General features: G+C 43.9%; 2 protein-coding genes, 1 long non-coding RNA gene and 1 other non-coding gene across 8 annotated transcripts; 1 reads left to right on the top strand and 3 right to left on the bottom strand.

Moving 5' to 3' along the window:
• Positions 1–106,334: 106,334 nt before the first annotated feature.
• LOC143963619 (uncharacterized) lies at positions 106,335–570,159 on the bottom strand. Of its 4 annotated transcripts, XR_013271009.1 has the most exons (12): positions 569,967–570,159; positions 467,401–467,471; positions 276,673–276,780; positions 230,233–230,374; positions 202,278–202,372; positions 186,349–186,467; positions 181,744–181,850; positions 134,429–134,561; positions 130,257–130,364; positions 107,101–107,215; positions 106,636–106,790; positions 106,335–106,522 (listed from the first exon to the last, which is right to left on the bottom strand). It is a non-coding gene; the product is annotated as an uncharacterized LOC143963619 (long non-coding RNA). The 4 variants fall into 4 exon arrangements; XR_013271011.1 differs by lacking the exon at positions 134,429–134,561; XR_013271010.1 differs by lacking the exon at positions 186,349–186,467.
• On the top strand, positions 199,060–211,967 carry IRF1 (interferon regulatory factor 1). Of its 2 annotated transcripts, none has more exons than XM_077473304.1 (10): positions 199,060–199,281; positions 203,053–203,140; positions 203,223–203,322; positions 205,462–205,638; positions 206,198–206,247; positions 206,353–206,476; positions 207,425–207,550; positions 208,105–208,145; positions 208,237–208,357; positions 209,551–211,967. In XM_077473304.1, exons 2-10 carry the CDS (start codon positions 203,054–203,056, stop codon positions 209,631–209,633), a joined length of 909 nt encoding a protein of 302 aa, XP_077329430.1. In that variant the 5' UTR covers positions 199,060–199,281; position 203,053; the 3' UTR covers positions 209,634–211,967. The 2 variants fall into 2 exon arrangements, with proteins under 2 accessions (XP_077329430.1, XP_077329429.1); XM_077473303.1 differs by having other exon boundaries at positions 199,062–199,281; positions 203,050–203,140.
• LOC143962592 (uncharacterized) lies at positions 220,297–221,775 on the bottom strand. Its single transcript, XM_077471878.1, has 2 exons — positions 221,296–221,775; positions 220,297–220,995 (listed from the first exon to the last, which is right to left on the bottom strand). The coding sequence occupies exons 1-2, from the start codon at positions 221,767–221,769 to the stop codon at positions 220,675–220,677; spliced, it is 795 nt and encodes a 264-aa protein (XP_077328004.1). The 5' UTR covers positions 221,770–221,775; the 3' UTR covers positions 220,297–220,674.
• On the bottom strand, positions 239,447–239,643 carry LOC143964675 (U2 spliceosomal RNA). Its single transcript, XR_013271174.1, has one exon. It is a non-coding gene; the product is annotated as a U2 spliceosomal RNA (small nuclear RNA).
• Positions 570,160–576,716: the final 6,557 nt, after the last annotated feature.

Here is a 576,716-nt window from a genome sequence, read left to right as displayed (position 1 = left end):
GACTAAAATAGTCTGCAAGAACACATAGGATAAGTGCCCGTTCACACTACCGCGACATGACTTGCGCGCGACTTATTAACGCGACTTCGGTGCGACTTTGGCGCGACTTAGCGCGACTTCGGCACGACTTACAACGCGACAACAAGTCGCCTCAAGCACAGGCGACTTTGCCTGTGGCCAATCTGCGCTACTCAGCTCTTGTGACATCATTGTTGTTCCTGTTCTCTTCCTGCTTCCCTGTTGTGTGTCTGTGTCCTGTCACCACAATGTTGTCATTGCCTTATTTGATGACAGCTGTAGTAACTGCTGGTGTGGCAGTATTAATGGAAGAGGAGGAAGAGAGGAAGCGAAGGATGAGGATGAGAAGAAGACGCCGCTACTGAATCCATCCAATTATTTCAAATAGAGACAGTGTTTTTGAGGACAAGTTTCACAACTATACCCGGATGTCAATGGCAAGGCAAGTACATATGCTATATGTGGAGCTACACATATCAACTAGACTATTTTGTCCCATTTTTTTTTTTTTTTTTAAGATATATTTTGTAGCATTTAACCTAGAGAATAAAATGGCGAAGATGGATATTTAGAATTGTTTGTCATCTACCTATGCTAAACATCAACTGTTTAGTGTGGGGTGATCGGCAAGCTTGCATGCATCACCCTGACAGAAACCCTTCAATTAGGCCCCTTTCACACTGGGGCGGTTTTCAGGCGTTACAGCGCTAAAAATAGCGCCTGTGTAGCGCCTGAAAAAACCGGCCCCTTTCACTCCAGTGTGAAAGCCGGAGGGCTTTCACACTGAAGCGGTGCGCTGGCAGGACGGTGAAAAAAGTCCTGCTAGCCGCATCTTTGGAGCGGTGAAGGAGCGGTGTATTCACCACTCCTAAACCGCTCCTACCCACTGAAATCAATGGGACAGCGCTGCATCGGCGTTTTGCTGGCGGTTTTAACCCTTTTTCGGGTGCTAGCGGGGGTTAAAACCACCCCACTAGCGCCCGCAGACCACCGCTAAAACGACGGTAAAACGCCGCTAAAAATAGCGGCGCTTTACCGCCGACGGCCGCACCGCCCCAGTGTGAAAGGGGGCCTTTAGGCCGCGTACACACGGGCGGACTGTTCGCCCAACTTAGTTCGTCAGACAATCCGACAGACAGTCCGTTCAAAATTTGCATGAACAGACTTGACCACACACGATGAGCAGACAGTCCGCTGAAAGCGGACTAAGTTGGGCGAACAGTCCGCCCGTGTGTACGCGGACTTAGAGGCATCATATTTGCATATGGTATTACAGCGGTAATAGTGTAGCTACAAATGTCAGATATTTCTTATGTAGAATTTAGCAAATTAAATTTTTTATTCATTTTACAGTTTTGACGAATTGCTTCGTCTAGTTTACAACCATCTGAAGCGACAGAACACCTCATATAGGAGGAGCATCTCACCTACTGAAAGATTGATTATTACACTAAGGTAAACTATCTATATTTTTGATGCACATTACTATTATCACATTATTATTATATTTGCAACAATCTAGCCTGAGCTCATTTGTCTTGGCTTCTCCTACGGGTCATATGAGTGCAATTATTTTGCAATCCTGTGCCCCCTTTTCAGTGCAGAGTGAGCAGAAGTCCACTTTGTGCAGATGTCACGAAGATTAGTTGAGACAGCGCATCATCCTTCATTTGCCAGCAGCTGGCTGGACTGATGACAGTGTCAGCCTCTCAGCAAGCTGCTATCCACCCCTCCATATTGAGCGTGGGGGAGCAGAGCAGCTGAGAGACAGCACCTCTCATCTTGGGGAGAGGAGAGAACAGAGACATAGACGATATATGTTGAAGAAACAGCAGTGGACAGATGTATCATTGCTGTGATGTTGCATCCACCTAGGTACGTAAGATTCTTCCAAATATACATATCGTTGAAGAAATATTGCAAAATTTAGCACACCAACATCCATTTTATTTTTTTTTTAAACTTTAATTATTTTTAACAGTATATACCAATATATCTACAAAACAGAATTATTTAAATTTTTTTATTTTTAAATCTTACAAATTATGGTAAACTGGCTCATATGGTGATGTTATAGAGCTGGTGGAAGGCCTTGGGGACGGTGTTGGTGGAAAATTAGATAAATTAGCACTGTATGGTTGGTTCAGTGTTGTGGTAGTTGCTGATGGCATTGGGGATGGAGATGGATAGGGTATAGGTGGATGGGCAGGATTCAGGGCATTTCCATACTCATCGGAGTAGGGACGGAAGCGAGGGGGATAGTAGGGAAGGGTTCTGGGTGGTGGAGGGGTTGAGTAGTTCTAGTAGGGTCCGGATGGTGGTGGTCCAAACATGGAAGAGGATGGAATTGGATTATTTCTAATGCTAGCTTCCATGAGATCCATCACTGCCTTCTTTACTTCATTTTTGCGCTCCTGCGGAACTCTTTGAAACATTCCGGCGACCATGAGTCCAAAACCATGGTCTTCGGAATGTAGTTCGTCCAATTTTTGATTCATCCGATCGACCAGTTCGGCAAATCTCTCAATGTTTTGGGTGTTACTTCCCCTTGGTGGTCTACTCCGTCTTTGACTTCGGAGTCGGATAGGCTCAGCCGGCTGCTGAATATTGGAAGCCTCTCCCTGGTTGCGGTCTTGCTCTTCATCTTGCTGTTCTTCCAACAGCAAAGGATGATCCAAGGACAGCGACAGCGAGCCTCCCACTTCTTGTGATGCTGCCTCCTGTGATGCATCCTGCCCTTCATCAGCAACTTCCCAACTGGATTGTGTTCTGCAATAAACATATAAAAGAACAGTTATGCCCCGTACACACGAGCGGACTTTTCAACATCCAAACTCCGACGGACTGAGTCCGTCAGACTATTCGATCGTGTGTGGGCTGCAACGGACTTTTGATTCGCCAAAGTCTGACGGACTTTAGAAATGAAGCATGCTTCAAATTTTCCCGACGGAACTCCGCCGGACCCGGTCCCCTTCGAAAAATCCGCTCGTGTGTATGCTACTCCGACGGACTAAAACCGACGCTAGGGCAGCTATTGGCTACTGGCTATGAACTTCCTTATTCGAATCCAGTCGTACGTCATCACGTTCGACTCCGTCGGAGTTTGGTGTGATGGTGTGTGTCCAAGTCCGTTCGGTCGAAAAGTCCGCCAGAACTCCGCCAGAACTCCGTCGGAACTCCGGCGGAACTCCTTTGGAGGTCTGTCGGACATAAGTCCTCTCGTGTGTACGCGGCATTAGGCACCCCCTTCTTAGTAGAATTGTATAGTATCACTTTACAAATATGAAAGATGTTATCTTACTCTCTCAGATCCAGGAAAGGCCGCAGAAACTCAAGTTCAGCTGCATGCACATAGGGTACAATTCGTTTGCCTCCAGACCCACTCCTGGCCTCATTCGTTTTGCGAATGTAGCGAGTAAAACAGTCGCGCAAACCCTTCCACTGGATTTGTAATATGGATACTGCAAAACATAAATAGGAACATAAAATGGTTTATGTCTTTTGTCTTTCAGATACCTGGCAACCGGTCATTCCCTAGTTAGTCTACATTATGAGTTCATGTTGGGCAGATCAACAATCAGCTACATTATCGAAGACACCTGCCAAGTCTTATGGGATGTGCTTAACAGCATGGTTATGAAGCGGCCTACACAAGATAATTGGCGTGATTTAGCACAAATATTTTGGCGCCGGTGCAATTTCCCAATTTGCATTGGAGCTATAGATGGGAAGCATGTGCGTGTCGTTAAGCCTGTTGGTAGTGGAAGTATGTTCTACAATTACAAAAAAATGTGTTCATTTGTACTTCTTGCTGTTGCCGATGCAAACTACTGCTTCACCTATATCGATATATGATCCTACGGAAGTAGCTGCGATTCGCGTATTTTTGCAAATTCCTCCTTTGGTGAAAGGCTACAATCTAATCGGCTAGATATTCCTGAGAACTGTCCTCTTCCTGGCACGACTGAACCCCCAATACCCTATGTGTTTGTCGCAGATGAGGCTTTTGCATTGTCGCAACACCTAATGAGACCTTACTCCAATAGAAATCTGACAACTCCTAAGAAAGTCTTCAATTACCGGCTGACAAGGGCAAGAAGGGTGGTTGAGTGCACGTTTGGAATTCTTGCCAATAAATGGCGTTTGTTACATACGCCTATTGCATTAAACATTGAAAATGCAATTCAGCTGTCAAAGCAGCTTGCGTGCTGCACAATTTTGTCCGGGTACGTGACGGGTACCGTTTTGAGGATTCCCTTATGCATGACTTGGAAAGTGCACACATCACTGCTGCAAGGGGATCCTGCGATGGTGCCACTGTTCGTGAAAAGTTTGCATCATACTTTATTTCACCGGCCGGTGAATTAGAATGGCAATTGGATGCCATTTCCTAACTGCATTGCTCACTGCTTTACATCTAGAAGTTGCTAATGTTTCTTTTTCTTTAAAGTTCTATAAAGCCTGATGTTATTACGGTTATAATGTTTTCATGCTTTGCGATCTTTCCTTCATGTAATAAAAATGATATTTTGGTTAAATTTTTTCTAAACTGTGATAATAAAAGCAATCACTATTATTAAGGATATTGATCATTCATTATTTACATTTATTAACACTAGCAGTTAACATCAGTGAAAGAATACACAAAGGTTCACCATATTCTGGTCCTCCAGTTGTTCTAGAACTAGTGTTAAGTGAACCGGAACTGTAAAGTTAGGGTTCCTAAATAATTTTTTTGTTTTTGGGTCCCGAAACAGAAACTGAACAATTGACTGTTTGTTCGTGTTCGGTTTTGGTGTTCGGTAATGATGGCAAATGATGATGAAAAGCCATTAGATAAATATTTTAAACAATTGCAATTGCAAGTGGACAATCCACAACTAGTGGCAAGTGACGTGGCAGGTGACGTGGCAGGTGACATGGCAGGTGACGTGGCAGGTGACGTGGCAAGTGACGTGGCAGGTGACGTGGCAAGTGACGTGGCAGGTGACGTGGCAAGTGACGTGGTAAGTGACGTGGCAGGTGACGTGGCAGGTGACGTGGCAAGTGACGTGGCAGGTGACGTGGCAGGTGACGTGGCAGGTGACGTGGCAAGTGACGTGGCAGGTGACGTGGCAAGTGACGTGGTAAGTGACGTGGCAGGTGACGTGGCAGGTGACGCGGCAAGTGGCGTGGCAGGTGACGTGGCAACTCGTCAAACCCGAACATCCCGGTGTCCGCTCAACTCTATCTACAACTACAATTATCATTATGCCTATTCAGCTATGTCAGTGCAGAACACATGCATAATAAATAACAGCATAAATTTAATAAAAATGTTAAACTTACATTTGTCACTACGATCGGTCGGCAGCATTGTTTCCCAATCTTCAATGGTTAGTCGGCATATTTCCAGCCAAGCGCTATCCCTCTTGGATTGATCCTTGTAGTTGGGATCTTGCTTATTGTATATGCACATATCACATGTCTGATTAGAGACTCATTATCCACTGGCTCCCTGTGCTGCACTTCTCTGCGGCCTCGGGATGACATGATGCACACACACAACAGGCTCTTTATCTTAATTCTTCACTTCACTTCTTATCTTCACTTCTTCACTTCACCTTCACACTTCACTTCACACTTCCCTAGAGATAAGGTTAGCCAGGAAGTAATCTGTGTGTGGGAAGGGGAGGGCTGCCATAATTGTGTTCTTCTTCCTGTTAAGTCGCTTGCTTATAGACGATGATCCGACTTGTAGGCGACTTGTATTGAAATCTATGGGTACAAGTCGCCTATAAGTCGCCTTGAAGTAGTACAGGAACCTTTTGGGAAGTCGCTCCGACTTGAGTAGTGCTCATTAAGACGGCTCTCATTCACTTTAATGTAATTTCTAATGTCAAGCGGCTTGGGGTGACTTGCGGTCTGACAAGTCGCGTCCCAAGTCGCGGTAGTGTGAACGGGCACTAACACTATTTGCTTATAGAAGCATAAAAAAATAAAAACACTTAAAGGCTGCTGCTAGGAGTGTTTTTTAAGCTGGTTTGCATGGAGCCTAACACACTTTGTTGCTATTATTTATTTTGATTCTCTGTTCTAAAAGCCTTCTTTATATCATGTGACTGGCACAGTAACAATCAATGCTTTGCAGACACATTTCATATTGTCTGGATTCATAGTCCATATAGTCCAGTCACCCCCTGTCCCCCAGTCACAGTGTCACTGATTGCAGTGATCATTTATTTACTGATCACTGCATTTAGTGTCATTTGTGACTGTAAAAAGTGTCAGTGCAGTTAGCTTTAGGCCCCTTTAGGTCCAGGGTAGCCTTCTACTCCCCTCCCCCAATAAAGGTTTAACCCCTTGATTGCCCCCAAGTAACCCTTTCACCCCCTTTTGCCAGTGTCACTAAGCAATCGTTTTTCTAATCGCTGCATTAGTGTCACTGGTGCCAGTTACTAGGTAGCTAGTTATTTATTTAGGTTCACCGCCAGGTTTTTATAGTGTTAGGTACCCCCATATACAACCTAATAAAGGTTTTAACCCCCTGATTGCCCCTTTCACCAGTGATCACCGTATAAGTGTCACTGGTAGGGATGAGCCGAACACACCCCGGTTCGCACCAGAACTTTTGAACGGACCCCAAATTCGTACGAACGTTAGAACCCCATTGAAGTCTATGGGACTCGAACGTTCGAAATTAAAAGTGCTAATTTTAATGGCTAATATGCAAGATACTGTCCTAAAAAGGGTTTGGGGACCTGGCTCCTACCCCAGGGGACATGGGTTAATGCAAAAAAAAGTTTTAAAAACTGCCGTTTTGGCGGGAGCACTGATTTTAAGGACGATTAAAGTGAAAAAAAAGTGAAATATTCCTTAAAATATCGTGCCTGGGGGGTGTCTGTAGTATGCCTGTGAAGTGCCACGTGTTATCCGTGTTTAGAACAGTCTCTGCACAAAAAGAGATTTAAAGCGGGATTCCGCTGCGTTTTTTTTTTTTTTTTTTACCTGTGTCACTGGTGAGCGATTCCTACGGTGTCTTAGCAGTCACGATCGGCGTGTTTTTAACCCCCGGCGTGACGATTTCATTGCAAAGGAAAACTTTTAAAAAAGCAGTCCGGCGGTTTCCATTTTCACTGTGGGCGTTGGAAGCCCACAGGCATTTACTTCCTGGATGCGATGACGCTGAGCTCCCAGCATCCACCGCTCCATCTCGCGCATGCTCATTGATAGCAGTGTCTCCTCGTGTAACCTCGTCACGTGACCGGCGTCCTCCTTCCGAAATCTCACAAGATTTCGGCATGACTGTGTCCCCCACGGATTCTTGGGAAATAGCTAAAAAAGTTCCCAGGGACCATTGCGAAGCCGATAAACACGCCTACTCCCACGGGAGGAGAGCCCGGAAGTCGGCATAAACATTAGAAATACAAGGTAAATACTGCATATTATTTTATTTCAATGTTCATAACTGCATCTATGTTCCAAAGCGATTTAGATAAGAAGAACATGCAATTTTCTGTACAAAACCGCTTTAACGGAAATAACGTCATTTAAAACTGCTTGCGGTTTTAATGTTATATCTGGTTCCTGCAATATGGTTGAAAATCATTGAGAAAAATGGCATGGGTAGCCCTCCCTGCCCATTACCAGCCCCTTTGGGTCTTGTACGCATATTAAGGGGAACCCCGTACCAATATTAAAAAAAGGAAATATGTGTGGCCCCCAGGCCCTATATTCTCAGAACAGCAGTATACAGGCGGTGCAAACAAGACAGGGACTGTGTAGGTTTGTTGTGTTAAGTTGAATCTGTTTGTAATTTTCAACTGGTACATTTTTAAAGTGTAGCTCCAGTCAAAAAAACGATTTTTAAGCTTTTTGGAAAACATAGGGAAGGGTTATAACCCCTGTATAATTTGTTTTGCAGTCTGCCTTTTTTCATTTCACTTGCTGTTGTCTCCTTCCGTTTGCAAGTAGGAGATGTTTGTAAGTTGGATGTTTGAAAGTAGGGGGCCTGCCCTATATGCTCTGCAGAAATGGTGGAACAAGGTGTTGGTTTTGCCACAACATTGTAAGCCCTCAAAGTGACTCTTGGTGGGCGCTGGAGCGCCCTGCTGTGAACGATTATATCAAGAATTGTAATTACATGCCATTGTTGAACAGTGGTAGAAAAATTGACCTTTGGTGGTTGTGGTGCTGGTGCCACAACACTATAAGTCCTCACAGTTACTCTGGGTGGGCACAGGAACGGGCCCTCCTGTGAAATATTATATCAAGAATTGTAATTACATGTCCCTGTTAAACAGGGGCAGAAAAATTGGGCCTTAGGCACTGGTGCTGGTGCCACGACACTGCAACCTCTCCCATATACTCTAGTTTTAGTGCAGGAATTAGCCCTGCTGCAAAGCACTGCATCAAAAATTGTAATTAAACGCCCCTGTTAAACAGGAGCAGAAAAATTGGGCCTTGGGCACTGGTGCTGGTGCCACGACACTCCAACCTCTCCCATATACTCTAGTTTTAGTGCAGGAATTAGCCCTGCTGCAAAGCATTGCATCAAAAATTGTAATTAAACGCCCCTGTTAAACGGGGGCAGAAAAATTGGGCCTTAGGCACTGGTGCTGGTGCCACGACACTGCAACCTCTCCCATATACTCTAGTTGTAGTGCAGGAATTAGCCCTGCTGCAAAGCATTGCACAAAAAATTGTAATTAAACGCCCCTGTTAAACAGGGGCAGAAAAATTGGGCTGATGGCATCACCCAGAACCAGAAATGTTCTTCCAAAATATCAGCGGAGGAGGAAGAGGATAGACAATCAACATAACAGGACAGTCACTCAGCATCAGCATAGGCAGTCTTGAAGGGATGTGATATTTCAAAAAAAAATATTCGGTTACATCAGCTTCAGGTGCTTGGTAGCTGTGGGTGATCCAAGACTGATTCATCTTGATGAAGGTCAGTCGATCAACTGATTCGGTGGACAGGCGCACCCTGTGATCGGTAACAAAGCCACCAGCAGCGCTGAAGGTGCGTTCCGAAAGAACGCTGGATGCAGGACAGGCCAGTAGCTCAATTGCATACTGTGCAAGCTCTGGCCAGTGATCCATCCTCAAGACCCAGTAAGCCAGAGGATTTTCGGTGGGAAAGCTGTCCAAGTCTGACCTTGCCCCTAAGTATTCCTGCACCATGTAAATCAGACAATGGCGATGGTTGCTGGAACTGATAATACCTTGGGGCTGCGGACTAAAAAATTGTCTGAAAGCATCGGTCAGACGGCCACCTTCTCCACCGCTCCTTCTGATGCCTCAGCAACACGTTGTCCAGGACCAGGAGTTTGTAGCCTCCCAGTCTCTGGAAACGCGTTGCACAGACCTTTCTGCAAGGCCTCCCGGAGATGTCTCATCCTCTGCTCCCTCTGCGATGGCAAGATAAGGTCGACAACCTTACCCTTGTACCGTGGATCAAGGAGAGTGGCCAGCCAGTAATGGTCCCTCTCCTTGATCCGAAGAAAACGAGGATCCTTCCGCAGGCTTTGCAGGATCAGGGAGGCCATGCAGCATAGGTTAGCTGAGGCATTCAGTCCGGAGTCCTCTGGGTCACTAAGGACAACATGATCCGCAGCTACCTCCTCCCAGCCACGAACAAGTCCACGGGTTTCTTGGGACTGTGAATCATCCCTACAAGACTGCTGCTGCTGCTGATGCTGAGTGCTAGCCTCCACCTCCATGCTGACACAATCATCCTCCTCCTCCTCATCCTCTTCCTGTGTGATGGGTGGCACAGCGGGAACACTGTCTGGATAAAGGGGGCCTTGAGAGGCAAGGAAGTCCTCCTCTTCCTGCCTCTGTTCTGCCTCAAGTGCCCTGTTCATTATTCCACGCAGCGTATGCTCCAAGAGGTGGACAAGAGGTACAGTGTCACTAATGCATGCACTGTCACTGCTCACCATCCTTGTGGCCTCCTCAAATGGTGACAGGACAGTGCATGCATCCCTGATCATGCCCCACTGGCGTGGTGAGAAAAAACCGAGCTCCCCTGACCCTGTCCTGGTGCCGTAGTCGAACAGGTACTCATTGATGGCCTTCTGCTGCGTGTGCAGCCGCTGCAGCATGGCCAACGTTGAGTTCCACCTGGTGGGCATGTCACATATAAGGCGGTTCGTGGGCAGGTTCAACTCCTTTTGGAGCTCAGCCAGCCGAGCACAGGCATTAAATGATCAGCGGAAATGCACACAGACTTTCCTGGCCTGCTTCAGGACATCCTGTAAGCCCGGGTACCTGCTCAAGAACCGCTGCACCACCAGGTTAAGGACGTGAGCTACACAGGGCACATGGGTCAATTTTCCCTGTCGGAGGTCGGAGAGGAGGTTGGTGCCATTGTCGCAAACCACCATTCCTGGCTTAAGCTGGCGTGGCGTCAACCACCTCTCGGCCTGCCCCTGCAGAGCTGACAAAACATCCGCCCCAGTGTGGCTCCTGTCCCCCAAACAAACCAGCGCAAGCACCACATGGCATCGTTTTGCCTGCGTTCTTGCGTAGCCCCTGGAACGCCTACGGAGCACCGCTGGTTCTGAGGACAGAGCACTGGAAGAGGCCATGGAGGAAGAAGAAGAGGAGGGGGTGGAGGAGAGAGGTGTGTCACAACCAATAGTAGCATTTTGGAGGCGTGGTGGCGAAACAACCTCCAACACTACTGCACCTTGTCCTGCATCCTTCGCCGCTGCCAGAAGAGTGACCCAATGGGCTGTGAAAGACAGGTAACGTCCCTGTCCATGCCTGCTGGACCATGAGTCAGTGGTAATATGCACCTTACCGCTGAACGCCCTGTCCAGCGAGGCAAGGACATTGCCTTCCACATGCGGGTAGAGAGCCGGAATTGCCTTCTGTGAGAAAAGTGGCGTTTGGGGACCTGCCACTGAGGAACCGCCCATTGTACAAACTCACGGAAGGGGGCCAAGTCTACCAATTGAAAAGGCAGCAGTTAAAGTGCTAGCAATTTAGCCAAGCTAGCATTCAACCGCTGGGCATGTGGATGGCTGGGAGTGAACTTCTTTCGCCGGTCCAGCAGCTGGGGCAGGGACATTTGCCTGCTATAATCGGACGTGGGTGTACTGCTAGCAGAGTGCCCGGAAGCACTTGGCTGTGACACACCTAATTCTACACCTTCATTCCTCTCAGAGCAGGTTTCAGAGAGGACTGAAGGTCTAGTGGGGTTGGAGATCCCAGCTGATGAGGAGCAAGGAGAGGTCCGCTTTGTTCTTTGGTGTGGGTCTTTGAGGTACGCTTGCCAACGAGCTGCATGGCAGGTCAACATATGTCTGGTCAAGCATGTGGTGCCCAAGCGGCTGATGTTTTGGCCACGCGAGATACGCTTGAGACATATGTTGCAAATAGCAGCGGTGCGATCTGATGCACTGGTCTCAAAAAAGGCCCACACCAAAGAACTTTTAGAATAACGCGCAGAGGCAGCGTCCTCCACAGGCAGAGCTCTGCGGTGTGATTCAGTCGGTGTGCTGCCCCTAAGCTGGCCTCCGGAGGGGGACATGTGCCTCCTCCTCCTCCTCCTCTCTCCTACCAGGCACCCACGTGGAGTCAGTGCCCTCATCATCCCCTCCCTCTTCATCGCTGGAGCAAACCTGGCAGTATGCTGCAGCTTGTGGAACATGACTGCCAGATTGCTGTCCTTCTTGAGCATCCCCTCTCTCTGCATTCACGCTACTGCCTTCCTCTAGCTGAGTACCATCATCAGAGCCTAAAAAACACTGGGCATCCTCCTGGAGCATGTACCCAACACTGTGCTCAAAGAGTTCAGGAGACTCCTCAGGAGGACGTGGTGGGTCTAGGGAAGGAGTCACTGATGATGACATTGAGAGGAGGGAAGACGATGCATTGGCAGCTGCTTTGCTAGTACCCTGAGCCTGGGTGAGAGAGGATGAGGAGGATGAAGAGGGCTTGGTCATCCACTCTACCAAGTTGTTGGCATGTTGCGGCTCAACATGTCCAGCTCCCGAAAAGAAGGACAAGCGTGTCCCATGGCCACGTGCTGATGATGACGATGCACCGCGTCCACGGCCAGCACCGTTGTCTCTAGACACAGAGCCTGCTTGCCCTCTTTTATCAACTCGCGCCTGTCTGCCTCTCCTTGCTGGCCTTCCAGACATGGTAATGGCCTAAAGGGAGTTGGGAACACCAGCAATTGGGTAGTGTATATTGTGCTGGAGGCACACACAACTTCCACTAACTCTGCAGATGGCAGATGGCTCAAATAGAGAAGAGCTATGTAGGTGGATATAGCGGTGTATACTGGGTTCAGAGCACGCAGACAACACGCACAATCTCCTACCGCTGACTGCAAGCTCTATTTAAAATGAGCAAGATAGTTAGCTATATAGGTGGAATAGCGGTGTATACTGGGTTCAGAGCATGCAGACAGCACACACAATCTCCTACCGCTGACTGCAAGCTCTATTTAAAACGAGTAAGATAGTTAGCTATATAGGTGGATATAGCGGTGTATACTGCGTTCAGAGCACGCAGACAGCACGCACAATCTCCTAACACTGACTGAAAGCTCTATTTAAAACGAGCAAGATAGTTAGCTATATATGTGGATATAGCGGTGTATACTGCGTTCAGAGCACGCAGACAGCACGCACAATCTCCTACCGCTGACTGCAAGTTCTATTTAAAACGAGCAAGATAGTTAGCAATATAGGTGGATATAGCGGTGTATACTGGGTTCAGAGCACGCAGACAGCACGCACAATCTCCTACCGCTGACTGCAAGCTCTATTTAAAACGAGCAAGATAGTTAGCTATATAGGTGGATATAGCGGTGTATACTGCGTTCAGAGCACGCAGACAGCACGCACAATCTCCTAACGCTGACTGAAAGCTCTATTTAAAACGAGCAAGATAGTTAGCTATATAGGTGGATATAGCGGTGTAAACTGGGTTCAGAGCATGCAGACAGCACGCACAATCTCCTACCGCTGGCTGCAAGCTCTATTTAAAACGAGCAAGATAGTTAGCTATATAGGTGGAGATTTTTATTCCAGTAAAACTGCTACCAAACTTTAACAAACTTTACAATAGAAAAACAAACATTAGTTTACAATCACTTTACACTTAACAACTCAAACAAAAGAAAAAGGAAAAATGTACTTTACATACCCTCATCACTATATTCCTCCCCTGAAGAGAGGAGAGCAAGTGCGTCTGGCTGTGGCCTCAGCTCAGCCTCAACAGGTAAGACCTTCTTTTTCTTTTTCCTTCCATGTTTCTTTTTAATTAACACCCAATTTACCTCACCCTCCTCATCAGATACTTCCTTAGGACGTTTCTGAGCACCTTTAGTTGAGACGTCCATGTCCTCCTCCCCCGTTTGATTCTCACCTGCCGAAGAGTCGGACGTGGTAGCCACAACTGGCCGATTTCTCAGCCGCATCCTCCGAGGGAGAGGAGTAGGAGCAGAGGGTTGAGGCTTCGAAGCTTGGGCTACCCCATCATTCCCTGAAGGAGGGGGGGCAACCACCACCCCAACTGCCACCCCACCTGTTGTTCCCCGGGCCGCCCCACCTGGAGCGGGCTGCTCTTCCACATTACTACGTGGAGCACCACCCTCCCGCCTGGGCCGGGCCTCCCTATTTCCAGGGCCCTGTCCCGCAGGAGGAGGGGCACCACCACTACCTGTTTTACTACCCCTCGTTGCTTCTCCCTTGTAGGCCCTAGGGCATCTGCTGAATGGATGCCCCATTTGGCCACAAAGGTTGCAACAAATTAGATTGCATGCCTCCCCCGAATGCCCAAACCCGTTACATTTAACACAACGGACTACCGTGCAATCAGCACTCAGATGGGTTGGGCACCCGCATCTGAAGCAACGGCGGGGCTGGCCCGGGTAAAATACCAAAATCCTATCCCTCCCCAAAAAGGCACTGCCCGGGATATGTGCGACAGAATTACTGGCCCTCTTGAGCTTAATCCTAGCACTCCAGGCACCATTCCATATCCCCTTTTCATCCCGACACTTACCCAGAGGACACTGTAACTGGCCATACCGCCCTAACCAGGTCGCAATGTCCTCTGGGGGCAGACTCTCGTTTCTTACCAGTATGGTAATAACCTTAATATCTTCCTGCCGGCTTAGCGGGATCACCCGAAACCCTTTCCAAGGGTCAGTTCCCCAGATCATCTCGAACGCGGTGATAAAACGCTCCATGGCCACCATGCTCATGAAGCTAATATCAAAATCTGGGGAACTAGACGGGTGAATTACCGCGAAAAGTTCTTCTACTTTAAAGCCTAGAGACAGCACCATGTCCACCACTTGTCCCCTAGTGGGGCACTGACCAATCCCTTCCCAATGTAGCTGGACCACATTTCTTCTTTTACGTTCTGGACCTCCCGTCCCCCTCGACCATGAACCCGCCCCTGAGGGCTGGTCAGCCGGAGGTACCCGAAAGTTCCCCGCACCAAACCGGTGGTAAATATGATCCAAAGCTACATTTGCACCTGCTACATTTGCGTACGATCGTTTTTCTTTTAAAGCATTTAATAACCTGACCTCTGGTGACCCCCTCAGCACAGGCCTCGGGGAAGGAGCTACAGACCCGGAGGGAGAAGGAGGGACAGGGGGCAACACCTCCACACCCTCAACACAGGAGCCGCCATCCCCAACCTCCCTCACTGTAGGATGCACCCCCTGGGGAGCCCCTTCCTCTGAACTAAAAACAAGGGATTTCCAAGCCTCGCTCCATTCCACCTCCGCGTGGGCCCCACAGGAGTCTATTAAAACTTTTTGTACCTCCTCCCGTTGGGAACCTTCTAAACCTTTAATGTAATCCAGTACTGGGTCACCCTCATCAAGATCGCCCATTGGACAGTCTCCCCACTCAATCTTTTGACCAGGTTCTAACCCACCAGACAATACTACATCATCAGTACTATCACCAATGTTTGCATGAACTGTTTGACCGGAAGCTTCATTGACCACCGGCCGGACATGCGTACTACGGCCGACTTCCGCTCCCGATGACGTCATTTCCGGCCCTGAGCCGACCCTGCTAGAGGCCGACCCACCCACCGGAAGCGCGCCATTTTCCCCCAATGACTTTACACTAAGCTCCCGCCCAGCAACTCCGCCCTTTTGCCCGCGAAGAGACGGCGTTCTGTCAGCAACAGCCGCCATTACCACATTACCAGAAGCCTTGCCGCCGGACGCCACTGAAACACCCCCCACAGCGGCGGCCTGGCTGGCTTGGCTTTTAACATTCCCATTACACTCCCCAACCCCTTTCCCCTCTCCCTGAAGCCGGCTTGCAGCAGTGGCAGCCGACAACTCTGCTGACGGCCTGCCCTGCTTACAACCGGACGGGATCACAGGGGATACACAAGGTAAGTCCGTTTGTTTGTCCTTTAGTCTTATTAACTGTACCACTGGCGTCTTCTCTTTTTTAGAGTCCTTCTTGTTTCTTTGCTGCTGCTTTCCCTCTGCCTCACCGAGACCAACAACACCACCTGGGGACACAACCTCACTCACAGGTTGGTCACCCTTGGGTTTACCTGGTCTCTCGGCAGCACTACCAGAAGCAGCAACCTTAGAAACTACTTTCACAACACCTCCTTTTCCCACACCAGTCTCTTTAGGCAAAACCTTCACCGCACTTTCTTCCATCACAGCAGTCTCTCTGGGGTAAGCTTTCACAGTCACAGTCCCACTTACATCAAGGGTCTTTACTGGCACCGGGTCTTCTGATACTTCACCCACAGGCTTACTTTCCTTCACCACTTGGACACTTTCCATGGCGGGATTTTCCTCTTTCTCCTCCATCTTTGCGCTTTGGGACACAAGTTGCTTGCGGCGCCTCACCGCCTGGGAGCCCTCATCGCACGCCACTCTCATAACTTTATCTATTCTCAACAGAAAGTCCTTTTCGCTTGAGGCACTGTCAATTAGATTTGATAAAAGCTCACCAAGCATGTTACACTGCTCTTTCAGTCCATCTATGACAGGCTTGAATTCTGTTCTCTTCTTGATACCTGATCTGTCGCGTCTATTCCTCAGCTCGGCCAAAACTTTCATTTTTTCGCAGTAACAGCGAGAAGCCTTTACCATTAAGCCCTTGGCTTTTCTTTTCCTCTCCGCAGATTTCTCCACGTCTTCTCCTGGCTGTCTCAGAGACCAGTCAACCAAGTCAAGCTGGTTTTCCAAGTACAGCCTCTCCTCCTCAACGAACTCCAGGAGCTTCAGGGCTCCACGCTTTTCCTCAGGCCGAGGAACAGGCTCCTGACCTGGGCTGACCGACGCCATCAGCTCCCTCTCCTCCTCCACCACTCTGGAAGTCCTCAGAGATCAGAGCACGCAGCCAGCACGCACAAGCTCCTACCACTGACTGAAAGCTCTATTTAAAACGAGCAAGATAGTTAGCTATATAGGTGGATATAGCGGTGTATACTGCGTTCAGAGCACGCAGACAGCACGCACAATCTCCTAACACTGACTGAAAGCTCTATTTAAAACGAGCAAGATAGTTAGCTATATAGGTGGATATAGCGGTGTATACTGCGTTCAGAGCACGCAGACAGCACGCACAATCTCCTAACACTGACTGAAAGCTCTATTTAAAACGAGCAAGATAGTTAGCTATATAGGTGGAAATTTTTTTTTATTCCATACTGCTACCATACATTACAAATATTTTACATAACAAAATCAAACCAAACACAACTTTAACTATACATTACATAAACTTAGTCATTTACATTTATTCTCAACTCTTTTCCGGCATTCTACGCTCTTTCTTCTTTTTTTTCTTTTTCCCTACAGTAGTAAACTCATTACCACGTCCAGAAGCTGGAGCTTCACCTCTACCAACATCTTCTTCTCCCACCACATCTTCACAAACTATACCAACTTCCGCATCAACTTCCTCCCCACCTTTATATTCATCCTCTGACATTTCAGAGTCTGTAGATACTACTCCTGGACCTGTCAAACCCCGCTGCGGGGAAGGTGAAATCGACCCTGACCTAAGAGGGCTTCTACTGCGAGAAGTGCTAGTGCGTCTCAACTTCTGCCCACTTCTCCTTGCCGTTCTCTCCCTCCTCTCTCTCACCAGATCTGACCCCTTCCGAGACACCCCTCCCCCAACATCACTGGGTGAGGCGACTGTAGGTCTTACCCCTTTAGGATCAACAACTACACTGACGCTTTCTGGACCCTTCTCCTCCACTGCACAAGGTGTTACTTCAACCGGAAAAGCACTGGCAACACCAACCGCACCTCTTTCAACCACGCCCCCATCATTCCGCCCAACTACCACCTCTTCTTGTCTAGATTCAGAGGGGGCACTATTATCATTTGCCTGCCTCTCAGGTTCATCCTCCCCTCTAAAGGCTTTTGGACACCTATTAAAGGAATGACCCATATGACCACATAAATTGCAGCATATGAGGCCACAGGTTTCGCTTGAGTGTCCAAATTTGTAACATTTGATACATCTTGTTACCGTACAGTCCGCGCTCAAATGGGTTGGACATCCACATTTAAAGCACCTTCTTGGCTGTCCCGGATAGAACACCAAGATCCGGTCACGGCCCAAAAACGCACTGCCTGGGACATGAGCAACCGTATTACCTGTTCTGCGTAACCGGATCTTGGTGCTCCATGCCCCGGTCCAAATTCCTCTCTCATCCAAATTTTTATGCAAAGGACACTGTAACTGGCCATACCGACCAAGCCATGTCGCAATGTCCTCAGGCAACAAACTCTCATTCCTTACAAGAATAGTCAAATTCTTGATATCTTCCTGCCTGCTTAGTGGGATAATCCTAAAGTTCCTCCAAGGTTCTGTCCCTCTGATTAATCCAAAAGATGTAATAAAAATTTCCATAATAACTATATTAATAAAACTTAAATCAAAGTCTCGGGATGCCGGAGGATGGATTACCGCGAATATTTCACCAACTTTGATGCCTAATGCCAGCATCATGTCAATTACCTGTCCTCTACTAGGACTTTGTCCTTCCCCCTCCCATCTTAATTGAACTGCATTGCGTCGCCTGCGCACTGGTCCACCCGTACCTCGGGACCATGAATTGGCACCCGAGGACTGATCAGCCGGGGGGGCCTGAAAATTCCCAGCCCCGAATTGATCGTACAGATGCCCCAGGGGCACAGACGACCCTACCACATTTGCATACGAACGCTTCTCTTTTAACGCATTTAGTAACCTTGCTTCTGGCGAGCCTCTTAAAACAGGCTCCGGATGAGAAGTTTCCATCCTAGCGTCACAAGGAGAAACGCCTCCCACCCCTCTCTGTACATCTTCCTCCACCTCCATACCTACCTGCTGAACTACCTGAGGACTCTCATTTAAGTCAGTTAGTGTCTGGTCTCTTATGGGGTTGCCCGCATCATTTAACCTCCCTCCCACCTCATGGGAATTTATCACCACCCGCTCTGAGACCTCCTGAGAGTTTTCTAAACATTTAATATAATTTATTAATGAAGCATCCTCCCTTTCACTTTCCCTCGGACAACATCCCGACTTTACCACTTGACCAGGTTGTAGACTGTTAGACTTTTCCATGTCTATATCATTACCAACACCGTTAACCACTTCCTGATGATTTACCCCGGAAGCCCTTGAAACCGACGCCCGGAAGTGACCCGCCAAGCTGACTTCCGTTTCCGGCGGCGATGTCACTTCCGGCGCGACTCCAGTCCTCCCACCAGCTTCCCCACCCACAAATTTCGCGCCAGATTTTCCCGCCAAACTAGGACCGCCCCTCCCGCGGGAAGACGGCGTTCCACCTCCCGCTAACGCCATCTTTCCACCATCGTTAGTCCTGCTACTGGACACTACTGCACACCGCACAACAGTAGCTTGGCTATGCCCCATACTGTCCTTAGATGCATTCCCCTCATCCCGAGGCCGGCTTGCGGCAATGGCGGCCGACAGTATCTCTGACGGTACACCTTGCTTGGAAGCATCGGCCGGATTCACCGGGGATTGGGATGGTAAGTCTTTTCTTTCTTCATTTGCTGTCAGTCTTTTCAATAGCACCACTGGGACACACTTTGCTTTCTGGCCTAGGTTTGTTACCACATCACTGGAGTCAGCCATAGCTGTTGGGGCTACAGCCTTGTTCACAGGTTGAGCACCCCCCGGCTTACTAGGACCCTCCGTGGTATCCCCCAAACCAACAGTCTTAAAGTTAGAGTCTGTACCTTCTGCAATCACTTTCCCAGAAATTGAGGTTTCCAAGTCTCTCTCTTCTCTTGCTGACACTTCTTCTGATGGTCCTTCTGCCAACTTACTTCCAGTTACCGTTGATTGTAATAAACATTGCTCTTTACGGCGTATCACCACTTGAGCACCCTCTTCCTGTGCTACTCTCATCACTCTTTCTATTCCGTCTAGGAATTCCTTCTCGAGAGAGCCATTGTTAATGAGCACTGTCATCAGCATACCAATTTGATTACATTGTCTCTTCATAACATCAATGGCCGCCTTGAAATCAGGCCTTCTATTGCTGCTCACCTTGTCTCTCCTTGTCCTTAGTTCAGACAAAATTTTCATTTTCGTGCAGAAAATCTTTGCCGCCTTGGCCATCACATCCTTCACCTTACTCCTTCTTTCCTGGGCCTGAGCCCTATTCTCTTCAGGCTGATTCAAAGCCCAGTCAGGAAGTCCTGCCTGGTCCTCCAAAAACATCCTCTCATCATCAGACAGCTCCGTGGGCCAGAGGGCCCCACGCACTTCACCCGGCCCAGCAGGGAGCTCAGAACCTGGGCTTGAAGAAGTCATCACGCTGCACTCCTCCTGGAAGTCTGGGAGCTCACACAGAGCACGCAGACAGCACGCACAAGCTCCTACCACTGACTGCAAGCTCTATTTAAAACGAGCAAGATAGTTAGCTATATAGGTGGATATAGCGGTGTATACTGCGTTCAGAGCACGCAGACAGCACGCACAATCTCCTAACACTGACTGAAAGCTCTATTTAAAACGAGCAAGATAGTTAGCTATATAGGTGGATATAGCGGTGTATACTGCGTTCAGAGCACGCAGACAGCACGCACAATCTCCTAACACTGACTGACAGCTCTATTTAAAACGAGCAAGATAGTTAGCTATATAAGTGGATATAGCGGTGTATACTGGGTTCAGAGCACGCAGACAGCACGCACAATCTCCTAACACTGACTGCAAGCTCTATTATAAAAGATAGATATATCGCTAGCTATATAGGTGAATATAGCAGTGTATACTGCGGTCAGGGCACGCAGACACCAACCACTACAGAAGAGCAAGAACGAAAAATCGGACGATAACGATCGGTGTATACTGTGTTGAAGGTACACAGAACACCCACTAACTGCTACAGACGCCAACACACTACACAAGGCCGCCGCGCTGGCGGCCTTATATAGTGTGGGGCGTGTACTACACAGCCTGAGCTATGATTGGCCACAGGCATCCTATGTAATAATAAAGGTTTTAACCCCCTGATTGCCCCTAGTTAACCCTTTCACCAGTGATCACCGTATAAGTGTTACGGGTGACGCTGGTTAGTTAGTTTGCTTTTTATAGCATCACCATTTATTACCCAATAAAGGTTTAACCCCCTGATCACCCGGCGGGTGATATCAATTAGGTTTTAGGGTGAGATAGGGTCTGCGTCGCCCCAGGCAGTGTCAGGTTAGTGCCAGTACCGCTAACATCCACTCGCAAAGTATACACCTCCCTTAGTGGTATAGTATCTGAACAGATCAATGTCTGCTCTGATCAGATTTATACTAGCGTCCCCAGCAGTTTAGGGTTCCAAAAAATGCATTGTTAGCGGGATCAGCACAGATATCTGCTAGCACCTGCGTTTTGCCCCTCCGCCCAGCCCACCCAAGTGCAGTATCGATCGATCACTGTCACTTACAAATCACAACACACATAACTGCAGCGTTCAGAGTCAGGCCTGATCCAGAGCCGGACTGGGAATAAAAACAATTCATACCAGCCCCACAGCATTATTATTCCAGCCCAACAGCATAACGTCATTATTTTTTTGTTCATGAAAGGGAAAACCATACATTTTAAAGCACATTTGATGAAGAGCATATTATATATAGATATGAAATCACATAGGGATATATATATATATATATATATATATATATATATACACAGTACAGACCAAAGGTTTGGACACACCTTCTTATTCAAAGAGTTTTCTTTATTTTTATGACTATGAAAATTGTAGATTCACACTGAAGGCATCAAAACTATGAATTAACACATGTGGAATTATATACTGAACAAAAAAGTGTGAAACACCTGAAAATATGTCTTATATTCTCGGTTCTTCAAAGTAGCCACCTTTTGCTTTGATTACTGCTCCGCACACTCTTGGCATTCTGTTGATGAGCTTCAAGAGGTAGTCGCCTGAAATGGTTTTCACTTCATAGGTGTGCCCTGTCAGGTATAATAAGTGGGATTTCAAGCCTTATAAATGGGGTTGGGACCATCAGTTGCGTTGTGCAGGAGGTGGATACAGTACACAGCTGATAGTCCTACTGAATAGACTGTTAGAATTTGTATTATGGCAAGAAAAAAGCAGCTAAGTAAAGAAAAACGAGTGGCCATCATTACTTTAAGAAATGAAGGTCAGTCAGTCCGAACAATTGGGAAAAATTTGAAAGTGTCCCCAAGTGCAGTGGCAAAAACCATCAAGCACTACAAAGAAACTAGCTCACATGAGGACCGCCCCAGGAAAGGAAGACCAAGAGTCACCTCTGCTGCGGACGATAAGTTCATCCGAGTCACCAGCCTCAGAAATCGCAAGTTAACAGCAGCTCAGATTAGTGAACAGGTCAATGCCACACAGAGTTCTAGCAGCAGACACATCCCTAGAACAACTGTTAAGAGGAGACTGTGTGAATCAGGCCTTCATGGTAAAATAGCTGCTAGGAAACCACCGCTGAGGACAGGCAACAAGCAGAAGAGACTTGTTTGGGCTAAAGAACACAAGGAATGGACATTAGACCAGTGGAAATCTGTGCTTTGGTCTGATGAGTCCAAGTTTGAGATCTTTGGTTCCAACCACCGTGTCTTTGTGCGACGCAGAAGAGGTGAACGGATGGACTCTGCATGCCTGATTCCTACCGTGAAGCATGGAGGAGAAGGTGTGATGGTGTGGGGGTGCTTTGCTGGTGACACTGTTGGGGATTTATTCAAAATTGAAGGCATACTGAACCAGCATGGCTACCACAGCATCTTGCAGTGGCATGCTATTCCATCCGGTTTGTGTTTAGTTGGACCATCATTTATTTTTCAACAGAACAATGACCCCAAACACACCTCCAGGCTGTGTAAGGGCTATTTAACCAAGAAGCAGAGTGATGGGGTGCTGCGCCAGATGACCTGGCCTCCACAGTTACCGGACCTGAACCCAATCGAGATGGTTTGGGGTGAGCTGGACCGCAGAGTGAAGGTAAAAGGGCCAACAGGTGCTAGGAATCTCTGGGAACTCCTTCAAGACTGTTGGAAAGCCATTTCAGGCGACTACCTCTTGAAGATCATCAACAGAATGCCAAGAGTATGCAGAGCAGTAATCAAAGCAAAAGGTGGCTACTTTGAAGAACCTAGAATATAAGACATATTTTCAGTTGTTTCACACTTTTTTGTTCAGTATATAATTCCACATGTGTTAATTCATAGTTTTGATGCCTTCAGTGTGAATCTACAATTTTCATAGTCATGAAAATAAAGAAAACTCTTTGAATGAGAAGGTGTGTCCAAACTTTTGGTCTGTACTGTATATATGCAAATTCCAGTTAAAAGTGGTTAGTGGACAATCATCAAGGGGGACCCCTGGAACTCAGAACGTAGGGGACCACCTTCCACAGAAAGAATACACTAAGGTAAGGGGGGTGGGTGCCCACCAAATGCAGCTTTACTCTGCCCATGAATGCAGTCTCACTGTGCCCACCATTGCGGCCTCACTGTGCCCATCAAATGCAGCTTTACTGTGCCGTGAATGCAGCCCACTGTGCCCATGAATGCAGCCCCTCCTGTGCCCCATGTCCCAGTCTGCAGTCCCTGTCTGTGGGAAGGTGTGTTGTTGATGCTCGGTACGGTACCTTGCATGCCAGCAGGATATCCATGACGGGCAGCAACAGGCAGGGTCTGTTCTCGTTTTGGATGGGGGCGGTGCTCCTTCCAGAGGATCTGTTTGCTGTGAGATGGAGTGGTCCCTGGCCACCTGCACCTTCAGCCGTTCCCATTTTCTGGCCCCAGTCAGCCTGTCCTCTGGTCCTGGGGAAGTGGAGAGCACTGGGTGGGAGCTGGAGAGAAGGGGAAGCAGAGAGTACTGGCAGGGTTGGGGAACACATGGGTGGGGGCAAAGAGCAGGGGGTAGTGGAGATCACAGGGGTGGGGAGCAGATCGCTGGGGGGGTCAAAAAGAACAGTGGTGGAGAGCATGGTAGGCTGAGAGCACTGAGGGGGCTGTGAGTGTGGGGTGGCGAAGAACACTGGGGGGGGCAAAAAAACAAGCGTGGAGAGCACGGGGGCTGAAGAGTACTGGGGGGGATACAAAGAGTAGGGTGGAGAGCTCAAGAGCACCAGTGGGGGCCAGAAAGAACAGGGGGAAAAGCACTGGGGACTAGAGAGCGTTATGGGAGGTGGAGAGCATTGGCAGGGTTGGAGAGCACATGGGTGGGGGAAAAATGCAGGGGGGAGTGGAGAGTACAGGGGTGGGGAGTGGAGAGTGCTGGGGGGAGCCAAAAAGAACAGGAGTGGAGAGCAAGGGGGGTGGGGTTAGAGAGCACGGGGGGCTGGAGAGTGATGGGTGGAGCTTGAGAGCACCAGGGGGCCAGAAAGAACAGGGGTGGGGAGAATGGAGGGCTGGAGAGCATTGGGGTGGGGGCTGGAGAGTGATGGGGAGAGCTGGAGAGCACGGGAGGGTGAGAAAGAACAGGGGGGGAGAGCACTCGGGGGAAAAGAACAGGGGGAGAGCACTGTGGGGGAGAACAGGGGGGAGAGCACTGGGGGGGAAGGAACAAGGAGGGGAAGAACAAGGGCGGAGAGCACTGGGGGGAGTGGAGAGCACTGAGGGGGTAGAACAGGGGGGGAGCACTGGGGGGAGTGAAGAGCACTGGAGGGGAAAGAACGGGGGGGAGAGCATTGGGGGGAGTGGAGAGCATTGGGGGGAAGAACAGGGGGGAGCACTGGGGGGGTGTGGAGAGCACTGGGGGGGGAGAACAGGGGGGAGTGGAGAGCACTGGAGGGGGAAGAACGGGGGGAGCACTGGGGGGAGTGGAGTGCACTGGGGGGAGAACAGGGGGGAGAGCACTGGGGGGAGTGGAGAGCACTGGGAGGAAGAACAGGAAGGAGAGCACTGGGGGGAGTGGAGCACACTGGGGGAGTGGGGGAGAACGGGGGAGAACAAGGGGGAGAGCACTGGGGGGAGTGGAGCGCACTGCGGGGGGAGGGGAGCACTGGGGGGAGTGGAGCGCACTGAGCGGGGGGAGAACAGGGGGTAGAGCACTGGGAAGAGTGGAGCGCACTGTGGGGGGAGAGGAGCACTGGGGGGGAGGGGAGTGGAGCGTACTGAGGGGGGGAGAACAGGGGGTAGAGCACGGGGGGAGAACAGGGGGGAGAGCACTTGGGGGAAGTGGAGTGCACTGGGGGGAGAGCACTGGGGGAGCAGAGCGCACGGGGGGGGACAGGGGGAGAGCACTGGGGGGAGTGGAGAGCATGGGGGGGACAGAGGGGAGAAGAGCACTGGGGGGAGAAAAGCACTGGGGGAGGGGGTGAAGAGCACTGGGGGGAGCAGAGCACTGGGGAGGGGGGGGGGGTGAAGAGTACGGGGGGAACACTAGGGGGTGAAGAGCACTGGGGGGAGCAGAGCACTGGGGAGGGGGGGGTGAAGAGCACGGGGGAGAGCACTGGGGGGGGTGAAGAGCACTGGGGGGAGTGGATAGCACTGGGATGGAGGCTAGAGAAGGATGGGGAGAACTGGAGAGCAGGCTGGGGTTGGGGGGGGCAGAAAGAACAGGGGTGGAGAGAACTGTGGGGGGGGGCAGGGAGCACAAGGTGAACTGGGGGGAGCAGTAAAAAGAAGTAGGGTTGGAGGATCAGCAGGGGGGCTGCATATAGAGGAAATAAGCTTTCTATATTCCTCCATGCAGCCACTGAATGCTCGATTCTCCTCCTCTCCCTAGAAAGCTAATTTCCTCTATATGCAGCCCCCCTGCTGATCATCCTATCCAGGCACACAGGGCTGGCTGTATGGGCTGCATGTCACCCTCCTGATCACAGAGCACTGGCTGGCTCTGTGTTTCAGCGGCCGCTCTGCAACACGGCCCCGCCCCCCCAGACCGGCTCATGTAATAGGCGGAGCGTTGATTCACTCTACTATCACATGAGCCGGTCTGGGGGGGCAGGCCGTGTTGCAGAGCGGCCGCTGAAACACAGAGCCAGCCAGCGCTCTGTGATTAGGAGGGTGACATACAGCCAGCGCTGTGTGATCCATAGGCGAGAGCACAAATGCAGCCGCAACTAAAAGCGGCCCGAGGGCAGGCGGCCTACCAGGAAATCTCCCGGTATCCTGGTAGGCCAATCCGGCCCTGGCCTGATCCCTGCGATCGCTAACAGTTTTTTTTTGGTAGCGTATTATACAGTTGCTGACAGCCTAGGTGCTTTTTTACCTGTGAATCTCACTAGTTGTACCAGTAAATTTAGAGCCCAAAATGGCAAATCGAAGGTACACTAGTGAAGAGGCCTACACGTTTCTGAGCATGACAGATAGTGAAGAGGAGGTCACTCATCTGTCAGATTCAGGCTCAGAATAGGATCCTGTATACAACAGCGGCTCCATGACAGATATCTCTGCCGACGAAGGTGAGGTTCCTGGCGTACCCGATCCCGATCTTCTGATGTTGTTAAGGTGCAAGAACCCTCGTATGGAGCAGAGAGCCAGTACTAGCGACGCTCATCCTTTTGGTGAACTGGCAAGCACCAGTGGCCTAGTACACCCTGGACGTACATCCAGCACTGCAGTAACACTTGGTGACGTGGCAAGTCCCATAAGTGCAGTTCAAGCTGGCGAGGTGGCAAGCACAAGTAGTGTCCCGCTGCCACCAAGAAGAAGACAAAGGCAGGCCCGTTGTTCCCATAGTGTCCTTCCTGCAGAATTCGCCAATCCTGATTGGATGCCCACCACTTCTGCAGAACCCGTACTTCCCCCATTCACTGGCCAACCCGGTATTCAGGTGGAAACAGCTGATTTTACGCCACTTAATTTTTATTCGCTGTTTTTCACGGAAGATCTCTATAGATCTATTGTGGACCAAACGAATTTATACTCTTGATCAAGCTGTCTGTGTTGATGAGTCCCTGATTAAATTTTCTGGCCGCTTGTCTTTCAAACAGTACCTTCCCAGCAAGCGTGCCAGATACAGGGTTAAGCTCTATAAGTTCTGTGACAGGGCAACAGGCTATACATGGAGCTTTACGGTTTATGAGGGAAAAGATAGTTACGTAGAGCCAGAGAACTGCCGAGACTACATAGGGAGCGCTGGCAAGATAGTGTGGAACTTGGTGTCACCCTTATTCGGAAAGGGGTATCACTTGTACGTGGACAATTATTACACGAGCGTGCCACTGTTTAGTCATTTGTTTGATCAGCAGATTGGAGCATGTGGCACTGTGCGACCTAATCACCGGGGCTTTTCCCAGCGGCTTGTAGATTCTTGTATAAGCCCCCGTACACACGGTCGGACATTCCGACCACAAAATCTGTCAGATTTTTTCAGACGGATTTTGTCCCAAACTGGTGTTGCATACACATGGTCGGACAAAGTTGTCGGAAAATCCAATCGTTCATAACGTGATGACGTTCGTGCGTTACGCCGGAACTATGTTGAGGCTAGTAGCCAATAGCTTTGGACTCGTAATTTGATTTGAGCATGCATAGTGTCCGTCGTCATCCGATTCCGATGACGGATGGAAAAATAGCTTTTTCCTCCGTCACACTTTTTCGGATTGGATCGGCTCGGATGTCAGCAGACATGTCACCGCTGACATCCGACGCTCCATAGACCTCTATGGAGCATCCATTCAGGCGTCTGAAAAACTGACAGGCGGACCTGAACGGATCGTCCATGTGAAAAGACCCTAAGAGTCAGCAGCTGCAGTATGTGTAGCTGATGACTTTTAATTTTTGGAGGGGTGGGCAAAATTCCACTTTAAGTTTGAACAGATGTTTTCACAGGCCAGTAACAGCTTGTAAACAACAATCCAAAACCGGAAGTGACAAAATGCCTATCGCTTCCAATTTCATAGACCATGGAGATGATTAGGAAACATCTCTATGGTAAGCCAGTGGAACTGCTGGCTTCAGTCCTGGACTTTCCGGTGAAACGGGAGAGCCCAGGAAAGTGTAGCAAATCGTCAGCAGGAGGACCACCTTCCTCTACGAGTAAAAACTATCCAGCAGCTATTTAGCCACTTGGATCACTTTTACATTATTCATCATCATCTGCTGAAATAAAAAAAGATACCAGGGTCATGACTGCAGCTGGATCCATGACCCTGGTAGAACAACTTAAACCAGAGGACATATGGGTACGTCCATGTGGAGCAAGTGGTTTAATCTATGGTCACAGCATACACTTTCATTTTATAACATCAGCATTGTAATAGCAACACAAACAATATTTTTTTTTGACAATCCAATAGAAGCTTACTTGAAAAATACCCTTCCATGTTGTAAATTCTGCCTGTCTGCTGGCCATCATTTTCCATAACCTCTTGGATTACCTGCATGCTTTGCAGCTTCTCCTATGCTGTTTACTTTCAGTTTCTAAGGGCTAAATATCCCATGAATTCTGTACCACACCTCCCAACTTTTTGAGATGGGAATGAGGGACACCTATCAGCAAAAGTATGCAGACATAGGACACACCCCCTTGCCACGCCCCCTTAACCACTTCCCGACCAGCGCACGACGATGTACGTCGACAGAATGGCACGGGCAGGCATATTGGCGTACATGTACGTCCAATATTCGTTGCCGCCGTGCCATCGGGAGCGCGCCGCCGGCGGCGCGCTCCCGCGCTGGTCGGGACCCCCGTGAGTCCGGTCGCGGGACCCGCGGACTTGATCGCCGCGGGCATCCCCGCGATCGTCTCACGGAGCGGCCGAATGGAGGAAATGCTGTATAAACAACATTTTTCCATTCTGCCTAGCAACTAGTGACGCTGATCTCTGCTCCATGTGATTGGAGCAGAGATCAGTGTACACTAAATGAAAGCCCAACCCCCCCACAGTTAGTAACACACCCCTAGGAACACTTAACCCCTACACTGCCACCCACTGGTTAACCCTTTCACTGCCAGTGTCATTTACACAGGAATCACTGCATTTATATAGCAGTGATTACTGTATAAATGACAATGGTCCCAAAAATGTGTCAAAAATGGACGATGGGTCCCCCACAATGTCGCAGTCACAATAAAAATCGCAGATCGCCGCCATTACTAGTAAAAAAAAAAATAATAAAAAATTATTAATAAAAATGCTATAAAACTATCCCTATTTTGTAAACGCTATAACTTTTGCGCAAACCAATCAATAATCGCTTATTGCGATTTTTTTTACCAAAAATATGTAGAAGAATACGTATCGGCCTAAACTGAGGGAAAAAAATGTTTTTTTATATATTTTTGGGGGATATTTATTATTACAAAAAGTAAAAAATAATGTGTTTTTTTCAAAATTATCGCTCTATTTTTGTTTATAGCGCAAAAAATAAAAACCGCAGGGGTGATCAAATACCACCAAAAGAAAGCTCTATTTGTGGGAAAAAAAGGACGTTAATTTTGTTTGGGAGCCACGTCGCACGACCGCGCAATTGTCAGTTAAAGCGACGCAGTGCCGAATCGCAAAAAGTGGTCTGGTCTTTGACCAGCAAATTGGTCCGGTCTGAAAGTGGTTAAAGGAGAATTGTACAAAACAACAAGATTGGTTAAACCCACAAGTGCTTTTTTACTACTACTATTCCTTTATATTGGCGTTTGGAATTTACAAATGCAGCGATTTAGAAATCAGAAGGAAGGTTTAGCGCTGGAAAACACTTTTTAATAGATAAAAAGGGCATTTTATATACATCTGTACAGATCAGACCAACATGAGAGATAAATGAGGAGGAATGAGGGACATTGCTCCAAATCAGGGACAGTCCCTCAAAATCAGGGACAGTTGGGAGCTATGCCTGTACTGACCCCGCCTCCTGAAACTCCTCCCCTCATCGCCTCTATAGTTCAGAAGACAGGCTCTGTGAAATGTGTGACACAGCAATACCTACTCACAGGGTATAGTGAATGCATGCCACAGAATTCAAGGAAGTAATCATGTAGAAATCTTCATAAAATAAGCTTACAAACTTCAAGGTCATTCAGATTATTAGGAATCAACTAAAAATTATTGGAATACAATATGGAAATCAATAAATTATTTTGATTTTGTACCACATTAAAGCAATATACACAAATACATAACCAAAAATATAAAACTTAAATTCTAGTCATACACAGTTGTGGAATTTCCTGCCCGCAAGACATTCACCTATATCAGTGATGGTGAACCTTGGCACTCCAGATGTTTTGGAACTACATTTCTCATGATGCTCATCTATACTGCAAAGTACATAAGCATCATGGGAAATGTAGTTCCAAAACATCTGGGGTGCCAAGGCTGGAAATCACTGACCTATATGTTCATAGCAACAAATTATATTTCTCCATTATTTCGGTATAAAAAATTGCCATAGGTTGAAGGATGTGATTGGCCGCAAGACATTGTTCAAATCAATAAATAATATGCCTACCGTAATTTCTGTCAGAAAATTACCATGGATTAAAGTCTGTTAGTAGCCAGACAACACGTGACTCGTCTTGTCTGATATGTGGTTGTGCCTGTAAACATTTTTTGAAATATCTTTACATGACATGCTGACTCTCCTACTCTTCTTCCTTCTCATGGGTTTCTGCCACCCATGACCTACCCATCTGCCAAACTACAAGTCGCATACTGCTTTTATGGACATATTAAATAACCCTACTTTCTTCTTAATTAGGGTGACATAAAACAAACTGCTGGGTGCCCATTTTATTTATCAGTTATGCTGAGTACTAGAATTTGTATTTCTATTTTCATTTTTATGATGGTTAAGAGTTAAACAATATTCAAAAATGTATGTTCTTACATAAATATGAAATGTTGCATATGAATATTTTCAATTCTCCTTTTCAGCCAGCAGCTAAAATATAGTTTCCTCCTCTATTTCCTGCTGGGGCTCTGTGAAGGCATCCTAAAGTTTTAAGCTTTCACCCCCTCCTCACCCATCCAGAAATTATTTTGATGGTGAACTTTGGAGCCATGTTCTATCACCAAACCAGTACGCAATTCTTCACTGTCCACCCATAAACTTGTGCACATTTCTTGAGTGACTGCAACTGAACCATTGGACACTTCTCCACTGACCAGCACTGAACCCATGTAGACTTCTCTAGTGATTGCCCCTGGAGCCATGTACACTTCTGTAGTGATTGCCCCTGAACCCATGCACAATTCTCTAGTGATTGCCCCTGAATCCATGTGCACTTCTCTAGTGATTGCTCCTGAACCCATGTACACTTCTCCACTGACCAGCACTGAAACCATGTAGACTTCTCTAGTGATTGCCCCTGAACCCATGTAGACTTCTCTAGTGATTGCCCCTGAACCCATGTAGACTTCTCTAGTGATTGCCCCTGAACCCATGTACACTTCTATAGTGATTGCCCCTGAATCCAAGTACACTTCTCTAGTGATTGCTCCGGAACCCATGTACACTTCTCCATTGACCAGCACTGAAACCATGTGGACTTCTCTAGTGATTGCCCCTGAACCCATGTACAATTCTCTAGTGATTGCCCCTGAATCCATGTGCACTCCTCTAGTGATTGCTCCTGAACCCATGTACACTTCTTCACGGACCAGCACTGGAACCATGTAGACTTCTCTAGTGATTGTCCCTGAAGCCATGTAGACTTCTCTAGGGATTGCCCCTGAAGCCATGTACACTTCTCTAATGATTGCCCCTGAACCCATGTATAATTCTCTAGTGATTGCCCCTGAATCCATGTGCACTTCTCTAGTGATTGCTCCTGAACCCATGTACATTTCTTGACTGACCAGCACTGAAACCATGTAGACTTCTCTAGTGATTGCCCCTGAACCCATGTAGACTTCTCTAGTGATTGCCCCTGAACCCATGTACACTTCTCTAGTGATTGCCCCTGAATCCAAGTACACTTCTCTAGTGATTGCTCCTTAACCCATGTACACTTCTCCACTGACCAGCACTGAAACCATGTAGACGTCTCTAGTGATTGCCCCTGAACCCATGTACAATTCTCTAGTGATTGCCCCTGAATCCATGTACAATTCTCTAGTGATTGCCCCTGAATCCATATGCACTTCTCTAGTGATTGCTTCTGAACCCATGTACACTTCTCTAGTGATTGCCCCTGAACCCATGTACGCTTCTCTAGTGATTGCCCCTGAACCCATGTACACTTCTCTAGTGTCTGCCTCTAAACCCATGTACACTTCTTCACTGACCAGCACTGAAACCATGTAGACTTCTCTAGTGATTGCCCCTGAACCCATGTACACTTCTCTGACCAGCACTGAACCTATGCACTATTCATCACTATTCATCACCGAAGCCAGGTGCCTGTCTCAGGTGCCTGCCACCAAACCAGTGCACAATTCTTCACTGACCACCATTGAACTCGTGCACATTTCTTGAGTGACTGCAACTGAACCATTGGACACTTCTCCACTGACCAGCACTGAACCTATGTACACATGGCCGGCATCGGGGGAGGGGACAGCCAATACAACTGTAAGGGGCTAGGGGGGACTTGCACGGCCAGGAGAAGACAGGTGCGGGTGAAGGGGAGCCGTGTTGTGCACTATAGAAATGATCTCAGCATAATTTGCTGCCCTGTGTCATTGAGCTCAGACATCGAGATCTTTACTGCCGCCTCTGGCTACTATCTGCATGTGCACTCCTCCTGTGAGCTGCCTGTACTGTGTTATATAGTGTGATCGGCTGCAGCTTCTCTGTGTCTCAGCTTTGTGGAAACAAGAGCTGGGACTAGGTAGGAAGACCTAATTTACAAGTAGGGGCAGTGAAGGAAAGGGAAGGGGGCTGTTTGTGTACAGGGAGGGGCCAGAGCTTTGTGTGTATGTGGGAGGCTGACATATACACAGTAGGGTTGCCACCTTTTCTTGAAGCCAAACCCGAACATTTTCACGGCGCATGGCAATTGTTTTGTAGTACACGCTATAGGATTATAAAATACCTTTACCCAAAAAGAGTAGTAATGAAGTGTGCTACAGTGAACAGTTGCTATAGCCAAATTGCATTAAAAGTGGGGGGACTTAAAGGGGCATGATTAAATAAAACAAAAGCATTTAGTGTACCCATAAAATATGATTCAATTAATAAAAGAAAGGTCAGTGAAAATAGCCTACCTTGAAAGTGGACACTTGCAGCCAGTAGAGCAGTGGACGGTGTCAGTAGGGCAGTGGACGGTGTCAATAGAGCAGTAAATGGTGTCAGTAGGGCACTGGACAGCGTCAGTAGAACAGTGGACAGTGTCAGTAGAGCAGTAAATGGTGTCAGTAGGGCAGTGGACAGTGTAAGTAGAACAGTGGACAGTGTCAGTAGAGCAGTAAATGGTGTCAGTAGGGCAGTGGACAGTGTCAGTAGAACAGTGGACAGTGTCAGTAGAGCAGTAAATGGTGTCAGTAGAACAGTGGACAGTGTCAGTAGAGCAGTAAATGGTGTCAGTAGGGCAGTGGACAGTGTCAGTAAGGCAGTAAATGGTGTCAGTAAGGCAGTAAATGGTGTCAGTAGGGCAGTAAATGGTGTCAGTAGAGCAGTGGACAGTGTCAGTAGAACAGTGGACAGTGTCAGTAGAGCAGTGGACAGTGTCAGTAGGGCAGTGGACAGTGACAGTAGGGCAGTGGACAGTGTCAGTAGGGCAGTAAATGGTGTCAGTAGGGTAGTAAATGGTGTCAGTAGGGCAGTGTCAGTAGAGCAGTAAATGGTGTCAGTAGGGCAGTGGACAGTGTCAATAGGGCAGGCAGTAGACAGTGTCAGTAGAGCAGCGTAGTGTCAGTAGGGCAGGCAGTAGACAGTGTCAGTAGGGCAGGCAGTAGACAGTGTCAGTAGAGCAATGGATGGTGTCAGTAGAGCAGTGGACGGTGTCAATAGAGCAGTGGACGGTGTCAATAGAGCAGTAAATGGTGTCAGTAGAGCAGTGGACAGTGTCAGTAGGGCAGTGGACAGTGTCAGTAGGGCAGTAAATGGTGTCAGTAGAGCAGTGGACGGTGTCAGTAGGGCAGTAAATGGTTTCAGTAGAGCAGTGGACGGTGTCAGTAGAGCAGTAAATGGTGTCGGTGGAGCAGTAAATGGTGTCAGTAGAGCAGAGGACGGTGTCAGTAGAGCAGAGGACTGTGTCAGTAGAGCAGTGGACAGTGTCAGTAGAGAAGTAAATGGTGTCAGTAGAGCAGTAAATGGTGTCAGTAGAGCAGTGGATGGTGTCAGTAGAGCAGTAAACGATGTCAGTAGAGCAGTAAATGGTGTCAGTAGGGCAGTAAATGGTGTCAGTAGACCAGAGGACGGTGTCAGTAGAGTAGTAAATGGTCTCAGTAGAGCAGTGGACGGTGTCAGTAGAGCAGTAAATGGTGTCAGTAGGGCAGGCAGTAGACAATGTCAGTAAGGCAGTAAATGGTGTCAGTAGAGCAGTGAACGGTGTCAGTAGGGCAGTAAATGGTGTCAGTAGAGCAGTGGACGGTGTCAGTAGAGCAGTGGAGCAGTAAATGGTGTCAGTGGAGCAGTAAATGGTGTCAGTAGAGCAGTGGACGGTGTCAGTAGAGCAGTGGATGGTGTCAGTAGAGAAGTAAATGGTGTCAGTAGAGCAGTAAATGGTGTCAGTAGAGCAGTAAACGGTGTCAGTAGGGCAGTAAATGGTGTCAGTAGGGCAGTAAATGGTGTCAGTAGACCAGAGGACGGTGTCAGTAGAGCAGTAAATGGTGTCAGTAGAGCAGTGGACGGTGTCAGTAGAGCAGTAAACGGTGTCAGTAAGGCAGTAAATGGTGTCAGTAGGGCAGAAAACTGTCAGTAGACCAGAGGACGGTGTCAGTAGAGCAGTAAATGGTGTCAGTAGAGCAGCGGGCAGTGTCAGTAGAGCAGCGGACAGTGTCAGTAGGGCAGGCAGTAGACAGTGCCAGTAGGGCAGTAAATGGTGTCAGTAGAGCAGTGGACGGTGTCAGTAGAGCAGTAAATGGTGTCAGTAGAGCAGTGGACGGTGTCAATAGAGCAGTGGACGGTGTCAATAGAGCAGTAAATGGTGTCAGTAGAGCAGTGGACAGTGTCAGTAGGGCAGTGGACAGTGTCAGTAGGGCAGGCAGTAGACAGTGTCAGTAAGGCAGTAAATGGTGTCAGTAGAGCAGTGGACAGTGTCAGTAGGGCAGTAAATGGTGTCAGTAGAGCAGTGGACGGTGTCAGTAGAGCAGTGGAGCAGTAAATGGTGTCAGTGGAGCAGTAAATGGTGTCAGTAGAGCAGAGGACGGTGTCAGTAGAGCAGAGAACGGTGTCAGTAGAGCAGAGAACGGTGTCAGTAGAGCAGTGGACAGTGTCAGTAGAGCAGTGGACGGTGTCAGTAGAGAAGTAAATGGTGTCAGTAGAGCAGTAAATGGTGTCAGTAGAGCAGTGGACGGTGTCAGTATGGCAGTAAATGGTGTCAGTAGACCAGAGGACGGTGTCAGTAGAGCAGTAAATGGTGTCAGTAGGACAGTGGACGGTGTCAGTAGGGCAGAGGAGGGTATCAGTAGGGAAGAGAACGGTGTCAGTAGGGCAGAGGACAGTGTCAGTAGGGAAGAGGACGGTGTCAGTAGGGCAGAGGACGGTGTCAGTAGAGCAGTGGATGGTGTCAGTAGGGCAGAGGACGGTGTCAGTAGAGCAGTAAATGGTGTCAGTAGGACAGTGGACGGTGTCAGTAGGGCAGAGGACGGTGTCAGTAGGGAAGAGGACGGTGTCAGTAGGGAAGAGGACGGTGTCAGTAGGGCAGAGGACGGTGTCAGTAGAGCAGTGGATTGTGTCAATAGGGCAGAGGACGGTGTCAGTAGTGCAGAGGACGGTGTCACCCGGTGAGAACTGTATATATGGATGCTGTCTGGGGAGTGGAGAACAGTATATATGGGGGGACTGTATATATAGATAGTGTATGGAGGGGGGTGTATGTATAGTGTATGGTGGGGGGGGGGGTGTATGGTAGGGGGAGGGGTGTGTGTAAATGGTGTCAGTAGAGCAGTGGGTGGTGTCAGTAGAGCAGTAAAAGGTGTCAGTAGGGCAGTAAACAGTGTCAGTAGGGCAGTAAATGGTGTCAGTAGAGCAGTAAATGGTGTCAGTAGGGCAGAGGACGGTGTCAGTAGGGAAGAGGACGGTGTCAGTAGGGCAGAGGACGGTGTCAGTAGGGCAGTGGACAGTGTCAGTAGAGCAGAGGATGGTTTCAGTAGGGCAGAGGACGGTGTCAGTAGGGCAGAGGACAGTGTCAGTAGAGCAGAGGACGGTGTCAGTAGGGCAGTGGACGGTGTCAGTAGAGCAGAGGGCAGTGTCAGTAGGGCAGAGGACGGTGTCAGTAGGGCAGAAGACGGTGTCAGTAGGGCAGAGGACAGTGTCAGTAGGGCAGAGGACAGTGTCAGTAGAACAGAGGACGGTGTCAGTAGGGCAGAAGACGGTGTCAGTAGGGCAGAGGACAGTGTCAGTAGGGCAGAGGACAGTGTCAGTAGAACAGAGGACGGTGTCAGTAGGGCAGAGGACGGTGTCAGTAGGGCAGAGAGCGGTGTCAGTAGAGCAGAGGACGGTGTCAGTAGGGTAGAGGACGGTGTCAGTAGAGCAGAGGACGGTGTCAGTAGGGCAGAGGACGGTGTCAGTAGGGCAGAGGACGGTGTCAGTAGAGCAGAGGACGGTGTCAGTAGGGCAGAGGACGGTGTCAGTAGGGCAGAGGATGGTGTCAGTAGAGCAGTGGACGGTGTCAGTAGAGCAGAGGACGGTGTCAGTAGGGCAGAGGACTGTGTCAGTAGGGCAGTGGACGGTGTCAGTAGAGCAGAGGACGGTGTCAGTAGGGCAGAGGACGGTGTCAGTAGGGCAGAGGGGTGTGTGTATAGTGTATGGTGGGGGAGGGGGGTGTATGTATAATGTATAGTGGGGGGAGGGAGTGTATGTATATTGTATGGTGGGGGAGGGGGGTGTATGGTGGGGGAGGGGTGTATGTATAGTGTATGGTGGGGGGAGGGGTGTATGTATAGTGTATGGAGGGGGGTGTATGTATAATGTATGGTGGGGGGAGGGGGGTGTATGGTGGGGGAGGGGGGTGTATGTATAATGTATGGTGGGGGGAGGGGGTGTATGGTGGGGGAGGGGTGTATGTATAGTGTATGATGGGGGGAGGGGTGTATATATAATGTATGGTGGGGGGAGGGGGGTGTATGGTGGGGGAGGAGAGGTGAGAGTACTTTGAAAACCTGAGAATGAAAAAACGTACCTTACAAGCTGGGCTGCAGTCCCAGCGCGATCTCTGCACACATTCCAGAGCAGCAGGGAATGGGGAGGCTCCACCCACCTCCTTGTCCCTTCTACAGCCAGCCAGAGGATTGGAGGAGAGCACCATGGAGGCTCCGCCCACCTCCTTGTCCCTTCTGCAGCCAGCCAGGGGATAGGAGGAGAGCACCATGGAGGTTCCGCCTTTGCCTCTGTGTCCCAACTCCCGTCCTGTACTCAGAGTCTCAGACAGCTAAACAGGAGCAGAAATTAATAAGTCAGAGACCTGGGCACATGTTTCAAAACCCGTACTGTCCGGGTGAATCCCGGACAGGTGGCAACCCTAATACACAGGTGTGCAGAGGCTGACATATACACAGGTGTGAGGGGGGTTGACATATATACAGATGTGAGGGGGGCTGACATATATACAGATGTGAGGGGGGCTGACATATATACAGGTGCAGGGGGCTGACATATATACAGGTGTGAGAGGCTGACATATATACAGATGTGGGGGCTGTCATTTATACAGGAGTGAGGGGCTGACATATATACAGGTGTGGGGGCTGACATATATACAGGTGTGAGAGGCTGACATATATACAGGTGTGGGGGGCTGACATATATACAGGAGTGAGGGGCTGACATATACAAAGATGTGGAGGCTGACATTTATACAGGTGCGGGGGCTGACATTTATACAGGTGTGAGGGGCTGACATATATATATATAAAGGTGTGGGGGGAGGGGCTGACACTTATACGGGTGTGGGGGCTGACATATACACAGGTACGGGGACTGACATATATACAGGTGTGGGGGCTGACATATATACAGGTGTGTGGGGGGCTGACATAAATACGGGTGTGGGGGCTGACATATATACAGGTATGAGGGGCTGACATATATACAGGTGTGCGAGGCTGACATTTATACAGGTATGAGAGGCTGACATATACGCAGCTGTGGGGGCTGACATATATACAGGTGTGAGGGGGGCTGACATATATACGGGTGTGGGGGCTGACATATATACAGATGTGGGGGCTGACATATACACAGGTTTCATAGTTAGTAAGGTTGAATAAAGACATCAGTCCATCCAATTCAACCTGAGTGTCTACAATTGTCCCTATACCTGTACATTGCACACTCACATTGGTCCCTGTCCTCAAGGAGCCCACAATCCAAGGTCCCCATTCATATACTAGGGACAATTTTGGACAGAAGCCAATTAACCTACCTGCATGTCTTTGGAGTGTGGGAGGAAACTGGAGTACCCGGAGGAAACCCACGCATACACAGGGAGAACATGCAAACTCCAGGCAGGTAGTGTCGTGGTTGGTATTCAAACCAGCGACCCTTCTAACTGCTAACCACTACACCACTGTGCTGCCCTCAGGTGTGAGAGGCTGACATTTATACAGGTATGAGAGGCTGACATATACGCAGCTGCGGCGGCTGACATATATACAGGTGTGGGGGGCTGATATATATACAGGTGTGAGGGGGGCTGACATATATACAGGTGTGGGGGGCTGACATATATATAAGTGTGAGGGGGGCTGACATATATACGGGTGTGGGGGGCTGACATATATACAGGTGTGGGGGGCGGGCTGACATATATACAGGTGTGAGGGGGGCTGACATATATACGGGTGTGGGGTCTGACATATATACAGGTGTGAGGGGCTGACATATATACAGGTGTGAGAGGCTGACATTTATACAGGTGTGAGAGGCTGGCATATACACAGGTGCGGGGGCTGACATATACACAGGTGCGGGGGGCTGACATTTATACAGGTGTGAGGGGCTGACATATACACAGGTGCGGGGGGCTGACATTTATACAGGTGTGAGAGGCTGACATGTATACAGGTGTGGAGGGCTGACATATATACAGGTGTGAGGGGCTAACATATATAGAGGTGTGAGCGGCTGACATTTATACAGGTGTGAGAGGCTAACATATACACAGGTGCAGGGGCTGACATTTATACAGGTGTGAGGGGCTGACATATACATAAAGGTGTGGGGGGGGGGCTGACATATATACAGGTGTGAGAGGCTGACATATATACAGGTGTGAGAGGCTGACATATATACAGATGTGGGGGACTGACATATATACAGGTGCATGTGCATGGGCTGACATATATACAGGTGTGAGGGTGCGGGCTGAGTACGTACAGGTGGGGTGGCCGGTGTGTGGATTCAGCAGGATGGCCCATGGGCAGACCCTGGGGAATGTTGGTGGTCAGTAGTGATGGGCTGAGGCGTGTTCGGATTGAGCCCGCCAAAAAGCCGCCACTGCACACCACCAATCATAGGCAGCCTGTGTCTGTGCAGCTGCAGGTCAGGAAATGCCTCACTGCCTATGATTGGCGGTGTGCAGTGACGGGCTCGATCCGAACACGCCTGAGCCCATCACTGGTGGTCAGGCTCCGGGAGGCCCAGGCCTAAAGTTGTGTAAGGAGCCCAAACATTTCTGATGGCTGTCCTGCATGCACACTTCTCTAGTGACTACCTTGAAACCCATGCACACTTCTCCACTGACCAGCACTGAACCTAAGTACTATTCCACGGGTCATCACTGCCCCATGCACACTTCTCCAGACTGCCATCGGACCCGGGTGTGTTGCCACCAAACCAGTGCACACTTCTTCACTGACCACCACTGTACCTGTGCACTATTCCATGGGCCATCACTGCACCCATGCACTTCTCCAATGACTGCCAATAGGGGGACTTTCACATTGAGGCGGTGGGGGTGTTGGCGGTAAAGCGCCACTGTTTTTAGCGGCACTTTACCGTTGTTTTAGTGGCGCTTTTTGGCCGATACTGGGGCGCTTTTAACCCCTGATAGCGGCCGATGAAGGGGTTAATATTGATTTCAATGGGCAGGGGCGCTTTAGGAGCGGTATATACGTCGCTCCTAAAGCGTGCAAGATGCTGCTTGCGGGACTTTTTTTAACATCCTGCAAGCGCACCGCTCATGTGAAAGCACTCGGGCTTTCACACTGGAGTAACAGGAGAGGCGCTTTTAGCGCTAAAACGCCTGTAAAAAGCCTGTCAGTGGGAATGGATGCACACAGCATACGTTCTGTGATTATCACTACACACACTTCTCCTATGACCCCGCAGTATCTTCACACTATTTGTATCATTGGATTCTTCGAAAAATCTCCCCTCAATAAGTCTATTCACTCAATAATCATATGTCATAATGGCCCTCATTCAAACTGGCCAAATAGTAATAGAGAAGGAATGCGGGAATCTCCCTTCTACACACATGCTGTTTATCTGTGGTAACACTGGGGATTTTCTGGGCGAAGCCAGTGCCCAGCCCTCACCACAGTAAACAAAGAGGCCGAGCTGGGGACCGCCCGCAGCTGCCAGGTCACGTGACGGCGCCTGGACTTTTCGGCCTGTCGGATGGGACTTATCAGGGTTTTCCCATACCTGGAATGTAGGAAATTCCGGGAGAGAAACCCCCTCCGCTGGCCCCGCCCCTCGGTGACGTTTCTCCAGTCACGTATCAGCAGTTGTCACTCGCCTTAAAAGGGTAACCCTTCTGCTGCTGGACTGCAGTTCAAGTAGAAGTCACCAAGGAACGGCATGCTGAGTCCAGTACTGCCACCTTGAGAGCTGCACGTTGCTCCTTTGAAATGCATCTTTTGCTTTAACATTAAAATAGTCATTTAGATGAGTGCAAACAGGCGGTGCTTCAAGAATGGATGGGTCTCATGTCATAGCTCCCAACTGTCCCTGATTTGGAGCAATGTCCCTTATTCCTCCTCATTTTACTCTGATCTATATAGTTGCATATACAAAGTACTTTTCTATCTCTCAAAGAGTGCCCAGTGCTAAACCTTTCATCCAAATTTTAAATTGCTGCATTTGTACATTTTAAACGCCAATAAAAAGAAATAGTAGTGGTAAAAAAAAAAGCCCCCTGTGGATTTAAAGAACCTTTTTTTTTTTGGTTAATTTTCCTTTAAGGGGCGTGTCCTATGCCTACATACACTTGCTAGTAGGTGTCCCTCATTCCCATCTCAAAATGTTGGGAGATATAGTGGTCTCCAAAAACGCCCATTGCTTGAAACTAGAAGGGCTTGTTCACACTTGACTACATTTCTAATGTTTAAAGAGGAACTAGACTGCTGTCTTTGTTTTGTTTTTTTCTTACCTGCAGAGTAAAAGTATAATGTGCTAGTATGCATCGCATACTAGCAGATAATGTGAAACCTGCAAACAAAGCCCCTCGTTGTTACCACTGGAGGCCACAACTATCTTCACCCGTCTTCCTTCTGGGTCCGCCAATTCCGGCTGTGTGACTGGCCGGAGCTGCGTGACGTCATTCCCACACCTATCACGGCACAGGGCTCTGAAGAAACGCATGAGCGCATCTGCCAATGACATTATTGGCTACATCTACAGTAAATATCTCCTAAACAGTGAATTTTTAGGAGATATTTACAGTACCAATAGGTAAGCTCTATTTTGGGCTTACCTGTAGGTAAAAACAATTCACAGTAGTTTACTTCCACTTTAACAAACTCTCCAATAGTGTTAGTATGGGCATTAAACTGGCACTAATGAGCTTCCGTATTGGGTTATACTGGCGTTAATGAGCTTTAGTATGGGCGTTAGACTGGCATTAATGAGCTTTAGTATGGGTATTAGACTGGCATTAATCAGCTTTAGTACGGGCGTTAGACTGGCGTTAATGAGCTTTAGTATGGGGGTTAGACTGGCGTTAATGAGCTTTTGTATGGGCGTTAGACTGGCGTTAATGAGCTTTAGTATGGGTGTTAGACTGGCGTTAATGAGCTTTCGTATGGGCGTTAATGAGCTTTAGTATGGGCATTAGACTGGCATTAATGAGCTTTCGTATGGGCGTTAAACTGGCGTTAATGAGCTTTAGTATGGGCGTTAGACTGGCGTTAATGAGCTTTAGTATGGGTGTTAGATTGGCATTAAAGAGCTTTAGTATGGGCATTAGACTGGCGTTAATGAGCTTTAGTATGGGCGTTAGACTGGCGTTAATGAGCTTTTGTATGGGCGTTAGACTGGCGTTAAAGAGCTTTCGTATGGGTCGTTAAACTGGCGTTAATGAGCTTTAGTATGGGCGTTAGACTGGCGTTAATGAGCTTTAGTATGGGCGTTAGACTCGCGTTAATGAGCTTTCGTATGGGCGTTAAACTGGCATTAATAAGCTTTAGTATGGGCATTAGACAGGCATTTTACAAGTGTTAATGATGTGTTAAAAATGCTCCCCAAACGCCCTATGGGCAGTTTTGAAGCGTTTGATAAGTGTTTAGGGTGTGTTAAATGTGCTCCAACAACCCCACCGCAACTGCCTTCCAGAGTGTTTGCAAAGCATTACCATTGGCTTGAATGGGAGGTGTTGAAAGGCTTCAAACACCTTCTGACTCGTCATGAGGCTTTCATTTTGAAGTGACACCTAGCACTTCAGTGTGAACAGCACTATCACACAACACTTTGTATAGGCATTTGAGGGGCGTTTTTAACTCCTGTCAAACGCCTGCTTTTAATGCCAGTGTAAACTTAGCCTAAAACCATTAGGGAACTATTTCTCCCACTGCTACAAGCCATTCTTCTTCCTATTGACACCAATGATGGGGCACCATTTCTGTGAAATTATTGATGGGGCACTATTCCCCCCCCCACCCCCCCACTTACACCTTTGAAGGGGTGCTATTCCTCCCACTAATACCAATTATGGGACATTACTTCCTTTGACACCAGACATTTTCTACTTCCACTGGCCTACGTTCCGGCTCCCTTAAAGTCTAAGGCCCTTTCACACACGCGGACCGTTCAGATCCACCTGACAGTTTTTTAAGGCGGAAGTGAATGGTCGCTCCATACAGCTCTATGGAGCGTCGGATGTCAGCAGTGACATGTCCGCTGACATCCGATCCACCCCGATCCGCTCCACAAAATCCAGAAGGATGGATGTCCTATTTTATATCCGTCTGGCGGATCAGATGAAAATGAATCAGATGTAATCATCCAATCCCCCCATAGGGGAGAGCGGACTCTCTGACAGGTCCTTACACAGAGTGCAGAGACGGACTTGTCATCCGCCGGCTCAGCGGGGATCAATGGCGCGATCCCCGCTGAGTAAGTGGAGTAGTGAAAACGGACAGCCCTGTGTGAAAGGGGCCTAAAGGACAGTAAATAGGCCCTTTGTTTAGAAAGGTTGGAGGCCCCTGTATTAAACCATGAATTGAAGTGTACAGGTTTTACAACCCAACTATAAAGTGGAGGTCCGCCCAGCGCTGCAAAAATTAAAAGCCAGCAACTACACATACTGCAGCTGCTGACTTTTAATAATAGGACACTTACCTGTCCTGGAGTCCAGCGATGTCGGCAGCGCAGCTGATGTTTTCATCAGCTTTCGGGAGCTGCCACCACCATTGCCGGTAAGGGAACCCGGAAGTGAAGCATTACGGCTTCACACCGGATCCCTACTGAGCATGCACGAGGCACCGCTGCACTCTCCTACTGGCCCAGCGGCGGGGGAAGGAGGAGGGAGGAAGAGGGAGCTGAGCTGCTGACATAATGGACCAGTCTTCTGGAAGTGAGGACAGGATACCGAAAGGTGCCAAATGTGGTGCCGGAGGAGCAGAGGATACCAATGAGTAGACGTTCCACTTTTGGGTGGAACTCTGCTTTAACCAACACATACTGGAATTTACTGGGGACTGGAGCAGCTGTGCATGACAATTGGCAAAAAAAGTGATTGTAAAGCTTCCTTTTTTTTTCTTAAAAAATAAAAAGCATGTTATACCTACCAGTTCTGTGCAATAGTTTGGCACAGAGCAGCCCCAATCCCTAGAAGGACCCTCTTCTGGGGTCTCCTGCTGGTGCTCCTGGCACTGACTGTACACTGTACTGCACATGCACTGTAGTCAGTGTACAGATTTAAAAGAATTTGCTCGCAGGTAAGAACATTTTTTTGACAAGGGCTCATTTACACAGGTGGTGTTGTCCCCTGAAGAGTAATTTAAGATGGATCGCTCCTCAGAGGGAAATAGACAGGAGGTGAGGAGGCATTATGTCACATGTCACAATTTGACATGCGGGCAGGTGCTAGTGCACAGGTCACAGAACAGAGCAGAAAGTGGCTCAGTGCGGCATAGCTTTTTTTTTGATCTCACAGCGGAAGTTATATACCCATTGAAGACATCCCTGATCATTTCCTGTTCTGTTTGACACCCATAACCTGCACAGGAAGAAATACCCCCAGCGGTTACAAAGACAGCAGTAAACATCTACTAACCCTTTCCTGCTCTACTAGGAGAAAATATGTTTTATCTGCTGCCTCTCTTCTATCTAAGGACATTTTCAGCTCTAGTTTTTCCCTCTGTACATAATTGAATGTTTGAAGTTAAAGCCCAAATCCTGGCAAAACTTTTTATTTAGCACAGTTGGGATCAGAACCTCTATCCCACTTTCTGGAAATGGTAGAGGTTGCCTGTTGAACCCTCCTATGGAAGTGAAAGGGACTGTGCTGCAACCACAAGCTTGACAATTGGCATGCAGTTTTTGCAATGCAAAAATGCCAACCAGCAATAAGAGGTAAAAAGCTAAAAAAAACACAGAAAAAGAAGCATTAGGAGACTACAGTATCAACTCCTGAATGCCTACAAACCTCCTTTTCACCACCTCTTGAAAAGCGATCCACCACAGATTATTTTTCAGGAGCAAAATCAATCCCCTCTAGGTGATCAATGTACATTGGAGGGATGTTAACAAACTCTACAGAGTCCTATCTTTTGCTGTTCTTAAGAAATACCTGCTTGTTTAACTTTTTTTTTTTTTGTAGGCTGATTCTGAATGAGAGAGACTGGTTTATTATAATCACCTGGTGCACTTTCATTGTTCTGAGAAAAAAAAAACGGCAGTGTCTGCATCCCTGTTAAAGGCTAAATTCATGTTATAAAAAAAATGCAGGTAAAAAAAATGTGCATTTTTTTTTTTCTTTTAGGTCCTGTACAGTAATGTCAGGCTCCAATACAGGCGGGCAGTTACTGAAGTCCAGGAAGCTCAATGTCAGCCAGTGGCAGCTGCAAGGAACAGGGGAGAGTGCTGGTAGAGCCTGCAGAGGTGACATCACCCAAAAGGCCCCTATGTCCACTCCGTTGTTGGCATTCCCTCCTCTGCAGCTGCTGCTGGCTGACATGGGGAAGTAGCATCATGTGACCAGACCAGAGCAGCCTAAAAATAGGTGCGTAGATCTTTCTTACTCAGGTTAGTCCACATAGGTGTGGGGGGGGGGGGGGGGGGATATTTTTTTATATTTTTTAGGACTAGTCAGGTTTATCCTGGAATTTAATCCTTGAGGAGTATGTCAACAAGACCAAAATTCATATTGCAAGGGATACCTAACTTGTATCTTAGTGCCGGCTTCTGAGAAAATGAGTGAGCCAATGAGAGAAGCAGGGCACACTTTTTCTTGGGCATTCTGTACATGATCTGTGTACAGAACGCCTCCAGGTGGCCATATTGCACTGAAGAAAATTGCAGTGGCTGCAGATTGAAAAGATAAAGGTCATCTTTAGTAACATTCAATTACAATATGACTTGTGTAGCAATTATATGTGCTATATGTTTTTTTTTTATTTGCTAGACTTTTTTTCCACAAAAGCGGAGTTACCCTTTAACGTCAAGCATCCAATAATGTGCAGTGGAACTGGAAAACAATAGAGCTTTTCACAGGACTGGGTGTTTTCAGTGAACACAGGTGTATCTTGCAGCATTTCCTTTTACTTCACACATTAGGCACTAAATATGTAGCAATGTGTGCTATCTCAGACAGGCTGCCCTCCACAATGATGGATCTCAGATAACACATGAAGACATGTATTGTACAGCTCCACTTCTATTGCCTTGCATTGCTGAGAATGGAGGTCAGATGGAGGGCGTGTTCAGCAGTGCCTCCAGAGGACAATCACACAAATTGCAACTTCTTGGAAATAGGCGGCTCTCAGGCTCACTCCTATGGAAGGAAACCGAAACTAGACACTTATTAGAAAGAGCTCTGCCTTGTTTTTCTCCAGGCAATCTACATCCTATTGAGCTTACTGTGCCATGTCACTATTCTGCGGGGGCTTTCTCGTAGCTTTAAGCGCTTTTGCAAATGATTACAGATAAACATCACAGTTTCTTGAAACTGAATCATGTTATGAGAAATGTCAGATCTTCTACAAAAGCATTTAACAGAGCATACATTACCAACTGTGGCGGGCGATTTTTAAGCAAGGTGCTTGTCTAGTGTACATCAAGCTGCCTGTCATTTAGTAAATCAATGACAGTAAGTTTGTTTTTGTATTTGTGATTTTTGCACCAGCGATCACAGGGCAAAAGTGACAATGTTGCAGAGATCTGAGACAAATTTTAAGAGAAGCATAGCCAAAGATATTTCGATCATACTTCTCTTGTGGGTCGCAGGAGTGCACTTTCTTAGCACTCCAGTGAACCAGACTCAGTTTAAAATTGACTATTTGCCAATGTCAGCTGATGTCACAGAGGCTCTGCAAGGATCCTGACTAAGGATGAGCTCAGCCGTGTTTGCATACGCCATGTGCAGAGCCTGCCAGGAAGTCAGCGCAGTGCTGCGCCAATCACAGGCAGTGAGACATTGCCCTGATGCGCGGCTTCAGAGATCGGAAATGTCTTACTGCCTGTGATTAGCGCAGCGCTGCGCCGACTTCCTGGCGGGCTCTGCACGTGGCGTATGCGAACACGCCTGAGCTCATCCTTAATCCTGATCATATTATTGAGCTCCACCCAGCTCCATGACTGACAGCTGGCTCTGGCTGGCTCTCAGTGTGCAGCTAAGCCTGCACTTTCACCAGCCCGGCACTCCAGTAAGTGCTGGAGGAGCAGAGCAGAGCGCTCTCTGCTCCAAGAAGACTGAGAACTGAGCAATTAGCCGTCGTGTGATCACTCAGTTCTCGGGCTTGGAGCCAGTGGGAGATGAGGTGAGTATGTGTGTTTATTTATTTTTTACTTTTTGATTAGGGCCAGTTCACACCACATGCAGTCCAATGCATTTTTTTCTGCATCAAAAAGGCATGGAAAGTAGGTTATATGGTTTCCAAAGGCATAGTTCACGACAGTTTTTCAGGGTATTCCAGTTCCAGAAAAAAAAGTAGAACATGCTGTATTTTTACTGCACCAGACTGTAATGGAATGCGGTAAAATGTTTCGAAAACACTAAAAACACGCATGCAGAAATGCTTCTAGAACGGATCTAGAGTGCGTTTTTGTGGTGTGAACAAGCCCTTAAGCCTATGTTCACACAAGTGCTGTGGCATGATCATGCCTTTCTGTAGCATGTTTATGCACATTTTTTGGTGTTTTTGTTTTGGCCAAATACTAGCAATATCTGACATCATTGTTACTAGGAAGAAGAGACTGGATTGTAAGCAGAAGACTGCATCACAAACATGCCAAAACACATGTGTATTGGAAAAAAATGCATTGTGTAGCACCAAAAGAAGTAAATGCACCCTTTTAAAAATTGCACTGCACCATTTTGCATTGATGTGAACTGCCACCGCATAGAATAATGTGACTTCCATTGTCATGCATGGCAACCCAATGGGAGATGGGCAACAAACAAAAAGGCAAAATATGCAAACTGAAGCCCAATTTCATGTTTCTAAACCCCCCCCCCCCCTCCCCAGAAGACCTCATAGCACAAAATGTTACATACATTTACAATATACTTACAGGGCATCTGGAACGTATTCACAGCGCTTCATTTTTTCCACATTTTGTTATGTTACAGCCTTATTCCAAAATGGATTAAATTAATTTGTTTCCTCAAAATTCTACAAACAGTACACCATAATTACAATGTGAAAGAAGTTTGTTTAAAATCTTTGCAAATTTATCTAAAAATAAAAAACAAAAGACATCACATGTACATAAGTATTCACAGCTTTTGCTCAATACTTTGTTGGAGCACCTTTGGCACCAATAACAGCCTCAAGTCTTTTTGAAAATTATGCTACAAGCTAGGCGCACCTATTTAGGGCAGTTTCTCCCATTCTTCTTTGCAGGACATCTCAAGCTCCATCAGGTTGGATGGGGGGCATCGGTGCACAGCCATTTTCAGATCTCTCCAGAGATGTTCAATTGGGTTTAAGTCTGGGCTTTGTTATCTTGGCTGTGTGTTTAGGGTTGTAGTCTTGTTGGAAGATGAACCTTCAACCCAGTCTGAGGTCCAGAGCGCTCTGGAGCAGGTTTTCATCAAGGATGTCTCTGTAGATTGCTGCATTCATCTTTTCCTTTATCCTGACTAGTCTCCCAGTTCCTGCCGCTGAAATACATCCACACAGCATGATGCTGCCACCACCATGCTTCACTGTAGAGATGGTATAGGGCAGGTGATGAGTGGTACCTGGTTTCCTCCAGACATCACACTTGCCATTTAGGCAAAAAAGTTCCATCTCCATTTCATCAGCCCAGAGAATTCTGTTTCTCATGATCTGAGAGTCCTTCAAATGCCTTTTGGCAAACTCCAGTGTGCCTTTTACTGAGAAGTGGCTTCTGTCTGGCCACTCTACCATACAGGCCAGATTGGTGGAGTGCTGCAGAGATGGTTATTCTTCTGGAAGGTTCTCCTCTCTTCACAGAGAAATGCTGGAGCTCTGTCAGAGTGACTATTGGTTATTGGTCATCTCCCTAGCCAATCGCTCAGTTTGGCTGGGCTCTAGGAAGAATCCTGGTGGTTCAAAATGTCTTCCATTTACAGATGATGGAGGCCACTGTGCTCATTGGGACCTTCAATGCTGCAGAAATTGTTCTGTCCCCATCCCCAGATCTGTGCCTCAATACAATCCTATCTCAGAGGTCTACAGACAATTCCTTGGATTTCATGGCTTGTTTTGTGCTCTAAATTTGCACTGTTAGGGTCGGTTCACACTGGGACGATTTGTCAGGTGACTTAGCTGCTCCGACTTAGAAAAAGGTTCCTGTACGACTTTGGGGGCGACTTGCATTAACTTCTATACAGAAGTCGTTTTGCAAGTCGCCACAGCGGTCGTGTCCAGGTCGCTTGAGGCAGTCGCGCTGCAAGTCGTGCTGCCTCAGTGTGAGCCGGACCCTAACTGTGGGACCTTATATAGACAGGTGTGTCCCTTTCAAACTCATGTCCAATCAACTGAATTTATCACAGGTGGTGCTACAGTGCCTTGCGAAAGTATTCGGCCCCCTTGACTTTTTCAACCTTTTGCCACATTTCAGGCTTCAAACATAAAGATATAACATTTTTATTTTTTGTGAAGAATCACCAACAAGTGGGACACAATTGTGAAGTGGAACGAAATCTATTGGATATTTTAAACTTTTTTAGCAAATAAAAAACTGAAAAGTGGTGCGTGCAAAATTACCCGGCCCCTTTACTTTCAGTGCAGCAAACTCACTCCAGAAGTTCAGCGAGGATCTCTGAATGATCCAATATTGTCCTAAATGACTGATGGTGATAAATAGAATCCACCTGTGTGTAATCAAGTCTCTGTATAAATGCACCTGCTCTGTGATAGTCTCAGGGTTCTGTTGAAAGTGCAGAGAGCATCATGAAGACCAAGGAACACACCAGGCAGGTCCGTAATACTTTTGTGGAGAAGTTTAAAGCTGGATTTGGATACAAAAAGATTTTCCAAGCTTTAAACATCCCAAGGAGCACTGTGTAAGCGATCATTTTGAAATGGAAGGAGTATCCGACCACTGCAAATCTACCAAGACCTGGCCGTCCCTCTAAACTTTCAGCTCAGACAAGGAGAAGACTGATCAGAGATGCAGCCAAGAGGCCCATGATCACTCTGGATGAACTGCAGAGAACTACAGCTGAGGTGGGAGAGTCTGTCCATGGGACAACAGTCGTACACTGCACAAATATGGCCTTTATGGAAGAGTGGCAAGAAGAAAGCCATTTCTCAAAGATATCCATAAAAAGTCAAGTCTAAAGTTTGCCACAAGCCACCTGGGAGACACACCAAACATGTGGAAGAAGGTGCTCTGGTCAGATGAAACCAAAAACTTTTTGCCCACAATGCAAAACGATATGTTTGGCGTAAAAGCAACACAGCTCATCACCCTCAACACACCATCCCCACTGTCAAACATGGTGGTGGCAGCATCATGGTTTAGGCCTGCTTTTCTTCAGCAGGGACAGGGACGATGGTTAAAATTGAGGGGACCATTCTGGATGAAAACCTGTTGGAGTCTGCAAAAGACCTGAAACTGGGACGGAGATTTATCTTCCAACAAGACAATGATCCCAAACATACAGCAAAATCTACAAAGGAATGGTTCACAAATAAACGTATCCAGGTGTTAGAATGGCCAAGTCAAAGTCCAGACCTGAATCCAATCGAGAATCTGTGGAAAGATTTCCACACAAACGCTCTCCATCCAACCTCACTGAGCTCGAGCTGTTTTGCAAGAAAGAATGGGCAAGAATTTCAGTCTCTCGATGTGCAAAACTGATAGAGACATACCCCAAGCGACTTGCAGCTGTAATCACAGCAAAAGGTGGCTCTACAAAGTATTAACGCAAGGGGGCCAAATAATTTTGCACGCACCACTTTTCATTTTTTTATTAGTTAAAAAAATTTCAAAAATCCAATAGATTTCGTTCCACTTCACAATTGTGTCCCACTTGTTGGTGATTCTTCACAAAAAACAAAAATTTTATATCTTTATGTTTGAAGCCTGAAATGAGGCAAAAGGTTGAAAAGTTCAAGGGGGCCGAATACTTTCGCAAGGCACTGTATCTCTTCCTGTTTAGTTAGAAAGAAAAGGGAAATCAAGTTGTAGAAACATCTCAAGGATGATCAGTGGAAACAGGATGCACCTGAACTCAATTTTGAGTGTCATGGCAAAGGCTATGAATACTTATGTACATGTTATATTTTTTTATAAATTTGCAAAGATTTCAAACAAACATCTTTCACATTGTCATTATGGGGTATTGTGTATAGAATTTTGAAGAAAATATTAAATTTAATACATTTTGGAATAAGGCTGTAACATAACAAAATATGATGTGCCTGGTTCCTCTTGTCCGATATTGGTGGTGGCCCGTCATCTTTGCTGCACAGAATGGCACTTTTATTGTGACGTTTGAGCGCTCTTGTATGCATCAGTAGATTGTGAGCCCAGCCTTTTACAGCTACCTCTTTATAATAAGGGATTCCCTCTCTCTTCCAGTTTACTCAGAAAGAAAAGGGAAATCATCCCAGTGGGCTATAGACAGAAAAACTGATATTATCCACTGTATAAAGAAAAAATAAAACGTTTTGGCTTTCGAACTATTTTAAAGCAGACATGTTTCTACACCCTTTCAAAATCAGTAGGTGAAAACAAAAAAGGAAGTAGACTTAGCTTAGGCCAGCCATTCGAAACCAGGGTTACATGGATTCCTAGGGTTCCTCCAAAGGTTGACAGAGGAACTTGAGCAAAGACACATTTCTAACTCTCTGATGAATAACCAATGACAGCAACCATTTGTTTTAGCTAAGTCACACATTGTATTGTAAAATGCCTGTCACCACAAGGACACACAGAAAACAATTGTTCTCGTGTGTACCATTCACACTGTAAAGCAGCATGGAGCTGTGCTGCAGTGTACTGCGATAGAATGCAGACATGATTCATTTTATCATAGCACACTGTAGAGCAGTGGAGCATATTGCGCTGCTGTACAGCATCACTTCTAATAAAGTTTGCCCTAAACAAAAAAAAAGGGAACAGTGTGTGATGCGTTAAATCGCGCACCACAGTGCCCCATACTGCAGTCAGGAGCTATAAAAAAGTCTAGCGCTAAACAAAAAACAAGAAAATGTGCAAAAATTACATAGACTTATAAAATAACCCCATGTGCCACCACCCAGGGCTACAACAATGTTCCTTATGATGAGAACATTGATCTGGATAAACACCAAAATTATGTTAAATGAAACAATCTATCACTTAGTATTGTGTATATAAAAACAGTTCACACATAAAATTGTATTGCTTTGTGCTCATAAACCAAAATGCTCAATAGTCCAAAAAAAGAACCGTAAAGTCTCTTTAATTGATAAGACTAATCAAATCCCACGTGTGTAGTCAGATTCACATTCCACCTTCATTTATATAGGAATGACATGCGAACACCACGTGACAATCCCACCACCACTGTGGATGCGGGCTTACCGCATGTATCTGACCCAAACGAATATATATTCGAAGGGTCACACAGGCTTATGTAGTATCAATAGGAATTCACATTCGCAAGGTTTAAATCACCAGGAAAAAATCAAAACGATCACTTAAGCCATATAATGTATAATAATTGGTTTTCTCCAACTGTATGGTCCAGCTCAGAATATTGCACACGAAATAAGAAGATGGGGCCATATAGTGTAATTCCATTAAAAAAACAGTTTTAATAAAAATAATGGTAACAAACTCACATTTATGAAGTAAATCAAGCGCTTTTCAACTAAAAATCGTCGTAAAAACAGAGGACAGTGGGAGAGTACACTGCTGAGAGAGTCCAGGGAGGACAACTGGTCACAGCCAAGAGAGCTGGTGAGTGAGGTACAGTCAGGAAGACTGGGAAGGCACGCCTGAGGGGACTGGGAGCATGCAGTCTGAGATGTGTGCAGAACCAGGAGAGTGGACTGTGGTGAAAGGGGCAGTGGAGAGAGGCAGCTGCAACCAATATTGCCAGCAGGGCCCGAAGATGGGTTATTGGGCTCAGTAGCCACGTGTAAGACAGCTAGCACCAGAGACTTTCTATTTTGCTACACCATAGGGGCCCGCTGTCCCGGCCTGTAAAGGGCAATTGCTAAAGGCCTGGCTGAGCCAGTGTCAGGCCTAATCACTTTGTGCTAGGTGTGCCTGAAGATTAGAGAGGAAGTGATGTTCAGGAGGAGAATCGGAATGTATATACTGGACTGTATATAGTGGTCTCAAGTAAGTTCTGCCAATTCTACTGGGCATCCCATATTTCCCTTTTTCCATGCAAGTTCAATCCCCTCAATAAAAAAAAAAACAAAGCATGTGGACTGTTCTATGTCACTGAGTGTTTGAGAAGTGAATGCCGGGCTGGGCAGGGTGACAGACAAACCAACATTTCAGCAGTCCCTACGGGGGTACTGCTACACTAGGGTTTCTCCACCACAAGGAAAAGCTTGCTACTGAGCAAGCCTCTCCTCCAGAAGATGGTGGAAGAAAATATTTCGGATGGAAAGTACAGTGCACTCTCCCATTTTATGAACAGAGAAGCTTTGCATAGTTACATACAAAGAATCATCTACTGATACAGGTCTCTGGCATCACATTATAAAGGAGAAAATCCTTTTCTATAGTGCTTATAAATTGATTAAAGGACCTTGTGTTACAAAACCTCATTGGTTCCCAATCTGAGGACGACAAGAGATGAGCGACGACAAGATGTGAAGGCTGCAAAGGCAAAAGCTCAGGTAGAGCCAACCAAATAGCGGCTCTGTTAAAACACAGATCTCCCCCTTCATGACCAGGCCATTTTTTTCTATTCAGCAGTGTGCTACTTGGCAACTGCGCAGTCATGCAACATTATATGCAAATTAAATTTATATAATTTTTTCCACACAAATATAATTTTCTTTTGGTGGTATTTGATCACCACTGGGTTTTTTATTTGTTGCTATATAAATGAAAAAATATTTAAATTCTTCCATAAATTTAGGCTAAAATGTATTCTGCTACATGTCTTTGGTTTGTGTGAAAGTTATAGCAGCTACAAACTATGGTATATATTTGAAAATTGATCAACCCCAATGTACTCATTTCTTGAGACCCTTAAAATGCCAGGACCGTACAAATACCCCCAAATGACCATGTTTTTGGAAGTTATACAGGCATACCCCACTTTTAAGTACACAATGGGGTTTATTTACTAAAGCTGAAAAGTGCAATATCAGGCTCACTTCTGCATAGAAACCAATGAGCTTCCATGCTTTATTACAAAAGCTTAATTGAACACGCTGGGGTTAGAAGCTCATTGGATTCTATGCAGAAGTGAGCCTGATTTTGCACTTTTCAGCTTTAGTAAATAAACCCCATTGTGTACTTAAAAGTGGGGTATGCCTGTAATGTTTTGTCACAATTTTTTGGAAAATTAAGAAATTAAATAACATTAGTTTTTTGTTCCCGCCCCCCCCCCTTTTTTTTTTACAGTGAAGCACAGCACCAGCATATGACTAGTGTGGTGGTGTTCAGGGATACTGATTGGTGACAGTATGTAAAAAGAAAAAGAAAAAATGTTATTCAATTTTTTTACCCTTTTATTAAACATTTTTTTTTTTGTATTTTTTGCACACTTCCATCAGAATAGTTCAGTGTTACCATGGTACTACTCTGGGGGGTTGATCAGGGATTTGTTTTTGTTTTTTTACACCGATGTTCACTTTACCAGCAATGTTTTGAACTGTCATGAAAGGGTTACATTCATAACAGCTGTGCTTACTATTGTGTGCTGTGATTGACCCACAGCTATCACATGATACAGTGTGGTAATTGGCCCAGGTACCAATGCGATAGCTGTGGACCAATCACAGCATCACAAATACTAAGCACAGCTGTTATAAATGAAGCTCATTCATAACAGTTGTGATCATTTGATCACATAGCTTCCCAGTACCAGGAGCCACAATCCACTGTGTCCAATGGCATTGTAGATGATGATCCAGCCTACCCATGTCGCCCACTCCCACAGTAAATGTACTGTGGGCTGGTGGGAAATGATTAACCATCAGTGTTGCAAACACACCAAAGTGAAATTTATTGACAGTACACCCAACATTTACAAACAGTACCAAAAATCGTGAAATTTGCTGACAGAGCCACATTTTTGCTGGAACTTTAAAAAAATACATAAAATGTAAGTGCAAAGCAGTGCAAATATCAGTATTTAAGCTATAAACACACAGCTAGGACTATTAGCAATATGTTTCCATTTCTATTAAGGTCAGGTTAATATAGCCCAGCAGTTGTGTCACCTGCATCCAGCTGGAGACATTTTCCTTCAATTTCAGTCCCTTAGACACATGGCCTCCAACACAGAAATTTTTTGTTTACAAACTTTTGTATTTGGTAAAAAAGGTGGTACAAAATATATAGTACACAGTAGTATAAAACAAATCACAAGAGAGTTCAATATACATTTGAGCATATAATAATCATATGTGGTATAAATAACATTCCTTGACAGTAAAAAACAAAAAGGAAAAAAGGGTGAATTCTGTCATATTTTTGGGTATTTATATTTTTAATTCTTTTTGGGGGGTAACACTTACTTTATATATGTAGGCAACTAAAGTTTCAAAGACTGAATATAAATGTGGACATTATTCAGGGTTGAAAAACTCATTACTATGTTCAAACCAGGGATCCCATTTTTTATTGTATATATGCATAGTGTTTTGAACAGAATGAAATATTTTCTCCATTAAGTTAATGTTTACCATCCTTGTCTTAAGATGTCTTAGTGGGACTGTAGATGATTTCCAGTGATATGCAATTAACCAGTGGACTGCTACACATATAGTATGGATTAATCTCATATTATGAGTGGGGAGATCTGTAATTGGGGAGAAGAGGAGGCAGTTGTGTAATGATAAAACTATATTTTTATCTGATATTTTGGAAGCAAACTTTTCTAGTTGCCTCCAAATATAGGTGATCTTATCACAGGCCCAGAAAATATGTGAGAAAGATCCTATAGAATGGCATTCTCTAAAGCATGTAGGGGAGGAGGTAGGGAAGATGGTGTGGAGTTTAATTGGGGTGTAATACCATCTAGTGAATAATTTTAAGGCCGTTTCTTTAATGGCAATAGATTTTGTACATTTATGCAAATTATTTATACAAACATCCCAATTAACCATAGTGTACGAGAAATTTGATTCTTGTTCCCATTTAATCATGTATGGGAGTTTATTTATGCTTGTAGTGTTAGATAGGTTAAAGTATACTTCCGAGATAAAGCCACGTTTTGTAGGTGATTTAAGGCAGAAGTTTTCAGTAGAAGGATGGAGCTTGAGTATGCGTGGTTTGATAATGTTTAATAAAATATCTTAAGATAATTGTTTCTGGGACTTGATGTTTTGCCTTGAGGGAGGAGAAAGAAATGAAATTTGAGCCTTCAATGAAACAACAAAGAAATGTAAGGTTATTATTAATCCACCAAGTAAGATCTGCAGGGTCTTGAAGGTAGTGGTGGAGTTTTGGGTCTCCTATAAAGGAGGCGTGTGGTGGGGTTTTGGAGATAAGATTAAATTTTTGGTTATACAATTTCCACAATTGGTAAGACTGAGAGACAATTTGATTCAGAGAGTCGATTTTTGGGTTGGGAATTTTGTTTCCCCAAAGTAAACTTGAAACCAACACAGAAATTTGCGGTAAATCCCATGTAGCCACCAGGATCAATAGAATAGAGGTCTCCTTAATTTCTGTTCAGAATTTGGTGGAATGGTAAACAGGGCAACTGGAGGGTGAATCTCCCCAGCTGGAGCACAGAGACATCATTAAAAATTGACATTGCAGTTACGAAAGAGACAGTAATGCTAATGCATTGATGCTAAATGACCTTGCAGCAGTTTTCAGTGGAACAGGTGTCCCCATATGCAGGTTTCCCCTCACCACATGTTCCAGTGAAACTGCTGCGACAGACCACCTTTTGAATACAAATAAGGTAAGTGGGGTTACTGATATAAGAGGGAACCTTTATATCAGTTCCCCTTTACCTTACTCTGTTTACTTCCTCCTTACATCAGTGACCCCCTTCCCGTGAGACTGGCCTGGCGGCACTGTCACTGACCTCCTTTCAGGTGCACCATGCAGGGCTCAGTCAGATGGTCTTCTCCAAGCTCCAGCTTAGGGAATATGTATTCATCCTATATTCTCCTCTCCACAGACACACATCTGACTCCTCCCGTGATCCCTGTTCCGGCGACACTCCTGTTCCTTACTCCTCTCCAGGCTCCCCTCAAAAACTGCAGATATGATACAAGGGATAGTCAGAGACTGTAGACATGTTACAAGAGATGATCAGAGACTGCAGATGTAATACAAGAGATGGTTAGAGATTGTGGACATGATACAAGAGATGGTTTAGGGCTGCAGACACAATACAGGAGATAGTTTGAGGCTGCGGACATGAAACAGGAGATGGGCAGAGACTGCAGACATGGTACAGGAGATGGTTAGCGGCTGTGGACACGGTACAGGAGATGGTTAAACGATGCAGACATGGTAGATGGTTAATACACAGATTTGATTTTAGTGGTTTACGGTTAGTTTAATATGGAGTTCCTCCCAGTCTTTTGAGCATTTTGTATTAGTTAGTGTTTGCATATTGAGATCTTGAGATTGTTACCATAAACATTTTTCCTGTCATACATGTTATTTGTTTCTCTCAATTCAAGAATCTAGAAAATTTTTGCTAGCAATGGTATGTTATTTAGCTTGTTTAGTTTTGAATATGTGGTACCTGATACCAGCTTCCCGAGTGTTTATGAAGGAAAGGAATGTGAATTATGTCGTTGATAAAAAAAATATTCCTTTCGCACTAAGGCGCTTGAAAATTCGCCATAAAATGCTGACCACGTCGCTTTTGAGATAATTTTCAATGTTTTTAAAGGTTTTTTTGAAAGTCACATGACTCAAAAACTGCTTCAAGAACCATTTTGAGGTGCTTTTGGTGCACTTTTCAGACGCATTTTAGGGTGCTTGCTATTCATTTCCATGGAGAGGGGCACTTTTCAGGCGATTTTTTTAGCGCTTCAAACATGCTCCAAAGATGTTGCTTGCAAGAGTTTATTCACCTTCCCACCAGTGCACCACCCCGTGTGAAAGCATTCATTGATTTTTGTGGAAATAGGTCTTTGTCAGCTTTTCAGGTGCCTTTTTAGTGCCAAAGCGCCACAGTGTGAAAGGGCTCTAAATGTAATACCTTCTGACCTATGGAGATGCACTTTTTTTTTATTTTTGTTATTTATAGGTTTACATAGATGCACTCCTTCACCTAATCTTATGGGTCTCCTCAGTACCCTTGCCCAAAGTGAATTCAAAATGACAGTTGGAGCAACACAACAATGTTGCTTTCAATCAAATTCCTGTAAAGTTATGTTTTATGAGTAGTCATTTCTTTTCGGCAAGGAAAATTGTAAAACATTGCATGCAAAAATGTATTAGAAGTATGTATTAAATATTTACTATAAAAGTTACATATATTGAGTGGTGATGTTTGTAATGTTATTATCACATGTACTGCTGATCTTTTGTTATCCAAAGCTTTAGTTTTTGAACAATGTAATACTTTTTTCTAATTCCCTAGGGTAGCACATCTGCCTGCAGGTTGTTCTTATTCATCCTTGGTATCTGCTCCGTAATTTGCTTATTCTAAAAACCACCATTATTTTCTCCATAAACAAGTATACTCTATTTGCTAATTTTTCCTTGTGTCAAGTATTTTCCAGTAGTGATTCACAATGGTGAAGCATTTGAAATTGGAATATCTACAGCTGTTAAATGGATAGGCACACTAGCAACTGCATTATTTAGGAGTTTCTGAGACACAAGTTCTTTTATATTATTTTTTTATATTATGTCATTAACTGACAGTTTTTAAGGGGTGCTGACGGTTTTTGGCTCTGTTCCCACCTCCATTGTGTTTAAATGTTCTGCAAAAATCTTGTTCCAATTGACGAAGAACACCCCTCTCCCCTTTTTTTTCCCTACCCATGTAAGGTTCTCCTCCCAGGGGTAGTTCTGTAATTAATTAAGAAAGGTATTCATTCACATTATTTGCTATGTGAATCACAGCAAAATTGTATGTTGAAATCGAATACTGATTTATAGGTTTGCAGCACCTGAAAAAGTAGTGATTTGATTTCCACGAAATGCATTGTGCGAGATATCATGGGACTCCCCATCATTGAAATATTGAATTAACTGCATAAAACTATGCAAGCAGAGTGTTAATAAGTATATACATTTTGTGGGGGGGGGGGGGGGGGGAGAGCAAGGAAAGCAAGGAAAGGACGTAAGGCCTTGCACCTTTGGCTAAGATTATTTCTTATATATTAGGGGTTTATTTCATGTTATTTCAATTATTGCTTTGGCTGATATACAAAAATCAATTAGAATGCAATCCTCATTTATCCATAGTTATCACCATTTATTATTATTATTATACAGGGTTTATATAGCGCCAACAGTTTGTGCAGTGCTTTACAACATGAGGGCAGACAGTACACTTACAATACAAATTAATACAGGAGAGATCAGAGGGCCCTGTTCGTTCGAGCTTACAATCATTTATGTGACATTTATACTGTTATCTCAGATAATAAGAATTTCCCCCTTTCCCATGGATATGTGCCCAGAGATAGAGAATAGTGAGCATAAGGTAGACACTATGTAATAGACAGGATACCAAATACGTAATGAGCAATATAGCATAAAAACTGTGTGTTTAATCCTGTACTTTGTCACTTTGCCTTTTATGCCCTGAGATCCAGTGTACACTGCTATTTACTCAGAAAATCATACATAGATTGAAGATATTTCTGTGTGGATGTCCTTAATTGCGAGGCTATTTGTAACAATGTACATTTTTTCATGCTGTTATGGTTTTAATAAACATTCATATTTGAACTATTTTCTGTTTCAGTTGTTTTTATTGGATATTTTCTGATTTTCAATCTTCGCCAAGTTTTGTGCATTCAACAACATAATACATAAGAATAAAGGGGGGACATAAAAGGGCCACAGCAAATAGGATGAACTGACCATAGTGACCCTTGTAGTCCCATATAAATAGGGAGATCAAACATATGATGAACAGCTTCTTAATGTTACCTTTTTTTTTTTTTTTTCGTTTTTTTTTTGTTTTGTTTTTCAAATCTTCTTTTTATTTATTTTATCACAAAAAAGATGTTACCTTTTAATGCCATTGGAAGTGGAAGAAAGTCAAGACAGCTGATCGAGTCCACCTGTAATATACCTAGACTATGAGATATAAATCATCAAACATATGTGACCTCTATGAAGATATCTGCAGAATGACAGAACTTTTAGCATATGTTATATGATTCAAATGCTCATCCCATTGATAATTCCCTACTACTGATGGATAGAGAGAAAGGAAAAACGAGGAGTAATGCCGCATACACACGATTGGACTATCTGGTGGACTTAGTCCGGCGGACCAAAGTCCGCTGGACAATTCAACCATGTGTGGGCTCCGGCGGACTTTTTCTTCCCAAAAATCTGGCGGACTTAGAAAGAAGTCTTGACTCAAAATTGTCTACCAGACTCAGCTGTCCAGTGGACAATCCGCTCGTCTTTGTGCTAGTACGCCAGACTTTTCAAATGAATGGACCCCCCACCATTTTTTCGGCGTAGGGGTTCCCCTTAAAATCCATACCAGGCGACAGGGCTAGCAAGGTGTCAATCTCGCTCATGGAGGTGGCGACATTGACTTCCTTCGCTAGTCCCATCTACCTAGAGTTGTGTTCAAAATTAACGGACTTTACTTCGTATGTGGGCAAGTCTGTTCATTTGAAAAGTCCGGCGTACTGTCCGCTGTAAAAGTCCAGTCATGTGTGGGCAAGTCTGCTTGTTCGGAAAGTCCGGCGGACCTCCGCTGCAAAGTCCACTGAACTAAGTCCGCCGGATAGTCTGCTCGTGTGTACACGGAAAAAGAAAAGAGAAAAAAGAGGTGAGGTGAGTCAACCGCTGGTATTTTAACAATTTTGTGTAAATTGTGTATGAGTAGGCATCTAAAAAGCCCCATTTCCTGGTAAATGTGTATGTAAACAGGGATGATGATGCCCCCACTAGGCAACCAAAACAAGATTCTGTATATTCTGTAATGTTTGTTAGAAAACACAGGTTGCTGGGTGGAGACTGCAGGACACTCAGAAAAAGATGGCCTATTCAGGGTTTTGAGCAATGGAGAAAGTTTTTGTCCTAGATGGAGACAAAGGCATCTGAAGGGATTTTTGATGCAGAGAAAAAATACATCATAGTGCATACACAAGCCAGCCATGGAGAAAATGTATTGGATCTTCATTTTAAGATATCTTTACTACCACCCTTCCTCAATAGAGAGCAGTAATACATTCCTGGCTTCTAGTAGCATTATACTGTAAAAGATCTTGAGAGCATGAGTAAATTAACCCCATTCATGCCAAAGGGTAAAACAAATCTTAAAGAAGAGTTCCACCCAAAAATGGAACTTCCACTTTTCGGATTCCTCTCCCACTTAGGTGTTACATTTGGCACCTTTCAGGGGGGAGCAGATACCTGTCTCATCCAGTTATTTGCTCCCACTTTCGGCCATAGATCACAGCAGGCTCCGCGGTGATCTATGGCATGTCCGACCCCTCCTCCGTCCCCCACGCTATCTTCTGGGGGGCATACAGGTCCCAGAAGACAGCAGGGACCAGTGAGGTCGTGCATGCGCAGTAGGGAACCAGGCTGTGAAGCCGCAAGGCTTCACTTCCTGATTCCCTTACCGAAGATGGCGACACCTCCACCCGAGAGCCGAGGGACAGATCGGCTTTGGGTGAGGACATAGCAGGCACCCTGGACAGGTAAGTGTCCATATTTTAAAAGTCAACAGCTGCAGTATTTGTAGCTGCTGACTTAAAAAAAAAAATGTTGGCGGAACTCCACTTTAATGCCTAAGCACAATTTTGCAACTTTGACACGTGTTAGTCAACCGTACCTATCGTCATAACTACTTTGCACATTCAGGTGAATTATACCTTGTTTTTTTTTCTCAGGACAAATTGGGCTTTCATTTGGTGATAAATGGTTATGGATATCTACTGATTTGTTTTTAATATCAAAGGAAACTGACCTAAAATAGTAAAAAATATATATTTTTTCTATTTAGCTGTATATTTATTGTTACTAGCATAACCTATCACCAAAGAACAACCTAAAATAAATGATCTTGCTCCTGACTATCACAGTGGTACCACATATGTGTATGTTATTTTCTGGTTGTGCCTGTAGTACAGCCCAGAATCAATAGTTCATATTTTGCTCTCTTTTTTTTTTGTCCTACCTAAAGCACACTGACACCGATACTAATTAAAAAAAAAATCCTTTAGACCTTTGACCCTGATCTTGACCTTTGACCCTGACCTTGACTCAAACACTAACCCTGGCACTGACCTAGATAGATTAAACCCTGATCTAGTTTTTTTTTCTTTATTTTATTTTTAAATATTTATTTATTTTATTATTATTATTATACACACTTTTTGTTTTCTCTCACTGCAAGGAGAAACAAGGATACAATGTTTCTTTGCTCTCCATTCGCAGAGAAAAAGACACATGGGTGGACTTCACAGTGACTGATTACCGTGGTAGCCAATCAAAGGTAGCCCAATCGTTAATACCGGGCCCAGGGTACTTGGTGAGACCCCGATCTAAGTGCTGGGAGCGCATTGTGTGGCTCCACAGGAAAAAGTCCAGTGCAGGGCCACATATTGGTGTTACGTCGGTGTCAAGGTGTTACAATTAATAAATGCTAAAGTATTAAAGTACTAATTCTTCCAGCAGTATTACCAGCATTTCCATAGGTAGAGGGTTTCAAATGTAGTGGCCACCTGTCTTTCTCTGATATCAACCCAAGTGCAGCAACCCAAGTGTCCCCCAAAAATGAAAAATAAATGCATTGTCCCTTTAACAAAACTAGCAACTTGGTGCTAAAGGAACAAAAACCAAAAAAATCTCCTGCAGGCAGTGCTATCACAAACATAATGATATTACCATCATAGCTGTGTCTAGTCCATTGCATTAGGATGTGCACCCCAAAGCTCAAACACACATGCGTTTTCTCTGCAGCCTCAGCTGCACTGGACAGTGAATGAATGGGAAGTGCTCTGTGCTGAGCGCCTACCTGTTCTCTCACAAGTGGAAGCATAGTAAACAGGGGACGGTCTATGTATTAGAATGCAGCTGCTGCCTGCAATATGTAGGCTGTACTAAAAGACCCCTGAGGGTGAGAATTAAGGAACATGTACAAAACATTTTGAAAGGGTACGATAAACATAGTGTGTCAAAGCATTTCACTACACACCACAAAAAAGACCCCACACATTTAAGGTTTTGGGGTATCGTACCCTATACGAAACACTAGAGAGGGGGACATAAAGTTAGGACCCTGAGCCAAATCTAATCAAAATGGATTTTTACGCTTGATACTTTTGTCCCTAGGGGTTTAAATGTCGAGTTCGATTTAAATTGTTTTATTCGTGATTTTTAGGTTTTAGGCATGTCCCTCTCTTTCTCTCTCTCTCTCTCTTCTCTTTCGTTATTTTATGGATGTAATATATATATATATATATATATATATATATATATATATGTTATGTGAACCTCATTTCCGGAGTCCGCAGTATATATTTTAAATAAGGAGTAGTAGTGTTTTTTATATAGGTTTATTTTAGAATCTACTACGTCTACTTGGTTGTTTTAATGATGATAACTATTTTATTTATATTACGGTAATAAAGATTGCTCTGGGGCAAGATTTTTATATAATTTAAATTTTTTTTATATATATATATTTTTTTTCCATGTGAAGATAGCCTTTGGTTGTATGTTTGAGTGTGCGCTACATCCTCTGCTGACACCACATTTAGATAACACTAATTCTGTTGGTCTTCCACAAAATGGCCACGTCTGTGGTATAAATCACATTATATGTAGAGGAGAATTTTGCATCAACGCGCTGATTAAATTTGTGTAGGATTTCCATCCTCTGTGCTAGAATTATATCAGTTCAAAAGTGTCATATTTGATAACTGCACAGAAGGTTTAAGCACGACCGCCATTGGCCTCCAGGGAAATGGCTGCGATCGGGTTTTGCATATGTCTTGCCCCCTATTTTGTTTTTAAACATTGTTTTTTTTTAGATTCCTTTTAATTGCCCTGTTTTTAATAAAGGTTAATATCACCCTTTTGCACCAGACGTGTTGATAATTGTAATAGATAAGTAATCAATAGGCGGTGGGTTGTTAACTCAAGCCTATATAAGCACACTTCAAACGCCCACAGCTGATCCCAGTCGAAGTCACGTGACAGTGACGTAACGCGTAGGATAGCAGACAGACACCGGAAGTGATGTTTTACACACGAGCGGACCGCTCTTACTTATATATTGTGCAGTTGTTTTGGAAAACAATGTGAGTAGCCTTATTTTTAATAAATCGTTTCACGGTATAAACTACTAAACTATGGCAGGCTCTGTTTTTGTTTTCTGAGTATCTTTTAAAGTTACCCTCGATACATCTATTAAGAAGTGGTTGGACAGGAGGAAAAGTGTGATACCGAAGGCCCCCCCTCCCTCTTTCCATCTGTTGAGGAGTTTACGTTTGTGCTGTTCACCTTACAGCAGTAAGGTAATTACCTAGTGCACTCACGGGTTTGGTGACACCTGGATATCACTACCATTGCTGGACACCATTTGCCACATATGTGTGATGTTTCTCTCACTGCTGTTTGGAGGATTTAATTCACCATTTATATAGACTTTCACTTGAGTGACACTGTTTCACTGTATTGGGCTATATGCAATTTATATATTAGCACTTTTTTTGATCATTTATGTTTTTTATGGGTATTTATGTATTTATGTAATTTACGCCATTTATATATCAGCACTTTTTATTGATTTTGTAATTTTTCTTCATGTATATTTATTGATTATATGTTTGTGGATCACTGTGATGAGTCTAGCACATTAGCACAATATATATTGGGGCTCTCATTAGCACAGTAGCTCTTTTTTTTCAGATAGCACAATTTAGCATATATTGGAGATTTTGCTTTTGTTTATTACATGAATTATTGTTTTTTAGTTATTTATTTATCACCTGTGACACTTTCACGCTGGGAGTGCAACACCATTGTTTATTACCATAGTAAACAAAGTACTTGGGTACCTGAGAGAAGAGAGGAGGAAGAGGCAGGATGTCCTCTAGGGGGTAGCTTAAGGGCAGCAACCCTCTTGTATCACACCGCAGAGCTCTTCAGGTGCAGGGCTCTGCTGACTCCGTGCTGACTTTTAAAAGTTCCTTGGTGTGGGCCTTTTTCGACACGTATGCAGCAGATTGCACCATTGCTAATTGCAACCTATGTCTGAAGCAGATCAAGCGTGGTCAGAACAGCAGCCACTTGGGCATCACATGCTTGACCAGACATATGACGACCTGCCATGCAGTCCGTTGGCAACAGTACTTGAAAGACCATCATCAAAGAAAAAGGCTGACTTCTCCCTGCTCCTCCCCTGGGATCTCCAACCCTACTATACCTCCAGTACTCTCAAAAACCTGCACTGAGAGGAGTGAAGGTATAGCAATAGGTGCCCCAGGTTCTTGCAGCCAATCTGCTAGCAGTACACCACCATCTGATTTTAGCAGGCAAATTTCCCTACCCTAGTTGCTGAACTGTAGAAAGAAATTCAGTCCCAGCCATCCACATGCTCAGAGTCAGAGCCTTTTCAGCTAGTAGACTCTGCCCCCTTTTGTGAATTTGTAGAATGTTTTGTACCTAAGTGGCAGGTTCCAAAATGCCTTTTTGTTTTCACGGATGGCTATTCCGGCTCTCTACCGGCATGTAGAAGGTAATGTTTTGGCCATCGCCAGCATCTGCATTATATGATGCAGGAACATCTAGGGGCAAAAGCAGACTTGGAGACCTTTCCAACAGAGCATCCACTGGGTTACTGGGTCTTCAGAATGGACCACTGGCCAGAACTTGCTCAATATACAATTTAGCTACTGGCCTGTCCTGCATTCAGCTTGCTTTCTGAACACACATTCAGTGCTGCTGGAGGGTTTGCAACAGATCAAAGAGTGTGCCTGTCCACAGACTCCGTTGATAGGCTCACATTCATAAAAATGAATCAGTCTTGGATCAGCAGCTATTAACCACCACCACCCACAGCCCAATTTTTCTGCCCCTGTTTAACGGGGCCATGTAATTAAACTTTTTGATCTAATATTTCACAGAAGGGCTGTCAGAAACCATGAATCAGACCGAGACAGAAGTACAATTAAATCACACTTGTTTATTAAATAAAAATAAAAAGGTAAATAGAAAAAGCATGGTCAAAGCATAGCCAGAGTCCAGTAACCGGATAGAGTAGTCAGCCAGGCCAGAGTTCAATAACCAGAACGTGTTATCAGCCAGGCCAGAGTCAGGGATCCAAGTAGAGCAACAGCAAGCAGGATAAGGAGCAAGAGGGGATGTCAGCAAGCCAGTCTTTAAACAGAACTGCAGGAGATGGTTTCTTGTGATGTGACCAAGGCGAAGGCAGAGGTGAAGTGAGCTGGACAGCTTTAAGTAGGCAGGTCAGACGAGCATGATCAGGAACAGATGGTAACTGTGGAGAGAGATGAGAGCTGGAAATTAGCCGACAGCTGAGCAGCCAGCCCAGAGAAGGAAGGGCTAAGCCAGCCATGACAAGGGCCCTTTCCTGCCCCCAACAAGAGTATCTGTGAGGGGTTACAGTGTTGTGGCACCACCACCACCACCCAGGACCCAATTTTTTTGCCCCTGTTTAACAGGGGCATGTAATTACAATTTTTGATATAATATTTCAACACAGGGCACGTTCCTGCATACAACTAGAGTAACTGTGAGGGCTTATAGTGTTCTGGTACCACTAACACCTAAGGCCCAATTTTCTGCAGGGCATATATGGCAGGCCGTATAGTATATATACTGCTGTTCAGAGTATATTGTGCCTGGGGGCCTGGACCCCAATGTCATTTTTTTTTAAATTGGGTTCCTCTTAATATCCATACCAGACCTAAAAGGCCTGGTATGGATTTTGGGGGGTGACATCCATGCCATTTTTTTGGGTATTTTTATCTATATTGCCGGGATCCGACAATACATTACAGCCACAAGCAATTTTAAATGACATTTTTTACATTAGAAATGTAATTTTTCTGTGGCACTGCTATAAACATGAGAAAGATGTGAATGAATGAATGAATGAAATACTTGTATAGCGCACAATGCGAACTGAATCGCCTCTAGGCGCTGTGGCGAGCTTTGATCATCTGCTAAAAGAGGAAGGTCTTGAGTTTTTTCCTAAAAGACAGGTGATTTTCTTCCAGGCGGATGTTGATTGGTAGAGCATTCCATAGCCGAGGCCCTTGTACAGCGAATCTCCGATCACCCTTGGATTTATACCGGGCTTTGAGCAGTTTGACTGCAGTTTGGTGTGTAATGATTTATTTTCTCCATTAGGTATTGCGGAGCTTCTCTATGCACGCATTTGTGGGTGAGGCACAGGGTCTTGAACGTGATCCGATTTTTTACGGTTAGCCAATGTAAGCTCCTCAGTGAAGGAGAGATGGATTCCCAGGGTTTTTTTCCTGTTATCAGCCTTGCCGCCGTGTTTTGGATCAGTTGTAATCGCGCAAGTTGATATTGTGGTAATCCTATGTAAAGCGAGTTTGCGTAGTCCAGTCGTGAATTAATGATTGTTCCAACTACCACTCCTTTGTCATTCTTTGGGATAAAAGGGATAAGTCTGCGAAGCATGCGCAGCAGATGGTGAGATCGACTGACTACAGATCCTATTTGCGCATCCATTGACATTTGTGCGTCTAAAATAACCCAGAGACTCTTCACTTTGGTCTTTGGGGAGATAGTCTGCCCAAAGACGGTTGGTGGAGACCAGGAGGTTTTGGTTGCGGGCTTATGATTTGGGTGTAAGATAAGAAGCTCTGTCTTTGATTGGTTCAGCTGGAGGGAGTTGGTGGTCATCCAGTTCTCTATTGATTTGAGGCAGTTTTCAAGTTGTTGTTGGTGATCTTTTTTTCCATTGATCCGGAAATAAAGTTGCGTGTCGTCAGCGTAAGAGTGGAAGCAAAGATCTGAGCATCTGATGATTTGAAGGAGTGGGCGAATGTAAATGTTGAAGAGAACGGGTGACAACGGAGAGCCTTGAGGGACACGATGTGCCACATTTCAGGCATACTAAGCACACCCCCCAGGCACAATATTTAAAGGAGTATTTCATTTTGATTGTTTCACTTTAAGTTTTATTAAAATCACTGCTCCTGAAAAAAAAATATTATAAAAAAAATGTATTGCATTAATACATGTCCCCTGGGGCAGGACCCAGGTCCCCAGACATTTTTTTATGGCAATAACTTGCATATAAGCCTTTAAAATGAGAACCTTTGATTTTTCACGTTTGTGTCCCATAGACTTTAACAGTGTTCACACGTTTGAACAGATTTTTTTGCCTGTGCGCATGTTCTGCTGTGAACCGAACCAGGGGATGTTCAGCTCATCCCTACTTATAGCTAGTGAAAAAACCTAATTCAGTATCCCAGAAAATTTGAATATAAGACCAATGAAAAAAAGATTTTTAATACAGATATGTTGGCTTACTGAAAAGTATGTCCATGTACAGTGTAGTATGCACTCAATACTTGGTCCGGGCTGCACTGACTTTGGACTTGATAAAACACAGTGGACCAACACCAACAGATGACATGGTCCCCAAATCATCAATGACTGTGGAAACTTCACACTGGACCTCATGCAACTTGAATTCTGTGCCTCTCTACTCTTCCTCCAGACTCTGAACCTTAATTTACAAATAAAATGCAACATTTTCCACATTCCATGATCATTTGGGGAGCCATGTCATCTGCTGGTGTTGGTCTACTGTGTTTTATCAAGTCCAAAATCAGCAAAGCCCTCTACCAGGAAATTCTAGAGCGCATCATGCTTCCCTCTTTGACCACCTTTACAGAGATGCTGATTTCATTTTCCAGCAGGACTTGGCACCTGCCCACACTGCTAAAAGTACCAATACCTTATTTAATGATCATGGTATCACTGTGCTTGATTGGCCAACAAACTCGCCTGACCTAAACCCCATAGAGAATGTTGGGGTATTGTCAAGGGGAAGATGAGAGACATCAGGCTCAGCAATGCAGATGAGCTGAAGGCTCAAAGCAACCTGGGCTTCCATAACATAACACCTCAGTTGTGCCACAGGCTGATCGCCTCTGTGCCACACCCCATTGATGCAGTAATTCATGCAAAAGGAGCCCTATACTGTACATGGACATACTTTTCAGTAAGCTAATATTTCTGTATTAAAAATATTTTTTTTTATTGATCTTATGTAATATTCAAATTATCTGAAATACTACATTTTGTGTTTTCATTAGCTGTAAGGCCGCGTACACACGCGGGGACTGTTCGCTCAACTTTGTCCGTCAAACAGTTTCAGCAAACAGTCCGCTCAAAATTAGCATGGACGGACTTGCCCACACACGACGAACGAACAGTTTGCTGAAACCGTGCGCGATTACGTGAACGGCACGTACGACGGGACGGAAAATACAACGTCCTATACACTGCATTACAACTTTCAGCGTGTAAATCCTTTCTGAGCATGCGCGGAACTTAGTTTGACGAACAAGCCTACACACGAGGGGACTGTTCGCTGAAACCAAGTTTCAGCGGACAGTTTTTCGGAAATTCTGAAAAACCTTGTTCAGCAAACTGTTCGCTGAAACTGTCCGCTGAAAGCCCACACACGGGCGGACTGTCCGCCGAAACACTGTTCAGCGGACAAAGTTGGGCGAACAGTCCCCGCGTGTGTACGCGGCCTAAGCCATAATCATCAACATTAAAAGAAATAAAGAAAGAAAATATATCACTCTGTGTGTAACACATCTATATAAATATGAGTTTCACTTTTTGAATTGAATTACTGAAATAAAATTAACTTTTTGATGATATTCTAATTTTATGAGATGCACCTGTGTATTTTTTTCACCATCAGCTCTGGTTCACACTGACTGAGGGAATGAAATTATGGAGGCAATTTCAAAGACATCTGTGCAGGATTCTGCGCAGATGTCAATGGAAATCGCACCCCGAAATCGTAAAGAAACTACTTTTGGGAATTAGTGCCGCACCACACTGATTCGGATGGTGCCATTGCTTGCAATTGCCACAGATATGGAATTGCGATTTGACATGTCAGATTGCATGCCAAATCGCATTAATGCGAACCAGGGCTAAAGCTAGACTGTTACTTTCACTTATCGCTATGTTTGTGAAAGCGCTTCCTGGAAAAAAAAAACATTTTTTTTTTCTGTTAATTCTAATTGTATGCAGCTTTCTTTTAATTTTAATAATCCTAAAATGGTGGAGGATTCCCCCTAAGCACAGTAGTATTGTGGAATACTATTTGGTGGTTAAGGATTACCTGCTTTTTCACATCTTACAGCTCTGCAAAAAGGTATACTGCCACTCAGATAGTTTCTAGGTTGTTACCCCATCTGTGAGCTTGTTTTAACCATTTCAAACTAGAACGTACTAGACATGTCATACTGCGTGTGGTGTGGATTGGACGCCAAACACATTTGGTTTTACATAAAGGGATGCTTCCGGTTTGTTGGTTACGCCCTCAGACAAAGTCGGAAATGACGAAACGCGCCAGGGACGTAACCAACCGGAAGTGATGTTTGCGCCTCATCTCTGCATTCCAAGGAGCCCGGAAAACAGGAAGCAACTCGCTGATGTACACAGTGAGCGCCTGCTAGGCTTCCGGCCATCTTGGACCAGGATAAAGGCACAGTACATACATATTTAAAAAAAGCTGTCTTTACATACTGTTTTTGGTACACATATTTTGTATCGGGGGGCTATTGGAAAAATAAAGGGCATAAAACGGAATTACGCTATGGTTGCATATTTTATTCCTTTCATATGGTACGGAGCCCCATCACAATAATAGAGACATCTAGTGGCCAAGAAGGAGTTCACTTATGACTGATGTTATACTGAAGGCTCTCTTTTTTCTGGCGTTTTGGAGTGCATCCCCATAAGGGGTACATGTGAATCACGAAGGGTGAATCGTTTGGTGGAAGTTGTTTTTTCATTTAACCATGATAGCATCTGTTTAAACACCATTGAGCACCGCTGTTATAAACTCAGAAAGAAGTTTATTATTTCTCATCTAGAGGAAAATTATAAAGCGCTGCTATGTATAAGAAAGTGGACTCTTTATTGGGACAATATTTTTTGTATATTCTTTTTTACAGGTATTTTTACTCAAAAGCAGCAGCTAATTTTTGATTCAACTATTTTATAGCATTGATTCAATCTACTATTGGACCAGTTTTATTTGTTTATTTATTTATTAATTTCACCCACAAGCTCAGAGAAATGTGCAAATAGGGCGGGTTGTTTGTTTGACATACATATTGAAAATTTTTATCTGCTTCCCGACCGCCGCACGCCGATGTATGTCGGCACAATGGCACAGGTGCGTAAAAGGACGTACCTGTAAGTTCCTTCCTAATCCCAGCCCACCGCAATGCCACAGGAGCGTGCCCGCGCATCCTGCGGAGTCGATGTCTGCTGGTGGCCCACGATCATGATGAGGAGAGGCAGAACAGGGAACTGCTTATAAACAAGGCATTTCCCTGTTCTGTCCAGTGACATGACAGAGATCTACTGTTCCCTGTCATCGGGAGCAGTGATCTCTGTCATGTCCTAGGTAGCCCATCCCCCCTACAGTTAGAACACACTGTTGGAACACATTTGACCCCTTGATCGCCCATAGTTTTCCCTGCCAGTGACATTTACACAGTAATCAGTGGCTATTTTTAGCTCTAATCGCTATATACATGTCATTGGTCCCAAATTTGTGTCAAAAGTGTCCGATCTGTCCTCCGCAATGTCGCAGTCCCAATAAAAAGATCACAGATTACTAATAAAAAAATAATAATAATAAAAATTCCATAAATCTATCCCCTATTTTGAAGACGCTGTAACTTTTGCGCATATCAATCAATATACACTTATTGCGTTTTTTTTAACCAAAATATATAGAATACATATCGGCCTAAACTGAGAAAGAAATTTGTTTTTTTTATGTATTTTTTGGTGATATTTATTATAGCAAAAAGTAAAAAATATGCCTTTTTTTTTCAAAATTGTCAGTATTTTTTTATTTATAGCGCAAAAAAAAAAAAAGGCAGAGGAGATCAAATACCGCCAAAAGAAAGCTCTATTTGAGGGAAAGAAAGTACGCCAATTTTGTTTGGGTACAGCGTCGCACGGCCGCGCAATTGTCAGTTAAATTGATGCAGTGCCAAATCGCAAAAAATGCTCCGGTCATTAAGGGGGTAAAATCTTCTGGGGCTGAAGTGGTTAATATTTGCATTTTTAAAAGAGCTGCTCTAGACTAAATACAATAAAAAAAATATTTGTGTCGGCACATTTCCCCCAGGGCAGTGCCTAGCTTCCTAATGCCCTTTGCTTGACAATCACTTGCCTATTAGCCTTGAAAATGGCCAGATTGTAAAGATGCAGTTCCCATTGACTTTTGAACTTAGGGGCAGTTCGGTGTACGCCCCGTGAACTGAACCCAGGTACATTCGACTCATCACTATTGAACTCTAATACTTTGTGTGGGAAGAGGTGAATGTCTGCATACAATATGCCTCAGATAGGAGTAGAATTCTACTTTTTTTGGGCCCAAAAGCATTGTCCCTGACTTCTCACAGATTTTATCTGCCCTGAAGATCAATCCTGTAATGAAAATTGGGCTAACAAATGTTAGCCATGTAGGGAAGGTGCCTCTGGTCAGCCTCTGCTACTAGGATCTCCTCTTCACTCATGCACACAACTGTATAATAAAAAAAAGGAATTGTTAAAACAAGAGTCTTATCTGAGCTTGTAATTAGCAGGATATTGGTCAATTTCCCATTTTGACCAGGAAAACCTCCTGTGCCTTGGTAAACAACTGGAGGCCATTGTATATACTGTGTATTCTGTAAGTTGAGGAACCTTCTACTGACTCTTCCTAAAATAAAAATTCAATAGTAGGCTCTATTTCTGAGAGTGTAGGGAATAACAAACAGAAGTCCTTGATACGCATTAGAAAAAACAGCAAAATGTCACCAGTGTGATCATAAGATCATGATGCCCACATGCTGGGTTATTTACTACATGGTCAGTCACGACTATACTAAAATATATACATCAGGGTGATATTCAAATATAGTATGTCAAATTATCTATGTTTACACTATGGGTTTGTTCTATTAAAACTGAAGGGTGCAAAATCTGATGTAGCTGTGCGTGGCAGCCAATCAGCTTCCATTTTTTTTTCTTTGTCAAAGCTTAATTTAGATCATGTAGCTCATCACAATTTAGATCATGTTAAAATCTTGCCCTGTTCATACAAAAATGTAAAAACACAATGGCAGACATTCTGAAATCATTTTTAAAAGTTGAAATCCTACTTTTACCGAAGGCACTGACTTCCTGGAATGCCCCCGAGTTTTAGGGCAATGTGGGAAGTACCTGACAGATACTGTCTATTTCCAAGGTTTAATTACGGCATGAGTAATCCATAAGGCAATTTTACTGTTTCAGTAAATATTGCTTAGTGTTTGCACTTGGAAAATGTAAAATTATCTTCTGTGTACATCAAAAAATGTACTCTTACAAAAAATGAAGCTTCTAGTTTGCAGCCAAAGTCAAGGAATAAAGTCAATAAAATATGCCTTTTACTAACTGAGGTGCTGATCATTTGCTGAAGAAAGTAATGTCATGCTATAAATCACTTTTAGTAAATAGTGACTACATAACGTTTTTCAATGATAAAAAAGGAATAGTGTTTGTTTAAATGAGTGTCAAAAAAAATAATGGTGCCCAAAAAGCTAATTTGAAGTCACCGATATATAGATATTTATTAAGACAGACCACTAAGACGAACCTTACTGAACACCGAGACATGACTTTGCAGTCTAAGGGCACCTTCACACTGAGGCACGGCGCAATTTATAGCGGCGCTTTACCATCGTTTTAGACACGCTTTTTCAATCCCCGCTAGTGGCAGAATAAAGAGTTAAAAGCGCCCGCAAAGCACCGCTGCCGCGGCACTTTTCAGACGCTTCAGCAGCGCTGCCCATTGATTTAGATGGGCAAGAGTGCTGTAGGAGCGGTGTATACATTGCTCCTACAGCTCCCCCTTCCCACCGAGCGTACCCAGATGTGCATACTCAGCTTCCAGGGGGTATATCCCAGGATGATGTCCGCACCTGCAGGCATCATCCTGGTACCGTTTTTTCAGCAGGCGATTGGCTATCCAGGCATAACAACCGATGCGGCTAAAAGCCGCTCGGCTGTTATGCCGGAGGAGCGGGAGGGGACGTCCCCCCCTCCCGCCGCTGTTACCGGTGCTCCCGCTCGATCGGGAGCACCAATTAAAATTCCGCTGCCTCCGGCTGCTGGGGAGGAACTGGAACAAAGCCGTAATCGGCTTAGTTCCAGTCTCCTCATAGTAAACACGGAAGCGACGTCATGACGTCACTTCCCGTTTACTCGGCTGCCAATGGCGCCAGTTTTAAAAAGATATACGGTATTCAGAATCGCTGTTTTCGGCGATCTGAATACATTGAAGTGTAAAGGAGGGGTGGGGGGTCTTTTAGACCCCCGATCCCTCCATAAAGAGTACCTGTCACCACCTATTACTGTCACAAGGGATGTTTACATTCCTTGTGACAGCAATAAAAGTGATCAAATTTTTTTTTTTTTTTAAACAATTTAGTCAATTTAAAATAAATAAAAAAATGAAAAAAAAATCTTTAAAGCGCCCGCCGTCCCCGCCAGCTCGCGAAGCAAAGAAAACGCATACGGAAGTCGCGCCCGCGTATGTAAACGGTGTTCAAATCACACATGTGAGGTATTGCCGCGATTGTCAGAGCGAGAGCAATAATTCTAGCACTAGACCTCCTCTGTAACGCTAACCTGGTAACGTCGCCTATTGAGATTTTTTGGTACCGTACTTTGTCGTCAATCCACAAGTGCGCGCAATTATAAAGTGTGACATGTTTGGTATCTATTTACTCGGCGTAACATTATCTTTCACATTACGCAAAAAAATTGGGCTACTTTTACTGTTTTGGTTTTTTTAAATTCATGAAAGTGGCCCTTTTCCCAAAAAGTTGCGTTTAAAACACCGCTGCGCAAATACCGTGTGACATAAAATATTGCAACAATCGCCGTTTTATTCTCTAGAGTCTCTGCTAAAAAAATATATATAATGTTTGGGGGTTCCAAATAATTTTCTTGCAAAAAATATGGATTTTAACTTGTAAACACCAAATTTCAAAAATAGGCTTAGTCATGAAAGGTTTAAAGATGCTGCTGCCAGGACTTTTTTTAACATCCCGCAAGCACACTGCCCCATTGTGAAAGCACTCACACTGGAGTGACAGGAGAGGCAGTTTACAGGCACTTTGCAGCAATATAGCCCCTGTAAAGAGCCTCAGTTTGAAAGGAGCCTAAAAGGCAACAGAACTAGGCCCTTTCATACCAGCGACAACGTTCTACTGAGATTGCAGGTGTGCGCTGTGAAAGGAGTTTTTGCTTTTTTTTTTCATGCGTTCTTATTTGAATTATCACAAAGGGACTTTTATTCATTTGTATTCACAGTGAACACCACTGCAGCGCAGTGTATACAAATTATATGGATACGGGGGGGGGGCGCATGCGTGGATGCCTAGGAGGACGGTAATGCCGGCTTAGAGCTTCGCTCATGTGACGGCTGCGCTGGAGGACTACAGGTCTCAGAAGTTCCTAATCTTTTATAAAACGACAGATAAACCTACCACAAATCCTCAGGCATATATGAGAATGGTTTTGAAGGGCACAAAAGCAAAACTTAAAAGCGGCATAAGCAAAGAGAAGCCGCCTCGGCCATCTTCCAAGATGGCGGCGGCAGTCTTCTCACAGTCTTGTTCCTCACAACAGGCTAAACCTCTTAAATTCAGTACAAATACCACTGAAACTATTGAGGACTCTGACTCTGGTGCTTTAGTATTAGAATCTCAATCTGTCATATTTAAAAAATTTGAGCATATTTTACAGAAGGCTCTAAAACAGACATCAGACCATATCACTGACAAACTGACTAGGAAAATTAGAGAGCTGGGTCTGAGAACAGCTGAATTAGAGATACGTGTAGATGATATTGAAAGCCAAACTCAGCACTACATTTGTGAATTTAATAATCTTAAAGAAGAGAATGTCATATTACAATCACGTTTAGAGGATCAGGAGAATAGGGACCGAAGGGCCAATTTGAGGATCAGGGAAATTCCAGAGACTGTCACGGATGTGCATGCCACTATGATTGCATTATTTCAGGAATTACACCCTGGTATTCCTGTGCAGAGATTAGAGATGGATAGAGTGCACAGAGGGTTAGCGCCACGCAAACCAAATGACCCTCCCAGGGACATAATTGCCAAGCTGCATATTTTCAGATAAAAGAGCAATTGCTAGCAGCAGCGAGAGAAAAAGGCTCCCTTATGTTCCAAGGACAAGTATACCAACTCTTTTCAGATTTATCTCCTATTACAGTGGCTAAAAGGCGAGCTCTAAACCGCAGCTACAAATACTTCAACAGCACCAGATCACTTATCATTGGGGGTTTCCTTTCTCTCTCAAATTTACACATTTGGAGACCAAATATGTATGTTGCTCTTCAGAGGACTTACAGTCAGCCTTGGTCGAATTGGGCCTTGCAGATCAAACTACATTTAAAGACCAATCCCGCAAAAGATCAGCCTCCAGGTCCCCTCAACAAAATACTACAACTAGCTCTAAATCATCTACTTCTTTTTGCCAGAATCAGCATAAACGCTGTTGATTTACCAAATACCAAAGACTCTATGGACTGAGTTTAATATATATTTTTTTTCTTCTTTTTGATTCATTTCCTCTTTTCAGATCCGCAGGATACTACATTGTCTGAAACAACTTAATTTTTAAGTTACCAATTTTGCAACTTTATGGCCTTCTGGCTTATAATTCTTTAATGGTCCCCTTTTATATATATATATATATATATATTTTTTTTTTTTTTCTCATATCGGTTAACCTGCATAGGTTATGGCTTTGATAGTTTTTTCACCCCTTTTTTTTTTCTTTTTTTACATATACATTTGTTATTATAATAGTATAGATGCTTATTGTATAGTTCCTGGGTTCTCCAGCGTGGTTTGTCCCTTTTGGAACTACTTGCTGCCCTTTTGCCATCTTCAGACCCTTGCTTTTATTATGCGAGATTCTGATGATGGCTTTGGAGCCCCTGGGAGTCCTTTGTCCACTTCCATGAGTTGCTCCCATACCCTAGTGATTTTTTTATTGCTTAAATTCAAAGTTTTTTCATATTAGGGTTATTCAACCAAGCGATGTTCTCCTTTATTCTATTCTTTCTTTTCTTCTTTTTTCTCTCAAGGTGTTGTCCTGTACTCTAATTTCAGGCCATATTTCTTATTTTGAGCTAGCTAACTTAGACTTTTTATGGCCCCCATAAATATTTTATCTCTCAATGTACAAGGATTTAATATTCCACACAAACCAACAAAAGCAATGAGATCCTTTTCGGCCAAGAAAGCACACATAATCTGTTTGCAGGAAACCCATTTCATTGACAAAGCTGCTCCTAAATGTCTTTCCTCCTCATACCCACAATTTTATACCGCCTCTACCACGGTTAAACAATGTGGAACTCTTATTGGGTTTCATGCCATTTACCCTCTTAACACAACTTAATGATCCTGAAGGTAGATATGTACTTCTTACTGGATATATAGCAGACATAGCTATTACCATAGTATCATACTATGCTCCGAATAAAAAAACAGAATCTTTCTTATCCCATCTCTTCCAAGTGGTTGAGACACACAAATTTGGAACTGTAGTCCTATGTGATGACTCGAATACGACGATATTTCTTTTCCTAAATAAGTCTCCCTCAGTCCCTATCACCGGCTCTAATAAGCTTAATCTTCAACATTTACTTGCCAAACATAATCTGGTCGATACATGGCGTAAAACCAATCCAACCAGTAGACATTTTACATATTACTCCTACCCACATAAATCTTTCTCCTGCATCAACCATATTCTAGTCCCTTCTAGTATGATTCCTGAAATTTTATCCTCTAACGTTATCCCGTTTACATGGTCTGACCATTGTGCCGTATACACAACTATTGCTTCTATAATACCCAGATCACTTGACACCACTTGGTGTATCAACGACTCTACATTAGGTAACCCTCTCCATTGCCTAGAGATAGAAAAAGAGATTAATGACTATCTTTCATCTAATGATACTGGCGATATTTCTGATCTAATGTTGTGGGCAGCCCATAAAGCCATCGTTCGGGGAAGATTGATACAACTAGCAATGAAGCTTAAAAGAGAACGTAAACTCATGTTCGCAAAGCTGGAAGCTAACTTCACTTCCTGTCACGATATGTTTCAATCTTCCCCGAACGCATTAATAATGCTAAATTAGATAAAGCCTGTCTAGATTTAGATTTAGATTCAGCAGATAAACTCCTACGTAAACGCCAACATACACAATACCTCAAAGCTAATAAACCAGACTCCCTCATGGCTAGAAGTTTAAAATCAATAAATCAAATGAGGTCCTCCATAAGATTGAAAACGTCCCGTGATTCATATACCAGTAATCCAGTTAAGATATTAGAGGTGTTTCGTTCCAAACTAGCAGATAAGCTATTTTCTAATATTAAACTCCCTACTCTTGATATTAAACAATGAGAGAGACTTGAGCGCCCTATTACTGCTAATGAAGTTCAGACTGCTATAGAGGGCCTGAAATCACAAAAAAGGCCTGGCCCTAATGGTTATTCGGCATCGTACTATAAAAACTTTGAGCATATTTTAACCCTAGTCTTAACTAGAGCCTTCAACTCTCTTCTGACGGGTTGTTTATTTCAGTCTGAGTCATTATCTTCTATTATAGTTATGCTACCTAAACCACGCTCTGATTTAACTACCTGGTCTAATTACCGTCCCATTTCTCTCCTTAATTTAGACATTAAAATACTAGCTAAGGTCCTTGCGTCTCGCTTGAACAATTTTATAGGCCACCTAATACACCAGGATCAAACAGGTTTTATACCCAAGAGACAGGCAGGAGATAATATTAGACAAACATTATTACTTATTCAAGCCGCCAAAAACAGACGTATCCCAACTTGCCTTCTATCTTTGGATATCAGAAAGGCTTTTGACTCGTCAACTGGCCTTATATGCAATTTACTCTTCAAAAATGGGGTTTTGGTAACCATTTCTTGACTTGGGTCTCTTCCCTCTATAACAATCCCAGGGCGTATATTAACCTCCCTGGCGGTATGATTCAGTCTGGAATTAGGTGCTGAAAGCGGTACAATTATTTTGCACGGAAATCTGGCTTTTATTTTGTAGTCCTGTAATTCTTAGGAATAACGCTCTTAAATCTGTTCAAACCAGAGTCTAGCAGACATCCCGGGTATGATAAAGTTTATAATATAATAAAGAATAATAAAAATTATTCAATAATGTAATAAAATCCTAAAACACTGAAAAATTTACACTTTTTGGTTGCTATGGACAATCTCCAAATTCCAGGCAGTAAAAAACAGTATTTATAATATAAAAGTGCATGCAGAGCATTGCACAGACCACTAGGGACAAAGGGGGTGTGTATTTTTTAATACAGCACTGTAATCTGTAAGATTACAGTGCTGTGTGTGTTTAGTGTGTTTTAACTTTTTTGAATTTGCCGCCGTTCTCCACTCCCGTGCGCCGTAACGTCGCAGGGAACGGAGCTCGGCGGCATTCGGCACTGTGAATCGAGCGGAGGACAGCTCGATCGCACAGCGCTGGATCCAGGGGACAAGGTGAGTAACGCTCCCTGTGTCCTCCCCTGCATCGAGCGAAGCCATCCCGAGTCTGGCTCGGGGTTACCGCTCCTGTCAGTATATTCCTACCCCGAGCCAGACTCGGGATTACCGCTAGGGGGGTTAAATACGCGGGTTACAAATCAGCAACAATAGATATCAGAAGAGGCATAAGGCAGGGTTTTACCTTATTCCCGCTACTTTTTGCCCTACTTATAGAACCTTTGGCACAATTAATTAGATCCAACCCAACCCAGGTATTGAACTAGTTGGACATCATCATAAACTTTGTCTTAATGCTGGTGACATACTTATTTATCTATCTCATCCCCACATTTCTGCCCCAATTCTTCTTAGTATATTGGATAAATTTTCACATATTTCCGGTCTCTTTGTAAACCCCACCAAATTAAATGCACTGAATATTTCTATAAAACACTCTGACTTTTTACAGGCTCAATCTTCTTTACCTTTCAATTGGGTCAACCGCCAAATACCATATTTAGGAGTGTACCTCACATCCTCACTTTCTGATCTTTATGCAGCCAACTATTTACCTTTGTTGAAACAAGTTACAGGCTTATTAAAGCAATGGTCCGCATTGCCATTATCATGGATGGAACGGATAAACGCAATAAAAATTTCAATACTGCCGAAGTTTTTATATTTATACAGGGTACTTCCCATTTCCATACCCTCATATTTTTTACGGCTCACACAGCGTAGAATTATGTCTTTTATTTGGAAGAATATTAAACCCCATATTCCTAAATCCACTTTATATCTTAGTAAATCTAGAGGAGGCTTGGGGCTAACAAACTTTGCCTCTTATTACTACGCAGATCAAATATCAATATTGACTAAATATCATTCAACAGAAGACATACCCTTATGGGTATCTATTGAAGCCATTGATTGTGACCCCATATCAGTGGCCAATCTACTAAGGATTCCGCCAAAAGACAGATCTCATCTGACTAACCCTATTACGAAACATTCACTGGTTATCTGGGACAGATTTGGTAGCTCATATAAATTCCAATCAGTACATAATCCACTTCTTTCCTTTCTAGGGAATCCAGCCTTTTATCTTGCCTGGACTTTTCCGAAATCTTTTTCAGCATGGTCTTCTACTAATTTGACTAGATTCTATAAGTTATTATCTTCAAATACTATTCAAACATTTCCTATGTTATGTACGTACTACGGGCTCTCAAGCAATGAGATATTTCGATATCTACAAATGAAGAATTTCTATATGCCTCTCATTAGGTCAGGTGCAGCACTCAGTCAAATGTCTAAATTCAAACACATTTGCATGAGTGACCCACATGTTAAAGATTTAATTTCATATGTGTACCAGACCCTCATTACTACCCCTAACAAGGTACTTCCATCGTATTCTGTTAAGTGGGCACAGGATCTGGGTCGAATATTTAATAACAATGACTGGTCTAACATTTGGTTAGCTACTAAATCATCATCTCCCAATTGTTATGCTTTGGAAACTAACTTCAAAGTTCTGGCACGATGGTACTTAGTACCAGCAAGGATAGCAAAATTTTCTTCATCTTACCCTAATAATTATTTTAGAGGTTGCTCCTCTCCTGGTACACATCTTCACATATGGTGGGATTGTCCGGTGGCGCAAGAATTTTGGAATAACATATTTGCAATAGCCTCTAAAGCTTTAGATATCTATATTGCCCCAGACCCAGCTATTGCACTTTTAAATCTTATACCAGATTCACTCACCTGGATACAACCCAAATTACTTGTTCATATTAATACAGCAGCTAAACAAACCATAGCTAAGGCATGGAAAGCCAAAAATTTTATTGTGGCAGAGGCCAAACACAGATTGAACAAAGCTCTAATTTTTGATAAAATGACAGCTATTGAAGATAATAATATTAACAAATTCTGCATGATTTGGCAACCATGGGTTACACACTTATTTACTTCTGATTTGGACCAGTCATTGTTGTTACCACAATAAAATCCTTGTGTATCGTTGTTGTATTATTTGTTTAAGTCATGAGCTGGGTCATCACCTCGAGAGATTTAATTTCATTTCTTTTCTTTTCTCTTTTCCTCTTTTTCTATTCCTCTTCTTCTCTTTTTTATGCTTTACTTACCCCTTTTCTTTTTTTTTTTTTCTTTCATGACATACTTTGTAAGTAAGGTAATATAATATATTCCTTATCGGATATTCTATGCAAATAAGATTTTATCTACTCGTATATCTATTCTTTTTATTTATTTTTTATTTCTATCTCCCCTTTTTGCTTCCTATGCTAAAGACAAACATGGGTTACATAATTATTTCAAAAGTTGATTTATTCCTCATCAGCTTAGAGATTTTCTCTTTTTTTTGAGGATTTGTTCTTCATAACTTTCTTTAAGTACTGGTTGTGCTAAGCTAATGTTAACCAGGGAAAGGGTTTTACCTTTATGTTATGTATCTCATAATATATTTATTAGTAATAATAAAATTTCAGGCTCTGACTATACTTGCCCCCACCTGTTCACAGCTTGAACCCATTCGGGGTGAACAGGTGGTCTGGAGGCATATTTTACTGATTCTCACGTATAGTTTGATCCCAATTTAGGTCAGCACTTATATTATACTATATAATCTCTATGTTACTTAAACTTTAACTTATAACATACCTAATTTGTGTGATCAATACCTGATTATAAGTATATTGTTTATTTACGATACCCATGCTCTGATGCTTATTATGATTTGTAACCTTTCTTTTCGAAATTCAATAAAAGATTTAACAAGAAAAATTATATGGATAATTTAATGATGGATACTTTGGGAGTCATGCTCTCTGCAGATGAGGATTTATATTAAATGGAGGAATAGATAATGACTTGAATAAATAATTTTAAATAAACATATAAGAATTTGGGGAATTATTAAATCTGTCTGATTGTATGGAAAATGTAAGAATTATGGCTAGATACAGTAAGTAGGCCTTGGAAACCAATCATTTTGGTGTCTATATGATTCTATTCTAAAATGTGTTATTAAAAAGGCCCAGTAGCCCAGCTGCTATCAAAACAAATCTCCTTTATTGGAAGTCCTGCCATGTCTGATCCGCTATTATTAGACATAATTCTAAAGGTTTGAGGCTCGGTTCACACTGGTGCGCTGTCCGACATCTGATGTGATTCAAACCACACTGCAGTGCAAATCACATGCAATGTCTGTGCGATGTAAACTCACCCATACATCTAGTATGGCTGAATTTGCATCGCATTCGGACCAAACTCGCACAGGACCCCTTTTTTGGTGCGCACCAGAATCGGTTCACATTGCTCGGCTGGGTTCACACTGATGCAATGTGGAAGCCTTGCGAATCCACTACACGACTCTCAGGAATTTCACACTGCCATACACAAACTGCTGGGAGTGTCCATAGAAAGTTAATGACACCCCCAAATCAATTTGCATATCATAGTGCAAACTCTCAGTTGAGACAGGAATCGGATTGCATGGGTGTTAAAGAGGAAGTAAACCCTGATGAGTTTACTTCCTCTTTGTCTCCCTGCAAAGGTAAAGCATAATGGGCTACTATGCATTGCATAGTAGCCCATTATGTGTCACTTACCTGACACAGGAGCCAGCGATGTCACCACTGTCCCCTGTAGCACGGATCGTCCATCTTCTTCCATGTATCGCTGCTCTTGCGCCTTGAGTGGCTGGAGCAGCGATGACGTCACTCCGGCGCATGTGCACGGGAGCTGTCACTAACTGCATATCGCCGTTAGCAGCGGCATGCTCAGTGCGCCTGCGAGCCGCTGTCTACGGTGCCTGTCTGTCTGCAAATATCTCCTAAACCGTGAAGGTTTAGGAGATATTTCATGGACCTACAGGTAAGCCTTAATCTAGGCTTACCTGTAGGTCAAAGTGGTCTGTAAGGGTTTACAACCACTTTAACACCCATGCGATCCAATTCTGTTGCGGACTGAAAAAAGGGTCCTGTGAGAGTTTGGACTGAATGAGAATGAATCAATATACGCTTATTGTGATTTTTTTAACCAAAACTATATAGCAAAATATATATTGGCCTAAAGTTAGGAAGAAATTCTTTTTTTTTATATATATTTTTTGGAGATATTTATTATAGCAAAAAGGAAAAAATATAGCTTTTTTCCAAAATTGTCAGTGTTTTTTTGTTTATAGCACAAAAAATAAAAAACGCAGAGGTGATCAAATACCACCAAAAGAATGCTCTATTTGTTTGGGTACAATGTCGCATGACCGCGTAATTGTCAGTTAAAGCGATGCAGCGCCGTATCACAAAAAATACTCTGGTCATTAAGGAGGTTCCGGGGCTGAAGTGGTTAACAGAGCTGACCACCACTGCTATAAAGCATAGAATTGACACAAATTAAGTTTTTCAATTGTGCTGATGAAAGCACAGAGATATACATGCTGAGAAAATTGTACTTTATTAAAACATGAACATTAAAAAAAAAAATATGCTCAATAAAAGTTTTCCAAATGTAAAACAGAACATGTACAGTAGCATACAAAAATACTATATTTACAATTCACCAAACAAAATATACAGTTTTTTTGTCTAAAACAACGTCACACCCACAATAAAATTCTAATAAAACTACAAGCATAATACAAGAATACATAGTTCAGTAGTCTCATGCACACGAACAGTTAGCAGCTTCTGTTTGCTGAGGCATAAAAAAAATCCCAGCCACTGATACAAGTGAATGGCTGTATGCAGCTGTGCTTGCGGAAATGCAATGGTTACTGCATTGCAGTTTACCTGCGCAAGAAGAATACTTCTCCCTAAATGGAAAAGCGAGAGAAAGTGTGGGATTGCTGTGAATGCATGCATGAGTAACCACTGATGCAGAAGCTATCGCTTTTGTTTGCGCAACCACTTATTTTGGTTGCTGTACACACACATGCAGCTCCCTGAGTGCTAGAAAGCATTGGTACAGTAAAGAACTCTCTACGTAGTTTAAGGTTAAACCTCTTTTGTTCTAATTTTAATGAATGGCCACGTGTCTTGTTAAACTCCGTTCTGCAAAAAAGTTTTATCCCTATTGTGGGGTCACTAGTACGGTATTTAGAAATTGAAATCATATCCCCTCTCAAGCGTCTCTTCTTCTGAGAGAATAAGTTCAGTGCTCACAACCTTTCCTCATAACTAATATCCCCCACACCCTTTATTAGCTTTGTTGCCCTTCTTTGTACTCTCTCCATTTTCAGTACATCCTTCCTGAGAACTGGTGCCCAGAACTGGACAGCATACTCTAGGTGCGGCCGGACGGAACCAGAGACTTGTAGAGCGGGAGAATTATCGTTTCTTATTATTTAATATCTAATTATCTCTGGATTTAATCCCTTTCTTAATGCATGCCAATATTCTGTTTGCTTTGTTAGCAGCAGCTTGGCATTGCATGCCATTGCTAAGCCTATAATCTACTAGGACCCCCAGGTCCTTTTTCAACCTAGAGTCCCCCAGAGCAGTAGCGTTGGTAGGTGGGGGCAGGGGTGCGGGCCACAGCCAGGTGACACCGCCAGAGGGCTGACACCTATGGATTACAGCAACGCTAACACCGCCCGCTGCCCTGATGATCTGCGCCTCGCTGTGTGTCAGTGGAGCAGACTAAAGCTGCCGGCGCCTCCTCCTCTCTGTTTACATCCAATGAGGATGAGGAGCCCGGAGGGACACACACTGCTGTGTGTATACGTCCGCAGCCACGCTGCTCTGAGGTCTGTACTGTACACTTTATTATAAGTAGATGGACATGTGCCAGGGGCACTATGGGAGAGGAGAGGGGTGCCTATGCAGATGGGGTGGTCTGCACTAAGGGGGGTGTCTATACTGCGGGGGTCTGCACTAAATGGGGGGTGTCCATACTGCAGGGGTTTGCACTAAGGGGGTGTCTATACTGTGGGGGTCTACACTAAGGGGGATTCTATACAGATGGGGGTCTGCACTAAGAGGAGTGTCTATACTGTGGGGGTCTACACTAAGGGGGATTCTATACAGATGGGGGTTCTGCACTAAGGGGGATTCTATACTGATGGGGGGTCTGCACTAAAGGGGGGGTGTCTGCACTAAGAAAGGGGATTCTACACTGATAGGGGTGTCTGTACTGAGGGAGGGGGTCAGTACTTAGTGAGGGGAGGTCTGTACTGAGGGGGGGTCTATACTAACAGTGGGTGGTCTGTACTGAGGGAGGGAGGTCTGTACTTAGTGGGGGGTCTATATTGACGGAGGGTGGTCTGTACTGAGGGAGGGGGGTCTGTACTTTGTGGGGGGGTCTATACTGATGGAGGGTGGTCTGTACTGAGGGAGGGGGGTCTCTACTTAGTGGGGGGGTCTATACTGATGGAGGGTGGTCTGTACTGAGGGAGGGGGGTCTGTACTTACGGAGGGTGGTCTGTACTGAGGGAGGAGTGGTCTGTAATTAGTGGGGGGTCTATACTGAGGGAGGGGTGGTCTGTACTTAGTGGGGGGGGTCTATACTGATGGAGGGTGGTCTGTACTAAATGGGGGGTGTCCATACTGCGGGGGTTTGCACTAAGGGGGGTGTCTATACTGATGGGGGTCTGTATTAAGGGGGTGTCTATACTGATGGGGGTCTGCACTAAGGGGAGTGTCTATACTGTGGTGGTCTGCACTAAGGGGGATTCTATACAGATGGGGGTCTGCACTAAGGGGGATTTTATACTGATGGGGGGTCTGCACTAAAGGAGGGTGTCTGCACTAAGAAAGGGGATTCTACACTGATGGGGGTGTCTGTACTGAGGGAGGGGGTCAGTACTTAGTGAGGGGAGGTCTGTACTGAGGGGGGTCTATACTAATGGTGGGTGGTCTGTACTGAGGAAGGGGGGTCTGTACTTAGTGGGGGGTCTATACTGATGGAGGGTGGTCTGTACTGAGGGAAGGGGGTCTGAACATAGTGGGGGGGTCTATACTGACGGTGGGTGGTCTGTACTGAGGGAGGGGTGGTCTGTAATTAGTGGGGGGTCTATACTGAGGGAGGGGTGGTCTGTACTGAGGGAGGGGTGGTCTGTACTTAGTGGGGGGGTCTATACTGATGGAGGGTGGTCTGTACTGAGGGAGGGGGGTCTGTACTCAGTGGGGAGGTCTATACTGATGGAGGGTGGTCTGTACTGAGTACTGAGGAAGGGGGGTCTGTTCTTAGTGAGGGGGATCTATACTGTGGGAGGGGGGTCTGTACTGAGGGAGGGGGGTCTGTACTTAGTGGGGGGTCTGTACTGAGGGGGGAATATAGTTGGTGGGGGGGGTGACACCAATGTTTTCCACACCAGGTGACACCAACCCTAGGGACCCAGAGGTTCTCCCCCCAGTGTATAGATTGCCTTCATATTTTTGCCACCCAAATGCATTATTTTACATTTTTCTACATTTAACCTCATTGTAGTTGCCCATCCCATTAATTTGTTCAGATCTTTTTGCAAGGTTTCCACATCCTGAGATGTCATTGGCCTGCTTAGCTTAGTATCGTATGCAAATACAGAGATTGAACTGTTTACCCCATCCTCCAGGTCATTTATGAACAAATTAAACAGGATTGGTCACAGTACAGAACCCTGGGAAACCCCACTACCCACCCCTGACCATTCCGAGCACTCCCCATTTATTACCGCCCTCTGAACTCGCCCTTGTAGCCAGTTTTCAATCCATGTACTCACCCTACATAAACGTTTATGGGGAACCGTGTCAAATGTTTTTGCAAAATCCAGATACACCACGTCTACGGGCCTTCCTTTATCTAGATGGCAACTCACCTCCTCATAGAAGGTAATAGATTGGTTTGGCAAGAACGATTCTTCATGAATCCATGCTGATTGCTGCTAAGGATACCGTTCTCATTACTAAAATCTTGTATATAGTCCCTTATCATCCCCTTCAGGAGTTTACATACTATTGATGTTAGGCTAACTGATCTGTAATTCCCAGGAATGTATTTTGGGCCCTTTTTAAATATTGGTGCTACATTGGCTTTTTTTCAATCAGCTGGCACTATTCCAGTCAGTAGACCGTCAGTAAAAATTAGGAACAATGGTCTGGCAATTACTTGACTGAGTTCCCTAAGTACTCTCGGGTGCAAGCCATCTAGTCCCGGTGATTTATTAATGTTACGTTTCCCAAGTCTAATTTTTATTCTGTCGTCTGTTAACCATGGAGGTGCTTCCTGTGATGTGTCATTAGGATAAACACTGCAGTTTTGGTTACTGAAGCCCCCCGATTCCCTTGTGAAGACTGAGAAGAATAAATTCAATACCTTCTCCATCTCCCCATCCTTTGTAACCAGATGTCCTTCCTCATTTTTTATGGGGCCAATATGGTCTGTCATCACTTTTTTCCTGTTTACATACTTTTTTTTGCTCTCCTCCGCTATGTGTCTTCATGTTCTATCTTAGTCATCCTTATTGCATCCTTACATTTCTTGTTGCATTGTTTATAAAGTCTGAATGCTGAGGATGATCTCACAACCTTGTATTTTTTAAGGCTTTCTCCTTTTACGCCTTAGCACACAGGAACTACGAAGCATCAATATGCATAAGGCTTATATTGAAGCCATGCATGACAGCTTGCTTAATATTGTGATGCTGTGATTGTCGCACAGCTATCACATGGTACCTGGACCAATCACAATACCCTGTACCATGTGATTAGCTGTAGCCAATTACAGCATCACAATAGTAAGCAAGCTGTCATGAATGAACTCTCCAGTTTTAGCAAATCAACTCTATAGTGTGTAGACAAATGGAGTTTTGGGGTGTATTCTCCTTGGTAAAGGATAGACTTATTTGTCTTCCGGCCCAAGTAAAGCCAGGGTATATATATTTGAGCGTTCAGGGTAACTTCCAGCTGACCTAAATACACAAGATGCAGCAGCTCCGAAGAGACTGAAGTATTTCTAGGAAAAAAGATAGGAAGAACAGCAATCTGAGTGTAGTATATTATCTGGTTCCTGACCGGCCACCACAGTTATACTGGGCGAGCCGCAGTAGCTGTGACCCTTTAAGATGCTGTATAAAGCGCACGCCCGCAGCATGTCGCACCCGCCAGGCACCCACGATCGCTCATAACAGTTCAATCGAGAACCAGGATCTGTGTGTGTAAACACACAAATCCGGTTCTCTCGGAGGAGAGGAGAGGAGAGAGGTTGTGTTTTCATACTAAGTATGAACACCGATCTCTCTCCTCCCCTGGTCGGTCCCATCCCCCTACAGTTAGAGCACATGCAAGGAACACAGTTAACCCCTTGATCGCCCCCCAGTGTTAACCCCTTCCCTGCCAGTGACATTTATACAGTAATCCGTGCATTTTTATAGCACTGATCGCTGTATAATTGTCAATGGTCTCAAAAATGTGTCAAAAGTATCCAATTTGTCAGCTGCAATATCGCGGTCCCAATAAAAATCGCAGATCACCGCCATTACTAGTAAAAAAAAAATAATAATAAAAATGCCATAAATCTATCCCCTATTTTGTAGATGCTATAACTTTTGCAATAGGAAAAAATTAACAAGTTAGTTAAGCCATGTTTTCTTACAAGTGCATAAACAACAAAATGGTTAACACAACAGAACTAATAAAAAATTCCAAACACCATAAGTGCTTAATAAACTAAAGTCCAAAATATAAATGTTGACGTGTTCTAATAAAATATTGTTCAAGCTTGTTCAAGACAAAATCTGAATGATTTCTGGATAGGGTCTTCCTAATATTCAACAAATATCACAAGGGTTAATCTTCTACAACCAACACCGGTCACACAGTCTACTCACCAGAAAGTAGTGACTCTCATTACAAGAGTCAAGTATGCTTATATGGAAAATTCTGATTGGACTCTCACTGCTGCGGCTTGATCCAAATGTTGTGGAGATAGAAAATGCTGTGGCCTGCCTGGACACTGAGTGGACTTGTTTAAAACCTCAATGCTAGATTGATCATTAGACCATCAATGCCATAGAGTGGGAGGAAAAAGGAATGTTCCCATAGTGAAGTATGTCAAAAATATCAAAAATGTATTAAAAAATCGTAATACAAGAGATCGTAGTAAACCGATCGTAATAAAAACAAAATGAAATAACCGCATGCGTTTGTGCAGACGGTCTTTAACAAGCACGAACGCCACTGAAGTTCAGCCATGAGGCTAAGGCAAAAGTAACGTGTTACGTTTGGTATACCCTACCGGTTTCATCAGTACGCTCTGACGTCATTAGGGATCAGCTTAAACTGAGGAAAAAATATATATATATCTTTTTTTAATGTGGGATATTTATCATAGCAAAAAGTAGAAGATATTGCGTTTTTCTAAAAATTGTCATTCTTCTTTTGTTTATACCGCAAAAAATAAAAACCGCAGAGGTGATCAAATACCACCAAAAGAAAGCTTTATTTGTGGGAAACAAAGGACACAAATTATGTTTGGGTACAGCATTGCATGACCCCGCAATTGTCAGTTAAAGCAACACAGTGCCATATCGCAAAAAAATGGCCTGGTCATTGAGCAGCCAAATCTTCTGGGGCTAAAGTGGTTAACAGATTGTGGTGAAAAGACAAATTGCAATTCACAATCTGACAGTTAAAATCAGGCTCATCACATAGTAAGGGCTTCCGATGGATAGTCTCACAAGAACAGTCCTCACACCAGGATACACCTTCAGGACTAAGCCCCCATTCACACCTATGCGAATTAGATGTGCGTTTCCCCGCATCTAATTTGCATAGTAGGAGAATGTGACTGGCTTCCTATGGAGATGGTTCACATATCTCCGGGGCGGCTACGGAGCGCACTGCAGAAAAAACGTGTGCGTCTTTGGCTCCGTTTCAGGGCTGAATTGGGGCATAGAATCGGCCCTGAATCGTCCCTGAAACGGGGAACAGGGACGCACAGTGCTCCTGTGCGTTCCACAGCGTGTTATAGTGTGAACCCGGGTTAAAAGAACACACTGGGGGGTGGGCGGGGGAACATGACATCACACAGATACTCAGATACTCAAACCTGACTTTGTAGTTCTGTAACTTAGTTGCAGTATGGGAATGAATAAAAGAAAATTACTTATATGATGCAGTCTGTCAGCATTCCTTCCCTCAACAAAGTTTTATCGCCTAGGGATTTGGCTAGTAATTCTATTTTTTCTCAGCTTGCTTTAACAGACCAAACTGTCCAGCAAAAGTGCCAGTTAAAAGGTAGAGACAAGCCATTTTCCACTGATTGGTACAAAGATCGGCTTTTATTCATTTAGATAAAACCTTTATCCCAAAAGGAAAAAAAAATGTTGCTGTAAATGCTTGAAAACAGGAGTTCAGCTTTAATTTGTTAGTCATTTATGTTAAGTCTAAATCTAAATGTACTTTTAGGTATAACACAAGCCTCTCCACAGGCTGACAATGCTGCTGTCTTACGGTGAATATACTGCTTCTCCACAGATACAGTGCAGTCAGTGAGGATAGCCACCCTAAGACAGAAAGTGTTGCTGGCAGGATCACCAGACCAGGTAAAAATAAAGGACAAAAGGCCAAAAAAAAAAAAAAAAAACTTGCCATTACATCCAAGGATTGGAAAGCTGCAATGTATTCAATCTTGGGGGCTTAGATACGCTATAACTAATTGCCGCCAAATGATGACTGGGCAGCGCGGCTCTCGATCTGGGACGTCGTCATATGACAGTGCCCCAGAATGGTCATTTTCGCGCCGGGGCATGCAGAACGATGATTGCGGCAATGCCCGGTTGCTAGGATATGGCGCGATCCCGATCTCTGTAAAAAACTGCGTCCGCGGCTCTTTAACCATGTGATTGGCTGTGTCCAATCACAGCCAGTCATATGTAAACATGGAGATGCCGGTAATCAGCGCTCCTTGCCTCACACTGACAGAGTGTGTGGCGAGGAGAACTGATCAGCGGCATCTCCACGCAGGGGGACATCTACACATGTAATCAGGGCACTGATCATCAGTGCCCTGATTACAATATAGTGCCAACAGTGTCACCAATCAATGCCTACCATTGCCCACCAGTGGCAGCAATCAGTGCCCATCACTGCCCACAAGTGCCACCAATCAGTGCCCATTAGGGATGCCAGTCAGTGCTGGCTATCAGTACCACCTATCAGTGCTGTTCTCTCTTCCCTCCACATGGAAAAAGGTGAATGTACTGTATGAGAGTATTTATGAACAGGACCTGTCATCTTAAAATGCTTCCAGTGACCCACAGAAGTCCTCCTTTAGTCTGCCAACCTTTATATTACCATGTTGGCTGCCCCATACTCCCCATCACCATCTCTGCCTCCTGTTATTTACACAACCAGCATATATCAAATAATATAAACATATTTGAGGTGTCCAGACGCACACTACCAAAACTACTCATGCAAAATGACAGATATGTAAAGCCCTCATTCAGTCCATGTGGAGAGCGTGAGTTGAGACAAAATATCCACCTTGCCTGAGTTTTTAACAGCATTTTATCTAAATATCCTTTTCTCTGTCCAAGTTGAAGTTGTTCAGTGACCCAAAAAAACAATCTGATTTTCCTCCATGCGTTTGCCACATGTGTCTTGCTATAGGTTGAGGTTTCTTTAAAGTGGTTGTAAACCCTTACAACACACTTTCACCTACAGGTAAGCCTAGATTAAGCCTTACCTGTAGGTCAAAGAAATATCTCCAAAACCTATATGCTTTAGGAGATATTTGCCCGAAGACCAGCACCGCTGTCTACAGCGCATGCGCCGTAGACAGGGGCGTGCAGGCGCACTGAGTGCGGCATCGTCAACGACGAAGATGCCGCGCATGTCGGCTCCCGTGCGCATGCGCGGGAGTGACGTCATCGCGGCTTTGCCGAATGACAGTGACGGAGCTGCGAGACCCCACCGAGAAGATATATGCGCCGGACTACAGGGGACAGCGGTGACATCGCTGGCTCCTGTGTCAGGTAAGTGACACATAATGGACTACTATGCGATACATAGTAGTCCATTATGCTTTGCCTTTGCAGGGAATGAAAGAGGAAGTAAACCCATCAGGGTTTACTTCCTCTTTAACAGTGTGTCCTTTAAATACTCCAGGACACGACGCCTGAATAGTTTTTTTGTTTTAGTCCGGGTATGTCAATCTTTTGAATTTTTTTAAATGTACCTGCTGCCATTAAAGCAATCAGGTGGCTGTATGCCAGAGTCCATATAATGACACAGTATAACAATCAGGCTACCTCAAATAAAAAACATTTTTCAGTAAAACTGTCACATCCTAATGCATAACAAATTATTAAAGCGGAGTTCCAGCCTTTTTTCCTGTTTTTTTACTAATATTCAGTGTGGGCATCTGAAGCCCACTTGTTGCTCCTTCCGGGATATGGTGCTGCTGGCTACCCAGTCCTGATCTTGTGCATGGGCATTGCGTGCAAAGGACAGCTATGGAAATAGAAGAGGAGGCTGCCTATTGCCTCCTGGGATTGATAACACTCATATCCCAGGAGCCAATGGATGACCGGATATGACGTACTTGAGGTACAGTAGAAGGGGACTGTTCTGTTTGACAAATAAGGTAACAGCTTGGAAAAAAAATAAACTTCCGATGAGTAATCAAAATGTCATCACCAATGCGGAGGGGGGGGGGGGGGAACTTAAAAAAGTGGGTGTAACTCTTTTAGATGTAGAATTTCTATATACAACTATTTGCCCCCTAACCATTGTTTCACCATTGTAGGTTGTTGCCATGTGGCACTTTTAACTGTGGTTTATGTCCATATTGTCAATAATCAAAAAATAGTAATTTTATCCAATGTATGTAAACACAATGAGACAAACACTTTGTGAACTGTCAGACTAAGCTACATTCACACCGGTGATTTAGACCAGTGCGAATTGTAGTGGCAGGAATCAGAGAATCTTGCTGCGGTTCTGCGCGGCCAGATGTGGACGCTGGCCCTGACCACTATGATGACAGGTCACTGGTGGCCACAGCTATTTGCTGCTGTCTGCACAACCAGCAATTACCTGCAGTGATCAATGCTGGGTGCACACAAAGCGGGCAGGTAAATGCTGGCTGTGTAGAAAGCCACAAATAAATGTGGACACCGGCAACCTGTCATTATAGTGAGTCGCCACACCTAGCAGCTCAGAACCTTTGACTCCTGCCGCTGCAATTCACACCTGCCTAAATTGCCGGTGTGAATGTATTTTTGATAGGAAAATATTGAAGGTCAAAACAAAATGGATTTATCAGTTAACGGCCATTCAAAAGCCTGGGCTAACTCAGCAATTAGGTCTTTTCATCTTTGTGTAAGGAGTTCTATATGCAGCATGTCCCATTCTTTTGTAATGTCATCCTTTGCAATTTTATGTCGTTTTTCTTTGGGCTGCATGATTGTCTGCAATAACTGTTCAGACAAGGATTTTCAGTCTGTCAAGCAAAGTTTGTCAAGCAACGTGGTGCCAACAGGATAGTGTGGTTTTGTTTTGTTTTGCTTTTGCTTGTTTTGTTTTATCTTGTATTGTTTTTGTCTTGCCTTGTTTTGAATTGTTTTTGTTTTTGTTTGATTTTGTTACCCACTTCCCACCTGATGTACCTGTAAGGCCTCTTTCACACGGGGCGGATCAGTAATGATCTGCCCCGTGATGATCCGCTCGCTCAGCGGGGATCGCTTCGTTGTCCCTGCTGAGCCGGCTGCGGACAGGGCGGTCTCCGCACACTGTGCGGGGACCGCCCTGTCAGCTCCCCGCTCTCCTCTATGGGGATCGGATGAGCACAGACCGTGTGTCCGTGTTCATCCGATCCGCTCTGCAGACGGATAGAAAAATAGGATTTTCCTCCGTCTGCAGAATCGGACTGTTGCGGAGGCGGAGGAAACATCCGCAGACACCCGCTATCCCATAGGGATGAATGTATGCCCGTATTTCATCCGCAAACAGATGGATGAAATACGGACATATCATCCGCATGTGTGAAAGGGGCCTTAATCTCCCGAATTTGAGTGGTTGTTTTTTCAGAGACACTTTCTTTTAAAGGCAACCCTACAAGCTAAATAGCCGCTGGATTGCTTTTACAAGTGGCAGGGAAGGGAATTCCGGCCGTCTGCCCTCTTCCCAGGCTCTCACGCCCCACCGGGAAAACCGGGATTGTAGCAGACTGACTATAGAACTGATCAGGGACCAGAACGGCTCAATCATCTCTATGCTCTAAGAAAGTGTAAGCGATTAGTATTTGGTCACTTCCAGTTTTGCCGGTTGTAAACAAACCATTAGTAGTTTGTAAAAAGCATTGGATTATACTGATCTTGGTATGATCAGAAGCTTTTAAAGGCAGAGGAGACATCTACGTTCTAATAGATGTTTACATTCCTTGTGATAACAATAAAAGTGATTTAAAAAAATAAAAATTTAAAAAAATAAGAAGAAAGAAAAATGTAAAGTACCGCTTGTCTCCCCCGTGCTCATGTGCAAAAGATGAACATGCGCATCAGTCATGCGTAGTATGTAAACAGCAATCCCACTGCACATGTGAGGTATCATTGCGAATGTCAAATTGTGTAAATCTAAAGTGGCAACCTGTAAAGGCTTTTAAATCTTTGCCTATGGATAATATCATTTACGTAGTTTGCTGCCGTTTCACGGGCATGCACAATTTTAAAGTGTGACATGTTGGGCATCCATTTACTCAGCGTAGCATTATCTTTTATATATTTCCAAACAATTGGGTATTATATTGTGTTTTTGAGCATTAGAATTCATAAAAGTGAATTTTTTTCCAAGAAAATAGCATTTGAAAAACAACTTCAAAAATTCCATGTGACATAAAAAATTGCAACATCTACCATTTCATTCTCTATGGCCGCTGCTTAAAAAAAATATATTTGGGGTTCTAAGTAATTTTCTAGCAAAAAATACAGATTTTTACATGTATGTAAAAAATGTGTCAGAAAAAGGCCTGATCTTCAAATGGCTAAAAATTATCTGCTTGCTGACCGAGCCACTGGCGGCTCGCTCCCACTGTGATTTTACACAGTGGAAGCTGATCAGTGGGTCCCGCGGACCCAAAGTCCACCAGCACCCGCTGTTCAATACACAGGCAGAACGACAGTCTGCCTATGTAAACAATGCAGATTGCCATTCTGCCATTAGATGGTATAAATCCTGTGTTCCTGTAAAGCACCTCCCATATTGCATTAAATGACCAGCTAGGCACACATTTAACCTTTTCGATCGCCCCTGATGTTAACCCCTGATGTTAACCCCGTCCCAGCCAGTGTCATTAGTACAGTAACAGTGCATATTTTTAGCACTGATCATTGTAATAATGTTACCGATCCCCGAAAAAAGTGTCAGTTAGGTGTCTGATTTGTCAGCCGCAATATTGCAGCCCCGCTATAAGTTGCTGATCGCCAAAATTACTAGTAAAAAATAAAAATTCCATAAATCTATCCCATAGTTTGTAGATGCTAGAACTTTTGCCCAAACCAATAAATATATGTGCTTATTGGAATTTTTTTTCACCAAAAATATGTAGCACAATACATAATAGCCTAAATTGATGAAGAAAATTGATTTTTTACATTTTTTTATTGTTTTACAGCAGAAAGTAACATTTTTTTTTTTTTTCAAAATTGTCAGTCGTTTTTTGTTTATAGCGCAAAAAAAGAAAAAACGCAGAGGTTTCACATACCACCAAAAAAATTGTGGGAAAAAAGGACACATTTTACTTGGGTACAGTGTCGCACAACCGCACAATTGGTGATGCAGTGTCATATCACGAAAAATGGCCTTGTCATGAAGGGGAGTAAATCTTCGGGAGGTGAAGTGGTTATTTATTACTACAGTGCCTTGCGAAAGTATTCGGCCCCCTTGAACTTTTCAACCTTTTGCCACATTTCAGGCTTCAAACATAAAGATATAAAATTTTAATTTTTTGTGAAGAATCACCAACAAGTGGGACACAATTGTGAAGTGGAACGAAATCTATTGGATATTTTAAACTTTTTTAGCAAATAAAAAACTGAAAAGTGGTGCGTGCAAAATTATTCGGCCCCTTTACTTTCAGTGCAGCAAACTCACTCCAGAAGTTCAGTGAGGATCTCTGAATGATCCAATGTTGTCCTAAATGTCTGATGGTGATAAATAGAATCCACCTGTGTGTAATCAAGTCTCTGTATAAATGCACCTGCTCTGTGATAGTCTCAGGGTTCTGTTGAAAGCGCAGAGAGCATCATGAAGACCAAGGAACATACCAGGCAGGTCCATAATACTGTTGTGGAGAAGTTTAAAGCCGGATTTGGATACAAAAAGATTTCCCAAGCTTTAAACATCCCAAGGAACACTGTGCAAGCGATCATTTTGAAATGGAAGGAGTATCAGACCACTGCAAATCTACCAAGACTTGGCCGTCCCTCTAAACTTTCAGCTCAGACAAGGAGAAGACTGATCAGAGATGCAGCCAAGAGGCCCATGATCACTCTGGATGAACTGCAGAGAATTACAGCTGAGGTGGGAGAGTCTGTCCATAGGACAACAATCAGTCGTACACTGCACAAATCTGGCCTTTATGGAAGAGTGGCAAGAAGAAAGCCATTTCTCAAAGATATCCATAAAAAGTCTTGTCTAAAGTTTGCCACAAGCCACCTGGGAGACACACCAAACATGTGGAAGAAGGTGCTCTTGTCAGATGAAACCAAAATCGAACTTTTTGCCCACAATGCAAAACGATATGTTTGGTGTAAAAGCAACACAGCTCATCACCCTCAACACACCATCCCCACTGTCAAACATGGTGGTGGCAGCATCATGGTTTGGGCCTGCTTTTCTTTAGCAGGGACAGGGAAGATGGTTAAAATTGAGGGGAAGATGGATGCAGCCAAATACAAGACCATTCTGGATGAAAACCTATTGGAGTCTGCAAAAGACCTGAAACTGGGACGGAGATTTATCTTCCAACAAGACAATGATCCCAAACATACAGCAAAATCTACAAAGGAATGGTTCACAAATAAACGTATCCAGGTGTTAGAATGGCCAAGTCACAGTCCAGACCTGAATCCAATCGAGAATCTGTGGAAAGAGCTGAAAACTGCTGTTCACAAATGCTCTCCATCCAACCTCACTGAGCTCGAGCTGTTTTGCAAGGAAGAATGGGCAAGAATTTCAGTCTCTCGATGTGCAAAACTGATAGAGACACTTCACAATTGTGTCCCACTTGTTGGTGATTCTTCACAAAAAAAATTAATTTTATATCTTTATGTTTGAAGCCTGAAATGTGGCAAAAGGTTGAAAAGTTCAAGGGGGCCGAATACTTTCGCAAAGCACTGTATACCAGTGAGAACAGCACTAGCAATAGTGACAAAATAAATATGCTCAAAAGTGAAAAAAATTTATATCCAGCATACAGTGGTGTGAAAAAGTGTTTGCCCCCTTCCTCATTTCCTGTTCCTTTGCATGTTTGTCACACTTAAGTGTTTCGGAACATCAAACCAATTTAAACAATAGTCAAGGACAACACAAGTAAACACAAAATGCAATTTGTAAATGAAGGTGTTTATTATTAAAGATGAAAAAAAATCCAAACCATCATGGCCCTGTGTGAAAAAGTGATTGCCCCCTAAACCTAATAACTGGTTGGGCCACCCTTAGCAGCAACAACTGCAACCAAGCGTTTGCGATAACGTGCAATGAGGCTTTTACAGCGTCCTGGAGGAATTTTGGCCCACTCATCTTTGCAGAATTGTCCTAATTCAGTTACATTAGAGGGTTTTCGAGCATGAACGGCCTTTTTAAGGTCATACCACAACATCTCAATAGGATTCAGGTCAGGACTTTGGCTAGGCCACTCCAAAGTCTTCATTTTGTTTTTCTTCAGCCATTCGGTGGTGGACTTGCTGGTGTGTTTAGGATCATTGTCCTGCTGCAGAACCCAAGTTCGTTTCAGCTTGAGTACACGAACAGATGGTCGGACATTCTCCTTCAGGATCTCTTGGTAGACAGCAGAATTCATAGTTCCTTTTATCACGGCAAGTCTTCCAGGTCCTGAAGCAGCAAAACAGCCCCAGACCATCACACTACCACCACCATATTTTACTGTTGGTATAATGTTCTTTTTATGAAATGCAGTGTTCCTTCTACGCCAGATATACTTGGACACACACCTTCCAAAGAGTTCCACTTTTGTCTCATCAGTCCACAGAATGTTGTCCCAAAAGTCTTGGGGATCATCAAGATGTGTTGTGGAGAAATTGAGACGAGCTTTGATGTTCTTTTTGCTCAGCAGTGGTTTTCTCCTTGGAACTCTGCCATGCAGGCCATTTTTGCCCAGTCTTTTCCTGATGGTGGAGGCATGAACGCTGACCTTAACTGAGGCAAGTGAGGCCTGCAGTTTCTTGGACGTTGTTGTGGGGTCTTTTGTGACCTCTTGGATGAGTCGTCGCTGCGCTCTTGGGGTAATTTTGGGCGGCCGGCCACTCCTGGGAAGGTTCACCACTGTTCCATGTCTTCGCCATTTGTGGATAACGGCTCTCACTGTGGTTCGCTGGATTCCCAAAGCTTTGGAAATGGCTTTATAACCCTTTCCAGACTGATAGATCTCAATTACTTTCTTTCTCAATTGTTCCTGAATTTCTTTGGGTCTCGGCATGATGTGTAGCTTTTAAGGATCTTCTGGTGGACCTTACTGTGTCAAGCAGCTCCTATTTAAGTGATGCCTTGATTGTGAACAGGTGTGGCAATAATCAGGCCTGGGTGTGGCTAGAGAAATTGAACTCAGGTGTGGACAACCACAGTTATAGTATGTTTTAACAAGGGGGGCAATCACTTTTTCACACAGGGCCATGATGGTTTGGATTTTTTTTCACCTAATAAACACCTTCATTTACAAATTGCATTTTGTGTTTACTTGTGTTGTCCTCGACTATTGTTTAAATTGGTTTGATGTTCCGAAACACTTAAGTGTGACAAACATGCAAAGGAACAGGAAATGAGGAAGGGGGCAAACACTTTTTCACACCACTGTAATTGTGCCTAAAGTATCATCATAAACGTGCCCAAAAGAAATATAATATATACAAATAATGAAGATATAGTGTCCATCAAAATTGATTAAATGAATAAAGTGTCCAGCATACTAAGCGTGCAACACAGTATGTCCCCTTCTTGGACTGAACTCACCAAACAGGCAACCGGAGCTAATTAGGCAAATGCATAGACTGGTGTAGTGGGATTCCAAAAAGCAACAGGTATACACTGTATACAGGGGGATTCTCATATAAATGTTCCACCGATAAGAAAAGAAACTAAATATGGTGAAATATTGTGAGACTTCATTCATAGAGCTGCGCATTAAGCACTACTTACAGGATGCAATGGAAAAACGAACATTAAGAAAAAACTTCTGCGATCCCCACTCAGCTGGCGTGCGTTCCACGGAGGCAGGAAATGGTGTCAGTGGTTAGGCTGTAGACCGGAAATTACGTCGACACGTTTCGTCCCTCCTCCAGGGCGTCATCACAGACAATTTATTAGTTACAAATATATACTGTTTATATTTTATGTCCAGAATGTATTTCTGTAAATGTCTATATTTATTTATTAAATTAACCCTTCTGCACTGTGTTTGAAATAACAACCTCACCATGAAATTCACTTATAGCAGCTGTTTACTAATAAACTCACTCAAAGTGTCAATATGTCTAAGGGGAGAACTATATATCTCCCACAAATACTGAAATTGGGGCCTGTAATTTTACTTTATAATGTGAGTTTAGTTTATTGGTGTATAATCAAGAGTGTGGTGATTGTAATAGACAATGTGAGTCTCTCCTCATCAGAAGAAGGAAACACAAAAGCCCTGTCAACCCAATCTTTAATAAGATATGCAAATATTTTTGGTGAGTGAGATTCCAAACAATGGGTGAAGGGAGTGAATTTACAAAATCTGGTTCATCCGGAGTGGTTCAACGGGTGTTTCTTGGAATTAGATTCAACTATACCTGCTTTTAGATTTTATTTAAATTCCAGATTTTCTTTTCTTTTTTTTTGAGAGGGGGGGTTCTCACTTTTTTTTTTTGTGTTTTATTCACACTGATGGTGGTGTGGAACTCTTGGTGTTATTTAATCTCTGAACACTAGTGGTGCACAAGCAACAACACTGTTTATTTTCTAGCTTCCCTTTTGGCTAAGACCAAGTGTAGTATCTGTTCTTATCAGTCTCCAGAGGAGGCGCTGATGTCACTCCCGAGTGTGGGGAGGGCTGATGCAAATCCAATGGTGTCATTGCACCTGGAAGGGCGGTTTCGGTAGGGGTCAGCATCTGGGCATCCATGCTGGTGCCAGTGGGACCTGAGTCTGAGCTGTCCGGAAGGGTGCTCCTGGTGCGGATGGGTGCTGCATGCGGTCTGAACCCAGAGGGTCGGGTCTCTGGCCTTCTTGCCTAGATTGGGGTAGCTCTAGCTCCAGACAGTCTTTCAAGAGAGAACCCCGGTCCTCCTTTGTATACACTGGAGGAATGGTTAGTATCTCTGATTGTAATTAGGTGGGAGTGATGGGAGTGGGATTGAGCTTGTGGATGGGCAGGCTCTCCCCGGCTTCCTGAACTCTGTGCCTACCTGACTGGAGTGGGGGCTGCTGTGGTCTGGGCTGTTGGTCAGGGCAGTCTTGAAAGCCTTTGGAGTATATGCCCCTGGAGTGGCAATCCAGGGGTTCCAAAAAATTACTATGAGTGAGGGTCACTTTGATTTTGGGCACCACAGTCATTGCACCAATAGCATGCTTTTTAGCACCTGCCTCTTGGGCCGGGCCTTTTGGCTGGGACCAGAGGAATTTTTTTATTCATTGTTTTACACAATGGCCACCTTTTCACTCTCCTCTTCACTATCCCTTCCCCATTTTATTAAATTTTATTCTTTTGTGTGTTGTCACGTTTTTTGTTTGTCACTGCACGTGTGATGAGTAGGGTTGCAGGTCCTCAAGCCTGTCCTGAAAATCTGGGGAGGGGTTGGACATGGCCTTCTGGCTTAGTTCACCCTCTCTCTTTTGGGGTCTCCCTTCGGGGGAGCCTCACCTAGTACTTGGGTGGGTCTGTTTCGGCAGACCTTCCAAAGAAAGGGGTCCATCTGGTTTTGTTTTAATTGAGCTTTGTGTGCTGTATTTGTGAGAGATTTAGCCCTGGTTCACACTATGAATCACACCGCATTCCTGTGCAATTTGCATGTGATTCACTGTGGTGTGATTTGAGCCCCTTCATTTTGAACTGGCTCAAATCATACTACTTCTCAAGTAGCGCACGCACCAATTTTAGAAATGCACAGGATTGCATGGTCATTTTGTACCATACGATTCCATGCGCTTGCGACCTGCATTTGGGATGCTGTTAACATTACACTCACACCCGCAAGGGTGCGGGAAAAGCGCATGGATCACAGATTTCCTGTACGGTATTCTAGTGTGAACCGGGGCTTATAGTTATCCCTTTTTTACATTTATTCATTATTTTTAGCTTTTTGTTTTTCTAGTTGTCTTGTTTTTTGGGATTCAGTTTGTTTTTGCTTTTGTGTTGCTTCTTATCCTTTCATATTTCTGGCATGAGGGTAGCCCTGGCCCGAATGTACCAGTGAATGTTTATGTGGGGACCTTGGTGACATCATGACACCATAGCACAACACATGTTTTACAGGGAGGACTGTTCCCATCCACCAGAAGTGATGTCATCAGCAGGTGTGATAGTGGAGGATTTAGGAGGTGCATTTGCTTTAGTAAAGGGGCTGGTCACCATTCACCTGGGTGGCAGAGGAAACTTAGCATTGGTAAATGTTATGTAAGGATTGTGTCCCTGGTGCTTATTTAGATGAAGACACCTGTAGGCTGGAGAATACTGTATTTCATAGGTCTGTGAGCAGAGAAGAGCTTACCATCTTTTGTCTGTTTTTACCCTTAGTGGGCAGCTTTATCTTTATTCCTTTTCCCAGATGTAAGGCAGGGGTGTCCAAGCCATGGCCTATGGGCCGCATGTGGGGCTAAGAGCGCTATTTATACGGCTCAACACAAAATTGTTATCTTGTGGCTATGAATGTTCTCGTCTGGAGGAATGCTGATGGCCGGCACAGATAAGCAGGGTCCAGGAACATCCGAAGGCATTCCAGAGATGCCTTGTTTGCAGGAGCACTGGCGGCACATGCTGGGACTTCCTCTAGGTAGCGCCAGGCAAGTAAGTGCCGCATGGCCAGATCTAGGGGGATGTTCCCCCCCAGATTTCAGTTTCGCAATTTGGAATTACGGGCAGGACTGCACTACAAACATGCCAAAACACACCATGGGGCTGATTTACAAACGGTTTTCCCCTATGAGTTGTGGCGCATGCCAATGCGCAATGGCCATTTTCGTATTCACAAAGCACTTGCGCAATTCCTCATTTACTATTATCATGCCGGCGCACAGGAGGCGGCAATCGGTGCACCGCTATAGACATGGCGCACGCATTATTCAACTCAGAATTAAGGTGGAAGTGCCAATATTATGGGGGTGATGTGAGGAAGTATAGTTATAACTGTCCAAGTAACAAATATGCCCAAAATAGAATGGAAAAGTAACTTTCTCTGAACAAGCTTTCTGCGCCTGCAAATACACTTGGAACTGTGTGAGGTCAATTTATGCACTGCGCATTGCAAGCGGCATTTGCGTACGTTCAAGTGCTTTGGTTCACTGTGCCAGCAAAATCTTAGTAAATGTCAAGCCACGTAAATGCATTTGCATAAGTTGAACAGGCGCACCTCCCAACTTGCCTTTTTTTTACGCTGGTTCACTTTTATGTTTTTTAAGGCTATTTAAAGCCAGGTCATGTTAACATTAAGAAAAAAAAATTAAGAAAAAAAAATGTGTGGGGGTCCCCCGAAATTCCATACCAGGCCCTTCAGGTCTGGTATGGATATTAAGGGGAACCCCGCGGCAAAAAAAATCCATACCAGACCCTTATCTGAGCATGCGTCCTGGAAGGCCACACAAAAAGAGGAGGGGACGAGAGATCGCCCCCCCCCCCTCCTGAACCTTACCAGACCACATGCCCTCAACATTGGGAGGGTGCTCTCTTTGGGGTACCCCAAAGCACCTTGTCCCCATGGTGATGAGGACAAGGGCCTCATCCCCACAACATTGGCCGATGGTTGTGGGGGTCTTATCAGAATCTGGAAGCCCCCTTTAACAAGTGGACCCCCAGATCTCAGCCTCCCCCCTGTGTGAAATGATAAGGGGGTACAAAAGTACCCTACCATTTCCCCCAAAAAAGTGACAAAGGTCACTTGAAATAGCAAGAGACAGTTTTTGACAATTCCTTTATTAAAGTCTTCTTCTTTCCATCTTCTTCGGGTCTTCTTTCCTTCATCTTCTTCTTCCTCCAATCCTCTGCTTCTTGCTCCGGTGTTCTCGTCCGGCATCTTCCTCCACGGCGTCTCTTCTTCCTCACTTTCTCGGGCCGCTCTGCGCAATGGGAAGCTTCCATTGTGTGACGCTTCTCTTCTTCTGACACTTCTTATATAACGGACCTCCCATTGTGCGGAGCGGTCCGAGAACAAATCGAGGAAGAAGAGACGCCGCGGAGGAAGATGCCAGACGAGAACAACGGAGCAAGAAGCAGAGGATCGGAGGAAGAAGAAGATGGAGGAAGAAACTGAAGGATGAAAGAAGAAGACGTTAATAAAGGAATTGTCAAAAACTGTCTCTTGTCATTTTTAACACTTTTGTCACTTTTTTGGTGAAATGGTAGGGGTACTTTTGTACTCCTTACCATTTCACACAGGGGGGGGGGGCTGGGATCTGGGGGTCCCCTTTTTAAAGGAGGCTTCCATATTCCGATAAGCCCCCCACCCGCAGACCCCCACAACCAATGGCCACAAGGTGCTTTGGGGGGTACCCCAAAGCACCCTCCCAATGTTGAGGGCATGTGGCCTGGTACTGTTCAGGGGGGGGTCGCTCTCTCCTCCCCTCCTCTTTTCCTGTGGCCTGCCAGGTTGTGTGCTCGGAAAAGGGTCTGGTATGGATTTTGAGATGGACCCCACGTAATCTTTTTTGTGGCGCGGGGTTCCCCTTAATATGAATACCAGACCTGAAGGGCCTGGTGTGGATTTTGAGGGGGGCCCCAATGCCATTTTTTTTGGAGCAGGGTTTCCCTTAATATGCATACCAGACCTGAATTTTTTTTAATAAAGTCGGCTGGCCTGGGGGTGACTTAAAGTCGTGTTGTAAGTCGCCCCAAGTCGCACTGTGATTCATACTCAAGTCATGTCCAATTTGCCTCCCAAAGTCGCGCTGGAAGTCGTGTTGACCATGTGTGAATGGACTGTTAATGATGCGGTGTGCGCTATTATCAATGGCATATTGTTGAGCTTATGCGTGCACCAGTTCACACGCTCAATTAATACATTTATCTAGCGCACAAATTAAGGTCTGAACCGGCGCAGAGCATTCATCTTAGTAAATTACCCCCATGTGTGTGTTTTACTGGCGCCTAAAATGTGGATCAATTTTGCTGAGATTGTCGCATGACAGAATCACATGGAAATTGCGATAAAATGCATTGCGCAAAGCTCGTCGCCCAAAAAGGAGCAGGAGCTTCTTCTGGGCAACAGCTTTGTGTGATGCGCTTGAGGTGCTATTAAGAATGAATGGGACTCAAACATGCGTGGTGTGTTTGGTTTGAAGTCTCCCCTGTGCTGGTGCTGACTATCATAGTTGAATTCCTATCCTCAGGCCCCCTCTCACAACCTGCCATGATCTTCTGTTCCTTCCTCTATTCATAGAAGCTTCCATGAATCAAAAGCACTTTATGAATGGAGGAAGTAGACCTTTCATTCATCCACCAACCCTTCCATTCCTTTTCATTCATAGCTTTTCATTCATTCATTTCATATAGTACAACTTCTATGAAAGGTGAAGGGGGGTGAAAAGGACAGGCATAGTCAGAACACTTGACGAGTGCTTGTGACAGGTCCCTCGGCTCAGTAAACGCAGATTACGGCAGCGAGGTATGGGAGGGGACAGAGTGGTGTTTATGGGTCACTATGAATTATGTGATGGACACAATTTTGCTACTTTTTTAATATTTATTTTCGGTAGATGTGAAGACCACAAAATGAGAGTACCGTTTAACCACTTCAGCCCCGGAAGGATTTACCCCCTTCCTGACCAGAGCGTTTTTTTTTTCGGCACTGCGTCAATTTAACTGACAATTGCGTGGCCATGCTCCCAAACAAAATTGAGGTCCTTTTTTTTACCACAAATAGAGTTTTCTTTTGGTGGTATTTGATCACCTCTACGGTTTTAATTTTTTGTGCTATAAACAAAAAAAAGAGCGACAATTTTGAAAAAAAACTCATTATTTTTTACTTTGTGCTATAATAAATATCCCCCAAAAATATATAAAAAAAAATTTTTTTCTCAGTTTAGGCCGATACGTATTCTTCTACATATTTTTGGTAAAAAACAAACAAACACAATAAGCGTTTATTGATTGGTTTGCGCAAAAGTTATAGTGTCTACAAAATAGGGGATAGTTTTATGGCATTTTTATTAATATTTTTTTTTTACTAGTAATGGTGGTGATCAGCGATTTTTATCGTGACTGCGACATTATGGTGGACACTTGATAGAAAGGATAAAAAAAAAAGCAAAAAAGAATCCCAATAATCGCAGGAAATTCTCAGTCACCACATCCCAAATAGATTTTGTACAAAAAGGAGAAAAACCCCCAATAAAATGGGACTTTATAAGTGACTGAAAACACGAGTTACAGATATTATTACAATATTTTATTAAATTCAAAAAGTATCTTTAAATATGCATATAAAGCATTAGAAGAATGCATCATCACAAACAGCACAATATGATACATAAAATGGCTCAAGCACACGTCCAACCCGACGATCGTTTCAGGCAGATCCTGCCCTTCTTCAGGGATTTCAAAAACCTTATACAGAGCCCACTAATAAAAAACACATATAAATATTAATGTATTAATTCACTTACTACTTACATTTAACAAAATATATCATAGTCAGAAGCATGGAGAGACATATACAAGTTGTTTTACATTACCAATAAAATTTGAATCTGTCTGATATTCCACGTGACATGTGATTATTTGAGACCCCGACAAGCTGGTATTCCTATGACCCTGAACGCCAATGAACCCCAACAAGGGTCACACAAATGGTCCACCTCAACCCGCCAGAAAGGGCCAAATAGATGTTCTGAAAAAAAAAAAAACACCCCACAATTAATCTTATCCAACCATATATATGTACATACCCATGTACTCCCATATCCTTACCTCCATCTCCTCTCACAAACACATCTACCCTTACATGACCAAACAAATCCATATCCACCTATATCAACACATATAAAACGCACCAAAAACAAAACACACACACATAAACATGTCCACAAAAAACCCTAACTATGCTCCCTCCTACATACACTCAAAACAACTCACATACGAATGCATCCATATGGCCAAGAAAAAAAAAAAAAAAAAAATATAAATCATTTTATATATACCTCAATTAGATATATGTCTCAAAATATCCCACCGATCAATCAATGTAATCTGTAAATGTCCGCCATGGACAAAGCAGCTGCAGTGGTAGAAATATATTCAACCGACTTAAAACAGCTGAAAAAGAAAATATACATTCAATGAAAATCCAAGGTGCTGTGTTGAGCTATCAACAAATAGCCAGACACCCATATATTAACCAGTTGCCGACCGCCGCACGCCGATGTACGTCGGTACAATGGCACGGGCAGGCATAAGGACATACATGTACGTCCCTTGCCTCCCGCGGGTCGGGGGCCCGATCGGGCCCCCGCCCGGTGCCTGCGGCGGTCGGTATTCGTACGGGAGCGATCCCGGACGAGGGGACGGCCATTCATTCATGGCCACCCCCTCGCGATCGCTCCCGACGAATAGAAATCCCCGGTGACATCACTTCCTCTCCTGTAATGTAAACACAGGAGAGGAAGTGATGTATTCTCTCCTCCGTGTCGGTATTTTTCGTTCCGACACGGAGGAGAGCGGATCAGTAAGTTGCACCAACACTCACACACACAGTAGAACATGCCAGGCACACTCACACCCCCCCTTTACCCCCCGATCACCCCCCCAATTACCCCTGCCCCCCAGTCACAGTGACACCAATGTCATTTTTTTTTTTTTTTTTTTTTGCATTGGTGTCATTTGTGACTGTAATAACTGTTAGGGCAGTTAGAGTTAGCCCCCTTTAGTTCTAATGTACCCCCCTAACCCCCCCAATAAAGGTTTAACCCCGTGATCACCCCCCGTCGCCAGTGTCACTAAGGCTGGGTTCACATTGCAGCGGTTTATGAGAACGAATGTGATTCGCACCGCACTGCAGTGCAAATCACATCCGATCTCTGTGCGATTCGAGTTCAGCCATTCGCCGCACCCGCCACACCCGCCGCACCCGCCGCAAATTCGCACGGGACCCTTTTTTTGGCCCGCAGCAGAATCGGATCGCATGGGTGTTCACACCATGCGATCCGAGTTTGCAGATCGCACTGCGATATGCGAACTGATCTGGGGGTGTCAGTAACATTTCACTGACACTCCCAGCAGTTCGCATAGGGCAGTGTGAACTGCCGCCGGGAGGCATGCGATGCGGGAACCCGCCGCGGATTCGCGGCGTTTCCGCATCGCTCCAGTGTGAACCCAGCCTAATAAGCGATCATTTTTCTGATCGCCGTATTAGTGTCACAGGTGACGCTAGTTAGGCAGGTAGGTATTTAGGTTCGCCGCAGCTTTTTATAGCGCCAGGGACCCCCATATACTACCGCATAAAGCCCCCTGATTGCCCCCTAGTTAACCCTTTCACCAGTGATCACCATATAACTGTTACAGGTGACGCTGGTTGGTTAGTTATTTTTTTATAGTTTCAGGGCACCCGCCATTTATTACCTAATAAAGGTTTAACCCCCTGATCACCCGGCGGGTGTCATTTGTGACTAATAACTGTTAGGGCAGTTAGGGTTAGCCCCCTTTAGTTCTAAGGTACCCCCCTAACCCCCCCAATAAAGGTTTAACCCCGTGATCACCCCCCGTCGCCAGTGTCACTAAGGCTGGGTTCACATTGCAGCGGTTTATGAGAACGGATGTGATTCGCACCGCACTGCAGTGCAAATCACATCCGATCTCTGTGCGATTCGAGTTCAGCCATTCGCCGCACCCGGCGCAAATTCGCACGGGACCCTTTTTTTGGCCCGCAGCAGAATCGGATCGCATGGGTGTTCACACCATGCGATCCGAGTTTGCAGATCGCACTGCGATATGCGAACTGATCTGGGGGTGTCAGTAACATTTCACTGACACTCCCAGCAGTTCGCATAGGGCAGTGTGAACTGCCGCCGGGAGGCATGCGATGCGGGAACCCGCCGCGCATTCGTGGCGTTCCCGCATCGCTCCAGTGTGAACCCAGCCTAATAAGCGATCGTTTTTCTGATCGCCGTATTAGTGTCACAGGTGACGCTAGTTAGGCAGGTAGGTATTTAGGTTCGCTGCAGCTTTTTATAGCGCCAGGGACCCCCATATACTACCGCATAAAGCCCCCTAATTGCCCCCTAGTTAACCCTTTCACCAGTGATCACCATATAACTGTTACAGGTGACGCTGGTTGGTTAGTTATTTTTTTATAGTTTCAGGGCACCCGCCATTTATTACCTAGTCTCACTAGTGTACCCCTAAATTTAGGGGTGTCTACTTTCCAAAATGGGGTCATTTGGGGGGGGTTTGTGCCATCTTGGCATTTTATGGCCTTCAAAACTGTAACGCCCTTAGAAAGCCTGAAGGCGGTGCTTGCTAGGCTGCGTGCTCGGATAAGGGTCTTTTATGGACCTGGGGGGGACACCCACGCCGTTTTTTTGGTGCAGGGCTTCCCCTTTAAGTTCATACCAGGCAACGGGGCCAGCGACGTGTCAATCTTGCCGCCAAAGGCGGCGTCATTGACTTTCTTTGCTAGTCCCGGCTACCTGGAGCCGCATTCAAAATGAATGGACTTTCCTCCGTGTGTCGGCAAGTCCGTTCATTTCAAAAGTACGGCGGACTCCCCACCGGAAAAGTCCAGTCGTGTGTGGGCAGGTCCACTCATTCGGAAAGTCTGGCTGATCGTGTGTTACTGTACCTTAGAACAAAGCCCTCCCGTTGTGCGCTGACATCTTCCCCCGGTCCTTCTTCTGGGCTTGCACACTCCGGCTGTGTGATTGTCCAGAGCCGCGATGATGTTCAGGCATGAAGCTCATCCCTCGGTTCTGACACAAAGCTCTGAAGTTCCGGCAAGGTATGCTGGACCTTCAAAGCGCATGCACTGATAATGTCACTGGCTGCATGCAGGGTTAATATCTCCTAAACGGTGCATGTTTAGAAGATTTTAATTTTACCTATAGGTAAGTCTTATTATAGACTTACCTGTAGATAAAAATTACAAAGTGAGCTTTACTACCGTTTTAAGGTCCCTTTGACACAACTCATCTCAATAAATTCAGGTAAACTGCTTGCAATTAAAAAAAAATTCAAAAAATTAGCTGCCTTAATGTGGGTCTTTTATAATATCCTGGAATTCAGCAATTATAAAATGTATATAAGAAAATATAGATCCAGAACCGTCATCAATCTTTATATATGGTTTTCATCAATCTTTTTATACTGTACGATTATATATACTGTATATGCCACCAATCAGAAGCCAGTGGCGGAATTATCAGGGTCGCACCAGTCGCATTTGCGACTGGGCCCTTGAGCAACGCCACTGTAAGGGGGCCCGCCGCCACCCGGGAGATAGTCATTTACGCGGAGTCCCGGTAAGCTCCGCCCATCCTTTCCGACTGCCCCGCCCATCCTCCCCGCCCATCCTCTGCTCCCGCACTCATCGGGGACAGTCCCCGCCCGCTTCGCCCATCCTCTCCGCCCATTCCCTCTGCCCGCAGTCTCCGCCCAAATTCTCTGTCCCCGCTTGCTCCGCCCATCGTCTCCGTCCACACCTTCAATCACAGGCCCCGCCCAGCCTCCCTGCTCACCCAAGCAAGACCGAGCAAGCAGGGGGAACCAAGTGATCTACAAGTGAGTGGCACCCATCTCTTGATCCCCCCTCCACACCACTGCTGCCACTGATACCCCCCACACCACCACAACTGCCACTGTTACCCCCCACACCGCTACAACTGCCACTGTTTCCCCCCCACACCACCACAACTGCCACTGATACCCCCCACACCACCACAACTGCCACTGATACCCCCCCACACCAGCACTACTGTCACTAATACCCCCACACCACCACAACTGCCACTGATACCCCTGCACACCACCACAACTGCCGCTGATACCCCGCACACTGCCACTGATACCCCCCACACCAGCACTACTGTCACTAATACCCCCACACCACCACAACTGCCACTGATACCCCGCACACCACCACAACTGCCACTGATACCCCCGCACACCACCACAACTGCCACTGATACCCCCCACACCCCCACAACTGCCACTGATACCACCCACACACCATCACAACTGCCACTGATACCACCCACACACCACCATTACTGCCACTGATACCACCCACACACCACCATTACTGCCACTGATACCCCCACACACCACCATTACTGCCACTGATACCCCCACACACCACCACTACTGCCACTGATACCCACCACACCACCACTACTGCCACTGATTCCCCCTCCCCCACACCACTACCATTTATACCCCCCACACCACCACAACCACTGCTGCCACTGATCCACCCCACCATGACCATCCAGCAACGACCATCCTTGCCACTGATACCATTCCCCTTCCCACCACTCATCCCATCCCACCCCCCCCACCATCACCCTCACCACGGATCCCATCTTCCCACCACCACTGCCACTCATCCCATCCCATCCCCCTCCAACCATCACCCTTGCCACTGATCCCATTCCCACCACCACATCTGCCACTCATCCCATTCAACCCCCCCCCCCATCACTGATCCCACCCCCCAACCACAACCCTTGCCACTGATCCCATCACCCTCACCGCTGCCACTCATGCTGCCACTCATCCCATTCCCCACCACTGCTGCCACTGATCCCATCCTCCCCACCGCTGCCACTCTTCCCATCCTCCCCACCGCTGCCACTCATCCCATCTCTCCCTCACCACTGCCACTCATCCCATCCCCCACCACCGATGCCACTGATCCTATCCCTCCTCAAACACCACTGCTGCCACTAATCCCATCCCCCACCCCCACCACTGGCACTCATCCCAGGGGCGTAACTACAGGGTTCACAATTGTGATAGCGCACATGTTGCCCCTGAACACCTAGATGGGGGAGGGGGCATTTAGAGGAACACATCCCCTCAATTTTTCTCCTGTAGCCACTAAAAGTCTGCTTCTCCTCCTCTCCCTCTGATAGGAATTAAGTAACTGCAGGAGGAAAATGGAGAGGATTTGTTCCCCCTCCTATCCAGGTCCTGCTGCCCCCGGGATCAGTCAGAAGAGCCCTGGCTGGAGGTCAGGGGGGCCCTCCATGGTTTCTTGCATCGGGGCCCTGAAGGTTCTAGTTACGCCACTGTCAGAAGCTACAAATTTAGAAGCAAGCAATCCATATCATTCTTATTATAGTAATCTACCACTAGATTTATTGTATATCTGTGTTTGAGCCAGAGGTAAAACAGTGGGTGTGTGCTCTCTACTAGGCCCAGAGACATTTGTAAAGGAAGTAATATAACACAAATTTTTCATTTGCATTCCCGGCTGACAGAAAGAATTCACTTCTAATATTTTAATTACACTAACAGTCTAACATAACATCCTACCTGTTTGAAATAGTTGCCCATATTAACCACTTGCCTACAGAACACTTAGACCCACTTCCTGCCCAGGCCATTTTCATAGCTGCCAACTGTCCCGAATTTCCCAGGACATTCCCGGGATTAGGACATTTGTCCTGAATTAATTTTGTCCCGGGAAATGTCCCGGGAAATTCGGTTTGTCCCGGGAAATTGAATTTCCGATCTTTTTGCCGCCGGCCGCTAGAGGTCCGCGGACGGCGGAGACAATGTGCCATTTTTAAGAAGACCAGAAGCTGGTCTTCAATAGAGACTAGCATTGCTGTGGCAATGTTGGTTCAAAGTCCCCGCGCGGGATGACGAGGGCCAGTGAGTCTGTGGAGGATCATGTCGGGGGCCAGTGAGTCTGTGGAGGATCATGTCGGGGGCCAGTGAGTCTGTGGAGGATCATGTCGGGGGCCAGTGAGTCTGTGGAGGATGATGTCGGGGGCCAGTGAGTCTGTGGAGGATCATGTCGGGGGCCAGTGAGTCTGTGGAGGATCATGTCGGGGGCCAGTGAGTCTGTGGATCATGTCAGGGGCCAGACTGTTTGCCGGGGGCCAGTCTGTGGATGTCGGGGGCCAGTCTGTGGATGTTGGGGGCCAGGCTGTGGATGTCGGGGGCCAGTCTGTTTGCCGGGGGCCAGTCTGTGGATGTTGGGGGCCAGTCTGTGGATGTCGGGAGCCAGTCTGTGGATGTCGGGGGCCAGTTTGTTTGCCGGGGGCCAATCTGTGGATGTTGGGGGCCAGTCTGTTTGTCGGGGGCCAGGCTGTGGATGTCAGGGGCCAGTCTGTTTGCCGGGGGCCAGTCTGTGGATGTCGGGGGCCAGGCTGTTAGCCGGGGGGCCAGGCTGTGGATGTCGGGGGCCAGTCTGTGGATGTCGGGGGCCAGTCTGTTTGCCAGGGGCCAGTCTGTGGATGTCGGGGGCTAGTCTGTTTGCCGGGGGCCAGTCTGTGGATGTCAGGGGCCAGTCTGTGGATGTTGGGGGCCAGTCTGTGGATGTCGAGGGCCAGTCTGTTTGCTGGGGCCAGTCTGTGGATGTCGGGGGCTAGTCTGTTTGCCGGGGGCCAGTCTGTGGATGTCGGGGGCCAGGCTGTGGATGTCAGGGGCCAGTCTGTGGATGTCGGGGGCCAGTCTGTGGATGTCTGGGGCCAGGCTGTGGATGTCAGGGGCCAGTCTGTTTGCTGGGGGCCAGTCTGTTTGCCAGGGGCCAGTCTGTGGATGTCGGGGGCTAGTCTGTTTGCCGGGGGCCAGTCTGTGGATGTCAGGGGCCAGTCTGTGGATGTCGGGGGCCAGTCTGTGGATGTCGGGGGCCAGGCTGTGGATGTTGGGGGCCAGTCTGTGGATGTCGGGGGGCCAGTCTGTGGATGTCGGGGGGCCAGTCTGTCTGGATGTCAGGGGAGCCAGTCTGTCTGGATGTCAGAGGAGCGCAGTCAGAGTCTGGATGTCAGAGGAGCACCAGATGTTAGGAGGGCTGATGGGGACACCGGATGTGAGGAGGGCTGCTCTGATGGACACCAGATGTGAGGAGGGCTGCTCTGATGGACACCGGATGTGAGGAGGGCTGCTCTGATGGACACCGCATGTGAGGAGGGCTGCTCTGATGGACACCGAATGTGAGAAGGGCTGCTCTGATGGACACCGGATGTGAGGAGGGCTGCTCTGATGGACACCGGATGTGAGGAAGGCTGCTTTGATGGACACCGGATGTGAGGAAGGCTGCTCTGATGGGGCATCGGATGTGAGGAAGGCTGCTCTGATGGGACATCGGATGTGAGGAAGGCTGCTCTGCTGGGGGCACCTGATGGCATCTGGTGGCAGGCAACGTGGCTAGTGATGCGCTCATGGCTCCCACTGATTCTGCATTATGGTGAGTTGAATGATTTCATTTCATATTACAATGTAATAATAGAAATAATGCACTTCAATCATCCTGACACCATAACAATCATGGCGCCGGGATGATTGAAGCGCTAACACCAGGTATTTGGAGTATCGTTATCTGCTGATTGTCAAACTCTGGAAAACACATTGCTATTGTGGTGTAGATTCGGGGGGCTGCTGTCCCTCCATTCCCCCACCCTCCCCCTCCCCCCTTTCCCTCTCTGCATTCATCTCAGACACTAACCACACCCCTTTGAGCCAAGCCCCATGTAAGCCACGCCCACTATTTTACGTAAACCACGCCCATATTTAGCCGCGGCGCTTAGCACGCCGCATTTTATCCTTTCCCTAGGCCACACCTATAACCACACGCCCCACCCCCTAATTATAACACAACTCCGCCTACTGCCAAAAAAGTGTCCCGAATTTTTTTTTTACAATGTTGGCAACTATGCATTTTTCAGCTTTCAGTGCTGTCGCTGAGTGATTAAATACCACCAAGAACTTTCTTTTTGTGGTATTTAATCACTGCTGGGTTTTTATTTTTTACAAAAAAAGACCAAAAATTTTGAAACAAATATTTTTTTTACTTAGTTTCTGTCAGTAAATTTTGTAACTAAGTAATTTTTCTCCTTCACTGATGTGCGCCGATGAGGCGGCACTGATGGGCACTGATAGGCACTGATAGGCTGAACTGGTGGGCATTGATGAGGTGGCACTTATGGGCACTGATGAAGCTGCACTGATTAGGTGGCACTGATGAGGAGGCACTAATATGCTGCACTTATGAGCACTGATAGGTGGCACTGATATGTTCCACTGATAGGCAGCACTGATGGGCACTGTTAGGTGGCACTGGGCACTAATAGGCGGCACTGGTGGGCACTGATATGCGGCACTGGTGGGCACTCATAGGCGGTGCTGATGGGCATTGATGGGTGGCACAGATGGGCAACACTGAAGGGCATTGACCAACAGCAGTGATGGGCACTGATGGCAGCTCTTCTCTCCACAAGATGGCAATAATACAAAAAAAAAATGTGCAGCTAGATTGGTGTCCATCTTGGAAAAATATTAGGCCGGGGGGGGGGGGGCATTTTCACCATGTGGGATTAATTTATTCCCCTTTATTTTTCTTTCACATTTTATTTTAACATCCCTGATGAAGCTCTTAATTGAGATAAACGTATAGGGTTTCTCTTGCTTTTGGGACACATTTGTTTATTTTTGGGGTTTCTTACACATGGTTTTATGGGGAGGGAAGTTTGATTTATGTTTTGGTAGTTGATGGTCAGTAGTTCTAGTAGCTTTTGAGGTAGCAAGACTTACCAATTTATTTACTCCAAAGCAAAATAGGTACCTTGAACTAGCCTATTGGATAGAGATAGTTTATTTGATGGGAAGGTAGGTTTGGAGACTATTACAGGGGAATTGAGGTACTCCAGAGTACTATAGGTACGTATAGCCAGCCTATTGGAAAGAGAGGGTTTACCTGATAGGCAGGCAAATTTACAGACCATTATATAGGAGTATTATTAAGATCTCTATACTGGAATATTGTTCTAGGTATGCCAGTTATTTATTCATAGCCTATCAACAGTCAGTGAGAAGAAATAGTACAGGCAGAGATGAATGTAGCAACTTATCCAGCAACCTCGGAAGTTTTAGTAACCACTTCCACTGTCTATTGATTAGATAGGGTGAAGCAAGTGAAGCAGGGTAGAGCTTAGTAGCTCATTTACTCACTGCAAATCTTTTGGTCCCCACACTACTCAATTGTTATAGAGGACATTAGTTACATAGTTACATAGTAGGTGAGGTTGAAAAAAGTACATCAAGTCCAACCCATGTGTGTGATTATAAGTCAGTATTACATTGTATATCCCTGTATGTTGTGGTCCTTAAGGTGCCTATATAATAGTTTCTTGAAAACCGCCTGTGGAAGGGAATTCCACATCTTTTCCGCTCTTAGCCCTTGTACACACGGTCGGACATTCCGACAACCAAATCCGTCTGATTTTGTCCGACGGATTTTGTCCGAAACTGTTGCATACACACAGTCGGACAAAGTTGTAAAAAAATCTGATCGTACTTAACGTGATGACGTTATTTCATTAGGATGAGACTACGTTTAGGCTAGTAGCCAATAGCTTTGGTCTAGGAATTTGATCTGAGCATGCGTGGCACTTTGTCCAATCGGAATTCTCTACACATGATCGGACAAAGTCCGATCGGATCATGTTGTCGGAAAACTTTATAGCCCAGCTGGAAAACTTGGTCCGTCAGATACTCCGACGGAAACAGTCCGATGGAGCCCACACACTGTCGGATTATCCGACAACACGGTCCTATCGGACATTGTCCATCGGAATGTCCGACCGTGTGTACAAGGGCTTACAGTGAAGAACCCTCTAGACAGTTTAAGGTTAGACCTCTTGTCTTCTAATTTTAATGAGTGGCCATGTGTCTTGTTAATCTCCCTTCTGCGAAAAAGTTTTATCCTTATTGTGGGGTCACCAGTATGGTATTTGCATATTGAAATCATATCCCCTCTCAAGCATCTCTTCTCCAGAGAGAATAAGTTCAGTGCTCACAACTTTTCCTCATAACTAATATCCTCAGGACCCTTTATTAGCTTTGTTGCCCTTCTTTGTACTCGCTCCATTTCCAGTACATCCTTCCAGAGGACTGGTGCCCAGAACTGGACAGCATACTCTAGGTGCGGCCAGACCAGAGTCTTGTAGAGCGGGAGAATTATCATTTTACCTCTGGAGTTGATCCCCTTTTTAATGCATGCCAATATTCTGTTTGCTTTGTTAGCAGCAGCTTGGCATTGCATGCCATTGTTGAGCCTATCATCTACTAGGACCCCCAGGTCCTTTTCCATCCTAGATTCCCCCAGAGGTTCTCCCCCCAGTGTACAGATTGCCTTCATATTTTTGCCACCCAAATGCATTATTTAAAATTTTTCTACATTGAACCTCATTTGCCATGTAGTTGCCCACCCCAATAAAATTTGTTCAGATCCTTTTGCAAGGTTTCCACATACTACGGAGAAGTTATTGCCCTGCTTAGCTTAGTATCATCTGCAAATAGAGAGATTGAACTGTTTACTCCATCCTCCAGGTCGTTTATGAACACATTAAATATGATAGGTCCCAGCACAGAACCCTGGGTCACCCCACTACCCACTCCTGACCATTCCGAGTACTCCCCATTTATCACCACCCTCTGAACTCACCCTTGTAGCCAGGTTTCAATCCATGTACTCACCCTATGGTCCATGCCAACGGACCTTATTTTGTACAGTAATCGTTTATGGGGAACTGTGTCCACAGGCCTTCCTTTATCTAGATGGCAACTCACCTCCTCATAGGAGGTTAATAGATTGGTTTGGCAAGAACGATTCTTCATGAATCCATGCTGATTACTGCTAATGATACTGTTCTCATTACTAAAATCTTGTATACAGCCCCTTATCATCCCCTCCAAGAGTTTACATACTATTGATGTTAGGCTAACTGGTCTGTAATTCCCAGTGATGTATTTTGGGCCCTTTTTAAATATTGGTGCTACATTGGCTTTTCCCCAATCAGCTGGTACCATTCCAGTCAGTAGACTGTCAGTAAAAATTAGGAACAATAGTCTGGCAATTACTTGACTGAGTTCTCTAAGTACCCTCGGGTGCAAGATATCTGGTCCTGGTGATTTATTAATGTTAAGTTTCCCAAGTCTAATTTTAATTCTGTCCTCTGTTAATCATGGAGGTGCTTCCTGTGATGTGTCATGAGGATAAACACTGCAGTTTTGGTTACTGAAGCCCCCCGATTCCCTCGTGAAGACTGAGGAGAAGAATAAATTCAATACCTTCGCCATCTCTCCATCCTTTGTAACCAGATGTCCTTCCTCATTCTTTATGGGGCCAATGTGGTCTGTCCTCCTTTTTTTAATGTTTACATACTTAACCACTTCAGCCCCGGACCAATTGTCAGCCTAAGGACCAGAGGTCTTTTTACAATTTCGCACTGGACTGCTTTAACTGGTAATTGCGTGGTCATGCAATGTTGTACCCAAACGAAATTTGCGTCCTTTTCTTCTCACAAATAGAGCTTTCTTTTGATGGTATTTGATTGCCTCTGCGATTTTTATTTTTTGCGATATAAATGGAAAAAGACCTAAAATTTCGAGAAAAAAAATATATTTTCTACTTTTTGCTATAAGAAAAATCGAATAAACTCAATTTTAGTCATACATTTAGGGCAAAATGTATTCAACCACACGTCTTTAGTAAAAAAAATGTCAATAAGCGTATATTTATTGATTTGCGCAAAAGTTATAGCGTCTACAAACTAGAGTACATTTTCTGGAATTTACACAGCTTTTAATTTATGACTGCCCATCTCATTTCTTGAGGTGCTAAAATGGCAGGGCAGTACAAACCCCCCCAAATGACCCCATTTTGGAAAGTAGACACCCCAAGGAAATTGCTGAGGGGCATGTTGAGCCCATTGAATATTTTTTTTTGTCCCAAGTGATTGAATAATGACACAAAAAAAAAAAAGTTTACAAAAAGTTGTCACTAAATGATATATTGCTCACACATGCCATAGTTATATGTGGAATTGCACCCCAAAATATATTGGGCAAGATATTTTGGAAAGTAGACACCCCAAGCTATTTACTGAGAGGCATGTTGAGTCCATGAAATATTTTATATTTCACCACAAGTTGCAGGAATATTATAATTTTTTATTTTTTTGCACAAAGTTGTCACTAAATGATATATTGCTCACACATGCTATGGGCATAAGTGAAATTACACCCCAAAATAAATTCTGCTGCTTCTCCCGAGTACGGGGATACCACATGTGGGGGACTTTTTGGGAGTCTAGCCACGTACGGGAACCCGAAAACCAAGCACTGCCTTCAGGATTTAAATATAAAACGCTACAAAAAAAAAACTGTTAGCGATGGCAGGGATCAGGCCTGACTCTGCGAACGCTGCAGTTATGTGTTTAGTGTTTTGTAAGTGACAGTGATCGATCGATACTGCACTTGGGTGGGCTGAGCGGAGGGGCAAAACGCAGGTACCAGCAGGTATCTTGGCTGATCCCGCTAACAATGCGTTTTTTTGGAACCCTAAACTGCTGGGGACGCTAGTATAGATCTGATCAGATCAGATATTGATCTGTTCAGATTCTATACCACTACGGGATGTTTATGCTTTGCGCGTGGGTGTTAGCGGTACTGACACTAACCTAGCGCTGCCTGGGGCGACGCAGACCCTGACCCTAAAACCTAATTGATATCACCCGCCGGGTGATCAGGGGGTTAAACCTTTATTGGGTAATAAATGGTGGGTGCCCTGATGCTATAAAAAGCAAACTAACTAACCAGAGTCACCCGTAACACTTATATGGTGATCACTGGTGAAAGGGTTAAATAGGGGCAATCAGGGGGTTAAAACCTTTATTAGGTAGTATATGGGGGTCCCTGGCGCTATATAAAAACCTGACGGTTAACCTAAATAACTAACTGGCTAACCAGCGTCACCAGTGGCACTTATACGGTGATCGCTGGTGAAAGGGTTAACTAGGGGCAATCATGGGGTTAAAACCATTATTGGGTAGTATATGGGGGTACCTAGCGCTATAAAAACCTGGCGGTGAACCTAAAAAAATAACTAGTTACCTAGCGCCATCAGTGACACTAATGCAGCGATCAGAAAAACGATTACTTAGTGACACTGGCAAAAGGGGGTGAAAGGGTTAACTAGGGGCAATCAGGGGGTTAAAACCATTATTGGGTAGTATATCGGGGTACCTAGCGCTATAAATACCTGGCGTGAACCTAAAAAAATAACTAGCTACCTAGTGGCACTAGTGACACTAATGCAGCGATCAGATAAACGATTGCTTAGTGACACTGGCAAAAGGGGGTGAAAGGGTTAACTCTAGGGGCAATCAGGGGGTTAAACCTTTATTGGGGGGGTAGGGGGCTACCCTGGACCTAACACTAACTGCCCTGACAGTTTTTACTGTCACAACTGACACTAAATGCAGTGATCAGTAAATAAATGATCACTGCAATCAGTGACACTGTGACTGGGAGGGGGGGGGGGGGGTTGTGTGCCTATGTGTACGATACCAAATGGTATGATTTTCATTTAGTCAGTACAGTTGTTCAAAAATACAATACAAATACAGGGGCGTGGCCGGCAGCCTGAGGAGATGGCTGCACTGTGATCCAACTCCGGCTCCACGGGATCTAACGGGCAACACACAGCGACAGTAGACGCCTCAAAACATCACCTGTCACCAGATTCAGAGCCAGAGAGGTAGAAGCGGCATGAAGGGGAAGAGAAAGGTTTGTGAAAGGCCCCGCAGACTCACTTATTTCTACAGGCTGACTGAGACATGGACTTCACAAGATGGTGCCGGCACCACCTGATTCTCACAGAGAAGAACAGGGGCAGCTGCATCCTCAAAGAAAATCTCCCTGCAATCTCACTATGCAGCTCAAGACAGCGGAGAACGTTCTCCTCCCTCCACATTCAATAGCCCAGTGAAACAAAGGAGGAAACTAATAGCCGACGGTGACACAGTGAGTGAATCCTCCCTTTATACTGACACTCTCACTGACACAAATGGCTTCAGTGAAAAGCTGGATGCTTTCCCTACAGTGGGTCCGTCAGCCCAAATTAGACTCTGATCTTAAATATATGCAGATCACACTACGTGGAGCACTGCAGCATGACATGTCAAACTTCATGAGACAAACAAATAGAGGGATTGAAGCCACAGGAGACAGAGTGGACTTAGAGAATAAAATGAGCGACAACACGCTAGCACATAATGAGGTAGTAGACACCCTTTATGATCGAACAGAAGAAATCCGCAACATGAGAATCAAAATGGTGAAGGTCGAGGACCATTCCAGAACAATGTAAAATTTAGAGGCATCCCGGAAATGGTCTCCCCGGCAGAACTCCGTCTATATTTGCAGAAAATGATAGCCAAACTGCTTCCAGCAACAAAAACCCAAGAATTGGTGATAGACAGGGCTCACCGCCTCCCAAAACCATCCTATCTACCAGATCACGAGAGATGTGATAGCTAGGATCCATTACTTCCACATTAGGGATGAGCCGAACACCCCCCTGTTCGGTTCGCACCAGAACCTGCGAACAGACCTAAACTTCATGTGAACTTTAGAACCCTATTAAAGTCTATGGGACTTGAACGTTCACAATCTAAAGAGCTGATTTTAAAGGCTAATATGCAAGTTACTGTCCTAAAAAGTGTTTGGGGGCCTGGGTCCTGCCCCAGGGGACATGGATCAATGCAAAAAAAAGTTTTTCTTTTTCTGCAGTTTTTTCAGGAGCAGTGGATTTAATTATGATTAAAGTGAAACAATAAAAGTGTAATATTCCTTTAAATTTTGTAGCTGGGGGGTGTCTATAGTATGCCTATGAGGGGGCGCATGTTTCCCGTGCTTAGAACTGTCCCTGCACAAAGTGTCATTTGTGCAGGAAAAAAAGTATTTTAAAATCACTTGTGGCTATATTGTCAGCTCCCGTAATACAGAGAACACTCAATTCTCTGTATTAGCTGACAATTCATTCATTAATTAAAAAAAAAAAAAGTGTGGGGGTTCCCCTAAATTCAATTACCAGGCCCTTCAGGTCTGGTATTTATATTAAGGGGAACCCCGCATCAAATTAAAAAAAAATTGATGTGGGGTCCCCCTAAATATCCATACCAGACCCTTTATCCGAGCACGCAACCTGGCAGGCTGCAGGAAAAGAGGGGGGGACAAGAGAGTGCCCCCCCTCCTGAACCATACCAGGCCACATGTCCTCAACATTGGGAGGATGCTTTGGGGGTCTGTGACCCCTCAAAGCACCTTGTCCCCATGTTGATGGGGAGAAGGGCCTCATCCCCACAACCCTGAGCGGTGGTTGTGGGGGTCTGTGGGCGGGGGGCTTATCAGAATCTGGAAGCCCCCTTTAACAAGAGGACCCCCAGATCCCGCCCCCCCCCTGTTTGAAATGGTAAGGGGGTACAAAAGTACCCCTACCATTTCACAAAGAAAGTGTAAAAATGGTTAAATAAGACAAACACACTTTTGAAAAATTCCTTTATTAAAAATAAAAAAAAGATTCCAGCAGTGCTAATCCACTCTTGCTATCCAACGACGGATCTCTGGGGTCCAGTGATGGATGATCATATCCAGCGACGGGGCATCTCTCAGTCCAGCGCTGTCTATGCATCCATCTTCTGTCTCCACTGCGGAGACACTGCGGGGATCCCAGCGCTGACGTTTCTTATATTAGGAGGGCGGGGCCACCCGTCACCTGACCCCGCCCCCTCTTTCTTTGTGAAATGGTAGGGGTACTTTTGTACCCCCTTACCATTTCAAACAGGGGGGCCAGGATCCAGACCCCCACAACCACCGCTCAGGGTTGTGGGGATGAGGCCCTTCTCCCCATCAACATGTGGACAAGGTTCTTTGAGGGGTCACAGACCCCCAAAGCATCCTCCCAATGTTGAGGACATGTGGCCTGGTACGGTTCAGGAGGGGGGGCCGCTCTCTCACCCCCCCTCTTTTCCTGCGGTCTGCCAGGTTGCGTGCTCGGATAAAGGGTCTGGTATGGATTTTTAGGGGGGCCCCACGTCAAATTTTTTTTTACATTTGATGCGGGGGTTCCCCTTAATATCCATACCAGACCTGAAGGGTCTTTTATGGATATTTAGGGGGACCCCCACGTCATTTTTTTTTTATTTGACACTGGGTTCCCCTTAATATCCATACCAGACCTGAAGGGCCTGGTAATTGAATTTAGGGGAACCCCCACGCTTTTTTTTTTTTTTTTAAATCAATGAATGAATTAATTGTCGGCTAATACAGAGAACACTCATTGAGTGTTCTCTATATTACGGGAGCCGACAATATAGCCGCAAGTGATTTTAAAATTCTTTTTTTCCTGCACAAATGACACTTTGTGCAGGGACAGTTCTAAGCACGGGAAACATGCGCCCCTTCATAGGCATACTATAGACACCCCCCAGCTACAAAATTTAAAGGAATATTACACTTTTATTGTTTCACTTTAATCATTATTAAAATCACTGCTCCTGAAAAAACTGCAGTTTTTAAAACTTTTTTTGCATTGATCCATGTCCCCTGGGGCAGGACCCAGGTCCCCAAACACGTTTTAGGACAGTAACTTGCATATTAGCCTTTAAAATTAGCAGTTTAGATTTCTCACATAGACTTGTATAGGGTGTTCCGGCTTTTCAAATTTGCAGCGAACAGCCCAAATTGTTCACTGTTCGCTGAACAAGCTCGAAGCTCATCCCTATTCCACATTAAGGACCAACTCATGCATTTCTCCCACAAATGCAACTCTTTACCAGAACCATATTCTGGAATTTCACTATATATAGATCTCTCGCAAGCAACCATACAAGCCTGCAAAAACCTCATCACCATTACAAAGATCCTGAGAAACAACAATATTCTCTATGAATGGAAATTTCCGACTAAGTTGTCCACTGAAAGAAACAACAAAACCTCGATTGTAACCACTCTAGACAAACGTCTGGAGCTAATGAAATCTTGGGGACTCCTCCCACAAAATTAAGAGGATATCACGGACCTGACGAAGAACACCTGAGCTCTCTAGATCAGACCTACGCTCCAGCCCTAAATCCTTATGGCTCTGCTGGTATAAAGAAAACCACCATATTGAATACTAAGATCCTGTCCGGTTGTACTTTATATTCCCCCATTGGATATGTGTATAGGGATCACCTGAACCCTAAACGTTCTCTTTCATCAGCAAGAATGGGAATACAACACTGCATGTATCCTGTTTTTTCTTCCTTTTTTTATTTGTTTTTTATTTCTGTTACCACATTTGCCCTTTCCTCATCAAAACAACATGCTTATTTTGAAGACAAATCACTCAATCGCAATCTAATTCACTTCAATGGTACTTAAGTTCTTATCATTGAATACCAAAGGTCTCAATAGCCCCTACAAGAGAAGGGCACTATGGAAAGAAGCAGAAAACCACTGCTGTGACGTGTTATGTGTGCAGGAGACTCGCTGCACAACTTCCCAGTTGCAATCACAAACACTTCCCACACATCTACCAAGCCAATTATAATAATAATAAAAAAAAAGAGGCGTTATGGTAGCCATAAGAGACTCAATATCCTTTAAATTACATGCTTCACTGGTGGATGAAGAAGGTAGATATGTAATCCTAGTTGTGGAGCTAAACGGAATCCTTTACACCCTAGTAAATATCTACGCCCCCAACAGACATCAAAGAAGGTTCATCAGAAGGACTTTGGCCAAAGCTTGCTTAGTCCAAAAAGGCCAACTATTAGTGTGTGGAGACTTCAACATCCCAAATGGGCCTGGAAATGGACACCACATAAAGGAAGCCCACATGGAACGCAGGACATGTCAGAGAGAGACTACACATTCTTCTCTAATCCCCACAATATCTACTCAAGAACTGATTGCTTTATTACAGATAAAAATATTCTTCTGAGGGTTACTAGGGCAACATTTTTTAATTTTGCATGGTCCGACCATGCCCCATCTCTCACACCCAGAATATATAATGGAGTTGAGGACAAAGCTGGATGAGCTATTTTTATTTAATTTGGGGTCCTCCAGCAGTGTATTCAATCTCTGGTGCACCCACAAGGCTTTCGTTAGGGGTGTGTTGATGGCCTCAAGAGATGGCCTCTAGAGATGGCCTCTAGAGAGAGGAAAAAGAGAAGCTTACACATCTCCACCCTACTTGCTGAAATACCCTTACTGGAAAATCAGCACAAAAAAATCTCAATTTTGATTGGGCCCTGGGCAAACAATTTCTTGGGGCCCCCCTCCATTCTGAGACATACAAAAAAACAGCAGGTAGACTCAAAATCAGTTTACTGCAGCAGAACACGCAGCGATTGCAATTGTTTTCCAGAGGTTACAGCCTATCCTTACCGCTCACTGGCTGGTTGCTAGAGGTTACAACACATCATTTCTGCTTGCCGATTGGTTGCTAGAGGTGACTGCACATTATTACTGCGCACTGATTGGTTGCTAGGGGTTACAGCACATCATTACCACTTACTGATTGGTTGCTAGAGATTAAAGCAGATCACTACTGTTCGCTGATTGATTGCTACAGATTAATGCACATCATTACCACTCACTGAGCAGTGGAGCAATCCCAAATAAAAAAAACTGCACATTAATACACATACTACAGGAGACAACCAGAGACTGCGGACATACTGCAGGAGACAACCAGAGACTGCGGACATACTGCAGGAGACAACCAGAGACTGCGGACATACTGCAGGAGACAATCAGAGTTATTTATTACTCATACAATGACATAATTATCCAATCCTTTCTCCCTTTTAAAAAAAAAATTATATTTTGTATGTAATTTTATGTAATAAATAATTTATTTTATATAAGTTTTATGTTGTTGTGTATCAGTACCGAGATAGTCCACCATACCCAACTGGGCAGGAATTATTTGTAGGGTTAGCCTCAGCAACTACCCTTCTAGTCCCACAATCCCCTGTTTCTCTCCCTTTAGATTGTAAAGTGCTGCACAACCTGTTGGCACTATATAAATCAATAACATTAATGAAAAAACTACAAGTACTGTTTTCCACTGCGATCATGCTCCCAGCACACAGTTCATTCAGTTTTCCTCTAGTTTTATAATAGAAAGCACAAACGCGTATACAGGCAGATCGCAAGAGGAAGACAGGAGCCTGACATTGCACCTTCAATCTGCAGATCGCAGGTGCAATGCTCTGCACAGGTTGCAGTTAAAAAAAAAAAAGCACATTTTTTTTACCTGAAAAAATATGTCCATTTGTTTTTTTCTGGAAGGTGAACTTACCCTTTAACATCTTTGATTCAGTCATGTGACTGTTGTTTTAAAATCTCATTGGAGCTGACAACATAACTTACAAATAAAAATGATGTGAATTTATATATATATATATATATATATATATATATATATATATATATATAAAAATATATGAGTAAATTATCAGCACTATATATGTACCTCAAATAATTAGGATTGTTATCCTGGTGGAATTGTCAGTGCAGCCTTGCTCACACCATGTGCTCCATGTACACAAAACCTCACTGGGAGAATGACAGCCCGGTGGGTGTACCTACCCCACCTCCCAGCCAAGTCACAGGCAGTTTGCGAATACTGTCTGCTTCAGCACTATTTCTGATTGGACGCTGCTGTATTTCGAGGACCATCTTCTGTGTTTAAGGGAGACAACCTGCCATCTATGAGAGTTCGTCTTCATTAAAAGCCAGTATAGAGGGGGCGGGGACGGGAGCTCCACTGACAATTCCACTCCAATCACTGGCTCTCACTACAGCCACTCCGTTCTCTGCACACAGGCTGCATGGGGCTGGGGTCAGAGCGTCAGTGGAGCTCCCGGCCAAGCCCCTCTCTGCTGGAGGGGACGGGGCCAGGAGCTCCACTGACGCTTCCACTCCAATCACTGGCTCTCACTATAGCCGCTCTGTTCTCGGCACACAGGCTGCATGGGGCGGGGTCAGAGCGTCAGTGGAGCTCCCGGCAACGCCCCTCTCTGCTGGCTAGCATAGGAATACAGCCTTCTGTGCACTCTGCAATGCCATCATTTGGGGCCCCAATTCATGGGTAGCGCGGGGCTCCCAACAAAGATTGGGCTCAGGGCAGGTGCCCCGTTTGCCCTGCGCTAAAGACGGTCCTGCATAGAATGCCTGATAGTGCTCCCTGCATTTTGGGCCTCTGTATGTGACCAGGCTGTGTAAAAGCCTCCCACATGTGGTATCGTCCTACTAAGGAGGAGTAGGAGAATCTATCTTTGGGAGTAATTTTTTGTATGTACATGCTATGTGTTATACCGCGTACACGCGATCGGAATTCCGACCAGAAAAAGACAGATGAGAGCTTTTCATCGGAAAATGCGACCGTGTGTATGCTCCATCGGAATTTAGCTGTCCGAATTTCCGCCAGCCAAAAATTGATAGCATGTTCACAATTTTTCAGATGGAAAAACTTTCTATCAGTAATTCCGATCATGTGTATGCAATTCCGACAAGCCGAAAATCACGCATGCTCAGATTCAACTACAAGACAGAAGCTATTGACTACTGGCTATTGAACTTCCCTTTTCTAGTCCCGTCGTACGTGTTGTACGTCACCGCGTTATAAACGATTGGAATTTGATGTGACCGTGTGTAGGCAAGACAGCTTGAGCCGAATTCCATCGGAATTCCGTCGGGAAAACCATCAGAACTTTTTCCGACGAGAATTCCGATCGTGTGTACGTGGCATTAGAAATATTGTATAAATGGACAACTTTGTGAAAAAAAAAAAATGCGTTTTCATTTTCTTTCCACATTTTCCATAAACTTGTAAAAAAAAAAATGACGTATTCAAAAGACTCGATATGCCTCATAAATTATACGTTGGGTTGTTTTCTTTCCAAAATTGGGTCATTTTTTGGGGCATTTCCATTGTCCTGGTGCTCCAAGGTCTTCAAAAGTGCAAGAGGTAGTCATGAAATTATATGTGTAATTATGCTCCTAGAACGCCTGATGGTGCTCCCTGCATGTTGAACCTCTGTATGTGGTCATGCTGTGTAAAAGTCTCACACATGTGGTATCGCCATACTAAGGAGGAGTAGTAGAATGGATTTTGGGGTGTAATTTGTGGTATGGCTATGCTGTGTGTGAGAAATAATCTGATAATGTGACACTTTTATGAAAAAAAAAGAAAAAAGAAGAAAAAATCTTCATTTTGCAAAGAGTTGTGGGAAAAAAATTACAACTTCAAAAAACCCATGCCTCTTTCTAAATATTTTGGAATGTCTACTTTCCAAAAAGGGGTAATTTGGGAGGGTATTTGTACTGTCCTGGCTTGTTAGGGTCTCAGTAAATGAGCTAGGCAGTCAGTACTTAAGGTGTGATCAATTTTCAGTGATTGGCACCATAGTTTGTGGAACGGTATGTGTACTGTATATAACTTTCCCACAGACCATATACTGATTTGGATTATTTTTACCAAAGATATGTAGCAGTATAAAATTTGGCCAAAATTTATGAACAGAAACAAAGAAAAAATTATTATTTTTTACTGAATTTTCAGTATTTTTTCATTTATAGCGCAAAAAAAAAAAAACCCAGCGGTGATTAAATGCCACCAAAAGAAAGCTCGATTTGTGTGATAAAAAGGGCAAAAAATTCATATGGGTAGAGTGTTGCAAGACTGAGTAATTGTCATTCAAAGTGTGAGAGCACCGAAAACTGAAAATTGGTCTGATTAGGAAGGGGGTTTAAGCGACCAGTTGTCAAGTGGTTAAACCATAACATTACCAAATTTATGGCTATATATTTGGCATCCTAAAATATGAACTGTATACTGTGGTATCTGAATGAAACTTTGGTAACTGTAATTTTCTTTACCTTCTCCTTTGTTACAATTTATGTTGCTTTAAGTTTATCCTAATTTTGTTTTATAATAATAAGCATAATTTTGCTTATCACAATACATTACATTACTGGGAAACCCGAGCACTATGGTACCTGTATCCTAAAATCAGTATATCCCAATCACAGTATGATCCTGTTAGGGGTGATGGGGAAACTGCAATCAACCACCACCAGTGGGGATACAGAGCCAGAACTTCTCCATTACAGGTTATACCTTCAAAATGTCATATGTATAAGCAATGGTTCGTAACCTTATTGTTAACAAATTTCTATAGATATGTATATATAAACTATGCATGTGATTTCTGCCTTGTCTCTATTGTATTTAAATGTAAACTCCAATAAACATATTTGAAAAAAAAAAAAATACAATGCAAATACCCTACAATACCTTACATCACTTACGAATTTTTATTCTGTCCTACGAGAATTTTCATCACTTTAGTAAACTTTTCATTTTCAATATGAGACTAGCATGCAAAAAAAAAAAATGGATGATCTGTTAAATGATTTTCGGCTCGTGTGTACAGGCCATAGCTTTCCCTTGAAGTAAAAAACATACACAGTTGTTTATATACAATTTCTTTAAAAAAGGTTAAGTTTTATACCAGTGGCATTTGGTGCGTAGAAATATATACCTTCATTAATTTTGAAAAATATACCAAAAAAAATCATCAATGTACCTACTTAGGCATAGAACAATTTCCCCCTGATTGTCGCAAAATAGTTACTCATATTCTCTTAGCAGCCAAATTACTCATCACTAGAAGATGTAAAACAAGTGGTTAATATGGTGCAATATAACTATACATTTGAGCACATACTGGCTTGCAGACAAGGACATGCTCGGACTTTCAAACAACACTGGAAGTTATGGAATGCCTGGATGACAAAGAGTAATGGGTCATAGTCCCTGGAAGTGTGTATGATGGTCCCGGTTTCTAGTCTCTGCTGAAATAATGTTCACACTTGATCCGTACTGTAACAGTGTAACATTGTATTCACGGCTCTTCTAGGCTCTCTCTTCTCTCTTTTCTCTCTCTTCTATCTTTTCCCTTCTTTCTGTTCCCTCCCTTACCCCCCCCCCCCCCTTATTCCATGTGAGGTACGCACATCTGTCTCCTACTACCCCCTACCTTCTACCAGGTAGTTCCTTGACAACTCCTGCTGTCTATCAGAAGCAAAACTACTGTCTCGGAAATACTGGTCCTCATACTGATGTACCTGATGTATGTAATGTATGCTTTGATACCTACATATTTTGATACTTGTATGTTTTGATAATTGTACACTTGATATGTGTATGTTTTGATACCTGCATATTGAGAACTGTATGACAAATTATATTTCTTTCAATAAAAACGAATTAAACAAAAAAAAATGTACCTACTTAGAAATGTGGCACAGATAAATCATCCAAACAACCAGCGTTCCCTCTTCCCAGGTACAGGTTTGCATATGATGGGGCACATGTAGTTGTCATTGCCATTACTTGTATCTGGAAGTTAAAATGAATGAATCATGGATCATGTTGAACTCAAGAAGTTGCAGAACAAATAGATTATATGCATGTAATTCAATGTCTAATTCCTTCAAAAAAGGGGCTATTACTTCAAGGCCCCCTTTTTATGCAGTATACTTGATCACAATATTTTAACATTAATAAGTCCAAATTAAGTCTGCTTCCTGCAACAAAAAGCTATCTAAGATTGTTATTAGCCTGCCTGTCCTCCATTCATAGGGAGCTTCTCATTGTGGAAAGCAATAGTACATAAACCTACGTTTTAAGATAAAGTGTAAGTTCACCTTTTTCACAAAAACCTATGGGTGAGAAAGTTTGACCATAAGGAAGGGTGAAAGCTGATTGGTTAGCATGCACAGCTACACCAGATTCTTTGCACACTAGTGCTAGTAAATCTCCTCCATTGTCAGCTTTATATTATTCTCTGTCTCTCTATTGCCAATTTTCCCTCACTTCCTGTCTGGTAAAAGGTTGTTCCCAGAATACAAAGTGATGAAAAAGGCTCTAATGCCGCGTACACACAACCGGACTTTCCAGCAGAATAGGTCCAACAGGATCATTCCGTCCGATCATGTGTGGAATAATCCGATCGTTTTTCTTAAAAAAATTCAGACGGACCTAGAAATAGAACATGTTTCAAATCTGTCCGATGGACTCAATTCCTATCGGGAAAACCATTTGTCTGTATGCTGGTCCGACGGACCAAATATGACGCAAGGGCAGCTATTGGCTACTGGCTATTGAACTTCCTTTTTTAGTCCCGTCGTACGTCATCACATTTTAAAGGAATGGACTTTAGTCCGTTCATGTCTGGGCGAGTCCGTTCATTTGGAAGTCCGTTGTAACTCTGCGAAAGTCCGTCGGGAAGACCGTCTGACCTTTTCTGCTGGAAAGTCCGGTCGTGTGTATGCGGCATAACAGAGCTCCAGATAGCAGTACAACTTGACAAGGGTTCTAACCTTCCCCCATTCTATCCAAAACTAAAAAAATATATTTGCTATCCCTATAGATACACTCTGATTTGAAAAACTGTTACGGTGAAACATTTTTTTTTAAACATCATTATATATCCATGTTACTTTTATCACCTCTGACATCTGAAAATAGGGATGTTGCTGTTTTTATAGATTTGTAATGGATGCTACTACAAGTGCTAATCACCTTGTTTTCTTTGGGAATATCCTGCTGTCCCTTCAGTATAACTAATTGAGACCTATATGGTTGAGCTGTTTGTACTATTTAACTATTATTTTAACCAGCATAAAATAAATTCCTATAAACCATCAGTCCTTGCATTTAATAAAGTAGTCAATACCATTACAATTAATTGTACATGAAAAGATACCTATTGTACAGAATAAAACAAGTGACCACTCAGAAACCCTGGGAAATATGAAAAACGTGCTGTTTTGAAGTACGTTTTGCATTGCACACACGTGGCCCCTGCACACAATACAGTCTGAGATACCAGTAGCATTTCTCACTGACTCAGTTTCTCTAACAGGCTGGTTTATAGGAAACAGAAACATTGCAATATTTATTATTCCTGCAGGGGGTGTTGAACTTATTTTTAACTTTTACTTGAGATCAGATAAACAAAGTATGTGCTTATGTTCTTTAATAACTCCTGTTGACTTGAAGAATAGCTCTTGTTAAACTAGCACACCGATTTATAGGAAGTTGTCACCGTCATACACAGCGTGTATTGCTTGCAATATAATGGGCTTATCTTTATAAATTATACTTTTCTATGATGTGAAACAGCAATCATAGACAAGTACAGGAATCCCCATGGTGACTTGACTTATGTCTACCCATTGATATCAGATAGTAACCCAAAGAAACAGATCATTTAAAGTTAAACATTCGTTTAAGGTAGCCTTACACGTCGATATTTTCCTTTAATTGACTATTAAATGCAACTAAAATGAATTGAATAAGATTTGTAAATCACAGAACCTTCATTCAATCAATTAAGTAAGCTTTCAAGTGCTTATGACATTGGCAAGTTGATTGACTGTGGTGGAATTTTATTGATTGCTTCTGATTAGTCCAAGAAATATCTGCAAGTGTGACACCTAATCGTAGTACTGACTAGCTAAGGCTGACTATAGATGCAGCAAATTTCTTTCATGCAACCACACAGACAGTGCTGAGAGGGGAATCCCTCCCGTCAAGCTAATGTGTTCTTGCGGCGGGGGGCACAGTGATTATTGCTAGCAGGTATAACCGTGGCTAGCAATATTCACATGTAAAATACGGCAGACTGGTTGTACCCAAGATGATCGATTTAATCGATCAAACTGGGTACATTTAGCCTGCCTGTACATGGTTCAAATCAAATCGTCTATAGGTCTATGGCCGGCTTAAATGATCCTTTGCAACTGATTGTTTCTGATTGTATTTTCATTCGGTATCATCCGTGTTGTATTATTCCATGGTTCACTCTACAATTAATCACATACAATCACTCATACTTAAATCAATCACAAATTGATGTGTATGACCACCTTTAGATAGACATTCCCAGATAAATTAAGTGTTGAGCTGGAATTCTTGTTATTTTCTGTAGTTTTAAAAAAAATGACAAACTATGTTTCTCCATATCTCATTTTCTATCTTAAAGCTGAACTTTGGGATAAACAACTGATGTGCAAATAGAAGAATGTGTATTCACGCTTGAATATTGGTGTGCTTTGTGCATGTCTTTCAGATTTGTGCAGTCATTCAGTGTAAACTTTGTTCCACTTTGTGGGAGCTTCCTGTAATAAAGACCAGCCACTATTGCTCCCTCTCCTTGTGCAGAGTGACTGGTCTTGTGTCCGCTCCCTTCTGTACTTTTCTGCAGGCTGCTTGTAGTGGGTGGGCCTACTGGGTCCCTCGCACTGCCCTGACCTCTGTACAGAACATGTACAGTGATGATGTCACTACTAATTTGTTAAGATAATAACTGGGTTTGCAAAGGCATTTGGTGCACATAAAGTAGATTTTTCTCTTTTGTGGCTATTGAGGAAAATTTTGAAATTAGAATTACCATTTTTATGCTCAGAGTTCCGCTTTAACATAATCACATGATTTAGAGAAAGCAGATGCATGAAAAAAAAAAATGCCGACCAGCATCAGAATGTTGCATCCCAGGTATGTAAGGTAGTGTGCTGTTTTTTTAAATGTATGGTGTTGCTTGCCTGTTTGTTTTTCTGTAAACTTAACACTGACAGATAAATAGGCGTTTTTGCAAGGGATTCGCATGTCCTCAAGGCTTTCAGAAACTACAAAAGAAGAAGAAAGTGCCCATTAGATGGCTACAGACATGTCAGCAAGCTCATCCCGCCGCCTTTTTTGTTGTGCCTTTTTATTCACATGGTTGTGTCCATTCCAGAAATGGAAGGCAACTATTATTACTTTCATATATTTGGTAAACTTTTGACTTGAGCAATTGTAGCTAAGCCAGAATTGCTGTGCAGTGTTATGATTTTATAGAGGAGTTTGAGTTGGTTGATAAATGCATATACTGTATTTGAGATGTTATTAAACTCATATAATCCTAGAAGACCAGAGGACCGTGGTTCTCTTATGTTCATTTTGAATACCCAATCATGCAAAAGCAGACTTTCTGCTAGTACATAATTGGGTATTTAAAGAAAACAATTGCATGATCTTTTACACTACTAGCCACTATTTCACTGAGTCTGTATGTGACCGTATTCATGTTTTTGTATTGTTTAAATGCCAATAAAAATTATTGAAACTAAAGAAAACAATTGCAGTAGCAGAGGTATGCAAATGCAAAGTATAGTGTAAGGGGGCCCTCAATATTTTTTAGCTCACTAACCCAATGCAAGTTAAATCTTGACTTTGAATTGCATGCCTATTCTTAGTTAGCGACTCAGAAAGTGATATAGCCAGTGGATTAGCATGGCAGCTGGATGACTAGTATTTTCAGAAGGAAAGGACAACAATGGCAGCATACACAGGTTGTTTATAAAATCAAAAAAATGTCCAGATGATGTAGATACCTTAAATATCAATTTTTCTCTTACTTTTTCAAGGGCATCTCAAGTACAAGGCTGTCTCACTTCTTAAACTGATACCACATGATGTTTGACCTGGCAGGTGAAAGTACAGAGGGGCAGGTTCATTTAAAATATCAGCTGATTATTTTCAGAGAAAGAGCTGTAAAGCACAACCATGTGTAACACGGAAAACCATGAAATAGAGCCTGCTTATATAACACAAAATATAACTGCCCATATAAATCTATATCAAACTATGCATAGAAAGTAAAAAAAAAAAAACATGAACACACTTCAGTAACATTTTGCACCTCAGGCTGCACTCCTTAATATGTATGTCTAAAGCTGTATTGAAAAGGCAATGCATTTCCTTTTCCCTTGCTCTAGCCTAGCTGGTACTCTCAAGCTCAGTGACCACTTCCTCTGCAACACCTCTTCATATGAGCTGTCACATGATATTTCATTAGAAATGGCACAATTTTAGAAATCTTTAAATGTAGTCCAATTACAGCCCAGTGAAATGTTGCTGAAGAGTGAAACCAGAAAGAAAAAAAGAAGAACTGCTTATTACAATTTTTAGCACACAATATGAAATAGACAGGTCTATGAAACTCATTGTATCTCTGCCATTCTCCAGTATCCAAGATGCTGCCTTGTAAGGGAACAACACTTGCACTTAAATCAGTCCCGTATGGACCCTTCTATGGGTTCTTCTATAAGTGGAGGCTGTCTCCTGTGACTACCTTGGCATACGGTGCTGCTTATGTACTATGTACTGTGGCGTGTGAACACATTGAGTGGCTGCCTGGAAGGTGTATGGTGTTTATAGTCTTAGGCCATATTAAAGTTTAAATATTAAACTTTACTACATGTTGTTTCTGTGAACCTCATTAACAACTGTGTTCAAAGTATAGCATTACTGGGTCTTGGTCTGTCAGTGTAAGCCTCCATGCACACTGGGCTTAAAAATATGTCTGTTCTCATTGAATTAAAAAACAATCATATAGAGTATTTTTTGTACAAAGTTTAGATGAATTTAGGAGAGTTTCACGTTTCTTCTGCCTCCAAACTCCAATCAGAAACGTGAACCCAAAGGGTTATTTTTCCTGCCTCTAAAGATTAACAGACATCCCAACCTGCAAAAACTAATTTCATGGAGGTGGTAAACTTATTTCAGGGAGGTGGCATGCCATGTGGCAGTGGGCGGTATCAGTATTTTTTTTATTTTAATAATAGATTTTTTTTACAGTTTTATTTTGTTTTCATTTTTTTTCACAATCCTTTTTGAGGGGAGGGGATTGGGGCAGTGGACAGTGTTGGTAGGGCAGGGGAGAGTGGTGTCAGTAGTTTTTATTTTTTATTTTTTTAGAATTTTTTATTTTTTGAGGGCTTTGGTGAGATGTCAAGGGTCTTAACAGACCCCTGACATCTCCCCTTTGAGACAGACAAAGGGACTGAGGACACATTACCCAGTCCCTTTCTTAGCTCTAAAGATGAATGAACAGGAGACAGTGGCTCCTGTTCATTCATAAACTTAGCAGAGTAAATACAATTTACTCTGCTCAGTTATCACAGGACACAAGAGCGATCTCGCTCACTGTGTCCAATTCCTGACAGTTCCCCCCGCAACCGCCAGGAGAGGAGGGGAGCCGGCTGCGGGGGAAGAGGGGGGGCGGAGGAGGAGGACAGGCAGGGCAGAGGAGGATGGGGGGGGCAGAAAAGGACACGGAGGGGGTTGGGGGAGGAGCACACAGAACAGCTGGGAAGGATCGGTGTGACGGGGAACAGCTGTGAACACCGATCTCCCTGTATAGCTTTTAGCTGACAGCTGCGGGAGGGAGAGAAGGAGAACCGGCTGTCGGCTAAAAAACCAAACAGAGATCGGTGTTCTCGCCACACCGATCATTCCCGGGAGATTGCGAGGCACTTGCAAGAAAGTGGAGCCGCTGCAGAAATGGGAGATTCCCGCACCTCCTGGGAGACTTGAGATGTCTGCGTTAAACTCAAAATATGCCTCTTAACGTCCTAATGTGCATGGACACACAGGATACCATTGAGCTGCTTCTTTGGGCAGAACATAAAACTCCTGTAGAAGCAAAAATTTTTAAGCCAGTGTGCATGGAGCCTAAGTCTGTAAATGTACAATAAGTGTGTAAGAGGAGCAATAGCCTTTTGTACCCTGGGCTACACTAGAAGTCTCTGACATATATCTTCCCCCGGCAAATGCGCAGCCCAGACCACATTTACGGCCAGCTCTGATGAAGATGATGTTACGCTGAGTAAATAGATACCCAACATGTCATGCTTTAAAATTGCGCACGCCTGTGGAGTGGTGACAGATTATCCATCCAGACAAGGCTTTAAAAGCCTTTACAGGTTACCAGTTGAGATTTAAACAGGAGGTCTGGCACCAGAATTATTGCTTGCACGCTGATGTTTGTGGTGATACCTCACATGTGTGGTGCAGTCACCGTTTACATATGTGTGTGTGATCTAGAGTACGCGTGCGTTCACATTTTCTACACAAAATGCTTTGCAGACCACCCACTCAGCCTAAATTGCATCACATATAACACTCCCCCAAAATAAAAATTTCAATGGTGTTAGCCTTGCCCAGTTTGTTTTACAAAACTACTCAACCACTCTGACTACCTTCATCTCCTAAATATAGCCACTAATTGACACTTCCAATGGTACACTGGCCCACTCGCCTCCCCGATGTCCCTAAAAAGGCTGCCGGGAGCTGAGAATGACATTATGCTGTGCAGAGGAAGCCCAGGTGCATGCCTAAAGCTGTACCTTGCATTTCTGAAGTTACAGGGTTTGCGGCTGATCTGTGGTCTGAAGTGCATGCATTGGGGCTGATCTAAGGTCTGAAGTGCATCCACAGTGACTGACTGATCTATGGTCTGAAGTGCATGCACTGAGGCTGATCTGTGGTCTGAAGTGCATGCACGGAGGCTGATCTGAGGTCTAAAATTCATCCAGGGGGATGAAGTGCATACACTAGATCTGATCTGTGGTCAGTAGTGCAGGCACTGGGTCTGATCTGAAGTACATGCTGTAACGATATCACTTACTGGACACACGGAAAGTTGTAGCTAGTGGCCATGTTGTTTGATAACCTTAGGGCAACCATGACAGCTTGGCTAATAGTTTAAAATTACAGTAAAAATCTGAACACACTCCCTACTCCCTTATATTCAGGAATTCATAGGTTTTATCCTTTGAAGGAGCTGTTATCTCAACAGAGAAAGCAGAACCAGGCTTTCTGTAAAAACAGCTAATGTTGGCTTGGCAGGGTGTCCAGGCCTATCGTAAAACTGTCACCCTCTCAATTCAGAGAACCAGCAGATACCAGTCGTAAATACCTTAGCATAAAGCATAAACAGTGGAATAAGTATGAAATTTCAGCATGTTTCATAACTTCCAAAATAATAATAGCACAGCCATAATATGGACATATTTCGTTTCCTCAGATGATTTGTTACATTTCAAGTCCAGACACCCCTATGTCAGATCAGATGAGAAACCACTGGTACCCCTAATCCCTCCTAGGTAAACTAGACATTGAAGACATGGCATGTTTATATTTGTTTTGAAGGAAATCTCACACTGAACAATAATATGGATAATTGCAGTCTGTAAACAGTAGAGATGTAGAGATATGAATATGTATCACAAAGTGTACCTGGGACAGGGTCATGAGTGTAGACACCTCCCAGCAACCAGCCCCTAAACAAGATGACCAGATGATTGGTCACTGGTCGCTGTCAACACCCCTTTGATAAGACAGAAAAGAGGAGATGCCAACACAATGGTCAGTTCTCTTTTTACCATCCAAGCATGAACATCTGCCAAGTTTGAGAACCGATTACCCAGCTCATCGATCAAACTCTGATCAACCCTCAGACATTAATTGCAAGTATTCTTCCTCCCCAATTCTACCTTATTTCTTTGTGGCTGTATATTGTCTTTATCTTTTTGAAACATCTTTTTTCTGTAATATTTTATTTGCACAACTTTGACCTTTTCATAATAAACCCTTATGTTGAAAAATGTTAACCTTGTCTCTAAAGCTCTTAATGCAAGCTATAAACGAACCTGCCTCTTGAAGAGCGCTTCTGTTGTAGAGTAAGGCCTCTGAGCAGACATGTCTGTGGTGGCAGTGTGTGTTGCAGACGCTTATTCTAAAATCATAATTGGCATTGCTAAAATTACGAGTCTCCCCCAGCTCGGTAGGTTTAAAACGGGGGTGGTGGCAGTTAAAGGGGAAATTGAATAATTAGCCCAATGACAATCGCTCTCAGGCTGCTGGCACCTAGATTGTGGTCCCGCAAGCTGGAAAATATTTGTGCTGGGTACAGCTGAGAGTGGCATTGTTACGTAAGTGACAGTGTGGTATGAGGTTGGCCAGTCCTTCGTTGCAAGTTAGCGAGGAGGGCGAGGACCTGACACCCATGTTCATCACACATGCACTTGATGAAATGTGGTCAAAGTGCATGATCTAAGCTGGATCTGCGGTCTGAAGTGCATGCACTGGCTGATCTGTGGTCAAAGTGCATTCATTGGAGCTAATTTGAGGTCTGAAGTACATGTATGCATTAGGGTTGAATATATTTTTAGTGTGCACTGATAATGGCAAGTTAAATACATTAATTATTATTGTTGCCATTAACAGTACAACTTTGAGTGCAAACATTGAAAGCAAACTAAGATTATGATGTGCCATTGTTCCTTTGCATGCCTGTTGTAAATTTGAAAATGAGTGTGGTAACTGTTTGCGGGCCACAATGAGCGGGGTGGGCGGATGACAGGTCTATGTCCACTCTGCATATGCAGCATGAACACGGACACAGCCTGCTCTACTCTATGGGCCCTGTGATCCACCTGGATGGAAGGGGAGGGATCCACTTCTGTTTTTTTCAGTGGATAGGATTGGAGATAGGCGGGTGTAAACAAACACAAATCTGTTTACATCTGCCGCTCCATAGAGGTGAATGGAGAGTCTGATTGGGTCCACCTGAAATACAGACAGGCGGACCCGATCAGACTGATCATGTGAAATGTGGGTATGATGGCTGCTGCTGTCCCCCAGATGGGTATGGCTGGTGGCTGCTGTTGTCCCCCAGGGCAGGTATGGCTGGCAACTGCTGCTTTCCCCCAGGGCGGATATGGTTGTCAGCTGAAAAAAAGCCCTGTGAGGGCCACATGAAATGGCCTCTTGAGCTAGATTCAACCCGCAGGTCTTATGTTTAACAAATGTGAACATTCAGCATACCAATTAATATTCACTAAGCTTTGAATGCGAACTTTAAGCTGATATATATATATACCTTACTCATTGTCATAGTATAGTTGTCAACAGTGTTGGTGCATTCATAAGGCCATGTTAGATGCATATTCGCTTTCCTAACACTAAACCATCTCTCCGCCAATCAGGTGCTCGGATCTGTTAGCCATCACCTGATTGGCTGAAATTATAGGCACTGTGATTGGACGCCTGGCTTCCAATCATAGTGGAGGACAAGAAGAGAGGATGGGAGAAGACATTGAGGAGCTGTCCCTTCGCCACCGAGACAGGGAAAGTACAGACTGCGGGCGGGGGGGAACACTGGCAGCATTTGATATGGCACGTGGCTGCGTTTGATGGGGCACAATGGGAGCATCTGATGGGGCACAGTGAGGCTGCATATTTGATGGGCACAGTGGCTGCATATGATGTCACAGTGGCTGCATTCGATGCTGCACAGTGGCTGCTTAAGATGAGCACAGTGGCTGCAAAGGATGGGCACAGTTGCTGTATTTGATGGGGCACAGTGACAGCATTTGATGGCACAGTGGTAGCATTTGATATGGCACAGTGGCTGCGTTTGATGGGCACAAGGGCAGCAATTGATGGGCACAGTGGCAGCAATTGATGGGCACATTGGCTGCGTTTGATGGGCACAGTAGCAGTGTTTGATGGTGAGGTGGCTGCAATTGATGGGCACAGTGGCTGCGTTTGATGGCACAGTGGCTGTGTTTGATGGTACAGTGGGGGCAATTGATGGGCACAGTGGCTGTGATAGATGGTACAGTGGGGGCAATTGATGGGCACAGTGGCTGCGATTGATGGTACAGTGAAGCTGCAATCAATGTTGTTTTTTTTTCATAATTTTTACAGTTTGTTTGTGCCCCCCCAAAACTTTTGAGCACCAGCCACCACTGGTTGTCAATGTATAGTAATCAACAACCGTTCCTTTTTACTTTTTACTATGAGTGTAAATGTGACTTTGAAACTTGATCTTAAATGTTATCAAACATAGTCAAGGATATATGACCTACATATTTGTCTGGATAGTAATTCTAAGCACCTGCTATGAATCACATTTTTTATTGCTATGAGCAGTAAGCTGAGTTTGGCCTTGTTTATCAAATCTTTAAAGGTTCTAAAAATTACCACTTTTAAAGCATGTCTAAGGAGCATGTCTATAAGTACAGGATCTGACCACCCTCAAACACTGCTCTGAGCTGCCTGGCACACAAAATGTGACAATTCAGCTTGGTCAAGCAGGAGGAAAGGTAAACGCCTATTAATGAAAGATAAATTCAAGCGCTAACTTGCTGGAAAGATTGTTTGTTTGTTTGTTTCAGTAATGTGCACAGGTTTTACAGACATAAGACCTTGGCTGCTACCTAAAGTCTCTGGGTAGCTTAACCCCTTCCCACCCAGCCCTTTCGTCCCTTTATTAGAGTCTATATGCCCAGGGGGTGGGAAGGATTGGCTATCATGTGACCACTGTGGTTGACTGTCATAGTGGTTACATGATTGGGAGTGCGGACTGAGAGCTTTCTTTGACAGCTAGGACTCCGTGTTGGGAGAGCAGAAACATCGGCCACGCAAATGTGCTGTGTGTGGGCACCCAATTTTTTTACTATATTTTTGACAGGGCAAGAGGAATTAGTGAAGGACAACTTATTTAAATTCAGAGAAGGACTGTAGGAGATAGGTGAAGAGGAAAAATGGACAAAGACAGTTTTTTTTAAATGAAGGGTATAAAGAGGAATAAAGAGGTAAAGAATATGTCATAAAGATAAAATAAAGACAAAGTGCCACTCCCTCACTCTATGTTTTTATAGTGTGATATGTTGGCATTCAACAAAGCAATCATGTGTATATATCCATTACACACAGTGGGTCAGACGAGGCCCCAAGCATTCCTTATTATGCTCTGTAGTGTGTCAGTGTCCAGTCCGCAGTGCCCATGTCTCTTGGTGGTGAAGGGGGCGCTATCCAATGGCTGCTCCAATTGTCAATCACAGGGTCCTGAAGCCTTCCAAACGTGATGTCACATCAAGGGGACTTTCATAGTGGTTACATGATTGGGAGTGGGGACTGAGAGCTTTCGTTGACAGCTAGGACTCCGTGTTGGGAGTGCAGAAACATCGGCCACCCAGTGACGCATATGTCCGGTGTGTGGGCACCCAATTTTTTTACTACATTTTTGGAGGGGCAAGAGGAATTAGTGGAGGACAACGGATTTAAATTCAGAGAAGGACTGTAGGAGATGAAGAGGACAACTGGACAAAGACAGTTTTTTTTTAATGAAGGGTAGCAGAGGAATACAGAGGAAAAGAATATGTCAGAAAGATAGGGGTCTTCACTGAAGTTCTCACAGGGTCCTGAAGCCTTCCAAACGTGATGTCACATCAAGGGGAGGACCGAAGACCAGTCAACTGAGCAATTCATGGAATACTTCTAATGTTTGGCTCCATAGGGATAAGAGGCTATGTGTGCTACCTCTTGATATATACCATGACATGCCTCCCTTTACGTGTTGACAAAAGGGGATCATTTAAGGTAATTTTTAGAAAGTCTTCTGTTTGAAAGTGACATTTTTGTATGTAATATTTTTTTTTTTTGCTTGCATTTAAGCTGTGATGAGTTTCAGCCTATTCTGGGTCTCTGGCCAAAGTTGGCAACTTATCTAAGTGTGCAGGGGTTGCTGCCCTATGCATTTAGTGATACCACACCCCATGTGAATATAATTTATATATATATATATATATATATATATATATATATATATATATATTGTAAGGGATCTTCCCGGGGTAGGGTGTGTTTGGACACAGTTCACAGCAGACTTGGAATTTATAAAGCAGATCTTGGCATTTATTCGTGGTACAAACAGTCCAGCAAACAAAATATACAGCAACACCGTGCTTTCTAAGTACAACAAAAATAAAAGTCCTAGCCCGGCTGGGCGCTTACTAACAGGTTCTGCTCACCTATCTGACACTTACAAACACAGCGTCTTTCGCCTGGATATCGCAGGGTGAGTTTTAGCTCCAGCAGTGGCTGTGCTTGCAGCTTCCTTCAACACACAGATTGTTCATTCCCTGGCTGAGAGCGAACACCTGCAGACCCTACAGAGCCTTTAGCTTCCCAGGCTAATTAGGATCCAAGCTCACCTGATCCCAAACCCAGAACTGGATCGGGGGATGTGGAATGACAGGTCCCTCTACCAAACCTACCTGCCATTCCATATAAACCCAGGCCCGGCAAAATTAAATAACAACTCAGCAGCATATCGCTGCTGAGAAACTGATCCCTCCTGGATTTACCATCTCACACTGTGTAGCAACCTAGGTGAGATGTACACCCCCTCGATCACTTCTCCAGTGACATGTCTACATATCCCCCCCCTCTTTTTCAGACCGGAGGGCTGAGCCTTTTGTCCCCACAGACAACTTACCCTTGACAATGCGTCAGCATTTGCCTGTAATTTCCCTGGCCTGTGTTCCACAGTGAAATTAAAGTTTTGTAGGGAGAGAAACCATCTAGTCACTCTTGCATTTCTCTCCTTGTTTAACTTCATCCATGTTAGGGGGGCATGGTCTGTCACCAACTTGAATTTCCTGCCTAGCAAGTAATACTTTAAAGATTCTAGGGCCCACTTCACTGCCAAACATTCTCGCTCCACAATGGCATAATTTTTCTCGGCCGGGGTTAGTTTTCTACTCAAGTACGTCACCGGATGCTCCTCACCATTCACTACTTGTGAGAGTACTGCACCTAAGCCTGTGCTAGAGGCATCTGTCTGGACCAGAAATTCTCGCCTGAAATCGGGGGTGACTAACACAGGTGGTTGGCACAAGGCAGACTTAAGGCTTTGGAAAGCCTCCTCGGCCTCTGGGGTCCACGTGACCATTGCTGTCTTTCCGCCCTTTGTCAAGTCAGTTAGCGGAGCAGCAACTGAGGCAAAGTTCGGCACAAATCTACGGTAATAACCCGTAATACCCAGGAAAGCTCTAACCTGTTTCCTTGTCAGGGGTCTAGGCCAATTCTGTATTGCCTCAATTTTATTTAGCTGTGGCCTAACCAATCCTCTTCCAACAATGTAGCCCAGATATTTGGCCTCTTCTAGGGCTAGAGCACACTTCTCGGCATTTATGGTCAACCCTGCATCACTTATGGCATCCAACACGGCCTGTACCTTACAGAGGTGACTTTCCCAATCAGGGCTAAAAATGACCACATCATCGAGGTAGGCGGCTGAGTAATCACGATGTGGTCGCAGAATCAAGTCCATCAACCTCTGGAAAGTTGCAGGCGCTCCATGTAACCCGAACGGCATCACTACATACTGGAATAGCCCATCAGGGGTGGAGAAAGCAGTTTTCTCTTTAGCCTCGTCAGAAAGTGGAATCTGCCAATAGCCCTTTGTGAGATCGAGGGTGGTTATGTACCTGGCGTTACCCAACTTCTCAATCAACTCATCTACCCTGGGCATAGGATACGCATCGAACTTGGAGATCTCATTCAACTTTCTGAAATCGTTACAGAACCTCCAAGTTCCATTGGGCTTTGGGATTAGCACAATTGGGCTGGACCATTCACTCTGTGACACCTCAATTACCCCCAGAGCAAGCATACGTTTTACCTCGGCAGATACGGCTTCCCTACGTGCCTCGGGTATCCTATAGGGCTTAAGGTTTACTCTGCTTCTAGGCTCAGTTTCAATGTGATGATGGATGAGGTGTGTACGCCCTGGGAGGTCAGAGAACTTGTTTTTGTTTTTCTGTAAAAATTCCTGAGCCTCCTGTTTCTGTGATACTGATAGAGTATCACCTACCTTGACTGGAGGGATTGGTTGTGACAAATTATTAACAGTATTTGTCGCCCCCAAGGATTCCCTGTCTTTCCAGGGCTTGATCAAGTTTATGTGATAAACTTGAAAAGGCTTCCTTCTACCTGGTTGGTGCACCTTGTAGTTCACCTCACTGATCTTTTCAACAATTTCATAAGGACCTTGCCACTTCGCCAAGAATTTACTCTCAACAGTGGGGACTAGTATAAGGACCCTATCGCCTGGGTTGAATGTCCTGATTCTTGCGGACCGGTTGTAAATTCTACTTTGGGCCTCTTGAGCTCTCTGGAGGTGTTCCCTTACCAGGGGCATTACAGTGGCTATACGGTCCTGCATTTGTGCTACATGCTCAATAACACTCTTGTATGGGGTGGACTCATTCTCCCATGTCTCTTTTGCAATGTCTAGTAGACCCCTAGGGTGATGACCATAGACCAACTCGAATGGTGAGAACCCTGTGGACGCTTGGGGCACCTCCCTAATAGCAAACATGAGGTAGGGTAATAAATGATCCCAGTCACGACCATCTTTTGCCACCACTTTCTTCAACATATGTTTCAAAGTTTTATTAAATCTCTCCACCAATCCGTCCGTCTGGGGGTGGTACACAGAGGTACGGATGTGTGAGATTTTAAATAGTCTGCATAATTCCTTCATTACTTTCGACATAAATGGCGTACCTTGGTCAGTTAGGATTTCTTTGGGGATCCCAGTCCTAGAGAACATATAAAACAACTCACGTGCAATTGTTTTAGATGCAGTGTTTCTTAAGGGTACAGCCTCAGGATAGCGGGTCGCATAATCCAGGACTACCAAAATATACTGGTGTCCTCTAGCTGACTTTACAATGGGACCCACTAAATCCATGGCAATACGCTCAAAAGGCACCTCTATAATAGGGAGCGAAACCAAAGGACTGCGAAAATGTGACACTGGGGCACTAACCTGACATGTGGGGCACGACTCACAGTATTTTTTAATGTCATCATATATGGCCGGCCAAAAAAACCTCTGGAGAACCCTCTCTCGCGTTTTGTCAGTCCCCAAGTGTCCCCCAAGAACATGGTTATGTGCCATGTCAAGCACCTGACGCCGGTACGGCTTAGGTACCAGAAACTGTTCCACAATCTCATCCTTAATCTTATTGACTCTATAGAAAAGATCATTAGTCACCGAAAAATGTGGAAATCTTTTTTCAGCATCTGGTTCCTGAGGTACCCCATTCATTACAGCAACCTGCTCTCTCGCATTTTTGAGAGTGGGGTCCTGTAATTGTGCAGCCCCAAAATTATCTCTAGACACCTCTAAGTCTAGTATATTTTGCTCAGTGGGAGGAGCCTCCTCCTCCCCAGCCAGGACCTGTAAAGGAAAACAATCATCTTCATCCTGCATACTTTTATCATTCACAGTGGACAAGGCAACCCCCTTAGAGGTATCCTCACTCCTTTTGGGGATTTTTCTTTTTTCCCAGAGAGCCCAGAATAATGGAAAATCGCGCCCCAATATTACATTATGCATGAGGTTTTTAACCACACCCACTTCATATTGTACGGTGCCTTGTTCAGTCCCGACTTTAGCCAGCACTATAGGGTACACTTTTGTATCACCATGTATGCACACAACACTCATATGCTTTTTAGACTCTAAGTCCCCAGTCACCAGGCTAGCATGCACCAAGGTTACGAGGCTTCCTGAGTCCATTAACGCTTTAACAGGAAAGTCATTGATTGTAATATCGCAGATTTGCGGTTCAGTCTCTAGTCCAGGAACTGCAGCACAAGATGGTTCCGCAAATAGCGACTGACGCCGGCTAGCGTCACATTCCATGGGTTCAGAGGTAAGAGGGCAATGGGCCGACACGTGTCCCGCCTCATGGCATCTCCAACACTGGATAGGGCCTGGTCTCTTTGGCAAGGAGTCCTTTTCAGAGCCCCTTAGCCACCCGGGACCATCACCAGTCTTTTGTCCCTGAGACACCACTTGAGCCCTTTTCCCCCCATCAGCACCCCTCCACACTCCCCCAATAGATGGAAGTCTCTTACCAGCTGACGGCACAGATCTGGCGCTCCGGGGAGGTGAAGATGCTGCAGGAACATCACGGAGGTAGTCCTCAGTCGCCTGGAACCTCTCCCCAAGGTTGACAAGTTCGTTTGCGTTCTTAGGATCACCTTGTCCCACCCAGCGTTGCAGGTCAGTAGGAAGCACTCGGAGGTAGCGATCCATCACGACCTTCTCTAGGATTTGTGCAGGAGTAGAAGTGTCTGGCTCCAACCACTTTCTTGCCAAATGGATTAGGTCATACATCTGGGACCTCGCTGATTTGTCCAGACTGTAGCTCCAGTTGCGTACTCTCCGGGCACGGACTGCAGTAGTAACTCCTAGTCGGGCAAGTATCTCCTCTTTTAGCCGAGTATAGTCCTTAACCTCTTGCTCACTGAGGTCATAGTAGGCCTTTTGGGGTTCACCTGTTAAATAGGGCGCAATTACCTCTGCCCACTCAGCGGCTGGTAACTTCTCTCGCTCAGCCACGCGCTCAAATACTGTTAGAAAGGCCTCAACATCGTCCTCAGCAGTCATCTTTTGCAGCGCTTTCTGCACAGTCCTTCTCCCAAAAAAAATCTCTGGAGCGGCTCCCATCACTATGGGTGGATTAGTAACCACAGGCGCCTCACGATTTACTATCAGGTGCTCGATAAGTTGTTGTTGGCTTTGGCGCAAAGCTTGCAACTCTTCCTTATGCATCTGCTGTTGTGCCGCCATGGACTGTTCATGTCGTTGCTGTTGTTGCAAACTCACTTGCATAAACTGCTTCAGCATCTCCTCCATGTTGCTGGACTGTTCCTGGAGTGTCATTGCAGCTTTCACCCAAGACATAAGCAGCTGTAGCCAAGTCTGTCCACACCGTTGCCCCTAGCAACCGACTTTGCCCGCATTCGAACACCAATTGTAAGGGATCTTCCCGGGGTAGGGTGTGTTTGGACACAGTTCACAGCAGACTTGGAATTTATAAAGCAGATCTTGGCGTTTATTCGTGGTACAAACAGTCCAGCAAACAAAATATACAGCAACACCGTGCTTTCTAAGTACAACAAAAATAAAAGTCCTAGCCCGGCTGGGCGCTTACTAACAGGTTCTGCTCACCTATCTGACACTTACAAACACAGCGTCTTTCGCCTGGATATCGCAGGGTGAGTTTTAGCTCCAGCAGTGGCTGTGCTTGCAGCTTCCTTCAACACACAGATTGTTCATTCCCTGGCTGAGAGCGAACACCTGCAGACCCTACAGAGCCTTTAGCTTCCCAGGCTAATTAGGATCCAAGCTCACCTGATCCCAAACCCAGAACTGGATCGGGGGATGTGGAATGACAGGTCCCTCTACCAAACCTACCTGCCATTCCATATAAACCCAGGCCCGGCAAAATTAAATAACAACTCAGCAGCATATCGCTGCTGAGAAACTGATCCCTCCTGGATTTACCATCTCACACTGTGTAGCAACCTAGGTGAGATGTACACCCCCTCGATCACTTCTCCAGTGACATGTCTACAATATATATACAGTATCTCACAAAAGTGAGTACACTCCTCACATTTTTTGTAAATATTTTATTATATCTTTTCATGTGACAACACTAAAGACATTTCACTTTGCTACAATGTAAAGTATACAAACAAGAAAGACGCAGTTCGATTAGCACGAACTGCAAAAAGAGGTTACTTTTGACACCAAACAAAAATTCTTTACCTCCTACGAAAAGGTTAATTAGAAATATATAATTTATTTTAGATTTCAAATACCATATTTAACCATAATTTCATTAGTAAAAAACCCAAAGACCATTCATAAAAAATGTCCATTCCCAAAGTAAACCCAACATAAATCATAAAAAATGGCTATTAGTGTAGCTTCATCTTGGACGAATTGCCTCGTTTTATATTAGTTTTTTTGTGGCTTTTGTGAACAAACAGCTGTTTTTGAAGGAAAAAAACTCGAATCGATTTGACAAATATAAACTGATAACATTCGAAATTGGTAATATTGAACACTGTCATTAACGAATGGACTATATATATTTATAATCATCGAATGGACACTCAGTTACAAAGGAATTTAGCGAAATTAGGCTGATAGCAATAGTTTTCTTTTAAAACTAGTCTCTTTTTCATGCTTGCTGCTGATTGCCAGATAAACATATTAACTGATATTGTAAGTGTTCTTACAGGTTTAATTTGTTTATAATAACTATTGTTTGGCAATCGGTAGCAATTGGTCCAGACCAGCGTCATTTTTTGTGTTTGTGGTGTGTGTTATTTATGTCTTGTTTGTGGTTTGTTTTATATGATTTATGTTGGGTTTACTTTGGGAATGGACATTTTTTACGAATGGTCTTTGGGTTTTTTACTAATGAAATTATGGTTAAATATGGTATTTGAAATCTAAAATAAATTATATATTTCTAATTAACCTTTTCGTAGGAGGTAAAGAATTTTTGTTTGGTGTCAAAAGTAACCTCTTTTGCAGTTCGTGCTAATCTAACTGCGTCTTTCTTGTTTGTATATGCTATTGGGTTATGGCACTAATACCTTAATAAAGACTCAATAAGGGCAGTTTTTGACTTAACCCTTTATTTGTGGACATATCTGCTTTTCCTTACTTTTCTTTTTTTCTTCTCTTTTTTCCTCCTTTTTTCTTTAATTACAATGTAAAGAAGTTAGTGTACAGCTTATATAACAGTGTCCGTTTGCTGTCCCCTCAAAATAACTCAACGCACAGCCATTAATGTCTAAACAGCTGGCAACAAAAGTGAGTACATCCCTAAGTAAAAATATCCAAATTGGGCCCAATTAGCCATTTTCCCTCCTAGGTGGCATGTGACTCGAAGCAGGTGTATTACATTTGGTGTTATCGCTCTCACTCTCTCATACTGGTCACTGGAAGTTCAAAATGGCACCTCATGGCAAAGAACTCTCTGAGGATCTGAAAAAAGAATTGTTTCTCTACATAAAGTTGGCTTAGGCTATAAAAAGATTGCCAAGACCCTGAAACTGAGCTGCAGCATGGTGGCCAATACCTTACAGCAGTTTAACAGGACATGTTCCACTCAGAACAGGCCTTGCCATGGTCAACCAAAGAAGTTGATTGCACATGCTCAGCGTGACATCCAGAGGTTGTCTTTGGGAAATAGACATGAGTGCTGCCAGCATTGCTGCAGATCTTGAAGGAGTGGGGGGGTCAGTCTGTCAGTGCTCAGACCATACGCCGCACACTGCATCAAATTGGTCTGCATGGCTGTCATCCCAGAAGGAAACCTCTTGTAAAGATGATGCACAAGAAAGCCTGCAAACAGTTTGCTGAAGACAAGCAGACCAAGAACATTGATTACTGGAACCATATCCTGTGGTCTGATGAGACCAAGATAAACTTATTTGGTTCAAATGGTGTCAAGCATGTGTGGTGGCAACCAGGTGAGGCGTACAAAGACAAGTGTGTCTTGCCTACAGTCAAACATGATGACGGGAGTGGCATGGTCTGGGGCTGAATGAGTGGTTATGGCACTGGGGAGCTACAGTTCATTGAGGGAACCTAGAATGCCAGCATGTACTGTGACATACTGAAGCAGAGTATGATCCCCTCCATTCGGAGACTGGGCTGTAGGGTAGTATTCCAACATAATAACGACCCCAAACACACCTTCAAGACAGCCGCTGCCTTGCTTAAAAAGCTGAGAGCAAAGGTGATGGACTGGCCAAGCATGTCTCCAGACCTAAACCCTATTGAGCATCTGTGGGACATACTCAAATGGACGGTTGAGGAGCGCAAGGTCTCTAACATCCACAAGCTCCGCAATGTTGTCATGGAGGAGGTAGAAGAGGACTCCAGTGGCAAGCTGTTAAGCTCTGGTGAACTCCATGCCCAAGAGGGTTAAGGCAGTGCTGGAAAATAATGGTGGCCATAAATAAAAATATTGACACTTTTGGCCCAATTTGGACATTTTTTACTCAGTGGTGTACTCACTTTTGTTGCCAGCAATTAATACATTAATGGCTATGTGTTGATTTATTTTGAAGGGACAGCAAGTTTACACTGTTATACAAGCTGTACACTCACTACTTTACATTGTAGCAAAGTGTCATATCTACAGTGTTGTCATATGAAAAGATATAATAGAATATGTACAAAAATGTGAGGGGTGTACTCACTTTTGTGAGATTATGTATATATATATATATATATATATATATATATATATACACACAATCTTTTACTAGTCCAAAACATTATAAATTGAATCATTCTTCTATCACCAAAATAATTATTTCAAACAATGTTCAATTCTACCCATAAAATCTCATAATCTACCCATAAAAAAATGTGATTTCCTTCACAATTAATTGAAACCACTCCCATCCTTTCCTTTGCCTCTCTAATTACAGGCAAATAGTGTTTTTTAGACCATATGTTTGCAGGTTAGATGCACTACCTCCTATTCATTCATTTAAGACCTTGTACACACGGTTGGACATTCCGACAACAAAATCCGAAACTGGTGTTGCATACACACGGTCGGACAAAGTTGACGGAAAATCCGATCGTTCGAAACGTGATGACGTTGTTTAGTTACGACGGGACTACATTCAGGCTAGTAGCCAATAGCTTTGGTCTAGGAATTTGATTTGAGCATGTGTGGCACTTTGTCCGAAAGTCCATAGTCCGATCGGATCATGTTGTTGGAAAATTTTTATATCCAGCTCTCAAACTTTGTTGGTCGGACATTCTGACGGAAAAAGTCAGATGAAGCCCACAGACGGTTGGATTATCCAAAAACACGGATCGATTTTCCATCGGAATGTCCGACCGTGTGTACAAGGGCTTAGATGTTCCATCCAGATATATTCAAAAGCAATATATTTCTTATAATCATTCCTCCATCCAAATACGGTATAACCACCTTTTGTCAAAGCAATTTGCGCTCTTGACAAAGTGGTCGGTGGCAAAGCGCATCAGGGTGGAGCTTGGAAACATATACAGGAGGTGAAATTTTTGTCAGTTAGCTGCCTCCCAAAAAAAATAAAAAATAGAAAGAGGGAATGCTTAGAGAGGGAAAGCTTCCTCCTGTGTCAAGTGTTCTTTGGCTCCATCCCAAGGAGTCATAATCCATACAGGCTCTAGCAAAGTTTTCTATAAAACATGTATTACTTATATCACTGGCTGCAGGGGTGGACTGACAACTCATGGGGCCCCCGGGCAATAGGAGATTATGGGGCCACACAGTATACACACACACAGTATACAATCACACAGTATGCACATACATGTGCACACAGTATACACAGACATGTTTCTATTGGCTGAGAAGGTACTGGATAGGTGGGGCAGCTATAATCTCACGATTTTTAGACCAAAGGGATGTCGGTAAGGGACATTTCAGAGACAGATGTAAAAAAAAAACCACAGATTTTTACATACTGTCCCTGGTTTTACTGAGGCTGGCAACCCTGATGGGGCCCCCTAGTGGCCCGGGGCCCCCGGGCAGTGCCAAATGGTCAGTCTGCCCCTGACTGGCTGTACAACTCCCTCAGGTAGGTAAACAGGGGGAAGTGGAGAAAACTGGAACGATGAGCTACACCTGTTATTGTTTACTACTCTCACTACATCTAACCTGGAAAACCATCACATTGTAAAATGAATGTATATATTGCAGTCGAGTCCTGAGCAGTAATACCAAAGATATTTGCCTAATGGGTCTTTGTGTCTTTCTATCTTCAGCAAGACATTGCTCAGTACTACTTATGCTTTCCAGACTTTCGGGTGGGCAAAGGAGGAAAACTAAATCTAGAAGGTGGAAAAGAGTGTTTCCAGTGACCACAACAATAAACCAATGGGGTACCAACTTGATTGGTGTAGCCTGTTCAACTGTGCTTGTGGGGAGCCAAACCAACCAGAACCGGATGATCCCAGATAAACTTAACTGACTGTTGGGTGTGCACTATTATGCACCCCACTGTACATCATAAGCCTATAATAGCCATAGCAGTGACTGAGTTGGGCAACCCATAGATGATTCGATTTTCCACCATGGGTGCAAGGAAAGAAAATCGCTTGATTCCCCCATCAGTGTTGATTGGGGAATGCCTCCCGCAGTGCTATTGTGTTCTACCTGAGAGCCACCGGCAGTTACTGCATGTATAAAAATCTGACAGGCTGGTTGTATCCAAATGGATAGACTTGGGTACAATCAGCATGCTTCTACATGGATCAAATCTTGGCCAGTCCCTGCTGCACCGGCCAAATTTCGATCCATGTATGGCTGACTTTAATGATACTGTAAACAGTACTTTAGCAAGAAAGCTACGAATTAAGATTTTCTGCTAATCCAGTGAATTGCAGGGAAGGGAACAGGAATCACGGTGAATCATAGCAAAAAAGATTCAAAATGTATAGTGGGAGTAGGTATAGCAAACTATTACTATTAGCCCTTGTACACACGGTCGGACATTCCGACAACAAAATCCGTTGGATTTTTTTCCGATGGATTTTGTCTAAAACTGGTGTTGCATACACACGGTTGGACAAAGTTGTCGGAAAATCTGATCGTTCGGAACGTTATGACGTTCGTTCATTGCGATGGGACTACGTTGCGGCTAGTAGCCAATAGCTTTGGTCTCGTAATTTATTCTGAGCATGCGTGGCACCCTGTCCGTTGGACTAGGCTACACACGATCGGAACTGACACGCATCGGATCATGTTGTCAGAAAATTTTATAGCCAGCTCTCAAACTTAGTCGGTCGGATATTCCGATGGAAACAGTCCGATGGAGCCCACACACAGTCGGATTATCCGACAACATGGTCCGATCGGACATTTTCCGTTGGACTATCCGACCGTGTGTACAAGGGCTAAGACTCAATTTACATTTGTACTACTATGCAACTTTGGAAGGGTGCAACTCGGATGTGACTTTGGCTTTGACTGTTGCAATACTGTGGTATTGATAACACCAGGATGCGATTTTCATGCAAATTTTGAGAGTTTACATTGCAGTCTATGGCACTCGACCCACATGACAGTTGAATCAAAGTACTGTAGGATCCTTTTTAACATCTTATTGGTTTATTGGTTGACATGTGTCTTTTACCAGATTGACATGTGTCTTTTTTGAACCAGACCAACTGTGTAGAGTCACTGTGACTTTAGGTTACAAAGATTTAAATGGTTTGCATTAAAATACATGGACTGCAAATAGTCATGCGACTTTATGTATCCAAAGTCACATGACAAGTTGCACAAGTGTGAATGGAGCATTACAAGATTCAAAGGTTGTTCTTAATATTCATTTTAATATCGATACTCCCAAACATGTGCCAAAGTTTAAAGGGTTGCCAAGCAAATCAATTATTTAGTATTTATCTTTACTAGAACAATAAATACTATACTGAAATAACCGAAACAAGAATTTTACAAGCTTTACATTATTTTGTGTGTGGCCTAAAGGGGGGCTACTTTTTGCAGCTAATGGCACATGTGGTCAATTATCATATATAATTAATATGCACTGACATCTCAGAATTCTGGAGTACACGCCCTGGGAAGGCAGAATATACAATACCTAGGTGCTACTAAAGGTGTTACTAAAGAGTTTTGTAGTAGCTAAATCTGTTACCATGGTTTAAAAGCATTGGAGAAGTTTTTAAGAAATTTCCCATAGGGATGATTAATATTATTGGAATGATAGGTGTACATGTATGCCTGTTAATTAGTATGACGCTAAGTATATGTTGCCTTAAAGCAATCTATGAGAAGATGAGCAACTCTGATAAAACGTTCTCAGATACTCTTACTCTTTTTGTTGTTTCTAAGAAAGAAGCTAACAAATGCTGCAAAAGGGAGAAGTCGAAATGGGCAGATGTTGTCTGGGGTCATGTTTGTTAAGATTTATTCACTGTTGCTTAGGCTTCTTAACAACGGGATATCCTGGAGGTATGCAATCCTGAACACGCTCAGATTTTACTACAAGAAGACTTAAGCCTCGCACACATGATCCGATTGTTGGCCAATAGGGATGGCCGAACTGTTCGCCCGGCGGTCGGTTTTCAGTGAATTTTGCGTGTTTGCGATTCGCCAAACCGGCGGACTATTGCCGCTGTTCGCCCAGCGGACATATGTGTTTACAGTGTGAAAGAACTTTTACCCATGATGACACATCCATCATGGGGTACAGGACAGCCAATTGAGACATTTCAGCACATGGACAATTGGACATACCCCCTACCTTATAAATAGACCTGATCTGGTGGCCATTTTACATTCTGTCTTATGTCAGTGTAGGGAGAGGTTGCTGTGTGGAGCAGGGACAGATTGTAGTGACACAAAACGCTAGCTATTAGGGCCACAAAAGTCCTTTTAAGGACTGGTATAGGTGTAGTACAGTATATAGTGTTCAGTGCTGTGCTGGTGATTGCAGCTGTCTTTTGTCAGTGTAGGGACAGGACGCTGTGTGGAGCAGGGACAGTCAGTTTAATCACTAGCTAGCTATTACTATTAGGTTCACAAAGGTCCTTTTAAGGACTGGTATAGGTGTACAATATATAGGGTGCTGGTGAGGGGCTGTGCTGCAGATTACTGCTGGTTTCTACAGCAGTCTTTTATCAGTGTAGGGACTGAAGGACAGTCTCCAAATCACTAGCTACTATGTCCACAAAGGTCCTTTTAAGGACTGGTATAGGTGTACTATTTGGTGTGCAGTATATAGGTGTGTAATACACTAATACACATATAAAATACTTGCACATATAGAAAGCATAGTATAGTGCATTTCCACTGTGCAGCATTGTGACTGCTGAGCGGTTCTACAAAGAGTGACAAACGCAATTAAAAAAAAAAGGATTATAACTGGTGTGATAGACCAGTGGCCCCCAAAAACGACAGATTGAAGCGGGGTGTTATATACCTTCTTCCACATACATACTGCACTTCTCTAGAGACTTTTGTCACAGGGTCATTTAAAAAAATGACAGGCAGAGGAAGAGGCAGGCCCTTCCGCAGGGGTGGTAGGGGTAGGGCAGGAGCAACAGGCTTGAGCCAAAGTGGCAAATTGCAGAAGGTGCGTGCGATTATGTCAAAGGACGCACCAGACTTGGTTGAGTGGCTCAATCAGCCTTACTCTTCTGCACCCTCCTCATCCTCTCCATCTGCACCCTCTTCTTCACTCTCTGCTGTGTGCATCCCCAAAGACACTACCACCAACACCACCACCACCATATACCTTCCGCTTGAGTCACAGGAATTATTTTCCGATCCATATCAAGACATTTCCGATGCGCAGCCACTCTTGGCATTGGATCAAGAAGAGTAGGTAGCAACAACCACCACTCAGCAGTCTGACAACAGTACCCAGATCAGCCCAAGGAGGAGGTTGGTCCCCGTTGTTGCTGCCTACTCCGAGATCTCTAATTATAGTGGTGGGGAAGGTGATGTCGATGATGACGTGTCTAGTGATGTCACGTGGGTGCCCACAAGAAAGGAAGAGGAGGGGAGTTCAGAGGGAGATATGGACCAGCAGATAGGGAGGAGAAGCAGGAAGAACTTACATTGCACAGGAGGGACAAAGCAGACTGCTAATGTATCAGGAGTGAGGCATCAACCATGTACGGTCACATCTGGCGCTCCCAGGACGCTGGCACATGGCTCCGCAGTGTGGGCTTTTTTTAACGTGTCTGCTGCTGACAATAGTGTTGCCATCTGTAATCTCTGCAGTCAACGCATAAGTCGCGGTAAGTCCAACACTCACCTAGGGACGACAGCCTTAAGAAGGCACATGAGCTGCCATCACCGAGCACAGTGGGAGCGACGGAACACACAAAGCCACACTCCAGGCTCTCACCGTCCAGCCTCGTCTTCTACTTCTCCTTCTCCTCTCTCCTCACAATTGTCCTCCACTCCACCTTCAATCACACCATCCTCATGTTTTTCTGGAAAAAGGCATGCTTCCATGGGCCAAATGTTTGAGTGTAAAAAAATGATGACGCCGGATAACCCTCTTGCCCAACGGTTGACGGCTGGCTTGTCAGAACTGATAGCCCACCAACTACTGCCATATAAACTGGTGGACTCGGAGGCTTTTCGAAAATTTGTAGCCATTGGAACATCACAATGGAAGGTCCCAGGAAGGAAGTATTTCTCACAGAAGGGAATCCCAGAGCTATATGGCCATGTTCAGCGGCAAGTGAATGTATCTCTGGCACACAGTGTCGGTGCCAAGATACATCTGACCACAGACACGTGGTCTAGCAAACACGGGCAGGGAAGGTATATCACTTTTACTGCCCACTGGTTGAACCTTCTGACAGCCGTCAAGCATGTAACCCGTGGCACCCGTGTAGATTTGGTTTTACCGCCACGGACTGCATGCAGGCCTGGCTCTTCTTCTCCTCCTACTCCATCCTCCTCCCTCTCCTCCTTGGCTGACTCCTTTTCCGCTGCTAGCGTCTCTTCCGCTGCGCCGCCCAAGCTCCCCAGAACCTATTCGACATGCCAGGTGAGACGTTGCCATGCTGTGCTGCGTCTGTTGTGCCTGGAAGCCAAAAGCCACACTGGCCCTGCACTCCTTTCAGCTTTGCGTTCACAGGCAGATCAGTGGCTAACACCGCTCAATTTGACAGTTGGTAAAGTGGTGTATGACAACGATGCCAATCTGCTTAGCGCATTGAAACAGGGCAAAATTACGCACGTGCCATGCATGGCACACGTCTTAAACTTGGTCGTGCAGCGATTCGTTGTCAAATACCCTGGGATCCAGGACATCTTGAGGCAGGCAAGGAAAATCTCGGCCCATTTCAGAAGATCTCACACGGCCATGGCTTGCCTTGCTGACATTCAGCGGTGGCACAATCTGCCGGTCAGACGTCTTATTTGCGATTGCCCGACACGATGGAACTTAACCTTCTATATGCTTGATAGGCTGCTCTAGCAGAAACATGCAGTTAACGTCTACCTGTACGAACTCTGCGGCAGAACAAGTTCTGGGGAGCTTGTTTTTTTTTCACCGTGCCAGTGGCTGCTCATGCGCGACGCATGCAGACTTCTGCGGCCATTTGATGAGATCACCAAACTGGTCAGTCGCAGTCATGGCGCCATCAGTGACATGGTACCTTATGCCTTCTTTATGGAGCGTGCATTGCATCGTGTCATTGATCAAGCCGTAGAGGAGCAGGAGCAGGAAGACGCGGAAGTTGCAATGCTGGATGAATTCCCAGGGTGGCTACTCTATCTGAGACAAGTCAACAACAGGAGTCTGAAGAGGAGTCAGAGGAGGATGGTGCCAGGGCGGATGAGGAGGACCAAGAAGAGCATGCTTTAAAACTTTCTGGGATTCCTGTCGTTGTGCGTGGATGGGGAGAGGAGAACGAGGAGGACGACATTATCTTGAATGATGAGCAGGAGCCAGGCCACCACACAGCTTCCAGTTTAGTGCAAATGGGGGCCTTCATGCTCCAGTGTTTTAACAGGGACCACCGTATAAAAAGCATAAGGGTCAAGGACCAGTACTGGGTGCCAACGTACTTAGACCACAGGTACAAACACAAAATGGTGGAAATGTTACCACCGTCACAGCGGGCTGTCAGAATGGAGCACTTCCAGGCCTTGTTTCGAGAAATCCTGCATTCTGCTTTTGCGTGCGCTGGCAGAGGAGGAATTTCCGCTCCCAGAGAAAGAGTTGCGGATACCAATCCAACAGCGCCTGCAAGAAGAGGCCGGTTTGAAGATGTGTTGTTGACTTCTGATATGAGGTCATTCTTTCAGCCGACCCATCGACAGGTCTCAACCGGATCCAGCATCAGGGAACGCCTAGACCGACAGGTGTCCGACTACATCGGGTTAACAGCCGTTGTGGACGCTCTGAGGAGTGATGAACCCCTGGACTACTGGGTGGGCAGGCTTGACCTCTGGCCAGAGCTTGCCCAATTTGCAATGGAACTGTTGGCTTGCCCCTCGTCCAGTGTCCTGTCAAAAAGGACGTTCAGCGCAGCAGGGAGGATCGTGACCAATAAGCGCACTCGCCTAGCTCACGACAGTGTTGACTACCTCACATTTATAAAAATGAATGAGGCATGGATCTCGGAGGAATTCAACACATGTGACCAGTAGACCATGTATATCTCTATAAACGATTTATTTAATTGAGCACACAGACCTTTTTTCTACATTTGGCTCACTTCCTTGTACAAAAATAGCACACCGTACTATATGCCCGTACCCTCCTGGTTGAAGAGGTTGAGCGGTGTCATATTTTTGGGGCCCAGCAGCGAGTTGCTGGTACCAGTGCTGTTGTCAGTGCTCTCTCTCTCGGTGCTGGTGTCAGTGCTCTCTCTCTATCTCGGTGCTGGTGTGGTGTCAGTGCAGTCTATCATGGTGCTGGTGTCAGTGCACTCTATCATGGTGCTGGTGTCAGTGCTCTATATCATGGTGCTGGTGTTAGTGCTCTATATCACGGTGCTGGTGTCAGTGCTCTATATCTCGGTGCTGGTGTCAGTGCTCTATATCTCGGTACTGGTGGTGATCATCTCCTGCACCCTCGTCATAGCCTACCCTGACCTTTCCTCTCCTCCATTGCCTTCATGCGCTCCTGAGTCCTGAGTTGTCGATCCCAGATTCACTTCATGCATGTGTTATGTCAGTGGCCATGTGGTGGGACTATGTGTGCACAGCTAGTAAGTATTTTGTGGCTGAAAATATGACCTGTAGGTTTTTAAGGTTCGCCTGCCATTGAAGTCAATGGGGCCCGCCGCAAACTTTGCGGTTCGCAAACTTTTGGCCGCGTTCGCGAAACATCCCGTCGGAAGTTCGTCCATCTCTATTGGCCAACAGAGCGTCACACTTTTGTCCGAAGGACGAGTGCCAGGAACTTGTCTTGCATACAACTGGTACACAACTGTCGGCCAACAAACACGAACGTAGTGACATACTACTTGGAATTTCAGCTCTTGAGCGCCACCCTTTGGCCACCTTCTGCTAATGTCGTGTTTGGTGAGCATTGATTCCGAGCATGCGTGTTTGTACTTTGGACTTTTGTGTGATGGACTTGTGTACACACGATATGAAAATCTGACAACAGACCGTTGCTATCCAACATTTGTTGGCCGAAAGTTGGACAACAGTTGTCTGATGGAGCGTACTGAAAAGGTATTGATAACTACAAGCACAAATACACAGTTACATACGATACAGGGTATGTAAATGGCTCAGCACATTAATCCATAATAGGCAGGCTGGCAGTTCAAGATTTAAGCATGTAACTGGCAGTTCAAGGGTTTGGATAATAAAAATGGCGGCTGCTGTCCTCAGAGAGCTGGCTCTGTAGTAGGCAAGAAAAGGGTAGAGAAGGAAGCGCCACCTGAGTGTAGTATTAACAAATGCTTTTAATGACACCAGGTAAAGTTGCACTTACAAAATAAAAAGATAAAAAGGCTCATCTGTATTAATGTGTAGTCCTCGGTGTGCCACTCTAGTCCTGATCCGGTGATGCTGCAGGGATGCCGGGTTGCAGGGGGTGATTACCGGCCAGGCTAGAGCCAGGTGGAATGCACGTGGAGCGCACGTGACGTCACAGGTCATCCGATCACTTTGGGGATCAGTTTCCGGGGAGCGCTTATCCAAAGAGGAAGGCTGTGCATAGGCTGTAGGAAGGCTACACACCTCGGAGCCACTGTTCCTTCAAGCGGTACACAATTGTCGGCCAACAAACACAGACGTAGTGATGTACTACGTGGAATTTCAGCTCTTGAGTGCCACCCTTTGGGCACCTTCTGCTAATGTCTTGTTTGGTGAGCATTGATTCCGAGCATGCATGTTTGTACTTTGGAGTTTTGTGTGACGGACTTGTGTACACACGATACGAAAATCTGACAACAGACCACTGTCCGCCGAAAATTTACTAGCCTGCTATCCAACATTTGTTGGCCAAAAGTTGGACAACAATTGTTTGATGGAGCGTACTAACGGTCAGATTTTAGGCAAACAGTCTGTCATCACACAATTCCCTGCCGAAAATCCGATCTCGTGTACGAGGCTTTCCAGTTGATTCTGGCTGAGTGGTTTGAACCTGGAAATCCACCAAGAACCAAATATCACCAGCTGGGCCAACCTTAGGGGCACTGGATTCAGCTTACTATTTAGTTAGAGTGTGAACTTTTTTGAAAGTGATAAATAAAGCGATTCCATAGAGCAGTGTTTTTCTACCTTTTTTTAGTCAAGGCATCCTTTAGAATAGCACACAATTCCGAGGACACCAGTCTGAGGGCTCATTCACACCAGGCGGTGCATCTGAACGCACACGTCTTTCTACACACTCACGCATGTCCCATTTTGTTAATGAACTGCTCTATGCGTGATGATGTTTTAAAATTGCAGAACACCAAAATATGGTACTATGGTATCATGTGTGTTATCAGGCTAAAGGTATACATATTTGTTAGATGCATGGGGGTGTCATTAATAATGAATGGCATCTATGCCTGTCTGCAAAAGGCTGCACATTTTTGTGCAGTATGGAAAAAAACAAAAACAAGATTTAGCACATGTTATCGCACTGCACCTAGCGTTAACAAGCGTGTACTCCCCTCCCCCCAAAATCCCCCCTCTTAGTACAAATCCCCCACCCCCCCCTCAAACCTTCCCAAATCCCCCCACCTAGCACAACCCCCACCCAAATCACCCTTTCCACACAAATCTCCCCTCCTAGCACAACCCCCTCTAAATTGCCCCTTCTAGCACAACCCCCTGTTGTGGACATTTTCATTAATGTATGTTGTCAGATGTCTCCCAGTGTCAGTTTTGCTGTAATATGCTCATGCGAGCGTATTTACACATACAGACGTTGGTGGAAGACCATTGGCTGCAGAAACCTTCCTCCCATGGACACGGCAGATCTGTTTGCTCTCTTAGGGATGTTCGTTTATGCCTCGCCAAGAGACTGGCGGCCTCATGGCGACTGAATTAACACTCCTAGCAAACAGATCTGCGTAAATGGGAACCACAGAATAACCATACGCATGGCTCTGCACATGACCATCTGCACGTCACTACTGGAATTCTATTTGAATATATGCATGTGTGTGATTGGTTCTTTTGAAGGAATACAAGTGTCTGGCTGATTCTGAAGCCACCACCTTCCTTTATTATTCGTGTTTACAGTATGAATAAAAGCAGCAGATCATTGTAGTCAGGATTTTGCTAAGCTCGACATGATATCAGCGTCTATCTGTGTTACTTGGAGATATACAAGCGTGCTTTCCCGGCATTATACAAAAGAGCTATGATTGCGCTTATTAGCGCAAGGAATTATTTGCTTATAGGAGAAGCTTTAATTAATCCACAACATATGGTGGGCCAGAGATTTTGGAGCCAAAAGAACTTTCTTATCCAGCGGAAATCGAGGGGGAATGAGGATCTAGAACCAATCAGCAAAGGACGACCTATAGTAGGACAACCATACTTTAAGTCTTTTGAACATTTTCTACTCTTGATTTCCCTGTCCGCTGTATGGGGTAAGTTCTGCTAGGCAAAATAACATTTTGTTTTTTTTGTCTTTCTGTAAAATGGTGGGACTTTAATTGTAAGTTATATTTTTGTCATTGTAAGTAGGTTTATTAATTGGGAGGACACCTATATTTAAATCCTCTATAGGTCACATTTAATACATACCTAAAGTATGTAAAGTAGTAACTGTATGTTGTATATGACTGAGCAGACTGATAATTAACTATATGTTGTTTAATAAGTTTGTGATGTATATGAGAAATATAAATGTATGAATTGTAATGATTACCTATGTATGGGACAAGTAGATTGCATGAGTCGTGTAGATTGTTTAACTGACTCAAGACATAGATGGTTTGTAGTGAAGTTGTTTTGAAAGCTTTGGTTTGAAAATGGCTGCAGCATATTCAAGTGTCCATGTGGCTAAGGGGGGAAGGACGGCCATGCATTGCTGGGACATCACTTACAATAGGAGCTGTTTGTTGAAAGGGTTACGCCCTGTGGATGGTCTCAGGTTTCTGGACAATAACATAGGGGAGCTCTATTGCTTTGAGATGAAAAAGATCAAGCATGCAACTATCCCTGTTTGTATTTCTCAATGTCTTGTTTCTGTGGAAGCTGATGCCAGAGTAAAGTATGTAATTTTGGCATTTTTGAATGTGTTGTTTGGTTGCACAGCCTGTGTTTTAGGCCTCCTATGGGCCCTAGCTGATGTAGCCTAAAGTGTTTGTCTAAGATTAAGTGTTCATTTGGTGTCTCAATTGTGTAGTCAGTTTTTGTGGGGAGAAATTTTGGTTTTCTAGTAAAGAAATATCAGTTTGTGTTTGGCTTTGGCGGGATCAGGGCCTTTTTTTAATTATTTGTTAAGGTAGGCCATTTTGTTGAAGTCCATTTTGTCGTGGTCCAATTGTCGTCAGCCGTTTTGTTGTAGTCCAGATTTCATCTACCATGGGGTCGTGGCCCGGCTTTTGTCGGCCATTTTGCTGTAGTCCGGATTTTTCCACCATTTTCTCGTCGCCTGATCTTTGTTTGTTGCAACTGCCATTTTGTGTCTGCTGTGTTTTGGTTTTGGGTGGAATTGCTCTACTTTCAATTTTTGGCTTTAGTTGTATTGTTGTTTTGTGGTATTTCAGTCTCAAAACTTGTGGTCTGACTGCCCAGGGGATATGGGAGACGAGGGGGATTCCCTCCCATTTGCAATATGAGAGCTTTATCCCACCCTTTCCTGGACAAAAGTTTTTTAAAAATGTTGAAGTTTCCAATATGATGTTATAAAGTCCAGAGGGGGTAGCCATAGATTTTTTAGTGTCTTGATAGATCATTGTGAAGTTCATGGAAGTCAGGCTCACCCCCCCCCCCCCCCCCTTCCTGTCCATTGATATGTAAATAAACCAGTTATAGCTGAGTAAACAACAGAAAGTTCTTTGCAGGATGTGATGTATATAACAGGAAGTTCTTTGCAGGATGTGATGTATCAACAGGAAGTTGGTGGGAGGGGCTTTAGGTTTTATGAAACAAGCATGTGGACAAAGGGACTTGTGTTTGGAAGGACGATAGAAATCACTTTTTTTTTAATTCCAGTTGTTTTGCAAAGTTTTATACTATAATACAGTTTTGGGGTAGAGAGTAAACAGGAGGCATCCATGTTATTGTCGTAACATCTAGATACAGACAGAAGCCATAATATTGTTTTGAATAGTGCTTTGCAGTTGTTTGATGAACACGTTTAGAGGGCTGTATATCGTGGGACTGGTCGGGGCATGTATAATAGTCGGAAATTCCAGTGCGCGATTATATTAGTATAAATGTGAGGAGTAGTACTCTAACAGCCCGGGCCAGGCCATTTTTAATAATCAGAAATCTGGGGGCCGATTATAGTGATAAAGGCGCAAACAATAACTGCTTCAAAAGTAAAGTGCAAGGTTCCCTGGACACAGAGTCTGCCAAAAAAGCAGTTTGAATCGTATGGGCAATGGGCTATCCATGCAGGGGTGGGAACCAGGCACCCCAGTCAGACAGCTGCCTGGGTGGGAACCAGGCACCCCAGTCAGACAGCTGCATAGGACATGAAATCTGGGTATGGGGCTAAGGTCATTAGACCCCTTTAAAGATTGGTATATATGGTCAGAGGGTACAATAAGGTTTATTCCTTTTGGAAGGTGCTTTTGATGTCTGGAGGTACGAGACTCCAGAATAAAAATACCTTGGAAGTATAGTAACTCAGCTGTGGCTTCAGAAATCTGTAATGATGGGTGGGTTGATGGATGTGTAGTACATGTTTGTGTGGTTAACATTCTCACGCCTGTTTTTCAACTTTTGCTGGCCCATGCAAGGTTTTTGAACTGCTCTCGTGGTCTTACCATTGTATTTTTTTCTTTTGTTAAAAGAGTGAAGGCAGCATTCTGTCTAGTTGTTTTTTGTTTTTTTTTGGAAACTATGAAATATCTCCCTCACATTTATATCTAAATGTTTGTCTCATGTCCTAATCTTCTAGTTGTTTGTATGTAGAGTTATGTTAGAACCCACCGCGGTGGCCCACCTACGGCCCTCCTACGTGTCACGGCCGTTGTATTTTTGTAAGAACGTGAAACTAAAGCCGCGTACACACGGGGCGGACTGTCTGGCCAACTTAGTCCGTCAGACAATCCGACGGACAGTCCGTCATACTTTCAAATGAACGGACTTGACCACACACACCACTTTTTGAGCAGACTAATACGGCGTACTAAGTCCGCCATACTATCCGCCCTACTTTTGAAATGAACGGACTCGCCCACACACGCGGAGGAAAGTCGGCTCATTTCGAGCGCGTCTCCAGGTAGGCGGGGCCCGCGAAGGAGACGTCGCTGACCCCGCCGCCTGGAATGGACTTAAAGGGGAACCCCAACGCCGAAAAAAATCGGCGTGGGGGTCACCCCCAAGTCCACAACAGACCCTTGTCCGAGCACGCTACCCGGCCAGCCAGGAAAGGGGGGCGAGCGAGCGGCCCCCCTCCTGAGCCGTACCAGGCCTTATCGGAATCCGGGAGCCCCCTTTAATAAGGGGGCCCCCGGATACCGGCCCCCCACCCTATGTGAATGAGTATGGGGTACAATGTACCCCTACCCATTCACCTGTAAAATAAAAGTACAAAAAAAACACAACACACGAGATAAAATACTTTATTGTACAGCTCCGGGGGTCTTCCGTCTTCGGGGGTCTTCTTATATAGGGACAAGGGGCGGTGTCACATGGCTTTATGTCACATGGGTTGGTCACATGGGTTGATGTCACATGGGGACTATGACATCGTAAGGGGGCGGGGTCACCATGTGACCAACCCATGTGACATAAAGCCATGTGACACCGCCCCTTGTCCCTATATAAGTGGCCGCGCAGTGCGTCCCTGGCATTCCGGCCGGAGAGATCGTCGAGGCAACATCTCCTGAAGAAGAAGAAGAAGAAGAAGAACGGAAGGCCGCGGCGACAGAAGACCGGGCCACCGCCTGTAAAAGAGCTATAAGAAGGCGCGGTGGCCCGGCAGAAGAACCGAAGAGGGGGACAAGACCCCCGAAGTCGGGAGAAGAGGTCGGCGGTGAGGAAGAAAGCTGGACTCCTCCGCTAGCAAAAGAGCTACAAGAAGATAGCGGAGGAGTCAGGCGAGAAGACCCCCGAAGACGGAAGACCCCCGGAGCTGTGCAATAAAGTATTTTATCTCGTGTGTTGTGTTTTTTTTGGTACTTTTATTTTACAGGTGAATGGGTAGGGGTACATTGTACCCCATACTCATTCACATAGGGTGGGGGGCCGGTATCCGGGGGCCCCCTTATTAAAGGGGCTCCCGAATTCCGATAAGCCCCCCGCCCGCAGACCCCGACAACCAACGGCCAGGGTTGTCGGGAAGAGGCCCTTGTCCTCATCAACATGGGGACAAGGTGCTTTGGGGTGGGGGGGCCGCGCGGCCCCCCCTTCCCCAAGGCACCCCCCCATGTTGAGGGCACGTGGCCTGGTACGGTACTTGCTCGCCCCCCTTTCCTGGCCGGCCGGGTAGCGTGCTCGGACAAGGGTCTGTTGTGGACTTGGGGGGGACCCCCACGCCGATTTTTTTCGGCGTTGGGGTTCCCCTTTAAGTCCATACCAGGCGGCGGGGCCAGCGACGTCTCCTTTGCGGGCCCCGCCTACCTGGATACCCGCTCGAAATGAGCGGACTTTTCTCCGGGCGGGAAAAGTCCGCTCATTTCAAAAGTACGGCGGACTGGCACACACACGGGCGGAAATGCGAGTCCGACGGACAGTATTACGGAAATTCCGAAATACTTAGTCCGCCAGACTGCACGCTGAAAAAGTCCGCTGAAGCCCACACACAAGCGGACTGTCCGCTGAAATGTGTTTCGGCGGACTAAGTAGGCCAGACAGTCCGCCCGTGTGTACGCGGCTTAAGAGTTACAGAGGATTTCACTGTTGACAGTTTTGGGGAATGTCAGTGATAATTTAACAATGTACAGGAATATTGTATTGTTTGCCTTTCTTTGCAGGTTAAAGCGGAGGTCCACCCTAAAGTGGACCTTCCGCTCATTGGAATCCCACCCCCCCTCCGGCGCCACAATTGGCACCTTTCAGGGGGGAGTACAGGTATCTGCACCCACTTCCGGCGTAGATTCTGCAGAAGGTATGCCCCTTTCCGCAGAATCTACGCCCCTTTCCGAAAGTTCTCCGCTGCCTGCTGGGAAACACACGGATCCCAGAGACAGCGGGGACCATCCGACTCGCGCATGCGCAGTAGGGAACTGGGAAATGAAGCCGAAAGGCTCCACTTCCTGATTCCCATACCCAAGATGGCGGCGGCAGCACCCGAGAGACGATCGAGAGATCGGCTTCGGGTGACGACATCGCAGGCGCGCTGGGCGGGTAAGTGTCACTATTTTAAAAGTCAGCAGCTGCAGTATTTGTAGCTGCTAGCTTTTAAAAAAAAAAACGGCGGACTCCCGCTTTAAAGATGAAGGATAGAGTAACAACTTTTGTTTATAAGTATCTTTTTCAGGTCCAGTGAGTTTCTGAAGGTGTATGTAGCTGTACACCTGGATAAATACACATGCCTAAAAGAGGGTAAAAGTATATTGGGCTGTTTCATTGTTTTTTTTCTGCACCATTGTAAACCCTGCGTCTCTTCCTCAGGTTTGTAGTGAGGAAGAAAATGGGGAGATAAATGTAATGCCCCGTACACACGAGAGGGATTAAGTCTGACAGACCTCCAAAGGAGTTCCGCCGGAGTTCCGCCGGAGTTCCGACGGAGTTCTGGCGGACTTTTCGACCGAACGGACTTGACCACACACCATCACACCAAACTCCGACGGAGTCGAACGTGATGACGTACGACTGGATTCGACGTAGGAAGTTCCTAGACAGTAGCCAATAGCTGCCCTAGCGTCGGTTTTAGTCCGTCGGAGTAGCACACACACGAGCGGATTTTTCAAAGGGGACCGGGTCCGGCGGAGTTCCGTCGGGAAAATTTAAAGCATGCTTCATTTCTAAAGTCCGTCAGACTTTAGCTTCGCTAAAGTCCGTTGCAGCCCACACACGATCGGATAGTCCGCCGGACTCAGTCCGTCGGAGTTTGGATGTCGAAAAGTCCGCTCGTGTGTACGGGGCATAAGAATGACCATTTTCAAACCAACAATACTAACCTTTCTAATTCTAACCAAGTTTGTGACCTAATAGGACGACATGTTCTAAGACTGTCTTTCTTTGATGGAATTTGAATCAGCAACCAGCAGTCCAGTGAACCATTTTGTCAATGGTTCCAGGTATTACACCCCAGATGGTAAGTCATAGACAGGATCAGTGACCAGTCGGTGAAAAAGGGTTCATTGAGTTCCCACGTGTCTGGGTTATCCCCATAAGAGGTTTGTTTGGAGATCAACTAAAAACAGGGTTGTACTTTTCTCAGCAGCTGTCGACATTCTCAACTAATGACAATTACCGGTTTACATTCTTTCCAACCAGGTGATTGGGTTGTTAGCTTGAGGGTCGAGATAACTGGATCCACAGCAGTCACTGCAAGAAGCTGTTCAATCATAGAAAAGAATCAGGAGCATCTTTGTTTATTTATATTTTTTAGTTTAGTATATTTTAGCAAGGGAGATGATGAAAAGCATCCCAACTTATTGTTTAACCACTTAAGGACTGCCTCATGCCAATGTACGTCGGCAGAATGGCACGGCTGGGCACAATCACGTAGATGTAGGTGATTCTTTAAGTGCCCAGCTGTGGGTCGGGAGCGCGCCGCCGGCAGCGCGCTCCCGACCCGGTCCTGTGCTCCGTGACCATGGCCGCGGGACCAGCGAACCCGATCGCCACTGGTGTCCCACGATCGGGTCACAGAGCTGAAGAACGAGGAGAGGTCTGTGTAAACAAACCTCTCCCCGTGCTTCCCTGTGTGGCTGTCACGATCGTCTCTTCCCTTTTATAGGGAAGGACGATCAGTGACGTCACATGCCAGGCCACGCCCCCCTACAATAAAAAAAAACACATAACGTCATACATAACACTACATTGCCCCCTAGTGGTTAACTCCTTCACTGCCAGTGTCATTTACACAGGAATCAATGCATTTAAATAGCATTGATTTCTGTATATCTGACAATGGTCCCAAAAATGTGTCAAAAATGTCCGATGTGTCCGCCATAATGTCGCAGTCACAATAAAAAAATCGCTGATCGCCGCCATTACTAGTAAAAAAAAATATTAACAAAAATGCTATAAAACTATCCCCTATTTTGTAAACGCTATAATTTTTGTGCAAACCAATCAATAATCGCTAATTGCGTTTTTTTTTACCAAAAATATGTAGAAGAATACGTATCGGCCTAAACTGAGGGAAAAAAATGTTTATATATATTTTTTGGGGATATTTATTATAGCAAAAAGTAAAAAATATTAAATATTTTTTTTCTAATTTGGCGCTCTATTTTTGTTTATAGCGCAAAAAATAAAAACCGCAGAGGTGATCAAATACCACCAAAATAAAGCTCTATTTGTGGGAAAAAAAGGACGCCAATTTTGTTTGGGAGCCACATCGCACGACCGCGCCATTGTCAGTTAAAGCGATGCAGTGCCGAATCGCAAAAAGGGACCTGGTCCTTTGGCTGCAAATTGGTCCAGGGCTTAAGTGGTTAAAGTGTATGTAGCGGTGGGCTCCTGAAGAGCACGCGCTATGCGTTTTTCAAAGTTAAACTTTACCTAAACTGCAGTTTGGTTTGGGTTTATTTGTCTAAATTTGACCTCTACATCTGTCTGACTGGACTGTGAGATGTTCAGCCTGGCCACAGGGGGCACTGTCTGTGGTGGCAGGAGTGGAACTATGGTCTGGTCAGGTGCTTAAATTACTCTCTCTCGGAGCCAGGTCAGTGGGAGTGGCCCTCTCGCTGTGCCCTCTGGGAGAGGGTATTTAAGATGTGGACGTCACGTGGTTTGGGATTCCGGTCCAGTATGATGTTCTGACTACTTGGTCCTGGTCCTCCTGACCAGACCCCAGGAAGGCTATGGCCTGGGGTGCGGATTCGCAAGGAAACTAAAGGAAGATTCTGAGGTGGTTGGGTGCCGTCTCCGGTTCAGGAGAGACCCATTGTACTTCAAGCATTCCAGGGGAGGACTCTTTAGAAGAACACCACGTATGGGTTGGTTTTCTTAACAAGAACCTGGAAGGGCTGAAGTAACCAAGAGAATCCGGTCTTGTGGATATTGCCAAGCAGGTTGAAAGATCCAGGTATCCTACAAGTGTTCTAAAGCTTAGTTCCCCTACAAGTTTCTGCAACAACGTCTGTGACAAAGACTTTGTTCCTGAGTAAGCACTTTGTTGGCTGCTAGGCCTTGTGAGAGAGGGACTGTCCAACCTGAGTGTTCATCCAGCTGCGAATGGCTATTCTCTGGATGCAGTCAATGTAAGCAAGTTCTTTAACGTTTTTTGGACTTTGACATTGAGAGTACCTGAACTTCCTTTCCCAACCCGCTGATCCCAAGTTGAAAGACTGTTCAATGGTTTGAGTTTTGCAAATAAAATCCATTCAAGTGGATCTATTGTCAGTCTCAAGTTACTGGGCCATCTACCACGGGACATCCCCTAGACGTGCAACAAAAAGAACGGAAGGTAATGGTAAGCCCAAAAATAACCAGCAGCTCCTTCGGGGGTTAGTGCTACATGTATTTTGCAACTAGCTAAGAAAGCGAACAGGACCCGCTGTTGGGTCTACTCTGAATCTCCACCGAGATTTAGTACCCCAGCGATGACAGTGGTACATGCTATATATGGAGGTATGAGGAATTTTGAAAAAATGTGTAAAAAACCTCCAAACAAGGAAAATATTCACGAAAATTATAGCCACCAGAATTCAAAAGCTTTTTCTGACCTTGATCCATTTGGATAAGGTCGGATTTGTTATTACCCGTGAAGCCAGGGACAACACAATTAAAGTGTTAAATCTCCTACACGTGGTAAATAAGGAACATACACTGTGTATATTTTTAAGAACCGATGCGGAAAAAGCCTTTGATAGGATCGATTGGCAGTTTATGAAGGCGGTCTTGAGGTATGTGGGGATTGGAGACACCATGTTCAATCGCATATGTACATTATACTCTGAACCCACAGCTCGAGTGAGAGTCAATGGGGTGCTAAAAGACAAGGCTGTCCCCTATCGCCACTCCTATTTGCTTTGCCATTAGAGCCTTTTCTCTGCATGGTCCGATTAAACCCGGATATAGGTGGTGTGAAGATAGGGGACACCCAACAGAAGGTATCTGCCTATGCGCATGATATGTTGTTTTCATTGACAAACCCTATGATTTCCTTACCGATCCTTCTTCGTGAATTTCAGAGATATGGTATACTATCAAACCTAAAAATCTATTTTAGTAAGTCGGAGGCGATGGGGGTAGGTATAAGGCATTCTCAGCTTACGAACCTTGAGACTAGGGATGAGCTTCGTGTTCGAGTCGAACGCATGTTCGACTCGAACATCGGTCGTTCGTGCGTTCGCCAAATTCCGAACGTTTGGGCCGTTCGCGGCAAAATTCGTGTGGCCCACAATGCACTGCGATGGCGCAATGCATTGCTGTCTCACGATTGGCCAAGCATGCACTGTGACCCCGCATGCTTGGCCAATCGCAGCGCCAGTAGCGGGAAGAGCAATGGTTGGTCACAGGCATCCTGCCTGTGGCCAATCATAGCTCAGACAGTGTAGTGCACGCCCCACACTATATAAAGCTGCCTTTCAGGCGGCCTCGTGTAGTGTTTGTTAGCATCTGAAGCAGTGGGTGTTCTGTGTACCTTCAACACAGTTACACACCAATCGTTTTTGGCTGATATACTATTTTGCTCTTGTGTAGTGGTTACTGTCTGTGCCCTGACCGCAGTATACACCACTATATTCACCTCACCTATATAGCTAGTGATCTAGCTTTAATAATAGAGCTTGCAGTCAGTAGTGTTAGTGCGTGCTGTCTGCGTGCTCTGTACCCAGTACATACCACTATATACACCTACATAGCTGTTCTCTATTTGAGCCCGATTGTCATTTGCTGGAGTTATTGGAAGTTGTGTGTGCCTCCAGCACAGCACAGTATACAGCTGTATATGCCCCTTTAACTCTGCTGTTTTCTTGTTATTGTCTGCGTGCCCTGACCCCAGTATACACCGTGATATTCACCTCACCTATATAGCTAGTGGTCCATCTTTAACAATAGAGCTTGCAGTCAGCAGTGTCACTCAGGAGATAGTGCGTGCTGTGTGCCTGCTCTGTACCCAGTACATACCGCTATTATCCACCTACATAGCTGTTCTCTATTTGGGCCCGATTGACATCTGCTGGAGTTATTGGAAGTTGTGTGTGCCTCCAGCACAGCACAGTATACAGCTGTATATACCCCTTTAACTCTGCTGTTTTCTTGTTATTGTCTGCGTGCCCTGACCGCAGTATACACCGTGATATTCACCTCACCTATATAGCTAGTGGTCCATCTTTAACAATAGAGCTTGCAGTCAGCAGTGTCACTCAGGAGATAGTGCCTGCTGTGTGCCTGCTCTGTACCCAGTACATACCGCTATTATCCACCTACATAGCTGTTCTGTATTTGGGCCCGATTGGCATCTGCTGGAGTTATTGGAAGTTGTGTGTGCTTCCAGCACAGCACAGTATACATCTGTATATACCCCTTTAACTCTGCTGTTCTATAAAAAAGGCATCTGCAGGAGTTAGTGGGTGTTGTGTGCCTCCAGCACAATATAAACTACCCAACTACTGTTTTACCCAACTCCCTTCAGGCCATTACCATGTCTGGAAGGCCAGCAAGGAGAGGCAGACAGGCGCGAGCCGATAAAAGAGGGCAAGCAGGCTCTGTGTCTAGAGACAACAGTGCTGGTCGGGGACACGGTGCATTGTCATCAGCACGTGGCCATGGGACATGCTTGTCCTTCTTTTCTGCAGCTGGACATGTTGAACCGCAACATGCCAACGACTTGGTAGAGTGGATGACCAAGCCCTCTTCATCCTCCTCATCCTCTCTCACCCAGTCTCAGGGTAGTAGAAAAGCAGCTGCCAACACATCGTCGTCCCTCCTCTCAATGTCATCATCAGTGACTCCTTCCCTAGACCCACCACGTCCTCCTGAGGAGTCTCCTGAACTCTTTGAGCACAGTGTTGGGTACATGCTCCAGGAGGATGCCCAGTGTTTGGTGGGCTCTGATGATGACACTCAGCTAGAGGAAGGCAGTAGCGTGAGCACAGAGAGAGGGGATGCTCAAGAAGGACAGCAATCTGGCAGTAATGTTCCACAAGCTGCAGCATACTGCCAGGTTTGCTACAGCGATGAAGAGGGAGGGGATGATGAGGGCACTGACTCCACATGGGTGCCTGGAAGGAGGGAGGAGGAGGAGGAGGAGGAGGAGGAGGAGGCACATGTCCAACGAGGCAGGATGCCCTCCGGGGGCCAGCTTAGGGGCAGCACACCGACTGAATCACACCGCAGAGCTCCGCCTGCGCAGAGCGCTTCCTCTGCGCAGAGCGCTTCCTCTGCGCGTTATTCTAAAAGTTCTTTGGTGTGGGCCTTTTTTGAGACGAGTGCATCAGATCGCACCGCTGCTATTTGCAACATATGTCTCAAGCGTATCTCACGTGGCCAAAACATCAGCCGCTTGGGCACCACATGCTTGACCAGACATATGTTGACCTGCCATGCAGCTCGTTGGCAAGCATACCTCAAAGACCCACACCAAAGAACAAAGCGGACCTCTCCTTGCTCCTCATCAGCTGGCATCTCCAACCCCACTAGACCTTCAGTCCTCTCTGAAACCTGCTCTGAGAGGAATGAAGGTGTAGAATTAGGTGTGTCACAGCCAAGTGCTTCCGGGAACTCTGCTAGTGGTACATCCACGTCCGATTATAGCAGACAAATGTCCCTGCCCCAGCTGCTGGACCGGCGGAAGAAATTTACTCCCAGCCATCCACATGCCCAGCGGTTGAATGCTAGCTTGGCTAAATTGCTAGCACTTCAACTGCTGCCTTTTCAGTTGGTAGATTCGGCCCCCTTCCGTGAGTTTGTACAATGTGCGGTTCCTCAGTGGCAGGTCCCCAAACGCCACTTTTTCTCACGGAAGGCAATTCCGGCTCTCTACCGGCATGTGGAAGGCAATGTCCTTGCCTCGCTGGACAGGGCGGTCAGCGGTAAGGTGCATATTACCGCTGACTCATGGTCCAGCAGGCATGGACAGGGACGTTACCTGTCTTTCACGGCCCATTGGGTCACTCTTCTGGCTGCTGGGAAGGATGCAGGACAAGGTGCAGTAGTGTTGGAGGTTGTTCCGCCACCACGCCTCCAAAATGCTACTATTGGTTGTGACACACCTCTCTCCTCCACCCCCTCCTCTTCTTCTTCCTCCACGGCCTCTTCCAGTGCTCTGTCCTCAGAACCAGCGGTGCTCCGTAGGCGTTGCAGGGGCTACGCAAGTACGCAGGCAAAACGATGCCATGCCGTGCTTGCGCTGGTTTGTTTGGGGGACAGGAGCCACACTGGGGCGGATGTTTTGTCAGCTCTGCAGGGGCAGGCCGAGAGGTGGTTGACGCCACGCCAGCTTAAGCCAGGAATGGTGGTTTGCGACAATGGCACCAACCTCCTCTCCGCCCTCCGACAGGGACAACTGACCCATGTGCCCTGTGTAGCTCACGTCCTTAACCTGGTGGTGCAGCGGTTCTTGGGCAGGTACCCCGGCTTACAGGATGTCCTGAAACAGGCCAGGAGAGTCTGTGTGCATTTCCGCCGATCATTTAATGCCTGTGCTCGGCTGGCTGAGCTCCAAAAGGAGTTGAACCTGCCCAAGAACCGCCTTATATGTGACATGCCCACCAGATGGAACTCAACATTGGCCATGCTGCAGCGGCTGCACACGCAGCAGAGGGCCATCAATGAGTACCTGTGCGACTACGGCACCAGGACAGGGTCAGGAGAGCTTGGTTTTTTCTCACCACGCCAGTGGGGCATGATCAGGGATGCATGCACTGTCCTGTCACCGTTTGAGGAGGCCACAAGGATGGTGAGCAGTGACAGTGCATGCATCAGTGACACTATACCTCTTGTCCACCTCTTGGAGCATACGCTGCGTGGAATAATGGACAGGGCACTTGAGGCAGAACAGAGGCAGGAAGAGGAGGACTTCCTTGCCTCTCAAGGCCCCCTTTATCCAGACAGTGTTCCTGCTGTGCCACCCATCACACAGGAAGAGGGTGAGGAGGAGGAAGAGGAGGAGGAGGAGGATGATTGTGTCAGCATGGAGGTGGAGGCTGGCACTCAGCATCAGCAGCAGCAGTCTTATAGGGATGATTTACAGTCCCAAGAAACACGTGGACTTGTACGTGGCTGGGAGGAGGTAGCTGCGGATCATGTTGTCCTTAGTGACCCAGAGGACTCCGGACCGAATGCCTCAGCTAACCTACGCTGCATGGCCTCCCTGATCCTGCAAAGCCTGCGGAAGGATCCTCGTATTCTTCGGATCAAGGAGAGGGACCATTACTGGCTGGCCACTCTCCTTGATCCACGGTACAAGGGTAAGGTTGCCGACCTTATCTTGCCATCGCAGAGGGAGCAGAGGATGAGACATCTCCGGGAGGCCTTGCAGAAAGCTCTGTGCAACGCGTTCCCAGAGACTGGGAGGTCACAAACTCCTGGTCCTGGACAACGTGTTGCTGAGGCATCAGTCAGAAGGAGCGGTGGAGAAGGTGGCCGTCTGACTGATGCGTTCAGACAATTTTTTAGTCCGCAGCCCCAAGGTATGATTGGTTCCAGCACCCATCGCCAGCGTCTAATTTACATGGTGCAGGAATACCTAGGGGCAAGGTCAGACTTGGACACCTTTCCCACTGAAAATCCTCTGGCTTACTGGGTCTTGAGGATGGATCACTGGCCAGAGCTTGCACAGTATGCAATTGAGCTCCTGGCCTGTCCTGCATCCAGCGTTCTTTCGGAACGCACCTTCAGTGCTGCTGGTGGCTTCGTTACCGATCACAGGGTGCGCCTGTCCACCGAATCAGTTGATCGACTGACCTTCATCAAGATGAATCAGTCTTGGATCACCCACAGCTACCAAGCACCTGAAGCTGATGTAACCGAATAATTTTTTTTGAAATACCACATCCCTTCAAGACTGCCTATGCTGATGCTGAGTGACTGTCCTGTTATGTTGATTGTCTATCCTCTTCCTCCTCCGCTGATATGTTGGAAGAACATTTTTGGTTCTGGGTGATGCCAGCAGCCCAATTTTTCTGCCCCTGTTTAACAGGGGTGTTTAAGTACAATTTTTGATGCAATGCTTTGCAGCAGGGCTAATTCCTGCAATAAAACTAGAGTGTATGGCAGAGGTTGCAGTGTGATGGCACCAGTGCCTAAGGCCCAATTTTTCTGCCCCTGTTTAACAGGGGCGTTTAAGTACAATTTTTGATGCAATGCTTTGCAGCAGGGCTAATTCCTGCAATAAAACTAGAGTGTATGGCAGAGGTTGCAGTGTGATGGCACCAGTGCCTAAGGCCCAATTTTTCTGCCCCTGTTTAACAGGGGCGTTTAAGTACAATTTTTGATGCAATGCTTTGCAGCAGGGCTAATTCCTGCAATAAAACTAGAGTGTATGGCAGAGGTTGCAGTGTGATGGCACCAGTGCCTAAGGCCCAATTTTTCTGCCCCTGTTTAACAGGGGCGTTTAAGTACAATTTTTGATGCAATGCTTTGCAGCAGGGCTAATTCCTGCAATAAAACTAGAGTGTATGGCAGAGGTTGCAGTGTGATGGCACCAGTGCCTAAGGCCCAATTTTTCTGCCCCTGTTTAACAGGGACTTGTAATTACAATTCTTGATATAATATTTCACAGGAGGGCCCCTTCCTGTGCCCACCCAGAGTAACTGTGAGGACTTATAGTGTTGTGGCACCAGCACCACAACCACCAAAGGTCAATTTTTCTACCACTGTTCAACAATGGCATGTAATTACAATTCTTGATATAATCGTTCACAGCAGGGCGCTCCAGCGGCCACCAAGAGTCACTTTGAGGGCTTACAATGTTGTTGCAAAACCAACACCTTGTTCCGCCATTTCTGCAGAGCATATAGGGCAGGCCCCTACTTTCAAACATCCAATTTACAAACATCTCCTACTTGCAAACGGAAGGAGACAACAGCAAGTGAGATGAAAAAAGATGGACGACAAAACAAATTATACAGGGGTGATAACCCTTCCCTATGTTTTCCAAAAAGCTTAAAGATATTTTTTTTGACTGGAGCTACACTTTAAAAATGTACCGCTTGAAAATGACAAACAGATTCAACTTAACACAACAAACCTACACAGTCCCTGTCTTGTTTGCACCGCCTGTATACTGCTGTTCTGAGTATATAGGGCCTGGGGGCCACACGCATTTCCTTTTTTTAATATGGGTACGGGGTTCCCCTTAATATGCGTACAAGACCCAAATAGGCTGGTAATGGGCAGGGAGGGCTACCCATGCCATTTTTCTGAATGATTTTCAACCATATTACAGGAACCAGATATAACATTAAAACCGCAAGCAGTTTTAAATGGTGTTATTTCCGTTTAATGTCATTTTGTGCAGGGACTGTTCTAAACACGGGAAACACGTGGCACTTCACAGGCATACTATAGACACCCCCCAGGCACCATATTTAAAGGAATATTTCACTTTTTTTTTTCACTTTAATCGTCATTAAAATCAGTGCTCCCGCCAAAACGGTAGTTTTTAAAACTTTTTTTTGCAGTGACCCATGTCCCCTGAGGCAGGAGGCAGATCGCCAAACCCTTTTTAGCACACTATCTTGCATATTAGCCGTTAAAATTAGCACTTTCCAATTCGAACGTTCGAGTCCCATAGACTTCAATGGGGTTCTAACGTTCGTGCCGAACGCGGGGGTCGTTCGCAAGTTCTGGTGCGAACCGAACCGGGGGGTGTTCGGCTCATCCCTACTTGAGACCAATTTTAAATTTAAATGGAAAACTAAAGACCTGAGGTACTTAGGAACATTTATTCTTCCCAGTATATCTAAAGTATTCGAACGAAATTTCCCCCCATTATTAGAAAAAATAGAGGACTTATTTAAAAAATGGCAAACGGGGATACATTCTTGGTTTGGGAGGTGCAACATCATTAAGATGGGTATTCTTCCTAAATTTTTATATCTTCTCCAGGCATTACCAATATACATTCATTCTAAATACTTTGACCAAGTAGCAGCAATGTTCGCTGCATTTATCTGGGCCCACAAACGCCCGAGATTGAATAGACAACAACTCTCACTCCCTAAAATCCATGGTAGACTGGGAGTACCTGATGGAAATATCAACAGGCGATTCACTTAACTAGGCTGATTGATTGGAACCGTCATCAAATAACTAATTTGTATATCTTCTCTGAAGAGGGAAGGGCTCTATTTGAAAGAGATATGGTAGATTAAATTAAAGTAACAATAAGGGATCGCTCGGAAGAAAGTTGGAGGATATAAAAGATTTTGTTCAGAAGGAACAATAACTAGGGGGGAGCGTGTTCGCTAACGTCATCTCCTTTATAGAGAGTTGGGGGGGGGGGGGGGAGAGGGGAGAGAATACTATTACTTGTTTTTTTTTTTTTGTTTTTTTTTTTTGTTACTGTTTTTTTTACTTAGTTTGAGAAAATTTGTTGGCAACCAGTTATAATATGACGGAACAGATACTGAAGTATATAGAAATAATGCAGTAAGTTATGATGTCCGTTAAGAGGGGTAGAAATGGTAATTATGTAATATATATCATGATAATCCGAAGGTTATGATTAAGTTGAATGATGTTAATTTGAAATATCTGAATTGTTGTTAGAAGAAAGGTGTGTGTTCTTTTTGTTTTTTTACTTCCTTATTCTCCTTTTTTCTTTTTTTCTGTGTTTCTTGAAATAAATAAAAGATTTGAAAAAAAAAACCTCCAAACAGACAGTTGTCAGTAGAACTTAACGATGCATTTCTAGAGGGTAAAATTAGTTATAGTTTTAACAATAGCACTGGTTCTTGCCAGTTTGGGTATTTGGACAACTAGGTAGCCCACAAGTGTGCTTCAACTTTAGTTTGGTGCTTATGCGGGTCTACAGCTTATTTCGGTAATTCCCCCTAATGAAAGAGGTTCATGTGTCTGGGTGAAACTCGTCCCAGCATCTTAAGTAGCAGCCGATCGAGAGGATCTGATGGCACGAGAGAAGGTAAGAATGGCAGGAACAGCTATAAGGGAATTGTTCACCAACCCCGACCAGGTCTGGGCATGGTTTTCTGCTTGTAGAGGGTGGGGGCTTGAGCTTATGAAACGATTGAACAATTTCTCATCCTGTGTGGATGGAATGTTCAATGTAACTGTTGAAGCTGCAAGGAAGATCCCACAGGAACAATGGCAGTTCAAGACTCTTCTATTAAAAGATAGCCCATGATTATCTGTTGGCATCCAAGGTTTTTTTTTGTGAATTCATAGGTAAAGAATGTTGTACATGTATCGGGGATACTAGTGACAAAGTTCAGGCCCATATGGATAAGGAAGGCTACCTGCAAGGAAAAGCCACAGCTATAGCTAGTGAAGGTTGAGAAACACTGGCGTAGAGGGTTGCCTATTAATTCTTCTCCACTTGAGAAACACTGGCGTAGAGGGTTGCCTATTAATTCTTCCTCCTGGTTGGGGGTAATAGATTAGCATATTTTTCCTATGAATTCCTGAAAAGATAAGGAAGGAATACTATTTTTCAATAGGCAAGTTAGTAATGGACAAATATTTGTGCATCCATCTACTTTGGAGGATCAGTAGGTAAGGCATAAGCGAGTAGGATTGGTGGACAAACACCCCTAGTGTCTCCACACGATGAAGGATCAATGAAAACATCTTGGGAAACCTCCTATTTTTTTCACACCTGCATTGTTCCAGGTGATTTGGATGGATTCATAAAGAAAGGTGGACAGCAATGATCAAAGGGGGGGATAAGTTAGGAAATTCTAGATGGATCCTAACTGAATCACCTCATTACTCTTCATTTCATATCGATGTTAGTTATCTTAGGGATGACTCTGTTTTAAGTCAAGGCATACTGTATGATAAAACCTAAGTAGAAAACATTTGATCTTAATCTTGAAAAAATCTTGAAATACAGAGTTGCAAAACCTATACAATCTTGGGGAGGTTTGGCAGTCCTTTGGCTTGTAAGCTGACCCAGAACCCCCTCCCCAATGTGTGTGTACATGGTGCTTCAATAAAAGCTTATCTAACTTGAACTGTGTGTAGTCAGGAGCTAATGCTGCCTGCATTGTCAGTAGACACTGTGCATCATTGCTGCTGTGGAGCTGATTCTCCTAGTGTTCAGCTGGACTCTGTGTTGTCATATCCTGAAAATAGAATGGCTGATTTCTAGGAGCAAAGCAAAGCATCTTGGGACATGTAGCCCATGGAGTCAAGATTTGCACTCAGCTGGACTGTTTTGAACTACAAATACCAGCCTCCTGGAGAAGAAGAACAGGATGCTGGGAGAGGTGACAAAAGGCCTGTGTGTGGGCGCGATCTTCTCCTTGGGATGCTGTTAGCAAGTGACTCTGTTTTGGTGTGTGCTGTGGCTGAGTTGCTGCCTCTACTTCAGTGAGAGAGAGAGGGTCATCGCATGCGGGTGCAGGGGCATCCATTGCAAGCTACCGCTGACTGACCGGCGGCAGCCTGGAGGCCACTCTTTGCACGTCCACACCAGATCCAGCTGGGCGGAAGCACGGTGTGTCACTGGACTATTGTATCCTTTGAGCAGGGCTCCGCCAAGGCCTATTGCTGAGGCCCACAGCACTTCCATTACCAAGAGCCATTGGAACTGGTGTGTGGGCACTTGCCCATTCTTTTACTACAGAGACACTGCATGCAGACATCACTGTTTGTTACTTTGCCCAAGCCTGTAGGACCTGGTACTACACTGACTCTTTGTGGAGCAGAAGCAGCGCTCCTCTTCCACAGGACACCATAAATACCTTTTGCTACACATTGCCAGTTAAGGTGTCACCAGGCAAATTCACCTTCTCCCAATAAGCAGGATATCTCAAGTACTCCATTAAAGAGCTAGCTGAAGACCAAAGGCTTCTTTCTTCTCCAAGAGACTACAACATATCCTCCTCCTCACTAACGGACTAATCAGTTAGTACCATAATTACAAGTGCTTGCACCCAGAACTCTATTTGTTGACTGAGCGGGTTAAGTATTCAGGAGTTAACAGTTTCATTAATTTAAGGACAATGTTGTAACTTGCTGATCTATCTGATCTGACCTGTGGTGTTAAAGCACAGAAGTGGTTTGACATAATAGTGGTCATCCTCTGCTCTCCTCCTGCCTGTTCACATACGTTTCCAACTGAATAGAGTGTTGTTTGAAAGTTCTTTATATCCTGCAAACAGTTATTGCTTTTGTTTCACTGTTGTGTATCATTGCTATCTTTTACTCCTGGTGAACTTCCTCAAGGGTTGAGTTTGTATCAGTGTGAATTAGTGCTTATGGTCTTTCAGTAAACACAATTCAACTTTCTTCTTCTCAAACTGTGTATGTGTCTTTAACTCTTTGATTATCACTGAAAATGTCTGAATCCAGAGTGTCAGAGTTGTTGGAGAACTTGCATGGCTGGGCAACCAGTGGGGTGCAGATTCAACAAGCGGCCCTACACGTGTGTACCCCGGTGCTTGACTAAGATTTGAAAGTGACAGAAACACTGACTAAGCTGCTCTCTGTAGCCGTTGTCCTGCGGTGCTGAACAGTTATATCAGCAAGAGAAGGGAGCTGCTGAGCAGTAAGAACCACCATTTATTCCATCCCAAACCAATACGTCTTGTTCATTTACCACTAATTGGCTTTTGTATCTATTTCCTAGTGCTAATTCACAGCCAAGTTAAAGGTATCTATACTTGTGTTTTTATATGTTCTTGTAGTTACTTTCATTCAACCAGGTGTGTCAGAGGGGCTGAGGATGTTCTTGGAGTTGAGACTCTGAACAGAGAAGCCAAATTACCAAGCAGCTCCTGTGGGGGTAGTGCTACACTACTCACAGACATCACTGCTATAGTTTTGTGCCCGATCCTTTTATACCTCCATTTACTACACAGCATATTGTATGTGCCTACCTTGCCAGGAGTGTCCGTATTCTAACGATCCCTCAACAGATGCAGTCTTGTTACACAGCAAAATAATTCTGTTTCTCTTATCTTCGAAGACATTCTTCCCCCTAAGTCTGATAGATGCATCAAAACAAGATAAGTGAATTTACCTGCACCATAAACTGCCTGCTTCAAAATTTATTTTAACATCCAACTTGTATATTATTTTCCCACTGAGTACAGGAATTCCATTTAACAGCACTGAGTACCCAAGTGCCACATTACAAGGCCCCACGATTGTCACATGGAGGTGGGGAGAGAGTCCTTAGCCTTGCGCATGGTTCAACCAGATTGGTTAGCACCTACAATGGACGTTTTCACTTCTCTCCATTAGACAAACGGGTCATCAGGGGGAAATCAGAAAGTTTTTACAGCTGTGGGGGGTGGGGGGACAAGTTTACTTTAAAGGGTAAGTGCACTTTCAGCCCTCTTCTCCTGCCCAGATTCATACTTTATCGGTACTTACAGTATATTCTGCATTGAGCTACAATGTTTTCTTCCTTTAGGGAAAATCTCTGCACTAGTTACACCTACACAGTATTACCAGACTCCCATGGGAATGTCTTCTGACCATCTCCAGCCTCAGGGGACAGCTTCACTGAAGTCTATGAGAATTTTCTACACAGGTGCAGCCAGTGCAGACAAGGTTTACCTCAAAGGATGTAAATATTGCAGCAGGCTACATAATGGTGGTAGTTATGTATCTGGGAAGGGTGGGTTACTTTAAATAAAAGATCAGTGCACCTTGCGTTCTGAAGCCAGAGAAATACATTTTTAAAAGTGTGGACTCCTGGCCCGTGATTACTCTGGATTGCTGCTTTGGTTACAATCAGTTTTGAGCCATGTAGGTGTATATATGGCTGATAACGGATTCTCTAGAGCAGAGGAGGTGGGAGTCAGCACTTTAAAAAAGTATTGCTTGGGATATACTGTATACCATAGAAAGAAGTCTAAAGTCCTTAATTTCACCCTTCGATCTAAAGATCGTTCCTGCATTTGTAAAATGTCCAGTTTTGTTGCTAAAAAAAAACTATTTATAGGTGAACTATATATTATACAAGGATTTTAGCTACATTTTCAGCACACTCACACTCATGTCTCTCCCAAAGACAGCGATGTAGGCCTTTCCAGCACTTTCCAAAACTACTGTAAATGGGAATGTGTACATTCACTAATACCAGCAGATCCATTTCAATGCTGCAGTCAGAAAAATTACAGCTCTTTTATGTGATCTTTCAAATTATCTTGTCAAATATGTAACTTCTACCACAGGGGGTGACTATAGTTAGACTGCAAGCTCTGTGTATTTTATGAGATTAGCCCCACATCCAGTCACTGTCCAAATCCTGCTGCCTTAACCCCAAATCAAAAATGTATGGTAATATATTTGTAACCCTATCCATGAGGGGGCCTCTGGTGTTAACTGGTTCTTTCCTAATAGTACAGAAACTGCAGAAAAAGCACCAGTCCATTCTTACTGACTCTAATAACACAGTCGAGGGCACGGGTCTCCAAACTTTCTAAACAAAGGGCCAGTTTACTAATGTTCAGACTTTAGGGGTCCTGGAAAGGCCAGTGGAAGTAGAAAATGTCCCAGTGTCTGTGGGAGTAAAATAATTACAAAGTTCCTGTACTCAGTAGAAGTAAGAATAGTGCCCCTTCATTAGTATTAGAGGAAGGAATTATGCCCCATTGCTGGTGTCAGTGGATGGAATAGTGTCCTATCATTGGTGTCAGTGGAAGGAATAGTGTCCTATCATTGGTGTCAGTGGAAGGAAAAATGCCCCATTGTTGGTGTCAGTAAGTGGAATGGTTCCCCACTGTTGGTACCAGTGGAAGGAATAGTGCCCCCCTTGTTGGTGTCAATGGGAGGAATAATGTCCAGGGCTGGACAAAAAAGGAATAGGGCTGGACAAAAAAGCTTTGGCCATACTTCTCCTGTAAATACCTTTTGTATCACTTGCCCTGCACTTTAGTTTGTAAGCTCTCAGGAGCTTGACTATAAGTCTTTCCACCTAAGCTTCTTATTGACACTTTTCTGTTAGCTAATCTCCTGCTGATCAGAGCAGAGCAGGCAGATGACACATCCGTGTCCACTCTGTTTCTGCAGAGCAGACATGGGCAGAGTCTGTTCTCTATGAGCAGCCAGGAGTAAATGGACTCCGCTATCTATTTACACCTGATTGCCCTCCAAACCAATCAGCCTAGACAGGGGAGGCGGGTCCCCTTCTATTTCTTTTTTTAGCAGACCGGATAAGTCCAGAGGTAGGTGGGTTTAAACGGACACCAGTCTGTTTGCATCCACCGATCCATAGAGGTGAATGGACCATCCAATCAGGTCTGCCTGAAAAACTGAACTGTGGACCCGATCGGACCATTCCTGTGAAAGGGGCCTTAGTTTCAGACTGTAGAAAGAATACAGTGGTTACTTCTCTCCACCCTGAACTTGATTGGACAGCGAAGGAGCAGTACATTGCCTTACGAAAGTATTCGGCCCCCTTGAACTTTTCAACCTTTTGCCACATTTCAGGCTTCAAACATAAAGATATAAAATTTAAATTTTTTGTGAAGAATCACCAACAAGTGGGACACAATTGTGAAGTGGAACGAAATCTATTGGATATTTTAAACTTTTTTAGCAAATAAAAAACTGAAAAGTGGTGCGTGCAAAATTATTCGGCCCCTTTACTTTCAGTGCAGCAAACTCACTCCAGAAGTTCAGCGAGGATCTCTGAATGATCCAATGTTGTCCTAAATGACTGATGGTGATAAATAGAATCCACCTGTGTGTAATCAAGTCTCTGTATAAATGCACCTGCTCTGTGATAGTCTCAGGGTTCTGTTGAAAGCGCAGAGAGCATCATGAAGACCAAGGAACACACCAGGCAGGTCCGTAATACTGTTGTGGAGAAGTTTAAAGCCGGATTTGGATACAAAAAGCTTTAAACATCCCAAGGAGCACTGTGCAAGCGATCATTTTGAAATGGAAGGAGTATCAGACCACTGCAAATCTACCAAGACCTGGCCGTCCCTCTAAACTTTCAGCTCAGACAAGGAGAAGACTGATCAGACATGCAGCCAAGAGGCCCATGATCTCTCTGGATGAACTGCAGAGAACTACAGCTGAGGTGGGAGAGTCTGTCCATAGGACAACAATCAGCCGTACACTGCACAAATCTGGCCTTTATGGAAGAGTGGCAAGAAGAAAGCCATTTCTCAAAGATATCCATAAAAAGTCTCGTCTAAAGTTTGCCACAAGCCACCTGGGAGACACACCAAACATGTGGAAGAAGGTGCTCTGGTCAGATGAAACCAAAATCGAACTTTTTGCCCACAATGCAAAATGATATGTTTGGCGTAAAAGCAACACAGCTCATCACCCTCAACACGCCATCCCCACTGTCAAACATGGTGGTGGCAGCATCATGGTTTGGGCCTGCTTTTCTTCAGCAGGGACAGGGAAGATGGTTAAAATTGAGGGGAAGATGGATGCAGCCAAATACAGGACCATTCTGGATGAAAACCTGTTGGAGTCTGCAAAAGACCTGAAACTGGGACAGAGATTTATCTTCCAACAAGACAATGATCCCAAACATACAGCAAAATCTACAAAGGAATGGTTCACAAATAAACGTATCCAGGTGTTAGAATGGCCAAGTCAAAGTCCAGACCTGAATCCAATCGACAATCTGTGGAAAGAGCTGAAAACTGCTGTTCACAAATGCTCTCCATCCAACCTCACTGAGCTCGAGCTGTTTTGCAAGGAAGAATGGGCAAGAATTTCAGTCTCTCGATGTGCAAAACTGATAGAGACATACCCCAAGCGACTTGCAGCTGTAATCGCAGCAAAAGGTGGCTCTACAAAGTATTAACGCAAGGGGGCCGAATAATTTTGCACGCCCCACTTTTCATTTTTTTATTAGTTAAACAAGTTTCAAAAATCCAATAGATTTCGTTCCACTTCACAATTGTGTCCCACTTGTTGGTGATTCTTCACAAAAAATTAAAATTTTATATCTTTATGTTTGAAGCCTGAAATGTGGCCAAAGGTTGAAAAGTTCAAGGGGGCCGAATACTTTCGCAAGGCACTGTAGGTAACTGATGAGGTCATGTCTGTCCTTGCTCTGCTCTCTTCTCATATCAGAATGTTTTTTGTCACTGCATTTGCATGCAGAACACCTGACTGATTCCTAGTCCTGCCCCTACTTCTCCCAGCCCTAATACTGCTGTGTGGGAAAATGCAAGGGGCTAGAATCAAGTCGTATTCCGGAACTTACACTAGATGCATTTATTTTTATCTTTTATATCTAATTGCAGCATAGTATTAACATGTTTTTAGCAATTCTGGGTAACACAGCAGAAATACATTTCTTCTGGGACCCTGGCTGTATTAAAGTACTATACCTCTACACATTGGCCTCTGCTATACAATGAGAAGAGAAACATTTTAAGGTTGCATAACATGAAATACATGAATTAAACAACTACTTTGTGCAGAGTTCTCAGTACAGAAAACAGAAGCAGCCCCTGTACAGAGATATACCATGTGAAAGGGCTTGTTGTATTCCAGACCTTTTTTTATCCACAGATACCAGCAATCCCTGTCTTCCAGCAACATTGTCGTCCTTGATGAGTTTCTTGACTTGACCCTCTCACTGTGGAGCTTTGTTCATTGATGCATTGCCCATAGTCTAAAAAAAAAAAAAAATAGGTATATGAAGCTAGATGCCTCCATACAAAACATGAAATTGATCCATTACCATGCTAAAAAAGTTTCAACCAATCAGAACTGTGTTCTTGGCACGACAGCAGACATTTTGGGGTGCTTAAAATATGGTAATAATAGGGGCGCTAAAATGTAAACATTAATTACAAACAAGTGTAAAACTTATTAATCATAAACAACTAGAGTGATAGACAACCTATCACCATACAATAATAATCATAAGACAATTGCAAAAAATTAATAAATAATAAAGTCCCAATTAGATGCTAGAGAACAACATATATCCACAGTCCATACAGTGAGTCATTTAGTGATAAACTCCGTCTATATCCATTTGCCAAAAAAAGACTGAAATCTTCTAAAGAATTGTGAAACGTCCCTTCACCAAGATTTGGACACAGTGTCAGAGAGTTGCCCGTAGCGGACTTGTCACTGGGCGCGCTGCGGGGCGTCGGTGTGTGCTGGTGCGCGCTGGCGCGCGCCTGCGCGTGGTTGCGCGTTCGCGTGTGCGCGCTGGTGCGCGTGCGCGTCGGTGCGCGTTGGCGCCAATCGGCCTACTTAAGTGTTCCCCCGTGGTGTGCTCGGTGCTGTCCGATCTGCAGCTTCCTGTGCCCTGTGACCTGTGACTTCGCTTGTGTTCCTGAACTCCTGTTTACCCGGCTCGTCCCTTGGATTTCCCTGTCTGCTGCCTGCCTTTGACCTCGGCCTGTCTCTGACCTTGCATCTGCCTGCTCCTTGTACCACGCTGCCCGCCTGTTGCCAACCCTGCTTGTGACCCAGACTCGAACATGCTTATCCCTTTTCTGCACTACCTGCCTGCTGTCATCTGTGCCTGTGGCTGGACCTGCTCCCACCTTCTGCTTGCATCTGCTCCTGCATCTAGCCGTGAGGGACTGTCTACCTGTCTGAACCCTGCCGTCGGATCCCTCCTTCAGCAACTAACCCGCCAGGCTCTCATACCCGTCTGCGCTCCCGTGCCTCCTGTCCATCCTATCAGGGGCCGTGAACCAGACCCATAAGGGAGACCTTCCCCTGCTATTTCGGGCTCACCTGTCAGGTACGTGGGTCTGACAGTATCGGACAGCCATGTCTGAGCCTGAGCAGGGAGCCTCCCCCATGGAGGAATTGTGCAGACACCTGGCGGGTCTCACTCAAGCCGTGAAGAGTCTGCAAGAAGGCTACACCAGACTGGAAGGCCAAATCTAGGTACTGTCATCTCCTGCACACCAACCAGGAGCTTCCGCTGCCGGACCAGCACCCTCCGTAGTAATGCTGCCTCCCGAACCCAGGGTACCTACTCCAGAGAGATTCTCTGGTGACCGCGGTAGGTTCCGATCCTTCCGCAATGCTTGCGAGCTTTACTTCGCTTTACAACCTCGCACCTTCTCCCTGGAAGCCACTAAAGTGGGCTTCGTGATTTCTCTTCTGTCTGGTGAACCACAGTCCTGGGCCCATCGCCTGCTTGAGCAGAAGTCGCCCTCTCTTGACAGTCTGGATACCTTTTTCGCCACAATGTCCCAGCTCTATGAGGATCCCCAGCTGAGAGCAACTGCGGAGGCTGCCTTGCATGTCCTACAGCAGGGGCGTAGGGCGGTTGAGGACTATGTGGTGGACTTTAGACGTTGGAGTTCTGATACTGAATGGAATGACACCGCCCTGCGCTACCAGTTCCGCATGGGTTTGTCTGACTCACTCAAGGACGAACTGGCACGGGTCGGTGTCCCTCAGTCTCTGGAAGAGCTCATCAACCTCTCCATCCAAATCGATCAACGCCTTAGGGAACGTCGTTCTGAGAGGTCCTCCAGCCAGTTTCGGCCTACGTGGGTCCTCCCCAAGGTTCCTAGTGCTTCCAGCTTTTCTCGGCCGTCCACCCTAGCTCCTCCGGCTCCGGGACCTGAACCTCCTGAACCCATGCAGCTGGGTCTCATCCGTCCTTCCCTCACTCTGGAGGAACGGCAACGTCGAAGAGCCAGTAACCTGTGTATGTACTGTGGGGAACCAGGTCACTACGTGAGATCTTGTCCTAACAAGACACGTAAGTCTCTTCCGATTCCTTTCAAGCATGCTCCTAATCTGCCTAAGTCTACTTCTCACCTTGCTCTCTCTGTTGTTCTACAGCTTCCCGACAAGGATATCCCAGTTCCAGTCATAATTGATTCCGGAGCCTGTAGTTGTTTTATTGACCAGACATTTGCTGCCAATCACCGCATTCCCCTCCGACCGAAGTCCCAGAGCCTGGCGGTGCACCTTGCCGATGGCTCCATCCTAAGTTCTGGTCCTGTCACCCAGGAAACCATCCCCTTGCTGGCCACCATGGGTCCTAACCATCGTGAACTCCTTTGCTTGGACGCCATTTCTTCCCCTCTTTTTCCCATTATCTTGGGAATGCCCTGGCTACAAGCCCACAACCCCAACATCGACTGGGCCTCAGGGAGGGTCGAGTTTCTTTCCGGCTACTGCCAACAGCACTGCCTTCTTGAAGTCCCTTCCACGTCCCCTCAGCTTCTCAGTCTGGACTCTGATCCTGAGTCCCCTCAAGCAATTCCTGAGCCCTATCGGGATTTTGCAGATGTGTTTAGCAAGAAAGGAGCAGAAACCTTACCCCCGCACAGATCTTACGACTGCCCCATAGAGCTTTTACCCGGAACTGAGGTCCCATTTGGAAGGATTTTTCCGCTAACTGAGCAAGAGCTGGAAACTCTGAAGGGCTATTTGGATGAAAACCTCAAGAAAGGCTTCATTCGCCCATCTACTTCCCCAGCTGGGGCCGGCATCTTTTTCGTTGAAAAAAAAGACCACTCTCTTCGACTTTGTATTGATTATCGGGAGCTAAATAAAATTACCATCAAAAATCGCTACCTGCTACCCTTAGTGCCTGAACTCTTCCAGAGACTGGGATCCGCTGTTGTGTTCACCAAGTTAGACCTCCGTGGTGCCTACAATTTGATTCGCATTCGTGAGGGGGACGAGTGGAAGACTGCCTTCCGTACGCGGTTCGGGCACTTCGAATACCTCGTTATGCCCTTTGGTCTGTGTAATGCACCTGCCACTTTCCAACACTTTATAAACGACGTCTTCCATGACCTGTTAGATTTATATGTTATCGTTTACTTGGATGACATCCTAATCTTCTCTTCCTCAGTCTCTGACCATCGCAGACACGTCCGAAATGTGTTGTACTGCCTTAGGCATCATAGACTTTACGCCAAGTTGGAAAAGTGCGAATTTGAGCTCCAAAGCATACAGTTCCTTGGCCTGGTTATCTCTGTTGATGGCATCAGGATGGACCCTCGGAAAGTGTCCGCTATTCTGGATTGGCCCGCTCCTACCGATAAAAAGGGTGTCCAGCGTTTTATTGGCTTTGCCAACTTTTATCGGAAGTTCGTTAGGGGCTTCTCAGCTATAATAGCCCCCATCACTGAATTAACCAAGCAAGGAAACCATTTCTGTTGGTCCCCTAAGGCCCAAGTTGCTTTTCAGAAACTGAAGGAACTTTTTACTTCTGCTTCCATCCTAAAGCACCCGGATCCTGCCCTGCCTTTTGTCCTTGAGGTGGATGCTTCGGAAATCGCGGTAGGGGCTGTACTCTCCCAGCGACAAGGTTCCAAGGCCCTTCTCTTCCCTGTGGCCTTTTACTCTCACAAGCTTTCCGCAGCGGAGAGGAATTACGATGTGGGGGACCTGGAACTACTGGCTATAAAGGCAGCTTTGGAGGAGTGGCCTTACTTACTGGAGGGTGCTGCACATCCAATCCTGGTCTATACCGACCATAAAAATCTGGAGTATCTGAGAACGGCTAAAAGATTGAAACCACGGCAGACGAGGTGGGCATTGTTCTTCTCCAGATTCCACTTCCACATCACGTACAGACCCGGCTCCAAGAACATCAAGCCAGATGCCCTCTCCCGCATGTTTCATAACTCCCAGGATACCTTGCTTCCAGATACCATCCTCCCTGCTGGAAGTTTTCTGCTTCTTCAGGGGGATCTCCTGTCCCAGATTAGACAAGCTTCTGTGGGGTGGTCCCCACCAGTTGAGAATGTTGTGAGGTCACAAGATGGCATGTTCCGGTACAGGGACAAAATCCTAGTCCCGGATGATGTGAGGATGGCTGTTCTGGAGCTCTGCCATGACCACAAATTTGCCGGCCACTTTGGCACGTTGAAGACGGCGGACTTGGTACAGCGTGCATTCTGGTGGCCGCAGCTAACTAGTGATTGCAGGAAGTACGTAGAGTCCTGCACCACCTGTGCCCGGAACAAGACTAGCCAGACAAGATCCTGGGGTCTACTAAGACCCTTGCCAGTTCCAGAAAGACCTTGGAAGATGATTTCAATGGATTTCATCGTGGAGTTGCCCCTGGCGGAAGGTTTCTCTACCATCTTTGTGGTGGTCGACAGACTGTCTAAGATGGCCCATTTTCTGCCCATGAAAGGAACACCTTCGGCCTTGGAAACTGCAAAGGTGTTCATTAAAGAAGTGGTGAGGTTGCATGGAGTTCCCTCAAGCATTGTATCCGACCGGGGTGTCCAATTTACCTCCAAGTTTTGGAAGGCTCTGTGCAGTTCCCTTGAGATTGAGTTAGCGTTTTCTTCTGCCTATCATCCCCAGACGAATGGGCAGACGGAGAGGACTAATCAGACCTTGGAACAATACCTCCGCTGTTTTTCTGCCTTCTCACAAGACGACTGGGTCTCTCTTCTGCCTCTAGCCGAATTTGCCTATAATAACTCATTGCATTCTGCTATCAAACAGACGCCTTTCTTTGCAAATTATGGTTACCATCCATCCTTCTTGCCCGGTTCGGTTCCTGAGTGTGCCATTCCTGCAGTTTCAGAGACAATTGACTTTTTTATGACCAACAACAAACTGCTACAGGAGGCTATGGCCAAGACCCAGGATTATAACAAGAGGATGTTTGACAGAAAGAAGCGAGGAGAACTCATCCTTGTACCGGGCAATCAGGTCTGGCTTTCTACGGCTAATCTGAAGATGGCTTGTCCCTCAAGGAAGCTGGGTCCTAAGTTTTTGGGTCTCTTTGCAGTCAGAAGGAAAATTAACGATGTTACATATGAGTTGGACTTGCCCAGTTCCCTAAAGATTCATCCAGTCTTCCATGTATCTTTGTTAAAACCTGTTACTCCTAATCCTTTCACTGGCCGGAACTCGGGCCCACCTAAACCCGTAATCGTTAATAATGAAGAGGAATTCGAAGTGGAAGCGATTTTGGACTGTAGAAGGAGGGGTAACCAAATCCAGTATTTAATCAAATGGAAGGGGTACGGTCCGGAAGATAACTCCTGGGAACCTGAAAGCAATTTACATGCGGAGGAACTGCTCAGTGCTTTTAAAAGTGCCCACTTGGATAGATTGGCCCGGATGGGCATCCGGAGGCTGCCCTTGAGGGGGGGGGGGGCACTGTCAGAGAGTTGCCCGTAGCGGACTTGTCACTGGGCGCGCTGCGGGGCGTCGGTGTGTGCTGGTGCGCGCTGGCGCTGCTGGGCGCGCGCCTGCGCGTGCGAGCGCGGGTGCGCGTTCGCGTGCACGTTCGCATGTGCGCGCTGGTGCGCGTGCGTCGGTGCGCGTTGGCGCCAATCGGCCTACTTAAGTGTTCCCCCGTGGTGTGCTCAGTGCTGTCCGATCTGCAGCTTCCTGTGCCCTGTGACCTCGCTTGTGTTCCTGAACTCCTGTTTACCCGGCTCGTCCCTTGGATTTCCCTGTCTGCTGCCTGCCTTTGACCTTGCATCTGCCTGCTCCTTGTACCACGCTGCCCGCCTGTTGCCAACCCTGCTTGTGACCCGGACTCGAACTTGCTTATCCCTTTTCTGCACTACCTGCCTGCTGTCATCTGTGCCTGTGGCTGGACCTGCTCCCACCTTCTGCTTGCATCTGCTCCTGCATCTAGCCGTGAGGGACTGTCTACCTGTCTGAACCCTGCCGTCGGATCCCTCCTTCAGCAACTAACCCGCCAGGCTCTCATACCCGTCTGCGCTCCCGTGCCTCCTGTCCATCCTATCAGGGGCTGTGAACCAGACCCGTAAGGGAGACCTTCCCCTGCTATTTCGGGCTCACCTGTCAGGTACGTGGGTCTGACACACAGACAACAGACAACACCCAAACCGTGAAGATATAGTTGTCTTCTTACCAGATGGTGTTGACTACTTTAATTAAAAAGATAGTCAGCTGAGCTTATGCAGGTGATTCCCTGCTCACATGGAATAAGATGGATCTCTTATGGAAAAAACCTTCCTCCTCATAGACTCAGACAGGTCATAAAAAAAGAGAGCAAACAATATCCATAGTGTAACACCGTTTTAATTAAAAAAATGTAAAACATAAAGCCAAATGGTTGCTTACATTTCCCGGTGCCCGACCTGGCACTGGGGCTGCTTGCTTAAACCAATCGTTTCGTGGTAGGTTCGTAGTTCCTCGTTGTGTACGGCGTGCGTTCCACCGAAAACAGCCGACAACCAAAACGTCCGGAACTGTGCGTATATGAACGTGACCAGGTACCGCCTCGACGTACGTTTTGTTTTCACGTCCTCAGGACTATGGATATTGTTTGCTCTCTTTTTTTATGACCTGTCTGAGTCTATGAGGAGGAAGGTTTTTTCCATAAGAGATCCATCTTATTCCATGTGAGCAGGGAATCACCTGCATAAGCTCAGCTGACTATCTTTTTAATTAAAGTAGTCAACACCATCTGGTAAGAAGACAACTATATCTTCACGGTTTGGGTGTTGTCTGTGTCCAAATCTTGGTGAAGGGACGTTTCACAATTCTTTAGAAGATTTCAGTCTTTTTTTGGCAAATGGATATAGACGGAGTTTATCACTAAATGAATCACTGTATGGACTGTGGATATATGTTGTTCTCTAGCATCTAATTGGGACTTTATTATTTATTAATTTTTTGCAATTGTCTTATGATTATTATTGTATGGTGATAGGTTGTCTATCACTCTAGTTGTTTATGATTAATAAGTTTTACACTTGTTTGTAATTAATGTTTAAATTTTAGCGCCCCTATTATTACCATATTTTCAGCACGACAAGTTTTTTTCTCTTGTTTTTAGGGAGCAGCTATTAGTGTTTCACTTAGCTAGTATTGAATCACTGATTATTTAATATTTTTTTCACATAGTATTTTATTAAGTGGCGTGGAGTTTATTTGCTGCTGTTTTTCAGTCGTATGTACACATTTTGGGGTGCTTAGCTTTTTTTGCCAGACAAAAATGCTCTTTTGTGCTCGAGAACTCCAGAAAGCTAGCATGCCCTCCTGTTCATTGTCTTTTAGGTTTTAGGGTATAATAAGATGCATGTTAAAATATAGCATGTTTATGGTAACAAACTTCTAATTACGTTTTAAGCTGCATAGGAAAATGTATGTATTTAAAACTCAATAATAATGTGAATAGGGCCTAAATGGAAATCACAACTGATGCTGGGATGTGAGAGCTGTTGTACTTCCTACCATCTTATAATTCAATTCAGATGGGTTGGTTTTATGAGGGGGTATGACAGAGCTCTTTATTTTGAATTACACAAACCTTCTATTGAACCACACCAATGCTTCAGCTTGTAGTCCTGCCCCAACATGTTTTGTGCCAATGCACGTCTTCAGGGGATGCTAGTCTCCTGAAGACGTGCGTCGGCACAAAACACGTTGGGCTGGGCTACGAGCTGACTTCACGCCATCATTTTGCAGTGTCCATGTGGTGAGCAATCTTCTTCCCATGCAGTGTTGCTGTGATTCAGACTCTTCCTAGTGGTGCAGAGTGAAAACTGTGATGAGAAGACCATAGATGGATGGATGGAACTGTGATATCCACAGAAGGATGCTTAGTTGTGTAACATGAGCAGTTTGCTGCTCTGTCAGCTTTGTGAGCTGGTGAGTGTGGTTATTATCTTCAATCACAAGTGGTGGCGTTTTCTTATCTCCGGATGGTGGAAGCACATTTGGATGGTGGAAACTTCTAAAGGACTTGTATTACCTACTTGTTTTTAGTGGACTAGTTTACTACTATTATCTTTTTAATAGCTCTTTGATAACCCTTTTTAGTAAGTATTGATACATGCAGGCGCTGTAATTTCGATTTTTACTGTGTTTCTGGGGTTTTGCATACTTATCATTTGCTAGCTGCCTTATATTATCATTCCTAGTGCTATTTCACATACAGATACATAAGGTTTACAACCACTGTACCTACAGAGATAGTGGCTCGGGGTGTACACATGTCAAGGCTGCAATGCTCTGTGTTCATAATAGGAATTATACTACCTGTCTCTTTCAGAAGGTGAAGTGCCTGGTGTACGTGACCCATTCAAGTGAAAGTGGCCACTCTGCAAGCGCCCAGCAACTGCGTGTAATGTACACAGGTGTGGTGCGTTACTGTAGAGATCAAAGGGTTAAAGCAGACAGTGTGATTTGCAAAAAGAGCACTTGCACTACTTTTTGTGTAGTTCTGTGCGTTTGCAAGCCGCTGTCAAAACCAGAATGTTGGACACCACATGTTCACATGCGTGTGTTCCAGTGTAAACTGGCCCTTACATCAGATGCAGTTGAACACATTTATTAAATGCAGCAGGAATGCATATACAAGAACAATGAATGTATTTCAATGAGCCTAGTTTACCCCACTGTGGTGGTTTCCTTTGTGCTTTAGCCTAGGTCCACACAGATGTGGCGTGTGTGTTTCTCACACTGTATTGAAATCACACTGTTTGCAAACTGCTACAGGTGTCAATACAAAATTATCCACTTGCTTACTGGGCACTTAAACACCCTTCCTGCCCAGACCAATTTTCAGCTTTTGGTGCTCTCACACTTTGAATGACAATTACTGAGTCATGTACCACTGTACCCAAATTAATTTTTTGTCCTTTTTTTTCCCACAAATAGAGCTTTCTTTTGGTGGTATTTGATCACCTCTGGGGTTTTTATTTTTTGCGCTATAAATGAAAAAAGTTTTGAAAAAAAAACGCATATTTCTTTGTTTCTGTGACAGAATTATGCAAATTATTAATTTTTCTTCATAAATTTTGGCCACAATTTATACTGCTACATATCTTTGGTAAAATAACCCAAATTAGTGGATATTATTTGGTCTTTGTGAAAGTTAGAGAGTCTACAAGCTATGGTGCGAATCGCACAAAATTGATCACATCTGATTTACTGGTGGACTATCTCGCTTCTTGTGACCCGAACAAGTCAGGAAAGTACAAATACCCCCCAAATCACCCCTTTTTGGAAAGTAGACATTCCAAGGTATTTAGTAAGAGGCATAGTGAGCTTTTTGATGTTGTCATTTTTTTCCCACAATTCATTTTTTTTTTCTCCACAAAATTGTCATTGTAATAGGTTATTTCTCTCACATGGCATGTGTATACCACAAATGACACCCCCCAAAAAATTCTGCTACTCCTCCTGAGTATTACAATACCACATGTGTGAGACTTTTTCACAGCCCAGCCACATAGAGAGGCCCAACATGCAGGTAGCGCCATCACGTGTTCTAGGAACATAAATTACACATCTAACTTGTTGACTATTTATTACACTTTTGAAGCACCAGGACAATGACACGTGACACTGATGACAGATGGCACTGATACGTGGCAATGATGACACTTATACGTGGCACTGATGACACGTGACACTGATGACAGATGGCACTAATATGTGGCACTGATGACAGATGGCACTTATACGTGGCACTGATGACACGTGGCACTTATACGTGGCACTGATGACACATGGCACTAAAGACACCTGGCACTAATACGTGGCACTGATGACAGATGGCACTAATACGTGGCACTAATAGGTGCCACCGATGACAGATGGCACTAATACATGGCACCGATGACGCGTGACACTGATGACAGATGGCACTAATAAGTGGCATTGATGACACATGACACTGACAACAGATGGCACGTGACACTGACAGGTGGCACTGATGACAAATGGCACTGATATGTGGCACTGATGACAGATGGCACTAATACGTGGCACTGATGACAGATGGCACTATGTGGCACTGATGACACGTGGCACTGATGACAGATGGCACTTATACGTGGCACTGATGACAGATGGCACTGGGGACAAATGGCACTGACAACAGGTGGCACTGGGGGCAGGTGGCACTAGGGGCAGGTGGCACTGGGGGCAGGTAGCACTGGGGTGGATGGCACTGGGGGCAGGTAGCACTGGGGTGGATGGCACTGGGGCGGATGGCACTGGGGCAGGATGGCACTGCTGGGGGAGGATGGATGGCACTGCTGGGGGAGGATGGATGGCACTGCTGGGGGAGGATGGATGGCACTGCTGGGGGAGGATGGCACTTTTTTTTTACTTTTTTTTTTAAACAAAGCAAAGCAGAACGGCTGCCGCTGCACCTGTTCATCTCTCCCCTCTCACACTCTGTCTGTGTGAGGAGGGAGAGCGGCACTGAGAGATGATCTCATATGTTTACATATGAGATCATCTCCCATTGGACACGCCGATCCCGCTGTAAACGGCCGCTGTGATTGGCCGTTTACAGCGATCTGTGTTTGCCTGTCCCCGGGGGACACGGCGAACACAGAACTTCCGCGATGCGCGCCCGCGGCGGCGTGCATTGCGGAAGTAAACATTAGGACGTCCAGGGACGGCCTCCCGGACGAACGCGCCTGCTCTACGGCCGTCATTCGGCTATAGGGCGGGCGCGAGGTGGTTAATGACACCGCAAACGCATCGCAAATGCAGAACAGTATGCCTGCATTGGATTGCATGGTAAAAATAAAAAATGACCATGCGATTCAGTTGCGGTCCGTCTCCAAAAAAGGTGCCCGCACTTTTTTCAAAATGAATGAGTTCAAATCGTACCACACTGAACTGAATGTGAATTGCACAGGAATGTGGTCCCATTCCTGTGCTATGCACATGAGGGTTACAGTGTGAACTGGGGCTAAAATAAAAGTATAGCACGCTGCATTATTTAAAAATGGACTGGAACGCACGTAAACGCATATGCATGCACTGCCTAAGGGCCCTTTCACATTGAATGCGACTGGATGCATTTTGAAATGCACTGCAGAGACAGCCCAAAATCAAGGTAATCTTATGGGCATAGTTCACATCATTGCAGTGCAGTTAAAAAAAGTACAGCATGCTGCATTTTTCTGCACCACAAATGCAGGGAACGTGCTACAAATGTGCTTTAAATCCACTGCACTGTGCCCCCTTTAAGCCAAGCCCAAAAAAGTATAAAAAAAATGCACTGCAAATGCAGGGAATGCACTACAAACTAGGGATTGACCGATTATCGGTGCGGCCGATATTCCCTTTTTTAGAAGTATCGGTATTGGTCAAAAAACTGACCAATATTACTGATATTGCTTCAAGGGGTTTTACCGGGGTGATGTAGAGTGGACGGTCAGCTTTACTGTAATAACCGATGCAGCTCAGCAGCCGATTGCCTGTTACTAGAAGCAATGGGAGGAGACGTTCCCTCCCCACCCCCCGCCCGCCGCTCTCTCGGGCTCTCCTGTCCCACCAGGAGGCCCGAGCAACCAACTGGCACGTCTACCAGCTGGCCGAAGACCCAAACAAAGCTGATGCTTTGTTCAGGACTCAGATCTGGTAATCCGGAATCAATTTCATGACATTGCCATTTTAAAGACGCCAGTTTTAAAAAAAAATGAAGTATTAAAACGCAAATCTGGACGTTTTGAATACGTTGCAGTGCAAAGGATGGGTTTGGGGTCTTATAGACCCCCGATCTCTTCATAAAGAGTACCTGTCACTGCCTATTACTGCCACAAGGGATGTGTAGGTTCCTTGCGACAGCAATAACAGTGATAAAAAAACAAAAAACTTAAAATGACAGTGTAACATTTTTGTTTTTTAAAAAGTACAAAAATATCGTCAGGAGAGGTGGCCGAAATATTGGTATCATATTGGCACTGAAAAAACAACTACTACAGACGCGCTTCTAATCCACTGCACTGTGCCACTCTGCAAATGCAGCGCAAAACGCATGCATAATGCACTTAAGCCCACGTCAAGAGTGCTTCAAATGAATGTAAACATGTGGTCAAAACTGCGCAGTTTGTGGTGTGAATAGGCTCTAAAAGCAGACATAAACATAAAAATAAATATAAACGCATTGCCAATGCAGCACAAATGTAGGTAAGTGCACATAAGTGAACGCAGGAATTGTCAGGTAAGTGGACCCCTTAGACTGCCGACTAGAACCTTCCAAATAGAATGAAATAAAAGTCAGCGTGTACCTCACTGAAGATTGTCACATACAACACTGAGAAGCCTTGGGAAGAATAGAGCAGAGGGCACATGCTGCAAATGACAGCAGATGTGATGTTCCTGGAAGGCACGTGTCTTCCTACAACCCAATGCTGTACGGTGATTGGACGCTCCTGTATATCCTGTGTTCTGTCATTAGAAAGGGAGGGAGGACAGCTAGACAAGGGACTTCCCCCAGATCCTCGCTACAATACAACAGTCTGATTTCCCAGAAATGATGCCGCTCGCTGACATCCCGTACCGACCAATAGGGGTGCTGTGCACGATGCAGGGCGGGCTCCATCTCTTTTATACATGGGGGACCCGCCAGCCTCACACATTACTGTTCACAACTCTTCTCTCTCTAAGGACTAAGCATTGCACTCAGCTCTCCAATTCAACACCACGTTCAGTCATCAGCTCTCCAATTCTACATTACTTTCACTCAGCAGCTCTGCAACGGCGCTCACCAGCAACGACAGCAGCAGCAGGTACTGGAGGGATGACAAAGTTTACCTGAACTCTCTTCTAGGCTGGAGGAGCTGGGCTGTGCATTAGGATGGACTATGTACAGTATGAAGCTGGGCTCTACATGTGGGGTCAGTGTGATACTAGGGGTGCAGTGTCAGGACAGGCTCATTCTGGGGTGCAGTGTCAGGACAGGCTCATTCTGGGGTGCAGAGTGTCACGACAGGCTCATTCTGGGGTGCAGAGTGTCAGGACAGGCTCATTCTGGGGTGCAGAGTGTCACGACAGGCTCATTCTGGAGTGCAGAGTGTCGGGACAGGCTCATTCTGGGGTGCAGAGTGTCAGAACAGGCTCATTCTGGGGTGCAGAGTGTCAGAACAGGCTCATTCTGGGGTGCAGAGTGTCACCACAGTCTCATTCTGGGGTGCAGAGTGTCGGGATAGGCTCATTCTGGGGTGCAGAGTGTCAGAACAGGGTCATTCTGAGGTGCAGAGTGTCAGGACAGGCTCATTCTGGGGTGCAGAGTGTCGGGATAGGCTCATTCTGGGGTGCAGAGTGTCAGAACAGGGTCATTCTGAGGTGCAGAGTGTCAGGACAGGCTCATTCTGGGGTGCAGAGTGTCGGGATAGGCTCATTCTGGGGTGCAGAGTGTCAGAACAGGGTCATTCTGAGGTGCAGAGTGTCAGGACAGGCTCATTCTGGGGTGCAGTGTCGGAACAGGCTCATTCTGGGGTGCAGAGTGTCGGGACAGGCTCATTCTGGGGTGCAGAGTGTCGGGACAGGCTCATTCTGGGGTGCAGAGTGTCGGGACAGGCTCATTCTGGGGTGCAGAGTGTCGGGACAGGCTCATTCTGGGGTGCAGAATGTCGGGAAAGGCTCATTCTGGGGTGCAGAGGGTCAGGACAGGCTCATTCTGGGGTGCAGAGTGTCGGGATAGGCTCATTCTGGGGTGCAGAGTGTCGGGATAGGCTCATTCTGGGGTGCAGAGTACAGAATACAGAGTACACCCAGCACGTACAAGGAAGTTCACAGAGGAAAAAAACAAGACAATTGGAGGGAGGGCAGGCAAGGCTCAAGGCTGCTGGGCATTATCTCTACATACACTTGGGACTGTATAGAGGGGGTGCTATCAGTAGGGGCTCAGCTCTCTGCACAAGGACTGTATAGAGGGGGTGCTATCAGTAGGGGCTCTGCACATGGAACTGTTAGTGGGGACTAGAAAGGAGTGGGAGTGTTATCAGGTGGATTTCTCCATCTAGCTTCCTGCACATAGGACTATGGCATGGTGGAGACTACAGATAGGGGGGTGTTTATCTAGGGGGGGGGGGGGGGGGCTCTGTATATAGCGCTCTGCACATCGGGTTAATAGTAGGGAGTACAGAGAGGTGGGTGTGTCTATCAATGGGGCTCTGTATATAACTCTGCACATGTGTAGTGGAGTAATGGTGGGGACTCCAGTAAAAGTGGGTGTGTGTATATCAGTGTTGGCTCTGCACATAGCTCTCTGCACAGGCATTGTGGACATTTTAGTGTGGACTACAGAGAGGTGGCTGTGTTATTAACAAGGTCTCTGCACATAGGACTAATAGTGGGGGTATAGGGAGGAGGGTGGGGTTTATTAATGGGGGCTCTGCACATGGGACTAATATAGGGGACTACAGAATGGTGGGTGTGTTTATTAATGAGGTCTCTGCACATGGGACTAGTAGTGGGGACTACAGAGGAGTGGGAGTGTGTCTCTGCACATGCACATAGGACTCTAGCAATAGATATTAGTCATTTTATGGTCTGCACATGGGACTATGGAGAGGTGGGTGTGTTGATCCCAGTGCACCCAGATAACAACTGGTGTTCTAGCTCGAGGCTTGTGTGACATGAAGTCTTGTTGTTGGCTATAGAGATGATGACATGGCTCCCTGGATACCCAGTTCGTTCTAATTATGTTGCTGCCCTCCAGCAGTTTCTGTTAAGGAAATTGCTGTGTAAATGTGGATGGCAGGGCTGGCTCTATTGTAAGAAGCAGGCTATTGGAAGCAGATTCTCTATACACAAGGTTCAGTACTTGTCCACGTGGTGGCGCTGCTCTAGCAGACTTTTTGCCTTCAGATAGAAGTGCTGGTGTCATTCAAAGTTCATTCAACTGTGTTGAGATTACATTAGAAATGTTTTAACAAATTAGGAAAGTCCCTAAATCATACAGACTATAAATAAAGGGCAAGAATGTAAACATTACACGTAGGTTGTGCAACTCATCTGCATTAAAGGATTAGAGGCTGTTTAGTTAACAAAGTGTATGTTAGTAAATAAGGGGAGCCATATTTAGTTGGAATACCCAACACTAATGTGTGGAATAAAAGTTACAGGATGCATGCAGCATGTACAGAAACATGTTCATTGTTTTCAATACAATTTAGGGTTACTTTGGGGCTTGTACAGGTGACAAGGGCTAGCTGCTCCTGGCTGTGCACGTCATTCAAGCTAATTACAGCCATCTAAAAAATAAACTTGTACTGAAAGGATAATGTAGCCTGTCATTGAGCACCTATCCTGAAAATGCTACTTGCCTGGCTGTCTGGTTTTGCATTTACTAGATATGTCAGTGTGTTTGGCTAATACACTTATACACACAGGCATATTGTCCCATATCTGGCTGCATTTTGGTGCTCGGGAGCTATAGGTGTTGCATACAGCTGCCTGTACAAATGAATTACAAGATACAACTGTACACAGGTATACACAGCTCTGAGCATGACCATGTGTATATGTGCAAACAATCGCCCTAGCTGTATTTTTATTATATTCACCATATGCTTGTGTGTATGAGCCCTTACTTACATATAGTGCTGGCGAGCACTTAGAGGGCACCCTGAATGTTGCTCCATTAGTCTGGAGAACATGTGGGCAGTTTTAAAGGAACAAAGCTTAGTAGTGCTGTTTTGGTGACTTTTTTTATTTTATTTGGGCAAATGCTTTTATATGTACCAATTGCAGTGCTGCAGATATTAACTGGATCACTTACTGGACTTTGCTTCCTTGAGATAAATTAGACCAGGCGAATGACAGGTGGCTCTCTGAGTTCTCTTCTCTTGGCGGCAAATGTCCACCACGCCTGCTCTGTAAAGTAAATAAATAATAGGGGTAGTGTTAGCAGGAAGTGTGTTCAGTGAGATCATATTGCAATCCTTTTACATGCAATTGGCGTTCTAATAATAGAAGGATGCTTCGGCCTTCTACATTGAAACACGTGCTTTTAGTTCACAAAACAAAGATTAGCAAGTTTATAGATGGGGAATTATATATGATATCTATGATATGATATATATATATATATATATATATATATGTGTGTATATATATATATATATATATATGTGTGTGTGTATATGTATGTATATATGTGTGTGTGTGTGTGTGTATATATATATGAGAAACATAAATTATGCAAATTAACTTCCCCTTTTATTGACCTACATTGGTACTCCTATGGACTTAATAAATACTTTTGTGCAAGAGGCAATCATAATTCAACTCTCGGCAGCTTAGCATGACATAATGGGTTTTCTGATGAAATTTCTAGTATCTATTTACATCCACCTTCTGTGTCCTTTGCTGCATCTAAAGTATTGTTATTATATTTTGTTGAAATCTTTAGGCATGTACATGGTGTAATCAGAACATTTTAATGCTATTTAGTTACAGACCATTTGCTAAGCATGCTAATAGTTACTCTGCAAAGTAAGATCATTACATATCAGTCATTGATTAATAATAATATTTTTGATACTCCACAGCAGAATGCCTACCACACGTTTAAGGATGAGACCTTGGCTTGAGAAGCAGATTGAATCTAGAACAATTCCAGGTCTTTCATGGCTTAACAAGGTACTAAATATTTTATTGTGCGGTAAATTGCAAGTCTTTCATGTAAACATGCATATTAATTGTGATCTACTAATCCCTGCAGGAGGAAATGATCTTCCAGATCCCATGGAAGCATGCTGCACGACATGGTTGGGACATGGACAAAGATGCCTCTCTTTTCCGTAGCTGGGCTATTCACACAGGTACGTTTCAAAGTTCATGTTTGGTTTTTGGAACTAATATTTATCTTAGTTTATGTTCTGGCTGGGGCGAGAAGGTTTGTATGGTAGAGTAAAAATTACAAGTAATTGACTAATGCTTTGAACGATTGTCTAGTCTAGTCAATGATTCATAAGTGATAATAAAACTAAAAGTCCCTATATTCCCTGTCAACTACTAGCTATAAGAATATGTCCAACATCCATACCTTTTTTTTTTTTTCTTCCCCATTCCAAAACACACGGGTGTTAATGCGGCCCATAGTAGTTATATATTAGTATTTTAGGCTAAACTCCAGGCAAATGGCTAAATACATAGTTGAAATATATATATCAAACAACTGATTTCAATTATATTACATCAGTTTAATGATGCAGGCACATCTGTCAAACAGCATTGGCCCTGTTCTATTTTCTACTACAGTTCACCTTGGTTACCAACCTGTTCTTAGCTTGTGATTGGACAGTAAAGGAGAAGCAGCACACTGAAAGTCATCACTTTGCTATCTTTACTTACCATATTCAAGCCATTGACTAACTCACGATAAGCAAAGCTTAAGAGCTTGTATTAATGTGTTTTTATAGCTTAAGTATTTTTGTTTAGTTTCCAATAGGGTATGAGAGGGTGATTTATTTATTTTTTGCTGTCTTGTTCCATTGGGGTGATTTCTCTTTACTTCTTGTCCCATAGATACAAGAGAAAGTGATAGAAAATCACTCCAAAATAAATAGAAATTCCCTTGTAGATAGTTGTCACTGGAATGGGTGTCCCCGGTGGAAGATTTTCCCTCACCTCTGGTTCTGGTTATCAGGGCAAACAGGGTGAATCTACTCAGTGAGGACACAGACAGAAATAAAAAGCTGAGACAGATACTGTATGGAAGATAAGAACGATAACGTTTTGGCTATACATATACTGTATGTCAGTGCTGCCTCTTAATCCTCCATTGTAAATACTGCTGTGCACAGGATTTTAGAAAGCTGATACCAGGATACCGTATGGTATTTTCCTACATACATTGTGACATTTGAATGTACCTATGTACAGAAATTATGTTTTTATATCTGCTTGAAGATCGGCTTTAAATGACATGCTGGGTGGGCCTTTATGGCCGTCCTCTGTGCAGATGTTGGCTCTAGGTTTGTGATAACACAGACTTTTTAGTGCCTTATCTGCATTAGCAGCTATGTCTTGTATTGGGTGTCTTATGTAATGCCTCGTACACACAACCAGAGTTTCCGGCAGACTAGGTCAGACGGAATCAGTCCATCGGACAATCCGATCGTGTGTGGGCTAATCCAATAATTTTTCACATAAAAAATCAGACCGACCTAGAAATAGAACATGTTTCAAATCTGTGCGACGGACACAATTCCTATCGGGAAAACCGTTCGTCTGTATGCTGGTCCGACGGACCAAATACGACGCAAGGGAAGCTAGTGGCTACTGGCTATTGAACATCCTTTTTTAGTCCCGATTTACGTCCTCACGTTCAAAACAAACAGACTTTCGAATGGACCTAGTTCGTTCGTGTGTTGCCAAGTCCATTCGCTCGGAAGGGCCGTCGGAAGTCCTTCGGGAAGACAGCCGAACCTAGTCTGCCGGAAAGTCCGGTGTGTGTACGCGGCATAAGAAGCCATAACTATGTAAGAGTAACCATAAATAATCCTCAGCACATAATCTTTGCCTGTTGTGAAAAGGAAAAGCTTAGTTTGCACAAATCTTTTTAGCCATAGACCTCAGGTGCCTTTCTTGTGAAAGATATTTCCATAAAATTGCACACTAGATCCACAGGAGTTAGTCATCCCAGCTGACTTGTACTCTAAACTGAATTAGGCACCAGGTTCTGGAGGAGTCAGGAATACTCATGGATGTACGATTGTTTACTGATCTGACTGTAAGGGGGCAGATTGAGCGATTGTTATCCTATGTAGCTAGTTAGCTGTTTTTGCAACTGATGCAATAGATTTAAAACTCATTTAAATGACTTGTGGTCTTTAGGTAGTTTTGGAATGAATATTTCATCAATACCGATTGACTGCCCCTGTGAGAACAACTTGTCACAAATTCTGCTTTCGCAAATCTTTCATACTGTTAATAATGCTTATGTTTTATTTATACAGGGAGGTATAAACAGGGTGCGAAAGAACCTGATCCAAAGACCTGGAAAGCTAACTTCCGCTGTGCTATGAATTCTCTTCCTGATATTAAAGAAGTGAAGGACAGAAGCATCTACAAAGGATCTAGTGCTGTACGAGTCTACAAAATGTTGCCAGCTCCAATTAAGACAGAGAAAAAAGGTACTACATTTTCCATATTTGACATTTTAGCATTGTCAGAACAGTGATAAACAATTGCTGATTGGCTACTGAGGGTTAAGGTGGCCATACATACCTTGGGGGAACAAAAAAAAAAAATCCCTCCATCTATAATATACATAGTGGATGAAGGATTCCTAAGCTTTAACTCAAAGGATGTCAGGCAACAGCGCTGCCTACTAAACAAATTTAGTCGGGCTCTTCAGGAACTGGCTGAAATCTGCACAGTGTATAGGCCAGCTTTACTGTGCATTGTGCAAGTTTCTACCACATTACAAGAAGTTCAGCCATTATAAGCTATAAGCTTTATACATGTATTTATAATATATTAATTTGTTATTCTTGGCATACTGTCCAGATGTCGGTAAATACACTAATGAAAAATATCAAAATGCATACGTTTATTCAATCAAGGATCTAGAAAAAAAAATGATTCCAAAAACGTAAAGAAGCAATAGATTTTAAACTCTACTACTGGTAGATACGTAAAAAAAATTCTATATGCTAATCAGTGCCTTGGTTTTCTTTTTTTTCTTTTTAGAACGCAAGTCTAAGTCCCAGAACGATTCTAAGAGCAGACCCCGAAAGAAGGTACAGCCTTAGAACTTTGTGCAGTTATGTTTTTCATCTGTCAGCACCTGCTCAATATCTGTGCTTTGTGGTTAACATGTCTGCTATTGTGCTTTCCTGTTGTAGGTTGACAGCACATCAGCAGATGAGGTGGAAGAAGCAGTGAAACACTGTCAGCTACCGGAGGATCACAGTGATTACACAGTCGCAGATTACTCAATACAGGAAGCTACTGGCAGTTCAGATATAGGTGAGTCTAAATCCACCAATTCCATGGCTACTGTGATACCCAGCTGTCCCCGAAATAGAAAGGAAGGTAAAGTAAATTAGTATATCAGTCTTAGACCCCATACACACTATTAGATTTTATGCAGATTTTTGTCTTCAGATTTGCCAGAACCATATATTATGAGGTCAAACCTTAATGCCCTGTACACACGATTGGATTTTCCGACAACAAATGTTCGATGTGAGCTTGTTGGCTGAAAGTCCAACCATGTGTATGCTCCATCAAACATTTGTTGTCAGACTTTCCGCCAACAAATGTTGGCTAGCAGGTTCTCAGATTTTCCCCCAACAAATGTTTGTCGGAATTTCCGATCATGTGTACACAAGTCCATTGGACAAAAGTCCATGCATGCTCGGAATCAAGTACGAGCCGGAGATATCACTAGTGTTCATAATAGGGATATCACCTACATTTTGTACGTCACTACATTCGTAATTGTTGGCCAACATTTGTGTGACCGTGTGTATGCAAGACAAGTTGGAGCCAACATCTTTCAAACAAAAAAACATGGTTTTGTTATCGGAAGGTCCGATCGTGTGTACGGGGCATTAGCAGGCCTTTACAGTACATGGTTTTGGTAAATCTGAAGACAAAAATCTGCAGAAAATCGAATAGTGTGTATGGGGCCTAAGTGACTAGTCTAGTTGGTGAAAATAAAATAAACTCTGTCATTACCTTTCTTACTGGTATACTATCACATGGTAGGAAGTCAAATAGAGGTGCCGTTTTATTATTCCATTTGACTATTTTGGGCTTCACCTTTTTTTAGACTAAGACCTACTTAGAGTATTACCTCTCTGTCCCTGGTCATTGCTGGAATGATCAGATGATGCTTGATGTCTGATGTAAAAAGATTATCATGAACCTGGTTAGTGTCTGCATAATGTATAATGTAAATGTTTGTTTCAGGTGTGAATCAGTCTGAAGTCACCAGCAGCATGTCGCCATGGGATGATCAAATGGAAATGCAATTACCTGACAGCACAAATGACAATTACCACTTCCAGGTGTCACCCATGCCATCAAGTTCAGAAGGTAATGGCCATAGTTTTTATTAATAAAATTACTAATAAAGCACAAAATATAAGATGTGATAAAGAACGCTACTAAGTGTACAACAGTCACTTTAGAAAACTGCCTATGGCAAGTATTTATTGTTCAGTCTCCTGAACAGTTCTTTGTAACTTTATATAGTTGATACATTTCAAAAATTAACAGCCCCATATTTCGCTTTCATAGATAAAGTTACACTTAATTAAAAGACTGCTTTTGAGTAGTTTGATAATGCTAGTCCTTCAGTTATTTATTGCACTGCCAAAACATAGCTTATCAAATGCAAAGGGCTAAATAAAAAGTCCTTTTCCCATGGCAAGTGTATATGGATTAGTTGCTGTAGGTACATTATCGGTCCTACAGTGCCACACAGCCACCAATCAGCTTGAGAGCTGCATTTGTAAATAATGAAGAACAAATGTTTAGATCTAATAGCTTAACCTTGAATGCTGATTGTTTTAAGCCAAGTAAAATTATGTGGACAGGGATTTAATTATATTGTAAGGTTGTAATTATTTATTTATTTTTATTTCTAGGTGATGATGAAGACATATTATCTGACCATGAGCTTTTAGCTGTAAGTAAGCATCACATATCATGTAATTCTCGAATAATCTTGAGTTTATAATGTATTCTGTGCATTAAACTAATTTCATTATTTATTACAGCTTCTGGACACAGACTGGCAGCAAGTAAATGAGGGTGGCAGAGGATACTTCATCAATGAACCAGGAACAGGAAGCACTTTCGTAAACAATACAGGCTCTATGTTTGATAGCTTAAATATAGGTATTTACTTTTTAATGTAGTGATTTATTTTAGAGGAATTATTTCATTATTTTTTGTTCTTGTTAAATGTGTAAAGTTTGTTTGGTTCACCAATCAAACAGTTTGCCCACTAAGAAAAAGAATAATGTGGTCCCAAGTTATGCTAAGATTAAAAAAAAAAGAAAAAAAAGTGAGGCTGGGTTCACACTATTGCGAATTGGATGCAGGTTCTCTATGGAGCTGGTTCACATATCTCTGCTGTGGCTCCGGAGCGAATTTGCACAGGAGCCCTGTGCGCCTTTTGGTCAATTTCAGGTGCAAATTCATCCAAAAATGCGTGCTGAAATGGTGAACGGGCACCCCTGCTGTGAGCTGCATGCAAAGAGAGTTTGAACCCAGCCTTAGCAAATATAAATGGTATGAATTAATGAAATGAATATAGTCTAGGCCAGTGTTTTTCAACCAGGCTGCTACCAGGAGTCCTCAGGGATGCCGCGGCAACTGTTCGATGTTAGCGATCCGCTTGTTAACTTCTTGTATAGAGTGAAGGCAGAGAGATCTGCCCGCACCTCCTCCCAGCTCTCTCTTCCTCTCTGTAACTATTGCCAGCAAACCAGAAATCTGTGCTACCCGACATGTCCTTAGCAACTGATGACATCATCGGTAAGTAGGACATGGTCGAGTGGAATTTGTGCCAGGAGGGGGGTTGTGCTTGGGGGATCAGAATAGGGTTGTGCTATGAGGGGGATTTGGGGGGGGGGGGGGGCTGTGCTAGGTGGAAGGGATTTGTGCTAGTCGTAACACGTGCAAAAGCACACATTTTCCCATACAACACAAAATGTGCTGCCTTTTGCAGATGCTTGTGGGTGACATTCATTCTTAATGACACCCCCATGCATCTATCATCTATGCTGTTTCAGATGTATAGGGCAGCTCATTAAAAAATGTGACGTGCGGGAGCATGCAAAAAAGCGCGCATGCTCAGATGCACCTTCCGGTGTGAATGAGCCCTCAGACTGGTGTGCCCCTAGATGGTGCGCTGTTATAAAGAGTGCCTTGTCTAAAAAAAAAGGTTGAAAAACACTGGTCTAGATTTCCTCTGCTTGGCCTTATTTTGGGATCTGAATATCTGCAAATGTTTTGGGTTGCGTTGAATTTTATTTTACTAACAGCTTTTAGAAGCTAATGACATTTTTATCTTGCTTTTGTTTTAGGAGAGATACAAGTCCGAGTCACTACAGACATGAAACCACTTGACTTCTCATGGCAAGAATTAACAGCCATCACCTGTTTATGAACTTTACCTGGTTCCATTAAAAAAACTCATATGATGTGAGCCTCATATTTGTGTATATGAGTCAAAAGCCACCGATGGACTGAGGCGTTTTTATATGTTCAGTTCAAATCACAAAGTATAGGTAAAAGACTGAGGAATGCCCAGTCTTTAGCTGATTGCATGTAAGCACTGGTTATTCAGATCCTGGAAATGCATCGGAAGCAGGAAGGACTAGTCAATGTTTGGGCACTGCCTTTTGCTGATACTTGGCACAAGGAACACAGCTGAGCTTGGATCCCTGGAGTTGTGAAACACTTAACTGAAGATCAATCACTACATTTTGAATGGCAGTCTGTCTTCATAAAAGAACTTGTATCTCAAACTGTGAAGTGAAGTTTGTCTGTTGCCTAATTATCACAGCATCAGGAGCCAGTTACTGCAGTGTTAGCTATAATGGCATACAAGGAGAGTTGTGTGTGTCAGTCATGTGCTTGGCCACGTCATGTCTAGGTTCAACTGAAACTTAGTATTTAGACTTTTTTTTACAATTTTCGAATGCATTAGTTATATTTCATTAACTTTTTCTTGCTTGGTATTTCCAAATAATGTTAATTCTTGGGTGAGATTTTTGCACTTTTCTTTAGTAAATTGTTATATAAAATATCCAAGAAACTATCAAATGCTCTGCCTATTTCGCTTAATGGAATGTATTCTAATGCAGTGTCCTATATGTTAAATGGAGAGAGAGGAAGTTTGTAGCAGTTGTAGACTTTATTATCCCTCTAGAAAGGGATATATTCCAAGAGGGTATTACTCTACAAATGGTATATTTGATGGGGTTTGACACACATGTGCCATTTTTGAGCTAATTTGCAGTTATGCATAGTGTTCAAATAGTGCTTTGAGTTTACTGGTATGTTCATAATTTGCCATTTCAGTCAAATATGTGATTGTAAGGATTACTAAAACATTGCTCATGCAGTCCCACTATGTGAAACCTCTGTGAAATACTGCAAACATTCCCTGAGAGTTTTCTTAAGGGTTAGACATAACGTGTGTAAGCACATATTTTTTTCAGTGCAGTAGTTTAGAACTACAGCATGTCTGAATTACTGTGACATCAGAAAACATTTTTAAGGGTCAGTTGACACAAAACTGATATTTTATAGTTTTGCAGATGTTAGTTCAAACAACTAACAATATCCTATACTACTTGGAGACTTGTGGTAAGATCTCTGTTCTTTGCTTGCGCTACTGCTGGAGCAATTATACAGCTCAATAGAAGGTGGAAACTATGGCAGAGCTGTTGACACCAAGATACAGAAAGCGTTTGGATTGTTCACCCAGTGGCTTCATCTATAACTGAATATGACTCTTCTCTTCCCTTTATTGGAACTACTTTTTGACAGTCAAGTCAAGTCCTAGGAGATCCAACTGCCTTGCATTACAAGTTAGTGGAGGTTTTAGTTTACAGTCATCTATCATATGGCCAGTTTATTTAAATAAAAATAAAATAAAAGAGAGGTTGTTGTTCTGTAACTAAATATATACATTATAATTAAATAGGAGGAATCTGGAAATTCTTCTGCCTCCATTTCAGAGTGCCTTGTAGCTCAGCTGGGGGAGAAATATACAATAGCACATAGTACAAAATGTACAATAGAAATAATGGATAGTCATTTTCTGAAGACAGAATTCACAGACACAACTAGTTAAAGGGTTATCCTAAACAAGAAGTATGCCAGATATGATAATTACAATCCAAATCACAGAGGAGAGGTGTGTATGTCTACACCTAGTTCTTTCCCGTTTGATGTCCAAGTGGATATTGATCAACCATAAGATAAAAATGTAGTACATTTTCATTGCTGAAAATGCTAGATGTTAAGACTGTTATTCTGATCCAACAGCTCTAATCTAGCTAGCTTCTGATCTGCCTAGTTGTTCTGTGCTAGTAAGTGAAAAGTTATAGGAGCAATTGCATCAGAATAACAGTCTCAACATCTAGCATTTTCAGTAATGGATGCCACCTTATTTCTCTTCTTGTGCAGAAAATACTTGTTTTGTATATGCTATAGATATTTTTTTTTCTTCAATTTGCAGTTGTTATTTTGTTACTGGACATACTCCTATGTAACATCGATTGATGTACAACTCCACAATAAAAAAAAATATATATTTTGTTATGCTGTCATCTAACCACATGGCCAAGTTCCATCTTCATCCAATATTCTCATTTGCCTTTCTGTATGTGGCTAGCTGTTCATCACATGTACTGCGCATGTCTACCTTTGTAAATACTATGTATTATTTAATAGTTCTTCTACAGTCAGAATTAAAGTTTTAATACTGTTAGTACTGTTACGCATTTGGGATTTTTTTTTAAAAGAAACTGGAGATATGTGTAAATTGAGGAAATTGTATCTGTGTTCTACAGATTATAGAAGGCTGAGTGTTTTGCATTCTCACAAGTAATGTAGTTAATAGAAAGCAGGAAAGTAAAACTGGGTGGAGGCTTTTCACTAACTGACACTGTCACACATAGGAGGGCTCCGAGGTTTGTTCATATACACATTTCCCTTTTTACTGGCCTGAGGCTGATACGCATCACATGTAAATTTCTGATTGCCATTTGGCTTACAGCTGCTTTGAAATTATTGTTAAAGTGTATGTTTTTTTTTTTTTTTGGATAGAGTGCGGAAGGATTAAAACCCCTGGCATATTTTTACTGCTATTCAGGGCACCATTAGAGTAATTTCCCCCCACTCTTTGTTATGCTGACAACGGTCTCACTAGAGAGGAAGCAAGAAAACATCTGCAACAGTATTACTGATATAATTTTTTTTTTGTACAGTAATGGAAGGTTAGAACCTTAGTCAGCTTTTTATTTCTATGTAGTAAAAATTGAAATTGAAGCACCACACCACTGCAAAGGTCTTGATACAACTTTATTCCAATAAAAGTCAAGGGATAATCCAAATGCTAAATACGTTTCGGGGGTCCAAAGAGACCCCATTCTTCAGAGCTTGAAAGCAATGTGAATAGACTAAAAGTAAACTGGACCTTTAGGCTAGGTTCACACTGCTGTGATCTGATTTTTATCCCATTTTCAGTGCAATTATGTAGCACAACTTGGATGCTACTAAGATAGTACATTAAAGTGGTCTGCATATTCCGTGGGGCCAAAATCATGCTAGAATCACACCAAAGTAGTACAGGAACATTTTCCAAAATAGCACTGTGTTAAGTTGCAATTTTGTGAGTTACATCACATCTGAAATCACACTAGTGTGAAGGGAGCTTTAGTATTATTTCTGCTAGCCCTTGTACACATGGTCGGACATTCTGACAACAAAATCCGTAGGATTTTGTCCAAAACTGGTGTTGCATACACACGGTCGGACAAAGTTGTCGGAAAATCCGATCGTTCGGAACTTGATGACATAATTTTGTTACGACAGGACTACGTTCAGGCTAGTAGCTTTGGTCTTGTAATTTGATCTGAGCATGCGTGGCACTTTGTCCGATCGGAAGTCTCTACAAACGATCGGACAAAGTCCGATTGGATCATGTTGTCGGAAAATTTTATAGCCCAGCTCAAAAACTGTTGGTCGGATATTCCGATGGAAACAGTCCAATGGAGCCCACACACGGTCAGATTAACCGACAACACGGTCCAATCGGACATTTTCCGTCGGAATGTCCGACCATGTGTACAAGGGCCTAGAGTGATTACAAGTACAGGCCTTGTTAGCAGCTGGTTTGATGTGCCAATGTGGTGCCTATTATGTTGGAAAATGAAAAGAGAATTTTGGTGGCACATCTATGACCACATTAATGCAACTGAAATTGGTATCATGAGATCACAAGTTAGTTGTCTTATGGCATAACTACAGCCCTGAGGGGGTTAAGTTCACAATTTTAGATTTTAGATAGAGTCGACATGGATCCTAGAGGAGGAGAGTGGAGAAAAGGTTTGCTATACATTTAAAGATTCCATTCGCTTAGTCTTGATTAAAGGGGTGTCTTTGGACTCGTTGGCTACTTTTTGGAATGTTTCCCTGACTTTTTTTTTGAAAAATAGATGTACCTGGATCCAGAGATGTAGCTTGAAACTTGTGGGCCCCCGATGCAAAAGTTGACCTGCCCCTTCCACTGCACACCAAGATACACCCACCGCATACTCCCAAGTGTTCGTAATTTTTTTTTCAGATATTCATATAGGGAAGGTAATTCAAAAGACTTTGGAAAAAGATTTTCCACATTTTGAAATACAGTACCTCTCCAATTCTTTTTTATACTCTGAAGCAAGAGTAGGCAACCTTTTGAGAGGTGGAGATCTACCTGAACAAAATGAAAGAAATCAAAGATCACTGGGGTTTTGGCACTCTTCTTTTTTTTATTATAGAAAATGAACTAACAATGTTGGTGTCAGTGGGGCAGTGAACAGTGTCAGTGTGGCCGTGAACTTTGCCAATAGGGCATAGAATGGGGTCAGTAGTTTTTTATTTTTATTATTTTTTTCCATTGTATTATATTGTACTTTTTTGTTCTTTCACAATTTTGTTTAGCAGCCCTGTTGGGGGACCTTGATGAAATATGGGGGGGGGGGGGGTCCAAACAGACCCCTGATGTTTAACATTTGGGGAAGAGAAAGGAAATTGAGGACACAGTCCTCTGAATGCCAGCAGGAGGCAGAGGAGGAGAAGCAGGCTTTCACTGGCTGCAGAAGGAAAATGGAAGGCAACAGTTTCTCTATATACTGCTGTAAAATGAGTGTGACAGGGAGGCCGCATGGGCCCCCTGAAGTATACACAGGGTTGCCATTGCGACCCCTGATGTTACGCCAATGTCTGGTGGTGGCCAGTGGTGTTTATTTTTGTTACATAACAAACAGAGCCCAAGAAGACCGTCAAGATCCTCTGGGTTGTAGAAGCTGTCTTCATGGAAACCGCATTTTTTACACCAGCATCAATACTTTGAGATAACAATACTAATAAGATAATCTTATAGATATTGGTGTCAGAGGCCTTGTAGATTTCCCTTCACTAAAATAAAATTTTCCATATATTCACTTTCAAATTTCACATTCAAATTGTTTGGACGGTTGAAAGAAAGATATTTTTATTATGTTAGTATGCTACATTCATTAAACCAAAGCCAATGACAATGGCAAAAGTGGCCCTAGGGCAGTGGTTCTCCACCTTACTAATGCCGTGACCCCTTGATAAAATTTCCCAAGTTGTGGGGACCCATAACAGTAAAATTATTTTTGTAGCGTGGGTTGCCAACACCCAAGGCAAGACAAGACAAGTAATTTGCACCCCTAACCCACAGACATTTAGCGCTTCCAGAGTCCCTTCCACTCGTACAGTAGTAAAACCTCTTATGGTACATTTTAGGATGTACCACTCTCTCTTTGTTCTCCTTTGTTTCCCTTTCATCTCCCTATCCCAGTTTCTTTTTTTCTCCATCCCTCTCTCTAGCCATCTTTATTGCTCTTTCCCTTATTCTTTCTCTCCCTTTTTCTTTGTTCCTCCCCCTCTTTTCCTCTCCCTTCCATGTATTCTGTATTTTTATTACTTGGTGGGGAGTGGGGTGAATGGGATGAGTGGCAGTGCTGGCAGGTAGTGGGGATGATCTGAGAACTGTAGTGGGGACTTTTAATGGCAACTCTAATCACTTTGTCTCCGGCTTTACTCTGTCTCCAGCTCTATGGTGTCTCGCAGAAGTGACACCTATACCGAAATCAGGAGATAGGGTCTCCTCCAGCCCCTCCCACTTCACATTCCTCACCAGTCAGCTAACCTCTATTCTCTGCCCCCCACCCATGCCGTGAACTGAATGGGTGGCTGCAAAGAGGCTGAGTGGGCATCCGTGGGCTCCAGGAACAGACCAGCTTGGCAGCCCCAGGCTCCAGAGGCAGCCCTGCTGGGAGGCTGTGAAAAGGCTTGGAGAGCCCAGGACTTAGTGACCCCTGGCAAATCGTCATCCGATCCCCAGGTTGAGAACCACTGCCCTACAGTGACATTAGACCTTCATTTTTTATAAAAATGAAAATAACAAACATGCTATATTTACAGTACCTACTCTGTGCAGTGGTTTTGCACAGAGCAGCCCAGATCCTCCTTTTCTTGGGTCCCCGCTGGCGCTCCAGGCCCCTACTTTTTGGTGAGTGCTCCCATGGAAAGCAACTTTCCAGGGGGGGCACCTGTGCAGGCTTGCTTTTTTCCCTTTTTTATAAATGATCACATTCTCTCTCTTCTTAGGAGTATAAGAGCTGGGGGGAGGAGACGTAATCTTTGAGTAAATGGCTGTGCAGCAGGGTGTTGTCAGGACAAGTCTGATCATTGGTAGAGAACTGACCAATATGTGCTCTCCTGCTTAATGTGGTCAGTTTTTAATAGGAAAGCAGAGGGAATGGCAATGGGGATGATTTATAGTTTTTTCTGAAAATTCTATTTATAGCAGTGCACGAATATTGAAGCACTATTGTTACATTATTTACATTTTATGTTTACTTTTCATTTTGATAGCGCAGCGTACTATAGTCGATTTGAACAAATTTTGCATGATTTATGAGACATGTATAACGCTAGCTGCTGATTCAAAATAGGAACGTTGTCTGTTAACCCTATAGAGGTACATAGTGGTGGCTCACAGGACATTGTATTATTTATCGGCATACAGTCAATGCAAAAGCTGACTGTACTCTCACTAAATACATTGTTTTCTTCCATTTCAGAGGGTAATGCCCTGTACACATAATGCGAAAATCAGGGCGACGGGTTGTCCGACTTTTTTCGCTTACTAGGCGCGAGTAGAAATTGAATAGGTTACTAAAATCATGAAAATTCTCATACGACAGGAAAAAAAAATCGGAATCGATGTAATGTGTTGTAGTGTATTTGTATTGTATTTTCAGAACGATAAATGTACTGACTAAATGAAAATTGTACGATCTGGTATCGTACAAGGAAAATTTTCATGCTTCGATCAAATAATGTCGTGATCAGCTCTCCAAAGCTATGTACTAACGATCCCATTATCATACGATCACATCGAAAACTGTATTTTTAGTCCGATTTTCAGATCGTGTGTATGGGCCATTAGCCTCAATTCACACGAATGCGTTTTTTTATGCATTTTGCAGAAATGCAGGGGATTTTTTTACATGAGTTCCTATGGAATACGTTCACATCAATGCATTTTTTGTGCCTCTGCATTTTTGGAAAGTGTTGGGGACTATTTTTCCTGCAAAAAGCAGCGTTTTGCATGTAATAGACTTCAATGGACCCGCATCCAAAATGCAAGTACCACGTTTTTGCTGAGATTTTACCACAAGATTGTTTTTTAGCTGTACATTCACTGTATATAACTAGTTGCTAACCACTTCAGTCCAGGAAGGATTTACCCCCTTCCTGACCAGAGCACTTTTTGCAATTAGGCACTGCGTTGCTATAACTGGCAATTGCACGGTCGTACACCCAAGCAAAATTTATGTCCTTTTTTTCCCCACAAATATAGTTTTCTTTTGGTAGTATTGGACCACCTCTGCAGTTTTTATTTTTTGCGCTATAAACAAAAACAGAGCGACAATTTAGAAAAATCGCAATATTTTTTACTTTTCGCTATAATAAATATCCCCCAAAAATATATTTAAAAAAACTATTTTTTTCCTCATTTTAGGCTGATATATATTCTTCTACATATTTTTGGTAAAAAAAAAACGCAATAAGTATATATTTATTGGTTTGCGCAAAAATTATAGCATCTACAAAATAGGGGATAGTTTTATGGCATTTTTTTTATAATTTTTTTTTATTAGTAATGTCGGCAATCTGCGGACACATCGGAGACCCTTTTAACACTATTTTGGGACCATTGTCATTTATACAGCGATCGGTGCAAAAAAAAATGCTCTGATTACTGTGTAAATGACACTGGCAGGGAAGGGGTTAACCACTAGGGGGTGATCAAGGGGTTAAGTGTGCCCTAGGGAGTGATTCTAACTGTGGGGGGTATGGGCGATCTCTGTCATATCACTAGGCAGAATGGGGAAATGCCTTGTTTACACAATCGCGGGCATCAGAGAGCAAGTCCGGCGGACATCAAGTCCGTGGAACCTGCGTTCACGGAGCACATGGCGGCACCTGTAATGCCGCATCTTAAACCTGTACGCCCTTTTGCCCACCTGTGCCATTCTGCTGATGTATATCATCGTGCGGCGGTTGGGAAGGGGTTAAAAACTGATGAGTCATCAACTGTCAGCTGGCATCCCCGGTAAATGTAAATAAAAGAATTGCTGGCAAAAAAAATCATAAAAAAAAACAGCATGGGCACTCTCCCCCCCCCCCCCATGCCAAAATGTAAAAAAAATATGGCGTGTGGGCCAATCAAAATCCATACCAGACCTTATCTGAGCATGCAGCCTTGCAGGTCAGGAAAGGGAGGGGACGAGCAAGTGCCCCCCCCCCTCTTGAACCATACCAGGCCGCATGCCCTCAAAATGGGGGGTGGGTGGTTTGGGCAGGGGGGGCTCTGTGCCTCCCACCCCAAAGCACCTTGCCCCCATATTGATGGGGACAAGGGCCTCTTCCCGACACCCCTTGCCCAGTGGTTGTCATGCTCTGTGGGCAGAAGGCTTATTGGAATCTGGAAGCCCCCTTTATCCGGCCTGCCCCCTCCGGTCTTCCTCTATCTTCTTCCGCATCTTCCCCCTCCGGGTTTCTCCTTCTCCTGCTTCTTCTTCTGCTCTTCTTCTTTATCCTGTCTTCTTTGTCTGGTGTTCTTCTTTCTCTGCCGCTGCTGCCGTCAATGACCCTTCTCCGATGCTGCGTCCCGCTGATCCGTCCGCGCCGATGTCAAACAAGTCTTAAATAATGATGGGGCGTGGCCATCACATAATGGCATCCGGAGTCCCCACCCCTTGTGACTTCACAAACCCACCATGCCCCGGTCAGTGATGTCACAAGGGGGTGGGGCCTCCGGAAGACGTCACCTGCCCCAAAGCACTCACCCCCACATGTTGAGGGCATGCGCCCTGGTGTGGTTGGGGATGCATTCGCTCATCCCCCTCCCTTTCCTGACCTGCCGGGCTGCACGCTTGGATAAGGGTCTAGTATGGATGTTGGGGGGAACCCCAAGGCATTTAAAAAATGCGTGGGGGGTCCCCTCCAAATAGATGTGTTCAAGCCTCAGTGTGAACTGGTCTACTGCATTGCCCAAGAGAAGTTTTAAACTGCCACACCCTCTACTTTAGCTCAGACTAGTACAGGCTGTTTCTGTGCAACAAGCCCCAGATCTTCACATCATATACATAGTTAATGCCCATTTTTGCTGGTAGCTGCTAAGCTAGTTGTAGGTGCTGGCACAGGAAGATAACATGGAGCCCAAGGTTTGCAACCTTTCAGCAGCAGCATTTTGTGTGACTGTTTTATCTGGTAACTATGGGTGAAGAAGCTGTTAGTTGCAGGGGAGAATGCTCATCAGGAACATGAAGGGGCTGCGGGAAGCCTTAATTTCACGCCACAACACTTATTTTGGTAATTTGGGGACCTCTGGTTGTCATGCAAGAGAGGTGTTCCCAAATAATCACTGCATGCTCCTGGTGGTTTCTCACAGCCACTAATCAGATTGAAAACTGCCTTGGATGTCTAATGCCGCGTACACACGGGCGGACTGTATGGCGTACTTAGTCTGTGTGTGGGCTTCAGCTGACTTTTTCAGCGTGCAGTCCGGCGTACTAAGAATTTCGGATTTTTCGAAATTCTGTCCGTCGTACTTTGGTTTCAGCGGACAGTACGGTCGTCAGTATGCTAGTCGGACGGACTAAGAATGACGCATGCCCAGAAAGGATTTACAGGGCGGAAGCGCTCGGTCTTGTAAAACTAGTGTTCGTATTGAAGCTAGCATATTCGTCATGCTGCTAATTTTGTGTTTTTTTAATATAGCACATTCTTTTCTTCTTCATAATGCAAGAAAAGTGAAGTAGCTTTGCTGCTTATATTCACACAGAGTTATCCCAAATGTTTTTATTCATCCTCATCCTATGATTAATATTCCAATTTGAGAATATATATATATATATATATATATATATATATATATATATATATATATAAAAACTTCAAAAAAAAAATATATAGATATCTAATTTTATAATTTATCTATTACTATATATTTTTGGAACTACTATTGTTAGTTTAAAATTATTTATTTATTTTGCTTTTTTTTGTGGGGGGGGGGGGGGGGTTTAAACTAGATGGACTTGCGTTTTTTTTGTCCAAGCAGACTATGTAAGTAGAGATAGATAGATAGATAGATAGATAGATAGATAGATAGATAGATAGATAGATAGATAGATAGATAGATAGATAGATACCCAAACCAGCATTTTAGCTTATACATGATTGAATGTTCAAAATCAGCAGAGCTTCCCCTCATTTCAAATGTTAAGCCTCAAATTTACAGCGACTGCACTTCCAAGTGCACTTGCAGTGCTTTAAAAATTGCACTTGAAGTTAGCATATTTATATTAACATGAACGTGTGTTTTGTAAATAACCCCCAGAGTCTTTTGACATGTACCTGCCTACTCACAAATAAACTCTGTTTTTTTAATCCAGAATAAAAAAAAATTACAATATTTTTGGAAATAATAAATCTTTATTTTTAGTCTGTACAAAACAAAATCAAGAGGGAGGCAACACTGGAGACACTTTTGAAGTTTGTGAAGCCTTTTGTCCCCCAGGCACACATCAAGTCAGTGGCCACCAAAATTCAGATCCTGTGTAACATGAAAATAGGGAGCACAACATGGTCCTAGAATCCCACAGACCAGGAACAGCAGCAGATGAGATCTATGTCCCCAGACTGTGGTACTACAACAGCCTGCGTCTTCTGTCAGAGCAGACTGAAGCCAGGCAGTCACTTCCGACTCTTCCGTCTAGCCTTCCCTCCACGCTTCGCTGGAGGCTGTGCCTCTGGTGGTGGACTTGTGGTAGGAGGAGGAGCAGTAGGGTCTGTGTTGTACAGTCTGGTGGTTGGTGTTAGCTCACCCTTCAGACCCCGCTGAATACTGTCGAAGAAAATCGCTTCGCACAAGTTGCGCTGTCCATTTCAAGCAACTTGCTTGCCAAATATGTAGCGTAGGCCTCTTCAGGATTGGGGGGTTTACTTAGCAATTGGCTGGCTTGACGTATAAGCGCCAATGACTCCTCCTCTGTCTGCGTCATCCTCCTGGGCCTTTTGCTGGCTAGGCGGAGGGGAGGGACCTGACTTTCGGTCCGACTCCTGCTGGGCCCAGCTAGCTCCTGCGTGTGGCTGGTCCCGGCCTCCTCCTCCATACCACTGGTCCCGGCCTCCTCCTGGGTGAGCTCATCCTGTGTAAAAAATAAAGAAATAAAGAAATAAAATATGTCTATATTTTGAAATCATCAATCACTGACAATTTTACAGTTCTCACTTGCAAATACATTTGTCTTGAAATACAAAAGGCTATCATTTTGACACCATCATTTTTCCATCAGTTCACCAAGCTTTTAGCCACATTTGTGGAAACTACTGTATCCTTATATCTAATTTAATTTGTGATGAAATCCTAGATTTGGAAGCAATTCAAACATTGAACTTTACATCATTAATATTTGAGCAATCCTAACTTTAGAAACTATAAAATATACCTGGCTCCAGCTGGGCGCATCAACTTCGTCCAGCAAGGAAGGGTCTGGATCTTCCTGGGGTGGCTCACCTGAGGTGGAGGGAAGGGTGGAGGGAAGGGTAGATGGAAGAGTGGAAAGTGACTGCCTGGCTTCTGACGGGTCATCCAGAAAACGCAGCCTGTTGTAATACCACAGCCTAGGTACATATATCTCATTTGCTGCTGCTCCTGATGTTTGGGACTCTAGGATCTTGTTGCGCTCCCGCCTATACTTGTTACGCAGGCCCTGAATTTTGGAGCTCACAAACTTAATGTCTGCCTGGGGGAGTCGGGTTTTAACAAACTTCAAAATTGTCCCCAGTGTTTTCCTCCGGCCAGGACGGCTTGAATATAGTGGGTGCTTGGAATCCCACAGGTTCCTGTGCACCTCAAATATATCAATGAATGTTGACAGGAATGCCTCCTCCTTAAAGGGGTCCGGAGTGTACTTTTGCATTTTGAGTTCTGAAAAAAAAAAAAAAAACATAAATACTAATGTCAGACCAAATGCACACTATTTATATTGTGACAATGTAGGCGAGACACACACTACACCAACACTACACCCACCCACACTACCCCCACACACACACTACCACACACACTACCCCCCCACACACACACTACCCCCCATACACCCACCCCCACCCCCACACACACTACCACACACACTACCCCCCCACACACACCCACACAAAACACCAACCCCACTCAACCACCAACCCACATTAAATTCAACTAACCATCCACAAGGTAAAATCCCACTATATACATTCCTAACGCAGGCCTAAAACCCTAAAAATAAAAAGATAACCATTTTACCGTCGCGTGTATCACTCGCTGCTTCCGTTCGGACAAACGTACGGCCTTGCGGTAACGCTTTATATACAGCGCATGCGTTCAAGCTCCGCCTGCGTCGCCCACGTTGCCCGCCCCTGACATTCCGTGTGACCGTATTTCCCCGCCCCTTTTACCCTCGTTCCGCTGTGGGAGATTGAATAGATGAAGATGGCGGACGGATTTTCAGTTAGCAGCGCGGAGGAAAGCCCTGAACCCCATGCTTCCGGAACAAGGAAGAGGTTTAAGGCCACAAACATGGCCTTTGAAGAGATGGTGGAGATGGTGAATATACTGAGAAGGGAGGATTACGATGGGGAAAATGGCCCGTATCCCAAACCCAATATCCGAAAAGATGGCATCATGACGATAGTTGTGAGCACTTTGGAGAGCAAATTTGGGGTCCGAAGAGCCAAAGATCAGCTCCGGAAACGATGGTCCGACATCAAATCCAGGGAGCCGGACCAATACAGGAGAATCAAAAAGGCATTGAAAAAAAGTGAGTACTCTGCGCTTATCGTGACGGTCGTACATAATCGTTCGTATAGGTGTATACGATATATTTGTAAATCTGGCGAATTTGCTCGTTTGTGTGGTTAATCGTTCATGTAATGAGCGAATATGCTCGTTCGTATATGTGGACGTAAATAGCGTGAATTTGTATATGGTGTAAATTTATCTGGTGTTGGATTAGATTTTAATTAGTTATTAATTTTTTTGTATTGTTCATGATAAACTGAATTGTCACACTCAGTTTAGGATATCCTTGTGTACATGTCTTTATAGCTGCAGCTGTTTCATAAATTTATTCAGTGTAATGTAGTCTAACTAAAAAAAAGAGATAGATAGATAGATAGATAGATAGATAGATAGATAGATAGATAGATAGATAGATAGATAGATAGATAGATAGATAGATAGATAAAATGCTGGTTCAACATCTGGACTGGGAATCATTTAGTGTAGTTTGGGACATCATAGAACATTTTTTGACATAATCACACACAGGTACTCCAGGGGATGATTCGAGTGTGTCCGTCTATGAAACTTGGACAAAAGATATAAAGTATCGCAGTTTGGTTAAAGGCTAGGTTCACATTGCTGCAATGTACGAGATTGAATGTGATTTGCACCGCACTGCAGTGCAAATCACATGTGATCTCTGTGTGATGCGATTTCAGCCATACATATAGTATGGCTGAATTCGCATCGCATCCGGCCCAAACTTGTACATGGCCCTTTTTTTAGTCCACAGCAGAATCGGATCACATGGGTGTTCACACTATGTGGTCCGATTCCTGTCCGAGTTTAAAGATTGCACTGTGATATGAGAAATAATTTGGAGGTGTCAATAAAACTTTACACTGACACTCCCAGCAGGTCACATAGGGCAGTGTGAACTGCCTCCGGGAGGCATGCGATGCGTGAAACCACAGTAGATTTGCAGCGTTCGCACATCGCAGCAGTCTGAACACAGCCTAACTAAAAAAATATCATTTAAATGATGTATTAAACTAGGATCTTGTAACAACCAGCTAATAATTGTACACCACTTCAAACCAATGTTTCATATTCCAATTTCTGAACTCAAATATCACTATGCTTAAAAGTATACCTTTTTTTTTGTTTTTTCATTCTCATAGGGGAACAAAGACTAAGGCCGCGTACACACGGGCGGATTGTCTGTCCAACTTAGTCCGCTGAACCGTGTTTCAGCGGACAATCCGCTCGTGTGTGGGCTTCAGCTGACTTTTTCAGCGGACTATCTGACGAACAAAGTCTTACGGAATTTCCGTAATTTTGTCCGTTCAAACTTGGTTTTGTCCGTCCAAACTTGGTTTCAGCGGACAGTCCGCTCGTGTGTAGGCAAGTTGGACGGACTAAGTATGGCGCATGCTCAGAAAGGATTTACACGGCCGAAGGTTGCATTGCAGTGTATAGGACGTCGTTTTTCTAGTCCCGTCGTACATGCTGTACACATCATCATGCACGCTTTCAGCGGACTGTCTGCTCATCGTGTGTGGTCAAGTCCGTTCATTCAAATTTTGAACGGACTGTCTGTCGGATTGTCTGACGAACTTAGTTGGGCAGACAATCCGCCCGTGTGTACGCGGCCTCAGACAAGAGGTGGAGCAGCCCAGGACCCCCCGACCTCACCAGCCTGATTAGGCAGTTAGCCCAAGCCCAGTGTCCGAGCTGGAGCAGCCCAGCCCAGTGTCAGAGCTGGAGCAGCCCAGCCCAGTGTCAGAGCTGGAGCAGCCCAGCCCAGGGCTAGATGTGGAGGAGGAAGAGCTGGTGGAGATACGCACCCCACAAAGTGAGTGTCTGACAACCCAGCTTAAGGTAAACAATTAATGGCTGTATATTTTAACAAAATTTTTTATCTACACATGTTTTTAGGTGATGATCTGGTTGTGGAAGGACAAGCCGTGGAGCCATTTTCCTCCGACAGTGCCCAGAGACTGATTGGTCAGATCATGGCCTGGAATGGCAAGATTGATCAAATGCAGAACAAGATGCGAAACATGCAACAACAACTGGACACTATGAAACAGGAAATGAAGAACATGATCAATGTTTTAGGGAGAATCTAAGCCCCTTTTCCCTAAAACGAAAGATCATGTTCTTCATTTCCTTGTAAAAAAGTTTTTAATGTTTTTATAACATTGTTTTTAGAGGCCAAATTTTGAAGATGCACACGGTGTGTCAACATGTGCTATGTGCCATCAGAGGATCGCAATGTACGCATTTTGTGTTTGCAAACCCTTCCTCATTCTAGTATGTGAGAGGAAGGGATTGCACCCACCAAACACGTCCATTGATCACTCATGATGGTAGATAGCACATGTTGACATTACCAATTTTTGGTGTGCATCTTCAAAATTTGGCTTTACCCCTTGTTTTCTGTAAATAGTTAAAAATTTGATTTTATTTATTTTTTTATTTTATTATATATATATAGATATATATATATTTTTATGTTTACAAAAAAAATAGTTTACCAAAACAAAACAAAACAAAAAGGAAAATACCAAAAAAAGAGGCACTTGTTGGAATGTGCACTATTAAAAAAAAAAAAAAAAAAGATGTGTGTGTGTGTGTCTCCTTCTTTCAATACTCAATACCAGTTTGGGAAGTCATTTTGTGTTTTCTGTCACAAAGGGCCTTATTAACTATTGGCAAAAACCACTTTGCAATACAAATGCACTAGGACAGCAATATGCAATTAGTGGAAATCCAGCTGTTGCAGAACTACAAGTCCCATGAAGCATAGCAAGACTGACAGCCACAAGCATGAGACCCAGAGGCATGATTGACTTGTAGTTTTGCACCAGCTGTAGGTCGGCCAATTGCATATCCCTGAATTAGGAGAATGTAGGAGACAACCACCTTGAAAAGCAAACAAGAACCAAACATAAAAATTGGATCAGACAATATATATTTAAAGAAAAGGAAATCTTTATTGCTCAGCTGGCATTGGAATAGCCCCCCTACCATTAAAATAGGTGACATACTGGTCACGCACCTCACGTGCTGTTTGGGGGGCTAAGCCAGGATGGGCATGATCCAGCCCTGTGAGTTCTGGCATTAGTCCGGCCTCAGGCCCAATTGGCTGCAGGTAATGGGTTCCAGAATGTTGTCTTAAAAAGTTGTGTAAAATGCAGCAGCAGAGAATGACATAGTTCAGTTTGTACTCTGCCAAGTTTATTGCTGTCAAAAACAGACGGAACCGGCTGGCCATAATACCAAAGGCATTCTCCACAACCCTTCTTGCTCTGGCCAGCCGGTAATTAAAAACCCTCCTCTCCGGGGTGAGGGTCCTTTGGGGGAAGGGCTTCATCAAATGGTCACTCAGACCGAACGCTTCATCAGCGATAAAAACAAAAGGTAGACCCTCCACATTATCAGCATCTGGTGGCAAGTCCAGGCCACCAGTGATGAGACGGTGGTAGAACTCGGTTTGCCTAAACACTCCTCCGTCAGACATCCGGCCATTCTTCCCCACATACAGAAAGTCATATTGTGCTGACACCACCGCCATTAACACCACACTATGGAACCCCTTATAATTCCAGTAGTAGGACCCCGAATGGGGTGGGGGCACAATCCGCACATGTTTCCCGTCGATCGCCCCTCCACAGTTGGGAAAGTCCCAACGGGCAGCGAACTGGGAAGCCACAGTCTGCCATTCCTGTGGCGTGGAAGGAAACTGGGGAGTCAAACACAGGGAAAAAAAAATTAGTCATTAAATCAAAACAATTCATAACAAATAAAACTCAAAAACATTTTGGAACAGCAGTTAAACATAAATATTGAAAATGTTTTTCTGCAAAAAAAACAAATAGACGGCCCAATTCCCAGATTACTCAGCCCTCTGATGGACCAGGGGACATAAGTTATGTGGGTGAGTGGGGTGGGGGCCTAATTAATGAGTATACAATCCCTGCAACCAATTTGAGTGGGGTGGGGGCCTAATTAATGAGTATACAATCCCTGCAACCAATTTGAGTGGGGTGGGGGCCTAATTAATGAGTATACAATCCCTGCAACCAATTTGAGTGGGGTGGGGGCCTAATTAATGAGTATACAATCCCTGCAACCAATTTGAGTGGGGTGGGGGCCTAATTAATGAGTATACAATCCCTATATATATATATATATATATATATATATATATATATATATATATACAAAGGGTGTATACAAAGAGTATACAAAGGGTGGGGGGCAGTAAAACAGTACAATGGAGCTGACAATATGAATTAGAGAAAAACAGTCTCGGCTGTGGGTGTATAGGGGCCCAGGATTGCATGCTGGGGACGTTAGTGAAAGCAAATATGCACGTGGGACACAAAAAGGTAAAAGCTATAAAAAAAAATGACACAAAAAAAAAAAATACATAAAAAAAAACAATTGCATGCATTCATATAAAGGGGACATTCACAGCATATTCCTGTCATGGATATTAAAAGTCATGATGAAATTAATACAAACATACAATGCATATAATGCAATATTAAAAGAACAAACTTACCTTCATATATTCCTTCTGCAGGACCCGAATAATGGCAGAACAGGTCTCTGGAATAATGATCCCCAGAGCCTGGGGAGAGATGCCTGTAGAGAACTTGAGGTCCTGAAGGCTTCTCCCTGTCGCCAAGTAGCGCAACGTGGCGACGAGCCTCTGCTCCGGAGTGATGACTTGCCACATGCAGGTATCCTGCCTGCTGATATAAGGGGTCAGCAAAGCCAGCAGACGGTGAAAAACAGGGTCCGTCATCCTGAGATAATTCCTGAAATCATCAGGATTATTCTCACGGATCTCACGGAGTAAAGGCATATGCGAGAATTGGTCACGCTGGCGCAACCAATTCTTTGTCCATGAACTCCTCCTCACCCTGTTCACAGACTGGGCTCGGGTCAAAGTATTAACCCCAACACCAAGCCCCCATATAGCACGAACTCGTTCCCGAGTACGTCCACTCTCCATGGCTTTGAAACGGTCGGCTGGACAAACAAGCTTAACTGAACGCACTGAAGAACAGCCAGACCTATGAAGAACGACCTGAAACCCAGAAACGAGCGGACCAGAAGCGCCTAACAACAGGTACCAACTGATCCACGCGTACCGAAAGACAGATACAAACCTCACAGGCAGACTGCGCCGCAGAAAACGCACAAATTAAGCTGAAGTCTGAAAAGCGCGAATCGTCTCTAACCAAACTTCTACTAACGCAAAGTCAGCAGAAGGAGCCCAAAGGGTGCTTTGCTGTGTCTTGGACTTCCTATTTCTAGTCCCTTCGTACGTGCTGTACGTCATCGCGCAAGCTTTCGTCGGACTGTTTGGGTATCCGTGTGTGGTCAAGTCCGTTCAGTGGAAAGTATGACGGACTGTCCGTCGGATTGTATGACGGACTAAGTACGTCATACAGTCCGCTCGTGTGTACGTGGCATAAATGTAACTGGTCACGCAGGAATCAGAGGGAAAGAGTTTTTTTGGCACAACGTTTAGGAATTGCTCCCCAGTAACCCTGTGAAATGCTCTCTAAGGCTGGCCATAGATGGATCAATTTTTTCGATCAGTCAGCAGGCTAATAAAAAAAAAAAAAGAAGGATTTCACCATTCACAGTAGCTCCTCCACTATCAGAATGCACCGATCAGAGCTGTAGCCAATTGGTTGATTGATTGAATGAAAATGTTCTAACATTCTTGTTTAAGAGAAGCCAATCATTAGATCAACTTCTTTTGAACAGGAATGACCACAGATGGATCAAAATTTGGGCAGTTCAGCAAGGACTGCCCGAAGTTTGATCCATCCATGGGCAGCTTAATTGTGGTGCTTTACATCAGATTCATTAAGATTATATAATACACTTAGTTAACTTTATGGTCATAGTATACAGTGGTGTGAAAAAGTGTTTGCCCCCTTCCTCATTTCCTGTTCCTTTGCATGTTTGTCACACTTAAGTGTTTCGGAACATCAAACCAATTTAAACAATAGTCAAGGACAACATAAGTAAACACAAAATGCAATTTGTAAATGAAGGTGTTTATTATTAAAGGTGAAAAAAAATCCAAACCATCATGGCCCTGTGTGAAAAAGTGATTGCCCCCCCCTTAGCAGCAACAACTGCAACCAAGCGTTTGCGATAACGTGCAATGAGGCTTTTACAGCGTCCTGGAGGAATTTTGGCCCACTCATCTTTGCAGAATTGTCCTAATTCAGTTACATTAGAGGGTTTTCGAGCATGAACGGCCTTTTTAAGGTCATACCACAACATCTCAATAGGATTCAGGTCAGGACTTTGGCTAGGCCACTCCAAAGTCTTCATTTTGTTTTTCTTCAGCCATTCGGTGGTGGACTTGCTGGTGTGTTTAGGATCATTGTCCTGCTGCAGAACCCAAGTTCGTTTCAGCTTGAGTACACGAACAGATGGTCGGACATTCTCCTTCAGGATCTCTTGGTAGACAGCAGAATTCATAGTTCCTTTTATCACGGCAAGTCTTCCAGGTCCTGAAGCAGCAAAACAGCCCCAGACCATCACACTACCACCACCATATTTTACTGTTGGTATAATGTTCTTTTTCTGAAATGCAGTGTTCCTTCTACGCCAGATATACTTGGACACACACCTTCCAAAGAGTTCCACTTTTGTCTCATCGGTCCACAGAATGTTGTCCCAAAAGTCTTGGGGATCATCAAGATGTGTTGTGGAGAAATTGAGACGAGCTTTGATGTTCTTTTTGCTCAGCAGTGGTTTTCTCCTTGGAACTCTGCCATGCAGGCTATTTTTGCCCAGTCTTTTCCTGATGGTGGAGGCATGAACGCTGACCTTAACTGAGGCAAGTGAGGCCTGCAGTTCCTTGGACGTTGTTGTGGGGTCTTTTGTGACCTCTTGGATGAGTCGTCGCTGCGCTCTTGGGGTAATTTTGGGCGGCCGGCCACTCCTGGGAAGGTTCACCACTGTTCCATGTCTTCGCCATTTGTGGATAATGGCTCTCACTGTGGTTCGCTGGATTCCCAAAGCTTTGGAAATGGCTTTATAACCCTTTCCAGACTGATAGATCTCAATTACTTTCTTTCTCAATTGTTCCTGAATTTCTTTGGGTCTCGGCATGATGTGTAGCTTTTAAGGATCTTCTGGTGGTCCTTACTGTGTCAAGCAGCTCCTATTTAAGTGATGCCTTGATTGTGAACAGGTGTGGCAATAATCAGGCCTGGGTGTGGCTAGAGAAATTGAACTCAGGTGTGGACAACCACAGTTATAGTATGTTTTAACAAGGGGGGCAATCACTTTTTCACACATGGCCATGATGGTTTGGATTTTTTTTCACCTTTAATAATAAACACCTTCATTTACAAATTGCATTTTGTGTTTACTTGTGTTGTCCTTGACTATTGTTTAAATTGGTTTGATGTTCCGAAACACTTAAGTGTGACAAACATGCAAAGGAACAGGAAATGAGGAATGTGGGCAAACACTTTTTCACACCACTGTATTTGCAGATTTGCTGGACAACATTAATATCTCACTGTTTGATTTAACTTTCCCCAGTTCATTGATCATAGCATGTGCTTACTTGCAACTTTATGGTCCAGTGATCTTCATCGTGCAACCAGGATTGTGCTGGACAGCTTCAGACTCAAATTTCAAAAATCCTCAATGCAGTACTGGCTTACACAAGGTCCGTATTCACTTCAGAGGAAAACCCATCTTTCAGCCTGTCAATCAATAGAACATCTGTCATTCTTCTGGTTCATCATTTTCATAGTTTCATAGTTTCATAGTTAGTTAGGTTGAATAAAGACACCAGTCCATCCAGTTCAACCTGAGTGAGTGTCTACAATTGTCCCTTTCCCTGTGCATTGCTACACCCACAACAGTCCCTACCGTCAAGGAGCCCACAATCCAAGGTCCCCATTCACATACTAGGGCCAATCTTGGACAGAAGCCAGAAACCAATTAACCTACCTGCATGTCTTTGGATTTTAGAAAGTTAGGATTTTAGAAAGTTGCTCATGGCAACCAGACAGTAGTGTAGAGTCACACATTTCCCCCTGCTGTACCTGGTATTTTCACTACACACTCTTGCTGAACAATAACACTTTAAGCAACAGACAGCATGGATTCATGAAAGACAGAAGTTGTCAGACAAATCTGATTTCTTTTTATGAGGAGGTAAGTAAAACCTTGGACAGAGGGGTGGCGGTGGACGTGGTATACTTGGATTTTGCAAAAGCATTCGATACAGTTCCGCACACATGGCTCATGTGTAAGGTAAAGTCTACAGGTTTGGAAATATCAGTTTGTAAATGGATAGAAAATTGGCTAGAAGACAGAATTCAAAGAGTCGTGGTTAATGACTCTTACTCTGAATGGTCTAAGGTTATCAGTGGTGTACCCCAAGGTTCAGTGTTGGGACCCTTACTTTTTAACATCTTTATAAATGATATTGGGTCTGGCATCAAAAGTAATATTTCTGTCTTTGCAGATGACACCAAGATATGCAGTGGAATAACGTCTTTACAGGATGTCTCCAATTTACAAGCCGACCTCAATACACTGTCTAATTGGGCGACTATGTGGCAGATGAGGTTTAATGTTGATAAATGTAAAGTTATGCACTTGGGGCCTAAGAATATGCATGCATCATACATGCTAGGGGGAGTACAACTGGGGGAATCCATAGTGGAGAAGGATCTGGGGGTTTTGGTAGACCATAAGCTCAATAACAACATGCAATGCCAAGCTGCTGTTTGCAAAGCGAGCAAAGTCCTTTCTTGTATTAAGAGAGGTATGGACTCCAGAGAAAGAGATATAATTTTGCCCCTGTTCAAATCATTAGTAAGACCTCACCTGGAATATGCCGTTCAGTTTTGGGCACCAGTTCTCAAAAAGGATATCGGGGAACTGGAGAAAGTGCAGAGAAGGGCAACCAAACTGATAAGAGGCATGGAGGAACTCAGCTATGAGGAGAGATTAGAGGAACTAAATTTATTCACTCTTGAGAAAAGGAGATTAAGGGGGGATATGATTAACATGTTCAAATATATTAGGGGTCCATATAGTGAACTTGGTGTTGAGTTGTTCTCTGTACGGTCAACCCAGAGGACACGGGGGCACTCTTTACGTCTAGAGGAAAAGAGATTTCAGCTTCAAGTACGGAAAGGTTTCTTCACAGTTAGAGCAGTGAAAATGTGGAATAGACTCCCACCAGAGGTGGTTCTGGCCAGTTCAGTAGATTGCTTTAAGAAAGGCTTGGATACTTTCCTGATGGTACATAATATAACTAGGTACTAACATAGGTAAAGTTGATCCAGGGAAAATCCGATCGCCTATTGGGGGATCAGGAAGGAATTTTTTTCCCCTGCTGTAGTAAATTGGAGCATGCTCTGCTGGGGTTTTTTTTCGCCTTCCTCTGGATCAATTGTGGGCATAAAATTGGGTATCTGGATTGTACGATTATTTTTTATTTTATTTATTTGTTTTTAAGGTTGAACTGGATGGACTTGTGTCTTTTTTCAACCTGGCTAACTATGTAACTATGTAACTATGTAACTATGACCATTCTTCACAAGGCACTTACTCTATGCTGTCTAATCACCCCATGGCCTTCCAGTAGCAGATGTTTTCTCTAAATTATAGTCATTCTCTACTACTACTACTACTACTACTACTACTACTACTACTACAACAACTCCGTATAGCAAGCATTGTTCATCTTGCTCCTTCATCATCCAGTGATCAAGAGAATCACACCTCTGTGATAATTTACCAAGTCTTAAAGGTGATGTACTGTATAGCCAAAGCTATTTGGCTATACTTCTTCTGTGAAGCCCGCTGCCAGCTGATGTGAAGCCCATTGTCAGCTGATGTCACAGAGCTGATCCAGTCTCTGAAAAGATCCTGACCATATGGTTATGATCCACCCAGAATCCACCCAGAACTCTGGACTGGCACCTGGCTCAGCCTCTCAGCAATACACCAAAACCTGAGCCCCCTCCACAGCTCAGCACTCCAGTGAGTGTTGGAGGGGCCGAGCACATAAGCTGGATACTCGGGACAGTCTCTCAGAGCTCTCTGCTCAAAGCAGAGGTGGGGGTGGGGGGGGGGGAACTGAGCAACCGGTGATGTTTGATCACTCAGTTCTCACTGCAGAGCCGACAGGGAACAGATGCATACTTCACAGGAATGACTTTATTACAGCACAGAGTGGTGCTGTAAAGGTTCTGTGAGCTGCACATGCTCGGCTCAGTGTACGTTACAGCTGAAGAAGCATTTATGACGGAAGAAACCACTAGGGTCTCTTCTTTTATAAAAACTTTCAAAATGTTACGTTTTACTGCTTCCCATCCAACCTATTTTAATATGATGGCCGAGTGGGAGACCTGTTATTCTGTGAGGTCTTCATACACAGAAGATACATACACGACAGATCACTGTACCGGGTCACTGTCTATACCATTGTGACCATTCACAGCAGATCACATGACAATTGTACACAATGAATGGCTTTGCTTCATGCCATTCACTGTGTACTATTGTGATGAGGTCTGTGATTGGTCACAGTGATCCCATGGTACAGACAGGGCCAATCACAGCCCATCTGCACCATATGATATCATCTCCCCAGTGTAGTACAGTGGGTAAGGAATAACTCATTGTTATTTATTTTTTTACATACTGCCACCTGTCTGTGTCACTGGTCCCCGCCACACCTTGATGATGCTGTACTGAAAGACAGTATGTAAACAATATGTAAAAACTGGTAAAAAAAAAAAAATCATAATTTTCCATGCCTCTTACTACATACCTTGGACTGTCTACTTTCCAAAAAGGGGTCAGCTGGGAGATATTTGTATTGTCCTGGTATTTCGGGTCTCAAGAAATGTGACCAATTTTCAAGTTCCTCCACCCCAAACTTGCTTATCTATGTCTTTATGGACCTTGCTTTGTGCACTGGTCCAAATCATTTGGTGTAGAGGGGATTATGGTGTGGGGTTGTTTTTCAGGGGTTGGGCTTGGCCCCTTAGTTCCAGTGAAAGGAATTCTTAAGGCATCAGCGTACCAAGACATTTTGGACAATTTAATGCTCCCAACTTTGTGGGAACAGTTCGAGAATGGCCCCTTCCTGTTCCAACGTGACTGCACACCAGTGCACAAAGCAAGTTCCATAAAGACATCGATGAGAGAGTTTGGGGTGGAGGAAATTGACTGACCTGCACAGAGGCCTGACTTCAACTCGTTAGAACACCTTTGGGATGAATTAGAGTGGAGACTGCGAGCCAGGACTTCTCCTCCACATTAGCGCCTGACCTCACAAATGAATGGTCCAACATTCCTATAGACACACTCCTAAACCTTGTGGAGAGCCGTTATAGCTGCAATGGGTGGGTGGGCCTACTCAATACTGAACCCTACGGACTAAGACTGGGATGCTTTTAAAGTTAAAGAGGAAGTAAACCCTTCCAAACAACTTGGACCTATAGGTAAGCCTAGATTAAGGCTTACCTGTAGGTCCAAGCAATATCTCCTAAACCTATATGGTTTAGGAGATATTTGCCCGAAAATGGGCACCGCTGTCTACGGCGCATGCGCCGTAGACAGCGGCGCGCAGGCGCACTAAATGCGGCAAATCCAAGAATGGATTTGCCAAATTTGTCGACTCCCGTGCGCATGCGTGGGAGTGACGTCATCGCGGCTTCGCCGTATGACAGCAACGGAGCTGCGAGGCGCGACTCCCGTGCGCATGCGCGGGAGTGACGTCATCGCGGTTGCGCCGCTGTCATTGGTCGGAGCTGCGAGACGCCACCAGCAAGATGGACGCGGCGGACTACAGGGATCAGCGGCGACTTCGCTGGCTCCTGTGTCAGGTAAGTGACACATAATGAGCTACTATGCGATGCATAGTAGTCCATTATGCTTTACCTTTGCAGGGAAAAAAAGAGGAAGTAAACCCATCAGGGTTTACTTCCTCTTTAATGGCTTGCACATGATTGGATGATAAAATCAGCAGAGCTTCCCCTCATTTCAGATCTACCCCTTAGATTTACAGCGACTGCACTTCCAAGTGCACTTGCAGTACAATTTCAAATGCACTTTGCACTTTGCCTTTCGTAAATAACCCCCATAATGTATATATATATATATATATATATATATATATATATATATATATATATATATACACACACAGTATAAACCATAGTTTACAGACTTTCCTACATAATATACACTGATTTGGGTTATTTTCACCACCAAAATGTTATAACAGAAACTATTTTTTTCCCCCAAATTTTTGGTCTTTTTTCGTTTATTTAGCAAAAAATAAAAAAAGGCAGCAGTGAATAAATACCACAGAAACAAAGCTCTATTTTTGCAAAAAAAATGAAGAAATGTCATATGGGTACGCTGTTACCACGCAATTGTCGTTCAAAGCGCGACAGTGCTGAAAGCTGAAAATTGGCCTGGGCGGGAAGGGGGTAAAAGTGTGCAGAATTTAGGTTAATTCCACTTTTTATGATTAAAATGTAAAATTATAAGTTAATTTCCACATTGTATTTCAATTATTTCTAGCCTTTTCCTATTAATCTGAATGATCTTAGCCACTTCCAGACCTCTGCATGCCAATGTACGTCCCTACTTTGAGGATGGATATTGTTGTTATGGCAGCAGCTAGCTGTTTGGTGTTTGGCCGGCGGTCCGGTACTAGATAAAAGTGGTCTCTGTGGCAGATTCGCCGCAAGATCACTTTTATCAGCAGTGGGAGAGGGCCTCCCCGCTGCGATCCGGTGCCCTCTACTGCGTACCGGAGCCGTCGGCAGTGGTGGAGGCGATTGGATCCTTCCCATGGCTGTGCATGGAGATGAGAGAGGGGAAGATGGCCCACCGATCTCCATGACACTGCAGGGCGGAAGCGATGTCAAAACGTCACTTCCGCCCACAGCTTTTTTAAAGCCATTTTTTTTTCCATTTTTTTAAATGACAACATTTTTTTTTTTATTGCATTTTTGTGTAAATATGAGATCTGGGGTCTTTTTGACCCCAGACCTCATATTTAAGAGGTCCTGTCATGTTTTTTTTTCTATTACATTACTGTTACTATGTTTACATTACTTGTAATAGGAATAAAAGTGACACTTTTTTTTTTAAACAGTGTAAAAATTAAAAATAAAAAGGTAAAATAAATAAGTTTTTTTTTTTTTTTTAACGTGACCCCTCCCTCTGAGCTTGTGTGCAGAAGCGAACGCATATGTTAGTAACGCCCCCATATTCAAACCACACATGTTAGGTATCGCCGCGATCGATAGAGCAAGAGCAATAATTCTAGCCCTAGACCTCCTCTGTAATGCAAAACATGCAACCTGTAGAATTTTTTAAATGTTGCCTATGAAGATTTTTCAGGGTAAAAGTTTGTCGCCATTCCACGAGCGGACGCAATTTTGAAGCGTGACATGTTGGGTATCAATTTACTCTTTCGCAATATAAAAAAAAACACTTGGACTAACTTTACTGCTGTCTTATTTTTTGATTAAAAAATGTGTATTTTTTTTAAAAAAAGTGCACTTTTAAGACCGCTGCGCAAATACGGTGTGACAGAAAGTATTACAACGACCGCCATTTTATTCTCTAGGGCTTTAGACAAAAAAAAGTATAATGTTTGGGGGGTTCTAAGTAATTTTCTAGCAAAAAAAAAACTGTTTTTAACTTGTAAACAACACAAAAAAAGAGGTCCGGTCTTAGGTTGTAAACCTCGGGGGAAAAAAAACAAAGAAAAACCAAACCATGCAAGACAAAGGCATAATGAGCTAGTATGCATCGAATACTAGCTCATTATGAAATACTTACCTCAGAACAATGCCCTGAATCAGAGTCGGTGGTCCACATCTTCCACCAGAGTTACTTCCGGGTTTACGGCTCCGGCTCTCTGATTGGCCAGAGCCACGAGGACGTCACTCCCGTGCATGTGCACCAGAGCTGCCAGTCACGGCACGGCTACTGAAGAAACGGCCCAGTCTGGCCTTTGCTCCCTCTGTCTTTCCTTTTCATTCTCTGGCTGACTAGGGACTATGTGGTGGGGAAAAGCCTCTGATATGTCTGAGCTGGGGGACAACCCAGGTGCCCAGTCTAACCCCTGGGGCCACACAACACTGCTTACGATCCACAATGGCTTGCCAACCTGGTGCTCTACTCTACCGTTAGTGCCCGTTCACACCTCAAAAAAGTCCTCCATATCCGTTCCGGATGCTTTTTTGCATGCATGTTTTAATGCATTTTTGATGCATTTCCAGGTGCCTTTTTTCCCGTTTTCTTTTTTCACTGCACTGGGGTCCAGTTCTTTTTAGATGCTTTTTTGATGCAGCTGTTGTACTTTTTTTTCTGGAACGAACTGCACTGATGTGAACTATACCATATACTATATACTATACCATAACCCATATAACCTACTTTCCATGCTTTTTTGATGCCGACAAAAAGCACTGCACTGCATGTGAGGTGAACGGATCCAATCAGATACTAACTTCTGCTAATCTATCCCTTGTCACTACAACTCTGCCAGTGTCACTGCTGGCTTTATCTATATCTCTTCTCATCCTCACCTTCTACTAGGACAGAGAGAGAGGGGGAGATAGAGATAGAGATAGAGAGAGAGAAAGAGGAATGGGGATAGAGATATGGAGGGAGAGAGAACAGCGGAGGGGGGGGGGGGGGGGGTGATACAGAAAGAGGCGAGAAAGAGATAGAGAAAGAGAGATTGTAACAGGTAGAAAGTGGGAGATAAAGGGAGAAAGAGGGAGATAGATACAGAAAGAGGGAGAGAAAGATACAGAGAGGGAGAGGGAGATATGTGGCCGTGACTTGAGTGTGGCAGGGACAGGGTGCCCCATGATCTCCTATTGCCCCATGAGTTGTCAGTCCACCAGTGTTTCTACTCCAACTTTGTGAAACTTTCAGTGGTTCCTAGAGGTTATTATTTAACAGCCTCCTACTTATATGGTTTGCTAATTACCCAGGACAAATTATTTTAATGTTAAAGAATACTGTGATGTTCACCAAGCTGCAGGTTGGGTATAGGAGAAATAAATAATCTGTCTTTATAAATCTAGGCCAACATGTAGGCTGCTACATTTCTTTGGGTAAAAATAACTAAAACCAGTGTATATTTTTCAGTCTGTTTGAAAGTTCTAAAATTTACAAACTATGGTATATGCTGTATATATTTGAAAATGGATCAATCCTGGTGCACTGACTGCCTATCTAATTTTTTGAGGCACTAAAACAGTACAAATACCCCTTTTTAGAAAGTGGACAGTCTAAGAGGGATGGCAAATTTTTTTGTAAGTTGTAATTTTTTGTCACGATTTTTGGGGAAAATTAGGAAATTAAATAAAAAATTTATTTTTTGACACTTTTTTTTTTACATACTGTCACCAGAGCAGTAAGCATCATCATATAACTAGTGTGGAGGTGGTCAGGGATAACAATGTTAATACATTTTTTGCAATATTTTCTTGATATATATATATATTTATTTTTTATTTTTTTCACATACCTTCATCAGAGTAGTTTAGTGACACTGTGATTACTTGTTACAGTGATGATCACTGTAACAGCAACTGTCATGAATGGCTTTCATTAATGCCTCACTGTTTACTATTGTAATGCTGTAATTGGCCACAGCTCTCAGATGGAACAGGGTACTTCTCCAGATACCATGTGATCACTTGTGACCAATCATAGATCACACACAGTAGTAAACTATGATGTCATGAATGGATTCCATTCATGAATGCTGTTTACTAGGTGTCGTGTGATTGCACAGTGATCATGTACTATTTTTGAAAACACACCCAAAAACTCCCCCCGGTGCCAAAAAAAGTGCACACACATAAAGAGGTGACACAAAACGTGCAACGAGTGTTACACTAGTCCTCCATAGGAAGGACCTTACCCTGATCCCCCAGGGCTTTAGGCTCCAGACAGGGACTGAGGTATTTTTACTTGGGTCCATCTGGCCAAAACCAGACGGACCCCCTTTCTCTGGAGGGCTGCCAAAGCAGACCCATCCAAGTACTCGGTGGGGCTCCCCCAAAGGGAGACCCCATGAGAGAGGGTGAACTAAGCCAAAAAGCCAAGTCCACCCCTATACCAAGACTTTCAAGGTAGACCCGAGGTCCCACATCCTAGTCATCACACAGTGACAAAACGTGTAACATCAAACATAAAGATACAAAAAAGTTACAAACACTAAATTAAATAGGAAAGTGGGGAGAGGGAAGTGGGAGAAGTGAAACAGTGACCATTGTGTAATACAATGGCCAGGTCCTTCGGCCAGGAATAAAAATTTCCGCTGGTCCTAACCAAAAGGCAGGTGTGAAAAAAGTGTGTATGGTGAAGTGACTATGGTGCCATAAATCAAAGTGACCCTCACTCACAGTGATTGTACAGCACCCCTGAACTGCCACTTCAGGGGCACTTCACTACAGGCTTTTTGTCACAACCCTGACCAACAGTCCAGGCCAGAGCAGCCCCCGCCCCAGGCAGGAAGGCCTGGAGCTCTGAGCGCTTAGGGAGAGCCTGTGTAACTCGACTCAACCACTACTCCCATTACTCCTACATAATTCAATTCTGGGAATACTAGCCACTCCCCCCAGTGGGAAAGGGGAGCCAGTGTTCTCTCCCGAAAAACTGACCGGAGCTAGAACTACCCCAATCTAGGCCAGAAGGCCATGGACCTGACCCTCTGGCCAGACCTGATGCAGCACCCATCCTCACCAGGAGCACCCTTCCGGATGGCTCAGACTCAACTCCGCAGATGTCTCAAAGTGCATCCAGACACCAGTCACTACTGAAACCGTCCTTCCAGGTGCAATGACACCATTGGATTTGCATCTGCCCTCCCCACACTTGGGAGTAGCATAGCGCCTCCTCTGGCAACTGATAAAAACAGATACTACACTTGATCTTAGCCAGAAGGCCGAAAAACGATTACGTACTATTTTGGACACTCACAAGCGCCCACAGGAGCACCACAATCCGCTGCGTCCATTGCAGATTGTGCTGCTGCCTATGATTGCTGTCTATGCCTACGTTAGGGAGATCCACTTTTTTTGTTTTGTGTTTTTGGCATAGTGGAGGAATAGGGAAGGCCTCATGCACACTGGACTTTCGCCCAACTGTCCTAGACGCTTTTCCTTCTGGCAGCAGTGTTTTGGCAGAGAAAAAACGCTTGATGCTTGCAAATGCTTGTAACGCATGAATTCATTAATTGAATTAATGCTCAAGTGCTAAATGCACCTAGCATTAGAGCTCATTTAGAAGACTTTTCTGCCAAAATGCTGCTACTCCTGGATGTGCTAGTAGTGGGATTTTTTTTCCTCTAAACACCCCTGCCTTTAAATGCCTATGTGTGCATAGGCACATAGGCTAACATGCAGGGGCATTTAGAGGCAGAAGAATAAAATGCCAGTCGCTCCTAACAACAGCGTTAAAAATCTCCAGTGTGCATATAGAGTGAATTTACCTCTGCAGGACAGAAATTTATGGGAACTCTTCCCAAAGAAACACAAATGACAAAAAAAAAAAAGACCTAACAAGGTTTCTAATCATTCCCTACTCTAACAAAAATAATAAAAATAAAAATAAAAATAAAGAAATTGCAGAGCTTACTGTACATTTTAAATTCACCTGTCAATTTATGAAATTTGTGTTTTTTTAAACGTATCCTTCTACTTTGCTACATGTGTTTCTTTTTCCGTTGTTAATTATACCATATGTTTTGGCAGCAAAAGCTGGGAAACCTGTATAGTGACTTTATTTCTTTGATGTGCATTACAGTATTTATTCATGAACAGCAATACAGGTTGGAATATACACCTCATTTGTGACTTTGCCTTTGCTTCTTCCCACCAGGAAATATGTGTGCATAGAAACCTGCAAAGCCAGACTAGGCCTGTCAGGTCTGCCAACTTAGATCCCTTATAATACAGCTGATATATATTTGCCACCTCCACCAATTAGACATCTAATAGCCTTGGCACATTTAACCTCCCTGGCGGTATGATTCAGTCTGGATTTAGGTGCTGAAATTATGTACAATTATTTTACATGGAAATCTGGCGTTTTATTTTGTAGTCCTGTAATTCTTAGGAATAACTCTCTTAAATCTGTTCAAACCAGAGTCTAGCAGACATCCCGGGTATGATAAAGTTTATAATATAATAAAGAATAATAAAAATTATTCAATAATGTAATCAAATCCTAAAACACTGAAAAAGGGACACGTTTTGGTTGCTACGCAATCTCCAAATTTCAGGCAGGAAAAACAGTATTTATAATATAAAAGTGCATGCAGGGCACTGCACAGACCACTAGGGACAAAGGGGTGTGTACTTTTTTATACAGCACTGTAATCTGTAAGATTACAGTACTGTGTGTGTTTTGTGTCTTTTTACTTTTTTTGAATTTGCCGCCGTTCTCCGCTCCCGTGCGTCGTAACGCCGCAGGGAACGGAGCTCGGCAGCATTCGGCACTGTGAATCGAGCGGAGGACAGCTCGATCACACAGCGCGGAGGACATCGCTGGATCCAGGGGACAAGGTAAGTAACTCTCCCTGTGTCCTCCCCTGCATCCAGCGATGAGATCCCGAGTCTGGCTCGGGGTTACCGCTCCTGCTAGTAAATTCCCAACCCGAGCCAGACTCGGGATTACCGCTAGGGGGGTTAAACTGGTATCAATAAAATATGCCTAAAGTTAATTTTGTTTATTGGATAGAGTAGGGAATGGTCAAAATGTTCTCAGTTTTTTTTACCATCTGTATTTCATTGGGGAGATTTCCATTATATTCCTGTCCTGCAGATCTAACTGGGAGATTTAATCAATCCAAATTGAAGAAAATCTCCTCTTAAGGTCACCACAAATGTTACCACCCCATTGTACAAACTCTTAAGGCCAGTACACACGATCGGACTTTCCGATGGGAAATGTTGGATGTCAGGCTGTTGGTGGACAATCCGACCATGTGTATGCTCCATCGGACAATTGTCGCCGGTCTTTCCGCCAACAAATGTTGGCTAGCATGTTTTCAAATTTTCCACCAACAAGTGTGTGTTGTCAGACTTTCCGATCGTGTGTACACAATTCCGTCGGACAAAAGTCCAAAATACAAACATGCATGCTCGGAAGCAGAAGCGGTCGTCTTGTAAACTAGTGTTTGTAATGGAGAGTTAACATTCGTGACGTGGCAAATTATGAAATCTCCAAATGCAGCACACAATTCTCTTCTTCTTTAATGGCATAATAATGAAGCTGCTTTGCTGGCGATACTGATGGAGTTATTGCAAACAAGTTTCCAAAGGCTTTTTTTTCTAGTGATATCAAGAATAATATTATTATTATTAATTTTTTTTGTGCAAATTACCACAGCATCATTATCCTGTAGTTTTTAAGAACAAAAATACAACTATGGACAAAAAATAGTGTAGCGCTAATAAATCAATTAGTGATCTAAAACTGTGTTTTAGAAAAATGGTAATAGAACCAATCCTGTAGAGCACACATATACAATGATGTGCATATGTGAAATAAATGACAATAAAAAACAAACTGCGAAACAGTAAATTAAGTGAGATCAATAATTCACTAAATACATGGATGCAATATATAAATGCACATGAATCCCAATGAATATCAACAACTGAAACGTGTGTCCCAATGATAGTCCACATGCATTAAAAGGTGGAGAATATCAATGTTGATCTTCCCAGCAGCAGAATGGAACACCACACAAATCAACCAGGGACAACGGCTTGTCTGGAGTTATATCAATTATAGAAAATTGAATACTCTTACCAGAAGGATTGGACACACCTGTCATATGACAGTGGGTTGTAAGCGCTTGAGATTGTGGCTGGTGTCAGTCAGGTGTTGTGCGTTTTCAATAGGTCCTGGAGGTGAGTCGTCACTCTATCATCTCTGGATTTCACGATTGGCTGGAACTCCTGATATAGATGGCTGTATCATATGTCTTCAGGCTCCACAGAGTCACAAACACTCACGTTTGAATGGCATCCAAAGCGTAATGAATCATGAAAAAAAGGTTCAAAAAGAAAGAGGGGCTCCAGATGGTGCAGGTCAGAAGGTAACCATTAGGTTTATTGAAAAAGTAATCAAGAAAATGACATAAAAGCAACGAGTGGTCACAAATAAAATAAAACAACATTAGAGCAATGTGGCGTACAAAAAATTCAAGCCCGATGCGTTTCAACAGCAAAAGGTCTTCAACAGGGGCATATTGCAACCTCTCACATTGCTACTCAATTTATAAACTGACAAATATCCAGACCGCCTATGAAGGGGCGGAGCCAAGGCTAAGGTCAAAGTATGTGCTAGATAATCGTCCAATAACCTAACAGATGTCCAGACCGCCTATGAAGAGGGCAGAGCCAAGGCTAAGATCAAAATATGTGCTAGGTGATCATCCAATGAATACACACCAAGGTGCCTATGAATAATCCTCATAGCACATCAATTCCAAATATATTATAACATAAGCCATTTAATCCCTCCATCTGAGCAAAAATATGCCCCAAATGTTATATAGGATGAAAGCATCAAACACAAGAAATCAAGTTAAAATGAGAAATATATAACTACAACAGGAGATCCTGTGTCCAGCTCTCACTCTATACCTGCAAAGCCCCCTGGGCTGTGCATCATCCATCAGAGCATGGATTGTCGGGGAAGAGTGATTAGGTGGATCATCCGTCCCTCAGTTAGTCCGAAACAGTGATATTGAATGCCAGAAATAAATGACGGCAGTCCAAGCCCCTCTTGTTCGGGGGCTGTACGCTCATCATAGTCCCTGGGAGCAGCCATCACTTAATCAGCAGTATTGTTACAATGATAGACAAATGCTGCTGTGTAGATCATACGGCGTCCTTGACGTGTGTTTACCCAGTAACCATAGTTATGCACAGGACGCTGAGCGGACGCTTCCTCGCTCCAGATCACATGACACTTCCTTGCTCTAGATCACATGACTTCTGACGTCAGCAGTCTATGTGATAGGCACCAGCGCTCAGCACACATAATCACTGATGGTGAAGTGGGCGTCACCGCAGCCGGTGTCCCCATACATAGCTTTTGGACTAGCAGAACTGGATCTCATGGCATAAGGAGGTAAAACAAAATAATATAGTGAAAAGATAATATAAGATAATATAATAAGATAATAAAAAGATAATAATAAATTACAATCAGACATATTGTACAATCAGACATGTGCATAATATTACATGTAGAAAAAACATGGAACAAAGAAAAAAGCTTAACATAGTGCCAACATTATATATTAGACTACTGACCAATCTGTATCTCAAAGAAAAATGAGAGTGGGTATAGTAGCACCAATGTAAAAGAGAATAGAATGTGCAAATGAAATGTGCTGAAACAAATGTAGGTAGAATATTGCAAAACGCATAAGACATTGTGGCAATGACCGAATATAGTGTATGTTGGTTATATATAGTATTGCATCAAAAATACAATACTATTGATTTAATGCACATGTGTGTGTCTCCACGGACACATGCAAGGGACTAATGGGCCAAGATAGTATAAAAACGAAAACAGGGAAGTGATTAACAATGTGAATAAATGTGAAAGATATAAAAAATGTGTAAAACATTTTTTATATATCATATTTAAACTTTTTTGAAAGAAAGAATACAAATTTAGGCTTGATTGATAAAACAATTAATATCCCAGTCGATGTTCATACCATGGGGTGAGTAGCACCTCAACTCATGTATCCAAAAAGTTTAGAGACGTGATACACCCCGTAGGCATGAATCACCTCTCTAGTTCGGGATAAATCTATTGATAATTTGAAACTGGGTACCTGTTGGGTCCCTACCATGGTGCTCCAAAAAGTGGCGGGGGACAGTATGTTTATCATACCCCTTTTTTATTTTTGCAAGGTGTTCGTTGACCCTAATAGAAACATTTCTAATAGTACGGCCCACGTACTGTTTTTTGCACGGGCACGTGATGAGGTACACTATGAATCTAGTTACACACGTGGTAAAATGCTTCATAGAATATACCCGCTGCGTGACAGTGGATGTAAAGGTTTCATTCTTTCTTCTCCCCAAAGCATTGTGTGCACACACATTGCATTTTCTGCATGGGAAGAAGCCCTTACATTGTGGAAAAAATTGGATCGGTTTAGGAATATCGATAGCATTGGGGGCAATGTTACCTCGAGAAGGAAGAGAAAGACCAGCGCAGTAAAAAACAGAAAAAGTATAATCGTGACATCAATGATTATAAAACTAATTTGTTTTTAACTGGCAAAAAAAGATTGCTACAGAATTAGGAAGTGTTCTGCCGATGGAAACCGCAGAACTAGGGGTTCCAAACACAAATAGGAGGTTAATTTACGAACCTCCTCCACCCCCACCCCCTCTAGGCCCCCCAAGTGGTAGAGAATATGTTCATACTCCACGGAATAAGGCCCAGCACCCCATTTATCAGGGAAATGGAAAAAAAGGTAGGCATCAGTCTCGCAATAGAGGCAGAGGGAATTACAATCGTGGTAGGGGTAATCATTATGGCGAAACCAATAATGGATATTACCATGAGGTTCCTCGAGGCCCTACAAGACCTTGGCGTGATGATAGATTTAATAATGGGAGGGACAATTACTCATATAGTACCCCCACTCATACCTATAATCGCCATATGGCCTCTAAAGAAAGAGGCCCTTATGATACTTACCATGACCCTTACTCCTACATGACTCGAGAAGATGAACACATATCTAGGACTCCATATAATTACAATCACAGTTATCCTGGACCATCACAATACCAGGATTTTCACAGGCCCACTTCCAACCACGTAGGAAATATAAAACCAAACGAGGCTCTAGAGGGGGGTGGCGCATCCAACGGAAAAAGAAAGCGAACCCAATAGGAGATGGTATTTTCAACCTCTGCACAGTGACTCTGTCTGAGGACGAAAAACGCATTCTTGATAAAGGCCTTAAATTTGTTCCACCCAGAAAGTTGAACAAATTCACTACGTTCATAGATGTGCAAAAATACATTTGAAAACTCAATATTCAAAGACATTTTCTATCTATGCCCCCCACTAATACTGCAGTCCCCAATCTGAACATTGATACACATTCAGGATTATCCAATCCCTCTTTATTCAACCCTCCAGGCAACATAGCTCTATCGATTAATGTTTTTCGTAATCTTGTGTTGAATGACCTAGACAAATTGTCCAATAAAATAATTCATCAGGATCCAGCCATACAAGCGGGGCTCAAATCTCTCTGTGAAAAGAAGGATCTCATTATCCGTCCCGCTGACAAAGGGGGTGGGATAGTAGTGTTGAACAAAGAACGTTATATCCAAGAAATGAACAGGTTGCTGAAAGATCGTACAACTTATAGCCCCCTTCCTGGGGACCCCACTTTAAAATACAAGAAGGCACTAATTGAAATTGTAAATTAAGGTTTTGCTCTTAATATACTTAATCAAAAAGAAAAAGACTTCATGATTCCATTGGCACCACGCATTCCCATTATATATCAATTACCCAAAATACACAAAGACCCTGTAAACCCGCCTGGACGTCCAATTGTCAGTGGTATCGATTCGGTCACTTCTAGAATTGGTAAATATATCAACCTGCAAGATACCAGAGACACGATCAGACTTTAGAGAGGGCCCAATATCATGATGATTTGATTTTGGTCACGGCAGATGTATCTGCCCTTTAAACCTGCATCCCGCACAATTTGGGCTTGAATGCAGTAGAATTTTTTCTTTCCAGAGATTCCACACTTCCTTTCATTCATAGGAATTTTATTATGGAACTCTTGACATTTGCGACAGAACACAATTACTTTTTAATAAATGGCAGAACCAAGAGAAGGTGGGATTTTTTCGGTGCAAAATTTAACAAAAGAAAGACCATATATAAAAACAATTTTTATTTTCCATGATAAAATTAACACATAGCATGTTTTACAGAGGTATCCTGATATACAGAAATTACAAAACAGTGGCTGGTCCATGTAATGAAAAGATTTTTTGAAATACTTGATTATCCCTTTTAATGGGCACATATCACAGTGTCCACAGGAATAAGTTCCAAATTGTTTAGGGTTAATAATAGTCTCAGTAGAAAAATGGCTATGAACTAGGCGATCTTTTAATGATGGTGCTCGTTTATAAGTTATTTCTGGATGATTTTTGATATGTTTATTAATTAGAGGATCTGCCATTAAGAGAGGCCAAAATCTTTGAAAAATATCCCTAAAACTTTTATGTTGATTAGAGTATCTTGTAATTAATTTGACAGTGTTTCTATCTTCATGTAGTTGAGATGGGAAGATTAAAGTATTCCTATTTTTAGCCTTCACTTTATTATATGCTCTCTTTAAACAGGTATGACTATATCCACAGGCTTTGAGTCTATTATAAAGATCTTTCGCTGCTAATCGATAGTCGATTTCGTTACTACAATTACGTTTAATTCTTAAATATTGGCTATACGGAATACTTCACACTAATGATTCAGGATGGAAACTCTTAGCATGGAGTATTGTATTCCCGGCTGTTGGCTTTCTAAAGAGTGAAGAGGCAAGGGTATCATTTGGGATAATCAAGTATTTAAAAAAATCTTTTCATTACATGGACCAGCCACTGTTTTGTAATTTCTGTATATCAGGATACCTCTGTAACACGTGCTATGTGTTAATTTTATCATGGAAAATAAAAATTGTTTTTATATATGGTCTTTCTTTTGTTAAATTTTGCACCGAAAAAATCCCACCTTCTCTTGGTTCTCCCATTTATTAACTACTCTAATTGGGATTAGGTGCCTTTATTTTTGGTACTGATGGAAGCTTGAATCAAATCTTATAAAAAAACAATTACTTTTTGTTTCAGGGCATTTTTTATTCACAGATCAAAGGGGTGGCCATGGGGGCTAAATACGCTCCAAGTTTGGCCAATCTGTTTATGGCCCAATGGGAAAGGGATGCATGGCCTCCCTAGATTCTTTCATGGCAACTCTCAATGAGAATGACCGTGGTATCATTCTAAATTTTGAAGCTAGTACTACTAACATACATTTCTTGGATTTAGAAATTACAGCTACCCAGAAACGCCTTGAGTTTCCCCGTGGACAGCTGTCATCACCACCAATGGCTAAAATCGGTCCCATGTGGCCAATTCCTTCGGTTACGCCGTAACTGTACTAAGGACGGTGACTTCAAACACCAGTCCAGCATTCTCAGGCAAAGATTTATAGATAAGGGTTATAAGCCACTTGACTTGGATGCAGAAATAACAGCAGCCTCACAGATTGACAGAACTTCCCTTCTTGAAATAAAATCTAAAACCAATAAAAATGATAAATTTAGATGGTCATTTTTCACGACTTTTTCAACTCAACACAAGGAAATAAAGAAAATTTTTAACAAACATTGGAAAGTACTCCGTAATGATAAAATCATTGGGAGTTTGGTTCCAGAGAAAGCAGGAGTCATTTTTAGGGGAGCTCGCTCCATTCAGGGTGACATTGCCCCCAGTGCTATTGATATTTCTAAACCGATCCAATTTTTTCCACAATGTAAGGGCTTCTTCCCATGCAGGAAATGCAATGTGTGTGCACACAATGCTTTAGGGAGAAGAAAGAGTGAAACCTTTACATCCACTGTCACGCAGCGGGTATATTCTATGAAGCATTTTACCACGTGTGTAACTAGATTCATAATGTACCTCATCACGTGCCCGTGCAAAAAACAGTACGTGGGCTGTACTATTAGAAATTCTTCTATTAGGGTCAACGAACACCTTGCAAAAATAAAAAAGGGGTGTGATAAGCATACTGTCCCCCGCCACTTTTTGGAGCACCACGGTAGGGACCCAACAGGTACCCAGTTTCAAATTATCAATAGATTTATCCTGAACTGGAAAGGTGATTCATGCCTACGGGGTGTATCATGCCTCAAAACTTTTTGGATACATGAGTTGAGGTGCTACTCGCCCAATGGTATAAACACAGACTGGGATATTAATTGTTTTATCAATCAAGCCTAAATTTGTATTTGTTCTTTCAAAAACGTTTAAATAAGATATATAACATTTTTTTACCCATTTTTTATATCTTTCATATTTCTTCACATCGTTGTTCACTTCCCTGTTTTCGTTTTTGTACTATCTTGGCCCATTAGTCCCTTGCATGTGTCCGTGGAGACACACACACGTGCATTAAATCAATAGTATTGTATTTTTGATGCAATACTATATATAACCAACATACACTATATTCGGTCATTGCCAAAATGTCTTATCCGTTTTGCAATATTCTACCTACATTTGTTTCAGCACATTTCATTTGCACATTCTATTCTCTTTTACATTGGTGCTACTATACCCACTCTCATTTTTCTTTATGAGATACAGATTGGTCAGTAGTCTAATATACAGTGCCTTGCGAAAGTATTCGGCCCCCTTGAACTTTTCAACCTTTTGCCACATTTCAGGCTTCAAACATAAAGGTATACAATTTTTATTTTTTGTGAAGAATCACCAACAAGTGGGACACAATTGTGAAGTGGAACGAAATCTATTGGATTTTTTAAACTTTTTTAACTAATAAAAAAATGAAAAATGGGGCGTGCAAAATTATTCGTCCCCCTTTGCGTTAATACTTTGTAGAGCCACCTTTTGCTGCGATTACAGCTGCAAGTCACTTGGGGTATGTCTCTATCAGTTTTGCACACCGAGAGACTGAATTTCTTGCCCATTCTTCCTTGCAAAACAGCTTGAGCTCAGTGAGGTTGGATGGAGAGCGTTTGTGAACAGCAGTTTTCACCTCTTTCCACAGATTCGAGATTGGATTCAGGTCTGGACTTTGACTTGGCCATTCTAAAACCTGGATATGTTTATTTGTGAACCATTCCTTTGTAAATTTTGCTGTATGTTTGGGATCATTGTCTTGTTGGAAGATAAATCTCCGTCCCAGTTTCAGGTCTTTTGCAGACTCCAACAGGTTTTTATCCAGAATGGTCCTGTATTTGGCTGCATCCATCTTCCCCTCAATTTTAACCATCTTCCCTATCCCTGCTGAAGAAAAGCAGGCCCAAACCATGATGCTGCCACCACCATGTTTGACAGTGGGGATGGTGTGTTGAGGGTGATGAGCTGTGTTGCTTTTACGCCAAACATATCGTTTTGCATTGTGGGCAAAAAGTTTGATTTTGGTTTCATCTGACCAGAGCACCTTATTCCACATGTTTGGCGTGTCTCAAAGGTGGCTTGTGGCAAACTTTAGACAAGACTTTTTATGGATATCTTTGAGAAATGGCTTTCTTCTTGCCACTCTTCCATAAAGGCCAGATTTGTGCAGTGTACGACTGATTGTTGTCCTATGGACAGACTCTCTCACCTCAGCTGTAGTTCTCTGCAGTTCATCCAGAGTGATCATGGGCCTCTTGGCTGCATCTCTGATCAGTCTTCTCCTTGTCTGAGCTGAAAGTTTAGAGGGACGGCCAGGTCTTGGTAGATTTGCAGTGGTCTGATACTCCTTCCATTTCAAAATGATCGCTTGCACAGTGCTCCTTGAGATGTTTAAAGTTTGGGAAATCTTTTTGTATCCAAATCCGGCTTTAAACTTCTCCACAACAGTATTACGGACCTGCCTGGTGTGTTCCTTGGTCTTCATGATGCTCTCTGCGCTTTCAACCGAACCCTGAGACTATCACAGAGCAGGTGCATTTATACAGAGACTTGATTACACACAGGTGGATTCTATTTATCACCATCAGTCATTTAGGACAACATTGGATCATTCAGAGATCCTCGCTGAACTTCTGGAGTAAGTTTGCTGCACTGAAAGTAAAGGGGCCGAATAATTTTGCACGCAACACTTTTCAGTTTTTTATTAGTTAAAAAAATTTAAAAAATCTAATAGATTTCGTCCCACTTGTTGGTGATTCTTCACAAAAAATAAAAATGTTATATCTTTATGTTTGAAGTCTGAAATGTGGCAAAAGGTTGAAAAGTTCAAGGGGAGCTTGGAGATGGTGGAGGAGTGAGACACACGCTCTGGGAGCCCTGACCCTCCACCTGGTCATTAAACGGTGATTGATTACCTGGAGTGCTAAGCCATGAGGCTGTAGCCTACATGCAGTAATCTGCACAGGGATGAATAGAAGAGAGAGGCAGAGGAGACAGACAGCACAGCCTGAGATTGAATTGTTTTTCCCCCGTACACGAGCCTCACGGAGACAAGCAGAGCCTGATACAGAGAACGCTGAGGGACGAGCGGTGCACGTGACACACCAGGAAGTGAGAGAGCCAGTGTGGTCTTCCTCCACTGTATCAGCAGAGTGTGACATGGAGGAACAACATGCTGAACACGAGGGACAGAAAGGAGGGAGAGTGGGAGAGCTGGACCTGAGAACATTACTACAAGCTCTCCCTACACGTGCAGACCTGCTGGCATTACCAACTCGAACGGACATGGAGTCGATGGTGGCCCGTTTGGAGGAGATGTACCGCAGAGAGCTCAAGGCAGTACAGGCAGAAGTTCAGCAGCTGACAGAGAGACTGGTGAGTGGGGAGACCGCATGGTCCTCCCTGGAAAACCGAGTTTACCATCTAGAACAGGTACAGAATGTACAATCCTCCCAGGTCTCTGCTATGCAATTACGGCTGGAAGAGTTAGAAGACCGTAGTAGACGTCAGAACTTACGGTTTAGGGGGGTCCCGGAGGCTATAGGACGGGATATGCTGCAGGCTACAATTTCTTCAATATGTGAAAAATTAGCTGGTCCCCTCTCCCAACCTTTGGAATTTGAAAGAGTGCATAGAGCCCCGGGGCCCCCGGTGACAAACACAAATAGACCAAGGGATGTGATATGTCGTTTTTTCAGTTTTGCACAGAAGGAGTTAATAAGCCGTAAGGCTTGGGAAAGTGGAGATTTAGAACAGGACGGGGCTTTGGTGAAAATACTGCCTGATCTCTCACGGGCCACCCTGCAGCGCAGGGCAATGTTGCGCCCACTTTTGGATAAAATCAAGACGATGGGGGGGTCCTATAGGTGGGGTTACCCCATCGCGTTAATTATAAAAAAATAAATTCAAAGACATTTACCTTGCGATACCCGTCGGAACTCCCGGAATTATTTGCCTTCCTTGAAGTGGAGATGTTTGGGATACAGAACTGGCTGCAGCCAATAGTAAACACTTTAAGAAATAAGGTCGCTAGTAGAGAAGGGAGACCATGTATTTCAGAAAAAGATGGACTGACAAGAGAAAGGACAATCTCACTTTAAATAGAAGGGAAGATATGGGATTCGGACGGGATGCCTCTCTATTATGGCCTCCTTTTTTTTAGCTAAAAGGGGTTGCTCCCTCCGGACCCCACTTTTTTATTTATTTTTTGACTTCCCCTTTCCCCATTTTTTCCCCCCTCCCTTGGGGAGGGCTGGGTGGAGCGGGTGTCTCGGGGGGGGGGGGTGGAAGGGGGGTTAAGGGGGGGATTTTTTCTCTCCTTTGTCCCCCCCCCCCGGGGGGGCACTCGGGGTGTTCACCCGGGCTCTCCCTGAGTGGGGAGATGGATAGTTGACCCGTTAATGCTTTAGATCTTAGAACTCAGATATCACTCCTTTATATACCCAAGATGAAGGAAGAAACCCACTTTTTTTTTTTTTTTTTTTTTTTTATTATTATTGATGTCAGTGGGTACGCACACACAGATGTGTGTTTATAGGAATGGATAGGTTGGTTTATATACACGGGGAAAGAAAAAATTCCAGAGTGTAATGGAAAATATAAGATGAGTGGTATTATTGTTTCTATTGTAAATATATTATTAGATTGTAATTATGTTATGAAATAAGGAAACTAGCATTGTATTCTTTTTTTTTTGGGGGGGGGGGGGGGGGTTGGTTTTTTGGTGTGTTGTTTTTTTTTTGTTTTTTTTTGGTATGGGGGGTTTGGTTCATTTGGGGCAGGAAAATGGAGGTAGTAGGCGCACAGAGAGTTTTATAAGAGGGAGAGGTGGGAGGTGGTTACACTGGAAGGGGGAGTATATAGGGTATTTGGGGAAGATATAACAGGGACACATTTGAGGAATGGGGGTTTTTATTTTTTATTTTTTTGCGTTTGTTTGCTGTGAAAATTAATATTATATTACTGTGGTATCACTGTACAATTCGATGGTGTCTAATAGAAATGGCACCCCTATTTAAAAACACGTTTTTTTTTTTTTTTTCAGGAGGTGGGGGGGGGGGGGGGGAGAAGGCAATGGGTAAAGAGGGGTGGTGGGTTTTTTTTTTTTTTTGATTATTGATGTCAATGAGTGCGCACACACAGATGTGTGTTTATAGGAACGGATAGGTTGGTTTATATACACGGGGGAAAGAAAAAATTCCAGAGTGCAATGGAAAATATAAGAGGAGTGATATTATTGTTTCTATTGTAATTATATTATTAGATTGTAATTATGTTATGAAATAAGGAAACTAGCACTGTATTTTTTTTTTTTGCATAATTTAGGTGGCACTATACAACTTGGTATGTGTATATGGAATATGAGGGGGGAATATTCTGATAAAGTTTTGAAATATATGTAATAAACGGGAAAAACAGGGAAATCTGGAGGGAAGATATAAATAATAAATAAGAGGGGAGAACGTACCAGATCTGTTCATACCGACAGCTTAAACAAGATGGGAACTCTAGGGAATCTAAGATGGAACACACGGTAATGGTATTTAGAAAGGGGAAAGGGTAAGAATGAGGAATGGGGGAGAAGATTATCACTACCCCTTGGGGGATGGTGGGATGGAAGATGCAATGGGAGGAGGGGAAGGAAGGAAGGCATGTAGGTATAGGTAAAAAGGCGAGGTAACATGGAAGGTAGCCCTAGATGGGGGCTATAGGACTGGGTGGAGGGGACTGGGAACAGAGCTCTCGGTTCTGTGCCAAATCCAGGCCGAACCCCAAATTAGGTTTACACCCACCTGAGCCAGACGGTCGGAGGCTCAGAGGGGGGTGTCTCTCTTAGGGGTCTTTGGGTTTCCCTTTTTTTTTTTTTTTTTTACCCGTGGGGTTTTTTTTTTTTTTTTTTTTCTCCCTCTCTCTCCTCCCCTCCCCCAGGATGGAGGGGATAAGGGTGACCTCTATGAATGTTAAGGGACTTAATGTCCCTGAAAAAAGAAGGATGTTATTAAATGATTTGAAACGTCATCGTACAGATGTAGCATTTGTACAGGAAATGCATTTTAGGATGGGTGGACTCCCCTTACTTCAGAACAGATTTTTTCCCTGTGTTTATCACGCACACAATCAAGAAGCAAAATCTAAGGGGGTGTCCATTCTTATATCTAATCGGATATCTTGGTCCCTTTTGGACAAACAAGTGGATGGGAATGGACGCTTCCTATTTCTTAAAGGCCATATTGATGGAGTAAAAGTAACTTTGGCTACGATATATGCACCAAACATACAACAAGATGCTTTCTTAAATAAAATTTTGAGGAAACTAGCAGAATTTGTAGAAGAAAAGTTGATTCTGGGAGGAGACTTTAATGTCTCCTTGGACCCCGGAATGGATACCTCTATGGGCTCATCCTCAACCCCAGACGGTGTTAGGAAGAGGGTCAAACGGGAGATGGAGGAGATGCAGTTGGTAGATGTATGGCGGATTTTTCACGCAGGAGAAAAGGATTATACTTTTTTTTCCAACCCGCATCAACAATACTCCCGTATTGATCTATTTCTTGTGCCACACTATCTACTCACGTCGGTAATAGAGGTGACGATAGGAAATATAACCTGGTCAGACCATGCACCGGTTACATTGCAGATCTCCCTGTCTAGCCCGGCTCGCTCCTCGGGACGTAGTTGGCGTTTGAATGAAAGTCTGCTACAGAAAGCAGATATACAGGAGGATATTATAAAGGAAATGATGGCATACTTTCAGACCAACGACACCCTGGGGAGCGACCCGGGCATGATATGGGAGGCACATAAGGTGGTCATGCGGGGAATTTTGATTAAACATGGCTCCCAAATGAAAAAAGCACGAGAAGCGCAGATAATAAAAATATCGGAAGAAATTCAAAAACTTGAAACGCAACATAAGAAAGTACAGACACCACTCCTAGGGAAAGATTTGGCACATTTGAGGAGGCAGATGACAGACCTTCTCCGCTATAAGGCGAAAGCGGTGATACAGGCAGGGAAGAGAACAGGGTATGAACTAGGAGATAAGTGTGGTAGAGTGTTGGCGGGGAAGCTTAAGGAGAAGGGGAGGACAATCTATGTACCCAATATAAAGGGAAGAAATGGACAGCTAATTACAATGCCCAAAGATATAGCGCAGAGGTTCAAAGAATACTATGCGGCCCTCTATAATCTGACATCCCCTTCCTTCCCCATGGCCAAAGTGGAGGACTATTTAGCCTCAGCAGGTCTTCATAGATTGCCCTCTCCGGTCCGTAACAGCTTAGAAATCCCAATAACTGTTGAAGAACTAAGTGTAGCAATAAAATCAGTCAAAAAAGGGAAGACACCAGGTCCGGACGGATATACAATACAATATTATAGGAACTTCTTTTCAATATTAGGCCCACATATGGTAAAGGTTTTCAATGCGCTTGGCCGGACTGCCGCACCCCCTCCGGATATGCTTAGGGCACATATTTCGGTTATTCCAAAGGAAGGGAAGGACCCGGCGGAGTGCGGCAGTTACCGGCCGATCTCATTGCTAAACGTGGATTTAAAACTTTTCACTAAAATATTGGCCTCCCGTCTACAATCGCACTTACATCAGCTGGTACATTTGGACCAAGTAGGGTTTATCCCCTCGCGTGAAGCGAGAGATAACGTAATCAAAGTATTAAACTTGGTACACTTTTCCAACCAAACAAAAACCCCGAGTGTCTTTTTAAGTACGGATGCAGAAAAGGCATTTGACCGAGTCAATTGGAGATTTATGTTCGCGGTATTAAGACACATGGGGGTGGGAGAGGGTATGCTACGGTGGATTGCTGGGATATATGCCTCCCCACAGGCTTTAGTGAAGGTAAATGGAGTTTTTTCAGAACCATTTAAGATCTTAAATGGAACCCGCCAGGGCTGCCCTCTCTCACCCCTATTGTTTGTCCTTTCATTAGAACCACTATTGAATAAAATCCGACAAAACCCGGATATCCAGGGACTCCAAATAGGGGGGCATAACTACAAAATATCAGCATATGCGGATGACCTTTTGTTTTCCCTATCCAGACCACACATCTCCTTACCAAACTTTATGGAGGAAATTGTAAGATATGGGGAGATATCAAATCTAAAAATAAATTATACAAAATCGGAGGCAATGGGGGTAGCTCTGCCTATAGGGGTACAACAGACTATACGGCCTAATTATAGCTTTAAATGGGTGAATGTAGCACTTAAGTATTTAGGTACATATATACCAGATAAGATGGAAAAGACTTTTACAGTAAATTTCCCCCCGTTACTACAGGAAATTCGGGTACTATTAGACAAATGGAAACAGGGATTACACTCGTGGTTTGCCAGATGTAATATTATAAAAATGAACATACTGCCAAAACTGTTATATCTATTTCAGACCTTACCTATAGATATTCCAACACCTTTTTTCCGCCAGATAGATACTCTTTTCACAAAATTTATATGGGCAAACAAACGACCAAGGATCAATAGAAACATCATGAGAGCTCCTAAATGCTACGGCGGCCTGGCAGTACCAGATATGTTTAAATATTACCAGGCAGTACACATTGGCAGAGCGATAGACTGGTGTAGACATACAGAATCTAAATTATGGACAGAAATAGAACAAAAATGCAGTTCAATACCCCTACGCAGAGCAATCTGGTGTTATACAACATTACCAGAATTGCTTAAAAAACACCCACTTATAGGTCCAACGTTGCGGATAGGGGCTAAGATCTGTCGAAATCCTCAATTCTCTACAACAAATTCACCACTATTTCCCATTCTGGGTAACCCTAGTTTTTTACCGGGAATGGAACCAGGAGCATTTCAGGGGCTTATAGAAAGGGGCTATACACAAGCATCGCACTTTCTACAATTGGAAACATGGCCTTCGATCGCCACATTGACGCAACAAGGAGGTCGATATGAATTACATTTTTGGGAGGCATTACAGTTGCGACATTTTCTTCAAACATTAGGACCGGCGACGAACTATCAAAGACAACTGACAAAGTTTGAGATATATTTTGAGGAGAAAGAGCCCCTTTCACGGGTAATCTCTAAGATATATGAATTGCTGAATGCCCCTCCAGAAGGTTTTAAAATGCCTGGAATTGAGAAATGGGAGAAAGACCTGGGAAAGACTTTTTCACCCACACAACGGCAGAAGATTATATATCTGGCATTGAACTCATCGATCTGTTCGCGGACTCAGGAATCTAATTATAAGATATTGACGCAGTGGTACTATACCCCGTCAAAACTCTGTAAGTTCTTTCCAGAGGCTTCTGACCGTTGTTGGCGGTGTAAAAAGGAACGGGGGACTTTGATGCATATATTTTGGCAATGCCCTAAGATAAGACAATATTGGCTAGAAGTACAAAAGATCTCTCAAAAATTTACATCATACGAGATCCCAGAAGATCCGGCCTTTTTTTTGCTTCACTGTACAGAAATACCTTTACAAACATATAGGAAATCGGTGATATGCCATCTACTTAATGCAGCTAAGGTAGGAATTGCACTCAGATGGAAAGACCCCAGACCACCTTCAATTGCAATGTGGCTAAATAGAGTAAGAAACGTAGGTGCCATAGAGGACTTAATTCTCTCTGCCCAAGATAGAAAGGATCAATATGATGAAACTTGGAGATCTTGGAACTCTTTTATGAATTCTGAGGAAGGGAAGAATCTTATGGGGAACATAGCAGAGGAGTGAGTCCGCACGTACTTGAATGCGTTTGAACCCCCCTATGGGGGCTGGGAAGTACTTGTCTCTTGTGGGGGGGTGAGGGGATAGAGGAGAGGGAGAGGAGGAGGGAGGAGGGAGGGGGGGGGATGGGGGTAAACAATAATAATAATTTTTTATTTTTATTTATTTATTTTTTTGTTTTTTTGTTTTTTTTTTGTTTTTTATATAAATATATATATTTTTTCCTTTTCGTTAGTTGAGCAACGGGAAAATAGATAAAAGATGAGGGAAGTCTGGGGAGTTATAACTGGGGGAAATAAGAATTATAATGGATAAGAATGGAATAGATAGATAATATATATAAATCGGAATATGCAATGTGTAAATGAAATAATTTGGTTTTATTTATATAAAAGAAGAGGAAAATGGATTATGCTCTATAGGATATAAGATATATTTATGTGAGAAATGAATGTCTTTGCTCCCCGTAATTGTTGTTCCACCCCTCTGGACTCATGTGATATAAATAAAGAAAGTTTAAAAAAAAAGAAAAGTTCAAGGGGGCCGAATACTTTCGCAAGGCACTGTGGTGGGACTACGTTAAGCTTTTTTCTTTGTTCCATGTTTTTTCTACATGTAATATTATGCACATGTCTGATTGTACAATATGTCTGATTGTCATTTTTTATTTTATCTTTTCACTATATTATTTTGTTTTACCTCCTTATGCCATGAGATCCAGTTCCGCTAGTCCAAAAGCTATGTATGGGGACACCGGCTGCGGTGACGCCCACTTCACCATCAGTGATTATGTGTGCTGAGCGCTGGTGCCTATCACATAGACTGCTGACGTCAGAAGTCATGTGATCTAGAACGAGGAAGTGTCATGTGATCTGGAGCGAGGAAGCGTTCCACTCAGCGTCCTGTGCATTACTATGGTTACTGGATAAACACATGTCAAGGATGCCGTATGATCTACACAGCAGAATTTATCTATCATTGTAACAATGCTGCTGATTAAGGGATGGCTGCTCCCAGTGACTATGACGAGCATCCAGCCCCCGAACGAGAGGGGCTTGGACTGCTGTCATTTATTTCTGGCATTCAATACCACTGTTTCGGACTAACTGAGGGACGGATGATCCACCTAATCACTCTTCCCCAATGATCCATGATCTGATGGATGATGCACAGCCCCGGTGGCTTTGCAGGTATAGAGTGAGAGCTGGACACAGGATCTCCTGTTGTAGTTATATATTTCTAATTTTAACTTGATTTCTTGTGTTTGATGCTTTCATCCTATATAACATTTGGGGCATATTTTTGCTCAGATGGAGGGATTAAATGGCTTATGTTACAATACATTTGGGATTGATGTGCTATGAGGATTATTCATAGGCACCTTAGTGTGTATTCATTGGATGATAACCTAGCACATATTTTGATCTTTGTTTTGGCTCCGCCCCCTTCATAGGCGGTCTGGACATCTGTTAGTTTATTGGACGATTATCTAGCACATACTTTGACCTTAGCCTTTGCCCCGCCCCCTTCATAGGCGGTCTGGATATTTGTCAGTTTATAAATTGAGTAGCAATGTGAGGGGTTACAATATGCCCCTGTTGAAGACCTTTTGCTGTCGAAACACGTCGGGCTTGCATTTTTTGTACCCCACATTGCTCTAACGTTATTTTATGTTCGATTTTATTTGTGACCACTCGTTGCTTTTATGTCATTTTCTTGATGACTTTTTCAATAAACCTAATGGTTACCTTCTGACCTGCACCATCTGGAGCCCCTCTTTCTTTTTGAACCTTTTTTTCATGATTCATCACACTTTGGATGCCATTCAAACGTGAGTGTTTGTGACTCTGTGGAGCCTGAAGACATATGATACAGCCATCTATATCAGGAGTTCCAGCCAATCGTGAAATCCAGAGATGATAGGGTGACGACTCACCCCCAGGACCCGTTGAAAACGCACACCACCTGATTGAGACCAGTCACAATCTCAATCGCTTACGACCCACTGTTCATATGACAGGTGTGTCCAATCCTTCTGGTAAGAGTATTACATTTTCTATAATTGATATAACTCCAGACAAGCCGTTGTCACTGGTTGATTTGTGTGGTGGTCCATTCTGCTGCTGGGAAGATCAACATTGATATTCCCCACCTTTGACTATACATTGGGACACACGTTTCAGTTGTTGATATTCATTGGGATTCATGTGCATTTATATATTGCATCCATATATTTAGTGAATTATTGATCTCACTTAATTTGCTGTTTCTCAGTTTGTTTTTTATTGTCATTTATTTCACATATGCACATCATTGTATATGTGTGCTCTACAGGATTGATTCTATTACCATTTTTCTAAAACACAGTTTTAGATCACTAATTGATTTATTAGCGCTACACTATTTTTTGTCCATTTCCACTAAACTTTGTTTGTTTGAGTGTTAGCAGCTGACCTTTAATTTTTTGGCTTTAGCGCAGTGTTTTCTTCCTCTTTCCTTTTAAAGATACAACTATGTTGGTGTTCCTTGCCAGTTTTACATTTTATTTTTTAAAATGTAATTGCCTACTCCCAAACTGTCACTTGAAGTAAAACACAAAGCCAAGTATTATTCTACACAATTTTTTTATTGTGCATTAAAAATATAAAAAATAAATAAATTAGACATGCTATCTGCCAATAGAACTTAACCAAAAAGTGCATTCTATGCATCCAAAAATATAGAAAATATACCAAATCAAATTATGTCAAAGCAATAACTTCAAGGCTAATAATAAATAACACGTTATCTTCTCCGATTCCACAACATGTCTGGTTGACGAACGGCCGTTCAGAAACTAAATGAAAAGCACGAAAGGAAAAGTGTGAAATGAAAAGCGATAAATGAAAAACGTGAAAAGAAAAGCGCGAATCAGCACTCACCAAACTTTTAGTAATATGAAATTAGTAGCAGAAGGAGCCCAAAGGGTGGCGCTAAAGAGCTGAAAAACCACATAGTACGTTTAGTATGTCACTACGTTCTTATTGTTGGCCAACATTTGTGTGACCGTGTATATGCAAGATAAGTTTGAGCCAACGCCCTTCGGACAAAAAATCCATGGTTTTGTTGGCGGAAAGTCCAATCGTGCATACGAGGCATTTGATTTCCCAACAAGTGTGTAGTGCAGTAGCATAACAAAATTGATTGGGTAGTTTAGGTAGGCCCTCATATTACATATCTTTGGTAGATCTAAAGTTGACTGTACTGAATATCTATGGTCAGTTTGTAATATGTATAGTGAACATTAGACCTGTTCTGATGACAACTCAAACTCTTGAATTTTTACACACTTTCAGTCCAGGTGATAATGTTCACCAGGACAGAGAAAATAAATCACACCAGCAGTTAAAATACAGGGGGGGTTATTTACTAAAGGCAAATTCACTTTGCACTGCAAGTGCACTTGAAAGTGCACTTGGAATTAAAGTCACTGTAGATCCGAGGGGGACATGCAAGGAAAATAAAAAACAGCATTTTAGCTTGCACACGATTGGATGATAAAATCAGCAGAGCTTCCACTCATTCCAGATCTACCCCTTAGATTTAGAGCGACTGTACTTCCAAGTGCACTTGCGGTACAATTTCAAATGCACTTTTCACTTGTGGATTTGCCTTTCGTAAATAACCCCCAGAGTGTAACAAAAACTTTTAACAACGATCTTAACCCTTCTCTACACTATTTAAAATGAAAATATATACTGTATTTGGCTTTATACACACACACACAGCGCCTTGAAAATGTATACATACCTTGTGAACAGCTGGGCAGCTTTGTGGTTCCTCTTCTCCTCTCCCGGTCCTCTCTCCTTCCCCCTCCCACTCGGCATGCTGGGGGCTCCAGTCCACTCCCAGGGAATCGTCCTGGGCCCGCTGGTATAGTCCTATAATCCTCTGGCTATTAGTTTCCCATTGGCCCTGAATTGCTTGCTGGGCTGGGTTAATGAGAGCTGCTGGGCTTAGGGTTGCCACCTTTTCTTCAAGCCAAACTGGAACACTTTAGCGGGGTTCACGCTTTTTTTGTAGTATAAACGATAGGATTGTAAAAGATGTTTGGTTCCCCAAGGAGAGCTGTAATGTGGCATGCTATGCACGCCACAGTGAACAGTTGGTAAGGCCAGATTGTGCTAACAATTGGAGTGGCTTAAAGGGGCATGGTTAAATAAACCAAAAGCTTTCTTGTATCCATAAAATAAGCTTAGATTGCTATGCCACAAGAAAGAATCTAACAGACATGTATATAAGTGCTGAAGTGCATTGGAGGCCCACTTGCAATGCGTGGAGTGCCTGAATGCAGAAAAACACCCGCACTGCCATACACAGCTGTGCACATGACTTGTGAACTCTTTAGGCCCCTTTCACGGGGGCGCCTCCGTGAAAGGGGAATCTGCTTGCTCAGTGGGGGATCTGTCTGCTAATCCCCTCTTAATGGGTGGATGACAGATCCATGTCCTCTCCGCTATTTAAAGTGGACACGTACACAGTCCTGCTCTAATCTATAGGGCAATTGGATGAAAATGGACGGCATCTTTGTTTTCATCTGATGCCATCCAATCCACCAGACAGATGGAAAATAGGACCTCTATCTGTCTGTTTTTGGTGGACAGGATCAGATTGGATGGCGGTGGGTGTCAGTGGGCATTGCTCTATAAGAGAGACTGCTGTGTCCAATAAGGTCTGACTAAGAAACTGATGCGACCTGAGCCTGATTGGATATCTTGTGTGAAAGGGGTCATAGAGAACTTGTGATAAGAAGAAGAAGAAAAGGAAACTTCATAGAATAACCATATAATAACTCATAGGCCACTTTCACACTGGGGTGGTGAGAGTGTTGGTGGTAATGCACCACTAGTTTTACCGTAGTTTTAGCAGTGCTTTTCGGCTGCTAGCGGGGTGCTTTTAACCCCCACTAGTGGCCAAAGAAGGGGTTAATACTGCCTGTGTAGCACTGCTGCCGAAGCGAATTTGCAGGCACTTTGGCAGCGCTGCCCATTGACCACAATGGGCAGGGGTGGGTTAGGAGTGGTGTATTCACCACTCCTAAACCTCCCCAAAGATGCTCCTTGCAGGACTTTTTCTAGCATTCTGTAAGTGCAGCGCCCCTGTGTGAAAACCCTCTGGCTCTCACACTGGAGTGAACGGAAAGGTGCTTTACAGGCACTATTTATAAAACGCCTTTAAATCGAATCAGTGTGAAAGTGGCAATATAGTGTCCTGTGCACAGCACCCCATATGACAGGTCACAGCTCAGACCATCCCAAGCACATGTCAGGGGAAGTCTGGGCAGAGGAAACCTGAGAATTGACAACAGAAGCCAGCCCCCTCTCCCCTGCATATGTTCACACTATTCCTAATACATGAAGAGCCTGAAGTAATATGGAGTCCATCCTCCACACCAGAAACACTACACACCATCCCAGTCAGAAACAAAGCCAGACACTATGCACGTGAACATTTAGATTAGATCATATCATCAGTGAAACTTGTTGACCTTTTTGCTGCCATTCTAGTCATGCTCCAGACTGTCTGTGTGACAGGAATCAAAGCAAAGTGTAATCTGAGCCAGCCGGCACTGTCCTCACTACAGAGCACAGGAATCCATCATGTCAAAGACACAGGCAGCCCTGCCTCTGCTGGAGGGTACCGTGTTCTCTCCTCCACATTAGACAGCAATGCTGGGTGCACATCAGGTAATTGAGGAGCCACAATTCGGACTCAAGGAGAAGGAGGGGTGAAAATCGCCCTCAGTTGCAGCTCTGCTTGTGTCACTCCCTTCACAGAGCCTGTCAGTTTCAGCCTCACTACAGTGTGTCCTGCTGATGGAATGTGTGTGTGGGGGGGTCGGCATCAGCCCCCGCTACACATATAGAAAAATGCATTTTAATTGGGTGGGCACATGAAGGGGAACAGTATAATGTTGTTGGGGCCATAGCCCCCCTGGCCCCACCTTAGTGACGCCACTGCTTCAGATATTCTGTACTTAAATGCAGATTGCAACAACCAGTTAACAAACCAATCTTGTGATGTCCCTATAGCATTCAATTACTTGTCCATAGAATGGATGGATGGAAGAATTGTTTTCAGAGTGGACCATACTGATTTTTTAGCTTTAAATAACATTGATAGCACAACAATTGTTTGGTTTCTGTACATTTTCTTTAGCTGAAGTGTGATAGAATATAGTTCTAAAACTTATCATGACTGACAAATAATTTCAAAGAGTTTTTGTTTGAGGCATCACTCACTTTGGGGGGCTCAATGCAATTATCCTAATGGATGTTGGATTAATCAACAGTAGAAGCTTCACAACATCCACTTGTCGCTGGGGAGAAGAGCCGACTGCCTCGCTCCCTGGAACTCTGTAGTTGTTGCCGGTGCTGGGCAGAGGTTGGTAGTAATCTGCCCTGTTGCCAGCACTTCTGCTGGGGACTCCACATCATCCGCTCTGGCTAACCATTGGGTGTGACCATCACCTTCTCACCATGGGACCCTGGAACTGCCACAGGTGTGGGGCAGAGGTCTTGGACCTTCTGTCCGGTGGCCAGCACTTTAGATGGAGGAGTCACTTGTAGCTTCACAGATGCTGCTGTTTGCGCTCGGCAGAGCTCAGTGAATTTTGGCCCTGATACCAGTTCTTCTGCTGGAGGCTCACCAGGTTGAACTTCCTCAGCAGAAATGTCTATCAAATCCCCGGTTTCTGCAACTGGTGTCTGGGGATAGAGGTTCACCATCTCCTGTCTGTGGAACCCAGAAGATGCTATTGGTGCTGGGCAGAGGTTAGCAGAGCTCTGCCCCATTGTCAGCACTTCAGCTTTGGGGATGGCAATCTCCAGATTTTGCACTGCAGATTCTCTGGAATGCTGCTGGACAGGCACATTCCTTCATCCAACCTTGTCTTGTGCAGAAACAGGTTCGTCAAGGTCAGTCAGCACTTGCTGCATCCGCCATAAGACCTCCACGTCCATAGCTGTGGGGGCAGGTTGGCAAAGCACACTGTTACTATGGCGCATTGCCCACCCCCCAGCCATGATTTCAGAGCTGTCAACTGGTATTTCCTGATAGTCCCAGGCAAAGGGAGCCCAGCCTTGACACTGAGCAGAGTATAGCAGCCGTCTGTAGGCGATCTCCGGTTCCCATTCCTGAAGGGCCAGAAACTCTAAATATTCCAGTGCCCAGTGCACTTCCGAGACATTCAGTAGCTCTTCTCTAAAATCCATGATTTCGTCCAACCGCCACTCAAAATCACTCCCAAAGTTAGGGCCCCCTGTCAGCTTCACATACAACAGTCCCAGGTTGCTGTAGCCAAAGCCTTCTGTTGGTCTGTCATTCGCTGTTCAAGGGTGTGCGTGGGATACATGCCACCAGAGGGCTCTGTCTGTAGCTCTCATACATCCATCTGGACCAGCCTGGTTAACTCTGCAACTCTAAGTTCTGCGACTAGTACCTTACCCGGAAGGAGGGGAGAGTTTTTCCCTTGTGTCGCTGCTCATGGGCTAGCGCTTCGTTCCAGTGTTCCCAGCAGATAGAATCATACCATCCCAGCAGGACCTGCTCTGATACTGGGTCATTGTGCTGTATTTGCTTCTCTCACAACCTCCTTTCGAATTCCTCTTCCATGGCGGCTGATATCTGTACCTCTCCTCCTCTCCTGCTATCCGGACCTTGGATCCAGGTGGAGGTTTGGATGTCCCAGACTGAAGGAAGCATCCCACTGCTGCCACCAATGTAACAAAACGTCCCACACTCTGCTTGAGTGCTTTCGTCTAAAACGTTACAATGTTGGTGGTAAGTGGGGAAAAATGACATCTTAACCACTTCCCGACCAGCGCACGACGATGTACGTCGACAGAATGGCACGGGCTGGCATATTGGCGTACATGTACGTCCAATATTCGATGCCACCCTGCCATCGGGAGCGCGCCGGCGGCGGCGCGCTCCCGCGCTGGTCGGGACCCCCGTGAGTCCGGTCACGGGACCCGCGGACTCGATCGCCGCGGGCATCCCCGCGATCGTCTCACGGAGCGGCCGAATGGAGGAAATGCTGTATAAACAACATTTTTCCATTCTGCCTAGCAACTAGTGACGCTGATCTCTGCTCCATGTGATTGGAGCAGAGATCAGTGTACACTAAATGAAAGCCCAACCCCCCCACAGTTAGTAACACACCCCTAGGAACACTTAACCCCTACACTGCCACCCACTGGTTAACCCTTTCACTGCCAGTGTCATTTACACAGGAATCACTGCATTGATATAGCAGTGATTACTGTATAAATGACAATGGTCCCAAAAATGTGTCAAAAATGTCCGATGGGTCCCCGACAATGTCGCAGTCACAATAAAAATCGCAGATCGCCGCCATTACTAGTAAAAAAAAAAATAATAAAAAATTATTAATAAAAATGCTATAAAAATATCCCTATTTTGTAAACGCTATAACTTTTGCGCAAACCAATCAATAATCGCTTATTGCGATTTTTTTTACCAAAAATATGTAGAAGAATACGTATCGGCCTAAATTGAGGGAAAAAATGTTTTTTTATATATTTTTGGGGGATATTTATTATAACAAAAAGTAAAAAATTATGCGTTTTTTTCAAAATTGTCGCTCTATTTTTGTTTATAGCGCAAAAAATAAAAACCGCAGGGGTGATCAAATACCACCAAAAGAAAGCTCTATTTGTGGGAAAAAAAGGACGTCAATTTTGTTTGGGAGCCACGTCGCACGACTGCGCAATTGTCAGTTAAAGCGACGCAGTGCCGAATCGCAAAAAGTGGTCTGGTCTTTGACCAGCAAATTGGTCCGGTCTGAAAGTGGTTAAATTGTTGTTAGTTAGTTACTCAAGCTCCTGCCTCTCCACTTGGTATACTATGTTGTACATTACAGACTCCTGATTGCTCTACCCACAAAATCTGTTCTGTATGTTATATAATCCTGACCAAAGTGTTCTTTGCCTCAGAATTGCTGGTTCCACAATGGTTCCCAATTGTAATTATGTTCTCTTTTAAATGTTTTTGTGGAACAATTGCTGGCAGGTAGGCTATTTAAAGCAGATAATATTTATAAATAATATTTTTTTCTTCCTCTCACCTCGGAGTATAATCTCAACTTGCCCTGGTTCCAGGATGAATTGACTCTGATGTGGAGCATGGGGGGCAAAGTATCCTGGGCCAACGAATCAAGATAGCTAAAGACTCCAAATTGGAGTGTTGAGAAAAGACTGTGGCTGTCACAGGGAGGTCATTAGGTGACCCTGCCCCCTTGTGATATCATCGACTGGGCACACTGGGTACACAACGCGGGATGGGGCCACTCAGGGACATCACAAGGTGACCCCGTCCCTAAGTGTATTTAGCGGCAGGTGGGAATCAGAGCTATCAGTTGGCCAGAGCCAAACCTGGGGTGTGAACATTTTATTTATTTTGTGTGGGTTGGTGGGCAGCATTAATCATAATTGATACTGGATTTACTTTAGGGGACAGGTATTTTTTGTGCATTTTTTATTAACCACTAGAGATCCTCGCTATAGCCGAATGACGGCTACAGCGCGGACCTGCTTTGCCGGGACTACGTCTATTGACGTCGTCCCATGCACGAGCGGCCTGCGTGCCCCCTAATGGGCGCGCGCGGCGCGCTCTGTGATCAGCGAGTCTATGAGACTCTATGAGATCATGTGACACAACAGAACTGACAGCGCAAGGAGAAAAAAAAAATCACGGCCAGCTCATCAGTGCCCACCTGCCCCCTTCCAGTGCCACCTAAGTATTAAAAAAGTGCCCCACATCAGTGCCACCCATCAGTGCCCACAGTGCCACCCATCAGTGCCCACAGTGCAACCTATCAGTGCCAACAATCTGCCTCAACAACAGTGCTGCACCCCAGTGCCACATATCCGTGCCCATGAGTGTCATCTACCAGTGCCCATCAGTGCCCAACAGTGCTGCCCATCAGTGCCCAGCAGTGCCACCTATCAGAGCCACCTATCAGTGCCCATCAGTCCCATCTATCAGTGGTACCTATCAGTGCCCCTTAGTGCCACCCATCCGTGCCATCCATCTGTGCCACCCATCAGTGCCACCAATCAGTGCCATCTTATCTGTGCCCATCTTTTCCCATCAGTGCCGCCTTATCTGTGCCCATCAGTACTGCCTTATCTGTGCCTACCGGTGCCACCTTATCTGTGCCTATTAGTGCCGCCTTAACTGTGCCTATCAGTGCCCACCAGTGCAGCCTATCAGTGCCCACCAGTGCCGCCTCATCAGCGCATTTCAATGAAGGAGAAAAATAACCTGTTTGCTAAATTTTATAACAAACTATGAAACATGATATATTTTATTTATTTTTTTGCTTTTTTTTTGTTTGTTTAGCAAAAAATAAAACTCCCAGCTGTAATTAAATACCACCAAAAGAAAGCTCTATTTGCGGGAAAAAAATTATAAAAATGTCATTTGGGTACGGTGTTATATGGCCGCGCAATTGTCATTCAAAATGCGTCAGTGCTGATAGCTGAAAATTGGTCTGGGCAGGAGGGGGGTTTAAGTGCCCAGTAAGCAAGTGGTTAAAGGACTTGTCAAAAACTGGCTCTGGGTTTTTTATTTACTTTGGCCATTTATTGGTGAATGCGTAGGGGTGCCTGTTATAGAAGGCTTCCAGATTCCGACAAGTCTCCCCTCTCCCTGGACCTCCCCACAGTCAACGAGCAAGGGTTGTGGGGATGAGGCCCTTTTCCTCATCAACATGGGGACAAGGATGCATTGGGGAGTGCACCCTACCATGAAAGCATGTGGCTTGGCATGGTTCAGGAGGGGAGAGGAAACATGACAAAATGTGGAAAAATGTCTAGGGGTATGAATACTTTATCAAGGCACTGTATATACTGATCTATTTTCAGCTCACTTCGATCCGGTCATGTGATCTCTGTGTCAGCCAGGGGCAGGTGCAGGGGAATGGAGAGTGCACCCAGCTAGAACTGGGAGTGATGATGTCACCCATAGGCCCATTGTCAGCAGTCCCTCTTCTTCTCTGCATCCACCACTGACACAGGGGAGCCAGTTCACGTGACCAGATTGGAGTGAGATGCAAATAGGTAGTATATGCATCTTTTTCACAGTTAGTATAGGTATTGGGAGGGGTTGGGAGCATTTTTAGGACTCGTTAGGCTTTAGCTAGGACTCTACTTTAAGGAGTACTTGGAAAAGTACAATAATTGGTTTAGAAGAAAGAAAAAATGCCTGGGAGACAAAGTAGCTTTCTGTGGGGTGCTGGCCTATAAGTGAAATGCTCAAAACCTGCACGGCATTAATATACCTAGAATGAGTCATCAATTACCGTGCTGCTAAACCCAGGACCTGTATTCACTATGTCCGGTCTCCCACAGTACAGAAAACATGGAAATGCAATCATTTTAATAAATATAAACTGCTAAATGCCTCGTCTCATCAGCAGTTAGAGCATATTGTGACTTCTATCAGTGTCTGGTAAAGAGTTTTCATTCACCTCTGACTTTCCTATCAGGCTGCAGGACCCCTGACTCTGTGTCTGTACAGTGCTGATTGGCCCTGTGCTGATCACATGCACTCTCCCAAGAAAGAAAACTCTCTAGAAATACACACCAAACTGAGCATGTGTAGCTTGTCCTCTAGCCTCTATTCTATCAGGAGATGGTTTGGGGTCTGTGGAAGAAGGGGAGGAACAGACAGGATCAAACAGGCTTTTTATACAATGCAGAGGGTTAACCACTTAGGTTCCACAGTGAGTATGGAAAGCAAGATTTACTGCATACACAGACTGATTTTACTGTTGTGGATTTAGTAACATTTTAACCACTTCAATACTGGGCACTTTTAACCCCTTCCTGTTCAGGCCATTTTTCAGCTTTCAGTGCTGGCGCATTTTGAATGAGAATTGCGCGGTCATTTAATGCTATACCCAAATAACATTTTATCAATTTTCCCCCCATAATTAGAGCTTTCTTTTCGTGGTATTTGATCACCACTGGGTTTTTTATTTTTCAACAAACAAATTTAAAAAAAACTAAAATTTTTTGAAAAAAGTTTTTCTTCATTGCTGTTATAAAATGTAAATAAGTATGTTTTCTCATTCAATGATGGGCATTGATGAGGCTGTAATGACAGGCACTGATGAGGTGGCACTGATTGGCACTGATGAGGAGGCACTAATATGCAGCACTGATGGGCACTGATAGGCATCACTGATGAGGAGACACTGGCAGGCATTACTGATGGGCACTGACAGGCAATTCTGAAAGACACTGATTGGCATCACAGGATGACACTGATTGGCGTCACAAGTGGGCAGTCATGAGCATCACTGGTGGGCTCACATGTGGGCACTGGTGGGCATCGCTGATGGGGCTGCACTGATAATCACTGAACTGATTATCAGTGCAGATCCCCTCGTCAGGACAGCCGCTTATCGGCTTTCCTCTACTCCCGCCCTGTCAGCAGTAAATAGAGGAATGATAACTGGCACTCCTGGTAAAGCTGTGATTAGCTGTGATTGGACACAGCTAATCACATGGTAAAGAGCCTACATCATGGTCTCTTTACCCTTGATTGGAGATTCGGTGTGTCGGAGTGACACACCGTACTACCAAACGCCACACTGCATGTCCCCAGGGGCGCGCGCAAGCAGCTTGTTCTGCTGGAAGTCACATGACATCCCGGCAGAATGGGAGAGTCACTGCCCGGCCATCATTTTAGTATAGGCTGGGCAGGGTGGGGTTAAAGTGTTACTAAAGTGTTACTAATCCCACAACAATAAAACCAGTCTGTATAGGCAGGAAAGCATGCTTGTTATACTCACTGTGGTAGATGTTAATCATCTGCATTGTGCAAAAAGGCTGTTTGACCCTGTCTTTTTCCACAGTCCCCAATCTATCTGCTAATAGAACAGAGCCTTGGGGGCAAGCTGCACATGCTCAGTTTGTGTGTGCATTTTTTTTTCTTGGAACAGTGCATGTGATCAGAACAGGGCCAACCAGCACTGTCCAGACAGAGGGGCAGGAGTCCTGCAGCCTGATAGGCAACCGGGGGAGAATGAAAACTCCTCCTACAAGCTTTAGCCTTACACTGATAGAAGTTACAGAACTGCTCTAACTGTTGATGCGAAAAGGTATTTATCACTTTATTTTTACTAAAATAATTGCATTTCCATGTTCTCTGTACTGTGGGAAATATACTGAATGTAGGGTCCTGGTTTTAGTAACACTTTAAGTATAGAGTATGGTCATGTATCTGATATCTCTTCTCACTCATCTTACATTATACACATGGTTAACAGTAATATAAGAAAATGGAGGGACTTTAATAATGATGACAAGTAATATACTGTACATGATTTAATTCATATGAAGAGACTGTCAGTGGTGGATAAGCAATTGGGTAGTCGTGCGAAACAGGACGCAGGTGGTTCTCAGCAGGAAATCTCACACTCACACACTGGTGTACAAAATCATATACAATGCACTCTGGTTGCAGTATGTTAGATACAATACTTCAGTTCCCCTTTTAGGCACTACAAATATAGAAAGAGGTGAGGAAATTGAGTAGTATGTCACAAGAAGAGTTCAGGACAAAAATAAATGAGCATATCACGTTTCTCAAGAGGAATTATCTTTGGGTTTAAATGTTTTTTTAAAGAGCAACAACATCTTTAAAATAATAATTTAATAAACAGGAATGCAGTTCTGTCTTCACCTGGGCTGATTCTTCACCACCTTGGCTATTGGACAGCCATTAACCCAACGTGCATGTGCTAGATTGTGCTGCACTGACAGGTTGGTCCCGCAGCCTCCTGAGATATTTGATTTATCCCAAGAGGTTGTGAGTGGGGAGGAGGGGAACATTTTTACAATTCTCATCTGTCTGAAAAAGGGCCTCCCCGGCGCAAAAATCAAATAAACCTTCCAAAAAATGTTAGAGGAGGGGGAAGACAGACACATTAGCAGCTTCACTTTTTAGTGAAGGTCTGCTTTAAGTTTGAGGTTATACATTTTCCAGAAATTTGACCCTAAAAGTATTGTATCATAAAGAGACTAAAAAATGTTTTCCTTTTAGAAGAAATTGTATTGCTTTGTGTGAAATACCTGGAGATCCTGCTAGTCCCCCCTTAGCTTTAGCTTTACAATTTCAGGATGATCATGTTAGGCATGAGAGCACATCCATCTCTGCGCTGGTCAGGTTTCTGGTTGTACTGTGCTATGTAATGGCCATGCATACTGGGTACACAAATAGTTCTATCTAATAGTTCTAGAATGTAGCAGTCATTTTGTTCATGGTTAGACATTACATTTTATTTGTCATTTTCTTCTCTGTGTTAAAACCAGAGATTCAGCAGCTCTGACCCCCCCCCCCCCCCTTCCATAACATAGCCACAATGACTTCCCCCCCCCCCCCCCCCTCCTTTCTTCACTTTATACCAAGGGTAGTAAATTAAAATTCACGTGGTTCCGGTCAGAAAATTGTTCTTCTAGCGGAGGTCCAAGTGTCATATTGGTACTATGACTCCACATGATATCCTCCACATCCCAGCCTCCTGTGCACACCACAGGCCCCTCATCTGAGACCCCCCTTCACAGACTAACCACCCATCACAGACTGGCCCCCCTCACAGACTAACTCCCCATCACAGAGTGACCCTCCATCACAGACTGCCCCCCCATTGCAAACTGACCCCCATCACAGACTGGCCCCATCACAGATTGCCCCCCCATCACAGGCTGGCCCCCCATCACAGACTGCCCTCATCACAGACTGACCCATCACAGACTGCTCCCCCATCACACACTGACACCCCATCACAGACTGATGCCCCAATTACAGACTGACCTCCCATCACAGACTGGCCCCCCATCACAGACTGATGCTCCATCACAGATTGGCCCCCCATTACAGACTGTCCCCCATCACAGACTGGCCCACCATCACGGACTGGCCTCCCATCACAGACTGACCCATCACAGACTGGCCCCCCATCACAGACTGATGCTCCATCACAGACTGATGCTCCATCACAGACTGGCCCCCCTCACAGACTAACTCCCCATCACAGAGTGACCCTCCATCACAGACTGTCCCCCCCATTGCAAACTGAACCCCATCACAGACTGGCCCCATCACAGATTGCCCCCCCATCACAGGCTGGCCCCCCATCACAGACTGCCCTCATCACAGACTGACCCATCACAGACTGCTCCTCCATCACAGACTGAACCCCCATAGCAGACTGATGCCCCAATTACAGACTGACCCCCCATCACAGACTGATGCTCCATCACAGATTGGCCCCCCATTACAGACTGTCCCCCATCACAGACTGGCCCACCATCACGGACTGGCCTCCCATCACAGACTGACCCATCACAGACTGGCCCCCCATCACAGACTGATGCTCCATCACAGATTGGCCCCCCATTACAGACTGTCCCCATCACAGACTGGCCCACCATCACGGACTGGCCTCCCATCACAGACTGACCCATCACAGACTAACGCCCCATCATCACAGACTGTCCCCCCATCAAAGACTGGCACCCATCACAGACTGACCCATCACAGACTGGCCCCCCCATCATAGACTGTCCCCGATCACAGACTGACCCCCCCATCGCAGACTGACCCCATCACAGACTTTCCCCCAATCACAAACTGACCCCCCATTACAAGGTCCTTTAACAAGTATCGGGTACATAGTACCCCTACCCAATTAACCAAAAAATTGTCAAAAAGTAATAAAAACACAGAGGCCATTTTTGACAATTCATCGCCAATCATGTCACCTGCCACACTCGAAAAATAAAAAAAATAGAAACGCTCCTGCCAACATGAAGACTGGTCGCCTACTGCAGGCTAAGCTATTTGACATTTCTTATATTGGTAAGGGGAGCAGGACCACCTGGATACCTCACCTGTTGGCACCACCCCTTATGATGTCACTGACCCAGTATACACTGGTCTGTGACGTCAGAAGGGGGCAGGCCGAACTGCTCGGCCCGAACTGTTTCCTCAACTCTATTCAGCATGTTTCATAACTCATGAAATAATAATAGCACAGCCAGAATATAGACATATTTACCACCCTCAGTTAATTTGTAGCATTTTGAGCCCAAACATCATAAACCTAGTACTGGGAGCAGAACCAGCCCAATTCTCCTAGGCGAATTAGGCATCCGAACCCTGTCAAGTTTATATTCCTTTTAAAGCTAAATTCAGGCTGCACAATATGCATGTTAGCAGGCTGTACCTGGTGGGTGCTTAGAGATATGAGTACCTATAGAAAACTGCATTTGGGACATAAACATAATGGCATCCCATAAACCACTCCTCAGATGGTCAGTCATGTGCAAGCTAAGATGATGTTTTTTTGTTTTCCCTGCATGTCCCCCATAGTGTGTTACAGATGTTTATATTCTTTTATTCTAAAATCATAGTTGTTATTGCTAATCTTGTGGAAGTTCTGACTATTCCGTAAAAGTTGGTGGTGGCAGTGAAAGGGTTAAATGATTTATTAACTTAACCCAGTGACTAGATTGTGGGGGAGCGAGCTGGAAAATCTTTGCGCAGGATGCAGCTGAGAGTGGCATTGTTACGCAATTGACAGTGCAGTGTGAGATTGGCCGGTCCTTTGTCACAAAGGGGTGAGAAGGGCAGGGGTCTGATACCCGTTTGTCACAGTCAAGGCTTGTGCTGAAAGATCCCCCTGCACAGTCATTTACTGGGAAGATCAGTGTACTGGTGTTTCTGCACCACTGGCTCTCTAAATCCCTTATGCAGTTTAAACAGAGATTATGTGATCACTTATAATATATATATATATATATATATATATATATATATATATATATATATATATATATATTGTGGTAGTACGGAATCTCCAATCCTGGGACCGGGTTTTGGGAACAGCCAGAAGTCTGGCTGGATGATTGCACAGGTGGGTCCTGGGTTTAAAACAGAGCCAAGACCATGGTTCTGGGCTCCACCCTCCCGAGGAGTCCAGGCGAGTAAGGGAGAAGAAGTGTGCATGGCTGCACAGGTCGGTCTGTCAGAGCAGACAGAGGGTCCAAGCTTGTGGGCTGAAAAAAAGAAACTCGTAAAGAGTGCTGAGGTACTGGGTGTACAGGAACCCTGTTACAGAGCCGAGAGGGCTGCAGCATTAGTCTGAGCAGCAGTGCTGCTAAAGAGAGCCAGGTGGCTTGGTATTTTTGGTTCTACGTACATTATTGCTGTGGAAAGCTGAAACCCCTGTGTGGGCAACTATTTTGTTATCGGACTTTTCTTTCTTTAATAAAAGTGGGCCTACAAGCCCTTAAAACGCCATATCTGGCGTGGACTCAGCTCTCTGGTAAGCTCTACCTTTAAGCTAAAATAACCCCCAAATATTACTATATATATATATATATATATATATATATATATATATATTTATATATATGTGTGTATGTGTATGTGTATGTGTATATATATATAAATAAAAGTTATTTACAATAATATTTTTTATATATGCACAAATATTTCATATTCATTTCTGTTTTAATCTGAATGGGTTGTTTTACAACGTATACTTTAAAGGTATTCACATATACTTTACATTTTGGCAGGGAAGTAGTGATGATGAACCTAGGGAGCAAGTTGTGGAGATAATGGAGGACTTATTTAGTGAGAGTGACACTGAAATACCTATATGTAAAAAGTAAAAAATAAAAGTGTAATACACAAGCTAATCTAAAAAATGTGTTTTTTTAAATGACAGACAATATTTTGAGTTTGTATAAATTGAGTAAAAAGCAGTCCCATGCCCTTATTCAAATACAGAATAATGAAATAATATTAAAATCCCCTGACAAATGAGAAAAATATGGATAATCATCACTATGAAACTGTGTGCAAAATATATTGAAAAATAAAGAATGGTACACAAAAACCTACTGCTGTTGAAAGTTGCAACTATTTTTTTTCTTTTGAGTATTATAAATAATGCATACCAGAGAAATATTATATCTAAAAATCTTGGGAAGTTTTGAAAGTGGGTTTACCATGCACATTTTTATGCATTACCCAAAACACAGAAAAGTCTACACCACCTGTGTTGAAAAACAATTTATTAAAAAAAAATAGGTTGATGTACACCTAATATTGCATGTTGTCCTTTCTATACTAAAGACACATCTTTCTTCTTCAGATGATTAAAGCCCCATACACACTATCAGATTATCTGCTGAGTTTTTCCTTCAGATTTACCAAAACCATATAATATGAGGACAAACCTTAGGAGTTTCAATGTGTATGCAATGAGGCAGGCCCTTCTACTACATGGTTTTGGTAAATCTGAAGGAAAAACTCAGCAGATAATCTGATAGAGTGTATTGGGCTTTAGGCTCGGTTCACACAGGGGCGACTCCGATCCGACTTCAGGTCGCCCCTAGTCGCCTCAGGTCGGACCACATTTAAAAATCAATGTAAGTGAATGAGAGCCGTCTTAATGCACGCTACTGAAGTCGCTCCGACTTCAAAAGAAGTTCCTGTACTACTTCAATCCGACTTGTAGGCGACTTGTACCCATTGATTTCAATGGAGGTTGCCTCCAAGTCAGATCTCTGTATATACGGAGGCGACTTTGACAGAATTATTAGCTCTGAAGGGGGAACTCCACGCCAAATTTATGAAAATTCTCTGATTGGCCACGGCAAAAGTCGCCTGGCCTGGGGTAACTTGTAATTCGCCCCAGATCGTGTCTAAGTCATGTTCAAGTCGTCTCCAAGTTGCCTCACAAAGTCGTCCTGAAGTCGTGTCGCCCCTGTGTGAACCGAGCCTAAGGGTATGCATATAGAGTACCTGCAAGTATGTGGGTTGATAGTAATTGATATATGGGAGATACATGAGGTGACCATTGTAAACAAAAAGGAACCTTTAGATGTGGTTCCTGTAGTTATTGTAAATATGTTGATAATTATAAACAACTTACTTTACCGAATAAGATTCTCTTTTTTCTTTACAGTGTAAATGTAAGAGCCTGTTTGCACCCACAGGCACCTGTTATGGTCCATGCGACACACATATCTTGGTGGAAGTTCTGTAGGGGTAATGCAACATGTTGTTAGAACTCATCACAGTGTTTACTTTTTTTAACTTTATTGAAATGTCACAAAACGACACTTCATTCAACTATATGCACAATGGCATACTGATGCGCCATTTTGTGCTTTGCACTACAAAACATAATGCATAATAACCACTTGCTTACTGGGCATCTAAACCCCCCTCCTGCCCAGACCAATTTTCAGCTTTTAGAGCTGTCACTCTTTGAACTACAATTGCGCGGTCCTACAACACTGTACCCAAATCAATGATTTTTTCCCCAAAAATAGAGCTTTCTTTTGGTGATATTTGATCACCTCTGTTTTTTTTTTATGAAAAAAGACCGAATAAAAAAAAAAAAATACAAAACTGTTTCATATTTTGTTCATAAATTTTGCAAACAGGTAATTTTTCTCCTTCATTGATGTACGCTGATGAGTCTACACTGATGGGCACCGATAGGCTGCATTAAAGGGCACTGATAAGGCAACACTGACAGGCACTGAGAAGGCGGCACTGGTGGGCACTAATAGGCGGCACTGGTAGGCACTGATGGGTGGCACTGATGGGTAGCACTGAAGGGCATTGATAGGTGGCACTGAAGGGCACTAATAGGTGGCACTCATAGCTGCCACTGATGGGCACTGATGGGTGGCAGTGATGGGCACTGATCGGGACTGGTAAACGACACTGATAGGCAGCACTTCTAGGTGGCACTGATGAGGCACCACTGGTGGGCATTGATAGGTGGCACTCATGGGCATTGATAGGTGGCACACATGGGCATTGATAGGTGGCACTAATTTGTGGGCACTGTGGCACTTCGCCTCTCCCTGCTTGGGACCGATGTCCCTTCAACAGGGGCCGGTGATCGGCTTTTTTTTCTCCTCACGCTACCGATTTTCTGTTTACGTCACATGATCAGCTTTCATTAACTGACAGCTGATCACGTGGTAAGGGGTCAGGATCCACGCTGTAGCTGTCATTCAGCTATAGCGTGGATCTGAAGGAGATAAATAAAAATAGACTTGGTCCTCATCCAAACAATATGAATAAAACTTTTAGAAATAACCAGGGAGACCCCCAGTATCCTACAATGACGGACTATATAGAGAGGAGACATGTTAGATAAAATACATTTTTTATTATAAAAATAGTAAAAAGGTTTGACACATACAAATAAAATAAATTAGAAAAATATAGTCCATACAGTGGTATGATATGCTGTTGTCTGTACTGACCATTCTGTTGGGAAGACAGAACACCATTTCTGGTGCAGAATCTATAATAATATTCATTAAATGGAAAATATTGATACAAGAGGTGGCAATTTTGATGAAAAAAATGCAAGTTGATTTAAAGTGCAAACTTGCAAAAATGCAAGTCTAGGTAAAGTCTACCACCCCCCTGGGTTAAATGAAACAAATCTTTTTAAACCCTTTCTGTTAGAAAGCCTACTTATAGTGTTATCCTAGTTATTTGTATATTATGCATTCATACAAGTTTGCTGTTTCATATTTTATAGTTTTTATATTTTTCATATTCATGTTTAATACCAATGTATTAAATTTTATATTTACGTTTTATAGTTTGTAATGTATTGTGCATTATTTGAACCATTGTTCCTGTGGCTTGTTTTGTATGGTAGGGGCTGTATAAACATGTTTTATGACCAGATCGCCATTGTCAAGATGTGGTTGTTGCCAGAATGCATATAGGTGAGGCGGTTTCAGTGATTATTATGTAGTTGGATCATCATTATTCATAAAAATGGATACTGACCCATCTGTACTATATCTAACCTTTCAGATACCAAAAAGATGCTTCATTGTTATAATTGATGGCTAAAAGCGATCTTTAAATTACTGCCTGCTATACATTTATAGAACCAGGCTTTATACTGTATATGAAGCCTATTTGGCTGCAGCTTGGTAATTAAGATTAGATACTACTGTACATTTGTTTGGAAAGCCACATCCCTACATGTTTAAAGTGACCTCCTGCAGCCCCCCCCCCCCCCCCCACCTCTAATTTTTGATGGTAATGGCTAATCCTACACAATTATAGGTTGGACTTGATGGACTTGTGTCTTTTTTCAACCTCGCCTACTATGTAACTATGTGTAAAATATATCCTTAATGCAGTAGATAATTTGATCAGTGTATATATTTGGAAGATTTATTCTTTAAATTTACACTTTGTATAAGCTTCAGCTACAGTGAGCTCCAGTTCACACCAGTGCGATTTGTCATGGCATTTGACAAGTTGCACCCCATTGCCAGCAATAGTACCGTTCAAATTGCCGTGGCTCATGACTTTGAAAAAAGGTTCCCGCACTACTTTTTTTTTAGATTTCATTGTGACTTGCATAGATTCTGTTAAATAAAGTCGCAAGCCGCTATGAAATCAGAGGTGCAAATCGTACTGATCTTTGTCCTTGAAATGGTGCTGAAGTAGCGTGATTTCAAAGCCATACTGGTGTGAACCAGGGCTTACAGCTGTTTTGTAATGATTTGTTTGCATCAATGTTGTTTGTTTATCCACAAAGTAAAACTTTCAAGCCAACTCTCGAAGAAGTGAACCTTTGGTCTAAAAAAACCCAACATGTAAGCTGCTTACCTAGGCATAACAACATTCCCTTTATTTGGTGTACAATTGGTGGTTTGGAATGATGGCACAGAGTGTAAAACTCAAATACATCATATACGTATATGCTAATATTTTATTGCACAGCCATAAAAACCTGACAGAAGTTCTAACCTTTTTACACTATTCTAAACAGAAAATAAGGTTTTATTTATTATTTGTAATCAGGTGCGGACTGACCACTTGGGCACTGCCCGAGGGCCCCATGCCACTAAGGGGCCCCATCAGGGTTGCCAGCCTCAATAAAACCAGGGACAGTATGTAAAAATCTGTGTTTTTAATAAAATCCCAAAATTATAGCTGTCCCACTTCTCCAGTACCTTTTCAATGTGTGTATGTGTATTCTGCGTGTGTATACTGTATGTGTATATTGTGTGTCTGTATACTGTATGAGTGTGTGTGTATACTGTGTGGCCCCATAATCTATTGCCTGGGGGCCCTATAATCTCCTATTGCCCGGGGGCCCCATAATCTCCTATTGCCCGGGGGCCCCATAATCTCCTATTGCCCGGGGGCCCCATAATCTCCTATTGCCCGGGGCCCCATAATCTCCTATTGCCTGGGGCCCCATAATCTCCTATTGCCCAGGTGCCCCATGAGTTGTCAGTCCGCCCCTGTTTGTAATATATTTTTTAGAGCTATTATCATTCATCATCAGTTTTTTTTTAACTATTATTACTTTTGATACACTGTGCTCTTAATTTTTAGGGGGTTTTATGTGTTACTTATATTCTGTGTCCCTTCATACAGTGGTTGGAATAGCATTTTCTGCTTGATGTTTTTACCCACTTTTAAAGCTGCGCCATCTTTGCCCATTATTTGTTCCTGAATCTGCTCAGAAGTTATCTGCAGAAATGATCCCAAGCAGGTTCTGGATGAAAAACAACCCCTAAAGTGTGATCTGAGTACTTTAATGTAGGCCTATTAATACTTCCTTATTTCCTTCATTTACTATTAATACATGTTATCCTGGAAATTGAGCCAGGAAGGTTAGCAACGCAATCTTTGAAGCAACTCCTGTCAATTTCTTAGAAGTAGTTCCCCAATAGCGTTGTTGTCATCTGTTATAAAAGAGGAAGTTTTTTGTGCAGCATTTAAGGAACTTCTAAATGTCACCTTGATTTTCACTCTGACACAGTAGCCAGTATATATACTACCTAAAAATGATGTGCACCTATGAACGTCTAACAGTGTTTACGTCCCTTTATCATTCTTTGTTGCTTACCCTATGGTATTTAAAGCCCAACTTCAGAAATTATACAAATTATACTCTTGTAGTGGGGCTCCCATGCGTGTTTTAACCCTTTCTCTGCCAGAGCTGTTTTTCAAGCTCAAAATTTCAGTAAACAAGTTAATTCTAGGTCGCTTAAACACAGTATGTATCCCATTTTTTGTTAAAATATAAAAGATGAGTAAATATATCCCACAAGATGTCCAGCTTTAAAGAGTAACTCCACTTTTGTTGAGAAAAAAAAGTCCCCTTTGTACATTACAAGGATGGATACAAACGTTGTTGCAGAGTCCTACCTTTTGTTATTCTGAAGAAATCCCTGTGTGTTTGTCTGTGTCCATGTGCATTATGAATGTAATGGGAGTGGTTTCCTAATTATCAGTGGGTGCTGCACTTGCAGGGCTCTAATGAGGAAAATTGCAGAGTCTGCATCCCTTTAGCTGTGTTGCAGGGGATGCCTGATATCTGACTTGTAACATTCTGTGTACAGAACACCTCCAGGTAGCCATGTTGCATTGCATTTTACAGAAAATGACAGAGCTGCAGATTGAAAAAGAAAGGTAATTTTTAATTTCATTAAATTATAATATGACTTGAGTCGCAATTGTATATGCTATATTATTTTAATTTTTTTATTTGTTATTATTTTCAAGTGGAATTACCCTTTAAATTTGCATCTCCCTGCAAAATGACAATGAACTTTAGTATACTATATTTTCCATAGGCAACACTTTAAAAGTCCCATACAGGCCATGAATCTAGAGGAACCCATGAATATTATCCCTAGAGTTATTGCTCTCACTCTGGTGTGCATGGTAATATGTAACATGTTAATCATTTTCGTAAGCCTACAAATCTTTGTGTATTCCCTTCGATCTCTCTACTCCTCCAAGCACCTTTTCATTGGACTTCCTAGCTATTATTGCTGGTCTCAGATACAGTGACGGCTGGTGCACAGTTTTCTTGGGGGCGAGGCCCATGCCCCCCCAGCCAGCCAGCCCCTCCCCCCCAGCCAGCCAACCAGCCAGGCCTCCCCGCCAGCCCTGCACTTACCCAATCCCGGGGTCGGCTACCCCCCGTGTCTCCTCCCAAGTCCTGGTCAATTCTCCTCCCGGCCAATCAGGACTTAGGACTCATGGCCAATCTGGTCTTAGGACTCCCAGCCAATCGGGTCTCAGAACCCGCTTCCTGATTGGCCGAGAGAGGAAACAGAAAGACATTAGTGAATATTAATTCACTAATGCCACACAACTGGGTGGACAGCCCACCCCTTTTGAACCTCCGGCTCTAAACATGTGTTTTAAAAAAAACATTGGAATCTATGCATCTGGTGCCCTGCATGTAGATTAGGGGCCGGGTGCATGGATTACGTGGGCGGCACCCCTGGACAGGTTGTCACTGCTCAGATAACAGGGCATAAGACTCTTCCACTATCTAGACAATGCCCTTGTGGTAGGCTAGAGCAAACAGTAATTTTTACATCACCAAGACCAGGTGTTGTCCACCCTAGAGATCTTCAGCTGGCTACTAAGACGCAAAAAGATCTGCTTCAGTCCTAGAGCCAAATCTACTTGGAAGCCCACGTTAATACCCAGATTTTCTGAGAAGCTGTAGCTCAAGCTCTTACTGCAACCCACTTGTTTTTTTTTTTTTTTTTTGCACATGAACATTAGATTTGTATTTGGGTATACACCGTTATACACAGTTTCAATTACAAGATTTAGCGCTGCCTCTACATTATTTGAAGCAAGGAATGTTACGCTTTGTAAAGGAATTATTCCCAGGGCTTAGTGAATGAGGTGAAGCTCTGCTGACTACCATCATCCAATCATGTGCAAGGAAAAAAAATGTTTTCTTCCTTGCGTGTGATCAGGTGTTCTTTGCAAAGTGAAATTTCACCGCATTCACTGAGTCCTGGTGCAAATTCCATTGCAAAATGCAACTTCTCTTGTAAAGTGAACAGCCTATTTGCCTTTAATAAATTAACCCCAATGTTCCAGGTTAGTAGGAATGCTAGTGACGATCATACCAGTGGTAAAATGTGTGCAATTAGTCCTTTCCAACACGGTTTCATGTGTCATTGGAACTGAGACAACCTGGATCAAAGAATAAGAAATAAATTGAGGGACAATCTGTGGTGGTGGAGAAAATTTACTGAATTACCATTTACTTCTCCTGAGAGCCTTGTGCCTTAGATGGACTTATTTTTTACACAACAAATGCATAACTTCCATGGTTCATGGTGATATTTCCCCCTGTCCCACTAATTGCACTCTTTCTTTGAAGAGTCACTCGAGTGGTATTTGTTTTAATTGCAACAATTCCCCACTGTCCACAAAGTCCTGGTTTCATATAATCTGGCAATTAAAAATTCAGGATCCACAGTTTCTTTATCTGCTATCCAGCCCCTGCTCCCAGAATGTGCTTTAACATTCCTGCCCCATCAGACTGAATGTGATAGTCTGGCTGTGGAGAGGCAAACATTAATAGAGCAGGGATGCTTGCAAAAGGTAGTAGAGTTGTTACTGAATGCCAGAAAGCAGCCGATCAACACATTTGCGCTAAAAACAGACTTTGACCTAAAGCAACCTAGGGTTCATGACATTGTAGCCTTCTTATAATGTTGGCTAGGCTTAAGCCCCGTACACACGAGAGGACTTATGTCCGACAGACTTCCGAAGGAGTTCTGCCGGAGTTCTGCCGGAGTTCTGTCGGAGTTCCGACAGAGTTCCGACTGACTTTTCGGCTGAGCGGACTTGGCCACACACAATCACACTAAACTCCGACGGATTCGAACGTGATGACGTACGACTGGATTCGAATAAGGAAGTTCATAGCCAGTAGCCAATAGCTGCCCTAGCGTCGGTTTTAGTCCGCCAGAATAGCATACACACGAGCGAATTTTTCGAAGGCACCGGGTCCGGCGGAGTTCCTTCGGAAAAATTTGAATCATGTTCCATATTCTAAAGTCCTTCAGACTTTGGCGAGTCAAAAGTCCGTTGCAGCCCACACACGATCGAATAGTCTGACGGAATCAGTCCGTCGGACTTTGGATGTTGAAAAGTCCGCTCGTGTGTACGGGGCTTTAGGGTTGAACTTGAGCTAACTGAAGGTCCAGGTTGCTGATATTTCTGGATTTACCAAGATGCTTCTGGGAAATTAGTCATAGAATGTATACCTTCAAGAGCAGCCCTATTTCTGAAGTGGAATTTGCCACTAGCTCTGAACTACTTGTCAGGGCCATCTTTTAAGCAATCTTCAAAATGGTGAGATACGATCTTAAAAATGGTGAGATACGATCTTCAAAATGGTGAGATTTGTCATTGAAAGCAGTCTTTCTGATTTTTTATCAGTGGAGAGAGTATCAAAAATGAGAGCATTGGCTCACAAAAAAACAGCAACATTTCTTTCTATTTAAAATTGTATTGCATCCAAAGCTGAACTTTTTGCCTAAGGTTCCACCAGAGTTCCATAATAATGCCAAAATTATTCTATCCATTCTATTGGTGCCAGGGGGAAAGAAGACCATTTGTTTGTGATTGCTTTCAAAAATTAGGAAATGGAGCATCCACGTGTACCTTGGCATCATGGATTGTCAAAATAATAGGTCAAACTTACAAAGCAAATTATCTGCCTGTTCCAGAGAGGGTGACAATCCATTCCAAAATATCTACAGGGTAGCTACTTGGTTGCTGCCCCACACTTTTTTCTGTCTCACTATTAAGTAGACCTCACTGTAGGCTGGTGTTGGACTGCAGTACACCTGCTGACATAATGGTAGTCCTGTGTTATTTTATGCTGCTGGCTGCCTCCTGCTATTGGCTCCAGGCGGACATTTTGAGAAGTATGGCATCTCTTATTGGATGGTAATATTCCGTGAGATTTGGTTGACCATCTTGACACAGAGGTGCTTAAATAGCAGATTCTGCATTGTTTGGCGCGACCACAGTATATAAATAGGTTGGGGACAGAGCCCAACTGATTAAGGAGTAGGAGCAGTGATGAGGCTGGTAAGAACACCCCCTACAGGGTGTCTCTTCTGACAACTTCCTGTAAATTTCTCCCACAAGCAGCCACATAACTGCCAGGACTTTGAGTATTACAGGGTGACCCAGTAATCTTATACCTCCTTCAAAGAAACTGTTCCTCAGGCATTTGTTCAGGCCCATGGTATATAAGTATTAAAACATGCCTTGCTAACATTACTTTTTCTGCCTGAAGAATTGTATGACCTGCAACACACGCATTTAAAGTGGTGTTGCCACCAAAAAATAAAAAATATTTTAAAATTCTTAAATAAATAAATAAATAATTGGAAAAAATTATTCTTACTCACCTCTAAATGCCTGTTGCTGGGGGTCCTGCTGACATCAGTTCCCCTTGCGCCGCACAGTCATCTGGGACCTGTCACATGTCCCAGATGACTGTGCGGCTTATCACGGCACCCTGCACCGCTCGCACATGCACAGTGGGTGCCCTGCTGCAAAGCCACAGCCGGGTGCCAACAGTAAGAATGACGGTGCCATGAGCAGGAAACAAGGGGGGGCTTCGATCCCCCGCATCGCTGGACCCTGGGACAGGTAAGTGTCCCATTATTAAAAGTCAGCAGCTGCAGTATTTGTAGCTGCTGACTTTTAATTCTTTATTTTTTAGGGGGCACCCCACTTTAAGTATCCATCAGTGTTGTCTCCTGATCCTTAGGTACACTGTTAGGCCCTTCCCACTTATCTCCCACTAGACTTTACAGTTTGGGCAGACTGTATTAACTTCAACTTTATCTATTTAAAAAAAAGAATGTTATTAAAATATCCCTTACTTATTTATAACTTGAAACGGGCATATGCCTTTTCTTGAGCTAACACTTCTTTGAAATATCTTGAGTAGGGATGAGCTTCGTGTTCGAGTCGAACATACGTTTGACTCGAACATCGGCTGTTCGTCCGTTCGGCGAAGCCCGAACATTTTGGTCCGTTCGCGCCAAATTCGTGTGGCGCTCACGGCCCACAATGCACTGCGATGGCGCAGTGCATTGCTGGCTCATGATTGGCCAAGCATACACTCTGACCCCGCATGCTTGGCCAATCGCAGCGCCAGCAGCGAGGAGAGCCATGATTGGCCACAGGCAGGATGCCTGTGGCCAATCATAGCTCAGGCTGTGTAGTGCACGCCCCACACTATATAAGGCCGCCAGCGTGACGGCCTTGTGTAGTGTGTTGGCGTCTGAAGCAGTGGGTGTTCTGTGTACCTTCAACACAGTACACACAGATCGTTTTCGGCCAATTTTCGATCTTGCTGTTGTGTAGTGGTTATTGTCTGCGTGCCCTGACCGCAGTATACACCGCTATATTCACCTCACCTATATAGCTAGTGATCTATCTTTTATAATAGAGCTTGCAGTCAGTAGTGTTAGGAGCTAGTGCGTGCTGTCTGCGTGCTCTGTACCCAGTACATACCGCTATATCCACCTACATAGCTCTTCTCTATTTGAGACCACTTGCCATCTGCAGGAGTTATTGGAAGTTGTGTGTGCCTCCAGCACAGCACAGTATACATCTGTATATACCCCTTTATCTCTGGTGTTCTATAATAAAGGCATCTGCAGGAGTTAGTGGGTGTTGTGTGCCTCCAGCACAATATACACTACCCAACTGCTTTTTTACCCAACTCCCTTCAGGCCATTACCATGTCTGGAAGGCCAGCAAGGAGAGGCAGACAGGCGCGAGCCGATAAAAGAGGGCAAGCAGGCTCTGTGTCTAGAGACAACAGTGCTGGTCGTGGATGCGGTGCATTGTCATCAGCACGTGGCCATGGGACACGCTTGTCCTTCTTTTCGGCAGCTGGACATGTTGAGCCGCAACATGCCAACGACTTGGTAGAGTGGATGACCAAGCCCTCTTCATCCTCCTCATCCTCTCTCACCCAGGCTCAGGGTACTAGCAAAGCAGCTGCACACGCATCGTCTTCCCTCCTCTCAATGTCATCATCAGTGACTCCTTCCCTAGACCCACCACGTCCTCCTGAGGAGTCTCCTGAACTCTTTGAGCACAGTGTTGGGTACATGCTCCAGGAGGATGCCCAGTGTTTTGTGGGCTCTGATGATGACACTCAGCTAGAGGAAGGCAGTAGCGTGAGCGCAGAGAGAGGGGATGCTCAAGAAGGACAGCAATCTGGCAGTCATGTTCCACAAGCTGCAGCATACTGCCAGGTTTGCTACAGCGATGAAGAGGGAGGGGATGATGAGGGCACTGACTCCACGTGGGTGCCTGGAAGGAGAGAGGAGGAGAAGGAGGAGGCACATGTCCAACGAGGCAGGATGCCCTCCGGGAGCCAGCTTAGGGGCAGCACACCGACTGAATCACACCGCAGAGCTCCACCTGTGCAGGGCGCTGCCTCTGCGCGTTATTCTAAAAGTTCTTTGGTGTGGGCCTTTTTTGAGAGGAGTGCATCAGATCGCACTGCTGCTATTTGCAACATATGTCTCAAGCGTATCTCGCGTGGCCAAAACATCAGCCGCTTGGGCACCACATGCTTGACCAGACATATGTTGACCTGCCATGCAGCTCGTTGGCAAGCGTACCTCAAAGACCCACATCAAAGAACAAAGCGGACCTCTCCTTGCTCCTCATCAGCTGGCATCTCCAACCCCACTAGACCTTCAGTCCTCTCTGAAACCTGCTCTGAGAGGAATGAAGGTGTAGAATTAGGTGTGTCACAGCCAAGTGCTTCCGGGAACTCTGCTAGCGGTACACCCACGTCCGATTATAGCAGGCAAATAGCAGGCAAATGTCCCTGCCCCAGAAGTTCACTCCCAGCCATCCACATGCCCAGCGGTTGAATGCTAGCTTGGCTAAATTGCTAGCACTTCAACTGCTGCCTTTTCAGTTGGTAGACTCGGCCCCCTTCCGTGAGTTTTTACAATGTGCGGTTCCTCAGTGGCAGGTCCCCAAACGCCACTTTTTTCTCACGGAAGGCGATTCCGGCTCTCTACCGGCATGTGGAAGGCAATGTCCTTGCCTCGCTGGACAGGGCGGTCAGCGGTAAGGTGCATATTACCGCTGACTCATGGTCCAGCAGGCATGGACAGGGACGTTACCTGTTTTTCACGGCCCATTGGGTCACTCTTCTGGCAGCTGGGAAGGATGCAGGACAAGGTGCAGTAGTGTTGGAGGTTGTTCCGCCACCACGCCTCCAAAATGCTACTATTGGTTGTGACACACCTCTCTCCTCCACCCCCTCCTCTTCTTCTTCCTCCATGGCCTCTTCCAGTGCTCTGTCCTCAGAACCAGCGGTGATTCGTAGGCGTTCCAGGGGCTACGCAAGTACGCAGGCAAAACGATCCCATGCCGTGTTTGCGCTGGTTTGTTTGGGGGACAGGAGCCACACTGGGGCGGATCTTTTGTCAGCTCTGCAGGGGCAGGCCGAGAGGTGGTTGACGCCACGCCAGCTTAAGCCAGGAATGGTGGTTTGTGACAATGGCACCAACCTCCTCTCCGCCCTCCGACAGGGACAACTGACCCATGTGCCCTGTGTAGCTCACGTCCTTAACCTGGTGGTGCAGCTGTTCTTGGGCAGGTACCCCGGCTTACAGGATGTCCTGAAGCAGGCCAGGAAAGTCTGTGTGCATTTCCGCCGATCATTTAATGCCTGTGCTCGGCTGGCTGAGCTCCAAAAGGAGTTGAACCTGCCCAAGAACCGCCTTATATGTGACATGCCCACCAGATGGAACTCAACGTTGGCCATGCTGCAGCGGCTGCACACGCAGCAGAGGGCCATCAATGAGTACCTGTGCGACTACGGCACCAGGACAGGGTCAGGGGAGCTCGGTTTTTTTCTCACCATGCGAGTGGGGCATGATCAGCGATGCATGCATCAGTGACACTGTACCTCTTGTCCACCTCTTGGAGCATACGCTGCGTGGAATAATGGACAGGGCACTTAAAGCAGAACAGAGGCAGGAAGAGGAGGACTTCCCTGCCTCTCAAGGCCCCCTTTATCCAGACAGTGTTCCTGCTGTGCCACCCATCACACAGGAAGAAGATGAGGAGGAGGAAGAGGAGGAGGAGGAGGATGATTGTGTCAGCATGGAGGTGGAGGCTGGCACTCAGCATCAGCAGCAGCAGCAGTCTTGTAGGGATGATTTACAGTCCCAAGAAACACGTTGACTTGTACGTGGCTGGGAGGAGGTAGCTGCGGATCATGTTGTCCTTAGTGACCCAGAGGACTCCGGACCGAATGCCTCAGCTAACCTACGCTGCATGGCCTCCCTGATCCTGCAAAGCCTGCAGAAGGATCCTCATATTCTTCGGATCAAGGAGAGGGACCATTACTGGCTGGCCACTCTCCTTGATCCACGGTACAAGGGTAAGGTTGCCGACCTTATCTTGCCATCGCAGAGGGAGCAGAGGATGAGACATCTCCGGGAGGCCTTGCAGAAAGGTCTGTGCAACGCGTTCCCAGAGACTGGGAGGTTACAAACTCCTGGTCCTGGACAACGTGTTGCTGAGGCATCGGTCAGAAGGAGCGGTGGAGAAGGTGGCCGTCTGACTGATGCTTTCAGACAATTTTTTAGTCCGCAGCCCCAAGGTATGATCGGTTCCAGCACCCATCGCCAGCGTCTGATTTATATGGTGCAGGAATACCTAGGGGCAAGGTCAGACTTGGACACCTTTCCCACCGAAAATCCTCTGGCTTACTGGGTCTTGAGGATGGATCACTGGCCAGAGCTTGCACAGTATGCAATTGAGCTACTGGCCTGTCCTGCATCCAGCATTCTTTCGGAACGCACCTTCAGTGCTCAGAGGCGTAACTAGAAACCTCAGGGCCCCGGTGCAAGAAATCAGGAAGGGCCCCCCCCCGAAAAGCATGATTTTGATACTATATTTTTTTTTCCACTGTACAACAAAGTAAAACATTTCTGTGCAGCCTGTGTCCCGAGTGGAACTTGTGTCACCAGTGCAGTGGTGGCCGTGGAGAGGGGTGGTGGTACTGGAGGTGGGTGGCGGTGGTGGTACTGGAGGGGGATGGTGGTCCTGGAGAGGGGTGGTGGTGGTACTGGAGGTGGGTGGTAGTGGTACTGGAGGGAATAGTGGTCCCGGAGAGGGGTGGTGGTGGTACTGGAGGGGGATGGTGGTCCTGGAGAGGGGTGGCGGTGGTACTGGAGGTGGGTGGCGGTGGGACTGGAGGTGGGTGGCAGTGGTGGTACTGAAGGGGGGGTGGTGGTACTGGAGAGGGGTGGCGGTCCTGGAGAGGGGTGGCGGTACTGGAGAGGGGTGGCGGTGGTACTGGAGGTGGGTGGCGATGGTACTGGAGCGGCATGGTGGTTCTGGAGGTGGGTGGTGGTACTGGAGAGGCATGGTGGTCCTGGAGAGGGGTGGCGGTACTGGAGAGGGGTGGCGGTGGTACTGGAGGTGGGTGGCAATGGTACTGGAGTGGCATGGTGGTTCTGGAGGTGGGTGGTGGTACTAGAGAGGCATGGTGGTCCTGGAGAGGGGTGGCGGTGGTACTGGAGGTGGGTGGCGATGGTACTGGAGCGGCATGGTGGTTCTGGAGGTGGGTGGTGGTACTGGAGAGGCATGGTGGTCCTGGAGAGGGGTGGCGGTACTGGAGAGGGGTGGCGGTGGTACTGGAGGTGGGTGGCAATGGTTCTGGAGCGGCATGGTGGTTCTGGAGGTGGGTGGTGGTACTAGAGAGGCATGGTGGTCCTGGAGAGGGGTGGCGGTGGTACTGGAGGTGGGTGGCATGGTGGTGGTACTGGAGAGGGGGTGGCGGTGGTACTGGAGGTGGGTGGCACGGGGGTGGTGGTACTGGAGGAGGGGTGGCGGTGGTACTGGACATCAGGATCCCCAGATACCCCCCCTTACTTTAGGGTCCCTAGACAGTCACCCCCCTTAAAGAGGTTTCTCTGTACCTTGCTGGACTCTGCTGTGCACCTTGGCCCCCAGCAGATCTCTGTACCCCCCCCCCCCCCACCTGGGGGGAGGCAGCGATCAGCAGCTCTATGATGTTGATGGACGGCGGGATCTTCCTGAGTCTACACACACACACTGGAGAGGGGTCAGCATGGCTGTGAGTGGAGAGCGTGTCTCATGTAAACAGCAGCACAGAGACACCGGGACTTGGGAGTGAAGTTTCGTCCGCTCTCGCAAAGCACACAGCTGATCCTGCTCCCCCTTCGGCCCCCCCCTCCCCTCCTCTCCTCTCCTCTCTCCTGTGTTCTCTGCGGGAAATGTGAGCTTGTTCGCTTCACACCTGAATGCCCGCAGAGAGCAGAGAACACACGAGAGAGGAGGGGAGGGGAGGGGGGGCGAAGGGGGAGCAGGATCAGCTGTGTGCTTTGCGAGAGCGGACGAAACTTCACTCCCAAGTCCCGGTGTCTCTGTGCTGCTGTTTACATGAGACACGCTCTCCACTCACAGCCCTGTGGATAGCAACCACGCCGGGGCCCCCCCACAGTGATGGAATTCCAGGGCCCAGTCGCAACTGCGACTGTTGCGACCCTGATAATTCCGCCACTGTCAGTGCTGCTGGTGGCTTTATTACCGATCACAGGGTGCGCCTGTCCACCGAATCAGTTGATCAACTGACCTCTATCAAGATGAATCAGTCTTGGAACACCCACAGCTACCAAGCACCTGAAGCTGATGTAACAGAATAATTTTTTTTGAAATATCACATACCTTCAAGACTGCCGATGCTGACTGACTGTCCTGTTATGTTGATTGATTGTCTAATCTCTTCCTCCTCCGCTGATATGTTGGAAGAACATTTCTGGTTCTGTTTGATGCCATCAGCCCAATTTTTCTGCCCTGTTTAACAGGGGCGTTTAAGTACAATTTTTGATGCAATGCTTTGCAGCAGGGCTAATTCCTGCAATCAAACAAGAGTATATGGGAGAGGTTGCAGTGTGGTGGCACCAGCACCAGTGCCTAAGGCCAAATTTTTCTGCCCCTGTTTAACAGGGACATGTAATTACAATTCTTGATATAATATTTCACAGGAGGGCCCCTTCCTGTGCCCACCCAGAGTAACGGTGAGGACTTATAGTGTTGTGGCACCAGCACCACAACCACCAAAGGTCAATTTTTCTACCACTGTTCAACAATGGCATGTAATTACAATTCTTGATATAATCGTTCACAGCAGGGCGCTCCAGCGGCCACCAAGAGTCACTTTGAGGGCTTACAATGTTGTGGCAAAACCAACACCTTGTTCCGCCATTTCTGCAGAGCATATAGGGCAGGCCCCTACTTTCAAACATCCAATTTACAAACATCTCCTACTTGCAAACGGAAGGAGACAACAGCAAGTGAGATGAAAAAAGATGGACGACAAAACAAATTATACAGGGGTGATAACCCTTCCCTATGTTTTCCAAAAAGCTTAAAAATAGTTTTTTTGACTGGAGCTACACTTTAAAAATGTCCCAGTTGAAAATGACAAACAGATTCAACTTAACACAACAAACCTACACAGTCCCTGTCTTGTTTGCACCGCCTGTATACTGCTGTTCTGAGTATATAGGGCCTGGGGGCCACACGCATTTCCTTTTTTTAATATGGGCACAGGGTTCCCCTTAATATGCGTACAAGACCCAAATAGGCTGGTAATGGGCAGGAAGGGCTACCCATGCCATTTTTCTCAATGATTTTCAACCATATTGCAGGAACCAGATATAACATTAAAACCGCAAGCAGTTTTAAATGGTGTTATTTCCGTTTAATGTCATTTTGTGCAGGGACTGTTCTAAACACGGGAAACACGTGGCACTTCACAGGCATCCTACAGACACCCCCCAGGCACCATATTTAAAAGAATATTTCACTTTTTTTTTTCACTTTAATCGTCATTAAAATCAGTGCTCCCGCCAAAACGGCCATTTTTAAAAACATTTTAGGCATTGACCCATGTCCCCTGGGGCAGGAGCCAGGTCCCCAAACCCTTTTTAGGACAGTATCTTGCATATTAGCCGTTAAAATGAGCACTTTTCATTTCGAACGTTCGAGTCCCATAGACTTCAATGGGGTTCTAAAGTTCGTTCGAATTTGGGGTCCGTTCGAAAGTTCTGGTGCGAACCGAAACGGGGGGTGTTCGGCTCATCCCTAATCTTGAGATCCTACTCACCGCCAGCTTTGATCAATTATGCACTTAGGACTATGAACCTATGCTCTGTACTATATGTACAATTCTCAAAAATTGGACAAATATCTCCTTCACGTGTATAGGACACACAAACATAAAGGTGAACCTCCTGCCTAGGATTCTCTACTTTCTGCAGATGATACCAATAATATTACCTAAACGCTTTCTTGCCCAACTTAGGAGCCTTTTGTGTGGACTAATAAGAGACCATAAATTGCCACGGCAGTCCTTAGGAAATGTAAGAGGTCTGATAGCCTGGGTATGCCTGATGTTTTAACCTAGTATAGAGCCATTGCCCTTCCAAGAATTCTCAGTTGGTATTTGCCTCCACTAAGTTGTGGGACCCTATGGAAAAATGTATGGCTGGTAGTCACTCCGTGGACTCACGGTGGACATTTCTGCCTTAGCAGTCCTTACTTTCAATTTGTGGGACAAAATAAATAGCAGTCACTCTCTTGCTCCCCCCATGTCGAGACATTAGTATGATGCCACGCAGACAGTTGGGAAAGGAAAATTAGGGTAAGCATCTGATATCAATTTTAATTTCATAATATTTCTGCCTCGCTTTGCACCTAAAATGACCAACAAATGTGCATACATGGGCCCATAGGTGTGGATGCAAATTGTCTCATGGAGACAAGTCAAAGGGTGTAAACAACAGTTTAGAAAGAAGCAAGAGACGGACTCAGCAATAACCCAAAGGTTTGGTATATACAGAAGGTGTGTCTGCTATCTATGATTGGTATGACAACCTCCCAACAGCAGTCTATTTGATCACCTGCTGAATTATGAAGAATATAAAAATAATAAATTATGACATGCTGCTAAGGTTGTAATGAAGTAACCCTTGGACATCCACAAAGGTACTACATGTAATATTTCACAGGAACGGAGAGCATAATTAAAATATGAGTGGGATGTAATACTTCATTATTGTTGGCCCTGATTTACTAAATGTAGATTTTGTAGCAACAATGATAAATAGCCGGAGAAGAGCTTGTTTATTTCAGCCAGCCAAGAGCCACTTGTAAAACCTATTTCTTCTAGTTTCATTTCATAACTTCCTACTTCCTGTTCCCACCCCCAAGTCCTAACACAGCTATGTAAATACAACACATACATAGTCTACATCTTTCCCCTTTTAAAGAAAGGATATGCATATATAAATGAAGTGTAATATAGAACCAACAAGGAGTGCAGCATAGCGAGGAACAATAACAAACTACAATATAAAATGAAAGATGCTGAATAAAAGTCAGTGCGATAAAGTCTTGCAACTTTGGATTGGATTTACACACTTTTCCAGATCGAGTGACAAATTGTGGGGCTTGCAGGTCTGAAACCTCTTGCCACAAGCTATCAAGTTTTCTTTATTTGACTGATTAATTTCAGCTTTGGGGTCAATGTTTTGCAATATTGGATAAGGACCTGACATTGCATTTGGCACTAGTGTCAATTTTCAGCTTGATATGTTTGCTGCATGCTGTTGAGAGGGTGGAATGTATGTCTCCCTTTTTGGCAATTAGGTCCACACTTTCACAATGAAAACGTTTTGGTGCTCTCCACTTCATTAATTCTGTGCACATTTTGTTGTTTGGTATAACTAGATGGTGTCATCCACGCACCCCTATTTTGAGGCTTGAACCTACAACATTTTGCAAAATTTATTCCATTTGTTGCACGAGGTACACTTTTTGTTAAAAGCTGGACACTTGTTGTGCTCAGTAGCGTGTTCACTACCACAGTTGCTACATTGCCTTTTGTTCTTTTGCACCACAAACACTTCTTCCTCTCTTTTTTTTTATTGGTACTTTCATACAGTAAGAACATCATCACAGTAAATGTCAGTGAGGGTAACAATAATTACACCATAAGGCATAGAAGAAGAAGACGTCCCATGTAGAGAGGAGATTGCATTTAGAAATAATAAGGGGTTTACAGTATAGGTTAATATGACAGAAAATATAGAAACATGACTTGCACGGTACAGCAAATATTCATCCTTCTCATGGTTCCCACTCCACTGAGAGTGATATTAGGAACTCAACAATTTGTATATAAATTATATGAAGTATATGGAAGGGGCTTCATTGTATAATCTCCGGGGCTTGTAACCACTTATCCCAAATTTTACCATATTTGGAAGCACAACCTCTATGTAGATAAATGTGTTTTTTGTATTTTAGACCATTATTTACTTCCACTAGCCACATTTTAAACTCAGGTGGGGTAGGCCTCATCCACTGTTTTGCTATTGTTTTTCTAGCAGAGAACAGCGTTTCATTTAGGAATATCTTGATGAATTTGTTCATGTCTGGTTCTGGGTATATGCCCAGCAGGCACAATTTGGGGTTTAATGTGATAGGGGAGCCCATGGTGTCATGCAGGAATTGGACTACTTGTGCCCAAAAGCCCTGCATTTTAGGACAATCCTAGATCAGATGGTAGAATGTGCCCAAAGCGTGAGTGCATATGGGACAGTTGGCAGTTTGGCCAGTCTGTACCTCGACACTCTAGTTGGGGTAAGTTATGCCCGACGGGTGATATATATCTGTGTGAGGTGATCTGACAATATGGGGGATACCAGTTTGCAATGGTCTAGGGCTTCACTCCATTCCTCATCTTCGAGTGCTCCAACATTTTCCTCCCACCTACCCTTCAGTGCATAAGCTGACCTGCTCACTGAGGGTGTGATTAACATATTATAAAATGTAGAAATCAGTTTTTGGGATCCGAGCTACATATTACGGCTACAAAGGGGTTCACTTCAAGTGGGGTAAAACCTGCTGAGAATTGCGTTCTAAAAGCGTGACGAAGCTGAAGATAACGGAAAAATAGTGAGACTGGGAGTCCAAATTAGTTTCTTAGCATATCGAATTGTTTTAGATCACCATTAGAGATCATGTGACATAGGTAGTATACGCCCCTAGATATCCATAGTTCCGAATCTGGAAGGGAGAAAAACTCTGGCAGATCAAGGTTAAACCGAAGGGGAGTGTGTTCATGCAGTGATGGTGGTTGCATTTTGGTCATCATTATGTCCCAGATACATCTGCAGTGGTGTAATTTTGCGTTCGACCGATAATGGTTACAAGGAGGTCCCTGGTTGAGTGGAACCACTTGGGGCAAAGGAAGGTTAAGAATCTTGCTCTATCAGTTTTCGCAGTATGTAACAGTTGTGATAGTTGACTGCCAAATAATACATATTGAGGTCAGGTAGAGCTGTGCCTCCCAAATCAGTGGAGTTCTTGAATTTGTGCCATGGAAGTTTATGCCTACTTTTCCCCCACATGAATGTTTTGAGGATAATTTCCATCACCTTGAAGTGCCGAAGCACCATATATACCGGGGAGTGCCAGAATATATATACGATTTTGGGTAACAACACCATTTTAACAAGGTTGATGCGCCCTATAACCCAAATTTGAGTCTTGTGCTTGAGCATATCAAAGAGATGTTGTACATTTAGTCTAACATAGTCCGCCGGTGTTCTGGTACCATGTATACCCAGATATTTAATATGATCAACTCTTTGTAGAGGGAGTTGAGCTTGTACCTGGGTCTCTGGGAAACTATCTAATGGGAGTATTTGTGATTTTGTCCCAGTTGATTTTTAGTCCTGATAAGGTGCTAAAACATCATGGCTAAGGCCTTTTGTCGATCCATCAATATATAGCAATGTGTCGTAGGCATAGGTACTGACTGTCTCCGTTATGGGCTCTATTCGGAGTCCTGCTATGTCTGGGTTGGATCGCAAGGACACTGATAAGTGTTCTGCTGCCGATGCGTATAACAAAGGGAAGAGGAGACACCCCTAGTGTGTGCCTCTGGTAAGGGGAAACTGGTCGGATGCCCAGCCTTTAGCTATAACCCCGGCCACCGGGCTCTGGTATAATAGATGAACCCACTTGATGAACTTAGGTCCTATAACAAACCATTCCAAGCATGCCTATATGTAGGTCCATTAGACCAAATCGAATGCCTTTGCTGTGTCCAGCATAACTATCATTCTAGCACACGTATTGTCATGTTGCGTCTGCAGGTTAATGAATATTCTCCTCAAATTAAAGGAGGTATTCCTTCCCGGCATGAAACCCGCTTGGTCATCATGTATAAGGGAGAGAATAACCGTGTTGAGGCGGGTACCCATGATCTTAGCAAGGACCTTGACATCAACTTGCAATAGGGATATTGGGCGACGTGATTCTAGACGATGTGGGTCCTTACTAGGTTTGGGGATTAAAACTATTGTGGCTTCACCCATTGAGGAGGGCATAGTGGAGGTCTTGAATATGTAATTGTATAATTTGTGGAGTCTAGGGACTAGAAACTCAGAGTATTTCGAATAAAGTTCCACCGGGAGTCCATTGGAACCTGGTGACTTGGAACCGGGGAAGGCCGCTAAGGCTTCAGCTATTTCTTCCGTGGACAGGGGTCTATTAAGATCCGCCATCTGTTGCTCCGTAAGATGTGGTAGTTGTATCTCGCCTTGAAAAGATTCAATGGCTGGGTGAGCATCTCCTACTGTTGAGGTGTATAGGTTGGTGTAGAAGTCCTTAAATATCTCAGTGACTCTTCTGGGTTCTAGCATTATCGCGCCATCATCAGAGCTAAGTGAAATAACCACCAGAGGGCGGTCCTCGCAATGTACCAGGTAGGCCAGTAACTTACCGGCCTTTTCACCATGTTCAAAAAGGTTTTGTTTGCAAAAGAATAATTTGCGTTTTGATTTCTCATATTGCATCTGCATATTGTAGTAGCTCTCTCCGTTGAGGGGTCATGTAGAAATTCCTGCTCTGCTCTAGTTAGATCCGCTACCGCTTTCTCCAGATCAGCCGCAGAGGCTCGTTTTGAACTATTTATGCGTGCAACCAGGGTAGATTTGACATATAATTTAAAGGCATTCCAGACTATGTGAGGGGGGCAGAATCGTCGTTGTCCGCAAGAAATTGTCCCCATGCTACCAAGATATCATCGTCATCTGGCAGCAATGTAAGCCAGAAGGGATTCAGTCTTCAAGCAGCAGGTGGTCGGTTATAGGGTAATGTTAGAGTGGTCCAACAAGGGTTATGGTCCGAGAGGGATCTCGGTGAGATGCCCGGATCCTGCAGTCTGGGAAGCGGTGAATGAGAAATTAGAATTAAATCTATTCTAGAGGCCACACGGTTGGAGGAGGAGGAGGAGTAGGCCTGAGCATCTGGGTGCATGGATCTCCATGTGTCTATGAGGCCAAAGTTTCCAATGAGCTTCGCAAATCTGGTGGATAGGGGCAAAGCAACTGGGTGTGGAGGGACCTGTAGTTTGTCAAGGCTGGGGTTAATGGTCATGTTAAAGTCCCCTAACCAGATTGCTGGGACAGCTGAATATAAAGCCATATAGTCCAGACCCTCAGATACAAGTGTAGAGTTAAATGGTGGGGGTATATACATTGCTATTAGCAGCAGGGGATCCTCGTAAACAACCGCATGTAGGAATACAAACCTACCAGATGGCTCAATCCTAGAACCCTGGAGCCTGGAATGGACAGATTTGGCAACATGTACAGTAACTCCATTGAAGTCCAGGGACGTATAAGAGCCATCTGAAGGCGACCTTCTATATGGGTTTCTGTCAGAACAATTATGTCAGCGTGCTGTTTCTTCAACAAGGAGAGCACGGCAGTTCTTTTAATTTTATTGTTTAAGCCCCTTACGTTCCTGGTGAGTATTTTTAGGGAGGCCATAGATTTTGTGAATACATTAGTAATGCTCCAGGGTTCTTGGTAATAACAGTGTGTCCCCTCCACTCACTCAAACAGCACAGGGAAAAAATACAGTGATATCCTACATTGTTTGCTGTATCATTTGACATTTACCTGTAGACATTGTGACAATGTTCTTCTAACCAATAAAAGTAATCTTTTCCCCCCACCCCGCCCAACACTGTCCCCAACTTGTGTGGGTTCTACTCTTCTCTCTTTTTAGTTCCTTAGTGGCCCTTTCAAAATGTTCAAACAACATACATATTCTGATGGCTGTTTCCAGTGTCAAATCTTTCTCCCTGAACAACTAAACACAAACTGCATCATTGTATATCCCACATACAATCCTGTCACATATCAGTTCATCTGTTAGTGTACCAAAATAATTTTTTTTTGCCAGCAGTCTCAGTATGGCTGCATAGGATTGTATCCCTTTATCAGGTTTCTGAGCCATCATGTTAAATACATGTCTGTCTATTATCCCATTATGTTGTGGTAAGCATATCTCATAAAATGTTTGGATTAAGAAATCAGGGTCCTCTCTGTCCTCATTATCTTGAAAATGAAATGGCTCATATTTAGCTAGTGCATCTAAACCAGCAAAATTGAGAAGATTGTAAGCTTGTACGTTTTTTGACTCGTCTGAGAGTCCTGCTTTGCTGTACACATCCCATTCTCTTTTGAATTTCAGTCAGTTGTTAGCAATGTCGTTATCAAAGATTACAGGTTGTATGCCACGTACATTCTGAGCCATGATGTTTCAGTGATTCCACTTCTGTCACCATGTAGATTTTGTAGAAGCAATGATGAATAGTCAGATGAATCTTGTGAAGAGCTTGTTTATTCCAGCTAGCCAAGAGCCACATGTAATACCTATTTCTTCTAGTTTCACTTCATAACTTCCTGATAAAAAGTACTAATGCGTACAACCCAAAAAATTCCTACCTAAAAAATGTCCCTATAAGAAAGATTTATCGGGAAGCTGCCAACATAAAAAAAGTGATCTCTGCACAATTTAAGGACATATATAATAAATAGTATGTGGCACTACCTTACTTCCTAGTCAATATCAAATATATAAATGAATTAATTCAAATCAATAAAGTGCAATCGATCATTAATGTGCAAACCTACTATTGTGATAATGTGCAAAATTAGCTAGAATTAATCCATATCCACAGAAAAAAGTGCAACACATATATCACAATAATGTGCAAAACAGCTAAATATATAGTGCAAATCATTTTTAAAAGTGCGTCCGTGCATGCGTATGTTACGCTGATATTGTATTTGAGTGGTCAAAATAAATGTCTCAATAAGTCCCACAATGATGAATAATCTTCCATAAAAATTCAAATTCAAATTAATCATGCAACAAATAAGTGCAGTTCACTTCAAACAGTGTCAGTCCACGATGTAGTGCTCAGAGTGCTCCGGAGTGCGCCCTTGTTTCCCCCAGCCTCTCACCTAAAGCAATGGCCACTACAGGCCGTATGTCACTATATGTATAATGGCTGTAGATTTCTCCTTGACTCCTTGCAAGTCCAGCCCGTCAGCCTGTCATAACTATAAAAAAGCCATCAATCTTATATTCATATAAAATGATGGGGAGATAGAGAAAGGGGCTCCAATGTGTATCGTAAAATATACTTTATTAAAAAATATCCACACTTAGCCCTTGTAGACATGGTCAGAGATTCCGACGGAATGTGTCCTATCGGACCATTTTGTCGGATATTCTGACTGTGTGTGGTCTCCATCGGACCGTTTCCGTCGGAATATCCGACGGACCAACTTTTCCAACTTGCCGGTAAAATTTTCCGACAAAATGCTCCGATCGGACATACTCTGATCATGTGTAGCCTACTCCGACGGACAAAGTGCCACGCATGCTCAGATCAAATTCCTAGACCAAAGCTATTGGCTACTAGCCTGAACGTAGTCCCGTTGTAACGAAATAACATCATCACGTTATGTACAATCGGATTTTCCGACAACTTTGTCCGACCGTGTGTATGCAACAGTTTCAGGCAAAATCCGTCTGACAAAATCCAACGGATTTGGTTGTCAAAATGTCCGACCGTGTGTACAAGGGCTTACAGTTCAACAGAGTATTTAGCGCTTGTAAAACACAGGTTACTTCCGGTCTCGGCCACGACCGGAAGTGACGACAATGACACCTGGCTCCTCCCTGATGCGTTGCGTCACTGTTCACGTGACTTTTTCAAAAAGTGAACGGTGACACAACGTGCCAGGGAAGAGCCAGGTGTCATTGTCATTCCTGCCAGCAGCAGATGCTGCCCTGGGAAAAGGGGGAGGTTAATAGAGTGGTGGGTTAGTTGTGTGAGTTGACAGGCCAATGATTACAGTGACTGTGTAGAATGCAGCAGAAAACAGAAGCTTCATCTACGTGAATGAGGTTCCAATGTGCAGGCAACTGGCAGTTCAATCATAAAAGCAGTCTCCGCTAATGAATAACTCGGCTGCTTGCAAAGAACTGATGTATACTGTATTAATTCACAACAGATAATAGAAAGATGCAGGGCCAAGGTAAAGAAATAAAAAATGTGCTAATGATAAATAGATCTTGCTTGTTGTAAATACAATCATTATAAGTACTTGAATCAACAAGTAAAAAAATCCATAAATTAATAAATGATAGATAATAAATGAATAAAACCATTGTGCAACAAATATAGTGTTCATGCCAAATCATATGAAAGCGAAATGTTAACCGAATACTCAATAATAAACTGCCAAATGTTTATGAATTAATAAAGTGCAATGTGTCTTCCACAAAGTCCAAAAATGTATGCATCCATAAGCAATAGAACTGCAAGTCCCAGAAGTGAAGCACCTGGCAGCCGGAGGTAAGCAATTTGCTCACCAGATCCTCTGCCTCCCAAACAGACGTAAACCATGTTTGTGGTACTGTCACAATAATGGATGGATACCACTCTGCTGTACTTCAAATATCACTCTACTATGGACCTCAACGGCACCAGCTATGCAGCTTTCTCGATGAATCCTTTCCTTGCTCACTGCATACCTCTCCAAATTAAAGAATCTATGAGGGACAAGAAATTTCTCTCCTAGTGCAGTATGTTAAAAGCTTTATTGTCTGAGCATAATACATAAACAGATAAAAACGCTGGCTTGGTAACTTACAAAAGCCTTGCTTCCTTCCTAGATAGCAGTTTATGGCATCAGTGTGTTTGACTCCGCCCTACATGTTTTGTCCATCATTGGAGGCTGGGCATACTGGCAGAACTTACACCATTATAAAGGAATTGCTCCTATATTCCTTCCCTCTCAGGAAGCCTTTTCTAATATCTTTTCTGCCCAAACCATCCCATTGTGCTGATCTCTCACTTGGAAACAAATATAGTGGGAAACGCTATAAATATTGATTATAGATTAAATCTAGTAACAAAAAAGTGTATAATCATTTGTGAAACCATATATGACAAAATATATAGTAAATTAATATATATGACAATATATATGACAGTGACACTAGGCAGTGTCACTGGTAGAGAAAACCGGTGCACTAAATCAATACAACTGCACAATATACACAATAAAATATCTTGATTATATATAGATGTGCCACCATATATTCATGACATGTGCGGAACAAAAAAAGACTAAAGACGTATAAAGTCCAATGTGACAAAAAAGTCCAATGTGAAAAGTGTTTTTCTTCCACTATATTAAAGGACCACCTTCTCCGGCTACTTGATACACCCAATGTGCTCTGTAGATAGATGTCTGCTTACCAGATGGTGCTGACCTTATTGATTAAAAAAAGGTCAAATAAAGCCTTAACAAGATACGCCTTCTGAAGACGTGATACGAAAACGTACGTCGAGGTGTGCCTGGTTATGCAGTCTCTTCTTGCACTTCCGGTCCCTCTGGTTGTCCGTGGTGGGCGGTGGAACGCACGCCAGCTATCGACCTGAGCACGGAGCTTCTCTTACACTGCAGACACACTCATCAGCCTCAGTGCCAGGAAAAGGCACTTTTAAATGTAAGCAGCCATTCGGCTTTTTTTTTTTTAATTCTAATTTTAAATAAAACGGGATTACACTATTCCAGTATTTTTGTATCCTTCTTATACACATATCTTCTGGGAGAGAGTCAAGGTTCTCATGCGGTGGTTTCCTATTGCAGCAAGCATTATCTTACTAAGACTTTATTTGACCTTTTTTTAATCAATAAGGTCAACACCATCTGGTTAGCAGACATCTATCTACAGAGCACATTGGGTGTATCAAGTAGCCGGTGAAGGTGGTCCTTTTATATAGTGGAAGAAAAACACTTTTTACATTTGACTTTTTTTGTCACATTGAACTTTATACATCTTTGGTCTTCTTTCAACTGGGAGAAGATCAGGGGCTGGCCTTGAGCCTGGTCAAGGGTCAAATATCGACCTTGACAGTCCTTTTCCAGGGGCTGATTGGCTCAAACTATTTGGTGCAGGCCTTTTTATAAGGCATTACACCCTATGTTCCAGTTAAGACTCTGATTGGGACCCCAGTCTGCTGCTTTCTGTATTGCTGACATCCCCAATTGAACACATCCAGGATATTCTTTTGGTCTTTCTGACTCAGGAGATTATTTTTTACTTCAGCTTGCAGTTTTGGAATTGGATGCTCTCTCCTCTAAAGAGACATTTCTGGTGCTCCATCTCTCTAAGGTGGTTTTATGGCTCCAAATGTACTTTTTTCCTTAGATGTTTTTCTTCACATCATCACAGCCAGGACATTGTGTTCCTGTCCTTTTGTCTTGTCCTAACACTCTGACAACGGAGAGCAAGGCATTCACATCTAATATGTAGTTTGTGCTATCAGATGTTACCTAAAGTTGACTGCTGCTATTTGACAGTCAGTTTCCCTTTTTGTGCTTCCTGAAGGCCCAAGGTCCAAAGTTGCACAGCTTCTAAATTTAGCATTTCTTAATGGGTTTGGCAATGTGTTTCTCAAACTGATGTCTTAAAAGGTGAGGGTCCACCTTTTCCAGTGACAGCCTATTCTACTAGGAGTGTTGGTTCATCAACAGGCTTCGGTAACTCAAGTTTGTAAAGCTGCCACCTGAACATTCGTGCTGCTGAGGATGCTTCCTTTAGTCAGGGCATTTTGCAGGTTTTATCTATTATGGTTTGGTGGCTGGTTGCCCTGTTACCCTCTCCTCATTTCAATGCTTTGGGACATCCCTACCGTTATGAATATGAAGATGCTCTGTGTCCCAGGATGTATGAAAAAGAAAATCAAAGAGTACTTTTCTTGGAGTGCATCGCAGTTCACAGAGATCATGTCCCTCTTCCTTTGTGGTTTGGCTTGCTATAAAAACTGGAGCTTTGCCTAAAGGGAAGGGATTATATCTGGAAGGAGACTTCTTGACTTTTCTTGCCAGTGTCCAATCACATGAATGTGACAGCATAACTCTATTGTTATGGATATGATGTACTCCAAGAAAAGGATTTTGCAGAAACCAAAAAATCTAATTTTTTAAAACATATATTTCTTTATGGAGTAAATTGATAAACTACATGATACAGCTTCATCACTTATCAGTGCAATGGTGCTGACACGTAAAGAATGTTATCATAGCATGTAAGTAATTATTATATACAATCAAAACATTACAATTTGTTGTTGACATTTTCTGGTATTGAAGCTGTATCATTTCCACTATGATGCATATATATATATATATATATAATATATATATATATATATATATATATTTATGGTCGAAGCCCTATGGCCAATACGGATATGAAGAAATAGACTTCCCATGAGACTTACAACATGAAATAGACCTGAAGTGTGCCCTGGTCTGATGGTCAGTATACCAAAATAAGGGGGCATACCCTAGATTAGAAATTAATATTTGTGAAGAGAAATGAATTTGAGAAATGCCATGAAAAGGGGGTGGGAGGGTGGGTACCGTGCACAGGAAACCGACAAAGATCACAGGCGAGCGGGCTGGTTAAATACCCCCCGGGCTCCTCCCATACATTCAGGCCACCATACTGGCCTTCCTACTTATGATCGAAGCCCTATGGCCGATACAGATATGAACAAATAGACCTACCATGAGACTTACAACATGAAATAGACCTGAAGTGTGCCCTGGTCTGATGGTCGGTATACCAAAATAAGGGGGCAAAAACATTCAGGTAGGGGTGTAGTTTTATTAGTTTTAGCTTAATTTATTGAGCAAGTTTGGTGAATGCGTGTGCCATTTCCATCTGAGGATTGGGGATGTACTGGGCGAGGTAGGCAGAGTTCCACCTGCTTAGTCTCTTAATGATGTGACCTGGGACCCATGTCGAGATGCTGCTAAGGCTGCTCCAATACTAAAGAGTGACCATTGTACAGACTGGGGTCAAGGTGTAGGCTGCGTAGAAGAACCCCCATGTGTTTAAAAAACTGGCAGGCACTCAAGGGTTTGCACGGAAAAGGTAACAGGGGACTAGACTTTGAGTGTTCCAGTAGGAGTGACAGTAGGTGGTCGAGTATGGTTACTGGACACCAGACGTTTGTTTTATAGAGATGGACATCTATCCTGGAGCCTGATTGCTGGGTTTTAGACACTGCAAGGTGAAGGATGAAACGGTGTTGGTAGCGAGCCAAGTTACGACTACGCAGAACTTGCCCTGCGGAATTGCCGTAGGTGAACTTGCTAGGCCATCAGAACCCGTAGTAGGCTAAGTAAATGGCTGTTTGTATGAGCAGGCTAGGGAGAAGGCCAAATGGCAAACTAGTAAAGATAGTAGACATGTCCCGGAAGATGGCAGCCTGGAATGAACATACAGTGGACATTAAACTGGTGCTGCCAAGATAACTGCAGCAGCCTGTGCAGGAAGGACACAACTGAGAGCAATCCATACCTGGCTTCATCAACAAGATCTGCCTCTACCCCGTTGTCGGTGGTGAAAGCCACGTCCTGTCCTGATATGACCCCAGAGTTGAGCAGCTGTCAAGACCGGGTATAGCTTGAAGAGGAAGGAAGTCCGGGTAAACCCAGGGTTTAGGAATATCCCTGAGGCCATGGTCCTGTAAACCAATGGTGGCCAAAAATTGCAGCAAAGCCTATGGAGGCTGTGGCATCTGTCACTACCAGGGGTGATAGAGACGCCGTGGATGGTATAACCACTTTGGACCCAGGCCAATTCTGACATTTCTCTCCTACATGTAAAATTTCAAATTTTTTTTGCTAGAAAATTACATAGAACCCCCAAACATTATATATGTTTTTTTAGCAAAGACCCTAGAGAATACAATGGCAGTCATTGCAACTTTTTATCTCGCACGGTATTTGCGCAGCAAATTTTCGAATGCGTTTTTTTCAGAAAAAAAACAGTTTCATGCTTAAAAAAAAAAAAAAAGTAAAGTTAGCCCAATCTTTTTGCATAATGTGAAAGAGGAGTATACGCCGAGTAAATAGATACCCAACATGTCATGCTTCAAAATTGCACGCGCTCGTGGAATGGCGCCAAACTTTGGTATTTAAAAATCCCCATAGGCGATGCTTTAAATTTTTTTACTGGTTACATATTTTGGGTTACAGAGGAGGTCTAGAGCTAGAATTATTGCTCTCGCTCTAACGTTCGCAGCGATACCTCACATGTGTGGTTTGAACACCGTTTTCATATGTGGGCGGGACTTACGTATGCGTTCGCTTCTGTGTGCGAGCTCACGGGGACAGGGTCGCTTTAAATTATTATTATTTTTTTTATTGTTAATTCTATTTTTATTTTTTTAGTTTTACACTTAAAAAAAAATTAAAAAAAATTTATGACTTTTATTCCTATTACAAGGAATGTAAACATCCCTTGTAATAGGAATATGACACGATCGGACCTATTTACAGTGAAATATGGGGTCAATAAGACCCCATATCTCACCTCTAGGCTGGGAAGAATAAAAAAAAAAAAAAAAATGATCATGGCTTCCTAGCCAGATCGGCTCCGTTAATTTGAATACCGAGGCCGGGCGTGACGTCATAACATCGCGCCCGGCCTCCGAACGATCATAGAGACTCCGGGGACAATCTAGTCTGCCGGAAATCTCTATGATCACTTGCTGGGGCCGGCGGATCCTGTGACCGACTCACCGATGGAAACGGTGAGTCGGTAGAAGCACCGGAAGGCGGCGGGAGAGGGGGGGCGTCCCCTCCCGCCGCCTCTAAGAACGATCAAGCGGCGGAACAGCCGCTATGATCGTTCTTATGGTGTAGGGAATCGCCGGCTGAAAACGGCAATATCTGAATGATGTCTGTGGCCTCAGGCATCATTTAGATATAACCAGCGAAACCCCATGACGTCAATAGACGTAGTGTGGGTCTCAAGTGGATAAACATCGCTATACCGATCCACGCAGTAAGGAACCTTCCGGCATTGATAGGTCTGCTATTGCAGAGGTGCCTAAATGAAGGATCTGAAAGGGGTCCTGTGTCTGTGAGAGGAAGATCAGGAAGCATGACAAAGATCGACCCTGGGGAATGGCCCGTATCGCCGAATTGAGCATTCTCAAGAGAGACTGGAGCTGCTTCTTGGTACACCCCCGTGTATGGACGAAGTCTTGGAGTTGGAGACTGTAAGCTGAAGGATGTAAGGGTCTTTAAAAGTCAGGTGGTGTCTGTATAGTACCTGGCTGCCAGTGCCACTAATGATAAATTGGCTAGGCCACAGAAAACCGTAAAGGGCCAGGAAGATGGCCGCTTGGATGACTAGACTGTGGAATGTGCAAGGATTTTTACATGTCCCTAAAGATGGCAGTTGTGATGGGCGAGTGTTTGCCGTTGGCTATGGGCTTATGATTCTGGATGCCTGTATGGGCCATAAAGACAGATGGCTTTCCGGGTCCTGTAAGGGTAGGAAATGCTGGACGCTGGCTAGGTATAGCCTGGTAGTGTTACAAGAAGAAGCCAGTTGCGTGTGACAACACGATACCTGGTGCAGGACGGAAACTGAACTCAACTGTCCTATGGGAGAGATGACAGACAGGAAATGGTGAGTGGCTCGTATGAAAAAAGCCACTGGAGACAAGTGGCCAATTAAGTGCCGCTGAAAATGATGTGTAGCCAGTTTGTGTGCCACTGAGAATGTGCTTGCAAGAAGAACGATTGCAAGAAGTTAAGCTAAGTTACGTGCCTTGCCACAATTGGAAAAGTTGTGCTTAAACGTGTGCTTTCAATGATTGCACAGGAGTTTGTCACTGGAGATGTGTTCGTAGTAACTGTGAGAAGTTTGTATGACTGCATGTGCTTGCGAAGACTGCAGGAGTTGTGCTTGGATGTGTGTTCGCAACGATTGCAAGAAGCCATGTTTGGATGCGTGCTTGCAACGATTGCAAGATGTTATGCCAAGATGCGTGCTTACAACGATTGCAAGACGTTATGCCAGGATGCGTGCTTGCAACGATTGCAAGGAGTTAAGCCAGGATGCGTGCTTGCAACGATTGCAAGAAGCTATGGTAGGATGCATGGTTAGCTAGGTCCAAAAAGACAGTAGTCCATCCAGTCCAACCAAAAAATTAAACAAATAAATAAAATATCGTACAACCCAACATACCCAATTCTACACCCACAGCTGATCCAGAGGAAGGCAAAAAAAAACAACCAGCAGAGCATAATCCAATTTGCTACAGCAGGGGAAAAAAATCCTTCCTGATCCCTCGAGAGGCAATCGGATTTCTCCCTGGATCAACTTTACCTATAAATATTAGTACCCCGTTGTATTATGTACATTTAGGAAAGTATCCAGGACTTTTTCCCTAAAGCAATCTACTGAGCTAGCTAGAACTGCGTGTTTAGCAATGATTGCAATAAGTTTGTGCTTACGACGATTGCAAGAAGTTTATGCTTGAATGCGTGCTTGCAGTTATTGCAAGAAGCTTATGCTTGGATGTGTGCTTGTAACTATTGCAAGACGTCTATGCTTGCATGCGTGCTTACAATGATTGCAGGAAGTCTATGTTTGAATGCGTGCTTGCAACTATTGCAAGAAGTCTATGCTTGAATGCGTACTTGCAGCGATTGCAAGAGGTTTGTGCTTGGATATGTATTTGCAACGATTGCAGGGAGTGTATGCTTGGGTGCGTGCTTAAAGCGATTGCAAGAAGTTTGTGATTGGATGCGTGAAGAAGAATCAATTGCGTGAAATGAATCTGCTAAGAACCGGTTGTAGAGTGTATGAAATTAATCCAATATAAATCAGACCGTGGAGAGTACGAAATTAACTGGGTATGAATCGCTGTGCCGCTGAGGCGACTGGATTTGAATCGGGCTGTAGCGTGTATAAAATGAAACTGACACAAATCTTTGTAAACTATATGTAACGAATCCTGATACGAACCGGTTGTAAAGTGTATGAGACGAAACCAACATGCATCGGATTGTGCAACTATAAGGGGAAGTAGCAGTGAGGCAAAGGTTTTTAATGAACTAATTGAGACCTTGGCTGAACTTCGAAGCACAAAGGATTTGATCTGTAGTGACTGCCGGACTTGGGGGAAATGACAGGCAACATGCGAACGATACCTGTAATGCTGAAATCACGGGTGCGAATCAATGCATTGTTGGTATGAGTGGATTCGACTCAAGCGACAAGTGTGTGAAATGAAAAGAGTGAAATGTTTGCCATGATGTAGGCAGGAATTGGCATGTTGTGACTGCGATAAACGATGAGTCAAACTGTGGAGCATGGAATGAAATGAGACCAAGCCAACTGGGAACAAAACAACTGGGGCACACCGGAACGAATCAGATACGACTGATTTGAATCGGGGCGCGGTACATGACAGTGAAATTAATGAAATGTATGTCATGACAGAGGCACAAGTGGGTCGTGCCGTGACTGCGACTGACAACGAACCAGACTCTGGAGCATGCACTGAAATGAGGCCAAAACCACTGGGGTACACCGGAACGAATCGGTGCATCACGGATGCAACTGGATTAGAATCGGAGCACGGTACGGGACAGTGAAATGATTTTGATTGCCATGACAGAGGCATGAATCAATCATGCCGCTATTGCGACTGACCATGATTCGGACTCTGGAGCATGTACCGAAATGTGGCCGAAATACCTGGGGCACGCCGAGACGAATTAGTGCATGATGCGACTGGATTCGTATCGGAGCGTGATACGTGACAGTGAAATGATTTCCCATGACAGAGACATGAATCAGATAACCGAAACCTGCGACCGACAATGAATCCTGACTCTGGAGCATGTACTGAAATTAGGCCATAAACAACTGGGGAACATCGGAACGAATGAATTCTGGATTTGAATCGGAGTGCGGTAAGTAACAGTGAAATGAGTGAAAAAAAACGTTTGCCATGACAGAGGCATGAATCGGTCGCGCCGCGACTGCGACTGACAATGAACGGGACTCTAGAACATGTACTGAAATGAGGCCAAAAAAAATACCTGGGGCACGCCGGAACTAATTGGTGCATCGTAGATGCGACTGGATTCGTTTTGGAACGTGATACATGACAGTGAAATGATTTCCCATGACAGAGGCACTAATCGGTGAGCTGCAACCTGCGACTGACAACGAACGGGACTCTGGAGCATGAACTGAAATGAGGCCGAAAAGACAACTGGGGCGCACCAGGACGAATTGGTGCATAGTGGAACCGACTGGATTTGAATCGTAGCGCTATAGGTGAGAGTAAAATATTTGAAATGATTGAAATGGTTCAAATGGTTTTGAAATGGTTCAGCCTTGATATGGCACTAATCGGTGTCCAGTAAATTCATGAGTGACATTGATTTGTCTGTGGAGCATAAAACAGTGAGACACGCCTTCGCGTTGGTGTGAGGTACATAAAACCAAAGGAATATTTGGTATGATAACGTTACGAGTAATAGGCAGACATTGCGGCTGTGTGTAGGGTTTTACAAATGATTCGTAAGTTTGATATCGAGGTTTAGTGACAAGATATTTAACAATGCGTAAAATGAAAAGTCAACCGAAAACCCTACCTTCAGCAGCCGAGCCAGACGCATTGTCCGTGAATTGCGAACGAAAACGAGAGCCTCGAGAAACTACGAACGTGGGAACTCACGAACGCTAATGAGTCGGCCTAGTGACGTTGTACCGCGCACAGGAAACCGACAAAGACCACAGGCGGGTGGGCTGGTTAAATACCCCTCGGGCTCCTCCCATAAATTCAGGCCACCATACTGGCCTTCCTATATATATATATATATATATATATATATATATATATATATATATATATATATATATATATATATATATATATATATATATATATATATATATATATATATATATATATATATATATATATATATATATGTAAGAAGGCCAGTGTGGTGGCCTGAATTTATGGGAGGAGCCCGGAGGGTATTTAACCAGCCCGCTCGCCTGTGGTCTTTGTCGGTTTCCGGTGCGCGGCACTACGTCACTAGGCCGACGGCTCGTGTTTCGTTTCCATTCGGACAAAACGTCTCTCTCGTGGTTTTCTTTCCCGTTCGTTTTGTACAACGTCGCCGACTCTGTACAACGTCGCCAGCTCGACTGCCGCAGGTAAGGGTCTCGATTGACCTTCCTGTACTATTTTTAGTGTCGTTAAAACCTGAAATACCGAATCGTTCGTTATGATACCGGTTGTTATCACTCAATACGCTCCAATTTCGCAGCGCCCTTCATTTCACGGGCGTCATTTCGGTAGACATTGCTGGTAGGAAAAAATTGCACTGTTTTAGTACTTGTTATAGTCTCGTTACCGTGTTCCACAGTCAAAATCGTTGCCAGTCGTGTCTCACGGCACAACGACTCCTACCTCTGCCATGGCTGGCTCACGTAGGTCATTTCATCATTTCACTCATTTTGTTACGCACGGCACTCCGATTCGAATCCAGTCGCATCCGCTAAATGCGCCGATTCATTCCGGTGTGCCCCTAACTGCTTGGCCACATTTCAGTACATGCTCCAGAGCTCGTTCGTGGCTAATCGATCGGGTCTCTGTCATGGGAATTCATTTCACTGTCACCTAGTACGTTCGAATCGAAACCAGTCGCAGTTCTCGAACGCACAGGTTCGATCGACGTGTCCCAGTTACGTTGGCCTCATTTCGGTACATGCTCCAGAGCTCGTTCGTGGCTAATCGATCGGGTCTCTGTCATGGGAATCATTTCATTGTCACCTAGTACGTTCGAGTCGAAACCAGTCACATTTCTCAGAAAATGCACAGGTTCGATCGACGTGTCCCAGTTACATTGGCCTCATTTCGGTACATGCTCCAGAGCTCGCTCGTGGCTAATCGATCGGGTCTCTGGCATGGGAATCATTTCACTGTCACCTAGTACGTTCGAGTCGAAACCAGTCGCATTTCTCAGGTAAACGCACAGGTTCGATCGACGTGTCCCAGTTGTGTTGGCCTCATTTCGGTACATGCTCCAGAGCCCGCTCGTTGCTAAGCGATCGGGTCTCTGTCATGGGATCATTTCACTGTCACATATCACGTTCCGATACGAATCCAGTCGCGTCTACGATGCACCAATTCGTCCCGGCGTGCCCCAGGTATTTTCGGCCTCATTTCTGTACATGCTCCGGAGTCCCGTTCGTTGTCAGTCGCAATTGCGGCACGACCGATTCGGGCCTCCGTCATGGCATACTTTTGTCACTCATTTCACTGTCACTTACCGCGCTCCGATTCGAATCTAGTCGCATCCGTGATGCACCGATTCGTTTCGGTGTGCCCCAGTTGGTTACGGCCTCATTTCAGTACATGCTCCAGAGTCAGGATTCATTGTTGGTTGCAGGTTTCGGTTCTCTGATTCATGACTCTGTCATGGGAAATCAATTTCACTGTCACGTAGGACGTCCGATACGAATCCAGTCGCATCTACGAGGCACCGATTCGTCCCGGCGCCCCAGGTATTTCAGCCACATTCCAGTACTTGCTTTACAGCATGCACGATTAACGGATAGTCGCAACAGCGGCACAACCGACTCATGCCTCTGTCATGGCAATCAAATAAATTTCACCGCCACGTACCGCGCTCCGTTTCGAATCCAGTTGCGTACATGCACCGATTCGTTACGGTGTGCCCCAGTGCTTTAGCCTCATTTCAGTGCATGCTCCAGAGTCCGGTTCATCGTCAGTCACAGTCACGGCATGACCGGCTTATGCCTCTGTCATAACAGGTTTTCATTATATGGACCGTAGTATACAGTGCCCCGTTTCGAGTCGGTCGCATCTGACATGCAAACACATCCCCAGGCACAGACTTCTGGCAATCGTTGCAAGCACGCATTCAAGCATAGACTTCTTGCAATCTTTGCATACACGCATCCAAGCATGGACGCACACAAGCGTAGACTTCTTGCGATCGTTGCAAACACGCATCCAAGCGTAGACTTCTAGCAATCGTTGCAAGCACACATCCTAGCATAGACCTCTTGCAATCGTTGCTAGTACGCAGTCAAGCTTGGACGTCTTGCAGTTGGTGCGAGTACGCATACAAGCCTGGACTTCTCGCAAGCGTTGCAAGCTCGCATTCAAGTGTAGACTTCTGGCAACCGTTGCGAGCACGCATTCAAGCATGGACGTCGTACAGTCGTTGCAAGTTCGCATACAAGCGTAGACTTTTGCAATCGTTGCAAGCACGAATCCAAGCATAGACTTCTTGCAAATCATTGCAAGCACGCATCAAGCATAATCTTCGTGCAATCGTTGCGAGCACGCATTCAAGCATGGAAGTCTGGCAGTCGTCGCAAAGCACGCATACAAGAATAGACTTCTTGCAATCATTGCAAACACGCATCCATGCGTAGACTTCTTGCAGTCATTGCAAGCATGCATCCAAGCGTAGATTTCTTGCAATCGTTGCAGGCACGCATCTAAACATAGACTTCTTGCAATCATTGCAAGCATACATTCAGGCATAGACCTCTGGCAAATCATTGCTAGCACGCATTCGAGCATAAGACCTCTTGCAATCATTGCGAGCAGATGTCCAGGCACAAACTTGTTGCAATCATTGCCAGCAGGCAGTTCCGGCTGGCTCAATAGATTGCTTTGGGAAAAACCTGGATACTTTCCTAAATGTACATTGTAACGGGGTACTTATTTTTAAAGTTGATCCAGGGAAAATCCGATTGCCTCTCGGGGGATCAGGAAGGAATTTTTTCCCTGCTGTAGCAAATTGGGCCATGCTCTGCTGGGGTTTTTTGCCTTCCTCTGGATCAGCTGTGGGTGTAGGGTTGGGTGTGTCGGGTTGTGCGATGTTTATTTGTTTGATTTGTGGTTGGGACTGGATGGACTTCTGTCTTTTCCGACCTGGCTACCCATGTATCTTACCATAACTTCTTGCAATCGTTGCAGGCACGCATCCTGGCATAACTCCTTGAAATCATTGCAGGCACGCGTCCTGGCATTACTTCTTGCAATCATTGCACACACGCATCCTAGCATAACATCTTGCAATCGTGGCAAGCACGCATCCTGGTGTAACTCCTTGCAATCGTTGCAGGCACGCATCCTAGCATAACATCTTGCAATCGTTGCAAGCACGCATCTTGGCATAACATCTTGCAATCGTTGCAAGCACGCACCCAAACACATGTTCAAGCACAACTCCTGCAGTCTTCGCAAAGCACATGCGATAACACGAATTTCTCACAGTCACTATGAACACATTTCCAGTGACAAACTCCCACGCAATTGTCGCAAGCACACGTTTAAACACTACTTTTGCAATCGTGCCAAGGCTCGCGACTTAGCATAACGTCTTGCAATCATTCTTTTGCAAGCACACATTCTCAGTGGCACACAAACTGGCTACACATCGTTTTCAGCAGCACTTAGTTGGCCACTTATCTCCTGTGGCTTTTCTTGCAAGCCACTCACCGTTTCCTGTCTGTCGGTCTCTCCCTTAGGATAGTTGAGTTCAACTTCCATCCAGCACCTGGATCGTGTTGACACACGCAACTGGCTTCTTCCTGTAACACGCTCAGGCTATACCTAGCCAGCGTTCAGCATTTCTCATCCTTACAGGGCCCGGAGAGCCACCTGTCTTTATGGCTCATACAGCAAGATCCCCACTTCGAGGCATCCAGAGGCATCACCCATAGCCAACGGAAAACGCTCGCCCATCACAACTGCCATCTTTAGGGACATGAATTCCCTGGCCTAGCCAATTTATCGTTGGTAGCACTGGCAGCCAGGTTCTACACAGACACTACCTGACGAATGTTCAAATCTGCAATACGGGCCATTCCCCAGGATCGATCTTTATGTCACGCCTCCTAGTCCTCCTCTCACGGACACAGGACCCTTCTTAGATCCTTAATTTAGATGCCGTGGCAATAGCAGACCTGTCAATGTCGGAAGGTTCCTTACTGCATGGATTGATGTATCGGTGTTTAAACCGTCTACGATGCCCCTGTCGCCCCTGGTAGCGACAGATGCCACAGCCTACACAGGCTTCGCGGAAATTTTTGGCCACCACTGGTTTACAGGACCATGGCATCAGGGATACTCCTAAACCCCGGTTACCTGGACTTCCTCCCTCTTCAGACTATACCCGGTCATGACAGCCTCTCGTATCTGGGGTCATGTCAGGACAGGACAGGCTGTGGCTTTCACCACCGACAACTGGGCCGAGGCTCATCTTGTTATTGAAGCCAGGTCTGGACCGATCTCGGTTGTGTCCTTCCTGCGCAGACCGCTGCAGTTAGCCCGGTGGCACCAGGTTAATGTCCATTGTATGTTCATTCCAGGCCTTCAGCAATCCCGCAGGCCAAGTTCTGCATAGTCGTTACTTGGCTCGCTACCAACTTCATTTCATCCTCCTCCTTGCAGTGTCTAAAACCCAGCAATCTGACTCCAGGATGGACGTCCATTTCTATAGAGAAGCAGGGCTTGGTATCAAGTAACCGCACTTGACTACCTACTGTCACTCCTACCGGAACGCGTAGACTCTAGTTCCCTATTGCTTTCGTGCCAACACTTGTGTACCTGCCAGTTTCCCAAACACATGGGGTTCTTCTACACAGCCTACACCTCGTCCCCGGTCCATACCGTGGACACTCTTTAGTATTTGAGCACCCTTGGCAGCATGTTGGCGTGGGTCCCAAGGCACGTCATTGAAAGACTAAGCACTTGGGACCCTGCCTACCTCGCCCGGTACATTCCCAATCCTCGGGTGGAAATGGCACAAGCGTTCACCAAACTTGCTCAACTAATTATGCTAAAACTAATAAAACTGCACCCCTACCTGAATGTTTTGCCCCCTTATTTTGGTATACCGACCATCAGACCAGGGCACACTTCAGGTCCATTTCATGTGGTTAATCTTATGGTAGAGGCTACTTGTTCATATCCGTATCGGCCATAGGGCTTTGACCATAAGTAAGAAGGCCAGTGTGGTGGCCTGAATTTATGGGAGGAGCCCGGAGGGTATTTAACCAGCCCGCTCGCCTGTGGTCTTTGTCGGTTTCCGGTGCGCGGCACCCACCCTCCCTTCCCCCTTTCCATGGCATTTCTCAAATTCATTTCTCTTCACATATATTAATTTCTAATCTAGGGTATGCCCCCTTATTTTGGTATACCGACCATCAGACCAGGGCACACTTCAGGTCCATTTCATGTGGTTAATCTTATGGTAGAGGCTACTTGTTCATATCCGTATCGGCCATAGGGCTTTGACCATAAATATATATATATATATATATATATATATATATATATATATATATATATATATATATATATATATATATATATATATATATATATATATATATATATATATATATATATATACAGTGGTGTGAAAAAGTGTTTGCCCCCTTCCTCATTTCCTGTTCCTTTGCATGTTTGTCACACTTAAGTGTTTCGGAACATCAAACCAATTTAAACAATAGTCAAGGACAACACAAGTAAACACAAAATGCAATTTGTAAATGAAGGTGTTTATTATTAAAGGTGAAAAAAAATCCAAACCATCATGGCCCTGTGTGAAAAAGTGATTGCCCCCTAAACCTAATAACTGGTTGGGCCACCCTTAGCAGCAACAACTGCAACCAAGCGTTTGCGATAACGTGCAATGAGGCTTTTACAGCGTCCTGGAGGAATTTTGGCCCACTTATCTTTGCAGAATTGTCCTAATTCAGTTACATTAGAGGGTTTTCGAGCATGAACGGCCTTTTTAAGGTCATACCACAACATCTCAATAGGATTCAGGTCAGGACTTTGGCTAGGCCACTCCAAAGTCTTCATTTTGTTTTTCTTCAGCCAATTCGGTGGTGGACTTGCTGGTGTGTTTAGGATCATTGTCCTGCTGCAGAACCCAAGTTCGTTTCAGCTTGAGTACACGAACAGATGGTCGGACATTCTCCTTCAGGATCTCTTGGTAGACAGCAGAATTCATAGTTCCTTTTATCACGGCAAGTCTTCCAGGTCCTGAAGCAGCAAAACAGCCCCAGACCATCACACTACCACCACCATATTTTACTGTTGGTATAATGTTCTTTTTATGAAATGCAGTGTTCCTTCTACGCCAGATATACTTGGACACACACCTTCCAAAGAGTTCCACTTTTGTCTCATCGGTCCACAGAATGTTGTCCCAAAAGTCTTGGGGATCATCAAGATGTGTTGTGGAGAAATTGAGACGAGCTTTGATGTTCTTTTTGCTCAGCAGTGGTTTTCTCCTTGGAACTCTGCCATGCAGGCCATTTTTGCCCAGTCTTTTCCTGATGGTGGAGGCATGAACGCTGACCTTAACTGAGGCAAGTGAGGCCTGCAGTTCCTTGGACATTGTTGTGGGGTCTTTTGTGACCTCTTGGATGAGTCGTCGCTGCGCTCTTGGGGTAATTTTGGGCGGCCGGCCACTCCTGGGAAGGTTCACCACTGTTCCATGTCTTCGCCATTTGTGGATAATGGCTCTCACTGTGGTTCGCTGGATTCCCAAAGCTTTGGAAATGGCTTTATAACCCTTTCCAGACTGATAGATCTCAATTACTTTCTTTCTCAATTGTTCCTGAATTTCTTTGGGTCTCGGCATGATGTGTAGCTTTTAAGGATCTTCTGGTGGACCTTACTGTGTCAAGAAGCTCCTATTTAAGTGATGCCTTGATTGTGAACAGGTGTGGCAATAATCAGGCCTGGGTGTGGCTAGAGAAATTGAACTCAGGTGTGGACAACCACAGTTATAGTATGTTTTAACAAGGGGGGCAATCACTTTTTCACACAGGGCCATGATGGTTTGGATTTTTTTTCACCTTTAGTAATAAACACCTTCATTTACAAATTGCATTTTGTGTTTACTTGAGTTGTCCTTGACTATTGTTTAAATTGGTTTGATGTTCCGAAACACTTAAGTGTGACAAACATGCAAAGGAACAGGAAATGAGGAAGGGGGCAAACACTTTTTCACACCACTGTATATGGTATTATATGTATATAACTACACAAGGTAAATAAGTAAATTTGTATTTGGACCTCGACAGTTTGTGCATCAGCAGTGGGGAATATTTTTTTAGTGGTTGTCACATATAACTGCAACTGATAACATAGTGATTGTAAAGGTAATTTAAAAAAATAACAAACATGTCTATACTTGCCTGCTTTGTGCAATCGAATTGTAGAGATCAGCTGTGAACCCCCTCTTTTTGGGTCCCCCACCGGTGCTCCTGGCCCCTTCCCTCTGCCCAGTGCCCCCCCCATGGGAAGTGGCTCACACCTAAGACTCGCTTCTGTGTCCATTGACATGGACTTGGCCCCACCCCCACTCCCTCCTCACTGGCTTTGATTGACAGCACTGGGAGCCAATGGCTTCCGGTGCCCCAGGAAAGCCAGAGAGACCTGGAAGTGAGGGGAGAGAAGAGCTGCAGACATGCACTGCTCTGGATCGAATGAGGGCTCAGGTAAGGGGGGTTGAGGAGGATGCTGACACCTAAACATTTTTTGCCTTAACCACTTACGGACCAGGCCTGTTTTTCAGACTCAGGTGTTTACACGTTTAAAACAGTTTTTTTTTTTGCTCGAAAATTACTTGGAACCCCCAAACATTATATATTTATTTTTTTCTAACACCCTAGAGAATAAAATGGCGGTCATTGCAATAATTTTTTTCACACCGTATTTGCGCAGCGGTCTTACAAGTGCACTTGGGAAAAAATTCACTTTTTTGAATAAAAAAATAAGACAACAGTAAAATTAGCCCAGTTTTTTTTTTTAATTGTAAAAGATAAAGTTATGCTGAGTAAATTTATACCCAACATGTCATGCTTCAAAATTTTGCCCGCTCGTGGAATGGTGTCAAACTTTTACCCTCAAAAATCTCCATAAGCTTGTTTAAAAAATTCTACAAGTTGCATGTTTTACGTTACAGAGGAAGTCTATGGCTATAATTATTGTTCTCACTCTTCCCATCGCGTGGTTTGACTACCGTTTTCATATGCGGGCGCTACTCACGTATGCGTTCGCTTCTGCACGCACGCTCGTCGGGATGGGGCGTTTAAAAAAAAAAAAATCTTATTTATTTTACTTGATTTTATTTATTTTTACAGTGTTTAAAAAAAAAATGGATCACTTTTATTCCTATTACAAGGAATGTAAACATCCCTTGTAATAGAAAAAAGGATGACAGGTCCTCTTAAATATGAGATCTGGGGTCAAAAAGTCCTCATAGCTCATATTTGGACTTAAATGCAATAAAAAAAAAAATGTATTTGAAAAAATGACATTGAAAAAAATGTACCCTTAAGAGGTATGGGCGAAATTGACATTTTAACGTCGCTTCCGCCCTCCTATGGTATAGAGATGAGTGAGGGCCATCTTAGCCTCACTCATCTCCATATCCAGCAGCAAGAAGGACCTGATCGCCTCCGCCGCTATCGACAGCTCCAGTAAGTGGCGGAGGATGCGGGAGAGTGGGGGGTGGCACCTCTCCAGCCGCCGCTAATGGTGATCTTGCGGCGAACCCACCACAGAGACTACCGTTAACACACACAGGACCACCTCCTGTAAAGAGGGATATCTCGGTTGTGGCAGCAGCTGCTGCCGTTACCAAGATATCCCTCTTCAAAATACCAACATATATTTACAGGAGGCTTAAGTGGTTAATGCGAGGAATGCAAGATACAAAATGTTTAGGTTTTACAACCACTTTAAAGCAATGCCCTCTAGCCAACACCCTTAAACTCAGCTCCAAGCAAAAGTGTAGACGTTATCTCCATTGTCCTACTTCCAACTTGGCTGCAACCATCTTCTATCATGCTATATTTTATGAAACATCAGACTTGCCCAAAATGCCCTAAGGCTGGTTTCACACTATTGCGAATTAAATGCAGAGTTTCCCGCACCCAATTTGCATGAAAGGAGAGTGGGACCGGATCTCAATAGATCCAGTTCACACAGCATCAGGGTAGCCTCGGAGGGCACTGCAGAAGGGACATGTGTGTATTTGCCTCTGTTTCAGGCCCGTATTCAGGCAAACATTTGTACCTGAAACGATGAACGGGGACCCACTGGACCCCCTGCTGTGCCCAACAGCCCCACATAGTGTGAAACCAGCCTAACGCTTCTCTGTGCTGTACCTCATTATGTACTGAAAGTCGGGCATAATTTCTATTAATTGGGCTCCAGTTAGTTCAGAAATGAGATATGCTGACCAAGAATAGTCAGTAAGCATCAATTCCTCAAGGCATTGGTTTTATCTGGTGACATGGCCCCCACTCATCTCTATACCATAGGAGGGCAGAAGCGACGTCAAAATGTCAATTTCGCCCACACCTCTTAAAGGTAAATTTTTTTCAAATTTTATCTGGTTTGAAGTTCTGCTAGGTTAGAAGTGCTGGGTGAGATGTATCGGGTTGATTTACTAAAACTAGAGAGTGCAAAATCTGGTGCAGCTGTGCATATTGGCCAATCAGCTTCTAACTTAAGCTTGTTCAATTAAGCTTTGACAATAAAAAAACAAAAAACTGAAAGCTAAATGGCTTCTATGTAGAACTGCACCAGATTTTGCACTCTCCACTTTTAGAAACTCAACCCCATTGTGTCAGTAGTGTTTCATAGTATCAGTAAAATGAGGGATGTTGTTCGCCCAGTCTAGGGCATGGTGAGATAAGCTAGCCAGATTACACAGGTGAACATTAGGTAACATTCTTCTTATTTTGAGTTTCGACATTTTTAGTTTACAGTGTCTTGAAAAATTATTCATACCCCTGGAAATTTTCAACCAAAAACATAAATGTACTTTATTGGGATTTGATGTGATAGATCAACACAAAGTGGCACATAACTGAAGTGGAAGGAAAATGATAAAAAGTTTTCAAAGTTTTTTACAAATAAATATCTGAAAAGTGTGGCATGCACAAAGCTAGCAGAGTGACGTCAACTAGCGCTGACCACACTGCAGGTGGTCGTGCAAGATTTTATCCCATATCGCTCAAATTCATTGTCCTTGATGAGTCAACATATTAGCTTATAACATATAAAGAGGTGGGATCTTGTATTGAAGAGCTGCGGAGGTGACTCTGGGAGGAATGTTTAGCTGATCCCTATTGGATTTGAATTCAAGGCTTATGTTGTATGCCTCAGAGGTGAGAAATCTGTGAGCACTGAGGTGTTGGTGGCAGTATCTAGATCAGGGTTTCCCAACCAGGGTTCCCTGGAACCCTAGGGTTCCTCCAGAGGTTGCTAGGGGTTCCTTGAGCAATGAGCAATTTCGGCCTCTCAGATAAGTTCCCACTGACACCATTGATCTTTTTCACTACCTGTAAGGGAGTAATTCTTACCAATAACCACAAGTGTAAGGACCATTCTTCCCACTGACCATCACACTAATGTATCTAGTTGTAGATGCAGATATTTTTAGCAAGGGTTCCCTGGGGTGAAAAGTTATTTCAAGGGTTCCTTTCTGTTGAAAGGTTGAGAAAGGCTGAACATATTACTGCGCATTATTTGCATTGGAACGTCAGTATTGGAACACTGGATTTGCTACATCTATTGGACTGTATTCACTGATATATTAATTGATTTATCAATTATTGTTTATATCACTATATATTTGATTATTTTACTTAGTTGAAGGATTTGAGCAAGATCACTGTACATTATATATTTATGCATGTGTAGTTGTGACCACTTTTAGGTTTTGCAGCAATTACCACACATTTTAGTTATTAATTATTCATCATTTAATTGAAATTTTCACAGATTACTACTACATTGTAGCACAGAGGACTATTCACATTTATTTAATTGTACATTGAGTTATAAGTGCTCTTTCACACGGATGTTCCGTAGGTCCGTTTTTCATCCTTCTGTTTTCGGATGAAAAACGGACATACATGTATCCCTATGCAATAGCGGCTGTCCGCGGATAAACATCCTCTGACATCCGCTGATATCCGTCTCCGCTATGCTCCGTTTATCATGACGGAGGAAAACCCTACTTTTTCTTCTGTATAAAAAACAGAACAGACGTAAAACGGATGTCAACGGATGATCCAATTTACATCCGATCCGCTGACATCCGTTTTTTATCCAAATATGTTTTTTTTCTTAAATATTTCAATAAAAAAGTAACCTATGACCCAGGTAGTGGTCTAAAAGGAAGTCACATGCAGCCCATGAGCCCAGTGTGTGTGGAGAGAGAGAGAGAGAGAGAGAGAGAGAGAGAGAAAATATGTGTCCCTTGAGCGCCTCATTAACCTGGTGCATGCCAGGCCAGCTATTTGGGACAAGAAATGCTGTGAATACAGTGACTATATTACAAAATCCAGGATTTGGGAAAAAATGTTCCAAGAAGTCACACTAAACTGGACCACAATGAGTCAAAAGCAGTGCAAGGTACGTGGTAAGCAGTTTGGGGAGATGGGGGTAGGGAGGCTTGGTGAGACTTGTAGTACACCCATATGTCACTTAAGGCTGCATGTACAGTACCTGTCAGAGCCACCTGCCCCCAGTGCCATCTGTCCCCAGTGCCACCTATCAGTGCCAACTGTCTCCAGTGCCACCTATCAGTGCCAACTGTCTCCAGTGCCACATATAAGTGCCATCTGTCATCAGTGCCATGTATTAGGGCCATCTGTCATCAGTGCCATAAATTAGTGCCATCTGTCATCAGTGTTACGTATTAGTGCCACCTGTCATCAGTGCCACGTATTGGTGCCATCTGTCATAAGTGCCACATCAGTGTCACGTGCCATCAGTGTCATGTATTAGTGCCATCTGTCATCAGTGGCACATATTAGTGCCACCTGTCATCAGTGCCACGTATTAGTGCCATCTGTCATCATTGCCACATCAGTGTCAGGTGCCATCGGTGCCATCTGCCATCAGTGCCACATATCAGTGCCATCTGTCATCAGTGCCATATGTCATCAGTGCCACGTATTAGTGCCATCTGTCATCAGTGCCCCATCAGTGTCACATGCCATCAGTGCCACGTATTAGTGCCATCTGTCTTCAGTGCCACGTATTAGTGCCATCTGTCATCAGCGCCACATCAGTGTCACCTGCCATCAGTGCCACATCAGTGTCACGTGTCATTGTCCTGGTGCTCCAGGGCCTTCAAAAGTGTAATAGGTAGTCAACAAGTTTGCTTTTGATAATTTTTACAGCTGAATACATATGGGTTACAAATAGTATACCTAATAATTTATTTTCTGTTAATTTTGTCTACTTTTCATATGCAGGGAAAAAAATTGTGACATGTTGGACATCCATTAGGGACCGTTTTAGACGCAAATTGAATGAGCAAACAGAACGAAGTAGAAATGGTGCAGAAACAACACAAAAAAGAAGAAGCCCCTTCTATGAAATGTTGGGGTCTTTAAGAACGGTTATGGACTTAAGATCATAAGTAAATAACTCAATACCTTTTTGCTCCCCAAAATTAACCGCTTGCCGACCGCTGCACGAACATTTACGTTGGCAGAATGCCTCGGACAGGCAAATGGGCGTACAGGTACTTCTCTTTGCCGCTGTGCGGTCCCGCGTGTGACCCTGCCGCGAGCTCCGTGAGTGTGATCACGGAGAGGAAGAATGGGGAAATGCAGATGTAAACAAGCATTTCCCCGTTCTGCCTAGTGAGACTGACACTGATCACAGGTCCCTGTGATCGGAAGCGGTGATCAGTGTCGTGACACACGTAGCCCATCCCCCCTACAGGTAGAACACATCCCTAGGACACACTTAACCCCTGCAGGGCCCCCTCCTGGTTAACCCCTTCACTGGCAGTCACATTTACACAGTAATCAATGCATTTTTAATCGCACTGATTGCTGCATAAATGTGAATGGTCCCAAAATAGCGCCAAAAGTGTCTGATCTGTCCGCCATAATGTCGCAGTCATGATAAAAATCGCTGATCACTACCATTACTAGTAAAAATAAATATTAATAAAAGTGCCATAACTCTATCCCCTATTTTATAGACGCTATAACTTTTGCGCAAACCAATCAATAAACGCTTATTGCAATTTTAAAAAAAAATTTTTTTACCAAAAATATGTAGAAGAATACGTATTGGCCTAAACTAAAAGAAAAAAATGTTTTTTTATATATTTTTTGGGGATATTTATTATAGCGAAAAGTAAAAAATATTGCTTTTTCTTTCAAAATTTTCATTATTTTTTGTTTATAGCGCAAAAAATAAAAACCGCAGAGGTGCTCAAACACCACTAAAAGAAAGCTCTATTTGTGGGGAAAAAAGGACGTCAGCAATGTTGCCTGACTGTGCAATTGTCAGTTAAAGAAACGCAGTCCCGAATCGCAAAAAGTGCTCTGGTCTTTGGCCAGCCAAATAGTCCGGGACTTAAGTGGTTAAATTAGTTGACTAAGTCTACCAAATCATAGACTCATTTAGAACAGTAATGGGACACATGGATTATGTATTGTAATAAATCTACTGTGCTGTCCTGTAATCCATCGATCAACATATCTTTTACAGTACAAGCATCAACATTTCAGAAACAGAAGAGTAGGGGGAATCGGATTCCGGAATAATAATACAAGCGGCAGAAATTGTAGCCAAAGAAATACCAGCAGAGCATGCTGCTGAACAATCGGTGTCATCCGAACTGTCACCAAATTTAGCTTCATCGAGAACAATCGCCCAGGAAAGACAACTTGTGCCTGTAAGTATCCCATACAAAATGACCCATTGTAAAATGTTTACATTGATAAATGTTCTAAAAAATTTCTCCCTCAACAGAATCGTTCTGTTCGTGTCACAACAAGAACTAGACAACGTGGAGGACAATCCAGGCCAGACATTGAAGGAGCAATGATAGAATTCATGGAAGACATGAGGGCAAGGAGGAGGGCAGACACAAGGGATCCTTTTGCTGACCCCTCAAATCAAGATGAAGTTTACCTTAGAAGCCTGTACCACCAACTGGCACAGGACCCCATGCATAGAAAAATGGAGGTGCATACATATGCTCTATTCAATTGCACGGGTGTGTGTGCAAGGGCTGCAATTTCCAGTGACCCCATGTGGCCACTAATAAATGAGCAGCAAGGCCCCTACCAAGGTTATGCTTTGGACCCTGCTCCACTAAACCTATCATCACATCAGATGTATCATCATCATTACCCTCAAAGTATTACCCCCCATCAGCAACATCAACCAACCACCAGTGTCCACAATGTATTGACCCTACCTCAAGTGGCGCCTCTTAGTATTAATCCCCATCAGCAACATCAACTAACCACCAGTGTCCACAATGTATTGACCCTACCTCAAGTGGGGCCTCTTACCCAGCCTATTTCCAGTTCATATGAGGCATCCAGGTCTCAGATGCACTCCTTTCTATTCGACCAATATATATTCCAATTCCCCCAAAGAGCCTTATTACCAGGATCTTTAAAGTAGCACTGTTTATTGCATCGGTGGTAAAAGTATTATACCCATGCTAAAAATATGACATTTAATTTTTTTGCAAACGTTGACAATCACAGAGGTCAGACGTTTCTTTTAGTTGGCCACCAAGTTTGCACACATCTCAGGAAGGATTTTGGCCCACTCCTCTTTGCAGGTCATCTCCAAGTGAATGTTTTGAGGGTGACATTTGGTAATTCAAACCTTCAGCTCGGCTCCCTCCACATATTATCTAAGGTTAAAGTGCCGGTTCCCACTAGTGCGATGATAGATATTGCATGTGATGTGAACAGCAATGGGCTGGGAATCACATGCGATGTCAGTCATTGCACCAGTGTGAACTGGCACGTAAGGTCTGGAGACTGGCTAGGTCACTCCAAGATCTTCTTGAGACACTTTTTTGTTGGCTTGGCTATGAGTTTGGCTATGAGTTTCACCTCTGAGATCACCTGAGCTTCACACATTGCCACTGGTGTCCTTTTCCACTACTCTTTGACCATGCTTGACTGTAGGAGAGACACACTTGTATTTCTACTCCTCATCTGGTTGCCGTCACCCACGCTTGACACCATTTGAACCAAATATCTTGGTCACATCAGACCATAGGACATGGTTGCAATAATTCATGTCCATAGTTATTTTTTTTCTAAAATGTGAGGGATTTACTCACTTTTTTGAGATACTAAATGTAAGAAAAATATGTTTGTATACAAGTTATTTTTTTCTGGTTACACAATATATGTTTGCATATGATATATTTTGAGACATATGCTGTGGTCACTTATTTTATATGACATGAATAAAAAATATTTGACTGCATGGAAAACTGCATTTTCTTTTGTACTCTATACACTATATAAAAAAATTTCAGACAGTAGATGATGGATTACATAGGCAACGAATAGCAATGTTGCCACTGCTTAAACATACTTAAACTACTGCCATGGAACCTCTCCATCAGGGGTTATAAACTGGTCTGCAAACTGGTCATGCAGAGCAAGAACAGAATAGCTTGGGCACGGTCCACAAAGATTGGCACAGGGCAAATGGTTTTCATCTTCATCTTCCATGCTGATGCCTTCCTTCTCACGAATTATGTTGTGCAGCACACAGCATGCTTGAATAACACCTTCAGCATTGGCCAGTTTCAGTCGCAAGGTGCTGTGGAATATGCGCCATTTGCTACTTAGTATGCCAAATGTGCATTTGATGTACCTCCTTGCTCTACTCAGTCCGTAGTTGAAGATTCTCTTTTTGTTATTTAAATTATGTTTTGCATATGGCCTTAAAATGTGCCTTGAGAGCGCAAAAGCCTCATCAGCCACGAGTACATATGGCATATCAGGTCCAGTTGTTCCAGGAAGTGGTTTGTCAGCTGGTAAGTTCATCCTGCCCTCTAGAAGCCTTCTCCCCATTCTGGATGCCCTAAACACTCTTGAGTCAGCAGTGCTGCCATACGCACCAATATCCACAGCGACAAATTTATAGTTGCTATAACAGATTGCCATCAGAACCACAGAAAAATATTTTTTGTAGTTGTAATAGCTGGAGCCAGATCCAGGAGGCATTGTAATCCGAATGTGTTTGCCATCCAAGGCTCCAAAGCAGTTTGGAAATTGCGTGTTCTTCAGGAATCCATCTGCGATTTCCGACCACATTTGTACATCAGGAACTGGCATCACAAGCAGACTTAGCTCCTCCCATATAGCCTTTCAGGTGTCATGTACAATTTCTGATATTGTTGATATACCCAGCAGAAAATAATGGTTCAAACTGGTGAAGGTTTGACCGTGGCAAGAAACCTAAGAAGAATATAAACAAATGTTAGACTAGACTGTACACAATGGTATATGTGCATGAGCTCTATACATCCAATACCAGAGGAGGGGGAGAGGAGCGAGGTGTCAGGCGGACACATCGCTGGACCATGAGACAGGTAAGTGGCTGTTTATTAAATGTCAGCAGCTACACTATTTTTAGCCAATGGCTTTTAATAGGGTGGAAGTCCGCTTTAAGTGGGGTTTGGGTGGCAGTTGAGAGGGGTCTAGGTGAGTGGCGGGGGGGGGGGGGGAGTTATGTACATGCCTTGGCAAATATCCAGGGCTTTGACTATTGGCTCAGGGGAGTAGGGAGGCTCATAATCTATAATAAACAGCAAGGCTGGTGTACCTGAGATTAAGTAGGAGACGATCCTCGGGAGGGCACGCAACGTCTCATGCTTATGTCCACACGATGCAGACGTGGTTGAAGTTTTTCTAGGACGAAATCAAAAGTGGGGATAGTCATCCTGGTAAAATCGTAGAATTTTGTTGGGTATCTTTACAAATCGCTATAATGCAGAGCAACAAAACCCTCATAGGGGCTCTTCAGAAGCATTGGATGTGTCCAATAAGTGCAACGTTTTCACTGGAATCTTCTCCTCCTCCGACTCTCCACTCTCCTCACATACTCCATAAGGACAAGACATGTCACGTTGTCCCAAAATTGGGTAGAAAAAATAGCTAAAAATAGTACAAACGCACAGAGACAGGTAACAGGATAAAAAAAAAGGCCAGCACACTATCACTGGGACCACAATGCAGCATGGGAAACACAATGCATGCTGGGGAAGAGCAAAGTCTCACAGGAGATTAGATGAAAAAAAAAACGGAATTTAAAAAGATGAAAAAACAGACGTCCATGAAAAAAAACGGATGTCTGCGGATGTAAAAACGGAAGTTAGCGGATGTAAAATGGACGTTAGCAGATGTAAAACGGACATTCGCAGATGTAAAGCGGACGTTCGCAGATATGAAAACTGATGTCAAAATTGACAACCGCATCAGTTTTTCAACCAAGAAAAAGAAACTGAACTGAACTGAACGGACAAAAAAAGCAACGTCCGTGTGAAAGAGCCCTTAGAAGCTCTCGGATTGTTTAACCAGGCTTGACATTTTCTTTTGAAAATATTTATAGAATAGTTTTATATGATAATAAAAGTTCACAGTGTGGTTGGGTGTTCAGTCTGGTGATAACATTTGTAAGATTAGGAGTATCTGTAGATTTCCACATGCTAGAGGTAGCCAGTCTTGCTGCTATTATGCCCTGTACAAATGGTCGGACATTCCGACTATAACATCCATCTGATTTTTCCAACGGATTTTGACCCAAACTTCTCTTGCATACACACGGTCGCCCAAAGTTGTCGGAAAATCCGATTGTTCAGAACGCGGTGAGGTAGAACATGTACGACGGGACTATAAAGAGGGAAGTAGCCAATAGCTTTCATCTCATAATTTATTCTGAGCGTGCGTGGCACTTTGTCCATCGGAATAGTCTACACATGATCGGAATTTAAACGATCAGATTTTGTTGTCGGAAAATTTTAGATCCTGCTGTCAAACTTTGTGTGTCGGAAATTCCAATGGAAAAAGTCAGATGGAGCCAACACACATGAAATGTCCTCCTTTCTTCCTTAAAGTCGTTGTAAACCCTTACAGACCACTTTGACCTACAGATAAGCCTAGATTAAGGCTTACCCGTAGGTCCATGAAATATCTCCTAAACCTACATGGTTTAGGAGATATTTGCAAAAAGACAGGTACCGCTGTCTACGGTGCATGCGCACAGGTGCACTGAGCATGCCGCTGCTAACGGCGATATCCCATTAGTGGCGGCTCCCGTGCGCATGCGCGGTGGCGTGATACCCAGAAGAAGATGGATGCTTTGTGCTACAGGGGACAGCGGTGACATCTCTGGCTCCTGTGTCAGGTAAGTGACACATAATGGGCTGCTATGCGATGCATAGTAGCCCATTATGTTTTACCTTTGCAGGGAGACAAAGAGGAAGTAAACCCATCAGGGCTTACTTCCTCTTTAACAGTGGATATAAAAACTTTGGTGAACAATCTCTGCCCATAGTTTGTTCCCATAAGGGGTTGGGGGAAATTGATTACCAAGAACAATGATAATACCATGTACTTGATCACTTCTTCACTTGTTCTTTAATATATGTTTAAACAACGTAATGCCCAATGTTTTTATAAGTTACTAACAATGTTGGAAAATGTCAACTGAGAAATTAATAAAAATGTAAAGTAAAAAAATAAAAAAGAAGACAAGTACATTGAGTGGAGCATTTAGGGAACTGAATACTCTTTTATTTTTGCAGTAAAGATCTCCTACATCAGAGGTATCAAATTAAAATTCACAGAAGTCTGAGTAAAATATATTCTGGCAGAAGTCCAAATCTCATGTATGTGCTATGACTCAGATCCTTTAAATCACAGCCTCTTCTTCACATCACCGTGCCCCTCACCCTTTAGGATCTGTCCACCCTGGCCCTCATGGTAAAATGCAGGTTTTTACTGGGCAGCTGTGTGAGATCCAGGATGTGGCGTTGCAATGCATATTTAAGTGTGTCACACTGCTTTTTTTTTCAACTTTATTGACGTGTAAAAATAATGTTTCATTCATTTCTATTCACTGCAGCTAAACTGCCCTGCATAGAAGTACACAAAGCCTTCAGTGAGCTCTGGTCCATTGCAGAAACGTATGTAAAGTCTGTTGTATTGTGAACAGGGCACATAGAAAGCAAAGTTTTTTGTGTGCCCTTTCTGAGACTAGTGTTTTTCTAGTGCAGAAAGTGTGAAAGAGCCCTTACATCAGTGTTCTCAGGCACCTTTTCACATCACAATCCCTCCCTTTTCATCAATGACCTGAATCCCCTCTTCACATTACAGTCTCCCTTTACAACAGTGTCTTTAGTCCCGCTTTACATCAGCCCCCCTTTTACATCAGTAACCTTAGTCTCCCCTTCACATCACCCCCCCCCCCCTTTACATCACAGATTCCCCTTCACATTACAGACACCTTTCAAATCACAGTCTGCCCATCCTGATGTGCAGTGAATGTGCCTCAATGTGTTAAATGTAGCAGTGACACATTTTCACCTATTAATGTGATGTTAATGTTCTACAATGTAAGCCTATGGACAGTTCTATGGCTTAGTGTTTGGCAGGATGTAGCGATAAAATACAGGATGTGGACTGTGATAACTTTGGTTTTTCTTAAAGCGGTTCTGCACCTTAAAAAATATTAAAAGCCAGCAGCTACAAAATTTTGCAGCTGCTGACTTTTAATAAATTGACACTTACCTGTCCCAGGGTCCAACGATGTCGGCGGCAGATGACGAGCGATCGCTCGTCTCTCTGCTGCCCCCACCACCATCCTCTGTCAGGGAATCGGGAAGTGAAGCATTGCGGCTTCACTGCCCGGTTCCCTACTGCGCATGCACGAGTCGCGCTGCGCGTCTCTGCTGGTCCCCGCTGTGGCAGGGAACTTTGTGTTTTCCAGAACACAACGGGGGGCGGGGCATCTGTGGCGGTCTGTGGCGGTCTGTCCCGGAAGTGGGTGCAGATACGTCCTGTACCACAATCGGCACCTTTCAGGGGGGAGGGATCAGATTAGCGGAACTTCCACTTTAGGGTGGAGAACCGCTTTAAGTGTTTAACACAAGTGTTTAAGTGTTTAACACAATACAGAAAGTGACTGTTGTTTTGTTTAGAAGGTTGACCCTTTTACCCAGGAGGCTTGATTACCTACTGTTGTGGAAATTTGATTGTATAACATTTTATTCTAGGATGTGTGTTTTATAGATTGTCATCTGTCTCCCTGTGTCTGGTTTAATCGAGGAGCGCTCTAGCAGAGCGCACTTGGGTCAAATCGAGACCAGTGGTGTAAAAACGGTCAGTATGAAAACATTCTCATAGGATTCGAGATGTGTTCTCTGTGTCTGTGGATGTTTGTTGGTTTGTAGGCTTCTTGCCTTCAAATGACTATGCGCACTAGAGAAGCGAAGTCCACATAACATGATAAACATATTATTTTATCTCTGTGTGGCTACATTATCCCTTTTGGATACATATCTGCTTTTATAAGAGGACATTGGTATCTGCCTTGTTAATATACTCGTACCGTATATTGACAACACCAGTAGCAATGTCCCTGCAGATTGTCTCAAGCCTGCAAGAATCATTAGAATGAGCTCACTCCATACTGTTTACTTTGAAAACACTATTGTCTGTGCTCCATGCTGACTAAAAGGGGGTGTGTGCACTTCCTCTTGTGAGTGCCCTCCCCTTTAATGTATGTGTCATTTCCTGTGATGTCATTTGCTGTACTGAGGAAGTGCTTGCCTGTTGTGGGCAATCACTTCCTGTTTGTCATTCTTTTGGAGATAATAAAAGGGATGCTGGGCCCCCGGCGGGGGGGGAGGGGGCATAAGCATGGAACTGAGTACGTAAGAAGGATGGTCATGTCTGTTCATTGGGATGAATGGGTTGGCAGGTAAGCTAAAGTATTATATAATTAAGATGGAAATGGGTGCTTATATGAGCACAGTAGATGTGGCTGTGTGCATAGCATACAGCCAGATTGCTACAACACTACCCATGAACACATTCTCTAGCAGTGCATGCTGGGTAGGACATAAAAGGAACCTGAACCGCATTTTAGCTCTCTTGGGATCGTGTGGCCAGCCTGTGAGGATCTGTGGGGAGGTCTCCCATTAGAAGGGGCCTACAGCCATCACAGATCACAACTTCTACAGCTTGTGTGAGTGACCTGACGGTGCAGGAGACACAGTGACCGGATTGGAGACATCCAGAGACACTCGTTTGAGCATCGGAAGATCGGGTTCATCTAGCATAGAGGAATGGAGTGACGGAGCCAGTTGATGAAAGGGCAAGCTACAGTCACCGGACTGAAGCTACTACACGGAGTTCCGATCCAGTTGGTGAGCGGGTCACGACCCACAGTTTGACAACTTTTACACGCAGATAGACTCATACACAGCTCTCACTGGGATTTATAGTTTTACGAAGGCGGAGCCGAGTAACTGAGACTGAGCAGGTTTGAGGCCCATCTACTCTGACATTTCTAAGTTTGTAACAGTTATTGAAGATACACCATGAGCACCTTTACCTCAACTTAACTTATTTTAATCTGTGGATTACAAAGAGTTACTTTAGCTAGGGAAGACTAGAAGATCAAAGACTAAGTACTTTAAGTGAGATCTCACACATAGCTTTAAAAGTAGGGGGAGCTCCCAGGTATAAATATATATCTACTGTTTGTAATTGTTTATGTTGAAATTCATTGTACTGTCATCCTATGTTGGGGTGACAGCACTATTATTGTAATCACCTTTGAAATATATTTACACTAAAATATATCTGGTTAAGTATACAGCTTGTGTGGAGTGTTGTTTTCTCCCAGCAGGTGGAGCCAGAGGATCCTGAGGTTACAATACAGGTATATTGCATTACATTATATTGTACTGTATTGTGTTGCACCACAGCTGTGTCAAGGGGACTGAGTCAATTTGGCAGGGTTCATTAGCAGAGTGCAGGCCCGAATCAAATACAGTCGCTCCTTCAGGAGTAAGTGCTACATAAATATACTTGTTAATTACAATAAATTATTTGGCAGGCATTTGAAGCAAATGGGTATTAAATGATTAGTTAACTACTTCAATACTAGCCACTTTCACCCGCTACCTGCTCAGGCCAATTTTCAACTTTCAGCACTGTTGCGCTTTTAATGACCATTGGGCAGTCCTATGACACTGAACCCAAATTGAAATTTTTATAATTTTTTGAGACAGATTCAGCTTTCATTTTGTGGCATTTAATCACCACTGGGTTTTTTATTTTTTGCTAAACAAACGGAAAAAAAAACAGAAATTTTGAAAAACATTTTTTTAATATAACATTTTCCAAATAAGTAATTTTTCTCCTTCACTGATGTGGCCTGATGAGGCTGCATTAATAGGCCATGATAGGCTGCACTGATGGGCACTGATAAGGAGGCAATGATGAGGCTGTACTGATGAGGAAGCATTGATAGGCAGCACTGACTGGCACTGATAGGTGCCCTGATTACCTCTGTAAATGTCCCCTGTATGTTTACATGTCCCCTGTCACACTTGCTGTTTACCGGCACTCCTCTCCTCAAGCTGTGGCAATGCATGAGGAAAGGAAAGCCGAAACCATAACATTTGTTTACATGTGATCAGCTGTGATTTTGACACAGCTAATCACATGGTAAAGAGCCACTGTGATTGGCCCTTTACAGTGATCATCTGTGTCCAAAGCGATCAGAGTGCACCGGATGTACATCCCAGGGCCCGAGTGGGGGTTGTGGTTCTAGGAGGACGTCCATGGACACCCTCCTGTAATGTAGCCTTCTTTCGGCTACAGCGTGGTTCTGAAGTGGTTAACCAATCATTTACTGCTTTTAAAATGTGTCTTTTAGTCCTCATTGACAGTTAGACCACCTTCACCTTTTTGTAAAAAATGTTTCCTAATTTAGCAGAATAAAGCCATCAAGTTTATGGGTTTTTAACTTTATCTTTAGGTCAGAGCTGTGCATTAGAAAATGCTTAATATGCTGTTCATCTTAGTACTTAGAGATAAACTAACGTGTCTGGGTTTGGTCCACATGGCCACATGGCATTGAACCCATTGTAAAGTCCAAAAATTGGGGGAAATTCTGGACATTTTCAAGGCAATTAGGCAAGTTATTGTAAAACAAAGGGTATTGTGAGCCGGTCACTGCCATGTGGAACATATAGCAATGCATAAAAAAGCAAAAAAATCCTGTACACAAGGGAAACACAATTCTTTTCAACTAGATATCTGGGAGATGCCTTTAAGCTGTATGTGGTGTTTCAGAACTATACAATTCTCATGTCAGGGGCACCGTATTCTGGCATCACTGGCATCACATATTTTTCATGTGTATTTGATTATTAAAAGAAAGAAGTTACCGCTAATAAAAATTAGCATGTAATGTTTCACCGAAAGTAGCCCAGAATTCAGTACTGTCCATGTATGTAAGAAGCTTTATTAAGTGTCAATTTCCAAGGGAGTGACATGGCAATGTTTATCACCAAAATTTATTTTACAAACAACATCGAGAACTATTGTACAGTTGATGCACTGTGTGTAAGCAACTTTATTAGGAAACAGTTTCTGAGAGAGAGACAAGGCAGGCCAGCAGAGATGGCAGGGGCTGGTAATAGTGGTGGCAGCAGCAGGCCAGGAGAAGTAACAGGAGCTGGTAGTACTAGAAGGCCAGCAGAGGTGATAGCAGCTGGCAGTAGTGGCAGATCAGCAGAATTGACAGGACATGAGTTGGTAATAGTAGCAGACCAGCAGTGGAGGCAGGAGACAGTAATGGTGGCAGGCCAGCAGAGGTGGCAGGAGCTGATGATGGTGGCAGGCCAGCAGCAGTGGCAAGAACAGGTAATAGTGGAAGGCAGCACTTGACAGATTTGATTTGAATCAAGAAGGCAGCTAAAAAAGTTAGGAGCCTTTTTTTTTAACTAACAAATTTTACAAATTTAACATGCCCCAAAGGTGACCTTTCACAGCCAGAGCAGTTTTTGCTTTTTTTTCCACACCTAAAAAAATAATTTTGGGTCTGAAGATTATAAACCCCCCAAACATTATACATTTTCTTAAAGCAGACACCCTAGGGAATAAAATAGTAGTAGTTCAAATTTTCACTTGATATTACCGTAAAGGTCTAGGAAACCCAACATTTCAGTAAAAAAACACATTAAAAGTTAATTTTAGAGGGAATAAAATGCAATAAATGACCCATTTTTTTTTTGGTAAAATATAAAAGCGAGGTTGCACAGGGTAAATAGCTATCCAACATGTCAAACCTTAAAATGTCAGTACCCTATATTTTTCATAGGTGACGCTTTAAAAGCCCCTTATTATTATTTTTATTATTATTATACAGGATTTATATAGCGCCGACAGTTTACACAGTGCTTTACAACATTAGGGCAGACAGTACAATTACAATACAATTCAATACAGGAGGGGAATCAGAGAACCCTGCTCGTTAGAGCTTACAATCTAGGAGGGAGGGTTATACAAAAGGGTAATAGCTGTGAGGGATGAGCTAATGGAGAGAATGGTGCAGTTGTTAAATGAAGGCAGGATAGGCTTCTCTGAAGAGGAAGGTTTTCAGGGATCGCCTAAAGTGGATACATTTGGAGACAGTCTGACAGATTGGGGTAGCAAATTCCAGATGATGGACGAGGCTTGGGAGAAGTCCTGGAGGCTGATATTGGAGGAGGTGATGAGGAAGCTAGAGAGCAGGAGGTCTTGGGAGGAACGAAGAGGGCGATTAGGTTGGTATTTTGAGACTTGGCTAGTGATGTAGCTGGGGGAGGAGTTTTGGATGGCTTTGTAACTTATTGTTAGTATTTTGAATTTCACTTGTTGGGCGAGTGGCAGCTAATAAAGGGACTGGCAGAGAAGTGTAGCAGACACTGTGTGGTTTGTAAGGAGGATGAGTCTGGCAGCAGCACTCATGATGGACTGAAGGGGATAGTCTATTTAAAGGTAAGCCAATGAGGAGAAAATTGCAGTAGTCAAGGTGAGAGATAACCAGGGAGTGAATCAGGAGCTTTGTAGTTTCATTGGTTAGAAAGGGACGTCGTTTAGAGATGTTGTGGAGGTTGAAGCGTCAAGCGTTGGAAAGTGATTGGATGTGGGACCGAAATGAGAGTTCAGAGTCCAGGCTAACACCAAGCACGCTGACATGGTAAGTCAGGGGAAGAGGCACGTGGGGGAGGAAATATTATAAGTTCGGTTTTGGGCAAGTTGAATTTGAGGAAGTGGTGTGACATCCATACAGATATGTCTCTTAGTAAGTTAGTGATGCATGAGGAGACTGATGGAGTCAGTTGAGGGATGGAGAGATAGATTTGTGTGTCGTCGGTGTAGAAATTATATTGAAAGCCGTGAGAGGCTGACCCAGGGAAGAGGTTTAGATTGAAAATAAAAGAGGTCTAAGAACAGAACCTTGGGGTACCCCGACGGAGAAGGGAAGAGGAGTGGAGGAAGTAGAATTGTAAGTGACATTGAAGGTGCGTTGGGATAGGTAGGGTGAGAGCCACTGAAGAGCACAGTCACGGAAACCAAGGTAACATTTTTTGAGGAGGAGGGGGTAGTCAACCGTGTCAAAGGCAGCTGAAAGGTCCAGAAGTAGGAGTACAGAATAGTGTCCGTTGGTTTTTGCAGTTAGTAGGTCATTTGTGAGTTTTAAAAGAGCAGTTTTTGTGGAGTCATCAGTTTAGTGTGGGAAAAAAAGGTGGACTGGTGCTAGAATTAATGCTCTTATTCCGGCATGCGCCATGATATGTAACATATGTATCACAATCAACGTTCTTAGGCGTAGGTGCCCTAATGTGTATGTTTATGTTTAAATGTGCATATATGTGGGGTGGGGTGGGCCTCTGTTATTTGTGTGGGGGGAGGGGGGATTTTATGTGCTTCGGTGTAACTTTAATTTTTTTACAATTAAAATCATTTTTTTTTATTTTACTTAAAAAAAATTGATTTTTTTTAACCACTTGCTTACTGGGCACTTAAACACCCTTCCTGACCAGACCAATTTTCAGCTTTTGGTGCTCTCACACTTTGAATGACAATTACTCAGTCATGCAACACTGTACCCAAATGAATTTTGTGTCCTTTTTTTCCCACAAATAGAGCTTTCTTTTGGTGGTATTTGATCACCTCTGGGGTTTTTATTTTTTGCGCTATAAATGAAAAAAGACCGAAAATTTTGAAAAGAAAAGCATATTTCTTTGTTTCTGTGATAAAATTTTGCAAATTATAATTTTTTTTCCATAAATTTTGGCCACAATTTATACTGCTACATATCTTTGGTAAAAATAACCCAAATTAGTGGATATTATTTGGTCTTTGTGAAAGTTGGAGAGTCTACAAGCTGTGGTGCGAATCGCACAAAATTGATCACACCTGATGTACTGGTGGCCTATCTCATTTCTTGCGACCCGAACAAGTCAGGAAAGTACAAATACCCCCAAATGACCCCTTTTTTGAAAGTAGACATTCCAAGGTATTTACTAAGATGCATGGTGAGGTTTTTGATGTTGTCATCTTTTTCCCACAATTCTTTGCAAAATGAAGATTTTTTTTTTTTTTTCTCACAAAATTTTCAATGTAATAGGTTATTTCTCTCACATGGCATGTGTATACCACAAATGACACCCCAAAATACGTTCTGCTACTCCTTCTGAGTATTACAATACCAAATGTGTGAGACTTTTACACAGCCTGTCCACATACAGAGGCCCAATATTGAAATAGCACCATCAGGCGTTCTAGGAGCATAAATTACACATTTCATTTCTCAACCACCTATTACATTTTTGAAGGCCCTGGAGCACCAGGACAATGGAAATGCCCACAAAGTGACCCCATTTTGGAAACACCCCAACGTATAATCTATGAGGCATAATGAGTCGTTTGAATGGTTAATTTTTTTCCAGAAGTTTTGGGAAAATGTGGAAAAAAATGAAAACGCATTTTTTTTACGCAAAGTTGTCCATTTATAAGATATTTCCAACACATAGCATGTACATAGCAAAAATTACACCCCAAAATACGTTCTACTACTCCTCCTGAGTATAATGATACCAATGTGTGAGACTTTTACACAGCCTGACCACATACAGAGGCCCAATATTGAAATAGCACCATCAGGCGTTCTAGGAGCATAAATTACACATCTTATTTCTCAACCACCTATTACAGTTTTGAAGGCCCTGGAGCACCAGGACAATGGAAATGCCCACAAAGTGACCCCACGTGGCACTGACAACACGTGGCACTGACGACACGTGGCACTGACAGATGGCACTGGAGGCAGATGGCACTGGTGGCAGATGGCACTGGAGGCAGATGGGGCTGGCAGATGTCGCTGGCAGATGTCGCTGACAGATGGCACTGGGGCTGGCACTGGCAGATGGCACTGGCACATGGTGCTGGCTATTTGCTCTGGCTAATTGCTCTGGCAAATGGGGCTGGCAGATGGCACTGCGGCTGGCAGATGGCACTGGTGCTGGCAGGTGGCACTGGCGCTGGCAGGTGGCACTGGCGCTGGCAGGTGGCGCTGGCAGGTGGCACTGGCGGCACTGGCGCTGACGGCACTGGGGCTGACGGCATTGGGGCTGACGGATGGCACTGGCGCTGGCAGGTGGCACTGGCAGGTGGCACTGGCACATGGCACTGGCGGCACTGGGGCTGGCGGCACTGGGGCTGACGGTCCTGGGGCTGACGGCACTGGGGCTGATGGATGGCACTGGCGCTGGCAGGTGGCACTGGTGGTGGCACTGGTGCTGGCAGGCGGCACTGGCACTGGCAGGTGGCACTGGGGCTGACGGCACTGGCGGCACTGGGACTGACGGCACTGGGGCTGACGGCACTGGGGCTGACGGATGGCACTGGCGCTGGCAGGTGGCACTGGCACTGGCGGCACTGACGGCACTGGGGCTGACGGCACTGGGGCTGACGGAGGGCACTGGCGCTGGCACTGGTGCTGGCAGGTGGCACTGGCGGCACTGGGGCTGACGGCACTGGTGGCACTGGGGCTGACGGCACTGGGGCTGACGGATGGCACTGGTGCTGGCAGCGGACTTGTGTCTACTCTCCCCCCTCTCCCTGCCCACTCTACCCAGTGGCACCTGCTATGCCGGTCCCGGGCCCGCAGTTGGGCAAGTGGAGCCTGGGATATATAGCGGGGTGTGGGGAGCATTTGGGTGGCAGCCCAGGTGCCAGGTCGAAACTTCTGGTCGCAACAGTGACCTGACACCTGCGGTTTGTTGAACCCTGGTGTAAGGCAGGGGTGGGCAACTGCATCCCTCCAGCTGTTGTGGAAATACATGTCCCATCATGCCGCTGCCTTTGGGAGTAACTGTCAGTTGAGTGTTCCTATCATGCCTCTGGCTCTGGTAGTCATGTGAGTACCTATCAGTCTTACAATGTCTCATGGTATATGAAGTTAAACTGAAGGGCTGTCCACTCCTGGTGTAAAGTATCATTTTTTTGGATCAGACTAAAAGGAAAACATTTAGTGAGTTGCATCAACTGCAGGGGGCTTGTAATAATTTCTCACCCAGGGCTGGTTACTTTTTAGAAAGTGAACCAGTCAAAATGTCAGGAGATAGGCAGATTTGTTTCTTTGTTACAAAACTGTCTGTTGCACTGAATGCCCACTTAGAAAATACACTGGCTGCAATGCAAGCCAAAAGCTCCATGGTGTACTCTGCAAACTTTGGCCAATGGTCCACCCAGGGCACCTTGAAGTTGATGAAGTCTGCATCCACTCTGCAACCCAAGTAGTCTGAGATCATATGGTTTAAGAGTTGCCTGCTACTGCTGCCAGCAGCCAAGCCTGTATGTCTTGGTTGGAAAAAGAATCACGATGGTTGTGCCTCTATATTAGGTATCGCTGTATATAACAGAGTGGAGGCAGTAATGCTGTGGTAATTATTCTTCATTAAAGAACAATACAATTAAAGCAAAACAATAAAAGATTAGAGAAAGGATAACTGGATGTGCTGATATTGCTGATATTATTTATTGTTAGAACTATTGTACAAAACAGAAGAATCAAATAAAAATGCTTCACCTGACAGGACCATAAATCAAAAAAAACATGATGCTAGCTGTGCTCCTAGCAGGCTCCTACAGCGTTGGGACGCTCATGCAGAAAGATAGAAAAATAAAAGCTGCGAGGATTGCTGGTAAAACTGCAACTGATATTATATTTCTTATTAACATTAACACTTTGTTAGTTAAGTGTATTTGCTTAATTTCCAACAATCAATTTCAAACAATCATGAATGTAACTGTTTACAATTTTGCTTTATTATCAAATTAATTATAAATGTTTTAACAGGGTTTTGAAGAAACATAATATTAACCACTTTCAGACCGGACCAATTTGCTGGTCAAAGACCAGACCACTTTTTGCGATTCGGCACTGCGTCGCTTTAACTGACAATTGCGCGGTCGTGCGACGTGGCTCCCAAACAAAATTGACGTCCTTTTTTTTCCCACAAATAGAGCTTTCTTTTGGTGGTATTTGATCACCCCTGCGGTTTTTATTTTTTGCGCTATAAACAAAAATAGAGCGACAATTTTGAAAAAAAACGCATTATTTTTTACCTTTTGTTATAATAAATATCCCCCAAAAATATATAAAAAAACATTTTTTTCCCTCAGTTTAGGCCGATACGTATTCTTCTTCATATTTTTGGTAAAAAAAAATCGCAATAAGCGATTATTGATTGGTTTGTGCAAAAGTTATAGCGTTTACAAAATAGGGATAGTTTTATAGCATTTTTATTAATAATTTTTTATTTTTTTTTACTAGTAATGGCGGCGATCAGCGATTTTTATTGTGACTGCGACATTGTGGGGGACCCATCGGACATTTTTGACACATTTTTGGGACCATTGTCATTTATACAGTAATCACTGCTATATAAATGCAGTGATTCCTGTGTAAATGACACTGGCAGTGAAGGGGTTAACCAGGGGGTGGCAGTGTAGGTTAAGTGTTCCTAGGGGTGTGTTACTAACTGTGGGGGGGTTGGGCTTTCATTTAGTGAACACTGATCTCTTCTCCAATCACATGGAGCAGAGATCAGCGTCACTAGTTGCTAGGCAGAATGGAGAAATGCTGTTTACTCGGCATTTCCTTGATTCGGCCGCTCAGTGAGACGATCGCGGGGATGCCCGCGGCAATCGAGTCCGCGGGTCCCGCGACCGGACTCACGGGGGTCCCGACCAGCGCGGGAGTGCGCCGCCGGCGGCGCGCTCCCGATGGCAGGACAGCATTGAATATTGGACGTACCTGTATGCCAATATGCGTGCCATTGTGTCGACGTACATCGTCGTGCGCTGGTCGGGAAGTGGTTAATTCCAGTTTTAGCCTCCATATGTATAAATTAAATTAACTTGTTAGGCTCCATTCAAACTAGCCCAGCTCCAAAGTCGCACGATTTCCAGTGTGACTTTGGAGCGTGACTTTGATGACACTTTTGGTGTGACTTTGATCCAACTTTACACTCAAGTCGCATGAAAAGTGGAACCAAAGTAGTACTGGCACCTTCTCAAAATCTCTATGTCTTTAAGTCGCACTGATCTGAATGGGTGCCATTGAAAAGAATAAAAATAATACCTGCTCTTAGTTTAACTAGCTGCGCTAAAGAAATCCTGAACACTGGACCAAAAATGAAAATGTACACAAAAGGTACGCATGCCCCTTTAAAGAGGAAGTAAAGCCTCTGGAAAAAAAAAATACACCCTGCAAGACAAAGGCATAATGAGCTAGTATGCATAGCATACTAGCTCATTATGAATTACTTACCTGAGATCGAAGCTCCCTCATCGGCCCTCGTTTGCCTCCTCTGATGCCGCCATCTATCCCGGAGTGACTTCTGAGTATCGCAGCTCCGGCGCTGTGACTGGCCGAGAGGCATGATGACATCATTCCCGTGCATGCGCGCTGGTGCTGCCACTAACGGCATGATCGCCATTAGAAACTGCATGCTCAGTGCGCCTGCGCCCGATGTCTATGGCGCATGCATCAGTGCAGCATCATTAAAAAACGGAAAATTTATGTCAAATACTTACCGTAATTTTCCTTTCCTGATGGACTCCATGGCAGCCTACGTGTGGGTTTAGTCCCGCCTCCATTACCCTATAGGACGATACTCCCATAAATCTTTGCTCCCTGCCAGAGGCGGTGTTTGGTAACTATCCTACTCCAGCCATTTGGGAGGGAACTCCTGCTGCCATGGAGTCCATCAGGAAAGGAAAATTACGGTAAGTATTTGACATAAATTTTCAGTTTTCCTGACAGACTCCATGGCAGCCTACGTGTGGGAAATAACTCGCCAAAACACACCCGGGTGGGCAAAAATGCTGCTTAACAAAGATTTATTTGACACCGTCAACCGACAAAACTTTAACTCCAAAGTCAACTGAGGATAGAGCCGCCGGCTCAACACAATAATGAGACATAAAGGTGTGAATCGAAGACCACAAGGCCGCCCTGCAAATCACGTCAGGAGCCACGTGGCGAGAGGCCAAGCCCCTTACTCTGTATGCCCACTGGATCGCTTGAACTATCCATGCCGCAATTGACCTGACTGATGCTCTAGTGCCCTTGTTCTTCCCACAGAACAGAACGAACAGGAAGTCCGACTGCCGGAATGGAGCTGTAGCTTCCAAATAGAGCTTTAATGAGCGCCCAACATCAAGTGGATGAATTTCCGAGGAATCCGAGGATCTGAATAAGGGTAGAGAGATTTCTTGATTTTCATGAAAAACCGAAGTGACCTTAGGGTTTGACCCCAACATTGGAACTAGGACCACTCTGTCCGGAAAAAAAATTAGAAAAGGCTCCTTGACTCCTAGAGCTTGAATCTCTGATACTCGTTTCGCCGAGGTGACCGCCACCAGGAATGCAATTTTCAAGGTGAGTTCTCTGATGGAAAGAGCCTTACTGAGAAGAGAAAAGAAGTCCAGAACTAGAGGCAGATCCCATTTAGGGAATCTGGGTTTTTTCTGGGGTCTCAATCTTACTGCGCCTTTGAAGAACTGCTGGATAAGGGCATTCTTGGCCCACTGAACCCCTGTAAATGCAGAAATAGCCGAGACTTAAACCCGAAGGGAGCTAACTGACAAGGGCAAGTCCAAGCCTGACTGCAGGAAACCCAAAACGTCTTGGACTGTGGGTGAAAGGTAGGAACTGGTTCTGGAGGACACATAAGATACAAATTTGGCCAAGATCCGTTCATACACCTTATTAGTACTTCTTCTCCTTGCACTTAAGAGGGTGGAAATGGCTTCCTTAGGACACCCTAGTGCTTCCAGCCTTCCCCTCTCAAGAACCAGACCCTCAACTGAAGGTGAGCCGGACATGGATGGAGAATCGACCCCTGGGAGAGCAGGTCCCATCTGGGTGGAAGAGGAACTGGGTCCCGAAAGCTGAGGAGGGATAGGAGAGGAAACCAAGGCCTGTTGGGCCAATGTGGAATTATTGCCAACACCTCCACCTCTTCCCATCTGAGTCTCTTCAGGAACTGAAAGATAATTGGAATTGGAGGGAAGGCATATGCCTTGTGGAACCACCACTGCTCTGTTAGGGCATCTAGCCCGTAGGCCTGCGGATCCTTGAACCTTGAATAGAACCTCGCTAGCTTCCTGTTGAAACGGGAGGCGAAGAGATCTACTTCTGGAGACATCCCCATGGATTGAACCCACTGAAACACATCTTCATGAAGGGTCCACTCGTTGTTGTCCAAGTGGACTCGTGATAAAAAGTCTGCACGGACATTGAGAACTCCAGGCACATAGGCTGCTGTTAGGTTGGCCAGATTCCTCTGGGCCCAACGCATTATTGGATCCACTTCCCTCAGCAGAGACCGACTTCTGGTGCCCCCTTGCTTCCTTACGTATGCGACCGCCGTCGTATTGTCCAGCCTGAGGACTACGGATGCACCCACTATCAGATGCGGAAATGCCAACAGCGCTAGAAAGGCTGCTCGTAGTTCTAACACATTTGACACTATTCCCCGAGAGGGAAAGTCCCAAATGCCCTGAGCCACTTCCGATAGACAATGTTCCCCCCAGCCCTTGCTGCTGGCATCTGACGTCACTGAGATCCATTTGATTGGAAGAAGAGAGTGGCAATTCAATAGGTTCTCCCGACGAAGCCACCAGAGGAGGGAACCTCTCATGGTCTGAGTAATCTCGATGGACTGGACCTTTTCTCCCGACCATTGGCGAAGAAAACCCATTTGAAAGGGGCGCATCCTCCACTGTGCCCACTTCACCATCGGTATAGTAGACACCATGGTGCCTATGATCTTTAGGCAATGAAGAGCACTGAGACGAGACGAAAAAGAGAGCCAGGTGGATCCTGTCCCGTACTACTGCAATCTTCTCCTCGGGCAGAGAGATGGTACCTTTTGCCGTATTGAACAGGGCGCCGAGAAACACAAGAGACTGTGTAGGAACTAACTGGCTTTTCTCTAAATTCAGGAGCCACCCGAATTCCTTGAGGGTTGCGATGACTTGATCCCTGTGTTTCAAGAGACAATCCTTGTCCTGAGCAAGAAGAAGCAAATCGTCCAGATAATGATGAATCCGGATTTTCCTGACTCTCAATAAGGCTATGACTGCTAGAAGTACCTTCGAGAATGTGCGAGGGGAAGTTGACAGACCGAAAGGAAGGCAGGTAAACGGTAAATGAAGCTGGCCAATGGAGAAACGAAGAAACTGTTGGAACTCTGTGGCCACTGGGACGTGAAAATAGGCGTCTTTGAGATCTATTGAGACAAGCCAGTCCCCTGGCTGCACTGATTGTTGAATCGTGGACAGCGTTTCCATTTTGAATTTCTCCTTTCTTATGAAGCGATTTAGACGCGTCAAGTCTATTACGGGTCTCCATGTACCGTTCTTTTCCTGGACCAGAAAAAGAGGGGAATACATTCCCATGCCGCGTTGGTTGTCTGGAACAGGAATAGCGGCACCTTGATCCAACAAAGATTTTATGTAGGATAGAAGAATTTGTCTTTTTTCTTCTGACTCTGGAATGGATGTGGGAACGCACCTGAGTTCGGGGACACTGCTGAACGACCAAGTGTGCCCGGAGGAAACCGTCTTGACGGTCCAAAAGTCCTGGATCAAGGCTGCCCAGACGTGCCGAAAGTGGAACAAACGAGCTCCTACCCGGACCGCCTGGACGGGCTCGATCTCAAAAGGACTTAGTAGGCTCCTTTTCCCCCATCGAACTGCCCTTTGCACATTTTTTGAGAGATGTCTGTCTGGACCTCCAAGATCTGGAAAATTCCCGTCCAGGTCTGTAAGTGCGTGCCTCCCTGGCACGATCTTGACCCTGCTTTCTTGGGAACGATCTCCTTTGATTCTGCAGGCGCCTATCCTGGGGGAGAAACCCCGACTTACCCCCCAGTGGCTCGAGTTATAGCACTATCCAGCTTATTGCCGAAAAGGGAAGAACCATCAAAAGGAATACGGCACCAAACCTGCTTAGAAGCGGGATCGGCTAGCCAAGGACGGAGCCACAGGGCACGCTTGGCAGTTACAGACGAGAGCATAACTCGAGCTACCAGTCGGATAATATCGATCGAGGCCTCTCCTAAGAAGGCTGAAGCCAGTCTTAGTTCTTGAATGGGAGAACTCTTGGCCAGATCTTCAGAAACATTCCTGAGTGTATCATCAACACTATCAGACCAAACTTCCATCGCTCTAGACAGAGCCGCTAAGGCCAGGGCCGGCTTACAGGCCATGCCAGCCGTAAGATAGATCCTCTTCAGGTCAGAATCAATTCTCCTATCCAGAGAATCCTTAAAAGAGACTGTGTCCTCAAGAGGAAGGGTCACATGTCTGACCAATCTCATTACCGCCACATCCATTAGAGGGGAAGACTCCAAATTTTTAACTTCTTCCTCCTTAAAAGGGTAAAGTCTCTAAATCTTAGATAGAAGAGAATTCTTTTTCTCTACCTTACTCCACTCATCCGAGATCACTTCTCCCAACTCTGAGAGGAAAGGGAAGCTAATACGCTCCTTCTTTAATTGCTTAAAATACTTTCTTTGTTTTGCCGGGGCCACTACCGGCTCTTCCCAGTTCAATGTTTCCTTGATGGCTTTGACCAAGGGAGGGAGCAGGGCAAAGTCAAAACCCGAACCAGACTCTTCTTCCTCAGATTCACTATCTGAGGGGACAGCGGTCGGATGGCTAGGCAACGAGGAATCTCATGTGTCCTGGGCCTGAGAATCCCTCCCCGGAGACCTTGGAGACTCTATGGGAGACAACTGGGGGGCTTCAAATTTCTTAAGACTGTCCTTGACCAATCTTTCCACCATAGACTTCAGCTGTTGGTCAGAGTCACTCCTTTCACCCGTCGCTTTAACATAACAGGCATCACAAAGGGACTTGTCAGCAGGAACCCGCATCCTGCACCCCCAGCATAAACCTTCAGCTGTGTGACTTGGGCAGGCTGTTGAAGGGCGGGAAGATTCCCGGCTACGGAGACTGGTTCTCGCAGGAGAATCATGTCGTCTGGATCTGGAAGAGGAATGCCGGCGGTGGGACTTAGACGAATCACTTCCTCAGTGAGAACTCCGTCGCTGAGTAGACCTAGAAGGGCTGAAAAAGGGAAAAAGCCAGCAGTGTTAGTGGAACATTCCCTAGTGTTCCACTGCCCCCCCCCCCCCCGGCAGGTAACCCACAAAAAGTACCTTCTCCGAGAGGGCTGGCCACTAGCAGGCGGTGAGGCATCCACAGGATCCATCAGGGCTGGAGATACAACAGTCTCAATTAGCCACAGAAAACAGCTGAGGAGGCAGAGATAAACTAACCATAACAGAGACACATACCTAATGCTGAAGAACCAGGGCTCAGGAATGGCACTGTCAGGTTTCACAAGCATCCCAGAATCACTACAAGTTGTTTTCTGTTTTAAAACTGCCGCCTTAATGACATCACGAATTTCGTCATGACAATGCTAGTGCACATGCGCGAAGCCCGCAACGCGCATGCGCGAACCAAGCCTCGTCCTCGCGCCGGTCTAGCGAATGCGCAGAACGACCGAGCGGCGAACGAGGAAGTAACTGGGCGGCTGGAACGCAAGGAAACCAGCCGCCCAGCAATCCAGATACAGCGCACAGCGCTGAAGGGGGAAAGAAAAACACTGCAAAAAAAAAAAAGGAAGAAATACACAGAAAAGACACAGAAAGGCTGCCATGGAACAAACAAACAGCTCACCACTCCTGTAGACGGACACCAGCCGAGGTAGGTCCCCACACACATGCCGGACTTCTCCGCTAGTAGCTAGAGCTTATTGGAAATATGCGACTCCAAGTCGCTCGGCCGGTCCGTATCGCAGAAAAAAATGCAAGTCTTCAGGGTAAAAAGACACATGCTAGGTCCTATGGAGGAGGACAAAAAAAGAACACGGCCTCTGGCAGGGAGCAAAGATTTATGGGAGTGTCGTCCTTTAGGGTAATGGAGGCGGGACTAAACCCACACGTAGGCTGCCATGGAGTCTGTCAGGAAACTATTTATTAAAAGGCTATTTCCCTTGCAGTGTATGAGAAGGAACAGGTGGTGTACAGATTCACAAAGCAAGGCCGCAGGACATACCGGCGCACCAGTGCGTATTGACTTCTCCAATCCAGCTCCATCTGATGCATTTCCCTGTAATACTGATAGGAACGGGTATATTCCCGTAGACAGCTGCCATCACCACCAATGGCTCAAATCTGTCCCACGTGGCCAATTTCTTCGACTGCGGCGCAACTGCACTAGCGATAGTGATTTTATTTCTCAATCTTATACCATCAGAAAGAGATTTATAGACAAGGGATACGACCCTTGTGCTTTGGATGCTGACATAAAAACAGCTCTACAGACCAATAGGTCGTCCCTTGTCGAAAAGAAATCCAAGACTAAAAAGAACGACAAATTTAAATGGTCGTTCCCTTACTACTTTTTCAATACAACATAATGAGATAAAGAAAATTATCAATAGACATTGGAAAGTACTATGTAGCGATAAAATCTTGGGAGGAACAATCCCAGAGAGAGCGGGAGTAATCTACAGAGGAGCTCGCTCGATACAAAGCGATATCTCCCCTAATGTGATTGATATCCCTAGACCTATTCAGTTTTTCCCACAGAGCAAAGGGTACTTTCCTTGTAAAAAATGCAATGTTTGCATGCACAATATGTTAGGTAAACGGAAAAGTGACTCTTTCACATCCACAACTACACAACGTATATATTCTATGAAACATTTTACCACTTGTACTACTAGATATATAGTTTATTTGATCACATGCCCTTGCAATAAGCAATATGTTGGCCGTACAATCCGGAACTTTTCAATTAGAGTAAATGAACACCTCACGAAAATAAAAAAAGGCTGTGATAAACACACGGTTCCCAGACATATCCTGGAACAACACAATAGAGACCCTATTGGTACACGTTCCAGATCATAGACAAATTTGTTCCTAGCTGGAGGGGAGATTCCTGCCTACGGGGGGTGTCGCGCCTCGAGACGTTTTGGATATATGAATTGAGGTGCTACTTCCCCCATGGCATGAATACAGATTGGGACATTAACAGTTTTATTAATCAGGCCTAAAAACTGGCCCTTTTGGTTCAATAATTTTTCAGTTTATCTATTGGAACTTTTCAGTACTGTCTCCAATAATTCTCATAAGAACGTTCCCATTACAAATATTGCTAATATTTAATTTCACGGGACATTCGTTCTCTTTTTGGATACTATATACACATTTTTTGTTACACACATTGTATTACCCTGCGATTTCTTGTGATTCTATAGTGACTGTATGAGCCACATGGAATTAACCACATATTTGTTGTTTATGCAGAACTATATACAATCTCACAGTTTTTATATATTTTTTATATACTTTGCTTGCGTTTGAATCTCTGCTCAATCATATATCGCAATTACATACTATCATGTGCAATATCTCCCCTGTTTTCCCTTGATATGTGGAGTTATTTGCCTATTTTAATTTACTCTTTTTATATATATTCTTTATATTTTGGGACACTTTTGATGTTACCGACACAGTTCTAATATGGGTTGTGTGTGGCTTTGATGTATGTGTTCCATCGCAGGCTATATTCTAGCCTGCTTTGGAACACTTTCATTCAAATCACAATATTTTCGTTTCACCATTAATGTCTGTCTCTCCCCAGTCTTTTTCCGATTGGGCAGTGACGATTAGAGCCAAACCTTTGCCCTTTCCGTTTTTCCTTCCGGGAGATACACTTTATTTATTAGGATGGCCTCCACATCCGGAGTGGGTGGTGGAGATAGGGGCGCTCCACGTGACGGTCACCTGACGCGAAAACTGACGTCCTTCCAGCGTCCCCTCTCCATGGCAACACTTTCTGTGGTCCATGAGACAGGTTGTGACGGCTCTGATGTAATTGGGGACGTGACGCGACGTGACGCGATTGCGTCATATGACTCTCTCGTCACATGTCCCATTCATTCCCAGTGGGAGGTGACGATGGAGGCGCGCCACGTGATCCGAGGCGTGCGCGACCTTCTCGTCACATGCCCCATTCATCTGCAGTGGGAGGTGGCGACGGAGTCGTGCCACGTGATTCACGTCCTGTGGCGCGAAAAACGTACGCCCTTCCTATGCCCTCTCTCCATGGTGACGCACTGTGCGAACCAGGAGATTGGTCATACGGCCCTAACGTCCTATGGGTCATGACGTAATTACGTCATATGACCGGGACGTAGCATGCGTTCACCTAACACGCCATTGGTTGCTGTGGCAACCCATATACATTCAGTTTGGGGATAGGGTCTATGTATGTTCTACTGTGATATCAAGGTTGTTAAGACCACACATATGGTTGATTGTCATCATTTGCCACTAACGCTATACATATGGATCAATTTTGATGAATTGCAGCCGTGAGTAATCATTTGATACAAGCGAATAGATCTGATATTCAGTATACAGGCGATAGTGTTGTATATCTGACAGCCATATTTCAAATACCTGATATAAGTTGAACTCCAATTTGTTATATGTTTTGCTGTCATATGATTTTGATTTATGTATAAGGAACACACTGATGAGTGAAAATTGTAATTGGTGTGTTTACTTGTATCCTTTTTTCTGTCGGGTATAGGCTAAATTTGAACATATATATAAGTCTTTGACATTGAAATAACATATATAAGCAGCTGATTGGCTGTATACATTGCTGACTGTGTTTGAGTGGGCCCTCCCATAGTTTGATATTATTGGTTTGTTTCTGATTCTAGTCTCCGCCCCTTTTTAGGCGGACCTACCTCAGAAACTTCATAAATTTGTTAGCAATGTGGTGGGTTCCATCATGCCCCTGTTGAAGACACTCTATGTCGAAACGCGTCGGGCCTGCTTTTGACACCCCACATTGTTTTTATCTTGTTCATTTGTGATCACCAAGTCATAATTTTTATTTAATTATTTGACTTTTTAATAAAACCTGTCGGTTAAGATTTTCTGACCCGCACCATGTGGAGCTTTCTTTTTTCTTTTTTGGTCTAAATTCTACAAAACCCCCCACCCCCTGCTTGGGGTTGTAATTGCCAATCGAGTCACTTCTGAATTGGACAGAGAACTACTTCGGAGATTCCCCTGTGAGACACCCCCTACGGTCTGCAGTCGTTTGGAGTCTTCTTAACATCTGGACGGACCCTCACCAATCTACCATCTGGTCCTAGGTCAGGACCCCAAGCATTTCTGACTCAACTGTCGTAAGACCGTGTGAGTCCATCATATTCGGTAAGAGTATTCCACCTATTTTATTGATATCTGCAGACAAGCTGACATATCGGGTTGCACTTGACTAGTAAAACCCCTATCCTTTTTGAAGAAGTTCTATCCCATTTTTTGTGCACCAGTAACATCACGGAGGATTTTGTTTATTTGTGATTGTATATGGACTCTCTCCATGTGATTACGGACTTTCTTATGTGATCTCTGATTTATTTATTTTTCTGTGATTGCATTCAGACTTCCCTCATGTGATTACACATTCACTTAATAGAAGCGCTACACTATCTTTTGTTTTAAATTGTTTAACTTTGTTTGTTTGAAGTGTTGGCAGCTGTTTTTTGTTAGTTTGCTATAGCGCAGTGTTTTCCCCTTTTTCTGTTTCCCTGTAATAGACTTCTTCTGGAAAAGGAAGCTGCCAGCCTTGTTTTTAAATGTTTCTTAGTCTGAACTGTGTGGTGGTTGGAGTCTGAAAACTGCCGAAGCGATTCCTTTGTGGGGACACATTTGCTGCAACACACTGACTGAGTCACAGGCCCACCTGGAGTCTACACAGTGTAAACATTAAAGAAGGGAGATTACACACAGTGAAAACATTGGTTCCTGTGAAATGAAAAAGTTGATCTCTTTTATTGTGAGATCATGTCCATTTGGCAAGAGACCTGGATGTGGGCAAGCAGTTTTGCACATTGAAGCACTTTATTGTTTTTATTCATCACAGAGCACCTTAAGGCACCTGGAGATTAAAGAGGAACTGCAGTCTGCTCACATAATTTGTAATAAAAGCATCTTTGCCATTCTGAAGCTTCCCTACAAACAAGCTGCCTGTTCACTTCCTGCATTTACACAGACACACAGAGGCATACCTCCAGCTCTGCAATCTTGCAGCTTTCATTGGCCCTCTTTTGACTCACCACCCCCCCCCCGGCAAACTCTTACAAGAGTGAGAGAGAGAGCTGTGCATAATGACATACGCCTAGGCTAATGACCAGACAAGAATCAGGAAGTGGGCTGTATAAGGTATTTACTGGCAGAAAAAAAAATGTTTTACTATCCAAAGTTAAACCAGAGCAGAAGATTTAATAGATGGAAAGTTGAAAAAATGACTGAAGGTCGTCTTTAAGTGGAATCTGGATTATATATGCACTTTATTGTTTCACTTATTAAATTTTTATTTGACATGAATCTTGATCTTATGCTCATATTGGATTTGATTATTGATTTTTTTTACTATACTGCATGTATATCTGCATTCAGAGTTTTTTTTTTTAAGTTTAGCATTTAAAGGGACATGCGCACCTTTTCTGTACATTGAAAAGAATAGCTGCAACTTGCCATGCGACTTGCCATGTCTAAAGTTGCATGACAAATCATGCTAGTGTGACTAGAGCCTTACAGGTCTTAACAGCTCTTAGTTACATTTAGGGCTAGGTTCACACTAGAACGCAGTGCGGAAAAAAAACATGATGCATGCTCATTTCCCACTCCGTGATTAAAACGCAATACAGTTGGGATCTGCAGCAGGTGTCAATGTTAAGTTAACAACACCCTAAACTCAGGTCACAAATGCCTGCACTGGGTTGCATGGTACAAAAAAAAACATTCAATCCAGTTGTGTGTTTCCAAAAGTAATGCATGCTCTATTTTTGGTATGATAAAGTGCAATTTGAACCCATTCAAAATAAATGGGCTCAAAGCACATCACACTGAATCACATGTGAAGTGTACAGGAATGAGCTGTGTGAACTGATGCTTAATGGTTAATTTAAATTATGTTACAAAGTTAAGATAACTTGTAAAATGCTAGTTCATGTCTAAAGTCCAAAACCAACTATGCGCCATAGGCAAATATAAGCTGATTACATTTTCATTGTTTACAGAAAAACATAAATTAAATTAAATACATGGTACATTGCAGATGCGTACGCAATAAGAAATGTAAGAAATGTATCACATACTGTAAATCAGGGTTTCTAAAACTTCTGGAGACCAAGAAAATAATTCCTGTCCTAATGTCAGCAAAGCCATATGGAGGCAAATAACAAACAGCCAAACAGTAAACATATTTGTTCCCATTCAAGTAGAGTTCAATTTTTTTCTCCTTTATTAAGTGAAACTTAAAATATTGTTAATTAAACAAAAATTCAAAATAATGCAAAACAGACAATTGATCCCTGTAGTCTGCCACTTACAGTGGTGTGAAAAAGTGTTTGCCCCCTTCCTCATTTCCTGTTCCTTTGCATGTTTGTCACACTTAAGTGTTTCGGAACATCAAACCAATTTAAATAATAGTCAAGGACAACACAAGTAAACACAAAATGCAATTTGTAAATGAAGGTGTTTATTATTAAAGGTGAAAAAAAATCCAAACCATCATGGCCATGTGTGAAAAAGTGATTGCCCCCCTTGTTAAAACATACTATAACTGTGGTTGTCCACACCTGAGTTCAATTTCTCTAGCCACACCCAGGCCTGATTATTGCCACACCTGTTCACAATCAAGGCATCACTTAAATAGGAGCTGCTTGACACAGTAAGGTCCACCAGAAGATCCTTAAAAGCTACACATCATGCCGAGACCCAAAGAAATTCAGGAACAATTGAGAAAGAAAGTAATTGAGATCTATCAGTCTGGAAAGGGTTATAAAGCCATTTCCAAAGCTTTGGGAATCCAGCGAACCACAGTGAGAGCCATTATCCACAAATGGCGAAGACATGGAACAGTGGTGAACCTTCCCAGGAGTGGCCGGCCGCCCAAAATTACCCCAAGAGCGCAGCAACGACTCATCCAAGAGGTCACAAAAGACCCCACAACAACGTCCAAGGAACTGCAGGCCTCACTTGCCTCAGTTAAGGTCAGCGTTCATGCCTCCACCATCAGGAAAAGACTGGGCAAAAATGGCCTGCATGGCAGAGTTCCAAGGAGAAAACCACTGCTGAGCAAAAAGAACATCAAAGCTCGTCTCAATTTCTCCACAACACATCTTGATGATCCCCAAGACTTTTGGGACAACATTCTGTGGACCGATGAGACAAAAGTGGAACTCTTTGGAAGGTGTGTGTCCAAGTATATCTGGCATAGAAGGAACACTGCATTTCATAAAAAGAACATTATACCAACAGTAAAATATGGTGGTGGTAGTGTGATGGTCTGGGGCTGTTTTGCTGCTTCAGGACCTGGAAGACTTGCCGTGATAAAAGGAACTATGAATTCTGCTGTCTACCAAGAGATCCTGAAGGAGAATGTCCGACCATCTGTTCGTGTACTCAAGCTGAAACCAACTTGGGTTCTGCAGCAGGACAATGATCCTAAACACACCAGCAAGTCCACCACCGAATGGCTGAAGAAAAACAAAATGAAGACTTTGGAGTGGCCTAGCCAAAGTCCTGACCTGAATCCTATTGAGATGTTGTGGTATGACCTTAAAAAGGCCGTTCATGCTCGAAAACCCTCTAATGTAACTGAATTAGGACAATTCTGCAAAGATGAATGGGCCAAAATTCCTCTAGGACGCTGTAAAAGCCTCATTGCACGTTATCGCAAACGCTTGGTTGCAGTTGTTGCTGCTAAGGGTGGCCCAACCAGTTATTAGGTTTAGGGGGCAATCACTTTTTCACACAAGGCCATGATGGTTTGGATTTTTTTTCACCTTTAATAATAAACACCTTCATTTACAAATTGCATTTTGTGTTTACTTGTGTTGTCCTTGACTATTGTTTAAATTGGTTTGATGTTCCGAAACACTTAAGTGTGACAAACATGCAAAGGAACAGGAAATGAGGAAGGGGGCAAACACTTTTTCACACCACTGTACCTCTACACCCGTGTTACACTGCTCACCTTCTGCACCCTCCCATTCCCCTCTTAGAGTGCTCACCTTCTGCACCATTCTGTACCCCTCTTACACTGCTCACCTTCTGCACCATTCTGTACCCCTCTTACACTGCTCACCTTCTGTACGCCTCTTACACTGATCACCTTCTGTACGCCTCTTACACTGCTCACCTTCTGCACCCTCCCTTACTCCTCTTACACTGCTCACCTTCTGCACCATTCTGTACCCCTCTTACACTGCTCACCTTCTGCACCCTTCTGTACCAATCTTACACTGATCACCTTCTGCACCATTCTGTACCCCTCTTACTCTGCTTACCTTCTGCACCCTTCTGTACCCCTCTTACACTGATCACCTTCTGCACCATTCTGTACCCCTCTTACACTGCTCACCTTCTGCACCCTTCTGTACCCCTCTTACACTGCTCACCTTCTGCACCCTTCTGTACCTCTCTTACACTGATCACCTTCTGCACCATTCTGTACCCCTCTTACTCTGCTTACCTTCTGCACCCTTCTGTACCTCTCTTACACTGGTCACCTTCTGCACCATTCTGTACCCCTCTTACACTGCTCACCTTCTGCACCCTTCTGTACCCCTCTTACACTGCTCACCTTCTGCACCATTCTGTATCCCTCTTACACTGCTCACCTTCTGCACCCTTCTGTACCTCTCTTACACTGATCACCTTCTGCACCATTCTGTACCCCTCTTACTCTGCTTACCTTCTGCACCCTTCTGTACCCCTCTTACACTGATCACCTTCTGCACCTTTCTGTACCCCTCTTACACTGCTCACCTTCTGCACCCTTCCGTACCCCTCTTACACTGCTCACCTTCTGCACCCTTCTGTATCCCTCTTACACTGGTCACCTTCTGCACCATTCTGTACCCCTCTTACTCTGCTTACCTTCTGCACCCTTCTGTACCCCTCTTACACTGATCACCTTCTGCACCTTTCTGTACCCCTCTTACACTGCTCACCTTCTGCACCCTTCTGTACCCCTCTTACACTGCTCACCTTCTGCACCCTTCTGTATCCCTCTTACACTGGTCACCTTCTGCACCCTTCTGTATCCCTCTTACACTGATTACCTTGTGCACCATTCTTTACCCCTCTTACACGGATCACCTCTGCATCCCCCATCCTCCTCTTACACTGCTCCCTTATACACCCTCTCTGTCACATTTTCTTCCATCTCCTTGATAAAAGCTGTACACAACTGTCAATGTGTTTTCCATACCACTGTCAATCTGCCTCTTCCTCCAATGTCAGTAGCAGAGAAGAGTCAAAAAGGGAATTGCTGCTGAGCCCATCAGGGCAGGGGGCCAATCAATACACATACAAATAAAATTAGATTGAACAGGTGAGCGGGTCTGAAGGAGGAAAAAAAAGCTAATATTCTCAATTTTTGCCTTATGAAGGCAGTTTCTTTCACTTGACATGACTGGCGAATTGGGTGACAGGTTTGAGAAAGAGTGACAGGCCCAGGATTAAGTGTCAGTTGCACTTTGCATGGCAAGGAAATTAATGTACACCTGTACTTTGTCCATTCAGAGTTAGGCTCAGTTTACATTATGGCAATGCGATTTAGACACACTTTTTCTTGTGATTATGTAGTGCAACTTTGATGCAGCTTTGCATATTCTATAGGGCTAAATCTCATTGTAAATCACACCAAAATAGCTAAAGAATATTTTCCAAAGTGCTGAGTTACACCATTAAATTGAATGTGCTTTCCTTTATCATACTAGTGTGAACCATCACTAACTAAGTAATTAGCAAATATACATGAAAGCTGTGCCCCTCCATTGCTGATATTTACCTTTTCTTCCACCTTTCATCCAATTTGTCCATTAAAGCTCAGAGAAAATGCTCTGCGCATGGTGTAGGTATGTGTTTGTTATACATCGCAGAAGGCGATAAATACATGCTCCCTGGACCCAGAAGTACCGGGTTTATCACAGGGCACTAGTAAGTGAACAAGCCTTGGCTATCAAAAGGGGTGAGCCGAACACCCCCGGTTTGGTTCGCACCAGAACATTCGAACACGCAAACACCATTAAAGTCTATGGGACACGAACATGAAAAATCAAAAGTGCTAATTTTAAAGGCTTATATGCAAGTTATTGCCATAAAAAGTGTATGGACCTGGGTACTGCCCCAGGGGACATGTATCAATGCAAAAAAAGTTTTAAAAATGCCTGTTTTTTCAGGAGCAGTGATTTTAAGAATACTTTAAGTAAAATAACTCAAATTAAATATTCTTTTAAATATCCTGCCTGGGGGTCCCCTAGCCTGCCTGTAAAATAGCACATCTTTCTGATGCGTTTTACAGTCCCGCAGCAAAATGACATTTCTAAAGGAAAACATTTCATTTAAAATTGCTCACGATTGTAATGTATTGCAGGGTCCTGGCAATATAGATAAAAATCAAGACGATCGGGCGCTCCCCCCACCCTCCTGAGCCATACCAGGTTACATGCCCAACTTTGTTATTTTTTTACATTTTGGTGTGGGATTCTCCTTAAAATCCATACCAGACCGAAAGGGCGCAATATGGATGAGGGGAACCCAACCTGTATTTTTTGTTTCATAATTTTTAATTCTTTACATTCAACTATCAGCGGGAACCCGCTGACAGCTGATGAGTCATCTATTAGTAAGGACACGGCAACTGGCTTCCTGGCCTGCTCCTAAGCAACCAACTCAATGCAATAAATCGCCGCATGAAAATATGCGGTAATTAATGCATTATCAAAACTTTACAGTAGTAGTTGTTTACCATCCAATTCTGAGTGAATTGCACTTATAAGACTGATTTAACGCAAGAGCTATTTTACTGCATTTTATTTGCCGTTATTTAATTTATTTTGTGAATTGACCCCATAGTCTTTATAAAAGAATATCAAACTTAGACCACAGTTTTTTTTTAAAGCGGGAGTCCGCCGGGACTCCGCGTTTTTTTTTTTTTTTAAAAGCCAGCAGCTACAAATACTGCAGCTGCTGACTTTTAAAATAGTGACACTTACCTGTCCAGCGCGCCCGCGATGTCGGCACCCGAAGCCGATCTCTAGATCGTCTCTCGGGTGCTGCCGCCGCCATCTTGGGTATGGGAATCAGGAAATGGAGCCTTTCGGCTTCATTTCACGGTTCCCTACTGCGCATGCGCGAGTCGCGCTGCGCAATAAGGACGGTCCCCGCTGCCTCTGGGATCTGTGTGTTTCCCAGCAGGCAGCGGGGCACTTGCGGAAAGGGGCGTAATCTACGCCCCTTTCCGCAGAGAGCTATCCCGGAAGTGGGTGCAGATACCTGTACTGTACAGGTATCTGCACCCCCCTCCCCCCTGAAAGGTGCCAATTGTGGCGCCAGAGGGGGGGAGGGTTCCGATGAGCGGAAGGTCCACTTTAGGGTGGACCTCCGCTTTAACAACAGAAGCAAGGGTCAAAAAAAATATTTTTTCTTTTGCGTATCATAGGAGCACAGGAGGAAGTGTGCTAGAAAACAGTTCAGGAAACCTAATGGCAGGCATCCAAGGCTGGTTAGTAACTGTACACAGGAGATTTTTTATGAGACCTCGCTGTGGCTTTTTGCAGACTGAACTCTTTCAAAGTTATTGCAGTGTCAAGTTTTTTTGACTCTAACAACACTGAGTGCAGAAATGTAACTTTGTTTACACTTCATTTACAAAGGAGGAGGACAGAAGAATCAAGAGAAAACACAATTCCCCCAATCGACACAGACAAAAAATGTCCTTTCTCTTTAAGTTTAAAAGTATGTTATACCTGGAGAAATATTAAATAAGGTAAATAAGGAAATTGTGAAACCTGTAAGCACCCAGAGGTGCCTATAACGTAGTGTTAGCAGCAAGTTTTCTTCACTTCACATTTCCTTTGAAGTATATGTAAACCTTAAAAGATTTACATTTAGTTTGCATGTGAGTTAGGGACCTTAGATTGTAATCTCCTTGAGGGCAAGGACTGATGTTAATGTACAATATATATGTAAAGCGCTGCTCAAATTGACGGCGCTATACAAGTACCTGTTATAAGTAAATAATGCAATCTGGCAACTTCTGCACTTCATTACATGGGGAGGTTTTCCTGATGGTGAGATGTCTGTGCAAAGTATATAGACAAGACTGCTTGTAGTCACCGTTAGTAACTTGTGTGAGAGGGTGACAAAGCAAGAATATGGGTGAAAGAAAGGGATAGAACATTGTCATCCTATACCAGAAAGTGCACAAATGAAGGCCGTCATAGTGGGACCACTGGGTATTCTTTAACCAGTTCCCAACCGGCGCATGACGATGTACGTCGGCAGAATGGCACGGGCAAGCAAACTGGCATACAGGTACGTCCAGTTGAATTTGCTGCCCTGCACGCGTGCCGGTTGGGACCCCCCTGAGTCCGGTCGCGGGCCCCCGGGATCGTCTCACGTGAAGGAGAACGGGGAGATGCCATTGTAAACAGCATCTCCCCGTTCTGCCTAGCAACAAGTGACACTGATCTCTGCTTCCTGTGATTGGAGTAGAGATCAGTGTTCACTAACACAAAGCCCAGCCCCCCACAGTTAGTAGCATGCCCCTAGAACACACTTAACCCCTACACTGCCACCCCATGGTTAACCCCTTCACTGCCAGTGTCATTTACACAGGAATCAGCGCATTTGTATAGAACTGATTGCTGTATAAATGACAATGGTCCCAAAAATGTGTCAAAAATGTCTGATGTGTCCGCCATAATGTTGCAGTCACAATAAAAATCGCTGATCGCCGCCATTACTATTAAAAAAAAAAATGCCATAAAACTATCCCCTATTTGTAAACACTATAATTTTCGGGCAAACCAATCAATAAACGCTTATTGTGATTTTTTTTTAACCAAAAATATGTAGAAGAATACGTACCGGCCTAAACTGAGGGAAAAAAAATGTTTTTTTATATATTTTTGGGGGATATTTATTATAGCAAAAAGTAAAAAATAATGCGTTTTTTCAAAATTGTCGCTCTTTTTTTGTTTATAGCGCAAAAAATAAAAACCACAGGGGTGATCAAATACCACCAAAAGAAAGCTCTATTTGTGAGAAAATTTTGTTTGGGAGCCGCGTCGCACGACCGCGCAATTGTCAGTTAAAGCGACGCAGTGCCGAATCGCAAAAAGTGGTCTGGTCATCGGCCTGCAAAATGGTCCGGTCTGAAAGTGGTTAAAGTTGCAGATTTTAAAATAAATGGCACAAAATTAAATCCTGTTTGAGAAATGGAGGTTCAATCAACACACATATAATACTATACTCAAATAGTAAGAAATGGTGAATTATCAAACATAAAAAGTCGATTTGGGCCTGCAAGTCCATTGATCCATATATAATGACTTTTGACATATTAAAAAATATAGTTATCTAATATATCACTTTATATCTTATTGGTATCCCCACAGTCTTCGCCCCCTTCACCAAACAGGACATGTAGAAAATGGCTGCGGAGAAAAATTTGGGTTTTTCTATGTAGGTCACCCCTACCCTCTTTCCCACCACAAGCACTTAAAATCTCCACAACCATTTACTACATGTCCAGTGGGCCAAGGAGGGTTATTGGATGATGGAATGCTGAATATATATCACAATATTTCTCGATCTGCATTATCCAAGCCTTTTTTCAGTAGAATACCCTGACTGTGGATAAATGACACTAATAAAATAGAAGTACCCATCTACTGAAGAAGCGGGAGAGAAAACTGGGAATCGGATAGACTGTGGGGGTACCCATAAGATATAAAATTATGCATTAGATAATTATATTTCCACCGTGGGATAATCTTTTTAATGTTATAGGTCATGTTGTATGAATTAAAATACTTGCAGGTTCCAATTTTTTTTTTTTATATGTATACTATACAATACATTTTTAACAATTTGAATATATTATAATATGTGAGTTGATTAAACCTCCTTTTCCCAGTTGAGATTGAATTTTATGTGATGTATAGATGGTAAAGTATGGAGGAAGCCAACGCACTATATTAAGCTTGTGGGTATATGTACCTGAAAATTTAATATTTAGGTTGTCCAATAAAAAAATAATGAGAATTCCTTTATTAAACACATTAATCATGTTAAATCCTATGTGAGATTTTGGATTGAGTTTACATATATAGTGCCTTGCAAAAGTATTCACCCCCCCATTGGCATTTTTGGTGTTTTATTGCCTCACAACCTGGAATTAACATGGATTGTTTGAGGATTCGCATCATTTAATTTAGAGAACATGCTCACGACTTTGAAGATTTTTAAAAAATGAGAAATAACAGAAAAAGTCAATGTGCATAACTATTCACCTCCCTAAAGTCAATACTTTGTAGAGCCACTTTTTGCGGCTATCACAGCTCCAAGTCGCTTTGGATAAGTCTCTATGAGCTTGCCACTGGGATTTTTACCCATTCCTCCTTGCCAAACTGCTCCAGCTCCTTCAAGTTGGATGGTTTGCGCTTGTGAACAGCAATATTTAAGTCTGACCACAGATTTTCTATTGGATTGAGGTCTGGGATTTGACTAGGCCATTGCTCAAGAATATCCCTGTATTTAACACCATCCATCCTTCCCTCAAACTCTGACCAGTTTCCCAGTCCTGACTGCTGAAAAACATCCCCACAGCATGATGCCGCCACCACCATGTTTCACTGTGGGGATGGTGTTCTTTGGGTGATGTGATGTGTTGGATTTGTGCCAGACATAGCGTTTTCTTTGATGGCCAAAAAGTAAAATTTTAGTCTCATCAGACCAGAGCACCTTCCTCCATACATTTTGGGAATCTCCCACATACCTTCTTGCAAACTCAAAACGTGTCATTTTGTTTTTTGCTGAAAGTAATGGCTTTCTTCTGGCCACTCTGCCATAAAGCCCAACTCTATGGAGCGTATAGCTTATTGCCGTCCTATGTACAGATACTCCAGTCTCTGCTGTGGAACTGCTGCAGCTCCTCCAGAGTTACCTTGAGTATCTGCCTCTCTGATTAATGCCCTCCTTGCCCAGTCTGAGTTTTGGTGTGTGGCCATCTCTTGGCAGGTTTGCTGTTGTGCCATGTTCTTTCCATTTGGTTATGATAGATTTGATGGTGCACAGTATGCAATTGAGCTACTGGCCTGTCCTGCATCCAGCGTTCTTTCGGAACGCACCTTCAGTGCTGCTGGAGGCTTTGTATCCGATCACAGGGTGCGCCTGTCCACCGACTCGGTTGATCGACTGACCTTCATAAAGAAGAATCAGTCTTGGATCACCACCAGCTACCAAGCTAAAGCTGATGTAACCGAATATTTTTTTTTTTAAATGTCACATCCCTTCAAGACTGCCTATGCTGATGCTGAGTGACTGTCCTGTTATGTTGACTGACTATCCTCTTCCTCCTCAATGATCCTGCTGATAGCTTGGAAGAACATTTTTGGTTCTGGGTGACACCACCAGTGGCTAAGGCCCAATTTTTCAGCCCCTGTTTAACAGGGGCATGTAATTACAATTTTTGATGCAATGCTTTGCAGCAGGGCTCATTCCTGCACTCCAACTAGAGTATCTGGGAGAGGTTGCAGTGTCGTGGCACCAGCACCAGTGCCTAAGGCCCACTTTTTCAGCCCCTGTTTAACAGGGACATGTAATTACAATTTTTGATGCAATGCTTTGCAGCAGGGCTCATTCCTGCACTCCAACTAGAGGATCTGGGAGAGGTTGCAGTGTCATGGCACCAGCACCAGTGCCTAAGGCCCAATTTTTCAGCCCCTGTTTAACAGGGGCATGTAATTACAATTCTTGATATAATATTTCACAGAAGGGCCTGTTCGTGCGCCTACTGAGAGTAACTGAGGACTTATAGTGTTGTTGCACCAGCACCACCACAACCACCAAAGGCTCAATTTTTCTACCACTGTTCAACAATGGCATGTAATTACAATTCTTGATATAATCGTTCACAGCAGGGCACTCCAGCGCCCACCAAGAGTCACTTTGAGGGCTTACAGTGTTGTGGCAACACCAACACCTTAGGCCCACATTTCTGCAGAGCATATAGGGCAGGCCCCTACTTTCAAACATCCAACTTACAAACGTCTCCTACTTGCAAACGGAAGGAGACAACAGGAAGGGAGATGAAAAAACAGGGGTGATAACCCTTCCCTATGTTTTCCAAAAAGCTTAAAAATAGATTTTTTGACTGGAGCTACACTTTAAAAATTAACCAGTTCAAACTTACAAACAGATTCTACTTAACACAGCAAACCTACACAGTCCCTGTCTTGTTTGCACCGCCTGTATACTGCTGTTCTGAGTATATAGGGCCTGGTGGCCCCACGCCTTTACTTTTTTTTATTTGGGTACAGGGTTCCCCTTAATATCCGTACAAAGACCCAAAGGAGCTGGTAATGGGCAGGGGGCTACCCATACCATTTTTCTCAATGATTTTCATCCGTATTGCCGGAACCAGACATGACATTAAAACCGCAAGCAGTTTTAAATGACTTTTGTGCAGGGACTGTTCTAAACACGGGAAACACAGGCATACTATAGACACCCCCAGGCAGATATTTAAAGGAATATTTCACTTTTTTTTTGTTCAGTTTAATCGTCATTAAAATCAGTGCTCCTGAAAAAACGGCCATTTAAAAAAAAAAATTGGCATTGATCCATGTCCCCTGGGGCAAGAGCCGGGTCCCCAAACCCTTTTTAGGACAATATCTTGCACATTAGCGATTAAAATGAGCACTTTTGATTTCATATGTTCGAGTCCCTTAGACTTTAATGGGGTTCTAAAGTTCGTACGAATTTTCGGTCTGTTCGAAAGTTCTGGTGCGAACCAAACCGGGGGGTGTTCGGCTCATCCCTACTTTACATTGTAGCAAAATGTCATTTCTTCAGTGTTGTCACATGAAAAGATAGAATAAAATATTTACAAAAATGTGAGGGGTGTACTCACTTTTGTGAGATACTATATGTTTGCATAGGTCGGTAAGAGGTTACTGAGGATTTTCATGTTCTCCTCCCTGGAGTGAGGGGAAGGAGAGATCACAGAGGAAGTACAAGGGTGGGGACGATTTAACAAAGGTCAAAATACAGCCAAGGAAGAGAATATACACAAAGTAAGAAAAAGAAGATCAACATACCTCCATAGTGACCATAATTACTATTATTATACAGTATGTATATAGCGCCAACAGTTTGTGCAGCACTTTACAACATGAGGGCAGACAGTACTGTTACAATACAATTCAATACGAGAGGAATCAGAGAGCCCAGGCTGCTCATTAAGAGCTTAATATCTATGACGGAGCATTATTTTATAGTCATTTTAAGGCTGTTTTTTTTGAGTCAGTATTTCTTTAAAAAAAGAAAAAAAATGTACATACACATGTATACACAGTTAAGTTGCAAACAGATACAAAAAGCCCTGTTGCACTATACACATTAGGTATTCTCACATTAGAAAAGTGACAATATTCTAGAGTTGTACATTTTGTTTCAGCACTAAACAAGCGATCATTAAGCGATAATTAACAAGATATATATCTAAAACTGATATCTGGTTACGATTGGTATACCTAATTAATATGCTATATACCTATGTTCTTATGTGGCATTAGGATTGTATGGTGATAAAAATCCCTTTATACTATAGTTACCTCTATTTTTTAGTACCTGAAAAGTCATATTGGTCTTTGTAAAATTCTTAATAGTAAACACGTTTTGAATACCCCTCAAATGGGATTTGTTTAGAAAATTTATATAATTATGGTTAAATGAGACAATGGTTGAGCGGATTAGGATTTTTGGGTGGACTAGAAATGGGGATCAAGAGTGTCTTCAGCTAATCACTTGTGAAATAAAGTATTTTAAAGGGCATATTGATCAGCTCTTATCAGGTTATTTGATGACATTTGGTGAATGAGGTCGGATTTGCTGCACACCTTGGTTTCCCTTACTTCATCTATAAATTCTAGGAATCGGTCATTTGAGACAATCAATATTATACAATCATTGAGCCCAACCTTGTTCAGATATTCACACTTAGTTGTCAATAATAGATCCCATGTTCAGTTACAGATGGCATGGAGGTTCTCATACAAGCACCGATGCTGCTGATCACCAGGGCCAGGACAGAAAGAGGCTGGAAGGGACAGCTGCCCTGGGCACTGTGGTGTCATGAGATGTGGGGGGTGCTGTGAGGAGATTGGGGGTAAGGGAATGTTTGCTGGGAGGGGGAATTTATGGGGTGGCAGGGGGTATAAATTGTTCTGGGGGTGGGGTTTGTGCTAGTAGGCATGCTTGGGGGTATTTGTGCTAGCAGAGGAAGATGAAATTTGGGGGGGATTTGTGCTAGGAGGGTGGATGGGGGAAATTTGCGCTAGCAGAGGGGATTTGGTGTGTGTGTTTGTGGGGGGGGGGGGGGGTTAGTTCTGGGAGGGGAAATTTGAGGGGTAGAGGATTTGTGCTTGGAGGAGTGATTTTTTTTTGGTGGGGTTGATTTGGGCAAGGGGGAATTTTTCAGAGAGGGAAGATTTCACCGAAGGGGGGGGGGGGGGGGATTCATCCTGGAAGGAGGGGGAAATTATGCTTAGGAGGGTAAGCATGAAAATTAGTGCTCAAATATTTTTATTTTGGTGGGGGATGGGGGGCAGGATTTTGCTGACATATAATGCTCATATGTCTTGGGGGGGAGCAGTTTGGCATGTTTTCCCTGGGCTCTAGATGACCTTGTCCCGGCAATGCTGATCACATGTTTGTTTCATCAGTAATGTGGGGCAGTAAAATGAGGGCAGGAAGGGGGTCTAATTAAATGGTTAAAAAGTGCAATAAACATGTCTTCATGAGATTGCTACAGGCTACTGCATTTTACTCTTAGTCACGTTACTGAACTATACTAAGTAAGTAAAGTAACCTCAGTAGATACAATTTTAGTAGTTTTCCTTTGAAGGAAGCAGATGTCTAAAGAATGCTGGGAGGGAGCAGAGCCAAGCAGTGAATTTACTGTAATTAATCCTGTATTGAATCTTACTATGCAGTGCCCCTTTCCCCACAAGCATGTGTCTATCTTTAAAATGTACAGTGTGTGAATATCAAAACACTGCAATTTATTATCAACGGTAATTAACAAAAGATTGACTTCAAATATGTATACACAACATGTCATGCTATCTCCTGGTTAATTTTTACCTACAGACCAATAAAAACTAGAAAATGCATTTCCTGGAGAAAATGTGTGGGAACGCTGAATAGCAGAACAACTGCCCCATCATATTGCCCCCATAAAAACTGCCCCATCATATTGCCACGATCAAAACTGCCCCATCATATTGCTCTATTATAAATCAGTACATGGTGTGTCTGGGCTCTGTAATCTGAGATGCTGCAGCCGCCTCCCCCCACTGCCCATCACTGTTACATAGTTACATAGTTACATAGTTAGTAAGGTTGAATAAAGACACCAGTCCATCCAGTTCAACCTGAGTGATTGTCTACAATTGTCCCTATCCCTGTACATTGCACACTCACATCAGTCCCTACCCTCAAGGAGTCCACAATCCAAGGCCCCCATTCATATACTAGGGCCAATTTTTGGACAGAAACCAATTAACCTACCTGCATGTCTTTGGATTGTGGGAGGAAACTGGAGTACCCAGAGGAAACCCACGCAGCCACAGGGAGAACATGCAAACTCCAGGCAGGTAGTGTCGTGGTTGGGATGTGAACCAGCGACCCTTCTTACTGCTAGGTGTGAGTGCTAACCACTACACCACTGTGTATAAGAAGCTAAGGTAACCATGGCAACAAAACAGACAACAAAAGCCTGGATGCCCTAATTTAATGAGATTTCCTGAAATGATCACTAAACTTAAACTGAAAAGATATAGCTGAATATTTTGTGAATATTTTAAAGTTTGTTTGGCGTCTGTAGGTGAAAGTATGAAGGAGCTGAAACTTTTGGGAGCGGAAGAAGATTTTAAGGATTTGAAACATGCTCTCATTCACTTCAATGTTAAAAAAAGTGTTTAAAAGCTTAATATTTTAAAAAGTATAAATAGTAGAAAAAAAAGTCCCATCATTAGCTGATAGAGCTGAACATTTTAAAAGTTGAAGTTGGTTTTAATAGCTGAAAGTATGCAGAAGTTACGCAGAGCCAAAAAACGTATAGAATAATACAATTAGGATTAAAATGAATAAATGAAAAAACAAATAACAATAGTGGGACTGCTGAAGCAGTCCCACTAATTATGGTAAAAATGTTAATTTTCTATTCTACAGAGAGAGTGTTCCGTAATATTTCAGGCAGTTTAGGGGTACTTTACTTAGTTACAGAGTAGGCTACATAGTAGGTGAGGTTGAAAAAGACTCAAGTCCATCAAGTCCAACCTATGTGTGTGATTATATGTCAGTATTACATTGTATATCCCTGTATGTTGTGGTCGTTCAGGTGCTTATCTAATAGCTTTTTTAAACTATCGATGCTCCCCACTGAAACCACCGCCTGTGGAAGGGAATTCCACATCTTTGCCGCTCTTACAGTAAAGAACTCTCTACATTACAGTTTAAGGTTAAACCTCTGTTCTTCTAATTTTAATGAGTGGCCACGTGTCTTGTTAAACTCCCTTCCGCAAAAAAGGTTTTAGCCCTATTGTGGGGTCCACAGTATGGCATTTATAAATTGATATCCCCTCTCAAGCATCTCTTCTCCTGAGAGAATAAGTTCAGTGCTCGCAAACTTTCCTCATAACTAATATCCGCCACAACCTTTATTAGCTTAGTTGCCCTTCTTTGTACTCGCTCCATTTCCAGTACATCTTTCCTGAACTCACCCTTGTAGCCAGGTTTCAATTCATGTACTCACCCTATGGTCCATGCCAACGGACCATAGGGTGTACAGTAAATGTTTATGGGGAGCTGTGTCAAATGCTTTTGCAAAATCCAGATACACCATGTCTACGGGCCTTCCTTTATCTAGAGGACAACTCACCTCCTCATAGATGTTAAAAGATTGCTTTGGCAAGAATGAGTTTTCATGAATCCATGCTGATTACTGCTAATGATACCGTTCTCATTACTAAAATCTTGTATATAGTCCCTTATCATCCTCTCCAAGAGCTTGCATACTATTGATGTTAGGCTAACTGGTCTGTAATTCCAGGGATGTATTTTGGGCCCTTTTTAAATATTGGTGCTACATTGGCTTTTCTCCAATCAGCTGGTACCATTCCAGTTAGTAGACTGTCAGTAAAAATTAGGAACAATGGTCTGGCAATTACTTGACTGAGTTCCCTAAGTACCCTCTGGTGCTAGCCATCTGGTCCCGATGATGTATTAATGTTTAGTTTCCCAAGTCTAATTTTAATTCTGTCCTCTGTTAGCTATGGAGGTGCATCCTGTGATGTGTCATGAGGATAGACACTGCAGTTTTGGTTACTGAAGCCCCCCGATTCCCTCGTGAAGACTGAGGAGAAGAATAAATTCAATACCTTCGCCATCTCCCCATCCTTTGTAACCAGATGTCCTTCCTCATACTTTATGGGGCCAATATGGTTTGTCCTGCCTTTTAGTTTATAAAGCAGCCCCAATTCCACTAAAGCGGGCCCTTCTTGCCAGTAGTCTGTGGAGAAGGACATTCTACCCTCTGTGTGAAAGCAGCAGTCCCTCTACAGCAGTCTGACACTCCCACTTCCAGACACCCCAACAGTCAGACTTTTTGCATTGTTTTACTTTGATTTATTTAGTACATACCTACATTTGCAAAATGAATAAATGCTCCTCATATTGGTTTTGACTGAAAAAAAAATTACCAAGAAATGTCTTCTGTATATATGTAGAAAAATACATTTTGCAAAAGTATGTATATACAAGGTAATGCAAGATATTTTAAATCCAGGGCAGAACAATATAAAAGTGCCTGACTGGTATACAGGACTGCTATCTTCTGTGAGAAAGTCAGTGGTCTCTCTGCAGCAGTCTGACACCCACACTTCCATTCCCCATCAGTCAGGCTCTTTTGTCTTCTCTCTATTGAACCGTTTAAGGACCGCCCCATGTACATTTACTGCGGCAGGGGGGCCCCCTTCGCTTAAAGTCACTTACCTGTACGTGATTCCCTGCTAGTGTCATTTATACGGTGTCAATGCATTTTTTTAGCATTGATCACTGTATTGGTGTCACTGGTCCCCAAAAAATTTCACTTAAGTGTCAGATTTGTCCGCTGCAATGTCGCGGTCCCGCTAAAAATCGCTGATTGCCACAGTTTGTAGACACTATAACTTTTGTGCAAACCAATCAATATAGGCTTATTGGGATATTTTTTTAACCAAAAATATGTAGCAGAATACATATTGGCCTAAATTTATGAAGAAATTCGATTTTTATTTTTTTATTTTATTGGAAATGTTTTATAGCAGAAAATAAAAAATATTGTTTTTTTTTTCAAAATTGTCAGTTTTATTTATTTATAGCGCAAAAAATAAAAACCACAGAGGTGATCAAATACCACCAAAAGAAAGCTCTATTTGTGGGAAAAGAAGGACCACATAGGCAAAGTCTCTAAGAGCTGTCCTGTGAATAGTTTAGCTCTCTGCTAATCTATTTATAGCAACCTCCCCAACACAAATTTCAGGCTGGTTTTATTGCCTGTGACAGAGAACTTGTCAGATGGTATCATGCTGATAACAGAAGAACGGAGTAGGAGAAAGCCACGGGATTTAGTGCTTTGAAGAGAGATAACAAAACACTGCAGTTATACAGTTAGGTCCATATATATTTGGACACAGGCACAATTTTCATACCTTTAACTCTTTATGCCAGCAAAATAAAGTTAAAATGAACAAATCCAAATGAAATTGAAGTGCAGACTTTCAGCTTTAATTCAAGGGGTTGAACATAAATACCAAGTACAAAGTTTAGGAGCTGCAACAATTTTTATACACATCCCCCCCCCCCCATTTCCAGGGGCTCAAATGTAATTGGACAAATGAATATAATCATAAATAAAATGTTAATTTTTTTATATTTTGTTGAGAATCCTTTACTGGCAATGACTGCCTGAAGTCTGGAACCCATGGACATTACCAAAGACTGGATTTCCTCCTTTCTGATGCTTTGCCAGGCTCTAACTGCAGCTGACTTCAGTTGTTCTTTGTGGGTCTTTCTGCTTTTAGTTTTGTCTTCAGCGAGTGAAATGCATGCTCAATTGAGTTGGGATCGGATGATTGACTCGGCCATTGCAAAATATTCCACTCCTTTTCCTTCAAAGCTCCTGGGTTGCCTTTGCAATGTGTTTTTGGATTATTGTCCATCTGAACTGTGCCGTCCAATCAACTTTGCTACATTTTGCTGAATCTGGGCTGACAGTATATCTCTGAAAACACTGCAATATTCATGCGGCTGCTTCTGTCTTCTGTCACATTATCAATAAACACCAATGACCCAGTGCCACTGGAAGTCATGCATGCTCATGCCATCACGCTGCCTCCACCATGTTTTACAGATGACGTTTTGTGCTTTGGATCATGAGCTGATCCAAGCGTTCTCCACTCTTTTTTCTTCCCATCATTCTGGTACAGATTAATCTTAGTTTCATCCGTCCAAAGAATGCTTTTCCAGAACTGGTCTGACTTTTTTAGATGTTTTTTGACAAAGTCTAATCTGGCTTTTTTATTATTCAGGTTATGAATGGTTTGCACCTTGTGGTGAACCCTCTGTCTGTATTTGCTCTTGCAAAGTCTTCTCTTGATTGTAGACTTTGACAATGATAAGCCCACCTACTGAAGAGTGTCCTTCACTTGTCTGGATTTTGTGAATGGGTTTTTCTTTACCATAAAGAGGATACTACGATCATCCACCACTGTTGTCTTTAGTGGACGTCCAGGCCTTTTTATGTTGCTGAACTCATCAGTGTGTGCTTCTTTCCTCAGAATATACCAAACTGTTGATCTGGGCACTCCTAATGTTGTTATCTATCTCTCTGATGGATTTGTTTAATTTCTGAAGCCTTACAATGGCCTGTTTAACTTGCATAGACGCGGCTCCTTTGAACGCATGATGTAGGTTCACAGCAATAGTTTCCAAATGCAAATACCACATTTAGGGCTCATGCACACAGAACGTTTTAAAAATGGCAGCGCTACAAATAACCTTTTTTAGGCATGTTTTCCATTAGCGTTATTGAGCGTTTTCCAGCTTTTTTTGGCGTTAGCGTTTTTGAGCATTTTTTCATTAAACTACTCCCTATAATGTAAAAACGCCTAAAAATGGCAAACGTGGCTAAACGCAGCTTGATGCGATTATCCACGTTTTATGGCATTTTTCATTTTTACTGCTCCTGGAAGCACCGGCTGTTTTTTTTGACTGCCCCTAAACACTTATACCTCCACACGACTGACAGTTTATGTGTGCATGGACATATAGGCTAACATGGAGGGGCTTTTAGATTATCAAACACCCCTAACAGCAGTTGTAAAAATGTCCTATGTGCATGAATCAACTCCAGACCCTTTACCCGCCTAATTGATGAAGAAATAACGAAGGAGTAGCCCACACCTGGCCATGACACAGCTTTTGATTCAATTGTCCATTTACTTTTGGTCCCTTGAAAAAGGGGGGTTGGCTATTCTTAAGAGCTTTAATTCCTAAACCCTTCCTCCGATTTAGATGTATATACCCTCAAATTAAACCTGAGAGTGTGCACTATCAGCCCATATCAATCATATAACTATAGCTTGAATATGCTTTGGTAAATACCTGTAAAAATCTAAAATTGTGCCTGTGTCCTAATATATATGCATCTATTCAGTAGAACAAGCATATGATTTTTGAAGTGTGTTATGTAAATCAGCAATGATAGCTTTGGCTCTTTAACCCACAAAGCATGATGGGGTCTGGGGTGCCGCCTCTTTATGTAGAAAGGGAACAAAGTAATATTTTATCTGTAAAAAATATATAATAATTCCTTTCTGCGCCATTTCCAGTAGCCCTTTATCTAGGTCTTTATGCCGGATGGTAAAAAAGGGGGGGTGACAGGCTTCCTGATCACATAAACGCTATGATCGATTGTCACAATGGTCACATGATTGAGAGTCTATCCCACTGGTTTTTCATTATAACCAGAACCTGGGATCTTTTAATGACAGCTCAGTCACTGTGCTGGCAGCACACTGTGAGCACTTTCAGTACAAAAACCTTTGCCACTATGAATGCACGTGAGCAAGGGGTTAATTTATCTTGTTCCAGGCGGGATCTAATAGAGCTTTGTATAGGCAATCTTTATTATCATGCATTGGGGTTGATTTACTAAAGAGTAGAGATTGCTCACTGACCAAATTAATAGGGTGAAGTTGATTTCATCTCTAGCATCCAATCACATGCAAGGCAAAATCCTGCTTTTTTTTTATATTCCTTTATACATGATTTGGTATTCAAAAGGGAAGATGGCTTCACTTTATTCACTAAGCTAAATACGCATTCACTTTTCTTAGTGAGCCTGCTTTACTCATTTAGTTATTGTGCCCTGCTATATTTATGTATAGATGATTTATGGACAGCATAGTTCACATAGCTGGCTGTGGAGGAGTTGTATGTAACATGAGTCGCAGTTATCTGGTAGTTATCTGATATATATGAGCCAAAATTTTAATGGCCAAGACTAGAAACTTAGACATCTAAAGAAGCTGTTTTAATATTCTTGTATTTATTTTATTACATGTTTTAGGTGTTATATCTTTATAATGGTTTTTAGATTTATTAATATTTTTTTTTAAAGAAATCAGCAGTAATTCTCAAGAATTTCTACGCTGGACAATTGTCAAACATGGTGAAGCTAAGAAATAGTAATAAGATGACGCAAAAATCAAACGCCGTCCAAAAAACCTCTATAATAAAAAACAGGGGGGGGGGGGAAGAAAATTGGATCAAGGGAAATAAAATATATATGTGTGTATATATATACACACACATGCACATATATACATGTACACATGCACAAAAAAGCACAGATAATGTCCACAGAGTTCCTTAGGTATGGTCCATAAAAGTTCAAACTCCTAACACCAGTGGCAGCAACTGTCTTGAGAGGAGAAGCACAACTCTCTAGGAAATATAATGTAGAAAAGACAAGAAGTGCGCCAAACTAAGTGTAGTATATAAGGTAAATGACATTTAATCTAATAAAATCACACAGCCAATTGGCTACTCACAAAATGACATGGAGGGTAATCACAGACACTTCTATCCGGAGGAGCGGAGATGATAAATAGCTGTGTGCAGCCCATTGAAATGAATGGGACTGTCACAGGCGTGTGCGGGAATCGCACAGGAACACGCACATTCTGGTGTGAACCAACCTATTATCAGTCTGCCAGGGGCCATGCTATTTCTGCTGCCTTTATAGCTTCACCATGTTTGTAGAAAAGACAAGAAGTGCGCCAAACTAAGTGTAGTATATAAGGTAAATGACATTTAATCTGATAAAATCACACAGCCAATTGGCTACTCACAAAATGACATTGTAGTCAGGCATAAAATGTAACGAAGGGGAGGGTAATCACAGCCACTTCTATCCGGAGGAGCGGAGATGATAAATAGCTGTAACGGCCATTAAAGATGTTTAGCAGCAGAGGCTTCAGTGTAGCAGTCTTGGTTTTGTAGAAAACGCCGCCTCGTGGATGTCCAGATGAACATGGTGAAGCTATAAAGGCAGCAGAAATAGCATGGCCCCTGGCAGACTGATAATAGGTTGGTTCACACCAGAATGTGCGTGTTCCTGTGTGATTCCCGCACACGCCTGTGACAGTCCCATTCATTTCAATGGGCTGCACACACAGTAGTAGCCTTCTTTTTCAAAATGCACTGCACCAAACTGCATGGCACTGCAGTACCATGTAATTTGGGGCCCACAATGCCCTGTGTTTGCGATATGCGTTTGCAGTGCCATTAGCAATTCATTGGTACTGTCATGCAGATAGCAAGGACAGCGATTTTACCTGCAGAATGGGAAACGCTCATGCAATGCACCTTTGCGCTCTGCATTTTGGTCTGAACTGGCAATTAGGCATTTTACGCCAGGGGTGCCCAAACTTATTTAGTCTACCACACCTTTTCAGAAAAAAAAAATACTCAGCGCCCCACTGGAAATCTACAATTTTAAGTGAAGAAACAATAAAATGATAAATAAAAGGTGTGGGTTGTGTGGCGCTTCCTTCACAAAATAAATAATGTAAATACTCACACTACCAAAAGTGCCAAACTATTCCTACAGTGCACACATATTACCATAGTACTCTCTAACTGGGAGTCAAAGGCTCGATGTTACCCAACCCATAGCCCAGATTATACAGATGCATGGTCAGATTAAGGAGCGAGCCCAAGAGCTAACTAGTCAACAATTACAGATATTTGGATCTAAATGTTGTTTATACATTCATCAAAGGGAACTGGCTACTGCTACTCCAAATGACAGTTCAATATCTGTTCTTGGGTCAGAAGATGCCACTACGTGTCACATTATAGTGCTCAGGCACACAGAATACATCAGGGCAAATCCTGCATATCTCCTGACCAAGTATATGACCGGTGTGGAGTGTCTCTGGCATACCAACAGCTGAAGGAGCCAGACAAGGTGCCACTGCTGTGAGAACGGACCAGCTCTCATATACGCCTATTACCCCTGTAGGGGAATGGGGAGTCGGTGAGTGGGGACCCTGGAGGGGAAGCACAAGAGTCACCTATATTGTGTGAGCACAAAAAATCTATTGTTTGGGACACATCTTGGAATTTCTGATTACTTTGGAGCTTCACTCTCTCTCTCTCTCTATCTATCTATATATATATATATATATACATACACAATTGTTATGAACTTGATCTTTATGAACTTGATTATTTATATATAATTTTTGGATAATTTTTGGACTATCACTTTTTGGACTTTTGGATATGGTTTGGTCTTCTATGGCCCACTAATTATTTATTTATGAATTTATTGATAAATTGAGGGGTTATTTATGTATTTATTTATTTTTTGCCTCATATGGCTCACATAGTATTTTTGATTTGTTTCACATAGTACTATGGTAATATGTGTGGACTGTAGGAATATGTTGGCACTTGTGTAGTGTGAGTATTTAAATTATTTATTTTGTGAAGGAAGCACCACACAACCCACACCTTTATTTATCTATTTATTATTTAGCTCCCTAGAGGGGTTAATAGGGGAGGCTGCAAACCTTCTGTCCTGAGCAGAATAGTTATAACATAAACAATAAGATGAGGTGACCAATTTGCATTCTTTTATGTATCTATATTTCTACCTACATCCTACAATGTAGTAAATAAAGATGTTGTTGTGCATAAGGCACCTTGAAGCATGAAATTATAAAATATTTTTTTTAAATCAACCGTAGGGAAAGATGACAGAAGATATACTTACCCGATCCTCTACCCTTCTCTACACAAGACCTGTCCCTACAGCTCTTGCACTGCTGCTCTCTAGCGGTCTTGAGTCCTCATGTCATCAAGGCCATTTTTTTAAGAAATCAGCAGTAATCCTCAAGAATATCTATCCTGGACAAAATGTGAAACATGGTGAAGTTGCACAAACAGCAGAATGAGCACGGCCCCTAGCAGACTGATAGTATAAGGACCGGTTCCTGCCAATATGTGCACTTTCCTGTGCGATTCCCACGCACACCTGCTCACACCAGAATGTGTGCATTCCCGTGCTTATTTGTCCTACCACCCTCTTTTCAGAAAAAAAACGACTCCCCCCCCATAAATCTACCTTTTTTAACCCAGCCTTGGAAGATTTGGCTGCTCAATGACCAGGCCATTTTTTGTGATACAGTACTGCATCACTTTAACTGACAATTGTGCAGTCGTGCGACACTGCACCCAAACAAAATTGGCGTCCTTTCTTTCCCACAAATAAAGCTTTCTTTTGGTGGTATTTGATCACCTCTGCAGTTTTTATTTTTTGTGCTATAAACAAAAGAAGAGTGACAAGTTTGAAAAAAACCCACAATGGGAGTTATTTACTAAAGGCAACTCCACTTTGCACTACAAGTGCATTTGGAAGTGCAGTCACTGTAAATCCGAGGGGGACATGCAAGGAAAATAAAAAACAGCATGTTAGCTTGCAAATGATTGGATGATAAAATCAGCAGAGCTTCCACTTCATTTCAGATCTACCCCTCAGATTCACAGTGACTGCACTTTCAAGTGCACTTGTAGTGCAAAGTGGTTTTGTCTTTTGTAAATAACTCCCCAATATCTTTTACTTTTTGCTATATTAAATATCCAAAATTTAAAAAAAAATTATTTTTTCCTCAGCTTAGGCTTATGTATTCTTCTACATATTTATGGTAAAAAAAATCGCAATAAGCATATATTGATTGGTTTGTGCAAAAGTTATATGTTTATTATGGAAGTTTCTGATGGTTAATTTTATTGTGCACTTTACTAATTAGATACACATTGTATATGATTTAATTGCTATTTAATTAATTTATTGTTCCCTTTGCCCCCTTTATATATATTTATTCAATGTGTATTAGTTTCTACAAATTTTTGGTGTAGTCAATTAATATTTTTTCTTTTTGGTTTTCATTGTGGCGCCGACACCCTACAACTTTCCCTCTCAAAAGTTATAGCGGCTACAAAATAGGGAAAAGATTTATGGCATTTTTTTTTTTTACTAGTAATGGTGGTGATTTTTATTGGGGCTGCGATATATTAAGGCGGACAAATCGGACACTTTTGACACATTTTTGGGACCATTGACATTTATACAGCAATCAGTGCTATAAAATGCACTGATTACTGTATAAATGACACTGGCAGGAAAGGGGTTAACATTAGGGGGCAATCAAGGGGTTAAATGTGTTCCCTAGTGTGTGTTTCTAACTGAAGGGGGAGGGGACTGACTAGAGGAGGTGACGGATCGTGGTTCCTAGCTAATAGGTGTGGGGAATGGGACTGACTAGGGGGAGAGAGAGAGATCGGTGTTCACACTTAATATGAACACACGATCTGTCTCATCTCCCCTGAAAGAACCGGGATTTGTGTGTTTACACACACACACATCCCAGTTCTCGTTCTCTAATGAGCAATCACAGGTGCCTGGCGATTAATCGCAGGTGCCCAGTATAAATGCGACAGCTGGCCCGGAAGCGGTTAAGCAAATAAACAGAAAGATGAGGTGACAAATGTGCGTTCTTTTAATTATCTATATTTCTACCTACATCCTACAATGTAGTAAAGATAAAGTGTTGTAGATAAAGTACCATATATATATATATATATATATATATATATATATATATATATATATATATATATATATATATATATATATTTACCTGATTTTCCACCCCTCTCTGCACAAGACCAGTCTCTACAGCTCCTGCACTCCCGCTCTCTAGCAGTCTTGAGTCCTGATGTCACCAAGCCTAAGGGCAGCCTCCATAGCTCTGCTCTGGACGTGAGGGGGCCAGAAACAGTACACCACCAGATAGTCTGGGCGCCATTTGCTGGGGGGAGTGGAGGTTGGGGTAAGTATAAGGGTTTCTCCTCACCCCTGGAAAAAAACAGACACATAACCCTTACAGTGTGGGCACAACCCTACTGCAAGAGATAAAAAAAAATCTGTCCAGAGTTGGGCTTTAGGACCTGTCATCAGACTTGACCACTGATCGGTTATAACTGACCAGTGATTGGTTAAAACTTGCATTTTGTTGTGTTTGATTGAAAAATTAAGTAATCACTGTGACTTTAATTCTATGTTGCACAACAGATGAAACGTACAAAAAAGTTCAACATTTTCTTTTCTTTCTTTATGTTTCTACCACACCCCTATTTTTATTCTATTCCCCCTGGATAATTCCAGCACCCCCCCCCCCCCAATTGTAGTTGCTAAATGCATCAAAATAGGGCTTTTTGATTGATTGCTATTTGTGTTTTAATGTTTGTTTTATTACATTTTTGCTTGCTTTCTGTTTTTATATGTCTGTTATATTTCACCATAACAAGTAAACATTATTTAACAGCCTGGCAGAGATTGTGTCCAGGTGTAATCAAAGTGGCGCACAGTGACAGAAGTCCCTGATTGGCTGGCAATTATGTGACATTTGTCTCTATAAGACCCCATACACACTACTAGATTTTCTGCAGATTTTTGTCTTCAGATTTACCAAAACCACATAATATGAGGTCAAACCTTGAGAGTTTTAACTTGTATGTTATCAGGCAGGCACTTGCACTACATGGTTTTGGTAAATCTGAAGACAACAACATGCAGAAAATATACTAGTGTGTATGGGGTCTTAATTTGCCTTCCTTATACTTTGTGCCACAATATTACTTGTTCTATTGTGCAAGGAGCAGTATACAGCAGTGATGACAAACCGTGGCACCCCAGATGTTTTGGGGTGCCAAGGTTTGCCATCACTGGTATACAGTATAAGGGTAATAAAAATGTTTGGTATCTCATGAAATCATGAAAAACTAGAGCATATGTTTAGAGTTGGCTCTAGATAATAAATATCACTGCCACACAAGTTTAGGAGAAATTAAAGAGAGTTGCCTATTTTACAAATTCTTTCTGTTTTCCCAAAATAATAAATGAAACTCAAGATATCTGTTTTAATAGTAATAAGTAGTAGTAATTAATCTAAACAAAGTAAAATGGCAACTTTGCTTTGATGACAAAATATTTGCAACCATGTAGAGGTTAACCGCTTCAGCCCCGGAAGATTTGGCTGCTGAATGACCGGCCATTTTTTGTGATTTGGCACTGCATCGCTTTAACTGACAATTGCACAATTGTGCGACACTGCACCCAAACAAAATTGTCCTTTTTTTCCCACAAACAGAGCTTTCTTTTGGTGGTATTTGATCTCCTCTGTGTTTTTTATTTTTTGCGCTATAAACAAAAAAATAGCGACAATTTAAAAAATAAAAACACAATATTTTGTACTTTTTGCTATAATAAATATGCCCATTTTATTTGAAAACATTTTTCTCAGTTTAGGCCGATATGTATTCTTCTACATATTCGTGGTTAAAAAAAAAACGCAATAAGTATATTAAATAGTTTGAGCAAAAGTTATAGCGTCTACTTTTTATTATTATTATTTTTTTACTAGTAATGGTGGTGATCTGTGATTTTTATCGGGGCTGCTTCATTATGGTGGACAAATCGGACACTTTTGATACATTTTTGGGACCATTGGCATTTATACAGCCATCAGTGCTATAAAAATGCATTGATTACTGTAAAAATGTCACTGGCAGTGATGGGATTAACACTAGGGGGCGATCAAGGGGTTAACTGTATTCCCTAGTACATGTTTCTAACTGAAGGGGAGGGGACTGACTAGAGGAAGTGATGGATTGTGGTTCCTATCTAATAGGAACACCCAATCTGTTTTTCCTCTCGGAACAGAATAGGGAAGTGTGTGTTTACACACACTTGTCCCTGTTCTGTCTCTCCTGCTCACAAACGCTCGTGGCCAGCCTGCTACCCCGAGCCCGTGAGCCGCGTATAGCTATGGCGATTCGCAGGATCATGCTGACCTGCCTCAGTAAAATGACAGCGGTTGGTCGGCAAGGGGTTAAAGTGGACCAAAAGTCCAAACATAAAAATGCCCTGTCCCATGGGTGGCCCTAAAATGCTGGCAAAAGAAATGGATAGTGAAAAATTCACAATGTAAAAATAAATATAAATCCATTGGATCTCCTGCACCCCCAAACGGCACCATAACAATAAAATTCTCCCAAATATGATTGAACATAAATGATAACAAATAAATTAGGTAATAACACAACATTAGAATTTCATTAACTGTATGTGTAGCCATGTGCTTGGCTACTGAAACATGGAGAAGGAGAATTGTCTCTTTACAATCAGTTTACTTCCTACATTATGCCAAATGTTGTGTTGCACTATCCCCTCCAGTCAGCAGAAGGAGAAATATAGCCAGAAAAGCCTATGTTTTCCCATGCAGAACACTGAAGATCATGGGATTTCAAGTCCAGGAAGTAAGCCTTATTTTGGATCTTATGGACCCTTTTCAATATAATTCCCAAGAGACACTAAGGCAAAGAGAGGCAGTGGGACTGTTCAGCTAGCCTTTTTCTCTTTACACCAAGGGAAGCGATGAGAGCATATCTGCTGCATACTGACCAGGCAGCTGAGAGGCCAGATCAGTAGAGAAACCCAAGGCAGTGCATCACAGACTGTAGCGATCACATCTGCACCATTTTTGCAGGGAGAGCAAAGCATCCTTTCAACCTCTACTTCCCGCCACTTAATTTCTGGAGGCATTCTGTGGAGAGACTAAGGGGGGGGGGGGGGCTTTTCTACAGCGAAAGTTCATGGCGGCAACACAGGAACTTGTGAGAGTGCTCACCGCCCATTGTTCACATTGTTAGCAGGGACAAAGTTACTGGAGCAAATTTAAATACAATATTGCGAAAGACCACTAGATGGATGAACGTAAAAATTTACATATAAATGTGCAAATCTATACTTTATAGTGCAGAAGTGCAAACAAATGAATACATGTGACTGCCCCTAGAAGGCAATCTCTTCTTGGGTCCCTCTTTGCTGCTCCTGATCCCTCCCTCATTTGAGTGCCCATCAGCCAGCAGCTTGCTACAGGTGGCACCCAAGCCAAGTCAGAGATCCATTCAGATGCATAACTGGGGCATAGTGGACATCGCTTGAGAGAGAAGGGACTCAGGTAGGTAATTAGGGCGGTTATTTATTTTTATGCATGTAATGCATTAAGATAAAAAAAACTTCTGCCTTTACAACTCCTTTAATCCAGCAAAAAGTGACTATGGGTCTTCCTCCACCAACACCTGAACTATATGACTCCATCTTTACTGCATGCTAGCTTACTAAAACTGTTGTTAAGTGAACCAATGCTTTTTACACACGCCCCAATGATAGCCAGCAGAAGAACAACATATGGACTGCCTGTCATGTATCTGGTCAGAGACCGGAGTGCTGAGAGGTCTTCCCTTGCGGAGCAACCCTGAAGGTGGTAACAGGAGATGCTACACACAAAGAAGCACAGGTGGCCAGCTGCATTAGGCTCAAGTGCTAAGGAGATGATCACTGAATGATGGTCGGACGAGCAATGCACTACTGGGCAGGAGTCCCTCAGAAGTACAAGGCGATACTTTGCAGCTAGGAGAGCCAGAAGCAGGGTCGGGAGCCAGGCCAGTAGTCATGCACAGGAGTTCAGCCAGGTGCAGAAGCAAGTAGCAAAATCAGGAACAAGCCGGGGTCATACACAGCAAATCAGGCAGCAATGGAGTCAGGGAAGCAGGCCAGGGTCATACACCGGCAATCAGGCAAAGCAGAGCCAGTAGAACAAGCCATGGGTCCGATCCAGGGATGGAGACAAGACAGGTCAAAGGCAAACTGGGTCGGTAGCAGGAAATAAAATAGCAGCAAAAGCAGGAAGACAGGAACACACAGGGCTGATGATCATCCAGAAATTTGTGGATCAGACTGCTGACCATAAATAGGCCACTGGGCACCGGGCTCCATGGCGCACATGCGTGCATGATTGCACATCAATGTTCGCAGTTCTTCGTGGCCATGTCTGCAAGCGCATTCTCATGGGCACATGCCTGAGTGCCTGCAAACATCCTCATCGGCCCTGTTGATAGATGTGCCAGTTTTTTTGTAAACCATCCTCTGACAGTGCCCCTCCTGTAAACCCATCCCACAAGACCCATTTGTTCTCTTCTCCCCTTTTGAAGTCTTGTTACTTCTATTAGTGTCTGGTTAAAGCTTGTAGGAGGAGTTTTCATTCTACTCTGACTGTCCTATGAGGTTGCAGAACACCTGACCCTCTGTCTGGATAGTGCTGATTGATCCTGTGCTGATCACATGCACTCTACCAAGAGAAAAAATATAAACTCTCTAGTAATACACACCAAATTGAGCATATGCAGGGCGATGGAAAAGGCTCTGTCTTATCAGGAGATAGATTGGGGACAGTGGAAGAAGGGGAGAATCAGAGAAGACAGGATGAAACAGCCTTTTAACACAAAGGCAGAGGATTAACCCCTTAAGTTCCACTGTGAGTAAAACAAGCATGCTTTACTACATACAGTAATACAGTATACAGCCTGATGTTACTGCTCAGGGTCTAGTAACACTTTAATAAATTGCTGACTTCCATCATCCAATCATGTGCAAGCAAAAATGCGGTTTATTTTATTTTCCTTGCATGTAATTGGATGTTTTTTGTAAAGTAAAGCTTTACTTTATTTACTAAGCCCCGGGGCAACTGCACTTGCAAAAGTGTGCAGTCTATTTGCCTTTAGTAAATCAACCCCATTGAGTCAGGAGGGCTGGATTTCTTGGGGAGGTTGAGGCAGATAACAGAGGACCCATCCTAACCTACGAATCCTAAGGAGATAGAGATAAATATGCTTTACCATGTTATTGTAATTACTTTTTTTTTATTTTTATCTGAAGCTTTCAATAATATAATGCTGGTGATCCTACCATGAAGGTCCTTGTTCAGGCATTTCTTTTTACTAGGTCCACTCCAGCATGCACATGCATGGTCCATCAGTTGTCACTATTAGAAAGCTGGTCCAGAGCAATTAGATGAATGCTAGAACGAGCACATGTAGACAGGATGTGACCCAACGTGGCGAAAGGACATCACAGTTACACCTGTGAAATTGTGGAATAGACTCCCTCAAGAACTAGCTCAGCAGATTATTTAAAAAAAAGAGCTGGATGCATACCTAAATGCACAAATTTACCTGGATACTAATATTTATAGGTAATTGCACCAGAGATTGTTGGTCCAGGGAATATCTGCTTGCCTCATGGGGGATCAGGAAGGATTTTTTCCCCCTCTGGAACAAATCAGACCATGCTTCACAGGTTTTTTTGCCTTCCTCTGTGGGTATGTGATTTTTTATATGGAGGTTTTCTATTTATTTATGTTTTTCTATTGGTTGAACTAGATGGGCTTGTGTCTTTTTTCAACCCAATTAATTAAGTCATTTTTTTTGATGCACAGTGCTTACAGAGTACAAAGCAAATTAAAGAAGAGATATCACTTTTTCACACCACTGGAATAATGAACATGTACCCTATCTGTAATATCAGGCAGGGTACCCCCCCCCCCTCTTTTGGCACACAGCCTCTTGAGACTGCAGCTAGCAGGCTTTGATAATGATCGCCTGTCTCTGACTCCCAACACTTGCCCAAGGCAAAAGGGGTAGACATGTGCACTGCCGAAAAAAATTGTTTGTTTTCATTTCCATTTCATTCATTTTTTTTCCGGGTCATTCGTTATGATCGAAATTCGTTATTTTGAATGAATTAGTATATTCGTAAAAATTCTACAGGCATGCCCCACTTTTAAGTACACAATGGGGTTTGTTTACTAAAGCTGGAAAGTGCAAAATCAGGCTCACTTCTGCATAGAAACCAATGAGCTTCCAGGCTTTATTAAAAAATCTTAATTGAACAAGTTGGGGTTAGAAGCTCATTGGTTTCTATGCAGAAGTGAGCCTGATTTTGCACTTTCCAGCTTTAGTAAATAAACACTATTGCGTACTTAAAAGTGGGGCATGCCTGTAATTCGTTATATTCCATTCTTTTTGATGCAGTATTTGTTATTTTTAGAATTTTGAAAAATTATAAATCCGAAAATCCGGAAATTAGAAAATCAGAAAATTTGAAAATCCAAAATAATAACTAATTAACTATTAATAATGCCTATTACTAACTATTAAATTATAGGTATTGGGAATCTCTTTTAAAATTGGCTGTTATATGAATTTAATACAAATCTATCCGAAGTTATGAATTATCCAAAATAACAAATGCTGCATCTCAAAGAATGGTACGTAATGAATTAATAATAATAAATAATAATAATAATAATAATAATAACGTTTTTATTGTTAATATTTATTATTATTAGTAGCTCTGTGTCTGCAACTCCTCTCTGTCAATCCCTTCACTGGCTTACGCTCACCCAACTAATTAAATTCAAAATACTAACTACTTACAAAGCCATTCACAACTCTGTCCCCAGCTACATCACTAATCTAGTCTCAAAATACCAACCTAATCGTTCTCTTCGTTCCTCTCTCTAGCTCACCTCCTCCATAGCTCGCCTCCAGGACTTTTCCAGAGCCTCTCCAATCCTATGGAATGCCTTACCCCAATCTGTCCGATTATCTTCCACTCTATTAGCTTTTAAACAATCCCTGAAAACCCCTCTCTTCAGAGAAGCCTACCCTACCCAAACCTAACAACTGTATTTTCATTTTCTCCATCTGATCATCCCCCACATTCATTACCTTTTGTTCCACTTGACCCTCCCTTCTAGATTGTAAGCTCTAACGAGCAGGGCCCTCTGATCCCTCCTGTATTGATTTGTATCATAACTGTACTGTCTGCCCTCATGTTGTAAAGCACTGTGCAAACTGTTGGCCTTATATAAATCCTGTATAATAATCTTAATAATAATTCTTAATTTGCTACATTCCATTCGTTTAAATCCGGCATTCGTTATTTTGGATAATTCATAACTTTGGATACATTTGTATTCGTTACGTTCACTAACAGCCAAATTTGAAAGGAAATTCCAATACCTATAATTTAATAGTTAGTATTAGTTATTATTATTATTAGTTAGTTATTTCAAATTTTAGGGTCTTCAAATCTTCGTTCTGATTTTCAGATTTTCGTTTTTTTGAACTTTTGGATTTTCATTCTTATTTTCGGAATTTCAGAATTTTCGTTTTCGGAAAAATTTGTTAAACGGGTTTTCGTTAATTCTAGTATTTCCGAATTAATGAATTTGTCGAATTTAGTCTAAAAAAGAATTCAGAACAAAATGAATTGCGCATGTCTATGCCCTTGTACACACAGTCGGAAATTCAGACGGAAAATGTCCGATCGGACCGTGTTGTCAGATAATCCGACCGTGTGTGGGCTCCATCTGACTTTTTCCATCGGAATGTCCGACCAACAAAGTTTGAGAGCTGGATATAAAATTTTCCGACAACATGATCCGATCGGACAAAGTTTGTAGAGAATTCTGATCGGACAAAGTGCCACGCATGCTCAGATCAAATTACGAGACCACAACTATTGGCTAGTAGCCTGAACGTAGTCCCGTCATAACGAACGTCATCGCGTCCTGATTGATCAGATTTTATGACAACTTTATCCGACCGTGCGTATGTAACACCAGTTTCGGGCAAAATCCGTCTGAAAAAAATCTGACAGATTTTGTTGTCGGAATGTCCGACCGTGTGTACAAGGGCTTAGAGGGAGGTGAAGCTCACATCCCTCTGCATACCTTTTGCTGGAGCTTACCTTGGACTAGTGCTGGGAGATGGAGCACTGCGGCGTAACCATCTCCTTGTACTTTCTCCCATTGGGCACTCAATTTAAAAAAATTGATAATCCTCCTTTCAAGTGTATGTAAAACACACACTTCTTTGTTTTGGGCAGAGAAAGAAAGAATTCAACTCCGGTCTGTTTTCTGTTGGGAAGATTTCCCTTTACCTCCTGTCTTACAGACACAACAAGGAGCAAGAAAAAATCTCTACAAATTGAAAAGAATTCCTATCTTAGACAGTTGTCACCAGAACAGGTCTCCCCATTGGAAGATTTCTCCTTACCTTCTATGCTCATGGCAACTTGGCAATTCCATCACAATGGTCACCCGGACAAATAAAAACATTGAGTGACACAGACTGCAGTAAAAACCCAAAATAGATTTTACCCTTCTATTCTCTATCCAAATCTTATGTAACAAAAATGGAAAATTCCTATCAAAATACTTACCGTAATTTTCCTTTCCTGATGGACTCCATGGCAGCAACGTGTGGGTTAAGTCCCGCCTCCACTACCCATAGAACACTACTCCCATAAATCTTTGCTCCCTGCCCCTGGCCGTGTTCGGTAACTAGCCTACTCCAGCCATTTGGGAGGGAACTCCTGCTGCCATGGAGTCCATCAGGAAAGGAAAATTACGGTAAGTATTTTGATAGGAATTTTCCATTTTCCTGACAGACTCCATGGCAGCAACGTGTGGGAAATAACTCGCCAAACACACCCGGGTGGGCAAAAATGCTGAACAAAAGATTTATTTAACACTGTCGGCCGACAGGACTTTCAAACCAAAATCAACAGAGGATAAGGAAGCTGGCTCAACACAATAGTGAGACATGAAAGTATGAATAGAAGACCAGGAGGCCGCTCTGCAGATTACATCAGGTGCAACGTGGCACGAAGCTGCCCATGAGGTTGAGAGACTTCTGGTAGAGTGAGCTGTAACCGCCTCAGGAGGAGCCAAGCCCTTCTCTCTATAAGCCCATTGAATTGCCTGAACCACCCAAGCAGCGATGGATCTAACGGAGGCCTTGGCGCCTCTACTTTTCCCGTTGAATAGTACGAAGAGGAAGTCAGATTGACGAAAAGAAGCTGTAATATCCAGATATTGTTTTAGAGTAACTCCCAAATCGAGTGGATGTGGATCTTGACTTCCAGCAGAATTGAAGGTAGGAAGAGTGATTTCCTGGTTTTCATGGAAAACAGAGGTCACCTTGGGATTTGTCCCCAACATCGGAATTAGGACCACCCTATCTGGAAAGAAGGTGAGAAAAGGTTCCTTTGTACCTAGAGACTGAATTTCGGAGATTCTCTTCGCCGAAGTTATGGCCACCAGAAAAGAGGTTTTAAGGGTTAATTCTCTGATTGAGAGCGTTCTGTCAAGTTGAGAGAAGAAATCTAGAACCAATGGAAGGTCCCATTTGGGGAATCTAGGCTTCCTTTGTGGCCTAAGCCTGACTGCTCCTTTGAAGAATTGTTGGACCAAGGGATGATTGGCCCATGCGACTCCAGAAAAAGCTGAAATTGCTGAAACCTGGACCCGGAGAGAACTAACCGAAAGGGAGATATCCAATCCTGATTGCAAGAAGCTTAAGACGTCCCGGACTGTCAGGGTATTACAGGAACTGGACCTTGAAGACAAGTGATCTGCAAACTTCGCCCAAATTCTCTCATATACCCGGTTAGTACTGCTTCTTCGAGCACTAAGAAGAGTGGGAATGACTTCTTCAGGACAGCCTAAAGCCTTCAACCGTCCCCTTTCAAAAACCAAGCCTTTAGGCACAGGTGATCCGGGCAAGGATGTAATCTCGACCCTTGAGACAGAAGGTCTGGCCTGGATGGTAAAGGAATTGGATCCCTGACACTGAGGAGCATCAGAAGCGGAAACCAGGGTCTGTTGGGCCAATAGGGAATTATGGCTATCACTTCTGCTGTCTCTGACCTGAGTCTCCTCAGGAACTGATGAATAATAGGAGTTGGGGGAAAGGCATAGGCCTTGTGGAACCACCATTTCTCTGTCAAGGCATCCACCCCGTAGGCTTGAGGATCCCTGTACCTTGAATAATACTTCTCTAGTTTTTTGTTGCAAGGGGAGGCAAACAGGTCGACTTCTGGGGAGAGCCCCATTGTCAGGATCCAGTTGAACACTTCCTCGTGGAGAGACCACTCGTTGTTGTCCAGAAGTATCCGGGAAAGAAAGTCTGCCTGAACGTTCTGAATCCCTGGGACATAAGATGCTGTCAGATCCTTCAGGTTCCTCTGAGCCCAGGTCATGATCGGTTCCACCTCCTGGAGAAGGGATAGACTTCGGGTACCCCCTTGCCTTCTTATGTACGCCACTGCTGTGGTATTGTCTAGCCTGAGTGAGACCGAGGCTCCTGAAATCAGATGCCGAAAGGCTAGCAGAGCTTGAAAGGCTGCCCTTAACTCCAGGATGTTCGACACCGTCCCTCTGGAGGGGAGAATCCAGGTGCCCTGAGCCACTTCCGCCAGACAGTGGGCGCCCCAACCCCTGTTGCTGGCATCTGTTGTTATGGTGACCCATGAGATGGGGAGAATGGAATGGCAGTTGCAGAGATTTTCCCGTTGGAGCCACCTCAGAAGGGAATTCCTCATGGATAAGGTGATCCGAATCAGCTGGGTTTTGCTGCCTGACCATTGATGAAGGAAACCCTTCTGAAAGGGCCTCATCCTCCACTGTGACCACCTCACCATCGGGATTGTCGCTACCATAGTGCCTATAATTTTCAGGCACTGGAGAGCCTGGAGATGAGAGGCAGAGAGGGCTGGACGGATTCTGTCCCTGACCACTGACAACTTCTCTTCTGGTAATGAGATGGTGCCTCTGACAGTGTTGAATAGGGCCCCTAAGAACACCAGCCGCTGAGATGGGACCAGCTGGCTCTTCTCCAAGTTCAAGATCCACCCGAATTCCTGTAGGGTGGAGATGACCTGCTCTCTGTGTACCAGAAGTTGATCCTTGTCTTGAGCCAACAACAGAAGGTCGTCTAGGTAGTGATGTAGACGAATCCCTTTGGTTCTCAGAAGAGCTACCACTGCCAACAATACTTTTGAAAATACACGAGGAGTTGATAGCCCGAAGGGAAGGCAAGTAAATTGAAAATGGCTTTCACCCACGGAGAAGCGGAGATACTGCTGGTAATTTACTGCAACTGGGACATGAAAATAGGCGTCCTTGAGGTCTATGGAGACCATCCAATCCCCTGCTTGGACAGATTGTTGAATTGTGGATAAAGACTCCATCTTGAATTTTTCTTTTTTGATAAAACTGTTCAAGTGGGTTAGATCTATGATCGGCCTCCAGGCCCGCTCTTTTTCCGGACCATAAACAAAGGAGAGTAGATTCCCATGCCTCGCTGAATGACTGGAACATGGATAATGGCGCCTTGAGCCAACAAAGATTCCACGTAGGCTAGAAGAATTAGCCTTTTTTCGTCTGAGGCCGGGAGAGAGGTGGGGACCCATCTGAGTCTGGGAGATTCCTTGAAGGTCCAAACATGACCTGAGGAGACGGTCTTGACGGTCCAGAAGTCTTGGATCGAGGCCGCCCAGACATGGCGAAAGTGGAAAAGACGAGCCCCCACCTGCCCTGTCTGAGCGGGCCCAACCTCAAAAGGATTTAGTTGGTTCCCTCTCTCCCTTCAAATCACTTTTTGTAGATTTTTTGAAAGAGGATTGTCTTGATTTCCAGGACCTGGAAAATTCACGGCCTGGTCTGTAACTGCGAGCTTCCCTGGCTCGTTCCTGGTACTGACTCTTTGGAAAAGACCTTCTCTGGGCTTGCAAACGCCGGTCCTGGGGGAGGAACCCCGACTTCCCACCAGTGGCTCGGGTAATAGCCTCATCCAACTTATTGCCGAAAAGGGAGGACCCTTCAAAGGGGATGCGGCACCATACTTGTTTAGAGGCTGGGTCTGCCAGCCAGGGGCGGAGCCAAAGAGCCCGTTTAGCCGTAACAGAAGAAAGCATCACCCGAGCCACCAGGCGTATAATGTCGATAGAGGCCTCCCCAAGAAAGGCGGAGGCCAGCCTAAGCTCTTGGATAGGGGAGCTCTTAGCTGTATCTTCAGAGATATTTCTAAGTGTCTCATCTACACTATCTGTCCATATCTCCATTGCTTTGGACATAGCGGCCAGAGCTAGCGCTGGCTTACAGGCCATTCCTGCTGTGAGATACACTCTCTTCAAATCAGCATCAATTCGTCTGTCCAGAACGTCCTTAAAAGACACGGTATCCTCTAAGGGAAGAGTGACATGTTTCACCAACCTCATGACTGCTGCGTCTACTAATGGCGCTGACTCCAAATGCTTCACCTCTTCCTCATTGAAAGGATAGAGTTTCGAAACCTTTGATAGCATGGAATTTTTCTTCTCCACCTTGCCCCATTCATCTGTGATAATCTCACCTAGCTCAGAGATAAAAGGAAAATTAATCCGTTCCTTCTTTAATTGCTTAAAGAATTTTCTTTGTTTGGAAGGAGCAGCCACAGAATCTTCCCAGTTCAGTGTCTCTCTAACAGCTCTGACCAGAGGAGGCAGTAGAGCGAAATCAAAGCCCACACAGGGATCACTTTTATCAGAGTCACTGTCAGATATGGCAGCTGAGGGGTGGCTATGCGCAGAGGATTCCCAAGTATCCTGCAACTGAGTCTCCCTTCCTGGAGAAAGTGGCGGCTCTGCCGGGGGAACATAGGACTGGCCCTCAATATTTCTGAGGGACTCCTTAACAACTTTTTCCACCAGGGTTTTAAGTTGTTGATCCGCGTCACCCCTTTCATTGGAAGCCTTGGCGTAGCAAGGGTCGCATAAAGATTTTCCTGCCGGTACAAGAGCTCTACACCCCCAACAGGCACTAGCTGAGTGACTAGATTGAGTCCTCGAGGAGTGCGATCTTTCTTCACTACGGTGTCCTGATCTTGAGGAGGAACCATAATGTTTAGATTTGGAAGAGGAGTGCCGGTGATGCGACTTGGAGGAGTCGCTCCCTCTATGAGAGCTGCGATGCTGTTCTGACCTGGAAGGGCTGAAAAAGGAACAAGACAAGAAACCACAAGAGACAAGACATCAGGACAGAGCTAACAGATAAATACCCCTCCCCCACCAGACCTTCAGGTGATCATTAGAAATACCTTTTATGAGAGGGCTGGCCACAAGCAGGCGGTAAGGAATCCATGTCCTCAGCGATATCCATACGCGCTGAAAAGATGACAAGGGATCAGTGCAAGGGACAGGGAAGGGATAGCCTCCCTATCCCAGAATGCCACTTACCAGTGGATGCAACACAGAGGCAGGGGGAAGTCACCGCAACAGCCCGCAAGCATTCCCAAAGCTTGCAGACAAATTCCACATTTAAATAGCCCGCCCCTGTGATGTCACCGCCGTGCCTGTGCGCATGCGCGAAATAGCGGCAATTTGCCGCTATCGCGCATACGCGAAACCAAGCCTCGATCTCAACCGCGTTCGCGCATGCGCAGTGCGGCCGAAAACGCAAACCCGGAAGTAGAACGGCGGCTGGAACGCGGAAGAACCAGCCGCCATGCCTGCACACACAAACAAACAGAAACAAACGAAGACAGATAATAAGATACAAAAACTGCTGCCATAAAGAACTTTTAGAACCTCTCACCACTCCCACCACGATCGATCACTCGGCCGAAGATAAGGTAAGATGACACCGGACTTTCCAGGGGGCAAAACAGGTCACCTGCTAATAGCTGGCTATCCGACCAATGCGCAGCCTGCCTGCCAGTGGCCAGGACATGGGCTTCTTCACAGCGCCTCTTCCACTGCCCACTCCATACCCTGCTAATAGCTAGGGCTTAGCGGAGTAATGCGACTTTCCAGACCCAGAGTCGCAGACCGGCCGACCTCGATCGTGGGAATGATAAATCTTCAGGTAGGAAGACCACTTCTGGGTCCTTCGGAGGAGGACAAAAAAAGAACACGGCCAGGGGCAGGGAGCAAAGATTTATGGGAGTAGTGTCCTATGGGTAGTGGAGGCCGGACTTAACCCACACGTTGCTGCCATGGAGTCTGTCAGGAAAGTTTGGTTTACCATACAATTTATACACCAGTAAACATAGGCATATGATTTTTTATTTATTTTTGCACAGGAGAAATACACTGTAGGTGCATTTTGAGCTTGTTTACCCTAAAACACCTTTCCAGAAAGGCTAAACAAGGTCACCAAAAACTATGAGCAAATATCTAGTCATGGAAAAAAAACAATAAATTGGGTTTGGTGCCAGTTTCTTTATTTTACTGTTTATTTTACTGTAGTCATGTTTGATCATGTTTTACTTGTAAAAGGAGTTCCCCAAGTATTTGTGATAAATGTTTAATAATAAATTCTTGCAGTATAACTACAATCTGTTTTCTAGAAGATATGTGATTCGTGTGGGATTATTATTAATAATAATAATTTTAATAATTTTAAATAATTAATCATTAAAAATATGAACTATTACAAATGTGCTAAAAGCAAGATGTATTCCCTTACATAAAGCTGCGCTATAACTTATAAAGTGCCAAAATGATATTGTGACATATTAAATTCTAATATCAAATACTAAACAGTGTATATAACCATAAAAATTTGCAAAAAATACTCAAAAATTAAAACACAGAAAAAGTCCAAAGAGGAAGAGAAACGCAAAGAAATAAATTCAGTCCATTGAAGTGACTCTTTACAACACCCTTCAGATGTATAGCAGGTGCGCCCAGAGAGAGGTTCATCCACCACCAAATTCAGTAAGGCTTACCAGCTGGCAAGATCTCTTTTTAGGGAGATCATACAAGCTTGAAAACAAAACGATCGCTCCTGGTCTCTCCAATAGGTTCTGCTGGCGTCTCCAACTCCTATATCTCCTTCCTAGAGCGTCTTTATTGTTCTGGACCTTCCGATCCCAGGAGAGGCTTGAACCTGGGTGGGTAGGTTCGGTAGGGGGGTGTAGTCTAATCCACGAGCATGGTGGCCTGGAGTCCGACCAAAAAAAAGGAAGGTTCCCCCCTACCGAACCTACCCACCCAGGTTCAAGCCTCTCCTGGGATCGGAAGGTCCAGAACGCTGGTGGGCACTGGTAGGTGGCACAGAAGCCTCTGTAGAGGCTTTCCATGATCGGGACTGATGTCCCTCTCACAGCCTCCGGTGATTGGCTTTTTTTTTCTCCTTACGCTACCAGCGTGAGGAGAAAAAATAGCCAATTACTGGCTCTGTTTACATCACCTGATCAGCTGTCATTGGCTGACAGCTAATCACGTAGTAAGGGGTCGGGATTGACCCCTTACTCTGATCTGTCATCAGCCGAGTCTCATAGACTCGTTGGCCACAGAGTGCAGGGGGCGCGCATGCCGCTCGAGCACAAGAGGACGTCCATGGATGCGTTACCTTTCTCTGAAACATCAGGGCTGTAAACATACCCTTGATGTCTCTTTTTTCAGACAGAGAAAGGGACTGAAGACATAGAGCCCCCATTCTCTGTAGGCTCAGCTGCACTGCATATGAATGAATAAATACAAGTCTCTGTACAGAGCAGCTCCTATTCATTCACAAACTTAGGCACATTAAACTTAGTTTACTATGCTTCAGTGATGAATGAACACAGGCACGATCAGTACTGACCGCTCACTGTATTCATTCAGGAAAGGAAGGGGCCTGTAAATATGACATATGACTCTCCATTCAGAAACAGTCAACCCGGCCCATTCAATCACTGTACAGAGCAGCTGAGGCTACAGAGAAAGGTACTCCCTGTCTCGAATGTGAGACATGAGGGGTATGTTTAGATCACTGGTAGTTCACTAAAATCCCCCCAACAGGGCAGTTAAAAAAAAACTCTCCAAAAAATTTAAAATTCTAAGCCCTTGTACACATAGTCGGATATTCCGATGGACAATGTCCGATAGGACCGCGTTGTCTGATAATCCGACAGTATGTGGGCTACATCGGACTGTTTCCGTCGGAATATCCGACAGGCCAAATTTTCCAGCTGGGCTATAAAATTTTCCGACAACATGATCCGATCGGACTTTGCCCGATCGTTAGTAGAGAATTGTCCGATTGCGTGTAGAGAATTCCGATCCGACAAAGTGCCACGCATGCTCAGATCAAATTCCTAGACCAAAGCTATTGGCTACTAGCCTGAACGTAGTCCCATCGTAACGAAATTACGTCATCACGTTCTGAACGATCGGATTTTCCGACAACTTTGTCTGACTGTGTGTATGCAACAGTTTCGGACAAAATCCATCAGACAAAATCCAACGGATTTGGTTGTCAGAACGTTCCGACCTTGTGTACAAGGGCTAAAAAATAATTTTAAAAAACAGTCAGCACTTGGCTTGCTCTTCAGAGAACATTTGACAGGCAGTGAGAAGGCATATTTTTGTTTTTGACAAATGATCATTCATTTACTGCATGTAAATGTCAATACGAGTACTTTTTTTCCAAGTACTTGCCAATACTGATTACTGATAATTTTTTTAATGTCATGTGACAGTGGCATTAATATGCAGCACTGATGAGCACTGATGACACGTGGCCTGTGGCATTCGCATTTTTTTAATTATTATTATTTTTTTATTTTTTACTATTTACTTTTTTTTGTATTATTTTTAATAATTTATATTGTTCTTGTGTTTTTTTATTTATTTTTATTTTTTTACGATGCTTTCTTTTTTGGGGGGGGGAGAGAGTGGATGGTGTCAGTGTTTTTTTTTTTTTTTTTGCAATTTTAACTTTTAAATATTTATTACAATTATTTTATTATTATTACTATCTTTTTTTTAAATCAGCACTGACTTTGCATTGCAGAGGATGTCAAGTACCGCTCAGAACTGAAACCACACTAAAGCCCCATACACAAATCTGAAGGAAAAACTCAGCAGAAAAACTGATAGTGTGTATGGGGCTTTAGAGGGATTTGTCACTACCCCGCCCTCTCCTCTGCTGTCATGTGCAGAGCAGTGAGGGTTTTGTGCCACTGGGATCGTAATGCTATCACTCCTAAATACAGAAGCGTGGCTTCTCTGTTTATAAGTGACAGAAATGAGCAGCAGAGCCAGAGGTCAGTGCAGGAGGTGGCGGAACAGAGTTCTGCCAAGTTTCGGCTGCAAAAAAGCCCTGCTTGTAGCGTTGCAAGGCAAAATTAGGGGACAGAATATGCAAACACAAACCCGCTAATTTAACAATGAATTTAGGTTTGGTGAAAAGTCACACACTGCTGAACCCAAGTTAAAGCACGTGGGCTAGGCACTACTCACATGAAGATTTGATGTGTATTATCATCCTGTATGATGACTAGGGATGAGCCGAACACCCCCCTGTTCGGTTCGCACCAGAACCTGCGAACAGACCTAAACTTCGTGTGAACTTTAGAACCCTATTTAAGTCTATGGGACTCGAACGTTCACAATCTAAAGTGCTAATTTTAAAGGGTAATATGCAAGTTACTGTCCTAAAAAGTGTTTGGGGACCTGGGTCCTGCCCCAGGGGACATGGATCAATGCAAAAAAAAGTTTTAAAAACGGCCGTTTTTTCAGGAGCAGTGATTTTAATAATGATTAAAGTGAAACAAAAAAAGTGTAATATTCCTTTAAATTTCGTAGCTGGGGGGTATCTATAGTATGCCTGTGAAGGGGCGCATGTTTCCCGTGCTTAGAACTGTCCCTGCACAAAGTGTCATTTGTGCAGGAAAAAAAGTCTTTTAAAATCACTTGCGGCTAAATTGTCGGCTCCCGTAATACAGAGAACACTCAATGAGTGTTCTCTCTATTAGCCGACAATTCATTCATTCATTGATAAAAAAAAAAAAAAAAAAAGCGTGGGGGTTCCCCTAAATTCAATTACCAGGCCCTTCAGGTCTGACATGGATATTAAGGGGAACCCCGCATCAAATAAAAAAAAAAAAGTTGACGTGGGGGTCCCCCTAAATATCCATAACCAGACCCTTCAGGTCTGATATGGATATTAAGGGGAACCCCGCATCAAATAAAAAAAAAAAATTGACATGGGGTCCCCCTAAAAATCCATACCAGACCCTTTATCCGAGCACACAACCTGGCAGGCCGCAGGAAAAGGGGGGGACGAGAGAGCGCCCCCCCCTCTCCTGAACCGTACCAGGCCACATACCCTCAACATTGGGAGGATGCTTTGGGGGGTCTGTGACCCCTCAAAGCACCTTGTCCCCATGTTGATGAGGACAAGGGCCTCATCCTCACAACCCTGGCCGGTGGTTGGGAGGGTCTGCGGGCGGGGGGCTTATCAGAATCTGGAAGCCCCTTTAACAAGGGGACCCCCAGATCCCGCCCCCCCCCTGTTTGAAATGGTAAGGGGGTACAAAAGTACCCCTACCATTTCACAAACAAAGTGTCAAAATGGTTAAATAAGACAAACACACTTTTGAAAAATTCCTTTATTAAAAATAAAAAAATAAAAAAAAGATTCCAGCGGGGCTAATCCACTCTTGCTATCCAGCGACGAATCTCCGGGGTCCAGCGATGGATGATCATATCCAGCGACGGGGGATCTCTCAGTCCAGCGCTGTCCATACATCCTTCTTCTGTCTCCATTGCGGAGACACTGCAGAGATTCCAGCGCTGACATTTCTTATATTAGGAGGGCGGGGCCACTCGTCACCTGACCCCGCCCCCTCTGACGCTGGTGAAGGAAGCCAGGGGTTCCCCAGTGACGTATGGGTGACCCCGCCCCCTCTGATGTAACGGAAACCTGCGTTACATCAGAGGGGGCGGGGTCACCCACACGTCACTGGGGAACCCCTGGCTTCCCTCTCCAGCGTCAGAGGGGCGGGGTCAGGTGACGGGTGGCCCCGCCCTCCTAATATAAGAAACGTCAGCGCTGGGATCTCCGCAGTCTCCGCAGTGGAGACAGAAGAAGGATGTATGGACAGCGCTGGACTGAGAGATCCCCCGTGGCTGGATATGATCATCCATCGCTGGACCCCGGAGACCCGTCGCTGTATAGCAAGAGTGGATTAGCACCACTGGAATCTTTTTTTTATTTTTTTTATTTTTAATAAAGGAATTTTTCAAAAGTGTGTTTGTCTTATTTAACCATTTTGACACTTTCTTTGTGAAATGGTAGGGGTACTTTTGTACCCCCTTACCATTTCAAACAGGGGGGGTCGGGATCTGGGGGTCCCCTTGTTAAAGGGAGCTTCCAGATTCTGATAAGCCCCCCGCCCGCAGACCCTCCCAACCACCGGCCAGGGTTGTGAGGATGAGGCCCTTGTCCTCATCAACATGGGGACAAGGTGCTTTGAGGGGTCACAGACCCCCAAAGCATTCTCCCAATGTTGAGGGTATGTGGCCTGGTACGGTTCAGGAGAGAGGGGGGGCCGCTCTCTCGTCCCCCCCTTTTCCTGCGGCCTGCCAGGTTGCGTGCTCGGATAAAGGGTCTGGTATGGATTTTTAGGGGGACCCCATGTCAATTTTTTTTTTTAATTTGATGCGGGGTTCCCCTTAATATCCATATCAGACCTGAAGGGTCTGGTTATGGATATTTAGGGGGACCCCCACGTCAACTTTTTTTTTTATTTGATGCAGGGTTCCCCTTAATATCCATGTCAGACCTGAAGGGCCTGGTAATTGAATTTAGGGGAACCCCCACGCTTTTTTTTTTTTTTTATCAATGAATGAATGAATTGTCGGCTAATAGAGAGAACACTCATTGAATGTTCTCTGTATTACGGGGAGCCGACAATTTAGCCGCAAGTGATTTTAAAAGACTTTTTTTCCTGCACAAATGACACTTTGTGCAGGGACAGTTCTAAGCACCAGAAACATGCGCCCCTTCACAGGCATACTATAGATACCCCCCAGCTACGAAATTTAAAGGAATATTACACTTTTATTATTTCACTTTAATCATTATTAAAATCACTGCTCCTGAAAAAACGGCCGTTTTTAAAACTTTTTTTTGCATTGATCCATGTCCCCTGGGGCAGGACCCGGGTCCCCAAACACTTTTTAGGACAGTAGCCTGCATATTACCCTTTAAAATGAGCACTTTCTCCCATAGACTTGTATAGGGTGTTCCGGCTTTTCGAATTTGCTGCGAACAGCCCAAATTGTTCACTGTTCGCTGAACAGGCGAACAGGCAATGTTCGAGTCGAACATGAGTTCGACTCGAACTCGAAGCTCATCCCTAATGATGACATAATGCAATGGTCTATTTTGAATGTGCTTCTGTTTTCCAAGGTGTGTTTCTGTTGGCATGTAGAGTAGTAACTTTAGCTTGTGGCACTATGATTATTAAGTAAGGCATGTCATGTGGGTACAACAACAGTGACACGTGAGTATATTTGCCAAAACAGGTAGATGTAGATATGGTTAAATGTTGCATGTAGTTTACATTTTCGGGGTTAGGCTCAGGTTAAGATTAGAATAGTTTAGGTTGGTGTGAAGGGTAAGATCTATGGAATATTGATTTCTGTAGGACTTTCTGTACAGTACAATTTTTTGCTTCAAACATCAATGCAGCTGCTGTGCCTACTAAAGTACTACATTCTATTTACCATTCGCTATTCACCACCATTACCAGTAAAATCACCGCCATTACTAGTATAATCACCGCCATTACCAGTATAATCACCGCCATTACCAGTATAATCACCGCCATTACTAGTATAATCAGCAACATTACCAGTATAATCACCGCCATTACTAGTATAATCAGCAACATTACCAGTATAATCACCGCCAGTACCAGTATAATCACCACCATTACTAGTATAATCACCACCATTACCAGTATAATCACCGCCATTACTAGTATAATCAGCAACATTACCAGTATAATCACCGCCATTACTAGTATAATCAGCAACATTACCAGTATAATCACCGCCATTACTAGTATAATCAGCAACATTACCAGTATAATCACCGCCAGTACCAGTATAATCACCACCATTACTAGTATAATCACCACCATTAGCAGTATAGTAAATTTAGCTTGTGGCACTATGATTATTAAGTAAGGCATGTCATGTGGGTACAACAACAGTGACAGTCACGTGAGTATATTTGCCAAAACAGGTAGATGTAGATATGGTTAAATGTTGCATGTAGATTACATTTTCGGGGTTAGGCTCAGGTTAAGATTAGAATAGTTTAGGTTGGTGTGAAGGGTAAGATCTATGGAATATTGATTTCTGTAGGACTCTCTGTACAGTACAATTTTTTGCTTCAAACATCAATGCAGCTGCTGTGCCTACTAAAGTACTACATTCTATTTACCATTCGCTATTCACCGCCATTACCAGTATAATCACCGCCATTACTAGTATAATCACTGCCATTACTAGTATAATCACCGCCATTACCAGTATAATCACCGCCAGTACCAGAATAATCACCACCATTACTAGTATAATCACCACCATTACCAGTATAATCACCGCCATTACCAGTATAATCACCGCCATTACTAGTATAATCACCACCATTACCAGTATAATCACCGCCATTAATAGTATAATCACCGCCATTAATAGTATAATCACCGCCATTACCAGTATAATCACCACCATTACTAGTATAATCACCGCTATTACTAGTATAATCACCGCCATTACCAGTATAATCACTGCCATTACCAGTATAATCACCACCATTAATAGTATAATCACCGCCATTACCAGTATAATCACTGCCATTACCAGTATAATCACGGCCAGCCATTACTAGTATAATCACCGCCATTGCCAGTATAATTACCGCCATTACTAGTATAATCACGCCATTACCAGTATAATCACCTCCATTACCAGTATAATCACCGCCATTACCAGTATAATCACCGCCATTACCAGTATAATCACTGCCATTACCAGTATAATCACCACCATTACCAGTATAATCACCGCCATTACTAGTATAATCACCACCATTACTAGTATAATCACCACCATTACCAGTATAATCACTGCCATTACTAGTATAATCAGCAACATTACCAGTATAATCACCGCCATTACCAGTATAATCACCACCATTACCAGTATAATCAGCAACATTACTAGTATAATCACCGCAATTACCAGTATAATCACCACCATTACTAGTATAATCACCGCCATTACTAGTATAATCACCACCATTACTAGTATAGTCACCGCCATTACCAGTATAATCACCACCATTACAAGTATAATCACCGCCATTACTAGTATAATCACCGCCATTACCAGTATAATCACCACCATTACAAGTATAATCACCGCCATTACTAGTATAATCACCGCCACTACTAGTATAGCGGCATAGCCGCATGAATTCCATTACCAGTATAATCACCGCCATTACTAGTATAATCAGCAACATTACCAGTATAATCACCGCCATTACTAGTATAATCACCACCATTACTAGTATAATCACCGCCATTACCAGTATAATCACCACCATTACTAGTATAATCACCGCAATTACTAGTATAATCACCGCCATTACCAGTATAATCACCGCCATTACTAGTATAATCACCGCCATTACTAGTATAATCACCGCCATTACTAGTATAATCACCGCCATTACTAGTATAATCACCGCCATTACTAGTATAATCACTGCCATTACTAGTATAATCACCGCCATTACCAGTATAATCACCGCCATTACCAGTATAATCACCGCCATTACTAGTATAATCACCGCCATTACCAGTATAATCACCACCATTACCAGTATAATCACCACCATTACTAGTATAATCACCGCCATTACTAGTATAATCACTGCCATTACCAGTATAATCACCGCCATTACCAGTATAATCACCGCCATTACTAGTATAATCACTGCCATTACCAGTATAATCACCGCCATTACCAGTATAATCACCGCCATTACCAGTATAATCACCGACATTACTAGTATAATCACCGCCATTACTAGTATAATCACCGCCATTACCAGTATAGCGGCATAGCCGCATGAATTCCATTACATATACCATTGTTTGTAGATGCTATGGTTTTCACACAAACCAAATTATATACACTTATTGGGATTTTTTTTACCAAAGACCTGTAGCAGAATATATTTTAGCCTACATTTTAAAAGAAATTAGATTTTTTTTTTCAACATTTTCAGTCTTTTTTTGTTTATGTAATAAAAAGTAAAAAACCCAGTGGTGATCAAATACCACCAAAAGAAAACTCTAATGGTGTGAAAAAAATGATATACATTTTATTTGCATACAGTGTTACAAGAACGCGCAATTACAAGTTAGGTTCGGTTCACACTGATGCAACATAGGATCGGACTTTTAAGACCTCAAGTTTATTGGCATGTGAAATTCAATGTTTCAGTGTTGAGAGAAGAGCCTGGTAACAAACTATCAAATGAATTCAACCAGTATTTTCTCTAATCACAGAGTTTTCTTCTTTTTACCCACAGACTCGACATTGCGTTCTTCATTTATGAATGTCTTGTAAAATACAAGTGCAGTGTGGAGAAACAGTGAAGTCCAGCAGAAAGTGCATATCAGTATCCACTCTCAGCCATATGTAAACCCTTTAGAACATTATTTATTCTACCGATATCTTTTCTATGATCAGCAGTAGCACCTCTTTTACTTTTTTAGAGCGGTCAGTGCAAACTGCTCTCTATGCAAGCTGCCAGTCACTTTACCAACCCTGTTGTTATGATGCTAGCACTGGAAGCTCTGATTATTGCCTAGATCAACCTTTCTCAACCTTTTCAACACAGAGGAACCCTTGAAATAGTTCTCCGGGCTCGGGGAACCCCTGCTAAAAATGAGAAATCTACAACTCATGATACATTAGTGTGATGTTCAGTGGGAGTAATGGTCCTTACACTTGTGGTCATTGGGAAGAATTACCTCCTTACAGATAGCTAAAAAGAGCAATGGTGTCAGTGGGAACTTATCTGAGAGGCAGAAATGGCCCAATGCTGAAGGAATCCCTAGCAACCTCTGGAGGAACCCTGGTTGAGAATCACTGGCCTAGATGCTTTGTGGTGCTTCAGGAAATGTAGTGCAGTGCACAGTGTTCACATTATCAGGACTTGGGGAATTCGCTGCTAAATGTCATATGACCCTAGTTTCAGGTATGAAATTGAGACTCTTCATTAAACATATTAAAGAGGAAGTAAACCCTAATGAGTTTACTTCCTCTTTCATTCCCTGCAAAGGTAAAGCATAATGGACTACTATGCATCGCATAGTAGTCCATTATGTGTCACTTACCTGACACAGAAGCCAGCGAAGTCACCGCTGTCCCCTGTAGTCCGGCGCATCCATCTTCTCGGTGGGGTCTCGCAGCTCTGCAGCTGTCATTCGGCGAAGCCGCGATGATGTCACTCCCACGCATGCGCACGGGAGCCGATACGCACGCCATCTTCGTCATTGACGATGCCGCGCTCAGTGCGCCTGCGTGCCGCTGTCTACGGCGCATGCGCCATAGACAGCGGTGCCTGTCTTTGGGCAAATATCTCCTAAACCGTATAGGTTTAGGAGATATTTCTTGGACCTACAGGTAAGCCTTAATCTAGGCTTACCTGTAGGTCAAAGTGTGTTGTAAGGGTTTACAACCACTTTAAGACTAAAAATGACAAAAATTCAGGAACAGGTGGACTGAATAAAAATGGGGAGTTTGTTTTCCACAAGTTCAAGGAATATAATCATATTTGCAAAATGTTCTTTAGGCCCCATTCACACCTTGAAGCTTCAAAACGCTCCAAACGAGGAAAAAAAATAATTTATTTTCTATGGAGTTGGTTCACATCTCCACTCCACCAGTCATCTGAAGCCAAACACCTGAAGCTCAAAAAAGTTGTGGAGGTTTTTCTCTAGCTTGAATTGGGCAGATTGAAGCGTTTTTTAAGTGTTTTTTTGTTCCATAGAAATGCATGGAAACACTTGATTCAAGCGCTTTTTGAGCGTTTTTTTGTTGCTTGTCTTTTAGCAATTTTTGGCTCAAATGCAATAATTAAATGAAAATATTATTATTATTATTATTATTATTATTATTATTATTATTATTATTATTAATAATAATAACAATAATAACAAATAAATAAAATACATAAATCAATAAATTAATAATAAAATAAATGAAAAAATAAATAATACAAATAAAAAACATTAACCCCAACCCTTAACCCTAATATTAACCCTAACCTTCTCCCATAACCTAACAAAATAAATAAATAATACTTAAATACATAAATAAATAATAACGCATAAATAAATTAACCCCTAACCCTACCATTTAATCCCTAATCCTTAACCCCTTACAAAAAAAGTGGATGAAAACACTGAAAAACATAGCAGCCAATGAATTAAAAAATGGCAAAGCTCAAAAAAAAAAAAAAAAAAAGTTGAACTATTTTATTTTATTTACAATGTAATAATAGAAATAATGCGCTTCAATCATCCTGACACCATATCAACTATGGTACTGTGGTGATTGAAGGGCCAAACCAGCCATTGCCCAGATAAATTGCCCACAAAAAAACTTATTTTCTGGCAGTGCCCCTCCCGATACTAGACTCTGGATCTGCCTCTGTGCTCAGGTGTGTATACAGCCTCCTACTGTTATGACTATTAGTAGGATACGTAATATACAGTATAGGGTGTATACACACGCTTAATTAAGAACCATGTCCATGTGCATGTTGGTTCCTCTGTGAACCTTGCTCACTGTCATAAATAAAGGGTTGAAACTACTGAGTCAAATGGGAGCAGATGATGTAAATCTATAAATATTTCATCAACAATTCTATCTGAAATGATGCACCTATGGTAGCTAATTATTATTGTCTTTTTTAACAAGCCGATCTCGCTAAGCTAAGTGGCAAGTCACAGAACGGTAATGCTCTCCAATGCTCAGTCAACCAATAGGCACTAGTATTGGATTCACTTATAATCAGTGTTCAGACATGTGAAAATTGTGAGACTAAAGCAGAACCTCACCTAAAATGGGAAGTTCCACTTTCCTGCTCTTCCTCTCTTCCTCTACCACTTTTGGATAGATATATATATATATATATATTTATTTATTTATTTTTTGTGGGAGCGGGTACCTACTTCTGACAGGTACTCCTGCTCCCACTCCCACCCTTCTGGCCTTCTTTGTTGAGTAGCGAACGTTAACCAGTTTATCTGTACACCACCTATGGACCAGGGCAACTTTTACAGTTTTGTTATGGGCTTGTTTATTCAAAAATAGGTTTCTCATTGCTTAAAATACTTTATCTTTTTTGTAGAACAAACAAGGATTTTTATTGGTAATATTGTCTTACAAAAAATGTTTTTTCTTGCAATTTATAGGCAAAAACTGTAAAATAAAAACTAAAAAAACACCCTTTTTTCTACTTTGATTAGTGTTGGTTTAAAAAAGGTTGTTGTTGTTCCTCTCAGCAGCTCGCCATGTAATTTCCCTATACTGGAAGAAGGACTCCATCCCCCCTATTTCTAGTTGGGTGGACATCCTTAATGACATGATGCTCGTGGAGGAATTGCAGGCGAAGGCGGATGACACATATGATAAGTTTACCCTGTTGTGGTCCCTCTGGCGTCATCATTCCAAGTCGGAATTATTCCTTAATAATCTCAGGATCTAACGGACAGGCCTACCGCCACTTATGACGGGAGGTTGGCGTCGCTGGGGTGACCATAAGAGATACTTGGGGGACGGATCTACTTGAATCTGCCCCCACGCCCGACCTTATATGGCGGATTTTATACCAACAAATGAGGGTATTTAATATATGACTTCTTTGGTAAATGCATTTGCTGTGCTTTTTTTTCTCTATCCCCCTTACCCACGTGCTTTGATGCTCCGGCCACCCTCTTCTATATGACAGAGTAATGGATAGCAATTATACTTGGGCAGTGTCCGAAAGATGATGACACTGCGCAGGGAAACTAGTGTTTTTCTCAATACACAATTTTTTTCTAAGTCACTAAAGCTGTCCGTATTTGCACTTTTATGCACTTGACACTAAGGAGGGAGCACCTCAGCTCCCACAACCCCCTTTCACCCTGCTCCACCCTAACCCTGTTCTCTCTTCTGTACCCCCCCCCCTTTTTTTTTTTTACCACTGTGCCTATTTGATGTTAATTGAGCCATACTGTGGTTACCTGTTTCCATGTTTGTTTTTATATAATCTTGCATATAATAAAAATATATTCAACCCTAAAAAATGTTGTTGTCATAGATAAGAAGTATATACTTTGTATTTTATTCTATAATGTGTTCTGCTTAAGATGACACTTAAGCCTTGTACACACGGTTGGAGATTCCGATGGACTGTGTCCTATCGGACCGTTTTGTCAGATAATCCGACTGTGTGTGGTCTCCATCGGACTGTTTCCATCGGAGTATGCGACGGACCAAGTTTTCCAACTTGTACGTAAAATTTTACGACAAAATGCTCCGATCGGACATACTCCGATCATGTGTAGCCTACTCCGACAGACAAAGTACTACGCATGCTCAGATCAAATTCCTAGACCAAAGTTATTGGCTACTAGCCTGAACGTAGTCTCGTCGTAATGAAATAACGTCATCACGTTATGTATAATCGGATTTTCCGACAACTTTGTCCGACCGTGAGTATGTTTCAAAATGTTTGACAAAATCCGTCGGACAAAATCCGTCGGACAAAATCCAACGGATTTGGTTGTCAGAATGTCCGACCGTGTGTACAAGGGCTAAAACATTGATTCTGCTACAAAGTATTGCAAAGTTGTTTAAAAACTAGGCACTTATTTAAAGAGGAAGTAAACCCAGTTGGGTTTTACTGTCCCCTGTGCAGGCCGCGTCCATCTTCACCCCTCTTCCTTCTGGGGCCGTGGACCCTGGCTCTGTGACTGGCCAGAGTCGCATGACGTCACTCATGGCACACGCTGGGGGAAGATACGGCATAGTGGTCCGTTTCTTCACAGAGCATGTGCCGATGGCAACATTGGCCCACTACAATTAAAATATCTCCTAGATGGCGCATGTTTAGGAGATATTGCCACTGCCTATAGGTAAGCCTTATTCTAGGCTTACCTATAGGTAAAAGTCACTTAAGAGGGTTTACAACCACTTTAATGCAACACTTAAAACTTAACAAACAATACATAAAATAACAAATAAAAAAAATGGTTATAAAAACGGATAATAATAAACAAAAACTGGAAAATTATACATAAGGGGAGAAGGGAAGGAGTTTATTTGGGCTGATTAAAAAAACTGAGGGTTAATGAGGGGTGAAGTAGGAAAGAAAATTTTTATTTATTTTTTTTACTTGTCAGGTTGCTTTAATTTGACTAAATTTGACACCATATGCAAGTCACAATTTATCCATTTCATCTGCAGATTAATTCAACAGAATGGATACAAAAGGTAACCATGCATAACTTTGTGTCTCTGTCCCACATCTGGACAGTGTTTATAAACACTGTGTCAGACAGTCCGTTGTTTAACCACTTCCCGACCAGCGCACGACGATGTACGTCGACAGAATGGCACGGGCAGGCATATTGGCGTACAGGTACGTCCAATATTCAATGCCGCCCTGCCATCGGGAGCGCGCCGCCGGCGGCACGCTCCCGCGCTGGTCTGGACCCCCGTGAGTCTGGTCGTGGGACCCGCGGACTCGATCGCCGCGGGCATCCCCGCGATCGTCTCACGGAGCGGCCGAATGGAGGAAATGCCGTGTAAACAGCATTTTTCCATTCTGCCTAGCAACTAGTGACGCTGATCTCTGCTCCATGTGATTGGAGCAGAGATCAGTGTTCACCAAATGAAAGCCCAACCCCCCCACAGTTAGTAACACACCCCTAGGAACACTTAACCCCTACACTGCCACCCACTGGTTAACCCCTTCACTGCCAGTGTCATTTACACAGGAATCACTGCATTTATATAGCAGTGATTACTGTATAAATGACAATGGTCCCAAAAATGTGTCAAAAATGTCTGATGGGTCCCCCACAATGTCGCAGTCACAATAAAAATCGCTGATCGCCGCCATTACTAGTAAAAAAAAATTATAAAAAATTATTAATAAAAATGCTATAAAACTATCCCTATTTTGTAAACGCTATAACTTTTGCGCAAACCAATCAATAATCGCTTATTGCGATTTTTTTTTACCAAAAATATGTAGAAGAATACGTATCGGCCTAAACTGAGGGAAAAAAATGTTTTTTTATATATTTTTGGGGGATATTTATTATAACAGAAAGTAAAAAATAATTATGTATAGTCATTGAAGAGATCATTTGGCAACACAAGTGTATGGTGGGCAGCCCTACTTGCATGGGGAACTCTCACAGCTCTACAAATACTCTATTCTTTTTAGGTCCTAATGCAGAATTCTAGTATAGTCACAGACAGTGACTATTTTGATTTCTTCCTTGGTACAACAATACAACAATAAAAAAAAAATTAAAAAAAATAATTAAAATATTAGATTTTCTAACCCTTCCCTACTCTACTCAAAAGGAAAAAAAACTATTGGCTGGAATTCTACATTATAGAAGACATAAACTTTGAATGTATATCCTTCTTAAGGACTCATATAAAGCTTTTTACAAAGTATCACCTATAGCTGTGTGGTTAGCTTTGCAATTCTGTGTAGTGGTTCACCTGTGATTGGCCATCCAAAACGTATTAAGCGTCTATACTTATCAAATACCAAGCTCACCAGCGCAAGCTGAAACCCGGATAAACTATTGTCTTACTATCCAATGAATACAGAAGCTGATGTTGGAATTGTTCCAAAATCAGCAATCAGAAAGTCAGTACAAATACTTTTTTTTTAAGTAGAAATTTAAACGTGGCTAAAATACATTCTAGAAGAGTGTGAATTTGTGCATTGAGAGAGAGAGAGAGAGAGAGAGAGAGAGAGAGAGAGAGAGAGAGAGAGAGAGAGAGAGAGAGAGAGAGAGAGAGAGAGAGAGAGAGAGAGAGAGAGAGAGAGAGAGAGAGAGAGAGAGAGAGAGAGAGAGAGAGAGACCAGGTCCTACACCACAATAGCAATATGTGTATTCCAGAAAGTTTACCAATCAGCAGATAAAGATACTCCAAACATCTGTTGTTGGTGCTTCAATCATCCCAGCACCATAGTTGTTATGGTGTCAGGATGATTGAAGCGCATTATTTCTATTATTACATTGTAATATAAAATGAAATAGTTCAACTCTATGCATAATGCAGAATCGGGGGAGCCCTGAGTGTTTCACTTGCCACGTCGCCTGCCACCAGATGCCATCAGGTGTCCCCAGCAGAGTCCCTCCTTACACTAGACATTCCCAGCGGAGTCCCTCCTTACGCCAGGCATTCCCAGCAGAGTCCCTTTTTACATCAAGTGTTCCCAACGGAGTCACTCCTTGCATCAGGTGTCCCCAGCAGAATCCCTCCTTACATCAGGTGTCCCCTGAGGAGTCCCTCCTTACAAAAGGTGTCCCCAGCAGAGCCCCTCCTTACATCAGTGTCCCCAGCGGAGTCCTCCATACATCAGTGTCCCCAGCGGAGTCCCTCCTTACATCAGGTGTCCCCATCGGAGTCCCTCCTTACATCAGGTGTCCCCAGCAGAGTCCCTCCTTACATTAGGTGTCCCCAGAAAAGTCCTCCTTACATCAGTGTCCCCAGCGGAGTCCCTCCTGCCATCAGGTGTCCCCATCGGAGTCCCTCCTTACATCAGGTGCCCCAGCTGAGTTCCTCCTTACATCCGGTACCCCCAGCCAAACTTCCAGTGACCAGTATGAGATAGTGAGAGTGATAACACCAAATTTAACACACCTGCTCCCCATTCACGCCTGAGACTTTGTAACACTAATGAGTCACATGACACCAGGAAGGGAAAATGGCTAATTGGGACAAATTTGGACATTTTCACTTAGGGGTATACTCACTTTTGTTGTCAGTGGTTTAGACATTAACCCCCCTGACGGTATTCCTGAGTCTGGCTCGGGGTGGAATTTTTATACCAAAAGCGGTAACCCAGAGCCAGACTCGGGACCGCATCGCTGGATCCAGGAGGACGTTTACTTACCTTCTCCCTTGGATCCAGCGATGTCCCGGCACTGTACGAGCGAGCCGTGTCTCGCTTGATCTATCACGGAGCCGATCTCCGTGCCCTGCGAGCGTTGCGACGCACGGGGACGGAGATCGGCACCAAATTCAAAAAGTGAAACACTCACTATACATACAGTATAATGTAATCTTACTGATTACACTGCTGTATGTAATAATTTCACATCCCCTTTGTCCCTAGTGGTCTGCCCAGTGTCCTGCATGCAGTTTTATATTATAAAAACTGTTCTTTATGCCTGGAAACTGGAGATTGTCCATAGCAACCAAAACTGTCCCTTTACATAAAAAATGATTTTAGACCAGCTAGAAAACAGCGATAATAAATTGTAATCACTCGCAGAATTGAGCGATAGTGATTTGTGGGGAGATCCGTCATCAAATATTGAAAAGTAATGACAGCGACAATTCTGCAACTGAGCAAATTTCAGTGTTTTTGATTTGATTACATTATTGAATAATTTTTATTATTGTTATATTATTATTTGGTATAAATATTTATAATTATTTATTATATTATAATTTATGATTTCATTTTTCAAACTTTATCATACCCGGGATGTCTACTAGACTCTGGTTTGGACAGATTTAAGTGAGTTATTGCTAAGAATTACAGGACTACAATATAAAACGCCAAATTTTCATGCAAAATAATTGTACCGCTTTTAGCACCTAAAATCCGAAATAATCATACCGTCAGGGAGGTTAACGGCTGTGCGTTGAGTTATTTTGAGTGGACAGCAAATTTACACTGTTATACAAGCTGTACACTCACTACTTTACATTGTAGCAAAGTGTAATTTCTTCAGTGTTGTCACATGAAAAGATATAATAAAATATTTTCAAAAATGTGAGGGGTGTACTTACTTTTGTGAGATACTGTACATAGCCAGATAAATTTACTGAAAACAGTAGGTAAACATAAGTGGCAATCAATCAGCACAGGGAAAAATGTATTTATTTCATGAAGGACACATGTATATGAATATCAAGGTCATATAATATTTTTTATTAAGGAAGGATATTCATAACAACAGATAAAAGCAATCCGATTGTCAATCAGCCTTTATTATCTGTCTACTGTAAATTAGACACTAGTTTTTCACACTTTTTTTTACTTTTGTGTAAGTAAATATCCTTTGTGCCTTTAAACTGAAATGATCATTGTAGCCTCAAGCAATCAAAAGCCTCCACACAAGAGCCATTATATTTACTCACTGGTGTCTGGCAGGTTTTACCAGATATGGTTGGTTGTTTGTCAAGTTGTATAGTTTGCTAACCACTGAGATTATATTGATCTTAATCTAGAAATAAAAAACAACAGAAGTGTGGGGTAATCTGCATTTTGAAATATGGTTCCCATGGCCACCTTCAAACAAAAACATGCACCTTCCTCATCACAATATACTAATTCTATGCTAATATTGTGTTAGGGGTTTTTCCTTATTGATCACTGTAATTCTACGTAGCCATTAGTGCTAGGATACATTAAATACATTTTGATAATGCATATTTAGTCCTCAGGGATAACTATGAATAATGTATTGTATGCTATAGTTAACAAAACCAAGAGAATACAGAGAAGAGAGGGTTTACACGCTCTTTAACCTTCATGACCGGGCCATTTTTTGCGATACGGCACTGCGCTACTTTAACTGACAATTGCGCGGTCGTGCAACGCAGTACACAAATAAAACTGATGTCCTTTGGTTCCTACAAATAGAGCTTTCTTTTGGTGATGTTTGTTCACATCTGCAGTTTTTATTTTTTTAACAAAAAAATACTGAAATTTTGAAAAAAAAAACAATAATATTTTTTACTTTCTGCTATAAAACACATCTAAAAAAATAAAAAATCGAATTTCTTTCTCAATTTAGACCAATATGTATTCCGCTGCATATTTTTGGTAAAAAAAAAATCCCAATAAGCGTATATTGATTGCTTTGTGCAAAAGTTATAGCTACAAACTGTGGGATATTTTTAAGAATTTGTATTTATTTATTTTACTAGTAATGGCGGCGATCAGCGACTTATAGCGGGACTGTGACACTGCAGCAGACAAATCGGACACTTAGGGGGTCATTTACTATAGCGCCAATATGCAATCCCACAGCACATGAAAATAGTGCCCAATTAAGCCAATTAGGACTTCAACTGGGCAGACATGCAAATGGAAAATCATGCTATCGCCGGCGAACATGCCTGTCAAATTGGCATATGCGGGAATAGTTGAAGTCAATGGGGCTTGAACCTGCAAAATCCAAAGTCCTCATTGAAGGCTTGTATGCAAGTTATTTGCCATAAAAAGTGTATGAGGACCTGGGCCCTGCCCTAGGGGACATGTATCAATGCAAAAAAAGTTTTTAAAACAATAATTTTTTTCAGGAGCAGTGATTTCAATAATACTTAAAGTGAAACAATAACAAAAGAAATATTCCTTTAAATATCATGCGGAGAGGGGGTCCCCTTTGTCTGCCTGTAAAGTGGCACATCTGTGCGATGTATAGAACAGTGCCGCACCAAAATTATATTTCTAAGACCCCTTTCACACTGAGGCATTTTACAGGCATATCTGTGCTAAAAATAGCGCCTGAAAAGCTCCTGTGAACTGCCTCTGTGTGAAAGCACTTTACGCTTGCAGGACATGAAAAAAAAGTCCTGCAAGCAGCATCTTTGTGGTGGTGAAGGAGTGATGTTTACACCGCCCCTCCACTGCCCCATGTCCATTGAAATGAATGGGTACCTCTGCCAAATCGCCTGCAAAGCGCTTCGCCAGTGGTGCTTTTCGGGCGCTATTAAACCTTTCTTCAGCCACTAGCTATAACAGCGGTAAAGCACCACTAAAACTGACGACACCCCAGTGTGAAAGGGGTCTTAAGGAAAAAATTTCATACAAACTTGCTTGCGGCTGTAATGTATTGCCGACTCCTGGCAATATAATAATGTTCTGCATTTGAGGCATTAATATTAGGCATTTGCTATTTCAGCATATGCTGCTGATTAACCACTTCGTCCTGTCAGAGGAGAGGAGACCGATGGTGTACCCAGTACAGAGGAACACCGATCCCTGCCAGTCACATTTACACAGTAATAAGTGCATTTTTTTATAGAATTGATCACTGTATAAATGTGAATGGTCCTAAAACAGTGTCAAAAGTGTCCGAAGTATCCGCAGTCATGATAAAAATCGCAGATCGCTGCCATTAATTGTAAAAAAAAAAAAACAATAAAAAGATGCCATAAATGTATCCCCTATTTTGTATACACTATAACTTTTGCGCAAACCAATCAATAGACACTTATTGTGATTTTTTTTACCAAAAATATGTAGAAGAATCATACATATCGGCCTAAACTGAGGAAAAATGTTTTATTTTTTTTTATGGGATATTTATTATAGCAAAAAGTAAAAATATTGTGGTTTTTTTTCAAAATTGTCGCTCTTTTTTTGTTTATAGTGCAAAAATTAAAACCACAGAAGTGATCAAATACCACCAAAATAAAGCTTTATTTGTGGGGGGAAAAATTATCAAAATTTCATATGGGTACAGTGTTGCATGACCGCGCAATTGTCATTCAAACTGTAACAGCGCTGAAAGCTGAAAAATGGCCTAGGCAGGTAGGAAGAGGGGGGGGGGGGGGGGCGCTCCTTCGTCCCCTCCCATATCCTGATCTCCAGGCTGCATGCTCTGATAAGGGCCTGGTGTGGATTTTGGGGGGGGACCCTACGCCAATTTTTTTTATATTTTATTTGGTGTTGAGCTTTCCTTAAAATCCATACCAGACCCAAAGGGGTCTGGTCTAGGGGAAACCCCACACCAATTTTTTTTGTAAACAATAGTTTTTGCACTTTTTACAAAATAATTAGTATAGCTCTGAATTTCTGGGTCAGGAATTATGCACAAAAACCATATATATTTGTAACCCGATATACACTTTTTTTTTTTATAGTCTCAGTAAACAGACAACAGTACACATATAAGGAATTGTAGTTTGATCTGCGCAGTGGAACAGATTGGTACAGGAACAGTGAAAGTCTTGTGCTGTCTTTATTTGTGATGAAGATTTTGCCAGAACTGCTGCCCCTACTAACTTCCACCAAAAGGTGGAGTCGTAATGAAAAAGTGTGATATGGTAGGTCTTGGCGCTGCTCCTTATGGCTGATGGAAGTGTGTTATAACCCCTGTGAATGATAATCTTGTGTGAGGGAGAAGGCCCTTGAGGTTAATTAGATAAAATACCTTGAGTAAGATCACTAACACTGTAATTATATATGTCTTATCCTTTACCCTAAAAGAATTCTTGGATAATTAGTTAACCTGTTATCACCAACTTCTCACGTGCTTACATGCACGGGAGATAAACAGGTGTAAATATTTAAAGTGTCACCTCTACCATTCTATTTTCATATGCATAAAGTGACTAGTGCTTTGATATAATAAACAGGGTAACTGTGTGCCTCCACGGCCAAACATAGCTAGTGTTCTCTTAGAATAGTCTCATAAGCAAAAAACAGCTTCTTAGGGAGGATTCCTTCATATATAAATCGTGCATGATGGCGTGATCCGTGCTCCTATTGCCAATGCACTCACTGGAACCTCTTACCCCTCAAGGGGTATTACGCTATCATAGTATGTGCCACTGTGTAGCAGTTTGGGGGTTTCTAGGCTTCTCAGGTACTGTCAGTACTTAGTGTCTGCCTCCTCTACATCATATGCCCACCAAATAAAATAACAATAATACACAGCACATTTTAATAATCATGCAAATATATCTTTCACATAATGTACAATCATGATCTACAATCAAGGATCAAACAATGAACAGATATCCATCTTCTTAGCATATTCCTCCCCAGAACCTTCTTTACCCGAATTCTCATATGCAACTTGACAGGTATCTTCAGAATGAAAAGAAACATTGTATTGACCTCTGGCCACAAAATCCTGGAGAGTGAATATATCACTGACCTATAAATTCAGCAGCTTCTGTAACATCCACAGGGATCGTCTTCAAACCCACTTAACCACTACAGCCCCGGACCAATAAACACCTTAAGGACCAGAGGTCTTTTTTCAATTTCGCACTGCGCTGCTTTAACTGGTAATTGCGCGGTCATGCAATATTGCACCCAAACGAAATTTGCGTCCTTTTCTTCGCACAAATAGAGCTTTCTTTTGATGGTATTTGATTGCCTCTGCGATTTTTATTTTTTGCGATATAAATGGAAAAAGAGCGAAAATTTGGAAAAAAAAAAGATATTATCTTCTTTTTGTTATAAGAAAAATCGAATAAACTAAATTTTAGTCCATACATTGAGGGCAAAATTTATTCAGCCACATGTCTTTAGTAAAAAAAATGTCAATAAGCGTATATTTTTTGGTTTGCGCAAAAGTTATAGCGTCTACAAACTAGAGTACATTTTCTGGAATTTACACAGCTTTTAATTTATGACTGCCTATCTCATTTCTTGAGGTGCTAAAATAGCAGGGCAGTACAAACCCCCCCCCAAATGACCCAATTTTGGAAAGTAGATACCCCAAGGAAATTGCTGATGGGTATGTTGAGCCCATTGAATATTTATTTTTTTTGTCCTAAGGGATTGAATAATGACAAAAAAAAAAAAAAACTTACAGAAAGTTGTCACTAATTGATATATTGCTCACACATGCCATGGTTATATGTGGAATTGCACCCCAAAATATATTCCGCTACTTCTCCCGAGTATGGGGATACCACATGTGTGGGACTTTTTGGGAGTCTAGTCGCGCACGGCACCCCGAAAACCAATCACCACCTTCAGGATTTCTAAGGGTGCAAATTTTTGATTTCACTCCTCACTACCTATCACAGTTTCAAAGGCCATAAAAGGCCAAAATAGCACAAAACCCCCCAAAATGACCCCATTTTGGAAAGTAGACACCCCAAGCTATTTACTGAGAGGCATGTTGAGTCCATGGAATATTTTATATTTTGCCACAAGTTGCGGGAATATTACAAACTTTTTTTTTTTGCACAAAGTTGTCACTAAATGATATATTGCTCACACATGCTATGGGCATATGTGAAATGACACCCCAAAATACATTCTGCTGCTTCTCCCGAGTACGGGGATACCACATGTGGGGGACTTTTTGGGAGCCTAGCCGTGTACGGGACCCCGAAATCCAAGCACTGCCTTCCGGATTTAAATATAAAATGCTACCAAAAAAACTGTTAGCGATCGCAGGGATCAGGCCTGACTCTGCGATCACTGCAGTTATGTGTTTAGTGTTTTGTAAGTGACAGTGATCGATCGATACTGCACTTGGGTGGGCTGGGCAGAGGGGCAAAACGCAGGTGCTAGCAGGTATCTGGGCTGATCCCGCTAACAATGCGTTTTTTTGGAACCCTGAACTGCTGGGGACGCTAGTATAGATCTGATCAGATCAGATATTGATCTGTTCAGATTCTATACCACTACAGGAGGTTTATGCTTTGCGTGGGGGTGTTAGCGGTACTGGCACTAACTTAGCGCTGCCTGGGGCAACGCAGACCCTGACCCTAAAACCTAATTGATATCACCCGCCGGGTGATCAGGGGGTTAAACCTTTATTGGGTAATAAATGGTGGGTGCCCCGATGCTATAAAAAGCAAACTAACCAGAGTCACCCGTAACACTTATACGGTGATCAGTGGTGAAAGGGTTAACTAGGGGCAATCAAGGAGTTCAAATTTTTATTAGGTAGTATATGGGGGTCCCTGGCGCTATATAAAAACCTGACGGGGAACCTAAATAACTAACTGGCTAACCAGCGTCACCAGTGACACTTATACTGTGATCGCTGGTGAAAGGGTTAACTAGGGGCAATCAGGGGGTTAAAACCATTATTGGGTAGTATATGGGGGTACCTAACGCTATAAAAACCTGGCGGTGAACCTAAAAAAATAACTAGCTACCTAACGACACTAGTGACACTAATGCAGCGATCAGAAAAATGATCGCTTAGTGACACTGGCAAAAGGGGGTGAAAGGGTTAACTAGGGGCAATCAGGGGGTTAAAACCATTATTGGGTAGTATATCGGGGTACCTAGCGCTATAAAAACCTGGCGGTGAACCTAAAAAAAACTAGCTACCTAGCGACACTAGCGACACTAATGCAGCGATCAGAAAAATGATCGCTTAGTGACACTGGCAAAAGGGGGTGAAAGGGTTAACTAGGGGCAATCAGGGGGTTAAAACCATTATTGGGTAGTATATCGGGGTACCTAGCGCTATAAAAACCTGGCGGTGAACCTAAAAAAATAACTAGCTACCTAGCGACAGTAGCGACACTAATGCAGCGATCAGAAAAAGATCGCTTAGTGACACTGGCAAAAGGGGGTAAAAGGGTTAACTAGGGGCAATCAGGGGGTTAAAACCATTATTGGGTAGTATATCGGGGTACCTAGCGATATAAAAACCTGGCGGTGAACCTAAAAAAATAACTAGCTACCTAGCGACAGTAGCGACACTGATGCAGCGATCAGAAAAATGATCGCTTAGTGACACTGGCAAAAGGGGGTGAAAGGGTTAACTCTAGGGGCAATCAGGGGGTTAAATCTTTATTGGGGGGTGATAGGGGGCTACCCTGGACCTAACACTAACTGCCCTGACAGTTTTAACTGTTACAACTGACACTGAATGCAGTGATCAGTAAAGAAATGATCAATGCAATCAGTGACACTGTGACTGGGGGGGGGGGCGGGGGGGATCGGGGGGCGATCGGGGGGGGGGATCGGGGGGGGTTTGTGTACCTATGTGTACCTATGTGTCAGTGTAGTGTTTTGGTGCACTTACTTTTAGTCTTCTCCTCGTAGTCCGGTCAAAAAGACCGCCCCGAGGAGAATGACATCACTTCCTCCTTCCTGTGTAAACAATACACAGTGGGAGGAAGCTTGTCATTGGCCAGGAGCGATCCAGAGGGGGTGGCCAGAAACCAACGGCCATCCCCTCATCACAGATCGCTCCTGGAGCGAACCGGACCGCCGTATCCAGCGGGAGGGGGTCCGATCGGACCCCCCACCCGCTGGAAGGCAGGCACGTGCATCTACGTGCTTGTGCCTGCCTGTGCCATTGTGATGACGTACAATGGCAATACGGCGGTCCTTAAGTGGTTAACGACGGTATTCAGGCTTTACCTGTATTCTCATAGAATTTCACAAATGCATTGAACCCCGCAATATGGCGACATCCTTTATTGGATCCACCTTTATTTGGCCTCTCATTTATCCAGGGGTCCCCCTGGAAGAGGGGCCCCTAGAACACCCTCCAACCCAAAGTCTAGGCATACATGACACCCGCTCTTAGCCAGGAGGCCGAGAAGCCATCTTTGTAAGAAAAATTCAGGCCTGTTCTTAGGCCAAACACCCGCCACAAATGCTGGCCTTTAAATAACCTAGCTAAGATTGCTCACCCACCCAGTAAAGGACACACCCACCAGTGTAATTGATTCAGTCTCTTGAGGTAAGCCTCAAGTGCTCACACCTGTTCATTAACCACTTGATCACTGGGCACTTAAACACCCTTAATAACCAGACCAATTTTCAGCTTTCGGTGCTCTCACATTTTGAATGACAATTACTCAGTCATGCAACACTGGACCTATATGAAATTTTTGTCCTTTTTTTCACACAAATGGAGCTTTCTTTTGGTGGTATTTAATCACCGCTGGGTTTTTTATTTTTTGTGCTATAAAAGAAAAAATACAGAAAATTCTGTAAAAAAATGAATTTTTCTTCATTTCTGTTATAAAATTTAGCAGATTAGTAATTTTTTCTTCATAAATTTTGGCCAAAATTTATACCACTACATATCTTTGGTAAAAATAAGTACAAATTGGTGGATATTATTTGGTATTTGTGAAAGTTATAGAGTCCACAAGCTATGGTGCCAATATCTGAAAATTGATCACACCTGAAGTACTGACGGCCTATTTCAATTCTTGAGACCCTAACATGCCAGAAAAGTACAAATACCCCCCAAATGACCCCTTTTTGGAAAGAAGACATTCCAAGGTATTTAGTAAGAGGCATGATGAGTTTTTTGAAGTTGTCATTTTTTCCCACAATTCTTTGCAAAATCAAGATTTTTTTAACTTTTTTTTTTTTTTTTCACAAAATTGTCATATTATCAGTTTATTTCTCACACAGCATATGCATACCACAAATTACACCCCAAAACACATTCTGCTATTACTCCCGTGTACGGCGATACCACATGTGTGAGACTTTTACACAGTGTGGCCACATACAGAGGCCCAACATGCAGGGAGCGCCATCAGGCGTTCTGGAGCACCCAGGACAATTCTGACATTTCTCTCCTACATGTAAAAATCATCATTTATTTGCTAGAAAATTACATCGAATCCCAAAACATTATATATGTTTTTTTAGCAAACACCCTGGAGAATACAATGGTAGTCGTTGCAACTTTTTATCTCGCACGGTATTTGCGCAGCAATTTTTCGAATGCTTTTTTTTGGGAAAAAAACTGTTTTGTGCTTAAAAAAAAAAAAAAACACAGTAAAGTTAGCCCAATTTTTGCATAATGTGAAAGATGAAGTTACACCGAGTAAATCGATACCTAACATGTCACTCTTCAAAATTGCACAGGCTCGTGGAATGGCGCCAAACGTCGCTACTTAAAAATCCCCATAGGCGACGATTTAATTTTTTTTTTACTGGTTATATGTTTTGAGTTACAGAGGAGGTCTAGGGCTAGAATTATTGCTCTCGCTCCAACGTACGCAGCGATACCTCACATGTGTGGTTTGAACACCGTTTTCATATGTGGGCGGGACTTACGTATGCGTTCGCTTCTGCATGCGAGCACATGGGGACAGGGGTGCTTTAAAAAAAAAATTTAAAATTTTATTGTTCATTTTACTTTATTTATTTTAGTTTGACATTTTTTTCCCCAAAAATAAATTTTTTGATCACTTTTATTCCTATTACAAGGAATGTAAACATCCCTTGTAATAGGAATATGGCATGACAGGTCCTCTTTACAGTGAGATGTGGGGTCAATAAGACCCCGCATCTCACCTCTAAGCTGGGAAGCCTGAAAAAAAAAAAAAAAAAAAGATTCTGGATTTGATAGTATTGGCGAGTCGGTAGAAGCACCGGAGGGCAGCGGGAGGGGGGGGGTGTCTATGGCTGGGTATTGCAGGGTATCACCGACTATGGCTGGGTATGGCTGGGTATATCAGAGTATGGCTGGGTATCTCAGAGTATGGCGTTGCAGAGTATTGCGTTGCAGAGCATTGCAGGATATTGGAGGGTGTTGCAGAGCATTGCAGAGTGTTGCACGGTATTGGCGGGTGTTGCAGAGCATTGTAGAGTGTTGCAGGGTATTGGTGGGTGTTGCAGAGCGTTGCAGGGTATTGCAGAGTATTGCAGGGTAATGCAGAGTATTGCAGGGTATTGCAGGGTATTGCAGAGTATTGCAGGGTATTGCAGGGTATTGCAGAGTATTGCAGGGTATTGCAGAGTATTGCAGGGTATTGCAGGGTATTGCAGAGTATTGCAGGGTATTGCAGAGTATTGCAGGGTATTGCAGGGTATTGCAGGGTATTGCAGGGTATTGCAGAGTATTGCAGGGTATTGCAGGGTATTGCAGAGTAATGCAGGGTAATGCAGAGTAATGCAGAGTAATGGCAGGGTATTGCAGAGTATTGCAGTGTAATGCAGACTATTGCAGAGTATTGCAGGGTATTGCAGAGTAATGCAGAGTAATGCAGAGTAATGCAGAGTAATGCAGAGTAAGGCAGAGTAATGCAGGGTAATGCAGAGTAATGCAGGGTAATGCAGAGTAATGCAGAGTAATGGCAGGGTATTGCAGAGTATTTGCAGGGAATTGAGGGGTTAATTTTCGGTGAGCAGCGATGTGGGCACTGCAGATGCAGCCCACATCGCTGCTGACACCGATCTCCTCCCCCTCCGCTGTTCCGATCGGTACAGAGAGGGGGAGGGAGGAACCGGCATCATAACATGACGCCGGCTTGTTTACAAGTGATCACTCCGTCATTTGACGGAGCGATCACGTGGTAAATGGCCACGACGAGCACAGGACCCGGCGGTCACGGATGCTCTCGAGTGCGCGCCCCAGGGGGCGCGCGAGAGCGGAATTCTGGGAGGACGTCATATGACGGCCTCCCACAGTTAAGAAACCGCCCTAAAGCCGTCATTCGGCTATAGGGCGGTTATTAAGTGGTTAAGAATACACACACTTTACAAATGAAAAAATTCCAGCATTGATATCTATGCAGGGTAAACTTCAAAACAACAAATGTCCAAGGCTCTGCCCATGATTAATGGTCCCAAAAATCTCCAAATCAAACTTGTACATTGTTGGGCATGTGGAGGGTCCAAAACAGGAAATCATAAGCATACAACATTTAAATATATGTGCAGCATCACACCAAACTTAGACATCCATATCTGGGCCAAACTCGCCAGTTCTAGATTTGGTGCAAACCCACACTTGCTTGATTTATAATGTGTTTTCTTGGGGTTCCATTATGTGAAAGCCATCAAAAATGTCACCCCCCGTGAAAAAGAAACTTTAACACCACAGCATACAAACCTCTAGCCAGGTAGCAGGATTGGGATTTGAACTCAGGGCTGCTAGGCAGAAGTGCTAACCTTCCTAAGTCCCAGGGGTGCAAGAAGTCAATCAATTTAGATGTACTGTGGAATGCCAGAGAGCCAGTGAACAACCTGTTTCCGGTATATGTCATCTGTAATGTAAACAAATGCTTACTAAGCACAGAGAGGCTTCTGGGATGTCAACTTATTTAACAGTATGAATAATCAAGTATAAGAAACCACTGCGCTTCTATCCCACTCAAAGTGAACAAAAAAACAAAAATTTGAATACTTGCAGGTTGCAGCCAAACATTCTTATGTTTTCCCACACCTGAACAAAAACTTATATAATAAAGTGCAGCACTACCCTCTATTTTTCTATCAGGCACACAAAAAATAGTAATGCTGTCTCCTCCTGCTTGTTGAAAAAAAAATATCCAATAAATGTTTTGTGTATAGAAAACAATATCTTATGAATGATTGTGTCTGTAGAGGTGCACTGGCCCCTTAAAGAGCTTCAAAAGTTTCACAAGCCAGTATCACATCTTAGAGTAGCATCACTTCCAGTCTGGCATGATGACGTCACAACCCCCACCCAGGCACATATTGTCACCAGTCGTGACTTCCTCAAGGAGCTTCCCTTGTGAAGCTAGTGTTAAGCTAGTGTGTTAAGGGGCTAGTGCACACATACATGTTATATATCAATGTGAACGCATTTTAGTACACATTTAAATGTGAGTGGTTTTCTTGTTTAAGATTGAAGCAGAATGATGGCCTTTTTTGGTTTTATTTGAGCAAGATGACCTGGTTCTAAAAATTTGGAGAAATATCCTGAATGGTGAATTTAGAGAGAGCCATCTGGGGATGATATAAACCCCATGGTGAATAAGGTGCATTGAGACCTATTTTTTATATAGGCCAAACATCTGAGGTGAGCAAATTATTTGACTGGTGGCGATGGGCACGTGGTGATTTGCTATATACAATTCTAAGGATCACATAGACACTAGAATAAACTTTTATATAAGAGATTTTTATTTATAGGTTTAAGTACAAGGTCATGCATTAACTGGTTTAAAGTGTATTAAAATTTTGGATTTACAACCATGGCCAAAAGTTTTGTGAATGACATAAATAAACATTTTCACAAACTATGCTGCTTTAGTGTATTTAGATCTTTTTTGTCAGATGCTACTATGATATACTGAAGTATAATTGCAAGCATTTCATACAAGCTTTTTATAAATGTTAAAGGATTTTATTGACAATCACATTCAATTTATGCAGCATCAATATTTGCAGCATTGACCCTTCTTTTTCAAGACCTCTGCAAATCACCCTGGCATGGTGTCAATCAACTTTTGGGCCATATCCTGACTGATGGAAGCCCATTCCTGCATAATGAATGGTTGGAGTTTGTGGGGTTTTTGTTGTTCACCAGCCTCTTGAGGATTGACCACATGTTCTCAATGGAATTAAGGTCTGGGGAGTTTCCTGGCCATGGACCCAAGATTTTGCCACCATTCATATTGCGTATTGGTATTTGCTAAATTATTGTCATTTATTTAGGGATTATCTTTGTAAGGTTTAATATATTATATCACAGTATATGGGCAGGTAAAAATATGGTGCTTCAGCTTTGGAGGGTTCCACCATCATTTACAAGTTGCAGCTCTGCAGTTCTTTGCATTTTATTTGTATTGTTAATTTAGTAATAAGGTGTATATGCAAGTAGGTGGGATACACCAGTTAGGGGTTTCCACCATCATTCATATGATTAATCCCTTACCCAGAGAAGGGGGTTAAATCATCCCCCAATTATTAGGCCCTAATGGCCTCTTAAGGGCCTGCAATATCATATGTTTTAATAAATTGTCTTCCTTTTTGTAGATTCATGTCTTTTTTAAGGACTTTCCATCCAGAATGCACCTCACTCAAAGCTGGTTTCATCCATTATTCTCAATGTAGTGAAGCTGGAAAAACTATTTATTCAAGATAAAGTCATTGTTTTAGTAATTGTTGCTATTTTATTTCAGTTTTTTGCTACTGTGTCTTCTTACTGCTCTTTAATGTAACACCTTTCAAATCTCAACAAACAGAAAAAAGCAGAGAGCAGCAAAAGTGAAGCGTATTTTTTCTACTATTCAGAAATATTCTCCATTGTGTAGACAAGAACTAACGGGCATATTTATAAAGCAGTGAATCTGACAATCATCAAACATTCACTGCAGGTGAATCTTCCAGGCGCATGCGTTTTGAATGACACAGTGAATGTTTAGTAAAAAATGCATTCACATGTTTTAACAATATGCCCATATTTGTGTTATAGATGAAAGGCAAATGTTATATATCTATAGTATAGTGCATGTACCAGTAAAACTACAACAAAAAGAACACAAAACACAAAAACAACACAAAAGCCTCATACACACAATTAGACTGTGGGCCAACAGAGTGTCAGACTTTTGTCTGAAGGGCGTGTGCCAGAAACTTGTCTTGCATACTAACGGAACACAATTGTCGGCCAACAACATGAACACAGTGACGTACTACGTAGAATTTCAGCTCTTGAGCGCCACCCTTTGGGCACCTTCTGCTAATGTCGTGTTGGGTGAGAATTGATTCCGAGCATACATGTTTGTACTTTAGACTTTTGTGTGACGGACTTGTGTACACACAATACAAAAGACCATTGCCCCCCCGAAAATTTACTAGCCTGCCGTCCAACATTTGTTGGCGGAAAGTTGGACAACAATTGTCTGAAGGAGTGTACTAACAGTCAGATTTTAGGCATCACACAATTCCCTGGCAAAAATCCAATCGCGTGTACAAGGCTTTATACACAAAGGCAAAATATATTACTGTGTAAAGAAACTCAAATAAAGATAACAGCACAGGACAAGGAAATTGTGTAAAATAATAACTGATCTGCAAATAATGCACTTGTAATTCTAAAGGAATTGTAATTTCTGTTACGGAAAGATAAACATCTTAACTATAATGGAAAAGCAAAACAAAATCAGTAGGGCTGTTACTGATTAAAATTTTCCTGTTCGATTAATCGATTTTTTTTTTAATCGATTAATCGACTAATTTCGATTAATTATAATGCACATACAGTTTTTACAATTTTTTTTATTAAACTTTAAGAAAAACGTAGAAAGTTAGTTTAACTTTAACTGTAATGTCCACATCTCCCCCATACTGTACCGTCCACATTTCCCCCACATCTCCCCCCATGCTGTATTGTCCACATCTCCCCCCCCATAAAGTACTGCCCACATCTCCCCCCCATAAAGTACTGCCCACATCTCCCCCCATAAAGTACTGCCCACATCTCCTCATATCTCCCCCATACCTTAATATTCATGATTGTCTGCTCTGTCTGGAATAGACAGCAGGCAGACCCATCAGTCCTCATAGTAGACACAAGCAGGCGGGCGATGATGACGTCAATGCGCGCGTCTAGGCCGCCGTGGGGTGGACCAAGATGGCCGCGGCTCCGGAGCTAGGCCGAAGCCGCGGCCTTTCCTATGGGCGAGACCGCGGAGCTCACTCCGCGGATCGTCCTCGATCAAAATTATTTTGATCGATCAAAGAAATTAACGATTAATCGAACAATTAATCGTTAATTTCCGCAGCCCTAAAAATCAGACAAGTGACTGAAAAAGTCATGCTTCATATACAACGTGTTATACTGTATTTAGGAGGGTAGGAGTTTTTCCCACAGCACTGTACAGTGCTAGTGACTATAGGGACACTATATATCATAATATTAATAATAATGACTTTTCTAGTAAACCAATACAAAGAGCAGTAAATAAAATGGTTAAGTTCAGTAGCCCACTGAAACTAAATCAGTTAAGATTACTCAACATAGTGCAAGATGAATTCTGACTGGGTGCTACAGTTTTCTCTATATAATTAATTGCTTAAAGTGGTTCTAAAGGCATTTTTCCCCTAAAAATACCACCCATGTTATACTTTCCTGCTTTGTGCAACTCCAATGCACAAAGTGTCCCTGAACCTCCTCTTTTAGGGTCCCTTCTGGCTTTTTAGGCTCCTCCTCTCCTCCAAGTGCCCCCCTATCAAACCACTTGGGGCACTTGTGTAGGCTTCCTCCTGAGCCTGAGCCGGGCTGTGTGCTTCTATTAACATACACAGTGTGACTTAGCCCCATTCCCTCCTCACTGAATTTGACTATCAGCAACAGGAGCTGTTGCTCGTCAATCCCTGTGTGAGGAGGCAGAGAGGAGAGAAGACTGCAGTGAGCACAGCGCTGGATCGATCGAGAAGTGAGGTAAGTGTTTAGAGGGGAAGGGGGGCACAGCAAGTCCTAAAATGCTTTTTTACCTTACTGTAGGGAATGCAATAAGGTCAAAACAGCATTTTCATAGGAAAAAAAAATGGCAAATAGAAAAAAAAAAAAACATACAGTTGCTACATAAGTCATATTGTAATTGAATGATATTAAAAATGACCTTTCCTTTTCAATTTGCAGCCGCTCTAATTTTCTGTAAAATTCTATGTAATATGTCTACCTGAAGGCATTCCTATGCTTCCTATGGGCAGGTAACCATCCACGCTTAAATAGGAAACTGCTTTCCAACCCCAGACATCGAGGGGGCTTAGCACTCCCAGAGATCCGGAAGTACTACCACGCCACCCACCTCAGTAGACTTCTGGACTGGTGTCGCCATAGAGACACCAAACTATGGACGCAGTTGCAACAAGACCAATTTGATGTACCCCTATTGGGTAGTCCTTGGTACTATGAAGCCCTATCCATTGGGCTTAAACGACACTCCCTGATAGGCAATACTGCGAAAATCTGCTCGCAGCTCCTGACCAACCCAGAACTGTCAACACATGACTCACCAGTACGACCTGTAATTGGACACCCGAGTTTTGCTCCGGGACTTACGGACAAACGATTCCGGGACCTTCGTATGCTAGGCCTCTTCCAAGCGTCACATTTTAGTGTAATGGGTAGATGGAAGACATACACCGAACTGACGGATCCCAGGGGCCTATACAAACTAGACTTCCCGAGAGCTTCCCAGCTTACCCATTTTCTCAAGGATATGCCGCCACCACCAATCTGTGATACGACACCTTCTGGATGCAGCTAAGGCATGCATACCACTTAACTGGAAATCCCCGAACTCATCGACTACCGCCCAATGGCTTCATAAAGTGGATGATATTAACCGACTGGAAGAGTTGATCCTCACCAGCCAACACCGGCAGGAAACATACTCTAAAACGTGGCAGGCATGGAATGCCTTCAGATACTCCAATGAAGGCTGTACTCTCAGGAAGGTTGACTGACAAACCTCTCATGATACTTACTCAGTACGCCCCTCCTGGACCCTCCTCCCAACCCCCCCTCTTTATCTCCGCCTTCTCATGACCCATCCCATATTACCCTGTCACACCCCTCCCCCCTGGAACCCCCTGGTCCACAAACCTGTAAGAATTCTAACCCTAGAGAAAAAAAGAGACAAGACCACGCCTACAGGGTCAGAAACGCCACCGCTCTCTCCACCTAGACGAGCAATACCCCTCCCCGGAGGGGATAGTGTCGGCCGTGGAAGTAACCCGTGTTTAGGTGACCATACGCTCTAGGCCCACCTCATGGTGAAGTCTTGGAGACGAGAAATCCGCCTGAGTCGGTATAGATTAATAACCGTTTGTTTAACTAACATTGTATTGTTATTTATGCTGTTGTTGTTTTGATCCCTGTGTACTGGTCTCCTTGTGTTAAATAAAAAAATTAAATAAAAAATATATATGTATACAGATGACGGAACCAGAATCTAACTATTGATTTACCTAACAAGATATTATGTCATGGTGGTCGGGGGGAGTTAGCGGAAGTACATTTTATCGATGCTTTGAAATGTATCCAACATGCCCATATGCGGTTGCTTTAGTTGTTCGTGGTTGCTGGTTGTGGGTGGTTGCAGCTCTCTACACTCCTGTATTGGAATAACACAGGTACATAGTTACATACAAAGAATTACCGCTCTAAGGTAATGACTTCTCCCAAAACAGCTGTCTCCACAATCCCACAGGGTGCTGGCTCTGTTTGCAACAGGAACTGAAGTAGAAAAGATGTAGCTGGATAGCCGCACTCCAAATTATTCAACTTTATTTAAAAAATTTAATTAAAATCATAGCATCTAGGCTGGCAAACAGACTAACTGCACAGCCGCTGACATATTTCACACCGAACACGGTGCTTAGTCATAGCTAATGAGCAGAATATACATACAGAGCTATATACACACAAGCAATTAGGCAAATTAATAAAATATGTGTATGACAAGATAGCAATTAAGGAAACACCTGTGAACATCCAAAGTCTAAAGATTAACATTTAAATGAATGAAAGGAAAAATACTTTTTCCCCTAAAACACCAAAATCAAGCTGACACATTGAAAGCATACATAATGGTAATAAATGAATGACATGATAAATCTTATCCTTAGGTGAAGAGGTATAGGTGTAACCTAAAGAAATAAAAAATGACTTAAGTAAAAACATTTTTCATTTTGTATGTAAAAAAATGTTATATATTTTTTCACACGCATTGGCAGACACACAAAAAAAAAGGAGAGAAAGAAACAAACTCTCAATGTGTGTGCATGCCAATACATGGGCTCATTGAATGTCAAACCCACCAGAGAAAAACACACAAAAAATATTCCCTAAAAATGACACATCCCAAAAAAGGTTTCATAATAAAAAGATTGCAAATATCGCATTATTGGATGTGTCTGCTTAGGTCGTCTCCTATGATACAATGCATAGATATCAAAAATAAAAGTAAATATAAATATAGGAATAGACCAAATGAACGATCGATATCGAATGTTCTAAAACCAAGGGCAGGTTCAATGCGAATATCACTATACCGACAGGTATAAGAAGCTGATACAAAAACCCTGTTGATTGATCACACACCCAACATAATATATCAGCTGTGTGATTATCAAACGAATGACAAACATGTCTAATAGGATATTAGTTAACATAAAAAATACTGATATTCATAAACATTGCAGAGAAAAAAATGCCGCAATATATGCATGCAGCCCTATTCAAAAAACTGTTTCAATGAAAAGAGACACAAGTCCATCCAGTTCAATCACAAAAAAAAAAATATAATAATATCATACCAGCCCATATACCCAATTCTATACCCACAGTTGATCCAGAGGAAGGCAAAAAACCCCAGCAGAGCAGGATCCAATTTGCTAAAGCAGGGGAAAAAATTCCTTCCTGATCCCCCGAGAGGCAATCGGATTTTCCCCAGATCAACTTTACCTATAAATGTTAGTACTCAGTTATATTATGTTAGGAAATAATGCAGGCCTTTCTTAAAGCAATCCACTAAGCAGGCCAGAACCACCTCTGCAGGGAGTCTATTCCACATTTTCACAGCTCTTACTGTGAAGAAACCTTTCCGTATTTGGAGATTAAATCTCTTTTCCTCTAGACGTAAAGAGTGCCCCCTTGTCCTCTTTGTTGACTGTAAAGTGAATAACTCGACACCAAGTTCACTATATTGACCCCTTATATATTTGTACATGTTGATCATATCCCCCCTTAATCTCCTCTTCTCAAGAGTGAATAAATTCAGTTCCTCTAATCTTTCCTCATAGCTGAGTTCCTCCATGCCTCTTATCAGTTTGGTTGCCCTTCTCTGCACTTTCTCCAGTTCCCCGATATCCTTTTTGAGAACTGGTGCCCAAAACTGAACTGCATATTCCAGATAAGGTCTTACTAATGATTTGAACAGGGGCAAAATGATATCTCTCTCTCTCTGGATTCCATACCTCACTTAATACAGGAAAGGACTTTGCTCGCTTTGGAAACCGCAGCTTGGCATTGCATGCTATTATTGAGCTTATGATCTAACAAAACCCCCAGATCCTTCTCCACTATGGATTCCCCCAGTTGTACTCCCCCTAGCAGGTATAATGCATGCATATTCTTAGCCCCCAAGTGCATAACTTTACATTTCTCAACATTAAACCTCATCTGCCGCATAGTCACCCAATTAGACAGAGCATTGAGGTCGGCTTGTAAATTGGAGACATCCTGTAAGGAGGTTATTCCACTGCATAGCTTGGTGTCATCTGCAAAGACGGAAATGTTACCTTAATGATTAAGCACAAGATGTAGGTGTGAAACGAGTCTATGGAGTACTGGATGTGCAGCCATTTCTTTCTTCTTTCCAAGTTTCCCATAGAGGCAGGCCGGGGCTGGCACTCTATAAAACTTTCTAACTTTCTCCTATACTCTGGGAGGTTATATGCCTTCTCTCTCCCCCTTCCCTTTTCCAATCCCTCTGCACGTAGCTATGCTGTTCACCCTATGGCTAATACGCACCCACTACTTTCCTTCCACACCTGTTTCCAAGTGGTTGTCTTTTTTCACTTCCTATCAACACCTACATGGTTACCCACCATGTATTTACTTCACCTTCAAGTCTACATTAGACATCACCAGCCAAGACAACATTAGCTTTCCTGTCCTGGTGGGGATTTGTGGTTGTGCTCTGTTCTGGGGGTCCTTCCCATCTCAGCTCCCGATGGAGACATTTGTGATACTCTTTGGCCTCTCAGTATCCTGCTGGGACATGCCAAGTTCTCAAAACTGTCATACGAATCAGCTCCTGATGAGGCGGTACTTATCCTCTGAAACACACCGAGCTTACAAAGATGCATACCCTAATGACTATACCTGTGAGGACATTTATTCCTTGTTAATACATTGTATTTGAATTTGTACATGGAGCAATATCGGCAATGGTACCACATATTTTTCAATGGTTCATGTCTATCTTTTGCTGTATCTGAGTTTATGCAACTACAACTTGTAATGTAATACCTACCTTGGCTACATAATGTCATGTCTATGGCTGGTTAATAAATTATTTTTCTACATCCCGTTAATTGTCGTGCCTCATCTAAAGTCCCATACCCCTTCCTTCTTTTGTATATTCAGAGTACAGTACATGGCTAGAAAAAACCAAGCACAGGCTCACCTTTATCTCATTAGCATACAATGGGGAGGCCCAGCTTCTAAATATTTAGCCCCTTGTTAAGGATCAACAGTATTAAAAACTAGTTTGCAATCAAAAATTAGATCTGCCAGCACAGTACAGGAAGGGTTGATTATGGCAAAACACTTCCCTAACCACCTTATAAACAAAGAAATAAGAACTAAGTAGTAATTTGCATTGCTGGAGTTTTTTTTAAAAAAAAGAGTGTCTATAATGGTAAGCATTGATTTATGGTACCCTTATTAAGTTACAAAAGCAGAAACGTACGTTACACTAATTCTTTTACTTGGGGCGAATCTCACCCATTTAGCATAATGGCTTTCAGGCATAGAAGCATACAGTATGAAGCAGCATTAATAGGGATTCATTCAATGATGTATCTTAGGAGACATACTTCTGCAGTATGTGATGGCAGTGTGCCAAGGTGTATATATATCAGACCAGTAATGGCTCCTAATGGAACATGACCAGAGGATAGGAAGACATGTTAACTGCCTTCCAAAGACCTTTCAGGCAGTCCAAATGATTGACTACCGGTATATATATATGTATATATATATAAAATAATATGTGGAAAAAAAGCGCGCTGTCTTATACAAATAGTGATAGCTGCCAGCACATCAGATAATCTGTAGATAAGTGAACGAATAAAGTAATATAGTACAGTGCTGATGAAAAATGAAATAAACAATAAGATTATTTCCCAAAAATTTATACAATATATAAATGTGCAGATAAATACACAACAAATTAAGATTGCCCAACAATAATGAAAAATGTAAGCAAACCAACAGTGTTAGTGCATATAAAGTGCATATAGTCCATATAATGTGGCAAAAAATAATGTCACTGTGAATATGGGTGAAATGCTTGTCTGTAGATAGTCCACCACCGTAAGGAAATAGGCTTACCAGACAGGTTGAACCCAGCTAGGCATATGCCTGATGGGTCAACCAAGCTTTTGGTGTAACACACCCAAGGAAAGGTACAGCAACCACAACTTCCAACATAGACCAATCTGGTAGGGATCCGTTAAAGTAGTGACATCAATAGGTATCCACCATAGGTATAATGACCTAAATTCATAAGCGGTTCCTCTTAATATGACATAAGGCAAAAGGAGAAAAATGGGGCCACATAGTGTGATTCCGTTTTAAATGTAAAACATTTATTGAAAAAAATTATAAAATGGTCGCTCATATTTGAGAAGACATTAAAAGCATATGGATAAAACCAAGTAACGCAGTGGCATCAGCAGAGCCCATCTCGACATTTCGCCCTAATAAGGCATCCTTGATGTTTGCTATCAATGTAGCCTGGGCTATGGGTATTGCTTTTAAAGTGTTAATAAATCCAGGAACCAGCATACACTATATCCGGTCTCCCACAATACACAACATGAAAATGTTTTATGAAAAAAAAAATGCAATTATTTTAGTAAATATAAATTACTAAGTACATTTTTACCTCAGCAGTATATAGTAGTCTTGCGACTTCTATCAGCGTCTGTTTAAAGCTTGTAGGGGAAGTTTTCATTCTACTCTGACTGTCCTATTTTTTATTATTATACAGGATTTATATAGCACCGACAGTTTGCGCAGCGCTTTACAACATTAGGGCAGACAGTACAATTACAATACAATTCCATACAGGAAGAATCAGAGGACCCTGTTCGTTAGAGCTTACAATCTAGGAAGGCAGGTCAAGTGATACGAAAGGGTTTGCTAGGTGGAGGCAGGATATGCTTCTCTGAAGAGAAAAGTTTTCAGGGATCACCTAAAAGTAGATCGATTTGGAGATAGTCTGACAGATTGGGGTAGGGTATTCCAGAGGATGAGAGGCTCGGGAGAAGTCTTGAGGGAAATATGGGAGGAGGTGATGAGGGGGCTAGAGAGCAAGAGGTCTTGGGACCCCTGATCTTCTGTCTGTACAGTGCTGATTGGCCCTGTGCCTCCCAAGAAAAACGAAAAAACTCTCTAGCAATACACATCGAAGTGAGCATGCGCAGAGTTACTCCAAAGGCTCTGTCTTATCAGGCGTAGGATTGGGAACAGTGGAAGAAGGGGAGGGTCAGAGAAGACAGAATCAAACAGCCTTTTGCACAATGTAGAACACGGATATGCAATTAGTGGACCCCCAGCTGTTGCAAAACTACAAGTCCCATCATGCCTCTGCCTCTCGGTGTCATGCTTGTGGCTGTCAGAGTCTTGCTATGCCTCATGGGAGATGTCGTTCGGCAACAGCTGGAGGTCCGCTTATTGCATGTCCCTGATGTAGAAGATTAACCCCTTAGATTTCACAGTTAGTATAACAAGTATGCTTTACTGCATATACAGACTGATTTTATCTGGGGCTGCTATGTCTGGGGGCAGTGTGGAGAAGAGATATGTTGCAGCAATGCAGGCATGTCTAGCATGGTGAGCCTGGATTAATCTCTGGAAGGATACTAGTTGTAGATGAAGGTGAGTGTATGTCAATGACTGGGTGCATTTACCACTAGGCTTTGTAGCCTTGAACGTGCTGACAAGTGGCTGGCATTTTCAATGGTCTATCCACCACAAAAAAAATCACTCTGGGGTGTGCAGAAGCCTCTGTATGAGAAGTACGGATACCCAGGATCTGGAAGGTGTGCTGCAGGATTGAGTAGGACTGTGGCAACTAGGGATGGCCGAACAGTTCGCCCGGCGGTCGTTTCGCTGTGAATTTTTGCTGTTCGCCGTCCGCCCGATCGGCGGACTATTGCCGCCGTTCGCCCGGCGGACTTCCGTGTTTACTGTGTAAAAGAACTTTGACCTATGATGACACATCCATCATGGGGTACAGGACAGCCAATTGAGACATTACAGCACATGGACACTTGGACATTTCCCCTAACTTATAAATAGACCCGATCCGGCGGCCATTTTACATTCTTTCTTCTGTCACTATAGGGAGAGGTTGCTGTGTGGAGCAGGGAGCGATTTCACTGACCCAAATTGCTATCTATTAGGTCCACAAAAGTTATTTTAAGGACTGGTATCATGGTATAGGTGTTAGGTGTAGTTCAGGATATAGGTTTGAGGCACTGCTATTCAAGTCATTGTTGCAGCAGCCTGAGTGTCTTTTGTCAGTGTAGAGAAAGGGACAAGAAGCTGTGTGCTGCAGGGACAGTCAGTTTAATCATTAGCTGTTACTATTAGGTCCACAAAAGTGCTATTCAAGTTATTGTTCCAGCAGCCTCTGTTTTGTCAGTTTAAATAGGGACAGGCAGGAAGATGTGTGTGAGGCAGTGAGGGACAGTCAGTTTAATCAGTAGCTGTTACTATTAGGTCCACAAAGGTTCTTTTCAGGACTGGTATGGTAATAGGCTTGTACACGTATAATATTCTTTCTTCCAAATATAGAAAGAATATTATACTTGACTGCTGCCCTTCTTCATCTCATCTTATTTATCAGTATAGGGGCTGAGGTACAGTCTGCTAATCATTCACAACCTACTTGTTCCACAAAAGTCCTTATAAGGACTGGTAAGGTCTAGGGTACTACAGTACATAGGGTTGAGTGAGGTACAGTCTGCTATTCCTTAAGGACTGGTATAGGTCCACAATACATAGGGTTGAGGTGCACTACTGCTGACTGCTGCCCTACTGCTGCAGTAGTCCTTTATCAGTATAGGGACTGAGGTACAGTCTGCTAATCATTCACAACCTACTTGTTCCACAAAAGTCCTTATAAGGACTGGTAAGGTCTAGGGTACTACAGTACATAGGGTTGAGTGAGGTACAGTGTGCTATTCCTTAAGGACTGGTATAGGTCCACAATACATAGGGTTGAGGTGCACTACTGCTGACTGCTGCCCTACTGCTGCAGTAGTCCTTTATCAGTATAGGGACTGAGGTACAGTCTGCTAATCATTCACAACCTACTTGTTCCACAAAAGTCCTTATAAGGACTGGTAAGGTATAGGGTACTACAGTACATAGGGTTGAGTGAGGTACAGTCTGCTATTCCTTAACCACCTCAATACAGTGCAGTTACACCCCCTTCCTGACCAGACCAATTTTCAGCTTTCAGCGCTCTCACAGTTTGAATGACAATTACTCAGTCATGCAACACTCTATCCATATGAAACTTGCGTCCTTTTTTCCACACAAATGGAGCTTTCTTTTAGTGGTATTTAATCACTAGTGAGTTTTTTATTTTTTGTGCTATAAATAAAATAAAACGTAAATTTTGTGAAAAAAAAATGCCTTTTTCTTTGTTTGTGTCATAAATTTTTGCTAATTAGTAATTTTTCTTCATACAATTTGGCCAAAATTTATACTGCTACATATCTTTGGTAAAAATAACCCACATTAGTATATATTATTTGGTTTTTGTGAAAGTTATAGAGTCTACAAACTATGGTGCCAATCGCTGAAAATTGATCACATCTGATCAGGCCTTCAGTACATCAGGTGAGTCCCATTTCTTGAGACACTAACAAGTAAGGAAAGTACAAATACCCCCCAAATGACCCCTTTTTACAAAGTAGATATTCCAAGGTATTAAGTAAGTAGCATGATGAGTTTTTTTAAGTTGTAATTTTTTCCCACAATTCTTTGCAAAATGAAGATTTTTTTTTATTATTATTTTTTTTTTTTTTTACAGAATTGTCATATTATCAGGTTATTTCTAACACACAACATATGCATACAACAAATTACACCCCAAAATACATTCTGCTACTCTTCCTGAGTACAGCGATACCACATGTGTGAGACTTTTACACAGCCTGGCCACATACAGAGCACCAACATTGATGTAGTACCTTCAGACGTTCTACGAGCAAAAAATGACGCATCTCATTTCTGAACCACCTATTACACTTTTGAAGGCCCTGGAGTACCAGGACAATGGAATTGCCCATAAAAATTACCCCATTTTGGAAAGCAAACACCCCAACATATAATCTGTGAGGCATAATGAGTCTTTTGAATGGTTAATTTTTTTCCAGAGGTTTTTGGAATGTGTGGAAAAAAATTAAAACGCATTTTTTTTTTTACACAAAATTGTCAATTTATGAGATATTTCTAACACATAGCATGTATATAGCAAAAATTACACCCCAAAACACATTCTGCTACTCCTCCCGAGTATGGCGATACCACATGTGTAGGACTTTTACACAGCCTGGCCACATAGAGAGGCCGAACATTGAAGTAGTACGTTCAGGCGTTCTAGGAGCATAAATGACACATCTCATTTCATTCCTACCTATCACACTTTTGAAGGTCCTGGACCACCAGGACAGTGAAATTACCCACAAAATGACCCCATTTTGGAAAGCAAACATCCCAATGTATATTCTATAAAACATGGGCTGCAAATAGGTACTAGGGTACTCTGATGGGCTGGAGATAGGTACTCGGATACTCTGATGGCCTGGTGACAGGTACTCGGGTACTCTGATGGCCTGGTGACAGGTACTCGGGTACTCTGATGGCCTGGTGACAGGTACTCGGGTACTCTGATGGCCTGGTGACAGGTACTCGGGTACTCTGAAGGGCAGTGACAGGTACTCATATGGACTGTGACAGGTACTCGGGTACTCAGGTGAACTATGACAGGTACTCAGATGAACTGTGACAGGTACTCGGGTACTCAGATGAACTGGGACAGGTACTCGAGTATCAGATGAACTGGGACAGGTACTCGGGTACTCAGATGAACGGTGACAGGTACTCGGGTACTCTGATGGCCTGGTGACAGGTACTCGGGTACTCTGATGGCCTGGTGACAGGTACTCGGGTACTCTGATGGCCTGGTGACAGGTACTCGGGTACTCTGATGGCCTGGTGACAGGTACTCGGGTACTCTGATGGCCTGGTGACAGGTACTCGGGTACTCTGATGGTCTGGTGACAGGTACTCGGGTACTCTAATGGCCTGGTGACAGGTATTCAGGTACTCTGATGGCCTGGTGACAGGTATTCGGGTACTCTGATGGCCTGGTGACAGATACTCGGGTACTCTGATGGCCTGGTGACAGATACTCGGGTACTCTGATGGCTTGGTGACTGGTATTTGGGTACTCTGAAGGGCAGTGACAGGTACTCATATGGACTGTGACAGGTACTCGGGTACTCAGATGAACTGTGACAGGTACTCAGATGAACTGTGACAGGTACTCGGGTACTCAGATGAACTGTGACAGGTACTCGGGTACTCAGATGAACTGTGACAGGTACTCGGGTACTCAGATGAACTGTGACAGGTACTCGGGTACTCAGATGAACTGTGACAGGTACTCGGGTACTTTGATGGGCTGTGACAGGTACTCGGGTACTTTGATGGGCTGTGACAGGTACTCGGGTACCCTGATGTGCCGTGACAGGTACTCGGGTACCCTGATGTGCCGTGACAGGTACTCGGGTACCCTGATGTGCCGTGACAGGTACTCGGGTACCCTGATGTGCCGTGACAGGTATTCGGGTACTCTGATGGGCCGTGGCAGGTATTCGGGTACTCTGATGGGCCGTGGCAGGTACTCGGGTACTCTGATGGGCCGAGACAGGTACTCGGGTACTCTGATGGGCCGAGACAGGTACTCCGGTACTCTGATGTGCCGTGACAGGTACTCGGGTACTCTGATTGGCTGTGACAGGTACTCAAATACTCTGATGGACTGTGACAGGTACTCTGATGGACTGTGATTGACAGGTACTATGAGGGGTGGTGACAGGTCCTCTTTATTGGGGGGGGCTCAATCAGTGTGATTGGTGTACACTAGGCGGTAACGAGATGTTACCGCAATCTCCTCCTCACACACGATGTGTGTACACATCAATTTTTTTAATCGAGCACACAGACCTTCTTTCTTCATTTGGCTCACTTCCTTGTCCAAAAAAAGCACACCGTACTATATGCCCGTACCCTCCTGTTTGAAGAGGTTGAGCGGTGTCATATTTCTACTGGGGCTGCTTATTATGAGGGGCTCCCACCATCCCTGTGCTGTGCTGACTTCCTCTTGGGGCTGCTTATTATGAGGGGCTCCCACCATCCCTGTGCTATTCTGACATCCTCCTGGGGCTGCTTATTATGAGGGGCTCCCACCATCCCTGTGCTGTGCTGATTTCCTCCTGGGGCTGTACCTCTGCTGTGCATATTATGAGGGGCTCCCACCATCCCTTTGCTATGCTCATTATGAGGGGCTCCCACCATCCCTGTGCTGTGCTGACTTCCTCCTGGGGCTGCTTATTAGGAGGGGCTCCCACCATCCCTGTGCTATGCTGATATCCTCCTGGGGCTGCTTATTATGAGGGTCTCCCACCATCCCTGTGCTGTGCTGACTTCCTCCTGGGGCTGTACCTCTACTGTGCATATTATGAGGGGATCCCACCATCCCTGTGCTATGCTCATTATGAGGGGCTCCCACCATCCCTGTGCTATGCTCATTATGAGGGGCTCCCACCATCCCTGTGCTATGCTGACTTCCTCCTGGGGCTGCTTACGGTGCAGGTGTCAGTGCTGTATATCACGGTGCTGGTGTGAGTGCTGTATATCACGGTGCAAACATCCAGCTACATTGTGTACTTGGGCAGTGTGGTGGAAACCCTCAGTTGTATTCTAGCATGACACAATAAACGCATTTTTGTATGCAAGCATGTTGAATAAAAAGGAATGTATAGCGTGTATGTTACAGATAATACACATTGTTCAAGATAAAGCAGTTATTCATAATACAAAGCAATCACAGTATACATAGATTAGTCTTTAAATAGTGATTCTTTATATGAGTAAGCAAAGGAAGCACAACGTAATCCTCTGAATCTTTCCTTTGTTATACCAACATTAGAAGCAAACCTTTATTGCATTTGCCTCAAAAGGCCTTAATAATAGATAAATTACACAAGACATAGACCTCAATTTGAACAAAACCACCTTCAATGTGTGGAAAAAAATACTGATTGCTCATATACATGTACCAATCAGAGAATGAGTAATGCATAAATAAAAATAACAAAATTGACAGAATAACAAACTACAAACTACTGTCATATAACGGACAATCCACATGATGGATGTATACAGAGTTTTTTTTAGTGTAGGTAAATTTCCAGGCGTGGCTGGCAGCCAAACCAGTGTGTTTTTCTTCTGGCTCAGGGTTTTAGGGAGAGCTGGGTGACTCACAGGCAGCATCACTGAGACCTTACACTTCTTTCCAGAAAATTCTGGAATCTTCTGGAAAGGAAGGAGGAGAGGAGAGGTGGAGCTGCCTGGAGTATTCTGAAGGCCCTGACCAATCTCCAACTTGGATTGGCAGGGGGCAGGCCCCTTCAAATACCCATGCATGTGCTTCCACTGTGGAGACACTTATAAATGTGCTGTGACAAGGCCTTGCAGCTTTCACATGCATTTGCAAATGTGTGCTAACTAAACCCCTGCTTTTAACAGACGGTTAGACAGGTTAATTTGGGTGGTCAGCAGACTGGTTGGTGAGTTGAGCTATGGAATTATATTTGTCTTGTCTACATGTATATGCCCTCCTGTCGTGGTCTTTGGGGGAGCTTCCCAGTCTGGGGGGGAGGTGACCTTGGGCCTGGGCTCGGGTGCGGATGGGACCCTCTTACAACCCACAGAGGTGTCCTGACCAGGAGGCACAGGAGGAGCAAGAGAGGACAGCAGAAGAACAAAGTGGCAGCCAAGAGGGCTGGTGAGGGTTCACACAGTCAGGAGGAGTGGACTGTGGTGGCATGGGCAGTGGAGAGAGACAGCTGCAGCCAGGAGGGCTAGCAGGGCCTGAAGATGTAGTGTTGGGATCAGTAGCAACGTGGACAGCTAGCACCAGGACTACCTACATTTTTGCTACACCAAAGGGGCCCACGGCTAAGGCCTGGCAGAGCCAGTGTCAGGCCTAAACTTCAGTGCTAGTTGGTCCTGGGATTGGTAATCTGCAAGCAAGTGATGTGCTGAAGAGTGAGATCAGTAATCAAGTGATGTGCTGGAGGAAGAGAGGAGATTGTATATACAGTGGTGTGAAAAAGTGTTTGCCCCCTTCCTCATTTCCTGTTCCTTTGCATGTTTGTCACACTTAAGTGTTTCGGAACATCAAACCAATTTAAGGACAACACAAGTAAACACAAAATGCAATTTGTAAATTAAGGTGTTTATTATTAAAGGTGAAAAAAAAATCCAAACCATCATGGCCCTGTGTGAAAAAGTGATTGCCCCCTAAACTTAATAACTGGTTGGGCCACCCTTAGCAGCAACAACTGCAACCAAGCGTTTGCGATAACGTGCAATGAGGCTTTTACAGCGTCCTGGAGGAATTTTGGCCCACTCATCTTTGCAGAATTGTCCTAATTCAGTTACATTAGAGGGTTTTCGAGCATGAACGGCCTTTTTAAGGTCATACCACAACATCTCAATAGAATTCAGGTCAGGACTTTGGCTAGGCCACTCCAAAGTCTTCATTTTGTTTTTCTTCAGCCATTCGGTGGTGGACTTGCTGGTGTGTTTAGGATCATTGTCCTGCTGCAGAACCCAAGTTCGTTTCAGCTTGAGTACACGAACAGATGGTCGGACATTCTCCTTCAGGATCTCTTGGTAGACAGCAGAATTCATAGTTCCTTTTATCACGGCAAGTCTTCCAGGTCCTGAAGCAGCAAAACAGCCCCAGACCATCACACTATCACCACCATATTTTACTGTTGGTATAATGTTCTTTTTATGAAATGCAGTGTTCCTTCTACGCCAGATATACTTGGACACACACCTTCCAAAGAGTTCCACTTTTGTCTCATCGGTCCACAGAATGTTGTCCCAAAAGTCTTGGGGATCATCAAGATGTGTTGTGGAGAAATTGAGATGAGCTTTGATGTTCTTTTTGCTCAGCAGTGGTTTTCTCCTTGGAACTCTGCCATGCAGGCCATTTTTGCCCAGTCTTTTCCTGATGGTGGAGGCATGAACGCTGACCTTAACTGAGGCAAGTGAGGCCTGCAGTTCCTTGGACATTGTTGTGGGGTCTTTTGTGACCTCTTGGATGAGTCGTCGCTGCGCTCTTGGGGTAATTTTGGGCGGCCGGCCACTCCTGGGAAGGTTCACCACTGTTCCATGTCTTCACCATTTGTGGATAATGGCTCTCACTGTGGTTCGCTGGATTCCCAAAGCTTCGGAAATGGCTTTATAACCCTTTCCAGACTGATAGATCTCAATTACTTTCTTTCTCAATTGTTCCTGAATTTCTTTGGGTCTCGGCATGATGTGTAGCTTTTAAGGATCTTCTGGTGGACCTTACTGTGTCAAGCAGCTCCTATTTAAGTGATGCCTTGATTGTGAACAGGTGTGGCAATAATCAGGCCTGAGTGTGGCTATAGAAATTGAACTCAGGTGTGGACAACCACAGTTAGACCCCTTTCACACCACACCGGCTGATAGCGGCGGCGGTAAAACGCCGCTATTTTTAGCGGCGTTTTACCGCCGGATTTGCGGCGAATTTCGGACGCTAGTGGGGCGCTTTTACCCCCCGCTAGCGGCCGCGAAAGGGTTAAAACACACCGCTCCTTCACCGCTCCAAAGAAGCTGCTGGCAGGACTTTTTTCTGACGTCCTGCCAGCGCACCGCTGTAGTGTGAAAGCCCTCGGGGCTTTCACACTACACACAATGGTGCAGCTTCTTTAGGGCGTTTTGCAGGCGCTATTTTTAACGCTATAGTGCCTGCAAAACGCCCTGGTGTGAAAGGGGTCTTATAGTATGTTTTAACAAGGGGGGCAATCACTTTTTCACACAGGGCCATGATGGTTTGGATTTTTTTTCACCTTTAATAATAAACACCTTCATTTACAAATTGCATTTTGTGTTTACTTGTGTTGTCCTTGACTATTGTTTAAATTGGTTTGATGTTCCGAAACACTTAAGTGTGACAAACATGCAAAGGAACAGGAAATGAGGAAGGGGGCAAACACTTTTTCACACCACTGTACAGAGAGTGTATATAGTTCTTAGTCCCTACATTGTCTTCTTGAAGTCCACTGGGCATCCCATAATTCCCAAATCCCCATCTAAGTTTAATTCCCCCAATAAAAACAACAAAAACAAAGTGCGAACCACAAGTATCAGCAGCCCCTACGGGGGTACCACTACAGATATCCATAGGTGGCAACTGTAAAAGACTTGATATATGTATACGATAAATACGTTTATGTCCCATCTGCAGTTAAGACCAATTGAAACCCTATTTCTTATCTGAGTAACACCAGGGTAGTTACATGTATAGCACCCCTGCTCTAGACTGGATACATTTAGGTTTTGCCGCTGCTGTTTTCAGCTGAGCACCAATTTATTTTCTAGGTCTGGTCAAGTTTCCCTAAGCCTGGTGGTTGATAACTCCTGCCTGCCACTGGAACAAGTCCTGAACATTTGGATGGTAGTGCAAATAAAAAAAAGTATTTCAGACAGTATTCAGTTGTTAAGTGGAGAGTGTAAACAAAAACAACAACTTTTTTTATGTGGTCTTGGAAGTACTTTATAGCAGCCTTGCTCCACCAGTGTGCCTGGTGTTCAGCCAGAGGTCCTCAGGTGTACCAAGGGATCAAGGGAGAGAAGGGATGTCAGATGAGCCTGATCTCCCAATCTCCTGCCTAACTGTACATCAGCACAGGGCGCGTTCTGTGCTCTCTGCTTCCCCATACAGTGCAGTACCTGGCTTAATGAGGAACAATAATGTACTAGGATATTTTAAAGGGTCTTTATACGTGTGTGTGTGTGTGTGTTTACATAAGAGTGTGTATGTACATGTGTGTGTGTGTTTGGCTGTATGTGTGTGTATGTACATGTGTGTATATGCGTGTACATGTGTGTGGTTGTATGTGTGTACATGTATACATGTGTACGTGTGTATGTATGTGTATGTACATGTGTGTGTATATGTGTGTCCTCAACACGGGGAGGGTAGCCCCCAAAGCACCTTGTCCCAATGTTGATGGGGACAAGGGTAAAAATGACAAGACACGGCTTGGGACAAGTCCTTTACTAAAAAATAAAAATGTTTATTTTTTAATAAAGGACTTGTCCCAAGCCGTGTCTTGTTTCATCAGACCATAACACATTTTAGCCTGGCTTGGATGTCTTTCTTTGTAAGAAAAGGCTTCCCTCTTGCCACTCTATCCCATAGCCCAGACATATGAAGAATATTGGAGATTGTTGTCCCATGTACCACACAGCAAGTACTTGTCAGATATTCCAGAAGCTCCTTTAATGTTGCTGTAGGCCTCTTGGCAGCCTCCCTAACCAGTTTTCTTCTCATCTTTTCATCAATTTGGGAGGGATGTCCAGTTCTTGGTAATGTCACTGTTGTGCCATATTTTCTCCACTTGATGAGGACTGTCTTCAATGTGTTTCATGGTATAGCTAATGCCTTGGAATGATTTGTACCCTTCTCCTGACTGATACCTTTTAACAATGAGATCCCTCTGGTGCTTTGGAAGTTCTCTGCCAAACATGGCTTAGCTGTAGGATGCAACTAAGAAAATGTCAGGAAAGACCTACTAGAACAGCTGAACTTTATTTGGAGATAATCAGAGACACTTTAAATTATGGCAGGTGTGTACTGACTCCTACTTAAGATGAGTTTGAATGTGATTGCTTAATTCTGAACACAGCTGCCTCCCTAGTTATAAGAGGGTGTGCACACCTATGCAACCGCATTATTTTTTTATTTAATTTTTACTTCCCCCCTAAAAGATTTCAGTTTGTTTTTCTATTGAGTTGTACAGTTTATAGGTCACATTAATGGTGGAAAAAGTTCTGAAATTAAATCTCAAATCTTTGTCTCTTTTTTTACATCACAAAAACCTGACATTTTAACAGGGGTGTGTAGACTTTTTATATCCACTGTATGTGTCTGTATGTGTACATGTCTCTGTAGGTGTGTTTGTAAATGTGTATGTGTGTGTGTTTGTACATGTGTCTGTGTACATGTGTCTGTGTGTGTTTGTACATGTGTTTGTGTGTATGTGTGCATGAGTCTGTATATATATATATATATATATATATATATATATATATATATATATATATATGTGTGTATATATATATGTTACTTTTCCTGTACCATCAGAACTGCTTTTTTAGGGCTCGTTTGTGATAGCAGCAAGGACTGCTGCTCCTCTGAAAAGCAATCCATGCTCAGATCACATTTCAGAGGTATTTGACAGACAGTGAATTAGCATATATGTTGCCTCTTCACCTCCTGTTTTAAGCCCGTAAATGCAGCATCACTACACTGCAACCGTGCATTGCACACAGTTGTGGGGTAGTTGCAGTGCAGCCCCATTCACCCTGGGTATACCCCCAGCTGCAGCCACATCATGTGTGCACCCTCAGCTGCTGCCTCTGCAGCTAAAGAGGGAGAAGTTGGGGGTGGTAAAAACAGCTCAACCATGTGGTTTTACTGCCCCTCCAACCTGACATGTGCACAAGCCCTTGGTTCACATCTGTGTGGCTGCGTGTAGGGCAGCCCATTAATTTCAATGGGCTTCCCTACCCACAGAAATGCAGGAAAAAAAGTCCCCAACCTTTTTTTTTTAAATTGAATGTTTGCCAATGTGTGCGGTACCATTGTTCCCCTAAAGAGCAGAGCATTTTTCTGTGTGTAAGGAATGGGCACAATTTTGTGTGTGTTCCGTGACACACAGGAATCTTAAACCAAGCCCTGGACTGGGGTGCCCCAAGACTGAAAATACTTTTCAAGGGTTCCCTGACTGAAAACAGGATGAGAAACACTGCTTTAAAGCCTTTTAAGTTAGTTATTGTATAGCAGAAGTACTTCTTCATTATTCAGTTCTCTGATGACTAAAGGTCCTTTCACATGGGCGGTCCACCCGAAAGGACTCTGCTTTGGTCAGCGGGGGATTGATCACTGATCCCCGCTGAGCAGGCAGATGAAAGGTCCGTCTCTGCTCACTGTGCAGAGACAGACCTGTCAGAGTCCCGCTCTCCTCTATGGGGAGATCGGATGAAAACAGACCATTTTCATCTGATCCCATCCGATCTGGTCAGCCAGACGGATGGAAAATAGGGTCTCCACCCATCTGGATTTCACAGACAGGATCTGATCAGATAGCAGCGGATGTCAGCAGACATACCACTGCTGACATCTGCTGCCCCATGGGGCTAAATGGAGCATCCGATCAGGTCCACCTAAAAACTGACAGGCCAACTTGATGAGAAAGCCTGCGTGAAAGGGCCCTAGTGAAGATATTCTTGAGGATATTATAGGGACTACTCACAGGTAGCATCGTAAAAGAAAGCTAAACGTATAGTATGGTAGAAAGAGAGGCCCGGGAACAAGAGGAGTGAAGCGGAAAGTAGGGAAAGGGCATGCATGACAGTGAGGAAAGGGTACAGCAGGGGTTAAGTTAGTGAGGAGGGAGGTGTAAAGGGGGGTGGTTCGAAAAAGAACTGGAGGGGAGGAGGCTTTAACTTAGTTAAGGAAGAGGAGGCAGTTCATTAATAGGGTTTAATTAGTGTAAACATTTCATTTTCCAATGATTGTACATTTGCAATTTGTTTAATAAACTTTATTGTGAAAAAAAAAAAAAAGGAAGAGGAGGAGTTACAGGCGGCATTCGGTGAGGAGAGAAGGAGAGGAATTTCCTGCCCCACCCTCCCTGAGTCTTGTTGGTGTTCTGTCTCATGCTAATTTTCGTGCCTTTTAGGTGGGCTGGAGGATTCGTCATGGCATCTTTCAGTGAGGCGGTGGTGGTGGTCTTGTATGGGGGTAACGGACCCAGGAGATGGAAGTGTGGGAGACTCATTAGGGACATGGGCTCCCTTGGTTACAGCTAACATGCGTTAGCGGAGGATGGGAAGGTGGACACTGCGGGCAGGGCCATTTTTAAGGCAGGGCAAAAGGGCCCTGTCATTGTTGTGGGGTCCAAAGCAGCGGCCTCTTACTTGCCAATTATCCTGGTTTAAATTCCTTTGCCCCTTGAGGTTTTAGTCCCATGCTGTGTCTCAATATCAGTGTGAAGTGCTGCTACTAATGCTGCCCAGCTCTGCCCTATTGTTGTGTACAGATGACTCACCTGCAGACCCTATGTTTACATGTAAATTACCAGCATTCATATGTAAATAGAGGCAGGTGGCGGCATTGATATGTATATCATGCCCTCCTGAGGTCATATCCACAGTAATCTCTAGCAACCAATCAACAAGCAGAAATCATAACTGTAACCTCTAGCAACTAACCAGTGAGCTGTAATGTGTTCTGTAACCTCTAGCAACCAGTCAATGAGCAGTAATGATACACTGCAACCTCTATCAACCAATCGCAATAGCTGGCTGATCTGATTCAGTAATCTGATTTAGAGTCTAGCTGCTATTTATTGTATGTCTCAGAGTAGGTGGAGAGCGAAACTGCATGGGGAGGGGGCCCCCAAGAAAAGTTTTGCCCAGGGTCCAATCAATATTAAAGATGGCCCTGACTGCGAGTAGTGAGTTGTCTCCGGGCTGAAGTTATCACAGCCGGAGGCCTAGTACATTAGCCAGCCCGCAGTGTAAAAGTGCAGCATTCATTTGGGGAAGTGCCGTACAAGACCACCGGGTAAAAACTGATATTTCTGAAGTTTGTTATTTATGGTTGAAGTTTGATACATGTTTTTATATTTTGTAAATAAAAGGCTGCTGTGGCCGGTTATACCCCAAAATAAAAGTGTGGTCTCATGACTAGTGTAGTCTGAATGTTCCCCTTATACTATTCCTTATCTATTAGAAACGAGACCACACCATAGGTTGGAGTAAACTGGCCACAACAGCCTTTATTAAACATAACTCAAAATTACTCCAATAACTTGTAAATATGAAAATATATAAATATATAAATATATATATAAATATATAAATATAAATAACTTTATTAACATTAAACCACATTTAAATTAACATTAACTGCCCATTCTGGTGATCTCTGACGGTGACCACACTTAAGCCAATACCCAATCACTGCGGTACACCTGACCAACTTCCCAAAGGCCTCCACCTGTGACCGGTCGGAGACAACTTCCGCCAGTGAACATAACCGTATTCCCTCCAACGTTCAGGAATACCCAGAGGGGCCGATCGTTAGATGAGCCCCCCACACCCTCAGATCCCTTCTGAGTACCTGTCTACCGTCAGAAACCACCAGAAAACACACCGCCAACACGAAAAACTTTCAGCTGCCGTGACAACCGATGAAACCTGCAAAAGAAGAAAAAGACCAGCAACAAAACACCACAAAACAAACACATAACAATAGGGCGGGAGGGTGGGAAAAACTGCCTCCTCTGTGTCACACTGGGCTCCGAATGATTCCTTAAAGCCACACCTCTCCCTTTTATGTGACCCCTCCCCTACACTGAACTTGTTTCCTGCAAACCTTTTCCTGAACTCCACCCATAAAGCTTAACCCTCTGTGTCCCTCATCCACACTGTCATGTCCAGCACTCCTTATATCATTGCATTCATAATCCGTGCTTCTCTTGACTAGTGTAGTCTGAATGTTCCCCTTATACTATTCCTTATCTATTAGAAACGAGACCACACCATAGGTTGGAGTAAACTGGCCACAACAGCCTTTATTAAACATAACTCAAAATTACTCCAATAACTTGTAAATATGAAAATATATAAATATATAAATATATATATAAATATATAAATATAAATAACTTTATTAACATTAAACCACATTTAAATTAACATTAACTGCCCATTCTGGTGATCTCTGACGGTGACCACACTTAAGCCAATACCCAATCACTGCGGTACACCTGACCAACTTCCCAAAGGCCTCCACCTGTGACCGGTCGGAGACAACTTCCGCCAGTGAACATAACCGTATTCCCTCCAACGTTCAGGAATACCCAGAGGGGCCGATCGTTAGATGAGCCCCCCACACCCTCAGATCCCTTCTGAGTACCTGTCTACCGTCAGAAACCACCAGAAAACACACCGCCACAGCCCGAAAGGGTGACCCCCTCAACCTTGAGGGCCGCCCCACACCCGAAGAGCTTTCTGTATGCCCTCCTGTAAGCCAAAGGACCAGAGGTCAATCCCCACATCCGATAGATGAACGCCATCCCGCCTAAGATAAAGCCCTACATTCACCTCCAATTCCCTGTGTCTTACCACAATGCCCCCGTTCTGCACTACAAACCGCCCAACAACCTTATTAACCCTAATCCTGGTTTTCTCAAGGCTGGCTAAAGACCTGGCCCCCCGCCACACCGTTCTGGCCACAATGTCTGACCACACCAAAATGGTGCCCGGGAAAAGGACTCGCATGCGCAACACATCAGCCTTGATATCCGCCAAAATGTCCTTCACTTTTCGAACTCCCAGGTCATTGCCCCCCGCATGAACGACCAGCACATCCGGGGGCCTATCCCTCAAAGCGAAACGCTCCACCTCCCTCATGACACGCTCCCACCTCATGCCCGGGAAACCCAACCACATCACCCTAGCTACCTCCCTGGGGATACCTAATTGCCTGCCTGCTGGTAGAGAATCACCTCTCCTGGCCCCCCAGCAGACGTACGAATGCCCCAGGATCCAAACGAGGCGTTGAGAACCTCCATCTGGAATGAAAACAAGAGAAATAACACAACAACCAAAGGAATGTTACAAGCACAGTCCTCCCCCCCATAAATCCCACAGCAAACAACCCCCAGCCGCACCATCCTTACCCCAGTAGCAACTGCGGCCGGACATAGGACCGGAACCTCCGGGACTCCCATCTACCAATCCGGCGAACCACCGCCTCCTCCAGCCCACATCGAGCCGCCTCCGTGGCCGCCCCAATCCGAAAAGAGTGGGACGCGTAGTCCCGCTCATCCAAACCCACCGCCCTCAGGCATTGCCGAAAGACCGACACAAACTGAAAACGGGATAGAAAAGAGCCCTCCTCGTGCACCAAAAAGGGGCCCGCCCTCCCAGGCCGCACCGCCCGGAAAGCCCGTACCGCCGCCACCGGGCACACTACCGAGCCCGGCAGGGCGAGCAGCGTAATCGCCACTCCCTTGCCCCGTTGATCAGTCTTAGACCTACGCAACCGTATACTCACCCGATCCGCAACCACCTGCACGTCCTGATCCAACAGACCCCCAGCCACCCGTTTTGAGCGACACACCAACTCCCCAATCCTAAAAGCCCCATAAAACGCCAGCGAAAACGCTGCCGTAAACAGGACGGTCTCGTAAGCAGACGAGCAAACGTCCACCAGCCGAGAACAAATTGCCACCAGATTGTCAAATGACACCGGCCGGCGCGCATCCCTACCCTTCCAATCCCTCCTGTACCCCTTCAACGTTTGCCTCACCCAAAAATCCTTCGTCCCGTCCGGCTCCCCCCACAGTTTGAACAAAAAGGCCAACCCCGCCAGCTTCCGCTCAATAGATGCGGGAGACAGGCCCGTCTCAATGTTCCGGGCAACCCAGTACAATACCACCCAGCGCCGGTCGGAGCCCCGACCAGCCACTCCAACCTCCCGCAGGAACGCCCACCATTCCGCCCACACTCTAGAGTAAGCGGACCATGTAGCCTCACTCAACGACCTTTTTAACCAACCTGCGGCGATTCCAAGGGAAGTTCCCACATCCACCCGGGGCATGGCGCCCCCGACTCCTCCGCTCCCGGCGCCAGCTGCCGGAACTTGTCCCACTGAAAACGAGAGAGCGAGTCAGCCAAAGAATTCTCCACCCCAGGTATGTGCACAGCATAAACGTAAACATTGAGCCGCAAACATCGAAAGACCAGGTGTCGCAGCAGCCGGATGACCGGGGGGGAAGAAGCAGTCATCCGATTGAGGACCTGGACCACCCCCATGTTATCGCAATTGATGCGCAACTTCAAATTACGAAACTCCGCCCCCCATAACTCCAATGCCACCACTATCGGGAACAATTCTAGCAAAACCAAATTGCCCAACAACCCCGCAACCTCCCATGAGCGTGGCCAAGGTTCCGCACTCCACCGACCCCGGAAAAATGCCCCATAACCCGTTGAGCCAGCCGCGTCAGTAACCAACTCCACATCGAAGTTGCTCACTGGCCCCGACATCCACATAGCCCGCCCATTATACGACTCCAAAAATTCATGCCAAGCCCGCAGGTCCTCCCGGTGTTCCCTTCGCAAACGCACGAAGTGGGTAGGGGCGGTTACCCCGGCAGTGGCCCCCGACAGCCGTCGGCAGAACACACGGCCCATAGGGATGATCCGGCAAGCGAAATTCAGCTTGCCCAACAGGGACTGCAGGGCCCGAAGCTGAACCTTCGGCCGGCCCTGCATGCCTGCCAACTCCGCCTGCAGATCCCGTAATTTATTCTCTGGCAATCGACACTCCATTGCCACAGAATCAATCACGATTCCCAGAAAACTCAATTCCGTCACCGGGCCCTCCGTCTTATCCCCCGCCAACGGCACCCCGAACCTGCCCGCAATGTGCTGCAACGTGGACAGAAGAATCGCACACACACTGGAGGCAGGCGGGCCCACGCACAGAAAATCATCCAAATAGTGGATGACCGACTCCAGGCCCGAAACATCTCTCACCACCCATTCCAAGAATGAACTAAAAGCTTCAAAGTAGGCGCATGAAATGGAACAACCCATGGGCAGGCACAAGTCCACATAAAACTTGCCCCGCCAATGGCATCCCAACAGCCGGAAGCTGTCCGGGTGGACCGGCAGAAGGCGAAACGCCGATTCCACATCCGCCTTGGCCATGAGAGCCCCACGACCATACCGCCTGACCCACCGTACCGCCGCGTCAAAAGAAGTGTAGGAAACCGTACACGCCTCCGGGTCAATGAAATCATTGACCGACCCCCCTTTCGGAAAAGACAGGTGATGAATCAAGCGAAACTTCCCCGGCTCCTTCTTAGGAACTACACCCAACGGGGAGACCACCAGGTCCCCCCACGGCTGCACTTCGAAAGGGCCACCCATCCGGCCCAGCGCCACCTCTTTACCCAATTTTTCATCCACAACCCCCGGGTGATCTAAAGCCGATCGCAAATTCCTGGCCAACGGCGGCACCCCTCCCAAAGAACAGGGAATCCTAAAACCGTCCCGAAAACCCAGAATTAACCCACGCGCCGCCGCACCATCCGGATACCTATTTAGGAAAGGAAGCATCCTTCCCAGGTTCACCGGCGTCATCCCTTTTGTGACCGGCGGCACTGGCACGCTGACCTTTTTTGAAACAGCGAGACAGGGGGTGGGTGCCGCCGCACCCGGAGCACTCATGCTTGAAGCGGCACGCGCCTCCGAATTTACAAGCCCCTTCATTAAAGGGCCAGCACACCCCCCACTTCTTTCCGGCCGGCAGTCCCGAGGAAGACGCACTCCCGGCCCCCCCCTGAAGAAACGGAGTGGGGGCCCGCGGAGCAGACATAAGCCTCATCCAGAGGCTTATGTCCTTGTGATCCCACCGCAGGTCAGCCCGCACTGCCTTACGCTGACGAAACTGCTCATCATAGCGCAGCCAAGCCAGCCCTCCATACACTCGGTGAGCCTCCCCAATCGCGTCCAGGTAACAAAATAACGCCGAGCAATGCTCGGGGTTCTTTTCCCCTATCACGCTAGCCAATATAGCGAACGCCTGAAGCCAATTTGCAAATGTGCGCGGGATCAGCCGATACCTACGTTTTTCCTCGTCGTCCTTCTTGGAACTGTCCGGCTTAACCCTGTCCAAATTAAATTTCTCGAGGGGGAGCAAGGAGAAAATCTCCACATACTCACCCTTGCCGATCTTGTCCCGCACCTCCTGCTTCAAATGCGCCCCCAATGGGCCTTCGAAACAAACATAGACTTCGCACCGGGCAGCATCCGCGATCCTAACCAGGTCAGACCGCGCCCCCGGGTCCGCGGGCACCGGGGGGACCCCCGGGCCCACAGCCCCCGCATCCGTGCTCCCCGACACCGCGGCAGGCGGTGCATCCCGCGCAGGAATGACCTCCGCCCCCCCGGCCCCCCCCACAGTACCCATCCAGGGGGCCACCTGAGGCGACCCGGAGCCCCCAGCAAACTTACCAACCAGGGCCTGCAGCCCCCCCAACAGCTCCTGCAACTGACCTGACGGCCCCCCCGGGGCCACAGGCCCCGCCCCTTGCGCTGAACCTGCCGCAACCCCCCCCACTACATCCCGGGATCCCGTGGGCACCGCACCCCCCTGCGCCACCCCCATCAGATCCCGCAAGGCATCCGCCAGCAATGTAGACTCCCGCAACTTACCCGGGCCCCCAGGGGCCTCGGCGACCGGTACCGGTCCGGGTGTAGAAAAGGACCCCTCCTCCTCCTGGGACAGCTCGCTCTCCGAACCGACCTCTCCAACGCGCACCGGGGACGCGGCAATCCCCCTGTGCTCCGCGCGGTCCATCCGGTCCCTGCGATCCGGGACTGCAGGCAATGTCCTCCTCCCCCCGCCGCCCCCGGCATGCCGGCGTCTAAAACCAGCCCTGCCAGGCACCTTGGCAGCCTTCTGCGACCCACCCTCCCCCCCCTCCGGCACGCGACCCCCCCGGAGCGCCCCCCTCCCCCCCACCGCGCGGATGCTGGCCCCAGACCCAGCCTGCCGCAGATCCCCCGCCACGTGCACCCCCCCCCCTTGGCCTGCCGACCCAGAGCCATCCACACTCCCCCCCACCTCCACCGGGCCCCGTGCGGTCCCGGCGCCATTTGCATGCGGCCGTGAAGCCCCGCCCCCCTCCGTTCGGCGGCGTAACGACCGCCCGGACCGGGGGGAGCCGATAACCTGTCGTTTTGCCGGGGGGACCGATCGGTCCACCCCCGGGCTCCGGGAGTCACGAGGCGGCCGAGGAGTAGGCCCAGGAGAAAAACGCGCCGGAGGCCGAGACCTCCGCGCGCGCAGTGGAACCTCACCTGTCCCGCCGCCGTCCACATCGCCGTCCGTCAGGTCACCCACACGTTCCCGCAGCCAGTCCGCACCGTGCACCTCCGCCGCCCGTCGCAGCCGCGCGAAGAGTCCCTCGAGGTCCGCCATAGCAGAGGAGCAGCGAAAAAACTGCCTCCTCTGTGTCACACTGGGCTCCGAATGATTCCTTAAAGCCACACCTCTCCCTTTTATGTGACCCCTCCCCTACACTGAACTTGTTTCCTGCAAACCTTTTCCTGAACTCCACCCATAAAGCTTAACCCTCTGTGTCCCTCATCCACACTGTCATGTCCAGCACTCCTTATATCATTGCATTCATAATCCGTGCTTCTCTTTCTTATAGGTAAGAGGATGGGGAACAGGTGTGGGGTGTAACGATGGGGCAGCAGGTTGGGTAAAAAGGAGGTGTACCTCTTATCTGCACGGGTCAAGGAGAGCTGTTCACCACTCTTGTAAATTTACCTGAAAGTACCTGCAGCTCAGAGATCCTGGTAAGTGGCAGCTGATCAAAATACCAACTAATCTCTATTGTTGTGTCATAAAATATACAAACTGATTGGGAAACCATCTTTGCAGCAGCTTTTCAAATAAAATAGCATTACCTCAGCATTATAAAATGTCTAACTTGTAACACAAAATCAACATTCTCAGCAGACAACGATATTGACTCAGGATGGTTCATGTCAGGTAATAGTGACATTTCGGAAATGTGCCAATAACTGAACATGTTGTCAAATCTGAAAAAAGAGCAATCTGAACAAGAATAAGAAATGATATTCATTGAAGCAGTATTAAACCTAAACGCGAACATTGATTATACTGCACCTTACCCATTCTTAGATGTGATGGCTGCATTCATATTCATTTTTAGGCTTTCATTTACTCTCACCTGGTGATCTGGCCAGAAAGCCTGTTGTTTTTCAACAGAACAAGCTGCCCTCTGGATGTATCAGTTAGAGGTTTAAGACCTCTTACCACTGACCGGTGTGCTTACAATGATTAAAAGAGAAGTATGGGAATTTTTTTTTTAGAATTTTTTTAAGAATCACACTTTCCGATGCTGCATCTGTCCCCTGCTGGCTCTAAGACTGAAAACCGAGCGATCAAACACAGCTGATCCCTTGATTCTCAGTGCTCCCTGAGCAGAGAGCTGGTGACTCAGTCAGCGCTGTCTGCTCTGTGCTCCCTCCACGCTTACTGGAGCGATGGGCTGTGGAGGGGGCGGGAGTGGCCGGCTGAGAGGCTGAGCCAGGTGCCAGTCCAGGCATGTGGGCGTATCACCGACCATATGGTCACAATCTTTCCCGCTGTCTGCTGAAAACGGGTCACAGGAGAGCAAAACGAGCTGCACTTTTTGATCCACAAGGAAGTACAGCCAAACAGGCTTTGGCTGTACTTCTCCTTTAACTTTTTTTAATCTATGTAAAACAGGTATCCAAAATCGAAAAACCTTTGCTGTAACTGCTTAAAAAGTGTTAGCTAAAGTTTGGTTTAAATTTGTTTACGTTACTTTAATCTGCTAGTACATCTAGCACTCACCCGACTAACAATGCTGCTGTCCAAAGGTGTCTTTGTTGCTCCTTCATCCTGAGTGGTTACTGGACAGATCACCAGGTGACAAATAAGGGCAAAAAGACTAAAAAAAGAAAACAAATGCAGTCAACACATCTACAAAATGGCAAAAATAATTATTTGATCCCCTGCAGATTTTGTAAGTTCACCCACTTACAAAGCATCAAAGGGTTATCATAGCTGTATTTTAACCACTTCAGCAACGGACCATTTTGGTGGTCAAAGACCAGACAACTTTTTGCGATTCGGCACTGCGTCGCTTTAACTGACAATTGCGCGGTCGTGCGACGTGGCTCCCAAACAAAAGTGGCGTCCTTTTTTTCTCAAATAGAGATTTCTTTTGGTGGTATTTGATCACCCCTGCGGTTTTTATTTTTTGCGCTATAAACAAAAATAGAGCGACAATTTTGAAAAAAACACATTATTTTTAACTTTTTGTTATAATAAATATCCCCTAAAAATATATAAAAAAACATTTTTTTCCCTCAGTTTAGGTCGATACGTATTCTTCTACATATTTTTGGTAAAAAAATCGCAATAAGCGAGTATTGATTAGTTTGCGCAAAAGTTAGAGCGTTTACAAAATAGGGGATAGTTTTATGCCATTTTTATTAATAATTTTTTTTTTACTAGTAATGGCGGCGATCAGCGATTTTTATTGTGACTGCGACATTATGGCGGACACATCGGACATTTTTTACCCATTTTTGGGACCATTGTCATTTATACAGCAATCACTGCTATATAAATGCAATGATTCCTGTGTAAATGACACATGCAGTAAAGGGGTTAACCAGTGGGTGGCAGTGTAGGGGTTAAGTGTTCCTAGGGGTGTGTTACTAACTGTGGGGGGCTGGGCTTTCATTTAGTGAACACTGATCTCTGCTCTAATCACATGGAGCAGAGATCAGCATCACTAGTTGCTAGGCAGAATGGGGAAATGCTGTTTACAACGGCATTTCTCCGTTCAACTGCCCCGTGAGACGATCGCCGGTATGCCCGCGGCAATCGAGTCCGCGGGACCCGCGACCGGACTCACGGGGGTCCAGACCGGCACGCTCGTGATGGCAGGGCGGCAATAAAGATTGGACGTACCTCTATGCCAATATGCCTGCCTGTGCCATTCTGCCGACGTACATCGGCGTGCGCCGGTCGGGAACCGGTTAAATGATAGTGACAGAATATCAACCAAAAATACAGAAAAAACACATGATAAAAATGTTAGTTGCAGTTCAGTGAGTAAAAGAAGTAATTGATCTTCTACCAACCAACAATAATTCTGGCTCCCACAGACTGGATAAATCATGTGCCTGTCAGTTTAAGAAGGGTTATTTGCAAATGTAAGAAATACAAAATAACCATCAATCACGATCGAGCTCCATGCAGGATTTCTCCTCATGGGGTAAGGATGATCATGAGAAAAGTGAGGGATCAGCCCACAACTACACAGGAGAGGCTTGTGAATGATCTCAAGGCAGTTGGGACCAAAGTCACCAAACAAACCATTGGTAACACAATACGCTGCCATGGATTGAAATCCTGCAGCACCCACAATGTCCACAGGGTCCCTTTCCTCAAGAGCGCACATGTACAGGCCTGTCTGAAGTTTGCCAATGAACATCTAAATGATTTAGAGAAGGAATGGGAGAAAGTGCTGTGGTCAGATGAAACCGAAATTAAGCTCTTTGGCTTGACTCTGTTTGGAGGAAGAAAAATGCTGCAGGTGCTTTCCCTTGCTGGTATTATGTCATATTTGGGCTGCATTACTGGCGTCTAGCAGCGGATTGATCCCGGCTGTGTGGAGCAGAAAGCACCTCCTGCGATCAGGTGTCATTTGAGGCTATTGCAGGTGTGCATATAAATACAATCACATGCTTGCCCTGGTATCTTCCTTGCCCTGATTTGTACCTGCGACCTGTATCCTGAACCCTGAACCTGTACCTGAGCCTGTACCTGAGCCTGTACCCAATCCCATCCTGATCCAGTCTGCCTTCATGCCAGTTGATCCCGAACCTGACGACCCACTTGATCCTGCCAAATCTCTGCCTGCTATCCAGCTTGAAGTTCCTGTGCCCCAGTCTGATGTTCCTGTATCCATGCTTCAGTCTGATGTCTCGATGCCTGCCTTTCAGCCTGATGTCTCGGTGCCTACATTCCATTCTGATGTCTCGGTGCCTGCCTTCCAGTCTGATGTCTCGGTGCCTGCCTTCCAGTCTGATGTCTCGGTGCCTGCCTTCCAGTCTGATGTCTTGGTGCCTGCCTTCCAGTCTGATGTCTCGGTGCCTGCCTTCCAGTTTGATGTCTCGTGCCTGCCTTCCAGTTTGATGTCCCGGAGCCTGCCGCCCAGCCTGATGACCCAGAGCCTGCCACCCAGCTTGATGACCCGGAGCCTGCCGCCCAGCTTGATGACCCAGAGCCTGCCGCCCAACTTGATGACTCAGAGCCTGCCGCCCAGCTTGATGCCCCAAAGTCGGCCGCCAAGCTTGATAACCCGGAGCCTGCCGCCCAGTTTGATTACCCAGAGCCTGCCACCCAGCTTGATGACCTGGAGCCTGCTGCCCAGCTCGATGACCCGGAGCCCGTGGTCTATCCTGATGTGCCTGCTGTCTGCCCTGATGTGCCCGCTGCCAGTTCACTGTGTCTGATGCCCAGCCTGAAGTGCTTGATGCCGTGGCTGATGCCCAGCCTGAAGTGCCTGTTTCCCAGCCTGACGTACCTCCATCCCTTGTTCTGCTTGATGCCATAGACTATAGACATTTACAACTACCGGTAGTTGGAGCACCAGGAAGTCACTCCTTTGGGGGGGGGGGGGGGTGCTGTCAGGAAAGGTTCCATCATCCGCTGGTAAATTCTATCATTTGGCGTGCAGTGCTGAGGTCCAGCAGCAGGTGTGTCCTGGCAGTTTTGCTGGTGTCATGTCATCTTTGGGCCACAGTACTGGCATCCACTAGCGGATGGATCCTGGCAGTGTGGAGCAGACAGTACCTTCTGCAATCAGGTGTCACCTGAGGCTATTGCAGGTGTGCATATAAATACCTGGCAAGCATTCACCTGCTTGCCCTGGTATCTTCCTTGTGCCCTGATCCATACCGGCAACCTGTATCCTAAACCTAACCTGAACCTGAGCCTGTACCCGATCCCATCCTGATCCTGTCCCTCCCCTGTTCTTGTTCCCTTGTAGCCTGATACCATCTCCCTCTCCGGTCCTGCTCTTGTTTATCTGCTGATCCTCTGTGTATGACTCTGGCCTGCCTAACATTTGTGATTCTAGAACTGCCCTTTGTTATCTGCTGATCTTCTGTGTATGACGCTGGCTGGCTAAAGTGTTTGATTTCGGTACTTCCCTTTGGCTGTATATAATTATCTGTTGTCTGTGGCTTTCTGTTGGTTGGTAGAGCACTATTTGTATTTGGGGTGTTTACTTATTTATATCACTTATCTTAAATAAACATTATTATTATTCACTTTACATATGTTTTGGTGTCCTCTGTCGCAGATCACATGGTTCTGGTCACACCTGTTCATGACAGTACATTTCTCTTCTGTCAATAGGTGGCACTGCGAGTTCAGGTTGTAAATAGACATAATTTCTCAGCCAATCATATTTGTGGCTAAGCATGCTGGGAGAGTCTATTTAAGGGGAATGATTCAGGTGATCAGTGTTCCTCTTTAGCCCCAGGCTGAGGCCTGGGGGCTGTATGTGACGCAGCAGCTGAAGGTTAGGCCTAAGCTTGAGGCCTATCCACGTGTGTAGAGGCTCAGCCCGAGGGGAGCCTGATCATTGCAGAGGATCAACCAGATTTTGAACCGTGTGCTGCCACATGGGATGACCACTCCTATTACCAGAGGCAAGTGAGAACCAGAGGTCAGAGATAAAGAGAACACTGTTGCCAAGGGACAACTACTCCTGTTACCAGAGGCCGGGTTTGTGAAGTCTGAAGTACCAGAGAAGCCTTTTTCACTAACAGGCGATGTTGAACAAGTTGGGAAAGCTTCAGGGTTCAAGTCAGGGACCCAGCGGGTGAGCATGGGTGACACTTAAGGAGGATTCAGCGGGTTAGCTAAGAGCCAAGCCAGGGACCCAGCAGGTAGCATGGATGGTGCTTGGAGTGTACAGAGGGTTAGCTGTGGAAGATCTCAAGGGATTCAGCAGGCGGCTGGTATCTGAAGGTCTGGGGAGAAGACTGGGAGCTTGGTGAGAAAAGCTACAGCGGGAGGCTCTGAGATGGAGGCCAAGTCCTACACAACGGGGATACCAAGTCTGGTATGTGCAGGGCAGGTGCTACCACTAGGCTATCAAGGCAGCGGCCTAGGGCGCACTGCTGCCTAGGGTGCCCGGCCACTGGGGTTCCTACTCTCTTCAACAAGCAATTAAGTCTCAGAATCAGCAGACAGCCACCGCTCCTTTTCGCACATAGTGTCAGAGGTGCAGCGGCGGAGGAGGACTGTGTCTCGACTCCCAAATTAATGGAAGCAAGCAAACATTCATTGATGGGCACTGGTGAGGCTGCATTTGGTGGGCGCTGGTGAGGCTGCATTTGGTGGGCGCTGGTGAGGCTGAATTTGGTGGGCACTGGTGAGGCTGCATTTGATTGGCACTGGAGAGGCTGCATTTGATGGGCACTTCATTAAAAAGGTGGGGTATACATAGACAGGGCAAAGGGGGTTATGTCAGGTTTGGGGCTCAATCATTCTATCTTGCATTACACCCATTATGCCTAGTAACCCACTCTACGAAGAAGGATGTCAGCTCTCCCTGACTCTGGAGGTCACCATTAGGCCTCTAGGGGTTGGGGCCCTTGTTACAAAGGTATTCAGACCTTTTAGTTTTAAAGTAAAGGTTTACATTTTACTTTAGGCTAGCGTTATTCTTTTTTCAGCACTACATTGATTAAAAATAATCGGTTGCATAAACTGTTGGCATAAGATTTAGATATGATCAAGCCATTTTGGTAAGGTCAAAAATAAGCACAACTGCAATTATTTAACTGGCTTGCAACTGCTAGCAATGCAAATGACATTGCAATCTCATACATAAGCATTTGACTCTTATTCAGCAAGCGCACATGTCATCCAGATCATGTGGGTTCATTGTAGGAAAGTCATGATAAATCTGTGACCTTATTTTAAATGTAATAATTATGATATAGATATAATTTATGCTAGAGAGGCATGCAATGGCTTCCTTTTGCATTAGCAGGAAGTGGCACAATGTCATATGTGATGTCATTTCACTTCATGTGTAAACAGAAGTATTGTGTTTACAATGATCTGCTACAAGTGTCTCTATGGAGCTCCGTGTACTCAGGAATCGGCAGAATTTTGTTCCCTCTATGGCAGTTCCCGCTCAACAAAAGTTGATCCAACAATCGACTTCTGTCAAACGGTACTGTTTGAAAATGTTATCAATCAGCCTGCTGCAGCTGCTGATCAGTGTATTTTGACAGCAGAGGATCCCCACTGTCAGAATACAATGGCATAGCGGGGGAAATTCTTCCATCTGCCTCCCATGTGTTGTAGTGATGGGAAGTCCGGATCTTTTAACTGAATCGGTTCATTTCGAACTACTCAGTGAAATGAACCGATTCAATGAACCGATTCTTCGGTTCTTCGGTTCACTTGCTGAGTCTACTGACAAGCAAGTGAACCGAAGCTCTGACTCAGCCTTCTTAAATGATTAGAATCAAAAGAATGATTCTTCTCAGAAGGCTGGCAGGTCCTGGGAGGTTTATTTGCATTTAGTTCCTTGCTAGTAGCACAATCCTATTATTCTGTCAGATCAGCCGCGTCATCAATTTTGGTGACACATAAAGCTGTGAAAATGAAAAGCGGATTTTTGTGCATATGATGGGCTAACTACACAGTTAACATTGCTAGACATATTTTTCCGTTCTCTTTACAGCCCATTCACAGGAAAAATGATTGTATTTTACTTCCGCGTGCAGGCGAAGTGTCCACGGTAGTAAAATCCAATCGTTAGGCTCCTTTCACACTTGTGCTACTTGAAAGTCATGCAATTTTTGCCACGATTTTTACCGTGACTTTGATGCGATTTTGATGTGACTTGAAGGAATACTTATGTAATCTTGAGGTCTCTGCCTCAAGTCGCATCAAAATCGTACCAAAGTAGTGCAGTAACTACTTTGAAGTCGCTGTGACTGGAAGACCCACAGATATGAACGGTACTCATTGGAAATCTTGGGGTACGACTTGTCATGCGACTTTGTAGTCCCAAGTTGCATGATAAGTCACACAAGTGTAAAAGGAGCCTCATTATGCACTGTAAAGACTACGGACAAATCTGATAGCTAGCAATCTTACCTTTGAAGTTGGCCCATCAGAATGCAGAAAACACACACAAAAACACGCTTTTCATTTACACGACTGTTTGGGCATCACCAAAAGTCGCAATATTGGCTGCTCCTATAGATCGCTTGATCTGACAGAACACCTGCTACCCAGGTTACTGAGCACAATCCTATACTCATATAATCATATACCAGACCCCATATGCAATAAAGAGAACCTGTCACTTCAACAAACGATCACATAGGGGCTTGTTAAGTGAAAAAATTTATAAAATAAAAACTAAAACCATCCCCACCAACCCTGATATCTGCATGTGAATAAATGTTTTTTTTTTTATCGTAATTATCCAGTACTTTCAAATAGTTTTATATTGTTCTATTAAAAACTGTTGATTTTTTTCCTATTTTGTCTGTGTTATTTTTTATACCACTATTTAAAAATGGTCATGGTTGGAGGAATTAAAATAAATAATAATCTAAGGATCCAGGGGGCATAGAAATCTCAGGACCAGAACGCAGAAAAATATTACCAAAGCAGGATAAAATGTATTTTTGTGTTATAAAAATTAGACAGCTCTCTCATTCAGTTATATAGCTACTAAATTAGACACATGTCCCAGAAGGCATTCCTGTCCTTCTTAACATGAATATCTTCTTTAGCATAAGCCAACTAAATATTAAAGGGTTAAATAATTAATCTGAATGAGGATATCTTCTTATCCTGACTCTGTCCTCTCTGTCTATAAAGCAGTCTGTAAGTGTACTACTGCTAGCTGATCATTGATTTAGTGTAGTGTTCTCTACTGGTGGTGACTCATGGTTCTTTTAGTGTACTGTGTTCTAAAAACTGATATGATTCTTTCACTCGTTAACTCGGTAACAAGTACGATTCTTTAACTCGGTGTACTGTGTACTCCTGGCTCTTGTTTTAAGTTTGTATCCAGTTCCTGAGTGTCACTGTGCTTTGAGTCAGCTGATTGGTTGCAGGGAGGGGCGGAGCTCTCTCACTCTAGGATCATATTACCACTGCCAGCTCTGCTGCTCTGCTATGTACTGAGTGCAGAGTGAACTGTTTCAAACGAATCAGTTCACTGAAAGGAATCGATTCATCCAGTTCACTAAAAAGAACCGGTTCAAAAGAACGATTCGTTCATGAACTGGACATCACTAATGTGTTGATGGACGAATCTGTTTTTTCTTTTAGATCAACTCGCTGGCTGATCGAAAAAAATGAGGCATCTCTTTCCAGCCTTAGTTGCTAACAGCCAGAGAAGCCATTGTCTGACTTTGTAGTTTGAGATTTCAGGAAGTTACAGTGCTGCTGGAGTGTTAATAGGATCAACAGGTATCTGCCTGTAATTGCAGAAATGTATTTTGGTTTTGGGTTAAGATATACTTAATTCTTTATAGTTTTATATGAAAAACTAAGCACATTCTACTGCAATAATGTCACATTTGTTTTTTCAAGGCTATAGTATGTAATGTTGCAAGTACACATTCGTTGTATCAAGGCAGCCCTTTGAAATGAATAGGCTCTCAAAGCACCCTAACATGCTAAAAATCATACCTGGCCCTTTTAATGCACTACGTATGTTGCCTTAGTGCTTTGGCTTGCTATTCAAATTAAATGGCACCACGGCACTTGTAATATGCGCTGTAATGCACAGATTACCATAACACTGAAGTATGAACGGGATCTTCATTTTTTTTGGTTCTATTTCTTTAGCTTTCATATTGCACCTCCATTAAAGGACTGCACATGGATATAAGATATTTGTATTTTATCGCCTGCAGTCAAAACCCTATGCTAAACAGTCATTTTGAAACACACATGACAGGAAGCATGATGTACCAGAAGTCTACCGTAGCTCCATTAGTGCAATCAATAACCACATATTTGTCTTCAGACAAAAAAATAAAAAATCATCACTCACAAAAAAAAATACTCTTGGACGTTAACTGTTTAATAGATATGTGAAGATGCACAAAAATTACACCAACAGGAACCTGCACTAGCTTTAGCTGTGATATAATAGGTGATAAAACAAAAAAATAACTGGAAAAATACATAAAGAAGCAAATATATAACAGAACAGAAATTAATTCTCAAGAAATGGAAAGGAATCTAGGGCATTTTCAATTGAATTAGTTAAAGTAAATTAAAGTGACACTAACAATATATTATTCTCCACAAATAATCCATAAACATCCACTACCTAATGGCTCTGTAATCTATTTTTCATGAAATTGTACTGTATTTTTCTGCCTCCTTGTAATGTCCTCCATGAGCTCCCAAACCTCTTCTTGGGCAGTGCATACTAGTTGTGGTCATATGTACTTCTCAATGCACATCCCATAGTCCCTAGTTCATATTGGGAGTAAGCAAGAGTGGACGGCTATGTTCCTACATACAGTAGGACAATAGAGAATGAATGTAACAACTTTATAACAGGAAGTCAGATCAAAGTAGCAAAAAATAAATAAAAAATTAAGAATTCGGAGGTGGCTGGGAGCAATACAAGGCCATTTCTTGAGCTTAGAATACACATTTGAATATCTATATATATATATTTTTAAAGGGTTTAAAGGGTTTAGTATCACTTTAAGATGCCCACCCAAAACTACTTCTACTCATACCTACTTATTTTTTTAGCAAGTATATTTAACCATGTAAATGTTCTATAAAGCATTGGTTTAATGAATTAAGAGATTAATTCCTTTTGCAGTTTTTCTTTAAGATGGCTCTGCATTTATATTTCATCTGCCAGCACAGCTGACCCTTTTTGATATTATTTATCCTAAGAAAAAAATGAACATTCTCTTAGGCTGCATTCACACATGATCACGGGTGGAATCGCCTCAATTCCTTCAGTGATTTCAAATGGCTGCAAAATGCGTGACGCGTTTGCAATGTTATTACTTCTAATGGAAACCCAATCATGCCGTAATTTTACCACAATTGTCACTCAGTAAGGCTCCATTCACATCATCTAGGCGTTTGGAATCATGGGCTGAATCGTGGGTGGAATTCCTCTGATTCCTGCAGCAACTCCAAATTGCAGAAAAACGCGGAACGCGTTTGTGATGCCAATACTTCTTAATGGCATCCCAATCACGGAGCATTTTTGCCATATTTGCCATGCAAAAAATTGCAGCAAAATCGAGCAAACAAAATTGTGGGATCTTATTTTGTGTCCCGTGATTTTGTTTGCGCAATTTTTCCACAATTTGTCGTGCGACAATCACAGCAAAATCGAGCCGCATTTGGGATGCCATTAACAACTAATGGCATCCCAAACAGATTCCGCCACAATTTGGAATTGTGGGCGGAATCGTGGCGATTGAAGCCTTAATGGGGCTTCAATCGTGGCAAATCGCAATACGCGATGCTGTCTCCCAAATGAAGCTCATGTTCCTCTTTGATCGGCAAGTGCTGCACTTTGCGATTGCAGCACGATTTACCACGTGACAATCATGGCAAAATCACAGCACAATTGGGATGCCATTAGAAGTGATGGCATCGAAAATGCGTCCTGTGTTTTGCAGCCATTTGAAATCGCAGGGCAGGATCACGGGGTAGGATTGTAATGTGGTGTCACAGTGATTCCACCCGTCATCATGTGTGAATGGAGCCATTTTTTTTTGTGCATTTCTGCAGTCCTTTTTGCATTTTTTTACCAAGATTTTGGCGTGATTTGCGTTTTTTAAGCTTTTTTGGGGGGAACTTTGTTGTTGGACAAAAATAAAAAATGCTAAATACTAATCATGGCAAAATCGCAGTAAGAACACACTCCATGCTTTTCTGCAGCTTCTCCATTGAAGTCTATTGGAACAAAAAAGCACCGTTTTGCATTTAAATAAGTCCCTGACCCTTTCCAAAAATGCAGAGGCACAAAATGCATTTTTATAAAAAAATGTTCATAGGAACCCATGTTAAAAATAATGCCCTGCACTTCTGCAAAAAGCATGGAAAAACACATTGGTGTGAATGAAGCATTAGACTAACACCATTTTTTTAATTGCCCACAAGCAAAATGTTGAAAAATTATTTACTTTTTCACTCTGAAGGAAAATGGCGGTGGCATTCACAGTAAAACTAGACCACACTGTCAGTTTATGTAGTTGCAAACAGATTGCTCCACCAGGCTAATTTCTTTCTGCACTTGTCCGCAAAGCTAACATGAGTAAACTGTTGAGTATGTTTCTTAAAGATAAAAATTCCAGTGGCACTGAGTAAAATACAGTTTTGACTTTGTTACTTTATGTCGGCATGGCCCACTTTGTGAGCTTCTTTGGCAAGGTGTCTATTCTTTATATTAGCTCAATGGTCTCTGATGACACACAATTGATGATTTTGGGGTTTGCAGACTGGATCAGTGGTCTGGTGCCCACCTTTCTATAAAAAGTATTTAGCACAAAGGGATTGCATTGTTGGCCATTTGTAATACAGACTTTTCAGGATGAACTCCAGGCAGATATAAAAGATACATCATTTTGCAGCTCTGTATTCATTATTACATTGTTGGATGTATTGCCTGACTTGGACCTGCAATGCTGGAGTTTTGGACAGGGTACAACAAGGGTACAACAACACAGACCATTGCTAAAACAATGGAAGACATAAAGAACATCTGGTATTTTGGAGCAGCAATGATGGGTCACTGATATATATGGATGGTCATCAATGCCGTGTCTATGTCATCTGCACATAAACTCTCACAATTATTTATCCTATATAGAGCTTATCGTACTGATAAACTATTCGATTGGGGCTGACGAGACTCTCCTTTATGTCCAAAATGCTCTGTGGTCAGAGGGAACTTCATATACATAATATGGCGCTGCCCGAAGCTTACCTGCTATTTGCCAGAGGTTGTGAAAGCTATCTCTGACCTAGCCCAAACACCTATACCTCATGATCGTTTGGTGTGCTTGTTAGGCGCAATTGATGCAGAAATGTATCCAAAAGGTATTTACACTATGGTGACTAGCAGTGGCATCATTAGGGGGTGGCTATTGGCGCTATAGCCCCAAATCTAAGGCCCATAGCTCTGAGTCTCTTGCCGCAGGATCCCTGCCTAACCAGCGGGCTGCGGAGGGCAGCTGCATGAGAGAGGCTGGTGTGAGGAGAGAAGCGAGCGGGCAGATGAGCAGAGATGGCATCCTCTCTCTCCGCCTGCTCCACATCCCCGCTCTCCCACCCTCACAGCGAGGGCCTCTTCAATGTAGGAGTGAGGTGCCGCAGGGAGCAGAGAGATTACATCATCCCTCACTGCCCGCCCTGCATCACCGCTCTCCTGCCCTCACTAAATGGACCAGTGCTTCCAACCTGCCACCAATGCAGCGACAATGAACATTTGGCGGCACTGGCTGGCATGGCAAGTGGCAATCCACATCAGTTGGGAAGAGACAATGCACATCTGGTGCCAGGCGATGTGGCAAATGACAACCCACATCTGGTGATAGGTGATGTGGCAATTGACAATCTGCAAATGGTGACAGGTGACGTGGCAATCTGCAAATGGTGGAAGGTGATGTGGCAAGTGACAATCCACATCTGGTGCCATGTGACAATCCTCATCTGGTGGCAGGCGACATGACAAGTGACAATCCACATCTAGTGACAGGTGATGGTAGCAAGTAATAAGCTGCGTCTGGTGACACGCAATGGTGGCAAGTAACATGTTGCATCTGGTGACAGGCGACGGTGGCAAGTGACATGCTGCATCTGGTGGCAGAAGATGTGGCAAGTGATACACCCAGGGCTCCCACTGATTCAGCATTATGGTGAGTTGAGCCACTTCATTATATATTAGATTATATTAGAATGTAACAATAGAAACAATGCTTTTCAATCACCCTAACACCATATCAGCCATGGTGCCATAATCATTGAAGTGGCAACACCAGCCATTGTCCGCAATAAAATTGATTACCACCAGCATGCCCCCCCAGGCTTGCAAAAAGGTCTGTGGCCGCTGCTATGGGCTCTAGCCTCAGATCTTTTGCAGACCTAGCAATGCCTCTGGTGACTACGTTAATGTACCTGGCTAGAAAGCTGATCACCCGATTTTGGTTAGCTACCACTGTGCCTACTAAATCACAATGGATCGCCTATGTTAACTTCCTTTTCCTCCTGAGATCAATTAGCTTATCGTCATAGAAAAGCAGTAAAAAAAAATAATCTCATTTGGCAGCATTGGCTTGACAACCCAAGTCTTGCCCAACCACAACTGTGATGGATAGGTTATTACAATTTTGAACCCACTAATGCCGTGTACACATGATCGGAATTTTGGATGGAAAAAGCTCTGATGGTTTTCCCGACAGAAATTCTGACGAGATTTCACTCAAGCTGTCTTGCACACACATGGTCACACCAAATTGGGACCGTCAAGAATACGGTGACGTACAACACATACGAAGGGACTAGAAAAAGGAAGTTCAATAGCCAGTAGCCAATAGCATCCGTCTCGTAGCTGAATCTGAGCATGCGTGAGTTTTTGTGTGACGGAATTGCATACATACGAACGCATTTTCGGATAGGAATTTTTTCCAACCAAAAAATTGAGAACGTGCTCTCAATCTTTTGCTGGCCAAAATTCAGCCAGCAAAAGTCAGATGGAGCATACACACAATCAAATTTTCCGACCAAAAGCTCTCATCGGTCTTTTGCTGGCCAAATTTCCAGTTGTGTGTACACAGCAGACTTACAGTGGTGTGAAAAAGTGTTTGCCCCCTTCCTCATTTCCTGTTCCTTTGCATGTTTGTCACACTTAAGTGTTTCGGAACATCAAACCAATTTAAACAATAGTCAAGGACAACACAAGTAAACACAAAATGCAATTTGTAAATGAAGGTGTTTATTATTAAAGGTGAAAAAAAATCCAAACCATCATGGCCCTGTGTGAAAAAGTGATTGCCCCCCTTGTTAAAACATACTATAACTGTGGTTGTTCACACCTGAGTTCAATTTCTCTAGCCACACCCAGGCCTGATTATTGCCACACCTGTTCACAATCAAGGCATCACTTAAATAGGAGCTGCTTGACACAGTAAGGTCCACCAGAAGATCCTTAAAAGCTACACATCATGCCGAGACCCAAAGAAATTCAGGAACAATTGAGAAAGAAAGTAATTGAGATCTATCAGTCTGGAAAGGGTTATAAAGCCATTTCCAAAGCTTTGGGAATCCAGCGAACCACAGTGAGAGCCATTATCCACAAATGGTGAAGACATGGAACAGTGGTGAACCTTCCCAGGAGTGGCCGGCCGCCCAAAATTACCCCAAGAGCACAGCGACGACTCATCCAAGAGGTCACAAAAGACCCCACAACAACGTCCAAGGAACTGCAGGCCTCACTTGCCTCAGTTAAGGTCAGCGTTCATGCCTCCACCATCAGGAAAAGACTGGGCAAAAATGGCCTGCATGGCAGAGTTCCAAGGAGAAAACCACTGCTGAGCAAAAAGAACATCAAAGCTCGTCTCAATTTCTCCACAACACATCTTGATGATCCCCAAGACTTTTGGGACAACATTCTGTGGACCGATGAGACAAAAGTGGAACTCTTTGGAAGGTGTGTGTCCAAGTATATCTGGCGTAGAAGGAACACTGCATTTCATAAAAAGAACATTATACCAACAGTAAAATATGGTGGTGGTAGTGTGATGGTCTGGGGCTGTTTTGCTGCTTCAGGACCTGGAAGACTTGCCGTGATAAAAGGAACTATGTATTCTGCTGTCTACCAAGAGATCCTGAAGGAGAATGTCCGACCATCTGTTCGTGTACTCAAGCTGAAACGAACTTGGGTTCTGCAGCAGGACAATGATCCTAAACACACCAGCAAGTCCACCACCGAATGGCTGAAGAAAAACAAAATGAAGACTTTGGAGTGGCCTAGCCAAAGTCCTGACCTGAATCCTATTGAGATGTTGTGGTATGACCTTAAAAAGGCTGTTCATGCTCGAAAACCCTCTAATGTAACTGAATTAGGACAATTCTGCAAAGATGAGTGGGCCAAAATTCCTCCAGGACGCTGTAAAAGCCTCATTGCACGTTATCGCAAACGCTTGGTTGCAGTTGTTGCTGCTAAAGGTTGGCCCAACCAGTTATTAGGTTTAGGGGGCAATCACTTTTTCACACAGGGCCATGATGGTTTGGATTTTTTTTCACCTTTAATAATAAACACCTTCATTTACAAATTGCATTTTGTGTTTACTTGTGTTGTCCTTGACTATTGTTTAAATTGGTTTGATGTTCCGAAACACTTAAGTGTGACAAACATGCAAAGGAACAGGAAATGAGGAAGGGGGCAAACACTTTTTCACACCACTGTATAATGGTTTAGGCCTGAGTTTGGGAATTTCAAAATGTTTTATTTCGAGAGTAGACAAAATAGGCTGTCCTGAGCAATTGTCCCCATATAATAAACTCGGGCTGTTTTTTTTTTGTTCTACCTTTTTAATGTTTTTATTTCTTTATCATTTTTTTTTTTTGTATTTGCTACGTATATGTTGTGACGGTCTGTATCTCATTATCTACCTTATGTACAATGCTTGTGATATTGGTTGTCATGTATATCCTTTATACTTGCAAACATATGGCCACTTTTTCTATTTCTCCTTGTCAATAAAAAAAAAAGTTTGGATAAAAAATAAAATAAAATAAAAGAGTAACTGACGCCTGCACCTGTCTCTCAAGTACAGAAATCTGTATATTTAAAGGTTGAAAATCCAGTTGAGCCTGAACAGCGTGTTGAATAGTGAGATGACCTTAAACATGACAGTTATTCAACTCAAGGGTGTTTTTCTAAGTATTCAAAGGAGACAGGCATAGCTGGATCATATAAATACTGTACTTAAAGTGACACTAAACGATAGCCTTATTCTTAAAAAAGAATCCATATTCTATTGTTTATTAAATCATTTCTTACTGTGTGTTCTACATCCTTGTAATGTCCTCCATGAGCTCCGGAAACTCTCTTCCTAACAGGAAGTCGGATCACTGCAGCAAAGATAAAAAAGATTTTAGAGATTTTGGAGGAGGCTAAGAAGAATAGTGTCAGGAACCATAAATTAGACAGACAGAAGTGCAGCAAAAATCACACTATTTAATAAAATGGTATTATTATTACTATTCAGGATTTATATAGCGCCAACAGTTTGCGCAGCGCTTTACATTATAAACAGAGTAAACTTAGCCAGAGTTCAGTAAGCAGGACAGGTAGTCAGAACAAGCCAGAGAAACCAGAGTCCAGAGATCAGCGAAGTCGGGTGCAGCAAACATGAACCGGATCCAGAAGGGAAGTCAGCCAAGCAAAAGTCTTTCACAAGAAACCACAGCAGAGAGAGTCCAGATAGGTTGACCAAGGCAAAGGCACTGAAGATCTGATCCAAGATGTTGATATAACCAGCAGCTTTAGCTGACGAGTAGGAAATGAAGACCAGGTGAGTCACTGTGGAAGGTAGGGACTTTGTCAATTAACAGACAGCTGAGCAGCGCTGAGAAGGAAGGACTGCGCCCAGCCCTGACAAATTGGTACTTTAAGAATAAATATTTGAATAGATTTTTTTTTCTTTTTTAACCAGAGTTCATTCACTTCAATCCCCCTCTGGGCCCACCATATTACACCTACAAAATAATTTTTATTTTATTTTTTTGAATAAAATTTTATTGAAAAAAGTGCATTACACAGTGACATAATCAGCAGGTACAAGGGTTTTTTGTATAATGTACAATGTACAAGTCAGATAAAACATCGAGTTGGGTCACGCAATGTTGTATAGGCACAAATATTTTAAATTGAGAGCGGAGAGTAACCCTCTCCCTAGCAAAACTGAGAAAACATGAGGAGGCCATGTCTGGATGGATCTGCTAACAATAAGGCACTGAACTAACCTCATAAGGAGAACAAGGTATGTTACAAATCAAAAGGAAGGCTAAGAAAGGGGGGGAGGAAGAGGGGGGGGGGCAATGCTTTTGTTCTATTGAAGGTAGGCATCCAGTAGTAGAAAGGGTCATGCTCGACAAGAATCATTGTAGACAAAGGAAAGTTTATCAAGGTGTGCTCGTTCATGAGGAGTGAGCTGCGCCACAAAAAAAGGGTCCCATCTGTTGTGGAAGCGTTGTGAGGCTTTCTGGTGGGCCAGATTGGCGTTGAGTTTGTCCTGAAAAAGAAGCTGCAGGAGATCTCTTTTAACCTGGGAGATGGAGGGTATGGATGTAGAGGTCCAGTTGGCTAGTATGGCCCTTCCCGCTAGCAGGAGGCAGATCAAGGCCCAGTCTTTACCCGGTGGACTGGGAACGGTGGACGAAGGAAGCAGTGTGGGGTCCCAGTGCCCGAAGATAAGGAGGAGCGGGTCCTTGGGGAGCTTTAGCAATGTAATCTGGAATATAAATGCCAGGATTTGGTCCCAAAAAGCAGAGATAAAAGTGCAAGTCCAGTAACGGTGTGTGAGAGAAGGCTTGGGTTGATGGCACAGTGGGCATAATGAGAGTGAGGTTGAGGCTGAACATTGTTTGGAAGTTGGGAGAAAGGGAATATGGGCACGGTGAGCGATTTTCAGCTGGGTTTCCCTCCAAGATTCATTGGGAACCAGGTTGTATACAGAGTTGAGGCCTTGCAGGATCTTGTCCACTATGTCTTCTTCTGGAAAGTCTTTTGCCAATTTAACACTGAGGATGAAGCCAGAGAGGGGGTTGTTTTCAATAGTAGAGGTTTATATATGTCGGAGATTTTGCAGGTGTCCTTTTGTATGAGTGTCTCAAGGAACGAGGATGTGAATCTTGTGGATTCGTTCCTGCAGGTTTTTTGAAGAAAGCTAACACATTGACCATAGTGGAAAGCAGAAGCATCTGGGAGAGAAAATTTGGCGGCTAGGTAACTGAATGATGCTACCCGACCGGATTCAGGATCACACAGGGAGAAAAAGGTATCGAGGCCCTTTTGGCGCCACACATCATAGGGCTGGTGTTCCAGACCCGGAGAGAAACTCGGGCTTCCTTGTATCGGGAGGAATTTGGAAATAAATGGAGAGAGTCAGAGACTTTTCCTTACCTCCCTCCAGGCAATAGCGATGTCTCTCAACAAGAGATTGTGCTGGTGCGGTGTTGGTAGAGATTTCCATTTGCAGTGAAGAAGGGCAGTAAGGGAATAGGGATGGACCATTGCAGATTCCAGCTGGTAGTTGGAACATTGAGATTTTTGGGTAATCCAATCCAGGCTCACCCGCAAAAGACAGGCTAGGTTGTACAATCTAAGGTTTGGAAGACTAATACCACTTTCGGTCCTGGGAAGATGACGTTTTGAAAATGCTATGCGTGGTCTTTTGTTTCGCCAAAGAAATTTTGATATTGTAGAATTCAAAGTTTTGATATCCTTGTGTCTGATAAGTAAAGGTATCGTTTGGAGGGGGTACAGCAGATGTGCGAAACTGACCATTTTTACCAAGTGGCATCTTCCCAGGAGCGAGAGGGGCAGATCCATCCAGTTTTCCAGTTCCAGGGTAATCTTGGCAAAGAGGGGGGGGGATAGTTCAGATGGTAAAGAGAGGAAGGGAGTTTCCCTATATTGATACCTAGGTAGGCGATATGCGACTTTGCTATCGTGAAGATGGATTTTTGAGCCCAAGCCGGAGGTGGGAGGGGACCGAGGGGCAATATCTCGCTTTTGGAATAGTTTATGCGTAATCCAGAACATTTTCTGAATTGATCAAAGGTACTTTTTATCGTGGGCATGTCTGCGGAGGGATTGGCGGAAAAAGATGAGGACGTTGTCTGCAAAAAGAGACGTCTTCAATTCCTGCTCCCCTATTTTAATGCCATGGATTGGGGCCACTGTTAGCAAATATCTAGAAAGTGGTTCCAGGGCCAAATTAAAGAGGAGAGGGGATAGAGGGCAGCCTTGTCTCGTGCCCTTATGTAGACGAAATTCATTTGAAAGCAGGCCGGCTACAACCAATCTGGCTGCCGGTGATGTGTACATAGAATTTATGAGATGGAGAAAGGGGCCAGTGAATCCCATTTTGTTCAGAACCATAGACAGCCATTCGATACTCACGTTGTCAAAAGCCTTTTCGGCATCAAGAGTAATAATAGCAAAGTCCCTATTTGGGTTGCATCTAGCTTGTTCTAGTGCCATCATCACTTTTCTGATGTTGATCGTTGCCGTTCTGCCCTTCACAAAGCCTGACTGGGCAGGATGGATCAGAGAAGGGATGATGTTAGCTAGTCTCGTGGCTACTATTTTGGAAAGGATTTTGACATCGAGATTCAGGAGTGAGATGGGCCTATATGAGCCAGGTTCTGTAGGATCCTTCCCCTTTTTTTCTAGTAGTTTTACTATTGCCTGGTTGCCCGTGGGTAGGTAGGGGCCACCTGACCATATGTGCTGGTAAACCTTTTCAAGTGTGGGTGCTAGGAGTGAGTTTAGGGATTTATAGAATTCACCCGTTAGTCCATCTGGGCCGGGTGCTTTCGAGGAGGCTAGAGTACGGATCGTGTTGGTTATTTCCGCAAGAGAGATGGGGGCATTAAGAGTGTCCAGCTGCGAGGGGGATATTTGGGTCAGAGTCACTCTGTCTAGGACGTCGTGCGCCGTGGGCTTGTCGATAGGGTCGGCAGCATACAACGCCGAATAATAGCGCAGCATAGCCGAATTAATGCCTTTTTGCGTAGTCATGATGGAGCCATCCGGCTCCCGGATAGCAGGGATAATAGTTGGGCGGAAGGGACCCTTGCATAGTCTTTCTAGCCGTTTACCGGCTTTATTCCCAAATTTGTGGAGAGTGGCATCAAAGTGTGCTCTCTTAATCTATTTCAGGGTGTCAGCCCAAGTGTCAAACGACTGTTTGGCTATTTGCCAAGCAGTCCGGTTCTCATGTGTATCGTGGGTATAGAGTGCTCGTTGAGCCTGATGAAGTCTGGAACTGGATGTGTTGTAGTTGAGGTGCGCATTTTTTTGGAAGGAGGATGCATAAGAAATGATGTGTCCCCGAAGGAAAGCTTTCCCTGCATCCCATAACAGATTTGGGTTATCAGCATGGTCCGCATTCATTTGTGTGTATAGTCGTCATTCTTTTGTGATGTAGGTGTGGAAATCCACGTTGTGTTGGAGGAAGGAGGGGAAACGCCAAATTTTGGGATTTGGATGGATATCAGGAGTCTCTAGAGATACGGAAATGGGAGCATGGTCGGAGATAGCAATATCGTAAATCTCCGCGTCTGGGATTAAGGGGAGTAGATCGTGTGAACAGAATATGTAATCGATCCTGGTGAAAACATTGTGTGGATGTGAGTAAAAGGAGAACTCCCTATCAGTCGGGTGGTGTAACCACCATACATCAAGGAGACAAAGGGATTCCATTGTTGCTGCTAGCAATGTGGCGTTAGTTGGAGTCGGGGATGGGTTAAGTCGTCGTTGCGGGGATTTGTCATCTAGTGGGTGAACCACGGAGTTAAAATCCCCCCCCAACGACCTGGGGAAGTAGAGGGTAGCGCAGGAGCCAAGTGGTTAGCGTGTTGAAGAACTGTTAGGGGCATAAATGTTGGATATTACTATTTCCCTTGTCCCTATGAGGACACGAATAGAGAGCAATCTGCCCTGGGTATCCATGTCCGTAGACAGGATTGTACATGGGAGATGTTTGTGAATGAGGATAAGGACTCCTGCTTTGCGGCCTATGGCTTCTGAGCCAGCCACCGTTCCCACCCATAGTTTCTTCATCCGAACGTAGTCAGGTGAAGAGAGGTGTGTCTCCTGAAGTAAAGCTATATCTGCCTTGAGCCGTTTGAGATGTCGAAGAATCTTCATTCTCTTAGAGGGGGAACGAAGGCCCTTCACATTCCATGAGATTATTCGCAGCATGGGGAGATTATAACGGGGGTACGGTGTACAAGTAGTAAAGCCATTGGGCTGTGAGCGCTTGGGAACAGTAGGTAGCAGTAATCTACACTGGAGCATGTTTGTAAGGCCCTAAGAGGGGGGATGGTGGATAAATGTGCACTGGTAGTAGGTTCAGTGGGGATAAGGAGAGGAGAAGAGGGGGAGGAAAAGAACTGGAATGGTAACCAAAAGTAGAATATGCAGAGGTAAACATAATTACTAACCAACTTCGCTTTTTTCCGCATGGGGATCACGTGAAGACCAGTTCCCATAACCAGCCCTGTATCAAAATAGGGGCTTCCGCCCCTCGAAGAGGGGATATGAAATAGCATCAGTGCAGGCGGGAGAACAGAGCGTGTGAGCAGGTCTGCACAGAGATACCCAGGGGGAAGAGGGCATGAGCGCATGCATGAAAAGATATAATCATCACAAGTCATTGAACATAAAGTACCGTACTAGGCAACATAACCATATAGCTACGAACCACTGGAGAAAAAAATATAACAGATGTGACAGAGCGAGGCTCTGTCCCTGTGAAATTGGAGGAAAGAGGGATCTCCAACCCTGTGTCCAGGTCTTGGTGATAACGAGCAGGGTGTGTGCCCAGCTGCACACAGGCCATAAAACAAAGGGGCTGTTGGGAGTAGAGTGAGAGGGATGGTGGAGTGGAGTAGCTGGAAGCTGTGTGCGTCCAAGGAGCCTAAGACTGTGTGTATCCAAGCAGCTCGTTTGAGGGGCAAGTACCTATAGCAGCACTACTGCTGAAGAGTAGCCAGGTGGGCTAGCATTTTCGTTTGGATTTTTCTGTATTTAATTTAAGCTTGGACCCCTGTGTGGGATTACTGGATGGACTAATATTTTGTTTTCTTATAATAAACGTGGGCTACCAGGCCCTTAACCATCAACGCCTGCCTGATGTGGACTAAAAAATGCATCTACCAATTGAGCTAAACACCCCAATGTTACACAGAACATAACGAAAGAACAACAAAAATCAAGATCGGTATGTAGGCAAAGGTAACCCCATACCCGTTTAAGTAGTAACGGATATTACCTGAGAGGTGTGGATGGTCCAGGAGGGAGAGTCCAAAGTCAGATCACCTTACCCAGGTAGGGAGGGTGGCCAAACATGGCCGTAAAGAAGAAGCAATTGTGTATTGAGGCAAAGGAGACATCTTTGCCCCTCAACGTGTGGTCATGCCATGTTGAGTTGGACCCGAGGCCCTGAAGCGCTTGGGAGAGTCTTTCCGCGTACTCCTTTGATCCGGGGCTCGGTTGATTGGGAGGGCCTTGGGTGTGGGGCTGAGGTGGGAGCCCGAGCATGATGATTTCAAGTAGGATGACTCCTCATCAGGGTCTTTAAAGGACAGTTGCTCACCGGAGTAGCCGGGAATGCCAGTGTGAACTTGAGTTGTCGCTGGTGGAGTTCTGCGCAGATATGCTGGAAAGCCTTGCGTTTCTTGGAGACGTCCACCGAGTAGTCGGCAAAAATCAAAATTTTGACTCCGTCTATCTGCAGGGATCTGGACTGTCGGTACTGTTGCAGTATGGTGCTTTGTCTGAGTAATTGAGATACTTGGCTATGATCGGGCGTGGTGATTTGCGTTCCGAGTTGAAGGCTCCCACGCGGTGTGCACGCTCCACGGTGCATGGGCCTCCCAGACCCAGTGCTTCAGGAATGCGACGGGCATAGTTCTGTTAAAGCAGATTGGTGAAGCGATTCAGGTAGTCCTACAAATCGCAGGTTGCTCCTCCTGGACCTATTTTCGAGGTCGTCGAGTTTTTCTAGTATATATTTGTTAGTTCTGTCCTGGGCATGTTCCAGAGATTGCGTCTGGTAAAGTTCATCCTCAATAGTTAAGATACGGTGTTCTGCTTCATTCAATCTAGATGCATGTTCCCCCAGCTGGGCTTGAACCTTCTGCATGCCTGAGCTGACAGCCTTTTCCACTGATGCAACAATCATAGGGGAGAGGAGAGCAGCTACAGCCTGAGCCAGGAGTTCTGTGTGGTGATCATGTGGCAGTGGAGGTATGTGAGGCTGCTGCATAAAAGGAGATGTTTCAGGGCTAGATGGAGGAGGGGGGCCTGGGGCTGTTGAGGCAGTGTGTCTCTCAGGGTAGGCTGAGGTGTGGGCTGGTCTCCTACCTCCATCGCTGGCGCCATCTCCGCAGGCTGGGCCGCACAGGCCGAGTCCATGTAGGCCGAAGCCGGGGGCCTCAATTTGCGGCGGGGTCGGCCGCGCGGCGCCGGCCACGTACGATCGCGGCCCGGTTTTCTCGACGAACCGGTCCATCTCGTGGCCGGGGTCGTGGGGAAGGCTGCTGAGGTGTTTGGGGCGGAAAACGCTGAGTTTATAGGCCGGTTTGGAGGGCGGTTTACGGGAGCTGTGAGGGGAGACAGCTACTCCATGCGGCGCCGGAACTGGAAGTCCAAAATAATTTTAAGTTTTGGTGTGCAAGGGAATAGTAAATTAAATTTGCACTTTAGAAACCTTGCACATCATTTTGTCTCTATGCAGTACTATTATATGTATGTGTAGAGGTAGGTTCATGCAGCAGTTATGACAGGTAAACCCAAATATTCGATTTTTAAGACCTTAATATGATTAATTTGATGCCACTGCCAGAACAGTGGGTGTATTTTGAACTGAGGGATTGAGAAAGTCACCAATATACAGTACACTCACCCACAAAGATTTTGGTACTGAGAGGCCTCCCATGTCATTATGAACATATAAGCCAAGGCTGTGTTGATAGAGGGGCATTTTATGAAAGCAGTGGGCCTGTGTGCAAGACCATACCTTGGGGTCTTGTGCCAGAGAAAAAAGTCAGGTCAGGTTGCACCTAACAGTGGTAGTAGCTTAAAGGAAAATGTTACATAGAACCTGAGCCTAGTCCTTGCATACACTCTACACATATGCCACAGTCCTTGTACCCACAAAATACTCCTAATTACTGTACCAAAACTGACAGTCTCATGGACACATATAAACCTCAGGACAAAGGATCATTAAAAAAAAAAAAAAAAAAACTCTTATTTACATATGCCTGACATTAAAGAAGAACTTCAAGAACCTTCAAACCAGCAACTGAGATAATGAACACTTTGGTCAGGACTATGTAACGCACAACATATATAGAGAAAGTCAGGAATTTTTAGGCCTCATTATATTTGCGCAAATGTTTATCAAAGCAATATTTTCACAAAGAATACATTAAAATTATTATTAGCGGACAAAAACACAGCACAACTTACAAAATTCTGCCTAAATTCCTACTAAATATAAAAGCTAAAACTGTATTGAGTTAATAAATAACAAATATTTGTAATTTTTAAATTGCCCTTTTTGTGAAATGGTGAAAATTGAAGGTACGCAAAACGGTAAATAAGCAATTTAGTCTAAAAATCAGAAGGTTATCATTTTTCAATTACAGCTTTCAGAGTTTGTAAAAGGACCCCCAAACCATACATGTTCTGAAAGCACATGTCCTGTGCTACTGATTTTATTGGCCCCACAATAGTTTCCCAAATGTTTATCAATTCTCTAATTACAAAAAAAATACACTAAAATCATTATTAGCGCATTAGACATGGGCGCAGTCAAAAAATTAGTTTCGTTCCGTTTCGCTCCGTACGAAAAAAAAAAACGTATTTCGTAATTTGTGTATGAAATTCAATTTGGATTTGTACGAAATATGAATTTTCGTTAGATTAGTAAACTTTTCGTAAAAATAACGAAAGTTCATTATGATGAATTTATCATTATGAGAGGTTCCCACCATCCCTGTGCTGTGCTGACTTCCTCTGATTGGTGAACAAAATACCAGTCATATTTCTGTTAATTTGGATCCGAAATTCCTTACCGAAATTTCGTATTTTGTATGAAATTCGTAAGCATAGAAATTCCCATAGGGTTCCCACCATCCCTGTGCTGAGTTCCCAGGTCTGTACACCGGCTGTGTCCATTATGAGGGGTTCCCACCATCCCTGTGCTGTGCTGACTTCCTCTGATTAGTGAACAAAACACCAGTCATGTTTCTGTTAATTTGGATCCGAAATTCGTTAACGAAATTTCAGATTTTGTATGAAATTCGTAAGCATAGAAATTCCCATAGGGTTCCCACCATCCCTGTGCTGAGTTCCCAGGTCTGTACACCTGCTGTGTCCGTTATGAGGGGTTCCCACCATCCCTGTGCTGAGTTCCCAGGTCTGTACACCCGCTGTGCCCATTATGAGGGGCTCCCACTATTCCTGTGCTGAGTTCCCAGGTCTGTACACCCGCTGTGCCCATTATGAGGGGTTCCACCTTCCCTGTGCTGAGTTCCCAGGTCTGTACACCCGCTGTGCCCATTATGAGGGGTTCTCACCATCCCTGTGCTGAGTTCCTAGGCCTGTACACCTGCTGTGTGTCCATTATGAGGGGTTCCCACTATGCCTGTGCTGCGTTCCCATTTCTGAGTGTACACCCACTGTGCCCATTATGAGGGGTTCCCACCATCCCTGTGCTGTGCTGACTTCTGCTGATTGGTGAACAAAACACCAGTCATGTTTCTGTTAATTTGGATCCGAAATTCCGAAATTCGTTAACGAAATTTCGTATTTCGTATGTTCCCAGGTCTGTTCACCTGCTGTGCCCATTATGAGAGGTTCCCACCATCCCTGTGCTGAGTTCCCAGATCTGTACACCTGCTGTGCCCATTATGAGGGGTTAATTTTGTTTATTGAAATTCTTAAAAACAACAACTTATATACAATAAAACCATAATAAATAAATAAAACATATTTACAAAATAATTGAATATGATTATATAAACCAGAAAGAACAAGAACAAAATAAACGGTGCAAACTAAATTGCGCACAACATAATCCCAACGGGAGAGCCAGACTAAAGAACATCACCGTCACCATGCATGTAGCCTTTTATCAAAATTATATTGGATTTGAAAATCTAGGGGAGTGAAAGAAGAATACAAAGAAAGCCGCGCACCCTGAGATCAACAGGCAGCAGCTACAGAGCCCCGATATTCCTCCACACCTTTATCCAGGCCTCCTGCTGCCACCTGTCTTTCTCAAGACCCCGAATCTTCCCAACCTCACTCAGAATGTTCTGCATCACCACTTCCACAGGGAGGATTTTACCCCGTAAGGATACCTGACACCGTGCACTTCATGTGAAATAACGGACTACTAAACTAACTAAAAAAAGTGTTTCCAAATCATAATCCTGACGAGTCTGGAACGCCCCATACACCCACTCTGCATAACTCATATGGGGGAGAAAGGGTATACTCAGAGCCCTCCCCACCCTCTTGTACACCTCTATATTAAAAGGGCACTGAAGTAGAAAGTGTTCCATGGAATCCACCACTCGTCCACACTCCACTCTCGGGCAGCCCTGATCACTCATGGAAAGAACCTTCAAGTTGCCCTTCACATATAGTTTTCCATGAAAGGCAAGCCAAGCCTGATCCCTAAACTTCATTGGGATTCTCTCCAAATTAATCAACCGCAAACCCACACCCAAAAACAGGCTTGGGCAATCCCTCAAGGCCAGTGGCTCGCAAAAAGCAGAGCTCATGATCCGCTTCTCAAGAAGTTTCCTTGGAAGAGATTTGACTTCTCCTGCTGTTACTTGCCACTGCCAAAGTATTTTCAAACACGGGGCAACATAAGCTGGGAGCTTATAATGCTTGACCCTTAGGCTTTTCACTGGCCCACCATTTTCCCAGTCTCGCAGAAAGGGCTTAAACCAGGACTGGAAAATACCAACCCATCCAGGAGGACTCTCTGCCAACATGTTACCAAGATTGTACTTTACAAACATCAGAGAGAAAAAGACCATATGGTTGATCATCCCTAGACCACCCTCCCGCCTGGAAAGGTAAGTCACATTCCTTTTGACAAGGTTTACTCTGTTCCCCCATAACAGCTGGTAGAAACAAGTATAGACCCTGGTATAGAGAGAAACTGGCAAAATGCAAATAAAAACTGACATATAGAAAAATCGGAATCAGGTAAGTCTTGATCAGATCAACCTTTTCCCTCAAGGAAAGCTGCCAACCTTTCCAGCTTGCCACCTTGGCATCGACATTCTCCAGCCTGTTCACCCATTTTGCATGACCATAGTCACCTGTGCCAGCATAGGCTACAACCTTCAAAGGAGGCTCACCAGCGATGCCCAAAGGTACCCCAGACAAAGGTCCATTCTCTAGCCTTCTAATGAAGGGGTCGATTGCAAACACATATAACAGAGGACTCAATGGGCACCCCTGACGCACACAGGGTTGCCCGACCCAACCATTAACCAGAGGAAAGCTTTCAGCCCCTTTGTACAAAATCTTGAGCCAATCAATTAAATCCCCCTCCAGGCCATATCTGCCAAGAAGGAGCCATAGGTGCTCATGATTAACCCTATCAAAGGCCTTAGACTGATCCAATGTCAGCAAAAATTTACCCCAACCAGCAGCCCTACAAAGCTCCAAGGCCTCCCGGACAGCTAACACTGCTGAGAAAATGCTTCTACCTTTACCATTATAAGGGGTTCCCACCATCCCTGTGCTGAGTTCCCAGGCCTGTACACCTGCTGTGTGTCCATTATGAGGGGTTCCTACTATCCCTGTGCTGAGTTCCCATTTCTGAGTGTAAACCCCTTGTGCCCATTATATGGGGTTCCCACCATCCCTGTGCTGTGCTGACTTCCGCTGATTGGTGAACAAAACACTAGTCATGTTTCTGTTAATTTGGATCCGAAATTCCAAAATTCGTTTGAAATTCGTAAGCATAGAAATTCCCATAAGGTTCCCACCATCCCTGTGCTGAGTTCCTGGGTTTTAACTTTTAGGTTCATTAACTTTTCGTAACAATTACGAATTTTCGTTATGATGAATTTATCATTATGAGGGGTTCCCACCATCCCTGTGCTGTGCTGACTTCCTGGGTTTTTAAGTTTTAGGTTTGTTAACTTTTCGTTAATTACAAATTTTCATTATGAATTTGCATCCGAAATTCGTAAACAAAATTTCGGAATTCATTCTGAATTCGTATGCATAAAAATTCATATTTCGGATTCGTACGAATGTACAAATTTTCGGATAAACATACGAATTTTCGTTTGGTACGAAACTAATCGCACATGTCTATAAGGGCATACAAACACAACTTAACTCCAAATTCCTGCTAAATTCCTATTATTCCTACCATTTACATGTGGCGTACTAAAGCTAAACAGTTCAATCTCTGTATTTGTGGACATTACTAAGCTAAGCAGGGCAATAACTTCTCCACGGGATGTGGAATCTTTGAAAGAAGATCTGAACAAATTAATGGGGTGGGTAACGTGGCAAATTAGGTTTAATGTAGAAAAATGTAAAATAATGCATTTGGGTGGCAAAAATATGAATATAATCTATACACTGGGGGGAACCTCTGGGGAAATCTAGGATGTAAAAGAATCTGGGGGTCCTAGTAGATGAGAGGCTCAGCAATGGCATGCAATGCCAAGCTTCTGCCAAGAAAGCAAACTGGCATGCATTAAAAAAGGGATTAACTCCAGGGATAAAGCGATAATTCTCCCACTCTACAAGACTCTGGTCCGACCGCACTTGGATTATGCTGTCCAGTTCTGGGCACCAGTCCTCAGGAAGGATGTACTGGAAATAGAGCGAGTACAAAGAAGGGCGACAAAGCTAATTAAGGGTCTGGAGGACATTAGTTATGAAGAAAGGTTGCGAGCACTGAACTCATTCTCTCTGGGGAAGAGACGCTTGAGAGGGGATATGATTTTAAATTTACAAATACCATACTGGTGACCCCACGATAGGGATAAAACTTTTTGTGGAAGGGTTTTAACAAGACACATGTCCAGTCATTAAAATTAGAAGAGGTTTACCCTTAAACTACGTAGAAGGTTCTTTACTGTAAGAGCGGCAAAGATGTGGAATTCCCTTCCACAGTTGGTGGCCTCAGCGGGGGGCATCTAATGTTTCAAAAAACTATTAGCCCTTGTACACACGGTCGGAGAATCCGTCGGCATGTGTCCTATCGGACCGTGTCGTCAGATAATCCGACTGTGTGGTATGCATCGGACTGATTCCGTCGGAATATCCGTTGGACCCAATTTTCCAACATGTTGGAAATATTTCCCGACCAACTGGGCCGATCGGACATACTCCGATCATGTGTAGAGAATTTTGATCGGACCAAGTGCCACGCATGCTCAGATCAAATTCCTACATCAAAGCTATTGGCTACTAGCCTGAATGTAGTCCCATCGTAACGAAATTACGTCATCACGTTCTGAAAGATCAGATTTTTTGCCAACTTTGTCCAACCGTGTGTATGCAACAGTTTCGGACAAGATCCGACGGACAAAATCCGATGGGCAAAATCCGACGGATTTGGTTGTGGAAATCTACGACCGTGTGTACAGGGGCTTAGATAAGCACCTGAACGACTGCAACATACAGGGATATATAATGTAATACTGACATATAATCACACACATAGGTTAGACTTGATGGACTTTTGTCTTTTTTCAACCTCACCAACTATGTAACAATGGTAGCACTACAAATTTGAGGTCTCACGCAGCAAAATGCAGAAAGCATTGATGTCAGGGGAAGATGGGGAAGTGTAGATAGGCATCTTTTATGTCTACTGATGCCAGAAATTCCCCTTGTGTGGGAGAAGCAATGACAGATCTCCTTAAATCCCTCTAGAATTTGAGAAAAATAAATCTGTTTAGAGATTTTAGGTTCAGTTTGGGTTGTATCTCCCCATTGGGTTTTGGGACTGTGAATACATTTGAATAGAAACCTTGAAACCATTGTTCTGAAGGAGCTGGTACTCCTTGAGACTGAAACTGGTGCATGGTGAAATCTTCCTTCTTTTGTTCTGAGAATGGCAGATTGGAAGGCAAAATGCAAAATGGGGCAGAAATAGAAACTCTATTTTGTACCCCTTTGAAGTAACAGATTTTACCCAGAGGTCCAGGATGTCTCGGATCCAGACTGGTGAAAACACCAACATATGTCCCACCACTCCAAGGATTCCAGATTGGGAAGGCTTTGGGGAGGCTTGGTGGACCTGGAAGTCCAGGGCCTGTGAGGAAAGGATGTGTTAAGTCTTGGTTTTGAGGTTGATTCCTAGGGAGAGTAAAAGTTCCCTTTCACTGAGTAGAAGTAGCAGCCATTGGAGCTGGAGACTTGAGTTTTTGGTTGTGCCAGTGACTTCCTTGATTCATTGAAAAAAGGGATTCCCCACATAGGCATTCACTGTCAAAAGGCAAACCATTTTTACAAGCAGGTTCATCAGGCCAATCTTATGGCCACAAAAATTTGTGCATGTGCACAGAGATGGAGCATCAACACAAAACAATGAGGCTTTTCTAAATAGACCATCGATGTAATGATCGGCTAACCACAAAGCAAGTTTGTTGGTTTTACTAGTAATATACTCTACCACTGAACTCAATTATACGTTGTTATATTTTAATATGATACTCCTGTACAAATGTTATATCTAAGATACAATAAAAACGTATAGTTTAAAAAAAAAAAAAAAAAACAACGAGGCTGAGGACATCAATTGTCCCGAGAGAGCAAGGTTCTCAAAAAAAAAGGTTCCTGATCTCTATTCAGTTGTCTTGTTCAGTTAGCAATAGTCTGTCAGAGTTAGCAGCAGTTGCTGGCTGTGGGGCTGGAGCTGCAATGTCAAAGAAGGCCTTTAAGGGGGCTTCATACAACTATCTACTGAATAACTAAAAGATGGAACACTTTCAAATAGAACTGTAAGGTGTTTATTGAGAACTGAAATGGAAGAATCCAATACCGGAACTACCCATTTGTTCTTAAATTCCTTTTCCATAGGATAAATTTCAACAAAAATCTTGGGAGGAGTGGATATCCTTTCAAGATTGAGTCAGTCCTCATATAATCATACAATCAGTGCATGTATGGGGAATGTCTTTCTTGACTTATCCAGCCTCTTAGAGCACCTAATGACTTGTTTAGGCTGTGGAGTCAGATGAGTCAATTAGTGTGCCCACAGTAAAGAGCATGTATTGCAAAGCTATAGCTTGTGGTTCATAAAATGCAGGGGAAGGAAATTCCTCTGGGTATCCACTACAAAATTGGGGTCTTCGGTGCTTTCCTTCATAATATCTTGTAAAGGAGGTTCCACCTATGATCAGGGCCAGATTAACATAGGGGCTATTGGAGCTGCAGCACCAGGCCCCTACCTTAATATAGGCCCAGGCTGGCCAGATTCACTGTCACCGCTCTTTACTGTCACATGTAAACACAGAAGCCCGGCTTCTGTGCTATAAGTGACAGCACACCGTCGGCTCCCTCAGAACCTCCTTGCACAGAACGCAAGGCAGATACAGAGGGACAGTTGCAGATGAATTGATGTGTTATGGGCATCAGAGGGCTTGCTGGCTGGAAAAAAAGCCTGGTGCTCGGCTGCCGACACCCCCTGCTGGACGATCCCACTGCTGCTACCCAGTGGAGGAGAGGCAGAGCCACAAATGGACTGCGTGGGAGGCTGAGAACAGCAGCTTCTCTGGTGAGCAGATGGGGTGCCCAGCGCTCTGTGTATTATATAGTCCTGTGCCCAGCACTCTGTGTATTATGCAGCCCTGAACCCAATGTACAGTGTATTATGCAATTCTGTGCCCAACACTCTGTGTATTCTGTAGCTCTGTATTATGCAGTTCTGTACCCATCACTCTGTGTTTTATTGAGCAGTGCCCCCTTAAGACCCTCCCACTTTTATGACATGGCGTGCTCTTTTGTAGGAAGGGGGGAGGGTAGTTTCTGCACCTATTCTCTGAGAAGAAAAGCCCTGGGCCCAGCTGCCCAAAAAAAACAGGCCATGCACGGAAAGCAATGGGCCAACGGGGAGAGATCTCCCCTGGCCTGACCATTCCTGAATTCCGCACGCACCGCCTGGCTGCAAGATGGCTGGATTAATAGCAGACACTGGGTTGGCAGTCCTAACGGAAGCCTGGTATTCTGCTTCCATAGTGCTAGCCCTGCGTGGCTGCACCCTTCCACCTCATGCCGACGGACAGCCCTTAAGGCCCACCAAAATCCTCAGCACCAAGCCCATGGTGTTCTTAATATGGCCCTGCCTATGATTCATGAATAGGGTCAGGGGGAATAGCAAATGTGTAGCGTTCCTGGCCTCCTGAAACTGAAGATTCTAGAAATGCAGAGACTTTTCCCAAGAATTCAGACTTCAGTGACAGAGAAATCCTCTTTTGTTAAACAAGCCACATAGTGTGTGCCTGAGGCAGATAGCCAGATAAGGGGAGTGGAGTGTTGTCATAATAGGACATTGCTCTGGGACAAGGAAACATCTGTTACCCTGAGAGGTCATTTGATTTTCTTGTAGGCCATCTGCAGAACACAGACTATTTGGCCCTTTTGTCTCAGTTCCCTTATACCTGTCTTTGTAAAGTAATCAGAGAATGGGTGGGAATGCGTAAACCCCTTTTTAGAACTTTTACCTATAGGTAAGCCTAGAATAAGGCTTACCTATAGCGACTGTAAATATCTCATAAATGTGTGCTGTTTAGGAGAAACGGCCCTCTGTGCGGGGAGTGCCGTGACTAGAGGCTCTGGCGTGCATGTGTGGAATTCATGTCACATGGCCAGAGTCCGTGGCCCCGGAAGGAACAGGGGCGAAGATGGAGGTGGCTACCAGCGGGGACAGCGCAGGCTTCATTTGCAGGTAAGTTCCATGCATACTAGCCCATTATGCTTTTACTTGCAGGATTTGCAGGGAACAAAGAGGAAGTAAAACCCATCAGGGTTTACTTCCTCTTTAAGGACCAGGTCCATACAGGGAAACACTGTCTTACTTTATCCACAACACTGGGCATATTAGAGCTATGCTCGTCATGGTGGGCATACCCCCAAAGTGGTTGCCAGGGTGGGTGAACCATATAAAATGGACCACAGATAGGGTTGCCACCTGTCCGGGATTCACCCGGACAGTTCGGGTTTGGAATCATGCGTCCGGGTTTCAGACTGCCTGAAACCCGGACACATTATTCAGACTGGACTATGGCTTCCCAGCAGGTTTTCTGGCTGCAGTTGACTAAGCTGAGAGTGTGTGTTGCACTCTTTTTCACACTGCCCAAAGCCAGCACTAACAATACTAACAATTTCCCCACCCCCTGCCCGCCGCACTGACAGGAGAGGAGAGAGCGCTCAATCTGCACCTCTTTCTCCCCCCCACCCACCCTTCTGTGTCTGCCCACAATCCAATCCCCGGCGCTGTGTCTCAGAAAAAGGATAGTGGGGGTAAGAAATTGGAAGTCTAGCAGCCTTAGATACATCTGAATGAGAGGTGCTGACTCCCAAGGGGTGAGTGAGCTCACCATCCATCCCTGTCTGTGACTGAAGTCTCCCTCCTCTTCTCTCTCCTGCCTCTGAGTGAGTATAATAAAAGGTAAAACGGTTATCAGAGCATCCCTTACATCAGAATTCCCCTTTACACCAGAGGCCACAGTGTTCTCCCCTTACATCAGATTCCACTCCGTACATTAGAATGCATAGTGTTCCCCCTTAAATCAGGGTTCCCAGAGAATCCCTTAGAGGCCCCAGAGTTCTCCCTTACATCAGAGTCTGTAGAATCCCCCGTACAGTGAAAGGGAACTCTGCCAGTTCAGATGTAAAAGGGGGGCTCTGTGGGCTCTGATGTAAAGGGGGACTCTTGTTATTAACGCCATATGATTAGAAATGTAATTTAATAGCAAAATCTATCTATAGTTCATGCTATTAAAAAATATGCTGTGCGCCACTAAAGTGTTCGGGTTTGATTTGAAGAATAGGTGGCAACCTTAACCACAGACCTGTATAGATTCCTGACGAAACCTACACACATTGCACTACGTCACGTGCCTAACATAGGATCCATTGCCCAAAGCAAACATTACAGGCTGGCCCCACGTAAGGGATCTTGGAATGGTCCCCAAGGTACACCCTGATGGTAACAGAGCCAGAAACTGCTAGATAACCCAGGGCATTAAGATGGCAGTGAGATCTTGATTGAAGCTTCAGACACTAGCAAAAAAATGGAAGGAGTCTTATATAACCCAAGCCATTCAGGCAAGTTTTTTGCCAGTGTCCAATCACCTGAAGGTAGCTTGCATATAACCTATTGTTCTGTCCCATTTATATGTATTCTTTCTGTGTTGGATTGAACTGCATTGGGTTATTTTGGTAGTATGCTGACACCTACTGGTGGTTTTGAGCCACTATGATTTGTTTACTTATATGATCTGGTATTTCCCTCTGCCCCTCCGTTGTGTTTAGTGCGAGTTAGTTCAGGCCTAGCCGTACCCACCTTATTTCTTCTATGTTCCCACAGTCAGTGTTAGTACTCTGCAGAGACAAGGCTAAGGAAAGTCATTGTCTAACACTTAAGATTGGAGAAACATCCTCTCTACTGCAATTAGCAGAAGTAAAATTGTGTTGGATTGTTCAGTGTATTATTGAAAAGTTAAGTTGCCTGTGGATGGTGCAAGTGACCATCTTGCCCAGACAGACTGGGCCTAAGGAGGTAGGAAGCTATGAATGCATGAAGCATTTGAAACACAACACCCATGATTACAGAATACATGACTTGTATTCATTACTGTATGTATGATTACTATATTACATTTATGCTCTATGGGTATAGTTGTACGTTTAACAAAATAAAATGAAAAAGTGAACATGTTTTCTGTCTCTTATGCTCACGCATTCTTGCTAATATTACCTTATTTGTTTTGATACCTGGCATTTACCTAGGAAACAAGTCTAACTGGATTTACCACATATGGGGAGAAAACATTAGTGCTGTTTTCTAGGTAATCTCACAATAATTTTCTGATTATGAATACTCATTTTTCATGATTTACATAAAAAAAAATCATTATGAAGTGTGTCATGAATATTTATTACACACATATAGATTTAAAAAAAATCAACATAAGATATAAATACTCTGGAATAATTTTACGTGCCAGAATATGCACAGCAACAACAAACTATGGTTGAATTCAATAAAGCAGTTATGACACTTTTTTTGTACCTTGTCCCCATTTAATTCAGAAAAGCCTTGCAACACTTTTTATAGGGTATCCAACCCATGCACTAGATTCAGGTACTTCTTATTTCTGTTACTTTAATCATCTGTCACAATGGTTGCAACAGTTGCAAAATGAATTGCCACCAGTTTGCAGATAAGAAAACTGGGGGTAATAAAGACCAACTCGGAGTTGGTGAACAGAGAGACTCCAGTGCTCAAAAGGAGAATTTTGGGGCCAAAAACAGAGCAAGGGAGCCATGTGTGGGAAGCGGTCACATTCATGAACACTTCATGCACATGGTTACCTGGTTTTAATGAAGCAGGTGACCACCACACCATAACAACCAATGACTAGTGGACTATGAAATCAATCACACATAACAGTGACTCGTATATCCATCAAATTTAGGTGTAACATCGGAAATATAGTACTCTAACAAATACTTCTGGGTATGAACAAACATGCAATGCGTTCAGTGCAAACTATATACCATATATTACTACAAAGATGGAATATCCTTGTTTGATATGTATTCTACCTCATAGATAAAATGCAATAAATCAATAATTATACCAATACTAATGGTGAATCCTAGTGCAAATTGCTGCTCTACATGCAATTATTTAGCTGCTGTGCAAACTGCTACTGTGCAAACTACGCAAATAAATTATTTTCAAAAAATGTGCAACACATTACTATAAATTCATAAAGTAAATAAAATAGCTGCTGCTGTGCAGATAATTAAAACAAACAATTAATATAGTGCAAAGTCATAAAAATCATCATCAGGTTCTAAATATTAAATAATAATTGAACAAACACTAAATAGTGCAAAATGGTGCAAGATTATCATAAAGTGCCGAGTATCAAATGATCCTTTGTGTACACCTTTAAGTGTGTAAGTGTACCCGCACAGTCCTATTTATATTGAGTAGTGATACCCATTAAAGTTCATCCATAAACAGTAAACGTACAAATGAGTGCAAAAAGTGCTGGTGTGCAGGATTCCCTGATGAAGTCACCCCCTGTGACGTAATGCATAGGGAAGTTACTGGATTAAGGAGCAACCAGAAGAGACGCATAGAGACATTTGTAACACCGGACATTGCTTGATCAGCCTGTCGTTTCAGCATTGTTGGAAGTAGCCATTTTTTAAACATAAATAAACCTACGCTATGGGATCTTCCTGCTTATTCCCCGCTTTCATTTGCCGTGGATGAATGGGCGAACTAACCAACTGGGAGCCATTATTGCAATACAGCACTCTTAAGGACATCATCCCTGGTTTCCACACTCAGGAGGGCTCATCATTACAAATATCTGAGTGGCATTTCTTACCAATTTAGAAGTAAGCGCATAGAGAGCACTGAGTGGAGCATACGAAGAGTACACACTGGATGTCACCTGAAGAGTTTGCCTGTCACATTGCTGCACACCAGCACTTTTTGCACTAATTTGCACGTTTACTGTTTATGGATGAACTTTTAAGGGTATCACTACTCAATATAAATAGGACTGTAATGGTACACCTACACACTTAAAGGTGTACACAAAGGATCATTTGATACTCGGCACTTTATGATAATCTTGCACCATTTTGCACTATTTAGTGTTCGTTCAATTATTATTTAATATTGAGTGAGCACCTGATGATGATTTTCACAATTTTACACTATATCAATAGCTTGTTTTAATTATCTGCACAGCAGCAGCTATTTTATTTACTTCATGAATTTTGTGGTAATGTGTTGCGCATTTTTTGAAAATAATTTATTTGCGTAGTTTGCACAGTAGCAGTTTGCACCGCAGCTAAATAATTGCATGCACAGCAGCAATTTGCACTAGGATTCACCATTAGTATTGGTATAATTATTGATTTATTGCACTTTATCAGGTAGAATACATAACAAACAAGGATATTCCATCTTTGTAGTAATATATGGTATATAGTTTGCGCTGATCACCTTTTTTATTTATTTTTGTTCAAGTGCATGGTATACACTTTAGTTTTAGCAGCAATCTAACCGACATACCACATTCAGATATTTTTCACTTTGATAGCGCGAGGGAACACCATTTTTTTTTATAAACGTGCAATGCGACCAAATGATAGCACTGTAACTTTAAAGCCCACATAACACTAGCATGTCTATTGCTGGCAACAACTTTAAGCTTCCAATTACTTTTTCCAATATCCCTAGGTTATATTACCATTTAGATAATGCTTCTCCTTTTCTAGGTATCAAGATTTTAAAGTCAGGCCCAGAGGAAAAGACCAGAAGACATGGAGGGAGGGACAGAATGACTCAGGTTAAAGGGGGAGTGTGGGCCCGGGATGAGTTTTAAGAAGTTCAAAGGATGCAAGAGGTGGGGGTACTGACCTGATTAGTGAGCTAGGACAGGAATGAGTGGAGTGACAATGCTTCCCGCCCCAACACCCCCCCCCCAGATATGTATGCCCTTATTTTCCTTAGTTCTGTTGTGAGTGACGCATTTTGTGGGTGTAAGGTGTAGGCATGGCGGTTGGCGGGGGTTTAAGGTCCTAGAAGGTAGGCAGTAGTGAACGTGAATAGGTTGTAACCTGTCTTGGGTACGCCCCTCCCCCCTCCAAATTTGGTACATTTCTGGTAGTACCGGAGTTCCTGACACTGTCTCTGAGTTGGTGGGATGTGGCTGGAGGCCTAATATAAAGGCCTTTTTTGTAGGACCTTGAGACTCCAGTGTACCTTAATAATCTAAGATTATTCTGTTGGTTATTTTGTTATGTATATTTGTTATTTATACTGGTTATTTATATTTTGCTAATAAAGTGGTTGTTGTGGCCATAAAAGTCCAATAGGTGCTGTTGTGGTTTATTTCGGGAGTGGTCTGGGTGACCAGGCAGCATGGGGCCATACTTCATCTTTTTCTTTTTTTTTTTAATCCAACAAACTTTTATTGAAAGATAAAAGACATGTACAGAGGTAAAAAAAAAACAATTAAATTGTGTCTAAAACTTATTACAAGCAAAGAACATAGGTTTACGAATATCCATGAGTATCAGACAAGGAGATTGTCTCAAGGGTATTCATGTTCCCCAAAATAAATGCAGTGGACCAAGTAAATGGGTTGTTAGCAGTCAAAATTTAAACATTCAAGGATCTGTGAATACCTGGATAGCACAAAAAAATAAAAATAAAGAGGGGCCTACAATGCATGTAATACAACTACTGTAATCAGTTTGCATCCGATTCTTCTACTGTACAGGTGAATGCTCCGTCCAACCAACAATCCCATATTTTATGGTTTTTAGCAGGGCACTTTCTGTGCTTGTATATACCTTATTTATAGGGTAAGGACTAGCTAACAACTGTCATCCAGTCTCTCAATGTAGGTGAGGAGACCCATACTCTTGCTATCATTAATCTGGCCATAAACAGTGTCTCCTGTAGGAAAAGTGTGATGCTGACGATTACTGGGAATACTTCCTGAACAAGAAAGCAAGCACTGCTTAGGGTCAAAGGTGAGCCCATGCGATCATGCAGGAGCTGCACAATCTGCATCTAGTAACCCTGAATGATCAGTCTCATCCATAATAAGTGGTAAAACAAGCCCCCAGACTCTCCACATTTAGGACAGGAGGAGTCTTGGTTGTGTTTATACTTAGGTATGCAGATTGGAGTAATGTATGACTTTTGAAGTATATATAGCTGCGTGAGTCTGTCAGATAATTTTGGGGAAACAATTTTACACGATGCGAGGGCATCCTCCCATTCTCCAGCTCCCCTGTGTCCCCCTCCCACTTGTTTTAAGTTGAAGGGTCAACTCTGCCTCTGTAGGTTGGGGAAGGCAACTGTAAAATACAGATGTCAACTTTTTGAGATCAGTGCCCTGGGAAATTTTCAAAGGATATAGTGGAGTTATATCAGGTAGAGAGTCTCCGAACTGGGTGCGCAGTGTGTGGTGAAGTTGGAGGAATCAAAAAAATATAAAGTTAGCCAAATGAAATGACGATTTGAGATCCTGAAATGACCCAACTGTCAAGGCTGAGCTCAGCCCTTGCTTCTCTGAGCTGGTCGCTCAGCTGTCAGTTGATTGCCAGCTCCTATCTCTCCACAATTATTCAGCTGTTGATGATATCCTGCTCGTCAGTCCTGCCTACTTAAACCGTCCAGTCCAGAGGATCTCTGCCTTGGCCTTGGTCAACATTACAGAGCCTATCTCCTGCATTCCTGTTTAAAGACTTGCTTTGCTGACATCCCTTCTGGCTCCAGATCCTGCTTGCTGTTCCACTACATTGATCCCTGACTTCTGGCTTGGCTGACTATCCGTTCCGGTTACTGAACTTTGGCTATGTTTTGACTACATTTGTTCTTTTTATGCCGCGTACACACGATCCAATTGTCCGGCAGACTTAGTCCGGCAAAAAATCCGGCAAACAATCCGCCGGACTTTCTAAGGAATGGGCTTGGCCACACACGGACACTCCAAAAGTCCGGCAATTTCTAACGCGATAACATACAGCACGTACGACAGGACTACAAAAAGGAAGTTCAATAGCCAGTAGCCAATAACTTCCTTCTCGTACTTGCTTCTGAGCATGCATCATTCTTAAGCCGCGTACACACGGGCGGACTGTCTGGCCAACTTAGTCCGTCAGACAATCCGACGGACAGTCCGTCATACTTTTGAATGAACGGACTTGACCACACACCACTTTTTGAGCGGACTAATACGACGTACTAAGTCTGCCATACTATCCGCCCTACTTTTGAAATGAACGGACTCGCCCACACACGCAGAGGAAATTCCGCTAATTTAGAGCGGGTATCCAGGTAGGCGGGGCCCGCGAAGGAGACGTCGCTGGCCCCGCCGCCTGGTATGGACTTAAAGGGGAACCCCAACGCCGAAAAAAAACGGCGTGGGGGTCCCCCCCAAGTCCACAACAGACCCTTGTCCGAGCACGCTACCCGACCGGCCAGGAAAGGGGGGCGAGCGAGCGCCCCCCTCCTGAGCCGTACCAGGCCGCGTGCCCTCAACATGGGGGGGTGCCTTGGGGAAGGGGGGGCCGCGCGGCCCCCCCACCCCAAAGCACCTTGTCCCCATGTTGATGAGGACAAGGGCCTCTTCCCGACAACCCTGGCCGTTGGTTGTCGGGGTCTGTGGGCGGGGGGCTTATCGGAATCCGGGAGCCCCCTTTAATAAGGGGGCCCCCGGATACCGGCCCTCCACCCTATGTGAATGAGTATGGGGTACAATGTACCCCTACCCATTCACCTGTAAAATAAAAGTACAAAAAAAAACACAACACACGAGATAAAATACTTTATTGCACAGCTCCGGGGGTCTTCCGTCTTCGGGGGTCTTCTCGCCGGACTCCTCCGCTATCTTCTTGTAGCTCTTTTGCTAGCGGAGGAGTCCGGCTTTCTTCCTCGCCGCCGGCCTCTTCTCCCGACTTCGGGGGTCTTGTCCCCCTCTTCGGTTCTTCTGCCGGGCCACCGCGCCTTCTTATAGCTCTTTTATAGGCGGTGGCCCGGTTTTCTGTCGCCGCGGCCGCCGCCTTCTTCTTCTTCTTCTCCAGGAGATGTTGCCTCGACGATCTCTCCGGCCGGAATGCCAGGGACGCACTGCGCGGCCACTTATATAGGGACAATGGGGCGGTGTCACATGGCTTTATGTCACATGGGTTGGTCACATGGGTTGATGTCACATGGGGACTATGACATCGTAAGGGTGCGGGCTCACCATGTGACACCAACCCATGTGACATAAAGCCATGTGACACAGCCCCTTGTCCCTATATAAGTGGCTGCGCAGTGTGTCCCTGGCATTCCGGCCGGAGAGATCGTCGAGGCAACATCTCCTGGAGAAGAAGAAGAAGAAGAAGAAGAAGAACGGAAGGCGGCGGCGGTGGCGACAGAAGACTGGGCCACCGCCTGTAAAAGAGCTATAAGAAGGCGCGGTGGCCCGGCAGAAGAACCGAAGATCGGGACAAGACCCCCGAAGTCGGGAGAAGAGGCCGGCGGCGAGGAAGAAAGCCGGACTCCTCCGCTAGCAAAAGAGCTACAAGAAGATAGCGGAGGAGTCCGGCGAGAAGACCCCCGACGACGGAAGACCCCCGGAGCTGTGCAATAAAGTATTTTATCTCGTGTGTTGTGTTTTTTTTTGTACTTTTATTTTACAGGTGAATGGGTAGGGGTACATTGTACCCCATACTCATTCACATAGGGTGGGGGGCCGGTATCCGGGGGGCCCCTTATTAAAGGGGGCTCCCGGATTCCGATAAGCCCCCCGCCCGCAGACCCCGACAAACAACGGCCAGGGTTGTCGGGAAGAGGCCCTTGTCCTCATCAACATGGGGGCACGCGGGGGCACGCGGCCTGGTACGGCTCAGGAGGGGGGCGCTCGCTCGCACCCCTTTCCTGGCCGGTCGGGTAGCGTGCTCGGACAAGGGTCTGTTGTGGACTTGGGGGGGACCCCCACGCCGGTTTTTTTCGGCGTTGGGGTTCCCCTTTAAGTCCATACCAGGCGGCGGGGCCAGCGACGTCTCCTTCGCGGGCCCCGCCTACCTGGATACCCGCTCGAAATGAGCGGACTTTTCTCCGGGCGGGAAAAGTCCGCTCATTTCAAAAGTACGGTGGACTGGCATACACACGGGCGGATTGTCCGCCGAAATGCGAGTCCGACGGACAGTATTACGGAAATTCCGAAATACTTAGTCCGCCAGACTGCACGCTGAAAAAGTCCGCTGAAGCCCACACACGAGCGGACTGTCTGCTGAAATGTGTTTCGGCGGACTAAGTTGGCCAGACAGTCCGCCCGTGTGTACGCGGCTTTAGTCCACCGGACTAGCACACTGACGAATGGATTGTCCGCTGAAAGCCAAGTCCAGCGGACACATTTTGAGTCAAAACTACTTTCTAAGTCCACCAGACTTTATGATGAAAAAGTCCACTGGAGCCCACACACGATCGAATTGTCTGGCGTAATGCGGTCCAGCAGACTAAGTCTGCCGAACAATTTGGTCGTGTGTACGCGGCGTTACTTTTCTTATTAAACAATTGCGATTTAACTGTACTTCTGTCTCTATTTGATTTCATGGTTTTTGACAATAACTCCATTGCTACTCGAAATACCTGACCGTACAATCCACAATTCTGCATCAGGAATTGTAAATATTTCCGGGAGGTTAGAGTTGTCCCACAGAGGTGTGTGGGCAGGAGTACTAGGAGCTTTTAGTTTGCATAACGTCAAGTCCCGTATTTTAGAATGGTGGTAGAGTATACCCTGTGGGCCCCCCAGATGTGTTAGGTGTCGGGTACCTCTGAGCAGAATTTGAAAGGGGTCTATAGTTAAGGTGCGTGTACATGTTAAGGCTAAGTAGCGTTCCTTATCAAGGTTAAAAAAAAAATGGAAGAGCTGTGGGCTATATAGTAGGATTGAAGGTCAGGAAAAGCAATGCCTCCCATGGAGTGCTGGGCTGTGGAGGGGCGGGAGCAGCTGGCTCAGTCTCCCAACAGCTCACTGAGAGGCTGAGCCAGTAGCCAGTCTGAACATCTGGGTGGATCCTGACTGTAAAGTTGGGATCAATACAGAGCCTGGACCAGCTCAGTTACATCAGACAACAGAGGGCTTTATCCAACTTTTGACTGAAAACAGGTCACAGGAGTGCAGAACTAAATGCATTCCTGTGATCTATTAAAGAAGTAGGGTCAAAAGAGTTTTTGCCATACTTTGCCGTACTCCTTTAAAAGCTAGGGTTAACTTGTTAAGAGAAATCTTTTCTTTTGTAAGGACAGGAAATGATCTCTAAATAGCCTACCATTTTTAGCAATCTTTGAAACCTTGTTGACTAGCTGATCGAATACTGATTTATTTGTCTGTAATGCTCCAGCGGTCTGGTGTTTTGTTTGTCTGCAGTTGGCTGGAATCAAGTCCGTGCTTGATCTCCCCCACAGTTAACACCAGTAGTGGAATGTCTCATTTCCATATGCAGACAGTGCAAAAGAGCTCCAGTTATACATGCAGCAGTATGTGAGAGCAGAGAGACTATCTTTAATAGTTTCTTGTGTGAGCCCTGCAATCAGGCTTTAGCAAGAAATAGGCCCCAGTGTGGCTACTATATCACTGTACTGTTTTCTCCAGTGCTTGGTGTGTTACCTGCCTGAGTTATACAGTAATTTCAATTGACATTGCAAGGTATTAAGCTTCGTGCACACTGGGGCTTTTGTAAATACTTATCTCCAGGCAGGAGAAAAGCAGCTTCAAAAATGAGCATAAACTGTGTATTTGCAAAGGCGTTTAGGCACATCAAGCGCTTGGGCTTTTTATTTTATTGGTCAAAATATTAATTTATTCTGGCCATTGAAATGAAAAAAATGCTCAAGCATTAAAGGCACCTAGTGCTTAGGCATGGTAAGAGACGTTTACCCACATTTTGGTTGTTTTTATGCCAAAACGTTCCTCTCTTGAACGAGCAAGTGATTGATTTTTTTTTGCCTCTAAAGGCGCTAAACTCCTGTAAACATCTATGGATGAATGGACACCTAGGCTAACATGGAGGGGCATTTAGAGGCAGAAAAAAACAAATCCCGACATTTCTTCCCCCCGACAGCTTCAGAGCGTGCAGGCGCACTCTCAACCAATCCCAGCCTACAGAGACAGCCCCTGCTCCTTGCACACATACAGCTGTGGGGTGGGGAAATCCTCCAAAATAGCTGGGGAGGGTTCGGCTCGTGACTGAACATGCTCAAGCTCTTCCACTCACTGCAGTGCGTGCCTCCGCACCAGCCCCTCCAATCCATCCAACGCACTTTTGGGTGATATGTGAGAGGAGGGCTGGTGGGGATCAGAGCATGCAGCTCTTGACAACTTCTCTGCCACTCTGCATAAATAAAAAACTTTTGTGCCTGTACTCTGCCCTGCTGAGCCCCCAGTACCGTGCCCTCCTAACCCCCTGTACTGTCCTCCTGACCACCCAGTGCTAGGCCATCCTGAACCCCCTGTACTCTACCCTCCTGAGCCTGTGATGTACCATCTAGGGTGTAAGCAGTGACAGTGCAGACCGGAAGTGACGCACAAGGAAGTCCAGTACTCAATGGTTTCATATTTGTATATGGTGTTTTTGTTGATTTTATTGTGAGTACAATTTGATGAGTGCAATTCCTACTAAATAAATTTGCCAAATTTAAACAGTGAAGTGGGTGCACTTACTATCAAGGATGATTACCAACACAAATATATTGGAAGCACTTTTATATAGACTGCATATTTTCACTTGGATGGATGTTTATTGTGCACTTTATTGGAGAATGTTTTGTTTATATCCATTTATCATGGTTCAGTATAATAACACTTTATGTTAACATTGTCAATATAGTTTTTGGCAGCACAACACCACACATTGTTTATTGGTGTAGTGATTGTCAACACAGAGCTCTGGGCTGTGACTGTACACAGCCATTCAGCAGGTCCATGAATCATTGGCCGGGACTTGCTGCCAGGCTCTGGCTGTGTACAATCACAGAAGGTGTCAGCCATTGGGTACGCATGCCTGTACCCTAAATGCTGAAGTAGGCAGCAATGTCTGGGTACATTGCTTTGCCTACACCATCCTCCCGTCCGCAGTACATTGGATTGGAAATTTTGTTGGTAGTATTTTAGGGCTGATGTTTGGTTTTTTTTATTCTCATAATTTTTATTTTTTTGCCCTTCATCTCCATTTTATTTATGTTTCATTTGATCTTTTATTTTTTGATGGAGTCAGCAGCCGCAAAAGCAGTGTGAATTTATTGCTGACACCACAAAAACTGGCCTTTGTTTGCAGCAGAGCACTACATAATATTGTGGCGCAGTTTAGTCCTCAAAAGCATCACAGTTTTTGGTGTCCTCAAGCACCACATCCCCCACATACAGCTCATCATAACTGCTAATTAAAGTAGGAAACACGACCCACTTTAACAAAAACCTGTGAAATTCAGACTGAGAGACAGAAGTGGCCACCATTCAGATATCAGGGGCAAGCAAATATTTAAAGACCAAAGCAGTATCCAGAGGCTGGGGCGCAGCATCCAGAGGCTGGGGCGTGTAATCCTTTGTTTTATGATAGTGACCTGCTATACACCCAGAGCACACTGAGGAGTTGGATGGCACAGCAAACCAAGGCATCCATTTTCATCTGTATTTCAGGCTACTGCTACTGTTGCTCCGCCAGCTGGCAAAGAGGATTCGGCTGCGTTATTTGAGCATGGTATCAGCCACGCGCTGCAAGAGGCAACAAATAATTGCAGCTAAGGTTGAGAAGGAGAGCATTCGGAGCGTAGAGTGAGGTGACAACAGGCAGGGAAAACCAACTGGAACAGATGTTTCTGCAGCTACAGCTTACTGCTTACAGTTTACTGCAAAGTTGGCTCCAGGGATGGGGGGGGGGGGGGGGGGGGTCGATGACACATGCTTATGTGGCAGATAAAGCAGAGTAGGAAAGTGAAGGAGAGGCACAGCATCAGAGGAATGATGTCATCCAGCAACAGGTTGCTGGATGGCAGAGGTCCATGGGGCAGTGCATTGCTCTTAACTGGTCTATTCCTCAGACCTCAGCTGTGAGGGCTTTTTTTTTTTTTGCAAATATAAGTTTTATTAGTGCCCATCATGGGCGAAGGTAATAGATACAACAGGCATATAAACAATACAATACCAAAAAAAAAAAAGAACATAAAGGAGGGGGATCCTCATAGACAACATTCACATACCAAGGGGGGAACAGATACAGGGCACATTTATACTCCTAGGGCCGCTGTGTACCCGTAGCCCAAGCCCCCAGGAATGTCCCTACAGGGCCGAAGGGCCCCTCCATCAGAAAATTCTCAGCCCGAGGCCCAGGCCCGGGGAGACAAACCCTGCATCTGCCCCCTTCCCCCTTCACTCAATGGGTGGGGGGGCGGGGGGGACTAGGATCCCCAAAGTGCAGAGGATACCTGGGTGGGAAGGGGAAGCACGGGTAAGGTAGGTTAGGTATGAGGGAAGGGGGGGTAGTGGGAGGGGGAATGGGGGGGACCCCGGTTGGTTCAGGGCGGTCCTCACTCTCTTCATGCAGTAAGGAGATGGCATCATCATGATATTCTAAGGGCAACACCCTCCGGAGATATAACAAATTGAAGCCACAAATCCCATGTCACTTTATATTTTCTCCCTGTTGTTTCGCTATAAGCACCAGGTCCTCCATTCTCTTAACCTCCTCTACTCTCTGGATCCAGCTAGCCACCGTAGGCGGGGCTTGACTTTTCCAATGAATTGGAATGCAGGATTTTGCCGCATTTACCAGATGGCAAATGACAGATATTTTGTATTTCCTGACTGGCATAGTATTTACATGAAGAAGAAAAAATGCTGAATCATTCGGAATAATGTAATCAGTAAATTTCTGCATGGTTGTTCTGCCTGTCTGTCCGCAAACACAAATATTATACTCACCTAGGTGGATTCAACATCGATCTCATGCTCTATCTGTCCCAAGGCTGCTCTGCTGAGAGAAGTGAGTGATCAAACACTGCTGATAACTCAGTTCTCCCACTCCGTTATGAGCTAAAAACAGGTGCCTGCTTTAAATTGGTTCCAGGAGTACAGAACAAATTGCACTTCTGTGACCTACAGGAGAAGTATAGCCAAAATAACTTTGGCTATACTCCTCCTTCTACCACTGCTGGCTGGCAATGTTAACATCCACTGCCACCGCTGTAAGTCTGCCACTATTGTCATCCCATATAGGGCCCATTGCTGTTGATCAGTGGAACACCACTTTTCATTTGGCAAACCCAATTTTTGAGCAACTGTTTCATCAATTCAAAAAACATTTTTTTTACATTTGATGATCAGATAACATTATGTGCTTTGCACAAATATTTCTGTAGGGTTACAGTACACGGACACCCCAAACTCAATTTTTCCACAGCTACTGCATATCACAGTTGCAAAGAATTTAATTTTTTTGGCAAGTATCATTATGTACTCTGCAAGCATATTTCTGTGGGGTTGCAGTGTTTTTCCTCACTAACACCTCAATCTCAATTTTAAAGCAGCTGCTCTACAGCAGCAAAGAATTCCAATTTTTTTTCCATGTAACATCCTGTGCTCTGCCAGAATATTTTTTCAGAGGCATTTCGAAAAAGATAATCTGGTTTATGTATCTTTTGGCTGGTTATCTACTGCATTGGCCATTCATCTTTGCATCCTCATTAAAAATTGACTATTTATGTTTCTGCATTGTGCTCCTCAGCTTGGAAAATCGTTTGGCATTCATGCTATTTGTGTTGCTATTTTGATCATACTTGAGTACACTGTCATAATCCAGAATTATTTTGCATACAGTGATTTTTTAAATAGAAACCACAGTTTCCTTCCCTAACTGAATTTTTGATCCCCTCCAAAAATGATATGTTTTACATTTTCACAGCTAATATGTATACCTTTTATTTCCTTTTTTAAATAGATGGAGTCTGCCTGCTCTCGCCCTCCTCAATTGCCTCCTACTAAAAATAATTGGAATTAGTGAAGCTGATGTGCAAAATGTATATGCTATATATCTAAAAAAATTTTTTACAATTGTATATTTTGGGCTGAAATATGACTTCCATGAGCAATCAAAATGCTGCTTTTAGGGGAATCTTTTTTTTTTGTCTGCTTTCCAAATGCCCCTCCATGTTAGCCTACGTGTCTGTGCGCACATAGGAATTGAGAGGCAGGGGTGTTTAGGGGCAGAAAAAAAATCCACTGCTAGTGTGTCGAGGAACAACAGTGTTTTGACAGAAAAAATGTTTGAGGCGTTAAAATATTAATTATAATAATTTTTCTGTCCAATTAAATTAATGTCCAAGAGCTTGATGCACCTTAACCCATCTATATGAGTCAAGCCTTTTTTTCTGTCAAAAATGCTGCTGCCAAGAGAAAAAGTGTTTAGGAGAAGGTTTCCCTCAGTAACAGCAAGTGAAGAAGGAAGAGCCCAGCACCGGTTTTATTGTTTAAAAAAAAAAGTGTTTAGTAGAGCTGAGCAAACGGCCTGTGTGCATAAGACCTTAAAAGGATTACATTCTGTGCATGAAATCTTTATACATTTTTTATTTATTTACCGCTTAAGGATCGAGTCTCTTTTTGACACTTTTTTGATTTTAACTTGTAAACATTACTTTGAACAAAAAATACATGTTCACAGAATGTCGTCAAACTTTGACCCTTAAAAATCTCCATAGGCGACGATAAAAAATTTCTACAGGTTAAATCTTTAGAGTTACAGAGAAGGTCTAGTGCTCTAACGATTATGGCGATACCACACACGTGTAGTTTGAACACCATTTTCCAATGCGGGCGTTAATTACGTATGCATTCAATTCTGCACGTGAGCTTGGCTGGACAGGGCACTTTAAATTTCCTTTTTTTTTACACTGTCCTTTTTTAAAAAAAAAAATTGGGTTATTTTTATTCCTATTAAAAAGGAATGTAAACATCCCTTGTAAAAGAAAGAAAAGCAGGACAGGACCTCTTAAATGTGAGATTTGGGGTCAAAAAGACCTCACATCTCATATTTACACTAAAATGCAATTAAAAAAAAGTAATGTCTTTTGCAAAAAAAATTAAAAATTCCCCTTTAAGACCATTGGGCGGAAGTGATGTTCCGCCATTCAATGTTATGGGCCATCTTTCCCTCACTCGGCTCCATGCCTGTGAGGGGGAAGGACGCGATAGTCTCTGCCGCTACCGGCGGCTCTGGTAACCGGCAGAGATGAATGGAATGCGGCGACACTGACACTGCTTTTAGGGGTGTCTGGCCTTTTTTTTCTGCCTCTAAACACTCCTTATGTAAATCTGTCTGTTGTGTCCATACACTGTTTGTGCAGTGTCCCTGGAAAAATACATTACTTCGAATGTTGAATGGGAGAATCGATTCATTTTCTTTCATTCAACCCGCTGGTTGAACTAAAGAAAATAAATCAAGTATGGTCTTCCTTACGGCAGGTTTTTGACAACTAATGAACTATCAAAAACAAAAACAACTATTGTACAATGTAATTTAGTGTTATTTTAATGCATTGGTGAAATAATGTCTGTGGATGCAGGATGTACAGTTCTTGCCACTCAGAGTATAATTATTAGCTGTGTTGACATGGCTTACCACACACAATTCAACAGCATTGTTTGTAAGATCACCATTCTACAAATATGCACCAGATGTTTCCCTTTTGTATTCAGACTCCCTGACTCCTTGATGATTTAATACCCCATTCCTCTATGCATTGGGTCTGATTTATTACACGTAAGCTTATGCAGCTGGAGAGTGTGGGAACTATCCAAACCCATGTGCACACATATGCATTTTTGCACTACTGCACAAGTACATGATCATCATCAAGTCAGTTGAGTCGAAGAATAAACTTAAGGACAAGTGATTTTTTTTTATTCTCAACATAAAAATAATAATAATAATGTCCTGATATCAAAATTTTGCATAAATAAATTGATATGAATACCAAATACTGCAAATAGACAGTGACACACACACACACACAGACTACTTGTAAAAATATTCTATACTTCTTGGCAAGTGAGCATAAATGGTTTGCATTATTTGTACATGGTTACAGTGTTTTCCTGTGTAGCCAAGTCCCGGGCCTCTCCAGGCATAATGATGTATGCCAGAGTTAGGGACAGCTGACATCCTTCTGTGTAGAGTGGATTAGGAGGCATGATGGGTGCAATGTAAGGTAGATTAATGGGCGTCAGACACTTCTAGAATGCAAAGAGATTTTTTGTCTCTTAAACAGAACTGTAGGAGAGGAGTTGAGGCCAGGACACTTTAGCAGTTGCAATGTTAATTTAGCAGACTCCGCAACTTCTATAGGTAGACAGCTACGCAGGGAAAGGCATGAAGTAAGACACCACATCTGTGTGAGTAGGACCTGCTGTCTCCTATGGTAACAATCTTGAAACAGTTTCTAACAAAGGTTGTAATGAACTTATTCACTTCTTCTACAATCTCCTATCTTAGTTCTTCACTCAACTAAGCTCCCAGTCTTTCACTAGACTTGGCGATCCACTGCCACTGGATCCCCTGAGTTCTTCCAATCTTCTCACTCAGTATCTTCCTCAAGAATCACCCCCCACATCCCTGCTGAGTCCCTAGCTTGGCACTCACAGATACTCCTCAAGTGTCACCCCACTAATCTGTTTGGTCCCTGGCTTGACATACGATATTGCTTTGCATGCGTCACCTCCACTGGCCAGGTCCCTGGATTGACATCTGCTGAAGTTTCTCAATTCTTCACCGTCCCCAGTTGGTGAGAATACTGCTCTGGTACTTGCTTCAGCTACTCACACTGGCCCCTGGTAGTAAGTGATCACTTAGTGGCAACAGCTTCCCCTCTACCACCAACCACGGCAGGTTCTCTGGCCGGCAGAACTGTCACTTCTGGTTGGACTGCAAGCCGCAATCTCAACCCCACATTGCTCTCTTGATGTCCCCAGAATAGGCCTCAGGCTCTGGCCTAGCAGTCCGGGGCAGCACAACACATGTCCACCCAGACAGCTGTTCAGGTGGCACAGAACCCCGGTCACCTGACCTCACCCAAATAAATAGGCTCTACCAGCAGGCCAAGAAAATCCCTGCCCATTGGCTGAGACACCCCTTTCATTCCTAATCTGTCCTTGAAATGCCCTTGTCTTATCTAATGCCATCAAATACCCGGCCATCCAGTGACAGAAGAGAGAAGTGTAACAATTCCAGAATTAGGGTGAAATCACTTGACCTATCAACTGGCCAAGGCAACTATCACTTAGCAAATACATTTACTAGCAACAATGCCTAAACATCAGAGCGCTACACCTGAATATTTAAAATACAAACTAAATCGCTATTAACTAAATATAAATATTTTAACTTTTCTCTGCAACTTTATAGTCTTAAGAATACATTCCTGACATGTTTCGGTATACAGAAACACCCTTGTTTTAAAGAAAATCTGTACATTTTATCATTGTAAAGCTCTCCTTCAGCACCAGTAAAACTGATATTCTCTAGGCTTATACGTCATCATTCTGCTGCAGGCAGAGGAAAACGTCTGCTCCAATCCTCCAACTTCATTGAGTGGCCCCATGTCTTTTTTAGAGACATAAGATTAAAATTTTCTCATAGCTACAGTCACCATTTAAAGATTTGTAAACTGTGATCATATACCTTCTTAAGCATCTATTCCTCAGTAGGGATGGGCGAATGGTTCGGGCTGAAAATAAGTTTGGGCAGAACGTTTGATGAACATCCAAACAAACAGGTCGTTCAACTGTTTGTTCGGCCCCCCGAATCGACCACAACGCATTGCAGCGCTGAACAGTGACTTGCAGTGACAGAGCACAGTCAGAGTCATGATTGGACACTATCATCATGACTTTATCCAATCATGGCTCCTTCCTGCCCCAGAGTATAAAAGTATTCTTTCAATGGCAGCCATTTTAAGTGTGATTTTGGCATGGGGAGAGATAGAACAGGGCTCTGTTCAGTGCTATTAGTTAGTGTGCTATACTGTGCTATTTTGCTTCAATTGTCAGTGTGGAATAATAGTTTAATGTCAGTCTAGGGATAGTGTGAGTGTAGTGAGGAAGACCATCATTCAGCTTTGTGTAGTGTGCAGCTAGAGTAGGGACAGCTCAGATAGTTTAACTGTAGTGTAGTGAGACCGTGTTATTCATACATACATTAGCGTAGAGTAGGGACAGCTCATATAGTGTTAGTGTAATGTAGTAAGACCGTGTCAGTAATCTTTACATTAGTGTATAGCTAGAGTAGGGGCAGTTCAGATAGTGTCAATGTAGTGACGGTTGAACACCATCTATTTGATTGAATTATTGTCAGTTTAACACCATATAGCTGTGTGAGTTACTGCAAGTTTAACGCCATTTACTTCTGTGTGCATTACTGCCAGTTTAATGCCATATAGTTCTGTGCGTCACTGTACATTTGGCGCATTATATTGCAGTATATTTGTGGAGTGTGTGTAGTGTGAGTACTCAAATTAAAGTGCACCAAACACTACTTTACATTGATTAAAGTGCATCTACGTACAGATTTCCACTTCTTATTTACATTTGCTTATAAGCACTGCTCAATAATGTCTGGGAGAACAACCAGGAGAGACAGATGTTCCCTTGGCACTGTAGGGGGCTAGCAACAAATCTGTCCACAGGGATGTTAACAATGACGACAAGCCTAGAGAGGTAGATGATGATGTCACTGATGTGACTTTGGGTGCCAGATAGAGCAGAGGACGAAACTGAAGGTGAAGTGGAACAAACCCAAGGAGGCCGACATCAAGAAAGAGTAGAGAGCAGCCATCCTATTCCATTACATTCTGCAGCGATCTCCCAGCCCACTCCCTAAAGCTCAGCTGTCTGGTCCTTTCAGCACATCTGCAGCAGATAGCACTGTTGCTATCCACAAACTGTGTCTAAGGCACATCAAATGTGGCAAAAACACCAGCCATCTGGGTACCACATGCTTAACGTGGCATTTAACTTCCAACCACTCAGGAATAATGGTGTGCGATAATGGCTCAAACCTGTCCGCCCTTAGACAGGGAAAGTTGACACATCTGCCATGCCTGGCACATGTCCTCAATTTGGTGGTGCAGCATTTCCTAAATAAGTACCCAGGGGTGCAAATGTGCTAAAGCTGGCCAAAAGAGTCTGTAGCCATTTCAAGAGATCATACACAGCCAGTGCTCAGCTGATTTTCAGTGGGAATTCCACCTGCACAAAAACTGCCTGGTTTGTGACATGCCCACCAAGTGGAACTCAACTTTGGCAATGCTGCAGCGGCTATACATGTAGCAGAGGGCTTTCAATGAGTACCTGTGCAAGTACACCATGACAGGCTCAGGCCGCCTCTGCTTTTTCCCCCCCACGCCAATGGCTGATCATTAGGGATGCATGCACTGTATTGTCACCATTTGAGAAAGCCACAAGGATGGTGAGCCATGACCGTGACCATGCATCAGTGACACAATCCCTGTTGTGTTCCTGCTGGAGCAGACTCTGCGTGGCATTATGGACAGGGCACTGGAGGCAGAGCAGCAGGAGGAAGAGGACTTCCTTGCCTCTCAAGGCCCACTTTATCCAAACACCATCATGCCTATGCCACAGACCCCCCAGCAGGAGAGAGGGGAAGGAGGATTCTGGCACTTTCATAGGCTTCAAACAGAAGGAAGACATGCGTCAATCTGTAAGTGATGACTTTCCTACCCCAGGACCCTCGGGAGGAGGAAGTTCCAGATGCTGTCATCCTGAGTGACCCTGAGGAGTCTGCTTCTCAAGCCTCTGCAAATTTGAGGTGCATGGGCAACCTCATGCTTCAAAGCCTGCGAAAGGACCCAAGAATACGTGGCATAAAGGAGAAGGATGATTATTGGTTGGCAACCCTCCTTGACCACCGTTATAAGGGGAAGGTCTCAGAACTCATCCCATCCCCACAGAGAGTGCAGAAGATACAATCCCTTGAGGACACATTAAAGAGTATTTTATTGAACGTTTATGCTGACTCCAGTAGGTTACCTTGTTGTGGAAAACATAGTTTTGAGTCTTCTGTTGGTCAACAGAGGAGCGTTGGAGAAGTCGTCCACCTAAGTGATACATTTCAGAATTTATTTAGTCCTCGCTGCCCAGGGCTGTCAGCTTCCACATCCCATCGGTAGCATCTGCACCACATGGTGGACGATTACCTCAGAGCCAAAACAGAGATGGAGAGCTTTCCAGCTGACGATCCACTGACTTACTGGGTCATGAGAATAGACCACTGGCCAGAACTTTCCCAGTATGCTATTGAGTTGTTGGGCTGCCCTGCATCCAACGTGCTTTCAGAACGGGCATTCAGGGCTGCAGGAGGTTTCGTTACTGTTCATAGAGCGCGTCTGTCCAGACTCTGTCCGCTTGACTTTTATAAAAAAGGATCAGTCCTGGATTACCAGCTATGAAGCCTCTGATGCCGATGTCACTGATTAAGTCTTTTTGGGACGTGGAATCTCTGCAGTACTTTGAGGCTAATAAAGTAAAAGGGAAAACACTGCGCTAAAGTTAAACCTGTAACAAGACGGCCGGTGATGGCCAAAAATAGCAGCTAACACTAAAAACAAACAAAGTTCAGCATACAAAAGAAAAAATATGTGTAGCGCTTCAATATTACTGAATATAATCAACATAAAATAATTAATGTGTAATCAACATAAATTGTAGAGTGATACAAAAATTCATATAGTTAATAATTTGAGAAAAAGAGTCCATAGGATGGGCACCAGTTTCACAATGGAGCTGATATAGAGATGACTGGACCGTCATAAAACAAAAACAGGTCACTGGGCAAGTATATTCATGTAGGCCAGCTTGTCTGTAAACGTCAAAAGAAGGTAGATAAATACTTCTTACCAGCTCTGTTGGACTCACAAAGTCATATGACAATTGAGTCTGAAAAGGCTTGAGGTCTCACTCTGGGACCAGAGAGTATATGGAAGGAGGTCCGTTGGACTGGTGGAGGAACTTCAAACAGCAGTGTACTCAATGGCGTGTTTCGCAAACTGGAACATCGAGGTAGTTTGGAATCCAGCTCAGACACGGTCCAATACTCCAATCGCCCCAAATGGGGAAAGAAATGTTTGAGGGTTTAAACCACACAGAAGGGAGAAAAGAAAAAAGAGCTCCACATGGTGCGGGTCAAATGATATAAAATACGGATTTATTGAAGTCAAAAAGTTATAAATGACTTGGTGATCACAGAAATAAAATGAAGTAAAGTTAAAAGCAATGTAGGGTGCCAACAGCTAGCCCGGCGCGTTTCGACATAAAAGTCTTCGAAGACTTTTATGTCGAAACGCGCCGGGCTAGCTGTTGGCACCCTACATTGCTTTTAACTTTACTTCATTTTATTTCTGTGATCACCAAGTCATTTATAACTTTTTGACTTCAATAAATCCGTATTTTATATCATTTGACCTGCACCATGTGGAGCTCTTTTTTCTTTTCTCCCTTCTGTGTGGTTTAAACCCTCAAACATTTCTTTCCCCATTTGGGGCGATTGGAGTATTGGACCGTGTCTGAGCTGGATTCCAAACTACCTCGATGTTCCAGTTTGCGAAACACGCCATTGAGTACACTGCTGTTTGAAGTTCCTCCACCAGTCCAACGGACCTCCTTCCATATACTCTCTGGTCCCAGAGTGAGACCTCAAGCCTTTTCAGACTCAATTGTCATATGACTTTGTGAGTCCAACAGAGCTGGTAAGAAGTATTTATCTACCTTCTTTTGACGTTTACAGACAAGCTGGCCTACATGAATATACTTGCCCAGTGACCTGTTTTTGTTTTATGACGGTCCAGTCATCTCTATATCAGCTCCATTGTGAAACTGGTGCCCATCCTATGGACTCTTTTTCTCAAATTATTAACTATATGAATTTTTGTATCACTCTACAATTTATGTTGATTACACATTAATTATTTTATGTTGATTATATTCAGTAATATTGAAGCGCTACACATATTTTTTCTTTAGTACTTTGAGGCTGCCTAGCTTTGAGAGTATTCAATCATTTCATCTGGAAGAATGTTTCTGGTATAGGTTTCATGGGCACAATTAACACCCAAAGACCAATATTTCAGCACCTGTTTGACAGATGCATATCATTACAATTTTTTACAGGAAGGCAAATTCTTGCTTTCATCAAGAGTACCTCTATAGGGTTACGGTGGGAAGACGCCACTGGACACCCAAAGACCCGTTACTTCTATCCAAAGTCAAAGTGACACCAGAATGTATCCAAAAAATCTCTAATCTTGTTCCCAGTGCACTACATCATCATACACACTGGTTCCCCAGCTGTTGCTGAGCAAAATAAAGGCAGCTTGCAGGGAAAATTTCATTTTTTGGGGCTTTATAAATGCAATTATTGCTGCAGCAGATTCTAGACATGGTACAGATCTTCCACTTTACAGGTAGCCTAAGGGAACCCCCCCCCCCCCCCCCCAGGCACAATATTGGAAGGAATTTTTCATTTTTATGCTTTTACTTTAAAAATTACTGCTCATTTAAAAATTATGTTTTTCACAAACTTTTTTATTGATACATGTCCCCAAGGCCTGATCTAGATCCCTATAACCATTGTATGTCCAATTACTTGCATATAAGCCTTCAAAATGGGCACTTTCGTTTGAGCTCCATTGAAATTAATGGGTTTGCTATTCGGTCCGAACTTTAGCAGTGTTTGAAAGTTCTGTTGCGAACCAAACAGGGGTCCATTTGGCCCCTCCCTATTCCTCAGGGAGAATAAGTGTAATAATAATAAGTGTAGTTGTTCCTCATAACTGAGGTCATCCAGCCCCCTTATTAGCTTTGTTGCCCTTTTCTGGACTCACATACTTCCTGAGGATTGTGACCAGAACTGGACCTCATATTCAAGATGTAGTTGAACCACGGTTTTATAAAGTGATAGAATTATAGGTTTATCTCTTGGATTTTAATGCATGGTAAAATTCTTCTGGCCATGCTTGCTGAAGCTTGGCATTGCATGCCATTGCCAATTCTGTCATCTACTAGGACCCCAGATCCTTTTCTATCCTCGAATCCTCTATTCCCCAAGAGGTTCTTCCCCATAGCTTGTAACTTGCATGCATATTTTTACCTTCCAAGTGTATTACTTTATTTTTTCGTACATCGAACCTCAACTGCCATAAAGCTGCCCACCCTTCTATTGAGGTCTTCATGTAAAGTTTATGAACAAGTTAAAACAGAAATGGTCCCAGGTCAGAGCCCTGGGGTACCCTGCTCACAGATCCTGATTCTTCAGAATATACAGTATGCCATTTATCACCACCTTCTGGACTCGCTCCTGCAACCAGTATAGTAGTTGTTTGTGATTGGACTCCGTTCATGCGATCTGCCACCCGTGTCAATGTTAAATTAATGACACCCTAAAACAGGTTGCAAAATGCAGTGCGATTGAAATAATCCTATTCCAGGGGGTTTTGGGAGAGATGCCAGTGGCTTTTTTTGTGTGGTGCAACTTGAGCTCATACAAAATGAATGAGCTTAAATCGCACTGCAAAGAATCACATGTGATTTGACAAGCCTGGAGACATGGTATTACAGATACAGATATTAAAGCCCCCTATACATTTGTGCTCCAGCATCCCTTAAGTTTGCCACATTTGATATTTTTCACAGCAAAATCTATTTTATAATCAGAAAAGAAAAAACAAATAGGAAAAAGTGATGAGCAAGTAAGGCAAGGTGAAAGAAATGAACCAAACAATTAGAGTTGTAAAGTCTTTAAAGTTGTAAAGGTTTTTCACCTTAATGCATTCTATGCATTAAGGTGAAAACTTTCTTTGCAGCTGCCCCCCAGAGCCACCCTTACCTGAGCTTGGTCGTTCCAGCGAGGAGAATGAACCCAGCAGCTCCAGCCGCTGTCTCAGGTCCTCATTGGACAGATTTATAGCAGTAGGAGCCATTGACTCCCGCTGCTGTCAATAAAATCCAGTGGGGCGGGGTCAAGTCCTGCTGTCTGTGTCAATGGATGCAGCAGCATGACTCGGGAGCACTCCCACATGAGTGCCCCCATGGAATGCGGCTCTCTATGGGGGCACTCGATGAGGAGGAGGAGCCAGGAGCGCCTCTGGGGGACCCCAGAAAAGGAGGATTGGGACCACTCTGTGCAAAAACCTTGCACAGAGCAGGTAAGTAGAACATGTCACTTTAACTGCTGGAAACAGTCTAAAGAACAACAATTCATCTGCTGGCTTAACCCTTTCTCTACCAGAGCCATTTTTAAATTTTTTGCACTTATGTTTAACTGCTTGCAGGTCAGCCATCATTATACTGCAGCAGGTTGGCATGGCTTTCCGAATCCGCAGGCCACCCTCAATCGCTCCACAGAGAGCCAGAATGGGGATCTGTGTATGTACAAACAGATCCCGTTCTGACAGAGGAATAGAGAGATCTGCTGTTTCTAGTGATTAGGAACCACAATCTCTATCCTCCTCCAGTCAGTCCCATCCCCCCACAGTTAGAAACTCCTCCCTAGGGAACATTTATCCCCTTGATCACCCCCTAGTGTTAACTCCTTCCCTGTCAGAATTTATACAGTAATCAGTGCCTATTTTTAATTCTGATGGCTGTATAAATATCAATGGTCCCAAAAAAGTGTCAAAAGTGTCCGATCTGACCACCGTAGTCCCACTAAAAAATAAAATAAAATAAATAAATATCGCCGCTATTACTAGTAAAATAAATAATAAAAATGCCATAAATCTATCCCCTATTTTGTAGAAGCTATAACTTTTGTGCAAACCAATTAATGTACGGTTATTGCAATTTTTTTTTTTAACCCAAACAATATGTAGAATACTTATTGGCCTAAACTGATGAAGAAATTGGTTTTGCATTTTTGGTATATTTATTATAGCAAAAAGTAAAAAAAAATTTTTTTTTCAAAATGGATGTTATTTTTTGTTTATAGCGCAAAAAATTATCGTAGAGGTGATCCAATACCACCAAAAGAAAGCCCTATTTGTGAGGGGAAAAAAAAGGACAGAAAATTTGTTTGGGTACAATGTTGCATGACCGCGCAATTGACAATTAAAGCAACGCAATGCCGTATCGCAAAAAATGTCTTGGTCATTAACCACTTCGCGACCAGCGCATGACGATGTACGTCGACAGAATGGCACGGGCAGGCATATTGGCGTACATGTACGTCCAATCTTCAATGCCGCCCTGCCATCGGGAGCGCGCCGGCGGCGGCGTGCTCCCACGCCGGTCGGGACCCCCGTGAGTCCGGTCGCGGGGCCCGCGGACTCGATCGCCACGGGCATCCCCGCGATCGTCTCACGGGACGGCTGAATGGAGGAAATGCCGTGTAAACAGCATTTCTCCATTCTGCCTAGCAACTAGTGACGCTGATCTCTGCTCCATGTGATTGGAGCAGAGATCAGTGTTCACTAAATGAAAGCCCAACCCCCCCACAGTTAGTAACACACCCCTAGGAACACTTAACCCCTACACTGCCACCCACTGGTTAACCCCTTCACTGCCAGTGTCATTTACACAGGAATCACTGCATTTATATAGCAGTGATTATTGTATAAATGACAATGGTCCCAAAAATGTGTCAAAAATGTCCGATGGGTCCCCCACAATGTCGCAGTCACAAAAAAATCGCTGATCGCCGCCATTACTAGTAAAAAAAAAAATAATAAAAAATTATTAATAAAAATGCTATAAAACTATCCCTATTTTATAAACGCTATAACTTTTGCGCAAACCAATCAATAATCGCTTATTGCGATTTTTTTTTACCAAAAATATGTAGAAGAATACGTATCGGCCTAAACTGAGGAAAAAAAATTTTTTTTTATATATTTTTGGGGGATATTTATTATAACAAAAAGTAAAAAATAATGCGTTTTTTTCAAAATTGTCACTCTATTTTTGTTTATAGCGCAAAAAATAAAAACCGCAGGGGTGATCAAATACCACCAAAAGAAAGCTCTATTTGTGGGAAAAAAAGGATGTCAATTTTGTTTGGGAGCCACGTCGCACGACCGCGCAATTGTCAGTTAAAGCGACACAGTGCCGAATCGCAAAAAGTGGTCTGGTCTTTGACCAGCAAAATGGTCCGGTCTGAAAGTGGTTAAAGGGGCAAATCCTTCTGATCCTTAAGTGGTTAAAAAAAAATTTGCCCTGAAGATTACATAAAACTTGAAAAATTTTATATTTTCAGAAAGCAGACACCTGAGAGAATAAAAATAGTGGTAGTTTTTGGTAAAATATAACAGATGAGGTTGTGTCAAGTAAATAGATACCCAACATGTCAAACCCTAAAATTGTGTGTGTCCATGAAATGGCATAAAATTTCAGTACCCTATATTTTCCATTTTCCATGCAACACTTTAAACATATTTAGGCAGAAGTTCTAGCGCTAAAAAATATTGCTGGTGTGTGCTGTGCTTTGTAACATATGTATTACAATCAACGTTTTCATGTGTAGGTGACCCCGACACATGCATTTATGTTTGTATGTGCATATATGTGGGGGCTTAAAAAAATCATTGGGGGGTGTGGAATCTTTTGTGCTTAGGCGTAACTTTCCGTTTTCTTCATTTTTTCAATTTTTTTTTCCCTTGGTGGCAGATTCTCTTGTCTAGAAGCCCCCTGATGTCTCACATGCCCTCCAATGAATCTAATACAGTGCAAACTTTCCCATGGCACTTGTAAGGGGGCCAGTAGCGTATGTGTCCACAGGTAAAGGTGGGTGTGGTCAGTCTTCAGGCAGGGCATTATTTCCTCTGTTTAGTGATGTTGCCCATGCTATCCAGCCACAGCATGTAGAGGAGGTAAGTTACAGTGTCGTGGAAAAAAGTAGTTTTGAGGCTTCTGTTGGTCAAGAGAGGAGTGTTGGAGAAGGCGGCCGCCTGAGTGATGCATTTCAATCTTTTTAGTCCTCACCGCCCAGGGTTGTCAGCTTCCACATCCCATCGGCAGCGTCTGTATCACATGGTGGACGATTATCTAGGCGTGAAAACAGATGGGTCATGAGACTAGACCACTGGCCAGAAATTGCCCAGTATGCTATTGAGGTGCCGGGCTTCCCTGCATCCAGCTTGCTTTCCGAATGGGCATTCAGTGCTGCTGGTAGTTTTGTTACTGATCATAGAATGTGTCTGGCCACAGACTCGGTGGACTCTTGACTTTTATCAAAATTAATCAGTCCTGGATTACAAGCAGCTATGAAGCCTCTGATGCCGATGTCGCCAATTAAGTGTTTTTGGGATGTGGACTTTTAGGCTTCCTAGTGTTATGGGTGTTGATCTTATCTGGAAGAATGTTTTTGGTGTAGGTTTTGCACAGAGCCTCCCCGATCCTCATTTTCTGAGTTTCCCCCAGTGGCGCTCCTGGCTCCTCCTCTTCTCCAATGCCCCCACAGAGAGCTGCGTTCCATGGGGGCACTCGTGCAGGGACGCTCCCGAGTCCTGTTGCTGCATCCATCAACACAGACAGCAGGCCCTGCACTCCAACTCCCCTGTCACTGGACTATCCAATGAGGACCAGAGACAGCGGCTCAGAATGCTGGAATGATCGGGTTCAGGTAAGTAAAAGGGGGGCTCTGGGGGGCTGCTGCACTACATAATGTTTTTCACCTTAATGCATAGAGTGCATTAAGGTGAAAAACATCAAGGGTTTACAACCCCTTTAAGGCTAGGCTCACACTATCTTTGCATGGGGCTAACAGTCTGGTGCATCCACGTTCACCATTTCAGGTCTAATTTCAGCCTGAATTATTGGCTAAATTCGGGCCTGAAATAGACCAAACGACACACAATGCTCCTGTGCAAATTTGCATCGGACCAACAGCAGAGATATATGAACCGGCTCCCTAGAGATTCGGTCAAAATCTCCTGCTATTCCGAATTGGCTGCAAGGAATTTGCATCCAATTCGCAATAGTGTGAACCCAGCCTCAATGTGAAGACTTTGTTGAGGTTGAATATAATGAAGATCTGGGGATCAGGCAGTGGTACAGGTGAGTATGAAACATGAAACATTTCAGGGTTGTTTTTACTTTTTTTTAAATGGTGACAGAGTTTCTTTAGAGCAAGCCTATTTTTTCAATAGGCAAAATACAGACTAGCTTCTAAATAACATACAGGAGAAGTGACATCTATCGAAGTCTTGCCAAAAATGATTAAATTGGTAATATAGCTTGCATACATTTATTATGTAAGCAGGGCCGATCCTGGGCGGGTGCTCAAGGTGCACCGTGCCCAGGCGCCGCAAGCTGAGGCAGGGAGGGCAAAGCTCAGGTGCTGCGGATCCCCCTTCCGCTTGCTCTCCCCGCCGGCAAATGATAGGAGCGGCAAGCGGGTCTGAGGAGGAGAAACTGTGCTGCCCCCCCCCCCCACCCAAGGTGCCACTGTCAGAAAGGGGCTCTGCTTCCTGCACATTCCCTCTCCCTCCTATCAGTGGACAGCAGAATAGGAGATCGGAGCGGCTGTGTCTCTATGTGGAGAGAGAGCAGCTGCGGGCTCTTCTTTCCCCCCTCCCTCTCCTCCTCATGCTGCTGTTCTCAGAAGAGGACAGCTGGCAGCTATGTTTCCTCCCCCTTGGCCAGGGGAAAAAAAAAAAGGAGAAAAGAGGATCATGGGACATGTAGTCCCGAGGGCTGGCTGGCCCATTGCAATCCTAGGTGGAAACTGCAGCCCCCAACATGCCCAGCTGAAGGGGAGGGAGAGAGAACCAGACTACGAGTAACACACTGCATCTGGTGGCAGGCAATGGTGGCATGTGACAGGCTGCATCTTGTGGCAGGCAATGGTGGCAAGTGACACGCTGCATTTTGTGGCAGGCAATGGTGGCAAGTGACAGGTAATGGTGGCAAGTGGCAGGCAATGGTGGCAAGTAACACACTGCATCTTGTGGCAGGCAATGGTGGCAAGTGACAGGCTGCATTTGGTGACAGGCAATGGTGGCAAGTGACAGGCTGCATCTGGTGATAGGCAATGGTGGCAAATGACACACCTCATCTGAAGACAGGCAATGGTGGCAAGTGGCAGGCAATGGTGGCAAGTGACAGGCTGTATCTGGTGACAGGCAACGGTGGCACTGGCAAGTGGCAGGCATTGGTGGCAAATGACAGGCTGAAGCTGCATCTGATGACAAGCAATGGTGGCAAGTGACAGGCTGCATCTGGTGACAGGTGGCACTGGCAACTGGCAGGCAATGGTGGCAAATGACAGGCTGACGCTGCACCTGATGACAAACAATGGTGGCAAGTGACATTCTGCATCTGATGGCAGGCAATGGTGGCAAGTGGCAGGCAATAGTGGCAAGTAACATGCTGCATCTGGTGACAGGCAATGGTGGCAAGTGACACACTGCATCTTGTGGTAAGCAATGGTGGCAAGTGACAGGCTGCATCTGCTGACAGGCAATGGTGGCAAGTTACAGGCTGTATCCGGTGACAGGCAATGGTGGCAAATGATAGGCTGCATCTGTTGACAGACAATGGTGACAAGTGACATGCTGAATCTTGTGGCAGGCAATAGTGGCAAGTGACACGCTGCATCTGGTGGTAGGCAACGGTGACACGCTACATCTGATGGCAAGTGACGGTGGCACTCTGCATTTGGTGGCAAGTGACAAGCTCAGAGTTCCCACCGATTCTGCATTATGGTGAGTTGAATTATTTCAGTATATATTACAATATAGTAGTAGAAATAATGTAATTCAATCATCCTCGACACCATATAAAGCATGGTGTTGGGATGATTTAAGTGCTAATACTAGGGATGAGCCGAACACCCCCCGGTTCGGTTCGCACCAGAACTTTCGAACGGACCCCACGTTCGTTACGAACGTTAGAACCCCATTGAAGTCTATGGGACTCGAACGTTCGAAATGGAAAGTGCTAATTTTAACGGCTAATATGCAAGATACTGTCCTAAAAAGGGTTTGGGGACCTGGCTCCTGCCCCAGGGGACATGGGTCAATGCCTAAAATGTTTTTAAAAATGTCCGTTTTGGCGGGAGCACTGATTTTACTGACGATTAAAGTGAAAAAAAAAGTGAAATATTCCTTTAAATATGGTGCTTGGGGGGGGGGGGGGGGGTCTGTAGTGTGCCTGTGAAGTGCCACGTGTTTCCTGTGTTTAGAACAGTCCCTGCACAAAATGACATTACACGGAAATAACGTCATTTAACCACTTTCAGACCGGACCATTTTGCTGGTAAATGACCAGAGGTCTTTTTACACTTTGGCACTGCGCTGTTTTAACTGGTAATTGCGCGGTCATGCAATGTTGTACCCAAACAAAATTTGCGTCCTTTTCTTCCCACAAATAGAGCTTTCTTTTGATGGTATTTGATTGCCTCTGCGATTTTTATTTTTTGCAATATAAACGTAAAAAGACCGCAAATTTTGAAAAAAAATGATAGTTTCTACTTTTTGTTATTAGAAAAATCCAATAAACTCAATTTTAGTCATACATTTAGGCCAAAATGTATTCAGCCACATGTCTTTGGTAAAAAAAAAGTCAATAATTGTATATTTATTGGTTTGCGCAAAAGTTGTCACATCTACAAACTAAGGTACGTTTTCTGGAATTTACGCAGCTTTTAGTTTACGACTGCCTATCTCATTTCTTGAGGTGCTAAATTGGCAGGGCAGTACAAAACCCCCCCAAATGACCCCATTTTGGAAAGTAGACCCCCTAAGGAAATTGATAAGAGGCATGTTGAGCCCATTGAATATTTTATTTTTTTGCCTCAAGCGATTGAATAATGACAAAAAAAAAAATATATTTTTTTTTTTACACAAAGTTGTCACTAAATGATATATTGCTCACACATGCTATGGGCATATGTGAAATGACACCCCAAAATAAATTCTGCTGCTTCTCCTGAGTACGGGGATACCACATATGTGGGACTTTTTGGGAGCCTAGCCACGTACGGGGCCCCGAAAACCAAGCACCGCCTTCAGGCTTTCTAAGGGCGTCAATTTTTGAGTTCACTTCTCACTACCTATTACAGTTTTGAAGGCCATAAAATGCCAAGATGGCACAAAACCCCCACAAATGACCCCATTTTAGAAAGTAGACACCCCAAGCTATTTGCTGAGAGGCATGTTGAGTTCATGGAATATTTTATATTTTGCCACAAGTTGCGGGAAAATTACAAACTTTTTTTTTTTTTTCACAAAGTTGTCACTAAATGATATATTGCTCATGCATGCCATTGGCATATGTGAAATGACACCCCAAAATAAATTCTGCTGCTTCTCCTGAGTACGGGGATACCACATATGTGGGACTTTTTGGGAGCCTAGCCGCGTACGGGGCCCCGAAAACCAAGCACCGCCTTCAGGCTTTCTAAGGGCGTAAATTTTTGAGTTCACTTCTCACTACCTATTACAGTTTTGAAGGCCATAAAATGCCAAGATGGCACAAAACCCCCACAAATGACCCCATTTTAGAAAGTAGACACCCCAAGCTATTTGCTGAGAGGCATGTTGAGTCCATGGAATATTTTATATTTTGCCACAAGTTGCGGGAAAATTACAAACTTTTTTTTTTTTTTTTCACAAAGTTGTCACTAAATGATATATTGCTCACGCATGCCATGGGCATATGTGAAATAACACCCCAAAATAAATTCTGCTGCTTCTCCTGAGTACGGAGATACCACATATGTGGGACTTTTTGGGAGCCTAGCCGCGTACGGGGCCCCGAAAACCAAGCACCGCCTTCAGGCTTTCTAAGGGCGTTACAGTTTTGAAGGCCATAAAATGCCAAGATGGCACAAACCCCCCCCCCCAAATGACCCCATTTTGGAAAGTAGACACCCCTAAATTTAGGGGTACACTAGTGAGACTAGGTAATAAATGGCGGGTGCCCTGAAACTATAAAAAAATAACTAACCAACCAGCGTCACCTGTAACAGTTATATGGTGATCACTGGTGAAAGGGTTAACTAGGGGGCAATCAGGGGGCTTTATGCGGTAGTATATGGGGGTCCCTGGCGCTATAAAAAGCTGCGGCGAACCTAAATACCTACCTGCCTAACTAGCGTCACCTGTGACACTAATACAGCGATCAGAAAAACGATCGCTTATTAGGCTGGGTTCACACTGGAGCGATGCGGAAACGCCACGAATGCGCGGCGGGTTCCCGCATCGCATGCCTCCCGGCGGCAGTTCACACTGCCCTATGCGAACTGCTGGGAGTGTCAGTGAAATGTTAATGACACCCCCAGATCAGTTCGCATATCGCAGTGCGATCTGCAAACTTGGATCGCATGGTGTGAACACCCATGCGATCCGATTCTGCTGCGGACCAAAAAAAGGGTCCCGTGCGAGTTTGCGGCGGGTGCGGCGGGTGCGACACGAATTCAGCCATACTATCTGTATAGCTGAACTCGAATCGCACAGAGATCGGATGTGATTTGCACTGCAGTGCGGTGCGAATCACATCCGTTCTCATAAACCGCTGCAATGTGAACCCAGCCTTAGTGACACTGGCGACGGGGGGTGATCATGGGGTTAAACCTTTATTGGGGGGGTTAGGGGGTACCTTAGAACTAAAGGGGGCTAACCCTAACTGCCCTAACAGTTATTAGTCACAAATGACACCCGCCGGGTGATCAGGGGGTTAAACCTTTATTAGGTAATAAATGGCGGGTGCCCTGAAACTATAAAAAAATAACTAACCAACCAGCGTCACCTGTAACAGTTATATGGTGATCACTGGTGAAAGGGTTAACTAGGGGGCAATCAGGGGGCTTTATGCGGTAGTATATGGGGGTCCCTGGCGCTATAAAAAGCTGCGGCGAACCTAAATACCTACCTGCCTAACTAGCGTCACCTGTGACACTAATACGGCGATCAGAAAAATGATCGCTTATTAGGCTGGGTTCACACTGGAGCGATGCGGAAACGCCACGAATCCGCGGCGGGTTCCCGCATCGCATGCCTCCCGGCGGCAGTTCACACTGCCCTATGCGAACTGCTGGGAGTGTCAGTGAAATGTTACTGACACCCCCAGATCAGTTGCATATCGCAGTGCGATCTGCAAACTCGGATCGCATGGTGTGAACACCCATGCGATCCGATTCTGCTGCGGGCCAAAAAAAGGGTCCCGTGCGAATTTGCGGCGGGTGCGGCGGGTGTGGCGGGTGCGGCGAATGGCTGAACTCGAATCGCACAGAGATCGGATGTGATTTGCACTGCAGTGCGGTGCGAATCACATTCGTTCTCATAAACTGCTGCAATGTGAACCCAGCCTTAGTGACACTGGCGACGGGGGGTGATCACGGGGTTAAACCTTTATTGGGGGGGTTAGGGGGGTACATTAGAACTAAAGGGGGCTAACCCTAACTGCCCTAACAGTTATTACAGTCACAAATGACACCAATGCAAAAAAATAAAAAATGACATTGGTGTCACTGTGACTGGGGGGCAGGGGTAATTGGGGGGGTGATCGGGGGGGTGTGAGTGTGCCTGGCATGTTCTACTGTGTGTGTAGAGTGTTGGTGCAACTCACCGATCCGCTCTCCTCCGTGTCGGAACGAAAAATACCGACACGGAGGAGAGAATACATCACTTCCTCTCCTGTGTTTACATTACAGGAGAGGAAGTGATGTCACGGGGGATTTCTATTCGTCGGGAGCGATCGCGAGGGGGTGGCCATGAATGAATGGCCGCCCCCTCGTCCCGGATCGCTCCCGGACGAAAACCGACTGCCGCAGGCACCGGGCGGGGGCCCGATCGGGCCCCCGACCCGCGGGAAGGCAGGGACGTACAGGTACGCCCATATGCCTGCCCGTGCCATGCTGTCGACGTACATCGTCGTGCGGCGGTCGGCAACTGGTTAAAGCTGCTTGCGGTTTTAATGTTATATCTGGTTCCTGCAATATGGTTGAAAATCATTCAGAAAAATGGCATGGGTAGCCCTCCCTGCCCATTACCAGCCTATTTGGGTCTTGTACGCATATTAAGGGGAACCCCGTACCCATATTAAAAAAAGGAAATGCGTGTGGCCCCCAGGCCCTATATACTCAGAACAGCAGTATACAGGCGGTGCAAACAAGACAGGGACTGTGTAGGTTTGTTGTGTTAAGTTGAATCTGTTTGTAATTTTCAACTGGTACATTTTTAAAGTGTAGCTCCAGTCAAAAAAACTATTTTTAAGCTTTTTGGAAAACATAGGGAAGGGTTATCACCCCTGTATAATTTGTTTTGTCGTCCATCTTTTTTCATCTCACTTGCTGCTGTCTCCTTCCGTTTGCAAGTAGGAGATGTTTGTAAGTTGGATGTTTGAAAGTAGGGGCCTGCCCTATATGCTCTACAGAAATGGTGGAACAAAGTGTTTGTTTTGCCACAACATTGTAAGCCCTCAAAGTGACTCTTGGTGGGCGCTGGAGCGCCCTGCTGTGAACGATTATATCAAGAATTGTAATTACATTCCATTGTTGAACAGTGGTAGAAAAATTGACCTTTGGTGGTTGTGGTGCTGGTGCCACAACACTATAAGTCCTCACCGTTACTCTGGGTGGGCACAGGAAGGGGCCCTCCTGTGAAATATTATATCAAGAATTGTAATTACATGTCCCTGTTAAACAGGGGCAGAAAAATTTGGCCTTAGGCACTGCTGCTGGTGCCACCACACTGCAAACTCTTCCATATACTCTAGTTTTTTTGCTGGAATTAGCCCTGCTGCAAAGCATTGCATCAAAAATTGTACTTAAACGCCCCTGTTAAACAGGGGCAGAAAAATTGGGCCTTAGGCACTGGTGCTGGTGCCACCACACTGCAACCTCTGCCATATACTCTAGTTTTATTGCAGGAATTAGCCCTGCTGCAAAGCATTGCATCAAAAATTGTACTTAAACGCCCCTGTTAAACAGGGGCAGAAAAATTGGGCCTTAGGCACTGGTGCTGGTGCCACCACACTGCAACCTCTGCCATATACTCTAGTTTTATTGCAGGAATTAGCCCTGCTGCAAAGCATTGCATCAAAAATTGTAATTAAATGCCCCTGTTAAACAGAGGCAGAAAAATTGGGCTGCTGGCATCACCCAGTGACTCATTGCCATAAAAACATTTGTCAAGGGGAGGAGTTTGTATGATGGCCACGCCCATATGGGGGCGCCAGAAATATTTCTGCACCCAGACGTCTCTGACCCTAGTATCGGCCCTGTATGTAAGCAGGGTCTGCTTTATTTTCATTGATAAATGTTAAAGTATTACTAAAGGCAAAATATATATACATATATTAGTTTTGGATAGAGTGGAGAAGGATTAGAGCCCCAATCAGGTTTTTATTGCTGTCTGTGTGTCTGTTAGGGTGATTTACCCTCTCTGTTTATCCTGCTGAATGTTATTGCTGTTATTGCTGAGAGTGAGCCCTGGTTCACACTGATTTCTATGCATTTTTAAGTGTGATTTCAAGGAGCAGTTGCGGTGCGATTCTGCTGCTATTCTACTACGATTGGACACAGCTGCGATTTCTGTTCTGGCTAAAATCTCCCTTTCTGACCTCACAAATACAGGTCACAGTCCTAGAAAACACACTGAAGTGTAACTGACCTCCATGGAAAGCCATGATATTTTACTTGACATGTGATTCAGTGCTTTCTGAAAGGTATCCAAAATCGCATCAGTGTGAACCAGGGTTGAAAGTAAAAGAAAATCCCAAATTTTGGCTTATCACAGAACAGGAACAGAGTAGAAATCTTCCAATGAGGATATTAGGTTTAGGAACGCTGGTGACAACGTGGGATTCCCTCAATTTGGATGGTTTTCGTTACTGTAACTATTTTGGCTATGGAACAAGAAGTGAGGGGACATTTTTTTCCAGTGGGACACAGACTGGGAAAACTGACAGGAGTTACGAGCTTTTCTTACTCTAAATAAAAAACAAAGTTCTAAAGTTCTACTTTAAACTGTATTATTGTACTCATGCACTTTTCTATTCTTCTATTCATATTTCTTCCAGCACAGGTTAACCATCAGCCCTGACTATGAGCATTTTTTCTGGTTTGAATTAATCAAATGTGTTTTTTTGTTTGTTCCTATAGGACATTTCAAGCATACCTAAAGGAATGATATTTTTCTACTTTCTTAGCAACCAAAGTCAACATTGATCAGATGAGTTTCCGGTGGTAAATAGCCTGCATGCAAAAAGCAGCATCCCCCCCTTGTGGTAGGTTTGAGATCATCATTAATAACATTCAAGCCTGTTAAATAATAAGGACCCAGATCTAGATTTTGAGATTCTACAATGACAGATGTAGAACAAAATGTGGGAAATTATCATGTTCCTCTTAGGAATAGTAATAATAGGAATCTGACAATTGATGAGAAAAATGTTGTATTTCATTTATAGTCTTTATATACCAGGTCCAGGGTTTATTACTAAGAAGGAAACTGAATAGCCCTCATGATTGTTTTGCATATATTAAAATTTTGATATAAGCTTCATGCACATGGCTACACGAGGGCTGTACAGCATACTGAGCCTCCTCTAATCTGCAGCTACTGCACACAATAGCACATTGAGATGAATTAGAAGATACGGCTGTACATGGTTATTCATTAGAGGTTGTGTAAACCACCTGCATGCACACAAACAAATGCTCTGAATGCACATCATCTACATTTGGAGGGTACATCAATGTGCATGCAGGTGCTTCATGCAACCCCTGGTGCTTATCCACATGCTCTGCACTCTGTACGGTCACATATATGAGAGCACTGTGTTATGAATTCCACTAGTCCAGTGGCAGGGTACAAGATCAGTCCAAGAGGCAGGCAAAAAGGATGGTCAAACAGTCAGATCGGGTAGGGGTATGTACAGGATCGGTAGGCAGAAGCATGGTCGAATAACAAGACAGGGTCAGTTCCAGATCAGGCAAAGGTATGAACAGAATCGGTAGGCAGAAGCTTGGTAGAATAACAAGCCAGGGTCAATTACAGAGCAAGTAGAGGCATAAGGGGTGTGAAGGTAAATGGCAGGAAGTGAGGATTATGTTTACCATACTTCACTAATAATGTAGTGAAGTATGGTAATGGCGGAAACAGTCAACTATGCAGAGGCCTAAAGTATGCGAAATATGGCATTGTCCATGTATAGGATCACTTATGTGAACCGAGGCTGTCCTTGGAAATTTGAGAAAGTGTGGGCCCCATGGACATCTTCCTAATACCCTTCATTTTATATCTGTAAGAGCTTTAGGGGTGGAGTGGGAATGTGGAATTTAAGGGACCCATCCTCCTCAATGTACTAGTACAAATGCACTATAGTCTATTTCTTGTCTGCATCAATTTGATTTTGCTCAGTAATTATGTCTAACTCACGTGTAATGTTATGTACTGTGTCAACTGATATACTGTATTATTTCCTTTTATGACAAATTGTCAAAATCTATGCAGAGGCCTGGTTGGGAGGACATTGGGGACCCAAAAAAGTGGTGTCTCTTCTAACTCCTCCTCTGGAGCGCACTGCATTTTTTCTGATGTTTTTGGCCTGTTGGTCTGGGGGGGATTTTTTGGGGAAAGTGGCGTTTGGAGAGTCTGCTAATCACATCGGATCGAATGGTTTCTGGTGGGCCATTCGGGAATACAAGGGCAGTGGTGATTTCCTCCTGGTAGCCAAGGAAGGATTTGGTGCTTTCAGTGGATTTGTGATATACAACGTAGCTGTTGTATATGTCCAAATTGAACAAATAAATTGAAACTTTTTTTATACCACTGGTATGTTCATCTTGTTGCAAGGTAGGGTTCGAGCATTTGGTCGTTGAAGTCGACACCCCCCCATGAACATATTGTATTTGTGGATACATGTTGGTTTTTGGATTGGGCCATTCCTCCTGGTGATCTCCACAAATGTATTGTTGTGGATTTATGAAAGCACGTAGACACCCATTCTGTCCCTCCACTTCACAGCCAGAATTTCCTCATTCCTTAAACTCGCCATTTTCCCTCTTCTTAGCTTCTTGTTGACAAGGCTTTGAGGAAAGCCCTTCCGGTTCTTCCTTACGGTGCCACATGCTGGAGTGTTCTTTCTGTGAAGGTTGCGGAACAGGGGCAAACTAGTAGAAAAGTTTTCCACATACAAATAGTAGCCTTTCTCAAGGAGTGGGTTTATGAGTTCCCAAACGACTTTCCCACTCGATATGATGTATTCTGGGCAATTAGGGGGATGTAGCTGGGTGTCCTTCCCTTCCTATACCATGAAGGCATAGGTATAACCTGTGGCTCGGTCGCACAATTTATAAAGCTTCACGCCATAGTGGGCCCTTTTGGTGGGAATAAATAGTTTTTTTTTTTTTTCCACAAAGAATTTTTTATTTATTAGATTTTGCACATAACAGTTTATACGTTCAGAACAGAAAACAAGAAACATCATCTGCAGAGATTTCAGGGCAGCGGCTTGGAGTGTGCTAATGATGTGGATATTAAGCCCGTTGGAAATCCCTCTTAACATTTCAAAACCAGAAGGGGGTTTACGTTGTCATACTTAGTAGGAGAAAAGGTAGAAGAGTAAGTGAGTAATGAAGAAGCAAAAAAGAGAAAAAAAGAGAAAAAAAGAAAGAAAAAAAAAAAAGGGGGGGGGAAAGAAAGGGGGAAGGGCGTACGAGCAGGAAGGGAGGATAGGTTTTAAAGAGGGGGGGAAGAATATTGAAAGAAGAGGGAAAGGAGGGGTGGGGAGAATAGGGAGCAAGAAAAGAAACAGGGGATGGAGAAGGGGAGGGGGGAGGGGGGGTGTAAGGCATAATTGCTATCAAGGTCTTATGCCCATAGGATACATGATCCAGAGCGGGCCAACCACCTCGGTATATTCCGGCCACAACTAATGTTCAAGTGCCATAAGTCTGAAAGCGTTGCGTAGATTTAAAGTGGAGCCAGCAGGCCCATGTTGTTGTAAATTTTTGAATACGTTCCTGAGAAATATGGACTAGTTCTTCCATTTCCTCTATCCTGGAAATCCTCACAAACCATTCGCCTATTGTTGGAGTGTGTGTAGTTCGCCAGTGCACCGGGATGCATAATCTCGCCGCGTTTACCATGTGCATGGCGAGGGACTTATAGTACTCAGATTTAGTCAGGTGGGTGTGGTGCAAGAGGTACTGTGCTGGAGAATAATCTAAAGTATAAGTGGTTATGTGGGCAATAAGCTCATGCACCTCCTTCCAGAATGGCTGGAGGCATTCACATTCCCACCATATGTGGAGCATGGTTCCTTTCGCCTTCTTACACCTCCAACATGTATCTGGAATGGAGGAGGAAAACTTATGTAGAAGTGAAGGAGTCCTATACCAACGCGTTTCAATCTTATAACAGTTTTCCTGGATGGCAACATTAAGAGATCCCTTATGGACGTATTCATTGATAAGGGCCCAATTATCGTCTGTGAGAGGTACCTGAAGGTCACGTTCCCAAGCTACACGAGCTGGGTCCGGATAACTAGGGACTTCATCCATAAGTATCTCATAGATACCGGAGATCAGGTGTCTTTGTGGGGGGAGGCGCGTGCAGATCGACTCAAATGGAGTCAAGCGTCTTGTCCAAGTCTCTGTCGTCGGCTGAGTGGAAAGAAAATTTCGGATCTGTCTATATATCCAGAATGGAAAGGAATTGGAGGGGGACGTCGCTACTAAATCCTCATAGGAGCGAGGGGCTCCTCGGGCAAAGAACTGATGAGCCAGGATCTCCTCCTGTGGCCACGCCTGTTTAAGAAAAGAGGATGAGATACCCGGTGTAAAGCCGGGGTTCCCCCTTAAGGGTGTCAGGGGACCGGGCACAGAGGAGAGCGCAGCTGATTTTGTTGCCTTTCTGAAGGCTTCTAAAGATGGGTAGATGATTGGGTGTGCCCCGACCTCTACAGGCCAAAGTCGGGAGGGAACCCAGGGTAAGGACCTAAGGGGGAAATGCGTAAAAGATTTCTCCAGTGTCACTCAGAGCTTACCCGCCTCATGAATGCGCCAATCGACAAGTCGAGTAAGGTGGCTCGCCAAGTAATAGTTATAGAGGTCTGGTAGCCCAATACCACCTCTGAGTTTGGGGCGTGTTAAACGTGTATATTTAATGCGTGGCGGGGAATTCTTCCATATAAACAATGATGATGCTGACTTGTATGTTGCAAAGAAGGATACTGGGAGGCTGATGGGGATGCATTGGATAAGATATAGGAGTCGAGGTAACACTATCATTTTCAAAAGGGCTGACCTGCCGAACCATGAGACATTAAGGTTCCCCCAGTCCTTCAGGTCTTGCTGGGCTTTTTTCAGGGCTATCAGGAAATTTTCATTGTATAGGTTAGTCAATTTTGTTGTGATTTGAATGCCTAGATACGGAATGGCTTTCTGATTCCACAGGAAGGGAAAGGATTCCTGACACCGTGCTACTTCTGTTTCGGGTAGGGAGACATTTAAGGCATGGGATTTCGCATAATTAATCTTTAGGTGGGACAGGGTTCCGAAATGTTCTACCTCCTTCAGCAGGTTAGGAATAGAGGTAAGGGGGGAGGTGAGGGACAGCAGAATATCATCCGCAAAGGCAGCTACTTTGTATTCCCTATCTTGTATCCAGAGGCCCTTTATATCGGGATTCTCTCTAAATGTATTGAGGAAGGGTTCTAATATCAGAACAAAGATTAATGGGGACAAGGGGCAGCCCTGGCGTGTTCCGTTACCTATGGAGAAGGCGTTCGATAGGTGGCTATTAACTCTTACACTCGCACTCGGAGAAGAGTATAGCGCTGAGATATGAGCTAGCATGCGAGATTGGAGGCCCACTGCCTTCAGGGTCTCGTGCATGTAATCCCAGGCCACTCTATCGAACGCCTTCTCCGCGTCTAGAGACAGGAAGAAACCCTGAGTGTTGGAAGTTGAAAGCCAGTGGTGGAGGTTTAGGGCTCTGATAGTGTTGTCCCTAGCCTCCCTTCCAGGGACAAAGCCTACTTGATCCAGAGAGATAAGATTGGGTAAAAGTGGGGATAGTCTATTCGCTAGCATTTTGGCATAAATTTTGATATCTACGTTCAAGAGGGAAATGGGTCTGTAGTTCTGTACTCGTGTGTTGTCCTTTCCTTCTTTCGGTATAACCGTAATGTGGGCCTCTAGCATGCGTCCAACTGAGATCTTAGGGTTTGCCATAGCGTTAAAGGTAGTTATTAGCTGTGGTGACAGTACGGCGGAAAAGGATTTGTAATATTGTAGCGTAAACCCGTCAGGGCCCGGGCTTTTTCCCGCTTTCATCTGCTTTAATGCGGTCTGGAGTTCCTCCATGGAAAGAGGTCGCTCCATGTCTGCAGCTTGTTCACCTGAGAGAGCATTTGGGCAGTATTGAGTTAGAAAATTCCTAATGGCCACTGTCCTCTCAGTTATCCGACTCGGGTTCTGGGTGGTGGGTTGTAAATTGTACAGTTTTTTGTAGTAATTCTCAAAACACTTTGCAATGTCTTCATTTTTAAAGCAGGGTGTGCCCTGTGAACTCTGGATCTGGTGTATGGTGTTGGAGGGTCTAGAAGCTTTCACTACTCTAGCTAATAGTCGACCACACTTATTGCCCTGCTCTTAAAAGACTCTCTGATGAAGAACATAGCGACGTCTTGTGCATTTCCCCAACTCCTCCAGCAGCAGGGAGCGTGTGTGAGACAGTTCTTGTAAAGAGCGCTGTGATTGAGAATGTTTATGTGAGGCCTCCAGGTGTTTAATTCTGTCTATTAGTTTTAGTATAGAATCCTGGTGATTTCTCTTGACTTTCGCTGCTTGTGTTAATAGCTCCCCCCATATGACTCACTTGTGTGCCTCCCACAGAGTGATTGGAGATGCAACTGACGGGGCATTGTCTAAAAAATATTCCCGGATTCGGGATTCTAAGCGTGTGGCAAACTCCACGTCTTTGAGTAATGCAGAATTTAATCGCCAGGTTTTAGATCGCGGGGCTGAGTCTGGAAAGGTCAGGGAAACCGTAATAGGGTGGTGGTCCGACAGGTACATTGGTTCTATCGTCGAAAGTGTAAGGTATGTCAGGTCAGGTTGAGAGAGGAAAAAGTAGTCAATGCGGGAATATTTTTGGAATGGGTTGGAATAGAAGGTGTAGTCTTTAACCGTGGGAAACAACGTACGCCATGTATCGTGTAGTTCTAGGTCCTGTAGCCGTAGTTTAATTTGTCGGAGGGCCCGGTAGGGCAGTGAGGAGGTGCCAGATGAGGTATCGATGTCCGGGTTCAGTGGGACATTAAAGTCACCTCCAAGGAGGACTATGCCTTCCTTGAAAGAGTGTAGAAGGTCACAAAGCTTTCTAAAGAAAGAGACTTGACGTTCATTCGGGGCATAAATATTCGCTAATGTTAGTGGTTTTGAAGCGTAACGGCCTTTAATAAACACGAACCTGCCCTCCGGGTCTGGGAATAAATAGTTTTATGCCCAGCCTGCCAGAAAATTTGACAAGGGACTCATCCACTGTGGTCTGGGGTAAAGAACTCTGGGAAGATTTCAGAATAATAATTTGGTAGTGGTAGAATTTTATAAAGCTTGTCAAAATTTGGGTCATTTCGGGGAGGGCACTGGGTATTATCATTGTAGTGTAGGAATCTCATAATCATGAGATATCTGGTTCTGGGCATTACTGAGGAAAAGATGGGCATGTGGTGGATGGGGAGGGTAGACCAATACGAACATACCGTATATACTCGAGTATAGGCCGACCCGAATATAAGCCGAGGCCCCCAATTTACCCCCAAAAAAACTGGCAAACTTATTGACTCATGTATAAGCCGAGGGTGAGACATGCCTGTCCATCCCTGTGTGTGTGTCCGTCCATCCCTGTGTGTCCGTCCATCCCTGTGTGTCCGTCCATCCCTGTGTGTCCGTCCATCCATCCCTGTGTGTGTGTGTGTCCATCCATCCATCCATCCCTGTGTGTGTGTGTGTCCATCCATCCATCCATCCCTGTGTGTGTGTGTGTCCATCCATCCATCCATCCATCCATCCCTGTGTGTGTGTGTGTCCATCCATCCATCCATCCCTGTGTGTGTGTGTCTCCATCCATCCATCCATCCCTGTGTGTGTGTGTCTCCATCCATCCATCCCTGTGTGTGTGTGTCCGTGTGTGTGTGTGTGTGTGTGTGTGTGTGTGTGTGTGTGTGTGTGTGTGTGTGTGTGTCCAGCCTACCTGTGTCCCGAGCCTTTGTCCCGAGCCTCCGTCCCGTGCCTTGCCTCCTTGCCTCCGTCCCGTGCCGTGCCTTGCCTCCGTCCCGTGTCGTGCCTTGCCTCCGTCCCGTCCCGTGCCGTGCCGTGCCGTGCCTTGCCTCCGTCCCGTGCCAGGATCGCCGCTCTTCGTCGGCGCCTCGGCGGCCATTGTAAAATTCAAAGGCCGCGCCTCCGCCTTCGCCTGTGATAGGCGGAACACTGAATTTCCCAGCAGCCTGTGTTCCGCCTATCACGGACATCGTCTCATCCTCGTCCGTAGTACGAGGATGAGACGATGTCCGTGATAGGCGGAACACAGGCTGCTGGGAAATTCAGTGTTCCGCCTATCACAGGCGAAGGCGGAGCCGGAGGCGCGGCTTTTGAATTATAGAATGGCCGCTGTCTGTCTGCTCGACACGCTGATCGAGCAGGCAGACAGCGATGACTCGAGTATAAGCCGAGGGGGGCACTTTCAGCCTCAAAAAAGAGGCTGAAAATCTCGGCTTATACTCGAGTATATACGGTAATACTTTTTTTTGGTTAGTCCCATACAGAATGTGAGGCCCATACATTTTTTAAACTCATCCACTGTTAGGGCTCTCCACTCATAGGGACGGGAATAATAGGACGTTGGGTTACTTGCTATAAATTGTTGGGCATATAGGTTTCACTGGGCCACAATTGATGCAAGCATGTTCTCAGTAAAAATAAGGTTGAAAAAATGTATTGGTGAAAAATATTCTGTGTCCACCTGGACTCCTGGCTGGGCAGTGGAAGGGGGAATGATGGCTTCTCCTAAATTAGGAGGAATCCATAAGTGGTTCTGAAGGGAATAGAGAAGGCTGGCATGGGACCTAACCCTTTGGGACTGAGGTGACACCCCACTGGTACATGGCCTTTGCTGAGGTACTGTGGTGCTGGTGGATGGCACCATGGTGCTGGTGAATGGCATTGCGGTGCTGGTGGATGGCACTGCCTCCTCATCAGTACACCTTTGTCTGGCGGGTGCACTCTCATCCGAGGCTGTCAGCGTTCCACTGCTTGGGACAGACTCATACTCCATGTCAGACTCAGAATCTGAATATGAGGAATTTGAAGCGGAGAGCTCCCCATTGCTCTCGTCAGCCGCAAGAATATTGTATGCCTCCTCGACTGAAAATAATATTTGTGACATTTTTGGTGATGCCAAATGGCACTGATATGTGGCACTGATGACATGTCACACTGGCAGATGCCACTGGTGACAGATGGCACTGATACGTGGCACTGATGACACGTGACACTGGCAGATGGCACTGATAAAATGAGGCACTGACGACAAGTGGCACTGATGTGGCACTGATGGAACGTGGCACTGATGTGGCACTGATGACACGTGGCACTGATGTGGCACTGACGAAACGTGGCACTGATGTGGCAGGTGACACTGACAGGTGGCACTGATGTGGCAGGATACACTGACAGGTGGCACTGACGACAGATGGCACTGACAGATGGCACTGATGACTGATGGCACTGATAGATGGCACTGTGTCACCAATAGCACTGATGTGGCACTGTATGGGCACAATTTGGGCTCTGATGTGTGTGTTTGTACTGTAACTGGTGTTCAAAAAAACGTTGGCACTCACAGATCTGCAGCTAGAAGCTCTCCCTCCTCACATGCGGTCTCTGTGTGAGGAGGGAGAGCCGGCAATGAGAGATGAACGCATATGTTTACATATGCGATCATTTCTCATTGGACACTCTGATCGAGTGCTAAATGGCTGCTGTCCAAGGGACATGGCATACACAGATTTTCCCTGATGTGCATCCACAGCGGCGTGCAGAGGGGAAGTAAACAGGAGGACGTCCAGGGATGCCCTCCCAGCAGTGTAATTTTTTTCTTATTTGCTCCATTTTGGTTTGTGAAATAAAACGTCTAAAACTGAAAGTTACTGACCTTGAGCATCTAACAACAGTGTAAAATGCAGAAGAATTCCTGAAAATGTGAAACCTGAAATTTCTGTGGCGTATGATTTCAGACCTGCTGCCCAGTGTTTCCGCAAAAATTGGTCATTGATAGGTTCCACAGACTGCCCAAGCCCAGGGTTGCCCAGGGTTGTCATAGCTCCCACCTGGGAAAATAAATCCACAATGGCAAACCAATCATGGCTAAATAGGCTCCTTTTCCCCACTCACTGGAAACATTTGTTATATATGGGATAATTTATTAATTGCCTCAAGATGTAGTTGAAGTCTGAAAATTGATGTTTCTTTCAGGATCCAAAATGTTCATTTAACCCTTACCTTTGGGTAGTTGTTGTTTATGGAAGAGTCCTGGGGCCATCATAAAAAAAAAATATATATATATATACAGAATTATGTTTTGAAGAAAAAAAATGTACAGAATTCTGAGTTTCAAAGTCAGATTTTAGGACCAATGAGCAATAATGTAGTAACACCCACAGACCATCATTCTGCAGACATACATGTCTTCTGCTCTGTATATGGATATGTAAATCTATCTTAGTTATAGCACACAGTATAGGGAAGCAGGCAGTGCTGGGTTCTCTAGTTCCTCTACTGTATTAACAGTGCCTCGGTTTGATGTCTTATCCTCTCTGTCATCTGCTCCAACATAAACAGCCATGCTGAAAAGATGTGTATTGTATCTACTCTCTAATTTATAGTAGCCAGCATATACTACAACTTTGTGTGCTCAAAATATCAGTGTGTCCTTGTTAATATACGTTGAACTCAATTTGAATATATTGATAAAATACAATTTAAAGCGGTAGTAAACCCATGCATAAAACAGTTTAATTTCCGGCATGTGCCGGAAATGTAACACTCCCATTGGTTGTGCTCTTAACCAAACTGTCAAACCATCCAATGGCTGATGTCATAACTGATCACATGTGCAACATCATGGCAGTTGTAGATTAAACAGAGGCAAAGATGGCAGATTCCTTGGCTAAAAACGTTAGGGGGGTTTACTTACACTTTAAGCCCTCACTATCTCACATTTTAAAATATATATAAAATAAATTTACACTTACCTGGATTAGAACCCACAACTTCACTGATATAAACCTGCTGCTCTAACCACTCTGCTAACTCTCAATAACTACTTAAGTTTGCTTTGATGTTTAATATGAAGTCAATTATTAGTCCAGACAAGTAATTGCTATGATCAATCCGTTATGACCATAGATACACATTGTCCTGCTGCCTTCTAGCCATTCATAATTCCCTCATGTAGGGGCAATAGTGCAATGTTTCCTACAAGTTGGGGTGCAGAGCTGTGCTGTGCTGGCCATTGTGTTCTGTTATCTATGGAAGCTTTGCCCCCCCACACACACATATACATACACGCCTTTTCAGCATGGCTCTTTATGTTGGAGCAGGGGCGGACTGACCATTGGGCCACTTGGGCACTGCCCGAGGGCCCTGTGCCACTAGGGGGCCCCATCAGGGTTGCCGGCCTCAGTAAAACCAGAGAAAGTATGTAAACTGCGTGGCCCCATAATGTCTGATTGCCTGGGGCCCCATAATCTCCTATTGCCCGGGGGCCCCATGAGTTGTCAGTCCGCCCCTGTGTTGGAGTAGATGACAAAGAAGGATAAAACAGCAAACTGAGGCACTATTAATACAGTAGAGGAACTAGAGAACCCAACACTGCCTGCTTCCCTATACTGTGTGCTATAACTAAGATAGAGTTACATATCTATATACAGTGCAGAAGACATGTATCTCTGCAGAATGATGGTCTGTGGGTGTTACTACATTATTGCTCATTGGTCCTAAAATCTTCCTAATAGAGACTACTATATTTATAAACTCCGAATTCTGACTTTGAAACTCAGAATTCTGACTTGGAATCTCAGAATTCTGACTTTGAATCTCAGAATTCTGTAGAATGTCAGCAAACTCATTCAAGAGATAGATTCACCTTACAGCTCATTTATGTCTCTTCTCGATTCCACATCATCGTGGCATTTATAGTTCTCTTAAAGCATTTATATTCTATTTCCTTTTCTATGTGGAGTTCCCCCCCCCCCCCACAAATATTATGGAAAAAATACTTGTACTCCTGACATATCTTTAACCCTTCCCTCTGTCACCCCTGCCCCCCTCCTCATCCCACCCATATCCCTACCTCAATGCGGCCTTACCATTTCTCTACCTTGGTATGGTTCTATTCTTAATGTTTGTTTGCTAGGACCTTAGTGCTTCTGCATAGCTCCAAGTTTTTTAAAATTCTCTCCAACACTCCCATTTTTCCTTCACCCCCCTCGCTGTTTTCCTCAATATTATACCTCAAACATTCCATATTGTATGTTTCTTCTACCGCGTCTATCCACTCCCAGGTAGATGGACTTTCCACTTCTCTCCATTTTTTGGGAATGAGTCTTTTTGCTGCATTTAGAAGGAGTGACTGTGATTGGTTGCCAGAGGTTACAGTATATCATTACCGCTCACTGACTGGCTGCTAGAGGTTACAGCACATGTTTATTTTCTAGAGGTTACAGCACATGACTTCTGTTTGTTGCTAGAGATAAAGGTACATCAATTCTGCTCACTAATTGGTCTTTAAAGGTTACTGCACATTATTACTGATCACTGATTGGTGCCTAGAGGTTACTGCATATCCTTACCACTCAATGATTGGTTGCAAGAGGTTAGTGAACAGCATTACTGCTCACTGATTGGTTGCTAAAGGTTAAAGCACATCATCTCCTCACTGTCTGCACACCATGGACTAGGGAGGTGAGGGGACCCATCGACAGAGAGAAAATCCTGCTATCAGTGGCAATTGGGGGGTGGGGGGGCGTGATCAGTGGCAATGCTGGGGGGTTGATGGGATCAGTGGCAGTGGTGAGGGGATGGGATTACTTAGGAGGCAGTACACTGTGGAAAATTTTGGATCATGTAGAGCAAAGCTGGAAATCTTTGGCAAGTGGGAGATTTACACTCACCATCAATTTGAGGGGGAATTTGCACTGACCACCATGTAACGGGGGATTTTACACCACCTACCAATAGAAAAGAGGGATTTGTACACTGAAACCAATGTAATAGGAGCATTTACACCAACCACCAGTGTAAAGGGGAATGTACAATGACTTCCCTGTAAGGGGAAATTTACACTGACAACCATTGTCAAGGAGATTTGTACTGACCACCAATGTAAGGTCACATTTCTGCACCAACCCCCAATGTTAGGGGGGATTTACACTGACACCAGTGTAAAGGCAATTCTGCACTTGCCACCAATGTAAAGGAAAATGTACACTGATCACCAATGTTATGAAGAATTTACACTGACAACCAATGTAATTGGGGATTTTACATCAACAGCCAATAAAGGGAGATTTCTACACTGGCCACCAATGTAAGTGGGATTTACACTCACAGCTAATTTAAAGGGGGCTTCTACATGGACCACCAATGTAAGGGAGACTTTGTAACTGACCACAAATGCAAGTTTGGATTTTTTTAATGATTACCAATATGAAGTGGAGTTTCTAGACTGGCCACTAATGTAATGGGGATTTACACTGACCACTAATGTAATAGGAACATTCACAGTAACCACAAATGTAAAGAGGGATTTACACTGACCACCGGTGTAATGGGGACATTTACACTTGCCACTAGTGTGAATGAAAGGATTGTACACAAAGCCCCAATGTAATGAGAAGATTTACACTGACCACCAATGTAACTGGGACATTTAGCCTGCGTTCACATTTGTGTGTGTCGGGAATACATACAAAATCGCTTTACCGACACCACAGAAAGGTGCTGCCCTTTAGCAGATACACAGCAGTGCCATTAATTGTTAATGACATCCTCATGTTTCGGCTGAGATGTGTGCGTTCACATGCACCAAAATTCAGGGTGCTGTGGCACTATAATATGTTGAAGATGGGTTCCACCTCCAATTTGCTAACCTTTTCAGAACAGGCTGATGTTAGGCTTAATGACTATAATTGTAAGCAGGACTTTCAAGCATGACCCTTTACCTCCCCAGTGGGCAGCATTCAGCAGAAGTGATGGTAGATATGACCTCAGGGAGACATGATATTCATATGAATGCCACCTCTATTTACATATCAATGCAGCGGTCCACGGCTATTTACATATTAATTCTGCCCCTATTTACATATCAATTCGGGTCATTTACATGTAAATACAGGGTCTTCAGGTGAGTCATCTGTACATGGCTATAGGGCAAAGTTGGGCAGCATCAACAGAACTTTACACTGAGATATCTGGATACAACACAGGACTAAAACTTCAAGGGATAAGGGAATTTAAACTGGGATAGTTGGCAAGTATGAGGCAGCTGCTTTGAGTCCCACAACAATGATGGGGCCCAGGGCAGCTGCCCCCTTTGTCCTGCCATTTGTCCTGCCATTTAAATGTCCTGCCATTTAAAAATGGTCCCGATGCCTTCCTTTACAAGCACATGAAAATTAATTGCATCTCTGTCTTAGTCCGTAGGGTTCAATATTGAGTTAGCCCACCCTTTGCAGCTATAACAGCTCCAACTCTTCTGAGAAGGCCATCTACAAGGTTTAGTAGAGTTTCTATGGAAATAACTGACCATTTTTCCAGGAGCGCATTTGTGCGGTCAGGCACTGATGTTGGATGAGAAGGCCTGACTCACAGTCTCCACTCTGATTCATCCAAAATATGTTCTATTGGGATATTGGGGAACTGGAGAAAGTACAGAGAAGGGCAACCAAACTGATAAGAGGCATGGAGGAACTCAGCTATGAGGAAAGATTAGAGGAATTTAATTTATTCACTCTTGGTAAGAGGAGATTAAGGGGGGATATGATCAACATGTACAAATATATAAGGGGGCCATATAGTGAACTTGGTGTTGAGTTATTCACTTTACAGTCAACAAAGAGGACAAGAGGGCACTCTTTACATCTTGAGGAAAAGAGATTTCATCTCCAAATAGGGAAAGGTTTTTTCACAGTAAGAGCTGTAAAAATATGGAATAGACTCCCTGCAGAGGTGGTTCTGGCCAGCTCAGTAGGTTGCTTTAAGAAAGGCCTGGATTATTTCCTAAGTGTACATAATATAACTGGGTATTAACATTTAAAGATAAAGTTGATCCGGGGAAAATCCAATTGCCTCTAGGGGGATCAGGAAGGATTTTTTTCCCCTGCTTTAGCAAATTGGATCATGCTCTGCTGGAGTTTTTCGCTTTCCTCTGGATCAACTGTGGGTATAGAATTGGGTATATGGGATTGTATGATATTATTATTTTATTTTTTTGGCAGAACTGGATGGACTTGTGTCTTTTTTCAACCTGACTAATGTAAACATGTATGTAACTTCTGGGTTGAGGTCAGGACGCTGTGCAGACCAGTCAAGTTCCATCACCCCAAACTCTCTTATCCATGTCTTTATGGATCTTGCTTTGTGTACTGGTGCACAGTCATATTGGAACAGGAAGGGGCTATCCCCAAGCTGTTCCCACAAAGTTGGGAGCATGAAATTGTCCAAACTGTATTTGTATGCTGAAGCCTTAAGAGTTCCCTTCACTGGAACTACGAGGCCAAGCCCAATCCCTGAAAAACAACCCCACACCATAATCCCCCTCCATTAAATGATTTGGACCAGTGCACAAAGCAAGGTCCATAAAGACATAGATGAGCAAGTTTGGGCTGGAGGAATTTGACTGGCCTGCACAGAGTCCTGACCTCAATCCGATAGAACACCTTTGGGATGCATTAGAGCAGCCAGGCCTTCTCGTCCACATTGGTGCCTGACCTCAGAAATGCGCTTCTGGAAGGATGGTTATGCAGTGATCTTCCTCTGTTTGCTTACCTCTCCTCATGTGTTCAGACTAAGAGGCCAGCCACTTCCACCTGGGGTTTTTATAACCTCTCCTCTAAGCATGGCTCCGCCCCAGGCCCTATCAGGGAACCCTATATTAACCTGTGCACTGCAAGCTGGCGGTGCTGATCAACCATTGTGTGTTTGGCTTCCTGTTTCCTGCTTGCTGTGTGCTCTATGTTTGTCTCTGTTACCAACCTTGGCGTGTTCTCAACAATTCCTGTCTGCTTGTGACCTTGACCTTTTGGCATGTCCCCGACCATCCCTGTCTGCCTGTGACCCCGAACCTTTGGCGTTTACTCTGTTGTTCCTGTCTGCTAGTTGCCCTGACCTCTGCCGTATCCACTTACTATCCTTGTTGTTCCAGCCTGCTGCTTCCTTCTCTTGTAATCTACCGTGAGCGTGAGCTGTGAGACACTGGAGGCCGCGACCTGGAGCCAGACTGCAGCGAAGTCCATCCTCACCACTGGAGGCTCTGGCGAACACCCGCTGGCTCTTTGACTCTGCACCCTGGGGAATCTATGCTCCAGCTCCCATCGGGATCTGTGTTAGTGATCCTGTAGACCTGTGTCCTGAATCTCCCTGTCAGTCCTAAGGTCCACTACCTAGCGGTGCACTTCCGACTCCTACGAAGTGCATCTGTCACCTGGTCTCAGGTGACCTGACAGATGGTTAAACATCTCCATAGACACACTCCTAAACCTCGTGGACAGCCTTTTCCAGAAGAGTTAAAGCTGTTATAGCTGCAAAGGGTGGGCCAATGTAAAATTGAACCCTACAGACTAAGAATGGGATGCCATTAAAGTTTGTGTGTGTAAAGGCAGGCGTCCAAATACGTTTGATAATTTAGTGAATATTCTTCTCAAACAATCCTAAAAAGAAAAAAGGAGTAATAATAGTGATAAAAGATTTGCTTTATTTTCAACTCCTAGATTTACAGATGGACAAACAAGGAAGATATATCATTTTAATAGCTATTACTGACAATATAACCTATACAATTGCCAACGTTTACACTCCTAACAAGAGGCTCCAGCATTTCTGGAAGAAGATCTTGGCGAAATTACAAAAAATACAAAGAGGTTATATTATCACATGTGGGGACTTTAATGCTCATATGGACCCTGCTATAGACACCACTAGGGAAACGCATACTGCAAAAACTGGTTTAAGTAATAGTTTCTCTCAGAAAGATCTATATGATCCCTGGAGGTGCCTCTATGACTTTTTTCATGTTCATAAAACATACTCACGAATAGACTATTTAATTGCAGACAAACCTTTTTTACAAAAAATAATAGATGCCCAGATACATAGTATATGACCATGCACCAATCACACTTTAAATTATGACAAGGCAACAAAGGCACCAACACTACTCTTTGGAGAAATAACACCTTTATTATGTGCCTGTAATGAAAGAAAATCTACGAAAACATTTTATGTTCAAAAGATAATAATTCTGAAAAAAGTACAAATCTCTGGTACACACATAAAGCTAGGGGTTTGCTTTTGGGGAGAAAAAAAAGGAAGTCAAATACTATAAATAGGCTAATGAAGGAAATATCCAATTTAGAAGAGGAACATAAAAAGTCCCCTAATAATGCAATCCTACTACAACTCAATAGTAACAGAGCTAAGTTGAGGGCCAAATTGATAGCATACCACAATACCACATACCACAATAAATTCCTCAAAAATTTCAAATTAAATTGTTATACACAAGGTAACAGAGCTGGTAAACGATTGGCTTCTCAATTATGCCAGCGCCAAAATAAAAACATAATACACAAATTAGTACATCATAATATAGGGAAAATAATTTATGTTCCTCGAGAAATAGCTGACACCTTCCCTGAGTACTACGAAACACTCTATAACCTAATTCCACAACCCATTTTAAATACAGCAATATAACTGAATTTTTAAGCAAAATTAATCTCCTGAAAGTTTGGAAGAAACATTGATACCCCTTTCGCACCAGGGCGTTTTGCAGGCGCTATAGCGTTAGAGCTGCGCCATTGTGTGTAGTGTTAAAGCCCCGAGGGCTTTCACACTACAGTGGTGCGCTGGCAGGACATCAGGAAATAGTCCTGCCAGCAGCTTCTATGGAGCGGTGAAGGAGCGGTGTGTTTACTGCTCCTCCACCGCTACTCCCCATTGAAATCAATGGGGCAGCGCTGTCATACCACCAGCAAAACGGCGCTATTGCGGCGTATTGCCGGTGGTTTTAACCCTTTCGCGGCCGCTAGCGGGGGGTAAAAGCGTCCCGCTAGCGCCCGAAATGCGCCGCAAATCGCAAAAATAGCGGCGTTTTACTGCCGACGCAATGGGCGGTGTGGTGTGAAAGGGGTCTGAAGGTCATCAACTCTGTACTGAAAAGTAAGGTACCAGGTATCAATGGCCTTTCTGGTGAATATTATAAAGCATTTTCTGACACATTCGTGCCATACTTATGTGTCAGGATCACTCAGAATTGAAGTGTCTATTAGGTAAATTTGACCTAATTTTTTCACCCACGTTTTATGCTGCACTTTCATTCTATTCTACCTATTCTCCTTGGTTTATATGGTTTCTTAATATTCTTAATTTTCTATGTAGTTCACCTCTTCATCATCTTTACCTTCTACTCTCACTAACCTAACTTTACCTACACACTCATTATCATCTCATTATCCTATCCTTTTCCAAGTTTAGGACATATCACCCATTGTACCACATGATATGAGTTTCCAATCTATTTTATAATCTCACTTTTGTTCTCAGCACTCATGATAAATTTTAACCATTAACTTTCGTAATTTCCTTCATTGGAAACCATCTTTGTTGAATCCTGGTCTGTCATTACCACCTCAGCTCCCACCAGTGATACCCCTAGGGTTTTTGGATCCATGTTGGCACTTTGCTACTGCATAGACACACACAATGTAAGTACTTTTGAGAGGGGTTTTGGGGGGTTTATCCTAGGTAAGATTACCTCTAATTACTTTATTTACTTTATCTTAATCTTCTTCTGTGACAGGGTCAGACCTTACAGATATTCTTGTTACTATTATACTACACCATTCGGTTTTCCATGTGCATGCTCCTGAATCCACAAAATGCATAGAGCTATTATATGCCATGTTTTTATGCCAACTATACGTTTTATTGACTTAATGATCACTTGTAATGTGTGATTTGTATTATTAATGGATAATTGTCATTGCTGTATGTTTATCCTTTGAACAAAATATATTGTTTTTCTTGGTGTACTCATGATTACCCTCATGTAACTTATCACTGACTTCCAATAAATTCAAACTTCTTACACCTGCCTGCTTCATTTAAAGTCCCAACCCCATGTCCTGTTTGTTTCAATTAGATAGGGATGGAGGCAATTGACCTTACCCAGTCACCGCCTCATTTAAAGTCCCAATGTTTTCTCTTTTCTTCTAAAAAAGTGCCATACTTAAAGTGTTCCTAACCCCACAACAGTAAAATCAATCTGTATATGCAGCATAGCTGCTTGTTATACTAACTGTGGAACTTAAGGGGTTAATCCTCTGCATTGTGTAAAAATACTGTTTTATCCTGTATGCATAGATCCTTCCCTCCTGCACTGTCTATCTGGGGGAGGCCAGCTAACACAGGCAGGGTAGCCGACCTGCACATGATCATTTATGCTGGAGAGAACATTTACTTGTTCTCAGAGCTAGCCAGGTCACATGATATTGACATCACACATGCATGTTGTATATACAGGCTGTAGTGGAAATCTCCTCCTACCTGAAGTCTCAGCACTAGACAAACTGTGCAGTTTATCATGTGACCGTAGTATACAGATCATCCAAAAAGGTATTTAGTGGCAGTATTTTAATGTAAAAAGAAGATTTCTAAGCTGTGGGCACTGTGGGGGGGGGGGTACAGATTAACTATTTTCCTATTACTGGGTTTAGTAACACTTTAACCAATATGTTTATCTATGTGTCATGAATGTCAAGTCTACCTTAATGCAGGGGGTCAGACACTATAGCTAGCTACTATGTGCTTCACAACCCCCTTTCCCTTAAGGCAAGCAGGCCTACCGGTACTTGGTTTCCCCCAGGACTTATACACAATGCTATAGTGCCTGGCCACCACACCAGGGCAGACACAAACAGAGCAAACAACAGAATACTTGCAGTTTAGCAGACAGATGGTGTGGTTCTATGACAGTTCAGGTAAAGGGCAGGCTGAGTTCAGGGTATAGTCCAATATCCAATCCAATGACAGTCTAGGTAAAAGGCAGGCGGAGTTCACTGAATAGTCCAATATCCGATCTGGGTCATACACAGGGAAATCCAACAGCAAAGCAGGGCAGACAAACGGGGGGCTTGATCAAGAACAATGCAGGTATCTCTGTCTCTATCACAAGCAAAGGATAGAGTGTTCGGTTTGCTTATATCAGGTGACTTACCAGATCAATCACCTTCCAGATGAACTCAGACAGGGGGAATGCAACAGCCAACACCCGGATGCTGGAATGAGTAGCAGGAGCACTAAGTGATCCTGACACTATGCGACCAATGCAAATATATTTCCTAAAGAGATGCTGGAAGCTGTTATGTTTACACTGTATTTAAAGGAATTTTTTTTATTTCACTTTAAGTGGGGTTCCAGATTCCGATAAGTCCAACAAATTGGGGATTAGGAGGAATAGATTTTTGACAGTTTGTAGGGTGGTAAATACCATCTGTTTAAAATCGTCTGTGCGTTTATTCCAGTCTTCAATGCAAGTGGGACCAATCAGTTGTCTCGACATTTCCTGCTGGATTGGAGCAGCCTCAGCTGCCTCCCAGCATGGAGTACCAGACCATGTAATCAAGAAACTGTTCCAATGGGAGCCCGCTTGTTTTGCCACATACATCCCAAATCCTCAGGAAGAAATGGCACAAGCCTTCACCAAGCTGGTTCAATAACCACAACAAGCAATAAAGAGTTATTCTCCTATCTGAGTCTTTTGCCCCCTTTTCTTGGCATAACAACCAGACCACCAAGGCACACTTCAGGTCTATTTATGTTGTAAGTCTTGTCGCATGGTTATGTGATCCACATCTCTCTTGGTCATAGGGCCACGACCATAAATAAGAAGGCCAGTATGGTGACCTGAATTTATGGGAGGAGCCCGGAGGGTATTTAAGCAGCTCACTTGCCCATGCTCTTTGTCGGTTTAGTGGGCAATACCCTCCCACCCTTCCTTTTTTCAGGGCACTTCTCAGCATATCCTTCTTCATAAACTACATGTTACTTACCTTGGGTATGCCCCCTATTCATGGCATACCAACCAGACCACCAAAGCACACTTCAGGTCTATTTATGTTGTAAGTCTTGTCGCGTGTTTATGTGATCTACATCTCTCTCGGTCATAGGGCCACGACTATATATATATATATATATATATATATATATATATATACTGCATATGTATAATATATCTACCATCTTTATTTTTATAGTCCCCAGGCAATACACATCCAGTAGCAACATTTTTTATTCATATACTGTATAAGCCATTGGATATACATCCATGTTTCTATTTATACAGATAGGATGTTTTGGCCTGCAAGTTGCAGCAGGCTGTGGTAATGCTTTCAGAGTGGAAGTCTTTGCCAGCTATGGTTAGTACAGGAGCATAACCACAGGTCATGGTGACCCCTCTATGGTCACATATTTTAACATAAAATTTGTCTAAGATGGGAAGCAGGAGAACTATCAGCTAAGTCGTTACTGAAGACCAGTGCTCTGGAGAGACGTTGTCAGGGAACGAGGGGCATCATTGCTTGGACTTAACATCTGACCTTAAAGGGTTTGTTATATAAGACTATGCTAGCCCCTCTATTAAAGACTGGCATAGCACACTATGTAAGTAGTTTTCAAACACGAGCGTTCTAAATACCGAATTTGAGGTGTCTTCAGGACGGTCGCATGACTCGCGGACGCTTTACAGCTCCGATGGATGTCTTCTGTGGGAGGAGCCATCAGCCAGGAGATCACATGCCGGGAGATCACATGGCTACTCCTCTCCACAGCAGAAGCTCTGTCTCATAGCTGTAAACCAGTCACGAGTTACGTGACTGGCCTAAAGACAGCTCAAATTCGGTATTTAGAATGCTCATTTTTGAAAACTAGTGACAATTATACCTTTTTTGTTCAAGAATGGCAGTGGTGGTGGTGGGGGGGGGGGGGGGGTTGGGGCGGAGACAGATACAGAGAGGGAGATGACAAACAGGAAGGAGGGGGTGAGGGGGAGAGAGGAGAGCAGAGGAGACAACAGCGTATGATGCAGGGACATACTTTGACCACGGTGGTGAGGGCTGGGCAGCCCTGCTTTTCGTGGTCAGGATAGATAGTGGATACAGGAAGTACCAGGTTCATGGAGGTTTTTTTTACAGTTTAGAGGGGGGCAGATTACACAGCACAAGCACTGTGCTGTGTAATCTGCTTTAAGGGCTATTTTTGGGGGGGGGGGGGGGGTTAACAAACAGCTAACTAAGTTGTCATTAGTAGCTTAGTCTTTTTCAGCATCTAAGACCTTAGGGCTGCAGTGTAAATGAGAAACCCTTCTACCTCTACCACCACTTCAGCAAGTAAGCTCTGAAAGAGGTGGACTTGTAGTAAGGTAAATAATAAAAAAAAGAAGTGTTGTAGTAGCAACAACATCATGTCAAACATCAGCTCTTTTTGATTGGAAATATTATAAAGCTACAGGGTCAGTGTCAATGACAGCCTCTGCAATCCTTAATAATACAGTACTGGTCTTGTATTATCTTCACATGCACATGGAATTTGTATGTTTAATTTAGTCTCAATTAGGGTTGCACTGATACAATTATCGGAATTGGTGATGGTACTTAGCATTAGCATGAGTATCGGTACTTGTGCAAATGGTCTGATACTGGAAACCGATACTTTCAGGCTCGGTTCTTTCACCAGCCAGCGGGATTCCCCCACTGACAGCTGAAATGTAAAGAAAAAACTTAAATTATCAGTTGTTAAGGAGCGGGGCCGTCGTGTCCTTAACAACCGATGACTCGTTCAGCCGTCAGTGGGGTTCCCCTGTTAACAACTGAACTGTAAACAAAGTCCTGGCAATTAAAGCTGTCAAAAAAAAAAAAGCAACCAGGCAATGTTTATAAACAACATTGCTCAGCTGCTGAAACAGAAAGATAAAAAGAAACATTGTTTATTTCTGTATCTTTCTGTTTATTCATCTACAGATCAAAGGGATGAACTTCGATTTGCAGATATGGTCAGTTTAAAGCAGGGGTCAACAACTCACGGCCGCCACCGCTAGATTTCTGGCCCGTCGGCGCCTGTGATTAATTCATGGGCACCCGGCCTGCGGACATTTTCGCTGCTGTCCTCTTCATTGGACAGCGGCAAGTGGCATTACCACAGGGCTGGATGGGGACAGGAATTGTTGGAGTTAACTTTTTACATTATACAGCAGGATGATCCTAGCAACCAATCACCAGCCTGTTAATGTGAAATGTTAACCAGCAGTGCCCATCCAGCCCTGGTATATCGATCTCTGCTCTGCTTGCTGTACATCTGTGAAAGGTAGGAGAGTTCTACCTACACAGTGTGTGTGTGGATGTGTGGGGTGGATGGGGGCAGAGGACATTATGGGGGCAGAGAACACCATGGGGGGGGGCAGAGGACACTGGGGGGGCAGAGGACACTATGGGGGGGCAGAGTACACTATGGAGGGACAGAGTACACAATGGGAGGGGGAGACAGAGGACACGGGGGGGCAGAGGACACTATGGAGGGACAGAGGACACAATGGGAGGGGGGAACAGAGGACACATGGGCGGGGGACAGAGGACACAATGGGGGGGACAGAAGACACTATGGGGGCAGGGCCATCTTTAATATTGATTGGACCCAGGGCAAACATTTTCTTGGGGCCCCCCTCCCCCATGCAATTTTGCTCTTCCCCTTCTCTGAGACATACAATAAATAGCAGTTAGACTTAAAATCAGTTTACTGTATCAGATCAGGCAGCGATTGTTTGCCAGAGGTTACAGCATATCATTACCACTTACTGACTGGTTGCTAGAGGTTACAGCACACATTAAGGCTCACTGATTAGTTGCTAGAGGTTACAGCACATGATTTCTGCTTGTTGATTGGTTGCTAGAGATTACTGTACAGTAATACTGCTCATAGGTTGCTATAGGTTACAGCACATCTTCTCCCCATTGCATGATATACATGTGAATGCCACCTTTATTTACATATCAATGCCGCTGGCCTCAGCTATTTACATATGAATGTTGCTGCTATTTACATATGAATGATGGTTATTTACATGTAAACACAGGGTCTGCAGGTGAGTCATCTGCACACAACAATAGGGCAGAGCTGGGCAGCATTAGTAGCAGCACTTCACACTGAGATATCAGGACATAGCATGGGACTAAAACTTCAAGGGACAAGGGAATTTAAACTGGGATAGTTGGCAAGTATGAGGCAGCTGCTTTGGGCCCCACAACAATGACAGGGCCCAGGGCAGCTGCCCCTTTTGCCCTGCCTTAAAGACAGCCCTGTATGGGGGGACAGAGGACACTATGGGGAGGACAGAGGATACTACAGTGGTGGGTGGGGGTCGCAGGGGACAGAGGAGCCCTTCTCCCCTGTAGACAGGGATCCCATCACCCCTAGGAACAGGGACCCTATCACCCCTAGGGATAGAAACCCCATCTCCAGAACATGCTGGCTGGCAGGGCTGGCATCAGCCACCCTTGGGTACCAGGATGGAGGAGGGGGCAGTAAAATCTGAATCTTCAGCCACATACTCCCTCAGGGTGAACTGGCTTTTTAATTAGTGAAGCAACTTAAAGTGAGGTAAACCTGTACTGGTATTATTACAATGTTAGGATTATTATTATCTTAATTTATTAGCAGGTGAATGCGGCCCTCTATTCATTCACATACATTAAGCCTGGCCCTTAAATGTTCATCTGTTTAACCCCTTATTAACCCTTAATTTACTCTAATCAGCCTTAAAGAGGGAGTCCACCCGAAAAAAAAAATTATTAAAAGCCAGCAGCTACAAATACTACAGCTGCTGACTTTTAATAAATGGACACTTAATTTTCCTGGAGTCCAGCGAAGTCAGTAGCCGAGGCCGATCAATCGCTCGGCTCTCGGCTGCTGCCGCCACCATCTCGGTGAGGGAATCAGGAAGTAAAGCATCGCGACTTCACTTCCTGGTTCCCTACTGCGCACGCGCGAGTCGCGCAGCGCAATGAGAATGCTCCACGCTGTCTCTGGGACCCGTGTGTGGGACAGGAAGAGGCATAGACTCCCGTGGGAGTCTATGCCCGCAAGTGGGTGCAAATTCCTGTCTTAGACAGGTATCTGCACCCCCCTCCCCCCTGAAAGGTGCCAACTGTGGCACCGGAGGGGGGGGGGGGGTTCCCATGAGCGGAAGTTCCACTTTAGGGTGGAACTCTGCTTTAATGAACTCCTTATTCTCCTTCTCCATTGAATTATTATTTTTCTGCCTTTTTTTTTGTACATTTCTATTCTGTAAACTATTAATAATTACAATTTTATTTTTGTTTGCTTTGTTCATTGATATTTTTACACCTTTGACATATATTTACATGTTTCACATTGAAAAAGACCCAACATTTAAAAAAAAATTATATCATTTTTAAATAACTTTTCAATGTTTTGTCCTATCAGCTGAAGTGTAAACAAAACAATTGTGGTAGGTATCAGGAGTTGCATCAGTGAGTACAAAGAAAAAGCTTCAGTGCTCATACTCGTCGTAAAAAAAAAAAAATCAGTGCATCGCTAGTCTCATGTGTTCCCCTAATGGGGCATCCTTACAACCTTATAGCAGCTTGTACAATTATATGGTTATTGTTGCTACACTGAGTTAGTACAAACACGGGCACTTATTTCCTAGCTAACATACCAGAGAGTAGTACAGATGGCAGTATCCACAGCATTAAGGGAATATAGACATAACTCCCTAATACAATAGCCAGGAAAAATAGACAAATTGCACAACACACAAACAAATGGAACATTTCATTGTATATTTGCTCCATGCAAGCACCCTCCCTTCAGTATAAGTGCCTCGAAACAAGACCCAATCGCCCTGACAACCCCCATCTTCTCCATTGTTATCCCTATATAGTTCACATTGGTTGTGTGCATTGCAATCAGTCCACTAGGTGGCAGTGCAGGACCACACAACCTTTTAAAATCCCCTAATGCAGTTTTCCTCAGCAATGGACTTTACCTGGTTGTATACATTAATAAGAGTCTTTGCAATCATTTACAGAATTCTTTTTCTATAGGAAGCAAACATTTAAAACAAGGGGGAATAACAAGAATTGAATTTCTGAGTCTGTCAGTCAGTATGTTTTGAGTCAGCAAACTGTTGCAGAGGGTGCAAAAGCACCAGGTCTAGCCACTATAAGCCCTTGTACACACGGTCGGAGATTCCGACAACCAAATCCGCTGGATTTTGTCTGTCGGATTTTGTCCGAAACTGTTGCATACACACGGTCGGACAAAGTTGTCGAAAAATCCGATCTTTCAGAACGTGATGACGTAATTTCGTTACGACGGGACTACGTTCAGGCTAGTAGCCAATAGCTTTGATGTAGGAATTTGATCTGAGCATGCGTGGCACTTTGTCCGATCGGAATTCTCTACACATGATCGGAGTATGTCCTATCGGACCAGTTTGTCGGAAAATATTTCCAGCAAGTTTGAAAATTTGGTCCGACGGATATTCCGACGGAAACAGTCCGATGCATACCACACACAGTCGGATTATCCGACAACACGGTCCGATAGGACACATTCCGACGTATTCTCCGACCGTGTGTACAAGGGCTAAGACCGGGCCTCTATTTTAGATGTGGTGTTTACAAGTTAAAAACAGTTTTTTATGCCAAAAATGACTTAGAACTCCCAAACAATTATACATTTTTTTCTAACATCCTAGAGAATAAAATGGCGGTCGTTGTAATACTTTCTGTCACATCAAATTTTTTGTTTTAAATACACTTTTTTGTATTAAAAAAATAAGACAACAGTAAAGTTAGCCCGTTTTTTTGAATATTGTGAAAGATAATGTTACGCCAAGCAAATTGATACCCAACATGTCACGCTTCAAAATTGCATCTGCTCGTGGAATGGCGACAGACTTTTACCCTTAAAAATCTCCATAGGCGACATTTAAAAAATTCTACCGGTTGCATGTTTTGCGTTACAGAGGGCTAGAATTATTGCTTTCGCTCTACCAATCGCGGTGATACCTATTTTTCTTATTTATTTTACCTTTTCTTTTTACACTGTTTAAAATGAAAAAAAAAAAGTGACACTTTTATTCCTATTACAAGGAATGTAAGCATCCCTTGTAATAGAAAAAAGCATGACAGGACCTCTTAAATATGAGATCTGGAGTCAAAAAGAACTCAGACCTCATATTTGGAATTGAATGCAAAAAAATAAAATAAAAAAAAATATAAATGTTGTGATTTTGAAAAAATGACAACAAAAAAATATGCCTTTGAGATGAATGGGTGGAAGTGACGTTTTCGCCCTGCTATGGTAAGGAGATGGGTGGGGGCCATCTTCCCCTCACTCGTCTCCATACCTAGCAAGGAGACGTGATCGCCTCCGCCACTGCCGATCGCTACGGTAAGCGGCGGGAGGGGGCCCTCTCCCGCCACCGATAAAAGTGATCTCACGGTGAATAAACCACAGAGACCACTTTTATCTTGTAGCCGACCGCTGGCCGAACACGGGGATACCTGGGTTATGGCAGCTAGCTGCAGCCATAACAACAATATCCATCCCTAAAGTAGGGAGGTACATCGCCGTGTGCGGCGGTCAGCAAGTGGCTAGGAAAGAATTAGACTGAGGGAGAAGGAAATTTACTGCCTGCATAAAGGTCCAAATTTTGCATATAGAATCTATTTTGTATGTCACTAATAGCTTTGTCCACAATGTTTAGCACGCTTTTTTTAGAGCAATGAGTCTCAGTGTGACCAAGAGTAGAGAAAACAACATTTACAACACTTTTCTGGTAGCATAGTCACTGGTGGCACCTAATTCATTAAAGTCTTGTGACAGTTTCGGCAAAAGTAAGACAAATTCTGGTAGTTCTTGTTTGAATCACTTTACAAATCTGTTGCTATGGCTGCAATAACTTCAAAAAGAATTACTGTGAAAAGGAAACAGAGTAGCAGGCCGCAGGCATTAAAAATGTGTAACACTTTATTTGTAAACAATATATCACTTACAGGTAGGTAGACTGTATTAGGTTCACCGTGCAGAGAAATGAACTGTTAATATGGCAAGATGGAACAAAGGGATCGATATGACTCGTATGCCTAGGACTAAGCACAAGACTCGCCGGATGATGGTGATATCGATGGCATATGCAGCCTCACTCTATGCACATCCACACAGTACAACTCGGCCCGAAGTGCGAAAGGGGGTGGGCGGCAGCATGTTTCAAGGATTCCACCCCTTTTGTCAACCCCCCCCTGATATCACCATCATCTGGTGGGTCTTGTGCTTAGTCCTGTGCATTGGCGGCTAGTGGTAATTATTTTTTGGGGGGTTGTGGCAAACAGTGCACCCACAGCCATCCCCCCTCCCCCCCGGTCCGGTCGGTCGAATCAGCAGCAGCACAGAGCACTTTGGGCATCCCTTCACCTGGGCGATGGGCGGTGGCTTCTCCTTCACCTGCTCTCCTCCTCAGCATCATGGGTGGCTTCCCCTTTCCCTGGCAGGCATCATGGCGGCTTCCGTCTCCTCCCACCAATCGGAACACTTCTCCTTTCAGTAAATTGGGAAACAAGTCTTAGACCCGCTTCCTGATTGACCGGGAGGAGAATCAGTGTGAATTAGTGGATATCCATTTGCTATTGTCACACAACTGGGTGGGCTCGGAGTGCAGGGCTCTGCGCCCCGAGTCCACCCTTTTCTGAAGCCCTTTTAGAGCCTCTGGCTGTAATCACGTGCTTAAAAAACAAAACAAAAAAACACCCCCCCCCCCCCCTTGGAATCCATGCATCCGGTGCCCTGCATGCAGATTAGGGGTCCGCCACTGGTCCTGGATATACTGATCACATTGATCCTTGTGATCCATCTTGCCATGTTGACACATAGGGGTTGATTTACTACAGGCAAATAGGCTGTGCACTTTGCAAAGTGCAGTTACCCAATCACGGCAAGGGAAAAAAAAATAACTGAATTTTTGCTTGCTTATGATTGATTGATGGAAGTCAGCAGAGCTTCTGCTCATTTATTAAGCTCTGGAGCAACTGCTCTTGCAAAATGCACAGTTTATTTGCCTTTAGTAAATCAACCCCGTCATCTCTCTGTAGATGAACCTAATAAAGTCTACCTCCCTGTAAGTGATACTATTGTTTACAAATAAAGTGTTACAAGTTTTTAATACCTGCGCCCTGCTCAGGGTGGACTGACAACTCATGGGGCCCCCCGGCAATAAGAGATTATGGGGCGCCCAGGCTTACAGATGGCTGCCATGCGGCAGCCATCTTTTTGCTGCAACATACCCATGTGGAAGGGAGGGGCACCAAGCTTGGCGACATGCAGAGTGGCAGGAGACTTAGAGCTGGCAACCCAGTAAAATCTCCAGGAGCCTCTCATTGGCAGTGCCACCTTAACAGCACCATTGCTCCTTGGCAAAATACTACACTGAGACCCCTACCAGGGAGAGGATGACCTGCGGCATGCATAGTGCACCATGGCAAACAATGAGCATGGTCAATGGGGGATACTTAAAGGAAGATTGAACAGAATGTGCATCTGCTGTAAACAATGCAAGCATACCACAGACCTTGTACCCATAAAATTCTAATTACTGTGTCGCAACTGATAATCTCACAGACACAAATAAATCACAGTCAAAGGATCATTTGTTTTTAAAATAAATGTTTCCATTATATATGTTTTTTATGCACAAAAACAGGATATTTTTGGCTTACTGAGGCAACCTTACAGAAGAACGTAATTAAAACCAGCAACTGTTGAGACACTGAACACCTTAGTCAGGTCTATGTACAGTATAATGTACAGAGTACTGGGTTAGGAGTAAGTAACAAACAAAACAACATATAGAGTACAGCAGTCAGGATGAGTGCCACACTCACATCAGAGTCCTCCCTTACATCAATATCCCAACATTCTTATATACATCACAGTCCGCAGAGTTCCACCCTATGGCAGAGCCCCCAGTGTGCCACCCTATGGCAGAGCCCCCAGAATAACACCTTACAGCAGAGCCCCCAGTGTGCCACCTTATGGCAGAGCCCCCCAGTGTGCCACCTTATGGCAGAGCCCCCCAGTGTGCCACCCTACAGCAGAGCCCCCCAGTGTGCCACCCTATGGCAGAGCCCCCCAGTGTGCAAACTTACGGCAGAGCCCCCAGAGTCCCAACTTATGGCAGAGCCCCCAGTGTGCCACCCTATGGCAGAGCCCCCAGTGTGCCAAACTACTCCAGAGCCCCCAGAGTCCCACCTTATCACAATGGAGTAGAGTGCTCATTGTAAGTAATGTGTAAGTAATGTGCCCTGAGCATATGAAAACATGTCCAGTACTGACGCTGCAACTTCAGTGCTGGCCTCTGGACAACAGATTCATGTACCTGTTATGTCGTAAGCTCTGACATTTCTGATGTGGAAGTGCAATGGTATTCTAAAGGGAGTATACCACACTCTTTCTGAACTCCAGGGAGTGCCTGTAGACTGCGTGGTTATTATTTTCTTTCTCAAACTGAGTATGTGAAAGATTTCCTTGGATATTTTTCAGTGACTGCATAGAGGTATTGTTAACCTCCCATGCACAGCAGAGGTCTAATGAATGAGTTTACAGAATAGAATTAGCTGGCCTCAAGGCACCAATAATCTGGATAAGAAATTCACAGATTTCAAAGAATTTCTCTTTCCTTAGCTGTACTTATAGCCCCAAGGCTTCTGTACATACAATATTTTCATTCCTACACCAGTATTCTCAGAAATCTTGTAGAAAAGATCCAAGATGGCATACTTATTTTCAAATACACCCCCGGGCACATCGTAGTGACCAGTCTACCTTATTTCTAGTAGTCTTTTGAGAGGTGGCACATTGTAGTTCTGTTGTAATGTAGAGACAATGAAATTAGCAGAATGAACTTGATAACTCAAAAAAAGCTTGGCACAAGGCTCAACTTGCATAGTATGCACCACGGTCAAATTAAGCTGATGGTTGTAACAGTGTATACATGGAACATGTTTCCATTCCATGACTGAAACACCATCATACCACTGACTGATTACATTGTCAATACTGTAGTCCCCATCTAAGAGATGTTTCACCATCTGCTTTGTGATGTATTCAGGATCCCACTGACTCAGGTCCAGCAAACCAATCAGGTGCTCCGCAGGAACAGAGTTACAGACAAACCTGGTCACTATTGATAGATTCTTTATATTGCCACTGTCCCTGGCCCCATCACTCTTTAAAAAGAACCCAGTTGTGTTAGTACTGCCACGATTATTTTTGATTTTATGCAGCACAAGACTTGCCATAGATTTAATTATCTCATTTTGCACATTATGAGATGTATATTTTGCATTCTGTGGTATGCCATTTACTGTGTCGCTGAGTTTTGCATCCTTTAGTAAAGTTATTGAAAGGTGTTATATACCTGGTGGATAACAGGGGGCTGCACCTTGTGTCCAACAACCCTGCTTGTAGTGACAGGAGATGTGAGGACAGGGTGGCATGAGGGCCAATGTTGCAGGCAGCAGCCGATCAGAAGGTAAGAGCTTAGCTGTCACACTCTTAAAGGTCATCAACAGCTGAGTAGTGAGGTACCAAATTGAAAGTCAAGGACAGCATCAGGGTATAGGCTAAGGTCAGCAACAGGAGGACAGTGAGGTACAAAAAAATATAGGGCAGAGGCAGAGTCAGGCTGAGGTCTGTTAACAGCCAGGCAACATGGCACAAAATCATAAGACAGACAGCAGAGTCCAAAACACAAGGTGAGGGCACAAAAGGCAGCCAAGGATCCAGAAAGAGGTCAAAGGGAAACCGGGTCTTACATGGTAAGGCAAAGGTAGCAGGGCAGGCTGCAGGTAAATAAGGAACAAAGCTGAAGACCATAATCTCACTTTTATAGGCAGTTTGGCACCAATATCAGTGCCAAGCATACACCTGCATGTTAAAATGTCCATGCATTCGGGTTAACACATGTCAGGTACTGGCTTTATGCACAGAAAATGCACATGCGCCAGCACTGGTCTTCTCATACTCAAACACACTGGACCCTCCTTGCAGAAGGGAGTAGGTTAGAGCTTGTACTGGGGCTGGTTCATGGGAGCCTCAGTGGACTCTCTGGCTAAGAAACAGCATCCTGGAGCATGAATTACCATCTGGGCAACAGTGGCAGGTTTGCAAAGTAATAAATGATACATAATGTACGACTAATGTAATATGACAAACACAATAAACTAGGTAATGTTAGCTACATGAAGGACAGTAACACACATGCATACCGTGCTGCGATACCACACAATAGATAAAGTAGATAAGCCTGTAGAGACTCCCCTCCTCTCATTTATCTGTCTCTCCAGCCTTATTTTTCTCTCTCCAGCCACTCCTTGATTTTCTGTCTCTACAGCTCCTATAACTCTAATTTTTTGTCTTTCCAGCCCTGCTCCTGATGACATTTTTCTCCTATTTTAATTTAGATTGCAAAGTCATTTTATACAGGCAGTAGCTCTAGCTCTCCTTGTTGTGTCCCTCTAGCTCTGTTGGCATAGTGGTTCTGTGTGTGGCACAGTGTGACTAACAGAGATGCAGGGAGCCAGTAATTACACACTGTTCAGTGAACAGCGATAACCAAATCACTGGGCGTGCTCCTGCTTCACAAGTCAAGACCTGCAGTGCAGGAAGAACATTGATTCCATGTGATCCTGACTGCTGGGAATGGGGTGGATAATTAATATCTGGGAGAGCAGCCTATCCAGGTACCACCCTGTCTGAAAATGCATTGTAGTGTGGATGAACAGCCAATCTCCAGCGCTGTCTGCTGGGTAGAGTGACGGTCACAGTTTCAGATATCAGAGGCACAGCAGAAGTTCTTACGTAATTGTGTAAGTAACCACTGACAACTATGAATACAGTGCCTTGAAAAAGTATTCACCCCCCTTGGAATTTTCCACATTTTGTCATGTTACAACTAAAAACATAAATGTTTTTTATTTGATTTTATGTGATAGACCAACACAAAGTGGCACATACTGTAATTGTGAAGCGGAAGGAAAATTATAAATGGTTTTCAAAATATCTTACAAATAAATATCTGAAAAGTGTGGCGTGCATTTGTATTCAGCCCTCTTTACTCAAAGACCCCTAAGCTAAAATCTTGTGGAACCAATCGCCTTCAGAAGTCACTTAATTATTAAATAGAGTCCACCTGTGTGTAATTTAATCACAGAATAAATATAGCTGTTTTGTGAAGCCCTCAGAGGTTTGTTAGAGGAGCTGCAGAGATCCACAGCTCAGGTGGGAGAATCTGTCCACAGGACAACTATTAGTCGTGCACTCCACAAATCTGTCTTTTATGGAAGAGTGGCAAGAAGAAAGCCATTGTTGAAAGAAAGCCATAAGAAGTCCTGTTCAGGGGTGGACTGACAACTCATGGGGCCCCAGGGCAATAAGAGATTATGGGGCCACACAGTATACACACACACAGTATACAATCACACAGTATACACATACAAGTACACACAGTATACACAGACATGTTTCTATTGGCTTAGAAGGTACTGGAGAGGTGGGGCAGCTATAATCTTGGGATTTTTTGACCAAAAGAATGTCGGTAAGCGACATTTCAGAGACAGATGTAAAAAAAACACAGATTTTTACATACTGTCCCTGATTTTACTAAGGCTGGCAACCCTGATGGGACCGCCTAGTGGCTTGGGGCCCTAAGGCCGCGTACACACGCGGGGACTGTTCGGCCAACTTTGTCCGTCAAACAGTTTCGGCAAACAGTCCCCTCAAAATTAGCATGGACGGACATGGCCACACACGACGTACGAACAGTTTGCTGAAACCGTGCACGATGACGTGAACGGCACGTACAACGGGACGAAAAATACGACGTCCTATACACTGCATTATAACTTTCGGCGTGTAAATCCTTTCTGAGCATGCGCGGAACTTAGTTTGTCGAACAAGCCTACACACGAGGGAACTGTTCGCTGAAACAAGGTTTCAGCGGACAGTTTTTCGGAAATTCCGAAAAACCTTGTTCAGCGGACTGTTCGCTGAAACTGTCCGCTGAACGCCCACACACGGGCGGACTGTCCGCTGAAACACTGTTCAGCGGACAAAGTTGGCCGAACAGTCCCCGCGTGTGTACGCGGCCTCAGGCAGTGCCTGAGTGGCCCAATGGTCAGTCCGCCCCTGGTCCTGTTTGCGGTGTGTGAGAAGCCATGCGGGGGACACAACAAACATGTGGAAGAAGGTGCTCTGGTCAGATGAGACCAAAATTAAACTTTTGGCCTAAAAGCAAAATGTTATGTGAGGAGGAAAACGAACACTGCACATCACCACGGACACACTATGCCCACCGTGAAACATGGTGGTGGCAGCATCATGTTGTGGGGATGCTTTTCTTCTGCAGGGACAGGGAAGCTGGTCAGAGTTGATGGGAAAATGGATGGAGACAAATACAGGACATTCTTAGAAGATAATCTGTTAGAATCTGCAAAAGACTTGAGATTGGGGCAGAGGTTCACATTTAAGTAGGACAACGACCCTAAATATACAACCAGAACTACAATGGAATAGTTTGGTTCAAAGCATATCCATGTGTTAGAATGGCCAGTCAAAGTCCAGACCTAAATCCAATTGAGAATCTGTGGCAAGACTTGAATATTGCTGTTCACAGACGCTCTCCATCCAATCTGACAGAGTTGAGCTATTTTGCAAAGAAGAATGGGCAAAAATATCACTCTCTAGATGTGCAAAGCTGGTAGAGACATCCCCAAAAAGACTTGCAGCTGTAATTGCAGCAAAAGGTGGTTCTACAAAGCATTGACTCGAGGGGCTGGATATAAATGCATACCACACTTTTCAGATATATATTTCTAAAAAAATTTGAAAAACATTTATCATTTTCCTTCCACTTAACAATTATGTGCCACTTTGTGTTGGTCTGTCACATAAAATCCCCATAAAATACATTTATGTTTTTGGTTGTAACATGACAAAATGTGGAAAATGTCAAGGGGTATGAATACTTTTTAAGGCACTGTATATGAGATTGATTTTATTCCCACTGACACAATTCCATAAATAGGGCTTTATTTTACTCCCACTGACCCCAATGTATGAATGAAGTTTTATTTTACTCCCACTGACTCCAATAAATTACCTTTATATTACTACCACTGACATCAATGCAAAAATGAGTTTTATTTTACTCACATTGTTACCACAAGAGATGAGATTCAGGTCTACCTTGAGGTTGAGGTGAATCTTGCATGTTTGCTCTCCCAGTGAACCATTGTGATAATTTTTCTGCCTGAATTATTTGTAATCATAATGCACTCAAAGGCTTTTGAACTTCAATGGGTTAAAGAGGTTGTAAACCTCTCTGTGGAAGTTGTACCTATAGGTAAGCCTAGAATAAGGCTTGCCTATAGCTACTGTAAGTATCTCCTAAACGTGTGCCGTTTAGGAGATATTTACTGTGTTTTGCGCCGCTGATGTCATCGGCCCATGCGCTGTGAAGAGATGGCTCCCCGTGCTGTTTCTTCATGAGCTAGTGCCGTGACTAGTGGCTCTGGGCTTGCCCCTGCAGAGTTGAAAGAATCTCTGCTTTGCTGTGGCTCCTGTGCCCTAAAGAGACCAATTGAAGTACTGCATGGCATCTTTTAGTCTGACTTGTTGAATAGCCCCTTGAACGTTTAGGGGGTACTGGTGGTTTATAGCACAGAGGAGGAGGGGGTGGGGCTGACAGATCTTGCATCATCACCACCAGCTGTATGGAGACGTGGTGGCAAAACCAGCTCCAGCACTGAGCCCTGTCCTGCTTCTTTCCTAGTTGTAAGCAGAGTTAGCCAGTGTGCTGGAAAAACAATATATCGTCCCTGACTATGCTTGATGGACCACATGTAAGCAGTAATGTGGACCTTGCTGCTGACTGCCTTGCCCAACAATGCCAAAACATTGCCTTCCACTTCATGGGACAGAGCTGGAATGGCCTTATGTGAAACGAAATAGTGAATGGGAACCTACCATTGTGGTACAGCACATTCTGAAAATTCACGGAAGGGGGAAGAATCCACCAGACAGAAAGGCAAAAGTTGTAAAGTCAGAAATTTAAACAAGCTGGAATTTAAACACTGGGCATGTGGGTGGCAGGGAGTGTATTTTTTTTTTTTTATACAGCAGCTAGGGCAGAGAAGTTTTCTGGCTATAACAGCTCCACAATCTGATGGAATAGGGTGGCTGCTCTCTAATCTTCCATGATGACTGCCTCTGGAGGACATCCTGCCTCATTTGGGTTGTTTCTCCCCCTCACTTTTCTCCTCTGCTCTATCTGGCACCCAAGTCATGTTAGTGACCTCATCATCAACCCCTCCATCCTCATCATCACTGGAGCCAATCTGGAAATACTCTGCGGCTGGGGGAACATGACTGCCAATTTGTTGTTTATCAGTGTTCTTCCCTCTTTGTAGGCTCATATTACTCCCTTCCTCTACCTCAAAACAAATCTCAGAATCAAGTAATGTCTGTGCATCCTCAAGAAGCAAGTGGCTGGTGCTGTGTTCAAATAATTCAGCTGACTCCTTCATGGATGATGCTGGGGCTATGATAGGAGTAGCTGTAGACAAGGAGGCTTAATAAGCCTGTCTGCCAGCTACAGTGGACTCATAGAGGACAAGAATGAGGAGGATGGTTTAGTAAGCCAGTCTACCACCTCCTCTGCATGCTGTGGCTGGATAGCATGGGCAACATCATTAAACAGAGAAAAATGTGCCCTGCCTGAGGATGAACCATGTCTACCTTTGTCTGTGGACAAAGACGCTGCTGCCCCCTCATAGTGGCATGGGAACATCTGCCTCTTCTTGTTGGCCTCCCAGACAAGATGGGGGTGCTTATTGCCCAAATTGAGGACTGACGCTGACAGAAATGTAAAAACTATAAAAAAAAATTTAAAAAGGGGGAACACCAGCATCACAGTCAGAAAAACTGTGGCTGAGAATTAAAAAAAAGGGGGCAGGCAGGGGACAAAAAAAACCTGAAAAAAAAAAAAAACGCAGCAACCGAAACAAAAAAGGGTATACAGCACAAAATGTTATGCAATGCTGTATTAAACACTGCACTACACTAACACACTACACTGACATTATACTCACACTATAGTGACACATACTACACTCACACTATACTGACACACTACACTATACTCACACTCTACACTCAGAGTCACAATAAGTGAAAACACTAACTCGCTATCAGCAATCTGTGGGAAGAAACCTTTTATAGTGTGGGGTGGGACTATGAGCACTGAGCTGTGATTGGACAAAGTCATCATGACTTTGTCCAATCAGGGCTCTGACAGGGCTTTGTGCCCTAATTGGCAAAGCCTTGCACCTGACCACTGGTCAGGTGCATTACTTTATCCAATTCGGGCCCTAGAATGCAATGTGAAGCATGTAGTGCATTGTGGGGAGCTTGGTAGGCGCCCTGCATATTCAGGTGTTCACCGAATGGATAAACAGGCAATGTTCGGGCCGAACTTTTGCTCGGCCCGAACCATTTGCTCAACTCTTTTTATGACCATAAATCATACAAATACTGCTTACTTTTCATTAAGGATACATTTAAAAAAATAAGAAAATAAACAGTAGCAAACTTTAAAGATTAACTAAAGGCAGAACTTTTTTATTTAGTTTTGGATAGAGTGGAGAGGGATTAGAACACCTGCCAGTTTTTATTGCTGTCTGTGTTCCCATTAAAGTGGTTGTAAACCCTCCCCCACAACTTTGTCCCATGCAAATCAGCATAAAAAACCTAATGAACACTGCTTCTAGATATCTCCTTACTTGCTTAGTATTGTTGTAATCCTTGTTGTTCTGTACAATGAAGTCACTGAGCATGCCCAGATCTCCCCTGATTTAAGGCACACTCTCTATGTCTTATCTATTTGTTATCAGGACTTCCTACGGCACAACACTGAACTCTGCTAATCACTCAGAGCTTCCTCCTACACACCATGTGACCTCACATACAGTCTAAACTTGGCCATTACTGCAGTCTTATCAGCTGAAGCTGATAAGTCTGACAAAGGGAAACATTAGACATCGGCAGAAGTAAAAACTATAAAATAAACAAGTAAGCTATGAACAGGGAAGTAGGGTTGCCATAGAAACATTGGATTGAGAAGGAGGCTTGGTTAACAGTACAGGAAGTGCTCGATGTAAGGGCAGAAATACACTCCACTGTGGACTCAGAAAACACTACTTAAGATGGTGCTGCCTAACCCCTGGAAACAAGTTTTTTAAAGTTTCTTTAAATGGTAAGTAATATGCGATTTGGGCTGGATTACAGTGGCTATAGTCTGATAATGACTTATTATAATGGACTAAATGAAAAGAAGCATCAGAGTGGGAGAGTTTACTTCCTCTTTAAGGTGATTGGATATAGAGTGATTGGATATATAGTTGTGTCATCCTTTTATATAGTTTTGGTATATATAAAGGAGATTGCATAGTGTATTGCCACCTTTATACACTTAAAATAAACTTGTCACGCTTTCGGTGCCAATAATTGTTAACAGCACCTGAAACGTGAAAGCCAACATGCATTTTGTCATGTGGAAAAAAACTTGACAAATGCACACATGTCCCGTGAGCTATTATGCCATGCTATTTCTTGGAAAAAAGCACCAAAAACATGCACTCCCACTAGGAAAGTGAAATTGTTGTGTTTACACAAGAATAATGAAAGCTGAATGTCTCCATCCACTCCCTCCCATGTACTTGTATAAAGCTGGCTATACACTATGCAATTTGATTGTACAATCTCTGATTTACCAAAACTAGGTAATAGGATTACCAACCTGAACAGTCTATTCAACTTGTATCAACTCAGGCAGGCCCTTGTACTACATCTAAAAGAGACTATACAATCAGATTGTACTATGTATGGACACCCTAATGCAAGAATTAGGAAAGTGGGTGGAAATAAAAAAGAGGTGGTATAGTGATGAGGGTCCAGAGGAGTAAAACATGCCCTATTCTTTGATGCAGCAAGGCAGTGCATGATGGGATATGAAGTTTCCTGAATGATCACATGATGTTACAGGAAGTCAGGTCTCAGAATGCATTTTTTTTTTAATTGTGAAGGTAAGGGAGAGACAGAATCAGAGTCAGAAAAGATATAAGGAAAAGCTTCTATTTATTATGAAAAATAAAATTCTAGCTGGAAAGGTGAACTTAGCCTTTAAAACAGGATTTTATGAGGGGAAGAGGCGGAGTCGCGGGCAACAGGCATGTCCAGCTGAAGTTCCCCATCTCTCGGGACTCCTTGGCTGATAAAGACACAAGGTATGGTAAACTGAAAATAATCTTACCATAAGCCTCCTCAGTGACCCTGTGATAAATAAAATGGTCTTTGGTGCCACCCAAGATAAAAATAAATGAAAGAGTGCCAAGGATACACAGTAAAATGGCACAGCCTCCTTCCTCACACACAGGCACATCTCGTGCTGCTAATCAACTGCATTTACCTCAGGATGCCTATAATAACTCTGACTAAATACAGCGCCGCCTCACACGAAAAACAAACAGATTCCCTACATCCAAATATTTTGCCACAAATAGAAAAAATGTTACAGAAAGCCTTTAAGCTGACCTTAGACTATATAACTGAAAGTCTCACAAAAGAAATCTGTGCGTTAGGCCATTGCACTTCTGACCTAGAAATCAGAGTGGATGACATGGAAACTGTACTGTCCCATGATAATGAATTAGAGACTCTTAACCACTTGCCGCCCGCCCTATAGCAAATAGACGGCGGCAAAGTGGTTGCATAATCCTGACCGGACGTCATATGACGTGATCAGGATTATGAGCCGATGCGCGCCCCCGGGGGCGCGCATCGCGGCGATCGTTGTTGCGGGGTGTCAGTCTGACACCCGGCAACTACGATCTCGGTAAAGAGTCTCCGACGGAGACTCTTTACCACGTGATCAGCCGTGTCCAATCACGGCTGATCACAGTGTAAATAGGAAAAGCCGGTGATCGGCTTTTCCTCACTCGCGTCTGTCAGACGCGAGTAGAGGAGAGCCGATCGGCTGCTCCTCTGACAGGGGGGTCTGTGCTGATTGATTATCAGCACAGCCCCCCCGAGGATGCCCACACTGGACCACCAGGGATGCCACCAGACCACCAGGGATGCCAAGGACAAGGTATGCCACCCTAGACCACCAGGGATTCCAGTCAGTGCCACAATGGATGCCAATCAGTGCCCATAATGGATGCCAATCAGTGCCCACAATGGGCATCACTGATTGGCATGCATTATTGATTGGCACTGATTGGCATCCATTAGTACAAAATATTATAATACAATGCCGCCTACCAGTTCCCATCTGTGCCGCCTATCAGTGCCTACCCATGCCCACCTGTGCCGCCTACCCATGCCCACCTGTGCTGCATACCCATGCCCACCTGTGCCGCCTAACCCATGCCCACCTGTGCCACCTATCCATGCCCATCCATGCCAATCCGTGCCAATTTGTGCCACCTATCAGTGCCCATCCGTGTCGCCCATCAGTGCCACCCTATCAGTGTCCATCAATGCCACCTCATCAGTGCCACTTCATTGGTGCAACCTCATCGGTGCCCATCAGTGCCGCCTTATCATTGCCCATCAGTGTAACCCCATCAGTGCCCATCAGTGAAGGAGAAAACTTACTTATTTGCAAAGTTTTGAAACTGAAACAAAAAAAAAACATTTTTTTTTTCAAAATTTTCGGTATTTTTTTATTTGTTTAGCAAAAAATAAAAACCCCAGAGGTGATCAAATACCACCAAAAGAAAGCTCTATTTGTGGGAAAAAAAACTATAAAAATGTCATTTGGGTACAATGTAGCATGACCGCGCAATTGTCATTCAAAGTGCGACAGCGCTGAAAGCTCAAAATTGGTCTGGGCAGGAAGGTGTTTAAGTGCCTGGTATTGAAGTGGTTAAGGAAGAAAACCTTATTCTGCAAACATGCTTAGAGGACTTTGAAAATAGAGCGAATCGATCACTTCTTCAAATATGAGGAAAACCTGAGACCAAGAACTACTACCGTCAATCCCGATCGATCGTTTGGAGATGGATAGGATTCACAGAGCTTTAACACCACGCAGTGTGATATTATTGCGAAATTCTGCTTCTATCGCACCAAAGAACAATTCTTGGCTGCAGCTAGAGGAAAATATTCCCTCATCTTTCAAGATCATCCTTATCAGCTTTTTGCTGACCTTTCCCCAATTACTGTGGCTAAACAATGTGCACTGAAACCCTTACCCTCATTCTTATCAATGGGGATTTCCATTTTCTATCCGCTTTACCTATCAAGGTGTCAAACATAGATCCTCAGATGAACTAGAAAGAACTACATCTTATCGAAAGATCTTTAACTAGCCTTCATCGATGCACAACATCCAGCTCCTCTCAAGAATCCTCCAAATCTGAAAAAGATAGAGGCCGACATAATTCCTCTAAGCCCTTGTACACACGGTCGGAATGTGTCCGATCGGACCGTTTTGTCGGATATTCCGACTGTGTGTGGTCTCCATCAGACTGTTTCCATCGGAGTATCCGACGGACCAAGTTTTCCAACTTGTTGGTAAAATTTTCCGACAAAATGCTCCGATCGGACATACTCCAATCATGTAGAAAATTCCGATCGGACAAAGTGCCACGCATGCTCAGATCAAATTCCTACATCAAAGCTATTGGCTACTAGCCTGAACGTAGTCCCGTCGTAACAAAATAACGTCATCACGTTCTGAACGATCGGATTTTCCGACAACTTTGTCTGACTGTGTGTATGCAACAGTTTCGGGCAAAATCCGTTGGACAAAATCCGACAGACAAAATCCGATGGATTTGGTTGTCGGAATGTCCGACCATGTGTACAAGGGCTAAGAGAAGTCGATTCAATTCTCCTGATATAGATCCTGTAGACACAATAGGCTGAATGACTTTCACTCCTTATCTTGAAGCATATTCAATCTTAAGGCTTTGCCTTTCTTTGGTCACTAAGTAATTTACCACCTTCAGTATAATCTAACTAAACTTATTTAAAATAATACTGTTCTATTAATTTAACTTTTAACCCCCATAACCTCAGATAAACATATTTTATGTTTTAACTATTTACCTCATTTCTCCCCCCCCCCCCCCCCAATCCAATGAGATACCTGATGTCTTGATTATAACCTTATTTACTTATATTTATCTTAGAGTAAAATCTAGTTATTTTTTAAATTGAAGTACTTCTATTGTTTTATATTTAATGATCCTGTTTATCAATATCACTATTTTCCTTCTTCATTAGTGGCAATCCTATGGTTGCTATGCAAACTATACAGTTTCTTATTTTAATATATTTTTTCCCTAGGGTTACCTGTAGGTATATATACTCACCTTACAGTATAGTTGTTAATAGCTAATTACCGTATATACTCGAGTATAAGCCGAGATTTTCAGCCCCTTTTTTTAGGCTGAAAGTGCCCCCCTCGGCTTATACTCGAGTCACCGCCGTCTGCCTACCCGATCAGCGTGTCGTGCAGACAGACGGCGGCCATTCCACTATTCAAAAGCCGCGCCTCCCTGTCTGTGATAGGCGGAACACTCAATTTCCCAGCAGTCAGTGGTCTGCCTATCACGGACATCCGCTCATCCTCATACTACGGACGAGGATGAGAGGATGTCCGTGATAGGCGGAACACTGACTGCTGGGAAATTGAGTGTTCCGCCTATCACAGACGGAGGCGCGGCTTTTGAACAGTGGAATGGCCGCCGTCTGTCACAGACGAGGAGAAGAGGTGCGGCGATCCTGGCATGGCCGCCGTATGTTTTTACATGCAGATCGCTGCAGAAGGACACAGGCTGCAGAAGGACAAAGAGGCACAGGACACAGGTAGGCTGGACACAGGGATGGACACAGGGATGGACAGGCATGTCTCACCCTCGGCTTATACACGAGTCAATACGTTTTCCCATTTTTTTGTGGTAAATTAGGGGCCTCGGCTTATATTCGGATCGACCTATACTCGAGTATATACGGTAACCATTGCCACCGTCATTTTGTTATAGGGTGGGCGACAAGTGGTTAATAAATAAAGACCAGGTCGGCTTTATCCCACATCGCCAAGCAGCAGATAATGTATACAAGAATACTTTACTAAATCAACAGCTAAATACAAATGACAAATACCCATCTTATCTTTAGATATCAAAAAAGCATTTGATACAGTTTTGTGGCATTACCTACATTTTGTCCTGCAGTGTTGGGGATTTGGTCCTCATTTTATTAGCTGGGTCTCCTCATTATACAAAAATCACAAAGCTTATGTTAAATATTCTGGATATTAATAAAACCTATTTGACATCTGGAGGTGTACGCGTCAGGGATGCCCACTTTCCCCACAGTTATTTGCCCTACTTTCTGAACCCCTTGCTCACTCAATCCATACTGACCCCTCTATTAAAGGTTTAGATTTAGCTGGTCACCAACATAAACTTTGCCTATTTGCTGATGATGTCTTAATCTTTATGTCATCCCCTCGTATTTCTGCTCCTAATCTTATAAGAAAACTTGATCACTTTGCCCACGTATCTGGTCTAAATTTTAACTCTCAAAAATCTATAAACTTAAATATACCTTTACCTCCTCATATTTTACAACAAGCGCAACATCCCTCCCTTTCTCATGGTCCACTGCACTCCTTCTTTACCTAGGGATAACTCTCACACCCTAACTTTCTGACATTTTCACTGCCAATTATCCTCCAATTTTTCATCAAATATCTAATCTTCTGACACAATGGTCCTCTCTACCATTATCTTGGATAGGTAAAATTAACGTAATAAAGATGGCTATACTGCCCAAAATTCTTTATCTTTTTCGAGTTTTACCTATCCCTGTTCCAGCATACTTTCTCAGAATACTACAGCATAATGTATTAACTTTCGTTTGGGGCTTCCAGAGCCCAAAGGGGACTAAGTTTTCCTAATTTTACCACCTATTACCATGCAGCTCAATTAGCTCATATCCCTAAATATCACAGAAAACATCAAATTCCGCTTTAGGTTGCTCTGGATTGGATCAATAGATTGCAACCCACTTTCAATAACCAACCTTGTATGGTCTAATTCCTCCAACCGTTAAAAACGCAATAATCCTATAACTAAACATACTTTAGCCATTTGGGATAAGTTTCAATTAGTAAATAGACTACAATCTCCCCATATACATACCTCTTTTATCATTTCTTAAAAATCCACTTTTCTATACTGTTCGGTCTTCCCCTAAATTGTTTAAAGCATGGACCTCCACTAATTTAACTCAACTCTGTGAACTAGCATCCTCTACTTCATTCAAAACTTTCCCTGACTTTTGTGAAAGTCACAAACTTCCTAATACAGAGCTCTTTCGATATCTTCAGATTACATTTTTTTCATGCCTATACAAGGAAGAATTAATTTGGATAAATTAACGTGCTTTGAAAATATATGTAAATGTGACCCACACTCTAAGGGACTTATTTCAATTCTTTACACTCATCTTATTACTAAACCCAACTCAGAACCACCATCATATGTGGCTAAGTGGGAGATGGATCTTGGGTTTTGGTTGGAAGCAGCCGATTGGGATAAGATTTTGATCACAACTAAGTCCTCACCAAACATAGCTGGCTTAGAGCCAAATTAAAAGTACTCAAACAGTGGTATTTGGTCCCTGTCAGAATTGCGAAATATGCTCCAAATGATTTCCCATTGGATTACATCTTCATACTTGGTGGGACTGCCCTGTAGCAAAAAAAATATGGAAAGATGTATTTCTTATGATTTCAACACTGTTTGAAATCCTTATCAATCCTGATCCTACAATATCACTTTTAAACTTAAAACCGGCCAGATCACTACAGCCAAAAAACAAATAATTGCCAAAGCTTGGAAATCCCCGTCCTTACTAATTGCTGAAACTAAAAATAGAGTCACTCAAGCAATGATCCCTGCCAAAACAGAGGCTATAACTCTAGATAAAATATCCAACTTTGAGAATATATGGAATCACTGGGTGACTCACTTTTTCCCTTCCGAATTTTGATGCTTCCCTACTAAGACCTTGGTAATCTCGATTTATAATTCCATTCTCTGCATTCATGGTATATGTTTATTACCATGTACTACCCCAGGGACCCCACTACCTCTCATTTCTTTCTTCCCTATCTATTTTTTCACCTACCTAAGATTACTTTTTAATTTATCTTCTTTCTCTCTTCTACTTTTTCCCCTATTCTCTCTCCTCTCTTTCAATTTGCTCTTTATATAGTTCTGGTAGCAGAACTTTTATTTCCTTGGTTATCATTATACCAATTGTAAATACTTCCAATATGTAGTATAAGATTTTAGAGTCTATAATAAATGATTTATTTTTTTACATTTTTATTTAAAAACTATACACTTGATTAAGACCTTTTTTTTAAATCTGAGGTCATCTTATATTAACCTGGTCTAAGTTGGTTTTATCCTCTCTTAGGGTCCTTTCACATGGGGCGGATCAGTGCTAATCCACCCCGTGGATATCCGCTTGCTCAGCGGGGATTGCCAGAGCGATCTCCGCTGAGCAGGAAGATGACAGGTCTGTCTCTGCACACTGCGCAGGGACGGACCTGTCACAGCGCTGCTCTCCCCTATGGGAGATCGGGTGACGACGGACCACAGTGTCCATTGTCACCCGATCCGATGACAGATGGAAAAATAGCTTTTTCCTCCGTCACACTTTTTTGGATCGGAGCGGGTCGGATGTCAGCAGACTTGTCACCGCTGACATCCGATGCTCCATAGACCTCTATGGAGCATCCATTCAGGTAAGCCTGAAAAACTGACAGGCGGACCTGAACAGATCGTCTGTGTGAAAGGGGCCTTATACAATGTATGACATAATATTTTGAGTAGTTAGATCTAAGCTAAAATTGTTTTGGTTAAACTACGTATGTACTAGAGAAGTTCTGCATGTTGGATATCAGCCCACTCTGCTTCCTATACAGCTGCTTAGTGTATAAATTAGAGGTTGGAAGGCTGTAAGGCTGTTGGGGAGGGGGAACAGGATGAGCTAAGCTGCTGAAATGAATGTAAAAGTGTTTGCTGCTGTTAATTTTGAGGTTAAATTACTTAACAGTGACTGCCGCTATAGAGGTAACTGAGGTCTTGATGTAAATCTAATTTAGTGCTTGTTAAGAATATTCAGATATTGGAATGCTTATAGCCTGGTCACAGTTGCAATAAAACCTTGCAAAGAATACCCAATCATGTGCAAGCAAAATAAAAAACAGCATTTTTGCTTGCACATGATTGGATGATGTAGGCCAGCAGAGCTTCATCTCATTCACTAAGCTCTGAGGCAGATCCCCTTGCAAAATGAACAGCCTATTTTCATTTAGTAAATCAATACCATTGCCTATTTACAGCATGGGATCATGCAATCACTGCACTGTTAATATGGCAGTCATTCTCTCACTGTCCTATAGTTCTCCTGGTTCATGTGGATCTGGGCAGCTGTTGGGTGTCTTCTTGTGGAATATCTCTTAACAGTCATTAAAGAAAAACCGGTCCCTCTTAAGGTGCGATTCCCGGTGTGGAAACTATAGGTAATTTTAGTTTATCTTTTTAATGAATACACATTTTGAGTTTTATTTGCACAATTATCTAAAATACATTTTTATTTGACTTTCATATTTTTACAATATTTGTCTGCTGTGCCTACTTTTGATTACTGCAAATAGACATGTGAAATTCGTTTAGTTCCGAATTCGTTTTTTTAACAAATTTTGACAAATTCGTTAATTCCGAAATTTCCAAATTTTCGAATTTTGAATTTCCGAAATTCATATTTCCGAAATACGAATTTCCAAATTTCAGATTTTCGAATTTCCAAAATATGAATTTCTGAATTTCGAACTTTAATTTTTTTGTAATTCGAAAATTCGGAAACTCGAAAATCTAAAAAAAGAAAGAAAATCTGTAAAATTCGAAATAATAACTAACTATTAAATTATAGGTATTAGAATTTCCTTTCAAATTTGGCTGTTTGTGAACGTAACTAGTACGCATTTATCTGAAGTTATGAATTATCTGAAATAACGAATACCGTATCTAATCGAATGGAACATAACGATCTAATAATAATAAATAATAATAATAATGAAAACCTTTTTATTATAAATTTGTTCCATTCTATTTGTTTAGATGTGGCATTTGTTATTTCGGATAATTCGTAACTTCAGATAAATTTGTATTTGTTACGGTCACAAACAGCCAAATTTGGAAGGAAATTCCAATACCTATAATTTAATACTTAGTTATTATTTCAAATTTTACAGATTTTTGAATTTTTGGATTTTCAAATTTTTTTATTTTTTAATTTCGGAAATTCGGAAATCCAAAATTTGAAAATTCGGAAATTCCAAAATTCAGAAATTCATAAAAAAAGCAAAAACAGAATGAAACGAAAATTAACACATTTTTTGTCAGTGCACATGTCTACTTTTAAGACAGTACAGTTAGGAACTTTGCTAAAGCTAAGCAAAAATGGGAATTGACTAAAAAGAAAACTACATGATTCCCCCATCCACACATTGATGTGGATAGGGGAATTCTTCCCACTGAGCCTTTGTATTCTGACACCAGGAAGACTTCACTGATTAGCACTGCTGGCTATAGCTTGCGGTGCTGATTAGGCAGGGAAAACCTGACAGGGTGGTTGTACAGAAGTCAATTGTTAGATTGACTTCTGTACAACCTCCCCGCCCATACATGGATCAACATTTGGCCACTCCCTGCTGCAAAAATAATGATCCATGTATGGCCTGTTTAAATGATTGCTGATATAAGACCATCTAATCATGCAAACTGTTTTCCAGCCTTTCTAAGCAGGTTTCCTATATGCATATGTAATGGCCACATATGGACATCCCCATCAATATAAATATCTTCAAACTATAAATATAAGCCAGATTTTTTGGAAAATTGACATGAACAGTTACAGTTATTAATATAAAGTAGATCCCATCCACTTTTAGATTATAAAATTCAAAATTAGAAAAAAAACGAGAATGTCTTGTAATTCTTAGATGTCCCTTCCATCATGTTGTTCTGCGTGTTTTCCAATAATGATCAAGTAACAGAAAGTCTTTCACATATCATAACATTCCAAACATGTGTCATTACTATCTCCTAATTTTTTTCTACCCATTTTTAGCTTCTTATTACCCATTTCTACCATCCTTCTGCCTAAATTCCAGCTTTTGCTTAGTCAAAAAAAGTGAGATTGTTAGAAAACGAACATAAGTGGGGGATATGAGTAAACTCCAAGAATTTAAGATTCTGCACTGCTTTGGTATTAGTATGTCTTGTATACAAGCTTACTGGTCTTTTAGCATGGAGGAAACTATACTTACACTTATCTGTTCCCGTTATATTACCAAATATTGTAGCGTAATGGCCTTTCCGATAGTGTCATGTCAACTGGAATGCTGATGCAAATGGTAGCTGTTACTTTAAAGCCTACTCTTTATTTCACTCTTAACCCTGATATTGCATACTGTTCAGAATTTTCTGTGTTTTAGCTCTGCCAGTGGTTGAAATATTGATGGTGATCGTTGGATAATGAGCATCTAGAAGTAATAAAAGCCCCCAAGATTGGCCAGACATGCTGGAAACTCTTTGTTACCAATCATCAAGTATAGGGTAAATCTTCAGTGGTTCAAGTATCTAGTGATTGCAATAAACACCCCTGGGTCTTTGATGTTTTCCTGAAAACTTGAGGTTTCCAGCCTACGTTTAGCCAGCCTATTTTTCTTATTTACCAAGCATTGCACTATATAAATGAGATTTGTAAAAAAAAAAGAGTAGAACATTAAATGTTTTTTTTTTTTTCTAAGTTTCAACTTGCTCCAGAAACGAATATTTACTGTCATCCACATATACAGTAACTGCATAGATACATGAACAAAAAAGATTCCAAATCATAGAGATCCAGGCTAAAGGTGTGGACATTGCTGCATTTACGTTATCTTTCTATTAACAAACACAAACTCTGACTGTACAAATACATTAGTCTAAAAGCATTCCAGCGGCATTTGTGTATTTAGCACAGTTCAAATAAAGAATTCGGCTTTTTGGTTCAATCAAAATAAGAATAATAAAGAAGTGTAGGCTTGATAGAAGATTGTTAACAGCTATAAGAGTAAAAGTGAAAGTGACTGTGTACCCTCAATCTTGTTTACTTAATCTCTCTTACATGTAAAAATAACGTTCTGCAAAATATAGAGTTTTATAACATATAAAGTATTTATCTAATAAATAAGTATGTTTTATTCATCAGGCAAAGCATGTTACTGTATATTACACTATAGCTTTTATAGTGACAATTATGTGCACTGCAAAAACCTAGCCCAAATTAAATATTTTTAATAAATAAACAGTATAAAATATCATATAGTCTTTAAATGCAAACATATATATATATATATATATATATATATATATATATATATATGCTAATTGTAATATCTTACTAAAATAAAGGCAATGCTATAAGATGGTTCCTTAGTGAACTATTACCTTCACCTTGGTTGTCTTTTGTCCATCCTTAGTGCTCAGTCCCAATTTATAATCCACTCCATTGGTATGATATCCAATCAAGGGGAATAATCCATTTGAAATGCCCTACAACGCTGGCATGTTACTCGCTTGCACCTCTTTTTCAACTGCTGGTTTTATAAATGGCAGCAATGAATCTTTATGAGCAAGTTGCTTTCACTTTTCTTTCTGCAGCAGATACAACAGAATCTTCTAGCTTTGCTTGCTTATGCTGAGTAGTGAGTTGTTATTACACAATGTAATAGTGACAGCTGTTTCACCTAATCGTGTTTACTAATATGTAGCTGTCTTAATACTTATGAGTTAATGCATGATTTATATTGTTTTAGATTAAAGTTATTAATTATTGCACCAAAGTAATCAAACTAACATAAATATTGTAATCTACATATCATAGGGTGTGTACTTCTACCTTCAGAGAAAGGAAGGAAGGAACAGTTAAGTGCAAAAGATCATAAGCAGTAAATCGCTGTATTATAAGAAAAGTAAAAGAACAAAAAAAAGATTGCGTTCTCATTTGACTTTAAATGAACTACATAACATGATTATGGAAACATACAATGAGGCCGAGTGGCCCTTCCTTATCAAAGATTTTTTAACATTCCATATTTTTATCATGGTCCAAAAAGACATAGTTATCCTCAACATCCACCATGCCACCCAATTATCACCATTATGACTGACTTAACCAATAGAACCTCCAATATAAAGTAAGCCATAATGGTGATAACTGGGTGGCATGATGGATGTTGATGATAACTATGTATTTCTGGAATATGATAGAAATATGGGACGTTAAAAAAAATCCTTGCACTGGCCCTGGATGTAGGCGGGAAAAGGCCTGCCTACATCCAGGGCCGGTGCATTGATTTTTTGTCTACTTTTTTGTCTACTACTACTACCATGATGGTGCATTTTGGTGCCCCCCACCATGAATGGTGAATGGTCAGAAACTGCGGGCATGGTGCACAGAATGGTCAGAGACTGCTTCTGTGGGCATGGCCACAGAATGGTCAGAGGCTGCAGGCATGGTGCACAGAATGGTCAGATGCTGCGGCCATGGCACAGAATGGTCAGAGGCTGCGGCCATGGCACACAGAATGGTCAGAGGATGCGGTCATGGCACACAGAATGGTCAGAGACTACGGGCATGGCGCACAGAATGGTCAGAGACTGCGGGTATGGTGCACAGAATGGTCAGGGACTGCTTCTGTGGGCATGGCACACAGAATGGTCAGAGGCTGCAGGCATGGTGCACAGAATGGTCAGATGCTGCGGCCATGGCACAGAATGGTCAGAGGCTGCGGCCATGGCACACAGAATGGTCAGAGGATGCGGTCATGGCACACAGAATGGTCAGAGACTACGGGCATGGCGCACAGAATGGTCAGAGACTGCGGGCATGGCGCACAGAATGTTCAGAGACTGCCGGCTTAGTGCACAGAATGGTCAGATTGCGGGCATGGCACACAGAATAAACAGAGACTGCAGGTAATGGTGCACAGAATGGCCAGAGACTGCAGGCATAGTACACAGAATGGCCAGAGACTGCAAGCATGGCACACAGAATGGTCAGACTGCGGGCACGGCACACAGAATGGTCAGAGACTGCAGGTAATGGCACACAGAATGGTCAGAGACTGCGGACATGGCGCACAGAATGGTCAGAGACTGCAGACATGGTTCACAGAATGGTCAGAGACTGCGGGCAGGGTGCACAGAATGGTCAGAGACTGCGGGCATGATGCACAGAATGTTCAGAGACTGCAGGCATGGCACAGGGGCAGGGCTGATACAATAATATACACAGCCAGCTAGACACTGATCCATCAAGCTAGAAGAAGCTTGCTTGCCCTGCCTTCCAAAGAGATAGGAGAGACAACTCTTCATCTGTGCTGGTACCAGCGCCACTTGCAATCCTCCTGGACCCTCCGCTGGCATTGGCCCCTCTTCCTTCTCTCCTCAGCTCCTCCCCCTTATCTCCACAGCCCCATGCTCCCCCCGGTCTCCTCAGCCCCTCCCCCTTGGCTCCCCCCCTTGGTGCCAGGCCTCCTCAGGCTCCCTTCATCTCTCATGCCCTCCAATTCAGTAATGATATTCTCTGTGTGCTGAACTGGAAGCATTCATGACTACCTCTCTGCTACCGCCCAGGCAGGAGGAGGAATTTTAGTTTTTTCAGGATCCAGCCTCAACGGCGGAAGGGAGAGGTGGCAGCATCTTCTAGATGAGGGTTCTCTGCCCTGCATCTGGCAAAGGAGGAGGAGTACAGGAGGTAGGGCTGGGACTTGAGCAGCTGACGTTAACAGTGCCCAGCTGGGGCTATGGTGCGCCACTTGTCAGTGTGCTGGGTACAGGTGTGAGCAGGGCAGGCCGTCAGTGCTAGAATAAGCATTTCTTAGGGACTGAGCCCCTGGCTTTCACTCCTTCCTCTCCTGGCGCCCTCGGGCAGCTTCCTTGGGTGCCTTATGCTAGCTCTAGCCCAGCCTACATCTCATTTGTTAGACATCTAGCCCAATTGGTTTCAGCCTGAATGCAAATTTGGACAAATTTTGTTTTTTTTGGAGATTTGGATATATCTGAACCTCTGAATGAGATAGTAATGATTTTCGTTGAAATACGTTTAAAATTTGTTTTGATTATTTGTTTTCTAGCGAATTCCAACTTTTTAGAACAATTCAAGTTTGGATCGGTCAAAAAAACGATCGGCCGATTTGACTTCTGTGTGAGGAAATAGCTGGTTGTTAACCACTTCAGCCCCGGAGTATTTGGCAGCTCAGTGACCGGAGCACTTTTTACAATTTGGTATAATGGTAATTGTGCAGTCATGCAATGTTGTACCCAAACAAAATTTGCTTCTTTTTTCCCCCACAAATAGAGTTTTCTTTCGATGGTATTTGATTGTCTCTTTGATTTTTATTTTTTGCAATATAAACAGAAAAAGACTGAACATTTAGAAAAAAATATATATTTTCTAGTTTATGTTATAACATTTTTTTAATAAGCGCAATTTTAATCATACATTCAGGCCAAAATGTATTCAGGCACATGTCTTTGGTAAAAAAAAAAAAATCAATAAGCGTATATTTGTTGGTTTGCGCAAAAGTTATAACGTCTAAAAACTAGGGTACATTTTTTGGAATTTACGCAGCTTTTAGTTTATGACTGCCTATCTCATTTCTTGCGGTGCTAAAATGGCTGGGCAGTACAGTCCCCCCCCCCAAATAACCCCATTTTGGAAAGTAGACACCCCAAGTAAATTGCTGAGAGGCATGTTGAGCACATTGAATATTTTATTTTTTTGTCACAAGTGATTGAAAAGTAAAAATAAAAAAATTACACAAAGTTGGCACTAAATTATATATTGCTCACACATGCCATGGTTATATGTGGAATTACACCCCAAAGTACATTCTGCTGCTTACCCTGAGTATGGGGATACCTCATATGTGAGACTTTTTGAGAGCCTAGCCGTGTACAGGACCCCGAAAACCAAGCACCGTCTTCAGGATTTCTAATGCTGCGTACACACAATCGGATTTTCTGGCAGGCTAGGTCCGGCGGACCGGAATCCGTTGGACAATTCGATCGTGTGTGGGCTCCAGCAGACTTTTTGTTCCCAAAAGTCAGACAGACCTACAAATAAAACATGTTTCAAATCTTTCCAACAGACTCGAGTCCGGTCGAAAAATCCGTTCATCTGTATGCTAGTCCGACGGACGAAAACTGACGCTAGGGCAGTTATTGGCTACTGGCTATGAACTTCCTTATTCTAGTCCGGTCGTACGTCATCACGGTCGAATCTGTCGGACCTTGATGTGCTTGTGTGTGGCCAAGTCTGTTCATTTGGAAAGTCCGTCTGAACTCCGTCGAAAGTCCGTCGGGAAGACCGTCAGACCTAGTCCATCGAAAAGTCCGGTCACGTGTATGCAGCATTAGGGAGTACATTTTTGATTTCACTCCTCACTACCTATCACAGTATCACAGTTTTCCCAAATGACCAAATTTTGGAAAGTAGACACCCCAAGCTATTTGCTGATAGGCATGTTGAGTCCATGGAATATTTTATATTTTGCCACAAGTTGCGGAAAAATTAAAAAAAAAATGTTTGCACAAAGTTGTCACTAAATGATCTATTGCTCAAACATGCCATGGGCATATGTGAAATTGCACCCCAAAATACATTCTGCTGCTTCTCCTGAGTCTTTTTGAGAGCCTAGCCATGTACAGGACCCTGAAAACCAAGCACCGCCTTCAGGCTTTCTAAGGGTGTAAATTGGTGATTAACTTCCTCACTACCTATCACAGTTTCGGAGAACATGAAATGACAAGATAGCACAAAACTCACCCAAAATGACCCAATTTTGTAAAGAAGACACTTCAAGCTATTTGCTGAGAGTCATGTTGAGTCAATTTATTTACAATTAGTCTAATTACAATTTTTTTTTATTTCTTACACAACATTGTCACTAAATGATATATTGTTCAAATATGGCAAAGTTATATGTAAAATTACCCTGAAAACCAATCACCTCCTTCAGGTTAAGGGCGTACATTTTTGATTTCACTCCTGACTGCTTATCAGTTTGGAGGCCATGAAATGGGTAGATATGACAAACCCCCCCCCCCCCCCCATGACCCCATTTTGGAAAGTAGACATCCAACGCTATCTGCTGAGAGGCATGTTGTGTTTTTGTCACAAAGTTTTGAAAATTGAAAAAAGAAAAAAGAAAATTCAATTCTTTCTTCATTTTCAAAAATAAATTAGATCTGCAAAATACTTACTATGCCTCCTAGCAAATACCTTGGGTTTACTTTCCAAAATGGGGTCATTTGGGAGGGTTTTGTGCTATCTGGACGTTTCAGGGCCAATGTAACTGTGATACATTGGAGGAGTAAAATAACAATTTTTGAAGGCGGTGCTTGTTTTTTGGGGTCCTGTATGTGGCTAGGCTCCCAAAAAGTCTCACACATGTGGTATCCCTGTACACAAGAGAAGCAGCAGAATGTATTTTGGGGTGTAATTCCACATATAGCCATGCCATGTTTGAACAATATATCATTTAGTGACAACTTTGTGCGGAAAAAAGAAAAATAAGTTTCCCGCAACTAGTGGCAAAATTTAAAATATTCCATGGACCCACTGGCGCAAATCGCGCATGCGCACTCGCGCCGCGGGTTGGCGCGTGCACGCGCGCCGCCGGGCGCCGTGCGTGCTAGCGCGATTTGCGCCAGTGGCCCTTTTTAAAGGTACAGCTGCAGATGTTCTGTGCTGTTCGTCTGAAGCTAGTACCTGAAGCAACCCGTTTTTGTGCCTAAAGTTTACCTGATTACCCGACCCAGCTCCTGTCTGACTCCGCTGCTCTCTCCTGCCCCGACCTCGGCTTGTTTGACCTTATCTCGGGCTGATTACCATTGCTGAACCTCTGCTTGTTGACGTTTCTTCTTGCCTCTCCCCTGCTGGTTCCTGCTTGCCTGTCGGTCCTGTTTGTTCTCCTGCTCAGAGACCTTCCTGAACCTGCTACTGCCTCTCAAGTTCCGTGGACTGTCCACCCAGCCGCCACAGTCAGCTTGCCAACCATCATCGGCTGCCATCTGCTGCTGAGGTTCCTGCATCTGGAGGATCTCCACCTCATCAGCATCCGCTGCTGCATCTGGCCAGACGCTCCTACCCCGCTGTGCTCTTGTCCCTCTGTTCCCACTTCAGGGGGACTTGGACCAGAGCCGTAAGAGAGGTCTCCTTCCACCAAGTCAGGCTCACCACCCAGGTACCTAACAGTACGAACAGCCATGACTGAGCCTGCGGAAGGGGCCTCCGCCATGAAGGAGATCTGCTCGCATCTTGCGGCCCTCACCCAGGCCGTGAAATCCCTTCAGGACGGATACACCAGGTTGGAAGAGCGTGTTCAGCACCTATCTAGTTCCGGTCCAACAGTCACGGTACCTCAGCCTCCTCCTGCTCAACCAGCTACTCACTCTGCCGTTATGATGCTTCCACCTGAACCAAGGGTACCTATCCCGGAGAGGTTTGCAGGGGACCGTTCCAAGTTTCAGGCCTACCGCAACGCCTGCCAGTTGTATTTCGCCTTTCAGCCCAGAACCTTCTCCCTGGAAGCAACTAAAGTGGGATTTGTCATTTCCCTTCTGCAAGGAGAACCTCAGTCCTGGGCCCACCATCTTCTGGAAAAGGATAACTCCCTCACCCAGACCCTCTCTTCTTTCTTCGAAGGAATGGCCCAGCTCTATGATGACCCCCAACGGACTGCCACTGCGGAATCTGCTTTATCTGCGCTTCAGCAAGGCTGAGGACTATGTTTCGGACTTCAGACGCTGGAGCGCAGACACCCAGTGGAACGAGTCAGCCCTGAGACATCAATTCCGTATGGGTCTGTCTGAAGGCCTTAAAGACGAACTGGCCCATGTTGGTACCCCAGACTCCCTGGAAGGCCTAATTGCTCTGGCCATCCAGATTGACCGGAGGCTTCGTGAGCGAAGGGCCGAACGCTCCTCTCAACCCCATAGACCAGCCTGGATGACCGCAAGAACTCCTACTCCGGCACCTTTCTTCACCTCTTCCCCTCAAGGGGGACCTGCCCGTGTTGCTCAAACCTCTGATGAGCCCATGCAGCTCGGACTACTGCGGCCCACCCTGTCATCTGAAGAGCGAGCCCGGCGCCGGCAGCTGAACTTATGCTTGTATTGTGGCGGATCTGG

Source organism: Lithobates pipiens, unplaced genomic scaffold (genome assembly GCF_037356315.1).
Source record: "Lithobates pipiens isolate NorthernLeopardFrog02 unplaced genomic scaffold, aLitPip1_a1.2 Scaffold_8, whole genome shotgun sequence".
Classification (NCBI taxonomy): Eukaryota; Metazoa; Chordata; class Amphibia; order Anura; family Ranidae; genus Lithobates; species Lithobates pipiens.
This window is presented reverse-complemented; position numbering and strand designations above follow the sequence as displayed.

Coding starts and splice junctions, on each gene's coding strand:
- IRF1 (XM_077473304.1), top strand. CDS start 203,054: ATGCCTACCACACGTTTAAGGATGAGACCTTGGCTTGAGAAGCAGATT. Junction 205,639..206,197: donor AATTAAGACAGAGAAAAAAG/GTACTACATTTT, acceptor TTTTCTTTTTAG/AACGCAAGTCTAAGTCCCAG. Junction 206,477..207,424: donor TACTGGCAGTTCAGATATAG/GTGAGTCTAAAT, acceptor TGTTTGTTTCAG/GTGTGAATCAGTCTGAAGTC.
- LOC143962592 (XM_077471878.1), bottom strand. CDS start 221,769: ATGCAAAAGTACACTCCGGACCCCTTTAAGGAGGAGGCATTCCTGTCA. Junction 220,996..221,295: donor ATGCGCCCAGCTGGAGCCAG/GTATATTTTATA, acceptor TTTTTTACACAG/GATGAGCTCACCCAGGAGGA.